This window comes from Nothobranchius furzeri, chromosome 8 (assembly GCF_043380555.1).
Source record: "Nothobranchius furzeri strain GRZ-AD chromosome 8, NfurGRZ-RIMD1, whole genome shotgun sequence".
NCBI lineage: Eukaryota > Metazoa > Chordata > Actinopteri > Cyprinodontiformes > Nothobranchiidae > Nothobranchius > Nothobranchius furzeri.
In genome coordinates, this window is record NC_091748.1 from 59,620,483 (window position 1) to 60,197,198 (window position 576,716).

The window sequence follows — 576,716 nt, forward strand, 5'->3', positions numbered from 1 at the left end:
TGGGGCTGCTGCTCCCTTCATTCATTCTTGGATGAGAGAAAATGAACAAACATCTCTTGTTGTAACAAAATCTATTTACAGCAAACTACTCTTTCTTTAAGATCAGAGCAGGTTGCATGTTGCTAGCACTGTTGCCTTACATTGAGATAGTTGCTGGTTCAATTTCTGACTGCAACCTTTATGTGAAGAGTTTGCATGTTTCCCCCAGTGCATGTGTGGGTTTTCTCCAGGTGCCCAGTTTTCCTCACACTCACCAAAAACATGCATCTCTGGTTAATAAGGAACTTAAAATTACCCCATTTTGTGAGTGTGTGCCTGGTTGTATTTCTCATTTGTTGCCTTGACCTCTTGCCCAGTGGCCGCTAAATATAGATACCAGTTCCGTCTCACCAGACCCTACTGAGGGATGAGCAGCATATGAATGAATGAATAAATGTATAACAGTCTCCTGCTGGTCTCCTGACCATCAGGGCAGCAGATGAGAATGAGACACTATAGCAGAGATAATTTAACAGTGACAAGATCCGAGAAATGTTCCAGCATCCATAAGTGTCGTCTGATGGGGACATTTATAACCTTAACAGGTTGATCAATCCCAGGCTTGAACGTGGCTTGCTAGCGTCGTTTCTTTACACTCACAGTTGCTGCTTCTGCGTCAGCAGTCTCCTCATAATGAATACCCATTTAAATCTCTATGTAACAACCCACAGTTCTTCAAATAGTAGCTGTGGGAAAACAGACAGAATGATTGGTGAAGAAATGTTCTACTTTCCACTGGCGTCCTTCTACCTCCAATTTCACCGCGTGAACAGAAACCATGGCAGGGTTTAAAGACATGGAATTTGTCTTCAGGGCTGTGCTTTCTTTTTGTTTTAGGAAGAACAATGAGCCCCGTGTTGCTCTAATTCCAGCTTCACATACCTATAGACAAAACAGAAATGCGTTTACTGCTGAGAAAATATCATTTACCACTGAAATTCATTAGCTGCAAAGCCACAGGAGGAAAAGAGAACTGCTGAGACTCCGTTCCTCTTCTGCTGAGACTGGATTAGAGACGTAGGATAACCCATTACGTCCTCAAGAAAACTTGATTATAGATGCAGGGTGGTCGATCTGTTATGTAGAACATACAACTGTCATTACCATGAATCAACTTCAAGTCAATGCAACTTGAAAAAAGAAAAACCTTCATCAGTGGCTTCATCTGTAGACTTCATGTCTTCAGCTCAACTTATTAAATCTGATTGATTGCCTGGTGCATGTATACGCACGGCGTGATCGGATCATTTCAGTTAGTGCCCATGTAAACAGAGATTTGGGATTCCGGTCAACCAAGATTTTAATCGGATTTGGCGCATGTACATGTAGCTAGTGTCTGTGAGTGCACAAGCATCTGCACAAGCGACTGTGAATCAAACATTGGTTGAGACAATCTCTCTCAACCTCGGGCTCCATGCAAGACCGCACCTCATGGGGTACAAATGATCTTGAGAATGGTAAAGAAACAGCCCAGAACAACACTGGGAGGACCGATCAATGACCTGAAGAGAACTGGGATCACAGTAACAAGGGTTGTTAACAGTAACATACTCCGCTGTCATGGAAAAAAAATCCTCAAAAAGTCCCCCTGCATAAACCAGGACACTTCCAGGCCTGTCTAAAGTTTGTAAGAGACCACCTGGACGATCCACAGGAGGATTGGGAGAACTGTGGTTTAATTGTCACTTTCTGTGTTTGGAGGGGGAAGAATACTGAGTTGCATCCCTAGAACATATATCCCTACTGTGAAGCATGGGAGTGGAAACATTATGCTTAGGGGATGCTTTTCTACAAAGGGACAGCCTGACTGAACCATATTAAGGAAAAGATGAAGAGGGCCATTGAAGATGAAACATGGCTGGATTTTCCATCATGACAATGATCCCAAACACACCGCCCTTGTAACAAAGGAGTGGCTACATAAAAAGCATTTCAAGGTTCTGGAGGGGTCTAGCCAGTCTCCAAACCTCAACCCAATGGAAAATCTACAGAGGGAGTTGAAACTTTGTGCTGCCCAGCAAATAGCTGCAAAACATCGCAGCTCTAGCAAAGACCAGCTTCAGCAAGTGCAAACCTGGTGAAGACCTACAAGAAATGTTTGACCTCTGTCATTGCCAAACAGGTTACATTGCAAAGAATTGAGGTTAACTTTAGTTTTTAATCAAATACTTATTTTCTGCACCCTTATTCACATACTTAAAGAACATGAGGGTTTTTTTTTTTACATTCTGGCTCATAATTGACTGATGTGTTCCTGTATGAAAATTAGATCTTTCTCATCTTTTTAAGTGGAGCAACTTGCCCAATCAGTGGCTGCCAAATATATTTTTGCCCTATTGTGTCTGCATTAATAAATCATTTGGATTTAATATGCGAAAGTCAGCTTAAAAGTTTTTATGACATTATTTTTGATATTTCCAGTTTATTGAAATAAATGTAATAATAAGGTGACTATATGATAATGATTATTTATATGACTATAAAATATGATTATTTGGGGAATTTAAACCAAGATGGCAAAAATCAGCATTATTGTTCTCCACCACTGCAACATTTGTACCTTTTCACAACAGCAACAATCACAACTGATCAAAAGACACAATAACAAGCTTTCACTTTTGAGTGAACCCAAAGCCCAAAGTCTGCCATGTACGTTTAATGTTAAAATAGTACTTCACTGCTACTGCTGGAATGCTTAAAAATGCTCATGCAGTAGGGCCAGGACCAGGATCAAAAACCACTAAAGCCATGCAAACTTCAGGTGTTCCTGGACGTTTCTGGGAGGTGGGAAGGCGACAGGGAAAACACAGCTCTTTCCTCTCAGCTGCTGTGTTTCCATAGCAAACCAGTCTTTTCTGGACTTTGCTGATGTGAGCATATTGCAACCTTTTTGGCATTAAAAGTTTTATTTAGTCAAAGTACACCAAAATAAAATCCATTTGGGGTCAAGAAAAGTAGCTGTGTCATAAAAGAGGTGTTGGATGCCCAGAAGAAGCACCTTTTTTTAAGGTAGCTCGAATCAGGGTTGCGAATGACCACAGTCACCAATTCTTGTAATGTGTCTTGCCCATATGTGTCTGATTTCTGAATTGTGTGTACTGAAACTCTAATTTCCCTCTGGGATTAATAAAGCATCTTTGATTTGATTTGATTGATTTTTATGGCGCTTTGTGAATCCACAAAGTGGTAAAAATTACAGCATTCTGGAAGGATTTCCAATGCATTTTTCTGTATTGGAAGTTTAAAAACATTGATTTTAAAACAGCATCGGTGCTGACTGTTTCCTTTTCCTTTTATTCCACTTCATTAGAAACTTCTGCCGACACACACAAATTCCTCAGAAAAAAACACCAGACTCTCCAGCTGTAACGAACGCCACCATCATAAAGACGGTTGTAGCTGGAGTTGTCCCATTAGTGTTCAGGCGGCTCCATCAGACCAAAATATGTAAATCATCACTTTTTTTCCAGAAGCATTCTCTGCTTTGCTGTGCCACATGGCAGAAACACTTTATGACTTTTGGGCTGCTCATTTAAACAGATTGTAAAAGAAGGTTGTGTTTCATTGCTGATGCAGAGCTGAAGGGCTCAGAGTGACAAAAGCTTCAGTGTTGCACCGATGGATTGTTGTCTTATAACTGCATCACTGTCTGTATTGCAGTGTTTCCTGGAGAACTAGGCTGTAGGAAAATTCAGTCTTTACTGCACTGGTGTATATTAGTCAACAGGGAGCTGCTGGCACAATGTTTTACAAAGTTTCCATTTAGTTACAGAATAAAACAAAAAATCCTCCCAGGTGGAAACAAGCTTGGAAAAGAAATGCTTATTTGTTTTTTAGAGATTGCTTCATCATGAAAATGCAAATTACATCCAGCCAGGCTTGTTGACCTCAAGCGGTCTGAGACTGTAAATCAATTAGGTAGATTGATTAGTGAAGGCTTGATCATTAGTGCACAGAAAATGTAACATCAATAAGAGACCAGTGGATCAGCGCTCATGAAAACACGCACATAAATGTTTCCCATGTGAAAATAATAAATCAGAATGCCAGAGGCCACACACACAAAACATCCTGACAGATTAGAACAAAGTCTACTCCTTCCACTGGAAAAACACTGACTTTCTATGGGGCGCTGAATGCAAAATTACATAATTAAAAATATAAAAATCAATAAACATTATTAGTCACACATTGTACCACAAATTTGTTTGGTTTGTTAGTAGGGTTGGGAATCATTTGATTTTGAAGAATTCCGATTCCAATTCTTTGTTTCGATTCCGGTTCCTATTGATTCCCGATTCCGATTCTTTCAAGACATGATATGTTTTACATGAGCCTGCTAACCTGGGGTTAACTATCGATCCTGCAGGATGCATGTGCAACATTCCTAGCGGGAAAGCCCAGATGGTCCTCCACCAGCTCCCCCAATGGGGTCCCAGGGTGCTCCCAGGCAGGGATGGACTGGCCTATCTGGCATCCTGGCACTGTCCTGGTGGGCCGCTTTCCCAGCTTGGGCTGACACAAGCCCCCGGCTATATATATATATATATATATATATATATATATATATATATATATATATATATATATATATATATATATATATGTATATATATATATATATATATATATATATATGTTGGATAAATTATGGATACATTATTTATTATTTTAAACAAAAGCTCATCCAGCTCATTTTCCCCTGGCAACAGACATGCGTTTGACCTTGCTTCTTCCCAGTCTTGGCTTATCAGTAAGAACGCCCTGTGCCAGTGTCTGGGTGTCTCCCTTTTAAGAGTCTAAAGGAATGTGTAAATGTGTGTGCGTTTTATCATTTTTGTGTGTCCTTAATAAATACTCTTGGAGGTCTTTTGTCTGACGAGAGCGAATTGACTACTGACTCGTGTGTTTCATTGATCTCTCTCCACTTTGCAAAGTCTAAATTGTTTGGTTATTGGTATAAATTGATCAGCTTGTTAATACAACCCCTGTGTGTTGAGATTTCCCTTCAGGTAAGCCTGGATGGGAAAATGAAAATACCTATATATGTATATATATATATATATATATATATATATATATATATATATATATATACACACACACACACATATGTGGGCTGCACAGTAGCGTGGTGGTTAGCACTGTTGCCTGGCAACAAGAAGGTCCTGGGTTAACATCCCAGCTTGTGGTCTTTCTGCAAGGAGATTGCATGTTCTCCCTGTGCATGTGTGGATTCTCTGTGGGTACTCGGGCTTCCTCCCACATTCCAAAAAATAGGACTGTCAGGTTAATTGGTCCATCTAAAATTGTCCTTAGGTGTGAGTGTGTGTGTGCTTGGTTGTGTGTGTCTCTGTGTTTCCCTGCGATGGACTGGCAACCTGTCCAGGGTGCACCCCACCTGTTTGCCCGAAGACTGCCGGAGATAGGCACCAGCCCCCCACGACCCTGCATGCATAAGCGGGTAAAGAAAATGGATGGATATGTATATTTTTTGTTGTGTTTTCAAAATTTGCTTGTTAGGCTTTAACTCCATCTTAAGCTAATTTGTTTTCCAAATTTGCTTTTAAAGCTTTAAAAAATGTCATGCTTCTTTCTAACATAGTAGTTATAAGGATATTGTGTAGATTAAAAAAAATTAAAAAATATAATAGTGCTCTTTGGATTTGTCTAAAAACTTTTGACAATAACACATGTCAGATCAAAAGCACAAACAACTATTGGACCATCCAAATCAGCTCTTTCCCCTTGGTCCTCCATTCATTACACACTCGTATTTAGCAACACAATACCACTGGTGTGAGTTATTCGCAGCTCAATAGTATCAGAGAAGGAGAAACAGTTGGCTGCTACCACTTCAACTTTAAGACAATCTACTGAGTCCCAAAAAGAAAAACATTGAAGTCAGTCAGTGACGATGCAATTTGCTGGGTTCCTTATATAAGAAACTTTTTTCTGATTGGCTTAATGAGCTGACCTGTATTGGAATTTTTTATTATGTGAAGTGCCTTGAGACGACTCTTGTAGTGATTTGGCGCTATATAAATAAACTTGAATTGAACTGAATTAAAATTGAAGTTGGGAACTACAAAAGATGCTTGGACATAGAAAAAAGGTGACTGTTGTTTAGTGCTTTCTCTTTTCCTCTGGCAATGTGGATTTCTGGTTCCAGCAGAAGTGTCTCTGGGAAGATACCCGAGGGGAAGGGAGAGTGTTCCGTGACTGTGTTTGTGTTTAAATCCTAGCTTGTTTACAGTCAAGCTGAAGAAAGAGTTCTATCAGGTCTTTTTGGCCTGTGAGACTCCAGAGGCAGCTGATAGGTACTGGCAGTCAAAGCGAAATGCAGCTCGAGTGGTCTCAGAGACAAAAACATGGGTGTGGGAGGAGTTTGGTGAGACCATGGAGCAAGACTTGCGTATGGCTTCAAGGAGATTCTTGTGGTGTATACCTCAGTAGGAGAAAGCAGTGCGATACCACCACTGTTTATAGTGGGGACAGTGTGCCGCTGACATCGGCTCAGGACTTTGTGGATCAGTGGGCGGAGTGCTTCGAAGACTTCTTCAATCCCTTGGTATGTCTTCCAGTGAGGAAGCAGAGTCCGGGGGCTTTGGGTTGGACTCTTCAATCTCTAGTGCTGAGGTCACAGAGGTGGTCCAAAAACTCCTTGATGGCAAGGTAAGGGGTGGATGAGATCCACTCGGAGTTCCTTGAGGTCCTGGATGAGTAGGGCTGTGGTGGCTGACTTGGTTTTGCAATATTGCTTGGACATCAAGGGGCAGTTCCACTGGATTGGCAGACTCGGATGGTGGTCCTTCGATTTAAAAAAAGACCACAGGATGTGTTCCAACTACATGTGTATCACACTCCTGAGCCTTCCTGGAAAGGTCTAGTCATGGGTTCTGGAGAGAAGGATCTGTCGGAATGTTGAACCTTGGATTCAGGAGTAGCAATGTGGTTTTCGTCCTGGCCATGGAACACTGGACCAGCTCTATAACCTTAGGGGGGTCCAGGAGGGTGAGTGGGAGTTTGCCCAACCAATCTACATGTGTGTTGTGGATTTGGAGAAGGTGTTCGACCACGTCCCTTTGGGGGCCCTGTGGGGGGCCCTGTGGAGGGTACTTTTGGAGTATGGGGTACCGTGCCCTCCGGGCTGTAAGGTCCTGTATGACCGGTGTCAGGGTCTTGTTCATGAATGAGGGAAAAATGGAGCACAGAATTAATAGGCGGGTTTGTGTTGCATCTGCAGTGATGTGGGTGTTTAATTGGTCTGTTGTGGTGAAGAGAGAGCTGAGCCTCAAGGCTAAGCTCTCGATTTACTGGTCGATCTACTTTCTAATCATCACCTATGGTCACGAGCTTTGGGTAGTGACCGAAAGAGCGAGCTCACAGATGCAAGCGGCCGAAATGATTTTCTCCACAAGGTGTCTGGGCTCTCCCTTAGATATAGGGTGAGAAGCTCAGTCATCCAGGAGGGGCTCGGAGTAGACCTGCTCCTCCACATCAAGAAGAGCCAAAAAAAAAAAAAAACAATATCTCAGTAAACTTGGTCTTTAACTCTAACTCCAATTTAAAAGTCTAGTATGAAAGGCAGTAGGTCAGTGGTGTCAATTCTTGGTCCACGAGAGCCACCATCCTGCATCATTTAGAGGTTTTTTTCTGATTTAACACACACACTTTAAATCACTGGGTGCTTCTACAGAGCTTGAAAAACTGCTGAACCAACAATTCAACACTGAAATGGTGCGATGGAGCAGGAACCTCACTAAAACATGCTAGATAATGGCCCTCAAGGACCAGGGTTGGAAACCACCACAGTAGGTCATCTGTGATCCTTCATGAAATAATAGCCTTCTATCATTTTAAGTAATGAGATTGTACAACAGTCATACATGCCATGCAGAATCTAACATACAATAACGTTTGCATTCTCACACCAGTTTTGTTCTGATTGTTCTGTTGTTGTTTTGCATAGTTTTAATGTTTACATATGAATTTAGACTAATAAAATATCTGATCTAATCTGCTGCCAGCCGTCTGAGGGAACAACCACAGAGGATGGAACACCATGGAGATCCACTCATTGATACGCATACCAAACTGACTAACTACTTGAAGCATAAAAGATGTCTTCACATTAAAAGTTGGTCAGTTATTTATAGCTCATCCTCTGTAAGTGGCAGAGATTTAATATCAGCTTTAAAGTGGTTTCTAAATATATTTTTCTCATTAAATCAATTCTGTAGAAGACGGTCTTCCTAGTGTTTAACATGCTTTATATGAACTGTATCTGTTAGTTAGACAGTATCATTCCAGACAGATTCAGAGGGTGAGGTTTCAGCCGGCGGGCGCAGCTGTTTAAAATATATTGATCACAAATTAAGGTTTTTACTGGACTGGAGCCGCTGACTGGGTGTGGGATGGATTTATGACTACATTAGTTTGTGTTTGCAGAAGAAGTTGTTTTTTTTTTGCATTGGCCACAAAGACAATACTGTTGATCCTTTAAGTCCTGTAAGTTGAGAGGTGGGGCCTCAGTGGATTGCTGCTGTTTTTCTGCACATCCCTTAGATGCTCAGACTAATAACTTTAGAGGATGAGTCAACATCTCCTCTGCATTGGTCTGGTAACCCCCTGCTGATACGAGGACATACTGCTGCCAAAAAGGCCATTTGTGAGCATTTATATTCTTGTCATTCTCCAAACTTTGGGCCACAACAGTACAGGACATGCTGTCTGTCCTGGTCTCTCCCTACCATTAACCAGCACGCACACACACACACACACACACGCACACGCACACGCACACGCACACACACACACACACACACACACACACACACACACACACACACACACACAAGAGCCCAACTTGTTTTATTTTATTTATCTATACTATTAAGATTTTATAGTGCATGCCAGCATCTACACACTGTCACGGGCTGCTTTTATTCTCACCATGTTTTTAGGTCTAAGAGTCTGCAGGTGGGCGTGTCTGGAGAGCAGGAGCAACAGCCAGCTGCAGCTCATCTCCAATCATCCTCCAGGGTGTATTTAAGGAGCTGACTTCCTCAACACTCTTGCTGGATGATTACTCAACCTGGGTATTTAGAGCCAGATTAAAGATTTATTGTGAAGCTAAGATTAAGACTTAGACTATGAAATGTTTTGGTAAAGCAGATTTCTAACGGACTAGGACCAAGATTAATCCTTCCTTTTGTCCCTTCAAGGAACCATCTCCTCCAGCCATCTCCAAAGAACTTCTCATCAGCTCCACTTCATTCAGCTCCAACCCCTGGCTGTACGTTCTCCAATACGCCCCTACCACCTACCCTTTCTAGCTCACCACACAGGAACTCTGGACCATGTCTTCATCAAGACTCCTTTGCAACCCATCTTCATAGACCAACCAGTGCTCCTTCGCATGCCCTCTAGCCACCTCCTGACAGTAAGCCAAAACCTTCAGTTATCCGTCCCATCATCTCTCAAGGACATGAACCTTTGTCTCTCCTCTAGAACATCCTGGCACATCCTGCATCCGTTTGAGCAGCGCTTTAAGTTCTCCATTCTACAAATTTTTTATTTTCTTGCCTCTCTGTTCCCATCTCTGATTCTGCATGTCGTGGGTCAAAAGAATACCACAGAACATGACACACACCTCTCCAACATTTTAACTTTGCACTCTCCACATAAATAAGGTCATGTGAGCAGATGCTCCTGATTGTTTCTGAGGATCAGATTAAGTAAGTAATGTAACACATTTCGCAGAAAGAATCACAAAATATTTTACAAACACTGAAGAAAAGTAAAGAACGAATGACGAGATCACACATGTGGTGATAAAAATCCCAGATTAGGCCTGGAATATACAGGTGCTGGCCAGTAAATTAGAATATCATCAAAAGGTTGAAAATATTTCAGTAATTCCATTCAAAACGTGAAACTTGTACATTATATTCATGCAATGCACACAGACCAATGTATTTCCGATGTTTATTACGTTTAATTTTGATATTTATAGGTGACAACCAATGAAAACATCAAATCTGGTATCTCAGAAGATTAGAATATTCTAAAGGCCAATGAAAAAATGTTTGTTTCTCTAATGTTGGCCAACTGAAAAGAATGAACATGAAAAGAATGTGCATGTATAGCACTCAATACTTAGTCGGGGCTCCTTTTGCCTCAATAACTGCAGTAATGCGGCGTGGCATGGACTCGATCAGTCTGTGGCACTGCTCAGGTGTTATGAGAGCCCAGGTTGCTCTGATAGTCGTCTTCAGCTCCTCTGCATTGTTGGGTCTAGCGTATTGCATCCTCCGCTTCACAATACCCCATAGATTTTCTATGGGGTTAAGGTCAGGCGAGTTTGCTGGCCAATCAAGGACAGGGATACCATGGTCCTTGAACCAGGTGCTGGTGGTTTTGGCACTGTGTGCAGGTGCCAAGTCCTGTTGAAAGGTGAAGTCTGCATCCCCATAAAGTTGGTCAGCAGCAGGAAGCATGAAGTGCTCTAAAACTTCCTGGTAGACGGCTGCATTGACCCTGGACCTCAGGAAACAGAGTGGGCCAACACCGGCAGATGACATGGCACCCCACACCATCACTGACGGTGGAAACTTTACACTGGACCTCATGCAACGTGGATTCTGTGCTTCTCCGCTCTTCCTCCAGACTCTGGGTCCTTGATTTCCAAAGGAAATGCAGAACTTGCTTTCATCAGAAAACATAACTTTGGACCACTCAGCATCAGTCCAGTCCTTTTTGTCCTTGGCCCAGGCGAGACGCTTCTTGCGCTGTTTCTTGTTCAAGAGTGGCTTGACACACGGAATGCGACACCTGAATCCCATGTCTTTCATGAGTCTCCTCGTGGTGGTTCTTGAAGCGCTGACTCCAGCTGCAGTCCACTCTTTGTGGATCTCCCCCACATTTTTGAATGGGTTTGTCGTCACAATTCTCTGCAGGGTGCGGTTATCCCTAGAGCTTGTACACTTTTTTCAACCACATTTTTTCCGTCCCTTCGCCTGTCTGTTAATGTGCTTGGACACAGAGCTCTGCGAACAGCCAGCTTCTTTAGCAATCACCTTTTGTGTCTTGCCCTCCTTGTGCAAGGTGTCAATGATTGTCTTTTGGACAGCTGTTAAGTCAGAAGTCTTCCCCATGATTGTGGTGCCTTCAAAACAAGACTGAGGGACCTTTTAAAGGCCTTTGCAGGTGTTTTGAGTAAATCAGCTGATTAGAGTGGCAGCAGGTGTCTTCTATATTCAGCCTTTTCAGAATATTCTAATTTTTTGAGATACCAAATTTGGAGTTTTCATTAGTTGTCACTTATGAATATCAAATTTAAATGTAATGAACATTGGAAATACATTGGTCTGTGTGCATTGCATGAATATAATGTACAAGTTTCACGTTTTGAATGGAATTACTGAAATATTTTCAACCTTTTGATGATATTCTAATTTACTGGCCAGCACCTGTACTTGCTTTTTAATCTTGCGCTGGTGCAGGCAGCAGACTGTGTCTCTGTTCACATGCTTGCTGCATGTAGTCCTGGAGGATTCGACTGGGTAGAGTACAGTAGAGTACTCAGACTGGATAGAGAGCTGAGTTTGTGGGTACAACCAAAACAAACATGGCGTCAATAGAAGAGATCAGTAACTGCTTCATTTTGAGATTACGGCAGAAAAAAAGACAGCAGCTGCATTGTTGATGGTATGAAAGACCTCTAAACAAGAACATAATGAGAATTCGTTCAGAAAGTCATGCCTGTGCTTCTGCTTACGAGGCCCCTTGGGTGCTATTATGTCTTTTAGAATAAACTGACATTTATCTCCATTAGCACAACAGTCCACTAAAGGAAAGTATTACTAAATAATAGTTATGATCTACAATAGAAATGTGACCTTCTCATTTACTCTGGTGCCATGCATTTACAAAATCGATGGATTTTAAAGGATAAAATTGATGAAACCAAAAAAACCTGAACAATATCTTCAAGCAGGATCCATCTAAAGCACCAAATGTCAAGATTCTGTTATTCTGACCTTAAATTTAGAGAATTTCTTTCATTCTTTCTTTTAAACACTTGTAACAATTATGCAATCCAGACAAGTTGTCTCTTAGCAACAACACAATTCAGCTTCAGCACCTGATTTCATTTTTCAGTTAATTTTAAGCCCACAGTTCAAGCAGACACCAACGTTGTTTCTACAACTGCTTACGTTATTGAATATATTTCAATTTTGTCCTCAGAGCTTAGCTCTGATGAAAAATGAGACACTTAAATCTGTAACGGGCTCACTAGAATTTATCAGATCCAGATATTGACCCAACTCAGCAATAAAAAGGCAAGATATGCAGAGCTGGAAAACTGCAGCAGGTGATTCATGAATTTAATTTATTTCTCCAAATTAGTCACAGATGACGCAGAACGCAGATCAGTGGAACACTGAACTTCCTGACCCTCTAGAATCAGTCTTACAAATAAAGGTTTGTCAGATCAAGGGTTTCCTAATTGATCTAGTAGTTTTTAGGATTATTATATTCTAATCAGTGGTCTAACATTTAAATAGCAGCTTCTTCTTCTGCATGTTTATGCTTATTTTTTCTCAAATACATGTGAGAAAACCACACAAATGCTGCACATTGAAAATTGTAATTTTCACTAATTGTCCAATTAAAAAAAGGTTTTTATTTGTGTGATGCAATTCAATTTGCAGACCTATTAAATAGTCAAACAAATACTGAATTTAAAAGGTTTTTGTTGTGCATTAGAAGCTCAGCGAAGCCTATAGGAACTGTTGTTATCCCCATAAAGCCACATTTATCCTAGCAAAAACATCTTTCTACGTTTTTAGGACTTCTATTTTTTTAACAGGACTAGTGCGTTCCTTTAGAAGCTGCTCTTCTGTCCTCTTATAGAGCCTTTAGGTTTTGCAGGGAGAAAGAGCCAACTTTATTTCTGTTCATCATTCTATTGTTATAGATGAAAATGTACATTTACGTTTTAAATTACAATCAACAATAAATGGTAAATGGCCTGCATTTGAAATAGTGCCATCTAGATCCATGGAACCCCTCAAGGCACTTTACAACACAATCAGTCATTCACCCATTCACACACACACTCACACACTGGTGGGGATGAGCTACAATGTAGCCACAGCTGCCCTGGGGCACACTGACAGAGGCGAGGCTGCCGAGCACTGGCGTCACCGGTCCCTCCGACCACCACCAGCAGGCAACGTGGCTTAAGTGTCTTGCCCAAGGACAAAATGACAGCGACAGACTGAGCGGGGCTCGAACCTGCAACCCTCCGATTACGGGGCGAGCACTTAACTCCTGTGCCACCGTCGCCCCACAATAAACTGTTTTTTTGATATTTCCTGTAATTAAAGTGTTAAAATAACATCAGTTCAAGTGAAACCATTCAAGAATTGTAGATCTTTGTTTCATGTTGTTGATATTTAAGTCATAAAGAAATAAAGTAATAAAGACATATATTTTGTAAACAGCAGATTTTAGTGCTTTATTTGATTGTTGAACGTGAAGGACCATGTTCCTCCTACTCACAGTTCCACAGAATCCTACTATTGTAACAGTTGCAAATGTTATTCTTGTACTAGAGCTGTGAACAAGAGTGTGTTTGTTTTGTAAATGAGTATCAAAAAGGAACAAGAGCATACGTGTGGAAAGAAAAAAGAGAGCGAAGACATATTTTATGTAATAATGATGAATTAAAACATCTTAACTCATATTTGACCTCAAAATGTGTCTCACTAAAATTTGTCATTTTGTAAACGTTCTAAAATTGTGCAGAGGGATTCAAAAACAGGCGGGGAAGACTCAGCTCCTGCAGCACAAGATGAAGGAGAGAAGGAAGATGATGCAACAGGGAGTGATGTGAAATAAGCAAAAATAGACACAGAAGTAAAAAGATGAAAGGATAAGCAGGAAAATGTTGTCCTCTGGCGAAGAATAAGATTAATATTTTATTTGGTTCCTGAATTGATGTAGATTGAAACATCTATGATGATCAAAATAACACGGTAGAATAAGTTATGTTTAGTTGATCATCATGAATGTCTCTGTGAGAGTAATCTCCATCATCGATCAGGTAGCGGTGTGATTAGTTTTTATGTCACTTGCCCCGAACGTGCAGAGCTTGTAGTTTTGTGTGCTTCAGTCTTCACAACTACAAGCTCTGTCCTTTCTCTGTGTCAGGATGACCCGGCAGTCTGAGATCCACTTCAGTCCATTCAGCAGGACACCGCCAAAAAGTCTCCTCAGTCCAGATAAGAAAAGCTTTCTGAATATTTCTTCACAAAATCTAAAAATATCAGTTGACCGAGTCATAAATCTCCGTTGGCTTTCCAAAGATTTGTTGATTTGTAATCAAATTATTACCAGTAAAATGTTAAATCACATAAACTCACTGGTGACCTGGACATATGAGAAGAATCAAGGAATGGAGATGCCGTTGGGAGACTGATGACCACTGGGACTGTCTTAGTGTGCTGAAGTTCAAGAGGATTCTGTTCTGATGAGCGATTCAGACCTGTGATAGGACGCAGTCAGGCAGCAGAGACGAGCCAGACCCAGCTGTTGTTTTTGTCCTTCCAAAAGGCCTCTCTTCACATTTTAACTGTACCTGGAGAACAATTCAGAAGAAAGAATGAGCAGAAAAAAAAACAGAGTTCCCAAATGACCTTCAGCCTTCCATCTTAAGGATGGATTGCTCACCAAAGACTTTCCATTAGCTAGAACCACGGAGAACCTTAACTTAACATGTACCGTATTTTCCGGACTAAGAGCCGCTACTTTTTCCCACGCGTTGAACCGTGCAGCTTATAATGAGGTGCGGCTTTAGTCAACCAGAAAGGATGGATGCTGGAAAGTCTAATGAAGGAATGGTTAAAGGAGTGCTATGGAAAGAGCCCAGGAGCATTTTTTTCACAGTAAAACAGTGCTGCTTGTTTTCTCAGCTTCACCCCGGGATGATGACAGCAACACGGAGAGCGACACTGACATCGCCACAGAAAAGGTATGTGACGAAGCTCTTCCGAGGCTGTTCAACTCCAACACTGAAGAAGATGACTTCAGTGGTTTCAGTGCGCAGGAGGACGATGAATAAACTAATCAATAACTTCTGTTTTGTTTGATACTGATCAGTTCAGTTACGTTCAGTTAAACTACGCTTTCAATTCAGTAGATATATGCGGCTTTTAGCCCGGTGCGGCTTATATTGAGGTGCGCTCTATAGTCTGGAATTTACGGTACATCCACTCCCAGAATACAACAAGAAAGGAAGTTGTGCCACAATCTTCTGTGCTCTTGGCTCCCAGAAACCAAGCAGAAACAAACTGAGGGAGGAAATTTTTATGGGTGGTCAACAAGCTGAGTGGGTGTTTGCAAAACAGAGACAAAAACCTCATTGTGAGGGCTTTTTGCACCAGATGGATTTTAATGTTTCTCAGTTAAACTGAAAAAAGAGTAAATGCTAAAAGCAGAATGAATACATATAATAGAAAGATATAGGTGCATTTTGACTTTATTTTGCTCTAGTAAATAGAATACTGTACAGAGCCAACAAAAACAAAGACAAACAAATAAATACAATGAGGAAAGTTTATTTTTAGCACATTTTGAGCATATTCAGTGTCATTTAAGTGTGGTTTCTGGTGGAATAAGTCCATCTTTTCAGAGGCAGACTGTTTTAATTTTGATGAAAAATATCACTTATATTTAAAACACATTTTCACCTATAGATTAATTCAAGGATGTTGTGTTTGACACATAATTTGTTTAGCACCTGACTTTTTGTTTCATCACAGAGGCTGGAAGAATGTATGTGCAGCATGCACACTTTCCTGCGTTTGTGGATTATGTCTCAAAGTACAAAGAACATGCATCAACCCAACATGAAATGTAGCATTATTGGTCCAGACAACAGGATGACAATATTAAGTCTGGGATGTGAGTGATGCTTCATTTGCAAACTCATGAATCCAGATTAGTTATTAAAGAAACAGAGATATTTTATCCCAAATACAAATTGCACAACAGCTTTGACACAGTGTTTAATCCACATTGCTTTGTTTATTGGCCCAAAGGAATCACATTGCATAAGACTGACAAGCAATATGAAGCCTACACATGCTCTTCAGTGGCCAATCACATTTACATGAACACATTTAAAACAAGTTATCACAGAAATCATAATATTAAACAATGATGTTTAGGTGGTTTAATAAGACCAAACTAAGCAATTGTTTCATGTTTATCCAATTAGGAGAACATTTTACCCCAGAAGATCAGCTGTTGTGTTTATTATTTTTATTTAATTGTCACTAAAATGTAAATTAGGAGAATTACATTCAACAAAGCAATAGGCACGTGTTGTAAAAAGTCCTCTAAAACCAATACTCACTCTGCTTCCACTGCTCCTTATTTATCGTGCAACTATTATTATAATTGAAAGATGTCTTGTTCCTTTAATGGGATTACCATATTTTACTTTAGCCACAAAAACTGCTTTACATATTGGACAAGATGTCCCCTACTTGGAAGTCAGGTAGAGGACGAAGACATCATCTTCATCATGTCCAAATTTTAGTTTCACATTAGGGTTTTGTAGCGTAAGCACGTCCATGACAGACTCGCTAAACGGTCTAAAAACAAAGGTACAAAAGGTGGAGACTGTCTGTGTGTGTGTGTGTGTGTGTGTGTGTGTGTGTGTGTGTGTGTGTGTGTGTGTGTGTGTGTGTATGTGTGTGTGTGTGTGTGTGTGTGTGTATGTGTGTGTGTGTGTGTGTGTGTGTGTGTGTGTGTGTGTGTGTGTGTGTGTGTGTGTGTGTGTGTGTGTGTGTGTGTGTGTGTGTGTGTGTGTGTGTGTGTGTGTGTGTAGCCTTCATTGAACAATGACATCTCTGAGAATTGTTGAGACAAAAAATCATTGCAAATTTATCGTTTGGCATTCTAGAGGCATCCTGTGAAGAAAAGATAAGATGTAAATCTGAGGCATTTTTCACCTTCAGTGGTTGAAGGTTTACTGGTTGAAAGGCCAAACCTATTCCTGTGAACACATGACGTTTGTGTTTTCTTAAACGTGGACTTAAACAGTACTTTAAAAGAAGTTTGTTTATTTTATTAGTTAAACGGTGTCAGAATGTCATTTTTTGTGGAAAAATAAGAATTAGACAAAGGCTCTTGTGCTCCTCCTTGCTTCTTTTGCAAATATTTTCTATATGCAAATATAGTTAATTCAAAATTCATTCAAAACAACTGAACAGACTATTTAGGGATGGGAGGTAAAGTTTCAGTAGCAGAAACGAAGTTTACAATTCAACTGACCCAGCTGACATCCTGTACAATCACGACACCATACTTGCATTTTATCTGCAAAACGTCCGTCAACCATCATCAGATGTTCTTTCACCCTTTATAAATATCTGAAGAGGTCAGAGCCAATCAGTAAATCCCTTCCATGCATTAGTGGCTTGAGGGAATGGAGAGGAAGCCAGCTGGATCTGCTAGATTTTGTGAGCCTCATCAAATCATTAAGTAATTACACTCTCCCCAACCATGCTGGTGTGTATTTCCCTGTTGAAATGAGCCAGTCCTGGCACAAAAGAACATCAATTCATCATGTGAACAACACAAACTGAATGATTCTTATAATCAATGCTGAAAAGTTACATTTTTGAATAGATTTCAGAGTATTTTGGACAGAATTTGACAACAACATGGTTACAGAATCCATTAAAGTCTGAAAAATCGATTATTGAAATCATTTAAAACCAACATTACCCTAGAAGGGCCAATTAAAAAACCCTACACGTATTTTCATCTCATGTTTGTGGTGGGCGACGGTGGCACAGGAGTTAGGTGCTCATCCCGAAATAAGAAGGTTGCAGGTTTGAGCCCCGCTCAGTCTGTCGCTGTCGTTGTGTCCTTGGGCAAGACACTTAACCCCCCTTGCCTGCTGGTGGTGGCCAGTGCTCTGCAGCCTCACCTCTGTCAGTGCGCCCCAGGGCAGCTGTGGCTACATTGTAGCTCATCCCCACCAGTGTGTGAATGTGTGTGTGAATGGGTGAATGGCCAATTGTGTTGTAAAGCGCCTTGGGGGTTCCAGGACTCTAGAAGGTGCCATGTTTCTCTGCAGCTTTAGATCTAATTCATTAGTAAAACCGTACTTCAGTGCAACAGGAAATGCTCCCAGTAAATATTGCATTGGCTTTTACTGCATTCATGTTTGAACTAGCTACAGTTATTTACTTATTTTGTCCAAAGTTCATTGTCTGTCCTAGGGGCGGGGCCACAAGGGCATTGGCCCCTACTGAAATCTGATTGGCCCCCTGAAGTGCCCCTGTCCTGTCACTCATCTGTCCTTTGTGCAACGATCAGCTTATAAGTGGATGCAATTCCACGCCCGCACACTAGTGATGCTAATAAGCCAAATAGGAGTTTCCTACCATGAAATTTTGTCCAAGTGGGAAACGCCGCCTGCCAAAAGTGAAGCCAACACAGAAGTGACAAAAATTGCTGTTCCCCCCTCATCCACTAGGGGCTGGCTCAAGAACAGAGCCAATTCTGTTAACAAACTTCACAGCAGGAATAAACATGTTGACAGCCTGGTACAAAAACATTTTCGGCAGGTCAATTTTATCATTATGACAACTTTTTTGTTACTCTAATCTAATGTAATTAAAGTTAGAAATGATGAATAATTAGGGGTGTGTCCTTTTGATTGACAGGTAGTAGAGCTGTCAGTTCTAATGCTAGCGGCTTGCCCCCCTGCTTGATCCAGCAAAGATCTCAGCCTTGGGCTCACGTTAAAAGTGTTAGAGCCTAGACGGCAGAGGGTACCAGAGTCACTCAACTACAGTTTTCAGACTAAAAGCACCCTACAACCCCTGTTAGGTCAGTTAGCTTGTAGCTACATCGGCTCAGAATTTGATGGGTGTCAATCATTTGCCCCCACCCTCACAGCCCCGCTCTCAGCTCCACCTCTTTAATCATTTTTGTATTTTTTGGGAGTGACTCAATGTGTGATGTGGCCAAGATGGCGATAGTGGGAACTGCCCACTGTGTTTCAATTCGGCTCTTCAGAAGCCTAAGGGTGACGTGACGCGTGATTGCCCCATACTCCGCTAAATCCTAGATCCGCCACTGCCACAGTGGGGGACTTGTGGGATGTCTGTTACCTGAAAACTCAAAGCCACATTCAGAATGGTTCAGCTTTCAGGATGTAATTTTTAGTGCAGATAGAAAATAACTATAAGCCAGGCATTCGAGAGGAAGGTGATTGAGCGAAATCCTACAACAATTCATAAATGAGAATTGGTTTTAAAAGCTCAGAGGTGACAGTTTGAGTTTAAACGAACTGCTGCACGATAAATCTTCTCAATGCACAGCCGCGCACTCAATTAGTTTCATTATTAATTCAAGTTAGAGCCACTTACATCAACATAATGCCACTAGATGTTAGAGATATTGATTACTTGTTAAGGACAACATTTTTACAACACATTTAGGTGGTGGTGAACTCCAGAATAATCATGGACATTGACTGTTTTATACTGGGAAACAAAAACCAACAAACTCTATTATCTGATGTTTTCTTGGTCAATAAGGAGTTACCTCTCTCCCTTTCTTGACATTTTTTAATCACAGTTACCTGTTTTTTTTGCTCATTTTAAGTATATTTTTTACCATTTTCTAAATTATTTTTCATATTTTTACATTTTTTGTTTTTGTGAAGCGCCTCGTGATTTTTATCTTGAGAGGCGCTATAGAAATTATCTTCTCTTCTTCTTCTTCTTCTACTTGGAAACCGAAAAGACTCGTTTCACTTCAGAGATAACAGTTTCTGATTGGCTCGTGATCACTGAGCCTGTGTGTTTGTTCAGTTAAAAAGTAGAACCAGGCCCGGGAGATGGAGCGCATTAGCCTAATCTTATTGGTGGTTGTGCTGAGGAGGCAGACTTCCAGGCCAGTTATGATGACGGACAGTCTCATAACCTGAAAGGTTACCATGGCAGCAAATGTGCCAAACCTTGACCTGTCTTTTACAGCCATGATGAAAACGGACTCAAAGAGCACTACAGGGTGATGATCGTGGTCATCATTACGCTGCTGCTGCACAGAGTCCTGATTCAAACCGGCTTTAAAAGAGAGGGATGCAACTTCCACCGTGGATGCTCACCCCTTCGTTTCACATTTGGAAAGCTGGCACCAAAAGCAAGGCTGCTCTTCAGAAAATCTTACTGATTGCATTTGGAGGCTGCTGACAAATAGCATCCTGTGTTGTTAAAAAGCTTTGAATAATTAACTCTGTTTAGAAGAGCAACTGGGGTAAAAACTATTATATTTAAGTGACTCTGAAAAATAGTGGAATACTAAAAGACATGGTATAAAATACATAAATAAAATCTTCACAGTGCATTTCACAGTGTCGTTTCTGCATATTATTCTGCCTTTTGTGTAGGACGGGCAAAAAGAAATTGAAATTGTATGCCAGAAAACAAGAACAAAAAACATGTTTCAACTCTACCTGCAGTCATAACTCCCACTTCTGTTATTAAAACGTTCCATTTTATTTATAGTGGCATTGTTGATTGTTAAATAGCCAGATACATCACAGTGAAATTTAGTCAAAAATGGCTAATTTGGAAAACAAATTAGTTTAAAGCATTCATGGCACTTAACAATGTTCTAACATACTACAGCTATAAATATATTGGGGAAATAAGAAAAAAGATTAAATGAAGTGGTTCTCTGGCATTTTTCAAAAAAACCTCTGTCAAGGACACATTTTGGGCCAAAAGCAATTATTGGACCATCCGTTGTCGATCTGGGCAAACCACCGACTTCCCTGGGTCCTCCAATCATTACATCCTTGAGTACTAAACAATAGAACACCACTGGTGTGAGAGGTTCTGCGCTTTATCATATCAGAGACGGAGAAACAGCCGGCTGCTACCACTTCAACTTCAGGACAAACTACCAGAGTCCCAAAAAGAAAAACCATTTGAAGTCACAGACAACAAAAGATGTTTGGACCTACTGACTGGTGTTTAGCGATCTCTTGTTTCCTCTTGAAATGTGGGTTTCTGTTTCTGGCATAAGTGTCTTGAGGAAGAAACCCAAGGGGAGGGGTGAGTGTTCTGTGACCATGTTTGCGTTCAAAACCTAGCTTGTTCTGTAGATTAGCGATAACAGCTTTAATTTTATTCAGATGAGCAAAACATTTTAAAAAGTCTTCTGATTCTGAATACTGGCTGCTAAAGCTAAGGAGCACCTCTTGTGAGAAGTGATTGATATAACAATCATTTACAATGTCAACAGCACACAGACACACACACACACGCACGCACGCACGCAAACACACACACACACACACACACACACACACACACACACACACACACACACACACACACAAATAGAATTATACAATAAATAAAATAATCTGCATCTGGCTCAATTCCAGAGCTTTGCAACTGACAGATTTTCTCCTTAAAAGTGGATTTATGGCAGAAATGACAAATATATTTACAAGACTATTCAAGCACTTCAATGTTTTCTTGAGTGCTAAACATTCACAATATAGAGAAGGCTGTTCAGTCACTTTGTGGCTTCAAGCTGCTGAGAGCAAAGACCATGAGATGCATCTCCGGTAAGTCTGAAGTCACTCACATTCAGTAGCCGGGTCTGGGTGAAGTTTGGTATCAAACTTGGTGATGAGAAATGTGTGATGGCCGCACAGCAGCCGAAAATCAGGAGGTGACACAGTCATGCATCCACATGCTGGTTAGGCAACTTTCCACGGAATGTGTTGTAAACAAAACAAATGCTCCGAGCAGGCTTGGCTCAATCCCTTATTGTGCAGAAAGTCACTCACTTCATTTTCATTTGCAGACTTTCTGATATTTCCGAAAGCCTTTTTGTCTAACAGTCAGAAGACAGCAATCACTGTAAAAGCTCGAGTTAGTTACTTTGTGACTTTAGAAGGTTGCCATCTTGATTCGGCTTGCTTCCAGTATCAGGAGCTGTCTGAGACTCCTTCTGCTCCTCTACGGAGCAGTTGGACACAGCATTAGCCATGATGCAGAACTTGCGCAGGAGGATCTCCCTCAGGAGTAGATACACCCACGGGTCCAGGATTTGGTTGAGGGAGGCCAGCCGTATCGCTGCCAGGAAGAAGTTGCAGTCTAGTACAGCATCCTGGCTTAAGGTGGTGTTGTATTCAAGGGATGTTGAATTACACGCATCAGAAGACACATTGTTGTAGATCATCTTCAGCAGCAGTACCTGAGAGGAGAGATGTTTAGACAGATCTTAAAGTGTCTGCAGGAATCTTAAGAAAAGATGTGTGCAGGATTATTTTCATGGGAATGTTTCTGCTTTTAAGTAGATGAGATGAAAATAAAAGAGTTAGAGTTTGTGGACTCAGTCTAGGGTATCCCCGGGGTGTGCATGGCCTCGCTGCACCTTCAGCAGATCCCCAAACATGACTCCTAAGTGGATTATCACTTAATGGAAAATGGCAGCAGTTTATAACATGATGGGATTATTATTTTTACTTGGAGATTGTGGATGTAAAGAGGATGAATGGGAACAAGTACATTTAGATGAGGGATTGATGTTTAAATAGATTAAAAAATGGTGCTTTATTTCCTCATCAGTAAATGTGGAGCATCTCCATGAAATCGTACCTCTTCATTTTATTATTTCTGTTTTCAAACACCAGACTAACTAACACAAACTACCACAGTCCCAAAAAAAGAAAAACACCATTTGAATTCACGGACAAAAAAAGATATTTGGATCTAGAAAACGGCGACTGGTATTTAGAGCTCTCTCGTTTGCCCTGGCATCACCGGTTTCTGGTTCTGACAAAAGCATCACAAGGAAATACACGAAGGAAGGGGTGAGTGTTCCGTGACCATGTTCCTGTTCAAATCCAAGCTCGTCGTAGAGCTCCTATAACAGCTTTAATTCCCATATTAGCTAAATACTTAATTTAGATCACCATTTTTATATTTGGATCACAACCATTTCTTTTAACTCAAAGGTTTTTAAACAGGAAAGTTTAAACAATTGGATAAAACCTGAAACATTTTTGATTAACTCTAAATATTTAGATTTAATTTTAAATTTCAATATTTGATTCAATTTTAAACAGCTAGGTCTTATTTAGAAAAATGTTGATTAAACTTTAAATATTTTGGTTTAACTATAAATAGTTGGATTGTAGCGTTAAGGACTGACTACATATATATTAAATGATCAATAAGATGTGATATTCCATATAAATAATAAGTATCAATCTGATTGGTCTTTGAATGTTTAATCAGAAGACTTTAGTTTATTTGACTTATTCAGGGAACATACACACTTCACATTAATCCAGAGAGTCAAGAATATAGTTATAAAAATGATTTTTAATTTCCTAAACTAAATGATTGTACATGACAAAGTATGAACAGAGTGATGGTTATACAAGATGACAGACAATGGATGGAATGATGGAACGTGAGCTAGATGTTTTAGCAAAACCTTTTAAGTATCTGAGAGAGACTGTGGAGACTGGGTTGTAAAATCAATTTGGCCGTGTGTTTCATAAACCAGAGATTTGTTTATAAAACCATCTGACCCAATTTGTGCCAGTCTACGCACCCTTGTATGAAGATCCCTAAGCGATCCAGGGGTTCAGGAGGCTGAGATGGATACTGCAGATGGCGTGGACCTCTGGAGCCCCTAGGCAGCTCCGATTACAACCTGTCTAGTCTGGGTTATCTTCTGGGTGACTCTTAAAAGAGCCGTTGTGTCTGAAATCACTCACAAGCATTTCAGAGAGGCTTTGACCTTGAGGTCGAAAGATAAGATGGTCTCAAAAAGCTTGTTCACCCGATTGGGCTTATCAAGCAAACGCAGAAGACTTAACTGGATCAGGAAGTGTTCTCGTTTTTATTAGCTTTCGTTTATAAACTTGGACGAATCAGAATTTGACGCGTTTAAAGGGCGTTAACAAACTCCTCCTCTCAGATATTCGGAGGTTAACTCTTGGTGTGAAGCGAAAATATTTTTACACATTTCTGTGACGTGAATGTAAAACCTTAATATTAATGTTATGATGTATGAGTATACTGATAGATGAACTTGTTAAATCAACAAATACTGATCTGGTGTAGTTTAAGATCTGAAATTAATCAATGTAGAAAAAATATTCATTTTAACACATCATGGATTGATGCATAGATTATTCAGACACTTTGGGATTTAACAAGAGATTATTATATGACACTTGTGCATTTATCACGTTTTAAAAAGTATTTTATGATTCAAGGAAGATTAACTTTATTCAGAGTGAGTGCAAAAGTCTCGTCTTCTGCGTGGCTTTTGTTCCAGCCACGATAAAGTAGCTGGGAATTATTATGTCTCCTTTATCTGGTGACAAGGACTTGTGCAGTGCTTTTTTGTTTGGAGGCCAGACAGATGGGGTGTTTGTGTCTGCTAATTAAAAGTTAATTTCTGGTCATTTTTTATGTGAATTCTTAACAAATGGGTATGCTACAGGATTTAATTGTAAATGATTGCATAATTTATTTGTTTTAAACTGACATGCTTTATTTATAAGATTGTTTAGATGAAACTTTAAATGTTTTACTTTAACTCTGAATATATATCTATTTGAAGTTAAGTCTAGTCAAATATTGTCATTTTTTGTTGCAAGCTTTAATTTCCAATCAGCACCCCATAGATTTCAACGAAACAACATTCAAACAATAATCCCACTAAAACACGTGAGTATTGGATGTGTTAAAGAGTTCTGGGTTTATTCTCAGTGTAAATAAGACAGCAGACATACCAGCAAAGGAGACCAGCATATGAGCAGAACGCACATGATCCCCAGCAGCTGGATGACTGTCTCCGTGGTGAGACGTTCCCACTGCTTTGAAGACTGAGACGTGCCTGTTTTTGTTTTACACCTGATGATCAAACCCCGGATCGTCATCACATTGCAAGACACAGTCACCATCAGAGAGAAAACACCCAGAACAGCGAAGGTGATGGCGAAAATCGTGTTGTCCATGCCGTCACTTTTTCTCGTGTTGATGAAACACCAGGTGTCCGGCCACTGGATCGTGTACTCCCCGATCCCCACGATGGGCAGCAGAGCAAAGAGGAACCCGAGGCACCATATGACAGCTAAAACATGCTTGGTCACACTAGTCTTCATGTGATTCGAGTACCAGTGGGGGTTCGTTATGGCCATGGCCCTTTCCACTGCCATGGCACTGGCTAGGAAGAGTGCGCACAGGCCAAAAGTTGTCATGCAAACACCGAAATAAGTACAAAGTTTGCCGGATGAATCGATCTTGCTCCATTTAAGTCCAGCCCGATAGGCTGATATAACAACCGGACTGGTCAAAAGCTGTCCAAACAGATCAGTAAGCGCCAGTGATCCGATACACAGCAAAAATGACTTTTTTCTTTTATTCTCCTTCTTTCTGTAAGATATATACACCAGAATAAGAGCTAAAGAGTTTCCAACCATCCCAGTGACCATCATGGTAATTGGGAATCCCACGGATAGAGTTCCATTACTTGGATTCATTCTGGGCATGGTCTTGGAAGTGTTGGAGTCCTCTGCGCCTTCGAGAAGAATTGTCGTGCCTACTGGAGAGTCGCAGCTGCACATGAACATCCTTTAGGGAGGAACGATATTAGAAACTGCCAATAATCCGCGCGTGTCCGTCCGGCATCTCCGTGCGCTCTCAGCTTCTCCAAGTGAATACGGCGCGTAAAAGCGCGTCTTGTCTTCTTACGCGCAGGGGGCGGGAATAACTATGAGCGTTTAGAGAGAAGCACCAACCGCACACCACTGATGAACTAAAATAATTAACTAACAGGAAATAAATGTTTTATAGGGGGCCCTCTAGTTGATTTGATATATGCGTACAAGTGACAGTTTTACTGGGAAGTAAAATAACAGAAATTGGGTCGGCTTGGTAACTCCAGGAGAAAAAATACACGTTTGATTCCAGTCTGGACTCTGAGGAGGATGCGGGGGAATAAACACCCCCGATGCGCCTCAGGAACAGGAACCTATAAAGCCAGGTCCTTGAGCGCGCGCGTGTAAAAACAGAACGCAGGTGTGTCAAATCATCAGGATCCTTTTTAACCTATTAAAATGCTTCTTTTAAGGACCTTGTGATTCACACTCGTCCAACACATCTCAAGAAAACACCGTAATCATATAAGTGTTAGTTTATGCAAGCATAATTCAAATTTACATTAAAAATTTTAAATACGGCAACATGTTGAGCATCATAATGAAAGAAACGAAAATAAAATCTCACCTGTTTCCAACTTTCAGGATTTAACAATTTTACAAGGTTCAGAACAGACCAACGCTGCCACCTGTCGACCATGTTGAGGAACGTCGCTACAATACTTCTGCACCAAAATGCTGGCCCCATTTCAGATTCATGAAAATAATCTTACCTCAACAGAAGTAGATGCCAAATAATTGTGTGCAGAAAAAAGATCAAATTAAAATGTCTACAACGAACAGAACATTCAAAATAGATGTTCGTATTTTTCTTTTTAAATGAAATAACTTTTAGCAAAATATTGTCCCCATATTTCTGTAACTATGTACAAACCCTTCATTTTTAATGCATCTTCATTAAATGCCGTGCAGCAAAGTTTTAACTAGTATTGTGGCTAATCTCCAAATCTCATCACCAGTGCAGAATATAATTTCCTGCGGAGAAAACTGGCCATTTGTATCTGCGATCCAATTATTTTGGTCACTACCACCCTTGTGACGTAGGTGAATGTAGATCGACCGGTAAATCGAGAACTTTTCCTTCTGGCTCAGCTCTCTTCACGACAGATTGGTGCAACATCCGCATCACTGCAGACGCAGCACCAATCTGCCTGTCGATCTCACGCTCCATGTGTCCTTCACTAACAGAACCCCGAGAAACTCCTCCACTTGAGGCAGGACCTCATCCCTGACCCTGAAGGGCAGTCTACCCTTTTCCGATTCAAGTCTTCAAATGTTTAAATTGTATTAAATCAGATTTTTGTTGGCAATTGAACACAAACCGTTAAATCAGACAATATTCTTAAGATGCAAGGTTGACAGTTTTTTTATTTACAAGTGTACATTTCAGTTGTTTTACTGATAAAAAGACTGATGCCTCGTTTGACCACAAATGTTACCCACACTGCACCGGAGCAAAAAGGAAAAGTCGGAATTTGTTTGTGGCAAAAGCAACAATTTAGTACAAATAAGTCAGAGTAGGCCACGAAGTTAAGAAAGTACACTTTAACCTTAAATCAAAGAACGTTGAACTTACAGCCGTTTCAAATAAAAACTCAAAGAATATACTTACCTTAAAAACAAAAAAAAAAAAAAATATCGCTATGTTACCCATCTTAACCGGTCACTGATGATCTGATAAAAATTGCTCAAATTTTTTTAACAGAAGTGTCAATTTAATTGTGCTGCTTGTCAATCAGTGTGGTTATAAAAAAGGGAATCCCTTGATACTATTATTTGATACTTGTAAAGAGAAAAACATTTTGTCAACTGGACACTTGGTTACAAACACTCAGGATGGATGTGGTTTTCAAAAAAGGAGCTTGTAGGTAAATTCATGATGCCTTTTTTTCTTTGAAGGAAGTAAGACTTTGGAGACTTTATGACACCGAACATCATACTGAAGGGATGTGGTCATTTTCTTTCCAACACAACATGCACTTTCACTAAGAAGCATTTTCTTGGTTTAAAGGCTGCAGGAAATTTATTTCTTTTTCGAACTGGAGCCAGAGTTGGATGATCCAGATGAATGGTCTTGGCGCCTGAAATCACACAAAACATTGAGGGAAGAAACCACAAGGTTAGCCGGCTCCAGCGTGCACACATCCTGTATGCATGAAGCAAAGTTGACAAAATAGAATAAAAGCAGCGCAATGTGGCCAAATGTCAACATTAGTTTGCAAATCTGAGTCATCCCCATAAGCGACTCATCAGATGGCTTGTAATAATCTGTGCCATTGTGGTATTCCACAGAAACCCAAACCTTTCGGACGAATGGGATCTAGAACGCCTCCGTTTCCTCCCTCCAGATGAGGACCTGGAGCGACTGCGCTTCTGTCTCCCCTCAGGTGAGGAGGAGGGGGAGCGGGACCTCTTCTGGGGAGAGGAGCCCTTTCCAGACCTGGAGCTGGATCTTTTGGGGGAATAAACCAAGCAGTAAGGTCAGTGAAATCAAAACCGGCCTACGATTGTGGGTATTTATCAGGCTTCTCTGTTATCATCTACTGAACGTTTCGCCCCAGGGGGCTGTGAACTTTAAATGAAGGAAATGTGTTTGTAATTAAGTTACATTCATGTTGTGGGTTAAGCAGGACTCACTCCTGAGAGAGGTGTGATAAATACCCCAGATGTCTATCTGAACATCTGAGCCGTAGTAACCGTTAAGCTCAAGCAAGTTAGAAAAGATTTATACTATTCATACTCCTGGGCCAACCCCCCCCCCCAATAAATCTGCATGTGTTAAAAGTACTACATGAACTGGTATGGAGCTTGCTGCCCCACACATACACTCTCTAAAGGGAGAGAGTGCATGTCACCTCATTCACCTGGAGCGAGACCTGGAGCGAGATCCGGATCTGGAAGAGGAAGAACTTCTAGAGCGGGACCTGAAAGACAAAAACACAACAGAACCTTTCCAATATTTTCTCAAATCAGAATCCATGTGCATGATAACACCCGGATGTTCTATAAGACTTTACTTCAGTTTAAAGAAGCAATCAAATAACCAACAGCAAACTACAGACATAAACAGCATATGTAGTTTGTGCATTATTATAGGAAAAGGGGGCAAAAAAAGTCCTCAATAGGGGTCGACCGATTTAGCATTTTTTCCACCATCGGCCAATAAGCCTCTTTAGTAGAACCAATTTAAAGTCAGGCATTTCCGTAGGCAGCCCACTGCTTGGGGTAAGGAAAGAAAGAAAACAATGTTCTATATGGCACATCTCAAGAAAAAAATCCTGAGGTGCTTCACAAAAAAAAAATAATAATAATAAAAAAAAATATGAAAAAGATTTTTAAAAATGAAGGCGGCCTCGTAATCTAATAGCAGCGTTCCACCCGCGAGCTCGTTCCCAACAGTGAGCAACTCCGACGTGAAACGGACGTGTTCCACACGGCTGATCCCAAGACGTCACGTAATTGCAGAATTGCAACACCACACGTGATTCCAGACATCCACACACAATAAAAGACAAGCAGACAGCTGCATGCATGAAAAACTGTCTGTTCTCGTTACATTGGTTACAGTAGTTCACAGGAAACGACGTACTGCACGTGACATTTATTTTGAAAGTTTTCTGATGTTCTACACTGCTTTTGTGTTCGACTTCCTGTCTGACCCGATTTTAACTGTGAAGTTTGACGTGTCTGGGAAGTGTAGCTCGTCGAAATAGACTTGAAGCATAATGATAGCATGCCCTCGCTTCTGGGGCACGCGCATAACGTCACTTAGCTTAGTGGAAATAAACTCATCCACTATAACCGCGCCTAATTGCAGCGTAGTACGTTTCACGGCCGTTTTGCAATGCTTTGATGTGCAGTGGAAAGCCGGGGTCATAAACAAGAAAACGGAGTCTGAAGCAGAGGTCGCTGCAGCTCTTTCCTTTGTTCTAAATGACTTGAACATTTCTAACCACAACAAATAGAAGTGCTAAAAGCCTTTCTTCTGAAGAAAGAGGTTTGTCGCCAGACGCCATTTTTGACTACTGCCAAAAAAAAAAAAAAAACAGACTGAATGAACTTCAGATGTTGCTGGTGTGTTTTCAGTATTATAGATTATTAAATCATATTGTACATTTATTCAGTAGACTTTGTCTTTCTATTCTAAAGTTGTATTTATTTACATCCCTGAAAAACATCTTCTTAATAAATGCTGTGAAACAACTGGCATTTCTTTTTTGCCTGTTTTGTATATCTAATACTTGGTCATTTTATTTGTATTTTTGTTAATCTTGGTAAAATGTTTGATTTGACCACTGAAAAGTGCATAAAATTAAGATTCAACAGTTGGTTAAATTCAGTGTTTAAAAACAGATTAGGCTCAGAAATGTGCATCCACTGCTGTTTTTAGTGATAATTTAGCATACAGATAAGGTGCCAAACATCAAGATATCGGCCCAAAAAATATCTGTGCTACTCATCGGCCATCGGCTGACCATGACTGCCTCATATCAGTAATAGAAAAAACAATACCGGTCGATCTCTAGTTCTCAAGGATCATTTTTTCTTTTTCAAACACAAAAAAAGACAACATCGGGTTCTACCCTGTAGACAGGGAGGGGATTAGGAGAGAGAAAAACAAGTTGGCAAAAGAAGAACATATTACTCATTGATGATTAAACCAGAAGAAAGATTGAGCTGATACTGACATTTTGCCTGGAGTTACCCTTGACCTGTACCCTTTTACCTGGACCTGGACCGAGAGCTGGAGCTGGAAGACTGCGAGGAGGAGCGGGAAGAACCGGAGTGGCTGCCCTTCTTCTGGGCTGGTTTTTCCTCATCCTCGCTGGCAATCAAGTCATATTTAGACAGATCTCCATCCTCGTCGTCATCATCTTCGTCCTGTAAAGAGGTGACTTAAAAATAAGCACTGGTCCTAGGTCTCCTGAGAATTTTTCAGTTTCCTACTTAAATGATCTTACATCCAATTTGTACTTTGACAGGTCACCATCTTCGTCGTCGTCTTCCTCCTCCTCCTCCTCCTCCGCTGCTGCTGCAACTGCTGCTGCTTTTGGCACTTCTTTCTTTTCACTTTCCTTTGAGGAAGATGTGCTATCTCTCTTTCCACGGAACTTTTTCTTTTTCCTACCAAACTGCAGCAAAATTAACGATTTTGAATGAGAAACTTCACAAATGCCAATGTTTTAAATTATATTAAAATCTTTTCTTAAAACATCAGCTTTCCCAGTAACAGCTTGAAATCACCTCATCATACTCCCCATCAGACTCCTCACGTTCTATATATTCCACGTTTTCTCTTTCATTGAAGCCTCCACCATAACCTGGAGAGGTGTGACAAAGAAAGGATCAAACACTGAATGGTAATCTAAAAAAGGTAAAGTACAAGCGTGCCCCTGAATTTTTTACTGGATTACCTGTTCTTTCTTCAAGCTTGGCATATTTGGGAGTGTTGCACATGTTGCACTCAGATCGTCTAGCCCAGTTCACATTGCCACATCTTTTTAAACCCAGGAAGAATATTCATAATTAAACATTCGTTCAAAATGCAGATTTGATGTCATAGATTAAAATTCTGCTTCCCAACAGCAGTCTCAGTGTTGGGAGTTTAAAACTAATCACATACGTTTTGCACTGCCAGTCATTTGCACTGAAGAGGCCTCTGCTTTTCTCAGCAAGTGTTTTTCCAATTTCTGTTCCTCCTGCTTTCATCATCTTTGCCTCTGTTGTTTTTTCTGCAAAAAACAAACAAACAACTGTTTAACTTTTAGATTGAATGTGGCCTTTACATGCAATAGATTAAAAATACCTCTGCCGCATCTGTTGCAGCTCGTTCTTCTCGCAAAGTTCACATTTCCACATCTGAAAAAGCATAATGCATACGAGTTCATATGCTAGGTTTTGCAAATGGTTAGCAATATTTGTAAAAGATGGAGCTCTGACATCTGAAACTGTCTGTCACATTTTAGCGAGTAAATTCGTAACATGATAGTGGGGACTGACCACACATATCACGGAGACACATCTACACACGAGCTAACAATAGCTAACACGCTAATGTGATTGCCCGCGGCCAAACGCATTGACATACGTAACGCATACATATAGACAAGTCTGTATGTTTAACTGAAGTTAAAGTACTGATTTTGATTCCAAATGACTAGAAGAAGGAGAAATTAGATGTATTGGTTTAAATGTCCAGCGCTAGCATTAGCTACATGCTACAAGGCCTTAGCTTGTTGGCACGAGCAGCCAATGTTGCAGAAAATAAACCTCGGCAAATATATTGGGACACGATTTAGTTTATGGCCTTACTTCTTGTCTGGACATATCCAGTCACCGTCGCTGACTCGAAAACTCTTTCCTGACATTATTTTAGATAGTTAGCCCACTAAAGCCAGAGCTGAATTTTGCTCACACTACTCGGTTCATGCGGCAGGCAAGCGTTAGCCAGTGTTGCCAACTGTTTTTGACTGAAAGTAGCTGAAGTTCCCCCCAAAAGTCACTAGATGTCGCCAGATGACGTCACGTGCTTATTTACATATTGATGACGTCATCACGCCACATTAGCGTTCGTTTTCCCTATGGCATCTAATATATATATATATATATATATATATATATATATATATATATATATATATATATATATATATATATATATATATTAGGACTAAAAGGGAGGAAAATAAATACTATGTTATATGTTAAAGTTATTAATTAGTATGATTAAAATGGCCCAAATTGCTTTGATATGTACAATAAATTCCAAAACTACCAATAAAGTGGCATTAAAACAGATATGGTGTGGTGATCCAAACAGTTCTGTTGTAGGATATAACTCAGACCTCCTGCTCTCCTCATTCTCACAGACATTTTCCTAAAAAGCTGTTTTTTTTACACCTCATAGTTTCTCAACTTCTCTGTTGTGTATTCTCTCCATCGTGATAATAACGGCGCTCCGAGCAAAAGGGAGCGGGTGTCTCTTAGTATAACCATCCCTGTGTCACTGAAGGAAATTCAGATGAGCCACAGAGCTGCGTGTGTAAACGGGACGGTAGTTGAAACTCCCGATGACTTTATTTGCCAAATGCAGGAAAAACCAAAGTATCTGACGGCTGTAGAACCAGAGATGGCAGGTTGACGCCCGCGCCGTCTCTAGTAGAAGCGTGAGCCTGCAGCAATATGAAAGCAGCAGACGTAAATCCGCGGTCTCCAGCTCTGCAGCTTCAGCGAATCAGACCGGCCGAAAACGGTTTATGATTGGTCAGTCCTCGTGCACATGCGCAGATTATCGTTCTCTTTCCTTACTCCCGGAAGAACGGTTCAGAGTGCAAACGGTTTCTTTGTTGCTAATCTGTAGGGAATATCTTCATGAAAGTTCTACAGAAAGTAGCAACGGGTCCTGAGAAATGTCGCTAAGTTTGTCGCTAGGCGCTTTTTGGAAAAAAAGTCGTTGAGGGGGGTCAAAAGGTCGTTAGGAACAGTGACAAAGTCGCCGAGTTGGCAACACTGGCGTTAGCACGAGCCGACGACTCCTCCCTCCACTGCTGCCTTCAAATTATTTCATTGCTTCGTAAATCTCACATTCATTGTTTGGAGTTTGAGAAGTACTTATTTCTGTGTAATTATTTAGTCTTCCGAGAGAAATGATTTACTTTACAAAATGTGTCTAATTGTGCTCTACGCCGCGAGTGGCACGTAACTTGTTATTCTATGACTGATTTATTCGAATAAGTTTTTGAGATTTCTGAAAACACGTGAACGCAACATTAATAAAAGAACGTGTTCAAAGAAATGTTTACACACAGAGACACATTATGAAGGGCTAAGCCCAACAATGAAAATAAGCAATACTTATTACTTGGATGTTTCAATTGTATGTGTCAAAATATCAGAAAATAAATTAATATTCATGCAAGTGTAACAGAGAAATGTATCCAATAAATAGCTGTTTAATAATAAAAAAACATTTCAGACTCATCAAGTTTTGAAGGAGAGAGTGAGATTTAAAAGCAATGAGAGCCTTCAGGTTACAGTAACTCATTTCAACATGATGATTTAGGACCGGTTTTCAGTTATGCTTTACTGCTGAATGATAAGTATGAAGGGAAAACAAGTGGAGTAACTTATTTTTATTCAAGTTTTTAAACATAATTTACTTTTAGCAAGGTATGGAATGGCCACTAGATGGCAATTAACACCAACATTTAGAGCAACACTGCCTTTTTATTTGGCTTCGTCTGCTCAATAAAGATTGGACTTGTTCATCTTTATCATAATGGGTTGAGATGTGGGACAAAAAACTGCTATGAACCCAAGCAGCATGGGGATTTTCTTTTACCTCTGAAGCAGGGGAAAATAAAACATTTTTTACTCCACTCACATGGTGACGAAATCACATGTACATGTGTACACATGTGTACTATGTGACATGTAGAAAGTAGATTTAAGAATACATATTTTAGAGGGTGAGAGCCAAATTACTGCAACATATTGTGAGTCCTTCTAATCTTGCAACAGCATCTTTGACTTGTGCATGGGGGAATGTCCTGTGACTGACGATCTTCCGTGACGTGTAAAGATAAGAGGCTGGGTTATTGCCTTGGGCTGTTTGCAATACTTAAGAACACCTTTTAGAGCAGTTATTTCAAATAACATGTATAAAAAACACTTGACTGTTGTAACTAATGAGTCAAGTTGCACACATATCCACTCGTAAGCAGTCGGTAGAAAGGATTTATATCACATCTAGATGAGCTTAAAGTAGGAAATGGAGAAAAAAGACCTTGTTCTGTTGTGAAGTGGTCCCCACTGATATTACAAAGGCAGATGACAAGTACAAACCCGTGCAAAGCAGATCACAATAGATTAATGTCTGCTTGTCTTGTAAAGAAACGGATACAGTTCAGAATGTAAGTTTTAAATCACCTAAAATTTCTTTACTTTGTTTCCAAGGAGTCAAACTTTTTGCAATCCTTTAAAGTGGCCTTGAACAATATTTCTCTCAGCTTTCTGAAAGTCTTTCAGAGTTTCTCACTGGACTTTTGCTGATCTCTGTCTCATCTAGTCCTTGTAAACGTGACCAGGACAGCATGTGCAGCAAGTGAGAGATGAGGGCAAACAAAGAATTGTGAAGGCTACTGTATACAAGACAAACTGAGTCAGAAAAATCAATTCTCAAAAACATAGAACAAGTCCTGCAAATATCCGATACGAGAGCTGAGAAATGCATCAAACCGGAGTTGATCATCAAGTGTTTCCTTATCAGATTCAGATTTCAGATTTATTGGCCAAGTAAAATTACATTTACAAGGAATTTAGCTTCGGTAGATGCTCTCTCTCTAAAACATACAACAACTACAACAAATGAGATTAAAAATACATAAGAACATGTATACCCACACACACACACACACACACACACACACACACACACACACACACACACACACACACACACACACACACACACACACACACACACACACACACACACACACACACACACACACACACACACACACTCACATCCATAACCATACTGACTAAGTATAAAAAAGTATAATAAAAGGACGGTAAAATAATCTACAGATTGAGGAGAGAAATGGCTGAAGGAAAGAAACTGTTCTTCTATAAAGCACATATAGAAGATATGTGCTTTATAGAAGAACTTATTGGTGCTAAAACATTATTTTATGCATCAGCAAGTATTTTCTCATAGAGTTACAAAATAATACTTTCAGTCTAGGTTTTCATTAGATGTCTGAACGAACGGCACACTCGTCACAATTTAGTTGCTTAGAAAATTCTCTGAAATGCTTGCTCATTGGAAGCACAACTCTAAAAAATGAGGAATGATGCAGGAATTTTGCACGAAACTTTATTTTTTGCAATCCACAGAAAAGTTATGTGACGTTTACATTAAAAAAATGTATATCTTAAGGGATTTCTTTCTAAAATCAGTCACATTTCAAATTGGAAGATCCATTTCCAATTTGAGACAATTTATTTCTTAACTGCAGGTAAGCCTCTAAATTTAGTTAACAGTCAGAAAGAGCCTGGCCATACGTTGCTGGCGGCTAGGGGTGAAGGAAGGGCTAAAAGTTGCAGTTATATTTTATGTGATAAGATTTAACAACTGCTGCAGTTCAGATCTCAAGCTGCTCTGGAGCCACTTTCGTCCACTCCCTCGGTCAAGATCAAAGACCCTCGGAGGTTGCTGTCACAGCTGGCGTGCAACCCTGAAGCCACGCTGGCAGTCATTTCAATATTTCAACTGGAGTATTTCACTTTTTCTTGGCTCCAGATCTCAGTTGCACACATTTCTGACCACAGTAAGACGACATTGCTGAGGCATGTCTCCCATGTCTTGAGAAAGACGTGTTTAATTAAGGACTCTGGAGGTGAACTGAACAAGAATTTTTAATCATTCACTGTTTTAATCATGTTTCCGTTAGGCTGACATGCACTTGATTTATGAACCCAGTCGCATTATTTATTAAGATGAAGGAACCGCAAAGATAAGGCTAAAGAGAAGAGAAAGGCTTGTTTGGATTTTGACTCTCATTGTTGCAGGAAATGATTCTCAGACCTTTATCAGCATAGTTCAAAGTAAAATAGAACTCAAGAGTGTTTTTTCATTTAAACAGAATAACTTCTACTGTGTGGATTACCTAAACCAGGCGTGTATACCCTGAGGCTCTGGAGCCACAAGTGGCCCTTCTGCAATGGCTGTGAAAACTAACTTATGCTTAAGCTTTTCATTTTTTTATGGAATCATTGTATTGAGTTTGATGACACTTAATGACACTAAAAGGATTTTATTTTTTGACCTCTATTTATGTTTTCTTTTTATCTCATTTTCGGCAAAAATGAAAAAAATGTGCATACCCTTTTTATTTGTTTGTTATTTATAAATCCAACTCAACTCAACTCAGCCTTTATTTATAAAGCACCTTACAGGCATGAGCATGCCACCAAGGTGCTGTACAACAAAAGAATAAAACAATAAAACACAAAGCACTACAGACATAATTAAAACCACAAATAAGAATTACAAAATGTAAAACATTAACAATTGCTAACCCACAGAATTAAAAGCCAGATCATAAAAGTAGGTTTTCAGCCTCATTTTAAAAACTGCTACTGATGGAGAGCCCCTAATAGTTAGGGGCAGTGCATTCCACAGTTTTGGACCCGCAACAGAGAACGCCCTGTCCCCTCTCAACTTCAACCTAGCCTTAGGAGCCACAAGCAGCAGCTGGTTCTCAGAGCGGAGTGACCGGGCCGGAACATACGGCTGCAGCAACTCCATCAAATAGGTTGGAGCCACACCATTCAGCGCCTTAAACACCATTAAAAGAAGTTTAAAATGAATTCTAAAATTAACAGGCAACCAGTGGAGAGCAGCCAAATTTGGTGTCACGTGTTCATGCTTCCTTTTGTTGTCCAAGAATCTTGCTGCAGCATTCTGGACAAGCTGAAGCCGGTTTACAGTACCCTTACTTACACCAAATAAAACGGAATTAAAATAGTCGAGTTGTGAGGTAATAAAAGCATGTGCAACAGTCTCAAGGTCACGTCTAGATAAAAACGGCTTTACTTTAGCCAAACGTCTTAAATGATAAAATGAAGAGGATACTACAGTACTCACATGCGCATTCATGCAGAATGCACTGTCCATCTTCACGCCAAGGTTGACTGCTGAAACACCCAAATAGGAGTTCAGTTCACCGCAGTCTACGTTTGAAAAATCAACATGTCTGCTCGGACCAAACAACAGTGCCTCTGTTTTTTCCCCATTGAGACACAGGAAGTTTTCTGCCAACCGTATCTTAATTTCTGCCAGACAATCCAAAAAAATTTTTTATCGTGTGATCACCGACGCCATCTAGAGGTAAGTACAATTGGCAGTCATCGGCATAGAGAGGGAATCCAATTCCAAACTTTCATAGAATGTCACCCAATGGGAGAATATAAATTGAAAACAGCAAGGGTCCCAGTATTGAACCCTGCAGTATCCCCCATAGCAGATGTGAGAAGCCTAATGAGAAACCACCCATCCTCACACAAACCATACTGTCACGTAAAAATGATCTAAACCAATTTAGGGCTTGCCCAGAAATTTCCACATAATGTTCAAGGCAATGGAGCAACACTTTGTGGTCTACGGTATCGAAACCTGCTGTAAGATCCAATAGGACCAGCAGCACTGGACTGCCACCATCTGTTGCTAAAAGAATGTCATTAAAGACCTTGATAAAGGCAGTCTCGGTACTATGCAACATTTTAAAACCTGATTGGAGGGTCTCTAAAATATCAAAGTCCTTAAAGAAGTCCATGAGTTAAGTATAGACACATTTTTCAAGCATCTTACCCAAAAAAGGGAGCTTGGAGATTGGCCTATAATTCACTGGCAAGGAAGCATCCAACCCAGGTTATTTTTAAAAGTGGGTGAATAACTGTTTTTTAAAAAACCTTCAGTACAAAACCAGAAGCCAAACTGTTATTGATTATGTGCAAAATCAGTGGTGCAACTGTTTGAAAAACTTCCTTAAGCAAACACGGGGTAGAATATCTTCTGGTGACCCACTAGGTTTAGCCTCTTTAAACAGACTGGTGAACTCCGCAAGTGATACTGGATGAAAAGAGACCAACCATTCCTCAAAAGATGTAGAGGAGCTTAACACACCAGATTTAGGCAGGGCGTCTCGCAGCATCGCCACCTTGTCAATAAAAAATTGAAGAAAACTGTTACACACAGAGTCGGAGGCCTGTACAGGTGAGTAATCTTCCACATTCAGCATTCACATTCATAGCTGCATACAAAACCCGTGGTTTGTTGGCATTAGCATGCACAAGGTTGGAATAATAGGCAGTCTTTGCGGATTTGACTAGATCCTGATAAGATTTCCAACTGTCTCTAAGGGCCATTAAAGATACATGCAGCTTATCCATTTTCCACTTTCTTTCACACCTCCTGCATTCCCTTCTTGCAGCCCTGGTGCATTCAGTCGCCCACACATTAGCAGCATGATTTGCCTTTTTTGGGCGAAGAGGCGCAATAGTGTCCATAATGTCCTTACAGGTCTGATTAAAATAATAGAGCAGATCATCCAAAAGTGACCAGTCACCCATATAAGGCTTGGCCCTACTAAATAACAAGGAAAACTGTACTGATGTAGCACTGTTCACAGGACGAGAAAGTCTAACAGGAGCTGCAGAGTTAACAACACTACCATGCACAGTAATGTCAAATAGTACAGGCTTGTGGTCTGAAAAGACAGTCCTGAATACACACGTTGGACACCGTGCATCCAAGTGACAATACAAGGTCCAAAGTGTGACCGCATACTCGAGTGGCCCCATTTACCCACTGGGTAAAACTAAAAGAGTTCACAAGATTATTAAAATCTGCAATCAGTGGTTTTCCAGGGCAGCAAACATGAATATTTAAGTCTCCAAGCAACATAATCTGGTCATAAGAAGATGCACAGTCAGCTTGAAACTGAGAAAACTCAGGCCGTCTGCCAGTTCCTTTACTCTTTGTGTTTTTACTTACTTTAGCCTGTATTTTGCATCAGGCTCACTCTAGATTTATATACGATCGCCAGACCTTACTTTGGATAGGTTTTTCTGCTGGATTTTTACCGTCTACGGCTGGGGAACATAGGAATAACACTTTTCCTCCCTACCGGGATCTTCCTTACCGGGATGGCTCGGTGGAGTGCTGGCGAGTCACGTCATCACCACTCCCTTCAAGGAGGACACGCAGGAAGAGAGGCGGTCGTGGAGGACGACTTGTCAAGTTGAAGGCCTGGAGTTCTGCCTTGCTTGGTGGCTTCCGTGTGGTCAGGTGGTCATCTGCTCGGTGTGTGGTGCCATGGAGGACCCGGGATCCAGTGGGCTCTAGGGTTGTCACGGTAACTGGTGTAGCGGTAAACCCCAGTAAAAAAAGTTGACAATAATAATAACCGTCTTGTTTAAAAAAAATTTTTTTTCGGTGGATTACCGTGGCTGCGGTATAGGCGCCATGACCCTTACCAGCCACCGTATCATCTGCTGAAGTTGCCGGCGGCACATGCGCACTTTGTTGTTTACAAACAAAACTTTCTTGAAGCTAAAGATGAAATAATGGCCAAAGGAGGAGACGGCAGCGCTCAGGACATTTATTATCCCTCAAAGAAGACAAAGTGGGAAGTATGGGTATTTTTTGGATATCTGAAGAATGCCGAGGGACAGTTGATAGAAGACAGCTATCCTGTTTGTAGCACGTGCAGAAAAAGTGTCTGTAAAAGGCAGCAACGCTTCAAATTTCTTGACACATCTGTGTGACCATCACCCACAACTCTACAGTCAACGCAAGGCAAGTTAACGTTAGAGCTTTAGCTAAAATGCGTGATCCGAGGATTTGGGTTGAGGGAGAATGCAACGAGTCGCTATATAAAGCAGCTGCAGCGCCCGCTACCTGCATATAAACCGTGTCATGGACACCCCCATGTTGAAATGACGCTATGCATTACGAGGCTCCCAGGGGCAGATAAGAGTGGGTCTCTCTCCGAGAATAATTATGAATTTAACAATGATTACTGCCTGATGACATTTTCCCAAATCTGCAAAGCTCACTGGAAGGACACAAACCGAGGACAATAATTTCCTGATATAGGGTTTGTTACTCAAGTAAGGGTAAAAAAGTATCTGAATAGAAGGCTACTTGAGTACCGGGTATCATCTGATCTAATATTTTTAAAATGATGACATCAAACAGACAAAAAAAAAGAAGTTATGGGCAAATATTTGTATTTTAAAGACCAAAGGGGGCACTTTTTGTTTTGAACAAGAAATGGAATGTTTGGCTCATAGGAGCAGAGTGCAATGCGCAGACAGTAGTGCAGAGTGGAGTCAGTGAGAGAGGAGTGCAGGTTTGTTTTGATTGCATTCATATGGGAAAAGCTGAATTCACAAATATAGGTGGATCCAAACATACTGAGAACAGTCACAGCTACATTCTTGAGGTTTGGGAACTGATGGGCATTGATCTGACTCCAAAACTTAGCAGGGCCATTTGTGCACAGCTCTTGTGGCATCGTAAGTGATGACTGCATGCCCACCAACTCCAGCAGGAACTGTCCCTCGTCGATAGAAGAGACCACTTCCTTAGCTTTGGTGGACAACATTTACTCAGCGATGGCAGCAAATGGATCTTTCCTTAATTCTTCTTCCGGCTCTCAGAGGGTGCAGACACTTTTTCTCCCCTCCTCTCCCCCATATCTTATCCTCAAGGCCTTTGTCTGTCTGTGTGTGCTGGGTACACGGCTGCTTCTGCATTTTTCTGGAAACTGGAAACTGAAATTCACTTAAATGGATCTCGTCAGTTGGTCTCTCAATGCGATTGATACAATTTTTTCAACGATGAGAACGGGAGAAGGGGCTCCCGGATGCCCCGCTGGGACAGACCCAGTTGGACACATCATGGACTCCAGGAAACAGTGGAATTTGATCTGTCTATCTCAGCTGTCTGTGGAGGACTCTGAAGACGTGTGGATATTCGTGGTGTTGGTGTCAGGTTACCTGCTGTCACACCCGGTCATGTCTCCCCGTTTAGTTCAGCCTTGTGTCTCGTTGATTACTCCCACCTGCCTCTCGTTTCCCAATCACCTTAGCTCCCAACCCTCCTGTATTTAAACCCTGTCTGTTCTTTGTACTGTGTCGGATCATTGTTACTTTGTCCAGCGTGCTTCAGTATTAAAACCCTTCGAATGTGCTCACCTGTCTACCTGTTTTCCTGATCCGCGTTGGATCCTCATCTCAGCCCCGTTCCTCTCAGCAGCGCGCTGACAGAATGATCCGACCCACACCCGTTGTGAGATCCAGCGAGGAGATTCTCCCGTGGGAGCACCTACTTCAGTGGCTCACTCCGAGCCACCACCCAGCTTCTCCATCGCCTTCCCCTGCTTCAGTTCTGCCTCGCCGAAAACGCCGTCCTCGGCCATCAGCCGCAGCAATCCTCGCTGCTCTCCCGGAACCGGACGAGGGGTCGGACCGGGAGCCGCTTCCGGATCGCTCTAGCTTCGTGGGTACCCGCCTGGCTGTGTGCTCCCCGGGAGTTGGCCCACGGCGTGGGGAGGCATGCCGGGCTCCACCGCAGCGGCTGGTCCCTGGACGGAGCCGCGAGCTCGCTGCAGTTCTGGCTCAGTGCGCCAACTTGGACACGCCCCCAGTCAGACCAGCAGTCCCGTCTCCGGTCCAACTAGCGCCTTCGTCATCTGCAGGCGGAGGAACCACGCCCACAGCCCAGCTGATGGAGCTCCAGGCGGAGCTTGACCGGATCCGCCAGCTCGTCAGCCTCCAGGAGAGTCACCTGGACACTCTATCCTCCCCGAACCGCCAGGAGAGGAGTGAGCCCGTCCACCCAGCGGAGCTCGCTGGTCTCCGGGCTGAACTGGCCCAGCTCCATCGAACCCTCAACCTCCAGGAGCTTCAGCTGGACGGGCTGTCCCCCCTGCTCTCACGGCTTCCAGCCCTACCAGTTCCACCACTTCCAGTCCAGCCTGTCCAGGCAGCCCCTCCTGCAGCTGCCTCGCCTCCACTCCAGAGGGCCCAGAAGCAGAAGGGACGGGCTCAGAAGCAGAAGGGATGGGCCCAGAAGCAGACGGTTCCGGTTCTGGCCCCGAAGCGGACGGGTCGGCCCCAGCAGTCGGCGGTCCAGCAGTCGGCGGTCCAGCAGTCGACGCCCCCGGACCAGAAGTCGACGCCCCCGGACCAGAAGTCGACGCCCCCGGACCAGAAGTCGACGCCCCCGGACCAGAAGTCGACGGTCCAGAAGTCGACGGTCCAGAGGTCGACGGTCCAGGGCTCTGTGGCCGACGCCCCTGCCAGTCCTGTGGCCGACGCATCTGCCAGTCCTGTGGCCGACGCCCCTGCCAGTCCTGTGGCCGACGCCAGTCCTGTGGCCGACGCCTCTTCCTCGTGTTCTGAAGTCGACGCCTCTTCCTCGTGTTCTGAAGTTGACGCCTCTTCCTCGTGTTCTGAAGTCGACGCCTCTGATGACGTCGCCTGTCCAGAAGTCGACGCCTCTGATGACGTCGCCTGTCCAGAAGTCGACACCTCTGATGACGTCGCCTGTCCAGAAGTCGTCGCCCCTGATGACGACGCCTGTCCAGAAGTCGTCGCCCCTGATGACGACGTGTCCGAAGTCGTCGCCCCTGATGACGACGTGTCCGAAGTCGTCGCCCCCTCCTCTGATGACGACGTGTCCGAAGTCGTCGCCTCCTCCTCTGATGACGACGTGTCCGAAGTCGTCGCCTCCTCCTCTGATGACGACGTGTCCGAGGTCGTCGCCTCCTCCTCTGATGACGTCGCCTCCTCCTCTGATGACGTCCCGTCTGATGACGTCGCCTCCTCCTCTGATGACGTCGCCTCCTCCTCTGATGACGTCCCGTCTGATGACGTCGCCGCCACGTCCGATGACGTCCCGTCTGATGACGTCGCCTCCTCCTCTGATGACGTCCCGTCTGATGACGTCGCCGCCTCCTCTGATGACGTCGCCGCCACGTCCGATGACGTCCCGTCTGATGACGTCCCCGAAGTCGGCTCGTCTGACGACGTCGCCGCCTCCTCTGATGACGTCCCCGAGGTCGGCTCGTCTGACGACGTCGCCGCCTCCTCTGATGACGTCCCCGAAGTCGGCTCGTCTGACGACGTCGCCGCCTCCTCTGATGACGTCCCCGAAGTCGGCTCGTCTGACGACGTCGCCGCCTCCTCTGATGACGTCCCCGAAGTCGGCTCGTCTGATGACATCGCCGCTGCCTCGTCTGGGGATGCTCTTTGCACTCAAGAGGCCGACGCTCCATCCAGCCCGGCGTCTCCACGGTCTCCGGTTCCGATGGTGGTTTTGAGGGCAACGCCGACCCAGGCTGCAGTGACTTTGTCGCCGGCCCAGCCTGCAGTGACTTTGTCGCCGGTCCAGCCTGCAGTGACTTTGTCGCCGGCCCAACCTGCAGAGCTCCTCTTCTGCCGCAGGCGCCGGCCTCCAAGGGCCCGTCGCCTCCTCATCTGCCGCAGGCGCCGGCCTCCAAGGGCCTGTCGCCTCCTCATCTGCCGCAGGCGCCGGCCTCCAAGGGCCCGTCGCCTCCTCATCTGCCGCAAGCGCCGGCCTCGAAGGGCCCGTCGCCTCCTCATCTGACGCAGGCGCCGGCCTCGAAGGGCCCGTCGCCTCCTCATCTGCCGCAGGCGCCGGCCTCGAAGGGCCCGTCGCCTCCTCATCTGCCGCAGGCGCCGGCCTCGAAGGGCCCGTCGCCTCCTCATCTGCCGCAGGCGCCGGCCTCCAAGGGCCCGTCGCCTCCTCATCTGCCGCAGGCGCCGGCCTCCAAGGGCCCGTCGTCTCCTCCTCTGCCTCAGACGCCGGCCTTCCAGTGCTCGTCGTCTCCTCCTCTGCCTCAGACGCCGGCTTCCAGTGCTCGTCATCTCCTCCTCTGCCTCAGACGCCGGCCTCCAAGAGCCTGTCGTCTCCTCCTCTGCCCCTCTGCTGGTCCCTCTGTTCCTCTGGGCCCTTCCTCCTGGTTCCCCTCCTCCCACCCTGCTCCTCGTTCCTGTGGGCGTCTGGGATCCGCCCCTTGAGGGGGGGGGGGGTACTGTCACACCCGGTCATGTCTCCCCGTTTAGTTCAGCCTTGTGTCTCGTTGATTACTCCCACCTGCCTCTCGTTTCCCAATCACCTTAGCTCCCAACCCTCCTGTATTTAAACCCTGTCTGTTCTTTGTACTGTGTCGGATCATTGTTTCATTGTCCAGCGTGCTTCAGTATTAAAACCCTTTGAATGTGCTCACCTGTCTGCCTGTTTTCCTGCTCCGCGTTGGATCCTCATCTCAGCCCCGTTCCTCTCAGCAGCGCGCTGACACCTGCTCTTTGGCCTTGGAGGCTACCTGGCTTACCGGAAAATTACCGAGCTGTTGAGGAATATTGGCTTGATCCCCGAGCTCAGGGATGGATTACACCACGCTGTGAATTCACAGACTCAAATAATTGTCGAGATGAATTGTAAGCTTGGGACTTTGGCGGAGATTCATTCTTTTGCACAAAAGATGGATGCCATCAAGGAGAGAGTGGACGAATCAGCATGGATTGGGATAGATTAATGTCCATTATTGGGATTTTGAGAGGTTGAGGACCAGGGGCGGATTTAGGACTGAAGAAGATCCGGGGCTTAACACACACGCGCACACACACGCGCGCGCGCACGCGCGCGCACACACACACACACACACGCATGCGCGCACACACGTGACACGCACTAGTCAACATCATATATATATATATATATCTTGTACCACATAATGTTTAATCTGAAGCTACATATTCAGCATATTCAGGGCAGAGTATTGTTCCTGTTAGTGTTTAGTGTGAGATGATAGTAAATATTCCCTTTCTTTCTCCAACAACTTTACCTGATAGTAAGCTAACTTTAGGCAAACCAGCAGCACAACAAATATTTTCAAATAAGACTCACAAACCTGAGTCAACACCAGTCTCATCAGAGCTGGGGTTCTGTCGTTGTACTTTTGGTCTAAAAAAACGTCCTTATGTCCATCTTCACTCATGCGTTTCAGGCAGAGAGTGTAGAAGAAGCCAGCTGCTGAAGGGCTTCTTCTTCAGTGGTGGAGGCTCAGGCAGGCTGTATACCGACTGAGTGGCCTAGTGGTAGAGTGTCCTCCCTGAGATCGGGAGATCAGGGGTTCGACTCCTGGTCAGGTCATACCAAAGCTTTTGAGAAAAATGGGACCCAGCATTAAGGGGTTGGATTGGGGGGTTAAACCACCAAATAGTTCCCGAGCGCGGCGTGTCTGCAACTCACCGCTCCCCCAGGGGATGGGTCAAATGCGGAGACTAAATGGGACTTTACAAACTACTGCCAGCTGCGCTCTCTCTGTTGGACTTTGGTACTGCATGTTACTTCCGCGATTTAGATCCGGGGCTTATCATGAAAGATCTGGGGCTTCAGCCCAAGTAGCCGGGCCTAACGCCGCCCCTGTTGAGGACCAACAAACTGTAAGACAGAGAGGAAATTATCTCTGTCTGGCCCCAAAACAATTTCTAATCGGAATCTGGCGCCCTTGAGCCAACAAGGCTCCAACAAAAACTCCCCCCTCAGAAGATATCTGGAATGTGCCGTCGCTATGGCAACTCAACTCTGTCTCCTTTCCCAGCCTGGGCGGGACTGCGGGAAGGCCGCTGAAACGTTCCAGGGTCACTGCAACCCTCCAACCCTCAATGCTTCTCCCCCTATCCACACTGAGGTGACATGCACTGCTTATCGTGGCTGCAGGAACTGAAGTAGGAATAGTCCCAACCCACCACCCCAACTAGTGGACACTTATGTTGTTTTGTCTGATGTCTGTTTCATTTATGTTTGAGGTGTTTTTTGCAGAGCAAAGCTGCCCTCCTGGTGGGAGGGTAACTCTGAAGTGCCTTTTTTTTCCTCCACCTGAACCAATCCTCATGTAACCCCTCCTATCTCTATTAAGGTAGTGCGACTCAGGGTTGCGAATGACCACAGTCACCAATTCTTGTCATGTGTCTTGCCCATGTATGTCTGATCTCTGAATTGTGTGTACTGAAACTAATTTCCCTCTGGGATTAATAAAGTATCTTTGATTGATTTGATTTGATTGCATTGCCTCTGTAGGAAGTGACAGATCCTCCAGGCGACTGGCGAAGTTGTCCTTCAGTTTCGTGACTAAACCAGTCATTTCTGCCGTGACTTTCGGAGGAGAGGTGGCTTTACGGAGCGTGGGAAAATGTAGCATTCTTTCACCGGTCAAGTCAGTTGCTAACATGCTTAGTTTTGCCTGAAAGGCACTTGTTTGCTCCTTAAGGTCAATCACCGTCTTGTCTCTCCCCTATAGTCCCAGATTTAACTGGTTTAAGTGCTTGAATAAGTCACTCAGAAAACACACATCTGACATAACACTGCTGTCCATCATGCAGTTCAGGTGTGCCTCTGCTTTTTCTTGTTTGCACTTATGAAGAAACATTTCTATATCCACCCTAAGCTCCCAGAAACACTCCAGAGAGTTACCTTTGGAGAGCCACCTCACATTATTGTGCTGCAGCAGTTCGTGGTGCTCTGCAGAGACATCAGAAAGCAGCTGCCGAAAGAGACGGTGTTGAAGGCTGGACGTTGCACGAATGAAGTTTATTGTGGCCATGACATTGTCCATTACAGTTTTGAAGTGTCCACTTAGTTTCGGACTCAACACTACCTGGTGTACATTCAAGTGCAAGGATTTCATCCCCGGTGCAACAGCTGACCAGCACATTGCAAGTCCATTTATTCTCCCAGCTATAGATGGAGCCCCATCAGTAACAAGCAAGCACACGCGCGTCATGTCCAGGTCATTGTTTTGAAAGAAAGTTGAGATTTTATCAAAGAAGACTTCACCTGTTGTGCGCCCTTTTAACGGTGGCAGGCAGAGCAGTTCCTCTCGAAAACGTGCACAATCAGAATCAAAGAAGTGCACGTACACACACAATTGGGCCGTGTTGCCTTTGTCTGTGGACTCATCTATAGCCATAGACATAACAGGAGCCTTGTTAAGGTCTTTGATAAGTGTAAAACAAATCCATTGCTAATATTTCAACTCGCCGTATGTTTGATGTATCTGACAAAGGCACGCTCTTCACTGCAGCAGTCACGCTTGTTTTAATTTTCTCATCGCTGATCACCTCGTCCAGAACAGCTAACATACATTCTTTAACAGTTTCAGAGTTAGTGAAGGGCCGTTTCTTCTTTGCTAAAATCAATGACACGCCTAGAGAGGCCGCAGTTGCTTTTTCTTGTGCAGTAAATGCCCTTCTTATTGTAGAAGAGCTCCGGTTGTATGATGCTAGCAGGCTCTGTACTTTGCTGGCCCTCTCTGATGTTCCTTCGAGAAATTGAGCTCCAACTGTCTGATGTTTCTCCGTGTGGTGTCTCAGAATATTGTATTCTTTCAATACAGACAGGCTTTTGTGGCATAATAAGCACAGTGGTTTAGCATTAAGTCTGTCAGGCAAAATAAATACATATTTGTCCGTCCAAGTAGGATTAAATCACCTATTTTCCCTGTCAGTTTTGCATTTCTGACCAGTCAGTGGCATCTTCTTGCAGGTGAATCATTCAGGCAGGTCTGGGTCATTGCTGGGTCACTGCTGACATAGACATGAATATGTAGACGCCACATTATGGCAGCTCCAATAGGCATCACCATTTCACAGGGCATCTACGGATATATGTCCGTGATTGCTAAAATGGTGTTGTGTTCAAGTGCAATATCAGTGTGGGAATTTAGAAACTTGCATGCTAAAACAGTTTTTCAACAGTTTTTTTCCATTGGTGATTGGGGGATTGGGTGAGGTGGGCCAGCTGGGTAGGGCCCGCGGGCTGGATGTGGCCCACGGGCCGCCATTCGAATAGGCCTGCTCTAAACAGTTTTCATTTCGATGGTGAGGGGGAAATAGTTTTTGGCTGGAAAAGGTTGCAGACCCCCAACTTGGACTCATCTCACAAGAGGACATCTTATATTCTCACTGATTCTCTCAGCACACAACTGAGGATGAATTTCTCTGTGGTTTTTTTCAACATTGCTCAGTGAAAGTAAAGAAGATATGAGGAGACTGAAACCACAAATAACTGATAAGTAAACATTGTCACTGCTGCTGCTTTTATTTGCTGTGCAGAGTCAAACAATTCAGAGACGAATTGGGCAATCGAATAGCACTTAGGTAAACAGCAGTCAATTACATCAAGCTGGTGTCATGCTTTCTTAATTTTAATGTGTCTTTTTCTAGTCAAGTATGGCCAGCCATCTGAATGTATTCCGGGTCAATAACACTACTAAGAGAGTCTTTGCATGGGTGTCACTGAGGCTTTGGCTTGACTCACAGTTTTCCAGCCCAGTGGCTGTTTACGACTGAGGGATTCATCCACAGCGCAGACTCTGAAGTGGAAAAGGCAGCCGTCTATGTTGCTTAGAAAAAAAAAACTGCTGCAAGGCACAATGCTTTTCCAGTACTGACAGATGGCAGAGAGCTGTTCCACGATGAGGGTGATGACGTAAAGGCTCCATCCACAGTTTGAATCACTATTACCACTACTCAGCATCAATAATGGGGTTACATAAATTTCCCTCGATGCAAAAGGGGAAGAAAGTGGGAATATTACTGACTAGATATCATTTTTACAACATTCTGATTTGTCTCCTGCTCATATATCACCAGACTGCCTCACACAGGAAGAGAGGTGTTCACACTCATGGTAGGTGAAGTGTAATGGTGCCAAAGAACCCCATCAGAATTATATAACCTAATGAAAACAGCTTGTGCTGGGAGATGTGCCACGGCATTGTGCAGAATCTTCTGTCCTCTCATCCGGTGCTTATCGCTAAAGCACATTCCTTTCAGGCGCCGGAGAGTGTGCATTTTACCATCCAGACTCACTACTTCTTGTTAAATGCACTTCACCAACTGCGATATGATGTGCAGAAAACTGAGGGCAATAAATCTAGTGTTTAGCAGTAATGAAATGCAAGATGGAGCAACTTCCACTGAATCATCAGTTTTTACCGTGCAAGTGCATTAAAGCACTTAATTCTGAGCATTCATCTACTGAGGCAGACACTCTGAAGCCAATCATGCTGAGAGAGTTTATTAAACAATTTATTTTCTACCTGATCTGTGATCATTTAGTACATGCTTCCATGAAAATTAATTAAACCAAAGTTTGGTGCAGATACCACTTGTGCAAAAACTAATACCATTCCAGTTCTTAAAAATAAAAAAAGGGAAGTTATAATGCAGCTGCCAGCCTGTTAGAGTGCAGGGCACCTTCATCAGCATCCCTCGCTGATGATATCAGTGTGTGAAGTCTGGCAGATCATGACAAGTCAGACAATCTGAGAGCCGAGGCTGCCTCAAAGTCCAAGAACATGCATCGTTCTTCAAATGGAATCAGCGAATTGCACAGATGAAGTGTTTACAGGGCGAGAGGCGATCCCTCCTGATGATTCCTGTGTGACTGGAGAAAATGCAATTTCTAAACCCTTTGCTTCTATTATGGCAAGGCCAGAAGGACATTCTTCAGTGTTGTGTCCCAAATAGTTTTGTCAGACGTGTCACACACGTTCCCTTGTTATCAGCTACACATCGCTTCAGGGAGCACTCGGAAAAGGAAACAAATCATTCTAAATGATAAGTACATTTTGCACAGTCAGCATTGTTTGTTTGAGAAAATGACATTGTAGGGATTTAGTTGGCAGAGCAGGCCTTTCTCTTTGTATCAAACGATGGAAAGAAAAAAGAGAGAGAGGTTCGACATAGCTCGAGGGGGAATCAACAGATTGAAGGACTAAAAATAAGATCAGCTCACAGTAAACAATACCCAGTCTGTAATTAGGTGACCTGACTTCTATTAGCAGCATTATGTGAGGAAAATAGTTTTTGCAGCTCGATGCACTGAACCATGTATTTGATCCCACAATTCTTATCCTGCCATCTGCCATCCCTCCGTAATTCATTGCCCTTTATTTATTTACTTGTAGTTTCGTGTCACCACATCACTGCCAGGCTGACAGTTACAGAGGAAGTAATCTGATTGCAGCGCCACAAAGGTTGATGCAAGAAAATGGAAAGCAGCTCGGGCGGCAGCCTTGGCCTTTGCGTCTTCTTGCTCCACTCTTGGCAGTGACATAGTCCTGGCAGTGGGGTGATTAATGTGATAGGTGGACTTTGTCTCGTTATGTTGATGCTGGTTAATAAATTCCTCGTAAACAGGCAGTCTCAGCTCTTAATGGATCATCATAATCCAGGATTAGGAGGTTCCAGGCGTGGCCAAAAAATGCAATTATACTCTGACAAAATTAATTGGCCTGTTCTCCGACTTTCCCGCGCCCTGTCCATTCTGCCGGAAACTCACTGTGGGATTCTGCCGAGATGTTGCAGATCTCCCCATTGGCTAACAAACATCAGACTCAGTCTGGGTTATTTACAGTTTCTAATTTGCAAAAACATTAACCTCTGAAATAACTGAAAGGGAACGAAACACCCCCTCTTCTAATCTCTAATTATTTTGAATCATGAAACTGCCAATAGGCGAACCAGTTTGGAGAAAAAAAATACAAGCAGATGCCTGATCATGCAAATGCCGCATCCTGATGGCTCTCTGAAGAAAAACAGGCCAGGTGCTGTTTAAATGTGACTGGTTGAAGGAAAGGTCACACGAGCAGCCATTAGCTTGCTGTCACTCATCTCTGTCATGCTTCATTGGTGAAAGTTTATGAGCTTTTCTTCACGATTTTACTCACCCGGCTTATTTTTAGTTTATCAAACTAATGTGATGCTTCAAAAAGAACTTTAAAAGACACCCTACCACAACCTTCCCAACCATCCAGTCAGCCCATCTTATTACCCAAGTGATGGTCAATTGAGATGATCAATTTGCATAATGGAGCATTAAATTGGGCCCATCACACCCACCTCTCAGCAGCTTGCTCCCATGGAGAGCTCAGCGAGAATGGCAATTGCTCTTGAAGGGACGACACGTATCCTCCTTGCTGGAGTATCCTCTCACCGCGCGGCCAGAAGCTTTTGGCTGGTGAATGTAGCGGCAGCCGCTGAATAATGTAAGGACTTATTCATGAGTAATCTGGTACAGGATTTAAAAGGTTCATGATAAAGGTGAGCTCAAGAATGGGAGTAAAAAAAAGTGAAAATGTTAAGAAAAAAGTTGAATTGGCTCTCTGATATAACTTTTAAACTTTGTCCCAGGGTTTCTGTGCAGTTTAATCGGTCACTTTAACCCTTAGAGGTTATAGTGAATAATTATGGGAGCACATTTAAGTTAAAATACATCTTACTTGAGCTGAACAAAAACTGAAAACAAAAATCAAATAAACTGAAAAACATCTAAGAGAATGTGTGAATTTATGAATAAATACAACAAATAGACCCACATTGAAAATTATGTTTTTTCTGTTTTTAACATATTGTTGAGACATTTTTAATGCTATAGGACATATCTAAAGAAATTAAAGATCACACTTGCACATTTCTGCATTCAAATCGCTGTAAATCAGTAGCAGATGACAAAAATTTAGTCTAAAAATTACTGGCTTTGTTTCATCACAAAGCCACTGGGCGGAGCACAAACTCCACTAGTAGAGAAGAAAGATCAGTTTTCAGAGTTTAATGGATAGCTCATCTAGCAAGGCAGCTGACTTACACGCTGTAGACCTGGGTTTGAATCCAGGCTGGGCCATTTGAGATTCTGTCTCTGAAGTGAATTACATTTTTTTTCCTTCAGTAAAATAGTAGTACATATTACTGTGTATTAGTATTGGCACTGAATTAGTGTACAGTAATACAGTAGACGCCCACTGAAGGTCATTAAACGTCCAAATGAGAGGCGAGAAAAAACATTGAATTCACAGCCAGAAAATATGTCAGTTCAACTTTCATTTTGGAACAACTTTTCCACCATGACGGGGCGTATATGTTATTAATATTATTACATATTATAAATATATATTCTGGACAAGACATACGAGGACGAAGCTAGGCTCAGAGTAGGTCACACACCTGCGGGAACCACGAGTTCGCTTTATGCCGCGCAATTCTCGTGCAGCTCCAGGAAGATTCTGCTGCTGCTGAGCTAGAAGCCAGCACGCAATTCCAAAACACAAAGCTGACAGATTTCTTCAAATTAGTTTAGAACGTTGGACCGAGCTTGCTTGCGCACAAGCCGATCAGAGAGGACAAAGCAGCGCCGTGCAGCGGGTGGAGGACCGAATCCCACAGATGGAGGGAAGGAGGAGCTCAGAGCAGCAGACAGAGCATGGACGACTTCAAGCAACAAAAAATAATGGTCTACTTTTTAACCAGAATGAGCACATTTCCGAGACCATGATCTTGAGTCGTAAAAGGGGTCAGGGATGAGGTCCTGCTCCAAGGGGAGGAGTTTGTATCTCGAGGTCTTGTTCACAAGTGAGGGAAAGCTGGAGCGCGAGATCGATAGGCGGATTGGTGCTTTATCTGCAAAGATGCGGGCGTTTTATCGGTCTGTCGTGGTGAAGAGAGAGCTGAATCAGAAGGCAAAGCTCTCTCTTTACGATCTTCGATCTATGTTCCTACCCTCACCTATGGTCATGAGCTTTGGGTAGCGACAGAATGAACGAGATCGTGGATACAAGCTGCCCAAATTAGTTTTCTCTGCGTACTGGCTGGGCTCTCCCTTAGAGATAGGGTGAGAAGCTCAGTCATCCTGGAGGGGCTTGGAGTAGATTCGCTGCTCCTCCACACCGAGAGGATCTCGATATGGAGCATCTGGTCAGGATGCCTCCTGAACACCTCCCTGGTGAGATTTTCCGGGGACGTCCAAACGGAAAGATGCCTAAAGGGAGATCCAGGACACTTTGGAGGGACTATGTCCCTCACCTGGCCAAGGAATGCCTTAGGTTTCCCCCGGAAGAGCTGGCCCAGGTGGCTAGGGAGATGGAAGTCTGGGCCTCTTGACTTAGGCTGCTGCCCCCGCAACCCGACTCCAGATAATCCAGAGAAAATGGATGGATAGATGGATGATCACATTTCCTGGTAATGATCTCAGTGGTCCTGATCGTTGCTTAGAGGTCATCCACCTGCTCTGTCTGCCACTCAGAGCTTCTCATTAACTACAGTCTACCCTGAACTTGAACATAAATTGTTATTGATAACATTTTTTTTCTCAAACATTACATTAAAGCTTTGTTACCATGGATTGAGCTTATAAATGCAAAAAAAAAAGAAATAAATAAAAACCATAAACTTTTTTTAGAGTAAACCTTAATAATTGAACCATTTTTCAGTGATTAAAATTGACATGACTTTTTATCTCAAGTTGTAATGACACAATGGTCGACACAAAACATGTTCATGAAGTTCTCTGAATAAAATCCCTCTCACATGAAGCAAGTTCAGTAGCTTTAATTATGACAGTTTCAGTGCCTTCCAGAATGAGCTGTTTCAAGGCTCTGTCACTTTGAAATTCACGCCCACTCCTCCCTCACTTGGCTGCTATTAGCTGAGAAGCTCGAATATCCAGGAGGGACTTGGAGTAGAGCAGCTGCTCCTTCAGCAGCAGCTCTCTCTTGCACATGAGAGGGTTCAAAATTAATTTCCCCATCTATGATGTCACAAAAAGGGACTTTTTGAAACAACTGGTTTTAAGCACATAATTCCTATAACCAAACTCTGACAGAGAACAGGTAGATGTTCTTTATTCATTTGGAGTGTTTAAAGAGGCAGTAATGATCCACGTGGCAGCACAAAATGATGCAAAAGGTGAGCTTTGCATAATATGTCCCGTTTTCAAACCCTCCTTTTGTTTTAGCCTAATGGTGACCAGTGGTCATTTCTTATACACAGAGCAGATACTTAAGATCAACACACAGCAAGAAACTATAAGACTGTTATCTTAGGCAGATTAGTCTAGCCTTTTAGAAGCATGTCAGTGCCTAAGGACCTGTGACAAATTTTATCCAAGGAGCTGCTTGGATCTGAAGCCGACGGACTGTGATTGATGTGAGTGAGTGGCATGTGAGAATGAGATAGAGCTGTCACGGCCTTCCTCTCTACCATGTTAGCTTTGTTTGAGGTGATTTCTCTGGGGGTAACTCAGTCCAGTGTACACTATGGCAGAAGCTCCTCAGAGTGCAGGTTTTGTTAACTGGCTGCTAGTAAAGCACCAATTTTGTGAGATTTGGTAGATGCACAGGAAAATGCACACAGATGTTTATACAGCCTCTGAAATAGAGAGTAGAATGGAAGAGTCTTTTACAGTATTTATTGCATTTTTACAATGGCTCTCTATGGAGAAGACACTGCAACCACAAGTGGTTTGCCCATGTCATGAATAGTAACTGGAAATTTTAGTTCAAATGCATGAGTGCTACCTTTTTGTGCCATGGGCAGCCTGCTGGGCTGCTGACAGCCTATCAGTTGTCAGCTGACAGGTGATCGACTTTAAAGCAGTGAAAGGTAGATGTGAGGATGTGATCTTATTTTTTATGAAGCTTTTGTCCCATTTTTTTTGTCCCATTGTTACTTATAAACATATAAATGAAGTAGTCTAGTGAGGGTAGTTTAGCTTTTGAGAAGCATAAATAAAATGGGTGAATTAAAATTTTTTACAAGTTAAAAAAGATTTTGGATCTTTTTTGTTGCAGACAGTTCTGACTGACACAAATTGATGGTGAGGGCCAAACTGGAAGAGATTGTGCTACATTTTAGAGGGCATAAAGTACCACATGCGTGTTATGATTGGCAATATGCTACAACATAGTGCCAGCTGAGAAAATAAAATGGTGCTTGGTGAAAATGAGTTTTCTCAGTTTATCCACTCAGTTTTGGATTCTGTGCTCTGGGGTATGCCTTCCCATTAAAAAATTGTGACCACGAGTTTAAAAAATGACTTTATTGTGAGAGTAATACATAGAAACATTTGGACAGATTTTTTAATATAATAGTGAGTAAAACGTTATTACATTACCATCACCTCACTGCAACAATAGACAAAAAAAACAACAAAGTTTTGTGAACGAATTTTAAACCCAACAGCAGATATTTAAACATGTAGAGACAACGTGTAGTTTTGACCAAAAACAAACAAAACTACATTCCACTATAATTGATTATGGCACTCTTCTATGATGCAAAACCGTTTATGCCCGCATCTCATGCATTGATTGTTTGATTATTTTCCTCAGCTCAATCCTACACCTCCCGGTCGGCCGTTGGGGATGGGGGGTGCGCGCGGGGTTTGGAGGCCACAAAGAGAGGGCTCGCGGGCCGGACGTGGCCCACAGGCTGCCATTTGTGGACCACTGCTCTGCGCACTCGCACCCCTGGACTGGAACGAGCATTTGAAGGGTGCAAGGGTGGAAGTGCGAGTTTTGAGATTGGGCCTGATGCCACTTAGACATTAGCATCGGCTCCACTCCACTGCGCTCTGCCCGCCTGGCCACGTTCATTCCACACTGCCTTCGGAATGCGGACGTGATTGAACATACGGGTGGTCTGTGGCCTGTGATGTCATGAGTGCGTCTTCGAGCACATGGGCGGGGCAAAAGAGTGCAGAGAAGTCAGCGGTTTCTCCATTATTAAACAAAAGTGGCCTGAGCAGTCTTGCTTTTGGAGACTGGGTGTGTCGGCCCTGTTTGGCTCCAGGTAGACCGCCTCAGGAAGTGGGCTGAAAAGACGTCCGGTGGTGCGCGGAAAAATCCAAGGCTCCCTAAATTCGAACCCTCCCAACCCTGTCCAGCTGGAGTGGAGCCAATGCTAGTGTGAAAGTGCCTTAAGTCTCTGGGCAATGCCATGTTAGATACCCTGTTTCCTTCTACGGGGGCCTGTGAGGATAAAACTCATTCACTTATTTGTAACAAGTGGATACAAACCTTTCACCATTCATAAACGTTGTCATTTTACACATTTAGCTCCTCGCTCCTTGCCAGAGATGAAAGGGAGTCTGGTGTTTTTGTTATTTTGCTGGCGGTTGAATGACCTGATGAAGTACTCATTTGAGATTTTTGACCCTAATGGCAATCTGTTAGTAAGGTCTTACTCACACACAACATACTGCTTGCTTGCAATGATTTTGGTACATATTGCCCCTATCACCAGGGAAAATACATACAGTCAGTTTAAAAACCCAGAAAACTTATTTCTTTTCTATTTTTATTTTTTTCAAGTGGCTCAAAATACTGCCCTTAAATTTTAATTAGAAACCTGAACAAGTTCTGGGCAATTTTGATCCAATAATTTATGAGAAACATCGTTTTCTGCAGGACCTGACACACTGATATTGTCCTTTTATCCATCTTAGTGAAGCCCAACCACTTTCCTCCTCCACTTTGTGTCATTTGATCATGAAATTATCCTTTGCAAAGGAAGCACGAGTCTGTATGACACGGCATGTCTTAGCTGTTTGGACTGTATGTATGCAAATGTGCCTCTCTTCAAATCTGCTCGTGTACATCTTTGTGGGTGAGCTGGAGAGCCTGTTTTGATTTTCGTCTATGTGAGCCTGGAGCCTCACGTCGCCTGGTTGGTGGGGGGATTAATTGTTTCAACGCTGTATGCATGAGTGGGAGCTAATTTACCTCCATCGGTTGTTCTGCAAAAGTAAAGATCTCTAAACAGGCATTGATGAAACATCTGAAAGTCTTCATGTTCAGTGTCTGGTCTGGTTAGTACAAGTGCAACCTGGCATCCTTACTCAAAGCTGTCACTGAGACCAGAACAAAAATATCCCGTTCGAGTGGAATCTAACACTTTCCTTATTTCTTTCTAAATGTCAAGCCCAAAAGACAACACAGATGAGTATTTGCTCCTCGACGCTCCAGATCCATACCATTAGCATAAATGGGGAATCAATTATTTCAGCCCTGATGGAGCTGATTATGCAGAGACAATAAAGGCAGGAGGAGGCAGTTATAATTACAAGATGACCTGTGTCACCTTTCCACCATCACCAGTGTACCAGTACTGTGCTGGTATTTCATGAGTGAGTTGGTAATTACCTGATAAGAACTGCAGGGAACATTACAGGCCACATTGGCCCAAATGTTCATCTGCTTGGATTTAACATTCTTGCAGCTGCAACAAATCCACTGTTTCTAGAGTCCTTTTTTAGGTAAAGCTCCTGCTGCATAAACATATACATTATTAAATTCATTTTTTCTTGATTTTCTCTTGAGAAGTCAAATGATTGGAATAAATTGTTTACAGTAAAAACATATAATTTCAAGTGCAAAGCTATCCTGTACAAAGAATAATTGCAGTATATTTTTAAAATATACTGCAATTTCAGAGCTTCTCAGTTTGTAGCAGCTTGAGTGGGGGAGAAGTGGGCGTGGCCAGCTCCAGATTGTTTTCTTGAAGTGACAGAACCTTAAATGGCTCATTCTGGATGGTGCTGAAACTGTCTGGAATAAAACTGCTGAAGATGCGTCGTGTGAGAGGGATTTAGAGCAAAGAACTTTATAAACATGTTTTGTGTTGACCATGAATCTACTATAACATTTAAAAAAAAAAGTCATGTCTCATTTACAGCTAACTGTGGCGATGGGAGAAAGATAATTTTGATTGATATTTTAGAGTCAAATAAAATAATTTTACTGTCAAACTGGGTAGTAGAACAGAAAATCAGTCTATTCCAATTGAGCACGTGCAACACAAAACACACTCGTCATATGTTTGAGCTGAAATGAAGCTGACTGCAAATTGACTGAATAACATCATCTAATGGTTGTAACGTCTGACTCACCAGTTCAGAATGACATCTAATGCAATTCTATTCTGCAGCAGATCGATCTAAAATGGTTAAATGAAAACCTTTCTGCGTACAGCCGAACAGACACAAACAAACAAACAAACAAACAAACAAACAAACAAACAAACAAACAAACAAAAACAGCAGACGGCCTTCCTCTGCAGCTCCAGGTTCAACTTAAACCTCGGATCTGGATTTGGAGAGCGGAGCCTGGAGCGTGCCACTGCAAGGGACATGAAATCATGAGCTTTGGAGGAAGTGGCGTCCGGGTTTCAGTGACCTTCTGCAGCGCAGAACCTCAGAGGCAGCCGCTTCGTTTGTGATCCAGAATTTTATCCATTCTTGTAAATTTACTGGCTTGTTTTGCTCTTTGCTGCTTCTCGTCTTGGCCCTAATCCTGGTAAAAGAGATGATCTAATCTCGTGATTTTCTGGATTAACAAATGAATGAAACGCATCTGTGGGTTTGGGTGCTTTTACATCCATGTTCTAGACCTGCCCATCCTAGCAGGGTCACGGCTGAGAGACCAACCAACCGCTTGTGTTTTTGGACAGTGGGAGGAAGCCGGAGAACCCGGAGAGACCCCACAGGGAGAACATGCCAACTCCTCGCAGAAAGACCCCAGGATGGGATTCAAACCCAGGACCTTCTTTCTGCACTGCAACAACGCTAACCACTGCTCCACAGTGCAGCCCAACAGTACAACAAAAAACCTCAAACTAAAGTGTGTTTCTGAGTTTTATAGATAAACTCTTAGATCTTAAACCTCCTTCCTCAAATCAAATTCAAGCACTTTCAGGAATTTTCAGGATTTTCCAGCCCCGCCCACATAAGACAGGAATGTTTCACTGTTCTGACACAAATTACGGTTATTCAACATCAATTCTGGTTCTGAGGGCCCATGCTGATTCTGGGTTTTTCCGATTTAGTCACCAAATAAAAATGTTTTCCTGCATCAGAATTCTGTAAATGTTCCAAGTGATAAAGACAGAATTCCTGGATGGAATAAAAGATGTAATAAAACAAACTTTATTACATTACAGTTGAATACAAGTAAAATTAATAAATGCAAGGAAGGCACTTCCTTCGCCTGTTGGGCTACATTTCTTATGTTAAAATGGGAATGGGATTATCCCTGTGGCACACTCCAAACTCCACATTTAATCATCTAAAATTAACTTCAGTTCAGGTGTGTGTGTGTGTCCATGTGTGTGTGTGTTATCAAGTAGAAGCTGAGGAATACAATTCAGATGGTGTTTTCTCCTAAGATGGATGAGCTGTGATGTTCTGGGTGCTCATCAACACAGCCCAAACCCAGAAGTGGGGCTTCCAACTTCCACGTCAGATCTGTCAGAATGAGAGAAGAGTCAGAGCGAGCAAAGAAAACGTGGGGATGTGTTGGTGAGGACACACATCACGAATTTTTTTATTATCTCTGGTGTTGCTGTAGAATAAAAACCTCATAAAAAAATCATTCCTGCTGCATTCCAGGAAAACCGCCAAATCTGCAGGATTTGAGAGCCACAAATTAAGATCTGCTAAATAAGGACCTTGCTCACATCCTTTGCACCAGTCACATCCCAAAGCACCCAGCCTCTTCCAGCGTTTATTACTCCTTTCCAACAGACTAACTGTTTCAGACACGAGGAAACTTGTGTCTTGATGTTATGAGCCTTTTGTGTTTGGGAAGAGCCAGCTGAAATACTTCTGAATGACACCAGCAAATGTGTTGCAATATGTTCTGAATTATTTATATCGTGGGGAACGCTGCATCCGTTTTTTTAGGACAGCTCTAAAAAGCTTCGCTCTTCCCACCCTCGTAATAATGTTGACTGTATTAGTGCGAACAAGCAGCGTGCATGTATGTTTCAGTCAGCGTGAGATCAGACACCGTTTCGTCATTTCAGCTCTGCCGTCCCACAGCTTGCTTTGAAGTGCTTGGCTGCAAAGAATAATGAGGATGCAAGGTCATTTGGGATGACTTGGGTATAAGCCAGCACACACACACCCACACACACATACAGTACATAGCAACATGACTGAAATCACTAGAGAAGAAATTAGGGAAGAAAAAATAGGGAATTCTTAGAGATATGTGCAGAACTAGTTAAAATTTTGTTGACGAGAGAACAATTGCATGATAATGACTTTTCTTTGACACATAACTCTTGCCAATACTTAAAAAAGTGGTGAAATCAGACTCATTTGACTGATAAGCATCTGTTTATAAACAAAAAGCTGAATCTAAAACTAGCTAAGTTCATGTTTGGATGCCACAAACATCACCCCATTCAAAATAATGAAGCATTTACTGCAATACAATAAAATTGGAAGGAGGTTATGCAAACCCGAGGCGGCATTCTTGTTTTTGTGATGGACAGAAGAATAAATACGACCTAATAGCAGCACCATCCATTTGTAGGAAACCAAATTTTCTTTTACCACAACACCAGCCTGACATTTCAATGCCAATCAGGCCCCATCGCTGCCACCTGCTGAGACAGCCGGGCGCAATTGTGTCTGGCAGATGTCAAGGCATCCTGGCAGTGCAACATAAAACTGGGACAGTTGGACTCGACAAACCAAACAGACAAGACAGTCTTTAAATTCATGCCACCGCAAGAGGACACTGTTGATGTACCAACCCAAGGGAGCTACTTGTTTATTAATATTAATGTACCCACCTTTCTTTTTTTTATTAGTTTGTTGCTATTTCAAGACACCTGAATCTAAAATAACATATTTTAGTTAAGAAAGGGTAAATGGGAATATGTTTTCATCATCATGCATAAACTGGGTTATTAAGTAGCTAAGAGGCCTCTCATGATATACTCAGAGCAGGTGTGTGTGGATTATAGAGAAGGGCTATATGGCTTGCCATTTCACTCCCTAATAACCTCTGTTGAAATGAGAGTTTTGGGGATTGAGATAACAAATGATTATCATTCTGTGTTACTGTGATAAGCACGCATAGGAAACTGCACAGATACAAAGGGCGTGGACAATTATGAGTATGAAAACCTATTCATTAATCCGAGCCCCATTCTTTTCAGACTGTAGCAGCCTGACAGAATAGATATCCTTTGCTGATTCCCAAACGACTTCCTGTCATGTTGATACAGATACAGGTTTAGTTACAGTGTGCGGGTGTGGTGAATTATAAATTTGGATTCCACTGAGCAAACATTATTAGGTTATGGTACGACATTGTTTCATAGCCATAAACAACCCAGTCATGCTCATTCATGCATGTTCATTAATGTGCATAATTATGTATGAGGACGCCTTGTAGCTGAAACAAATAAAAAGTTTTTATGTGCACCAACAGGAAGCTTTGTGTGGCATTTTATATCTCACTGACTAACAATACTTTATTTATCATACTTTCATGGATACAACATTGGTTTTAGAGGATAGCTGGAGCAACTGGAGTGATTTAACAGCGTTCGCACTTTACTCTCAGCCGTCCTGTTAGCTTTCGCTGATTCTGACCTCAGTTCAGACATTTCTGTCCTTGTGTTTTATTTACTTTAACAGTGAAACATGTAAGGTTTTGTTTGTGGGAAAAACAAGTTGATTTGAGGGTGACTTGCTCGTTAACTCTGCCACCGTTGTGTTATGTTTGAAATGACTACAGAGCACAGTTTCATGAGTCAGCTACTAACCAGGGGTGTTGAAATCTTAACTGTAGTTTTAATTCACCACAGATGCAGTGGTCTGCAAACTTGTCTGGTTCTGGCTCACAAAGTGACAGACTTATGAACCAAACAACTGTCTAACTAATTAAATAAACCCTGGTAAAAAATTAAATGAGTAGACACAGAATGACATAACATCAGCAACTGTTTTCATCCATTTATGACACCCGTTTCTAAATAGTTATGGCATAAAAAGCTGCTAGCAAACGGTCTTTGAAAAACAGCTTTCTGGAGGTCGTGTCAGGGCTCACACCAGTGGTGGTGGTTTGTCCATGGGGGGCGCTAGGGCAACACCCTCCCTCGTGAAGGGAGGGAAAAAAATCTAAAGGGTAAAAAAAAAATGTGCAATATTAAGACATACAGAATATTCACAATAAATGTCAGTTTTGCTCATCTGTGTGTGCCTACATTCAATCTGAAATGTCATTAGCTGTCTCATATTAAACAGTGAATTTCATCTACCAGATCACTAATATCACTCCTTGGGCACTAGGTTTTGGACCACCTTCCCCCACTTCACACACACCTACAGATTATGAATTTCCATTAGTCATCACACTCTGGTGAAAATATAACTCCAAATTTGGCCCATCCTCATGGGGAGCAGAGAGCTGCAGCAGTGGCTGCACTCCAGAACTATGGTGGTTTAATCCCCCGATCCAACCCCTAAGCTTAAGGTTGGTTTATGCTTGACGCGTCCGCGAGGTCCGCACGGCTCCGCGCGGAAAAGTTGCGTCATTTTGCGTAATTTTAACAACCACGCCCCTCCACCGCGTCTCCGCACGGCCCAAGATTTCCGCAACGCGCACCTCGGAAAATTTCTAACCACGCGGACGGTCGGACGCGGAAAAACATGGCGGACCGGCACGGCAGAGGTTCGTAACTACAGACATTTGTATGATTCAGCTCTCAGAGATCACCGTGATCAACATGTTGTTAATAATTCTTGGAGAGAAATAGCTCGCACTGTCGGAAAAGACGAGGACGCTGTTAAAAATGCTGAAATGCCATGTTGTAAACAGTAATTTCTACTTCTACTATGGTGTAGTGTTGGATGCATGCCGTAGAGCTCCATGCTGCCCCCTACAGTTTGGGAGAATATTGGCTCACCGCAGAGACAAGCCGCACAAACCATAAACGCTGCGAGTTGTGAAGCGCGGTCCATCCGCGAGCCGCATCACCGCGCGGAAAGTGAATGCGTCAAGCATAAACCAAGCTTTAGGGTCAAGCAGTATTACGTTTTTTTCTTTAAGAACAAATTTGACCCACTTGCAAGAGGAACACTCAGGAGACGATGTAAATACAAAACTCTTTATTTTCAGAAACTAGAGTCTGGTAGGTAAGGAGCTGGTCCTGGAACCAGAGATTGGACTACTGGAATAAATGATACAGGAGGTGATGAATGGGACGAGGAGGACTATAGAATTATATTTGAGATTTCTTACTGGGATGATATTGTAGAACATTGGAGGGGTGAGCCAGCACTGGGGCTGTGGACCGGTGATGAGGTTCCGGTAGGAGCAGTGACTGGCGCAACTTAGAGGGGAATACAGGGAACAGAAGAATGGTAATAATGAAATATGAAATGGCTTATGGCGTAATGTTGGAGGATGGACAGCAGATGCACAGGAGGATGACAGGACAGGATGAGATCCAAAAGCCACGGAGTACTGAGCTCTGGTTCTGGAGGGCGGAGAGAAAACTGCAGGGGCGGATCTGAGAGGCTGAAGACATCAGCTTGAGTTGGGTTCAAGAATCCTGCAGGAATAAACAAAGACAGGTCAGAAACAGGCTAGGTTATGTTTCAGAAAACAGGTTCAATGGTGGATGTTACCACTAAGGCAAACAATCTGGCATGAGTGGCTGGCTCCCTGGCTCCTTTATTCCTCCCATCTGATTATGTGAATGTCTGCAGGTGAGCAAAGTAACTCTGCTGCAGAGGTAATCAGCTGGGAGGAGTCTACCCGAGCGTCTCTGTTGCCCTCCAGTAATCCTGTGAAGGACAAATGTAGACAAACCACAACCCCGGATCCTGAAGGTGGGGAGGCGTTGGGTCCAATTTTTAAGGTCTTTGGTATGACCCAACCGGGATTTGAACCCCAATATCCCAGGCCTAGGGTGGACACTCTACTAGGTCACTGAGAAGGTTATACAGAAAGAGCTGAAATCAAACTGGTAGCTGTTGTTCTCATTTTTAGTGATTACAATGTTCAAATCAGGATATCTACCTCAATTTCTGTCATGTTAGTGCCACCTGAGAACCACTGAGTATTGTGCTTTGAGCACTGATTAATTGAGACACACAAGCTGTTGAAGCAGGAAAACAAACTTACAACAAAGTAAAATGCGAATACGGCCAAAAGTGGATGTTATGGACTGCTGTTGCTCCTATATTTGGTGAACAGGTGTACATGGTGTATTTGTTTGAGTATTATTGTAGTATTTAAAACTGTTAATTAGGAGAAGGGAAATTAAATTATCACAGCAAAAAATTTAAACAGCCAGTAATGCATTTTGATCTGAGCTGAGAAAATATGTCTACATTACAACAAGGGATTTTCAGAGTGGTTGAAAGTCCCCATAATTATCTAGACATCCTAAAATGTTAAAAGGAACACAGGACATGTTAAAGATGCTTGAACATCAATGTGAAAAGTTGCATTCTAATGACTGCAATCTTATAGTTAATGCTTTTGCACTCATTGCTCATTTTTGAGAAGAAATGCTAAATATTAATATGTGTGTGGATGATAGCAATTAATTATTGAAAGTTGCAATACAGCCCATAGTGGAAACAATAAAATGATGCGTTACAAGTAATTACAGACATCTGTAAATACATTTTCTGTCAGTGTCAAATAATGCTGTCCATCTCCTCAGTTAGAGGTGTGTGTCCTGGCTGTGTTTATTTTTAACACCTAACTGAAAAGTTAGCACATAATTAATGAAGTATACCATGATCAAATAGTCTTCAAAATGCAACGACACAGGGCTTTTTCTGGCCATCACATGATGCAGCTAATGAGTCACTGATTGAATATTTAATACAGCCATAGCCTAGAGCTCAGTTTCTATACCCGCTTTGCTCATATGCAGGATTACTGGGAGCCCATACTTATTTTTATAACAGGTCACCAGTCCACCACAGGGTCACACACTCACCTAGGGCCAGTTTAAAATCTCTATTTAACCCAACATGTTAGATTTACTGGAGTGCCCAAAGGAAAAACTACCCAGTGTGTTGACAGAAAACTGAAAACTTTCCATGGAAGGGTCATGACTGGGTGTTGAACTTGTGATCCTATTGCTGCAACACAACTGTGCAAACGAAATGAGCCACCATGCAACCCTAGCTTGGCATGACCAATAAGAAATCAAGCATTACAAGACAACTGTGAAAAGTCCAATAAACACTTTTCACCAAATGGAGTTGTCGCTCTGAGGAATGGCTGCCCGTTCCCCCCTCAGCTCTGTCCGAGGGGTTTGGATGCGGCCATGCCCACCTGCTCAGCAAATCCTAAAGACTTTTCATGCCGCCACAGTTGGTCAACACTTCTGGCAAACCAGGAGAGAAGCTCAGCATTGTTTGTCGCTTGATATTCCCTAAATCCTTGTGTGTAAGTGGGGTGTTGTTAAGCTGACACGGTCAAATTGAAACATGGCACCATATTTATGTGTTTGTTGAAGGGTTGAGCATCCAACTGCATTTTTCAATAATCATAATATATAGTATTAATATTTTGTTCAAATAATGAAAGGTCAATGTGTAAATTAACAGCACTGACATATGCTTCTTTAAATAAAAGGGGTTTAAAACATTTTGTCACGTATGAATACCTGCATTCTGAGCTGTTTTCTGTGAAAAAAGTGCTCACAATCCAGTTTCAGGGGGTAGAAGTTTGTTAGAGGAATGGGGGTGGAGGTGAAACAACAAGATTCAGAGTTTTATTCATTAATATGAATTATGTGCATATCTGATTGGCTAATATAAATGTGACTCTTCTTCTGCCTTCATTTGCTCTTCTGTCTTTAGTAAAAGATAAAACATTTAGGTTTTAATTCCAAAAAAATCACAAGCCTTAACGTAATCTGCAATGTTGTGAAGTTCCTAATGTTGGCTGCTATACCAACTACAAGCTTGCTCTCTCCTGGAAGCAAAAACAGTCTCCTGTGGTTGCAAGTCAAGGAGAGCAAGGCCACGTATGTAATTTTACACTGTGATGTAAACCTGAGTGATTTTTTTTCTTTTTACTAACTCATTTCTCGTCAGCATTAATGCAGGTGATAATGGCTGAAGGCTATTTTCATGTTCATATTTTTATATTCTGAATGCATTTGAAACTCAGCATGATCAACTATATTTCCCAAAGGACAATTATTACACAGTTTATCAGTCAACCATACTTTTAATAGGGAGCCTTAAATCACACCCATCTACTTCCGTATCATGGGTCAAGGGTCAAGCGTCAAGGGTCCCTGGAAGAATGACAAAAACTAATGCAAGTCAATGGGGCTAAAAACTCTAATTTCTAATTCCGTTTGTTATGTACCATGGATTTCACATTAAAGACGCATTTTGATGCCAAGAACGCACATATTTTCAAAAGGGGGGAAACATTATTTTAAGTTTTGTGTGAAAATAAGCCCAGGACTACAAATGTGCATCACCCAAGTGATGCCAAAAAATCCAAACATATCAAACAGAGGGTAATTTGCTCCCTGCGCTGCCACCTTACTGTGGTGGAGGGGTTTGAGTGTCTCGATGATCCTAGGAGCTAAGTTTTCTGAGGCTTTCTGCCTCTGGTAGGGTCACCCTTGGCAAACAGGTCCTAGGTGTGGGATCAGACAAAGAGCAGCCTGAAGACCTCTTATGATGAATTATATAAATGGAAACTGTGTTCCCTCGTCCGGACGTGGGTCACCGAAGCCTCCCTCTGGAGCCAGGCCTGGAGGTGGGGCACGTTGGCGAGCGCCTGGAGGCCGGGCTTTCACCTATAGAGCCTGGCCGGGCACAGCCCGAAGAGGAAGCGTGAGTCCCCCTTCCCATGGGCTCACCACTCGTGAGAGGGGCCAAAGAGGTCGGGTGCAGTGTGTGACGGGTGGTAGTCGAGGGCGGGGACCTTGGCGATCTGATCCTCGGCTACAGAAGCTGGCTCTTGGCACATGGAATGTCACCTCTCTGGTGGGGAAGGAGCCTGAGTTGGTGTGTGAGGTTGAGAGGTTCCAACTAGATATAGTCGGACTCACCTCAACGCATGGCTCTGGAACCAGTTTCCTTGAGAGGGGTTGGACTTTCTACCACTCTGGAGTTGCTCCCACTGAGAGGCGCCGAGCAGAGTTGGGCATACTAGTTGCCCCCCATCTTGGTGCCTGTACGTAGGGGTTTACCCCAGTGAATGAGAGGGCGGAGCTGTCAACTGACCACTACCTGGTGGTGAGTTGGCTCAGATGGTGGGGGAGGATGCCGGTCAGACCTGGCAGGTCCAAACATAAGGTGCACTTCCAACAGTATCTATAGTGGAGAAGGTGTGCTGCTGACCTCTACTCAGGACATTACGGATCGGTGGGCAGAATACTTCGAAGACCTCCACAATCCCACCGACACGTCTTCCAGTGAGGAAGCAGAGTCTGGGGACTTTGGGTTGGCCTCTAAAATCTCTGGAGCTGAGGTCACTGAGGTAGTTAAAAAGCTCATCTGTGGCAAGGCTCCAGGGGTGTATGAGATCTGCCCGGAGTTCCTTAAGGCTCTGGATTTTGTGGGGCTGTGTTGGCTGACGCGGCTCTGCAATATCGAGTGAACATCGGGGGCAGTCCCACTGGACTGGCAGACTGGGGTGGTGGTCCCCTTATTTAAAAAGGGGGACCGCAGGGTGTGTTCCAACTACAGGGGGATCACACTCCTGAGCCTTCCTGGTAAGGTCTATTCAGGGGTTATGGAGAGGAGGGTCCGTCGGATTGTTAAACCTCAGATTCAGGAGGAGCAATGTGGTTTTAGTCCTGGCCGTGGAACACTGGACCAGCTCTATACCCTTAGGGGGTTCCTGGAGGGTGCGTGGGAATTTGCCCAACCAGTCTACATGTCTTTTGTGGATTTGGAGAAGGCATTTGACCGCGTCCTTCGGGGGGCCCTGTGGGGGGTACTCTTGGAGTATGGGGTACCAGGCCCTCTGATATGGGCTGTTAGGTCCCTGTATGACTGGTGTCAGAGCTTTGTCCGCATTGCTGGCAGTAAGTCGGGCTCGTTCCCAGTGAGAGTTGGACTCCGCCAAGGCTGCCCCTTGTCACTGATTCTGTTCATAACCTTTATGGACAGGATTTCTAGGTGCAGCCAAGGTGTTGAGGGCATCCGTTTTGGTGGCCTGAGGATCAGGTCTCTGCTTTTTGCAGATGATGTGGTCCTGTTGGCTTCATCAGAATGTGATCTTCAGCTTTCGCTGGAGCGGTTCGCAGCCGAGTGTGAAGCAGCTGGGATGAGAATCAGCTCCTCTAAATCTGAGACCATGGTCTTGATTCGGAAAAGGGTAGAATGTCTTCTCCAGGTCAAGGATGAGGTTGTGCCCCAAGTGGAGGAGTTTAAGTATCTTGGGGTCTTGTTCACGAGTGAGGGAAAACCGGAGCGTGAGATTGATAGGAGGATTGGTGCTGCATCTGCAGTGATGCGGGCGTTGTACCGGTCTGTCGTGGTGAAGAGAGAGCTGAGTCAGAAGGCGAAGCTCTCGATTTACCGGTCGATCTACGTTCCTACGCTCACCTATGGTCATGAGCTTTGGGTAGTGACCAAAAGAACAAGATCGCAGATACAAGCGTCCGAAATGAGTTTTCTCTGAAGAGTGGCTGGGCTCTCCCTTAGAGATAGGGTGAGAAGCTTGGTCATTCAGGAGGGGCTCGGAGTAGACCCGCTGCTCCTCCCCATCGAGAGGAGCCAGTTGAGGTGGGTATCTGGTCAGGATGTCTCCTGGACGCCTCCCTGGTGAGGTTTTCCGGGCACGTCCAACTGGGAGGAGACCTAAAGGTAGACCCAGGACACGGTGGAGGGACTATGTCTCTCACCTGGCCAGGGAACGCCTTGGGATTCCCCCGGAGGAGCTGGCCCAAGTGGCTTGGGAGAGGGAGGTCTGGGCCTCTCGTCTTAGGCTACTTCCCTCGTGACCCAACTCCAAATAAGTGGATGAAAATGGATGGATGGAAATTGGCTGTAAGTTCAGCAAACTTCAGGAGGAGAGAACCTCCATAAATCTGGCCATTTGCTACATAGCAGCTACACCAGGGCAAAGGAGAATTTGTGGGAATGTCATACGACGTGCCGACATCTGATTTGTATTCATGCTAAGCACAAACTTTTACAAGCTGATAAATCTCAAGGTGTGTGACTGGCGTGGTTGAAACACCCATCATTGATTTCGATTGAATTATGAGTACAACATATGTGCGATATACGTCCTAAGGCTAAGCGGATTCGAAAATAACATTTTTAGCCCTGTTGACTAGTATTCATTTTTTTTCGTTTCGTTTTTTGAGGACCCATGAGCCGATCGGATAGGGAGGAGACTAAAGTTTGGTTTATGCTTGACGCGTCCGCGAGGTCCGCACGGCTCCGCGCGGAAAAGTTGCGTCATTTTGCGTCATTTTAACAACCACGCCCCTCCACCGCGTCTCCGCACGGCCCAAGATTTCCGCAACGCGCACCTCGGAAAATTTCTAACCACGCGGACGGTTGGACGCGGAAAAACATGGCGGACCGGCACGGCAGAGGTTCGTAAATACAGACATTTGTATGATTCAGCTCTCAAAGATCACCGTGATCAACATGTTGTTAATAATTCTTGGAGAGAAATAGCTCGCACTGTCGGAAAAGATGAGAACGCTGTTAAAAATGCTGAAATACCATGTTGTAAACAGTGATTTCTACTTCTACTATGGTGTAGTGTTGGATGCATGCTGTAGAGCTCCATGCTGCCCCGTTCAGTTTGGGAGAATATTGGCTCACCGCAGAGACGAGCAGCACAAACCATAAACGCTGCGAGTTGTGAAGCGCGTTCCAGCCGCGAGCCGCATCACCGCGTGGAAAGTGAATGCGTCAAGCATAAACCAAGCTTTAAGCTCCCTATACCAATTAGTGCTACCTTTAATATTCATAAAATTATGGATTCAAGAGAAATCAGTCTTTCCTCTCAGGTCAGGTCCTCTCAAAGTTTGTGGCAATCCAGGTAAATGGCCTGTGTTTGTATAGCACCTTCTCAACCCCCAAATATGCTTCACAACACAATCAATCATTCACACGCTGGTGTTGATGAACTATAATGTCGCCACAGCTACCCTGGGGCACACTGAGGGAAGCAAGACTGCCAAACGCTGGCACCACCGGTTCCTCCAACCACCACCAGCAGGCAAGGTGGGTTAAATGTTTTGCCCAAAGACACAGCAGCAGATTTCTCTGGCAGAAGCCGGGATTGAACCTACAGTCTTCCGAATACTAGACAACCTGCTCTATCTCCTGAGCTACTGCTGCCAGACCATCAAATGCTCCATTAAAAACATATGTTGGAATAAAAAATACTTAGAAGATTACAGTTTTCAGGGATTAAATTAGATTCACACAACAAATCTGGAACATTTTTTCTCAAAGAAATTCAGAGGTAAGCATGATAAAAATTAATGTAGCATCTCAAATACTCAAAACACAAAAACATTTGGCAAGGAAACAGATTATTTAATTATTTTTTATACTAGTGTTCAGGCGACAAAGGCCCATACTCATTCTGTCAAAACATTTGGAAACATCTGATTCATGAACCTCAAATTCCTGAAAAATAAAAACCCTTTTGGCTCAAAACAGAATGAGTCTTATGCAAAGAATGAAACTGAAGACAGCAGAAAGGTACTCTGGTCATGTAGGTTCATTTCTTAGATGCAAACACAAATGGAGCAGTATGGTTGATACTACACAATCACCGCAACTAATAGGCAAGGCAAGGATATTGTATTTATATAGCACATTTTATACAAAGAAGCAATTCAGCGTATTTTCCAGGTGCAAGATCATATATATATATATATATATATACATATATATATATATACACACACACACACACACACACACACACACACACACACACACACACACACACACACACACACACACACACACACACACAGGGAGTGCAGAATTATTAGGAAAGTTGTATTTGATGAGGAATAATTTTATTATTGAACAACAACCATGTTCTCAATGAACCCAAAAAACTCAATATCAAAGTTGAATGTTTTGGGAAGTAGTTTTTAGTTTGTTTTTAGTTTTAGCTATTTTAGGGGGATATCTGTGTGTGCAGGTGACTATTACTGTGCAAAATTATTAGGCAACTTACCAAAAAACAAATATATACCCATTTCAATTATTTATTTTTACCAGTGAAACCAGTATAACATCTCCACATTCCCAAATATACATTTCTGACATTCAAAAACAATACAAAAACAAAACAACGACCAATATAGCCACCTTTCTTTGCAAGGACACTCAAAAGCCTGCCATCCATTCTGTCAGTGTTTTGATCTGTTCATCATCAACATTGCATGCAGCAGCAACCACAGCCTCCCAGACACTGTTCAGAGAGGTGTACTGTTTTCCCTCCTTGTAAATCTCACATTTGATGATGGACCACAGGTTCTCAATGGGGTTCAGATCTGGTGAACAAGGAGGCCATGTCATTAGTTTTTCTTCTTTTATACCCTTTCTTGCCAGCCACGCTGTGGAGTACTTGGACGCGTGTGATGGAGCATTGTCCTGCATGAAAATCCTGTTTTTCTTGAAGGATGCAGACTTCTTCCTGTACCACTGCTTGAAGAAGGTGTCTTCCAGAAACTGGCGGTAGGACTGGGAGTTGAGCTTGACTCCATCCTCAACCTGAAAAGGCCCCACAAGCTCATCTTTGATGATACCAGCCCAAACCAGTACTCCTCCTCCACCTTGCTGGCGTCTGAGTCGGACTGGAGCTCTCTGCCCTTTACCAATCCAGCCACGGGCCCATCCATCTGGCCCATCAAGACTTACTCTCATTTAATCAGTCCATAAAACCTTAGAAAAATCAGTCTTGAGATATTTCTTGGCCCAGTCTTGACTTTTCAGCTTGTGTGTCTTGTTCAGTGGTGGTCGTCTTTCAGCCTTTCTTACCTTGGCCATGTCTCTGAGAATTGCACACCTTGTGCTTTTGGGCACTCCAGTGATGTTGCAGCTCTGAAATACGGCCAAACTGGTGGCAAGTGGCATCTTGGCAGCTGCACGCTTGACTTTTCTCAGTTCATGGGCAGTTATTTTGCACCTTGGTTTGTCCACACGCTTCTCGCGACCCTGTTGACTATTTTTAATGAAACACTTGATTGTTCGATGATCACGCTTCAGAAGCTTTGCAATTTTAAGACTGCTGCATCCCTCTGCAAGATATCTCACTATTTTTGACTTTTCTGAGCCTGTCAATTCCTTCTTTTGACCCATTTTGCCAAAAGAAAGGAAGTTGCCTAATAATTACGCACACCTGATATAGGGTGTTGATGTCATTAGACCACACCCCTTCTCATTACAGAGATGCACATCACCTAATATGCTTAATTGGTAGTAGGTTTTCAAGCCTACACAGCTTGGAGTAAGACAACATGCATGAAGAGGATGATGTGGACAAAATACTCATTTGCCTAATAATTCTGCACTCCCTGTATCTATCTATCTATCTATCTATCTATCTATCTATCTATCTATCTATCTATCTATCTATCTATCTATCTATCTATCTATCTATCTATCTATCTATCTATCTATCTATCTATCTATATATATATGTATATATATATATATATATATACATAAATCACCATGACAGCGTAACCAAAGTTGAAAATACACAAATAAAATTAGATGTAAGAAATAAAATAAAAAGACAAAGTTAATGGCTGAGCAGTTACAGTGCAGAAGGTTCATAATAAGAAATATTTAAATGTTGCTGAATGCATGAAAGTGATCAGTTTTGATTTAAAATTTACTAGAGTCGGAGCACATTTGATGCTGATTCTATCTGTGTGTAGCATAGTGGCTAAAAAGCAGCTTCATGTGGTGGAGCAGTGGTCCAAGAATCGAGCATCGGGAAACATCACATGCCATGATGATCAGCTTTGATTTGTGATCTCCAACAGAAACAACATAACCCCTGTCTTTGAGATATGATCGGAACCAACTATGGACTAACCTGAAAGTCCCACCCATTTTATGAGATGTTGTAGTCCACAGCATCAAAAGGTGCACTGAGAGTGAGCATCATCAGAACAGATGTTTTGCCTGAATCTGTATTGACTCAAATATCATGTAGTACCTTAATCAGTGCAGTCTCAGTGCTGTGGTGTTGTCTGAAGCCTGACTGAAGACCATACGCCTCACTGAATCCATCCATCCATTTTCTGAACCCGCTTTGTCCATGCAGGGTCGCGGTGGGGTGCTGGTGCCTATCTCCAGCGGTCACCGGGCAATCAGGTGTTGTACACCCTGGACAGAGAGCCAGACCATCGCAGGGCAACACAGAGACACACAGAGACACACAGGACAAACAATCACACACACACACACACACACACACACACACACACACACACACACACACACACACACACACACACACACACACACACACACACACACACACACACACACACACACGCACCTAAGGACAGTTTAGACAGATCAATCAACCTAACAGTCATGTTTTTGGACTGTGGGAGGAAGCCGGAGTACCCAGAGAGAACCCACGCATGCACAGGGAGAACATGCAAACTCCATGCAGAAAGATCCCAGGCTGGGAAGCGAACCCAGGACCTTCTTGCTACAAGGCAACAGCTCTAACCACTGCACCACTGCGCAGCACCCCACTGGATCCTTAAAATATAAATGAATCCAGTTTAGTAATAATCCATATTTAGAGCTAGGTTGAGAGGTGGTTTGGTTATGTCTTCAGAAAATATTTATAATGCCTCTATTGTGGCAGAAATGTGTGTGTGTGTGTGTGTGTGTGTGTGTTTTATATGTACAGCAGCAAAAGCAGTGAAGCACAGAACATGTAGAGTGCTGGATGAGGCTTTCTGATTCATGACAGTGATATTTCATGCTGCAGCTGCTGGTGTTTGAGCTCGTATTATGCACATCCAGACGTGACATTTTGTTGTTTACTTTCTTCTATTAGTTTATTTACAAGAAGAATGTGTAATTAACAGGTTGACAGTTGAACTGGTTACAAACAGAATGAAGTACTGATATTGTTAGTTCAGTCTGGCATATAAAACACATACATACAAAGCCAACCCATCAGTCAAACATTAAAGTCCTTCGTGGTACTTGAGACCTTTTGCTCAGAAACAATCCTGAGGAAGATTCCAGCGGTACATCTTACAGGTGATTTCTAGCTTTGGAAGAGGAAATGACTAGAGTCGGAAGCTAATCGATTCAATTTAATCAAAATCTTACAAATGAAAGAAGTAGAGAGGGCATCTTTCACTAGATCATATGGATTATAAGAATAAATAAATGGTATGGGGAGGTTGCTTTAATCCTTGGTTCTGTGAAAGGACAGTTTGAATTGCAAACACCAGAAAGAATGAAATTCAAAAGGTCAAAGCTCTTGTGGAGAACTGTCTGAATCTGTAAGTATATTGCCCAAAAATTAAAAAATTACATTTTCACTTCTTTTTGTTTGTACTTTTTCAAGTCAGAGCATAACGTAATGAAGCTGAAGCATTTCAAAGCATTTAAGAACAAAGTGAGGCGTTAAGATGCACAAAATGTTTCTTTCATACATCTACTTACTCAAATGCATTTTAATGTTAAACAAAAAAATAAAACCTGTCTTTTGTCGAATTGTAGAATGACAAGTGAAACAGCTTTGCACCAGAGGAAGCAGGAAGTTGCTAGATCAAAAGTTTAGCATCCATTGTTACTTCAGTAATCATGTAAATGTTGCGTGTGATGACACATCTTCTGATGGCGGTTGCGTTTAAAACGCATCAATGCAAAATGATCAGATCTTGTGAGGGAGCTTTTTATTCTGTGTGAACAAAGTTAGCATCTGAGGGTGAGGATTTATAAATGGTTCAGCCTCTAAAACATTGCCTTAAACACACTTGATATAAACCAGATAATCTAGGTCATAGGTCAGTGATCGCAAACTCGCTTCCACGAGGGCCGGTCTCCAGCATGATTTTCTGTTTTCCCTGTTCCAGCATATTTGTTTTTAATCAGCATGATTAACAAGCTTCAGCAGAGCTCGGTGAGCAGCTGCACATGTAAATTCAGTGTGTTGGATTAGGGAAACAACTAAAACATGCTGGATATCAGCCCTTGGGGAAAGGAGTTGGGAATCACTATCATAGAAAGTCACAGATAAATGACGCCAGGTTCATTTAGCAGTAAACAGATGTAGGAACAGAGTGCTTTAAGTGCTCAATATATATATTACCTCTACTTCTGACCAATAAGCTGGGATACTCTATCTAAATATAGAATGTCACCCTGCCTGGTCTTTATTGTGCTTTAATCAGAAGATTCTAGGATTCTTTATTTATTAGGGGATTGTACACACTTTGTTTTGATTCAGAAAAGAGTCAGGTTTATAAAAGTAAAAATTTATTTTACAAAGAATTAAAACATGACAAGTTAACTAAGCATTTACTGCGATGGATGGAACTAGATGTGATGCATGAAACCTATGTGTGAATGCGGCGTTAGTCAGAACTTCCATATCTAGGAAAGGTGAGTTCTGGATGCAAATCAATTTGGTTTGCCTTAAGCTTATTGAGTTGATTACTATCAAAACCACATCAGACCCAATCTCACTGTGTTCTACGTACCCAAGTGGAGACGCCCTTTTGGATTCGAGATGTCAGGGGAGGTCGGAGACCCCAGGTACCGAAGTCTGTAGATTAACTGCAGTACGACCAGGTCAGTCCAGAGTCATCTCCAAGTAACGACAGTTGGAACTAGTTTGCGTCTCAGGAATAACTCTTAATCAGAATCAGAATCAGAATCAGAATAGGTTTATTGCCATTGTCAGTGAACAAACAATTCACAAACTAGGAACTTGCTTCGGTACTAATGTGCTACATATAACATGAATAATAAGATTAAAAATAGAATAAAATAGAATAAAATATAATAAAAAACTAGAATAAAACTTTCAGCTATAAAAAATGGCAGGTAATGGTAACATGGCCGATAACGTGACGTTGTGTCGAGTACAGAAGACGAGCATGGTTGCGTGTTTATAATCTATTCACAAGTCTAACGGCAGATGGAAAGAAGCTGTTCTTATGGCGGGAGGTTCTGGTCCGGATGGACCGTAACCTCCTGCCTGAGGGGAGCAGCTCAAAAAGTCTGTGACCCGGGTGCGAATGGTCAGCTGCTATCCGACCTGCACGCCCCCGAGTTCTGGAGACGTACAGGTCCTGGAGAGATGGAAGGCTGCAGCCAATCACCTTCTCAGCAGAGCGCACAATGCGCTGCAGTCTATGTTTGTCCCTCACTGTGGCTCCAGCGTACCACACAGCGATGGAGGAGGTGAGGATGGACTCAATGATGGCCGTGTAAAACTGCACCATCATCTGGGCCGGGAGCTGATGGATGGCTCCCACCTAAGGTCATGTGTGATGGTGGTTCCGAGGAAGCGGAAGGAGTCCACAGTGGTGACGGGGGTGTCTATCAGGACGAGTGGGAGAGATGGGGCTGTGACTTTCCTGAAGTCCACAATCATCTCCACTGTCTTCTGAGCATTAAGGAGTTGAACAAATCAGCTTGTTCTGCAGGAACTATTTTGTTGTATCAGCTTCGCAGGTGCAAAAATGTTTTGATGACGTGTCAAAAGCTTTGGTGGTTAAAGAGTTGTTGCTCCAGGTGGTCGGTCTGGAGCTTTCTCTAGAACTCAGGGAAAACCCGAGTAATCTGGTTTTAACGTTCTCATGTTATGATTGTGTAGCCAACCAGAGGTTGACAAGTTTGAGGATTATTTCCAAGAATCTCAGAAACACGCCTTCTTTGATACCAGAGGCTCTGATCTGGGGTAAAGGCTATTTATGTGTCATGGGCTTAACTTTACCTTACTTTGTTCTTGTGTGAGTGCAAATGGTTATGACCTTGTCAAGTAAACATGCTGAAACATATCATTGAGCACAGATTAATGAAACATTTCATTATTCTATAATTATTATAAGTAGCAATAAACAAATGTTTATTTAATGATTTTCTGGCTTATAAATTTTAGAAGTTCATATTTAATTTTAAATCTTCTTTCTTCTGTGAAGCAAGGAGTCTTAGATAAAAGGGTGCTCTGTGAGGGACCTTGGAAAGAACAGGATGTCAATGTTATGATTCCAGGATGTCATCAAGCAGTGCAGGATCTTGTGGCTTGTTGGCAGATAGAATATAAAATCCACCTTATAGGATGGAGTTAGGTCTGTAGATGACCGATGACGCATAGGTCAATCTGCAGGTGAAAACGGACCATTTGTGGACATTACACAGAAGTTGTTCAACCTCCTTATGAATTTTTGTCTTAATGCATGTTACAGTTTTCTCATTTCTGTGTCTTTCCTACCTTTCCGTATTTATTTTGTAGGTTTTAGTGAATTCCATGTTAAGTCCGAGTTGAATCTATGTGGATTTTAAAGCACCTTAAAGGGAATTTAGTGTTATTGAGATATTAGTTTAAAACAAAGCCCTAAAACTAAATATTGAATAATGTTCCCAACTTTTTCTGGGGTAACTTTTTATCCCTGAAGCTAATCCCACTGTTACACTCTATAATGTTGCACTAGACAACCGTCTAGACGCGCGACGGAGCGCTTCACACCGCTTCAGTGATTCCTTTAACCATTGAGCTTCATCATCCAGGTCTCTTATGCATCTTCGTGTGCGCAGAACTATGCTTAACATAAGTCCGACCCCCCCCCCCCCCCCCCCCCCCCCAGACGTCCGGAACTTTTCCCTGCTGTGTGAAGGCAGCCGAAAGGACAAGTTCCAGTACAAAAGTGGTGTGTCTGAAAACACAGTTCCGGTTAAAAACCGGATTGAATTGTCCACACATATTCCAGAATGTCTATCAGAAAAGGGCCCAGACACGCTGCAAAGAAAACTTGCTTGTATCCATGATCTCATTATTTTGGTCACTACCCAAAGCTAGTGACCATTAGTAAGGGTAGGAACATAGATTAACCAGATAAATCGAAAGCGTTGCCTTCCGACTCTCTCTCTTCTCCACGAAAGACAATGCCTGTATCACTGCAGATGTACCAATCCACCTATCAATCTCCCACTCCAGCTTTCCCTCATTCCTGAACAAGACCCCGAGATACTTAAACTCCTCCACTTGAGACAGGACCTCGCCCCTGACCCGGAGAAGGCATTCTAGCCTCTTCCAACACAAGACCATGGTCTCAGATTTACAGGAGCTGATTCTCATCCTAGTTTCGTACTTGGCTGCAAACTGCTCCAGCAACAGTCGTAGATCACGGTCTGATGAAGCCAACAGGACCACATCATCTGCAAAAAGCAGAGACCTGAGCCTTCGGCCACTGAAACGGATCCTCAACACCTTGGCTGTGCCTAGAAATCCTGTCCATAAAATCCAAATAGTTCAAATGAAGGCCACTGGACTTGTTTGGTTTCTTGAAGATGCTTTGCATCTCATCCAAGGAGCTTTATCAATTCTGGAGGGTCAAGCTTATAAAATGCATCTAATCAAAACAACCATCCCCACACATTAGAGCCTAACAACTCCGTGGATATTCTTTTATTTGTTTAGCAAAAGCACTTCCTTTCATTTCTCCACTTCACCCAAAGGTACCTCAATTTCTGCTTCTGTGAAATAGAGCTTCCTTGATCTGCCTTGATCTACGGTCGCCATCGTCACTGGCAGAGCGCTGCAACAGCCGGCTCATGTATATGCATGAGATCCACAAGGCACTTTGCATTGTCTATTTATGGCAGTAAGTGGGCGTGGTGAGGGCGGGATGTGACTAAAATGCAGCTGAGAAACATTCTCGTTAGTCTCCAATTTATGAAGCGGAGATTGCGTGCAGCTGTGCGTACTCCATGTTTGATAGATCACTAACCTACTTGGCGTAAGTAAATTTTTTTTGCAGAGCTTAAGTACGGTTTTAGTAAGGATTCTACGCAACGCTTGATAAATGAGACCCCTGTGGCCTTCATTTGAATCCTTTGGATTACCATGACCTGGATAACTGAGAACCTTCACCAGCATTCTGTCCATAAAAGTTATGAACAGAATCAGTGAGAAAGGACAACTTTGGTGGATCCCAACTCTCACTGGGAAAGAGTCCGACTTCTTGTTGGCAATGCAGAGAAAAACGTTATTAGTTAAAAGGAATTTAATGTAGTAAGGTGTACGATATCTCCCTCTGTGTGTGTGTGTGTGTGTGTGTGTGTGTGTGTGTGTGTGTGTGTGTGTGTGTGTGTGTGTGTGTGTGTGTGTGTTGGTATCAGTGATTGGGGAGTACTTGTTTGAAAGTTAGTTTGGTGTGAGCATTTCCTCCCAGCTTGTTATGCTGTGTGTGTGTGTGTGTGTGTGTGTGTGTGTGTGTGTGTGTGTGTGTGCGTGTGCGTGTGCGTGTGTGTGTGTGTGTGTGTGTGTGTGTGTGTGTGTGTGCAGTGTAGAATAATTGACATGGCTGTCAGCTTGGCGTATACCCAGGAAGCCACATCCAAACATTCACAGCTGTTGGGAGAGTCTTCTGTGGCAAAGAAGGAACACTTTCATTTTGAAATACATGCTCACAATTATTTCTGATTCCATTATGAGCAAAGTTCAAATCGTGCTGCTAATACGAGACAGGAGAAGGAAACACCACGAAGCAGGCTACTGGCTCCTTTCTTCCCATAACAATCCCTTTGATGAGTTCATCACACCAGGCTCAGTTAATGAGCTATAAAGGCGAGTATCTGCTTTGCTGAGGGCTTGCTGGCAGCAACAAAAGCCTGCAAGCATTGTAACTCTGATGCCTGAGATGAGGAGTAGTCTTGTCACGGATTGATAGCTCAGCACGCCAGAAGATCCAGCCCAGATACGTCCTCTGTTATGAGATAATCAATCAAAGGCTGGTCAATAATTTAGTTTCAATCATTTCAGCCACTCTGATGGCACTGGATTATCCATTCTCTCTTTTTGGTGGCTGTGTTGTTTGATTCAATATTTATGCACTGTGCCTGCTTGCCTTTTTATCTCAGCCACCTGCTCTTTGTATCAATTTTCCACCCTTAGTTTGAGCTTTTGTTTTAGTTAAAGCATAGATTTGGTTGAGTTTTGAGGGAATTTTTGAAGTAACGAGGGAATTGATAAAAGAAAACATGCAGTATTCTGTAAGTCAGTAAAATAAAATTACAGGCTAAATAATATTTCTTATAGTTTAGATTTTGAAGTAGGCATACACTCAGTATTTTAATACACTTGCTGTGGTATGTAGCATGAAATTGAATGATGCTAATCGTTAGCTTCTACTAGCTGAGATGTGCTCTGCTCTCTCCTGGACACTAAATGTACAGCCTTGCCAAGCTAAGGTGGGTGAATCTAAGAATGCAGATTTTATAGTGTGATGTAGGTCTTTGTGGCATTTTCTGACCCAAGCATTTCCCTGTCTACTTTCTTTTTACAGCTAATAAGGGCATAGAAGACTATTTTAACAATTAACCTGCATGTGAAACTCTGAGCGAGCGAATGCATTTCAAACATAAGTAAAAAATGTTTTCTCTGAGCTTCATCTGTAAAAGAACATCTGTTACCAAATAATTATCATGGATTCCAGTCTAAATTCCTCCTTTTGCACATGCTTCTCTGCCCATATTTCCAGAATAGATTTCCACTGGAAATCATCACATGACATCAACCTACACAGCCTGTTCTCTGTGAAGCCAGGTCTATCTGTATGTGAGGGTGAGCTCTCAGAGTTCTGGTTTATGCCAGCGTGGCCCCTGTGAATTTGCTGTCTTTTATGACCAGGGGCAATGACCGGCTGGACCAAGCCACCGACGATGGCATGTCATTTTGTCTGTGTGTGTGAGACCTCAGAGAGCTGCTTAAAGGGCACCCAGTGTGAGAGGTGGGTATCTTAATCACAGAGGCTGAACACAAATGCTAATGTTGCACCGGCTAGTCAGACATTTTCCATCAGCTCCTGACTAAAAGCTTCTTCCTGAGCAAAAGTGGAATTCTTTATTATTTGGGGAATTTACAGACACTTCTATTTTTACATATAAAAATAACATTAAATATTCCAGATTTTACTAATGAGTAACTAATTCTCACAATTTTTAAAAATTATTATCTAAACATGCAATAAATTCTGAAACTTAAAGATTTGTTCGACATACACATTTTCCTACTAGTTGTGTTCACAGAAACTTGATCTTAATTTAAAATGTGTTATTAAAAATACAATAGATAATCTTACTGTGAAAAGAAATCTCAAAATGATGTAATGCCACAATCATGCTGAAAAGAAGGTTACAGTAAAGCAGATTTTCTGTGTGGAGGCCAGTTTTTCTCCATTGAGGCAGGAGGGACGTAGGGTGTTTCTCATTGTCGAGGCGATGTCTTGCGAGGCCAGGCACCTTGCTTACGAGGACACCAGTTTCCCCCCCAAAAAAATGGAGAAATGAAACAGACTTGCATCACGTGACCGCGGCTTCCGCAGCAGTCACGTAACGTCAGGTAACACGGCAGGCAAAGTTAGATTTTATACGTATAAGTTTCAATATAAATATGTAATGAGCCTTTTACTTTTTAAATTGTGTACATATTTGTTGAATTAAATATGTAATCTAGCCACCGAAGCTGCAACTACTAAGCAACTAACCAACCATAGCTAACTGCTTAGTATCTGTAAAAATATTTCAGACGTCAGTCCGATAGCTACCATTAGTTGACTTACATTGAAACTTGAAATGTTCCCCTGAAGTAGCTGCCGGCTTCTGAGCCGTCATCCTTTTGAAAATACTTCTGTGTATTCTGGAAAATTTTTGACCAAAGCTAGGCTACAAGACACCTCCCGTGTATCCTGTCATTAAATAAAATAGTTGTAGGCTTCCAGGTTTATAAAAGGTGTAACATCACAAAATGGCTTGATTTCGAGATCCACAGGTAAAATCCACAGCCAGGTCAACTTATCCTGGCTATGACACAACATACATTATTTTCCCTCACAGGAGATTGAAAGTCTGCACGTAATCCCTTTTAATCAAAGCATGCCTTCCTCACACCAGCTGGAGTCAGAGCCTGACAGAGATAATAAAAGATAAACAATAACATTCTCTCCTCCAAGGTCCATTACAGAGGAACTCATGAAATAAACTCCTCGATTCTCAGAAGATCAGAAGAAAAGAAGATTTTTATAATTAAAAATAATCATTAAATAAACTTTTGTTTATTGCTACTTATAATAATTATAAAACAATGAGATGTTCATTGATCTGTGCTTAATGATATATGCCTAGCATGTTTACTGGACGGAGTCATCACCGTTTGCACTCACACAAGGACAGAGTAAAGTGAAGTTAACGCATGACACACAGTTAACCTTCTGCCCAGATTCAGAGTCTCCAGATCAAAGAGGGTGTGTCTCTGAGATGCTTGGTAACATCCTCAAACTTGTCAACTTTTGGTTGGCTGTTCAATCATAATATCGTTCCATTAAAACTAGAACACTCTGGTTCCTCTCTAGTTCTAGAGCGAGCTTCAGACCGGCCATCTGAGCAAAACCTCTTTAACCAGCAAGGATTTTGACACCTCGTCAAAACCTTTTTAAACCTCTTTCGCACCTGTGAAGCTGACAACAACAAGATAGTTTCCTGCAGAACAAAGCTGATATTGCAAAACTCCTTCAGAGTTATTTTTAAGATGCAACCAGTTTCATCAATCATTGTGACCTGGAGACATCTCAGGACCGACCTGGTCACACTAAGGTTTCTCTACCCATCTCATGCTTGGGGCCAACACTCCTCCTGACATCTCGGATCCAGACGGGGGTCTCCAGAATGGGTGAGGTAGGCACTTCAGACAGATTGCGTCTTGATGCTTTTAATAAGAAACAACTTAGCTTATTTGGAAATCAAATTCTTTTAAATCCAGAACGTGTCTCTGAGATATGGAGATTCTGATTACATTATATTTACACATAAGTTCCAGACACCATCCTTTAGGTCGCATCCACTCACAGTAAATAATAGTTTAAACAATTGTCAAGTCTTAATTGTTTGTAAAATAAATTCTTATTATAATAAACCTGACTGTTTCTTGAATCAAAATGAAGTGTGTACAATTCCCTAATGAATAAAATAATCCTAGAATCTTCTGACTAAAACAAATAAAGACCAGGCAAGATGATATTCTATATTTAAATAGAGTATCACAGCTTATTGATCACAAGTGGTGTTAATAATATAAATAGCTCTTAAAGCAATTTACATAACCCAACATACTATTTATTAATTTACAAAGGCTTTCATTTGGTTTGCAGTGTAATCAGAGGTGGAAAGAGTACTAAAATGTTGTACTTAAGTACAAGTATAATTACTTTCATGAAATTTTACTCAATTACAAGTAAAATTACCTGCCTCAAAATGTACTCAAGTAAAAGTAAAAAGTAGTAGGTTTGCAGCATGAGATAGTTATGCCAATTTTTTAAAACTCTGGGTAAATCGTTCAGTGTGTACAAAGTCAGACTTTTTAAACAAAAGGTGTCATAACCCAAAGCAATATGTATTTTTTCACGATATCGCGTCTGTGTCAGCCCATTTAAAGCCTAAGTGTGCTCGCTTTCATCCATTGCACTGTGTTTGTAGTGGAGACAAATACTTCCTGAGCCTTAATTGAGTTTCAAGCAACTGCAGGGTCACGTGACTGAAACCCAGCAATACATGGACTACAGTACCCAGGTGTGAGTACAAGATGTCATTCTTACTTCATGCACCTTTAACCCTCCCACTGTCTTTATGGGTGTGACCCCGCGAGGAAAGTTGACCATTGAAAAGGGTTGATGGTTTATCCCTTGAGGTCCACGCAGCAGGGGTAAGGTGGTGCTCACTCCTCACCCCTGCCACATGGACCCAAGGGATAAACCATCAACCCTGCTCAATGGTCAACTTTCCTCGCGGTGTCACACCCATTAGGACAGGGGGAGGGTTAAAGAAAAAAATAATTAATCTGCTATTTTTTCCAAAACATTTTTTTTACGTCTAAGGTCCTGAATACTGTAGAGGATACTAATGAACAACCTTTCTTGTACTCCAAGTCATTTAACAAAAAAATGATGTCTACAAAGCAGAATTATTACAAACCGAAACCCTGATAACAAAATCTAATTTACTGATGTAGGATTGGTAAATTGAATGCTTTAAGAGCTCAATATATTACCTCTACTTATGACCAATAAGCTGTGATACTCTATATAAATATAGAATATCACCCTGCTTGGTCTTTGGATGTTTAGTCAGAAGATTCTAGGATTCTTTATTCAGGGATTGTAAACACTTCGTTTTGATTCAAGGAAAGAGTCAGGTTTGTAAAAGTAAGAATTTATTTCCCAAACATGACAAGTTAACTAATATTTACTGTGATGGATGAATCTAGATAGAGGAGATGTGATGCATGGGAGGTTATATGAACTTCCTTATCTAGGAAAGGTGAGTTCTGGGTGTAAAAGAATTGGGTTTGCGTTAAGCTATGAAGCTGATTATTATCAAAAAGCATCAGACGCAATCACACTGTGTTCTACCTCACCCTTTCTCTGGGACCCTCTTCACGGATCTGGAGGTCAGAGAGGACGGATGACCTCTGGCACCCAGGTCCAGTAGACTGACCACAGCACCGACTTCTCCAGTCCAGAGATGTCGCCAGGCACACAGGTTGGATGAAACCGTTTGCGTCTAGACTCTTAAGGAGTCGGAACAATATCAGCTTTGCAACAACCTTGACGGCGTGTCAGAGGCTGCTTCTTAGTTAAAGAGACTTCACTGCGGACGGCCGTTTCCGTAGCTTCCTCTAGAACTTAATGCTGAGTGATGAGAGCTGGAATGCGAACTTGAACTGCTGAATCACCAGAGTGATTTTGTTTTAATATTCCCATGTTATGATTTGTTTAACAAATCAGAACATGCCATGTTAAGGGATATTGCCAAGACAACCTCAGAACATGCCTTCTTGAGATAATGGATGCTCTGATCAGGGATAAAAGGAAATCTATGTGTCACGCGTTTAACTTAACTTAATTTGTCCTATTGTGAGTGTAGATGGTCATGGCCTTGTCATATCAACACTACTGATCCATATATAAATCAATGTAATAAAAACATAACATTCATTTCAGTAATTCAAGCACAGATCAGTCAAACTTATTGATTCAAGCACAGATTAATGAAAACATCTAATTTATATTATAATTGTTATAACTGACAAACAAATTTTTATTTAACGATTATTTAACTTTTAAAAGTTCCCATTATATTTAAGAATTCATTCTTTGATTAAGCAACTAATCCAAGCCAAGAGTGTTCACTTTATTCAGAGGCATGATGATTCCTGTAGAACGATAAGGGAACCTTGAGGCCTTGAGGAGGGCACATCATTTATGACAATACGTTATCATGTGTTCAGAGCTGCAGAGAGGCTCTGAACCCCAGCTGATGGGACGAAGGCAGGCAGATTAAAAGCAACACATGAAGACTCCTGTCTCCATGTCAACCAGATACTGAAGGATCAAACTGTATGTAAAACTGACCATTACTGGTCATAACACTGATTTTAGTTTTGTTCAACAATTTGTCATTATTAGTTGTTTGTGTATTATATTAACAGATTAAAGTACAAAACCACAATGGAACAGTGACAAAATATTTTCTTTGCAAATCTAGGGATGGATACCCAAAAAATTTGAGGCCAAATTTGGAATTATTGTTATGTATGAAACCACTGGCGCTTGAGGGATCCTGCATATTATGAAGACTCTGACTGACATAACAAAAAGGTTATGTCTCCAAGGTGTTACTTTCAATATACGCTAATCTCAAAGACTTCAGGGCTCCACAAGAGCTTGTTTCAATTAAATTAGCCAGGCAGAGAAGAAGGCAGGTAAAATGATGAACCCATGCAACTGGTGCATTTATAATGATCGTCTCTACAAGAAAATTTCCTGTACATCAGATGACTCAGCACCAATATATTGTTGCGTGTTTGCCTAAATTCTGGACAGAGCATGCTTCAACAACATCCAATGGCCAAGTAAATAATGAGGTTATAACATTTAGTAGACACACACACACACACGCACGCATGCACGCGCACACACACACACACACACACACACACACACACACACACACACACAAAAACACACTTACACATACACAAACACACACACACACTTGGATCTGTCTGCAACACGTCACATACAATCTAACAATGCAACACTTTTTCAGAATGCAAGGCTGCACATAGGTTCATAATTCTATATTTGTACCTCAAAATCTCACTTCTGAAAAGTAATTGGTGATTTAGTTTTGTTCTTCCATCTATAGCTCGATTCTGCGACTGATTATTTTATCTCACTTTGTTGAACTTTCTTGTTACTTGGCTGCACAGAAGTACTGGCTTTACACGTGATACTTTCTGAGTTTGCTGTAAAAAGCAAAAAATATATAATTTGAAAAAAATGTAAAAAGCTCATTCTCATCTCTCCAAAATGTAAGTTCAGCTATGATATCAGACAGCAGCATTGCCTTTTCAACACAACATGCTTATTGTGTAATTCTTAGCCAATTTTTTTTGCATAATTTTATCAATTTTGTATCTCCTCCTACAATAACACAACACTAGTAAATATGTTTGCATCACTACTAGTTTAAAATCCTCCATTAATAGGTAAAGTATCTTTCTGGAGATTTCCTCTTTCAGAAATTATGTATGATTTTTCAGAAATCCGTAAAAGTGATTATCTTATCATGTACTGAGATATAATGTAAGCAATACGTCTTTTTTTTCCTGCTAAGCACGCCCCCTGCCCCGCAGAGCTCCGTCCAATGAGAAACTGAGCGTCGACCAGAACTAACCAATAGTGTTAGTCTACCGCTTACCTGCTTCAAATTTAAGGAATACTTTGGCTGATGCGGAGTTGATTAACTTTTCACAGACAAGTAAGTGTTTAAATATAAATATATGAAAACACAACATGACATGAGAATAATACTTGTAAAACAGAGTGTTTTAGCTCTGTTTGTCAGCAACAGAAGCACATTTATAAACAAGAAAAGTGAAGTTGCCATCTTAAAAAAACAGACCCAGAGATCATTTTTGTGATATGCTTGTCAGCCACTAGATGGTGGAATTGGATAAGAGAAATACTCTGGAAAGAGACTAAGTTTGTCTCACGTCAGTTCAGGTAGGATATTCCAAAACCTTACATCCATTCTTTCTCATTGTGTTGAGTTCCAGTTAAATGTCCAGCTCATCTTAGATGTTTGTTAAGTCTTCCTTAACCAGGGCTATTCACGTCCAGGCCTCTAGGGCCAGTATCCAGCATGTTTTAGTGATTTCCCTCATCCAACACACTAGATTTAGGCTCGTAGGCTCTGAGAGCCCATCCAGCAGTGGTTCCTCCAGTGGGGGTGGGGCCTCTAGCAGCACCCGCCAGTTATCCAGGAAGCCATTTGTTGCTTAAAACCTTAAAACAAATATAACAACATTAAAATACCTCCACCAAGGGGTTGTACATTCCTTCACGGTCTGATATAGTTAAAAATCCCGGACAAGCCCCCATTTTTGTTACAACCCCGACACATGCTGTTTAAAAATAGTGCTAAACAAGAAATTCTCTATAAGGTTAACAGTTAAAAGACAACTTATCAACAATATAAAACACCTGGTTAAAACTTAAGTTTCACCGAACTGAAGGTGTTTTAAAAACACAACAAAGTTGATAAAAGTCAAAAAACCAAAACAGGGTTAACCTTAAAACTGAGTCAACCAAGTTGACAAGAACAAAAGACCCATTTGGAACACACAAAGTTAAAACTATAAAAGTTAAAACTCATCTAAATCGAAGGGGTTTAAAACAAAACGAGGCCTGGAGGACAGCAGAACCCCTGCCCTGCTGCCTCACCTCCCAGACTGCTGAAAGAACATCCTTTTTATCCTAGGTGTGGGTCATCAGAGGGATTCAGGTCAGCTGTGTTCCTCAGCAGCCTGGAAGAGAGGAGGAGGAGGAGGGGCAGTGTCGGGCTGATCACCAGGGCTGGGTGATCCTGGCTCCTGCATCCAAATGGCCAGGCTGGTGCCCATAACAGGTTAAGTCACCTGTACAGCAGCTCATCAGGCTTTGCAGAAGGCTGTTAATCGCTTGCTGATTGAAATCAGGTGTGTTGAAGCTTAAAACTAAAACGTGCTGGATACCGGCCCTCAAGGCCCAGATTTGAATAGCCCTGCCTTAAACTGTCTTTCAGTGTGTCCAGTTTATTTTTGAGCCAGTGATTGCAAACTGACAAATCTATCAAAGAAAAACACAAACCATGACATCTCCACCTCCATACTTAATAAATGAAATTGGCCTTCAAAGATAAAATTGCCATAAAAGATTAATTTTACATTTTGATTCATGGTGCATTTCTCTAAAATAACCCTCTGTCTACGTAATGTGTTCGCCTGCACCCTCAACCTTGACAATGCCACTTTTCAGCTTGAAATAGAACATTTTATCTTTGATTTTTGCAGGGATGTTACCTTGACAGCTGCCACCTACATAAATACTTTTGATGGCAATAACACACAACAACAGCAGTGCTCCCCTGCAGTAACAGAGCCCCTCTGGCGTAGTGCACACTGAAACTGCGTAGGATTATCTAAAAGGGCACAACAAAGCATGTTTGGGGCCAAAATGGGGGTTGTCTTAAAGATCACAATAAACAGTCTCCCCCCAATTCCTTGATGCTGATCTGAGGAGATTTTAGGGAAGGAATCCCAAATCCACATGGAATCCAACTCAAAATCCATGAGACCTGAAGGGATTAGAGTAAATTTGTCTGGAATCAGACCCTCCATAACAGTAGGATGCTCTTTGTTCAAACCCAGATTGCACATAGCTATGATGGTGGCACAATGGGAACAAATGGAACACCAGGAATGTTCTCCTTTTGTCATCTGATTGGTTGATGTACATTTTTGAGAATGTGCATGACTGAGACTTAAACTCATTAGCATTTCATTTGGAACACCACTTTTCAACATTATGAATCTTGAGTTATGACATATGTAACATGTAATTGCCTTTTCCATTTTCTTAATAATCTTAATGATGAAGCCAACAAGCACAAGTCAATTTTATGAGTCATTTGTTTGAGTGTTTCATCTGTACTAATTGCCACTGTTTTAAAGAGGATCATTAGCTTTTCAAAGTAGCATGTAAGAAAAGATGAAAGAAAAACATGTACAGCATAGAGGTCTCTGTTGGTTTAGCTGTCTTTGAGTACGGATATGAAAGAAAGAGCAATATCTATTCATCCGTCTGAACTGTCTTTGTAAACAGTTCTCTGTGGAAAGTCCCAATCTGTCCAAGTGTCATGATTAGTGCAAACAAATGGCTTGACTGGCCATGCTGCCCCCTGAATGACATGTCAGAGTAAAGTCACCAGTGGGAACAGATGGACTCGGCTTGGAAGAACTGGTGAACTCTAAAAGTGTCTCACAGCGTGATGATGTCCTGGCAGCTTTGTGGATTTCCTTTACAACGTGTTTCCAGGTGGACCAAGACGTGTGAATGTTGAACGTTCACCTGACTCCCTCCTGTACACAATGCCTGACTTGTGTTTGTGTTGGAGGAGTGATTGTTACTGATTACAAACCTGTTTGCAGTGGGCCTTTTACAGTCATGCTGAGAGGACTCTGTCCAACACAGATGATCTGGAGCCCAGCCCAGCTAGTATGATGTAGGCAAGCCACAGGCCATTGAATAACAGCTCCTACTCCATCCCTACTTTCCTGCTTTCCCTTTTCCTCCTCCCTTCCTCTGTTTTGCACAGTCCTCCCTCCAAGTCTCCCAGGCATAGTGCACCTGTCCCTGCATCAAAAATACCCAGGGATGCAAACAACACTGCAATCTGTCACCTCCAGGGCCTCACTGACATTTTTAATCATGTAGAGATAGGATCAGAGGTATAGACGATATTTACCCCTTTAGCAAATTCACTCCCCATACTGAACGCTTACCTTAGAGAGTGATTTGTGATCGTTGTTGTGAGAGTGGCACACGCTGATTTTGGAGAGAGGACACAAAAACAGAAGCAGGGTTTGCATCAGAGAGCTTTTGGGCCATGCAGAGTCTGTGAGGCAGACACAGCGGTGTGGCTACTCAGACAGAAATACATCAAAGGAAACATGTGACAGAGTCCAATTATTGGAGTGTTTGGGATTAAAACCCAGTATGTAAAACACTCGTTGCACTTTCCCACCCTTTTGTGCTTTCTTAGTCTCACACCGAGGGGGATAATGATTTCTTCGCATCAGAAAGGAGCAATTGTTAATGAGTAATGGCATGAAAGCAAAGCAACACAGGATTAGTGCATTCACTCATGATGCTAGAGATAAACACGGCAACTCTCTCAACACTGTTCATGTAGACGGATTTCATTAGCGAACATACTGTATCTATATGTGCCAACAACTGTGCTACAATCCTCTGATAGATTCTAGAAAAGTGTGCTTAAGGCAAGTTTTTCTGGCCTCTCCGTTAGAAAAAGGAATCAAATGAAACAGCCTTGGGGAAAAGACAAAACAAGCGATCTCTCGGGCAGAATGCACTGAACTCAGAATGAAGCGTGTATTTTTTTGTGGTTATTGCCACAATGAAAATGGATAATTAATGCCAGAGTGAACAGAAAGCAGCGTCCTATAAAGTCACTGTCAGGACCCTGCTGAGGAGAAGCCTCTCACACAGGCAGATGTTACCCTCAGGCGACTGATCTATGGCGGGATTTTTCTCTCCCACACCATCTTGACTTGGACAACAGCAGGGAAAATTAGAGAGTCGTCTTTAGATGTGTGAGAGGAACAGTGTGGACCTTCATTAGTGCAGCTGTGGGTTGTTTAGGAAGGCAGGTGAACAGGGCAAGGGGAAAAAAAGAGAAAAAAGAAATGAAAAGTTCAAAAATCCACTAACCTCACCAGAGAGATAAGCTGCTCTCCTCGGTCAAACTTAGCTGCTGCATAATTAAGGGTTATGCAAAGTTTCTCATCTCAGTTTTCTACTCCTCTTTGCCAAAGAGAGAGCGAGGGAGAGGGAGGGAGGCTGTGAAGTCTGCTCATTTCTCAAATTTAAAAAGATGTTTGTGTAAAAAAAAATGGCTGCCATCCCATGTATGGTGGTTATACCCTTTCCTATGAAGCCCCTCAGGGATTGTGTTTCAACAATAACCTGCCAGAGTAAAGGTTGCAGCAGTAATTAAAACCAAATATTTAAGAGTGGACCGGCAGTCGGACTCTGAATTTTCAGATCAATGCGGTTCAAGACCGAGGACCTTGTTGGCCACCCAGGGCTCAATATGCCCCACAGAGGAAGCCAAACAGATTGAGTCAGCTCAACTGCTGGCTAACTCACTCTGCTGTAAGACTGGATGCCTGCTGGGAGTTCTGGTTGCAAAGCTGATTTTTTTTTTCCCTCTGTGTTTACTAAAGAGAAGAATGGAAAACAAAGCTGACAGCCTTCAGTGCTGGACTTGTTCACTGTGCTGATGTAAAGTATTTTCACTCGGCATAAGAGCTCTCGGCTTTTAACAGTTTTCTCACAAAAGCTGCTGAATAGAAGCGTTTGTCATGTTGCACTCGGCCCAAGGCTAAGTGAATACATTTCACTTATTACTATGTGATACCAATGATGCTGTGAAAAGGATTTTTGGTTGTTTATTTATTTATATTTCTGTCACCATGTGCTCTTTACTGACACCATGAACCACCCACATCATCATCAATGAGGTAAACTTTCAAGGCGGTTGTGGGAAATGTGCAGAAACACAAAATGTGCATTTCTTGTTCACATTAATAGTTAATTTCAAGGGAACTAAACTCATGTTTTTTCTTTACCACGAGTGCAACATGGCCTTGATTTCATCTTACAGATAATTTAAATACTTAATGAAATAATAAATGTTTTCTAACCCTAAATCCTAAATGGGTGTGTATGGGAAGTGTGGGTGTGTGACATGCATTCTTGTGTGTCTTTAGGTTGAATGTGTTTATGTGTGAGCAGCTCCTACAATGGTTTCCCTGGAGGTCTCCATGCTCAGGAAAGAGACTTGGATCTCCTCCATGACTTCCAGGGGTCTTGGGGGTGGGGGGGTGGGGGGGTGGGGGGGGGGCTGCGTTTACATGCAGCCAGTAACCCTTTTAAAACCCGAATATTCACAATAACCCGGTTCCGCACGGCCATGTAAACACCGCCTAAAACCCGGATATGCTCATAACCGGGTTTTTAAAAACCCGGTTACTACACCTGGGGTAACCCTTTTCTAACCCGAATGTTTGGTCGTGTAAACGCATACCGGGATATCCCCATCAAAGCGTGTGTTCTGCGCATGCTCTGTTCACAAGGAATCTTGGTCTTTTGAGTAGCGAGACGTCTTGTACGCGCCAGAACACCGGAAGTAAACAACAAGTTGGGAGCAACATGGCGAGTCGCGGCACAGCACCACACTTTTGGAGTGACGAGGAAACCTCTGTCTTCATCGGTCTGGTGAAAAGTATGAAAATTATGTCTTTTGTTGACGGCCGAAAGTACAAAAACAGCGAAATATGACGCATATTGCGTCTTGACGTAGTCCATACGTCCTGACGCTACCCCAATGTCCGCATTTAAATCGGGTTATGCAAGTTAGGGGTAACTCTACTTATGCTTGTAAACGGGTTATGCTGATCAACTCAGAAACCCGAATACCGACCTTAACCCGATCATAACCCGGATGTTGGCTGCATGTAAACGTAGTCACTCTTGTAGAGAAACTTCACAACTCCCTCCACCAGCAGGGACTGGACTGCCAACTCTGAAGTTGCACATGCGGTAGGCCTATTCTGGCCACGGGGCGGTGGGGTCTGAAGCCATTTTCACAAAACAATACTGTCAATTTGCCGCAACGCCATGGTGACATCAGGGAGTCTTAAGTTGTGTATAAGTTGTCTGACAGTGACAGTAATGTGGCGCAAGTGTGTCCTTTATACAAAAGATTAGGTAATGGCGTCATAAAGGGGGTACTGAGACAGTCTCTACGCTGCCACAGGCTGTTTATCTTGGACATTACTTGCTTTTTATTGCGATCAAAGCCACACTCATTTAGTTTTTTAACAATCCACTCCTAAAGTTGTATGTCTTTCACAGTCCCTGTGCAGTTTTTGGTAATCTGACCTCCAGCTCTAACGGAGAAAAGCTCCAACAGTGCCGCATTGCTCCAGATTATCATCTCAGCTGATTCTGTTTGCAAAAGCGAAACGTACAGCCCGTGTTTACTTTCAATTTCTATATAGTTGCCGGCAGGTGTAACGTCAATATGTGTTCCCCCTTCGACATTTGTTTCTTTAACACCCAGCTGCGACTTTGAACCATCCACTTGCACAAAATGAGTGTCCTAACCCTTACCCTAACCATAACCCTGAAACAAACATAAAAATGTTGTTAGACATAACACGTTCAAAAATTAAAATGATGTAAAACATACATTTTTGGTGACTGGGTGGTTAGGGTTAGGGTTAGGGTGACAATTATTTTTTTGTGAGTGGGGTGTTTCAAAATGTTCTGGCAGAACTCCTCTATAAAATACATTGTTTAGGTTAGTGTTTCCCAATCCTGGTCCTCAGGTCACACTGACCTGCATGTTTTCCATGTCTCTGCTTCAGCACACCTGATTTACATTACCTCCTCAGGAGGACATCAAGTGCAGCAGATACCTGTTAATCACTCATTCATTTAATTCAGGTGTGTGGCAGCAGGTACACACTGGTGTTTCAAAGGGCAACATGGAAAACGTGCAGGACAGTGTGCCCTGAGGACCAGGGTTGGGAAACATTGGTTTAGGTGGCATAATTAAATAAAAAACATGTTTAAAGTGGGCTGCACAGTGGCACAGTGGTTAGCACTGTTGCCTTGCAGCAAGAAGGTCCTGGGTTCACTTCCCAGCCTTGGATCTTTCTGCATGGAGTTTGCATGTTCTCCCTGTGCATGCGTGGGTACTATCCGGGTACTCCGGCTTCCTCCCACAGTCCAAAAACATGACTGTTAGGTTAAGTGGTTTGTCTAAATTGACCTTAGGTGTGAGTGTGTGTGCATGATTGTTTGTCATGTGTGTCTCTGTGTTGCCCTGCGATGGACTGGGACTCTGTCCAGGGTGTACCCCATCTAATTGCCCGCTAACCGCTGGAGATAGGCACCAGCCCCCCATGACCCTACATGGACAAAGTGGGTTCAGACAATGGACGGATGGATGGATGGATGTTTAAAGTGACATTTTGCATTCATTTCAATTTGATCCTCCATCCATTAATTTGATATTTTAAAATAATAGTTGTTGTAAGCTATGATGAAAAACTTGCATTTCTACTGAAATATAGAAACGTTGAACTTTGTTTCAGCATTTGAAAAAGTTATTATTTTTGTACATTTATATTTACAATGGCTATTCATGGTCATTGAATATAAAAATCTGGAGTGAGGGAAATTGCTACACCCCCACCCCCCTCCCCCGCTCTTCACATGTAGCCAATTATTCCACGGAGATGGTGTAAATGTCTAGACAGAGGCAGAAGCTTCAGATCCTCTTTGAGCACCAAACAAGTCTTGTTGAAGACTAAAGTGATATTTTAAGAACACATCCTGAAGCCTTGTCATCTCACATCTTTGCAGCTGCCTTCTTACATTGTGAACTTTACGTTTTTCTTAGATTTGCAGGATTGTTTCCATCAAAGCTAACACTAAATCAGTTTTACGGTTTCAAACAATAATGAAAAAAAAAAACATTTGCCACATAACCGATTTAGGGACACACTAATTTCAGTTGTAAAGTCTCTTTTGAATAGTTTGTCTTATCATCCATACAACTTCTTTATAAACCAGAATCACAGGATGACTGCCAGCTCCTCATCCTGGCAGCCCTCTCCTGGAGGCAGTTAGTGGGCTGGCAGATAACTTCCTTTGAGGATCACAGCATCTTCTTCACAATTTCTCTGAAACGTTTCCCTTCGGGCCAAAAATCTAAGGTTTCAGCAACTGGAAATACCTTTTTTCAGTTCTACACATCCTCTGAATTCACACATCACAGTCATACCTGTGAGTGGGAAATGGAGAAGGTCACAGCAAGCAACACTGATGCACGATATAGCCACATTTCTTGCAAGCCCGGTGTGAAAAATGTATTTTTTAACGTATTGGTGCTGTGAAAAGTCAGTGAAATGAACTTGCATTATTTTCTTAGAAAAATAAAAGAGCAGGTTTGAACATTAGAATAAATCAAAGTTGCCGCCAGAAAACTCGGTGTATAAATCTGTGCAGAAAAAAGTGAACAGTTGGAGGAGCTTTGATTTGCTGGGGAGGATTGAGTCATAAAAAGAAGTCAATTTGTGCTTGCAGACTGAAACACGTGTGAGAGCCAAGCATTGCAGCCTTGTTGTATATGTTTAATGATATATGTCGTTCTCCTGCTCTGCAACTCTTTGTTGTGCTTGCAAGAAAGTCAAGGAAAATGTTATTGAGGAGGAAAAGTTCTGCAGCCACTGGTGTAGTACCTGCGTTTTCATACCGGCTCAAATGGAAACTTATATTTAGCAACAGAGAGCCTGAGGGAAGAATTTGGTTCAATAAACTGTTGGAAAAAAGAAGAAAAAGTAAAAAAGGGTTCCAGTCAAGGTCTGCTGCTCTCTCTCTCTTCTCTAAGGGCAATTTGGACAAAGTACTGCTTTCCCTTGAGCCATCTTTGTGTTTGCCAGAGCAGATTTTCGACCAACCAAAAGGCCATTTCTTCTACTTCCTCCCACACCAAAAGCTTTTGATTTCTAGCCCGCAGAACCTGCAGTTCTCTGAACTATGTGATGCTCATTCCATTTATAAACAGAGTAAAAAATGTTATCTTTATTAAAAGCAAGAAAAAGAGGCATGTTGTTACAACTGAACAGCAGGTTGGAAATGCTCAGCCAGGAAAATTCATTCAGCCTTTTTTAATTGACGGTCCTCCTATAAACCGCAGCATTCACCATTTTACAAAAAGTCTCAAAGATGCTCACCGTAAAAACCGCAAAAATCAACAGAATTGTTTATGTAATTTTTAGCTTTTCTTGGTATTTCTGTTTTAAAGAGACAACGTGTAGTTTTTACCATTAATCTCTGGAAACATCCATCGAAATGTTGTTGAAAATGAATTAAATGATTACCAGTTGTTGAAAAATGTTGCCGGCTGCGTAACTTATAACCATAAAAATCATGTCTGGTGTTTCTAGGTGGCAATATATTATGGGAGCCCATGAGGACAAAATGCATTTACTGATTTATAAAAAAAATTATTAAAAAATGTTGCTATTTGTAAATGTTGTTTTACACATTTGCCTCTTCACTCGTTTCCAGTGATGAATGGGAGTCTGATGTGCTTGTCATTTTGCTGGAAGATTTTTTACCCTAATGGCCATCCATTGGAAAGGTCCTACTCAAACACAAAAATACCGCTTGCTTGCAGTGATTAATGTATGTACTGACCCCTATCATCAGGGAAAATACAAATTGCCACTTTAAAATAGCAAATCAAAATTAGCTTTTAACTTCATCTTCTGATTGTATGAATGTTATTTATCTGGGCAAAAGTTGATATTGGAGTCTTCTTTTTCCAATCATTGAGACAGATGAGACAGAACCGTCCCGGTCAGGCCTCTCCATGGAAGAATGTACCTGAAACACCTTCCTAAGAAAGTGTAAAGAACCTATTCTTACCTGATGCCTAAACCACTTCACCTGAGCCGCATTCCAGTTTGATTGCAGGTACCCATCAGATGCTTCTGGAGACCCACAGGCCAAAAAGACCCGATAGGTTTCCTTCAGCTTGACAGCGTCAATCAGCTGTTTGGGGTGTACCACCATGACATGCACCGACGACCCTGGGCCACTCTGACTGAATAGCTATGTATACATGGGCACAAATCATCGGAATGAATGCCCTATCGGATCAAACATTTTTCATGTAAATGTGTCAATCTGAATATTCTGATCCGATACGGCCCGATCGAAATTAAATTTCCTTCCAATTGAGAGAGGTGGTTTTGTTCAATTATCATTCCAGTTGACATCCATGCACATACTCATTCAGATTATTGGAATAAAATAATGCCCACTACGCATGTATGCAACTTCAGCGTGACATCCTTCCACCTTTGCAGAAACTCAGGACGAGTTGAAAACATGGTGGGAGGTAAACACAAGGGGTCTGTTGCTGACGCAATTTTTTTTACTGGAAACACTATGGGAGCTCACAGTTACTGAACGTCTCGATGGCCGAAAAGGCAAGAAATGCCAAGTTATTCACTCATGTACATCTAAAGGCGCAGGAAGTGGGAATTCACCGCTCAAAAACCACTGGAAAAGTAAGCCAACAGACAAAATAGAGAATAAGGAAATAAAATGTGAGTGAACAGACATGTGGACAGGAAAGACAACTCTTGCGCATGCTCAACCTATTTTATCTGACTGACTGCTTGGTTTAAATATACGCATGATTGGATCAGTTCAGTTAGTGCCCATGCAAACAGAGATTTGGGATTTCCGATCAACCAAGATTTGAATCAGATGGTGAGATTTGGCACATGTAAATGTAACTACTGTCCTCCGCCTTCTCCAGGACGTGTTCAAAGGTTTGTCAGATGTGGAAATTGAAGCTCCTTTTGACTGGAGACTCCACCAGACTTTCTCAGCAGACCCTTATGCTTGGACCTGCCAGGTCTGACCGACATCCTCCCCCACCATCGGAGCCAAATCACCACCAGGTAGTGGTCAGTTAACAGCTTTGCCTCTCTCCACTTGAGTGTCCAAGGCATGCGGCCACAAATCAGAAGAAAGAACATCAAAGTCGATCACTGAGCTGTGGCATAAGGTATCCAGGTGTCAAGAGCACATGTGGACGCCCTTATGATTGAACAAGATGTTCATTATGGACAATCCATGATGAGTAAAGAAGTCCAATAACAAAACACTGCCCTAATTCAGAGAATGGAGGGGGGTTCCTCCCAGCCACACCTCTTCAGATATCACTTTTACAGACTTCTAAAAAAGTCATAGTTTATTGCTGAAAAGAGGAAACCTCTGCTGCTTTAAAGCAGACATTAGCTCATTAGTTCAAATGAATGGAAACTCCATTTCTCCGGAGGTTGTTCAGGAAGCCATTTGCCACAGAAGCACAATTCCATAACTCTCACTCAGAAACATACGTAAAAACGACCTGGAATCTGTATTAAACACCAGCTTTAAAGTCGTCTTTTATATTTGCAACAAGCACATCTTTATTAATTTAATAAAACTCTTTTATATAGGTAACATTTAGCTGATGGGAAACATTGTGTTCATGATTTATCAGCGCAGGAAAAAAAGGTTTGGCTATAAAAGATTATTTTCCTCCACATCCCTGTTGATAGTGATATAACATTAGATATTACTGCAAAAGGGACTTTTAGATGACAAACTGTCTGTTTAGCTTTTTTTTTGTCATGCTTACAAAGGACGAGTGAGGAGGACCATGTAGGCGTGACTTACCACAGATGCTGTGATTAAAAAATAAACCTGATCTTAAACTTTGGGGTTATTTGATATATTTGTAGCATCCATCCATCCATGGTCTATAGCTGCTCGTTCATGCAGGGTCGAAGAGGGCTGGTGCCTATCTCCAGCAATCTTCAGGCAAAAGGTGGGGTACACCCTGGAAAGGTTGCCAGCCCATTGCAGGTCAATACAGAGACACACAAGACAAACCACCAGGGTGATTTAGAGAGATCAATCAGTTTGACAGTCATGATTTTGGCCTGTGGGAAGAAGCCGGAATACCCAGGCATGCGCAGGAAGAGCATGCAAACTCCTTGCAGAAAGCCCCCAGGCTGGGATTTGCACCCAGGACCTTTTTGCTGCAAGGCAACAGCACTAGCCACTGCTCCACTATGCAGCCCTAAATGTAGCATTTCATGAAAACGATGTAAGAAAAAACAAAAAGAATTTCGTATGCAGCGTTAACCTTTAGATCTATTATTTTCCATGAAACAGCAACATGTCAAAACCTGACATGGGCATTTTTACAGGCAGCAGTAGTTTGTTGAAATGTTTGTCAGTGGTGGTAAATTGTTTGCATGCATGCACAATCGATTTTTTGGCATCTCAAACGCTTCTGAAAAAGTCAGTGTGACCTGCTATAATTCAGCAGAAACAGTGGTGTGCACTGTTTCTCTGTGGGGTCGCAAAAAGGGATGTTTCTTCCATCAGACAGGGGTTTATGGGTAATTTTTGCCCCAAGTTTACGATTATTGCAAAAGCACTAAGCAGAGACATCTTTAGGGCAGCTAAAGGAGCATTTAGGGGACATTTAGTCAGAAACGTGGGCTGTACAGGGAGGAAGAGAAGGCAAATGGAACTGACCAAGGGCACAAACCAAGCTTAGGGGTGTCCCATAATCCCTTGTTTCATTAAACAAGGACTCATTAAACAAAGGGCTGCCCTTCTACCTACCAACTTGTGCTCTACAAATACAAATGTTAGAAAAAAAGAAGCTTTGTTAAATAGAATGTCACCTCTGGCAGCTTCAGAGTCACCACTCTGCATGCTTTCAGAGCACTGTGTACTGAGTTTCATTATCTGACATTAGCATAAAATCTGGGTCACTGTCATAATTTTTGGGCAACTAATTTGCTTGATTTTCAGCCCACAGAGGAACACGGAGATCTGTAAAACAAGGTGCATTTTTATTCCTCTGAGGCTGTCGCTGTCATGGGTAACACAATAAGTGAGATGTGGGGCTCAACAGGCAGTGGCAGGTTTGGAAAAATCACTTAACAGAACAATGTAACAGAGAATTTATACCACAAACAGCCGCCCGTATTCAATCACATGGAGTTTTAACATTCACAAGGCATCAAACTCAAACACTGCACTCACATCTCAAGACAGCATGTTCTGCCAAAGTTTGTGGTGTAAATCCTGAGCGGTCATTAGTAAACGTGTTTTTCTGCTTGTGCTTAAAAGCAGTGGAATTATGTTTGCTTACCAGAACTGCTGGTGAGTAAATGAGACCACATGTTATCTGTTAACTAATATTTGACATTTTTTTGCTCCAAAATTGCCTAATCCCCCCCCCCCCCCCCCCATGGCTATATTTTGGTCATACAACAGAGCCTTTAATTATTTTTCCACTTGTTATTAATGATTCTGTGTTTAAAGAGGTGACAGCAGCAGAAGAGTTAAGTGCCTGCCCTGTAACCGGAGGGTTGCAGGTTCTAGCTCTGCTCAGGCTGTCTCAGTCATTGTGTCTTTGGGCAAGACGCTTAACCCGCATTGACAGCTGGTGGTGGTGGGGGACTGGTGGTGCCAGCTGTGGCTACATTAAAGCTCATCGCCACCCGTGTGTGAATGTGTGTGAATGCCTGGTTGTGTTCTAGGAAGCCTTGGAGGGGTCAAAGAACCCTAGAAGGCTCTACCATACATGCTATTTACCATTTTAAATTCAAAGTGAAATGACTTGGAGTGGTTTTACCCCAAAAAATGTAACATTTTAACATTTTTCTTTAAAAAAATGCAAATGTATCTGATTGACTTAGACTTTTCTAAAAATCTCGTCTCGTCTCTCGTCTTCCTCCGCTTATCCGGGTCCGGGTCGCGGGGGCAGCATCCCAACTAGGGAGCTCCAGGCCGTCCTCTCCCCGGCCTTGTCCACCAGCTCCTCCGGCAGGACCCCAAGGCGTTCCCGGACCAGATTGGAGATGTAACTTCTCCAACGTGTCCTGGGTCGACCCGGGGGCCTTCTGCCGGCAGGACATGCCCGAAACACCTCCCCAGGGAGGCGTCCAGGAGGCATCCTGACCAGATGCCCAAACCACCTCAACTGGCTCCTTTCGATCCGGAGGAGCAGCGGTTCTACTCCGAGTCCCTCCCGAATGTCCAAGCTCCTCACCCTATCTCTAAGGCTGAGCCCGGCCACCCTACGGAGGAAACTCATTTCGGTCGCTTGTATCCGCGATCTCGTTCTTTCGGTCATTACCCAAAGCTCATGACCATAGGTGAGGATTGGGACGTAGATCGACCGGTAAATCGAGAGCCTGGCTTTCTGGCTCAGCTCCCTCTTCCCCACGACAGATCGGCTCAGCGTCCGCATCACTGCAGACGCCGAACCAATCCGCCTGTCGATCTCCCGATCCCTCCTACCCTCACTCGTGAACAAGACCCCGAGATACTTAAACTCCTCCACTTGAGGTAGGACCTCTCCCCCGACCCGGAGGTGGCAAGCCACCCTTTTCCGGTCGAGAACCATGGTCTCAGATTTGGAGGTGCTGATCCTCATCCCAGCCGCTTCACATTCGGCCGCGAACCTACCCAGCAAGAGCTGAAGGTCAGAGCTGGATGAAGCTAGGAGGACCACATCATCCGCAAAAAGCAGAGACGAGATTCTCCTGCCACCAAACTCGACACACTCCACACCACGGCTGCGTCTAGAAATTCTGTCCATAAATGTGATGAACAGAACCGGTGACAAAGGGCAGCCCTGGCGGAGTCCAACCCTCACTGGGAACAGGTCCGACTTACTACCGGCTATGCGGACCAAACTCACGCTCCTCTGGTAAAGGGACTGAATGGCCCTTAACAGAAAGCCACCCACCCCATACTCCTGGAGCGTCCCCCACAGGGTGCCCCTGGGGACACGGTCATAAGCCTTCTCCAAATCCACAAAGCACATGTGGATTGGTTGGGCAAACTCCCATGCCCCCTCCATCACCCTTGCAAGGGTATAGAGCTGGTCCACAGTTCCACGGCCAGGACGAAAACCACATTGCTCCTCCTCTATCTGAGATTCAACTATCGATCGGACCCTCCTCTCCAGTACCTTGGAGTAGACCTTTCCAGGGAGGCTGAGGAGTGTGATCCCCCTATAGTTGGAACACACCCTCAGGTCACCCTTCTTAAAGATGGGGACCACCACCCCGGTCTGCCACTCCCTAGGAACTGCCCCCGATGACCACGCAATGTTGTAGAGACGTGTCAACCATGACAGCCCTACAACATCCATAGCCTTGAGATACCCAGGACGAACCTCATCCGCCCCCGGGGCTCCGCCGCTGTGTAGTTGTTTGACTACCTCAGCAACTTCTGCCCCCGAGATCGGACAGTCCATCCCCAGGCCTCCCAGCTCTGGTTCCTCCTCGGAATGCGCATTGGTGGGATTGAGGAGCTCCTCAAAGTATTCCTTCCACCGTCCGACTATAGCCTCAGTTGACGTCAGCAGCTCCCCATCCCCACTGTAAACAGTGTGAGCGAGTTGCTGCCTTCCTCTCCTGAGGCGCCGGACAGTTTGCCAGAACCTCTTTGGAGCCGATCGATAGTCTTTCTCCATGGCCTCACCAAACTCCTCCCACGCCCGAGATTTTGCCTCGGCAACTGCCACTGCTGCACCCCGCTTGGCTATCCGGTACCTGTCTGCTGCCTCCGGAGACCCACAGACCAGCCACGCCCTGTAGGCCTCCTTCTTCAGCCTGACGGCTCCCCGAACCTCTGGTGTCCACCAGCGGGTACGGGGGTTGCCACCACGACTGGCACCGGCCACCTTACGACCACAGCTAGCAACAGCCGCCTCGACAATCGCAGAGTGGAACAAGGCCCACTCGGACTCAATGTCCCCCACTGCTCTCGGGACGTGGTCAAAGCTCTGCCGGAGGTGGGAGTTGAAGACCGTCTTGACAGGTTCTTCTGCCAGGCGTTCCCAGCAGATCCTCACTATGCGTTTGGGTCTGCCAGGTCTACGCGGCATGTTCCCTTGCCATCTGATCCAACTCACCACCAGGTGGTGATCAGTTGACAGCTCCGCCCCTCTCTTCACTCGGGTGTCCAAAACATACGGTCGCAGGTCAGATGATACGACTACAAAATCTATCATCGACCTGTGACCTAGGCTGCCCTGGTACCAAGTGTACCGGTGGGCATCCTTATGTTCGAACATGGTGTTCGTTATGGCCAAACTGCGGCTTGCACAGAAGTCCAATAACAAAACACCGCTCGAGTTCTGATCAGGTGGGCCGTTCCTCCCAATCACACCCCTCCAGGTCAAGCTGTCATTGCCCACGTGAGCATTGAAGTCCCCCAGCAGGACAATGGAGTCCCCTGATGGAGCACTATCTAGCACTCGTCCCAGGGACTCCAAAAAGGGTGGGTACTCTGAACTGATATTTGGCCCATACGCACAAACAACAGTCAGGACCCGTTCCCCGACCCGAAGGCACAAGGACGCTACCCTCTTGTCCCCCGGGGTAAACCCCAACACACAGGCAGAGAGTCTCGGGGCTAACAAAAAGCCAACCCCAGCCCTCCGCCTCTCACCCGGAGCAACTCCAGCAAAGTAGAGTGTCCAACCCCTCTCCAGGTCTCGGGTTCCAGAGCCAATGCAATGTGTCGAGGTGAGTCCGACTATATCTAGCCGGTACCGCTCAACCTCTGCCACAAGCTCCGGCTCCTTCCCCGCCAGCGAGGTGACGTTCCATGTCCCAAAAACTAGTTTCCTTGTCCGGGGATTGGACCGCCAAGGCTCCCGCCTTGGTCTGCCACCCGATTCACATTGCACCGGACCCTTCATGTTCCTCCTGCGGGTGGTGGGTCCACAGTTGGACGAGCCCATGTATCCGGTTCGGGCTGGGCCCGGCCGGGCCCCATGGGCGAAAGCCCGGCCACCAGGCGCTAGCTCACGGGCCCCAACCCCAGGCCTGGCTCCAGGGTGGGACCCCGGTAACCCTCCGGGCCGGGTACTCCGACTCTTCGTTTTCACCGCCATGAAAGATCCTTCGAACCGTTCTTTGTCTCACCCTTCACCTAAGACCAATTTGTCATGGGAGACCCTACCAGGGGCACTAAGTGCCCCAGGCAACATAGCTCCTAGGATCATTAGGGCACTCAAACTCCTCCACCACGATAAGGTGACGGTTCAAGGAGGAGTTTTCTAAAAATCTACTTTGTTTTATTTTTCTTCACAAAATGAGATAAATTTTGATTATAAATAAACTTTGATAACGTAATTCATTCATTCACTCCTAAACTTTGTACAAATTCCACATGTAGAATTGAGACAATCTTCATTTTTATGGATGTAGGTGAATGACTGTGTTGAGCCTTGAGGGCTGTAGAAGGCACTATATAAAATACAGACCATTTACCATTTTACGGACATGTTTGAATAAAGCAGAGAAGCACAAAACAGTTAGTGACCGATGCCTTAAATACTGAGTCAGCACTTTGCACATTGATGACGCCATTATTCATTTAAGTTAAAAAAGGCTAAACAGAACAGTGTTCTTGCTTGTTCACTCAGTGCCAAAAGTACCGTAACGTTAATTACACAACAGGAGGTGTATCTCTCCGACACAGCAAAGCACTCAGATCCACCCCTCAAACTGCCTCAGTGTTTTCTTGACAAAATATTTCAGAGACAACACAATTCCAAATATCCAGATAACTGCTGAGGGATCACAGAGGATAGGAAAGAAATCATATAAATGAGTCTGCTTTGTTTTACTTCATAAGAAATGAAAATGTGTAGTGATCTGTTGATTTTCATGAGACTAATGAGCGTGTTTCGTAACAGAAAAATAAGAGTGTGCACCCTTTTAGCCCAAAAGTAATAACCGTGTGTGCAAAGACATCAAAGATCTCTTTACTGTCGTGTTGCACCGTCCTCAGTGGTTCAAACGTAAGAAGTGAAACCTCGGCTCTTCAGCTGATCTCATCTTTTACTGAGACGGTAGTTTTACACGCCCAAGGTGACGGGGTGAAGTGACGGATCTTAGGATTTCTATTGCTGTAAAAATGACAAAGTCCAACCACACAATCTGTAAAATAAACAGAAATCGAAATTGTTCTGATTGCTCTATCAAAAGCTGTGGTCACTTTCAGCAGCTCAAGACTGCTTCCTGGCTGTTTGCTGCAGCCTGGTCACTGCAAGCTGATAGTCAGGTAACAAGCAGCAAATCAGCCCCTCAGCTGATGGCTCTCACGAGACAGGAGACATCAAGGCCGATCATGGCGTGATGGAGGCTGTTTCCTGGAATAACCATTTGTTCACAGGGCCACTGCTGAAACCTTTCCCTCACATTGTACTGCAGCTGAAAGAAAAACATTCAGAATTATTTTGGTGATTATTAAATGTTTCCGCCAAACAACAAAAGGAATGAGCAGAACTTGATGCCCTGATATTTTCAGTTTAGTGTTATTTTTTCCAGTGTAAATGAAGATCCTGCAGCGTTTTGTGAATAATCCCAACATGCTTTGTGCAGCAGCTTGGAGTCATGTTGCTCATCTTTATCTGATTATGTTAATATGTGTTGGGATTAAAATTGGATCGATGAAAAGATGAGATTGTCATAATACTTCTAGTATTTTTGAAGCTCAAAATTCCTACTAAATGGTTTTATTTTTTTACCCTGAAGCTGTGAAACATTTTACTTTTGTGACAAAATTGTTCATGCTTGCCCGACAAACTTGTTAAAGGAGTTGTTCACAAAAAATGTTTTTTTTTTAAATTATTTTCTCTGATTATAATCGGTAACTGAGTTTTTTGCGCAGCCTGAGCATGAAAATGGTCCCCTACACCATCACCATCATCATCAGTTTATTTATATTGCACCTTCCAACTGCAAACCAAAGTGCTGTATACACATAAAACCATCCCAGACCCATACAATGGTCATCAAAAATAGACATAAACACAAATTAAAACAGATAAAAGCCAGAGAAAAGAGCAAAGAATGATAATAAAATAAGAACAAGGTAACTAAGTGCAATAAAACTGGATCAAAATTTGCTAAATTATCTTAAAAATAGGGCTAGCTCACATGCTGAGGAAACGCCACTGTAAAAAAGTGTGTCTTCACCCGACTCTTAAAAATCGGCAGTGAGGGTGCTTGACGGACCTCAAGTGGAAGAGCATTCCATAGATTTGGGGCCAAAACTGAAAAAGCCCTGCCTCCTCTAGTTGAGAACAGGTAGTAGGTCATATATTGGGTGAGAAACTCAAACATGTACACGTATCTCCTGCATTAGCTTCTAATAGAAAATAGATGGTGAAACTCTAGGATTTGAAAAGGCTGACACATCTACATCACACTGTCACTTAACATTCATGGACTGACCCATCTTGACTCACGACGGGGAAGGCTGCTGTTGGCTTAGCGTCCAGGAAACTGCAGGGAACGTTTCAGCTTGTAGAAGCTAACCGTTAGCATTAGCAACTCCACGACATGACAGAACTTCTCCAGACTTGAGCCATTAGTGGAGATAAAAATCAATGTAGCAGAGCAAACGGACTCAGTAGAGTTGCATAGCTGTTAGCCAGTCAGAGGTGAGATGACCAAATATCAGGAAATAAGAGTCAAAATCCTTTTGTCTGAAGCTACTTTCTTTTCCAGCTGACTTGTACTTCCTGAAACAGGTGCAGTCATTCCTACTAGAGACCACTGCAAATGTATTGATTAAACTAGTGAACAACACCTTTAAGTTTTAACAATACCATTCCTCTTGTAAAATGATTATAAAGTTATTATTTTCTAATTAGCAATCATAGAATAAGAACAATCAGCATCTCAAACACTAGCATTGAGCCACAGAGCCGTGAGGATCCCACCTCCGCTTGTTCTTAAAGTCGTTCTTTTCAATGCAGGGTTAATGTTGTGTGTATCCTATAAGCCAGGGGCAATTTCTTTGAGGGGGCTTCCTCTAACTCTTCAGAGGAATATAATGAGCTGTATGCAAGGAAAATAAATCATTTAGATGTGAGCAAACTAAATTATGCACGTGATAAATCCTTTAGTTTGAGACATTCTGTATTCAAGAAAACATCTATTATGCTTGAATTATTGGCTGCTGGTTATATTCAACCAGTTATAAAAGGAAACACAAACATCTTAGTCTGATTTGTGCCCTTTGAGAAAATAAGTGTCTCTCTGTCTGGTCCATCCGTCCATCCATTATCTATACCTGCTTGTCCATGCAGGGTCGTGGGGGGCTGCCTCCTATCTCCAGCAGTTTCCGGGCAAACACACAAGGTACACCCTGGACAGGTTGCCATTCGATCACAAGGCCACACAGAGACTCACAGGACAGACAACCATGCACACACAGTGATACCCAAGGACAGTTTAGACAATCCAATTAACCTGGCAGTCATGTTTCTGGACCGTGGGCGGAAGCCAGAGTACCCACGCATGCACAAGGAGATCATGCAAACTCCATGCAAAAAGTTCCAAGGCCAGGATCTGTACCCTCTCGCTGCAAGGCGGTGCCAATCACTGCACTAATGTGCAGCCCCGGTTTGATTCAAATGACAGAAAAATGCATGTAACCTTTGAGTAGAACTAGTTTGAAACAAATAAGTCTTCTAGAGGTTGTTGTTTCCGGGTGCTCCTGCTTTCCTCCTGCAGAGCACCAACATGCACTTTAGGCTCTAAATTGTCACCGGGTGTGAGTGAGTGTGTTAATGGTTGTGTGTCCCTGTGATGGACTGACGGACCTGTCCAGATTGTCCCCTGCCTCTCACCAGATGACTGCTGGAGATAAACACCAGCTACCTGTGTCTGTAGTGAGGAATAAGTGGTATAGATACTGGAGGGAAACAGACCACTTTTTGAATAAACGTGCTCATTCCTGGTCATGTGATGTTTGACCTCAGCGGAGGAAGGTGAAACATTGCACCAAAAACACTTTTAATATTGTAAAATAAATGCACTTCAATTTTAAATGCTTATTAGACATTTTTAGATCTACCAAAAACATTTAGATGTACACACACACACACACACAGAAGAATTTAGTCATCTGCCATGATGATATCACACAGAAATCAGTGTTACTGATTGTTTACTACAGTTTTCTGTTTTCTTTAGTTGGTTTCATATTGTGTTAAGTCAACTGGGTAGCAACTGAAACCAAAAACAGTCATACTATTTAAACACATTTTCTAAACACCCAGCTGTGGAAATCCATGTGAATTTCTTCAGCCAAGCTTTTAATACTTGTTACACTTCGTTCATGGAAAATATACCTCTGGGCAGAAGGTTTAACATTTCCGATAACTGATAACTTCATAAAAAACAGTCAAATTGTTTTTGGACTGGAACTGGGCCTGTTTTTATTTTTGTACTGTGTTCAGATGGCTTAGGTTGTAAAGTACTGCTATAAAAATAAAACCGAACTGAACTTATTTGCATTTAAAAAGTCACTTTTGTGCTTTCATGTCATGAAAGAGGCTAAACTTTATAATTTCATGGCAGTAGAAGCTTCATCTCCATAAACCAAAGGCCTGAAACCTAAAAAAAAAGTTATTTTACAATAATCGAGGCTTTATTGTCACAGTGAACACTTAGAGGAAGAGCTGAAAAAATCTACATAAACTTCACATCATATAATAGGATGAAACTGATATAAAATCAAAGCAGAATAAGTGTTTATCCTAAAAGTGGCTAGTTTGGAGATCAGCTGGACTGTTTTTGAGCTCTGAGCACGTCAAATGAGCTCTCTGGGGGTGTTGGACACCACTCGTCTGCGGTGTCTTAAATAGTGTAAAAATTAACTGACATAAGTGATGATGATGATAGTTTCACACAGCAGACACCTTCAGCAGACTTTACATCTCACAGCCGCACAACAGTTCTAAATTTAACTCCTTTTGTCTGCAACACATTATGCAAGTGTGCAACCTGATGTTTGTTGTGTTTTCTGATTAAAGTTCTAATATGGTTCGGAGTGAGACCGCGAGAGGTCATTTTGAGCGTCAGACAAACAGGAATTAGAGTTTTGTCTTTGACATCACACGAGGCCGTTGTCCAAAGCCGACTCTGACCACTGTGTGCCAATAGCCACAGGAGTCTGTAGGGGCTTCATACTCTTGCCCTTATTCTCTCTATGCGACTTTAGAGATAGATGGGGGTGAGCAAGAGTCCTGTTGCTAGGATACAGATCATGGCTCTTAAAAAGAGCTTGAAGAAAAGAAATGAGAAAAAAAAGTGAAGCGGATGATTTTTCCTCGCAAACAAACCATGGCTTTTCAGGCATTGCAAACACACAACTGCCCGGTGCTGCTGGCGGCGATGACATGACCAAATTATCTGAGGCAAGAGGAGCAAATGATCTGAAGAAATTAAAGAATTTAATCTAAAATTCACAAGTCATCAGTGATATTGACATAGAAAGGCCTATCTGAGCAGCGTTCGCTGATTCATTTCATCGAATGCATTAAAGGCTTCATCTGGCTGCATCAGGCAGCACCCCTCAGCTCTGCATCCAGGTGCCTGAAAGTTCACATCACTTTGTTAAAGTGACTTTTTCGTCCCATCAATCAGCAGCAGCACTGACCCTAAAACCCCTCGCAGTAATTGCCTTCAGGATTAAAATGGATTGGAGCCTCCATATGCATTTTCCATTAGTCTCCACAAGCAGGAAGTGTGCAGATGTTGGTTGAAAACAGGGGATGCTGGAAACATATTGGATTAATTTCTATATCTCACACTCATGAACATTCAAAACACTAAATAGACAGTAGCTTGTACTGTTCATACAGCATTGTGACCATTTTCGCTTTATGAACAAAAGCTCTTTAAATTATTAGGCCTCTATTAGGAGATATGATCATTTTGGGGTTTGTTGTGTTTAGAGCGGGTGATAGATGTAATTACATCAGCGCGGTTCATATTATGATGCAGAGAAGGTCAAATGACTCACTAGATTGTCTGTAATGTGATTACAGTCGAGTCAATGGAGGATAAGCATTCATGAAAGGAAAATTACGTTATCAAATGCATGTCAAGGAAGCTGCGAGTTGTCTCCAAGTTGTGAAAGCCAATTCAAGCAATCCACAATAAAAAACAAACAAACAAACAAACCCTGCAAACAGTCAGCGTTACTTGGACATGCAGATCATGTCTATACTGAGTCTGCCAGTCCAGACCACGTCTGTAGGACGTCCAGACTAGATCTTTGCACAGTGGGAACATCCAAGCAGCATCAAAACACAACACTCGTTTGCATATTTATGACTCAGCAAACCCACAGAATAGTGTTCATGCTTTAACGGGGCCGGTAGAAATAGAAAGACACAAATGACATGCAACTAAACCTGTCCCTCCCTTACATTACTGAATGTTTGTGCTGCTCTTTCTGCCAAGAGCGTTGTTTATTTATTTTCTTTCTTTCAAAGCGTAAGAGCAAGTCCGTCTGCTGCTCTGGGGATGCAATGCAACCTGCTCCCATTAGGAGACAATTATGAGCTGAGCTGTGTTCTCCTTCAGTAGATGCTGCAGTTAACCTTGTGTGTGAGTTTGTGCTCATTACAGTTAGGCTTCAGCACATGCTGCCTGTCTCTAGTTTGGTGTGCATGCAGATTAGCGCAGAAAGTGCCATTTTCCTTTGCTCTGTCCTTCCCATCCCTTCATTTATTTTTATTTTTTTGTTGTTGTTTTTTGGCTTGTCCATTAGCCATAGAGGATCAGTATGGGAACAGAAGGTGCTGCGTATCTAGCAAGACAGCAGCGAATTGTATTCACAATCTGCTTGTTAGTCAAATGTTCCACTCTGCTGCTCTTTCCAGATGATTCAGTCTTGCCTTCCTGCTGTCTCTCAGTCTCACACTAATTCCAAAGCACTGAATCGATGCCTTTTTTTTTTGTTGTTGTTTTTGAGGGAGTAGAAGAAGAAGAAGCAAAGAGAGATAGTGTATCAGATAAGTGTAAGGCAGCTTAACAATGAGATCTCTTGATTACAGTCTTTCAGCTGGAGGCAGGTTTGACAGGTAATCCTTACAGCAGGTGGCTTCAAACACGCTGTCCTTCACAGGAACACGTTTTGTCGAATTCTCCTTCAGATAAGACCGAAGGTTTGATGCATGTGTCGTTTTCCAGCTGGACCGGTGACATCACATCAATAAAAGCAGCTTAATAAGTAACATTAACGCGAGCAATAGCTAATACTGTATGCTGCTGTTGAGTGCATCCTGGATTCTGACAGCAAACATCCAAAACCACGACGGATCACACTGTAGAGCCGAGGTGTGTTTGGCTGGGCCTTTGTTATTGTTTGCACTAAGTGGAGGGGTGCGGCGTGGTGAAAGAAACGAGCTGAATGCAAAAGCTATTTAATTCCATTGTTGTTACAAATTATTCCAGTGGGAGAAAAAAGCTAAAACAATTTGTGTGTGTGTTATTGAGTGGCAGTGGTAACGCTCCCCTTTTCCATGATGAAGACAAATATTTTAAAACCACAATGGGACGTTGTTGATGTTCTGACCCCAAACTGACTTTTGTGTTTCCCAGAGGACCGCTGACTGACTTGGAAGGATTTTGTGTCACCCTCAAACGCAATTAAAGGTTGGTAGTTGATTCAGAGACATTTAAAAATATTTATTTATTTTATTAATGGGGTAACAGTGGAAAAAAAGTTAAGTGCCCGCCAGAGGGTTGCAGGTTCAAGACCCATTCAGTCTGTCACAGTCATTGTCTCCTTGGGCAAGACACTTTGCCCTGCCTGGTGGTGGTTGGAGGGGCCGATGGCGCCAGTGTCCAGCAGCCTCGCTTCTGTCAGTGCACCCCAGGGCAGCTGTGGACATGATGGAGCTCATCACCATCACTGTGTGAACGGGTGAATGACTGGTGTGTTGTAAAGCAACTTGGGGGGTTGTAGAACCCTATAAGACACTATATCAAAAACAGGCCTTTTACCTTTAAAGATTGTTTCTGATTTGAGACCTGACAAAAAAAAAATCAAACATTAACAAAGGAAGAGACCAAGAACAATCAACCCATCAAATTCTGTTTTTTTAATTAATGCAAACTTTTTTGTTTCATGTTTATCAGTTTTTGCAGACTTATTTTTTTGGCAAAACAAAACAAATGCTGATTTGGTTCAGAATGTTCAGATAAACATGTTTTTAATTTTTTTTTCACGATCTTCATATTGGTGCGTCCTAAAAAATTTGGACACTACTGACCTCAAGCAACTCGTTGGGAAATTGACAAGTGTTTTTATACGGACAAATTATAAATGTTTGGTGTTCAGCTAAGTGTGTTGTTGAGAGCCAGTTTCCACTGTTTCAAAATCATTAGACATTTAATTCCAATGATTCTCTTATAGATTTCAGTCGGTGGGAATGACGTCACTGTGCACGTTGCGTAGCTGAGGAAACGCAGCAAGAAACATGCCGCCTAAGCTGCACTAACAATCAAAAGTTTGGTTAAACTTTATGAGAAAGGGTGATAACAGGCAACTTGTAATACTGGCAAAGTAGACATTTCATCAAAGAGAGGAAACACTACGCATGTGCAAAAGTATTTGCACACAAACTACGTGATAAGTTAAAGTAAATGTCATGTTTCTGACCCGCTCTGAACGAGTGAATTTCAATGCAGCAGCAGCGGTGACGTTCACACATCCTCTGCTGTTAAAACTACAGGTAACTAACACTGCCGGTCATGTTAGCATCATTCACCTCATTTGCACACCTCCACATAGCAGACTCTAGAGACTAAAGTCAGACCTGTGGCAAGATTGCGTCCATCTTGCAAAAGCTGCAGCAACACTACACTGAACCGGAAGATGACTCTGCCTTCACAAAGACAACATTTGGAAAGATCTTTCCAACCGCTACCAGGTACAACTGATTATCATCAATAATAAACTGACAGTTATAATGCAGGAGACCGTGCACAATCATTTTTAGCCTCCTATTGAACTACTTAGGAACTGATAAGAAATTGGGTTGATAGAATCAACAATGGAGTAGATATTGATAAAAACGTATCAATTCCCACTCCTACAGCTTTAACTCTTTTAGATACACAACCTTTTTAGAAAAATGTAATTTATGACTAAAGGACATTACTGATGCTCCAATCTTCTAAGTTACATGTGGGGCATGCAAACTACAATGTCTCCAGAGAGTTCTTGCAGAACAATTCTTTATAAGCCAGAATCACTTGGTGTTGCCTTCACTGACACTCAACGCCATTGCTCCACCCACATGCATCACACACCAAGGGTAGGGCACCAAGAGGCCAGAGGGTACCAACCAGTCAGACTTATGAAAAAAAAACAAAAACTTCTGTAAGGCGCTCCGCCTGCTGGATGCTGTCAGCGACATCCTGTCCAGGCAGGAGGAGAAATAAAAAGGAAACAAGTTATCCGAGACCACACACTCCAACCCCCAACTTTGACAAGAATTTTATGGGCGGGCCTTCAAAATAAAACTCTGCTGAGAGCCCGGGAAGTGCTGGGGCTGCTGACACTCATAGCATTGCAAATTCCACACATCACAAACATTTACCTTATAAATCTTGACACCACCATTAACATAACACGTACTGAGTGTGAGGAGGTTTGGTTCAGAGTTGGTGATGGAAGTTTGACTTTAGGAGATCAGCAGAAGTGTGTGTCTGCTGGTGGGTCTGTGTCGTGAAGTGTTATATCATTTCCTGCAACCATCAAATTCTGTGCCTCCAGAGGGGAGCCCAAAGCAAAGGGCTGGACAATACAATTAATTTTTTGTTTGTTTATTCTTTCAAATTGTAGCTTGCTTGATCAACTTTTCCTAAGACCAAGCACTGCACCTTTAACAAATGTTATTTTTACATTTCATGGATTACTGAAATGTGACAATTTTGGCAATGTTACAAAATTTCTTTGTTGGATTTGTCCCCTGAATGACCCTGGATGCACTGGATACAACCTGAAACCCTAAAGTCAACATGAACTAATCAGTCTAGTTGGATAAAAACTCTGTTTCTCCAAACAGAGGCTGTACAGGAAGCCATTTCCCACAGCTTGAAGCCTGATCACGTAAACATCACACAGAAACATTCTTCAAAAGGACCTGAAATCCATGCAAAATTACTTTTTTAGTCTATTGCTGAATCAGGAAATAACGAGCATTTTTATTGACACAAAGATCTAATTTATAGAGCCCTTTAAAATAAACTATGTCATTAGTTGCTTGGTCACTGGTACTGCGTCACTTCTTTAGTCACATTAGATGACACTGGATTTAGTGTGGAAGGTGCCAACTCTGTCTTTCCTAGAAGATGGAGAGGCATGCAGCCAACCAGGCTGCAGCGATTTAATTGGAATAATGTATGAAATGAGTCAGAGTCGCAGGCAGGGAGCGTTAACTCTCTCAGCTGTGCCAGCTTCGACAGAGATCAATGCACGTAACCTCGATTCAGGAAAACATTCTTTAATGGATCCCCCTGGGATGCGCGCAGAGACTCGTCCCTTCTCCTACCTTTTTTATTTATTTTAATCTTTCTTGTTACCGTCGACAGTGGCACACAGTTTTTAATTATCCGCCTGAGGATTACCAGGCCAGTGAGAGAGGATGATTTTTCATCCTGTCACGCCAGACAATACTGTTTTTTAACACGTTTCTTTCATTCAGGATGGATTCTTTGCTTTTTTTCCAGTTCCTTTCCATTTCCTGTATGGGTTTTTATCCATACGGGGATGTTTCATCTGCCAAAATGTGAAGGTTTTACTTTGATCCTTTGCTGCTTTTATCTTGACATTATGTTTCAGCCTCAAACATAAGCAGCCTCTCAGTTTAAGTCAGTAAAAATGCAATACTGAAGGTTTTCCTATGTGCTTGTGGGTCTTCAACTTCAAATGCTGATTACTTATTGTGTCTTTGACTGTCAGGTCCTTTTTCTTCCCTCCTGTGGTATTGTCCTCTCTAACAATCACACACACTTGTGTTTGACAAAAAAAACTACACTTAAATATCCATTATGCTGCATTTATTTTTCTACAATACTAATTATGCGACGTTTCTTACATCTGACGATTGTCTCATACAACTGTAGCGGTTTTATTTGACAGAGTAAAGGATTCAATTATACTAGTAGGTTTTCTCATATGTTCACTGAACTTGCAGCTGTTTTTATTATTTTTTTGTGCTCCTTTTGTTCAACTTGTGGGAGGGAAGTTCACAGAAACGACAACATCAGAGCAACGCAGGAGATGAGTGAGACAATGTTTGCTCACGTGACACCTGCTGATGTGATGCCGCCTCAGAGAGAAACCAAAATGAGCAGGAAATGTTTGGAAAGTTACATTTTTCCTTATTCCTCAACCTCTTTGGGTGTACTAATTATTTATGGGAGTGATTTAGGTCCCTTCCAGAAGATAAAAAAGGCAGGATGAAGTTCAGCTGTAGGGTCGCAGCTGCAGTGTTGCTTTTCTGTGAAATCTCTTCTTTTATGACCTCCAAATCATTTGAACTGAAATGCCACTGGCGACTGTCCATTCACGAGTTGCTATTTCAGTTTATTTCCTCTTTTATCTGTAAAAACTATATATCCCTGTTATTTTGTCAGGAAGAAAAAAGCAAATAAACACTTTTACAACAATTAGACGCCTCTGGCTGTCAGACACAGAGTGATGTTTTTGGTAAAATGAGGAACTGAGTCTGTTTCTTTGCAGATGAACACGTCATTAATGACTTTTAGAGTTTGCGTAACAGCTGCTTTTCATTTTCAGCATGTTACATCTGTTTCCTGACAATTGTGTTTTTCAACACTGGACTTGCTTTTTGGGGGCTTTGTTTTCTACATCTGCTCACGTCACTTGGGAATGATAAACAGATATTGGTCAAAACCCTGATTTTAACACTGTGATCACGTTTATGCACCTGTGTCCAGTTAGCAGCATGGCTTAACTTTATCTTTGGAAAAGTAAATCAAAGCTCCTGAAATTGAGGATTACCTGGAAATAAGCATCTTCTCACACCGAGTCGGATTCATGTTTTTGTTGGAAGGATAAAAATAAACAAAGTGGAAGTAATTAACCCTTGTTCTTAAAAAACTAATGAGCCAGTCTAAAATGATTAAAACAATTTGAACAATAACACCTCATTTACACAGCGTACAGAACTGTATGGACAGCTGTTTACACCATCATTGTGTGCTGAATGTCCGTAAGAGCACCAAATAAAGCACCCCCCCCACACACATATTCACACTAGTGATGATGAGCTACAATGCAGCCACAGCTGCTCTGGGGTGTACTGACAGATGCGAGGCTGCCAAACACCAGCGCCACTGGTCCCTCCAACCAAGCCAGCAGGTAAGGAGGGTCACTTGTCTTGCCCAAGGACACAACGACTGTGACAGACCAAGCAGGATGCGAACTTGCAACCCTCTGGTTACAGGGTGGAAATTTAATTTCTCTGAAATCATCAATCTACTGAGGAGAAAGTGTAGGCATGCCAGAAAAATATTTTCTGTATTGAGCCGTCTCATCTTTCCTCTTGCAAAAATCTGAGGCAAATGACTTTGTGGGTGTTTGTCTTGTTTAATCTTTTCCAGATGCAGCTGTTCGGCGACACCCAGGGATGCAGACTGCTGATTTGTGAACATCTGTTAACAAAAGGATCTGTGAGTGGTGACACCAGCAAAAGAAAAACTTATGAACAACTGAAGGGCTGGCTGTAGAGAAGGCCGTGGACCACTCATCCATAACAGTACATTGTTGCCCAGTTACTTTCCATTGGAATGATTGTTCCATTTTACTTCTACTGACGACTTGTTTTATTTCAATGGCCAGTTGTTGGAAATGTTTTATTTGTAATTATTTAAGTTAATTTGTGCTTACGACATGTATGTTGGTCAGGTCAGTTTGTCTTCAGTTTCAATGTGAACAATTTTTATGTATTATTCAATATCTTCCATTTTTAATATGACTACATATAATTGATATTTACAATGTATGTATCTTAAAGTTATATCAAATATATACAAATCAATATATTTCTCCAATACAGTTGAGACACATTCCCTCATAAATCGAAATATATTATTGTGAACACTAAGATATTGTATCATATTTATCATACCTCTTCCATATATATATATATATATATATATATATATATATATATATGTATGTATATATATATATGCTTGCAGGATATCTGATTACCAGAACACCACAGCTACAGAGGTCAAGATCTACCACACCAGACCAGACCCAAAATGTAGGCTATGCAAATATACCTCTGAGACAAACCACCACATAACTGCAGGTGTCGGTACAAGATCTGCTTGGGTGCAAGATCGGCTCGGGGTCCGTCGACTGCCGATGACGTCAAAGTAGTTGATTGGCTGAACATGAACCTTACGGAATTACGTAATCACGTTACGTTGGTCCAGGCAAATCTTTCTGTTGGAAAGATGGACTAGCCTGGCAAGCCAGACTAAATAAATGTATTATTTAGTCTGGCCACGCTCCATTGACGGCTCTCGGTTGTGGGGCAGGTTCTACCGTTGTCTTTCAAATGATCTCTGCATTCCACTGGACAATGAATGTGACATACACTTGTTTCTCTCTGTTGCATCATCCCACCCACCAGGCATATAGAGTGCCCTGATTGGCCCACAAAGCGGATAAAGCTCTGTGATTTGTTCACTAAGCAGATAGAGCACTATGATTGGCCCACCATTATGGACCAATCACAGCTCTTTATGTGTTTGAAACCCCTCTAGAGAGCTGTGATTGGCCAGCCAGAGTCCTGGTAGGAGCTGCGGAGGTTCCAATGGGGCGTGCCTAGACCAAACTTTGCAAAGCAAGAATTTGGTCTAGTTCACTAGGCTAAAGATGGACAACTTTTACAAAGAAATTCATCATTACCTCTTTGAAAATACACTTTTAGCATAGAGCTGCATGTATATTAGGGCTGAACGATTAACTGCATGTGCAATTAAATTGCGATGTGACAAAAGGAGATTTTCTAATCGCAAAGGCTGCAATTTGGCAGCGAGTGGTTAGCGCAATGCTAATATACGTGGAAAAACCCATAAGAATGCTAATGCTAATATCACTGATTACATTCTTACAAATTATGAATTAGAAACGTGCAAAATGATTACATTTGGAGTCTAATAGAAAATAAAACTACCATCAATCAAATAAGTACAGACAGGTATTTTAGTAAAGCCAGAAAACTTTTAACTCCAGAGTTTTGGCTAGCAGCTATGAGCGTAACAACTACGCGTGGACAAGACATCAAAAACTATAAACACAAAATACTTCAATAAACGGGACACACTTCTTTCCTGCAAATACAATTTCACATGTGTTGCTAATACCTATGATCCTTCAAGGGATGTGCTCAAAGAGGAGTTCAACATTATGAATACAATATAGTGTTTTAAAAAAAAAAAAAAACCATTATAAACACAAACTTACGTCTTAAGAAACATTATTTTAATAACGAAACTGCTCAATTCTTTCCAACAGTATAGATGTGTAGTGTATTTTGTCCGAGTGGGTTTGCCGTACTTTGACGTCATCGGCAGTCGAAGGACCCCGAGTCGATCTTGCACCTGAGCAGATCCTGTACCGACACCGGGTGTAAGATATTGGCAGGGAAAGCATTTATGGAATGCAACAAAACCCCCATAAACCACAAAGGTAAGGTACAAAACTTCACTGAACTGCAGCAAAATTTTGACCAGTGATCGTAGCAACAAGTGGGGATTCTCATTAAGTCAGACCGTTACATCGGTCAGCGGATATATCGGGCCGATGTTTACCATGTTTTATACATCAGTATTGGCCAATATTTGTCCTTAGTAAAGCTGATTTAAAGTCAGGCGCATCCTCAGGCAGCCCGGTGCTGTTGCAGAATTTAATTTAAATGTATTTTTAAGTTCACTAATAACATCTGAAAAATAAATTCTGTAAATTAAATTTATTTAGGTGTTTGACTTTAACAATGAGAAGTACACAACGTTAAGAATTAACAGCTGGTTAAATTTAGAGTTTAAAAACGGATTCAGCTTCAGAAATGTTGGCATCATCTGTTATTAGTGAAATTTTAGCATGAAAATAAGGTGTAAAATGTCTAGATATCGACCATGAAAATCGTCCGTACACATCGACCATCGGCTTACTGTGTCCTATACATATCGGCAATGTTATTGGCAATAGAAAACTAATATCGGTCACCCTCTAATTCTCATCACTTATCTAATCTGAAAGTTCAAAGGTAAAACAGGCAAACAACAAAGGTTGTAAAGTGGCTTTGATGTGCTGCAGAAGAAGGAAATCAAATCTAATAATGTCATCATTTACTTTGATGTAAAAAGTAGGAATGCATTATGGTTCCCTGCAGCTTTAATTTGATGGCTCTCAAAATAAAACTGAATTTTGCGACAGACCAGCAGGTCTCAAGTACAGGAAGAAAGATGCATTAATCCCAGTAAATTTAAAGTATTTCGTTGGTTTTTTAGATTAATAATTGAGATTGTTTTTAGGAAATAGCACAGGAAGTGAAAATCTTACCTCCAAACACAGAATCTGACCGGCGGTGGCATCATTTCCTTTAATGTTTCACAGTCGGAGGGCAAAAATTGGAAGTAACCTCTTGCTTCAAAGAGCACCGTGAATATATTTGATGCACCTGACAGGGTTTCTGAGATAACCGGAGATGTTTTAGAGTGAAATGAGGACATATTTTACTGCTTTACATTCAACTCAAAATTAAAAGTGTGAGCATGTTTTTAAAAACAAACTATTTTAGCTTTTATTCCAGTCAAATCCTGCATTTCATGCTTTAATCTCAGTGTGTGGGTTGATTGTTGTTGTTGTTGTCTTTTTCTTCTTGCAACATTCACATTGTTTGTTGTGATTCCAAATTTCTTGTCAGTTTTGAGCAGTTGCTTGTGTTTGGTCACCAAAGCCCTTAATAAGCTACCAGTGTCACACAGAACAACACCAGACCCGCATTTCTCTCCTAGCAGCACCGTTACATGAGAGGCAGCAAAGTCCCTCAACAAAGTCCCTCAACATGAAGAGGCCAATGGATCCTCGCTGCGAACAAAAAAGCAACCTGCTTGTCAAAACATGGCTCCACAGCCAGAAAATAATGGCCATTACTGGAAGACATGTCTCATTGCCATTTTTTTGTTGATGTGTGTTTGTTCTTGGCTGCAGTGGATGTGGTTACAGCGGGACACGCAGCATTTCAAATGAATTCAAGAGAAAAAACATGGAAGAAGTTTAAAATCAAAGTAGAAAACATTCAACTGCATTTTTGTGGAACCATCAAATAAATAACTTGAAATAAACATAACATTATCTATCATTACTGTATCGTTCTTCACCTGTATTTTTAATGAAGGTGGTAGGATTTGTTTCCCATTCTTGCTTTAATGCTTTTCAGTTCCTAAATAAATGTGTTTTATCATTTTGTTTCACATTAGTTTTTTACAGATCTACATCAAAAATTGAAACGTAATTTATTTAAAAAATACTTGTTTTTGACTTTAAATGTAAACCTCATTGGTTTCCTGTGTTTCTGCTTTAACAAGAGTTTTGGTATTTGTGAAACAGTTTCCATGACCTTTTATTCCTTTTGTTTGTTTTCCTGGTGACGTCGTTGCTGCCACTCCACTTTGAGTTTAGTAAATTTGTGATTTTTTGTAACATTTTGAACTTTATTTTATAGTATTTATTTTTACTGTGAATGTGAAGCACATTGTGATCTTTAATTTGAATTTTTATAAACACTGCCCCCCCCCCCCCCCCCCCCCAAATTATTAAAATGAAAAACTCAACTAAACAAAAGACATCACCTAGATTCATCTAAGCAAATAGGTACAAGCCTCCTATTTGTTAATTATTGCATGGGTGATTATCTTTCCGCTGGCAACAAATTATTTACCCTCAATAGGTGCAATGAGTTGCCTCCCATTTCTTTGACCAACATATGGAAAGACACATCTCTAGTGGTCATGTAAAAGATGAGTCTGATGAGTCCAGATGGACCCTGTTCCAGAGTGATGGTGCATCAGGGTAAGAAGAGAGGCAGATGAAGAGATGCGCCTATCATGCCTAGTGCCTACTTTACAAGCCTGTGGGGGGCAGTGCTATGATCTGGGCTTGCTGCAGTTGGTCAGGTCTAGGTTCAGCAACAGGATGTGCTCCAAGAATGAGGTCAGCTGACTACCTGAATATCCTGAATGATCAGGTTATTCCATCTTCCCTGATGGCCTGCACATATTCCAAGATGACAATACCAGGATTCATCAGGCTCAAAGAGTGAAAGAGTGGTTCAGGAGGAATGACATCATTTTCACACATGGATTGGCCACCACAGAGTCCAGACCTGAACCCCACTGAGAGTTTTTGGGATGTGCTGGAGAAGGCTGTGTGCAGCAGTCAGACTCTACCATCATCAATGCAAGATCTTGGTGACACATTAATGCAACACTGGATGGAAATAAATCTTGTGACATTGCAGAAGCTCATCAAAACTACGCTACAGTGAATGTGGCTGTAATCACAGCCAAAAGCGGTCCAACTAAATATTAGATTGTGACCTTTTATTGGCAGTTACTTAATTTAGAGCCAGGCATATATTTATATAAAAAATATATACTGAATATTGGGTGGATAGTCTTGCTTTTCAACATAACAATCTTTTTTTCAGTTTATAGTCATTTTCCAGTTAAATGAAACAAAATTAAAACATCTGCTAATGATGAATTCACAAAAACTTCTATTTTAAGCTAATGTGCAAAAGTTTTTGATATGAACCAAAGGGTTGAATAGGAAGGCTATAATTAGATGTTATTAGTCAGGTATAATTAAGTCTGCTCTCCATAGTGTGAACTGCACTAGCTTTTATATTCAGTAAAAACAATAAATAATGGTAAAATCGTGATTATAAAACTCTACATGAAACAGAATAGAACATATTTTTAAGGTAGTTCAGAAATGTCTGAAAAGCCTCTGAGCTCTGAAGAAAAAGACTAAATGATTTAACTAATGTGACCACTCATGTGCCTGCCGGCACCCAGATGCAAATCAGCTACCTCTAAATTTTAAGACCAGAAGGATAAATTAATTCCAAGTGCACAAAGTAAAACCAGAATTATTTCATGCATTTCTTGGGCTCAAGAAGAAGATAATTGTACTCTATTTTTCATAAGAAACACTGGGAAAAGGTTTTGTATTTACATTTAATTTACGAGACTAAACAAAATGTTGCTTTATATATTTCTTTGTTTTTACATGAGTGACATTAACATTAACCATTAATGGGCCCCGGCCATTCAAAGAGCCATCCATCTCAATCTGAATAACTGCTGTCTAGATGTTACACAAACTCTAAATTAACAGGAACTTTAGGGAAGGATGCAAACTTTTGAGCCTTTGAAGTCCACGTGATCATTAGCATGCAAGGCCAAAACTATCATGCAGTGGTTTAAAAAGGACATAAAATTAAACCAGGTAGACATCTCAGAGTAGGCCTGAAAAAAACACACATGGAGAAAATTAAACCAGTTTTTGAACTAAGGGAGCTTAATGAGTGATGCAGGGGATGCAATCAGTAAATTAGAGGCAGGTGTGAGAGAAGAGAAGAAATCAAAGTCTGACTGAAACAAACCGGAGTAACAGACAGAGAAAACACAACAAAGAAACAGAATTAAAGCAAAACTAAATGAATAAATAAAGTAAGTTAGGAGGATCTTCACTGAACCAGAACTGGGATTCAAAATACCAAAAGAAAAATGGTTAAAATCACAACTCAAACAGTCAGAGCCTTTACGTGGATGGCTAGGACTGCACATGCATAAATAAATGGCAATTATATTTTAGCTGCAGCTAAAGACTCCAAAACACACCTGCATTAAAGCAAAAACTTGTCGTTAATGTTAATTTTTTTTTCATATTTTCCAGCTTTCACTGAAGTCCAAAACTACGGATATGTTTAACCATATCCCCATATCATAACCATTACTGGTCCAAATGAATAAAATACTGTTTAAGCTTTGTTTCTTCTTGTGGAAGTAAAAAGCAGCAGGATGCCGCCAGGCAAGAAGTAGAAGTTACTGAAGTTTAGTTAGTCTGCCTGTGTGTTTTAATGCTGTTTCACATCTAGCACTTAAAATGTAAGGATATCTACAAAAGGAATCGCTAGCTTTAACTTTTTGGATCAACGCACTACGCAGTCCTGCTTTCATTCTTCCCGTAGGACCATCGCTGTACTGTAAGGAGAATTGGACTGCACAGATCCAAGCAGATAGACAAATAAGTGACTTTTGAGCTGAATCAAAGCACTACCTGATGTGAGAGGCTCGTTAGAACCAGTGACCACTCTGGTCGAACTACTGCAATAGTTTTTTTTTTAATTCTCCACTAAAAATGATCAGATCAGAAACAAAATCCCATCGGTTCTTCTATATTTTGATTCTGTCCACTCTAAAGCACTAGTGACTAGTATGAATCACAATTTGGGAGTGAATAATTGGCAATGGATTTATCAGTTTTAGTGCATTTTCTCCCCGCTGGCTGGGACAGAATTGATCAGGAGCCTCTGGTGACAGATCTGGTCCCTGTTAACATTTCATCATGTTACTCAGACTTATTGTGAGTCAACCCAAAAACACAAAAGTACAAATCACGTTGGATACGCTTAATTTGTTAATTATTTTTAAATTGGTTCAAAAAGAGACACATAGTCTGGAAACACAAGGAAGAAAATCTTGAAATATGCAGAATCAGGTATGAGTAAAGCTTTTCTTTTTATAAAGGGATCAGCTCCTTGGTTATTGAAATAAGTAAATAAAAAACATCACCGACTTAGTCGATCCAGATGACTTATTTATAGCATGACTTTAACATCAACAGCCTCACTGCAGCACGCTACAACAAAGTCCTCTCTTTTATAACTCCCAGGCTTCCTAGCTCCCAGAACTGAAACATAATTTTTTCCACAATAATTTTGTCATAAAATCCCCCAAATTATGATTATTTTTGATTAATTAGTGTTTTTATTACAAGTAGCAAAGCTATTACCTCAAAACATAATTGCCATTATTTATAAGCACAGAAAATCAGTGAGTTTTAACTTTTAAAGCAAACAATTAGATTATTTGTAGGTTTGATTATAAGTTATTAAATTTAATTTAGATATTTTTTAAATATTGGTTATAGAATTGTTTTTATGCATTTTCCACACTATACACACTTACAATAGCATTGCTCACAATAGCATGCAAACAGTTCTCAAAATATATATAGTTTAAGATCCATAATCTTGCAAAAGTATGTGTTTAGAATGTTATTTTCAGATTAAGTGTATATTTATGCATTTGTCAGATGAGCAGTTTCCTATCGCGTCAGACCCGTGCCACAACCTGTGCACGCGCATTGGGTCCACAGCGCGCGTGTGAACGGGACTCGCGAGCAAAAATATACATGGCAGCGCGCGCGTGAACGGGACTCGCGAGCGAAAATATACATGGCGAGAGGTCATTTGTGCACTGAGAGGGAGCAAACTGTGTCTGTGAGCGCACAAGGATGTGCACAAGTGACAAACCTGCGTGCGCGCGTTGCCAACGAGCACACGGCAGAGGAAAACGTGCGCGCGCCGCAGCCTCTGTGCGCGCTCGGCAGCCTCTCTGCGCGCTCGGCAGCCTTTGCCCGCTCGGTTTCTAATTCCGCTCGCTCGGCTGTGAGGAGTTTTGGCACTCTGGAGGCGTGGCCTGTGGCAGATCTTCCCTGTCCTCTGATTGGTTAGTTTACCCTGCACTTTACTCTCTACCTATCTATATAAAAAAATCTGGGATTTAGCAGTTGCTGTCATAGCTCAGCTGGGAGAGCGGGTGACTCTCACTCTGGAGGATCCAGGTTCGAGTCCGACCAAGGGACATAGAGTTGATGTCATATTATTCTTTCCTAATTCCTGTGATATTATTTTACAGTTGTGACTGTTCAACTGTCATTAAACGTCCGAATGTTTGCTGGGCAGTGTTTTAAAAAGTGCACATAAGCTAGATGGTTTTAACCAGGTAAAAATAGACTTGTGGGTGTAGGTATGATCAAGTTTAAAAAGTTCTTGCCTCATTAATGTATTGTTTATTTTTTTCAGCATTTAATTGACAAATTATCCTTTCAAATAATTAATTGATGAGTTACATAATTGTCCATTTAGAATTTTTGAATGGACTGAGTCAAGTTTGGTGCACTTTATATATTTCAAAACATGTTTGTTTTAATTATGCATATAAATAATTTTAATGTTAATTTATTGAAATATTTCTATTTTTTCATTACCTCACCCTTGTTTTGACAAAAACAAGACCTTGCTGGATAATATCACGGAGAAACTATTTGTTCACAGTACTTGGCTCAGTGAGGATCTGTGTACCAAAGGAGGAGATACTCAGAAATCTGTCTGCAGATTGTTACAACCCAGACTGGAAGTGGTGGGCTGTAATCAGAAAGGAGACCAAACAGAGGAGTGGGGGGTTCAACAACTGATTTATTTAACCAAAGTAAGGATTTACTAAAGCAAGTTAGTGCAGTCAAGAATTACTGGTGTTTGGGTAGTCCTGAACGTGTTGTGATGCCCCCACCGTCTCATTGGGTTTTCATTTGTGTTTAATTGTGTTTTTCTTCTGTTGTAGGCAGCTCCTTAAGCAGCCTTGGAGGCACCTGGGCTCAGGGTGTGGTGCTGCCTACAAAGCCTACTGTTTTTCTGCTTTCACTGGGTCTCTCCTTTGTGGTGGAGAGTCCTCACTGGCCATTTTCTGTTCACTAACTTGCTTTAGTAAATCCTTACTTTTGTTAAATAAATCAGTTGTTGAACCCCCACTCCTCTGTTTGGCAAGAACTTTTCTCTCTCTCTCTCTCTCTCTCTCTCTGGAAGCCCCACTCTAAGGGAGTTTGCAGTGTATTAGTGAGTCATATATTGTACAACCACAGTCATAAAGTTTTCAATCAGTAGTTTTATTTCAGTATGTATTTTTCCAGTATCACAAAAAATGTAATTTTATATGGTTAAAACCATCTAGCTTATGTGCACTTTTTAAAACACTGCCCAGCAAACATTCGGACGTTTAATGACAGTTGAACAGTCACAACTGTAAAATACCTGGAATTAAGAAAAATTAACATGACATCTACTGCATTTTCCTTGCCTGGACCCGAACCTGGATCCTCCGGGGGGAGAGTCACCTGCTCTCCCAGCTGAGCTATGCCAGCAACTACTGAATATCAGACTTTTTTATATAGATAGGTAGAGGGTAAAGTGCGGGGTAAACTAACCAATCAGAGGACAGAGAAGATCTGCCACAGGCCACGCCTCCAGAGTGCCAAAAGCCCTTACAGCCGAGCGAGCAGGAGTCAGAAACCGAGCGCGCAGAGAGGCTGCCGCGCGCACAGAGACTGCCGCGCGCGCACGTTTTCCTCTGCCGTGTGCTCGTTGACAACGCGCGCACGCAGGTTTGTCACTTGTGCACATCCTTGTGCGCTCACAGACACAGTTTGCTCCCTCTCAGTGCACAAATGACCTCTCGCCATGTATATTTTCGCTCGCGAGTCCCGTTCACACGCGCGCTGCCATGTATATTTTCGCTCGCGATTCCCGTTCACACACGCGCTGTGGACCCAATGCGCGTGCACGGGTTGTGGCACGCTTTAAACGCCATAGTTTCCGTGTTATTTTATCAGTTGGTGGATGTGGCCATGTCCAGGTTTTCTGGAACATGACACTCGTAGCTAAATTTGTTTGTGGTCTTATTTGAACATGAAGTGGTGCAGAATCAGAAACACCTGAATCTGACAGGAACCTTTTTTAAGCCTGACAACTGAAAGTTTGTGTCCCCCCCCCCCCCCCCCCCCCCCGCCCCCAAAAAAGAGCTGGCTTGGCACAAATCAAATCCCATACAAGCCATCCTATATAGTTAAACATATAGTCTATGGTCACGACCCATAGACAGAGCTTGGTTGTGGGGCCAAATCTTAGTGTCTCTGTGCATTTGGACAGTGCTAAAATCAATCAGAGCAATGACAAACAATTTCATCGCTCCAGAAATCATTCAATGGGGCACTCCACCATATACTGTCGAAGAAGAAGAAGCAGATAAATAGTTTAAAAAATAAAACTGCTATGGCAAGTTTGGAAAACAAATGAGCTTAAAGCATTTTTCATGCCTCTTAACAATGTTCTAACATGGTATAGATATAAAAATGTCCTGTAAATTAAAACAAAAATCGAATAAAGTGGTTCTCTCGCATTTGTCAAAAAACCTCCGCCAAAAACACGATTCATATTGAAAGCAACTTTTTAACCATCCGATTGTCTGTCTCGCCAGACTGCCACACTTTCCTGGGTCCTCCAGTCACTATCCACGTGTATTTAGCTACAGAACACCACTGGTATGAGAGGGTCTCCACTCAGTAATATCAGAGAAGGAGAAACAGCTGGCTGCTACCACTCTAACTTTAGGACAAACTACCAGAGTCTAAAAAAAAACATTATTTAAAGTCACGGACAACAAAAGACATTTCGATCTATAGAACAACAACGTTCAGAGCGCTCTTGTTTCTTCTGGTGAATCGGGTTTCTGGTCTGGCAGAAGTAGCTCAGGAAAGAGACCCGAAGGGAGGGGTGAGTGTTCTGTGACCCTGTTCTTGATCTGTAGATTAGGGGCAGCAGTAGCTCAACAGGTTGAGCGGGCTGTCCAGTAATCAGAAGGTTGCAGGTTCGATCCCGGCTCCGGACAGTGAATTCTGTTGTTGTGTCCTTGGGCATGACACTTAACCCAACTTGCCTGCTGGTGGTGGTTGGAGGGACCGGTGGTGCCTGTGCTCGGCAGCCTCGCCTCTGTCAGTGTGCCCCAGGGCAGCTGTGGCTACATCGTAGCTTATCACCATCAGTGTGTGAGTGTGTGTGAATGGTGCTTTGGACTCCTTACTCTGAGAGGCGCTATACAAGTGCGGGTCATTTATCATTTAGATTCTCTTTAGCAGTTTTAAGTTCCTTTTTTCCACTCATGTCTCAAAGAAATGCTTAAGTCTAAATTGTCCAAAGTTGATGCCAAAGCTGTTTCAAAAAAACTCTGTTCCTGAGCTGATGCCATCTTTTTCTTTCACTGGACTGGACTGTTATAAGAGCGACTGTTTTCAGCTTATATGAGTTAATCATTTGTGGAATGATAATAATAATAATAATAATAATAATGACAATAATAATAATTATAATGTTTTGATTAATCTGTGCTTAACTCAACAAGGTTGATTGATCTGTGCTTGAATTACTGAAATGAATTATTACATTGAATTATATATATATATATATATATATATATATATATATATATATATATATACATACATACATATATACATATATATGTAATCAGTAATGTTTGATATGACAAGGCAATTGTCACCCACACTCAGACAAGCACAAATTAAAGTTAAGTTAAACTCATGACACAGACATTTCTTTACCCCATATCAGAGCATCTGGTATCTTAAGAAGATGTGATGTCTGAGGTCATCTTGGTAATATCCCTTAACATGGCACGTTCCGATTGGCCAAAAATTCATAACATGAGAATATTAAAACAGAATCACTCTGGTGATTCAGCCAGTCGCATTCCAGCTTCCCATCATCCAGCATTCAGTTCTAGAGAGCGCTTCGGAACGGCCGCCTGGAGCGACACCTCTTTAACCCTGAGCATTTTTGGCAAGCTGCCAAAACCCTGCTAAAAGCTGCCTACTGCTGACACAGCAAACGGTTCCTGCAGAACAAAGCTGATGTTGTTCCCAGGGGTGGCGTTAGGCCCGGCTACTTGGGCTCAAGCCCCGGATGTTTTTTGAAAAGCCCCAGATCTAAAACGTGGAAGTAGCATGCAGTACCAAAGTCCAACAGAGAGGGAGCCTCTGGCAGTAGTTTGTATACAGCCTGCCTGAACCTCCACCACTGAAGAAGCCCTTCAGCAGCCGGCTTCTTCTGCAGTGCCTGGCTTCTTCTACAGTCTCTGCCTGAAATGCAAATGTAAAGATGGACATAAGGGCGTTTTTTAGACCAAAAGTACGGCGACAGAACCCCAGCTTTGATGAGACTGGTGTTGACTCAGGTTTGTGAGTCTTATTTGAAAATATTTGTTGTGCTGCTGGTTTGCCTAAAGTTAGCTTACTATCAGGTAAAGTTGTTGGAGAAAGAAAGGGAATATTTACTATCATCTCACACTAAACACTAACAGGAACAATAGTCTGCCCTGAATATGCTTCATATGTAGCTTCAGATTAAAACTTATGTGGTACAAGACAAATATATATGATGTTGACTAGTGCCTGTCACGTGCGTATGTGTGCGCACGCATGCACGTGTGTTAAGCCCCGGATCTTCTTCAGTCCTAAATCCGCTACTGATTGTTCCGACCTCTTAAGAGTCCTCCTAGACGCAACAGTTACATCCATCTGTCGTGATCCGGGACATCTCTGGACTGGAGGGTCGGTGCTACGGGTGTTCTACAGCCCTCGGTGCCTAGAGGTAATCCAACCTACCTGACCTTCTGATCCACGAACAGGGTCTCCAAGAAAGGGTGAAGTAGACAAACAGATAGCGCCTGTTACGCCCCCTCTCTGCAGGTCTAGGAGGATGAGGGGACTAACACAAGCAAATAGGTGTAAAAGTGTGTGTGAGGATAAAGGACGAGGAGGTTCGAGTAAAAACAAAAGGATTTATTAACATAAGGTGTCCGTGGGTAAACGGCATAAATAAGGCTTCGTAATAATAAACTACAACATAAGCAGTCTCACTGCTTATGACCAAGGCTTTCTGCCAAAACGCAAAATATCCCCGGCTCAAAAGTCCTATGGGGATAAAAAGAAAAACACCACAAAGGCTTAACCCTTAACAAGGTGTGTGAAAACACACTCAGAAGGTACCCAGGCTAATCCGGGATCCTTAGTAGAGAACCTAAACATAAATGAGCGAGGGAGAATCTCAGGCTACTCCTGGATCTCTATCAATAACCTTAAACCCCCGCAGGAACGGTGTAAACAGCCTTAAACCTGTCTGGTAACGGTCGCTAAAGTGTCCGTGAGCTAAAGGAGAAACTCTGGCTACTCCAGGATCTCCTCGATGTCTGTTGCGTTCCTCCTTTTAAAGAGCTGGGAGCTGCTTGATCGCTGATGAAGATCAGCTGCTGTCTCTGCTGGCGTGCCTCTCTCCGAGGTCCTGAAAGGGCGCTGGAGCGCTGGAGAGTGTGAGCTGGCCGCTCCTGGCGCTGTCCCTGGTGCTGGATCCCGTGCAGCGGGGACAAAAGGCTCAGGCTAGGATGAGAGGACGGACCGAGGGGACGAGGGTCGTCACAGCCTCCCCCTAAACAGCTAAGAAAGACAGTCATTAAAAAGGATTGTCTTTCTTAAAGAACAAGCTCTAAAAACCAACTCAGAGAAAAAAAACAATGCCTATGGAGAACAAATCTAGGATTCATTTCAGGTTGACAAAAAAAAACGGATGAGTCCCCACTGACTGCCTAACATTTCTTCTCTAAAAAAACTGCAGTCTAGGCTTCATGTGATTGCAGGCGGGCAGATTAAGCACATGTTTTCCGAAGAAAACATACTAACCAGCAAGGAAGAGGGGTGGCCAAGCCGGCCCCTTTTCCTCCTGGGGTGCTCCCGAGATGGTGCCCAAAAGGACACCAACACTAGCCGCGACACACAACACTAATAAAAAAAAAAAAACAGGACATACCCCAAAGGGGGTATACCTCTAAAACCTACCTGGGAACTCACCGCTTTGTTTAAGTTTATCTGTAATATCCATAGAATAAAAGAAAGGCACTATTCTACAAAACCACGAGACAGGCAATCCGCAACCACATTGTCAGCTCCCTTCTTGTGCCGGATGTCTAAGTTGTGGTCTTGGAGCAGGAGGGCCCATCTCATTAATCTCTGGTTCTTGTTAAACATTCTGGAAAGGAAAACCAGAGGGTTATGGTCTGTAAAAACAATTAGGGGCCCGTTGCTGGAGCCAACATACACTTCAAAATGCTGCAAAGCCAGCAATAGAGCCAAGGTTTCTTTTTCCACTGTGGAGTAGTTTAATTGGTATGTGGCAAATTTCCGTGAGTAGTAGGCAACTGGGTGGTCAATCCCTGCATCGTCTTCTTGTAGTAACACGGCCCCAACCCCTACATGGCTTGCATCAGTCTCGAGTTTAAATGGTTTGGACAAGTCAGGGGCTTTTAAAACAGGGTTACTACAAAGTAAAACCTTGCAGGAGTCAAACGCCTTTTGCGCACTTTCATCCCAGGTAAACGGAACCTTTGGACTCAAAAGATTGGTTAATGGGGAAACTACACTGGCGAAATTCTTACAAAAACAGCGGTAGTAGCCAGCCATTCCAATGAAGCGTCTCAATTCCCTACGCGTTTTTGGCTTGGGGAACTCTGTGATGGCCTGTATTTTGTCTGCTAACATTTTTACTTTCCCATGGCCAACCTCTTTTCCCAGAAACTGGACCGTGGCTTTAACGAACTCACTTTTAGCCAGGTTAATGGTGAGTCGAGCATCAGCTAAACGCTGAAAAAGGGCCCGCAGACCCTCAATGTGGGCTTCCCAAGTGGAGGTGTGGACAACGATATCATCAAGATATACAGTGCAGTTCGATAAACCAGAAGTTATTGAGCTCATCATTCTTTGAAAGGTTGCCGGGGCATTTCGCATTCCAAATGGCATAACTGTGTATTGCAGGAATGCGTCCGGAGTTACAAAGGCAGAGATTTCAGAGGCAGCAGTTGTTAAAGGCACCTGCCAGTAACCTTTGAGTAGATCTATTTTCGTTATAAAGGATGCATCTCCTATTCTGTCAATACAGTCATCTACTCTGGGCAAGGGATATGCATCTGGCACTGTAACAGAGTTTACCTTTCGATAATCAGTTATGAAGCGGGAAGAGCCATCCGGCTTCTTCTCAATTAAGCAGGGCGAGCTCCACGGACTGCAACTGGGCACGGCCAAGCCATGTTCCAACAAATAACGCGTTTCCTGCTCTAACAATTCACGTTTTACCGTATTAGCTCGGTATGGGTGTTGTTTTATGGGTTGAGATGTTACCACAACGACGTCGTGACTAACCGCAGTGGTTCGAGAAGGTACATCTGAAAAGAGGCAAGAGTACTCTTGTATCAGACTCATCAGTTCGTGTTTCATGTCGTCATTCAAGTGGTCCAGGATATCTGGTAGCTGGGCCAAAGTTAAAGAGTTAGCGAGTCGGGGGCCAACAACAGGTTTTAACTTTAGGTGGATGTCCTCCTCGGGAATAGGAGTGAAGGATGCGGCTGCGCACACCGCAGCTTCAGAAACCTCTGATGTTGATGCCTGAGGGGAATGGTAAAGCTTCTGCATTTGGACGTGACAAGCCCTAGACTTGTGGTGACAATGAGGAATGGAAATTCTAGTAGTAGTATAATTGATTTCCCTCACCACAACACATCAACCGGACTCATCACCATCAGTACTCTTAAAGTCCCGAAAACATCCATTCAAGCTGTCATCACGACGCTGCTCCTCTCCTAAAGTCAGCCGGGGTAAGGGCAGACACCCCGACGTGAGCGACACGCCTTCACCCTCGGTGTCGGCGGTAGTGTCCACATTGTGGTCGTGGACGTGATTGTCCTCCTTATTGTGTCCATCCTCAAAGAGAGAGGATAACTGTAAGGTTTCCTCCTGTTTACGTGCCTGGGCACGGGTTATGACACATGCAGGATAATTTCCTGGCTGCTCCTTAACACACGAACTGGTTTCTGAGCACGGGTCGTTTAAAACTTGGAATGGAGGGACCACATTTCTTCCAGCAACATCGTTTCCGAGCAGGAGATTTACTCCAGCGATCGGCAAAGATGGGCAAACCGCCACATCAAAATAACCTCTGGCTAGCTCGCAAGAAAGAAAGACTCGGTGTAACGGCCGAGAAATCGGCTCACCATTTATTCCGTTCAGCAGAACTGACACGCCCGTTGCACTGCTCTCGTTAAAAATCATGACATCGCTAGTTATGAGCGTTTGTGATGCCCCAGTATCGCGCAAGATGATAACTGGAGCTTGGTCAGAACTTGACTCATTTAGCTGAACCACACCTTTGGACAAAAATGGTTGAAAACAGTCGTTTATTTCTGTCACGACCTGCTTGTTTTTCGTTATAAAACCAACCTCACGTGAGGGGGAGGTTTTCTGTTCGTTTTTCCTTTTTAATTTGTAACAGTCTTTTACTACATGCCCAGACCGATGACAGTAAACACATCGTGGCTGGTGGGCGTTTACCGAACCGCTGTGAGCAGGCCTCATCATAGGAGGCCGTCTGGCATCTCTGGGTGGCAGTTCGCCGCTAACGCGGTGCGTTAATGAATATTCATCCGCCAACAAAGCTGCAGAAGACAAAGTCGCTACCTTTTGTTCATTCAAGTATAAAACGGTGCGCTCCGGTAAACATCTCTTGAACTCCTCTAACTGGATTAATTCCTTCAGCTCAGTAAAAGAAGACACTTTTGATGCTGCAACCCACTTTTCAAATAATAAAAGCTTTTCTCTGGCGAACTCGACAAACGTCTGATGTGGCTGTTTATTGGTTAATGCTCGGAATCTTTGTCGGTATGCTTCTGGGACCAGTTCATAAGCAGTTAACACTGCACTTTTCACACATTCGTAATCTAAACTGTCAGAAAGGGACAAAGAAGACATTACCTCCTGGGCTTTTCCAGTGAGCTTGCACTGGAGGATCAACGCCCACACGTCACAAGGCCACTCAAGAGCTGCAGCAATGCGCTCAAATATCTGGAAGTAGCTGTCCACCTCAAACTCCCGAAAAGGTGGCACCAACACAATGCATTTACTTATGTCCAGTCTCTGTTTTATTCCAGGGGTAGTTTCTTCTCTTGTGGTGTCGGGTTCTGTCACAACCTTGTGCGTGTCAACATGTGGGTCATTTTGTTGGGAAATCTCGGCTTGTCTCCAAGCCTGGGCTTCCAGCTCAAGTCTTTTTAGCTTGATCTGAGTGTCGGCTTCCAGATCCATTCTGCGGATCTCCAGCTCCATCTCCATCAGATGGCGCTTCTCCTTTTCCTCGGCCTCATACTTTAGCTGAGCCATTCGGACTTTCAGACGTAGGTTAAAACGCTCCAGCGAACTCGGAGTAGAAGCTGGTGAGACAGGATCAGACTTGGGCAAAGTTAGTGGTGAAGAAGGGGTCTTACTGTGAGCCGGCGGGGTCTGGTAGCCGGGAGCCGTCTCCTCGGGTGCCGCCGAAGATGGTCCTGCTCCGTTCTCATGGCTTGCGGCGTCATCCGCACGCGGGGAAAGGACAGGAAGATCTCCAGTCCCTTTTGCAGGCAACAAGTTCAAGTTTTCCAAGGCAGCAATAACTGTCTCTTTTAGAACCTGTTTCGTCATTGTGCGGGTGCCATGGAGATCAAGGTGCTCAGCCACCTCCACCAGATCGCTCTTGCGGCAGGCCTCGAGCGCTTCCCGCGACAGTGCACGCAGAAACTCCTTTAAAGAAAACATAATTATTATAGAGCTCACCTGGGAAGAGCTAAAATCCAGAGAGTGAAACCACCAAAATGAAAGAGTCCCAGGGTACTTAACACACACTTAAGCGCAATGGGAAAAAAAAAACGCGGCGCACAACCTATTTCTTTATTACCGGGCAGACTTAGATTAAGTTCCAATTATTTATAACTCAAATAAATCCCGGACGAGCCCCCATTATGTTACGCCCCCTCTCTGCAGGTCTAGGAGGATGAGGGGACTAACACAAGCAAATAGGTGTAAAAGTGTGTGTGAGGATAAAGGACGAGGAGGTTCGAGTAAAAACAAAAGGATTTATTAACATAAGGTGTCCGTGGGTAAACGGCATAAATAAGGCTTCGTAATAATAAACTACAACATAAGCAGTCTCACTGCTTATGACCAAGGCTTTCTGCCAAAACGCAAAATATCCCCGGCTCAAAAGTCCTATGGGGATAAAAAGAAAAACACCACAAAGGCTTAACCCTTAACAAGGTGTGTGAAAACACACTCAGAAGGTACCCAGGCTAATCCGGGATCCTTAGTAGAGAACCTAAACATAAATGAGCGAGGGAGAATCTCAGGCTACTCCTGGATCTCTATCAATAACCTTAAACCCCCGCAGGAACGGTGTAAACAGCCTTAAACCTGTCTGGTAACGGTCGCTAAAGTGTCCGTGAGCTAAAGGAGAAACTCTGGCTACTCCAGGATCTCCTCGATGTCTGTTGCGTTCCTCCTTTTAAAGAGCTGGGAGCTGCTTGATCGCTGATGAAGATCAGCTGCTGTCTCTGCTGGCGTGCCTCTCTCCGAGGTCCTGAAAGGGCGCTGGAGCGCTGGAGAGTGTGAGCTGGCCGCTCCTGGCGCTGTCCCTGGTGCTGGATCCCGTGCAGCGGGGACAAAAGGCTCAGGCTAGGATGAGAGGACGGACCGAGGGGACGAGGGTCGTCACAGCGCCTGATGCCTTTTTGATAATAATAATAATAATCAACTCCATAGCTTACCAAATTCTTTCCTTTTGCACCCAGAACTCAGCTTTTCTAGATACGAAAGTTCTGATAACATCATATTCACACATAGGCACCATACATCACACTTCATCCACCTAGATCCATCCATCACAGTAAATATTAGTTAACTTGTCATGTTTTAATTGTTTGTAAAATAAATTCTTACTTTTATAAACCTGACTCTTTCCTTGAATCAGGACGAAGCGTTCTACAATCCCTGTAACTTCAGTTTGTACACAAACAAATCATTGAATACGCATACACAAATCACCTGGTACACATGGACAAAACTACATTACACACAGATCAGTTTACAAGTACAAAAATCCTTTTGAGACTCTTTACACACCTGACAGATTTGTGCACACATGGTGCGTTTGAATGCTGGGTGGAAGTTGGGAAATGCAAATTTCCTTTGGATTTTGTCTAAACTTGTGTTGACGGGACAAATATCTTTTTCTGTCAAAAAATATAGTATCTCAGGAACCTGTAGTTATAAAAGATAGGCCAACATTTAAGTTTTAATAATCTAAAATTGTTTATTTAGACAAATGTGTTTGTGAGCCATGAACACATAGTGAAAGGGTTATAACAAATGACTAATAAATGGCAGAGTGGTTCTCTGACTGGAAAAATGCAGAGTTCAAAAGGAGAGAAGGCATGAGAAGATGGTAAGAAGTCATAGTCACATCCATCTACTTTCGGACTCCAGAAGAATGAAAACATGAATGCAAGTGAACGGGGCTTAAAACGCTCTTTTCTAATTCCACTTGTTATGTGCCATGGATTTCACATATGATGTCTGTGAATTTTAAAGAAGCATTTTGATACCAAGAACTTGCTTATTTTCGAACAGGGGAAAACGCTATTCTAGGTTTAGTGTGAAAATAAGTCCAGGACTACAAATGCGCTTCACAAAAGTGATGTCATCGAACCAGAAGCAGAGAAAAACTGGGAAAATGGCTGCAAGTTCAGTGAACTTCAAGTCCTTCCTTCAGGAGGAAAGAACCACCAAAAATCTGGTAATTTGGTAAGTAGCAGCTACGCTACCGGAGACGAGATTATGTGGTGATGTCACAAATGCGACGTGCTGATGCAGTCATACTAATTACGAACATTTACAAGCTGATAGATCTTAAAGTACATGATAGGGGTGGTCAGACAATCTTTACATTTAGAATTGGCATACAGATAAAAAATCTATGCAGTAAAATCAAATGCATTTTATTTAAATATCTATTAATTATTTTATAAACACAAAGAGCTGCATGCGGCTCCAGAGCCGTGGGTTGCCGAGCCCTGTCCTAGCACAAACGGGGGGAGGGTTCCGCAGCGTCGGCTGCAGGCCAGACTGACAGCTACACAGAGGGCGGGGCTTAGACTGAGCTCTGAGCAACGCTGTTAGGTGCAGAGTGCAGTGAACAGATCATTCAGCCCATTCAATATGGGCTTTGTTATTTTCTGCGTGAGAAATCTCATGTGAGGCGTGAGTGCGTGTAAAACAGGAAAGTGTGTGAGTCTCACGCTCATTGTGTGAGGCTTGAGAGTTCTGCATCAAACTTGTTTACGATTTTTTTCACTGTTGAGTTCTTACAAACTGCTTCTTTAAGATAGAAATTTTTTAGTGAATTTGCTACAATTCTATCTGGTTTACAGGTAAAAGTAAAAACACTGTAAGAGGTGTTTACATTGTGTTCATGCACCAGTGTACAGCTGGTGTACAGGCTGACGTGGAGGGCTGTGGGTAACAGATGTGACAATGCCTTTTTGCCTGCTGTTTCTGCATGCATGGAAGTCTTCCTGTCACTCCAGTCACACATCATCTGCCGGCCACGACGTGCCACTCCCGGTATCCTCTGATCAAAAGCCAGAGCTGTCACCAAATCCAGGCCTTCTTCCTCCCATTTCCTCCCCTCACAACGCCTCATCAAAACAAAACCAACCCTGTAATTAAAACTTCTTGCCGCTCGCCTCAAATAAAATAATTAAAAAGTGGAAAGCATTCAAAGTCATCTGCTGTGCATATTAATATTTGGATAGTTTGACTGACTGTATTTGTGCTGTACATAATGTGATACAAAAAGCAGGAGATTTTACATTAGTTCAGGTTAGAGTGACTTAATTTGCACTACAATATCCCAAATTCAATGTAGGTACCATCTTACTGATCGAGTCAGATTGCCCCTCTGTGGAACAAGGCATAAACGCTGCTTTGTCCTCGGAAATTAAAGAGCTGAACTCCTTCCATTTCTACTGCTACAGGTGGCTGCTTCTATTGTGGCTCTATTGTGAGTTTATGAATACCACGATTACACCTGTCTTGACAGCAGAGGTAACTGCCCTGTGCACATCCATATGGGACTTTTATTATAGGCTCAGTTCTACTTTCTTCTCCTCCTCCTTCCTCTCACATTATGAAACCACGCTGTCAGGGAGGTTAGAGGAGAATGGAAGTGACATCATATCGTGCAGCATTGTGGAGTTATTTTTAACAACGTGAAAGAAAAGACTTTCAAAACAAACGTTTAGACCAGGTGCAGATGGAGAAATGGCTTTGTAGTTAGTTCAGCTTTCATAAGGGACACCCATGAAAGCTTTCGGCTATTTTGTCCTAATTTGCAACCAAATGTTCATGCAGTAGGCAACTTGTCAAGCTCAGATTTGGTGGAAAATAAGGTTGGTTATCAAATGTCGGGTCGCAGATGGAACAGATCCAAGGGGAAAGCCCAAGGATTTTCCAGTCTTTGTAGCCATGCTGCTCCTTAATATTTGTAAGTGTAGGGCTTGTATTTGATGCATTTATGTGCTTTAAAAAAACAATGATAAGCAGAGAATAATACATAGCACACTAAATACAGAAAAATCAAAGATGTTACTTACACTGAATTGTGTATACTGAAACTCTAATTTCCCTCTGAGATTAATAAAGTATCTTTGATTTGATTGATTTGATTTATAAGAAACCTCTTTGTTGATGTGAAAAAAGGAGCAGATTTGCTTCCTCGCCAGCGTATAAGATGCTGTCAGGGACAGCTTACATGGAACGCTACAAAGAAGTGGCTGGCATGGTGTACAGGAACATCTGTGCAGATTATGGACTGGAAGCCCCAAGGTGAAAGTGGGACACACCCCCTAAGGTGCTAGAGAATGAGCGAGCCAGGATGCTGTGGGACTTTCAAGATCCAGACTGACAAAATGGTGATGTGGCACTACCAAGCGATGCAACATATGGGAAAAAGGAACATGAGAAACTAGAGCAGTACCAGGGCCTCAGAGAAGAACTTGAGAAAGCCTGCAGAGTGAAGACTCTGGTGGTGCCCGTGGTCATCGGGGCAGTCGGGGCAGTAACCCCAAGCCTCGCCCCTCTCAGTGTGCCTCAGGGCAGCTGTGGCTGCATCTACATCATCTGTAGCTCATCACCAGTGTGTGAATGTGTGTGTGAATGGATGAATGACACTGTGCTTTGGAGTCCTCTGACTTTGAAGGGCGCTATACAGGTACGGGTCATTTTTCATTTCTTTATGCGTGTCCCCACAGTTATTGCACACATGGATCTGTCGGACTGATGTGCAGCTGTGTTAGCATTTGGCCTGACTTTTTGATAGTTTGTTTTTATTTAAAACCACTTCTGTAACATCACATTCTCACGCCCGAAGCGTCGAAAAATAATGTTGGGTGGCCAAGTGTTTGTTTCCGGGAGCCGAAGCGCTGTGCCTGAGCGTCGGTTTCCGACGCCCGCAGTAAAACACGCATTTCGCCGACATTTAGCCTCTAACCTCTCAACTAGTTACCCTTCCCCTCACCCCCATCTTAACCTTAACCCTGTTGCTCCCTGTTGTTAATCGTGTTTGAGAGGGATGATACAACTAGAAACAAAGTTTTGCATGTGCAAGAGGGTTAAGGTTATGATGTCGCTGAGGGAAAAGTTAAATTGCAAGAGGGTAAAAGTCAGAATTCGGCGAAATCTCCATTTTACCACTTCAGTCAGAAAACAACGCTCTGGCACAGCGCGTCAGCTCCCAACACATCGGAAACAAACGTTTGGTCACCATTGTCAGTGTACGACACTTCGGGTGTGCGCAGACGTGTTGTCTGTAAACATATTCGAACACGTTTTTTGTGAGATGCCCTGAGTCTACTAAATCTTTCAAATTTAAACATTTCCATAACTGGAAGATAATCTGATCAGTTTATGTCTCCTATGGCTTTCTTCTGAGGCATGATTTTAAGTTGGTTTTACATGTTTCCCCAAATCTCCACACACTAATAAACGTAAGCTACGGTATAATCCATATACACGAATTTCTCTCTTTCTTGTTCATTCTCTCTCTCCCTTTCCTCACTTTTTTTAATCACAGTTTTTAATTTTCATTTTTTAAAATATTTTTATTCTTTTAATTATTGTGTGAAGCTCCTCTTGATTTTTATCTTGAGAGGAGCTACATAAAAAGATCGTTTTCTTTCTTTTTACAACGTGTAAAGTGACTTTTTGATTTAAAATGTTTTACTTTATGCAGTATTGCTGTTGATTTAGACATTTTAGCTTTTACATGGCAAATTTGAGCCTTCAAGTCTCGTCTCGTCTCGTCTTCCTCCGCTTATCCGGGTCCGGGTCGCGGGGGCAGCATCCCAACTAGGGAGCTCCAGGCCGTCCTCTCCCCGGCCTTGTCCACCAGCTCCTCCGGCAGGACCCCAAGGCGTTCCCGGACCAGATTGGAGATGTAACTTCTCCAACGTGTCCTGGGTCGACCCGGGGGCCTTCTGCCGGCAGGACATGCCCGAAACACCTCCCCAGGGAGGCGTCCAGGAGGCATCCTGACCAGATGCCCAAACCACCTCAACTGGCTCCTTTCGATCCGGAGGAGCAGCGGTTCTACTCCGAGTCCCTCCCGAATGTCCGAGCTCCTCACCCTATCTCTAAGGCTGAGCCCGGCCACCCTACGGAGGAAACTCATTTCGGCCGCTTGTATCCGCGATCTCGTTCTTTCGGTCATTACCCAAAGCTCATGACCATAGGTGAGGATTGGGACGTAGATCGACCGGTAAATCGAGAGCCTGGCTTTCTGGCTCAGCTCCCTCTTCCCCACGACAGATCGGGTCAGCGTCCGCATCACTGCAGACGCCGAACCAATCCGCCTGTCGATCTCCCGATCCCTCCTACCCTCACTCGTGAACAAGACCCCGAGATACTTAAACTCCTCCACTTGAGGTAGGACCTCTCCCCCGACCCGGAGGTGGCAAGCCACCCTTTTCCGGTCGAGAACCATGGTCTCAGATTTGGAGGTGCTGATCCTCATCCCAGCCGCTTCACATTCGGCCGCGAACCTACCCAGCAAGAGCTGAAGGTCAGAGCTGGATGAAGCTAGGAGGACCACATCATCCGCAAAAAGCAGAGACGAGATTCTCCTGCCACCAAACTCGACACACTCCACACCACGGCTGCGTCTAGAAATTCTGTCCATAAAAGTGATGAACAGAACCGGTGACAAAGGGCAGCCCTGGCGGAGTCCAACCCTCACTGGGAACAGGTCCGACTTACTACCGGCTATGCGGACCAAACTCACGCTCCTCTGGTAAAGGGACTGAATGGCCCTTAACAGAAAGCCATCCACCCCATACTCCTGGAGCGTCCCCCACAGGGTGCCCCTGGGGACACGGTCATAAGCCTTCTCCAAATCCACAAAGCACATGTGGATTGGTTGGGCAAACTCCCATGCCCCCTCCATCACCCTTGCAAGGGTATAGAGCTGGTCCACAGTTCCACGGCCAGGACGAAAACCACATTGCTCCTCCTCTATCTGAGATTCAACTATCGATCGGACCCTCCTCTCCAGTACCTTGGAGTAGACCTTTCCAGGGAGGCTGAGGAGTGTGATCCCCCTATAGTTGGAACACACCCTCAGGTCACCCTTCTTAAAGATGGGGACCACCACCCCGGTCTGCCACTCCCTAGGAACTGCCCCCGATGACCACGCAATGTTGTAGAGACGTGTCAACCATGACAGCCCTACAACATCCATAGCCTTAAGATACCCAGGACGAACCTCATCCGCCCCCGGGGCTCCGCCGCTGTGTAGTTGTTTGACTACCTCAGCAACTTCTGCCCCCGAGATCGGACAGTCCATCCCCAGGCCTCCCAGCTCTGGTTCCTCCTCGGAATGCGCATTGGTGGGATTGAGGAGCTCCTCAAAGTATTCCTTCCACCGTCCGACTATAGCCTCAGTTGACGTCAGCAGCTCCCCATCCCCACTGTAAACAGTGTGAGCGAGTTGCTGCCTTCCTCTCCTGAGGCGCCGGACAGTTTGCCAGAACCTCTTTGGAGCCGATCGATAGTCTTTCTCCATGGCCTCACCAAACTCCTCCCACGCCCGAGATTTTGCCTCGGCAACTGCCACTGCTGCACCCCGCTTGGCTATCCGGTACCTGTCTGCTGCCTCCGGAGACCCACAGACCAGCCACGCCCTGTAGGCCTCCTTCTTCAGCCTGATGGCTCCCCGAACCTCTGGTGTCCACCAGCGGGTACGGGGGTTGCCACCACGACTGGCACCGGCCACCTTACGACCACAGCTAGCAACAGCCGCCTCGACAATCGCAGAGTGGAACAAAGCCCACTCGGACTCAATGTCCCCCACTGCTCTCGGGACGTGGTCAAAGCTCTGCCGGAGGTGGGAGTTGAAGACCGCCTTGACAGGTTCTTCTGCCAGGCGTTCCCAGCAGACCCTCACTATGCGTTTGGGTCTGCCAGGTCTACGCGGCATGTTCCCTTGCCATCTGATCCAACTCACCACCAGGTGGTGATCAGTTGACAGCTCCGCCCCTCTCTTCACTCGGGTGTCCAAAACATACGGTCGCAGGTCAGATGATACGACTACAAAATCTATCATCGACCTGTGACCTAGGCTGCCCTGGTACCAAGTGTACCGGTGGGCATCCTTATGTTCGAACATGGTGTTCGTTATGGCCAAACTGCGGCTTGCACAGAAGTCCAATAACAAAACACCGCTCGAGTTCTGATCAGGTGGGCCGTTCCTCCCAATCACACCCCTCCAGGTCAAGCTGTCATTGCCCACGTGAGCATTGAAGTCCCCCAGCAGGACAATGGAGTCCCCTGATGGAGCACTATCTAGCACTCGTCCCAGGGACTCCAAAAAGGGTGGGTACTCTGAACTGATATTTGGCCCATAAGCACAAACAACAGTCAGGACCCGTTCCCCGACCCGAAGGCGCAAGGAAGCTACCCTCTTGTCCCCCGGGGTAAACCCCAACACACAGGCAGAGAGTCTCGGGGCTAACAAAAAGCCAACCCCAGCCCTCCGCCTCTCACCCGGAGCAACTCCAGCAAAGTAGAGTGTCCAACCCCTCTCCAGGTCTCGGGTTCCAGAGCCAATGCAATGTGTCGAGGTGAGTCCGACTATATCTAGCCGGTACCGCTCAACCTCTGCCACAAGCTCCGGCTCCTTCCCCGCCAGCGAGGTGACGTTCCATGTCCCAAAAACTAGTTTCCTTGTCCGGGGATTGGACCGCCAAGGCTCCCGCCTTGGTCTGCCACCCGATTCACATTGCACCGGACCCTTCATGTTCCTCCTGCGGGTGGTGGGTCCACAGTTGGACGAGCCCATGTATCCGGTTCGGGCTGGGCCCGGCCGGGCCCCATGGGCGAAAGCCCGGCCACCAGGCGCTCGCTCACGGGCCCCAACCCCAGGCCTGGCTCCAGGGTGGGACCCCGGTAACCCTCCGGGCCGGGTACTCCGACTCTTCGTTTTCACCACCATGAAAGATCCTTCGAACCGTTCTTTGTCTCACCCTTCACCTAAGACCAATTTGTCATGGGAGACCCTACCAGGGGCACTAAGTGCCCCAGACAACATAGCTCCTAGGATCATTAGGGCACTCAAACTCCTCCACCACGATAAGGTGACGGTTCAAGGAGGAGCCTTCAAGTGCAATTAATAATTGTGTCTCTCCCAATAAGAATGTGTTTTTTGTTTGTATTAAAGATATGTTAATTTATGACTATATTGTATAGAAACAAATGAACATTTCCATGCACAACACGTCGACAAAAGATATGGTCTAATATATATTCAGCATAAAAACAATAAACAAAAATGAAGAACACTGAACGAGATGACACTATAATTTTTGTAGCATATGCCACATTCATTAGGCGTCATTGTTTTGGATTTCCACTTGCATCAGCATCCACTGAGCAAGTCATTATATAGAACTCAGTCTGATTATTCTCTTTCTGGAGCCTCACACAGAGTGTTCCTGGCTGCTCTTTTGCCATTTTTCACACACACACACAAAAGATTCTGCACCCACAAGTCAGGTTCCCATAAATAAGCTGTTTCCATGAGACGGTTTCATATCATCAAGAGCAAATTCTATAAGTGAGGACAAAGAAGTGTGATAAATATTTTAAGAGCAGCACAGGAGATCAGTGAGAAGGACGAAGTTGCCACAGGCTGAGCTAAGGCTGAGCTGGCTCTGTTGTTTGTGGTGAGAGCTTGCTGTATTCATGTGGGAGGTCTGATTCACTTAGTGATGTGTCAAACAAATGCCTGAGCATAAAGCTGTGAGTCAAATAAATAAATATAATCATCTACGTGCCGGTTGTTTTTTGAAGTCTTGCCAGCACGGTGCATCTTGCTTGCAGCGGTGTTTCTTTGTGCTTCTCAGGAAAACATCTGGGAAAGCTGTCTAGACTCTTTGTGCGGGATGATGGGGCAAACTTCCACGCGGTCTTCTTCATTTATACATCTTAGTTTTAAATTGGCTGCTGGTGACTTAAATCCTGAATCCTCTGTATTTTAATTGTTTTGCACTGGCCAGAGCAAAGCTAATTATAATGGACAGCTATGAATCATGCACGTCAGTCAGCAGCTTGCTGCCAGGTGCCACAGGTCACACCGTCCCGGGATCAAGATACAGTAGAGCCGAATGAATGAATGAGTTAGCTAACGGCTAATTATCTCAAGCTGCTGCGCAATAGCTAAAGTGAGGCCTTTGGGTCAGCGCCTATTTTACACATTTGTCCTGAAACCCATTAACAAGCCCCAGACTGCAGGCTGAAAACCAGCATGCACAAAAACAAAATGGAAAGAAATAAAGAAAGAAATAAAGAAACTGTTCATTTAAAAGCAAGAGCAGCAACATGCTCAGATTTAATTGTGTAGCTATCAGAGGAATCGTATGACTCCATAAAACTGAAACGCTGCTTCTGCAGAAGGTCTAGTTCCACATGTAATTTTCTCTTTTATGGGAAGCTTATTACTCTCTAAAAAGTTTCCTGTAAATGTTCCCATCACAGCAAAATGACCTGTAAACATCAACTGTTAATGTCATGTCATACAGTGGTCCAGCAAGCAAACAGGAAGGAGATGTCATTATCAGCTCCTTCAGCCTGGTACACCACCTTCTGTAACAGAAAACCAGACACACCGCCGTGGGTGCTTTCTACTGGATCTGTGAGTCGTCTAATAAATAACCAATGCACTGTAGTGAAGATTCAAATCAATGGATGCTGGAAATTGATTAGCAAATACTTTTAATAGTTTAGTTTGAAAAATAAACATTCAAATCACTGGAAGTTTAACAAACTCCTTGTTATGTTGTGGTAACCCACAATTCTAAAGTGATTAATGTCTAACACGTCTTCATATAGTTTATGTATCTGAACCAAATAAGCAGGAATAGTAAAATTTATGCAACATTTTGGGTTCAGTCTGGTCTCATTCAATAGGACTGATTACTTCTCTTGAATGGAGTGATAACATTCAAAGTGGCTGTTTAGCACCTGGCGATTGTTGGCTACCTTGGCCACGTCCGCCTTTTATAGGAACATGTATTGCCAAAGTAAATGAGAGAGCTCTAAACACCAGTCGCCGTTTTCTGGGTCAAAACACCTTTGTTGTCTGTGACTTCAAATGGTGGTTTTTTTTTAATTTTTTTGCTGGGACTCTGGCTGTTTGTAACAAAGTTGAAGTGGTAGCATCCGGCTGTTTCTCCTTCTCTATTATTGAGCAGAGAACCTGTTACACCAGATAAAGATGTCCAAGGCATGAATCTACCACCCTCGTGCGTCACTGGTACATATTTCCATCCTAACATTGAAACTAGATTATTTTTCCAAAGATCACTTTTCATGATGTACATGATGTCCCGATCTGTCAACTGTAGCTGGTCAGTAAATGTTCACATTTAACCACAAACTTAGTTTTGGTCTAGTTGTGTATTTAAAACTCACCCTAGACTGATATTTTATTTTGGTGGAAAGCTCCAGATAAGGGTAAGCATCAAATACAAATTAATGAGGATATTTTTCAGCTGTTAGAGGTGTGACATCTTTTTATTCCCAAAAATGTTTCCAGTCTTTTAGCAAGAATCCCAGAAACCACAAAACGACAGCAGGAATGACCTGCAAACCTAAATATAGCTAGTTTGAGCCTCACAATCATTATTAAAAAGCTTAAGGAAGAGAAAAATAATGGAAGAAAATGTTTTTCCATGAAAATGTTTAGTTAATGACTGTTAAGTTTTATTTAATTTCTGGAGATCATCAAGACCCCCAACTTGTACCAACGTCTGTAACCAAAGATCAAACTGGTCATTTATGTAAAATATTATATTTATACATTTTATTATATTTAGACACTGTACAGTAGTGGTTTAGGTTTTTGGTGTACAGAAAAATTCAAGTGAAACTATCACAATAATAATGTTAAAGACATTTTGTTACAGTCCTTAATTTGGAATGTGACGTTTGAATTATTAAACTCTCAACTTCTTTGTCATGTTAATCTTTCTTGTGTAAACATAAAAAAAAGGTCATGCAGCTGTTTCTCATTACCTTTTTATTACCTTTGAACATTAATATCGCTGCTGTGTCGGAAAAAAATAGAGACAATAAAGATTTTATAAATGTGACAAAACTGTTTCATATCTTTGACAAAAAATGTCAAAACACACCATTTACAAAAAGCTAGAAGACAGAGTAATAAGCTTCTGTTCATTTCTTTACGAGAGAGGAATTGAGTCATTTTAGCTGTTTTCTGATTGGATTAGTAAGCTCTGTGATAACAATTCCGGATTTTATTTGCTGTTATTGCTTCTTTTGTTCTTCAATGAGACCCAAAAACCAACATCTTCTGATTTACACGAGTTTGCCTCAGTAAAAAAAAAAAAAAAAAAAAAAAATCCAAGCTTAAAGCTTGAAATACGATCGATCACTCTGAATGTAATATGCAGGCTGAACGTGAAGTTAGTCTTCTACCCCATTTCCTGTGTTAGCCGCCAAAAGAAAATATACAGGGAAGCACTTCAGTCAGATCTACTGTAAGTTAACATTCATGGGCTCATCGTGGATTCATGGAGTCATCTTGGCTCGCAGTGGACAAGGCTGTTAATGTAATGTCAAGGAGAGAGCAGATCAGAACACCACTAGAATCTAACCTTTAGCATTAGCAACTCCACAACATGGCAGAACTCCTCCAGACTTGTGTTATTTGTAGAGATAAAACATCACCATTAGAGCTGAATCAGAGGTAAAGGCATTTTGCTCTTAGCCAGTCAGGTGATATGTCCGAATTACATGAATTATAATGAGTAAAACTCCAAATCTTGATGTTACTGCCTCCCACTCCTCCAGCAAACTTCACTTCCTGAAACAGCAGCAGCAGAACTACTACAATACTACTGAATACTACAGACCACAACAGATTAATTACAAAACGAGTGAATGAGTGCTTTAAAAATTTATTTGGAAATGGTTCTAATGCATTTAGTTTATCTATTTTTAATGTTTTTTTTGTTTTGTTTTGTTTTTTTTTCATTTAAATCATTCACTGCCATTGATGACTAAAGTTGTCAGTTGTGTTTTTTAATGGGGCGGGCTAGGGAACGAGTATGTGCATCTTGAGAATATACATCACGCCTCAAAAGTAAATTTTCACCTGTGTTTGTCAGTGACATGTCACATGATCACAAAGCAGACAATGCATGAATTAGGAGATCGTTTTGGGACGCCGCTACGCCTAAGGTGAGGTGCAAACCAGAGAAGTTTATGCAGCTCACACTTCAAAGGTGTGGTTTCCTTGTTTATTCAATACATTTGCAGTGATCTGTAATGTAAATCAATGCCCTATGAGTCATTAAAAAAAGCTGCGATGCTCTTGTTTTGAGATGCAGAAGTTTGCTGGTGCAGAGGTGGGCTGAACACAACAGGATTACTCATTATTATTATTGATTCAGTTCAAGTTTATTTATATAGCGCCAAATCACAACAAGAGTCGTCTCAAAGTACTTCACACAGTAAACATTCCAATACAGGTCAGTTCATAAAGCCAATCAGTAAAAAGTTTCCTATACAGGAACCCAGCGAGACAGCCATCCTCATACTAAGCAAGCATGCTGTGACAGTGGAGAGGAAAACTCCCTTTTAGTAGGAATATATGCACCATTATGCAGGAATAATATGCACACACCTTGCTTCTGATTGGTTAACAGAACATGTTCAACCATAATGCAAAGTCACTATCACCAAGACACTCTCCGCTCTCTATCCTTGCTGCAAAAAAATACCATGAATGCAAATTCATAGTGTGACATTACAGTGTCAGGATTTTCATATCCTAGCATTTCACCATCAATTTCAGTCAGAAGCTAATGCAGGAGGTAGGTGTAGGAGACTGTTTTCATGTTAAGCCTGCATGAAAACCCCAGAGTGACCGATTATAATCAGAAATAACAATTAAAAAATGGTTTTTCACACCTTTCAACAACAGATTGTGGAAGACTGAAAAAGCTAGAAACAAGCAGTTTTTTCCTGATCGAAGTAGTGAATCTACTCTCTTTTACTAGTTTTGGTGTTTACATGGTCAATATTCAGTGACTCTTCGCTGGTAGTCAGGGGCTTTCTGTTCACATTACGGCTGGCAGCCAATGAGTTAATCAAGTCACTTAAAATTCACAGGAGCGATGATATGACTGCGTTGTCAAATCCCGTCTACAAAAATCCTGTCACTGTTGTCCTTGTTCAACTTTTTAATTTGATCATTCCAGCAGAACCTCTATCTCACTGCAACATTTCCACCTGTCTGTCCTCGGGGAGCTCGTGTCAAGACAGCCAATTTATCAGATAATAAAATAATGATAATGGTAATTAGATTAATTCTCCCGATCATGACCCGTGCACTTTGAATGCAGATTACCATGTAAACACAATTTCTGTGTGATTTTCCAGGCTGATAACTGAGCAGCAGAATCAGGCCGCCCCGCATGTGTCCTGAGGTCTAATGAAATAATAACTTTAGCTGCTCAACCATAGTGGGGTTGTACCTCTGTTGCTCAGACCCATGCACCACTAACAGCAGCTCTTCTGTCTGCCACGAAACATTAGCCATCAATTATGTTATAATTAAGAAATATCTAAGCTTTGGCACCCATGACCACATTATGAATTCTCCACAGCTGACTGGTTTTATAATATTGAAAAGCAAAGGCAAATAGCTTTTCAGTTTGGGGAAAGAATGTGGGCTAATTGAGTTGACCTTAAAGTTGCATTTTATTTAAAAATAGCAGCAGAAATTGCGGCAGCAGCTTGATTTTAGTGAGTTGGTGAGGTTTTTTTAAACATATATTCAAACATCACCCAGACTATATATATATATATATATATATATATATATATATATATATATATATATAGATAGATAGATAGATAGATAGATAGATAGATAGATAGATAGATAGATAGATATAGCGAATAAAAACATTGAATAGACTACAACTGACATAATATTTGTAGCACTGTCAGTTTGTGTTTTTGTCTCATGGCTGCTGCCCTAATTACTGGAAAATATCAACCTGAACAATTTCTGTATGCAAATGTTCATTTGTACAACACAGATTTCTAGCGGAGTGTGTGTTATAAAAGTCGACAGCAGGCCTCGGAAACGCGCAGCTGACTTGAGAAGCTTTCACACCCATTATATACCGGGGAGAGCTCCTCATCTGCACAACAAGCAGGTGTGTGCACGCATGATTTCAGACTGAGCTGTACCGCATTAGCTCTGCTATTTATGAATTTAATGCCAGTCACAGCTAAATATAGCAGCAGGTCATGAATCACTGCAGGGGATGGGTGGACTTTTGGGTGGCATTAGTCATTTATTTTGTTGAGCTTTTAAAGCAGTCATTTATCTGCTGTTCAAGGGCATCTGAAGACACTTTTCCATGACATGTTTGGAGAGAGTTCAAGATGTCAAGCAGGGATGATGTACCAAGATGGCGCTGAAGCCAACAGTGATATAAAGATCTGCACTCATATTCAGATGTAATAAATGGCGACTGCTGTACTCTGTCCTCTACCTTGAAGCTTCCTTTGTAAATTATCACCTGTCAGATCTGAAAGATTTCTGCAAAGACACCCTGGATGTGATCTTAGAGGGGAGGGCTTCTGGAGAAGTTTTACAGTTTCACGGTTTTCTTATCCTTCTATCAAAAGAAGACGGATCAAAAAAGTGTCAGCACGGATCTGTTCGAACAGAGATCAGAATCAGGATCAGGTTTTATCTGGAAATCAGCACCCTTCATTTGAGATGTGCATGCTGGGAGCTGCGGTTTGTGTTGTGAGACATGTCAACACTTCAGATTGTACATACATAGCTGCTGCGGCGATCCATATGTCAAGCCAGGGAGTTACATCCTAAGAATATCCATGCAAGCTTTGCATAAAAGTCACAAAGTAATTAAATTGTTCTTCATCTTTCACTGGCAGTGCTGTGAGAATGTAGCTGCCGTGGAGATGCCCAATTATGAGAAACACCAGTACTTGTTAGGAAATGTCAAGTTGTGTGACACAGTGAGCGAATGCGTGTGTTGTAGAGTGTGGAGAGTAACAGCTGCTGTAAAAGCTCGTGTCTAGAGGTAAACTGCACGGTGAGTCATTTTGTGTTGCAGGTTGCTTCTTTGCTAATCGGCTTGTTTTTCTGTTGAAGTTTCTCCTTTGGGACGGCTCTGAGATGGAGACGACAGAGGGGGAGGACACTGTATTCCCACATGGAATGATTCTGTCTCTGTGAAGGTAAAAGGAACGCTTTGGGCTCTGTGCGTTTCCACGGGACCACAATCTGACCAGAAAATGACATTTAGCATGGCACCACAGCAGCATACGTGGGTCTGTGTTCAGAGAATCGCACCCAGGAGTTTCAAACAAACAACTCTGCTTTTAAACTTTTGGTGTCTGCAATGACTTGTCTTTGCAACATTTCCCCTCACAACAATTAGAGATCACATATCAGGGTCACCAACATCCTTTTAGAGCAGTTGCACCATGTGTCACAGTTGTATCCTTAGAGCAACAACTCCAGAAATAATCCAACTGCATTGCAGAAACCGTTGTGAAGCTCCAGTATACTCCTAAATTTGTTTAAAAAAATATTTGACAGGATCTTAAATAGCTTCCCAGGGCTTTTCTAGTTTTTCCTCCCTCTATGGCTAAAACCCTGTTATAAGAACAGCTGTAAATCTGAGTTAGAGTGAGAAAAGAGGGGGGATCAATGCATCACTCTCTCATCAGTCTGGTAAATTTAAAGCTACTAGAATCTATTAACTTTAAACTACAAGCCAGGGTGTGTCAGCAAAATATGTCAGCCACTGTACGCCAATTTTATGTTTTATCCATCTATGGATTAGATGCTCTGTAATCTCATTAAATGAGACATAGCATGCTGTAATGATGTTTTATTTAATGACCACGGAAGGTGCTGCACAGAGCAGCTTCAGTTTGAAGGCAAACGTTAAGATAGGAGCTGAAAGGTTCAGCTTGTTTCATGTTTACAGACATGACAAAAGAATTGATGCCTTCACATACACTCACCATCTATAGGTACATCTTGCTAGCACAGAGCTGGAGACACTTCTTCCTTAAAGCTGGGTACGTACACTCACCTGAAGGATTATTAGGAACACCTGTTCAACTTCTCCCTGATGCAAATATCTAATCAACCACATGGCAGTTGCTTCAATGCATTTAGGGGTGTGGTACTGGTCAAGACAATCTCCCGAACTCCATTCTGAAGGTCAGAATGGGAAATAAAGGTGATTTAAGCAATTTTGAGCATGGCATGGTTGTTGGTGCCAGACGGGCCGGTCTGAGTATTTCACAATCTGCTCAGTTACTGGGATTTTCACGCACAACTATTTCTAGGGTTTACAAAGAATGGCGTGAAAAGGGGAAAACATCCAGTATGTGGCAGTCCTGCTTGTTGATGACCTTCTTGTCAAAAGTGTTGAAGTTGAAGTAACTTAAATGTGACTCTCTGCTCCTGTTCTTTGATAAAAGTAGGTAATCTTTCGCAGTAGACATTTACATGAAGTTTCTCTGGCCTCTACAGCAAAATTAATCATTTAGCTTGACCCAAAAACCTCGACCAGTGGAGTTGTTTAATCACAAGAGGGAGCTGTCAACCAGCAAGAATGTGCCCCAGTTCCCAGCACGCACTACTGGGTGAATCAGTCAGCTTAGCATGCCAACATAGCTTGAATGCTACTTTAATTATTAAGTCTGTTAATTGTCCTCTGAAATGAAGAAAGCATTTTTGTCCAAAGAATTGCAACTCACTGGATATTTTCTCTATTTTTGAGCGTTCTCTTTAAACCCTAGAGGTGGTTGCAGGCGAAATTCCCTATGGATCAACAATTTCTGTAATTCTACCAACAGACATGCCACATTCAGAGTCAGTTATTTTCTAGTATGTTGCTCAGTTTAAACTTAAGTAAGTTGTCTTCACACCGTAAAGATGCCAGAACTATTACTCTGTCACTCTCATTCCGTGAGTTTCATGACCGTAGCCAGTTATGGATCAGCATCAGAATATTCTAGATGACAAGCAATGAGGAGTAATACACAGTAAATATATAAGTAGATAAATACAATGTCATTTCTGGTGTTATTACTCTTAAGTGTTTTATTGTAAGGAGCACTTACTACACTTATTACACTAATTTGTCTCTGGCATCACAGGGCGAGTTGTTTGCTGTTAGCTTGCTGCTATAGTTCTGAACAACTCATTAAAGGGTTAGGGTTAGGGTAGAGTAAAACAAAAGATGTCTTGGCTTCTTAGGGGTACGAGAAATAACTTCTGGTTTGCTCCTGTTTACTTATTTCATTGTAAAATTCTTACATATTGCTCCTTTAAAATCAGTAACTACAACCTTTAGGAGGCAGTTTATTTAAATAGCACAAAGTCAAAACTGAACAAACATGTTTCTACTGTACTTTAAAGTATATAGACATCAAGTAGTCATAGTATCATGTTGTGATTTTTCAATTGTGCATAGCAAAGACATGGAAATTAATTCCAAGACTACATTTTTGTGTGTCTCAAGGACAGCTCTTATGCTGAGAAAAAAAAGTTTGAGTTCTGAATCTGATCAAAGCCATAGATGGAAAGATAATTTTTCAAAACAAGGCAAACATTTTTAAGGGTTGTTCAACAATTAATATGTTCTTGTTTCTTTTTCCCATACATTTACCCCCTACTGACCAACAGATGATGATGATGATAAATGATTGTAAAAACAAAAAAAACTGTCTTGTTAAATCAGTTTAAGAGTGTTCAAACCCATAAAGCCCTGTTGTTGTAGGAGCTCTGTTGAAAGACAGATTTCTATAACCACTTGGTGTCAGACAATAAATTAGTTCTATTCTATTCTATTCTATTCTATTCTATTCTATTCTAAACCCAGTAGTGTTATGTTACCATCACAGCTGGTTCTTTCATTCACAAGATAAACCCATGTAAAACACACCACATTATCGACCAACCTACAGAATTAAAGGCTATTTATATAGATGAATAATAACATATGATCATCACCTCTTGCTGACGAGGGTTTTCAGCTGAGTGTGGAGTGGCTAGGATGAGGTTCAGCATCCTTAATTCTGAGGTTGTGGCTCTAAGCCAGAAAAGGTCAACAACACATTCTCACTCCCGAAGTGGCTACAACTGACGCGGAGTGACCAAGTGTTTGTTTCCGCTGTGCCAGAGCGTCGCTGTCCGACTGCTGTGGTAAAACAGAGATTTCACTGAATTGTGATCTTTTACCCTCTTGCTATTTAACCTTCCCCTCATCCCCATCCTAACCTTAACCCGTTAGCGCATGCAAAATTATGTTTTTAGTTGTATCGTCCATCTCAATCATGGTTGACGAGAAGTTTAGAAGGAGAAACTGGGTTAAGGTTAGGATGGGGGTGAAGTTAAATAGCAAGAGGTTAGAGGTTAAATGTTGGTGAAATGTGCTTTTTCCTGCGGGCCTTGGAAACCGACGTTCTGGCACAGCGTGTTGCCTCCCAACGGAAACAAACGCTTGGTCACCCATCGTCATTTTTAGCCGCTTCGGGTGTGAGAATGTGTTGTTTTCAAACAAACATACATCGGAATATTAGAGTTAACTTCACATCTCTTTCAAAACAGTTTTCTGGTAACCAGTTGCCAAATGATAAATGGTCCGCACTTGTATAGTGCCTTTCTGAGTCAGAGGACTCCTAAGCGCTTTACACAACAGTGAATCCTTCATCATGCACAGACACACACACACTGATGGTGATGAGCTACATTGTAGCCACAGCTGCACACTGCCAGAAGCATACTGTATTATCTCTGACTAGCATGTTAATAATTGTCTTTCCTGAGACACCTGTGTCTGTAGCTTGGCCAGCATTCATATCATCAGAAAACACAATGACTGCTTCTCACTCTAAATAGGCAGCACGATTGTTAGCTGATTAAAGACAGATGTGATGCTAATTAGAAAACACACTTTGAAAAATCGCTTTGATCAGGTTCATGGTTACCATCAGTGTTACCCAGGTCAGTTAGACTGGCTGTGACTCATCAAGATTTTTCAGTGATAATTTTAAAATTTTCTGTAAATGGCCAAGGTTTTACCAAGGTTTTTGTTGCACTTACTGGAGCATCGTCATTCATTTTACAGTGATTTTCTATGTGTTTTTTGTTCTTTTGTTTACATAGTTGCCATGATTCATGGGTCAAACTTGTTTTTTATTTCTTGCATACAGTGGGGCAAAAATTATTTAGTCAGCCACCGATTGTGCAAGTTCTCCCACTTAAAATGATGACAGAGGTCAGTAATTCACATCATAGGTACACTTCAACTGTGAGAGACAGAATGTGAAAATAAATCCATGAATTCACATGGCAGGATTTTTAAAGAATTTATTTGTAAATCAGGGTGGAAAATAAGTATTTGGTCACTTCAAACAAGGAAAATTTCTGGCTCTCACAGACCTGTAACGTCTTCTTTAAGAAGCTTTTCTGTCCTCCACTCGTTACCTGTATAAATGGCACCTGTTTGAACTCATCTGTATAAAAGACACCTGTCCACAGCCTCAAACAGTCAGATTCCAAACTCCACTATGGCCAAGACCAAAGAGCTTTCGAAGGACACCAGGAAAAGAATTGTAGACCTGCACCAGACTGGGAAGAGTGAATCTACAATAGGCAAGCAGCTTGGTGTGAAAAAATCAACTGTGGGAGCAATTATCAGAAAATGGAAGACATACAAGACCACTGATAATCTCCCTCGATCTGGGGCTCCACGCAAGATCTCATCTCGTGGGGTCAAAATGATCATGAGAACAGTGAGCAAGAATCCCAGAACCACATAGGGGGACCTGGTGAATGACCTGCAGAGAGCTGGGACCACAGTGTAACGTGAGGAAATATGGGTTTTCTGGCACAATGGTGGTGCTGGACTCAGCTGGGTCAAAGCTGGGTCATTGAGAACTTTCACCCACAGATTAAGACCTGAACGCCAGCGAGTCTGGGAGGAAACCATAACATCAGCCACCTGCAGTCTACCAGAAGATGTGTTTACATGAGTTGTACCCAGACCAAGTCAAAACATGAAGTTTAAACTTCTTTTTCTTGATTTTAATGTTAAAGTAACCATTATCATTTTGCTCATTATAAATGTGTTTAATCAAATGAATGACTATTATGCTTTGGGGTAATTATAATGGATTAATGAATCCATTCTTACATAATGTTGAGAATGTTTGGTACTGACCTTCACACACACCCACACACATCTTCCCACAGTAAACTCCAGACACATTTGATGACGCACATGTTTGCTTTGAGAAGAGAAAGGCTTTTGGTAAGTTTCAGTCTTATGATCTGAGTTCGTGCTTGAGAACGAAAGAGAGAGGACGTGTGAACGACCGCTAACGGGGCACGGAGCCCATTGGCTCAACCCCCCCCCCCCCCCCTCTCTCTCACGCTGTTTCTGTCAGCCAGACAGAATAGCTGAATCGCAACTTCTAACGCAGACTCATTACCGATTCTTTTGATTTCTGAGTGAATTAACTTAAGAAAGCGCGTCGACAAAACGCTTTACCATCAACGTGTACCGAGGGCAACTCTGGACCGGTTCCGTTCGACACCTACGTCTCCTGTCAGCCGCCGGTGTCATCTGGATGAACCACAACATCCTCCACGGCCCGGATCCGAAAGAGGGTCCACAAGAGTTCGGTGAGACAGCACGGTGTTTAGCGTTTTGATGCATCTTTTCCAACTAAACCTAAGTTTATTCAAACCATCACTTTTCACTCAGACACCTGTTTCTTCCTGAAGCAAAATCAGATGCACACACGCATCCATCTCACTCATCTCACCACACTTTGCACCCACACGCATCCATAATCACATCATATCACTCTCACAACTCACAACATTCTCAATCTTCATAAATTCACCAGAAGGTCTATTTGAGCAAGAACAGCATATCAACTGTTAAAGATTGTCCCACAAAGTTGCCAATGTGATTGTTATTTCCTGTTTGTCAATTTGCAAAATCATTAGTTTAATTTGAAGAATTAAAACTTTTAATCGTCAAACTGGTTTCCTCATTGAACTGAAACACAGACACTCAGATATTATCGGCAGTTTATCGATGAAAACAACCTTTGAGTCTTCTGAACAATATAAAATTTGGTTATTGATTTATTAAAAATTAATATTCCGAATTAATACGTAGCATGGTTCCTCTTTCATAAAAGAGCATAAAACCACAACGCTACATTAATGGTGAGCCAAGCCAGTTTCTTCTAGATTAATGGCGAGCGTAACCAGACTTCTATATCTGCGATTTATCTGATTTCTAACATCTAAAAGCTACAAACAGCGCTTTTCTCTGTGTTTCACTTTGATGTCTTATTTTGAAAAACACCGGAAATTATTCCGCTGAAGTCACTCTTCCGGGAGACGTCCTGGTGGAAACTTGACGGGGAAGATCTCCGATCTCAAATTGACCGCAAATTACAGACCTAACTTTGATTTATCCCATCTTCGCCTTCGGAGCGAACGTGTGAGTTGTGCTTTTGACTAAATTCTGTCCATTTTGACGCGCCGCCGCGTCTCTAACCTCTTCAGGTCGGAAAGCGACATTTCCGCTCTGAACTTGCTGGGTGAGCTACCGTGAACAGCTTATCCTCAGTCCTAACATTAAAACTAAACTCTCCGAACCGAAACTAAATTCTCGGACACCTTTCGTCTCAGTGTGTTGACACTGTGGGCGAGCTATTGTGGAAAATATTTCCATTGCATTGGCGACTGATCACAGCCGAATCTAAACGGAATGCTCGGTGACACCTACCGTAGCTTGGATCGCTCGGTAAACGTCGTAAGGCGAAGCATGGCCGTCACGCGTTACTGCATTCAGATTGCGTACGCTTTAAAAGTCCGTTTTTACAAGCGGAGCGAGATGCCTGCTTGTTAATCGGGAAAATTTAAGTCTGGTCGCTACAGACAAAGGACGCTAGACCTAGCCGGAGAGCTAAGCTAGCGAGCCACAGTTGGACAAAAAGGGAACGCGTCCCGTTAAATTGTCAAACCATTTCTGACACAGTCAGTCTGTGTCCTCACAAAACCCGCATTGGCGGTGATTCTTGTAATTCACTACGGTGTGTAGAATCTACAGTTTGCTACGTTTGTCCGTCTGATAACATCTCGGCAGCGTAGGGTTTATTATTATTATTATTTTTTTTTTTGGACCGGTAAGGGTCGGCTTTCACAGCCTCCGTTGCTCGGTTCCATGCCTTTGTCTTCCATCTTGTGAAGTTGTGTGTATTCATTTCTCTATCAACAATTCCTTGTTTTACCCTGTGTCATAAAGTTAAGTAAGCTATGGACAGTCCTTGTTTGTGAGACAAATTAAGGGATTTGCCCGGAGTTCTACGTCGACTCAGAAGGTAAAAACGCGAGTTGCTCTGAACTTAATGAGAGATGGACGAGACACGACAAACTCTTTCTTGCACTGTTGCACCTGATGTAAGGTTCTCTGACGTTCTGCTTCCAGAACATGCCAAGACGCAGGAGACTGTTCACCGGCTGGGCCAAGCTGGTCCCTCGCCCGCCCGAACGGGCCCGTTTTAGGCGGGTGCCGCCGGTCGGGCACGGTGGGGACTAGTGGCAGCGGTTCGGTGCCAGCTGCACTGGGTCGGAGGTGGTTCTGGTCTGCAATTCATGACGTGAATTCATGCAACATGCTGTTTACGGTCATAACGCTTTTTCTTTACTTTTATTTCTTCCAGGGGGTCAAAAACCCACCATCAATATCAAGGTTTGAAATAAACAACACTTTCTCTGCTACTTTTAAGCTGAATAAATCTCTTGAGCCTATGGTTAACCTCTCTGACAAACAGGTTGTGCTTAAACCTTTGGTTCCTGATGCTTCTTCTCTGTCATCCATGTTAGAGGCTGACCATCTCTCCAGCATGGGTGTGAAATATTCAGGCTGTGATCCACCGCTTCAGTCAGAGGTCTGTTTTACTCGTCAGTCCGCCTCATGCTCAAGCCAGCTTCTTTATCGGGGCGTGATGGAAACGTCAGCCGCCGTGAAACACTTGTGGTCTCCGGACGGAGATACCATGCCATTTAAGGGGTTTGTGCCCGGACATCTTGACCTTTATGTGAATGACCTTGTCACTTTTCCTCCTCCATGAGGTGGAGGAGTGGTTGCGCCGTAGGATGGCAGCACCGACGAGAGCTCCCAGTCATCTCAGCAAAAATCTTATTATTTATTTTGTTCTGCTCTCTATTACTGTGCGCACAGCGCGATCATACACGCGGTATGACAGACAAGCGCTTCTGGAGCTACGTTCATCAGCCAGTTCGGACTTTACAGCAGGTTTTGACTCCGTGGACGCTGTGCTGCCTGGGATCCTTTGTTTACTCGCACGACGTCGAGGGAAAACAAAGAGGGGAAAACGTGCTGGAGTTTTGTGCCGAACGCGACAGAGAAACAGCAAGCCACCTCTCCCCAGCATCCTGCTCGCGAATCTCCAGTCTCTGGACAACAAACTTGACGAGCTGCGTGCACGGATTAAACACCAGCAAGACATCAGGAACTGCTGCGTTCTGGCCTTCACGGAGACATGGCTGGAGCCCAGCGTCCCCGACTGCGCCATCACGCCGGATGGATTCACTGTTTACCGGGGAGACCGAACGAAGGACTCAGGCAAGAAGAGGGGAGGAGGGGTGTGCTTTATGGTTAACTCCTTGTGGGCCAGGGATGTGTGTATCTTAAAAACTTACTGCTCTCATAGCCTCGAGCTCCTGACCGTAAAAGTCAGGCCTTTTTACCTCCCGAGGGAGTTCAGCTCAGTTCTCCTCTCAGCTGTTTACATTCCACCACACGCTGATAAAGCCACGGCTATGGACGAACTGTATGACATCATCACTGGACTTGAGAACAAAAATCCAGAAGCTGCCTTTATTGTGCTGGGAGACTTCAACAGAGCCAACATGAAGAAGGTTCTCCCCAAATACTATCAGCACATCTCCTTCCCCACAAGAGGTGATCAAACATTGGACCATTGTTACACTCCATTCAAAGAGTGTTACAAACCCCTCCCCCGCCCAGCTTTTGGTAAGGCAGACCATTGTTCCATTCTGCTGCTGCCTGCATACAGACAAAGACTAAAACGGGAAAAACCAGCTTCCAGAGTTATTTACAAATGGGACAGTGAGGCTGAGGAGGTCCTGCAGGACTGCTTTGAGACAACTGACTGGCAGATATTTGTGGATGCAGCTGATGGCAACATCAATGAACTCACAGACTCTGTCATTGGATATATTGGGAAGTGCATGGATGATATCATCACAAAAACCACTGTCCGCATATACCCAAATCAGAAACCCTGGGTAAATAAAGACGTTCGCGCCAAGCTAAAAGCGCGAACCTCTGCCTTTAACTCTGGAGATGCTGACGCATATAAAGCAGCCAGGTATGACCTCCGAAAGTCCATAAAAAAGGCCAGAAAGGACTACAGGGACAAAATGGAGTCCGGCTACCACAGCTTTGACACCAGGCGACTGTGGAATGGACTGCGCTGCATCACTGACTACAAGAAGGTCAGCACAGTCAGTGTTCAGCCCACTGCATCTCTCGCAGACGAGCTGAACAACTTCTATGCTCGTTTTGATGCAGACAACAGAGAGGAGATCCTCTACCCTCAAGAGGACAGTGAGGCTGCAACTCTAACTCTGGAAACAGAAGCTGTGAGATGGGCCTTTAAAAAGGTCAATCCTCACAAAGCTCCAGGACCAGACGGCATCCCAGGCCGGCTACTCAGAGTGTGTGCAGACGAGCTGGCAGAGGTGTTTACCAACATCTTCAACCTCTCCCTGAGGCAGTCAGTGGTCCCGACGTCCCTCAAAGCATCCACCATCATTCCCGTTCCCAAAAAATCAGTGGTCTCCTGTCTGAATGACTACCGTCCTGTTGCACTGACATCCGTCATCATGAAGTGCCTGGAGCGGCTGGTCAAATGTCACATCTGCTCCTCCCTCCCTGACACACTGGATCCTCTTCAGTTTGCCTATCGGACAAACAGAGCCACAGAGGATGCCATCGCCCTGGCAACACACACCGCCCTCACTCACCTGGAGAAAGGGAATACATATGCAAGAATGCTCTTCATCGACTACAGCTCGGCATTTAACACCATCATCCCCTCAAGACTTGCCACGAAGCTCGTCGACCTTGGGCTGGGAACACCGATCTGCAGTTGGATTCTAAACTTCCTCACAGACAGGCCCCAGGTGGTGAGAGTTGGTAAGCACACTTCCTCATCACTCATCCTAAACACAGGTACGCCCCAGGGTTGTGTGCTTAGCCCCCTCCTATATTCCCTGTTCACACACGACTGTGTTGCTAAACATGAGACCAACATCACCATCAAGTTTGCGGATGACACAACCATCATAGGCCTCATCACAGGGGACGGCCTATAGAGAGGAGGTGATGGCACTGTACGAGTGGTGCCTGGAAAATAACCTGACTCTCAACATCAGCAAAACCAGAGAAATGATAGTGGACTACCGGAAACGACCAGTCAGGGAACACCAACCCATCCGCATCAACGGGGTCGAGGTCGAAAGGGTCAGCAGCTTCAAGTTCCTTGGAGTCAACATCACTGAGGACTTCTCCTGGACCCTTCACACAGACACTACTATCAGGAAAGCTCGCCAGCGGCTTTACTTCCTGAGGAGGCTGAGGAAGTTTGGCGTGAGCGCCTGCTTCATCTCAAATTTCTACAGGTGTGCAATTGAGAGCTTGCTGACGAGCTGCATCACAGTGTGGTACGGAAGCTGCTCTGCCAGCAGCCGTAAATCACTAGAGAGGGTGGTGAAAGCAGCAGAGCACATCACTGGCATGAGGCTTCCTGCCATTCAGGACATTTATCTCCAACGATGCCTCCGGAAAGCACACAGCATCATCAAGGACCACAGCCACCCGGCACATCAGCTGTTCTCCTTGTTACCATCTGGCAGACGTTACAGGAGTCTGTCTGCTCGGACTACAAGACTTAAAAACAGTTTCTATCATCAAGCCATACGACACCTCAACCACAACACCTAAACACACACAACACAGGACTCAGAAGCTACCCTGCAGCTTCACAAGTACTATATTTAATCCGTACTGGTCACTTCACTTTATTGTTATTGTAATTTATATCCAAAGTGCAACACTGTAATCTATATCCTGCATAATTTATATCCTGCAATACTGTAATTTATATCTAAAGTGCAATACTGTAATTTTCTGCAGCTCATTCCTGTGCAATATCCCATCTGCCCTCCCGTCATATTTCTTTTCAGGATTTTCTTTATTGACACATATATATTTAGTCATCTTTTCCCTTTTACCATGTCTCTCTAATATTTTGCTCCTTACTATATTTTTTTGCTTTATTTTATTATATTTTTATTATATTTTATTATATTTTCTCCTGTATCATGTTGCTGAGAGACCGCTGCTCGTCATACACGTTTCATTGCAATGTTGACCCTGTGCTAACTTGCATATGACAAATAAACTAAAACTGAAACTGAAACTTTTCAGTTTGTGACCTCTGCTAATACGGTGGCCAATTCCTTTCTCCTTTCACAGGGGTGTGACTCTGTCTCTGGCCTCTGTGTTCTATTTCCTGTGATTTCTCTTACAGGTGACCGCGACGACGCAGAAAACCCTGCGGTTTCCAGCAGTCCAGTGGTCAGTGGCGATATTGAAGGAGGCTCGGTGGTTGCTGCGTTCACCTCTCTCACGGGCACGGGATGGCCACCCGGCCCGCGAGCAGTAGGTGCGTGCAGTGATGCTCTGCTCGGGGCCCCTCCTGACAAAAGGGGGGTGCCGGGTGGCACTGAGTTTTCCGGTGCGGACTTCAACCTGTTCGGGGGAAACCCTCCTCCGAGCGGGCGGGTCATTGCAGTAATCGACACTGACCTTCCACCAATTCAGCTGACGACATTGACCTCCGACCCAGAGTTAGGTGCTGCACCTTCTACGGGGCGGAGTTCTAGTCAGTCTGTAACTACTCTGGTTAAACCGGGTTTTTCTGATTCTGTGTGGGAACCTCCATCATTCTTGGGAATAAAGTATTCTTGGCTTCAGTTTTCAGGACAGACCAGGTTCCTAAAGCTAGCGCCATGTCTGTATCTGATTCTAAACATGGCTAGGTTTGCTTTGACACCCGTGACACAACCATCCTTGGATCACTCCTTTTCAGAACCTCCAAGTCCAACACCTCCAGGTCTTTGGACATCTGAACACCTACTCTTTCAGCACGATTCAGGTGACAATGTGCATCTTCTTGGTAATAGAGCTTTTAAGAGCTTAAGAACTGTTCTTTGTTATGCTTCTCCTGTCTCACAGACACGGCATAAGTTTGAGAAACAAAAGGGGGGTGGGGAGCCTCCTCCTGCTTTGCGAGCATCATTTTCGCATTTCCAGTTCACTACTATTTCTGATCACAACAAAGTCGCCTCCGTAAAGCTGCAACCCAACTTTGAGCAGGTAAAATCAGGTTCTGATCTAACAGCTAAACCATCAGCTTCGCTCCAGTTCCAAACGGGACCCTCAGGTAAATTCAAACAAGTTTCCCTGTGGGTTCGTAACACCAGATACAAACAGTTTGATAACCAAATCGCTTATGAGCCTGCTCCCACAGATACGTCCAAACTCGTGTCTCTGTGGGTCCGCAATACCAGATTCAAAACTCTATTCTGACCAACTCTATTCTGACCGGATTCTTTTCCGCTAACTGGTGGACCGTTACAAATTCTCTCGTTTGTGGGATGAATTTTTAACAAATGTGATATCCTTTGAGTTTTTTTTTCAGGTTACCTGCCTCCAGCCAGGACACCTGTTACTAACTCACATTTTTAGGGATTACTAACCTACTGATTTACATTTTTAGAACTGATTTACATCTCTATCTTTTTATTAGTGCTTTGTGTAGCATGATTATGTTTGATTACAAATTTTATTTTATTATGTTACTATTACTTAAAGGGCCACAAGCCAATTTGCCCTTCATTTTCATGATTATTTCTTTATATATATGCCTTTGATTAGTGCAGCCTGCTGAGTTTCACATATCAGTTAGGATTTACTTTCTTTTATTTGTGTTTTCTCTGCATCACGTTTTTACATGACATGTAGAGCAGGGTGCAGAACATTTCTTCTTTAGATAATTCACAAAAGGCATCCACATTTTCCCAGAGGCACCCATAGATAGGTTTTGATTGATTTCTTTGTCATGCCACCACTCCAGCCAGGCCCGGTTTCCCCAGCAACCACAACCAGCTCATCATCTACCTGATTCAAACCACCTGTCTCACATTAACTCATCAGCTCCACCTGCAACCACCTCTATATAACATCAGGAGAAACACCAAGCCAGTACCAGATTTTTGAAAGCATTTGTTAGTAGATTATCCAGCATTCTAAAACCCTGCCTAAACCTCAAGTTCCTGACCTTGTTTCTGAACCTCGACCTTGCCACCTGCCTGCTCCCTGACTGGATTATCTCACAGTTTCTGATCTTCTGGACTCCTGACCTTGGATTTGTTTACATGGACTCTGCCTCTGGATTTCCCCTCCTGACCAAGCCTTCTGCTACTGCCCTTCCTACAGACTGGTAACACTCCCCAGTGTGTTCTCAAATAAAAACTTTAAAGCGTCTTACTGTGTCTGGTGCTTTCACGGGTCCTCCAGCCCTGGTTGTTACAGAAAAATCTGGCCACCATGGACCCAGCACCGACACAGGAATGGCAGCTCGGTGTGGAACGCTCCATTTCTGGTCTGGAAGACAAAGTAAACGAACTCCTGGATCTGCTCCGAACCGGTGACTCATCTCGTCATGTGACCGACGTCCCGATGGCTTCCGCATCCCCGGTCCAGTTCCGGGTCTCCCCTGTCCACGAACCTCGTCTTGTTCCACCGGAAGTTTTTAAAGGTGAGCCCAAACAATGCCGCCCCTTCCTCACCCAATGCGAGATTCACTTTGAACTACAGCCTTCATCATTTCCAACCGAACGCTCTCGCGTGGCTTATGTGATCTCGTTATTGTCGGACCAAGCCAAGGTTTGGGGCACCGCTGAATGGGCTAAGGACTCTCCTATCTGTTTTAATTACCGTGCTTTCTCGAATGAACTCATTTGGATTTTTAACCCTGTTTTACCAAGTAGGGAGGCCACCCGAGGATTATTGATTTTGGAACAAGGAACCCGGAGGGTTAACGACTATATCATCGACTTCCATGCTGTGGCTGCAGGGAGCGACTGGAATGAGGCAGCCCTCATGGACATGTTCTATCAGGGTCTCTCGGACCGGATCAAGGATGAATTGGCAACTCGAGAGTTTCCTAGAAGCCTGGAGGACCTCGAGAATCTCGCCACCCGCATCGACCTCCGACTGTTGGAGAGGCGGAGAGACAGGTCCAGGAGACCCATGCCACCTGTCAGTCCCCGCTCTGCGCCCATAGGTCCGGCAACTTCACCTGGAAATGCAACTGTGAGTAACTACAACACACCACAGTCCTCCCATGATGAACCCATGCAAATCGGGAAGACCAAGCTCACAGAAAAAGAGAGATCTAGACGTCGGTTACTCAACCTGTGTTTTTATTGTGGGGGCTCAGATCACAGCGTACGTAACTGCACGTTAAAAGGGCATGCTCAATAGAGAAGGGGAGGGCTCTATTGGGTCGTTTGGTTCCAAAACCCCCCGTACGACCTTTTGCCTCTGCTACGTTTTTTTATGCCAAACAGGAGCACAGCTGTCCTGTGTTTATTGACTCTGGAGCTGACACAAACTTTATGGACATTTCTTTTGCTGAGTCTATTGGCCTGCCCCTGCACCCCATCGCCCGGACTCAAGAAGTGCAGGCTATTGATGGACACATCATTTACCAAGCCACCCATGAAACTGACCCAATCACCATGAGGCTTGGGGGGAACCATGTCGAAACCCTAAATTTCCTGGCCATCCCCTCTCCTAACATCTCTGTCATCTTGGGAATCACCTGGTTGCGCACTCACAATCCACAGCTGGATTGGCGTAAGGGGGAGATTTTGGGATGGTCTGACCAGTGTATGTCCCAATGTTTGACTAATGCCTCTCCTAGTCTCCTACGTACACCTGACTCATCGGAAACCTACCCAGACCTCTCAAAAGTCCCTATTGAGTACCATAACCTCAAGGAGGCTTTTAACAAGCATCGTGCTACCAGGTTACCTCCTCATCGCCTCTATGATTGTGCCATTGATTTATTGCCTGGAACTTCACCCCCTAGAGGGCGTCTGTTTTCCCTTTCTCTTACAGAGCAAGAAGCCATGAGGAAATACATCCACGAGTCCCTACAATCAGGAATCATCCGCCCCTCCTCTTCTCCGGCTGGTGCTGGATTTTTCTTCGTGGGGAAGAAGGATGGTTCTTTACGACCCTGTATCGACTACAGAGGACTTAACAACATTACGGTAAAGAACCGCTCTCCTCTCCCTCTTATCAACTCTGCTTTCGACTCCCTTCGAGGTTCCCAGGTTTTTACCAAGCTTGATTTGCGCAACGCTTACCATCTGGTGCGCATTCGAGAAGGGGATGAGTGGAAGACTGCTTTTAACACCCCAAATGGACATTATGAATACCTGGTCATGCCCTTTGGCCTCACCAACGCCCCTGCTGTTTTCCAGGCCCTCGTCAATGATGTTTTACGTGATATGGTGGGGAGGTTTGTGTTTGTTTACCTAGATGATGTCCTTGTGTTCTCTCCCGATCTGGACACCCACAGAAGACACGTCAGAGCAGTCATTCTCAGGTTGCTGCAAAACAACCTCTTTATAAAAGCAGAAAAATGTGAGTTTCACAAGACCTCCATGTCCTTCCTGGGATTCATACTCTCCCCCAATCAGATCTCCATGGACCCCACCAAGGTGACCGCTGTGGTTGACTGGCCCCCTCCGACAGACAGAAAGCAGCTCCAACGCTTCCTGGGGTTTGCTAATTTCTACCGGCGGTTCATCAAAGGTTACAGCAGGATCGCTGCACCTCTCGATGCCCTCACCTCTAACAAGGTCAGTTATGTGTGGACTGATTATGCTAACCGGGCATTTCTCAAACTCAAAGAACTGTTTACAACCGCTCCAGTTCTCCACTCCCCGGATCCTGCACGCCAGTTCATTGTAGAGGTGGATGCCTCAGCTGTTGGTGTAGGCGCCGTTTTGAGCCAGCGCAGCTCTGATAACAAGGTTCACCCATGTGCTTTCTTTTCTAAGACCCTATCTCCAGCTGAACGAAACTACGACGTGGGTGACCGGGAACTGTTGGCGGTTAAGCTCGCCCTGGAGGAGTGGAGGCATTGGCTTGAGGGGGCTATCACACCTTTTCTGGTCTGGAACTGTTGGCGGTTAAGCTCGCCCTGGAGGAGTGGAGGCATTGGCTTGAGGGGGCTATCACACCTTTTCTGGTCTGGACTGACCATAAAAACCTGGAGTATCTACAGACAGCCAAGCGTCTCAACCCCCGTCAAGCCAGGTGGGCCTTGTTTTTTAGCCGTTTCAACTTCCACTTGTCTTACAGACCTGGCACCAAGAATACCAAGCCAGATGCTCTATCTCGGATCATGGAACACCAGGTACCTGAACCCAACGCCTCCACGGACTCTACAGTCCTCCCCAAGGGGGTCCTGCTGGGCGTCTCCCGCCTAGCTCTGGAGAACAAACTCAAGGAGACAGAACATCTCTACCCAGCACCTCCTCAGTGCCCGCCTGGTCGGATCTACGTTCCTGAACACCTACGGACAGAGGTATTGTTATTCTGTCACAGTTCTCGCCTTTTTTGTCACCCAGGCATTACCAGGACTATAAACGTGGTCAGAAGCAGATTCTGGTGGCCGGCGTTGGCCAAGGACTCCCGGGAGTTTGTCAGGGCCTGCCCCGACTGTGCCAAAGCAAAGGCCTCTCGTAGACCCCCTGCCGGTCTTCTACGACCTTTGCCCGTCCCACACCGGCCCTGGTCTCATCTGAGCATGGATTTCGTCACAGGCTTACCTCCATCTAACTCCTTTAGAGTTATCCTCACAGTCGTGGACCGTTTTTCCAAGATGGTCCATCTGGTCCCCCTCAAGAAACTCCCCACCGCATCTGACATGGCTGATATCTTGGCACGTGAGGTCTTCCGCCTCCATGGTCTTCCACAAGACATCGTCTCGGACAGAGGACCCCAGTTCGTGTCCAGGTTCTGGAAAGCTTTTTGTGCCCGGTTGGGGATTCAGGTGAGCCTCTCCTCTGGGTTTCATCCACAGACCGACGGACAGACGGAGAGACACAACCAAGAAATGGAAACCAAGCTACGCCTCTTGTGCCAGGACGACGCCACAACCTGGTCCCAGAACCTGCCTTGGGTGGAACACGCTATGAACTCTCTACCCACTACTGCGACAGGTGTGTCTCCCTTTTTCACTGTTTTTGGTTATCAACCCCCTGTGTTTTCCATTCAAGAGACCCTGGCCCACGTCCCCTCTGCCTATGCCGCCGCCCTCAGATGTCGCCGTGCCTGGTGGTCCGCTAGGCGCCGTCTCCTCCAAGCCTCTGCAGTATATGCCCGCTCGGCCAACAGGCGGCGCATTCCGGCTCCCGCATATAGGGTGGGTCAGAAGGTCTGGCTGTCGACGGCCGATATCCCGCTCAGGGTGGACTGCAGGAAGTTGGCTCCCCGTTTCATTGGTCCCTTCCCCATTTCCAAGGTCATCAACCCTGCTGCTGTTCGCCTCCGCCTTCCCAGGGCCCTTAGGGTCCACCCCTCTTTCCATGTGTCAAAGGTGAAACCTGTGGTGTCCTCGTCTCTCGTGCCCTCCTCCGGGCCCCCTCCGCCCGCCCGGCTCCTTCCTGGTGGTCCGGTCTGGGCTGTGCGGCGGGTCCTCCGTTCCCGGCGCCGGGGCCGTGGGCTTCAATACCTGGTGGACTGGGCTGGTTTTGGTCCTGAGGAGCGGTCCTGGGTTCCCGCTCGCCGCTTCGTCGACCTCTCTCTCCTCCGGGACTCCCGCCGCTCCCGTCCTGGCCGGCCGGGTGGGCCGTCCGGTGCCGGCCCTTGTGGGGGGGATTCTGTCATGCCACCACTCCAGCCAGGCCCGGTTTCCCCAGCAACCACAACCAGCTCATCATCTACCTGATTCAAACCACCTGTCTCACATTAACTCATCAGCTCCACCTGCAACCACCTCTATATAACATCAGGAGAAACACCAAGCCAGTGCCAGATTTTTGAAAGCATTTGTTAGTAGATTATCCAGCATTCTAAAACCCTGCCTAAACCTCAAGTTCCTGACCTTGTTTCTGAACCTCGACCTTGCCACCTGCCTGCTCCCTGACTGGATTATCTCACAGTTTCTGATCTTCTGGACTCCTGACCTTGGATTTGTTTACATGGACTCTGCCTCTGGATTTCCCCTCCTGACCAAGCCTTCTGCTACTGCCCTTCCTACAGACTGGTAACACTCCCCAGTGTGTTCTCAAATAAAAACTTTAAAGCGTCTTACTGTGTCTGGTGCTTTCACGGGTCCTCCAGCCCTGGTTGTTACATTCTTTGCTTTGCATCAAATGCTATCTATCGTGTGGGCTGTCTCACTTTGTCTCCTTCTCCGAGCTCGTATGGACTACATCCCATCAGAGGGGTCGTCTTCACCATCCTTCAACTGGTTTCCTGTCGCATGGGGCTTCGGTTGTAGTTCGAGATGGGTCGAGGTCTGCGCTGGACTTCGCCTGGACTACGCCTGAGGAATACATCACCTGCCCAGCTCCGTGTGGCACACGAGCTGCTTATCCTTTGCATACCTTTGCATTATTGCTGATGAAAATTAACTGCTATTGAAATAGCTCTGCTTTCAAGATTCCCTAAGTGGATTATTTTACAATGATTGCAACAGTTTTGGCCTTAATCATCTGATCAGGATAGACTCCCTTCTACACGAGACCTGTGGAGACGCTTCATCGTTCCTGCCTTCATCTGGGATGTCTACCTTCACGAGTACATCACGTTATTGAGGTTGTGACGTCAGGTGGCCTCTGTTGACCACCATGTCGTCACAAAAGGGGGGTCTGTAACGTGAGGAAATATGGGTTTTCTGGCACAATGGTGGTGCTGGACTCAGCTGGGTCAAAGCTGGGTCATTGAGAACTTTCACCCACAGATTAAGACCTGAACGCCAGCGAGTCTGGGAGGAAACCATAACATCAGCCACCTGCAGTCTACCAGAAGATGTGTTTACATGAGTTGTACCCAGACCAAGTCAAAACATTAAGTTTAAACTTCTTTTTCTTGATTTTAATGTTAAAGTAACCATTATCATTTTGCTCATTATAAATGTGTTTAATCAAATGAATGACTATTATGCTTTGGGGTAATTATAATGGATTAATGAATCCATTCTTACATAATGTTGAGAATGTTTGGTACTGACCTTCACACACACCCACACACATCTTCCCACAGTAAACTCCAGACACATTTGATGACGCACATGTTTGCTTTGAGAAGAGAAAGGCTTTTGGTAAGTTTCAGTCTTATGATCTGAGTTCGTGCTTGACAACGAAAGAGAGAGGACGTGTGAACGACCGCTAACGGGGCACGGAGCCCATTGGCTCAAACCCCCCCCCCCTCTCTCTCTCTCACGCTGTTTCTGTCAGCCAGACAGAATAGCTGAATCGCAACTTCTAACGCAGGCTCATTACCGAGTCTTTTGATTTCTGAGTGAATTAACTTAAGAAAGCGCGTCGACAAAACGCTTTACCATCAACGTGTACCGAGGGCAACTCTGGACCGGTTCCGTTCGACACCTACGTCTCCTGTCAGCCGCCGGTGTCATCTGGATGAATCACAACATCCTCCACGGCCCGGATCCGAAAGAGGATCCACAAGAGTTCGGTGAGACAGCACGGTGTTTAGCGTTTTGATGCATCTTTTCCAACTAAACCTAAGTTTATTCAAACCATCACTTTTCACTCAGACACCTGTTTCTTCCTGAAGCAAAATCAGATGCACACACGCATCCATCTCACCTCATCTCACCACACTTTGCACCCACACGCATCCATAATCACATCATATCACTCTCACAACTCACAACATTCTCAATCTTCATAAATTCACCAGAAGGTCTATTTGAGCAAGAACAGCATATCAACTGTTAAAGATTGTCCCACAAAGTTGCCAATGTGATTGTTATTTCCTGTTTGCCAATTTGCAAAATCATTAGTTTAATTTGAAGAATTAAAACTTTTAATCGTCAAACTGGTTTCCTCATTGAACTGAAACACAGACACTCAGATATTATCGGCAGTTTATCGATGAAATCAACCTTTGAGTCTTCTGAACAATATAAAATTTGGTTATTGATTTATTAAAAATTAATATTCCGAATTAATACGTAGCATGGTTCCTCTTTCATAAAAGAGCATAAAACCACAACGCTACAACAGTAACAAAGGTCACCATCAGTAACACACTACAACGGCAGGGAATCAAATCCTGCAGTGCCAGACGTGTTCCGCTGCTGAAGCCAGTGCATGTCCAGGCCCGTCTGAAGTTTGCCAGAGAGCACATGGATGATCCAGCAGAGGATTGGGAGAATGTCATGTGGTCAGATGAAACCAAAGTAGAACTTTTTGGTATAAACTCAACTCGTCGTGTTTGGAGGAAGAAGAAAACTGAGTTGCATCCCAAGAACACCAAACCTACTGTGAAGCATGGGGGTGGGAACATCATGCTTTGGGCCTGTTTTCTGCTAAGGGGACAGGGCGACTGATCCGTGTTAAAGAAAGAATGAATGGGGCCATGTATCGTGAGATTCTGAGCCAAAACCTCCTTCCATCAGTGAGAGCTTTGAAGACGAAACGTGGCTGGGTCTTCCAACACGACAATGATCCCAAACACACCGCCCGGGCAACAAAGGAGTGGCTCCGTAAGAAGCATTTGAAAGTCCTGGAGTGGCCTAGCCAGTCTCCAGACCTCAACCCCATAGAAAATCTGTGGAGGGAGTTGAAAGTCTGTGTTGCTCAGCGACAGCCCCAAAACATCACTGCTCTCAAGAAGATCTGCATGGAGGAATGGGCCAAAATACCAGCTACTGTGTGTGCAAACCTGGTAAAGACCTATAGTAATCGTTTGACCTCTGTTATTGCCAACAAAGGTTATGTTACAAAGTATTGAGTTGAATTTTTGTTATTGACCAAATACTTATTTTCCACCCTGATTTACAAATAAATTCTTTAAAAATCCTGTCATGTGAATTCATGGATTTATTTTCACATTCTGTCTCTCACAGTTGAAGTGTACCTATGATGTAAATTACTGACTTCTGTCATCATTTTAAGTGGGAGAACTTGCACAATCGGTGGCTGACTAAATACTTTTTTGCCCCACTGTATCAAACCACTCTTTATTGACAGTGTGGTCATAGCACGGAGCTGTTTTACACACATCTTTTTGTCCTTTGGAGGTTTCCAGAATATTTTTTTGTGTTTGATCTCAGTGATGAATTTGGTTACCTCCTCAAAATAAATGCCATTTGATGAAACTTTGTAGCATTTCAGATGTGATCTGACGTTGAGTCAAATTAAATTTGAAACCAAAAACCTTGTGACCCATCCCTGCAAACAGTCAACATCACATGGGCAGCAGATCGTGTCTATGTTGAGTCTGTTGGTCCAGACCACGTCAGTAGGATGTCCAAACTAGGATTTTGCTCAATGGGATTTCTAGAAGCAGCACCTTGTATTTTTGAAATTCAGATGATCTCCACAAGTTCGGCTTCCAAAATGAGACAAATGCATTTTTTTTTCAATGGCACATCCATATGAGCATGCAAGCCTTAGCATGTTTATCTGGTTCACACTCCAAGCCAGATGGTGGCAATAATGCACCACAACATTGTTTGTCAACAGTCAATAAAGAAGACAGTTCACCTGTTTGATGAAGACTTGCTGCTGTTGCATGCTGAAAGGCATTGTTATATTTTCACTGGTCTGCATGACTGTGTGATGAAAATCCTCTTTTTAATAATTTAGAATAAAGTCCTAATGAGTTCACTTGAAATTGCAGTTTATGTCTAAAGATCAATTCAGGTGGGCCCACAAAGAATTCGAGAAGCACCCAATCATTATGCAGGAGTGTCAAACTCCAGTCGTAGAGGGCCGGTATCCTGCATCTTTTTGTTATTTTCCTGTTGCAACACAGTTGATTCACCTGTTCAGTAGCAAGCTCTCCAGAAGCCGGTTAGTCACCTGCTGATTGAAATCAGGTACGTTGAAACAGGGAAAACACTAAAACAAGTAGGATAGTGGCCCTCGAGGACCGGAGTTTGACACCCGTGGGCTACAGTTTTGTGTCTTGCACAATGCTCTGTGTTTATTGGGCGGGCTCAACAGAAGAGCTGCAAATTTCTTTGAGACATCAGCAGATAGAGGCACTTACGTCCTTTATTTTGAAAAAGCTTTCATTTACTTCTCCTTCTTCGACTGTATATGTCACACTGCCCCGTTGACTAATTGTCGTAGCAATGAATACATCAGTCTGCTGTTGCTCTGATTGGTCCTAGCGCTGTCCAGTTGCATGCAAACAGTTTGAATCAAACTGTAGCTTACGCCTCACAGCTGGGTTGTTTCAGTGGCTCATGGTGAGATTATACATTTACATATGTTGGACGGTATGCCAGGCTACAATATCATGTAACTCCATAAGAAATATCAGGTGTTTGTTGCAGACAGTTGTGAATAACAACAAGTGTCAGGATAAAAGTAATTATACACTACCACATAGGCCTGTTGTTCTGCCAAAGTATAATACCCGTCATAAAATAACCAATTTGTAACCAACACAAAACAAGTTTTGACTAGTTTTTGTAAAACATGCCAAGTGTGAGCCGCATGCTGAGAAGATTGCAAAGCTCCTCGTTTCAACTGTTTCTACTCTCACATGTTTTTTTTTTTTATTTCTTTGTTTTGCCACTTTGAGACATTGCTTCCCCTTTAATAGTGTGCCATTTGTTTGAGCTCAATTTTGTTGTGCAGAGAGGTGCATGTAGTTAACAAAAAGAGAAGAAAAGCCATTAAAATCAAACAGGTGGGTCGGACCTCAGAAGCATAGAAGCACGAATTGTTCCCCGAGACCTTCTTGATCATCCAGCAAACACAAATATCATCATGGGCAGGGGCGGGTCCGGGTTATCTGACATCTGCAGGCTCAACTTCTCTACAGTAATTTGAGCTACTGGAGGATGAATCTAAACAAAGAGCTCTCAGAATGTGGCACAGCCAAGTCTGATCAATGCACAAGTTTGTGTCACATGCTTACTCGTCTGTCTGATATGCGGTCCTGTTGTTGTTTTGTTTTTGTCATGCAGGGAGAAAAGATGCATCAGGGAAACGAGTTATCTCAGCAGGACGCTGTGCAGTGAGCTTTCCCCTCTGTTTCCTACATCCCCATTCCATTTAGTTCATCATAGTGCTGCTCAGTGAAGATTTAACATGCCTGAGACCAGAGTGAGGCTGGCGTTTTATTATTCTTTAATCTTTGGGTGGTTATGAGAGATTACAGATCACTGTCAAAGCAATGTGCAGCAAGCAGCATGTTGTATCCCAGAAAATTGTTGGTCTTTACATAAACACAACTAGGCAGCTCTCCCAAGGTGCAAAACAGATAATACACTCAACATTTTCAAGATCTTGTGACATCCAAACTGAGCGTTTTACAGTACATAATAGTGTTATGTGAAGCGTAGAAAGCTGTGTGAGTGCGCTGCCAAGATTTGTTGGGCGGCGTCCTCTCAGGATCTGCCACTTCATGGAGAACAGTGACAGCAGCAACAGTTTTGAAGCTGTTCAGCAAAGTCCAGCGACTCGCTGTAAAAGGCAGAATAACAAGCCTTGATTAGAGACAGCCCTGCAGGGGTGTTGTTTTCTGCAGCAGTACTGACAGCAGGAATTGTTCTGATTCAAGTTTTTGAGAAAAAAAAACATCTGGAAATGCAAGTGATTCTTTTAGTGGTTGGATCATCTAAACATGTAAGATAATTTAAAGTTTTGTCACAAAAAATTCAATAAATCATTAAGAAAACTTAGAATTTTCTGAACATATTACATGGCAAAACAAAAAAAGCTTTACCTGGAGACTGACGAAGGAACTTGTCACTGTCTAAGCCCAGCCAACAAGCCTGCAGCTCCCCTGACAGCTGTATTAGTGCTAATGACAGGTTTTGTTACTCCATGGCACCGATGTACCTGAACTGGAGGACAGGATAACTGCCGGACAAGTACAGAGGCTTTACTGCTTCAAGGTGAACAAAGAAGCCCTTTCATACGTAAATTACACTGTAAAAATGCATTCAGTTCAGAACAATAGTCCCTTTGAGTCTCACACATTTTCCTGGGATTGTCAATTCCATCAAGAATAAAGCAATCACTGAGCTCGGTAGTCGCTGAACTCGTACCTGGTCTTGTGGAGTTGGTGCATAAAGAAACGAACTGTCACTGATGACATGGTGCCAGAACTAAAACATTCATCTAAATGTGAAAACCAAAAGATGAATAGATGAATATCTGTGTGGCCACCTCCAAACTTATTTTGCTCTCAGAGAAATTTGGGGTGTAATCAACTTTTTGTAATTTTTTTAACTGCAATATTAGTTCCAGCTTGCAGCCTTGTTCAGGTTAATCCAACCTTCATGTCTTTGCTAAAATAATAATTAGTCCACATCTGCTGAAAGCACAGATCTGTTGTCAGTAGAGGTACTGCTATAAATAGTTATAAATAGTTATAAATGTCATTGTTTGACTGCACAAAACAACGGCTCCAGTTCCCCTACATGTAACATGGTTGTTTGTGTTGTTCTTGTTTAGTGAACCTAAACTAAACGTAGCAATAAGACCACCAAATGTATAGTCGTTAAAGCCTGCAGGTGAGGCAGCTCTGTGGTACGCCCACTGACTGTTAAATGAACAGACCCTCCGCGCTGTCACCTGCAGGTTTCTGAATACCAGAGGCGAGATGTCCAAATGTCAGAATATAAGACTCCAAATCCTGCTGTCTGAAGCTCAACTCTCACGTGGCTCACTTCTACTTTCTGAAATAGGTGCACCGGAGTTATTTTTTTTCCCAGTGTACAACTTGCAAGTGTAGCATAATGGTTGTTGGCTCTTTTATGAAAGAGGAACCATTCTACATAATAATCTGGAATATTAATTTTTACAAATTAATAACCAAATGTTATAGAGATAAGAAGACTCAAAGGTTGTTTTCATCGATAAACTGACGATCATATCCGTTTGTCTGTGTTTCAGTTCAATGAAAAGACAAGTTTAAAATTTAAGAGTTTTAATTCTTCAATTTAAACTAACGATTTGAAATGACAATCATAGGAAAAACAATCAACATTGGCAACCTTGTTGGACAATCTTTAACAGTTGATATTTTAAGCTTGCACAAATAGACCTTGTGTTGGATGTGCTAAAATTGAGGATGATGGAATTATGAATGCGTGCATGCAGGTGTCTGAGATTGCTTCAGGGAGAGGGAAGGTGTCTGAGTGAAAAAGGATGGTTTGCAATTAAACTTTAGTTCTTATTAGAAAACCAGCATCAGAACGCTATCTATTGTGTTCTGCCTCACCGTACTTAGGACCCCCTTTCAGATTCGGACCTCGGCTCCTCACGTTACACAAGACATTTAACCCCTTAACGCCTGAATTTGTTTTCGATAATGCTTTTTTTTTCCACTTGTGGATTTCCTTTCAGGTACATGTGGTATTTTGGTTGCATTTGGAGCAAATGCAGTTTTGATGCAAATTTGCGACAACCGGCGTTAAGGGGTTAATCCTACTATTACGATTATACGATAAAACTTCTGCATTGGCTTCACTTTTGGCAGCTGAAGATTGTCCCTTGGGTACTCCATGCAACACGTCAAGCTAAGTCATTGCAGTTGTGCACCACCGTTGCATGCTTGATTTGAAAATAATTTGTCAAAACTACATAAAGCAGAAAATCAATGTAATGCTACAGCTCATCATACAGAAAAATGTGGGCTTCAATTTACACCAGCAGGTGGCAGAGTTTTACCGTTTAGAATGCTTTAACCCGAACTTCAACTACCAAGCTCTTCTACATTTCCATTATTATCTGTAGCCTCTTACAGAGATCTAAAAATTGTACTTAATGCATATTAAGAAACATTTGGACACTATCTTACACCAGATTTCTCATAAGAGTTTGCAAAACAAAGCTGCTTGTTTTCTTTATTTAAACAGCGCCACTGCAAAATCAAGATAGACTTGAGAATCCTGAGGCGGGGAGTGAGTACACATTAAAAAATGTATTTTTCAGAAGCAGCAACATTTGAAAATAGAACAACCACAACTTTATTGAGGAGTAATCTTTGAGGAGCATTATAAAACTGAGCTGTGTTTTAGCCTAAAAGCAATTACAATTATTAACCTGATTCTCAGCCTGAAGAGCTTATCTGACCACCATGAATTAACAACTCCACACTTAGAGGCTCATAAACCTGAGGAAGGAAGAGCAGTGGGCACTTTATACTTTTAGAGTACACACAGCTGAGATCATCGTACTTTTACTTCACATCTCTACTGCAAGTGCAACACAAATGTTTTAGGTACAATTTTCTCGAAAAATCTTAACTGCGCCTCTGCCTGGAAAATATTGAAAGGCGTCGTTATATAAACGACTTTTTTCTAAACACTGACGTATGTTTCCATAAAAATATGCTCCCTTCCACTTTGTTTCACCCACAATTTAAAACTGTAATAACTAATTAGGAAAACAAACTAGCTTAAAAAATGTTTTATGACTCTTAACACTGTTCTAACACAGTATATAAATATGTTGTGGAGATAAAATAATAATAATAATAATAATAATAATAATAATAATAATAATAATAATAATAATGAAGTGGTTCCCAATCCATGACTGGCACAGAAGTCCAATAACAAAACACCACTCAAATTCAGATCAGGGGGGCCGTTCCTCCCAACCACACCTCTCCAGGTCTCACTGTCATTGCCCACGTGAGCGTTAAAGTCCCCCAGCAGAACGAGGGAGTCACCGGAAGGAGCGCTTTCCAGCACCCCCTCCAAGGTCTCCAAAAAGGGTGGGTAGTCTGCACTGTAGTTTTGTGACACATATCAGGTGGATATAAAGGGTGCCACTAAAATTTAAGAGAGTAAAGTAGATTTTAAAACCAAGGCAAGCAGCACAACCACAAAAGCAAATTAAATTAAAGCTGCAAGCAGCGTCGTTCGGCCCTCGCAGCTCCGCGCCGCTCCGGCCTAGCCGGCAGCCCGGGGCACCAGGGCACATCTGCGGAACAGAAACGTCGGCCACCCCGACACCAGAAACCGCAAACGATCACCTCATCCGCACCTCACCCTGACTCAGCATCACCTCTTATCCCACCATTATATTACACGTCCCACAACTAGGGCATACTCTACCTTTACGACTCTGGTGGTGTGATGACACAGACCAACTGTAATGCTTTTCTGACCACGTTTTTTGAAGTTATTGTAGGTTAAACTTATCTAGGGGCTCTGGAAAGCTTTCAGATCATGACAAACATGGGCATTTCACCATAAAACAATAGACTTCCTGTAGTAGGGGGCGGGACTTAGGGGATGTCAGCTGTCCACATTGTCATTGTCTTCAGATGTGGTCAGTGATCACACAGACAAAGTTTGATATAGATCTGATCGTGTTCATGGGAGTTATTAGGTCAAGTAATGTTATGGCGACAGGTTAAAGTTTGAGGCTTAGCCACGCCCACACCTTTCTACTTATTTAAAATCTGACAGTTGAATTTTTCCTCTATGTCTTAAGAGTGTATAGCAGAAGCTTGAAGGTGATTGGTGAAAAGGGAGATGGAGCATCACTCTCCAAACAACGTGTGCGAAAACCACTAAATTGCGTACTTGGACCAAAATGGCCGACTTCCTGTGCAACTTTGCACTTGGCTCCAAGAGACTTTTTTGTAGGTCCTGAGACACCACATTAGTGTACCAAATTTTGTACTCCTCAGTCAAAGCATGGCTTGGGGCTGACAGTTTTAATGGTCCTAGGGGGCGCTATTTCAGAAAATAGGCCACGCCCACCGGATGTTCACATCAGATCTTTTGAGGGGCCGGACTAGGATCACTCACAACAAGTTTCGTGACGATATCTTTAGAAATGACGAAATGGAAGGCAAACGTAAGGCCATGGCGGTACGCCTGACTTCGCCGCGCCGCCACAGCCCCGCCCTCTGCCGAAAACTCCCATAAAGTGACGCCAAGCAACCTCCACTTGTCTTGAGTTACCAGCTACAAGTTTGTGGTGATTAAGTGAAATGGGGCAATTTGGGACCTTTCACAGTAAAACTTGACCTTTTTGGTCCTGAGGGGGCGGGGCTTGTGTGATGTCATCATCCGACCATTCAATTTACTTTGTGGCTGGATGACGAATGACCACAGAACGTTTGGTAATTCTATTCCTTTCAGTTATGAAGTTATAGCAATTTAAAAAATTTTGGCGAGTAGTCAAACTTCGAGGCCTGGCCCCGCCCCTTCAACATATACGAAAACTCAGAATCCTTGTCTCATTTTGTTCGCCCATTCCTTCTGAGAAATTTTACACAAGTTTTGAGACGATCGTGCGAAAAATGATCGAGCAATCCAATCAGAAACGGACCCTAAAAACGGCAAAAACGGCTAAAAATCGCCATTTCAACCCAAAATGGCCGACTTCCTGTTTGATATTGACCATGCTTGCAAGAGACTTTTCTGTGCGGACTGGTGAGTACTACAAGTGTACCAAATTTCATAACTGTACAATAAACTAAGCTTTATGGAGAGGGTTTTTTTTCACTTTGTAGGGGGCGCTGTTCAGCCATTTTCTTTGAGATTTTTTTGGGACCTTTAAAATATCAAAATTTTCACTAGGCCTGACAAGTTTGCAAAATATTGTGAGTTTTGGGGTATGTTAAGGTCCCCAAAAAGCCGTTCAAAGCGGGCTAAGAATAATAAAAAAAGAATAATAAACAGCAAAAACAAGAGGCCTTCGCAGCGCTTTCGCTGCTCGGGCCTAAAAAAAAAATTTATTCTAAAAGCTCAGATGATGATGCCCAAGATGACCCCCACAATAAAGTCTACTGGGCTCCCAGAGGACAAGGCAGTCCAGTCTGCCCCCGCATGCGCTCGACAGGTGAAACCTCTACGACCCCACCCTCCTGCGGTGAACGTCGTCCGCGGGAATCCACCGGCTGGACAGCCGGTAGATTCAATCCTCCTCCTCGGCCCCTGTGGCACACATAAACCTCCGGCAGTCAAAGGCCCCACAGCAACTCCAACCACTGCCAGGTACTGCTCAAATACTTACTCCCAGGGGCAGAGTACTGCCCGCCTGCCGTGTTGCACTCTGTGCCTGGCCCTCCGGCCGCGGATCTCGCTCTCCGCTGCTGCTGCTGTCCGTGCCGCTGGTGAACCCCCTCCTCGGTCCAAGACTCCAACCGGACTCAGTGGCACCTGTACGCGCGCCACACATGTGTGGAGAGAGAGACACCCACGCTCCTCCGCACTCGGCCGCCGTCCATCCTCCAGGACCATACTCCGGGAACTCCTCTGTTCCGGCGGGGGGGGGGGGGGGGGGGGGGTTCAGGCACATGTGTCCTCAAGACACTGTCCAGGGTGCGTCTCTGCCTCTTAGCTGGCCCTGTCTGTCATCCTGGCTGTCTGTCTGGTCCACGCGTTCCTCCCTTTAAATAAAACCTGTCCTGCCTGCATCTGTTCATTAATTGGCAGTCCAGGCAACACTCTGCCACAGGTGAAGATGATTGGGGTGATTAACACAGAATGAAACACAATGTTGCACCAAACAAACTAAAAACACGCCATTAATAAAAACATGCACATCAGAATAAAAACAAGTAAAACATGCAATATAGAATATAAGTGCAACAATACCACTCTGTGACAGTTTGGTGCATAAGCACAGACCACAGTCAGAACCCGTCCCCTCACACGTGGGCGGAGGGAGGCTACCCTCTCATTCACTGGGGTAAACCCCAACATACAGGCACCAAGATGGGGGGGGGGGGGGGGGGGGGGCAACTAGTATGCCCACCCCTGCTCAGCACCTCTCAGTGGGAGCAACTCCAGAGTGGTAGAAAGTCCAACCCCTCTCAAGGAAACTGGTTCCAGAGCCAGAGCCATGCGTTGAGGTGAGTCCGAATATATCTAGTCAGAACCTCTCAACCTCACACACCAACTCAGGCTCCTTCCCCACCAGAGAGGTGACATTCCATGTGCCAAGAGCCAGCTTCTGTAGCAGAGGATGAGACCGCCAAGGTCCCCGCCCTCGACTACCACCCGTCACACACTGCACCCGACCCCTTTGGCCCCTCCCACGAGTGGTGAGCCCATGGGAAAGGGAACCCACTTTTCCTCTTCAGGCTGTGCCCGGCCGGGCTCCATGGGTGAAAGCCCAGCCACCAGGCGCTCGCCAGCGTGCCTCACCTCCAGGTCTGGCTCCAGAGGGGGGCCTCGGTGACCCACGTCCGGGCGAGGGAACATGGTTTCCATTTATATAATTCATCATAAGAGGTCTTCGGGCTGCTCTTTGTCTGATCCCTAATCTAGGACCTGTTTGCCATGGGTGACCCTACCAGAGGCAGAAGGCCTCCGACAACTTAGCTCCTAGGATCATTGAGACACTTGAACCCCTCCACCACGGTAAGGTGGCAGCCCAGGGAGAGCTTTAAATTTCAAATTTCGAATGGCCTTTAAAAACATTTATAAATGCTGTTGCATAAACTTTTCATAAAAGAAATAGCATTTCAAAAGAGTTCTTTTCAAAATGTCATTTGCAAAGGGAATAATGAAAACCATAACACAGCACAAAATGACACGGCTGATGTTCGTCATTTTTTAACTTCTGGGTTAGAGAGACACAAAGTATTAGTTAGTCTCATTTAGACATGATGACACCAACTCTTGTGCAAGAATTTCTTGGCTTTTGTTCAGATGTGTTTTAGTGTGTCTTTGGGAGAGATGTATCTGTCTAAGAGCGAGTTCTTTAGCAGACGAAATACAGAGAGCTGATTGAACCCTGACCTCAGGTCAGATCTAGCACAATGTGTCATTTGTTCCTTTATTCATTCATGCCAACATTAATTATAATTTGACATGAATGAGTGAAGATGGAAACAGATGGATGTAGTGCTCGGGGCTTTAATCAAATAAATGTAAAAGGGGACAAACTATGACTTTTTTCTTAAGTTACAATAGCTCTACGGTCAATCCAAACATATTTATGAAGTTCTTTGCTTCAAACCCTCTTACATAAATCAAGTTCAGAAGCTGTATTTCCGACAGTTTCAGTGCCTTCCAGAATGAGCCGTTTCAGCGCTCTGTCAGTTTTAGAAAACAGGCTGGAGCTGACCACTCCCACCCACCCCAACTCAGGCTGCTATAAGCTGAGAAGTTCCAACATCCGGGAAGGGCTGTGAGTAGTGCTCCTCTGGCAGCAGCTCTCTCTTGCATTTGAGAGATGGGTCTATCCCACTTTCTGAGTTTGTGATGTCACAAATGGGGACTTTTTGAAATGACTTGTTTTAGGCAGTTAATTCCTAAAATCAACCATTGACAGAAAATTAATGAGTTTTTTTTCCCACATTTGGAGTGTTTAGTGGCAGTGGAGACTCACACAGCAGCACAAAATGATGTAAACGGTGAGTCTTGCATAGTATGCCCCCTTTAAACTAAAGGGATTAGGCACAAACATGATGGAGGTGGAAGGAACACAGAACAGGAGGACCCAACAAGTATATTTGTTCTAATCAAGCATCAGTTCTCTACAATTCGGTCAAAGCCAAGTTTCTTTCCTCTCTCAGGTTCAGGTCAGTGCTTGAGAAATGTGACAAAATGAAAAGAATCAATCAGCCAATCAAAGAAAGCAATCAAAAATTAAACAATACACTAAAACGGCCTTGATAAACTTTGATGACTTTGTACACTTTTGATCTATTTATTGGTAAATTGATCACCTAAACAATATCTGCAGTTTTTTAAGATGAGACAGAAATGAAATGAAAATGAAATTGCAATATATATTTCAAATTAATGAAGTCAAACACAAAGAGACTCATTAACATGATCTTATTCCAGGAGAAAATATCGGAGTTATAGTGTGATCCTGAACTCTGTGTGTTTCTGAGTAGAGAAAGTGAGGAGCTATACAGAAACAGCAGTATTGTCCCTACAGCAGGTCATAAGAAGCACACTGTCAGACCTGCACTCCAGAGGGTCTAAAGGTGTCAGGGGTCCCATCCGGCTCGGATCTCCTCCCACTTGTTTTTCATGTCAGGCGGGATCAAAGTGTGAAGACAAAAAGTACAAGACTGTGGGACAGTTTGTGCCCAGAGGCAGTGAGTCTCACTGAAACATTTCTGCCCTTTCTCCAGCCCTACGCCTCCACATCATCACCTCCAACCATCACACACACACACACACACACACACACACACACACACACACACACACACACACACACACACACACACACACACACACACACACACACACACACACACTCCCCCTGCGCAGCGGCCACAAACTCACTGATGCGCCTGCAGCCTCTCAGAGTTCCTGCTGCTCTAAACATTAAAATAATTATTTCATTTTCTGTTCCTCACTTCTGATTACCTTCAATGGTGTCTGTTTGTTGCAACCACCAGGTACAAAAACTAACTTGTTTTTATTTGACTATTTTTCTGTCCTGCCTGTTTATTATCTTCCTGCATCTCTTCTCAATCCTAAAGAGAAACTGCTACCTGGGTTCATATATATTCACCTTATGAGTTACTTTTGAACTGCAGTTCTAAAAGATCTACCGACCGCAAAAACAGCGGAGTGCTCACCGGCCACATCAGTTAGGTACGTCACCGAGGACAAAACAGGTGATGCGCCCCGATCCACAGCAGCGAAATGCATCAGGCACTAATAAAAGAATAAAAGACAGAAAACATAAAAGGAAATGAGCCGACACTAACGATCGCGTGTTAAATTAGTTTTTGAGGTGGCGACACCTGATTTGATAATGTTACTGTGGCCGTGCTCAGGACGCAGATGTCTGGAGTGCGTCAACAATCAGAGCTTTGCATGCGCAAGCTGATTAAGGTTAGGATGGGGGTGAGGGGAATGTTAAATTGCAAGACGGTAAACGTCACAAATTGGTTAAATGTCCGTTTTACGGCGGGTGTCAGTACCGACGCTCTGGCACAGCGCGTTGCCTCGCGACGTGCAGGAGCTTGTCACCTGCTGACAGCAGGCTGCTGTCTTTTCCGTGGACTGCATCTTGCCGGTCATTATCACGTGACAGCGACTAGTCGATGACAGACATAACAAGTCACGTTATTAAAAAAAGTGTAAAACACGCTAGTAACACTTATTAATAATAGTGAGAATATTTAAAGGAAAGTAAGAGGAGAAAAAGAAAAAAAAACCACGTGGTAATGACGGTAATCAGAGACGTAAGACCTACCCATGTACAACAATATAGGGTGTCAAAGTCAGCAGAAACATACCTAACATACTGCCCTAAGAACAAACAATGGCAGCATGGGGGGTTAGTGTTGACATGTTTGATTAGTGATGAGCCAGTGTTTCAGATGGTCACAGAATAGGGTGTATGTGGAGATGCCTCTGATTGATGTTGGGATGTTCCATTCTTGAGCTGCCCTAACACTGAATAATGACTGACCTAGTGTGCTTTTCCTAAAAGGGATGATGCAGTCGCCTCTGGACGTTCCTCTAGTGACAGTGTGTGTAGGTGTTCTAATACTCACACATTCACTGAGAGGGGGTGGGGCTCTTCAATGTAAAATGTTGAATATTTGACACGCATTTGTGAAGTGAATAAGATTTTCCCAGTTAAAGAGCCTATACTTTGATAGGATGGCATAGTGGTGAAAATGTTTTGGCTTTTTGTCAAGCACTTTAAGGGTCTGTTTGTAAAGGGACTGCAGTGGTTTCAGAGTTGTGGACTTTGCCAGGGACCAGGTTGTGGGAGAAAACCATTGAGTGCATATATGTTTTAGCGGCCTGAATGGACATGGAGTTACGGATGTATTGAAAGTTGGACAAGGTGTATTTTATTTTTTTTACAGGTTTCCTTCACATGTGACTTGAATTTTAATTTGGAGTCTACTTGTATGCCTAAATGTTTATGCTTTTGAACAACATGAAGTTTTTCTCCTGAAACTATGATGTCTGGGTCTGCTGTTGTCTTGTTTGATTTTGTAAAATACATTCCCATTGTTTTTGACACATTCAATCGGAGACAGCTTTGATTTAACCATCAAGACACATTAACCATTGATTTTGAGAGTTTATTGGCTACTTTGTGTTTTGATGTTCCATGTACATATAAAACCGTGTCATCAGCATACATTTGTATATTAACATCAGGGCACCCGTGCGGAAGGTCATTAATATACATACAGAATAGGACAGGAGCTAATATAGAGCCTTGTGGCAGGCCTGCTAACACACTGAGGGGCTCGGACTGCTTATTGTGAATACGGACAGACTATGAGCGATTAGACAGATATGATTTTCCATTTTATTGCCTTGTTTGATATATATTGAAAGATGATAATTTAGCCAGTAGGATCTGATGGTTTATTGTATCAAATGCTTTTCTAAGATCAGTAAAGATTGCCCCAACCACATTATTTTTATCAAGTAGTAATTTGATTTTGTCAGTAAAAAAAAAAAACAATTGGCAGACTCTGTTGAGTGGTTAGGTCGAAATCCAAATTGTAATGGATGAAATTGAAAGGGACTGTTTTACAGATGGTCTTTGATTTGCTCACATATCCATTTTTCAAGAACCTTGGACAATACTGGTAGAATGGTGATGGGCCTGTAATTTGAAACTTGTTGTGGGTTTCCTGATTCAAATATGTGATACAATGGCTAATTTCCACGCATCTGGAAACTCTCCATGATCTATGGATTGATTGATAATTTTTGTAATGGGATTGATAAGCGATGCACTGACATTTTTAAACATTGTTGTATTCATTCTAAATACATCTTTAGCTTTGGATGGTTTGAGTTTTCTAATTATTGCATCTGTGTTTGATTCTGTAGCAAATTTGAAAACAAGACTGGGTTCTATTGGCTGAGGTTTATGTGAATCAATAGTTACAGGTGGGAAACTCTGGACAATTTGTGTGACAGATTCAATAAAATATTAAATGTTTCAGCTACTTCGGACGGATTCCTTCTACTGTTTCCATCTACTGTTAGCTCTATGGGTTTCCTTGGTTTGTGTTCTTGTCCCATTAATGTCCTTATCTGTCCAGATGACAGTGGGTTGGTTGAAGCAGCTGGATGATGGCATCTTCAACTCCAACTCCATGGCGATAAGCAAACTGCAGCGGGCCCTGATATGTTCTAGTTTGCTTATTCAGGTGGACCAACAGGAGTCTCTCCAGGATCTTCATGATGTGGGATGTCAGGGCAACCTGTCTGTGGTCGTCATTGACTGATGGGCGAGATTTCTTTGGAACTGGAACAAGGCAGGATGTCTTCCACAGGACTGGAACCTTCTCCTGGGCCAGGCAGAGGTTGAAGAGGTGCTGCAGAATCCCACAGAGCTGCTCTGCACAGGCCTTCAGTACCCTGGGTCTGACACCATCTGGACCTGCAGCCTTGTTCCTGTTCAGTCTCTCCAGCTGCCTCTTCACCTGACTTCTAGAGACCGATAGGTGGGAGGGGGAGGTAAATGGGGCAGCAGCATCTCCTGACTTGGTTGAAGACAGATTTATAGAACCAGAAGAGTCCATGACTGCGTTAGAGGACAAAAGAGCTGGCGTGTGACAGGAAAATGTTGGATCAGAGGAGGATGGGGTGTCTGATTGGCTGGGGACAGGCGAGGAGGATGCTGGGTTTGTTCCTGAATTGAACCTATTGAAGAACTTGCTCAGTTCATTGGCTGTGTCCAGGCTGCCATCTGTGCATTCTGTCTCCTGCTTAAAATAATGCAAAAAAATAAATAAATAAATTCAATAAAATAAACAAAAATATAAAAAACCTTTAGGTTGGGAACATTCATCTGAATGTAAATCAGCACAAGATAAGAACAAAACATTTATTTGAACACATTTAAGAAGAACACATATTCATAAACGTGATTTGGAAGTTATTCATGGGTAATGTTTTATGTTAGAATACTCCAGCAGTACAACTCACCACAGCTGAAGTTCTGTTTACAACATCGTGTTGTCTTGATGCGTTTGCCACAAATCTGCAAACACTTCACAAATACATTAATCTCACCTGCTGATGAGGAAGATTGTTTTGTTGCCTGCTGTTCGCAGGAATGTTTCCTCTCAGCTCCTGATATAGACGATTAATTTCACCTCCACAATCAGATGTTGCTGCTGGGAGCTATACTTCTGCACAAACATTTGACTTTGAATGAAAAAGCAGACATTTATATATTTCAGAGTATAACCTATGACACGCATACGATTAAGCTTTAAATGTCAGCGACCCAGGAAGAGAGCCGCAGCAAGCTTCAAAACCAATTCTCACAACAATCCTTGACTTATGAAATACTTTTGAGCGGTCGTCTTAATGCAGACTGAGATCATGCTGAGATAAAACAGGACTGACGTCATGTGTGGGAGGCAGAACCGTGATTCATGAGTTTAAAAGTGTCCCTGAAACATGCCAAAATGAGCAAACATGTACATTTATCAGTGACTTATGTATACATTCCTTCTGAGAAAGGTGGACACGAAAATGTTTAATTCAATTAAGATTTTTGCCAAAAATGTCTAAACTAATGAATGCAAGAATTGATTCATTTTAGCCCTTGAGCTCAGCTGCTCAGACATCGCCAACATGAGACATTTGAAAAAATTCCCACCATTAATAGGATTTATTGCACTCGTGGCTGTGAAATATACAGCAACCCACTTTGGGGCCATGAAAACGAAGGTTCAGGGTGAAACTGCAAGAGGAGACGTTATCAGGCCTGTCACAGCGGCCTGTCTAAAATAAATACCATTTGCATCTTTCTTCTATTTATCATCTGTTGCATTATGCCGGCTGTCCTCTCTTGCTGCTGATTAAATTTCCATTAGCCATGCTTACTTGTTGTGCTGGGGAGGGAGCTTCTGAAAAATGCTCTTTTAGATATGATTGCTCAGAGAGAGTGTAGGTTGTGTAATGACATGGTGGCATGAATAATTTTTTTATTTTTTTGGATGGGGGATGTTGTGACAGCATGTCTTTTTTCCAGCGTGTTTCTGGCTCTGGTGTTGCAGGCTGGCAGGATGAGATGTGGAAAATGTAAAGAAGGAGACTCTATAAGATTGAAGGGGTGGAATAGATGGACGTTTCAATTGAAATTAAAGTGGATTTTGTGCACAGCATTGATGTATCGAGGACCGATGCTTTAGGGCACTCAGGGCGAATGGATATAAGCATCTTTCAGTGGCAGTTTAGGAAATAATGGCAACCACACAGCAATACACACTGCTATTGACTTTCAACGGACAGTTAAAATTTGGCATGTCTCCGTCTTTCTTAGCAAGCTCGTCAGAGATCTCTTGTGCCAACGCATAATGGTGTTGTGTGTGTTCGTCCCAATGCAGACGGAGAATTATAAATTAGGCTCTAGTGATGTAAGGGGTGGATTTAATATTACATGAATGCTATGAATGCTGAAAACGATGTAGACTGAAGTCGCTTTCCAAAAAAATCATATATGTATTTGATATGTATGAGTGACGTGGATTGGATTTGAAAAAAATCTGATGTGTGCTGTCATAAAAGAAGAATCAGATGTGAGTTGCACGTGGGACAAAAAAATCAGATTTGATGCACTTTTGCCTGCAGTGTGAATGCAGCCTAAGAGGCTGAGGACTGGGAATGACTGGACTAAAGGAAGACGGGCACTAGAAGGTTGAAGTATGATTTTAAATAAAGACAGTGGTACCAAGAACACAACAGGAGAAAATCATGTGATGGACTGGAAACACAAGGACACATGGGAAAGGGGAGAAAACATGGAAGAGACTATTCAATTTCAATTCAATTCAATTTTATTTATATAGCACCAAATCACGACAAGAGTAATCTCAAGGCACTTCACATAATAAACTTTCCAATTCAGGTCAGTTCATTAAGCCAATCAGAAAAAATGTTTCCTACATAAAGAACCCAGCAAATTGCATCAAGTCACTGACTAGTGTCATTGACTTGATGCAATCCTCATACTAAGCAAGCATATAGCGACAGTGGAGAGGAAAACTCCCTTTTAACAGGAAGAAACCTCCAGAGGATCCTAGCTCAGTATAAGCAGCCATCCACCACGACTCACTGGGGATCGAGAAGACAGAGCACACACACACACACACACACACACACACACACGCACACACACACACACACACACGCACGCACGCACGCACGCACGCACGCACACACACACACACACACCAAGCAATGTGTCTATGGTTACATTGTGATTTCTTAGTAAATATTCTATTTGGCGAGAGATAAACTTTATTAATTATTAATAAACTAGTAGCACATCCAACGTCAAGGAAAGCAAAAAGTTATTATCAGGAGAGGGAGAATGTTTTAGTGGTTAGCAGCAGTGTGCTAGACGATGAGCCCCTCCATGAGGCCACCACAGCTCAGCAGAACATCATCGCAGCTTCTTCTGGGGAGAAAAACACATAGAGAAAAAATAAAGTTAACAGCTTAAATTGCACAAAATAGTACAGTTAAAGCACAGATTGTAGAAGAAAGTAGTAGAGTGTGAAAGGTGGTCAGTGTATCCTCCAGCAGTCTAAGCCTATAGCAGCATAACTACAGAGATAACTCTGGATAACCTAGCCTTTTTAGATGGAGGCATGTTGGATGCAGGGCAAGGGAGAGCCGTATTTACCGACTGTACACTCCACCTCCCTCTACTCCCCCAGTTGTCCAGATCTAGGCTAACATCAGATTTAAACCATAGGCCCTATCAAATAAAAATTTTTTAAGCCTAGTCTTAAAAGTAGACAAGGTGTCTGCCTCACGGACTAAGGCTGGGAGCTGGTTCCACAGGAGAAGAGCCTGATGACTAAAAGATATGCCTCCCATCCTAATTTTAGATATTCTGGGAACCACCAGTAAACCTGCTGTCTGAGAGTGAAGTGCTCGGTTGGGAACGAATGGAACAATCAGATCGCTGATGTGTGATGGAGCTTGATTATTAAGAGCTTTATATGTGAGAAGAAGGGGAGAAATACACGGGAGACAAGGGACACAGGACCTGACAAAAAAGATGCTTTATACTGCTAGTTGTTCTTTCTTCCTTTTTTAGTTTTTTATTAAAAATTATCCCTTTTTTGAGTCTGCACAACAACAAATCAGACCCACGGATTCTGCATCATAAAAACAATTTACTACTTGGGAGAAAGGCTACATTTTTAATAGTTTGCTTCTAAATTCTTAAAACTGAAAGCATTCTTGTAACAGTTGGGTCTACTTAGCCCGTTTTTAATGCAGAAAGTCAACCGTGTTTGCATACATGCAGAAGTATGTTGACCTGATCTTAAATATTTCAGGGCATGCTATTTAAAAATGTGTACATTTCAATATGTACCAGTACTTTTGTGCAGCATCCTGCAAAATCGGACTTTTGTCACTTTTTGCAGCAAAAAGACAAGGTGGTTCTTCAGATGTAATTTCACCTGATTTTATACATGTATAAATAGAAAAAATGGATGTGACACTTCTAGCGTCTCTAAGATATGAAGCGACTAAGATACTTTAGAATAAAAGTCACCAGCAAGAGATGTTTTAACTTAGAGCAATGCCAAAAACAGAAGAAAAGCAGAAAAAGAAATTCAGTGTTTGATATAATTTTGTTGTCATTTAATTCAACTTCACACAAGCATCTAACTGATGTTATAAATAAAGCTTTCACCAACAAGGAAATCCAATCTTTGTAGTTCAGATGAAAAAAAGAAATCTTTGCGTAAAGATGAAAGACAACCCGAGACAGAACCCTGCCCTGAAACCAGACATTTCTCCTGCTCTGCCTTCACTGGTACCTCTGCAGCGCCGCACACAATTACCTGTTAAACTATTCACTGATGGTATGAAATGACAATGAAAAATGTTTCAGAACCACTGTTGGCAGGAAACACTCCACATGTCCACAGCAGCGAGCAGAGGTCCTGCTATTATAGGAACAATAAAAGATATATATATATGTATATATATATATATATATATATATATATATATATATATATATGTATGTATGTATGTATGTATATATATATATATATATATATATATATATATATATATATATATATGTATGTATGTATGTATGTATATATATATATATATATATATACATATACATATATATATATACACATATATATATATATATATATATATATATATATATATATATATATATATATATATATATATATATATATATATATATATATATATAAAACAAAAGCTGAACACGGACTCACCAGTTCCTTGGTGAAGGAAAACAGAGTGAAAACTGAATGTAGGAGACAGACGGATACCTGCACACACTCAGACGTTGTTAATCTTTCAGGTGAAATTAGTCATATTATGAATGTTGCTTGTATGTTTGAAATGATTTTGATACCACTTTGACATTAGTGTTACAGATAACTTCTTACTAACCATTTAGTTATTAATTAGGCTATAACACAACATAAAGCATCAAGCTGGTACAGTGCATGAACGTAACTTTCTGGAGTTTTCTCCTTTCAGAAATTATGTCTGATTTTTCAGAAATACATGAAAGTAATTATCTTATCATGTACTGTAATATAATGTAGGCAATACTTCTTTTATTCATTTTTTGCTAAGCATGCCCCCTGCCCTGCAGAGCTCTGTGCTATAGGAAACTGAGCGTCAACCAGAACTAACCAAGAACGAGAGCTGAGAGACATAGTTTCTCCAGCTTGTCCTGGGTCTCCCTTTAGGTCTCCTCCCAGTTGGACGTGCCCGAAAACGCAGGGAGGCGTGCCGGACGCACCCTAACTAGATGTCCGAGCCACCTCAACTAGCTCCTCTTGATGTGGAGGAGCAGCGGGTGTACTCTGTGTCCACACTGTGTGTGTGTGTGTGTGTGTGTGTGTGTGTGTGTGTGTGTGTGTGTGTTTGTGTGTGTGTGTGTGTGTGTGTGTGTGTGTGTGTGTGAGTGTGTAGAAAAGTAAAAAGGGAAGAGGATTTAAAAATGTAAGTGCTTGGTTTTCAACACTAGCATTTCGTTCACATAAGTGATTTTATGCACGAATAATGATAAATGTCACATTTTCCATAGATAGACTTCTGTTGCCGTAGAATTTTCTGGTCTCTCAAGAATTTGAAACTTAATATGTTTATTTTAAATAAAAATCATGCAGTTTTAAAAATGACTGTCTGCTTATTAACTGATGTATGTTAGCAAATCTGACCAATTAACTGTCTTTTTATTATTTTATTATTGTTGTTTTAACCCAAAAAATAGCAAGATATATATATATTTTCATTGGTCAAAATCCTGAACTATGAATATCTTAATTAAATGATGTATACTGTACATCCAGCATCTATTGTTTTAATTATTGTAAGTCCCATTTTTGGCATCCCTAACTGAACAAACTAAGATAACCTGAGGTGGGACTTTAATCACCACAGGAGTCCCGGCTTCTGCTTTTGGCTCAAACTGCTGCTAATTTGGCCTTAAAAGAACAAAACAAATGCAATTAGTCTTGCCCATAATGAGCAGGAATTATGGTAAGAACTCAAATTTAAACACCAGAAGCAGCAAAAGCCGTGGATTTGGTTGGTGGACTGTGCAGAAGAAGACAAAAGAAGCAAGGGTCTTGTAGAGCTTCCAGGAAGTGGAGGATTGTGTGCATAGATGTGAAGTTGCAGCTTCTCTAACTGGCCTGTTGCTCTCCTCGGTTCTCCTAATGGCCAGCAGGTGATTAGTGCAGGGAGGAGGGGAGGCCGTGTGGCCTGCTGCCTCATTACTCTCAGTTTGCAGGTGTTCTCGATGCTTCAGTGCTCCTGCCGCCTTGGCGGAGAGAAGACAGAGGAGAGAGACCAGACCCACCTCGTTCATCTTGCACCCCGTCATGGAGGTCATGGAAAGGAAAGCAGTTCTTGCTCAGAATAAGTCAGTGGGAGTGACAGATGGAGTCACAGAGCAGGAGAGAAATCAGCTAAGCCTCAAAGTGTTTCATTTGTTTTTCATCTCAGGAAAGAGGCTGCGGGCCCACTTTTGATGACATCACCCACCAGGATCTCTTTATGGTTATATAAGAGGCCTTGACTCTGTGCTTCCTGAATCTTAAAACATCTTGGTGGAAATCTTTGTTTGGATTGGTCAGCGTAGTGTATTATTTCTGATTATGGTGTGTTAGGGTAGCTGCGTCGGCCGGAGAATAAGCAAAGAAAAATGCAACAAAGTATGAAACTGTAGGACAATTTCAGCATTGATCATATAAAAAAAAGTACATTTAATTGTTGAGAGTAGACCAATAAAATAATGCTTCCTCATGTTTTATTAAGAACATCTGAAGGGACGTTGTCTTACTTTAAATGAAAACTATTTAAAATACTTTGGTTCAGTTCTGTTGAGCTCCTAGAAATGTTGGGCTGGCACACTGGTCTCCGCTGTGCATTTCATTGCTTCTTTGTTCTTTTCCATAAAAAGTAAAACAATATAATTTAATACATTTATTTCAAAATTGAGAAACAAATATTTTAGAAAAAAGACAAAAAATTATTTCTGTTATTGTTTACATTTTAGAATGGTTTGTTCTGTTTTCTGTCCGTGTTTGGTTTTAGAAATAATGAGCCTAAAACAAGCCATTTCAAAAAGTTCCCCTTTTGTGACATCACAAACAGGGAGAGAGAACTGCTGCTGCAGAAGTGACTGGACTTCAAGCCCCTCCCAGTAATATGAGCTACTCAGCTTACGCCCATTTGCTTCTGGACCATGGGTCCCCAGAAGAAGTAATGCAAGTCAGTGGGGCTATAAAAGCTAATTTATAATCCTGCTTGTTATGTGCCATGTATTTCACATTTGCTGTCCTTGAATTTTAAGACATTCTGATGCCAAGAAAGTGCTTAATTTCAAAGTTATTTTAGGTTTTGTGTGAAAAGGACTCCAGTACTACAAATGCGCATCACCAAATCGACATCATCAAACCAGAGACATTAAAAAGCAGAGAAAACAGCTGTAAGTTCAGCAAACTTCGAATCTTTCTTTCAGGAGTAAACAACCATAAACAACCACTATACATCTTTCCTTTTGGTAAGCAGCAGCTACGCTAGGGCAATATGCCATATATGCAACAAGCCAATGTCGGATTTGTAGTCATGCTAAACAAACATTTACAACCCGATAAATCTCAAAGTAAGTGACAGGCGTGGGCAATACAACATCATATGTGTGAACCAGGGCATAAGGCCAAGCAGATTAGAAAATAGCTCTTTTAGAGTTTTGGCTTGTTTTACAATATTTAGTTCTTCCGAGGACCCATGAGCTGACCGGAAAGGGAGGAGACTTATGGTGCTTACACATCTGGGTCAGTACTGTTGGGGGAGGATCGCATCACTTCGGTCTCATTAGGGCAGTGTATTGGTCACATGTAGTTGCAAAGGAGTTTTCAGGAATGCAGAAATCCTCGAGCACGTGGGCGGTATTTAAGATGCATGGGAAAGTCCGTGGTGTCCTCCTTAATAAGATAAATAGAGCTGTGTTGCTTTGGAGATTCGGAACCACATTATTTTATTAATTTGCTCCCTGGTCTCTCACTGCCTTGCGTGTCCTCAAACTCCGCTCACACACACACACACACACACACACACACACACACACACACACACACACACACACACACACACACACACACACACACACACACACGCTTGCTGCTCTCCCCTCCATTGAGCAGCTGTGGTGAGGGCACCGTGCAGAGATGTTCATTGCTCACAGGATCACACACAGCTCTCTTTTTTCTTCCCACTGAGCGGGAGCTCTGGGCTACAGACAGAGATGTGTACTAAGCAGCATCCAGAATGAAAATGAATCACGCAAATGGGAAGTCCCCGCTGGCTTATTCTATTTGCTAATAGGCGTGAATTTCAGCCAACCAATCAGTCCGTAGTGTCACCTCGGTCCCAGTTGGACCTCTGAGGAAGGGGTCTGAAAAAACGAGTCACCTCGGAATGGAAAACGCATATCTGACCCAGGTGTGAAACCAAATTCCGGTCCCGTACCTGACCATAATGACCCGGTGTAGGCTGCATTGCCCCGGTTTCACACTGGAATTATCAGCGGCACGAAACGCTGTGCTCTCCACTGGACTTGCGAGATCACACAATCCCTCGAAACTTCAAAGTTCACAGTTTGTTCATGCAATCCGCCATTAAATCAAAAAGAAGAAAATCACGTTTGATATCGCTTTTTGACGTCATATATGATGCTGTTCCTCCCCACTTCCAGGATTAAAGCCATGAAAAACACAGGTCACATGTAAGCTACATATATATGACATTGCATGGCTGCAGTACTTTTATTTTGAAAATTACCAGGGATTTTACACTGAAACCACATGTAATTTCCTGTCTAGCCCTGTGTTAACAGTGGAAACTGACATGTTCCAGAAGTGGCACACAGCAAAAATAGTTCCTGATCCTATCTTTAGCGGTACGGCATGCTGCTCCTGGTTTGAAGCACCCCATAGACTAGCATTGATGTTCCATGCCGCTGATGCTTTTAGTGTGAAACCGGGGTTAGGCTCCTTATCATCCTGAGCAGGGGATAGGTGGGCGTGGCCAGCTCCAGCTTGTCTTCTTAAAGTGACAGAGCCATGAAACAGCTCATTCTGGAAGTTACTGAATCTGTCAAGAAACAAGCTATTGAAACTGCTTCATGAACTTATTTTTTTATAAACCATAGGAGACCATGTGTCTCCTTTAACAGAACAGTAATAGTAATAGACACCATTAATCCACGTTTGTCTGCCATCCTTCTCAGGAAAGTAGCTTTCCATGCTGATGAAAATTTAAAAAAATGTTTTTGCATAATTTACTGAATAATCCAACACTTTGAGTTAATCTCATCCTGTTCGGGTTAGATCATCTCCTGGGGTAGAATGATTGAAGCCCATCTGCTAAGAAATGCATCTTTTGTCTCTTTAATTTAGTGACTTGTTTCTCAAACTTTTTCTATTGAGTTTAATTTTAGTTTTCTATTTTCCCACCCAAAGTGAGCTGAGGCCAGTGGTGATCTGAAGATAGTTTTCTCAAAATGAACCGAAACATTCCACTAGCAACATCTGCCGGTACATTTCCTTTTTTGAAGAATTCACTTTTTGCTAATTTTGGCAGAGTTTGAGTTGTCACAGAGGTTTCACAGCAGCTGCATGGTGAATCTCTGAAATTGGATGATGTTTGTACTAAAATACTTAGCAACTCAAGAACTTTTTGAAGACAAAGTGAAACTAACTGACTTAACTAAACGTTCTCCCCTGTGTGGATACCCGTCAGCAGTCATCTCTCAGAACGTGATTAGATTTAAGGTGAATCCAGGCGTGTTGATAAATGTAAGATAAGCCTTCTTTTAGGAAGCAGCTGCTTGAACTACTAGTTGAACATCATCAGCAGAGGTCATTCAAATAAAAAAATGCATGATTTTGTTCTTTCAAGCTGCCTCATGAAGCGACAAAATCAGAGGCAATAACGTCAGCAGAGCAGCCGTCCGGCTTGTCGGAGCTGTCCTAATTGCTGTGTCACAGCAGCGATCCACCTGAGACACAGGTCTCATTATTCTGACTTTGATTTCACAAATACTTTGCAAATTCCTCTTTCCTCACTTCAGCTGCTGTCACCCATTGTTCCGTCTCTGAGCAGAGCAGTTCTGGATGATAAACTCCATCTCCTCACATTTGCATATTTCCTCCAGAGCCACAGACTCTGCAGTAGCCTCAGCTGTCTCCTCAGGTGAGAGGCTAGGCCAACATGGAAAATTAAAAGAAAAAAAAAAGAGAAACGTTTCAAGATAAGATAATTGCACAGACTCTGCAATTAAGCAACATGACCAAATGTGTTGTTTAAGTCCCTTGAATTTATGCAGCCAGTTGTTGTGCGCTGCATTATCTTGACAATCTCTTTGGGCTTTAATTATTGGAACACTTAAAGTGTGCTGTGGAGTTCATCAGTGCTCTGTAACACTCAACGTGGGGCTGCCAAGAAAGAAACAAGTCAGTGGACGGGGGGGCAATTAGAGTGGAGAGCAGCTTCCACTCAACTCTCGTCCTATGGGAATTCCATCTTCACGTTTTGGTTCCAGTCAATAATTCAGCTGCTGGATCTAACCATTTGCCATCGTACAAAACTCCCCACTGGCATTGTGACTGGTTCTTGAAGAGGAAGGGGGGCTGGCAGGAAAGAATAGTCGTGTCAGGGTTGAACATGATCCCCTGGTCAGTACAAAACTTAAATGGGTGTAATTAGTGACATACATTTCTGCTGAGTAATTGCGAGAATGTTTTTGCTGCAGTTTCTCAAATGGAGGCATTCATTTGGCTACAGTTATTCCTTCAAAACATGAAGCAATGATTCTGCAGGACTGTTGTGAGACCAGAGCATGTGTTCTGGATCTGCAGAAAAACATTGTTTCACCTTTATTAAAGTCAGAGCTCTTAACCCTCTGGAGGCAGGCGTTGCAAGCAGGTTAAAACAGATCAGAAAGAGCATTTTAAAACTCAGAAGTACCCATGAAGGACTTAGTTGTTTGTCCTTTTATCAAAACTTATTTTGAGCCTGAGAGGGTTAAAGTCTAGACATTTAGACTGATGCTGTAACAGGGATAATTGACCCACTGAAATGTTTACTTTTTGGTGGCACTTGCAATAAAATTACACAATAATTAGACTTCAATGGAACAAGGTCACAGTGCCCTGAGTAAACAACATTTAGGTTTCAACAGAGGCTTTTATGCTAATTATGGGAACTGCTTTTTCTGAATCCATTCCCAGACAAGATTTCTCCTGTTATACAACATTGTGTAATGGGAAAAATTATTTAGGTGTAAAAATATGGAGAAAAAGCACACTCAAAAGATCTCTCTCTCTCTCTCTCTCTCTCTCTCTCTCTCTCTCTCTCTCTCTCTCTCTCTCTCTCTCTCTCTCTCTCTCTGTGTGTGTGTGTGTGTGTGTGTGTGTGTGTGTGTGTGTGTGTGTGTGTGTGTGTGTGTGTGTGTGTGTGGAGATGAAAGCATGACCAACACAAACAAACCCAAAAGCATAGAGGATAAAACAAATATACAGCAAATAAAGCCAGTTGAACCCAACGAACCTAACATGGAATCAGAAATGTTTTAGTTCGTCCTTCACGTTTCATCACAGTCCCTCGGCTGTAATTTCTTTTGCACTCGGTTTGAATTAAAATAACAAAAAATCATCTGAGTTGAGGTCTCCAGGACATGACATTTATTTTGACATTGATTTGGTTTGACGTAAGCAAGTCAACAAACAAGTCAACAGCAGTAAAGATAATTCGGTAAAACTTAAAGGTCCTCTTTTTAATGTTACTTACTGCATTATTAGGCGTTCATAAACAAATGACCCCTTTATTAATGGGGGAGTCTGTTTAGCAATGTGTTACTTAATGTGGTTGGGCAATTAAAATCCTTTATTACATAGTTTATTAATGCTTAATAATGCAGTAAGTAACATTAATAAAGAGACCCTTATTGTAAAGTGTTACCAATATTATGCAGTAAAAAGGTGATTTGTGTCATTATGAGCTAAATGTTATTCATAATGAATGATGCATGCCACATGACCACTGTGTCAACGTATCAGGTTTATTTGAAGACCTCTGAAACTGCATTTTATCCTGATCAAACTAGAATTAATTACTTTTTTTTAACATCACATGTCCTTGAGAGTCTGGTTGTGTGGTAGAACGGGTCATCATAGAACGGGTCATCACTGTTTTGGGCCTGCTAACTTCTCCAGAGGATGCTTAGCTTCCAAAGGCAGGCTCTGATTGATCGTTCCGGCATTTAAACAAGCAGCTCACTTTGAAACTTGCCTTCTTTTAAACCTGAACTTGACCTCAGCAGATTCTGCTAACCACAGTTTCATAATTATGTTACAAACTTCCTGGAAGTGCACTCTCTTGTTGCAGCTTTTTCCTGCTCCAGGGGCATACATTATTTAAACGATCAGAGTTCTGGACAGCTAAGAGGAACCAGGGACTGCTGCTTGTCAGGGCACGATGTGAGCTGTGAGACTACTTTAAAACTTTAGACTTTGCTTCACTTGGTCATTTGTAATGATGACAGTGAACAAGTAAAAACACCTAACGGGCTGATTAAACTCTGAGACTTCAAAGTTGTCTTAGAGCTTTATTTTTCTCCAGTGGCTCAACTTTAGCACTTTAGTTCACTGAAATCTCATCCAACTAAAAGGATAGCATCCTGTGAAAGAATGAATCTCACCAGCTGTCCTGCAGACCAATATTTTAAGAGATCTATAAACATTATGTGTAATTTTATACTATATTGCAAGACCTTCAGCAATCTGTTTGCATTCAGAGAGTGCTGAAAATGGCTTTCAGCTGCTCCTATATCTGTAATTCCATATCTGTAAAACTAATAGTCATTAATTTAGCATTTTCTAAGGTCTTTTAGCTTTGGTGGCCATCGATGATTGGGTTAAAACTGATGTAGATAAACATCAGATAACAAAAATTTTCATGAAAATGTATCAGATGCGTCATGAGCTATTTGGTCAACGATGAATAAGAGTGACTCAACACATTAATACTTTAGTGATAACAGCGCCTGATGTAAGAATGACTTCCTTTGGTGAAATTTGGGAACTGCAGCCCATTTTCAAAACACACGATTGACTTGCTCACTACCGTTCTCTGAGTTTCATGGCTGTTGCCAGTAATGCATCTAGAAGTTTCTAGATGAGTGAAGACTAGTCATACACAGTATGTTGATAAGTAAAATTATTTAATACAAGTTGTTTTGAGATAGTTTAAAAGCAGAATATTTGCTTCTAATTTACCATTAGCATTATTAGCTTAACGTTAGCCTCTAGCCTTTTTTACTCAATATTAGAGTAAAACAAAAAGATGACATGGCTTCTTAGGGGCACAAGAAATACCTTCTGGGTAACTCCTGCTACTGGCTTTGGTCCCTTTCAAAACGCCACTGTGCCAGCCGGAAAAATAACAAATGCTGGCTCTGCAGCGTTAGCTGGTGCAGACTCGGCAGCCCTGTGGCAGCTCTCCGTCAGCTCGAGTGTGGCGTCATGCACACGCATAGACGGAGATGTTTTTGCTTCAGACTTCTCCATCAGTCAGAGTGTTGCAAAGCAATTACCCGTCTGTACAACAGAGGGCATAGCACTTTTCCAGGGTATCCTGCCACCATTAAAGTCATGTATTTGGCCTAAGATAGTGTATTTACTATTGTGTTTATTAATAATAATAATAATAATAATAATAATAATAATAATAATAATAATAATAATACATTTTATTTAAAGCACCTTTCAGGGATCTTTGGTGTGTTCTTGCTGTGTTGAAATTCTAATTCCATCTTTTAGTTCTTTTTAAAACACAGAAAGGTTTTATTTACCTGCAACGTTTCGTTTGCGGCTGACGAAGTTTGCAGCTGCAGATGAAACATTGCAGGTAAATAAAACCTTTCTGTGTTTTAAAAAGAACCTTTCAGGGAACTCAAGGTCACTCTGCAAGAATAATAAAAGTCAAGCTAAAAGTTAAAAGCAGCAACAAATCACTCATAAAAACTCTAGGAAAACAAAACAAGACAGAAAACAAGCAGCAGAACGATCTCATAAACCAGGACTATTCAATTCCAGGCCTCGAGGGCCGGTATTCAGCATGTTTTGGGTTTAACCCTGCTTCAACACACCTGACTTTAATTAGTAGGTGAATAACAGGCTTCTGCAGAGCCTGATGAACTGCTGCACAGGTGATTCAACCACTGAATCAAGTGTGTTGGACCAGAGAAACCACTAAAACCTGATGGATACGACCCTTGTTTTGGTGTATTTCAGAGACTTTTTTAACACTGATGAATTTGTCCCCCATTTTCCTCCACCTCTTCATGCGATCGGCACCTCTAAACCCACGTTACTTATCATTTCGATCCATTAATTAAATGCTTGCTGTGTATCTTTGTACTTCTTCAGTCACGGGTGAACAAACAGTTATATTTTTGGACTTTATCCATGAGGCGTTCTTCAACCTGTTCCGTGTCACCCGCTAAATATCTTTTTTTCTTTTTGATGGGGCAACGGCGGTGCTGTTATTTAAAAGAAGCGGCGGTCTCCATCACTTTTGACAGATAGTTAAAAAGCTGGGCATGTCTCCGTTAATCTCTGCGAGCCCGTCGGAGAGCCCTTGCACCGACGCATAATGGCGTTCAGATTGTAAACAATGACTACGTCCCTCTTTGGCTGTTTTATAAGGAGAAGAACTGACAACCTCCCCAGCCGGTCGAAAAGCATATCTGTTTAAAGGGAACTTTACCTCCAACATGACTAAGACAGTAGACTGTTTTGTGATTATTTAAGGGTAAACATTGTATCTTCAAGCACATATTTTAGGCAGTTACTTGTTTGTTACGCAGCTAATTTCTTGCCACTTTTGTGTTTGATGAGATCTACTAGCTTGACTCTTGAATCACAATTTAATCAGTAGCTGATGATCAGTCAGTGATTACCTTTTTATAATTGACTCAAGCTATGAATAAAAATACATTAAATGTATGGATGTTATTACATTGTTTCCTATTTTTTATAGTTGTATTATAGTTTGATTTTCTAAACACCTTCACTAAACCTATTAACTTGTTATTTTCTGGTTCGAATAAGAAATAAGGGCACGTGAAGACAAGGTCTTGTCATTTCTCTGGAAGATTTTTCACCTGATGTGTTGCAGAACTCAAAATTCCTCTAATCAACATTCTCCAAAACTCTTTTGATCACTTGAACAAACGTGAATTTGAAGGACACGGTGGATTTGTGTTTGTTTTAAAAAGCTACGTTTTTTTATGCAACACAATGTCAACAAGCATCAATTTTTCTTAAGAAAGTCCTTAAAACTTTTCAATGGTGACAAGTGCTGACAACCAGCTTCAAGCTGATGAAACAAAACCATGCCGGCGTACTGTTATACCTCTTACTGGATAGGGGAATTTCAAACTGTTAGCCTGTAACACATTTTGAATAAACCATTTCAATCTAACATGCCTGCCTGTTAAAAACACATGCAAACATGTCATTTTAACACAAACACGATTCCTTCATCAAGTGCCATTTATTAGTATCAAACCACTGCTACAAAATTACATAAACATGATGAAAATGGACTTGCATACGTGCTATACACAATGTAAGCTTCAACGTAATTAAAGTACATGAATTTTCTCATTTCTGGACAAATATCAATGTATATATATATATATATATGTCAATGCCACTTGAAGCCATATATAGTATATCATTCTGGTGACCTATAGAGCCTATAAATGTACAACTAGAACCCCTGGAGGCTAAGAGACCTTCCATATACATGTATATAAACATTTCCATTTCAGACTTTTTCATCACATCATTTTTCAGTTTGAAGATATGAAATCAACAATTAGGAGATCCAAAAAAATAAAAATAAAAAATGTAAATCCCATTTTGAGCAAAAATGTAAACCTGGCATGAGTGAACAGAATAAGCAGGAAGTGATGCATCTCAAATGTCACTGACGGTCAGAATACAATCTAAAAGTAAAAAATGATGCAGCGATTTCCTGTGAGCAAAACTACATGTACTCTGCCTTTTGAGAGGTGAAAACAAATAAAACAGGATTACATATACTGTCGGTCAGGTAATGACATTTCCTCTGTCCCAATCCTTTCAGTCCTCGTTGAAAGTTGCCGCAGGAGCATCACATTTCAAAACACGGATGGTGCGTGATTCAGTCATCAGCGTTGTGACGAGTCCCGGTTCAGGAAGCTAGCTTTAAAACCCAGCCCATTATCTGAGGCTCTGCATCATTGGCTGGCGACTTATTTTCCAGTTCACTGGAAATAATGAGGGACAGGTTGACAAATACTTGATGCTGCCTCTTTTCAGAATACAACCCCCCCACCACACACCCCCACCCCCACCCCCAATCCCTTGGAGTTGCTATGTTTTCACAGGGATTGGAGAGAAAACGAAGGATCACACCGGTGAAGAATTACTCTGTTTGGGTACATATTGTAAAGTCTGAGAGGAATGAAAGCAGCCCATGTCAAAAGAGACATGTTTTTTCTCCCCCATCAAGATGTGAATCAAACGTGCTCAGCCACTGGTTACATGGAGTGTTTTCCTCCTCATTCTGCCTGCTTTTGACAGGAGGGAAAGCTTCTGCCTGCTGTGCAACAAACATATCAACACAACTGAGAGGAAAAAAAGTTATTTTTTTTATTTTTTTGATACTGACAACTCCGTATGCTGCTCAGGATTGTGGGATGGTGACTGCAGGAGCCAAGCAGCAGCCCCAGCGTGCCGCATGACCCAATCTCCAAGTTAAACCTGACAAAGGTGCAGGAAGAGTTTCATTAACCACAAGGTCAGGAGGAAACCTCTCACAACAGCTCATCCCTCACACAAGTCATTTGTGATGAGACAAACACAGTGCTGATCACTTCACTGCTGCAGAACAAGTTTCATTTGAACCACTCCTTTTCATTTAAAAAAGACTTTTTCAGAGAACTGACTGTAACACACCATCCAAGAGCGACGCAGAGCCGGACAAGGACGGTCCTGAAAATATTCCTGGCTGTTCGTTAGATAAAAGGACCAGGATGTCAATAGCACCAGAAATGAATTAATCCACCCATCAAATGCACCTTTGACCAACCAAAACAAACAGTGAGAACAGTTTGTGTGTGCAGTTTGACTTGATTTAAAGGCCGCCTCTTCCTCCCTGGAAGATAAATCCTGACAACACTGAAACTAAACTGGTCGTTAATCAGAATTATTTTGATTATGATGACAATTTACTGCTTATATTCTGCCCTATTTGGGGGTTAAATGTGGCAGAACAGCTATTAATTATGTTCCATAAAACCGCCCCAGAGATGCACCCATGAGTGGTGCCGTCTTACATCTAAAACTTGTATAAATGTCTTTAGCTCGCCTCTGAGATGAGAATCAAATCCGTAAACTCAGCTGTGGTTTTACATAAGTGCTGGGTTGTAATAGTCCACTGACTGATTGAAGACTCTAAAGGCGCATTCCGTACACTGTTTTTGTGTAAAGCGGGAGTAGGCTGGTCCTGGCGTGCCACTATCCAGCATGTTTTAGGTTTTCTCCTGTTCCAACACACCTGATGTTAATCAGTAGGTGATTAACAGGCTTCTGTAGAGCTTCATAACTTGGTTAGAGTTAATCAACCATTCAAGGTGTGCTAAAACATGCTGGATAGCGGCACTCCAGGTCTAGGATTGTCTACGCTTAAATGATGCAACTCGCTTGTCTCAGATGCATTTGAACAGGGGAGAAATGGGAAATTCAAGGTAAGGGAACTGTGGGAGCACATTAAACAAACTAATAATTTAAATCCTCTCATCTTAAAGGTGAAATTGGAGTATTATTTATTTTTTACTTTACTTGTCTCCTCTGCTGTCAGCTGCGATCATAAAGTGAGGCAGAGCTCTCTGCAGGTGGGTGGCACAGCCTTTTCTAGGCCTGTGTGCCAAATATTTTTCTCTGACGTTTGTCACAACTGGGATGTTGAGAACAAGATCATGTTCAGGTCATACGACACTTGAAATCTTTGCTTTTATTTTGAAAAAAATAAAAATAAAAATCTGATCCAGCTCAGATGCACAATAAGATGAAAGACTTGTGTTTGTAAAAGACCGCATACACCAAGCGACGCCCGGGAGTCAATGAAGACGACGCTGTGCAAACAGTGGTTAATCCTACTGTATGTGTGGTGGCACACGGCCATCTGAGCTCAGGAGTATTTATACAGTATTGCATGCCAGAGGGCAGGGATCAGATATGCATGATCCTGCACAATTAAAGCCACTCAATAACTGGAGGCGCACACTGCAGACACGCTGATAAGTTCCTCCGCCTGAACCCGTTTGAGCCAGAATTTCACTGTCAGTAAAGACCTGAAGGTCCTTTTCTGAAAAGGAACAAACAGTGAAATGTACAGAAAACAGGAAGATTACAGAAAAATAATGACAAATGAATACTAATGAAAATGGGTTTTGAACTTAGAACACACATCAATAAAAAACCAGACCTATGGTATGTCTGTTGTTTAGTGTTTATAATAATAAATGTAATGATATTAAAGTGGAGTTGTGTTTGACTCAGCTTGGCTCACACACACTGGGAGGCAAATAATGGTTTTCATGGAAATAAACAAACACTATTCACTATTATTGTGCTAAGACGTAGCACAGCTGCAGTTATTTTAATCATAAATGAGTCCAGATGTGGCTATGTGATTTAGTTGGGTTCTGGTCACCATTTGGCCGTGTTTGGACACCACTTGATGATGTTTGAGTGCATATCTGAGCAGTGATACCTTCTCTGCTGTTTGAGTCATCACCATGGCAACTATGTGAATGAAGGAGAAGCTCATTGCTCACTGTGGTTACACACGCAACATCCCATCACCTTATGTGATTTTTTAATTTCTAACAATCATTTTGAGACTTTATCTAAATCTATTCCCAAAATGGGGTTTGAAGCCAAATCAAAAGTGATAAATATAATATTTAAAGCTTTCCTGATAGTTTTTTAAGCTGACTTCAATCAAAGCTGAGCTCCTCTTTGTCAGTAAGTTACTGCAAGAATGATTTACCCAACTAAAAGCTGCAGCCAGCCAGAAAGCCTGTGCATCAGCACCATCCAGAACATCTGGACAAATGAAGTGAGCTGTCACTTTGGCCGTCATAAACTTTTTATTTTTGCAGCTTTGCCAGAATTTAACATTTCTGTTAGTATGGAAGCAGCAGATTTCTTGCTCTTTAGGAACTTTTGGGGGAAAAAACTCGAACTAGAATCTTCTCTGACAAACACTTTAAGACATTTTTGGTTCTTCTGGTTTGGAAAATAACAGCCAGTCTTCACTTTCTTAGATTTTTTTGAGGAGCTGATACAACCCAGTGTGATGTAAGATACTCGTGTGGGACCAAGAAAGTAAAGTATGTGGACTACTTGCTTTAAAAAAAGGTATAAAGGTTAACATTATTACCCACACGGGGGTTGATTACTTACAAAAACAAACACCTTTGAGTGCTCATGAACTCAGATGTAGTTTTTACAGTGTAACATGAAGACTTTTATTGCAAATAATACGGATTTGATAAAAGGGAATTGTTAATACCATATTCAAAATAATAATCAACATCCAGTACATTTCGTAAGGAATACTAGCGGGGTCTTAAGTGCTCAAAACAAGCAACCAGCATAACTCCAGACTGTCACCACAATGTGCCACAACAATCAGTATCATTAGAAATGAAGAGCAGTTGGTTTTAGCTTAACAAGGTTGATTGAAATAAATCACATACAAACACAGCCCGGTGATCTGTAGAGGTATGTATTTTCAGACCAGGTTCAGAAACCAAAAGTAAAAAAAAAAAAAAAAACCTAAACAAAAAGACAAACTTAAGTTTCATTCATAAAAATTCAGAAATCTGTAAAATTGGCCACCTTATAAACACAGGTTATTTTTTTTAACATGCAGTACAACCATACTCTGCACATCGTCAAACACGCAAGTGTCTGAAAACTATGACTAAACACTGGCTCTACAGATCAAAAGGTACCTTTTTTTCTCCAAATATACACACATTGATTCTGTTCTATAATACTGATATACTGGTTCACACCCTCGGATTCAAAACCAAACTAAAAATAAAGAAAAAGTCGGTAATTTAATAGCAAACATTTGTTCTTTTTTAAATGTACCTAAATCAACAACAGTTATGGCATCTAAATGAACCCAACAACATTAGAAACTATGCCATACTGTGCCTCATTCAAATAAATGTCACATATTTAGTTTTACATGTTTCAAATGTAGTGTTTATACATCGGTTTTATAAAGGAAGAGAATAAATATACGTCTGACCCATTTCCATTATAGTTTAACATTTAAACATATGGTGCAGTATTTTCAGAATCTGTAAAACAATCTGGTTAAAAAATAAAAACAAAAACGCAAACAGGAATAAATCAAAGCACCACATAAATTCATGACAGTGTTTGTGCTTTAAGCCTTTTAACTGCGATGGCTATCGTTCTACAGATTTGCAGTCAGAAGTTCACATGTGGAAATACTTGAGTAGTTCGTTTCTTGGTCGTGGGGCGAAACGGAACACAGTTTGAACCCAAACTCATCTCGGAAACATGTAAAGGAATCAGAAACGTGTGTGAGAACACCTACGAGAGCTGCCAGTTTACAGGTTCACCTTGTCTCACAGACAGCTCAAGTGATGGGTTTTGAACATTCAGTCATCAGCAAAGAGAGCTTCTGGGAAAAAAAAGGAAACATATGTGTGTTTATGGTTCTATTAAGGCATTACAGTACAGTTTCTCTGTTCACAGCACGGGTTGAGGATGGATGTGCTGCCCTGACAGTCCTGTCTGAAAAGGAAACCTTTGCACGTTTTGACCCTTTTATATGGTTGATTGCAGTCGGTGGCCAGCGACAGGGGCTCCAATTACAAGACTTTATGCTTTTATTTGGTCTGAACTCTTATGGATGCTGATTATCTGAATGCTATGCTCGCTCTTTATGCCACATCTGTGTTTAACGAGTACTCTAGTCAGACGTTAGAAACTACTACACGTAGCCAGAGAGGATCAGTAGTAGCTCTGTGATGTCAGAGGCAGGTGTTCCGCACCGACGCCTACTGGAGGCCATTAGTTCTAAAAAGTCCTGAATTTTTTCCCTCTTAACGGCAATAATTTCTCCCGACACATCCAGACTCACTCCAAATAAGAATATACTGTGGTTTATATTTTCATGGACGATGTAAACAAAAAGGAAGAGGTGTTCCTCCATTCAACCTGTACAAAGATGCGATTCGGGTTAATGTGGAATGAGAAAAGCTGGTCCCACGTACAAACCAAAAGCCTACCCTATTAAAAATATAGTTGTGATAAAACAGTGTACGTTGCTACTTTGACGGCTGCCTGATGGAAAGTGGTTCGGCAGGAACGGTAACTGAGGGATCCTTTTTCAAACACAACACTGCTCATCTTTCTGTGAGAATTCATGCCAATACAGGTCCTGGATAAACCTTGATGTTTTTTTTTTGTTTGTTCTTTATGTCTTGTTGTTAAGCACACCCCATAATCAAAGGAACGATTGTTAGGAATCTAAAAGTATTTTCCTTAGTTCAACAGCCCATAATACATTCAATACAACACTGCTATGGAAACGTTTGTAATCAGAGACTTGGCACATTTGCTTCTTTTTTGTCATGTACAAATGAAAACGCTGACACGTCGCAGGAATAAGATGCATAAAATAAATACATGGAAACAATGATCTAACAGGGAGTTTAAGGGGCTGTTGATATGGTGATAGGAAGAAGAGAGCACTAATTCATAAGGTGGTCATTCAATCAGAAAAAAAAGTACATGAGAGGTAATAATATTAAAAACCATCATTATAATTTTATACATGACAGAATTTTCACCAAAAAAAAAAAAAGATTCCCTCACAGAAAAGTGAAGTTGATTATTTTCCCACCTCAGCTTTCCAACAAACTGTACCAGGATCAGATTTCAGCCATCAGCAATGTCACAAAAAGGTTTCATAAATTCTCTCGACAGTCATTGTGTCTGGGCTGGCCTCTGCTAGTACACACTGATGAGGGAGGAGAGAGCTAGGACCAGGTACCGGCAGGCCAGCGGGACGTGTGCGCTTCCTGTGCTCCCATAGGGTGCAGTGTTGGGCGCTGTGGGCAGGAAACAAGAAAAGCTCTGATTAGTTGTGATTGCACTTTCATTCTGCCGCAGCCACTATTTCCAAATCCGCAGTCAGGAGGCACAGAAATGAGACGTCGAGAATGGCAATTATGGTAACGCCAGCACTGATTTGAGCAGGATCGGGAGGGAAACTTTACAGAGTAAATCCCAAAACTGCTGCTGAAGATTTAGATCCCTTATCATGACAAGGCACGTCTACATATGCTGTGTTTATTTTAGTACTACTAGTTCCTCCATTAACTCACTGGAAACAAAAAAGTCACCAATATTAACCAAACAAGACTTAGCATCCTTAAACGTCTACACAGTCATTAGACCTGACCAAGTGAATATTGTAAAAGGAGTAGTTCACTCGTTTCATCAATACATTTGCAGACATCCCTAGTAGGAATGAATGACTTGTAAGTCATTCTCTGGGTGCACCATTTCTAATATTTATGATATTTGGACATCTCACCCTGGACTGGATAACAGCAACGCAACTCTACTGCTGACTTGCAATGTTGATGTTTTATCTCCACAAATTACTCAAGCCTGGAGGAGCTTCTGCCGTGTGGTGGATTTGCTAATGCTAACTGTTAGCTTAAACTAGCCGAGAAGTCCGCTGCTGTTTACCGAACGTTAAAAACAGCAACAACCTTCCCTGTCGTGAGTCAAGATGGGTGAGTCCATGAATGTTAAGCGGCAGTGTGACAAAGATCTGTCAGGATTTTCAAATCCTACAGTTTCATCGTCTGTTTTCTATCAGAGGCTAATAGGATAGCTGTAGGAGACTATGTTCATGTTCAGCCTGCATGAAAAACTAATCAGAAAAAAAAAGTTTTTTCAGTCATCCACACCTTTAACATATGAGTGTGAATGCAACTGTAGATCTGAAATTCTGTTAGACCTTTCAGAACAGAAAAGTTTAGAGAATAAATTTCTGCAGCTGCCAACTTTGGACCAAACATATTTTGTACAGCATTTCTGAATATGAGTTATCGAAAAGCCTTAGAATGTTTTCATCTGTTTCATTAGAAGCTTACAGCATCAGAGTGAATATTTACAACATGTATGAGACACATTTAAAGAGGGACTGCACACCCTCAGAAAACATAATTCCACCCCAGTCAAGATTTGAAAAATGCTATGAAAGTGGGCGTTGCCAGGAGGCACACAGTGGCATGGCCAATGTGGGGAATTTCCATCCCAGGAGGGAGGGGGAGTGGGAGGAGACTGTACCGATGAGGTGAAAATGCACCAGCCCCAGTCAATCACAAGTTTAAAATGCAGTAGCTCTAGTTCAACCCACAGGGGGCAGCACTAAGATGTTTTTAGACCTCGATTCTACATTTAATCAAGTTTACACAAACATGTCAAAAATGTACAGAAACTGAACGATTACATTTGTAAAGACCCAATTATACAGTTTATAGCAAAAAAAGAAGTTATTTTGGGGTTTAGTTACTCTTTAAAGAGTAAAGAAGAAGTAATGACTATTGTTCATACTTATGTTTTTTTTAACAGGCTCCACTGGTTATTTTTCACATGTATAAATAGTTTTATGGAAGCTTTTTATCCATAGTGTGTCAAAAAAGTTGGTGATTTGACAACATTTCCCCCTGTTCTAACACTAACCTTAACCTGAACTAATATGTCTAAAACCAAGTCTATGGGGGTTTTGCATGGTGGGGACCAGCCACACCTCATTTTTCTAATTATTTATAGGAATTAAATGTTTTGTTCAGATACAGTTGTTATTAAATGTAAACACCCATCCAAAAAAGTAGAAAATATTCCACTCTTTCCAGCAGACTTGTCAATATCACTCAAATTCTCCATGGCTACAACTAATTGATCAGCTCTAATTAGAGGCTTTGGCTTTTTGTAATAATCGTCTAATGTGTGGGAATGAACAGAACAGCAGGCTTGGAAACCACAGACTTTATACCTTTTAAAATTAAATTGAAAGATCACAATTAGAATTTAAAATGTAGAAAAAGAAATATGGGAAAAATATTAAAAGATAAAAAGAAATCAGACACATGAATCAAGTATTTTATTCTAAACCAATGCCCTGCTCTCTCCCAGAAAGTGGTTTTACAAGATTGCTGCAGGCATTAGAGACATTAATTATGATGCTGCTTTAAATTGTGTATTTGCTGCTCTAGAGTTCAAGGTACTTGGTTTTTACAGGGTAAGGCTGACTGTGTTCCATCCATCCATCCATCCATCCATCCATCCATCCATCCCTCCATCAATCAATCAATCAATCAATCAATCAATCAATCAATCAATCAATCAATCAATCAATCAAATCATGTGCCAGACTGACTCTTCATACCAGCTGCCCTTCCTTCTCCTGCCCCTACGTTGCTCCTAGGCGCGTGCTGTAAAAACGTTACACCCAGCCCTAACCTGCCTTGAGATGTAATTGGCAGAAGTAATTGAAAATGTGTCAAAGAGAGTTTCCCCACATCTCATCTATTCTCAGCCCTGAGCTGAACGCTCATTCCTCTCTCCCTTCTATCATATTGCTGGACAAAAGGAGGGAGGGGAGAGAAAAACAACACCAGTGTAGAGGACAATAAATGAGGGCTACACAAGTTTCTTTCTCACATTGTTACTGAAGGAGGCTTTGTTTAGCACTGTTTGTTTCTGACCAGCAGACAGCTGCAGTAATATGAACAGGTCTCTCTGGGGAGCTGTGTTTGGTGGACAGAGAAGTGGGAGCGCAGCCTTTCATTTGGAGGGGCTACTCTGCTTACCCCCATCAAAAACACACTCTTTTAGCCTGTGGCTCCAAAACATCTCACCTCATGGGTTTGAAAACATACACTCCATCAGCTCACACCTATATACCTGCATGTATAGGTCACATGCACGCCTGCACACAGAGCACAGCAAGGCGGTGCAAACAGGCTCTGCTGCACCAGGGGAAATCATGTGGCGAACAGCCCATATCAGCAGGGCGCCTCTATTTACACCGCTACGTAATTAGTTCACAATGTACAGTAACTCCTATGAAGTCCACCTCAGGTTGCACAAACAGCAAAATAACCCCCGCCCATGAGAAACACCAAAGTTATTTTCTTTGCGTCTCTGAGGTTAGAAATTAAGTCTCTTCACAAGGAGCTCGTTCTCCAGCTGAAACGCCGTTATTGTGGTGCTGTGTCTTTATTTAACTGGCGTGGGTTGTCATTGGGGGTATACTGTATATGTCTGACGGTGTGTTAAGACAAACGAGATGCTCTAGAGATTGATGTCCTCACTAACAGAGAAGACAAAAGGTAGACAATCTTTAGAATGGAGGGAAACCTGTCCCATTATCACGTGACATTGTGCCACTTTCACCTGACATTCAAGCATCACTCGTCAGCGCTGAAGCTGTTTACCTTTTACACTAAAACACATAGCTCTCCTGACACATGGAGAGAGAGAGAGAGAGAGAGAGAGAGAGAGAGAGAGAGAGAGAGAGAGAGAGAGAGAGAGAGAGAGAGAGAGAGAGAGAGAGAGAGAGAGAGAGAGAGAGAGAGAGAGAGAATTGTGACCAAAAGTGGGTGCAAATTTTGATAATGTCGTAGTTGGATGCATGGCTTCCCTACCCAGAGCGAACGGCACCCGCTCTCCCCTCCTTGCCTTTTTATCTTTGTCTCCCCTTTCTACCTCATCCTCTCCCTTTGTGTCCCCTCCCCTCTCCTCCTGTCCAGAGTACAGGATAATGACACAGTTTTCCTGGGCTGCGAGAGCGAGCCGAGAAGGGGTAACCATAGCAACAGCTCCTGCCCTGCTCAGCCGGCCCACTGTTGCTGGAGCTTGAGTGCGATGCATTGTGCTAGCCACGCTAGAACAAATCCTTTGATGGGTTCGTTTGTGTTGCATGTTTATGTCACTGTGCGAGTGAGGTGGCTGGGTTGAAAATAGGCGTGTGTGTACATGTGGACCCCCCCGGATCCCCTCCTGATCAGCATCTGTACTGTAAACGCTGCAGTGATCGCTCTTGTTTTTTGTACACAGCTACTTTTCATGCAGCAGCTCAAGAAGCACCCAAAGTAATTACGGGCTGTGCTTTGGTTTATGACAACGAGCCTGGGGAGGGCAACAGTAAGCCCCTCAGCGCTCCAGGAGGGGAAGTGTTAGGAGAGGCTGGGTAGGAGTCAAATGCCTCTGCGGAGGCAGCAGCACTAAGTTCAGTTGTTTAATATCTCCCAGTATCACTGCAAAAAGCAGGGGCCTCCATTGTTTTGATTATGTGGGTTGTAACTTGCCATTTTAATTAACTCCCTAACCAGGAACTGCCTGCAACACTGTAACTCTGCTCATTACCATGAAGAGGATATAAGGGGAGAAAAAAGGCACGCGGAAAACGAGTGAATAAGAAAAGACAAAGAAAGGACGGAGCTGGGGAAGAGTAGGACAGTGATTGAAAGGGATGCTGGAGCTGCAGACGTGACGAGGAAAATAAATAAATAAATGCAAAGGAGGGGTGGCTCTTCCTGTTTGGGGGTTTTGAGTTTAATTGCCATGTATATCTGCTGCAAGTTGCAATGACGTATCGGAATCCCACACAATATATCAGAGAGAAAGCAACGGTCTGGGTGTGCGGAACGCCGGGAAGACGAGCTGGACTCCAAAGGGAGAGGGGCAGAGGAGACAAGTAGAGATGAAACCAATATGCTTCAATTACTGTTTTGCAATGGAACTGGAAAAAAGAAAAACACCAAAGCTTTTGCAGCAGTGGTCGGTGTCATTCAAAAACAATTCCTGCCTCTCCCTTCGGATTCTGGAGTAGAGCAGCTGTCTTGGAATAGCCTGCTGAAGTACGATTCCCTCGTCCTCCGTTTGCTCCCAAATCTCCACCGACAGCAGTTTTGTCACCCACGCATCATATGTACAACAAACGCTAAGGCCACGAACCTCAGTGGCTGGTGACTAAGATAATGAGTCAAACTGAAACAGACCAAAAGGCTTTCTGTTGCACTGATGTTCAGCAGATTATTCCTGTTTCTCAAGAAACAGTGTGTGTGTGCTTGAGTGTGTGTGCTATTTTCTCGCCCTCCTTCCAGCACACTTAACCTCACACCAGATGTTTCATGGAAAAAAAAAGCCTCATTACCAGTAAACCAGTAAACTAAAAACATAACCAACAGAATTCAAAAATGATTTTCTCACTTGTTTTGATCAGAAAACCTGATTTTCACGCTGACCTTAAAGTGACGGTGTGAATGTTTCCTGGTGAAAGGGGGCAATGCACCTAAATCATTGCAAGTAAGCAGTATTTTCAAGTAAGACTGCCTACGGATCACCATTAGGGTCAAAAATCCCTGGGAGCGCAACCTCCTGCAAAATGACAAGCACATCAGACTCCCTTTCATCCCTGGCATCGAGTGAAGAGGTAAATGTGTAAAACAACCTTTATGAATGGTGAAAGTTTTGTAATCATTTGTCACAAATCTGTAAATTCATTTTGTCCTCACGGGCTCCCGTAGAAAGAAACATTGCGTCTCATATGGCTTCGCCCAGAGCCTTAGTCCCGTATTGTAGACCTGATTTTTATGGTTATCAGTTACATAGTTGCCAATATTTTTCAACAACTGGGCATCATTTAAATCGTCTTCAGCAGCATTCCAATGGATATTTCTAGAGATTAACGGTAAAAACTACACATTGTTTCATTAAATTGCAAACCTAAAACTGCCTTCACAAACAAGCTTCTACTACTTGTTAGTCAGCACAGACTCATGTCTGGTCATTCTGGCTCAGTGCTCTTTGGACTGCTTTTGGTTTAAGATAAAATTATTTGCTGTGCAATAGATGATGTGTCCCTTGAGCTGGTTGCATCGTCCAAGCAGGCTGTCCAATCAGAGCACTGGTGGCAGCCTGCCAGGCATCATCCCAATCCCCTCGTGGAAGCAGCTTCAGAGTTAGCAGGAGTTAGGGGAGGAGCTCAGCGTCTTTGACCATCAGTCAGTGGCCTCTGTTCCCTCCCCTCCCCGCTCCCCGGGAAGCACCCATGGGAGGCTCTCCTGAGCCAGAACTGATCCGGCACAAACCATTCTGTAAATCGAGCTAAATCCCTCTACAAGTGAGGTTCACAGCAGCCATCGTGAGTGGCTCCAACACAGAGCAGCAAATGCTAAAAGCTGCCTCTTTATAGGCAAGGAGCTGGTGTATGATAAAGAGTTTAACTGTAATATTGTGCAATAATTATGACATACGATGAAGGGATGCCACATATCAAAAGAATGTTCCACGCCTCATTATCTTCTAAGTGCTTAAACATGCACTGTGCGAGCACTTCATAGACAGCGATCAAGACATTCTCCATGCCTAAGCTCACCTCGGCCGGGATGACAGTGAAATACAACCACCCCCTCCACCATTTATCTTGCTGCGTCTTGCCTGTAGCGAGCTGCCATATTAAGTTGGTGCACAATTGACTCAGCCAACCCATCAGCTCATTCATCCATTCCTCCTTCCATTCCTTCTGTTCTTGTACAAGCAAAATGTTCATCATGACCAAATGTGATATTCAAACTCATCACCCTTGTCTCACGGTATGATCACCACCAAGCGCTGCTCTGCCGGGCCCTCATTCGCTCAAACCTTCGAGCTCATTAGCCCCACCAATCATTTACATTAGTGTTAGTAATGAAAAGCCTCCATTAATAAGATGGCCTTCAGAGATCGTTTACCCTCCTCTGCCTCCCAGCACTGCCGTATCCTCTCAGCTCTCCCACCCCTCCCTCCACATCCTGGTACCTGTACGTTATCGACACCCTGCAGAATGCTTTTTGGGGCTGGCTCTAATAGCTCCTCTCAGCATCAGGATCTGAAAGGAGAGTGAATGAGCAAGAGGCAGGTCACCTGATAGCTCACTGAGTGAGCTGGGGGCTCTCAATCGCAGGCAGGCTCCTGGCCTTCAGCTTGACTTAATCAACACCTCCATGGGGTATCTGGACACTTGAGAGAGCTCTCGGCACAGTGTGAACCCGGGGAAGGAATCTCAACAGAGCAGACATTTCCGGTGTTCCTTTTTCGGTTCATTGACTTCTCCCTGAAACTCCCTCCTCCTTTCATCCTGCTATTAAATACAATTCAAAGGGCCTCGGTGTGTGTTTACCACACCTATCTATTCAAGGACATCATTCATGCTTCCAAACGGTGTACTTTAAATCCCCGCTTCATGCTACTGTTTAGTGCCTTTCTTCTTGAAATCTAGAGGTTAAACTGACATCAGCACATTCTAGAAAATAAACAAAATAAAGCAGAACATTAGGGACTGAGTGTTTTTAATCACAGCGTTCAAAACGCATAATTACTCCATGACTTTGGCTGCTCCCCACTAAATCTTTTTAATGTTAGAGGCTTAATAAAACGCACAGGGACACAAACAAATGGCGTCAGCATGTTGGAAGTTTGCACAGACCTGATTCTTCTCCTACTCACTCTCCTCTGTGTAATAATCTCTCTTTCGTATTTGGGGCTCTCACAACCGCTCTCTCTAATAATTCCCCGTGCCCCCGTTTCTTCCTCACTCGTTTAATGCTTATCAGGGGTTTATTTCTGTGCGAGTTGTGCTTCAGGCCCAAGGATTTTGCTGAGTCAGGGGCCGCCGAGCTCCCGCGTCCCCGGAATGACAGCAACAATCTGGCCGGTTATGAGGAGATTCTTATGACACGCTTGTATCTCTAAGAGCTGCTGCATCAATACAGCCTGAAACTATCTGATCCCCAACCAGGAGGCAACTTTCCCTTTCTGTCTGCTGTGCTCCACTCACGTCCTTCACCTGTAGCCCTTAAAAACACCAGTTCTCTACCGTTGTGTATATGGTATTATGATTAGGCAGCTCTTTTTATCAATTTCCATTATAAAGCAGATAACACAGTTGAGTTGAATGCAGAGGGCTAAGTGTTTTTTCTCCAATGATGGATATGAGATAACTTTATCACTGCAGAATGCCTGGTTATCACAGTTCACCTGAGGCAAGTCGAACCTGATTGGAATTCGCTCACGCTGAGAATCTCTGCACGAGCGCACGGGCTGCAGCCACAATTTGCACATACGGCTGCGCTATATGCAGAGGGATCCATATTTTTCTTCATATTTACCTTCTCCAGGCTGTTAATTGATTTTTGTCCCCCCTCAGATCAATTCAGCGGTTTACAGAAATTGTTGGAGCAAAAGGGGTGTGATCGATTGCAGAGCGATTAGCATGTGCAGTGGATTACTTGGAGCCGGTGTACGGTGCAAGAATGAGGGGATGACAATTAAACTGAGGTTCTTGCCATACATTAGTTAATTATCACTAACTTAAAGTTTGCTTTTGATGGTGCATGCCCACAATCTGTTTAAAAATGTGGAAAAAATCCTTTATTTTGCAAAGACAGAACCTGAGGCAGGGGATGCACAGCAGTCCCTTTTCACTTCCTCGTTGCAGACTGCTGGTGGGAGGTTCAGATAAAAAGCTCCAGTGTCCTGAAGTGATCACCATTGATCCAGAAGAGTATTTTACACAGCGGTTTGAGACACTACACACACTACCACACACTCATTTCTTTGGCTGTGGACACTTGCTAAGTTGCACATTGTTATCAGTCGAGTGGTTAACGATCAAAGTCTCAGAGCTACACGCAAACATTCCAACAGTCCCGCATTTCCTGCTACTGAGCCAGAAGCAGCCTGGAGGATAATGAACAAAGCTAAGCAAGAGAGCCCTGATGCCACGGGTACGACCCTCTTGATATTTTGCAGCGAGGATCCAAAATGAATCCCTTTTACACTAAAACCAGCAAACTAATTGTAGGGCTGCTAATTAATTCTTAATAGGCTCCGTCTGTCAGACTGGAAATGAGCTGCAGTAAAATGGCTAAAATCAAGCCACTGATGTCAGCTGCAGTTCATTTGGCTACAGTGACTTAGACAGAAATAGAGAGGGGGTTTGACATGTGTCACAGTGATGCTCATCTACTGACATCGCTGTCCTCTCACTGCAGATGGAAGAAGTGAAACTTGAAGGACCTGGCGAACACTAGTTTAGAACATTTCCACTGAATGGACATTAACACAGATGAAGTAGAGGAACAGCATGTGATGCAGATGGCAGATAGTTTTCAGTAAATAAACAATTCCTAATTAGGAGTACGGTCACTAGACTTTGGAAATTCTCAGAAATGAAGAAAAGCTGGTAACTGTGGACGGCGTAAAGCTAATGGGTGCAGGTCAACAATAACAGCATGCTTTCTTCCAATGTACGTTTCTTATGAGACAGCTGACGTTAACTCACTGTTGATCTTTCATTTTTAAAATAGGCCACTTTACATTTGCAACTTTTATCATTTTTACTGGTTTACTGATTTGCCTGATTTTAGATGACCTCGAGATCCTTTCATCGGCTTCAAGCATAAAAACGTCTGCACCTCCTCATTGCTCCTCGGCAGTAGTTTTAGAATTGGTGTTAGTTTGAAAAATGCTTCTAGTTGTTGTGCTCAGTTTTTACAAAAAGGCGGGAAGGATTGTGGCTGAGTAGCTACATTGAAGCTGGCACTGAAAAAGGGCGGGAAACCCGGTGCCCGTTATTGGCCGAAACAATTCAAGCTCCTCATTTGTGAGAAACATTTTATTTTTCTTTGACATTTTGTACAAAAATTAAGCATCGATTATGCAAACTTCTAGTGTCTCCCTGACTGGTCTGTGCAGCCCCTGCCAGACTGCAACAACATAGTAGGAAGTCAGTTACAGGTTTATTTACTGTAACTGACTTCCTGTTTACTTTTCAAACCTGCCTCCATAGTAATGTCTGGACAAGCCCACTTCCTCCAGTGCTGAATATGAAGCTCTGTGGCATGACAGAACATAAAAAAATGACTCAAATCAAACACAATACCACGGATCTGCTATTGTAGTTTAGAACGCTATGTAAGTAGCAACTGCTTTAGCCACACCTTTAGTGTCCGAATGCATATGCAGTCCTCTGCACGGATCAAATGAACATGTAGAAATGAAATAATACAACAATTAATACAATTTTTTCTCATCTAGCAGAATTAGCAACAACAAACAGGTGAATTATGAAACTTTTGTTTTATTTGAGGATGCTTTCAACAGAAAAATGTGGCACATTAAGGCTCATATTTAGGTGAAATAATCCAAATATTTTCTGCGTTTTAAGATTTAAAAACATGCTGTGCTAGTTTGAATGTTGTTAATATAGCTTTTATATTTTTACTTAAAATTCAGTCCAAAAAGACTGGGAATTACTGCTTTAATCCATAACAATGACGTCTAGTTCTTAAGCTCTAGATGCTTAACACAAACAGACACTAGAAAGTTTAGCTGTCAGATAAACAGAATCAAAATATTTTAATCTGAAATGTAGTTCAGTAGGGACTAAACAGAAATAAGTTCAGAGTGGCTGCATACTAAAGCAGCATCTTTCGCTGCACGGCCACCGAAGGCGGCAGAGGTCAAGCTCTAATTTTGAAGCTTCAGAAACAATCAAAACAGTTCAAGAGCGTGCAGGCTGGGGCTGACTGCAACGCTTACAAAAGCAGCAAAACAAAAACAATGAGTAGGTTTGAAAGTCACAACCAATTAGCTGTGAGTGGAGTCCAGAGTTTAAACTGCCATTTGGAAGTACTCAGCCGTGCACAGTGACAGTAAACACTCTAAAGTGTTTAGGTTGTCTGAATAAGAGGCAGACAATATCTGAAACGTGCTAGATCCCTAAAAAAGCCCCAGCCCTTATCTCCTCCTTCGCAAACATCCTCTACTCCAAATCCACTTTAGCCTTTCCTCAGTGGGCTCTATCGTCTCAGCCACATGACACTATCGATGCTCAACTTTTATGGCTGCATAAATACCAGAAGGGACGACTGTGACATGTGCTTTTTGCGTTGACTTGGAACTACACGCGGTGAGTGCAGCTCCAGTCTGTACGGATCACTCTCTCTGTGCCTTTGTGTGTTTCTGTTTTTCACATGAGGTCAAACATTATTGACTGGAATCACTGAGGGGAATGAGTCTGTGTTTACAGACAAATTGGACCAGAAGCCTGACCCCTGGTTCAACTTAGCTGGATTCCAGGAGCAGCAAATATCAATACATCTGATAAAAGACATAAATCTCACCCTGTCGCTTCCAGTAAAGCAGACAAATTCTCATTTACGTACTGCATTCATCATCAAGTTGACTTTCTGCTCTCATCACAGCAAAATGTGAGAGTAGGAAATGTCATTTTAATTATATTGCATTCATAAGATTAAAGGCAATTACAGCTGAATGTAAAGGGTCACAAAAGTCGCTGCATAAAAGGGACTAATGTCATGTGTCAAGAAAATAATGACCAAAGTTCCAGCAGCAGTTTGAAAAATGCTGTTTTATTGGTTAGTAGGACACAAAATCCAATTACACCGTCCCTCTACAGTATCACAGCTAATTTGTCCCAGTATAGCGTGTGATAAAAAGAGTGAGCATAGATTAATTGAAACTCCACGTTTCAATCACAACTACTTGCAGTTTGAAAGCAGTTTTCTATTAGTGAGGCTATTTGTTTCAAGCAAAATTTAAAGGGTGCTAGAAATTATTCAGTCAGACAATACGTTCAATGTAAAAACGCCACCCCCCCAAAAATTATAAACTTTTCAACAAGCAAACACTCAGTGAAGTTTCCACCACCCACTGCAGAAGAAACAAGCCCTCTCAGGGATTAATGGTTGTCTCATGCCCTTCAGTATTCAGCTTTGTGCTGCTGCTCATTATTATGTACCATAAAAAAACAAACTTTACCAAAAAACGGCAGCTCATTGACAGCTTTCCCAGCAACTGTTGGATTTATTTTATTAGATTTTCCTATTTTTAATCCATATAATTTAAATCAGCTGGAAATTAGAGCTGCCCAGTCATAAAATAATACCATAATCATGATTATTTAGGTCAATACTGAAATCAGTTTTGAAACATAATTAATCTTTGAGATGTCTGTCCAGAATTAACGTTGTAACGAGATGGCAAGCACAGATTTCCCTCAGCAGGTGGCAAATATGTGCTCTATTAAAACTCAGTTATATCATAAAACTGAAAAGGGATGTTTAAAACTACATTTTCATTACAGTCATCCATTCATTCATCCATCCATCCATTCACTTTCATCCACTTATTCAGAGTCGGGTTGTGGGGGCAGTAGCCTTAAGCCGGGCGTACACTGTGCGACTTTTTCACTCGTAGCACTCAGCTTCAGCTCAAACTGTACGACTTCCTCGCAGGGCAGATTTCACGAGTCATGTGCTCACACTGCACGACCCAGTTCTCTGCTCACACTGTACGTCTGGAAGCAACACGTCGGCCCTAAAAATATGCTAAAAATAGCAGTTTTTACTCAACACGTCAGACTGTTTTGTCTTGTTTTGCCTGTTGTCCTTCGGGAGTGCTGCAGGAGGACACACAGGGGTTTATGGGGGTTGAATGAGGAAAACGAAATAAAGAAAGTAAATCTGTGTTTTATGATCAGTTTAATTTGACATGAACACAACAAACACACTTTCTTGACAATCTTTGTGAGTAAAAAAACGTGTAGAAATAAAAATGAACAACGTGTGTTATTAGGGAAATAGCGGGGAGCGGTGTTGATGCAGGATTGCGCATGCACCGTGAGCAGTTCTGGTACTTTTTGGGTCGCAGCTGCTCGCAGCGCCGCTTCAACAGTGCGATACCCTCACGAGGGACGAGCAAAATACTAAACACTCCAGAAGTTTGTGCGAGCTCACGAGTGCTGATCGGTAGCTGGTCACGTGGTGTTAATCGCCTCTCGTAACCCCCCTGTACACTACACGACGCTCGGCGCAAAACTCGCCCCGATGTCGTGGATTCTCGCACGAGTGGAAAATCGGCTCAAAAAAGTGACAAAGTCGCACAGTGTACGCCCGGCTTTAGCAGGGAGCCTCAGACTTCCCTCTCCCCAGCCACTTGGGCCAGCTCCTCCAGGGTAAGCCGTAGGTGTCCCCTGGCCAGCTGAGAGACATAGTCCCTCCAACGTGTCCTGGGCCTTCCTTTAGGCGTCCTCCCGGTTGGACGTGCCCAGAGAACCACACCGGGGAGGCGTCCAGGAGGTACCCTAACCAGATGCCTGAGCCACCTCAACTAGCTCCTCTTGATGTTTTTCTATTCCCTGAAAAATACCCTTTTCAGAGGAACTAGGAATTTGCCCAGCAGCAGCAGTATGCAACACACACACACACACACACACACACACACACACACACACACACACACACACACACACACACACACACACACACACACACACACACACACACACACACACACACACACACCCAAATGCTTGGTTTAGAAAAGCATCAAGGAGAGAGCAGAAAGTGCCTCGGCTGGTAGAAGCTAACCATTAGCATTAGCAACTCCGCAACATGGCAGAACTCCTCCAGCCTTGTGCTATTTGTAGAGATAGAACATCAACGTTACAGAGCACAAAGAGTCAGTGGTAGAGTCGTGTTGCTGTTAGCCAATCAGAAGCAAAATATCCAAATATCAGGAAGTAAGACTAAGTGCTGCAGCCTGCTCACCTCTGCTCTTCCTATAGGAGCTTGGAGGCCAACAGGGAAGAAACATGTTTGTACAGGAGTTGGATTCTTGGAAGTGTATAAAAATATATTTGTGGGAAAAAATCTCTGGACAGCACACCATAAAGTGTGTAAGGGGCCATAATTGAAAACCTTAGTGATATATTTTCGATAAGCATCACATGTCAGCAGTGTTTTTTGCCTTTATGCTGCTCTGCTTGGAGCACAAAGGTAAAAGAGGCGTTGCAGCTTTTTGAAGGGGCAGAAGTGTGTGGCTCAGACGGAATGGCTTAGTGAAAGCATGTTTGCAAAAGGGAATGTGGCAAAAAAACAAAACAAATGAATTAAAATTCTTTCAGACAGTCTAACATTTTTTAGAAGATGCTAAAGTCAAACCAAACACATTTTGTGGTTTAGTCAGGCGGGCTTGTTGTCGCCAAACAAAGAAAGTTATAAAATATTTGGCTTGAAAAGCCATCTGACAGGATTCAAAACTATATAATCTATGAGGTTCAACATGTTTCATTCAAATTTTACAGAGAAGCTGTTTACGTGATGTTACCATATGGAATAAATTTAGTGTGTAAATATAAAAAGATAGAAACAAAGAGTTGTTATCTGCAAACTCGTGCATCCAACATGGAGTTCAAGCTTTACTCAATCTAACTGACCCATCAGAAAGCAGATAGCTTTATTGTCTTCAGAGATTTACTGACTCACGTCCTCTGAACCAATCAGGTTTCGGCTTCTGCTATACAAGCAAAATTAACATTTACTTAGATAAGTCTCTTTTTACGGTGACATAATAAACTTTCACTGACATAAAAGTTCATTACATTTTAATGATACAATTGTCAATTTCTGCTCTAAAGAAGTTAGTTTAGCTTGATGGCTGACAAAACCTGTTTCGTATGGCAAAAGGCCACGTGGCTGATAGCTATCATACATGTACCGAACTCTTGATCAAATATTAATCTGATAGAATAAATTAGGCCCGTAGCCCAGATCTGATCAAAACCTGTAGCGCAGGTCCAAGTTCAAACTGGATGGTAGATAAGCTTGAATTATTAATGTATATGGCAAAAAATGGGAAATATGACACTTGAAACTGGTGTGATGAAATTAGCTATGTAGGAGGCACATCTATGAAATACTGTAAAATTTCCTGTATAATGAAACACAAATGACAAAAAATGAAAAATTTTGATTTTGATCCAGTAAAAACTGTATAAAGTAGTTTGTTAAAAAGAGGAAAAGCACCCACTGACTTAGCTTAATGTTTAGCTTATTTTCTATTTACATGAATGATGTTTTCTCCTGATTTGAGCAGAAAAAGGATTCCCTTCTCATTTCAAATCCTTCAATCACCCAGATGTCAACAGAAAAAGGCAGGAGACACACTAATAGCAATATGCAAATGAGCAATCTTAGAAGAGAAGTACATTTCTCTTATTCTGCTATGTGAAATGACTGCTATCATTTCTGGCAAAACAGACTCTTTTGCTGTATCCTGTTGGGATGCAGATCTTTAGATGAGAGCCCACTGGGAGCCACCCACTACCACTAACATCTCTGAATGTTGGATGGCATTACGAATAACAAATATAGAGCAAACCGGCCTAATCTGATCGTCTTCTTTCAAAAAGGCTCTGACAAAAGGGTCTGGGATTCCTCAGTGCTAATTGACAATGTCAGCGGTGACAAGACTCAGACTTGTGAGTTGCTCATCTCATTGATAGTTTAAGACGTGTTACAGGAATTCAGAAGGAAGGGGAGACTTGGATTAAAAGGGGGTCGTTTATCACTTCTGAGGTTGTTCCAACCTTGGTGTAACAAGATTATCTAACCAAAGGCATCTCTCAGCACTTTGATTGACCTTTATTCATCATTAGCGAATGTACAGAGGGTGGATCCTTGTCAAAAGCCTTGAATAACTCATCATCTGAAAAACCACGGGAATACTAAAGAGTTACTGGTTTCTATTTGGGCCTTTGATGCTTTACTCTTAACTGGAATTTCAATTTCTCTGAAGAACTAAAGAAGATACTGTGGGGTGCTGAGATAGTAGGGAGCAGCACAGGATGCAAAAATGTGTTTGTGCATGCTGAGAATTAGTTTCTTCTTCTCTCTCTGTGTGACACATGCACGTGCATCCACCCCCCACTGTTACATCTCCCCATACGCCAAACACAAGAGTATTCCAGTGCTTAGACAGTACGCATGTGTGTGTGAGCCTGTTTTGCACTCTTCATTGGCTGTAATAAAGACAGACATGACTCCAATAATAAAGACAGACATGACTCCAACTTAAACAGAGGGCTTTTAGCATTGGTGAAGGAGGACCACTCTTCAGAGATGCCGAGAGCGCCAAAAGGCTTGGAAATCAAGCCAATAGCACTAACCTTATTTAACGGGCAGACAACTGAGCCATTTTCCCAAAGAGAATGCCATTTCTGAATGTCAAGACCTTTTCTAACCGTGTTTAAAATCCTCCAAGGTCGTTAAGGTGTGGTTTGTCAATAAAACAAATTTGAAGACTCTTGAGGAATGGTGAACCGAAAGAAAGGTGATGCATAAGCTCAGCATTTAATGTACATATTGCCAAAAATGATTGGGCTGATTAAGATGGTTTTTCTGAGGCTCATGACAGTGTGTGTGTGTGTGTGTGTGTGTGTGTGTGTGTGTGTGTGTGCTTGATGAACTTTAAAGCATGGACAGGCTCAACAGCATGAAAAAAGAAGGAATGAAAAGAATTTCAGGTTTACGGGAGTGTGTGAGCATGATTTAGTGTGTGAGTGTTTGGGTAAAGGGAAGAGTAAAGGCTATTTTTAAGGTGACTGGGAGAGCAGGCTATTTAAGGGAGAGGGGAAATTGTCCATAAGAGCATGTCTCTTTATCCAAGTCTCTAAGATAATTAACAACCAAAGTACAACAGCAGCACTTTATCCTCATAAAGCAATAGGAAACCATTGAAGGTGTCTAACTTTGCAGAAAAAAATGAACAAAAAAAGAATCTAATATAGTATAGATTAGGAGAGGGAATCTCTAAAGCGTTGGTATAATTTGACAGGACTGTGGTCTTTGCAGCGCCTTAAGTCCTTTGGGTTTGGACCAACATGATTAATAACATGATGTTATTGAAGGTGAAACTGGAGCAGAAAGTGAAAAGCATTTATTTTAGGAATGTCTGTTTGGACAAGGATGGTAATATATAAAAAAAACAACAACAGAAGCGAACACTCGGATCAGGTTTTCTATGGTATAATCATGTGTACTAAGTAAAAAACAAATATTTTCAGAAGGCTCTCTTGGTTGAGAGTCACATTTACAACTAATAATACTCCATGTTGGAGTTCAGTAGATCGTGGTCTTTTTTAGAAAAAACAATCTGAATCATTTTAGATGTAAAAGCCAGGACATAATATATTTTCTCACGTGTGCTAATTAAAGGAGCAATAAGTAGAAATTTACTGTGAAGGAAAAATAACAAGAGAGACTATTGTCCCAATCATTTTGGAATGTTTTAATCAATGGATGAAGAGTCATTAATTCAACTAAATGTATATAGAGTGGTGTAGACAAAGCGTAAGTAATTCTTTATAAGGTGTGGGGCACTGGTGGTGGCGGTGGGGTGGGGGGGTGGGGGGTGGGGGGGTGGGGGGTGGGGTGGGGGGGTGGGGTGGCACGACTGTGCTCGTAAGTCTCGCCTCTGTCAGTGTGCCCCAGGGCAGCTTTGACTACATTGTGGCTCATCACCACCAGGGTGTGAATGTGTGTGTGAATCGATGAATGATACTGTCACAACGTGCGCGGAGTGAAGCGGAGCAAAGGTGAGGATCCAGACCGGGGAGGAAGCAGGCAGACAGGTAGGATGAATTCCACAGGTTTATTAAGTAAAGACGCACGCTGACACTGGAACAATGACACCACAAGGAACACAGAACAGCAGGGGTTTAAATACATGAGGAACGGGAGCTATGGTGATTGGGAAACAAGAGGCAGGTGGGAGCAATTAACGGAGACACAGACTACAACCTAGGAGAAGACAGGACAGGGTGTGACAGATACACTGTAGTGTAAAGTGCTTCGGCGTCCTCTGACTCTAAAAGGCACTATACAAGTGCGGGGCATTTATCATTCATTTATTTAATGTGCAGTGGTCTCTAGTAGGAATAAATGCCTTGTGAACCTTACTTCACACTGTGGCACGGAATACCACCGGAATATCACTGCATCAAATTAGAATCCATTAAAGTCTGTGGGGGGGATTCAAACAAACCGCGACACGCAAAATTCTCAGGTGCATCGCAGCAGCGGCACACCACACTGCTAAAGATGGGGGTAGGGTTCTTTTTTTGCCGTGTGCTGCTTCTGGGACATAACAATTTCCACAGTTAACATAGAGCTAGACAGGAACTGACATGGTTTCAGTGTAAAACCCCTGGTAATTTTCTAATAAAGACACTATTGCAGCTATGCGATTTCATATCTATGTAAATTACATCAATACAAGTGACCTAACGGCTTACTTTCAAGTACAGCGGTGTGTTTTCATGGCTTTCACTTCTCCGTCTCCTGGGAGTGTTGCAAAGCAATTCCCCGCGAAGACAACAGAGGGCGTAGCACTGTTCTGTGGTATTCTGTCATTTATCTGTTCCAAGATAGGGAGCCTAAGTCACTTCCGCACCATGGGTCCCCAGAAGAACGAAAAAATGAATGCAAGTCAATGGGGCTAAAAACGCAATTTTCTAATTCTGCTTGTTTTGTGCCATGGATTTCACATATGATGCCAGTGAATTTTAAAGACACATTGTGACACCAAAAACGTGCTTGTCAAACTGGGGGAAACATTAGTTTAGGTTTTGTGTGAAAATAAGTCCAGGACTACAAATGTGTTTCATGAAAGTGATGTCATCAAACCAGACACGGAGAAAAATGAGGGAAAAGGGCTGTAAATTCAGCAAACTTCCCACAGGAGGAAAGAGCCACCATAAAGCTGGTCATTTAATGAGTAGCAGCTACGTTAGAGGAGATTATGTGATGACGTCACATATGCAACATGCCGATTTCTGGTGTGCAGTCATGCTAATTACGAACTTTTACAAGCTGATAAATCTCAAAGTACGTGACTAACCTGGTGGAAACGCCCATAATTTGTTTTCATTTAATTTGCAGTACAACATATGTGTGATCCAGGGTATAAGGCAAAGCGGATTAGAAAACAACTCTTTCAACCCCGTTGACTTACATTCATTTTTTCGTTCTTCCAGGGATCCATGGTGCGGAAGTGACTTAGGCTCCCTATAGTGCATTTACTATTGTGCTTTTTTGTATTTCAGAGCCTATTTAACAGAACATTTTGTGTCATTCTCCCCCAGCTCTGCATGCGCTTACCACCTCTAAACCCACATTTCCCATCATTTCCGTCCACGAATAAAACACTTGCTGCGCATCTTTTCACTCCTCCAGTCACGTGTGAAAATAATGTTCCTTTTTTTGGGTTTTCACGAGTTATTCCTCAACCTGCTCTATGTCTGCAGCTAGATATATTTGGCTCTCCATGTTTTTGAGGCTGCAGTGGCAGCGCTGTTGTCAACAGCAGCGTCCTGACCAATCACAAGCTTGCGTTCTCCGTTTCATTGGACCAATGTTTAGAAAAGAGAGCTCCACTCCGTCCGTCTTTGCGAGCCTGCTGGATAGCCCTTGAAAAGATGGATAATGGTGTTGCGTGCGTCCGCCCCGACGCAGACGGAGAAGTATAAATTAGGCTTTAGCCCCTTCTTCTTGTATGGGGAGAAGATCTGGTATAGAAGTGACAAATTCCTGTTGATGATTTAAAATGGGGGTTTGACTTAAGCAATAGAAAGCTTTAACGCACATGAGGGGAACTGTAAAACATGTTTTGCATTAATTTTAGAGATAAAAGGAATTGAAGTAATACTCACCTTTTTTCAAGACTCATGATCAAAACATCTCAGAAACCAATCATATTCCCATTGGTCTCTTAAATGTATGGTGACACAACATGAGGATTACTGTGCAATATAAGAATATACAATAATTATAGTTATCATGCTGATGTGTTTGGTGTTAAATCTAAATCCATATCCAGTAATGCAACACAGGTGGGACTGCTATGGTTGATTGGCAGTCTTGCTCCTTGGTTATAGGCGTTTAAAGTGGATCAGCTTTGGTAAAAAACATTTTCTATCCTGGTAGAGTTTAGAAACAACTCTGAAAGGCTTTGACAGATTAGTAGGATTACGCACCATAAGCTTGGAGGTCTGCAAATATGCTTTAAAGAAGCATTTTTTCTACGTCGTCATTCCTCAAGAGCCTAATGTCTTCAAGTAATGTAGAAGAGAGTTACCCAACAGTTGAACAAGGTCTGAACAGTACTTTATCTATATTACCAAAGACAACACAGACATGTACAAACTCTCGTAGCACATTATTGCAGAAATTGTTCACTCTTTTACCTTAAATTATACTCTTTTAACTCCTCAGAAGAGTGCTCTCAGCAAAGATGAGAGAGAGAGAGAGGGAAGACCTAAAGCCCCGCACAGTGTGAACTTGCGGCCATCTACAAATTGGCAAAAAAAAAAAAAAACATCTTTCCTGATTTACTGTGGCCCCTACTGTAAGTTTGTGGCTTTCTTCAATCATCCCCCTTAATGCACTAACCATTAGAGCCTGTCCAGAAAGAGAATATACCCTGGTGTCTCAATTATAGGCCAAGACTGAATCTCTATGGTAGCCTTTCGTGGCCATAGCAGGAAATGACTATCCATTTTCTGCTCCAGCTCTCACACACCCACCACGCAGTCCTGGCTGTTGTTTGAGCACCCAAACTAATCTTTCCAGCTGAATTGCTTTATTAATGGCCTTGGTTTGGGTGCCAATTAAAGTCAGGAAAGATTTAAATTTTCTTCGTCAGCCCTGTAGCATTGGCTTCCCTTTGTGACCTTTCTCGTTACCTTTCAGTGCAAAAGAATAAAAAAAGAAGATTTTGGAGGAAAAATAGTTGCAAATACAACATAAAAAAATTAAGATGTCATGGACTTGAAAGCATTACAGTACATAATGTGCTTTGATCTTCTGGGTGCAGCGCAAGATGAGCAGGATACGTCGCTCTGCAAACTCTGGAAAGTTTTATAAAAATAACTGGCAGCGACAGGGATTAAAGAGAGAGGGAGAGACCGCCTGCAATGCAAATTCTAATGTGGGGTGAGTATAAACATAAAAGAAAAAAAGGTACTTTAGCAGAATTTAAATAACAAGATAAAAAATCATCTCTAGCAGGTGCCAGTTTTAATATCCGCCGCAATATAATAACAAACATTGGGGCAGTTCTATTAAAGATGAAACGACTGAAAAGGGCTGTGAAATACTTCTGCTGTTCTTCTAAGGGCAGTTCTGGCGTCTGTGTTCACCACTGTGTTTCTCCTCTGTGTGCGTGGGACTGACAGCATGACCACGTTAGCATTTAATGGCTGGCACTCCTGAAGAGATGCAAAGTGGGAGAGATAATCAGAGGCAGAGAGGAGTGCGGTACGTGAGGGAGCAAGGCGACGACAAAGCTGGCAAAAGACAGGCAGGCAGGCGGCGGCAGAGAGACTCTGACAGAGATGTGAGGTAAGTTAAATAATATGCTGACAGAGGGGAGGACAGCGTGACCGTTTTATATGAGAGGCTGACAAACTGGTGAATAGCAGCCCCTGAAAGTGAGCGTGTGCAGGGAGCAGAGATGAAGAGTGCAGGTTAAGTCCCATGAAATATGGATAATAATCTGTTTATGTAGTTAACACTGGAGAGATGAGAGGTAAGTGGGCCTTTGTGGAAGACTAAAATGTGTTTTGAAAGCTCCATGAGAGTCTGGAATCAGGAAAATGTCAGGATATACCGTATTAATGCTAAAGCACACCTGCTCCTAGCAGCTTTATCCCAGTATCCCACTTTCATGTCCAGCTGCTAGCCCTTCAAATATAAGCCCCTCTGTGTGGCAAAAACTGACTAAACCTGAGTTGGATTCAAGTGCGATACCCTCTGAATCATGTGTTACATCAAGCTGCACTCTTATTGGCTGGTTCAAAGACAGGTTTGACTCTGATATTTTATGTTTCAAACATACAAACAGTAGCCTGGCAAGCCAGACTAAATAAATGTATTATTTAGTCTGGCCATGCTCCATTGACGGCTCTCGGTTGTGGGGCGGGTTCTACCGTTGTCTTTCAAATGATCTCCGCATTCCACTGGACAATGAATGTGACATACTCTTGTTTCACTCTGTTGCATCATCCCACCCACCAGGCATATAGAGTGCTCTGATTGGCCCACAAAGCGGACAAAGCTCTGTGATTTGTTCACTAAGCAGATAGAGCACTATGATTGGTCCACGATTACGGACCAATCACAGCTCTTTATGTGTTTGAAATCCCTCTAGAGAGTTGTGATTGGCTAGCCAGAGTCCTGGTAGGAGCTGCTGAGGTTCCAATGGAGCATGCCTAGACCATTCTTTGCAAAGCAAGAATTTGGTCTAGTTCACTAGGCTATACAAACAGTGCTTTCTGGTTTTCAACATCTGAAACCCTTGTTTTACATCATTATACGGCAGTGAGGTGTAAACAAAATCTCACATTTGAAATAAGTCATTTTTATCCCAATAATGCGATAAAACACATTTTGTGTTTTTTATCAATATAATTATTAAAAGTGTTATTCTTAAAGTAAGAGATTATTTCTGCTAACACCTTTGTGTTTAAAGTCATGTGGTGGTTGCTGGAAGCCTGTGGCAGACCTCTTTTCCTCAGCTCACAGCAACATGTCCCCTCCTGTCTAACCCTTTTCTGACCACCTGTCTCACACGTAAACACACAAAGGCTGTAGGAGGCTGTCGTAGCAAAAATACAGTCTCTCATTCACTGTAAACATCCATAGAAAAAGTGTAAAACCAAGATTTTTTAGATTCCATCAACATATGATCAAGTCCTGTTGGACCACCACCAACAGAACAAAATTTAAATGAAAAACACGGCCAAAAACCTGGTATTTTATAACGTCACAATTTATATGATATAATTCCCTGCCCAGGGGGAAAGAAAAAGGAAGTTCACTGTAATATTCCGTTGGACCGCCTTTAGCTTTGATTACAGCACACATTCTCTGTGGCATTGTTTCCATAAGCTTCTGCAATGTCACAAGATTTATTTCCATCCAGTGTTGCATTGATGATAGTAGAGTCTGACTGCTGCATAAAGCCTTCTCCAGCACATCCCAAAGATTCTCAATGGGGATCAGGTCTAGACTCTGTGGTGGCCAATCCATGTGTGAAAATGATGTCTCATGCCTCCTGAACCACTCTTTCACTATCTGAGCTCGGTGAATCCTGGCATTGTCAACTTGGAATATGCCCGTGCCATCAGGGAAGATGGAATAACCTGGTCATTCAGGATATTCAGGAAGTCAGCTGACCTCGTTCTTGGAGCACATCCTGTTTCTGAACCTAGACCTGACCAACTGCAGCAAGCCCAGATCATAGCACTGCCCCCACAGGCTTGTACAGTAGGCACTAGGCATGATAGGCGCATCTCTTCATCTGCCTCTCTTCTTACCCTGATGCACCATCACTCTGGACCAGGGTCCATCTGGACTCATCAGACCAGTTTTTAACGATGTGTTGGGCAGTTCTTAACCAAGTTTTAGTGGTTAGGCAATCTACTTGGATGTTTTCTCTGCTTGATGCATGCCAATGATCTGACTCTTCGCACACAGACTAACATCTTTTCCACGACCACCAGATGTATCTTCTCACATGGCTGATTAAGAAATGAGAAGAAACTCATTGCACCAGCTGGGGTTAAATAGCTTGTGTCCAGCTGAATGCTCTTTGGACCAGGTAATCATTTTGTTAGAGTTTATCTTTCCAAACATTGCAAAACACACATTCTCCTATTTATAACTAATATAGGAAACAGCACTTTGTGAACACTTCAAGCAGCTGCAGGAAAAACAAACAACAACAACTAAAGCCCATTGTGACCCACTTAATACACAATAAAATGAATTTATGTAAAGAAAACAGAAGATCATATGGCAATCAGGTTGTATGTTATTTGAAGATCAACGTAACTGCTTTCATTTCCTGAAAGCAGGTGCTACAGAATGCTAATTCTAATGTTTTCAGAGGGAATGTAAAGTGTTGATCAATTAAATGAACTCTGGCAAGCTTTGATATTCCAGGGGTTTGTGCTATAAGCTCCTCAGCACCGTAAAATCAGCCTTAGTAAGTGCTGGATATATTTGCTATAACGTAGTGCATTATGCATATTTTACATGCAGACACTGGAGGCTTTTTCATGTTGCTGTTTACATTTTTCATTAGAAAAACATTTTCAATTGAGGAAGAAAGAAATGCAGCTTTTCATGAGTTTTTGTGCTTTATACTCAGTGATTCTAACACTTTTTTGTTTTCTGGACTGGGAAAATCCAGCAGGCTTCCAATTCCACCGGACAAATAAATAAATAAATCAAATAATCTATTTACACTGCCCAGAGAGCAAGAGGTCAAGTATGATAGATGGCATGCCATCTGCTTATCGGGTCCTTCCAGAGGTGATTGTGGAGTTAACACTCAGTAAAAATGAAGGTCAGCATATCACCTCAAAACAAACCATACTGGCCAGAGGCTGGGGGGGGGGGGGGGGGGGGCATGGTTCTTGATCTTGCTACCACATAACTGATAAGGTTGGCAGAAAATGCACTGCCAAAAAGGATTATCTGTGGGCAGCTCAGTGTGTCTGACAACAGGTATGCTGGGTAGAGTGGAGTCAGGGCTGTTTGTTGTAGAAGCTCCTCAGCAAGCAGTTTAAACCGCTAGTTTCAACAAGTCCAGTCCTCGAGGACCTGCAGCATCACCTCTCTCATACCAGACCTCCATTACAGATATTCCAACCTGTTCAATATTTCATAAGCGAATGCTATTTTTTCCCACATTATCCAGGAGTGACTCACAAACCCCAGCAGTTAGCAGCCACATTAGCTATTGAGCATAATTGCCACTTGACGCAAATTCACTGTAGCACCTTTCCCTTGCTGTTCTGACCAGAGGAGAATAAATGAGAGCTATGGTGTTACAACTAAGGCCTTTATGAGTGCCCCCCCCCCCCCCCCCCCCCCCCCACACACACACACACACACCAACACCACCAAAGAAACACACCCAAAAACAAGGCAACACAATCTCCAGAGCTCTATGTGGTTCAGATCTGGGTGAAAACGTAATCCATAACGTCTAAATTACCCAAAACAGCATCTGAAATAGTTTTCGGTTCCTCACAAGTTGAGGAACTCTGCTGTGGTTGATCTATAGTGTTTTAATGGCTGCAGAGGCAGGCAGGTGGCCGAGAATATGTGCTGGAAAATTGCGTTTTCCACTTTAATGTTGTTTTACTCCCTGCAAGATGAAATAGCATTGCACTAACTTGTTTGCTACTGATGAAAGAACAAAGAAGATGCTGTGTACTAGCGGGAGTTGGACACCAGCTTCTTTTGAAATTTCCACTATCAGAACTCTTATAGATGAAAGTAACTGAAAACACATGCAAATACTAAAACATAATCCCCAATTATGATTTAATTACGTACGATTTTTGATGATTCCAAATGACTAAGCGTCGAATGAAGCTCATTCTAGGACACAAATAGAAGAAATGCATCCTTCTAAGAGTTTTTGTTCTGCTACATGATATTGAAATTAGAAAAATTAAGGCATCAAAAATGATTCAGTTATCTTTCACTCAAACAAGCTTTCAGTGCCTTCCAGCTGTATCCTTTTTCTTTTTCCTTTTCATGAATATTTCACTTCATCCAGGGCAGCTCCATTAATTCAGGATGACATAGTATTTAGGTTATCAACAAAAACGAATTCTCTGGTAATCCATAAGGACATGGAGCATATGCTGGAGCATATGTTTGAGAGTATATTGCATCAACTTAGTATGCACTGCTGTGTGTCCTGAGAGCAGGACCAGTCTGCCCCATTAATCGTATCAGGAAGAATAAATTAAATTAATATCATCACAACACTACACTCATATGCTGTTCTATTTGATGAAGATATCTTATATTTTATGGTAACTATTCCTCAACAAGAAACAACACAACAAGCACTGAGTCCATTTAATTGAATTATCTTGTTACATCATGTATAAAATATGGTAATTATTTATTTATGCATAGAAATATTCACTTTTCTATATTTAAATTTTTATATGACTTTGCTGTTTGTGTTATTCTTGCTGAGGGGAAAACTTCATTGTAATTTTATATTAAAGGATCTAAAATATGCAGAAACTTGCGTCATCTACTGTTTTTTATTATCTTGTTCTGCTGGCAAAAAGAAAAACAAACTACAGCGAATCTCATGCTGAACTTGAGCCTTCGTTAAAAAATAATAGTTGACAGCTGCCAGTAAAATGGATCTGAAGAAATCAGGATGTTGTTTTCCACGTTTAGGGGTCTGATTCTGTTGGTCTGGGCGGATGTGCTGTACAAAAACCTAAACTGAAACTCTTTAATCTGCATCAAGTCTCCCTAAGGTCAAACACACAAGAATCCTAAAGGAACAAAACATCACAAAAATCTGCATGCTTTATTTAAATAAAAACCAGCCACAGGATGCAACAAAGTAAAGAATAAACAAAATCTTGAAGACTAACTGTACAATAGTGCTGCTTCCAGTTACATTACACATTTATAAAAAGATTGTCAAGAGAGGATCTTCATTTAGAACTATAGAGTAAAAAATAAACATAAATGTACTGAGACGGACTCATGCTGTGAAACACAAACACAACATGCCTTGAGAATTACCATCCAAATAAAAAGTGAAGACAGACGTAGAGAACCTAAACTTGTTAGACATTTTTAAGATGCACATTTATGAGGGTTTAAATGGTTGCAAAAATAATCTAATAAGGACAACACCGAAAGTCCTCGGGGACTCACTGTGTGACATAAGAATACTTACTAAGACTCCTGATCCCTCTGGTGTTCTGCCCTGGACTTTATGAATAAGTAAACCTTGTTGATGGTATGAAGCTGGTTTTTGATCCGTGATCCGGTCCACGGCTGGCTGCAGCTCAGTCAGAACCGGCCCAAACCATCCTGGATCTTATCTTCACAGGGGAGGGTCTATCGAAGAGCACTTCAACTATGGCAGTTAACTATAGACCCCTTGACATATGACATCACGCGCCCATACCCCCTGGCTGGAGGGGCAGGGCACCTCCCTGTTGACCACCGTTGTATTTATCTGATAGTTGTCAATAAACAGAGCTAACTAGAGGCAAATTAAAATCCATCACCATGGTTAATACATGTTGAGCTGTAGGCTGCACAAGTAAACAAAAGAATGACAGTAAACGTAAAATTGTACAGGTTTCCAGCTGATAAAATACACAGAAGACAACGGTTAACAGCCATGTAGAGAATTCTAGTGGATATACCACCCACATCGTGGCAGTCATAGTCTCATGACTGAATAAAAAAAGTAAAGAATCTGCCCCACTGTCCAGAAACGAACAAGTTATAGCAATCTAATGACTTATACGCTTGTTTATATAATTATGCGTGGCTGCGGGGCACAAGTAGCTGGGGGAGAAGTACTGGTTGAGCTGATGCAGCAGCAAGGAGGCGATCTGTGCTGCAGATCAGTCCTGAGACTGTGTGAGACTCGCATTAACAGACTTGTTACAAGTACACAAAATGTGTTGTGTTATTGGAGCGGTTAGCCTCTATTTTGTTTCTCTGTTTACATTACTCATCAGAATAAACACAGCATCTGTTTCGTTTCCAAAAATGAGCAGTGTCACGGCAATCCTACAGTATTAACCCGCAAAACGTAGAAGAGATCTGTTAATCCTTTGGTTCCGCTGTGAGAAGTCCAGGCGGCCGGACTGTCATCTCATAGCTCAATAGCTATTTCAGACGGATCTGAAAGCTTTATGCTAAACACCGTTAGTTTTGATACAACAATGAGGCAGTGATGATAGAGAAAATGGTACACGCACAAAAACAGGCCTGGACTCTTTGGGTTAACTCCAAAAAGTAATGAGTGCTTTAGCTGGCATATGAAGCAATCAGCCGTTAGTCATACATTTAATTTTGTTTCAGTTTTTACATAAAAATACTCATATGGGTTTCTTTAGAAAGCACTTCTGGTGGCAATCTGTTTGATTGTTTTGAGTTTTTCTACTTTGTAATACTCAATCACTTCTCTGCTCTCTGTAGATCCTTAAGATTTGGCCAGTAAGGTCAAATAATTCATCAGAAGATTGGGATATCAATATAAAATATCAAACATCAAATATTGGTTAAATCAGAATAGAAAACAGTTAAATACAATATTTCTAATGTATGTTTTAATCCTCTAACAAGCAGTTTTGGGCTTCACAATGACAAAAAGCGTGTCTCGATTCAGTGATGAGAACCGTCAGGTGATGTGTGTAAATAAACAGAAGCAGCAGCCACTGGGAGCAAATCACAGATCCACATTTCATTAGGTTGACAGGATGGCACTGCGCCAGCTGCTTTAGAGAATTAGAGCTGTGAGCTATGTTTGGTAAATGCACATAAATCCATATGCTGACAAACAAGCATAAGACCTTCAATTCAATCAAATGTTGTAAATGAGCATTTTTTACCTTTTCATTGGCAGTTTAAATTTTCAAGGTGTGAAAGATTTCAAAATGATGTAACATGAAGAAAGATAGTTTTTGTCTCCGTCTGTGGGTTTCTCACTGGTGTGAATATGTGTGACAGTTATAAGTTCGGAAGGGAAGTAATGCCAAGAAAACACGACATTTTGATTTCTATTTGTGGGCTGCACGGTAGCACAGATGCCTTAGCAAGTAGGCTGCAGGTTTGATCCCTGCTGTGTGTTTTTGCATAGTTTGCATATCCTCCAGATTCATACACAGGATTTGCTCTGTGTACTCCAGCTTCCTCACTCAGACTAAAAACATGTATGCTAAGTTGACAGGCAACCCTAAATTTTTTCAAGATGTGAGTGAGTGAATGGTTGTTTGTCTCTGTGTGTCCCTCTGATGGACTGGTGGCCTGTCCAGGGTGTCTCCACCTTTCACCTGATGAAAGCTAGAAATAGAAACCAGCTCCTCATGACCCTAGTTAGGAATAAACGGCATGTATGGTGGAAGGATGGATGAATGGATGGATGGGTTTCTATTGGTGAACCTGAAGCATGAAAAACAGGCAGAGAAACATTTGAAAAAGTTCAAAATAAACTTGAATAATTAATTAGTGCACATTAAACAGCTGCCTACCAGAACTTTAACATTGTGTTTTTAGACTGAAGCACTGATTTAAGGCATTTTTCATTCAGAGAACAATAAAGTGTTTTTAACACTTTACGCTATTGCTTTCAAATTGGTTTCAGTGATTCTTCAGTCATAAACTTGAGCAACTTCATATTGAACAGGACTCTGTTGATCAGAAATTGCACATACCAGTTTTGTAGTGCAGGTATGAACGTTAGTGTGAAGTCTAACTGCTTTATGGCGATAGCTGTTTACTGTGCTGTTATAAAGTGCTAATTTAAAGGCTAGATTTTTTCTATTTAACAAAACAGCAAAAACAAAAAGAAGAAGCAAAGCAAAGAACTAAAATCAGAGTTAACATCGACAGGGCCTACACTAGTTTGAGGGAGCTAAAGGAGGCTACAAAATCACAAACTGATGGTGACCTGGCTTTGTTGCTACTGAACTTGTAAGTAATATTTTTTTCTGTCCAACAGTGTGGATCTTTTCACTTAGTGGTTTATTTGGAATCAGTTGGCTGATGTTAGCATTAGCTTGGGTGACCATATTTCCATTTCCCAAAAAGAGGACAGAAGATCTGTGCCTACCGATGACGTCTCATTAGGGCAGTGCGATATGGCCTAAAATCAACATCATGATATATTGAGGATTTCACCTCGATAGCGATAAATGGACGATAACTATAGGTATGTGCAGAAACAAAAGCTGCCCACTAGATGGGGATGTCACATGTATTACATTGAGTAACATTTTTACTTGACTCAAGGCGGTACAGCTTCTTAACGGGACATGAATGTTGCCAACCTACACACATCTTTTCTTTTGTTTTGTTATCAAATTGATTTACATGGGAAAAATGATCTCGATAAGAGTCAGACATTTCTATAACGATAAATGTTCGATTTGTTGCTCAGCCCTACGTCACACTACGGCAAAACCACACAAACCAAGTTGGGACCCATTTTTTTCCCCAGGTGAAGAACTAAAATTAATATCAGATTCTGCCAACAAAAAGGCTCTAAAACAATTCCTATGTAAATATTTAGCATATTTATTGCAAAATCTTATTTTTCTGCTGCTTTAGTGCTGCAACAAAGTTTTATTAATAAGAAATTATTATACTTTTTGTTTTACTACAGCATCAGTACGCTTCCTGTGCAGATGGCCAAGACTGCACTTAAAACACAATTTTAGTTTTCGAAAATTATAGATATTGATCAATATGATATATATTATTATCAATAAGCTTGTTTTTCTATATCATCCAGCTCTACTTAGTGCTGTAAACAGTATTATAATAAAGCATACAAAATGTTGAAATAAATACATTTGAACAATAATTGGAATAAACATTAAAAGTAGTCTATATTTTTCTATCCTGAAGAAATAATTCATGTTTGCTCTATTTTCTTGGCTTTTTGTGTTCAGTTGAGATTAGAACAGGAGACAGCCATGCCGTTTATAAAAATGACAGATCTTGACTACTACCACGTCTTGTCACTTTTTTAAGCTTTTCATGGATTAAATAAAGGATACAGAATGCCAGTTGATGGGTTTTAAGGTGTTTCAGACTTTGCAGTGTCAACCCAATACCAGGATAGGATTAGAAAGCTCGCTGTATCACTTTAAAAACACCAACAATCTCAATATGGCCATGCATAACAAAGCCCATAATTAGGTCCAACTATATTGCTTTTTGTTGCTGGGGCAGGAGTTAAGAACACAAGTAGCCCAGCATCACTCTTGATTGTACCTCCGATTACAATACCAAACTGGTTGGATGGGAGGGACAGCATCAGCTGTTTGGGAAGTTGGACCAAAATAATTCCTTTCATAATCACGTCTCACCTGATGACAGCATATTTCTTTAAGCTACCCGTAATCTCATAGTCCGCCTAATGAACAGACATGACAGTGGTATTGATCTACCCAAATTAGCAATAAAGGAAGTAAGTGTATTTCCCCAGACTGCTCATTATGGCAAAGAGGTAGCACACAAGAACCGCTGCATCTGATTCTGGATGTAGGGGCCAAAGAGAAGAGAGCAGTGAGTGTGACAGCTCTGGTTGGGTGGGAGTTGACGGAGGTGAGGAGGCACAGCTGGCTCTGGCTGTGGTCACGTTCACCGCTGATGGTGGCGGGCACAAACAAGCGACTGTGGTGCTTCGTTTTGCTCTTTGGGTAGAATGAGCTGGTGGCTGAATGTCCATCTGCCACAGCTGATCACAGACAGGGTAGGAGGAATAATTCACAACACTGATCATCCTTCTCCTCGCTTTCTTCCTCCGCACAGTTCAAACATGGTGCTGGTCACAAGTGTTTATGCAGCACAGCGAGAGATCTCAGAGCCTTCATCAAAGCTCTCTGCTGAGTCCTTCCCCTAGACAAGTCAAACGCTCTCTAATCTTTGTCATTTCAGTTTGGTTTCTATACGCCTTGAGGAAATAAAGCAGCATTTTACTCTGTAGAATGATTTAGATTTAAAGCTCTATAAGTAAATACTATTTCTCTCTGACACATCTAAAAAAGGTATGTTGACATGACAGGAAGTGTAGCACAAGGTGATGAGTCAAACAACCTAATATGTACCAGGATCACATAAACATAACACATAATTTTAGTCCATCTAGAAGGATGTTTATTCAGGTGTGGTTAGAAACTAATGACTAATGTTTCCTATTTGGCTTTTTCTTTTCTTATTTGTTGCAACAATTTGATGTTTCTGTCACTGGACTGAACATGGAGCACAGTGGGGGATAAGAAATTTTATATATCAGATTTTCTTGATTAAACTACACCTTAAACTTAAACTAAACCTGCAGACAGAAAATCACACCTTATTATGGAACAACATCCTCCCAAACCACCTGAAGGTGTAAAATCATCCATCCATCCATCCATTTTCTGAACCTGCTTGTCCATTAGGGTCGCGCGGGGGGTGGGGGGTGGGGGGTGGGTGGGGGGGGGGGGCTGGTGCCTATCTCCAGCGGTCAACGGGCAAGCAGGCAGGGTACACCCTGGACAGACTGCCAGTCCATCACAGGGCGACACAGAGACACACAGGACAAACAATCATGCACACACACACTCACACCTAAGGAACATTTAGAGAAACCAGTCAACCTACCAGTCATGTTTTTTGGACTGTAGAAGGAAGCCGGAGTACCCGGAGAGAACCCGCACATGCACAGGGAGAACATGCAAACTCCATGCAGAAAGAACCCAGGCCGGAAAGCGAAACCAGGACCTTCTTGCTGCAAGGCAACAGCTCTAACCACTGTGACACTGTGCAGCCCGGTGCAAAATCATATTAATCATTAATTTAACAAGCTTGCCCCATTCTGGGCTACCAACTACATTCAGTTGAGCAGATGTGTGAAAGGAGGATGCTAGTGAATATGACCTCCATCTTGAAAAACCCCTCCCATCCACTGCATTCCACTGTGGACACCATGGACAGCTCCTTCAGTGGCAGACCGAGACATCCCAGATGTAAAACAGAACGCTACCATAGGTCATTCATCCCCTCTGCAGTGAGAGTGTATAACTCCTCAGTTTAGTATGTGTTCAATATTGTGTAAAACCAGATGAACATTAGTATGTCCGTGTAAGTTATGCTGCATAGTTCTGGAAACACAAGTTTCCTTTTTATTTGTTGTTATTGGAGGTTGAAGGTTACATCACTAGCTTACTGCCTATGTGTGTTTACCTGTAACCATTTAATTTTCTTCTTCCTTTTCTCTAAGTGTTTGTGCTGCTGTAGAAAGCGAATTTCCCCACAGTGGGATTAATAGTCTATTCTATTTTATTCTATTCTATTCTATAAAGTTAAGACAGAGATTGGAACAGTCACTGATGAGGATTTAAGCAAATTCCCTTCACCAAGTGACCTAGTGAGAGCACAATAAAAAATATTAACTTCAAAGACAACTTGAGGAGAAAAAAGAACGAGTGAAACCACTGGTGTTCCTTCAGACCATGAAACGTCATTTGTTCTGCAAACGTTCAATCAAACAAAAGTTCAGGGCCATGCCAGGACCTCTTGCTGTTGCTGAGCTTATTTTAGCTGGTTATCTGACAGAATCTCCACGGATATTGGGTTCAGAGAGAAAGCAAATAAAACCAAAGGAGCACTTTGCAAATTAATGAAGCAACGTGAATCCTTACACGTGAACTGCTTAACAGAGTTTTTATTACATATCCGTGCCACAGAGAGCTTTTCAGTGTCTGCCTGTTTTGCGCATGTGAAGAGTATTAAGCAAAAAAAATGTAACCAGCAAGAGAGATTACATTCTGAGGCTTGCCTAAAACCATTACAAAGAGAGAAAAGATGAACAGGCAGAAGGGATTACTTTGGGCTGGAACGTGGAAGCAGTAGAAAAGAGCAAGGAGGGGAAACAAGGGTGACATTGAAAATGTAGCAACAGCAACAACACAAGGAGGAGATCAGGTGAAAGACAATGGCAAAGCGCCAATCGATTGTTCAAGAAAGGAAGAAAGGAAAGGAAGGAGTAAAAAGAAAAAGATAAGAGACGTGAAATGGCGGAAAGGACAGAAGGGGGAGTGGTGAAGTACAAGGACAGGAGAGATTCCATCTCACAGACAACAAACCAAGGCCCGTGGCCACCAACAACTCTTGCCTTTGATGCCTACTGCAGCAGAGTGGTGGTGAAAAACACAAGAGAAGAAGACAAAGTCGTCAGCAAAATGAAAGCCCAAAACGGAAATGGAACAGCCACCTGATGACACGACTGGGTTGCTGTAATGAAAGGTGGGAGGGGGTTGCTATGGCACAGGCTGCCAGAGGTATACAGTATGTAGCCAAACCGTGGAAGCCAAAACAAAATCAGCAAGAAGAAAAACTAAATGCAAATACAAAAATATGTAAAACAACAACAATGAAGCTGTATACCTAGCAGGCATTCCAGCCAGCCGATTGAAATAAATCAAGATGGAAGGGAAGGAATTGGGCTTGGGTTTAGTGTGAGGAAGTGGACCTCTATGCTGATTTGGTGCACAGCATGGTGACATATACTGACCTGGGCTTGAGACAGCACTAGTGGTGGCGGGCTCAATAATTGCTACAGGGGAGGAGAGGGGGGAAAGAGGGAGGGGAGGGAAAGAGGACATTCATGTATTATTAACAGAATGGAGACGTAAAACAAAAAAAAAACACAAAAGAAAGGAAAAAGTGCATGCAAGGACAAAAGGACAGGGAATGGAGACAAATCCTCCACATGCATTAAGAGGTAAACTCTCTGTGGCAAGATATGCAACTTCTGCACGCTTAGAAACATGTTTATTCCCTCCAGATGACTGAGATTAGCATAAATTACATCTGTGACAAAAAAGAAAGATAAATAAATTCAAAACAATTTGAACCCTGGAGCTGGGTTCTGCTTTAGCTGCTTTCAGGAGATGGTTCTACAGCTTTGATGATCCATCTCACCATGCTCAGGTGGCACTCATAATTACATCAGCACTTCCTGGGTAATTCGCATCGGTTAAAATCTATCTTCTTTCTCTGCAGACTGAAGAGCGATTTCCTATTTTATCATCTTTTTTAAGACGTCTGAAGTGGCTCTAGAGAGACAGAACAAAGGGGGAACTTATAGCCCGTGTTTAATCCCGTGGAAGAGGGAACTCAGAGGCTCAATCTGATTAATTTATGGACTCATTTCAGGCTCAGCCACCGGTGACATTTGAGAGATGGACTAGTGTGACACATTGAAATGTTCAGTTCCATGTGTGAAACCAAGGCTGTGTGAGATCTTTGCTTTTAAATTTATGTAGAGAAAAAGTCTTACAAATAGATATTATGCTTGGTCCCATAAGATGCTCCCAGAGATTTAGCAAGACTGCATCTTGAATTTGGCTAGCATAAAAGCTTTACCCAAAACGTGGTAAGGCTTAACGTTTGCTTTTTTGGCCCTTCTACTTACAGCTGCCTATACTTGTGAAATAAAGAACTAAACAGTTTTCTTCCAAAGGCTCCACAGCAGAGGAGGAGCTAATTTGTTACAAAGAAAAAACCAAGGCAACCATGACTACACTTCACATATTTACTCTAAAGAGAAATTTTCATTGTGTTGTTGCAGTCAGCTGGTGCATCTAGGCCAGGGAATAGTGCAGACGCATACTTAGACTCTCCATTTTAATCCATTTACATGGGAACTCAATACGGCCATTTCCATTTGCAGGGTAAAAGAAGGTTCGCCGTGGTCCTTACAATTCTGACAATCTTTATGCCTCCATGTTATTTTTCTGAAGTGGTCTAACAACTGTGTAATAACTGTGCTGCTGTTCACCAAACTACTGTTATGCCAGCAACAATATAATATTTGCTTTCATTTGATTTCATCATTCGGCTCGACGGTAACTCTGTGAAAGAATCGGTATTTTTACATGGAATTATATGACCAGTACAGCGCTGAGGAAACGGTCCAATTCAGCTTTTCTTCCACAAATGCTTCTACTTTAAGTCCTCCTGGGGGAGTCAATATGTGAGGACACTTTAAAAAAAATTTTATAGTTAAAAAAAAAGCCATGCGGGTGCCATCTGATTACTACTTGAGCATGAATTCACAAGTGAATCATTTCATGAGCTCTCATAACTCCTCCATTACCACAAAGCACATCTTTTGTGACATGCAATCTCTCTTTTGGAGCTCCAATTGTAACTTTTACTGTTTCTCCTGCTCTGGAGAGCTGCACATCATTTGGCATATTGTATGTGCATCTGACTTCTTGTACTGTCTGCTCCCTTTCGAAATTAAACACATTTTTCCTGCAACTTTTTTTATTTCTTGGATTTCTGTCTTCATGTTTTTTGTAAATGGAACAATGTGAGAGCTTTAGCTGACATGAGTCCCAGAAACTGGCGCTCACGTTGAGGCTAGCTCAGAGTGAAGGTAACTACAAAGAGTTCTAACATTGATCAAGTCACTTTAGGGCTCCGGAACTTGTTGCCTTTCAGACACTAATTGGAAGTGTAAAGTATAACAAAACCCTTTTGAATTACATGAATTATGTCCTCAATCAATAACAGCAATCTCCAAGTCTCTTAAACTTGTGTATATAAAACAAATTCTGCTTTAAGGAGAATGTATAAAGTTTGGATGAGAGTCTGACTCATTGTAGGTGTTGGATTCATCCTAAGTAATCCATTTCAGTGCATTAAGAAGTTATCGCTCATGCAGAGAGACGTTTCTCATAAGAGCTGCTCAACTATTCTTAAACATACACCTCCACAATCATGGAACAGTTGGCGTTAAAGGCTGCCTTCATCTGTGAGCCAGCTAATTAGTTATTCATCCTATGTGATTTTTTTAAGGCTGGCCAGCAAATGTATAATCGCTTGGGCTACACACTGAGATGAGCCATCCAGGAACGAAGGTCCCCATGGCAGTACATCATGTCTCCTGCCAGACTCGGGACGGGCGGGTGTGGTGTGGTGTTGTGGATGTGTAGTGTTTGTTGCCCGCTGGGCTTCTAAATGAACACTCTGTTTCTGCACAAAACATTTCCTCATTGCCATAAAACTGGAAAATGTTAATGGCTTTTCTGATTGCCTAAATATGGAAATGGAGCCATTCAAACGAAAGGTAAATGTTGCAAAACTGGACGTGTGCTTTTGGGGGGAAGTAGAGGGGAAAACAGAAAGGATTAAAAGTGATCAAAACTAAACACCACCATCCAATCCTATCACCCATCACCCATCCAATCCAACCCAACATCGCTTCAGTCTAACTCATCAATGTTTCGGGTGTTATCTCACACACACACGCTCTCATACACACACACATTTCAGATTCCACCTTTGGCTCCCATTTTCCTGCATCTATGCAATATGACTCAGGTACAATCACACAGCGTGGAAACAAACAACATCATCAACAACGGCAGATGAGAAGACATGTCAAAATGACACCTACACATGCAGTGATTGATAAGCGTGAAAATTAACACAACATTCATTAACCCACTAGCCAGCAGTGTGTGTCTCCTGCCTGAGGGGCGGATGAGCACAGACGGAGAAAGCGAGCGTAACTCTTTCCCTTTCCCCATCAGTCTCTTCCGATTACAGCATGTGGGGTGGAGGGAGGAGAGAGGATGGGAGGAAATGAAGACAGAGGAAAAGGAGGAGAAAATCTCCTTCAGGGCTAAGCTGAGGTGGGCTGGGGGGATAAGAGCTTGACCAATTAAGTTGGAGGAGTTCTCGGAAAATTGGAGTGAACGGCCTTGGTCTCTTCAATGACGTTTGCTTCCATCCAGCAAGAGAAATAAGAAGTTGAAACACGGATTGGCAATTTGGTGGCTGATCCACCCGAACTGAAATCATAAAGTTTGTGTGTGTTTTGGATGAGCGAGTGTGTGGCATACTTTATGCTTTATAAAGCACACTGAATTGCCTCTTTGTATGAAATGTGCTGTATAGATAAAGCTGACTTGCCTTGCCCTATACAATGAATACAGGAGCTTATACTCAATTATTCCCATGCTGCAAAATAGTGTTTGAATTTTAAAAGAATCCTCTTTTTTATGCTATTCACCCTCCTTCTTGAAAAGGAAAAATCTAAATCATTAAAACATTTTTTTTACAGGGCCCTTTACGTTTTTCTCTTCTTGATTTAAAGGGATGAGTCATTACGGGAACAGCTTCTATTTCTTAGAAGGCCTCCCTAGAAGACAATTACAGCAACTAGTTGTTATGATGGCAATACGTCAAAACATCCATGAGTACGTAACTTATATACGTAGAAGATCTACTCATTTTTTTTTTACCTCAAACTTAATATATAATATATAATGGTCTTTTATTGGTTTTGGCTTTTGCTTGTGTGTTTGGTATCTCTTTTGTACAACTGAATCAATTTTAGGTATTTAATTTCTGTTATCTTGCATTTAACTTATATTTAATGTCAGTTTTTCAGCCTGATTTAGTCAGTTTTAATGTTAATTGATTTTTCAGTTTGAATTGCATACTTGACTTTAAAATTTTTGTTTAAAACATTTAAGCTGCATTTATTTAAATGTGAGACTATAAAATTGAATACTTAGTTACTAAGCATAACCGTATAATGAGTCTGTAGTTATTACGTACTTCCATTCTGAAGTTAAAATTTAAGATCTTCTTAGGTTGATGTCATAGAAATTTTATGTTTTATTATTTCTTGATCATTAATCCTATTAACAGAATGTATTACTCTATGCCTGAAAGCATTCTCGTTCATTCAGACACACCCACACATTCCTGTAACCACACACATACACACACACACACACACACACACACACACACACACACACACACACACACACACACACACACACACACAAACGCATGCACGCACGCACGCATGCACACACACACACACACATCTTCTTATCCCATGTTATAAATAAACTTGAAGGGCAGATACTCTTTGCAGTGTGTGCCTCAAGCTTTTACTTGAACATCTGCCCTGATTGCAAACAGTAACTTGTGTGGTAATTCGTCTCTCTCTCTCCCGCTTTTCCCTGCAGGTATAAGGTGATTAAGAAAATCCCTAACGGTTGATAAAATATTTAATTAAACTCAGTTTGGTAAAATGTATGTGTTATTTCAAGAAACTGGTTAATATGTATGTTGTATGTGTTGTGAATGACTCTAAGCGAATACCATTTAAATTCTGTAAAACCAATTTTAAAGGAGCAACATGTAAGAATTCTATAGTGAAACAATCACAAAACAGTCTAATGTCTCAGTTATGTTGGAAGGAAGGTTATACTGAAACAGATTTTCTTCCCAGCTGCCTGACGGGTTGTCAGTTTAGTCCTTTCAAAATAACAAAAAAGGGCCGAGGTCTTTGTTTACAATCTATGAGCCCATGGAGTTGCAGAGTCTGTGCCGAGCTAACGCTGCAGCGCCAGCATTTGTAAGACGACACCGGCAGGCAAAAAGCTCCAGAGTTGTTTAAAGAACTGAAGCCAGTAAACAAGAACGACCCAGATGTTATTTCTTGTACCCTTAAGAAGCCACTGCATCTTTTTGTTTTTACTCTAATATCGGGTAAAAAAAAGGCTAAAGGCTAACATTGAGCTAACTATAAGTTAGAGGCAAAATTATTCAGCTCTAAAACTATCTCAAGCTACTTTTTAAACTACCAACAACTCAGTGTTAATAATGAGTCAATCGTGGCATTTTACTTATGTTATGGGAATTTTATATTTCATTACTTTAGTCCTATAAACAGATCTATTAACTGAATGCCCTGAAAGCATTTGCCCGCGCATGCGCGCACACACACACACGCACACACACACACACAGACACACATGCAAACACACACACACACACGCACTCTTGTCCTCCCACACACACACACACACACACACACACACACACACACACACACACACACACACACACACACACACACACACACTCTCTCTCTCACACATGATCCACTCTCATTCCTTGCTTATCTCTTTGCTCTTTGCTTAAACTCTGTGACCAGCTGTTCAGGGCATTTGCCCTGTGCACTTGCCACTAAATCATGATTTGGTTGTATGTCTGCCTCATTGCTTCTTGTCCCTTTTCTCTTTGACTCCAGAAAATGGGTTTATTGATAAACATATTGAAAAAAATCCATGACATAATTTGGTCCTTCGAGCCGGGGTCCCGTCACCTCGCGGCGCCAAGAGCCGACGCTGAAGAACTGTCGACAACCTAAATCTTCTCCAGCGCCGAGTGGTGCTGGGGGGTTGGTGGGGGTCTTAACGTTGCTAGGAGAAATGCGGATCCATGAACCCAAGACCTGAGTGGAGATTTGGTGAGACAAGTTTGTTTTTTGTCGTTTTGTCTTTGTGGTACCAAGAGAAAATCCTAGGTGACCAGAAAATAAATTGGTGACGTCCGCCATGAACAGGATGGTTTTGATGGGTTCTTTTGAATGCTGTATTTGGCTTGGTTTTCTGCATTTTAGCCAAAATTAGAAATGCAACTCTGGTGTAAGAAATGAAGTAGACCGGTGTGGTAACTATGAGATTATGTGGTGACGTCCACCTTGAATAGGATGGTTTTTGACAGATTCTCTGAATGCTGTCTGTATTTGGCTGGTTTTAAGTGTTTTAGCCGGAGAAATAGAAACGTGCTCTAGTTATCTGTGTTGTTGTTTGTTTGTCTTAGATGTTGTCTGCTTTAACTGTTGTTCCAATGACTGAGAGAGTGCCTGGACTTGCTTATTCTTGTAGAAAGAAGGATATTGCAACTCATTTGCACATGCCTCAAGTTGGTGGTCAGACTTTTAAACTGGTTGGCTGATAAGTGAGTCCCGCTGTGTTTAGACACAGTTGGAGGGCAGATTCATAAGCCTAAATCTGACCTCACGCCGAAGATGAGACGGTGTGTTATCTATATGGGGAAATAGTAAATATTGTAAATTAATGGAAATGTACAATGCACATTGATGGAAATGTAAAACTAGAAAATGTAAAACCAGGAAATGTGGAAATGATCCGAAAATGATCAGAGGATTGATGAAAACATGATTTTGATGACGGCTGACGTGTCACAAATGTTTTATGCTTACGAGGAAGCACAGAGCGGTGGAGAGAAAAAAGGGTTGAAGATGTGAAACAGAGAGAGAGCACAGCCAGGCTCAAATAACCCAAACAACAGCTGCTGTGCTCTGGGCTAATATGGTCTTATCAGTTGAGGCCTAAAGGTAACTTAAACTAGAACATAAAGATGAAAAATTATCTCCTTGATGCAAAATGGTTATTACAGTGGACAGGTTCTCAAAATTGTAGTTTATTAATTTGTTTTTTGCTACTAAGCACAGCTGTTGAAGACTTTATTACATTTGAAAACTTTATTGCATTTGAGCCCCTCCCCGGCCAACATATTTCATGTTCAGAATACACGCTGTCCACTGTGGTGGACATGTAGTAATGTTACAAGAAATATTTGTTGAAATTTGTTTCAATCACACCTGAAGATAAATGAAAGACATTGTTAAATAATCATGGTTGAAGATTTCATAATTCATGCATCAAAGGGTTAAGCACTGACCAAATATTTAATTCCTGGTATTCTGGTGACTAACATAATTTGAACTATAAACTGTGTCACTTTTAGTGGAACCCCTCAATTTGAGAAATTGACTGTTTATCAGTACTTGGTAGTAAATGAGAGCCCAAATAAAAGCTAAGACTGTATATTTTAGTCGAAACCTCTTGGACTGGGTGTGTGGTTAGCAGTAATCCCAGCCAAAAAAACTATTGAATATTGTCAAATTGCATTTTATCTCCTTATTTTGTTTTTTTAAATCTTTGTCTCTGACATTTTAAATAAGACAAGGGAGTTCTCAGCGGATGACAATCGAGTCCAGGCGACAGCAGATTTGGTGTGCAGCACCTGTTGAAGTCGAAAACTGCATTTTGAACACTCTAAAAATATCGGCTGTCATGAACTGAATCTCCTGGTATCTGTCAAATTTAGGAACTTGTTCAGATCTCCGATTAGCAGACACTGTGATCAGAACAAGGGGAGAAACTGTCAGGAAGTAAAATTAAAATGAGAAAGCAGATTAAAGCTCTTGTAGGGAATTTTCATTTAGAAAGTTTTGTTTAATTAATTGTTTTAATTCTTCATGTATTCCCAGATTGGGAACTTTGAAATACTTTTACACCGAATTTCACGCTCCTCTGTGTCTGAGTTAAACAGCAAGGTAATATCAGAAAAACGTACACATCCTAACAGACCTTGGTCTAAAGTAAGGCGATATTCTATCAGCCAAGAGTGTGAAGCACAAATCAGAAAGGCTTCGATAAATAATTGCTGGAAGAAAATATAAAAACAAAAATAAGTTAATGTTTTAATTTAAAAATGAGGTTTGCACACTTTGAAATTTATTATGAAGCTGCTGAACAATTGATTTGTGTTCATCCGTCCTCTCTGGAATGTAAACATTTGCCCATGTTTCGGGACCGTTTAAGATTAGGCTAAAGCTGATACAGCTGCTCAACCTTGTACAATTTAGTACCTGGAGAAATAAGTTATGTAGCTTCTGACTGAAACATTTAATATTGGTAAAAATTAAACCAATTAATGAGTAGACTTATTGCTGAACACGTCAAATAGTAAATTTTTGTCAATGACCACATATTTGATTTATTGATGGAGTATACAGTATGATCTTGACTACATGGGCTGCATGGTGGTGCAGTGGTTAGAACCGTTGCCTAGCAGCACAAAAGTTGCAGGTTCAATACTCGGCTGCGGCCTTTCTGCGTGGAGTTGCGTGTTCTCCCCATGCATGCGTGGGTTTCCTCCGGGTACTCCAGTTTCCCCCACAGATCACAACATGCCCTATAGGTTATAAATTGTAAGTCACTTTGGATAAAAGCATCTGCTAATTGAATAAACAAAAACATAAACATTTCATAACTCGGATTCCAGAAAACATGATAAAGTCTAAAAAATCTTTGTTACACACCTAAATTTATTTTATGAATGGGATTTAGATGGTGTATGTTCATTTGGCCTTACTGAGTGATTCGGCCGTTTCTTAGTATCATTTTTGGAAATTAAATGTTGAAGATTCAGTTTGATTTTTTCCTCCTGTGAATGAGTGAGATTAGGCCATTTCTCAGTGCCATGCCAAACCTCACTGTTTCCTTATCTTAACCCAAACAACGGATAGGCTGCGCGGACCTATCCACACACACAGAGTGTGGCCTGACATTTCTCCGAGTAAGATAATTAGCTGATTACTCTTGATAATCTGCTAACTATCTGATGCTTGTGCGTCTGTTGATTACCAATAAAACTTGATTATGAGAGTAAACAAAAATAATATTAAGCAGAGTGTGACCCCTGCTAGAAGGCTAAATGAACATAATTGAAATGTCAAATTTAGGAGTGATGATAAGTGTTTTGTCTTTTGAACCTAAACTAAACAAACTTTCATAATTCCAGAAATGTGCTGCTCTGTGTGGCTGCATGTTGGAGTAGCTCTGTTGACTATATGTAAGTTTAGCCTTTTCTTGGACATTTTATCTTCTAGTTTCTCAAGAATAATGGTATTTTTTTTTGTGGACATTTTACTTTTCAGCTTCTGGTGCTGTAAAGCTTGGAGGATTTTTACTGCTATTTTTTCCATTTTTTCACTTTTTGAGCATTTGTTATGATGCATAACCATTGCAACAAGCCTGTTTACAATTGTGAGCAGCTGATTAACATTGGAAAGGCTGAAATAATACCTCAACTGAAGCCACAAATCCCAAATGAGCTAAAACGCAAGAAGCGTGGGTGCAGAGCAGGAGCAAAAAGGAGACAGAGAAAGAGGGAATTCAAACCATCTCTTCCATTGATCATAATGGGCATTGTGAGATCATTGGCCAACAAGATGGAGGAACTCCAAGCCCTTTCAAGGACTCAGCCAGAGTTTCGGCAGTGCAGTGTTATGTGTTTCACTGAGACGTGGCTGCAGGACCATATATCCGATTCCAACGTCACTCTGTCAGGATTCCTGACTGTACGAGCAGACAGAGATCTGAAGAGGAGCGGGGAGAAAAAAAGGAGGTGGAGTGGCAGTGCTTGTCAACAACAGACGGTGCCATCCAGGTCATGTTTCAGTGAAATATCGTCTCTGCAGCCCAGATGTTGACCTCTTGGCAGTAAGTTGTCGCCCATATTATTTGCCAAGAGAGTTCACCAGTGTTGTCTTGGCAACCGTTTATATTCCACCTTCAGCCATAGCTGAAAATGCATGTGATGCCATCAGTTCCATTGTCACTAAGCTACAAACCCAGCACCCCAATGCATTTGTGGCTATATCTGGTGATTTTAATCATGCCTCGCTCTCTGCTACACTTCCAACATTTCAACAGTTTGTCAGCTGCTCCACCAGAGAAAACAAGGCATTAGATTTGTGTTATGGAAATGTAAAGAATGCATACATGTCCAAAACAATACCTCCTCTGGGACAATCAGATCACAAGCTTGTTTTTCTCTGTTCAGAATACAAACCACTTTTTCAGAGGCAACCCGTGACAAGAAGAACTGTGACAAAATGGTCACAAGACGCTGAAGAAGCCCTGCAGGGTTGTTTTGAGACCACAGATTAGTGGTGGTCCCCATCTTTAAGAAGGGTGACCTGAGGGTGTGTTTCAACTATAGGGGGATCACACTCCTCAGCCTCCCTGGAAAGGCCTACTCCAAGGTACTGGAGAGGACGGTCCAATCGATAGTTTAATCTCAGATTGAGGAGGAGCAATGTGGTTTTCGTCCTGGCCGTGGAACTGTGGACCAGCTCTATACCCTTGCAAGGGTGATGGAGGGGGCATGAGAGTTTGCCCAACCAATCCACATGTGTTTTGTGGATTTGGAGAAGGCTTATGACCGTGTCCCCAGGGGCACCCTGTGGGGGACGCTCCAGGAGTATGGGGTGGGTGGCTTTCTGTTAAGGGCCATTCAGTCCCTTTACCAGAGGAGCGTGAGTTTGGTCCGCATAGCCGGTAGTAGGTCGGGCCTGTTCCCGATGAGGGTTGGACTCTGCCAGGGCTGTCCTTTGTCACCAGTTCTGTTCATTACCTTTACAGACAGAATTTCTAGGTGCAGCCGTGGTGTGGAGTGTGTCAAATTTGGTGGCAGGAGAATCTCGTCTCTGCTTTTTGCTGATGATGTGGTCCTCCTAGCTACATCCAGCTCTGACCTTCAGCTCTTGCTGGTAGGTTCGCGGCCAAGTGTGAAGCAGCTGGGATGAGGCTCAGCACCTCCAAATCTGAGACCATGGTTCTCGACCAGAAAAGGGTGGGGCTGTCGGGGGAGAGGTCCTACCTCAAGTGGAGGAGTTTAAGTATCTTGGGGTCTTGTTCACGAGTGAGGGTAGGAGGGATCGGGAGATCGACAGGCGGATTGGTTCAGTGTCCGCAGTGATGCGGATGCTGAGCTGATCTGTCGTGGTGAAGAGGGAGCTGAGCCAGAAATTCAGGCTCTCGATTTATCGGTCGATCTACGTCCCAATCCTCACCTATGGTCATGAGCTTTGGGTAATGACCAAAAGAACGAGATCGTGGATACAAGCTGCCAAAATGAGTTTCCTCCGTAGGGTGGCCGGGCTCAGCCTCAGAGATAGAGTAAGGGGCTCGGACATTTGGGAGGGACTCGGAGTAGAACCGCTGCTCCTCCGGATCGAAAGGAGTCAGTTGAGGTGGTTTGGGCATCTGGTCAGGATGCCTCCTGGACGCCTCCCTGGGGAGGTGTTTCGGCCATGTCCTGACGGCAGGAGGCCCCCAGGTCGACCCAGAGCACGTTGGAGAGGTTACATGTCCAATCTGGTCCGGGAATGCCTTGGGGTCCCGCCGGAGGAGCTGGTGGAGGTGGTCGGGGAGAGGACGGTCTGGACCTCCCTAGTTGGGATGCTCCCCCTACGACCCGGACCCGTATAAGTGGAGGAAGACGATGACGACGACGAAATTGGTTTACTCTCTGCCAAGGATATGAAGAAGACATCAATGCCATGACTGGATGTGTCACTGACTATATAAACTTCTGTGTGGACAACATCATACCCACCAGAACAGTGAGATGCTTCACTAATAACAAACCCTGGATCACCAGTGAACTGAAAAATCTGCTAAATGAGAAAAAAGAGCCTTCAAGGAGGGAGATAGGGAATTATTGCTGGACACAGCCAAAGAACTGAACAAGTTCTTCAATAGGTTCAGCTCAGGAACAAACCCAGCATCCTCCTCGCCTGTCCCCAGCCAATCAGACATCCCATCCTCCTCTGATCCAACATTTTCCTGTCACACAACAGCTCTTTTGTCCTCTAACGCAGTCATGGACTCTTCTGGTTCTATGAAACTGTCTTTAACCAAGTCAGGAGATGCTGCTGCCTCATTTACCTCCCCCTCCCACCTTTCTGTCTCTAGAAGTCAGGTGAAGAGGCAGCTGGAGAGACTGAACAGGAACAAGGCTGCAGGTCCAGATGGTGTCAGCCCCAGGGTACTGAAGGCCTGTGCAGATCAGCTCTGTGGGATTCTGCAGCACCTCTTCAACCTCAGCCTGGCCCAGGAGAAGGTTCCAGTCCTGTGGAAGACATCCTGCCTTGTTCCAGTTCCAAAGAAAACTCGCCCATCAGTCAATGACGACTACAGACCGGTTGCCCTGACATCCCACATCATGAAGGTCCTGGAGAGACTCCTGTTGATCCACCTGAATAAGCAAACTAGGGCATATCAGGACCCGCTGCAGGTTGCTTATCGCCATGGAGTTGGAGTTGAAGATGCCATCATCCAGCTGCTTCAACCATACCACTGTCAACTGGACAAAGCAGGCAGCACTGGGAGGGTCATGTTCTTTGATTTCTCCAGTGCATTTAACACAATCCAGCATGATGTACTTTGCCAGAAACTCCAGAAGACACAGGTGGGGCCTCAACTATCGCCTGGATTAAAGACTACCTGACAAACAGACCACAGTTTGTGAGACTGAAGAACTGCACATCAAACCAAATGATCAGTAACATTGGAGAACCACAGGGGACTGCACTCTCACCATTCCTTTTCACCCTGTACACCTCAGCCTTCCAGTAAAAATCAGAGACCTGTCATCTACAGAAATACTCAGATGACTGCAGTCGCCGGGTGTATCAGAGATGGACAGGAAGCTGAGTACAGAGAGCTGATGGAGCGCTTTGTGGCATAGTGTGGAAACAATCGTCTGACCTTGAACGTGAACAAAACAATGGAGATGATTTTAGACTTCAGAAGAAACAGGGTGGATTCAAACACTGTTTCCATCATGGGAGAAGAAGTGGAGGTGGTATCTTTACACTGACTATGGCATTTTGTTAGTTGTTTTCTCTTGTTTTGTTTTGATGTTTTATGGACACTGTGCTGGGCGACTCTGCCCCCTGCTGATGTAAACTGGTACTTGCAAGTTCCTTGGGATGGGTATTTTTCACATGTTACGTGAGGTCCAACTTTTGCATCAGGTTGGCGCAATGCTTGCTGGTATCGGACCTGTTTTGTTTATCTTTTGTTTCTGGTGAGCCATGAGTTGTCTCATGCCTCAAGCGGAGGGAAGGCTGATAACGATTTCCACACATTATTACACTGCCTGCATGGAAATACTTTATATATTGGATGATAAGGATTTTTGCTGAAAACAATTAAAAATCGACAGTGATCTTCCAGAATTTTTTTGTGCTTTTTCGCCCACAGGTCGTGAAACCAGGAAATTGGGTTCTGATGAAGATGCTGAAGCAAGACAATTGGGGCAGCCAGAGAAGGTCCATTCGAAGTACTCCTCATCACTCCCACTGCTGTGAAGATTGCTGAGAGGCCATCTTGGATCCATCTAACCCACTGCAAGCTCATTGATGTCAACTGACTGCCTTTAGGGCACAACGAAGTCCGGCTTCACAGGCGTGTTGGCAAAAATAGATGTTCATGTCTCAACCCCGGTGAAGATAAGATCAAGATAAAGATAAGATAAAGATCTGCTTCAAGCTTGCTGCGTTCACCACATTGCTGATGTTGGTGCATGTTCATGGCTTGCATTTGGGCTGCCGTTCAAAACTATGACAGCAAGCTAATATTACAAGATGGCAAACAACCACACTTCCTCTATAAATAAAGAAATATTACATGCAGTAAGTGCTCCCAACCGTAAAACACCCAACAGTGCTAGCACCAGCTGCGATGGTGTATTAAATTACTTATCAGCTTACTGTGTATGACTCATCTTTGCTTGTCATCTAGAATCTTCTGGTGCTGATTCATAAATAACAACCCATGAAACCCATGGAATGATAGCAAAAATGCAATTCATTGCTCAGAAAAATGGTTTGCACTAACCAAATTTAACCACAGGATGCTATTCTTACTTCATTATTACATATTGCACCTTTAAACCATCACAGTGTTTGCTAATGGCAATTAACTGTGTTGGCCATCTTGAATTGGTTTGACAAAATTTAATCAGTTAATTGATTACCTTCGGATATATTTTCATTACAATTCATCCGGGGAGTCGACGCGACACACACACACACACACACACACACACACACACACACACACACACACACACACACACACACACACACACACACACACACACACACACAGAGGCACACACACATAATTAGGGAAAAACCTTCTTATTCGCCTTTTGAATGTTGGTGCTAATGGAAAAACTGTTTGATTTGCAGTTCATAGCAAATACTGCAAATAGTGGGAAGTCAAACAACTCAATTTGAAGGACTTCAACCAACTGAGCCTAAGCAGGAATCAGGATAATGCTGGGATAGCCCAATCCCAACAAACACAAAGGACAATACACAAATCCTATTCATTACAAATATTCTAAACTATAATGTGCCTTAGATTTAAGATCATGTTCCAATTTATATTTAATAGCAGAGTGTACTTCTAATTCAAGGTCTAGTTCAATACTATTGACTACTCAAAATAGAATTTACAGCATGATACTAATAGCATCTTGATTCAAGGGAGGTAGGCTCCAGTGCATTGGGTCTGTTAAATAGATAATGCCTTAAAACTTCAGCAAATACAACAGGACTATATCAATCTGTGGGGGGAATTTTCTATTAAAAATTTTAACATCTTGGAGAATTAGTACCAAAACAAGCACTTGCAGGAGAAAATACTATATTTTGAATATTACTGATGTGAAAAAGTACACAGATAAGAAATAAACAATTTCTAAGCAAACTGAGCACTCAGCAGCACATTGCCTACTAACACACAAAGAGCATTTCAAAATAAAACGTTGGTTCGGCTTCTGAATATTAAGATTGATTTCATAACATAAAAAGAAGTGATTTGAGGAGTGTAAAGTAGGACACTGCCATCAGAAGCTGGTAAAGCTTACTGTCTGGTAAAGATGACAAGGATGACACGCCAGGAGTGAATCATGTAGAAGCACAAAAGCACAGCAGCAGAGCACCCCTGACAGAGTTTAAAGAGTTTGACAGCAAACACAGGGAACTTCTGCATCTACTGTGATATCTGGGCTGAAGGCTGGCTGACAAACACAGCGTGATTTACAGTTTAGCTATTAATCAAACAGCTCAAAATGAGAGACGTGGACCTTCATGGGTCAGTGAGCCATCACAAAACAGGACTGACAATTTTCAATAATTCGTGGTCTTTTTTAAAATGCTCTTTACTTTGTTTTAATCACATTCACTTTAAATAAAATTAATCACATCTGTCAAAAGTTACATAAGGTTGGTAGTGAAATATACTTAACAAAGTTCACTGATCTAGTCCCCGACTGACCTGGTTTGGTCTACAGAATACTTATTGTTCTTAAAATGCAGCAACATTATGGGTTGCAATTACATTTCTTTAGTATTCAGTTAAAGGTGCAATGTGTAAGAATGAAGACTGACATCCTGTGGTCAAATTTGGTTACTGCAGTCAATTTTTTTCAGCAAAAAAATACTTTCTCATTCAATTCAATTCAATTCAATAATACTTTATTAATGACAGAGGGAAATTATTACTGTTGCATGAGTTTCATGGCTGTAGCCAGTTATGGATCAGCACCAGACGATTCTGGATGACAAGTAAAGATGAGTCATACACAGTAAGTAGATAAGATCATTGTCATATCTGGTGCTGGCACTCTTGGGTGTTTTACAGTAGGGAACACTTATTACAGTAATATTTGTCCAGCTTTGGAGGATATGTTGTTTTGAGTCCTGCTGTTAGCTTGCTGCTATAGTTCTGAACTCTCATTAAAGGAAGTAAAACGCCACGATTGACTCATTATTCACTTCACACATACATTTCACTGTAATATGAAATTGTTGGTAATTGAAGAAGTAGCTTGTGATATTTTTAGAGCTGACTATTGGCTTCTAATTCATAGTTAGCGTCATTAGCTCAACATTAGCCTCTAGCCTGCTTCACCCAATATTCAAAGTACAACATAAGCTGTCTTTGCAGGACCATAGCATTTGCAAAACGGGATTTTCCGCGGCTCCCTGGGGAGGATTTCGGCATTTATAGTGGCAAAGCTGAAGCTAGAATAAACTGCCAACAGGCACCTCTCAAACCAAGACGGGATAAAGGGAGGTCGCCCCCCCCCCGCATGTGACTTACAGGGTCGCGCATTCAGCGTCAGATGGAAGACAAATCAGGTGATGAAATTTGTTTTTCAGGACCTTTAGCTTTGATGTGACCTGCTTTTTGTACTGCTCCATGCCCCGCTCAGCCAGTGTTTTCAACCCTCTGCCGAACAGCTGGCTGTCTCTCACCGTCCTCGTAAAAAGGCGACTAATCTGTTCATCCGCTTGCATGGCCAGAAGCTCCATGGTCTCTGCGTCCATCCAGTTTGCCATGTTGTAGGTGGTTGAAAGATACTAGTGAGAGGCCATGTTTATCTGTGTTTATATCCCTTCCGGTTGGCACTTGGCACGCAGTACGCGATCCCCCTCTTTTGCGGGTGGGTGGGGTGGGGGGTGGGGGTGTGTGTGGTGGGGGTGTTCCCACAGTCGCTCCAAAGTGATTAGCAGGGCTGGCACATGTTTAGCCGTCAGAGGCGAGGGGCTCATTTGGCAATATTACTACAAGGCTAAGCACATCAGAATCGAGTTTTATCACCTTTTCACGAGACCCACATATTCGGATTTATCACTCTGTATTGACGTGATGGTCTGTCTTATAAAAGAGGTAAAGAGATGACGTGGCTTCTTAGGGTTACAAGAAATAACTTCTGGGTCACTCCTATTTACTAGCTTTTGTTCTTTAAACAACTCTGAAGTGTTTTGCTGACTGGTGTTAAATAACAAATGCTGAAGTTGCTGCGTTAGCTTGGTGCAGATTCGACAACCTCACAAGCTCACAGATTGTAAACAGCAACTATGTCTCTCTTTTGTTTAGTTGAAAGGAGGAAAACTGACAACCCCCCAGCCAGCTGAGAATTAAATCTGTTTCAATATAACCATCCTTTCAGCGTGATTGAGACATTAGACTGTTATTATTTTGCTGTGAAATTCTTACAAATTGCTATTGTGTTTTAAATTGATGTGAAAACAAAAATAAGCAACAGAGGCGAAACCTGTGTCATGGTAAAAAAAAAATCTGAAAAAAATCCCTGACTATCTTCAAAGCCTGACAAGATGGATATTTGAAAACATATAGAAAAGAAATCATGGCCACTTCAATGCTTCTTTTATTCCATTTACAAAAGCTAAAATTGTTCAACTTTTGTGATTGAGAAAGCATTTCCAAGCACAGACAATTTTGACAAGTGCTCTCCTCTTCACTGATTGTTTTTCCTCTGGTGACACCGAGTATTGTGTTATTCAAAACATATTAAAAGATTTGTGAGCACACACACGCACACACACACACACACACACACACACACACACACACACACACACACACACACACACACACACACACACACACACACACACACACAGCCATTTACTACAACAAGTAGTGACAGAGGCAGTATGCTTCCTCTTCGCTCCAAAAAGCCCAGCTTATGTTTTACCGCAGCTTTTAACACACAGTTTAAAGTGGTACTTAGCTGGAAGAGTTCACCGTCCATGACTGATAGTTTAACAGCAGGAAAAAAGCAAAACAGTCCCACACAACTAGCAGAAAGCAGCAGCTGGTGAGGATGCTACCATTCAGCTCATTTGAAAAGGAGAGAAATTAGTCAGAACCAAACATGTAAACAACACAAAGTGGAGATGTGAATTTGTGTTTCAATCCCTGTTTAATAAAAAAAAAAAGACACCACAATGGTGCATTCCAGTGGAGTGGTGGTGAGCTGTGTGATGGTGGGCTGTGTGATGGTGAGCTGCGTGATGGTGGGCTGTGTGATGGTGGGCTGTGTGGTGGTTAGCTGAGTGGTGGTGAGCTGAGTGGTGGTGAGCTGTGTGATGGTGAGCTGTGAGATGGTGAGCTGAGTGGTGGTGAGCTGTGTGGTGGTGAGCTATATGATGGTGAGCTGCGTGATGGTGAGCTGTGTGGTGGTGAGCTGAGTGGTGGTGAGCTGAGTGGTGGTGAGCTGTGTGATGGTGAGCTGTGAGATGGTGAGCTGAGTGGTGGTGAGCTGTGTGGTGGTGAGGTGTGTGGTGGTGAGCTATATGATGGTGAGCTGAGTGGTGGTGAGCTGAGTGGTGGTGAGCTGTGTGATGGTGAGCTGTGAGATGGTGAGCTGAGTGGTGGTGAGCTGTGTGGTGGTGAGCTATATGATGGTGAGCTGCGTGATGGTGGGCTGTGTGGTGGTGAGCAGAGTGGTGGTGAGCTGAGTGGTGGTGAGCTGTGTGATGGTGAGCTGTGAGATGGTGAGCTGAGTGGTGGTGAGCTGTGTGGTGGTGAGCTATATGATAGTGAGCTGAGTGGTGGTGAGCTGAGTGGTGGTGAGCTGTGTGATGGTGAGCTGTGAGATGGTGAGCTGAGTGGTGGTGAGCGGTGTGGTGGTGAGCTATATGATGGTGAGCTGCGTGATGGTGAGCTGCGTGATGGTGAGCTGTGTGGTGGTGAGCTGTGTGAAGGTGAACTGAGTGGTGGTGAGCTGCGTGATGGTGAGCTGAGTGGTGGTGAGCTGAGTGGTGGTGAGCTGCGTGATGGTGAGCTGTGTGGTGGTGAGCTGTGTGAAGGTGAGCTGAGTGATGGTGAGCTGAGTGGTGGTGAGCTGTGTGATGGTGGGCTGAGTGGTGGTGAGCTGAGTGATGGTGAGCTGAGTGATGGTGAGCTGAATGATGGTGAGCTGAGTGGTGGTGAGCTGAGTGGTGGTGAGCTGTGTGATGGTGGGCTGAGTGGTGGTGAGCTGAGTGATGGTGAGCTGAATGATGGTGAGCTGAGTGGTGGTGAGCTGAGTGGTGGTGAGCTGTGTGATGGTGGGCTGAGTGGTGGTGAGCTGAGTGGTGGTGAGCTGAGTGGTGGTGAGCTGAGTGGTGGTGAGCTGTGTGATGGTGAGCTGTGAGATGGTGTGCTGAGTGGTGGTGAGCTGTGTGAAGGTGAGCTGCGTGATGGTGAGCTGAGTGATGGTGAGCTGAGTGATGGTGAGCTGAATGATGGTGAGCTGAGTGGTGGTGAGCTGAGTGGTGGTGAGCTGTGTGATGGTGGGCTGAGTGGAGGTGAGCTGAGTGGTGGTGAGCTGAGTGGTGGTGAGCTGTGTGATGGTGAGCTGTGAGATGGTGAGCTGTGCAGCACTGACCAAATGAAATTTCTTGTCAACAACAGTAGAATTGGCCTCTCCTCCATTAGTGAAGATCATGGGAGTAGAAAAAGGAAGGGCTACGTCCATTTGTGTAACACGGAGAAAGAATGAGTGACACGGAGGAAGAGGGGAGACATGAGTATAAAAAGAGAATCAGACAGAAATGATGGAGACAAACAGATCTAAACAAATGGAGTCTAAGTAGGGGGGACGTTGTATGGTGGCAGCTCAGCTGTGTCCTCTTCCTCTGTTTTACGTATTTTTATTCTTTGACGTTCTGCCTTTGAGTCTGTGCTTGTGTCACATTAAAATCATCCATTTGAGAATCTGAGACAAGCCTTTGATGTTCTTTGTGCATATGCAAACAGAGGAGTGGAGCACTCCTTTGACAATAGCCAACTGTACTTACATACATTATTTTTTTTTCTGTATTCTAGGTTTTTGGCCTACTAGGGACAACGTTATCATCAGAGAGAGCAACAAAAACCAGTAAATCATTTAATTCACCTTTTCATATTTCATCCCTGAATACATTAAATGAAATAGTTTCACCTCCTTTCACTCTAAAGCACACGGTAAAACTATTCTCTACAGTCTGTTGCTGTTTTCTTTTAACTGATCCAAAAGGTGGATAAAATAACGGAAAAAACATGCACATGTATAAATTTCAAATATTAAAATGTATAAAAAAAATCTTGTGAGTGTGTGCAGACTAGAGATAAATGCTAAGTAGACCTATCTAATCTCTTGATTGATTGAAAATGAGTATTTAGGGGAGGTCTGTGCGCCAAAAAAAAACTTGAAGTCCTTGTTAATGAGCACATTCTTAAGCTGTGAAGCAATACAAAGCTTTTATCCTATTTGATTAGATCTGCAGGGTGACAATTATCCTGTAATGGTTCATAAAAGCCACAATTTAGCTTGTTAGCAGCTTTCAAAAGCTTCACTACAACTAAAAACCAGAAGGTTTCAGCCTGAATGTATGTGATGTCATTATGGAAGCTCAGAAATGTGTCTCAGAGGGGAAACCGCTAAAGCCACATCGGGTCTGGATTGTTGTCATAAATTTCTGTCTTAATTATGTTCTGGTCACTTAAGTCACCTGCTGCAGCGGCATCCTAGTGCATGTCTCATGCAGTTTTAAAACAAGCTCTGTCATTATTTCTATACTTTAGTAAAATAATTTAGCTTTTTGAATAATTTTATTAATTTTTAGCAAGATGTGTGGGAAAAAATTGACTTCATTTCATAAATATGACATTGTCCTTTGGTAAAAATTGTGCTGAGAGCATGACATAATGCCTTTGTATTTTATATTTATACAGCTTTACAACAGGTCGCCACAGCTGTGTTCAGTGCGTTGAAACCTTGACCTAATGAGTCAAAGTAGTATTTGTACAGGATGATCCCAATCTTTATGTTATTATGCTGAAAACATCCTAATTATGCAGAGTTGTTGAAACAAGTGTGTGTCACAATTTGCAGAACAACTGAAGCTCCTTGTGCAGGATGAAGTGGACAATTTGAGGCAGATGCTCAGCACAGATAAAACCTGAGTTACAGCCTGTTGGGTGGACTGGTGGGCCAAGGTAAAGAGCTTGTCGTGTTGGTGTTCCAGTGCACAAACTCGGAGAATCGGGGCTATTGAGGTCGTGCTGGAGGCATTGATTTTGTGCAGAGCCACATCCACCCAGCTGGAAAGCTGAGGATCACCAGCAACACCAGTAACCATTTTACACCTGGTGGTTTCACAGACGTTCTCGACTGACAGCTGGGTTGAGCGGATAAAGTGCTGCTACAGATGGAAACAGAAAGGTTCAACAGAATCCCCCAATGTTCCACCCAACCACCACGATGTTTGACCCAGTGGTTAATAAACTTTAATTTTTTCTGACAAATTCCAAACATGACTTGTTATTGCTTTATATGGACTAAGAAAACAACCGTTTGTCTTTTGTTTACAAGTTCTTTATGCTCATTCATCAGCTCCACCTGCAGCTCTGTCGTTCCATTTTTAATTCTAAGCTTGTTCCCCGTGCATCAAACTGCCAGGCCAGGGTTTTCGTTGATTTTGATGATGCATGAACTCAATCAGCCACTAGAATCACTGTGACGTTGTTAGAGTGTGATGACTAAGCCCAGCAGGCATGTGTACAGTACCTGTTTCTTGCAGGGCCATGCTGAATTCAGAAAACCTCATAGCTACAATACAAAGCAAAGAGTTTATTTTGACATTTTGGTTGCATTTGATGACATCTACTCTCATTTCGAAGCCTTTTTAAGCACAGACAACATAAACTTATAAACTAAACTCCTTGCATGGGCAACAGCCTTTAGGTAACAGGTCCCAGATTAGCTTCTTCTGTGCCCTTAGATGATTTTTAAACCAGATATATCTATAGGAGTGTGATGTATAATCACAATCATTTCACAAGTTTCAATAGATCTAACTGTCAATTAAATAACACTTCTGCAGTTCACCATGGCACACTCCTGAGCCAAATCCTGACTTATGACAGACAATTCTGGCATAACCAGATTTAGTTGGGTTTTGATGTCCACCCACCTAACCACAGGCTCTCAATGGGGTTAAGGTCAGGGGGCTTTATGGGCCATGAACCACAATTGTTGGTTTTCTTTCCTGAGCCACTTAGTTGTCAATTGAGACCCATATAAGGGATCCACATTGCAGGAAAATGTATTGTTCATCACCAAACTGCTCTTGTATGGTTGGAAGTTGCTTTCAGATGATGTTCAGCCACATTTTTTTATTCCTGCTCATGTTCTGAGGCCAAAGAGTAAGTGTGTCCACTACCTTTGACTGAGAAGCAACCCCACACATCAATGTCCCAGGATGCTTTACTGCTGGCGTACCACGGTACTAATGGTAGTGTTATCCTATTCATTATTGAGAACACCTTTTATCAGAAGGCTCCAAACAATCTGAAATTGGATTGATCAGAGAACCGGGTTTTCCCTCAGCAGTCTAACCCATGGACCTTATCAGATTATCTGAGGTTTACTTGGAGAGGTATTACTTTTTCGCTGCCTTTCTGTCACCATACCATTTTCTCAAACTCACCCCCTCAACTTGTCCGCATATTCACTAAAATCTGCTTGCTGTAGAACCAAAGCAGGCTGGTGGTGCCTAAACAAGATGTTCTTGGGTGCCATGAAGCCTTTTGAAATTAGGCTGATTTATTTAATAATTTATTCCATTAAAGCTCAGCTGTAAAAGTTTGTTCAGGACAAGTATCCATTTCTGGTTCAAATACATCACTTTCATGATGCACATTTGCAGTCCTGGACTTATTTTCACACAAAACCTAAAAAAAACCTTTTGCCCCCTTTCAAAATAAGTGCTTTCTTAGCATCAAAATGTGTCTTTAAAATTCACGGACATAATGTGAAATCCATGGCACATAACAAGCAGGACTAGAAAATAACATTTTTAGCCCCATTGACATGCACTCATTTTTCCTCATAGTCAGAAGGTAGATGGGTGTGACTTAGGCTCCTAGTGGGGGGTAGGTGGGAGCGGCCAGAAACTGCTTTATTGATTTATTTTGTTAAAGTGACAGAGCTCTGAAACGGCTCATTCTGGAACGTACTGAAAATCTATAAAATAAAACTACAAAATTTCATGTGAGAGGGATTTTGTGCAAATAACTTCTTAAACATGTATTGTTTAGACCATAGAATGATTAAAATGTAAAGAATAATGTCATAACATGTCTCCTTTAATTCAATATTTTACTAAAGGGTTTGATTAATTCTCGAATAATTTCCCCAAGAAGGCATGAATCCAATGTGATGGTGCTGTCAACTCCTCCACAAACCTCCACTAAAGCCTTCAGCACAAAGGTATGAGGAACTGTTCAGGCACAAAACCCATTGATCTAAAAGAAAACGAACACGTCTAAATCAAAACATGTTCAGCTTACTTGTACAGGGTAAAAATCTCCACCAAAAAAGGCTTAACATGCTAAATTAGAGAAAAATATATCAACATTGTGTCAAAACAAGTCCTTCTGAATGACTTTTAGATCAGAGGACTGCTTCTGTGACTCGCAGTAGTCACAACAAGATTAAATAAACACTTCTATGGCTGTGAAATGATATCTCATATCTGTACTTGCTTTCTGATGGGTCGTAAAACTCTTTTCGCACCACTGTCTGGACGTTTTTTTCTGTCTAGATTTTGTGTTGTGTTTCAGCACTTCTTCTATTATTTCCCCAAGAACACTGATCAAACGACAATAAATAATTGCGCAGAGTTTCACGGATGCACCCGTAGTTTGGCTTTTGATGTTTTGGCCTCTTTTGAACTCAGAAAGCTTAGAAAACTATAAAAGGGCTGAGTCAGAGACCCTTTTTTAAGAGCTGTGCCATGCTACTTGGTATTCAAGGTACCATTACTAACCCGCTCAGCTCTCCTTGTAATTATGATGTCATTACCTCCAAGCAAAAATTATTTTTCAGGTGGTGTTTTCATCCAGTACACACACAAATAAAGACTTAAAAAGCAGACATACACACACACACACACACACGCACACACACGCACACAGACTCTGCAACCTCAGCAGATAACAGATTTACAAAGCTGTTGGAAAAGAAATAGGAAAGGAACTCTACCAGTGATTTGTGAGTTGCTGGACTAGATTTAGCTTGGTTGCAGTGCACAAACCTTTCACTGACACCAGCAACACTTCCAGCCTTCTGTTGCTTCACCCCTCCATTTAGCCACAAAGCAGGTAGAATGACAACTTACGGATAAGAGGCACACTGGCATTAGCTGATCCTAGCTTGTTTGTGGCGACGCATGTATAGTTCCCGTAACGATCCTCTGTCATGTTGTTCACCGTGAGAAATGATCTGGTGCTGAGGTTCTTGATGTCGATGCCCTGGCCTTTCACAATCCTGGAAAGAACAACACAAACAAAGGCTTTGATTTCTCACCTGCGCCCAACGTGTCACGGGAGAAGTGGCGTGAGTCAAGGAGGGAGCAAATGTCATCTTAAGTGGATTTTCATTATTACAGTACTGCATCACCCTCTTCAGCTGATCTATTTATCCCCTGGTGTGTGATGTCTGCTCTGGAGAGATGCTTTGAGGGACGTTGATGAGAGAGAAGTGACCCAGAGGTGAAGCAGCTGGCTTGTCACTTGACATGCTCTACTCTGTTTGGTTGCAGGTGTGCACAATTATAACAGCTCTATTTAAAGTGGTACATGATATGTGTGCAGTGAAATCAATAAATGCCTTTGTTTACTTTAGTTAAGGTGATGGTTTTCGTGAAAACAACAACAACAAAGGACTCTGTAAAGCCATATGCTAGGAATGGTGTGAAATTGTTAGGGTTTATTATGGTCTGTGGTTTACACGTTGGTTTGAAATATGGATACATGGACAACAAAATACTAGAAGACCAAGAAATGTTTCTATTTTGGCTCCACTCTGGCCTTTGGTGATTTATGATTGAGCTTGAGGTGTTTTGACAGGCGCTCTAAGCTGAAACCATGTATGTTACTTATTTGTAAGAAAATAACCTCAAACCTCTTCCTAAACATTACCGATTCCTATTTTACTCCTTGCTCCTACCTCTTAAACCTACCTATTTGTTTGGACTGTGCACCAAAGATAAGATATTTAATATGGAAGAAAAACACCAAGTTGTAGTTGCAACAATAGAAAGAGGTTTCCAACTGTCGGGATGCCAGGTTTGCTGTCGATACGTGAAATAACCATCCAGCCCCATGTCCAGTGACGAATTGTACAGGGAAATCACTAATTTCTACTGATGAGTTTATTTTATGGGAGGAGTTTGGAGTAGATCTGCTGCTCTAGCCAGCCGATCAGACTGTTTACCATATTTGACAGTGTGCAACGGTGCCCTCTATTGTCTAGTAGATGTTAACATAAACCCAGCGTCGTGCCCATCAAAATAAAAATTAGATTATTTTTTAAATAAAATATAACTTTTAAACGAAATACTGTAACTTCATTCTGCACACCTCTAAATATCCCATGGAGGTATTATATTTGAAAATATATAACTTTTTATTAAATTGTTCCATATTCAGCCTTTAAGGGTTCCTGGTTGTTTTGTGGTTCAGAGGTGAGAGGGTGAAATAGTAGGGCTGTGTTGACCTTGCAAAGAGTTTTACAACATAAGCATTTCCTCTGGTTAAAAAAATATAATCTATAATTTAAACTATCATAATGTTTGGTTTGATAAATTCCAATGTAATGTTGTGGCTAAATTGTCTGAAATGAAAAGTCTTTGTCACCAAAAACTGCCTGTGCTTGGCTTCTGACCAAGCCCTCCAAACACACCCACATCACCCCGCTCCCCCTCCAGCTTCACTGGCTTCAAATCAGCCACAGACAACTCGTAGCCCGACTTACACATTATGTCTGTTTCTAAGTAGAGACTCTTACAGTTTATCTCGATTGCTTTATAACATTTCTTGAAACTATGCCTCGTATTCTCACAACAGAAAAACACAAATCCATAACATCCCACGCAATTTCCCAAACTTTGTATTTTCAAGTTAGGTTAAATAGTTGTGGCATTTTTGGTTGTTGTTTTTTGTTCTTTTTTACATTGCCATGAAAATAGAATAAATGTTCTAATAAAAAAAATGAAGCTCTACACTCAAAACCGTTCACTCTTGCTCAAAACCCAAACGTTACCCACAGACATCACACACAAGGCCTCAAAAACATACACTACAACATAGTCTCCCACATTGGTGCAATAAATGAAAAACAGTTTTTGCAATTGTGGCTCCTCCCGACAAAACCCTTTTTACATGATGAACACAAAAGACACAACCAATGTAAATACAGCTGAGCTGAGAATAAAACAGGCGCCTGTTAGCATTTCAGCGCATGGGACAAAACCCCATTGCGTTCATTAAACCTGGAAATAATGAAGCAGGAAGTTAAACACATCAAATAGAAACAAACCAATATTAACATCTAACATATAAAACCTAAATGAAAATTCCCACACTGTGGCGAAATGGTTGTTTGTGTGTTTTGCATCGTCACACTCCAACATCTGACTAGTCAATGCTTCCTCTGTCATGGTGAAAGAAACCTCCCCACCCCTCCAGACAGACACATAAACACTCGCCCACCTCCATTCAAGAATGAAAGCTGTGACACAACGAGAGAAAGATTTACTTGTCAGAACTGTCACACTACATCTGATAGGGACGAGCTAGAGGGAGAGCTGCGTTAATGTTCATGGCTGCATCAACACAGAGCAAAAAGCAACTTTCATTCCATGCGCAGTGAACGGGCAGCAAGGAAAATGCTAATGCCATAACGAAGCTAAACACGCTCTGAGCTGAAATCTTAACACCAATATTCTGTTCATGGTGATGAGCAGATGAAAAAAAATCACAATTTAGCCAACTAAAAGTCACAGAAGGAATGAGTTCTTGAATTAAGTAAAGACTACAATCATGCCAACCAGCCTCCTTAGCTGTTTGAATAAATTGAATCCACCCCATAATTACAATTAGCACAGTGTGAGCTGATGATTGAAATTGTGCTCACCAGGAGTGGGTAAATGATGGGTAATAGGGGTAATTTGGTTTTTAAATTCAAGAACTGACACTTGAATCTAGTCTGATTGATGTATGTGTCACAAATGATTTAAGCCAGTTGCCAGCAAACATTTTATTAGGCCTCAAGGTGAGAAAAAAAGCCACAAATGACTCTCGCCAGAAGATTTTTGTGGACCTTCCCTGCAGCCTGGAGGAATGAGAAAAAACTAGTAGTGCATTATCCACAAAAAAAGTATACAAGCAAAAAAAAAAAAAACTGTTCTGTCTGCAACATAAATGCTAGATTTGAGCTGCATGGTCCTGAAACGTGTAGAGCAATGGCTTCTGTGAAATACTTCTGTATGGATATTTTTAAACAGCTTTCTGGGGACTTTTCAACCCGGATGAGTAGATCGTCTAACAGAAACCTCTATGCACCTGGAACTGAAAACCTATCTACAAAAATGGTCAAAGTCTGAAATGATTTGAAATTTTCCTGATCAGACTAGATTGTAAATCTGTGTGGACCAGAGGTTTTCACCTAGTGGTGTATTTGGTGTATTAATAATCAGACCAGAAAGGGTTAATAAAAGCTGTCTTTCCACTATAGGAGTTCCTGGAAATTTCTGGAAGGGAGGAAGGTGAAAGGACAATCTTGTGGTTCAGTCGTCAGCCATCGGCTCTTCCAGGACTTTGCTAAAACGTCAGACTATCGAGACCGTTTCAGTGTCACTAATCATCGCCAAAAGGCATCCACAGACCTTAGCAACATTAAAAATGTTATTCTGTCACATTCTGCTACAATTTAATTCCTTCAGAGGACTGTGAGAGTGGCTGCGGCATAAAAAGTGGCATTCAGTGGCCATAAAGCGCTGTGAATGAAGGAGTTGCGGGGGGATTTTCACCACATTTTTCAGCATTTAAGTGTTATTTTTCATTCCTTCCAATTTTCTTCACCAGCAGCTCTTCCAATTTTACAAAAGCTGGATGCTTTAATGTCTGCCAATATGATATCCTAATGAGTTACAACCAATCAGCAAGTGTTAACCACAAGCCCCACCCAGTAACTCTTACGGGCCATTCTACGTACATACTCCCGTTTCGGTACTTGTTGGTCCCTGAAATAGCGTGAAAAGTTGTCCTTTTGGGACAGCTTGGTGAAATTGAGACTTGAGCATGCTGCGAGGGTCTGGTAAAGTTACCTGGTAGTTCTGATAGTGGAAACGGGCCTGCTGGCAGTGAATTAGCCAGTAAGAAAGTATGTTTATATCTTGTTATCTACCTGACTCAGATGCTGAAACACAGCACTGAGAAGATGCAGCTGTCTCTGCTTCTAGCGCCTTAACTAGTAAGTCGTTTTAGAAAAGTCACAAAAAGAAAATCGCAAATAAAAGGAAAAAAGTGGGAAAATACATCTGTATAAAAGAAATAAAAACAACATATGTCATCTATTAGTTATTGCAGAAATCAAAACACATTTACCAGAACTACTTATGAAAAGCAAGCTTCCATGTTAAAAGGAGGGTTTTCCACAGTAAATGGCTGGGCTGAGTGCTTCATAAACTTCCAAAATATGTATAAAGCAAAGCTGGAGCACACTGGGGATTTTTTCTAGTTTTTAATAGAGCAAGCAAGCTCTTAACTGCTTAGAAAAGAATCCAGCTGTAGAGCATATTTTGTTCATGTGGAAGACGATGGTATAGTTTACTGTTTATCGTCCATTAAACATCTAAAAGAATTATGCACTTATTCTGTCACATGAGAAAACAAATAGCCAGACTAGACTCACCTTTTCTCTCCCTTGTGCCACTCGAAAATCGGAAAAGGCACAGCAATAGCTTCACATCGAAGCAGGGCTGTGCGTCCCAAACCAACTCCTTGGCTCTTCATCTCATGGATAGTTGGAGCAACTGGAGAAAACAAAGAGATCAGAATATTTGAAAAGACAAAAAGGCTTGCCAGTGATACTAAATGAAAAAAAAAAAGAAAGAAGGAAAAAAAGGGGGTGTGCTAAACTATGACATTCTAGTCAGTGCACACATGAGTAAACTCAACATTCAGGGTCAACAGAAGCTAAAGAAGAGAAAGCAGCCATGTTCAGAGTGAGGAGAATGAAATGAATTGCACAGCATGGTGATAAATAGCTTAATGTAAGTTCAAAGACTGGCTGGTGAAGGCAGGTTCGTTGAATGCAAAATGAGGTTCCTTTCATGTGCTGAAATGTGCTGTAAATCTCTTAGCCAGTGTCATGAAGGAGGCTTTGCATATGGGCATTTTCTAAAGCAACACAGTCCTACAGCACTTCAAGTATTTACTCCGCTTCCAGAAACAATGCCTCAAAGGGACAAAAAATTGCACTGATGTTATACAGATGGAGAAACATTACTTGTAGTTTAATTAAACACATAGTCGGAAAATCCTCAAAACGGTTTGGGCATTACATCAAACATTTAAGTAACTAGTTTTAGAATTACTGTCATGATTAGCAAAAATAACCTCTCAGATCGAAGTGAGTAATCAGAAAATAAATCTTATAAAGATACTAAGGAAAAAAGGTAATCGGTTTAGATTCTAGGCTACCAGTCAAATATTGGGACGTTTTTCTTGCTTCTCCATGTAGTGAGTCAAGAAAGCAGCAGAATCCATTATAAAACACACTGGGCTCAATCTGACTCTGTATATTGTGTCAACTCAGCCAAACCTGCCAAATCTTGACAAACAACAAAAGTGTGGAGGACATCCAATTAGTCATTTGAAAGAGAATAAAACCAAAATGACTTTGCATCATACGGTCAGTGACTGAAAGCACATGATGCATGAAAAAGAAAACAAAAAAAGTCTACACTTTTAGCATCATTCCTGCATCTTGCAGTAAACTACCCAACCGTGTTTGAACGTGTTCTGACTCAGCTGTGTTTGTAGTGGAAAGACTTGGACAGGTGCCCAAAAACCTATACATTCAATTGGACTTGTTGTTGTTCCTAACAGATGACCACCATTTAGGCTTCAGCAGATTCCAAATGCAGCTATCTGCAAACAACTGCGAAATTAAACCAAACACCTGTAGCGTATTCCATGTAAATAAAGGTAAGAATGTGTGTAGTGATGGCAGGTGGAGGCATTTATATGAGACTGGCTTGGTTGTAACTACGATATTGCATTCTGGGCCCGGTGTGTGAGCAGTGTTCCTGACAACCTGTGGGGGTCAACATTGATAGATGAGCTTTGCTTGCAACAAATCTGAGTAAGAATGAAAAAAATACAAAGATGCATGTGAGTATTTGTGCATGTGGTGTATAATCGTGTGGAAGCCGCACAGTGAGTTGACTGTACTCTGATGATTGATGCCCTTCTGCCACCCATCCTTCTCCTCCTAATGAGCACATTCATATGACTACTCTGTCAATTTTCCATCTTTCCATCTTCGTGCCAATAATTCTGTTATTTCCATCTTTGGCTCGGTTGAGTAGCACCAAGGTTCTTGGGGGGTGTTTAAAGAGACCTTGAGTGAATTTCAGTGCATGTGAGTGTGGTTGTATATCTATACCTTTTCCAAACGTATTCATTAACAATTATTAATTATTGCCAGCTTTTTTTTTCCAGCAACCTTAAAACCAAAAGTTTGCATTGGGGTGGCGCATGTATCTAAAGTACTTGTATAGGTTCTCAAAAGTGATTACAATTCGACTATCGACCGCACGTTTTAACGGCAAACTTCCAGCCCTTTAGCTCTGATTCATTGGAGTTTGATTTATTCAACACAATTATATGTAATGTGCTATAACAAGTGGTTGACCTACCTGACCTAAATTGAAATATTTTAATATAATTAAATTTCTACATTCAAGGATAAGATGTGCTTTATTTAAAATCTACGTAGCCTATTACTGTTTATTCAAAGACAAGACATGTATTTATTTAAATGGTCTCTACTTGTATAGTGCTTTTCTAAGTGAGATAACCCCTCAGTGCTTTACACTAATCATTCACTTACACACTGCTGGTGATAAGCTACATTTTAGCCACAGCTAGCCTGCGGCACAGTGACAGAAGCAAGGCTGCCACATAATTGGCACCACCGGTTCCCTCGACCACCACCAGAAGGAAAGGAGGGTGAAGTTCTAGCCCAAGGACACAATGGCATGGATGGAGTGTGGGTTTGAACCAACAACCTACCAATTACAGGGCAAACTCTTAACTCCTGATCCACTGTTGCCCATTTAATAGGATGCTGTTGAAGGTATTAATGACTGAACCAGTGTTTGATTTGCTTTTCATACGTTGTCAACTAATTCCAGAATTCTACTGTTTATTTTGTTTTTGAAACAAAGGAATCTGAATGTGGCAAGGCCATTAGTCAGAAGGATGTAGTTTATTTAAATGTTTTTAGCATTGCTCAATTTGATTATTATTGCTTTCCTTCTTGAGTTAATGCAATTCATATATAGTGTTTTTACTTTGAGGGAATAAAGAGGTAATACACATGATTTCTAGGCACAGCCCAGATGTTGAGGGGACCTGTTTTGTTGGCCTAAGGATCAGGTCTCTGCTTTTTGCAGATGATGTGAGACAGAGACTACTCAATATGGGACAACAGGAAATTCCAATGTAACAAAATAAAGTTAAAATGGAGTAATATATATATATATATATATATATATATATATATATATATATATATATATATATATAAATACTTATATTCTGTCTTTTAGCTCTAACATGACTAAAATTATCCATACATTTCATATTACCATCATATATTTAATATACTGTATTCTGTTTGAATTTAGCTTGAACAAGAAAACAGCTAAAGCTCTCCTACTATTTCCCAGTTCCTCCCAAGTTGCCACAGCTTAACTGAGGTTCTGTTGACCTCCTACAGTGGTTCTGGCTAACATTTAAAACAAGTAACTCTTAAAAAATATAGATAGGCCAACCATGGAAAAAAATAACATAGCATAATATTTGCACTGACTTTCCACAACAGAATGACAGTAAAAGTACCAGTAAGGTTAGTAATTTAGTAATGTTTTTAGATACATTTCTGTTCATTTTTAATTAATTTTTCACCAATACCAACATCTCATTGAAAAAAATATCCATTCTTTTTGTTCAATTTTTTTTCTTCTTAATTTAGAAACAAAATGACAACAATGACAACACACCTTTTATAGTAGATGTTTAGGGAAGAGAAAAAAAAACATCACTGACTTTAATCTCTGAAAAAAGTCTGATCTAATCTGAAGAGTTCTGACTTTTTTCCTCACAGTTCTGAGATTGAGGAACCAATGCTTCACATGAATTCTCCCAGCATTTCTCTAACGTGTTTTAAAAGGGTTTAGCTTGCAGGTATGTGAAACAAAACAACCCCAGCCACTTGTCGGTGTTGGAATCTTCTTTGGGTTTTAGCATGAACCTGTTTGCTGGGAAACTTGCTTTTGACTTACATGTTTTTGTGGCTCTCAGATTTTCTGCACCGTTTCCTATTGGAGTCCTTGCTGTGACATGAAGAAATGACTCTGAGAAACTGACACAATGACAGCTTCAACCCACACGCCTTTATCGTAACAGCGTTTTATCCATCCTGCTCACCTCTCTGTCCTCCATGCTCACCCTGTCATTTAATTTTGTTGTGGTGGCTCTTGCCCGCGCTCCGGACCTGCGGTAAAGTTCCACTCAATAATGCGGGATAGTCTTGATTTGTGTGATGTGAGAAAAGTAATGAAAATGCAGGACTGTCCCACACAAAGTGGGACACCTGGTTACACTTGTTGGCTTCAACAGAACATGATCTCCAGCCTTCGATGGATTTTTTTAAGCACTACGCTTCCAAAACACGTCAAATTCCACAGCTTCGATCGCTTGACAGGAAGTCAAACACAAAAGCAGCGTAAAACACATCTGAAAACTTTCAAAATTAAAGTCACATGCAGGTAAACGCACGCCATTTCCTGTTAAAACCTCCGTAGCCAGTGTAACAGAAAAATAAACCACAGACCTTTTTGATGCATGCAGCTGTCTTACTCATTGCTCATCATTGTTTGGACTTCTAAAATCACGCGTGGTGTTGCAGGTCTCTCGTGGTTTTGTGACATCATGGGATCAGCTGAGTGGGTTAGGATTTCAATTGCCCCTGGTTGGGAATGGGCTTGTGGGTAAACACTGCTGTTACATTACGCGGCCGCTTTCACGGCCGGTGGAAAGGAGGGGTCAGGGTGTCTGGACTGTCATGTAGAGATAGGGTGAGAAGCTCAGTCATCCAGGAGAGGTTCAGAGTAGATATGCTGCTCCTCCACATCGAGAGGTGCCAGTTGAGGTAGATCTGGTTAGGATGCTTCCTGGATGCCTCCCTGATGAGGTTTTCTGGGAGGAGACCCAAAGGAAGACAGGAAACACTGGAGGGACTATTGGTGCTTACACATTAGCGTCAACACTGCCCCCAAAGGTACTGAACGGCACCGGAATTTGGTTCCACACACAGGTCAGATTTGCGTTTTCGGTGCCAAGGTGACTCTTTTTCTCAGACCTTCTCCCCAGCGGTCAGACTGTGACCGTGGCGACACTACGGAGTAATTGGCCGCCTGAAATTATGCCTACTGCCTCTGATCTGCAAGAAGAATGTGCCGGGGTGGGGGGTGGGGGTCCCACATGAACGATTCATTTCATGGTGGATGCTGTTGAGTAAACTTCTGTCTGTAGCACCAAGCTGCTGTTCCGGAGCTGCCGATCAGTGTGGGAACGGGAGAAGAGAATAGCTCTGTGTGTGTGTGTGTGTGTGTGTGTGTGTGTGTGTGTGTGTGTGTGTGCGCGCGCGCGCCTGTTCTCTGCATCGGAGCTCTTGCCCTGGACAGACGGACAGTTGCTCAGGGGAGAAATCAGTGCGTGTGTGTGTGTGTGAGTGTGTGTGTGGCACGAGATTATGAGGACACACACAGCAAATTAACAAAATAATGTGGTTCTGAGTCTCCAAAAGCAACACAACTAATGTTCACCTTATAATGGAGGACACAACAGACTTTCCCGCGCATATTAAACGCCACCCACAGGCTTGGGGATTTCCGCATTCCTGAGAAGTCCCTCAAATTGAACACACCGCCCATTCGAGACTAAACTCACGCCATCCAACCCGACCATTGGAGGGCAATGAATGGATGGATGAAAGAAAGAAATAATAAAGCTGAAGCAACAATCTTTTATATAACACTTCTCAAGATAAAAATCATGAGGTGCTTATAATGGATTTTAAAACTTCAAGGCGTACACCATGTAGTGATGAAGCACCACATATTGCAAATTTAAGTAAATGTCACCAATTCCTACTTTTCTTCTCTATCTATCTTAAACACAACCAGAAACAGAAGTAAACAAGCTGAAGACAACTACGGGGTTACACCCCTCATCAGTATTTCTGAAGAACCATGTGATAAAAGAGCATTAATGTTTAACATTAACACAGAGCAAGAATGTTTGCCAGATAGAATCTTTAGGTGCACTTAAAGGGACAGAACGGAACAAGAAGAGGAAATTACCTCAGCACTCTACAACACAGGAATATACGTCAATAACAACTATGACAAAATCAATGCTGTATGCTGACCGACGGCGGCTTAGTGAGTCCTCGTAATCCTCCATTGGTGTCATTGTGCAGGCCATTGATTATCTGAAGCCTCTGAAAGTGTCAGGGTGACCTAGCTGTTGTCCTGCACAGTTACCAGGACAGTGGACATGGTGGCTCAGGCAGGTGTGTCAATACTTGAAACTTCACACTTGAAGCTGCTAACAAGAAGACGTGTGTCGACTGTCAAACCCAAGACCATAAAGCCAGTGTCATTTTTGGTATTTTTAGAAATATGCTCTTTTATGTGCTGCTTGATTTCATTTTCATGTCTCCCCTTTCATTCATAACCGACTACATCAGTAACTTGTCTTAACAAATAGTCTTTTATGTTTTAATTTGGCTCAAAGGATTTCATCTTTATGGTTAATTTGGTTTACTCTATAACCTTAGCAAGCAAATTAGTCTAAAAAAACAGAGGGATTAGGAAATATAAAGTCCTGTTCAGAACCTCAGGTGTTTATCCACTACACAACACAATGAGGAGGCGTCTGCTGAGTCGCCAAATCATTCTGCAACATGACAACATTTCTAAACAGAACCATAGGACTCCACTGTACTTGGAAGAAATACTGACACACAGTACGCCCGATGGATTTTACAACATTTGAAAGGAAAAATCTGATCTAATTCATATCTGTTTACTGCATTTAGTATGAAGTTTACTGGTTATCAAGGTTCTATACTAGTGCAGCTTGTTCAGTTATTTGTTTGTTTGTTTTTCTTTTCATTTATTTGTTTAAAGGGTACTTTCCTGCTGCCAATCAAGGCAGCTCAAAAGAGCTGAACACAGCAAACATTAAAATAATAATAGGTACCTCAAAAAAAGTTAAAGTACTACAGTACATATTAATTCATGTTAAGTACCAAAGCAATACAATTCTAGATAAAATCACCAGGTCAGTTGACAGAATCAGTTAAAGAAATCAGAACAGAGGCCTAATGGGGTGTTGTGAGTCTGTAATGCATTTTCTATTTTGCTTTAAAAGCCCAAAGTGAAGTTGGGAGTCTTAACTCCAGTGGAAGTGCATTCCGGGGCAAAAGCGGTAAAACCTCGATCTCGGCGACTTTTCACTTGTTCACTGATCTGATTATACTAATCCTCTCAGCAAATCAGATTTATTTGTCTGGTATTTATATATTTTTTGACAAAATCTGAATATGTTATTCAGCATATTTTATCCTAAAGAAACATTCTGCTGCAGTATCAGTTTATATATCTATCTATAGATGGATGGATGGATGGATGGATGGATGGATGGATGGATGGATGGATGGATGGATGGATGGATGGATGGATGGATGGATGGATGGATGGATGGATGGATGGATGGATGGATGGATGGATGGATGGATGGATGGATGGATGGATGGATAGATAGATAGATAGATAGATAGATAGATAGATAGATAGATAGATAGATAGATAGATGATAGATAGATAGATAGATAGAATAAAAGAGATGCCCCACCCAGCCACATTTTAAATGCATACTATTTGACATCTTAAGATGAGTTTCCTGAATAAAGGCTATATAAGCATGCATATTTTTCAGATGAGTGAGAACTTTCTTTCTTTTAATAGGATGAGTCAAGCCCTTAACATTCCAGGTTAACAAATTAATAGAAACAGCCATTAGAACCATATCCAGAGTAACAAAACTTAAGCTGGTTGTGTAGACATATGACATAATACTTCGGTTCTTTACTTATACAGTCGAACATGAAAACCCTCCCAAAAAAATAACCCTAAACCCCCCAGGTGAAACTAGCTGCTAGAATAAACAGCACACCTACCCAATCTAACTGAACAACTTCCTTCGCTAGCCTACCCAAATCTCCTTAAATCCCGCATAATATAAGAGTTGAAGTCAAACCCGCCAGGTGTACACTAATAAAGTCTACCATTCAGGAGATGTATCAGCGGTCGCTTTGTCATGTCAAGAACAGGAATTTACATTTACCAACTAGAACATAGCATGGGGGGACATGCCTGCATCTTAGCCATCGTCCAAGGTAGCCCTGCATGTCATGTAGGTCAAGACAGGTCATTATTCCATGGAGTCCTGCACAAACCTATCAGCCTCAGTCACCAAACCGCCCCATCTGCTTTAACAATGTGCAGATGTGCTAGATATAGCAGTGATGGTTTTAGGCCCATCTTATACAAGCGTGGCATCACCGACCTGCATTCTTTCCATTGGTTCAACACATCAGGGCTATAATCCTCATAAATCCGGAATGGTTTGTCCATATATTTTAAGTTGCTCTGTCTTCTAGCCACTCGTATTAATAGCTCCTTGTTTTGGTAGCGGTGAAAACAAACAATGAAAGGCTGAGGCCTGCTTCCGGGAGCCAGTTTGGGGACTGAAATGTGGTGTGCACGGTCCAGTTCGGGGGGAGAGGGGAAAATATCTCTCCCAAACACGTCTTGCAGAAGCTGTGAAAAAAAACCTAGTGGGTTGCTGGCCCTCAATCCCTTCCTCCAGGCCGATGAGGCAGGCATTGCAGCGTCTGCTTCTCGACTCCATGTCCGATGGCGTAGCTTTTGGCTTTTCGTCAGCCGCCCATAGCATCATACAGATATCTTCCACTTTAGCCAGGCGCTGATCGAGCCTTTCGGCATTGTCCTCCAGAGATTCTAGGCGTTCCCCATGGTTGTCCGATACCTTCTGTAGTTCGTCCAGCTTTTTATTCGCGTCATCGAAGAAGCTAACCTTTAGCTACGCCAGTAGAGCCGAACAGTGTTCCGTTAGCAGTGCTGTCATGTCGGCCTTGCTAACATTCGAAGGGGCACTAGCAGCCGCATCTTCTGTTGTTTTGTCGTTCGATTTCGCAGATTTCGGTGGCATGACTCGGCGTTAAATATTCCGACAGCTGCACCCAACCTTCAAGATAGTTGTTTCAAAAGATGTTAAGGTGGGTTTTCCCCAAAAGCCAAGAGCTGCAGGAGTTGAGAGAAAGCGTGGCTACTCCATGCTCATCAAAACCGGAAATCTGTTTACCTTTTAATAAGAAAATGCTGTTTGTTCAGTTCAGTTCATTTTATTTCAAACATATACATTCACCAACATTTCAGAAAATCATTCCACACAGTTGTTTGTAAAGGAGTAGGGAGAAGTATATACTTATTTAGCCCTACCCCCTCAGGTTTACATCCTCATCATCTAAATTTGAACAACAAAAACATTTACAATGCCTTCAAATAAAAAGGAAAAAAAAAGATAATAATAATTCTCATGTTCAACTAGAACTATATTTAGATTTGCTAATTTGTAGAATAGATTAAACATCGGTTTGCATGCCGTCTTGGGTTAATTGCATTTTCTTCATTCTTATACTTATTTAACATTTCTTTTTTGAGTTTTATTTTAAACTGGTTTATATCACTACTGACCTTTATTTCTTCTGTTAACTTATTCCAGAGTTTAACGCCCGCTATTGAAGTAGCCATCCTTTTCAATGTTGTTCTTACTCTTTGTACTTTTAATTTCCACTTCCTTCTAAAATTATACCTCCCTTCTCTTTCTAGGAACCATTTACTTATTTCAAGTGGGAGCATCCCTTTCCTTGCCTTATATATTATTTGCACTGTTTTAAACTTGACCACGTCCTGGAATTTTAAAGCTTGCATCTTAATAAAGAGTGCGTTTGTGTGAGCCCTATACCCCTCCTGATTTATTAGTCTAATAGCCCTTTTCTGCATTATGATTGTTGAGGGTCTGACCTCATGAGGAAATTACTATGCAGTGATTTTCTCCAAAATGACTGTGCTTAAATTGCTCTGAAAAGCAAATAATCACATCAGCGCCAAGAAACTTCATTTCCCATGATGCTTTGCACACGGAAGCATTGGGATGATGTCACCGCCTAATACCAGAAACACGTTCTGCGCATGTGCGGGAGGCCGTGGAGCTTTTCCCGCGAACTAAGACCATAAATCTTCAGCAAAGACAAAGAAACCTCGTTCTTTTGCCCAGGATACCTGGCGGTAAGGACACGCTTGTCGAACGCTCCGACAACTTGAGCACGCGGAAGCTCTAAGTGCCCAAGTTGAGCCACGCAACCGCTGGAAACCACTCCAACTCCATCGGGACCTGACTGGGAACGAGCGGAGCTCCATCCAGCTCTCAGAGACGCTGTAAGTTGTCAAACTCAGCACAAAAGAAACTTCGTTCTCTTTGTGTCCAGCCCGTGGAGAAACACTCACGGAGAACGCCAAACAACGGAGAAAACGACAACTCCATCAAACCGACGGACGACGCCAAACTGCGGAGAAACACGGAGAACCGTCAAATCAAAAAGAGGGAGGGACGCCTCGCTCTTCTGGTGATCAGAAACTCATCTCTTTCTCTCATTCTTTCCTTCTCCCATTTCCTCTATAGTCCAGAATAAGCAATAAACCGCGTCTATTGCTTAAAAGTAGCTTCGTGTTTTCCTCTTTCGTTCCCAAACACGTCCGTCGGGTCATTTTGAAAGAATAAACTGCTTATTGATCATTGTTTGGTATCTTTAAATGTTTTCTGCTTGGCCACGTGGTTAAACTAAAAGATATTATTCGTGATTAATCTTTTGTGTTGTTTCATGATCCTTTGAAATGTTTTGAGTGAATTTAAGGTTAAGTTACTTATGATTCTAAGTGCCTTGGAAGTTAAAGTGCAAGTTGCCACCCACACTTTAGCCAGACAAAGGGGTCAGCCATCTTGCATACAGACTCCATTTTAGAAACACACACACACATACATACACACAAAACACCTTGAACATTATTTTGAATATACATCCTTTTATAATATCACATGGTTATTATTCATTTATGCCACTGTTTATTCATTTGACAAATTGTTAATTAAACATTATAAAATTCAGATTTTCGTCTCCAGTAGCTTTGTTGTGTCGAAGAGAAGTCTCTGCTCCGAGGATTCTACGAACTTCAAGAAAGACTGATAAGAGTTTTGGATTCAATTTTTCCCCGGTTAAAGGGGAATGGTGCCCCGTATATCTAAGAATATCTTAATTAATTAATAAATCAGTAAATATTCCCATATTTACAGAATTTATTGAAGAATCCAAAAGTAAGTTAAAGCTTACGAATTGTTCGCTCCTAATAACCCCAACATGAATATAGTCTGAATATTGCTTTTATATGTGTTTCCCCAAACCTCTACACAGTAACTCATGTATGGTAATAGTAAAGCACAATATAACATATATAATGCTTTCCTATCCAGAAAATGTTTTACTTTCCCCAAGACAGCAATGCCCCGTGCTAACTTTCCCCTCACATAAGTGATGTGTGATTTCCAACAGGCCTTATGATCAATGATCACACCAAGAAATTTTATGGTTTGTTATCACAATATTTATGTTTTATATTTATATATGTGTCCAGTTCAAAATTACGGATTTAAATAATAACTTTACATTTAAAGCAATGAGTAATGAGTGAAAAATTAACATAAACATAATCCACTAGCTGATCAACATGCAGCACGAGAACTGCAGGGTTTAGCACAGAGAGGTGCAACCTGAGAGGAGACTCAGATTTTTTCACTACATTAATATTTGTGTTATCTGCGCAGTCCAAACTGTTTTTCTGTAACTAAACAGAATTTTTTAAATCTGTCATTACAATTTTGCTGCAGTTTGGAGAAAGGAACAAATTTTCCCCTTGGCTTTGCAGGTGGCCCAGAAAGCTGTAGTAGTTTATATGCATATCAATAGTACCAAGTCCGTTTAATTTGGAACTTGGCATTGGAATCTGTTAAGACAGATCACAGCCATAAAATCCAGTCAAAATCCGATAATTCTAATTTTAACTTGCTGACATATCTTATATCATCATATATTACGCAACACACCAGTAGGGTTGGAGGAGAATGCAAAGTAGTGCACTAAATATCATAAAAATCCAATAATCCAGGTAATTTAGTGTCTAGAGGATGCTGGAGTAGAGCTGTAAATCACAGCCGGAGTCACGGTGACTCCACCAGATGGGGATGAAGGGTTGGGTCCAGGAATAGAGCGGGCATAGCAGAAAAATGAGCACATGCAAGGCCCGGGAGGGTGACAAATGGCCAGTTGTGGGTCGATCACAGACTGACTTCAACTGCACCTGCATTATCCAGAGCTTGTCAACAGAACTGGGATTGTGCTTCGCATCTTGAAAATATGTACGCACACAGAAATCCCCCATTGGAAAATAATGGACATGTTTTATTTTCAGAAAGTGCTGTACTATAAAGTACAGGGATTCAGAGAGTTGAATCCCCTAAAGAATCATGTGACTATACTAATTGGTGTGTTTCAATTTCAAGGCTAAGCTACATAAAAAAACAAAGAAACAAAACAATTTACTAATTAAAAAAATGGTTAAATATTTATTTTAAAATTCAAAGATAAATGAAGAACTTTAGTTCTTAAACCAGATGTGATTATCAGTTTTAGTGCAATGAGATATTGGGGTCATCGCTTCGGTATATACCAACTAACCATCTGTGGGCCTCACTGTCCAGGTTTCTTTTAGTTCAGCAGGAAGGATTCTACTGCCAGGATTTCTTAATTTTTTAGGATTTCTATTCAGAACAATTCAAAAACTTTGTTTTCGTTTTTGTCTTAAAATGCAAATAACTATGTCAGTGTGCCGGGCTCTGTGGGTTTACAGCAAGCATTTAATCTATTGTCTGGAGAAAATTTCCCATCAACCTCAGTAAATGTGCATGAGCCTGTTGAAGCTTCTAAAGACAACAGTACAGTTAGGACAGTTTGAAAAATCATGAATCAAACTCTGCATGGGAGGTCTAACAGTCCACTCACTACAGTTGAAACTGGACAAGTTAGAATAAGCTGCAAAAGTTTGTTTATTTCAGTCATTTCAACTTAAAATGTGAAACTACTACATGAGGCAGAGTCATTCTACCCAAAGCCAGATATTTCAAGCCTCGATTCGTTATAAACATGATGATTATGGCTGATAAAAAACCCCACATTCAAAATTTCAGACTATTAGAATATTGTGGAAAGGTTCAATATTCTAATTGCCACATTCTAACCAGCTAAAGGTGTGTTTCCATTGTTGGAACTACAGGGGAAATTCTGGGATGGGGAAATTTAGCGGGAGAGTCGATGTTCTGGTCCTCTCAGCTGTTGTGTCTCAATTCAGTTTCAGCCCTTTCAGGACTTTACAGTCAGCAGTGATGTCACTGATTAGTGCTAAAAAGTATCTACAGTAACACTGATAACATTAAAAGTTTTATTCTGTTGAGGTATATCATAATTTAATGTATTCGGAGGAAAAGAGCAGCTGCATGATGTAAAATGTGGTGAAGCTCAGTTGTTAAGGCGCTCTGTGAGACTTCAAAGCTCCATTAAGTAAAAGGCAGTGGGGGATTTAGCCATGTTTTCCATTTTCGGGACTTTAGTAACAGCCATCGATGCATATTTTCTTTTGCATACATTCTGCTTCACAAGCAACTCTTCTAATTTTACTTCTGCCGGTTGTTTGGTAGGGCTGAAATGAATCTTCAAAGTAAGCTAAGCTAAGTGTTATTAGAATTTCCAGTAGCTTACTACTGAACATGTCAATGAAATGTTATTCTATTGATCATGTGCGGATATATTTAGATATGTTATTTTGACTAAGATGAGTGATATTAACACAAACCTAAAATGCTGATGAAATACAAGTCAAATTTTATTCCATAAAATATTATTAACTATAAATATCAGCTGGGAAAGAGGGAACTAGACAACACCAATCAATACATATTATTGAGCATTTTATAATTTTGTTGTTTAATTTCATATTTTAGCAGCAGACCACCGTCTCATTTTACATAAAACGTCATAAAATAGAATAATCGATTAATCGATGGAGGATTTGATAGAATATTCAATGGCTAAAATATTCGATAGTTGGGTTGTTTTGGATGACGTCTGCTGATGTAATTTTCTAGTTACAACCAATCAGCGTTCCGCTCAGCAACTCCACTAGGCCATTCCCAGTACCTATCCCGGATCAGGTTCCTGAAAATGGCCCAGAACACAGTGGAAAAATAAATAAATGAACAAAGTGGAGACACACACACACACACCTGGGATTTCTTGTAAATTTCCCCTGACCGTGGAAATGCACCTAATAAATCCTAAACAGCTGCAAAGGGTTCATGAGCCTTTAGATGGTCTCTTTAGATCAGGGGTGCCCAATCCTGGTCCTAGAGAGCCAGTATCCTGCATGCTTTAGTTTTACCTCTTTCAACACACCTGATTTCAATCAGCAGCTAATGAACAGGCTTCTCCAGAGCCTGATGAGCTGCTGCACAGGTGATTCAACCACTGAATCAAGTCTGTTGGAGCAGAAAAAACACAAAACCTGCTGGATACCAGCCCTCCAGGACCAGGATTAGGCTCCCTTGCTTTAGATGGTCTCTCAGTCTAAGCTGGATTACTGACATAAATGGACTTTTGTGCCATATTCTCATTTTTGGAATTTCACTTGCATCTGACCTGACTCAGACTGGTTAATGTAAGCTTGTGTTATATTTGCCTTTGGTCAACATTACAAGCTCTGAGATTGGTCAATAAAATTGCACGCCAAGCATAAAAATGAAGTTGCTGTGTGCCAATGCTTTTTGAAGTGGTACTATCCAGAACATTTATTCAGCAGGATATCAAGACTATGCTCATTTATTCAAGCCCCTCGCGTAGCAAGGAATCCAAATAGCAATCAAGACGAGAGCTTTGGAGAGATGTAGAGAGATGGATTTACATCCAAACAGCTTGAGGGCACTGGCTTTAACTCTACTTAAGGTTGGATCAGAATCCAATCCGAGGAAGCCTTTTCTTTTGAATTGTAAGCTGGAGTACTTCCGTGGACACTGCAAACCGTCAAGAAACACTCAAGTGAGACTTTGTGCCTCGTTTTAAAACACTAGCAATACCAGATTTCAATGAGCTGTGGAACGAGCATTTCCTCTGGTTTGAGAAATCCTTTGAAAACCACGGCTGCAATCACCCCAGGCACGCAAGCGCACACACACACATGCATGTTCACGCACACACATAGTATTAGGACATTGTGCAAACTCTGTTCATCTGTGTGCATTAGGAACAGGCTATAGTCTCCTTACAGACTACTGGTCTTGACAAGGTAGGTGATTATACCAGGAGAGGTCCAAAAGGGGTAACTAAAACCAGGTCATACACACATACACACAATGTAGGGCATGCATTTTCTCATTTGTGCATGAAGCACCATGCAGCTATTAGCGTCTGTAAAGACTGACACTGAAAAACTGTGCAAATACACCCACTCTCCACTAATAGTTGTTTACTTTGTCATCATTACTTGACACTGTAATATTGGATGGTCATGCCAAGCAAACATGTTTAGCTGCTTATTTATCTGAGATGGTCATGACTCCACAGAACATCTCTGTCAGCTGAGTCAGAGGAGCATGTTGGGGTGTATCTACAAGGGCAGAGTCTGAATTACAAACAGGGGTATTGGAGTGAAAGGCAGGGTGAGAGCAAACAAAACATAAGGTAAAGCCAAGAATGCCAATTATTCACCATGCACTGCAGGGAATTTATGTTCCATGATCTTTTGATAGTATAGCTGCAAATTCGCACACACCATCTGACGTGCATGCTCATAATTATTTTAAATGTTTATAGTTTTATTGGATAATTACTGTAAGCAGAATAAAAATGGGGTCTCTACTTTTTTTAGAAACACAGCCATGGTGAATGTGTGAACAGAATTCGCAGCTGCAGGGTGCAGAAGGAGGCAGGAGGCGTACAAATGGCTGGCAGACTCTGAAGCAAACAGGGCACGGTTTCACTTCACAAAACAAGCAAAACCGTGAAGTAAAGACGGCTGAAGTGAGAATGGTTTTTGTGCTAACGTTAATCAAAAAGGGAACATATCAAACCATGCAGACTTTTTTTTTATCCATAGTACAAAAACCCCCTCGCCAAAAACAACAAAAACAGCAGATGAAACAACCCAAAACAAAGACTGCCTCTGTATCAAAGAAACCAAATTAAAACTCCAGGAGGCAGATTAATAAACAATGTGTAAGAACAACAACGTGCACAGCTTTTTCTGCACAGACCAGTACTCATAATAGGAGGATGTGAGGTGAAATTGAATACATTTTGTGTAGTATTCAGAGCATGAGTCCATGTGTTCTTAGAGCAATTTACGCCTCATATAGGGAAGTGGATTGAAATGGAAAGATAATGAGAAACAAAGCGAGAAAATTTAACACAAAACAAAACACAATTTTATGGAGCTTGTTTCTTGGTTGCAATGAGATTGTTTCTAAAAGACTGATCAGAGCCAGCTGCTGAGGACAAACTATGTGCAAGTCTGAGTTTGGCTTGCTGTTTGCTCATAGTCATGTTTCCAATGTCGGAACGTCAGGGTGAATTCTGGGACAGGATGGCAGACATCAGCAGATCGCGACTGCTTTGGCAGTGGGTGATGTCACAGATCAGCGACAAAAAGCATCCACAGTAATCTTAATAACACTGAAGGTTTTATTTCAAGTGAATTATGATTTAATCCATTCAGAGGATGAAAACAGCTGTATTATGTAAAATGTGGTGTTCAATGACCAGAAAAAGCTGTTTTTTTACAGCGTTCTTTGAGACAACAAAGTCCCATGAATTACATCATTGTGGGGGAATTTTTCGTGTTTTCTGGTGTTGGGAGTTTAGTAATGAGAATTTAAAAGCAGCACGGTTGGTGCTTTTATTATTTTGCTTCCATTCTGCTTCACAAGCAACTCTTCTAATTTTACTATTGCTGTTGTTTTGAATGATGTAATTTGCTACTGAGTACAAACCAATCAGAGTGAGTTAACCAAAAGTTCCGCTCAGCTACTCCACCAGGCCATTCCGAATGCCAACCCCATCAGGTTCTCAAAAGGTTCCTAAACGGCCATTCGGCTGGCCCGGTCAAGTGGAGACACACACATGTTGGGAAGTTCCTGTAAATTTACCCTGAAGTCCCGGTAGTGGAAATTCTGCTAATGTAAACTTTAAGTTATGGTTCTTCCATCAGAGGCTCCATTACTAGTGATGGGTGCTAGGGTTGTCACGGTAACCGGCATAGCGGTAAATCCCAATAAAAAAGTTGACAATAACAATAACCGTCTTGTTTTTTTCAAAATATATTATCTCGGTGGATTACCGTGGCTGCGATGTAGGCGCGGTGACCCTTACCAGCCACCGTATCATCTGCTAAAGTTGCCAGCGGCGCATGCACACTTTGTTGTTTACAACCAAAACTTTCTTGAAGCTAAAGCTGAAATAATGGCCAAAAGAGGAGACAAAAGCGCTCAGGACATTTATTATCCCTCAAAGAAGACAAAGTCGGAAGTATGGGCATTTTTTGGATATTTGAAGAATGCCGAGGGACAGTTGATAGAAGACAGCTATCCTGTTTGCAGCACGTGCAGGAAAAAGTTTCTGTGAAAGGCAGCAACGCTTCAAATCTCACGACACATCTGCATGACCATCACCCACAACTCTACAGTAAACACAAGGCAAGTTAACATTAGCGTTTTAGCTCAAATGCGTGATCCGAGGTAGGGCTGCACAATTTATCATTAAAAAGTCGCGATATCGATTAATGCTTTTATGCAATCTCTTTTTGGTATGTCTACGATTACATAAAAAAAATATAACAAAGAAGACGGTCATTGTACCGCATTTCAAACCGGGACATAATATGCATGAAAACAAGCGCTCCATCTCTCCTTCAACAAATAAAATGGTGAAACCTTATACCAGGTGACGCAGAACACAGATGGCAGGAAATAAACAACAAGAGCATGTGAGACAAGCTGACTGGAGGAGAAAAGCCGAAAATGTGAGCAGCAGAGGAAAACCTCGCCGACGGTGGTGCGAATGACAACCAAACGGTGACGTTAATTCCAAAAAAAGGTTCTCATTCCATGATTTGGAAGTTTTTTGGCTTCAAAACAGATGACGAAAACCAAAAAGATGCAACTTGCAAGCAGTGCTTTGCAGTAGTAGCAACACCACAAGGTAACACTACGAACTTGTACAACCACCTTAAACATCACCATAAAGTGCAGTATGATGAAGCTGTAAAGGGCAAGAAAACAACGGGAGAAAATCCTTCCCGGTCAACCACCCAGACATCCATAACGGAGACCGTATACAGTGCTTCTCTATACCCATCAAACTCCTGCAGGCACAAAGAAATTACGGAGGCTATCACTTATCACAGGGTATCTGCAGGTTTAAGGGAGCCAAATTTAAGACTTTTTAAGACCTTTTTTACGGCTACTTTGACCAAACTTAAGCTATTTTTTTTTATTTCATTTAAGCTATAATTTCCAGCTATTGCCTGAAACCAGTGCTAACCATGTCGCGAACATGGGATTAGCCATCCAGTTACCATTAAACTTGCACTTCCCCATGGTACAAGCTCCCACTAGCTTAACCAGCTAATGTGCTCATCTAAAAATAGCCCCCTTTCACAACAATGACGGACATTAAAACGACTTGTGAACTACTTAACCTTCCCCTCACCCCAGTCCTAACCTTAAGGTCAGTTACTGACCTTAAGGTTAGGACTGGGGTGAGGGAAGGTTAAGTAGTCAAATAATGCCCGTGTGACCGCAGGCGTCAAACACTGACGCCAGCGGAACCGCGTGACCCTGCGTATCCCTGATCGTCGTCTCCTGACGCGCTGGGGCATCCCGAATCGTCATATATTGCGGCTTGGTCACACGCGTCATATTTTGACGCTTTGGGTGTGAGAACATGTTGCTTCGTTAGTGTTCCCAGAAAGCCATTTCATACTTCAAAAAGCCATTGTTTTGTTATCAAAGAAAATCTTGATGAAAAAGTGAGTAGAAAAGTCAAACCATATGATTAAGATGTATAAAATAGAACCGTGCATTTGTACAGTTTAATCCATTTAGCCATTCAGCCTTTATGCACTTATAGTCACAAAACATCTGCTACTGCATAATAAGTTATTTCTTTAAAGCTAAGCTGATTGAAATAAAAAATAAAAAAAAAACTGATGAGCACATTTTTTTTAAACAACACAAATGTTAAATACAACAACAGCCCATTGTTAACTAAAGTGTGTAAACTATCAAATCTCATCTTGCAGCATCATAATAAACAGCAGGCAAATAAGTCTGGAGGAGGAGATATTTGCAAACTATAAAGCGAGGTCAGACACCTTTGATTTGTTATCTGGAAACAGGAACAGTCGTTATTGTTTTATCTGCTCTGTTAGTGCTGAACGCGTCCGTTCTGTTACTGTCTGGCTTCATTAATTAATGAAACATTGGCTTTTCATCTCAGGTGGAGGTGTTTCGCAGGGTTTCCTCTTCATTCATCCCTTCGACTAATGTGATATTTATGCTTTTGAGCCTCACTGTCTAGCGAGAGTTTCAGCCAATAACGGCGCCCACCTGCGGTGAAGATGAATATGTAAATTTGAAAAGTAGGTCAGAGATCAAATTTCATCGGGTAAAATCACAGCTGAAATTTCCTTTTGCCAAGTGGAGACCCCTCAGCCAATCTGATTCTAGTGCGACCTTCTGGGTGAATGCCATCACTCAGGTCCAGCTGATAAAAGTATTCGCTTTGCATTCATTTATCACTGGAAGTATGAAAGCAAGAAGCCCACTAGGGCCGGTAATTTAATCAAAGTAGTCTTTAGAGCTTGAGAAGATTTCAAGCTGAGGTAGCAAGTACTGGACTTAGCATTGCACAGTGACAGTACCTGAAACCTTCTGCCTGTGACTCACCATATCACAGCAAACCCAAACGTCTGGCTCAGCAGCCTGGTGTTATTAAAACTGCAAATAGGGCAAACAGGGACTACAGCTTCATTTTATTTTCAATACTTCAGTTTACTTAGTTTAATTAGAGGCCTTAATCTGCAATTAGCCCGGAGGTCAACTCTACTCCTAAATGAAAAGAATGTGAATGAACTTGTACATGTTTAATTAAACTATTAACCCATGAAATGTCAGCACCACTCAATCCTGTGTGGTCTTAATAGAGTAATAAAAGAGACATAGTGCAGGCATGACAAATTGACTTTATGACTCAACTGTAATGGGCAACTATTAGCAGGAACACAACAGATCAATGTTAATGCTATACAAAGGGTGAGTGTACACCACAGTGTTTAATCACTTCATCTACACTAAAGATTAAGAAAACCCTGATATGTAAAAATAAAGGATGTTCTGTTCACATTTTTGCTCCCGATCCAAGTCGGAGTCATTTGAGTCCAATAATCTTCCGATACCGAGTTCAGATCCGGTACTTTACAAAAGCTTTAAGAAAAAAAGAGAACACACCAAAGTTGTCTACGTTTTTTAATCATTCCTTCTTTCTTTCTGTATTTATGCGATTTCTTTAGCTTATCTGCCATAAAACATCACTCGTTCAGGAAGTACATTAATAAGAAATGTGTTAATATTAAGAAAACATGTAAACGTAGCCTTGATGCTCTAATTTCAAATAGTTTACACAGTGTGCAGCTATTTGTAGCAACAGGGATGGCATGGCACATAACATCAGCAGCAGGGTAACTCACTTCTACTAAACACCTGTGCTGCTGCTGCATCTGTAAAGTTAGGAAGAGAAAGCAGATCATGACTCTAGGAGTCTTCTAAACCCACGCTTGCACTCATCCAGTGTGATAAATGTGCTGCTATCATGGAATATTTGATGTCCGTGAAATTTTTTTTGGCATATTTTTAGTGGCGGCTGGCTTATCCGAGTTGTTGCAGAAAACTGAGCAGGGTCCGTTTTTTTTTTATAAGGTGGTGCATCAGTGTTGAATGCAGCACTACCTTTTTCACCACGTTAAATGCTCAGTTTGCACACATTACATGTGTCTATTACACTCCCCTTGTGGTTCGTTTTAAAATACATCCAAATTACAGACATAATCTCTCTTAGTAGGTTCTGTGTTAGCCTGTTAGCTAACAGCTACATGTTATGGTGTCTAAATTTCCGAGCTACCTTAAATTGTGGGACTTTACGTTGTTATCTGCGAAACAAAGCGTACTGATGTAGATGTAAAACAAAGCCATTGTGTTTCCATTAGAAAACCTCGCTCTCAGGATGAATTAAAAAAAATAATGTTTGTTGTTTTAAATGGTTAAATCCAATCTTTTTCACCCAATTTGCTGAAAATAACATGATCTGACCCAAATTCTGACCATGTGATCGGATTGGAGCATCCCTAGAAAAAATAAAGACTAATTTTACCCTAGAAAGGTTTTAAAAATCTAGAAATTTGGCATAGTTTTACATTTTAAAGAAGATAACTTGATCCTGCACAACACCCCAGAGGAATTTGTTTAAGTTGAGCTGCTCAGACCTGATTATTGAGGTTTATACAAAGTACTTGCTTTGCCTCTTGCTGTGTTCTTTGACCATCCATGAAAGATAACATCTCCATATTTCAAAACGTGGTAAACTTAGCTTTCACCAAGACACCACAGTGCTGGGCGCTTCATGAATACAGCCTGAAGTGTGACAGCAGAGCATGAATGATGTACAATAGATTAGGATGTGATCCAAATGCTTCTCCTTTTACCTCACAGAGGGGAGAAATTCATCAGGATGGAGAGGAGGCAATGAAGAGAGGCCACCAGCTGGCTCAAGCTCTGCCTGCTCCGTCGCTCCAGTGGACAACTTTATTGATTCTAGTCCCTCGTCTTTTTAAAACGAGCACATGACTCACTAGTTACCATGCAGACAGAGGGATTAGGAAACTGATGGAAATGAAAAACAAGACTGTATATTAAAACACGGCTTTAAAGCAGACACACTGACTAAGCTGCACAGCTCAACTGCCTTCACTTCAATCTAAAGACTGCAAATACCAAACACCTCTTCTTTAATGCCAGCTAAATGTTTTGTTTATTCAGCTTTAATGGTTGCACAGGACTCTAAATGCCAAACAGCTGCAATGAAACACAGAACCCTTCATGAGTGAGGTGCTCATAAAGCAGAAGAAAGTCTGACTCTTGGAGTCAATGTTGGTCATGGCTCAGGCGGCATTAAAAATTATGAAATATTTATAACGATAAACAGAGTCACAGATGAGTAATGCATGCAAGTAGGCTAAAAATACGAACACATTTCAAAGAAAAATTTTCTGCGTGCGCAGGAGAATTCATGTCTAGAGTATAAATAACCCACACAAAGAGTTTCTACATATTTAATAATATTTCCAGATAAACTAAAGAACTAAAAGCATTTTAGGGATTGTGAAGGGCCTAAAAGCCTTTGGAGCACTCACTAGTTCATTCAAACTTCTAAAACAAACACATGTGTGATTGTCAATTTACATCAACATTAAAGGACATGCATTATGTTATTTTCCACCTTCCAGAGCAACGATGGGCACTCTATAGGGCTGAGGATACTGAGGATTTCACCTCAATAATAATAGACGATAACTACAGGAATGCGCAGAAACATTGTCCACTAGATGGAGCTGTCATGTGTATGACGTTGAGTCACATTTTTACGTGACTCAAGGTGGTGCAACTTCTTCAAGGGACATGAATGTTGCCAACCTACACACATCTTTTAGTTTTTTTTTTGTTATCAAATTTATTGACATGGGGAAATTTATCGCGATATTTCAGAAATGTCGATAACGATAAATCTTCGATTTACTGCCCAGCCGTAGCACAGTATAAGATAAAATATTATTGCAGGGACTATTGAGATGTCATTTTTAAATTAAATGTAAGTTATTTTCATGAACCCTTCAACCCATAAATAAGATGCTTGGATTCGATCAAACCCCGCCTCCCCCTGTGTGAACTCCACAGTAGTACATACATAGAACTTATAACAATCAGCTAGAGGCTAGCGGTTAGCATTCTGTTTGTACTCACAGCTCTGGCTCTTTACTGGGTGGTTTAAATGAAGGAATGGCGACAGTTTGAAGAAGTGATCCATCTGAAAACTAGGGTTGCACAATAAATCACAAATGTATAGTCATCTCGATATCGGCAAGCGCAATATGCATATCGCAAAGAACAGCAAAAAGCTGCAATGAATGGTCAGCTCAAATGTCTGCTACACATAGTTTTTGACTAATCAAATAGAACTCTTCACCCATTTGGCCAAGCTGGTGGGTTCTTATAGGTTAGATTCCCCCCCTGCTAGGCGGATGACACTTAATTTGGATGGCTAGCAAACATCTGAGTTAGCTTCGTTCTGCTATTCATGCTGATTCTGCTTTTCCCAGGATCCACTTATTCCTTTTGTATTCAGTTTTTTTTTTAAATTTCTTCATATCTTTTGGTCACAATTTTTGCTTTTTCATGATACTTTTTAGTTATTTTTTTATTTTTCAATGTCTTTGTTTTTTATTTTTTGTTCTTGAGTTAAGTATTTGTTTATTTTATTGCAAGTCATGTCGTTATTGCAATATTAATTCACTGTTATCGTGTATAATAGGTTTTCCTAATATTGTGCGGCCCTATTGAAAACCCACCAGTCTGTGAAATCGTGGTCATATTCTGGCTCCGTTTTTGAGAGTTCCTGAAGATAAAATCCAACCATTTCTGCAGATTACAGCCTTCTTTAAGAAGTCTGGACAGGGATCCTGTAGGTCTCACAAGCAAAAATCCATTTTTGAGCTCTAGGCATTACTTAAAGTGCAGACTCGATAAGACAGAAATCATTTCTAAACAAATATGGACATTAAACACCCCACTAGCTACACAGAGAGACTGGGTGTTAGTGTTTGCACTCCAGAGGAGGAATCCAGACTTGGGAGACTACCTGGATGGGAGGAGCCGGTTGTAGTGACATAGCAACAACCCCATCCAGCCTTTTGCAGTGGCTTAGCAAAACTTTGCAGAGCTGAAGGTATGAAGCAGCTGAGACAGGAAAAGGCATGTGTGAACCCGAAAACCATTTGAGGGGCGTTTTTCATAAGGAAAAAACAAAAAAGCATGGTCAAATGCTCCAAAAAGCTGTTTTTGCATGATATATAGGACCTTTAACAATTTAACTTTTAATAATCATTACACTGCAGAAGATGCTAACAATGCAGTCAAAGTGTCTGTTTTAGATTCATTACATATTGAGATAGTTGTGTGATGTATCAATGCTGAGCCTAAAAAACAGTTTTGTCCTTTGAGAGAAAGTCTAACAACAACAAGATTTTCACTGATCAGATAACTCAGGTAAAAAGCCTCAAGGACACAACTTCACTCCAAGTATGCTAGTTCTAGTGATGTGTTTATCTTTTTATTACTGTTTTTTTTTCAGACCGAGAAGGCATGGATTGGATCCTAAACAGAAAATCTCTCCATTCTCTGGTGTTAAATCCAGCATCTGCCTAGGACAGGCCTTATCAGCCACTGAGAATATCTCCCTTGTTCTGCAGTATAAAGACACTGGCAGTTGTCAAAGCTCTTTCATCCTTGAACCCATGTCTCAATAGAGCTATAAATAACCCGTCTCTAAGACTCCACTCATGTCCAGCTCATTAGAGCCCGACGTTACACCGAAATAATGGCCACAAGACCCCCCCCCCCAAAAAAATAAATAAATAAATAAATGAGCACAGGCTCTACACTGCGAGGTGGAAATACAGTAAAATAATTGATGCATGAAAATGTAAAAAAAAACGTCAATTTCTTGAAAGTTATAACAGAAAACTTGCATGGCTAGAAGAGTCTTTTCTTTCCTAATTTTCCCTCCTTTCACATCTCTTTGACTGACTGATATGTCAAAACCAGGATTCAGCTCGGAGAATCCACACAAACAGCAAGGTAAAATGAGATGATCTGGCCAATACTGCTCCTTTTACCAACGGTGAATTCCTTGAGACCACGACAGCTAAGCTCAGTATCATTCATTAATGTCCCACCTCCTCATTACTATCTCCTCGCACTTTTGAAAGACTCATTACCTGCATAATGGAATAGTGCTTAGAACAGTCAGACCTTTCTTTTGCGTGAATTAATCACCTACACGCACAGACAAAAAAGAAATCCTCAGATTAAATATTAAGAAACTTCTACCTCTGCTTTGCTACTTTCTCAAACTTCTGCAAAGTGTACTTTTTCTCTTTTTTGTTTGAAGTGCTCTGGCAGGGATACAACAGAACTGCCATTTCAGACTGCTCCTCTGCTTTCCACATGTCTGCAAGGCCAGCGTGCCCAAAAAAAAAATAAATAAAAAAAAAAAGAAGAAAGAGAGATATACTTACAGTTGACTGTGACTTTTACTGTTTTGGTGTCAGGAGAGGCAATGTCATTTAAAGCGCTGCACTCGTAGTCTCCAGCCTGGTCCCTCGTGATGCCGGTGATGTTAAGATATTCGCCACTTTCATGTTTCCTGGCTGGAAAGAAAGAAATGGAAGCAAAGTGCTTTACAACATGTCTACACAGATTATGAACACACACTTCCCAAACAGACACTCACTCTACACCACAAGGCTTTCTGTAGTCTACGGTCAGTGTGTCGAAAACTCTCATTTGTGCTACAGCTTTCAAGCCTGAGTAGAAGATGCATTACAATTAGATGTTGTATTGAGCTCCTGGTTGCCCTTGCTCCAATCTAAAGCAGCATCGGTCTATATTTATTGATATAGTGGAAGGAAATAGTAGTGTAGTCCCAGTCATACACTCATTGGTTCAATTCAGAACATGCAGTTAGAGCTACCTCCTGAAGTACAAGCAGATGCAGTGGCTGAATGAGTATAACAGCCCAACTACTAGGAATGTGCATTGGTGAAATTCTGGCGATACAATACATATCACGATACAGGGGAGACGATGCGGTATGTCACGATATATTGCGATACATTCAGTCAGACGATATTAGTTATTTTAGACTGACTTTATTGTAGGAACATTCAATAAACAGTCCAAATTGATACTTAACATGTTTAACATGAGTAATCTGAAACATAATAGAGAGATTTACATTTCAAGGGTGGAAAAAAAACATTGCACACTGCTGCCGACTAGTGGCTGGTGTTTAAATTGCACCAAAATAAAAGAAAATACACAAATGTTTGCATTTAAAATCTTCCCAAAATTAGATGCACAGCTTTTGAATATCGATATAATAATGCAGGAGAAATATCACCATATATTGCCATTTCGATATTTTCTTACATCCCTACTAACTACCAAGGCTAGTCACATCTGGAAAATTTAAAACCTGCAAAAGCCACACAAAATTCTGTGCTCAATGTTCTAATTAAAAGAAAATTTTAATGTACCAACAACGCTGCCACTAATAGACTTGGGTTTAAGTTGCACGTTTATGGTCATTATGTCCTAAACGAGAAAACTGTGAGATACAAGGATAATTTAGTTTAAATCATGAGATAGAAGCATGCAAGAAAGGGGAATTCAACTGGTCCTTAGTTGTGTTGCTCATTTTAACACTAGTTCCTATAGATATAATAAGTGTTCCATTTAGCCATTTAAAAATGCATGCACATAAATGGTGCCAGTGATGTTTTCTGCAATTGCTAGTTCATAGTCAAGACAACAAAAGCTGGAAAGCAAATGATGGCTCTGACACAGCTTTATCTCAAACAAAAGAATGCAAATGAAGTGTACCTCTGTTAGTGTTCAGCACATGACACTTATTTAACATTAGAGCTACCATGAATACGATGATTCACTGATGGATAGAAAGTTAATTGGCTGCTATTTCAGAAGTGAATTAATCAAGCTAGTCATTTATCGAGTAAGCAAAGTTCCCAGCCTCTCAACGGGAGGAGGTGACACTTTGCTTTGTCTTGAATGCAAACTTCACAATGCTGATCACATAGGAAGCCATTGCCTTGAAGAATGACAAATGGTGTGGATGTTTCAGTTTTATGAACGTTAGGCGTACATAACTTAATAGACAGTAACTGTAATTGGTAGAAAAAGCTAACGTCTAAAACTGCCCACAGTGTAACAGGGTCAAATGATTAGAAGTGTTACTTGATAATTCAGATGATAAGACACCTGGGGCTGAACATAAAACAATAATTGTACACATATTCCAGGTTTCTTAGTTTAATTATTCACATGGGAAATTATTCATCACTTTACCAGTACCATACAGAAGGTCCTCCTAAGACCTCTATTGATTTACAAGTCAATATTGCTGGCAGTGAAACTTAACATATTACTCTTCATTAATATGTTATTATTATTCATGCCACCTGGTATGATGATGATTACTGGAATTAGGATTTATTATTTTCACTGGTATTTAATGTGGTGTTGGTTAGTCGTGTCTTATATACCATCTTACGTCATTTCCTTTTGTTTTTATTTCTAATTAGCATAATTACTTGAACTCAGTGCACTGATCAGTGGGTTCAGTCGGAATGTTTACTTAGTAAAGTGCCTTGAGACGACGCTTGTAATTTTGTGCTATAAAAATCTACTGAATTTAATTTATTTGAATTAGTTTTTGGTGGGTACCTGATTCAGAAGGAAAACTAAAACATTGCTGCAGTTGACCAGAAAACATTTGCCTCTGAAAATACCACTTTAAGTTACCATAAAATATTTATGAACTTACAGAAAGAGCTAGGATCACTTGTGGTTGGTTCATTGCTGTAACCATGTTCTTTGGTGATAAATCTCTTGTTGGTGAAGGTTCTCAGTCATCCAGGTGCAGTTAATCCAAAGGGTTCGAATTACGGCATCTGGACTTCTTTAGTTTCTCGAAGACATTTGGCTTCTCATCCAAGGAGATGTGCCAATTCTGACTGGAATGTAGGAGAGTCAAGTTTATAAGCTGTACCTGTCTATTGTTGTTTAATGAGCAGAAACTACGCTGAATACCCCTCCCTCTACCTCTGTATGAGTCGTTAGCCTCTATTGTGAGGGAGTTGTTGTATTGATTAGATGCAGGAGGGTGTGACCTGGACTGAGACTGTTTTGGAATAAGACTTTAAACTGCAATACAGGAGGTGCTGGAAAGGTATTGGGCCAAGAAGCCGATAAATGCAGAAGTCATGTCCGGCTCTGACTTTTGGGGTGTTTTTCATTCTGCACAAATAAGCATTTTTGCTGAGTCATACCAACTGTGCAGTATCTTAGGTACTTTTCCAGTCCATAAATCTAACATCCTCATTGGAACCAGTGTGGACCAACTTAGAGTGTGTATGAGGCCAAGTAAAGGCACAAGTTTTGTTGGTTGCTCCCCATCACATCAGATGAAGTTTATCAACCTGGACCCAGGGTGAAGGGGATCATCTACTTAGAAATGTGAGTGGCTTTCAGAAGATGGCTTGAGAGAATATTCCAAAGCCAATGCCAAAGGATCTTTCACATGCTACTTAGGTCCCTGACAGTGTAGCATATAGTGGACAAAAGTACAACAGGAAAGTGAAATCAACTGAAAAGTTTTGCAGTGGAATTTGACACCACTTCTTTGGAGTTCTACCTCACATTGAGCTACGCTGCTCATTCCGGGAACATACAATCCTTGCAAGTTGTACTTCAGAGGAAATGTGACCAATCAGTTTTTCCTGCAATATAAGATTTTCAATAATGTGCTACTTTTATATTGAGAGTGTGCCTCTGTATATTTCCATTGTACAAAAGTTAGTCAAAATATCCCATTTACAGTGGCTACCATGTTGCGTTTCTGGAGCCACAGGGCTGACAGTCAGGACAATGTCCCATTTGTTTACAGTGCAACGGTGGGAATTTAAAAATGCTTTGCACCCAACCACTAAAAGGGCTTGCTGTTTTGTTTTGGCTTCAACTCCCACCGCATGCTCCTGTGTCCAGTTTACTATAAATACAGTCTTATTTTATCCATCCATCCATCCATCCATCCATCCATCCATCCATCCATCCATCCATCCATCCATCCATCCACCCACCCACCCACCCATCCATCCATCCATCCATCCATCCATCCATCCATCCATCCATCCATCCATCCATCCATTTTTGTCCGCTTATCCAGGGTCAAGTTGCAGGGGCAGTAGCCTAAGCAGAGACGCCCATACATCCCTCTTCCCAGCCACTTGGGACAGATCCTCCAGGGTAATCTAAGGTGTCCCCTGGCCAGCTGAGAAATACAGTCCCTCCAGCGTGTCCTGGGTGTTCCTTTAGGTCTCCTCCCCGGTTGGATGCGCCTCGAAAAGCACACGAGAGGGGTGTCCAGTAGGCATCATATCCAGATGCCAGAGCCACCTTAATTGGCTCCTCTTAATGTGGAGGAGCAGTAGATATACTCCGACCCACTCCCTGATGGCCGAGCTTCTCACCCTCGCTAAGGGACAGCCCAGCCACCCTGCGAAGAAAACTCATTTCAGCCACCTGTAAAGTTGGAGATCTTATTTTATTTTATTATTTATAATTGTTCCTATATGTATTGATTATGCAGAAATTAAAATCTGTACAAGTCCATTCCAGCTTTGTATTTAAACAGATCTGTCTTATTTCTATGAATGAGGTTAAAAAGGTCATAAGCTTTTTTCTTACTTTAAATCAGACGTGTGTGAAGAATGACCAATAGAAGTAATTTATGCCAAACTCTGAATAATGGAGAATGCCCTGAGAAACAGAACTTTTCAGAGAAGTTTTAGTGGTTTTGGATAGAATATAGAAACAGATTGGGGGGGGGGGGGACTAAAATGCTGATGTAAACAAAACCGAGCTCAACATACTGTTCAGAAAGCCATAGAGACCTGGCATTGACTCAGCAATATGACATGAAAAAAGGAGCCTAAATCAGAACAATGATACAAGAGAAGGAGTTCTTTCACTTTGAGCAACAAATCTTCCCTGCATGGAGGTGAATTCTCATAACACCACTGCAACCCGGGTCGCTTTTTATCTCCTGTTACACACACACACACACACACACACACACACACACACACACACACACACACACACACACACACACACACACACACACACACACACACACACAAAATAGAACTAAAACTGAGGGTGCTGTTGATAATGAGCTTCTGTTGTGTTGGCAATGACAATAGTGGCAGCAAAAACAGCCGCAAAAGAGAATCTGATCTATACACGAGAAATAGATGTTTCCTTCTGAAAAGCACACTTTAATAAGCCTACGGAGCACAGGAATGGAGGCGTTTACACCAATGAGGAGGTCATTTCAACTAGATTCTTTTACATAATCCTAATGGCGTGGGAGGATAAATAATTTGTTTTCTTCCCTCACCTAACTAAAATATAACATCATTGTTTAATTAAACTTTTAGGTAAGAGTTACTATACCTTGGACACTAATAAATATGTTTACAGTTCAGCATTTCTGCCTAAAGGAACTAAACAGCAGGCAGACATGGTCTACCACTAACTAGGAATGTATGTAGTTAACCGGTTAACTGGTTAATTGCTGTTTACTGCTTCAAGTCCTTCTGCTGTGCTAGGTGCAATATATGGTTTCCAATTAACCGGCTATTGACCGTTAAGAGGCGTCAATAGCCAGTCAAAGACATTTTGGATAACTTGCATCCCTACCACTGACCTTCTCTGAACATTTGATGAAGTGTCCTTGGGTCAAACACTGAAACCCATGGTCCCTATTTTTCCCTCCATTTGGCATAAAAAACAACAAAAAGTTAGGGTTAAGTGTACCGTTAAAGAAAACTGCGGTCTGCATGCCTAGTAAACAAGTTTTGCAAAGAAAAGTTCCAATAAATTCTGAAATAATTCATGTTAACAGTTCCACGTCAGAAACTCATGACTCACAGGGAAGTAAAAAGGAACTTGGGAGCTGAGAATGATCTGCTGTGCTAACTGGTGTGGATATAAATCTAATTGGTGATCACTGTATTACTGCCCAAGCAAGCCACACGGACTCCATTTATGGATTCTTATGAACCATTAGTGGTTGCTCATGGGCTTGTTGAACACAGTATAACCAGCTGATCTTTAACATTGACTGCACTGGTGTTTAAGGTTACAAAAACAATAACCAGTGCATTTGTATGAACCATTTATACTCTGTTGTCATTGAAATTATTTAATAAGTGCAGACTTTCACAAGGCCTTTGTGGGGAGACACACACACAAAATAACTGCACTAAACAAATGGACCCCACAGTTGACCTAAACACTGCCCTTGATGCATAACTCCAGTGTATTTCACTGCTGCGGGGAATTATGGTACGCAGGATGCAGAAACCCACTGTGTGCACTTGTGTCTTTTACTAGGGCAATAAAATCAAAAGCGCTGACCCACGAGGCCAAGTATTCTTGCTGTTTCCAATACCATTTGCCAAACGCCTGAATCAAGTTGGTTTACATCAGCAGCCGCGGGGAGTTATTATAGTTGTGTGGAAAAGAATGAATCATCGCTGATGTGGGGTATTTGGGCTCATTAAAGTAATAATGACTAGTAATATAGAATTGTGCAAATGCAACTTACATGTGGATGTAAGTTGTGCATTGTGAGGTATGTGTGAGGGAATAAGCATGACCTTGAACGATGGGTAAACAATAATTTGTCACCAAGACAAAATGCTAAGAGATTTATGTGAAAATAAGCATCTAATTATACAAAGTAGGCAATTTTAACCAAACTGTTGGCTCAGACATTTTAAATGGAAGCTGGGTCGTGTTTAATTGCCCTATTATTTATGTGCTGGAAACCAGCAGTGGATTTCCTCTTGATAATTTAACCACACCTGATTATCAACTGATGTGATCGTTCATGACTCTAAGGCAGACTCCTATTGGTCGACTTCTTTAGTTATTAGTATAATGAGGGGGTTATTTCTGCTTAAAAGTCAGCACAATGTTCTTTTTTTCTTTAGCTGTACTAATCCTTTCCATTTTTTAATTTCTCAACACACACTTTTTCAATCTTTTTTTTTATACTGAAACTGAAATGAGGTGAGCAAAACCACAAACTTTATTTTACACAAATCTAATAATAAAAATCACAAAAAATAGCTTTATAGTAAAAATTTCTTTGTAAAGCATCAGCCTTTTTATGCGATAGATGGGATGCATGGCATGCATTCATAAACGTATTACTTCTTCCTCGCTGAAGAGTCTTCCAGGGCAAGCGTTTCTGAAAATATTAAATCTTTCAAATCAAGACATTTTTTGACAATAAAGGAAAAAAGCCTATTTCATTCCAAGTCTGGATGTTTCTCAAAGAAAATGGATCATTGGTGGAGTTATTTATTCAAGCGCAGGAGCCCCAGATTCCCATAGATAGTCAATCCCATAACATCCCAAATATGCTCTCAATACAATAGGTGGTCAGTTATATTTCTCCTTTTAATATTTCATTGTGTGCTCTGCTTTAGTTGAAGTATCAGATTTTAAGCAAGAGTGTGTGTTTTTTTTATTTTTTTTTTAGTTTGTTTAACATCAAATTTGACAATCTGATTTGGATTTTAATTGATTTAAATTTAGGCGTTTGGTTGTGTTATGAATGGTGAAATAAAATCAAAGTTAAAGTGACAGTGTGTAGTTTCTTGGCGATAAGGGGCAGTACATACATACATAAATATTAGGGTAGTTTTACACCATATCGCCATGACTGTCGTTAGTTTAAGAAAAAAAAAACATTACAGTAAATGTGACCTTGGCATGACTCCTCAGACAATGATGGTCCTTCTGTTAATTCTATTGAAAGAATGCAATGGTGAATGTAGTTTTCTGGCGCTGTAGAAAAACGCTGCATATTGAGGGAGTAAACAACTTGAAATAAATATTCACAACATAAACAATTATTTCATTGGTGTAATTCCTAAATAAATGAAAGTGAAACTTAAAGGACAATTTGTGTGTGTTTTCTTCTTATTTTAAGAATGTATTTAATTTTAAAGATACTCAAACTCAAATGACTTGGAACAAAATGGGGTTAAAAAAACGTGATCGGAACATCCCTATTTATGACAACAACAAAAAAACTAAAATGGATGAGTATATTTGAAATAGGTGATGTAATAATTAATGTTAAATACAAATGTTTCATGTTGGGGAGTTTACTTATGGGAAATTGTGTTGTTTTTGTTGTTCTTTTTACTTTCAACTTTGTATTATGGAGAATCTGTAAAGTGTTCTGAACTGTGTAAGACAGGGAAAAATTAGCCTTGGCTTTATCTTATTACTTGTTTCAGTTCTAGTGTTTGTTAGATAATTGTGGTGGGATGAATGTTCCTAAATGATTTGAAAATTGTAAAATGTAACTGAAAAACTAAACAAAACCAAACTATATTTAGCAATATATCAGTAACGAAATAAGCATGCACTAAGTGAATCCTGAGTCAAACAGATAAATGATTATAACGCTACTTTCACTGTTACTCTTCCCTTTTATTTTTTCTCATTTGTAAAAACTCTCAGGCGTTCACATCAGATTTCATCTCAAGGCACTGTAAAGAAAAGCAAAACATTCACATCAAGAGGCATGCGATTAAATTAAGTTCAAAATAGATTCAAATATAGTCCATCTCAATTTATTCAATACACAGATCCAAGAAATTATGCAATGCTTGGTGAAAGAGCTGGCTAAGGAAACTAGGAGAAAACCACAATGCCTTTAAGGGTTTTCTAGTGGAATGACATTTTGAACATCATAATTTGTAACTTAATTCTTATATGTTATGTGTCATCAGGTCAGTCTTTTGGCAAAAAAAAAATACACAAGTACATCAACAAAAGACTGAAGACTGAGACTAATGGCTTACTTTTTCTTCTCTTGATATATGTGTTAGTCCTTTGCAGAGGAACTGCCTCTGTCTGTTCCAACCATTGACATAAAAAAATATGGACATAGCTCACCCATTGCTCTGTGGGGGGCAGGCTGGGCCACAAATGGGAGGTTCCCACCACATATTATTTTTACCGTGTCACACGTCTCGTTACACCCAGACAATCCAAAACTGAGAAAAGAGACGGAGCTGAGGGTGGGGCTGTTACGTTTGGAACAGGGTTGGAACAAATGAACCAATGTAGCTACTAGCTAACTTGGCTAATCCGAGAAGCTAAGAAGAGCTCCGGGGACCAGGGTATCCGCTTGACGCTTAAAGGGTTAAATTGAAGAGTTATCTCTCCTCAGAGTTGTCCTGAGTGTAAACTAGATCTATTAAACATAAAATGGTTTTTGAACAATTGGTAAAATTGGCATTGGCATTCTTCTTCTTCCGGCTATTGGAGAGTACAGATGCTTTTTTCTCCTCTCCCCCCCTGCTCCTCCCAAGGCTCTCTGTCCTGTCTGCCTGTGTACTGCACTTCTCTGCATTTTTTCTGGAAAGTGGAAATTATTAAACATGGATCTGGTCAGTTGGTCTCTCAATGAGATTGACAAAATCTTTTCAACGATGAGAACGGGAGAAGGGGCTCCTGGATGCCCCTCTGGGACAAAGCTAGCTGGGTATATCATGGACTCCTGGAAACAGTGGAACTTGTTCTGCCTGTATCAACTGTCTGTAGAGGATTCTGAAGATGTTTTGATATTTGTCGTTTTGGTGTTGGGATTCCTGCTGTTTGGCCTGAGCGGGTTACCTGGCATACCAGAAAATTAACGAGCATTCGAGGAATATTGGCTTAATCCCGGAGCTCAGGGATGGAATGCATCGTGCTGTAAACTCACAAACTCATATACTTGTCGAGATGAGTAGTAAGCTTGGAACTTTGGCTGAGATTCAGGCTCTGGCACAGAAGGTTGATTCAATCAGAGAGTGTACAGATCAGCAAGGATTGGAATAGTTTGATAATGCCATTATTGGACCTGGATGGGTCGAAGGCCAACAGAACTAAACAATTCTTGTTATCTGAATCTGGTGCCCTTGAAGCCTGTGAGACTGAAGTGAAAACTCCCCCCGTCAGAAGAAATGCAGAATACTGCTGTCGCTATGTAAACCCTTTCTCCCTATCCCAGCCTGGGCGGGACCGTGACCGGTGAAGGCCGTGGAACTGTATCTAGGATTCAATGTGCTCGCTAACCCATTATCTCCCTCCCATGTCCAAACGGAGGTGATGAGCGCTACTCTTGTGGCTGCATGCACTGAAGTGAGGACAGTCCCAACCCTACCTCCCCACCTAGTGGATACTTATGTTGTGTATCGTCTGAACACAGACTCTGAAGTGCCTTTTTTTCCCCTTCCCCTGACCCTATCCTCATATAAACCCTCTCGATCTATAACGGTAGCGCGACTCGTGTTGCGAATGACCACAGTCACGAATTCTTGTCATGTGTCTATGTATGCATGTCTGATCTTGGAATTATGTGTACTGAAACAATTGAATTTCCCTCTGGTATTAATAAAGTATTTTTGAATTTGAATTTTTAACATGGGAGTCAATGAGGATTTGCTCACTTCTGGTTCTAGCCCCTAGATGATGAGGGTGGACCAGCTTTTTTTTTTTTCCACTTCCTTGTTGGCTTCAATTTCATAGCAGAATTATGGGGGCCTGGTGACAGTGCAGAGGGTTCATCCATGTTATATATAATCCAATGGTTCCAACTCAAACAAGTGATAAGATTTTTTTTCTGTTTCTTTTTTCGTTTTTTATCATTAGCTCATAAACAGAGTTTGCTGTGGGAGACTCCTTACAGGAAGTACCACCACACCGGCAAACACAACTTCTTTATAATGTAATCGTTTTTTTTTTCTTTTTATTAAATTGACCCTGACTGGTTGCATGCTGCAAGACTTCAACGACTCCCAGACAGGAGCCAGAACACAATGTTGTCTACAATAAAACAAAATAGGAGATAGTATGTGAGCCCAAAGAGCTTGTTTCTTTTAGGTGAGCTAAAAGGCAACACAATTAGTGTCTTTTATATGTAGAGAAGTGAAATGCTATTTTAGAATACCAGCGAGGCAAAGACAAAAAAGCAATCATAAAACATTCAAATTCGAATTCAAAAAATAAATAAAAAACTTTAATCATCCCCGAGGGGCAATTGTTTCAGTACAGAAGAATTGGTACTGTGGTCATTTGCAACAAGCTGGGATCGTGTTTCCCCAGCGAGAGCAGCCCTATGGCGCTCAGCCACTGTAGCCACAGGTGGGAGGGAGATCTTGGGAGGAGCGCGGAGCACACTGACACCTGCAGGTTGATGACCTCGCCAGGCTGAAGTCCACCAATCCGAAGGCGGAGGGGTAGGTCGGGTTTTCACAGCATCTGTCTGCATTCCTTCGTGGGGGTTTGTTGTTGGCATTCACAAGGCTGCTATGGCGTCAGATTCGAATAACAAGATTTTGTTTGGGTCAGGCAGAGATATTTTTTCTCTCTGCCTTGAAGTCTGTAACTGATCATTCAAGTCCTCCAGTGAAGCCAATTCAGGTTTTAAACATCTCCACACCGTCCAGTGACCCTCTCCTAGATGACATCCATTTTGCGCACTAATACCGGTATCGCAGCTAGAACATTGACCAGCTTACGATTCACCTCGAGTAACGTCCCAGTCTGTGAGGTCTCCACACGGACGGTGCTTTCCGTGGGTGCGGGTCGCCCTCCAATCGCTCCCGCCTTCCCAAACTTCCAGAAAACCAGATATCCTCCCACTCCAATCAGAAGAAATCCAGTGATCATCAGGCCAAATATCCACACATCTTCGACATCCTCAATGGACAACTGAGAGAGGCATACGATCTTCCAATCCCTCCAGGAATCGAGCATATATCCCGCTGCGTGTGTCCCTTGCGGGCAAGTGGGAGCCCCCTCCTCCATTCTTATTGTAGAAAAAATCTTGTCAATCGCGTTGAATGACCAATTAATTAAATCCATTCTAAAAAATAGGGTTTTTCAGAAGAAATGCAGAGAAGAGCTCTGTGGGCAGACAGGACAAAGAGCCTTGGGAAAAAAAAGATAAGGGAGCAAAAGCAGAAGTGCCGGAAGAAGAATATAACCAAATTCCTACAGAAATATCTAAAACCCTCTGTTGGTCTATCAATATGGGGTGCTGTGTGTACATTAATGAGGAAAAGCAAATGGCTGCAATATAACAGAGTGAAAAATTGGCAGGGGTCTGAAAACTTTCCATACCCACTGTTTATCTAGCAGGAACCAAGACCTAAGGAAAAAAAAAACGTAGTACACAAAAGTGAAAATGAGGAACTTGCAGCAATGTACTCATAGAGATGAGAAACTCAAAGCTAAGGGAAAATTTGAAGAAAAATGACAATCCAAATAAAATCTAAAACAGGTACATGAGATGAACTGTTTCCAGAAGTAAATTAAGCTAAAACAGTTTTGTTTAATCAATTTCCCTCTGGGATTAATAAAGTATTTTTGAATTGAATTGAATTGAATTTAGTTTATACATAACTTTTTAGCATGAGGGTGTCTAGCTGCACTGATACGATTAGATTTGATTATAGTTAAATGTATATTCATTAATTAAAATTTCCAATTTTTTTATGAATAGATCCATCCACCATCATCATCATCATCATCATCATCATCATCATCATCACAGCTCCTGCAAGGAGTCGGGGTGTTGTTCCAGCGCATTGAGCCTGCCAGGTGAACCAGTTGTTTCCATTGCTGGTGGTCTTGTGCCAACTGTTCTGCATTCGCCACAGCAACTCAGAATTGTTGAATGTCAGCCACTACAACGCCAATGGATCGAGTGAAAGGTTTACCTCATGGTCGTCTCCAGCGGGCGGACTTTGGGTCAAACTGCAGATTGGCTCTGGTTTGATGGTCAAAAGGAAGGCGCAAAACATGGACGAGCCAGTGGGTGTGGCGTTGCGCTGCCAGGCACGATGCTCCTGGCTGGCACACGGTTGGAGTTCCTCTTGGTTCTCAAAACCCTGATATCAAAGCCATATATTCTTACAGCCAAAGGCCCTGTTTTAAGGGCCAGGTCTCCGTGCCGTAGAGTAGAATGGAGATTACGGCGGAGTTGTAAATATGGAACTTTGTCGTGCAACAGATGGTGCCGCTAGAGTGGTTTCTAGCAAGAATGCCAATGGAAAACCAGTCAGTGTCTGCCATTGATGCGGATGCAGCTCTGTATGTTGCTGCAGATTGACATGATTAGATCTATGAGGTTTATTATTACTTATGGATCAGAAAATGTTGTGAAGTCGCCACCTACAGGCTTAGGATGTCTATGAATGTGCTTCACAATGCACGGGATTTCTCATTTTTTGCTGAAGGCAAGATGGTGTGGACCCAATTGTTTTTGCTATATAGGTGGGGCAGGATATTCAGTTTTACAAAAACCTAGCTACGTGCGTGCATGGCCAAAATATCAGAAATGAACCCTAGACATTTGAGGCTTGTTATCTAATATTTGTAACAGATGTAGCTTTCACAAGTAGAAAATTGGTGCAAAATGGGTAACTTGTGCTTGATTGGCCACATGGTATAAAACAGCATCTCTGCTTGATTAGTTTTCTGTTTTCCTGGTGCCTTTGGCTAACTCGTTTGAAATTGAGCACAGAGAGTGTTCACTGAACAGTGAAGGCACAGAGAGCAGAGAAAAGATGCAGAGAAAACTTAGAGAAGGAGCACAAGTGTGAATTGTTTACAAGGAGAGAGACCTAAAGTCAGCCTATGCGTAAGCATAAATTATGCCCAAACATCAAAGCAGCTTAACTGTGGCCTAATTAACATGGAAGAGCGATTGTCTGAGCATGAGAAGACGAGCAGAGATACAATCAATGAAATTAATAATGCCTCAGTGCTAGTAAGCCATTTGGCATTAGTTGTTCTACAACTGTGAAGGTCTGGGGACTCCCACCAGAAACAAAAAAGGAAAGGTTAATGATCCTTCAACAGATAACCAAACATCATTGATTTGGAAACTGATTATTATTTGTATTTTTGGGTTTATGTTGTGAATGGTTCTGTTTTTGAATCGTCTTGAATGTATATCACACAAAATAAGATTTCTATAAGACAAGAAATGATCAGATTTGAAAGTTCTGAAAGAAAGTCTGTGTTAAAATAAAATTAAGCAAACAATAAACGCATGTTTTAATAAAGACAAATAACAGCACTCCAAGTAACATGCTTGTTTAGGAATATTTGAAGTTATTGCTGTAAAGGTACATCAACAAATGCATAAATGGACAAGATAGAAATATCAGCCCAGCTTTACTTATCGGACCGATGCTGATATGTGACCAAAACTGACCACTTTCAATGTATCACGCATCCCTAAAAGTTACACAAATACAGATCACATAGACAGACAGACAGACAGATGATGATGATGATGATGATGACGATGATAGATAGATAGATAGATAGATAGATAGATAGATAGATAGATAGATAGATAGATAGATAGATAGATAGATAGATAGATAGATAGATAGATAGATAGATAGATAGATAGATGATAGATAGATAGATAGATAGATAGATAGATAGATAGATAGATAGATAGATAGATAGATAGATAGATAGATAGATAGATAGATAGATAGATAGATGATAGATAATAGATGATAGATAGATAGATAGATAGATAGATAGATAGATAGATAGATAGATAGATAGATAGATAGATAGATAGATAGATAGATAGATAGATAGATAGATAGATAGATAGATAGATAGATAGATAGATAGATGTAATGTCTGCAGGCGTTAAATAACACCCACCCCATGACTAAGCTTGAAATGTAACCAATTAAGATTTTGCTTTGAATAACTACCCCCAAAGTAATACAAATAACATAAAATTTGAAGTAAAATACATTTCCGTAACAAAATTTACCCACCATGTATAAAAGGCAAAGAAAGAAATATACAGCCATGCTCTATATGCTTTAAAAAGCAGCTGAAAACTCACCTGTTCAAGCTGGTCTTTGTGTGACCTTCAGAACCCTTTGCTTGTTCTACTCTCCCCACCTATTCCACCTTCCTCAGGATCCACGGATTTCCCTCTTTCCTATTCTCTCTCTCTCTCTCTCTCTCTCTCTCTCTCTCTCTCTCTCTCTCTCTCTCTCTCTCTCTGTCTCTCTCTCTCTCTCTCTCCACTTTTTGATCACAATTGTCTATTTTCTACTCATTGTAAATATGTTTTTAATCATTTTCTAAATTATTTTTAATATTTTACATTTTATGTTTTTGTGAAGTGCCTCGTGATTTTTATCTTGAGAGGCGCTATAGAAAAGAGCTCTTCTTCTTCTTCTTCTTCTTCTTCTTCTTCTTCTTCTTCTTCTTCTTCTTCTTCTTCTTCTATATAAATGCCCATATGTCATTTCTATGCAGGATCAGGTTGCATCATGCTGCTCGTACTGCAAATAGTATTCCTATTGATTGCAGCAGCAAGGGGGCTTTACAAAGGTCATAAAAGCCATTAAACATGAACCTCATCCTTGATAAGTAGCTTGAAAAGCATTATCTATCCCATACTCAACCTTGACATTACAGTAAACAAAAGTCATAATATCGTGCTCAGTAATAAAAAAATGTGGATGTAAGTAATGTGAAAAGCTAGGAGCTATCTGATTTACTGACAGGGACCCCTCTCACCTGAGGGAGATGTCACTCCCAGCAAATTAAAGAAACTGTAGTAAGGTTAATTCTGAATTCAGTGCCAATGACGCACTAAGTGATGTTGCAGTAAGCAATTTCCCACATTGTGCAGGGAAGCTGAGGGTACACTTCCTTCAGGGCTGCAGTAAACAGATAGGGCAGGCTTTGCTGAAATTTCATTACAGCATCGATAAGCATTTTCTACATCAATGTTTCCTTTTAACTCTTGAAAATGGAGAACAGTCCACGCTGCCACATTGTACACTGCTGCCTTCTGGCCTCAACTCAAGGTGTGGGCCAGATGTAGGGGTAAAAATCACACAGTGTGGAGGGCTTGGCTTGATACATAAATCCTACCTTGCTCCTTGGCTGTCAATTGTAAGGTTGGTAGAATCCAGAGAGAGGAGCTGGGCCAAAAGAGCCTTAAGTCATCTCTGATTGAATGTGCATTCACCTTTGCAACCTGTAGACTAGCCTTACTGTTACTCTCTGTGCTTTTTTATTTACCCTAACACTTTGGGCAAAAAACATTTTAGGCTATTTTGAAATGTTCTGCAAAATCTGTGAAAAAAGGAAGCCATTCTTCAAAACAAGAAAATGTGGTTTTTATTTGGGTATCAGGGTTCAAGAAACCATAATGGAGCTTCATGATACTTGTGAGTGGGGTTACTGGTTCATATCATGCTACGTTAAACCTTTGAAAGCAAAGGTAGGTACAGTGTATGACAAAATACATATTACCCTTGGCACTATTGAGATGTCATTTATCTTAAATACGAGTTATTTCCATCAGCCTGAATTGATAGCTAAAATTAAAACTGTTTCAGTGAAGCTCCGCCCACGTCTGCTCTGATAAAACACAACTACGGCAAGTCTGCTGTTGTATTGGCCTTGGCAGGCCAATGGTTAGAGCATCTGCCTTTCATCTTGTTTTGCCATGTGCTGCCACCAGTTCCACAGTAATTTACTTATATTCAAACTTTATTGATTATTTTCTGCAAAATATTTTGTGTCTCTAAAGATCTTAGAATTTGGTCATTTCCAAGCAGCATTTTAGTTCATTTACTCTGCAAACCTCATGGAAATGACAATTTCACATGGTAAAAAGCTCCAAAATGGATTTACCCTGATATGGCTCCTTAAAGTTTTCTCTACATTTCTTTAACTCCTCAAATTTCCCATACTAAATAAGTTTGTTAGATACTTGACAATGACATTTTACCAGGATGAGTTTTAAATGACCAACCACTAATACTACCACTACTACTACTACTACCACTACTACTACTACTACCACTACTATGACTACTACTACTACTACTACTACTACTACTACTAATAATAATAATAATAATAATAATAATAATAATAATAACAATAATAATAACAATAATCATCATCATGATCATAATAATAATAATTAGTGATGCACCAATATGACATTTTTAGGTCGATACCGATATTGATGCAGCTATATTGTCCATACCTCCTGCTACTACTACTACTACTACTACTACTACTACTACTACTAATAATAATAATAATAATAATAATAATAATAATAATAATAATAATAACAATAATATTAATAATAATGAGAAAAAGTGTGCTACATATAAATACATAAATGAAACAAATGTAGCTTACAAACTACCAAGAGCAAGTGTAGATGAGGCTAATTCAGATGATGTCACTGGCCTACTTCATATCTGAGGCTATGATGCCCTTTAGATGTGAAAAGAGGCCAGACTTAAAGAACAGATGAAGAAAGCTGCAGTAAGAAATGTGTCACAAAGGTAATAAGTGTGTTTGGTTGACAGTGGAATAATGACTAACCTTCTCAGGTTGTTTCACAAGACAGCCTTTCTTTTAGTCCTTGTTGTGTCCATTACTTTTAATATTTAATATTGTTGAGGTATAGTAAACTCTCTCTACTCACACAACTTATAGATTATTATAGGACGATTATAGGAAACACACAAATATCTAAATATTTACAGTTGTCATTGTTACATTGAATAATGCAACAGTCCCAAGTCGTTTTCAAGGTAAAAATAAAACTGTGAATGAATCAATGAAGCGTTTTGCTTTTGACATAGGTGGGGACTTAGAACCCAACCCCCCCCACCACCACCACCACCACCACCAAACTTGCTAAAAAAACTTAATGAGCTTGGCTTTAATCACAAAAAGTGCAGATACCGCTGCCATACGGCCTTTATGCCACCATCGCGTATCTTTTGTGGAAAGGACGCAATTGCACAACATTACTGCGACGGTCTGACCACTTCTAAACGGCCTAAGGCTCCATGATGCCACTTCAGGTTTGTGGCAAATTGACGGCATTGCTTTGTAAAAATGGCTCAAGAGATAAGAGAAGTCCAGTTGCCTTCCCTGTTGGATCAGGAGGATGTTTACTTAAAAAACAGTGTGACAATGATAGAAGTAGAGTGCAGAACAATTAGATTTATATAATCTCTGTAATAACGAAATGTTACATATTATATTTTATGTGTGATTAGCCCCACCCCTTACTGGTTCGTGGGTAATGCAGTCTTATATAAAACTGGTCCATGATGCAAACTAGGTTGGGTCCAGTGCTTCTATTACAGCCTTTTTCTTTAACAGAACACTAAAACATGTTTCAAAGCTACTGCCTACAAGAGTTCATATTTGGCTGCCAACTGCTTCTGAATACATTTGATTTGATCTTAATTTTCATCGTGTGCAGACATGATGACCCATGCCTAAAAGCACCTCTTTAGGTTGAAATGCCTTTTCCATTGACTGAAGGTGTTACCCAAGCCTTTAATGTTCGAAATGTAAAAAAAAAAGCACAGCCCACTTTACCATTTCACTCCCATCCACTCATCTCTTTTCTACTTCTTATCTTTTACCTCCATCCTTTGAAAGGATGCTTGAGTGTCTTCTTTCGAAATGCATAACAGTACAGTGCAAAATATGTGAATATGAACCTAGCACTAAGTGAGAGATCCCTGGTGAGCAGACGGCAGAAAACTTGCTTCATTTCTGTGTTAATAACTGCCAAATTCAAGAGCGACAAGGCAGGAGACACTCAACCTATGCAGCCTTATATAAAGTCAAGTTTGCATAATTTATCATCCCATTTCCTAGGAAACTCGTAGAGCTCCAACCAGGCGGTGCATTTGCTGTTATTACTTAGTTCTGGAACAGGTTCTGTAGGATCCAGAATTAAGATACAGCACGAGGTGTCAGTGAATAAGATTGTACATGTCCTGATTTTTTGAGGACGACATGACTCTTGGACTAATAAAAATGCAACGAAACATATAGTGTTGATAAATCTAAAGCAAAAATGTTTTTAAAAGAAAACTTGTCCCACCTGAGTCTTTTCAGGTAAAAAAAAAAGGTAATCTAGTATTCTAGTCAGCCTTTTCAAAGGTCACACCTCCATCCTATGAATTTAAATCTCAACGGAAAAAGCTTATCAAAGCAATTTCTCCTGCCATGCACACGACCAAGCCAGATTGAAATAGACCATGCTGAAGGCTATTTCACCACCCCTGTCTGTGACCTGAGGACGAGCGGAGAGGAGACAACACTAGACTCCACTCCTTGGATCTAGCCCTGACAGACTGACGTGTCACACTTGGAACTGTGCTTTTCAGGGAAGTAGAGATTTCAGGGAATGAAGTGACAGAGAGGCTTCTGGGATTTTATTTATATTGTCTAATGTCCTTTTTTCCATGAAAGTGAGTGTTTTAGTTACACATCTCAATTCAGAAAATGTTTTAAAGACAAATTCTAAAGCAATGGCTGCAGGGAAAGTGATTTTTAACTGGAGAATGGGACAAAACTTCCAAACAGACCAAATCCCTAAAGCCTAAAGCCACTTGCGATGTCTGATTAGAACAAAATGTTGAATTGGTGCATCTGGATTTGACCCATCTGAAACTTTACACTATATTCACGCAGAATCCAAACTGCTAAAACATTTGAGGACTTTACTGTCAAGCACAAACTACATGACTAAATAATAAATTGTTGGACATAACAGCCATTTTTATTCAATTAAAAAGGGGACATTAGCTGGTTTCACTGCTTATTCAGTGTCGACATAATATCCCAAGTTCTCTCATCAGTTTGCCTTTCTGTAATTGCAGAACAAGCATGCACTTTTTATGCACAGATACTATGCCAAATTATTGTCTCCATAAACAGTTTATGGCCCCACTTCACTGGATGCACAAGGTTTATTATTAGCTGGCTGTTTGCTGGTTGGCAGCATGGAGAGAGTGAAAAAATGCAAACACAAAACAGTCAGAGTGGGAAAAGAAACTTGACAGTCAGTCAGGGCAATTTATCATTCTGTCAAACTTCACTGACTGCCGCAGCAGAACTATCTACAGCGCAAAAAAAAAATAAATAAATAAATAAAAAAATTCAAATCCCTGCCCCCCATTCCAAAATGGTTGACTGCTGAGGAGAGTGAGACCCAAAAAACATCAAACCTGCAGAGGAAACATGTCACTTTACAACCATCATGCCTGCTTAACCTCAATCCAAGTAAAGCTTCAATGTCCACTAAACCCAAGTAAGAGCAAATGTCTGTGTTGGGAGTACAATATAGTAAATGGGCCGTGTTTATTGGACACATTTGTTATCCGAGTAGCAGCATTGTTGGGTAAAGAAGCTGCCATAAAGGGCAAAACATGCATTTACAACATTCTGAAAATGTGGAACTATGATTTTTATTTTTTCATTTATTTTTTGTCTTTTTCAAACTTCTCTTTTTGTCAATTATTTCCGTTTATGGTTTATTTCTTTGCTCTTAGAGGTCATACAGAAAATAATTATTATTTTTGATAATGCTTTTTGTTGAGTCTTTGAAACAGTAAAGCTAGTATTTTACAAAGCTAGTTTTTATTTAACTGAAGTTATACTTTATTGTACTGAATAAATGCCCTAAAACCAGCTGCCTTGGGGGAAAGAACTGCTAACAAGCAGACTGATTTCCCATGTCATATATGTATCACAGAGCAATGCAACACATACTTCAACAACATTTCAGCACAAACAATCACCATGGGGACTCGAGTGATGGTAGCCCATGCCTAGAAAATTGCTGTTGCCTTCAGAAACATAATTTACACATAGCCAAGTGTTTCTAAGCTTTGACAATGAATGTGGGTGATATAAGTGATGAAGGTTTGGAAGATGTTGACAATCTGCTAAAACAAAGATTCCTAGGGTCATCTGTTGGGCACGTTGACAGCAAGTTACCAACCGAGGGGAATTAGGGTCAAAAATCCCTGGGTGCGCGATTTTCAAATGAGTACTTCGTCAGAACCTTCAGCCTCCAGCAAAATGGCAAGCACATCAGACTTCCTTTAATCACTGGTAACGAGCAAAGAGGTAACAACAACATTTAGGAGTGGTGAAAGTTTTGTAACCGTTTGTTACAAATCAGTAAATGTGTCCTCACAGGCTCCCGTAGAAGGAAACATGAGGTCTAATATGGCATCGCCCAGAGACTTAGACCCACTCCCATGTATTTTAGACCCGATTTTGAAGGCAATATTTTACGAGGCCGCTGATGTAATTTTTTCACAACTGGACATCATTTAATTCATTTTCAACCACATTTTGTTGGATATTTCAGTAAGAACTATACATCGTCTCTGAAAGTATTACTACAGATGCTATTAAACTCATTCACTGCCAGCCATTTCCTGATCAGTAAGGCCCTTCGCTGCTAGCGTTTTTCAGCATTTTTACTGTTTTTTTAGGAGACATAGAACGTTGCGTTCTATGATGATGTCAACGCCAAAACTAACAGAACAAAGAGTAGACTCACCTCTTACATCAGGAAGAATCCGTGCATTTCGAGCTTTATCCGTTCTTTCATAATCCGTTGTCAAATTGTGATTGGCATTTTTTTACTGCAGCGGCCAAAAACGATCTCCTAACACATGGATTTTCTGCTTCCTGGTCACGTGACGTGTGACGTTCGCGGATGAAGATCGGCTTTAGAGCTGGGATATTTGTTCTCACGGTGTGGGAGCTTGTTCCGATGCCCACACAGTAAAAAAAATGCAAATGACGACTTTAACCGTCATTGGTAGTGAACGGTTGGATTTAAAATGACAACTTTTGTCCAGCCTTATTGTTGGCAGGCTGGATGGAGGGGTGTATGGATAGGTGAATGAATGGGTAGATACATTTATAAAAGTTTGATTTACTTTCAAAAACGTGATATAATAGTTTAGTCAGACAGAAGTAGTGTTTTTTAAATGACTTCACAGAATTGCAGTTGGCTCTGTTTACATTCTGCTAGTAATTACCAAAATATATAGACCTTGTGTATCCATTAGCAATTAAATCCCCCATTTATGGTTCCTTTCTAGTCCACTGAAGGTCTGCCATTATTTGATGGATCGTTTAAAACCACCCAAAACATTTCTGTGTGTTGGGACTGCATTTATGAGCTGCCTGAAAGCTGACTGGAGTGTAATATCCTGCATATCCCAGTGAGTTAATGGAATTCCATTGATGGGTAATTAGCCTATTACAACTTTCTAGTTGTACTATGTCTTTCGGACAAATCACCTTTATTTCGACTGAGTCAAAGATCCCATGGCAAATAGCTTCTTGTCTGATGTGCCAGGAGACACTCTGTCATTACACTAAGTTGTGGGCCCTTTTATATAATTTCCTTCCCTGGCATACTTCAAAGTGTGGACACTTCAAAGTGGAATGAGCGACTGCCACTTGGATTGCGAGGATGGCTCTTTTGATCATCTTTTGAAAACTCCCCTAAAGTAATCAGGGCTAGCGCACCAGAGAGGAGGATTTGACAACCACAAGATAAATGCATTCACCCTCACATCTATCAGATAAGCACTGCATGCTCTAATCCATTAATATGAAAATGAGGGAGGACCAGGAGTGGCTGGGTGGGGGCTCTGCGGTAACAGTTAAACGCTTTGGAAAGAGTTTTCAAAGGATTCAGGGGGTTTAAAGAATTTAATTAGGTGTCTGTGCCCACTGATATTAATAATAATAATAATAAAGACATCATTTGTAAGGAACACCAAAAGACAGCTCTGTCAACGCAGAGGTGGACAGAATAGCATAACTGATGAGTGTTACCTTCTGAACTCATCACAATGTTTCATTTAGTCGCTTACAATAACAAATTCATCACATATGGAATACCTTTAGAAAAGTTGGTGAATACTTTTATGAATCTGCTGAACTATTTCAATAACTGTGAGCTTTACTGAACAAAATCCACTTTTTTATGAATAAAATTCATAAAGTAACAATCCCAGTGTCCCCTCCCTTCTATGTTTTTATCTACCGATTAAGAACCATTCCTCATCCATCCATCCATCCATCCATCCATCCATCCATCCATCCATCCATCCATCCATCCATCCATCCATCCATCCATCCATCCATCCATCCATCCATCCATCCATCCATCCATCCATCCATCCATCCATCCATCCATCCATCCATCCATCCATCCATCCATCCATCCATCCATCCATCCATCCATCCATTTAACCTCCTATCCATTCACTCAGCATGTTATTGGTGAAGTGAACTCACCTAATGGGGTTATATGCCTCCAGGAAATGCTTGGCTCAGGTTTCCCGCTGGCTGTGCAGATGAGCGACACGTTGCTGCCCTCGTTTACCGTGATGTCAGAGGAAATGTCATATATCTTGGGAGGAACTAGAAAACAAATAAAAAAAGAACAAGATTAGCATTTAAAACTGAAACTTTTCATTCAGGCACTCTGTCATATGTGTGTTTTTCATTAATCAAATCCCTCAATTTGCTTTCCTGTACATTAAAATCACACATGTAGCACTACACGCACACTCTGATTGGGTCTGACAATAACAACTTGGTAAATTTTCTCTGTAGGGAAAAGTTTGATTTTCCCTTGGCCAATCACTTGTAATCAGCTGCTCTGGTAACATGTTCAGTCAGGACAAATGTTAGAAAAGCCTGCACAGCTAAAATACGTACAGCAACACCAACTTACAGAGAGTAGAGGCTTGGAAATGTGTCTTAAAGTAAAGGAAGATAAAAGAACTGTATTCTGTGTAACATGACACCTCTAGGGGTCTTCTTCTGGTTTAACCCTCTGGAGGCAGGCGTTGCAGATTTGCAACATTAAAACCTACCTACCTGGTTACTCCACATACAATTTAATAAGCATTTTTTTTTACTCAGAAGTACCCCTGAAGGACTTTGTTGTTCGTCCTTTTATCAAAACCTATTTTGAGCCTGAGAGGGTTAAACACAGACAACAACCTGAGTAGCCTTTAATTAACCATAGAAAACACTTACTTTCCTCTAATGAAAGTAAAACACGCTGGTTTTCCTGACAAGGCATTTTTTTAACTTTACTGTTCCACATCCACAGTACAATAAAACATATTTTAAAAGCATAGTCAGTTGAACATGTTCAAGAACTAAGATGCTAATGTTTGTACTCTATGTGATTGCAGTCACTGATGGCAAAAGCTGTGAGAGATATGTATGACACCAAACCCCCCCACCATCACCACCACACACACACACACACACACACACACACACACACACACACACACACACACACACACACAAACACACAATGACGTGAAGTTACGTGATAGCTGTGACTGAGATAAAATCCCACTATCTATTTAAAGGGGTTGAGGATTGAACTGAACACCCATCATGGAAAATTCTGAATTAAGTTGGTCCTTCCAAAGAAAGGCGAGCTTATCAAATTCCAACTGAATGTTATTACCTGAAAGAGGATGTGTGTGAGAGTAAAGTAGCTATAATGTAACTGAATTTACAGTCTAATGTAGTTAGGGGGGGGGGGGGGGGGGGGGGGTTTGCTATTCAGGAAGGGGACCATTAAGGAACTATTTTCTACCATCAAGTGTTCACGCAATATCTGAACATGTTAATGCATTATTGTGTTAACGCATTCATTAACTGAGGCTTAACAATATTTTACTGCTGGCTCTGAACACACACCAGGGTCACAGCAGGGCTGAGGTCTTGATCATTTGTGAGTCACCAAGGGCTAACCAATGACTCTTTGAATCAGGACAAAGACTTATACAACACTCGTTTGAAAGAGAACAAAAGCACACATTTTACACACATTTTCCAAATTGTATTAAAAAGTTATTTGTTACCACTGCCAAGATGGATTCTTTATCACTTGTCATTTTGAGATTGAAATATAATATGAATTCAAACACACCAATGGTAGTTGTAGATTACTGCCCCAAACAAACAAACAGCAGAGACTTTGACAGGCTATTGCTGGGTTTCACATGACGTTGCATCCACATCACCAAATGCAGATGGGAGTATGGAAGTAGCCGGCACTGCACAAAACCCTATTTAGTTTGGTGACGGGTGTTAAAATGAAATTCTGTGCGGTCTAAGGTTTTTATAATTGCACAAATTGGGATAAAGACAAATGGTTACGACTCATCATAACCTAAAGGAAGGTTTTTTTTTCTTCACAATATTGCGTCTGTGACAGCTCATTTAAAGCTTTAGAAAAATTGTTTTCATCCATCGCACGGTGGTTTGTAATGGAGCAAAACACTTCCTGCCCCCATTAGAGTTTTGCGAGACTGCAGAATCACGTGAGTGAAACCCAGCAATAGGTTATACTACATGTAGGAGAAAAGTAGCCTGGCAAGCCATCCCATAAATGTACCGAGAAATATATAGTCTGTCCATGACCCATAGACAGAGATGGTTGTGGTATAGAACGTACAGTTGTCTTTAAAACTGTTTCAATGCAATTAGACTGCAAAATGACCAGTCAGAGCAATGAACAACACAACATATTCAACTCTATGGAAATCATAGTTAAAGAAGAAGAAGGAAATGCATTATTATTTTTTTAATAAAGGACTCAAGATTCAGATTCAGGACGAGCAATGTGGTTCTCGTCCTGGCCGTGGAACACTGGACCAGCTCTATACCCTTAGGGGGATCCTGGAGGGTGCGTGGGAATTTGCCAAACCAATCCACATGTGTTTTGTGGATTCGGAGAAGGTGTTTAACTGCGTCCCTCGGGGGGCTCTGTGTGTGTGTGTGTGTGTGTGTGTGTGTGTGTGTGTGTGTGGTGGTGGGGGGGGGGGGGGGTACTCCGTGAGTATGGGGTACCAGGCCCTCTGATATGGGCTGTTAGGTTCCTGTATGACCGTTATCCGAGCTTGGTCCGCATTGCTGGCTCCCAGTGAGAGTTGGACTCCGCCAAGGCTGCCCTTTGTCACTGATTCTGTTCATAACCTTAATGGACAGCATTTCTAGGCGCAGCCAAGGTGTTGAGGGCATCCGTTTTGGTGGCCTGAGGATCAGGTCTCTGCTTTTTGCAGATGATGTGATCCTGTTGGCTTCATCAGAACGTGATCTTCAGCTTTCGCTGGAGCAGTTTGCTGCAGAGTGTGAAGCAGCTGGGATGAGAATAAGCTCCTCTAAATCTGAGACCATGGTCTTGATCCGGAAAAGGATAGAATGCCTTCTCTAGATCAGGGATGAGGTCCTGGCCCAAGTGGAGGAGTTTAAGTATCTTGGGGTCTTGTGCACTAGTGAAGGAAAACTGGAGCGTGAGATCGATAGGCGGAATGGTGCTGCATCTGCAGTGATGCGGGCGTTGTACTGGTCTGTCGTGGTGACGAGAGAGCTGAGTCAGAAGGCAAAGCTCTCAATTTACTGGTCGATCTACGTTCCTACCCTCACCTGTGGCCATGAGCTTTGGGTAGTGACCGAAAGAACGAGATTGCGGATACAAGCGTCCAAAATGATTTTTCTCTGCAGAGTGGCTGGGCTCTCCCTTAGTGATAGGGTGAGAAGTTCGGTAGTCCGGAAGGGGCTCGGAGTAGATTCGCTGCTCCTCCACATCGAGAGGAGCCAGTTGAGGTGCCTCGGGCATCTGGTCAGGATGCCTCCTGGATGCCTCCCTGGTGAGGTTTTCTGGGCACGTCCAACCGGGAGGAGACCTAAAGGTAGACCCAGGACACATTGGAGGGACTATGTCTCTCACCTGGCCGTGGAACACCTTGGGATTTCCCCGGAGGAGCTGGCCCAAGTGGCTAGGGAGAGGGAAGTCTGGGCCTTTTGACTTATGGGCCATTCCCATCTGTACCGGGTCGGTTCGGGCCGGGTAGCGTAAGTTGTTTACATATCTGGGTGGCCTGGTATTTTTCCGGGCCAACCAAGGCTCATTCTCAGCCCTCTTCTTGAGGGGGTCTGCTTTAGGCCGACCAGAGCCAACACACCCAATGCTGACAACAAATTCACACCTTCCATAAGAGCAAGCCTCTGATTGGTGCGCAGAATCAGCCCACATGGACTTAAGGCAAGGCTGTGTGGAATCAAGCGGGCCAGGCTGGGGCCGACTGGGGCTACCAGGCCCGGGATGACCCTGTACAGATGGGAATGGCCCATTAGGCTACTGCCCCCATGACCCGACTCCAGAAGAGCAAATGAAAATGGATGGATGGATGGATGGATGGATGATGGATGGATGGATGGATGGATGGATGGATGGATGGATGGATGGATGGATGGATGAGGAATGGTTCTTAATCGGTAGATAAAAACATAGAAGGGAGGGGACACTGGGATTGTTACTTTATGAATTTTATTCATAAAAAACATAAAAAACAGATTTCAGTCACATAGATGGAATCTGTGGTTGTTTTTCAAACTGTCTCTGCTTGCAACTGAACAGTGCTGAGACCAATCAGAGTAACGACCAACGTGACATTAAGCTACAATGTAGTGCAGCTGCCTTGGGGCACATCAGCAGTGAGGCTGCCACACCACTGCTCCCTTCGGCCACAACCAGCAGGAAAGGAGGGGTGAAGGGACAATCTCAAGGACACAACAACTGTGACAGGCTGAGGGGCGCAGACCTGCAACCCTCTGGTTACGGGGCAGGAACTTCCTCTGCTACACACACCCCTTACAGTACAGTAGAGGATAACAGTCTGAGGAACATTATATAAGCTTTATGTGAGCCCTAATTTTCCCTTATGGTATGTTAGACAAAGCAACACTGTGTGAGCATACTAAAATGTACTTTTTGCATATTTTGGAACATTGAGGTGCATTAAGTATTTCTCAGTGTTTTGGGTTGTTTTATTTTCATAAAGGAAGTACTTTTGTTTCATTCCTATACTTACAAGTGCAAACCATTGACAATTAGGAATATTGTGTGGCTGTGTTTGATGACTTGGCTAAAGCTTTTGACTCTGTGGATCATAACATCTTACTTAGCAGGCTCAAACATAAAGGATGTTCTCAGACATCTGTGGCATGGTTCAGAAGTTATATCTTAGGTCATACACAAACAGTGAGAACAGAGGGTTACCAATCTGCTCCTCTACCTCTGTCTATGGGCGCTCCTCAAGGGTCGATACTGGGCCCAACCTTATTTAAAATCTATATTAATAACATTGTTCATGCTGTTGACAGTTCTCATACATTTATATGCAGATGACACCATTTTATGCTCATGCAGTTCTTCTTTGAACACAGCTTTGTCCTCCTTGCAGCACAACTTTAATCATCTTCAACATGCCTTCTCCAACCTTCATCTTCATTTAAACACAAGTAAAACAAAGTTCATGATCTTCAACCATAACTTATTGTAATCAACTTTCCACCCTAATATTGTTTCCCTGGATGGTACAGAACTACAACTTGTCAGTTCTTATATATATTTGGGTATCTGGCTTGACAGCGCACTTTCATTTGACATTCACATGAATTCATTACTTTCTTAAATCAAGTCAATAATTGGGTTTCTATACTGCAACAGGTCATCCTTTACTCGTTCTGCAAAGCAAACCTTGGTCAAAATGACAATCCTTCCCATCTTAGATTACGATGGCATCAATAATAGGACTGCTTCCAAAAAAAACGTCTTCATAAACTCAATGTCACTTATCACTCAGCAATCCGTTTCATCATTGGTGCCCCTTTCACTACTCATCATTGTGATCTGTACTCAATCTTTGCTCATTGTTCATCACTTCCAACAACCACCACAATTTACGTTCCAGTAACTTAATTTCTATGGTTATTCCCAGAGCTTGCACTTCCTTTGGCCACTCCTCATTCCTGTTTGCTGTTCCCAACGTCTGGAATGAATTGCAAAAATCATTAAAGCTCACTACCTACATTCCAAGGTTTCCCCCAGCGCTTTATAAGCCTGGCGGGGCTCCAGGCTTTGCTTGGCCACCCGCCAGGCTAAGCATCATGCCCCGCCCCCTCCTCAAACCTACCGTGTTTGCTGACATGAACGGTGCAATGAAATTAGAGCCCTCCATCAGCTGATACTGGTGAGAAACAGCAGCGGAACATGTGCAAATCCCCCACCCCCCGCTCTCACGGAGGAGCGCTGCGGGACAGAGCGACCGTCCCCCACCCCCTCACCCCCACCTCCCTACGGCCGAATCCTCCAGGCTTAACTACTTTTCTGGGGGAAACCTTGCATTCCATTATCTACCTTTAATAATTCATTGCAATCTGATGAATGTGTCTGTTTCTGATTACTTAAAGACTGTTTTAAGTCTGTTTTGATTGCTTATACATATTGTAAATAAGAACAGTCCTTATGTCCAATGGTTTTATCTTATTTTTATCTTGCATGTTTTTATCCTATCTGTTTTTCTTTTATGTAAACCTAACTATGACTCTGTTGCTGCTGCCTCTTGGCCAGATTGTCGTTGTAAATGAGAATGAGTTCTCAGTTGACTCATTTGGATGAATAAAGGTTAAATAAATGAAATAAAAAATTTGAGCATTCTACAACATGTTGTTATCTACATTATATGTAGCTTTGAACCAGTCCTGTTGCCGTTTGTTCCTGCTGAGAGGCCAAGAGGAGTTCAACTACAGCTCGGAACAGTTTCTATACTAACTTCAAAATTCTGCTTCACATCCATTCCACCATTTACCGTTACATTTTTTGCCATGTACCAGAGGCAGATCTCCCAAGGTGAGAGCAAGAGCTGCCTCTCTCCGTTCCTCTTGATGATCCACACAAATATCTCACATTGCTGAGGCACAGACTCTGCTGGTGAAACTGCATTCTCATAATAATCAGATAACCGAACAAATCATTAATAGCGATTACTCCATTCCTCTACTTAATCTGAGTGACTATCAAGCCTCTCAAGAAGCTACTAATAAAAACTTGACCTATTCAGAAATGGATTCACACATATTTCTGGCAATATTTCAGGTGTTTTTAAACCTACTAAAAAGAAAAGAAAAAACAGTTTGAGAATATGTCTCTTTTTGCTGAAGGCAGCTCATCAGCAATCCCTGCTGGACATCACTTACAATCATAATTGGCAAGTTTTAAGCCACTTAAATCCTCTCGGAGCTTTGATGTTAAAAGCTTCGGTATTTAGGCTGCTGAAAACACAGAGACACAAGCGGCCACCCACAAAAGCATTTAAACACATTTCACCGAGCACACATGCGGGGGCATGCGCATGATGGTGCACACACACACACACACATACAGGCTTATGAGCCACTATTTTAATCTGCAAGATTTGAATCTCAGAGGGAGCTTTTCTGCAGTGGACTGTGCTCTACAGTAATGGATTCTCAGTCTTCTGGGTCCAACTATTCTACTCTCAGGTTCTGCCTGATGCCTGCTTAAAAACACACAAAGGAAAACTTAAACTAATTTCTTTTTACTTTTAAAATGGTCAACAATGAGGGAATGTAACGGGTTAAGTGTCAAAGCAATAGTTTACGTACACAAATCAAACCTAATTCGCGAGGGAGAGACACATTGACAGAGACGTTTTGCTTTCAGACTTTTCCGTCAGGTGGGGATTGTTGTAAAGCAATTCCCCGCCAGAACAGCAGAGGGCGTAGCGCTATTCTGAGGTATCATGTCATCATTGCAGACATGTATCTGGTCCACGATAGTGCATCTACTATTGTGTTTGTATTTCGGAGTCTTTTAACAAGGACTAATTTGACCCTCATTCCCCTCCACGTCTTTGTGCGATCAGCGCCTCTAAACCCACATTTCTCATCTTTTCTGTCCACGGAAAAAAACACTTGCTACATATCTTTGCACTCCTTCAGTGACGGGTGGATGAATGTTCATATTTTCAGACTTTTTCCAAGATGCGTTCTTCAATCAGTTCCGTTTCTGCTGCTAAAAATCTCTTTATTTTTTGAAGCGGCAGACAGTGCTGTTGACGAATGAAAACAGGAAGCAGTGTCCTGACCAATCACAAGCTTGCGGTCTCTGTCTCTTTGGATGGATAGTTAAAACTTGGGGCATGCCTCCATCTTCCTCCGCAAGCTCGTCAGAGGGTTATTGTGGTGACACACAATGGCGTGGCATGTGTCCGTCACGGCGCAGACGGAGAAGTATAAATTAGGCTTCAGTCATTGAGAAGAATTAGACAAAAACTATAAAACGTTTACAGAATTTTGATTTTTTTCCATCTATACTCCTGTTTATTTCCTGTTCTCATACAGGATCTATGTATAAGTTTAATCTGCTCTCTTAACTTTGACTATGAAATATCGTTAAATATGACTTAACCATCATTTTTTTTAAATATTACTGAATGATTGCTTTAAATCTATATAGCATTTTGTATCAGTAAAAACGTTTCATAATCACAAAATATACGAGTCTGTAACCTTAACAACTCTTGGTGCTCTAATAAAATTTAGAGTAAAAGGCTCCTTAAAATCTGAGACATTAACTCAAACATTTCATAGCTGGAACCTCTGAGGTTCAACCAAACAAACCATTTCCCAAATGGTGCCGCATGCCATCAGGAGCTGCCTGAAATCATTCTGACGTTTCCTGTTTTAACAGGGGGATAGGAGTCATTTTTGATCAACAGATCTGAGTCTAAATTAGATTAGCGTGAAGGACCTGCAGTGGAAGAGGGCCGAGGGTGATGTTGAATCTAGGTTATTGGTTGTCAGAGTCCTGTGTTTACTCGCTGTAGGACCCTGGTGTTGACACATCTCCTCGGTGTCTGATAGGACAAAATTGAAAATGTTGGCTGTCTACTGATCCTATCTCCCTTTGGCAGGGACTGAGACCTTTCCAGTGCTTTATATGAGAAGTCCTCTATTTTTCAGTTTAGATCTGTGGCACTATTTATTTATTCTTTTATTTTATGAATACCGCAGTCCAGAAAAAAAGACCTGGCTGAATGAATGGAGATGGTGTAGCTTTTTTTTTTTTTGAAATTTATAATAGAAAGTGTTTATCTAGCCAAGACTATTTTCATGTTGGAAGACAAAAGATAATTAAAAAGTCATTGTTAACAGCAAACACACAGACAAGAAACAGGATTTTTGCATCTGGTGGTTAAAATTTAAGGAAAATGAACACCACACTACAAGGCGTGAAACACTGAAAAAACAGTTTTAAAATCATATTTCTGATTATAATCGTTCACTGTGAGTTTAACATGCAGGCTGGACATGACAATAGTCTCCTACACCTATCTCCTGCATCAGCTTCTGATAGAAAATAGAAACTCTAGGATTAGAAAAGCCTGACAGATCTATGTCAAACTGTCACTGAACGTTCATGAACTCACCCATCTTGACTTGTGATGAGGAAGACTGATGTTGGCTTATCCAGGAATCAGCAGATGTCATGACTAGTAGAAGCTAACTGTTAGCATCAGCAGCTCCACCACACAGCAGAACTCCTCCAGATGCCGCAAGGCAGTGGTAGAGTCGCTTTACTGTTATCAAATTTGGGGTGACATGTCCAAATATCAGGGAATAAGACTCCAAAACCTGCCGTCTGAAGCTCTGCTGTGATGTGGCTCACTTCTAGTTCCTGAAAATGGTGCACCAGTGTTTTTTATCCCTCAAAAACGACTAACAAGGCATTCGTTCCTACTATAGAGACCACTGCAAATGTAATGATTAAACAAGTGTTCCACACATTTAAAGTCTTAATAAGATGATATTTTGTATCTAAGGTTAGTAGAAACACATTATGAGCTTTGATACTTCATACTGAGGATTCAAAGGGGTTTCTGTTTGGCAAACAGAAACTTATACAGCAAATCAGCTACTGCAGAAAATATAGTTCAGTGTTAAGTTTTTCTGCAGGACTGCATCATCTTACTCATTATTCCTATTGCTCGAAAACAGCATAAAATAATTTCAACACAGCAAGAGATCTGGTAACATTATAGTGAGGATAATGGTGATGGATACTGGAAGAGGATGAGGTTAAGTGTGATCGTTTTCACATAAGACTTCCACACAGGAACCTGGTGGAGACACATTAAGTTTGTAACTATAACAAATTACAATTTGATTTAAAAATAGTGTAATAATGAAAAACAAAATAATGCTTTAAGCGAGTTTCTGACTGGGCTGCAGCTGTTGGTGATAAACTGCTAACATCATTCTGAACAGTTTCCAATTTCTCTTTAAATTTGTGAGAGCTCACAATTTTCCTCTCTCTCTCTCTCTCTCTCTCTCTCTCTCTCTCTCTCTCTGTGTGTGTGTGTGTGTGTGTGTGTGTGTGTGTGTGTGTGTGTGTGTGTGTGTGTGTGTGTGTGTGTGTGTGTGTGTGTGTGTGTGTTTAAGACCTTCCTTATTGTTTAGGACAGTGGCTAGACTTATTTTTTCCCCCAAAACAGCAGTGGGGTTGACACACGTTTTGGGAACCAAACTCGAGCCACTCCTAAAGCTTGACGCATTTACTTTCTGCTTGGTGATGCGGCTCGTGGAAGAAATGCGCTTCACAACTTGCAGCGTTTATGGTTCATGTGGCTTGTCTCTGCGGTGAGCCAATATTCTCCCAAACTGAACGGGACAGCATGGAGCTCTACGGCATGCATCCAACACTACACCATAGTAGAAGTAGAAATTACTGTTTACGATATGGCATTCCAGCATTTTTTAACAGCGTCCTCATCTTTTCTGACAATGCGAGCTATTTCTCTCCAAGAATTATTAACAACATGTTGATCACGGTGATCTTTGAGAGCTGAATCATACAAATGTCTGTATTTATGAACCTCTGCCATACTAGTTCTTGCCGGTCCGCCATGTTTTTCCACATCCGACTGTCCGCGTGGTTAGAAAATGTCCTAGGTGCGCGGTGCGGAAATTTTGGGCCGTGCGGAGGCGCGTGGTATTTAAAATGACGCAATTTCACTCCGCGGAGCCGTGCGGACCTCGCGGACGCGTCAAGCATAAACCAACCTTAAAGCTACACTGCCTCACTTCCCTGGGTCCTCCATTCATTACACACTTGTGTGTTTAGCAACAGAACACCACTGGTGTGAGAGGTTCTCCGCTCAATAATATCAGAGAAGGAGAAACAGACGGCTGCTACCACTTCTACTTTAGAACAAACTGAGTCCTAAAAAGAAAAACACCATTTGAAGTCACAAACAGAAAAATACTTTTGGACCTAGAAAACAGTGACAGTGTTTAGCACCATCTCGTTTTGTCCGGCAATGCGGATTTACAGTTCCGGCAGAAGCATCTCAGGGAAGGAGAGTGTTCTGTGAGTGTGTTTACGTTAAAACCTAGCTTGTTTTCAGATTCGCTATAACAGCTTTAAAGTGACAGTGTGTATTATTCCTTGTGATATGGGGCAGTATTTACCTAAGCCATCGCAAGCAAACATGATTTTTGTGTTCAAATAAGACCTTACCAACGGATGGCCATTAGGATCAGAAATCTCTGGGAGTGCAACCTCCAGCAAAATAACAAGAACATCAGAGTCCCTGTCATTACTGGCAATGAGTGAAGAGGTAAATGTGCAGAATAACAACGTTTATTATCAGTGAAAGTTTTGTAATCATTTGTCACAAACCAGTAAATAAATTTGTCCTCACGGGCTTCCGTATAAGGAAATATGGCATCCAACATGGCGTCGCCCAGAGACTTCGACCCACTCCCATGTATTTTAGACCAGTTTTTTTTATGGTTATGATACGAAACTTCCAATATTTTTCAACAACTGTGCATCTTTTAATTCATTTACAAAAACATTTTGATGCATATTTCCAGAGATTAATGGTAAACATATTAGCCAGTTTAGTTTTTGTAAACCAGAATTAGAATAGGTGAAATTATTTAAAGAGCAGTTGGCAAACCATGTGCTAAAAATTTTGGTCAAGTATGAACTGTCTCAGTTTGAGACCAAATTCAGACAGGAAAGATAGCAAGACAAAAGCAGCCTCTTTAAAGCAATATCAAACTTCTTGCAAAAGTGCCTAACGGACCAATTCTGTGTGAGCTCAAATGGAAATCTGCAAATTTTTCTAGCGATTTCATGTCTCAAAGATACCAACAGCCCAGTGAGACACTGGCTCGATGTTTCAGTGTGAATACATTGTCTTTTTGCTTTAATAATATGGATTTCATTTGAAAATGTTTGACTATTACTTTAATAAGGTGCTTAACCCAATTACTCTACACAAAACATGACAGTGGACGTCTTGCCCGTAACATTACTTTCAGGATCTGTTATAATTGAGGAAGTTTTAAACCGTTCTCTGTGTTTAGTGCACATTAGCTCAGAGCCGTGACTCTTTAAGAGAACATAACCCCTCCCACATTACCTGTAAACAACACAGCTTGTAGACTCCTTCCCATGCTAATTCATTAATGATAGTCTGATTGTTATGTTTGCGCATTCCTCTCTAATTTCCCATCTCCAGCCCTGCAGGAGGCCCACTAAGTGAGCTGCCACAGCTGATCCGGGTGGCATCAACTCCCTTCATTGAAAACGCCTCAAGTGAATAAATACAACCTTAATGATGCCACCTTGAATTACAAAAATGCTCAGAGCTGCAGTATTCAAATTCAGGTGTTTTCTTCAACGACCACGGCATGGGATGCACACAGCTGGTCTCTATAAATTCTGACAGGCCTCTCCAGGATGACTTTTGCTACCAAATTGCAGGACCCCATTACTGGCTAAACCCACAGCCATCAAACTTTCCAATTAAAGCGCTGAGAGGGATGCATGGCAACTCGTGATGCATGAAGGTGTGAGCCAGGAGTCCAAAGAACTGAGATAAAGAGCAGAAAAAAGTAGAATAAAGTCATTCTTCATCCACAGCCACTTTAAATGGACAAATGTGCCATAAAAGCCTTGGGAACACTGTAAACCCTAAAGTTCTAAATGATCAAATATATTGAGTAGATTAAACTCATAATTTAAAAAACTGTTTTTAGAACTCAAATGTGTTGAGCTTGTTCAACATTTTTCTTGTTTTAAGTACATAGAACTCAAACGTTTTAATTAATCTGAACTATTTCTTTTTTTAAGTAAACATAACTTAATTTTAATGAGTAAAATTAACCAAAGAAAGATCGATTTATTATGTTATGTTTCTATATTATTCCATTCATCTTTACGTCAACCCTAAAGTGTGTCTGATAAACAGACTTGTATATTATTTTAAATATTTGTGGATTTACAAGAAAAACAACCACAAACTAGCAATTGTGTTGGATTTCAGGAACAATAAACAACTGGTGGGCGTGGTGCATTGTGGGTAGTCATATTTTCAGTTATTTTGCTCTATTTTGGGGTGTTTATGCATGTTTATTGTGGATGATTGTTGTTCTCAGTTATTATTTCGTTCAGTGTTGCAGATGTGATGTTACTTTTTGTATCATGTTGGCACCATAAGTGAGGAGGTTGGTCAAAGTAATGCTGTACGGCTGTGCTGTCCCATTGTTATTAATACTGTGGTTGTTCACACCAGATACTCTTGACTTGACTTTGAGTGTTCCACGTTTATTGGCTGTTAGCATCTAGGGGTGTGTGATTCATGATCTGGTGTTAATTACTGCCTTGACCAGCCTGCCACATTGTCACTTTTAAGTAAATTCAGCTTATTTGGGTTAGGGTTTAATAGGTCCATTTAGAGTTCGTATAAGTTATATTATTAAGTTAGTAAAAACATGTAATAAAGTTCAATCAAAATGAAATATGCAAGTTTAGTGAAATAAAGCTTTGTAAGTTGCTTACGTGCTAAGTTATAGGTTGGATGTAGTTAAATGCTTTGATTTTATTCAGGTCATATTTTTTAAATTATGGTTAACTTATAGTTTTTAGATAAGTTAACTTAAAAAGTATTAGGTAATCAGTTTCCTCATGAATTTTGAGTTCAGTGAACTTATTCGAGGTTACAGTGTACAGTTGAACTTTTGAGTTGAGTGGATGAGCAATTTTAATTTAATAAACTTCAAATGTATGAGTAAAATTTATTAAGAAATTTTATTTATGAAAACTTAAAATTTTCAGTGTCAAAACTCAAAAAAATTGAGGCAATTGATTGCCTCAAAATTTTTAAGTTCTGGGAACTTATTCGGGTTTACAGTGAATATTTTCTTCCCAAACAAAATTTGATGTAATGGTTTTATTACTCCTCCTTGAACCGTCACCTTATCGTGGTGGAGGAGTTTGAGTGCCCTAATGATCCTAGGAGCTATGTTGTCTGGGGCACTTAGTGCCCCTGGTAGGGTCTCCCATGACAAATTGGTCTTAGGTGAAGGGTGAGACAAAGAACGGTTCGAAGGATCTTTCATGGCGGTTAAAACGAAGAGTCGGAGTACCCGGCCCGGAGGGTTACCGGGGTCCCACCCTGGAGCCAGGCCTGGGGTTGGGGCCCGTGAGCGAGCGCCTGGTGGCCGGGCTTTCGCCCATGGGGCCCGGCCGGGCCCAGCCCGAACCGGATACATGGGCTCGTCCAACTGTGGACCCACCACCCGCAGGAGGAACATGAAGGGTCCGGTGCAATGCGAATCGGGTGGCAGACCAAGGCGGGAGCCTTGGCGGTCCAATCCCCGGACAAGAAAACTAGTTTTTGGGACATGGAACGTCACCTCGCTGGCGGGGAAGGAGCCGGAGCTTGTGGCAGAGGTTGAGCGGTACCGGCTAGATATAGTCGGACTCACCTCGACACATTGCATTGGCTCTGGAACCCGAGACCTGGAGAGGGGTTGGACACTCTACGTTGCTGGAGTTGCTCCGGGTGAGAGGCGGAGGGCTGGGGTTGGCTTTTTGTTAGCCCCAAGACTCTCTGCCTGTGTGTTGGGGTTTACCCCGGGGGACAAGAGGGTAGCTTCCTTGCGCCTTCGGGTCGGGGAACGGGTCCTGACTGTTGTTTGTGCTTATGGGCCAAATATCAGTTCAGAGTACCCACCCTTTTTGGAGTCCCTGGGACGAGTGCTAGATAGTGCTCCATCAGGGGACTCCATTGTCCTGCTGGGGGACTTCAATGCTCACGTGGGCAATGACAGCTTGACCTGGAGGGGTGTGATTGGGAGGAACGGCCCACCTAATCTGAACTCGAGCGGTGTTTTGTTATTGGACTTCTGTGCAAGCCGCAGTTTGGCCATAACGAACACCATGTTCGAACATAAGGATGCCCATCGGTACACTTGGTACCAGGGCAGCCTAGGTCACAGGTCGATGATAGATTTTGTAGTCGTATCATCTGACCTGCGGCCGTATGTTTTGGACACCCGAGTGAAGAGAGGGGCGGAGCTGTCAACTGATCACCACCTGGTGGTGAGTTGGATCAGATGGCAAGGGAACATGCCGCGTAGACCTGGCAGACCCAAACGCATAGTGAGGGTCTGCTGGGAACGCCTGGCAGAAGAACCTGTCAAGACGGTCTTCAACTCCCACCTCCGGCAGAGCTTTGACCACGTCCCGAGAGCAGTGGGGGACATTGAGTCCGAGTGGGCCTTGTTCCACTCTGCGATTGTCGAGGCGGCTGTTGCTAGCTGTGGTCGTAAGGTGGCCGGTGCCAGTCGTGGTGGCAACCCCCGTACCCGCTGGTGGACACCAGAGGTTCGGGGAGCCGTCAGGCTGAAGAAGGAGGCCTACAGGGCGTGGCTGGTCTGTGGGTCTCCGGAGGCAGCAGACAGGTACCGGATAGCCAAGCGGGGTGCAGCAGTGGCAGTTGCCGAGGCAAAATCTCGGGCGTGGGAGGAGTTTGGTGAGGCCATGGAGAAAGACTATCGATCGGCTCCAAAGAGGTTCTGGCAAACTGTCCGGCGCCTCAGGAGAGGAAGGCAGCAACTCGCTCACACTGTTTACAGTGGGGATGGGGAGCTGCTGACGTCAACTGAGGCTATAGTCGGACGGTGGAAGGAATACTTTGAGGAGCTCCTCAATCCCACCAATGCGCATTCCGAGGAGGAACCAGAGCTGGGAGGCCTGGGGATGGACTGTCCGATCTCGGGGGCAGAAGTTGCTGAGGTAGTCAAACAACTACACAGCGGCGGAGCCCCGGGGGCGGATGAGGTTCGTCCTGGGTATCTCAAGGCTATGGATGTTGTAGGGCTGTCATGGTTGACACGTCTCTACAACATTGCGTGGTCATCGGGGGCAGTTCCTAGGGAGTGGCAGACCGGGGTGGTGGTCCCCATCTTTAAGAAGGGTGACCTGAGGGTGTGTTCCAACTATAGGGGGATCACACTCCTCAGCCTCCCTGGAAAGGTCTACGCCAAGGTACTGGAGAGGAGGGTCCGATCGATAGTTGAATCTCAGATAGAGGAGGAGCAATGTGGTTTTCGTCCTGGCCGTGGAACTGTGGACCAGCTCTATACCCTTGCAAGGGTGATGGAGGGGGCATGGGAGTTTGCCCAACCAATCCACATGTGCTTTGTGGATTTGGAGAAGGCTTATGACCGTGTCCCCAGGGACATCCTGTGGGGGACGCTCCAGGAGTATGGGGTGGGTGGCTTTCTGTTAAGGGCCATTCAGTCTCTTTACCAGAGGAGCGTGAGTTTGGTCCGCATAGCCGGTAGTAAGTCGGACCTGTTCCCAGTGAGGGTTGGACTCCGCCAGGGCTGCCCTTTGTCACCGGTTCTGTTCATCACTTTTATGGACAGAATTTCTAGACGCAGCCGTGGTGTGGAGTGTGTCGAGTTTGGTGGCAGGAGAATCTCGTCTCTGCTTTTTGCGGATGATGTGGTCCTCCTAGCTTCATCCAGCTCTGACCTTCAGCTCTTGCTGGGTAGGTTCGCGGCCGAATGTGAAGCGGCTGGGATGAGGATCAGCACCTCCAAATCTGAGACCATGGTTCTCGACCGGAAAAGGGTGGCTTGCCACCTCCGGGTCGGGGGAGAGGTCCTACCTCAAGTGGAGGAGTTTAAGTATCTCGGGGTCTTGTTCACGAGTGAGGGTAGGAGGGATCGGGAGATCGACAGGCGGATTGGTTCGGCGTCTGCAGTGATGCGGACGCTGAGCCGATCTGTCGTGGGGAAGAGGGAGCTGAGCCAGAAAGCCAGGCTCTCGATTTACCGGTCGATCTACGTCCCAATCCTCACCTATGGTCATGAGCTTTGGGTAATGACCGAAAGAACGAGATCGCGGATACAAGCGGCCGAAATGAGTTTCCTCCGTAGGGTGGCCGGGCTCAGCCTTAGAGATAGGGTGAGGAGCTCGGACATTCGGGAGGGACTCGGAGTAGAACCGCTGCTCCTCCGGATCGAAAGGAGCCAGTTGAGGTGGTTTGGGCATCTGGTCAGGATGCCTCCTGGACGCCTCCCCGGGGAGGTGTTTCGGGCATGTCCTGCCGGCAGAAGGCCCCCGGGTCGACCCAGGACACGTTGGAGAGGTTACATCTCCAATCTGGTCCGGGAACGCCTTGGGGTCCTGCCGGAGGAGCTGGTGGACAAGGCCGGGGAGAGGACGGCCTGGAGCTCCCTAATTGGGATGCTGCCCCCGCGACCCGGACCCGGATAAGCGGAGGAAGACGAAGACGAAGACGAAGACGAAGGTTTTATTAAAACAGAGACATTTACTGACCTGTGGACATATGTGCTTTTTATATCAGCAGCACTGCAGAATTTGATTATGGGATGTTTTGTGTTATTTTATTCAGCTTTGCTTGATGCAGTTAAGAAAAGTATGATTTTTGAAAAGCTCATTACAATTCTAGAATCACAAAAAAAGTTTCCTGGCACCGCAGGACAGTGAGATGACACTAACACTGATGGATTATGATTACACTGTAAAATAAACCTGTGTTTCTGGGGTTTAATATGAACCACCGTAATGAAACAGTTGTCGCGCAGCTATTCCTAAAGGTTTCCAATTCCCTCTCCTCACAGCACGCCGCACGAAAAGAACAAACTTCAAGTTGGTTAAATAAGTGTCAGACACGGAAACCAAACATAAACAGTGACAGATTGTATTCCTCAATGGAATTAACTTAATTCCCAGTGTCATAAAGTGGGCCCGGTTCATTTGTAGAACTTGACTCAGTAAAAGTTTACCCAGGATGAACGATACATTTCTCAGTATTGGACATGAAAAATGTACCACAACTCCAGAGCTCCGTGGCTGAGGAGCAGGGAGTCATTTCCAACACAGACTCTAAGATGGTACCTGATATGACAATACTGCTTATGCTTATTGTCAAGATTCGACCAAAACTCCATCCTTTCTGAACATAAGTTGATTTTAAACCAGTCCTGTTCCAATGGTTCAAGCTCGTAGCTTAAGATTTGTCTCAAGAATTCCTTCACAACTTAAGAATTTAGTCAGTGGATCAAAGGTCAACAGTATTTTAATACATTTGTAGAGGACTCTAGTAGGAATTAATGCATTCACTTACTCTTGATGTTTTATTTCCACAAGTAACACATGCCTGAAGGAGTTCTGCTATGTGGTGGAGTTGCTAATGCTATTGATTAGCTTCTTCTAGGCCAAGATGTTCCCTGCTGTTTCCTGGACGCTTAACAAACATTAGTCTTCCCCGTCGCAAGTCAACGTGGGTGAGTCCATGAATATTAAGTGACATATTAAGTGGTGTAGATCTGTGAGGCTTTTCTAATCCTAGAGTTTCACTATCTATTTTCTATCAGAAGCTAATGCAGGAGATAAGTGTAGGAGACTATTGCCATGTTCAGCCTGCATGAAAAACTCAAAGTGCCCTATTATAATCACAAATAATCCTTAAAAAAGACATTTCCAGTGAAGCTGACCTTTAAAACTTTGGCATGAAGAGTGGTGGGCCATTAGCATTATTTTAAGAAATGCTTGACGTTCAATAATTTAAAACTTTCAGGCCTGGTTGATTAAATATACACACATTTTTAGGACAGCCCAATGCAAGGTGATAGATTGGTATTAAATGTTAACCAGAGACCAAGCAGACAATGTGTTTTCTTGAATAACTTCATGCTGTGTGTGGGTAAACTCCTCATGTGCCTCCCTTCTTTTATACCAACCATAACTAACATTTAGATCCCTGCTCAACTATTTTAAAGGTCCCTATTGCTATTTACCCTGCTGCACCTCTTGAAATGTTATTAAAGTGTATTAATCTCAATTTTCTATAAAAGCACACACAACCATGCACCAATAATAAAAAAGCAATACATTTTGTGGAGGGAATAAAAAGAATAAAACAATGTTTTTTTTCTTACCATTTATTTCCACCCAGAAGCAATGGTAAAGATGGACTGTGGGATGGAACGGCAGGGCCAAGACATAAAACCTCATCAGCTCTTATTGCTTGTCTTATTTTGGCAACTCCTCATATTGTTAAGATCTCCTCATGACTAAGAGTAAGGTAGGTTAATAAAGAATTGAGATATAAAGAGTTGTAGCAGACAGCAAATGGCTAAAGACACAAATAGATTCCTGGCAAGTGCACATTAGCTGATGAACATTATTCCATAATGATATCATTATGCATGATGAATCCAGTGATTTACCCACTAATGCACTGCAGGATTTTAAAATTCGCCCAAGGGACCAATAAGTGATAGTGATAGTGTTTGGAATCTGGTATAGTTTTGCATAAAGCTGCCCTGGCTTCTTGTGCAACCACTGGTGTCTTTGATGCAAACATATGCCTGGTAAAGTGCAATTGCTCAACGTTCTCTTCCTGTGAATTTATGAGAGTGTGTGTTCAGGAGTGGCCGTGTTGTGTGACCACAGAGTTATATTTTCCTCTCAATTAATTTCCCTGGCCCACTTTTTTTTTCTATTTGGCTTTGAGGCAGGATTCCTTTCTGACAGAAACAAAAGTGACCTCAATTCTTTGGAAACGATCGTGTACTAGCGCGATGATTACAGCAGTGGAAAATGACAAAACAAGTCTGAAAGGGATACTAGGTGGTTTGGGCTTGCTTTTAGCACTCTCTATAGTTCCATTAGTGAAACCAAAAGTGAAACTTCCTCGCTGTGCATTTGTCTTTTCAACCCCTTTTGACCGGCGGTCTACCAAAGTACTGACTGCGTTGTTGCCTTACAGCAGACCCCATAGACATGAATACACACATGCCCAAGTGAGCACTAAAGAGCATACTGTAACAGCATTGCCGCCATAATGGACAGGTCTCCCCACTCTCCAAAGTCAATTAGATTTTTTAAAATTAAATTTATATTTGAATTATCATGCCATACATTGTGTTTTCATTTTGTGAAAAAAAAACTTGATAAAATGTGTTTTTAGTTGGGTAAGCACTTTCCTCAGTAGAAATGAATGCACTGGTAGCAAATGGAGACCCATCTAAAATGGTGGTCGGCCATTTCGGCAGCTCCAGTAGGCAGCGCAGTCTACGGGGCATCTACATGTATATGACTGTGGTAAATCTGCGGTTTAGAGACAATCAATCAATCAATCAAGTTTTATTTATATAGCGCTTTCCACCACCCTCAAAGGGAACCCAAGGCGCTGGACAAGAAAAGTAATAAAGATAAAAGTAGCAAGTCATAAAAACATTAAAAACAAAGTAAGATCAGACATTTGTGAGAACAATAAAATGCCAATGAGATAAATTTTAGATTAAAGAAAATTAAAATTAATTAGTTAAAAGAAAGCTAAGTACAAAATAAATAAATAAATAAATACATAAAAACCTGAAACCAAAAGCTTTAGGAGAACGCCATGATAAATGATAAATGACCCGCACTTGTATAGCGCCTCTCAGAGTAAGGACTCCAAAGCGCTTTACACTACAGTGTATCATTCATCCATTCACACACACATTCACACACTGGTGGGGATGAGCTACGATGTAGCCACAGCTGCCCTCGGGCGCGCTGACAGAGGCGAGGCTGCCGAGCACAGGCGCCACCAGTCCCTCCGACCACCAGCAGCAGGCAAGGTGGGTTAAGTGTCTTGCCCAAGGACACAACAGCAGAATTATCTGTCCAGAGCCGGGATCGAACCTGCAACCTTCCGATTACTGGACAACCCGCTCAACCTGTTGAGCTATTGCTGCCCACTTTTGGTTTCACTAATGGAACTCTGCCCATAAAAACGAGTCTTCAACCCACTCTTAAAGACTGCTAGTGATGGGGACTGTTTGATTAGCCGCTTTTATAAGACACACCATGCCGGCAAGTCAGCGTAATATTATCACAATGGTATGTCTATAAATGTGCCATGCTGGCATGGCGTTGCGCGAATTTTGCGGCATTCCTTCCGCCTCGCTTGGTAGTAATATTGCGGTAATGGTCTGTCGTATGCGTCTGTTAGAGTTGAAGCTTAGATCACCAGAGACTGCACAGGGACTGATGGGGACAGACACCTTTAGGAGCTGCTTGTTAAAAAAAAAACCTTAACGATCACGGCTTCAATCGCAATAAAAAGCAAGTTATGTCCATGATAAACGGAAGTCTGTGGCAGTGCAGAGACCGCCCCCATACCCCATTTATGCTGCCATCACCTAATCTTTTATAAAATTGCCACGATTGCACCACATTACCGCCACGGTCTGATCTTATAAACGACCTTTATCCTCCCCAGGGAGCCACGGTACATCCTGTTTTGCAAACTCTATGGTCCTGTAAAAACAGCTAGAGTGAGTGGGAGCTGGTTCCAGACAGAGGGTGCAAGGACTTGAAAAGCCCGATCACCACAAGTCTTATATCTGGTGCAAGGGACGATAAGCAATTTCTGGTAAGCCGACCGTAATGACCTTGAGGGAACATGCTTTATGAAGAGCTCCACTAAGTAGGTGGGGGCACTGCCTTGGAAAAATGTAAACACAAAAAGCAGATTTTTAAACTGTGCCCAGTATGAGACAGGGGGCCAGTGAAGGGAAGCCAGCACTGGAGAAATGTAGTCCATTTTCCTAGTTCCAGTCAAAAACCTAGCAGCACAGTTCTGCACTAATTGCAGGCGATGCACAATAGTCTGATCCAACCCAGCATAGAGGGAGTTACAATAGTCAAGTTAAGAGATCACAAACACATGGAGCACACACTCCAAGTGAATTCTGTGAAGAATAGACTTGAGTTTAGTAAGGCGACATAACTGAAAAAAAAGGCAAGACTGAACTACTGAGTTGACATGAGAGTCCAATCTAAGAGCAGAATCAAGTCTCACTCCCAGGCTAGTGACAACTGGCTTCTGTAGGGATGAGAAGGCACACAAATCGTCAGTAGAACCTAAATCTGAGCTGCAGCTTGGGTGAAACATGATAAATTCCGTTTTACGTTAACTAACGTACCAGAAATTAGCTACAATGGCATATCCCCTGAAGACAGCTAGAAACTTCTTATCAGAGGAATCTAGGAAAAGAAAATTAAAAGGCGATAGAGAAACAGCAAAGACCAGAGCTAATATTGGGTCGGCTTTTCCTTGGTGGAGAGCTCTTCTTGAAAGAACAGCATGTGTTATGAACTCTGACCCAGCCGTGCTGCTAATGGATGGATAAGTAATAATTTATTTCACCGGAGTTATTGTGTTTGGTCAGGCATAAAGTTGTTATACAGCCCCGATAAAACTTTATTCAAAGCTGAAAACCTGCTTAATGTGTTTGTTTGGGTACACGAGTTGGAAATCAGCCAATAAACATGCCTCTTATGCGCAACAGAGAGATTAGATTTTACGACAGTGAAGGCTGCAAGCCTTGAGAGGGCGACAGAGAGCCTATATCCGCAAAGTTCAGGAGTGTCGTTAATCTAACAGCTGAAATATCTCCTCATCCTTCATTAGTGTCTACAAGAGCGATTCATCACTAAATCAAACAAATCAGCTGTGTTTGTGATCTAAAACATGTAGGAAATTTGTCCACAAATAAAATATTTTGTTGGTTTTTTGTCTAATCTCCCTGATTAATTCATGCAAAAAAAAACATGAAAATTCATCTTGTACCAACAGTCATTTTATATCTCAATTGTGACCTAATGATGCAAAAGTAACACGCTTCCCAAAACGCCCAAACCAATACATGTGATGAGTAATTGCCAGTGAAGTTAATGATGCGCTATGCGTGGTTATAGTGAGCTTGTTAGCAATTTCACACACTTCTGTGGGAATTCAAGAATTAAGGGAAATCAATTGATGAAAATGAACTTTTCACAATACCTTGTGAGAGGCAATTAATCTTCAATAGGAGAGCAGCACTGGGCATGCAACTGAAAGATAAGCTATCTAATTTATTCATGCTAATCAGCATCTTTCAACTGTAGCATCTTGCTTATAAACAAAATTCTTCAACACAGGGCACCCACTTTTCACTCTCAAGGGTGATCATTGCTTTTTCAATTAGCATGGCCACAGAGAAAACTCACTTCCAACCATTTCCAGTTGTAAGGAAACTCTGAGGCAGTTGCAGGGCGTGCTGCCTGCCAAATCCAAAATATCAGCTTGTGACCAAATGACCCTTGCTTTTGGTCATTCTCTGCATCTCAAGTCTCAGCCCACGTGTCTGGGAGTATATGACTGTGTGTGTGTGTGTGTGTGTGTGTGTGTGTGTGTGTGTGTGTGTGTGTCCTCAGTATGTAGTGAGAGTGTGTGCGTGCGTGTGTGTGTGTGTGCTGAGCTGAGCTGGATGATTTGATGTGAGGACACAGAGCCCCGTCTCCATCTGTCACTGGGACTTGATGCGGCCGTAAAGGTCAGGGTTCAAACTTTAGAACCTGGGTCGTGATTAATGGGGAGAAAGCGGTTGGCAGCCAGCAGACACACACTTCACTCAGTCAAAGGAGAAGAGCTCGCCTCTCAGTGGGAGTTTGGATCTGCTCTTTACTGGCCCTTTGCTCATCCACTTGTCAAGCTGCAGATATTGTTTGCATCTAAAGAGACCAAAGCTTGTTTTTAGAGCTATTGTTACAGTAGTTAAAGTCACATGTCGACATTTATTGGGTTAAATACTAAAAAGGTTACATTTAACCTCACAGTTGTAATAATGTAAACCAGCATCAAATAAAGCTTTTCTGGAAGTATTGTTGTGTTTTTATTCTTCTTCTTTTCTTCTAGCATTTAATCTTTTTCCTCCTTTTTAGACATCTAAAAAATCACCATCAGCCCGATGCTCTATCCTCTCTTAGTCATCCATTAGGCTGAAATTTTATATAAAGCTATGATTTAATCATGGGTTGCAAAATAAGTTTTAAATAAAAAGAAAAAATTAGGATGAGAACTAGGATCTATACAGGTTTGATTATGTCTCCGGCTGTCCTGATATATTTGTCCCAGTCAAACGTCATCTATCTGAGGTGTGTGTGCCAAGGAGGGTGAATGATTATTCTGGGTTTGTGTGAAAAATCAGTTTGCTTGTGTCAGCTTCCATATTCATACTAAAATGTTGCTCTGGATCTTCCCTGTTGGCCCCATGGGCTATTGGAGGGGGGATTAGAATTTGGACTGAACAACAGAAAGGTACTACAGGGTAATTCTCAGCTCCTGAGGGCTTTCGAAAGGCCAAAGTCATGAATATTCAAAATATGGCTCATTATGAAAAACCCTCAGCAGCTTTGCAGAATGCAGATGTCAGTTCTTGCTAGTTGTTTACTCTGAAGCTGTAATAGTCTTCTTGCTGAACATCAGTGATTCTGATCGTTGTAATTAAAAAGGTAAGTAATCTTTGATTTGTTTGATGTGTGCGTTAATACATCCTGTGCCATGCTAGTCCAATTATGTGAATAAAACTGACCACTGGCATCTTAACGAAGCAGAGGGGAGACGGGGGATGTAACCTGATCTTCATGTAGGTGCAGCCTGAGGAAACAGAATGAGAGATGGTGCCCATAGTACTCCCTTATTGCACCATGGGCTCCAGATAGATTTCAAGGCTGAGACAAGCGGGCGACACCCTGCTGCTGGTGGTCAGTTTACATTCAGAGTGATATATGCAACAGTGCTGCAGGGCCATGGAGTGCAACCTGTGATATTTATCTGCCCAATTAGGCCAGTGGATCTTGGAGACGTCTGCCAGTGCCTCACCTCCAGGAAATCTGTTTCACAGCCTCTGCTGATGAGGGTTGCATTGTATGATAAACACAGCCTTGAGCGCCTACTGTTCTTGGATCCACATGAAGTGAGAGAACCCACGTTTCAGTTATGGTTTACACTTCTGAGAACCAACTGTTTAACACCACAAAAGCCAAGGGCTTACACCACACACTGATAGAGAATCTGAATATAGATTGTTCACACACACACACACACACACACACACACACACACACACACACACACGCACGCACGCACGCACGCACACACACACACACACACACACACACACACGCACGCACACATACACACACACACACACACACACACACACACACACACACACACACACACACACACACCCCTTAGGGCAATGCTAGAAAAGCCTGCATTCTCTAAATTAAAATATCTGTGTGACTAATGTTGGCTATGGTTCAGTCTTGATAATAATCCTGATTGTCATAAACCCTAAATTAGAAGTTGATCTGACTCTAGTGTGTGGGTGTGATTTTACCTATGCGCTACATTAGCAAACTACAATAAAAAGCACACTTTCACAAACGAGTGACAGCTTAAAGGGGACATACCACTATTTCCTGCATTAGCCGCAGATGGAAATTAGAAAAGCCAGTTAGATTTGCAGGACATTTAGTCAAAGTAGCTATAATGGACTCACCCATCTCAACTCATAATGGGAAAGGCTGTTGTTGGTTTAGAGCAGCGGTTCCCAAACTTATTTAGCCGCGCACCCCCTTCTATGTCCCGACCATGTCGACACACCCCCCAGCCCCCAAATTAGGGCATGGCTATATATAAATATATATATATATATATATATATATATATATATATATATATATATATATATATATAGCCAGAGACGTGCTAAACAGTCCCTAGACAGACAGGGTTAAAAAAAATATGACCGATCTCGAATTTCATACGTCATCCCAAAACAGAAGCTAATATCTTAATATGACCTTGAATGAAAAATGTTGATATAAAACCTTGTAAAAGTTTTTATCACAGAGGAGGCAACACTCATTTCTGCCTTCAGTCTGACGGCGCCGCGCCAGAGTTTGAGCAGCGTGCGCTTATTGAATCTGTGTGTGCGTGCGTATGTGTGTGTGTGTGTGTGTCCAAGGGCGGCGTTAGGCCCGGCTACTTGGGCTGAAGCCCCGGATCTAAATCGCGGAAGTAACATGCAGTACCAAAGTCCAACAGAGAGGGTGCTGCTGGCAGTTGTTTGTATACAGCCTGCCTGAGCCTCCACCACTGAAGAAGAAGCTCTTCAGCAGCTGGCTTCTTCTACACTCTGCCTGAAACGCATGAGTGAAGATGGACATAAGGACGTTTTTTAGACAAAAAGTACAATGACAGAACCCCAGCTTTGATGAGACTGGTGTTGACTCAGGTTTGTGAGTCTTATTTGAAAATATTTGTGGTGCTGCTGGTTTGCCTAAAGTTAGCTTAATATCAGGTAAAGTTGTTGGGGAAAGCAAGGGAATATTTACTATCATCTCACACTAAACACTAACAGGAACAATACTCTGCCCTGAATATGTAGCTTCAGATTAAAAATTATGTGGTACAAGACATATATATATGATGACTTGTGTGTGTGTGTGTGTGTGTGTGTGTGTGTGTGTGTGTGTGTGTGTGTGTGTGTGTGTGTGTGTGTGTGTGTGTGTGTTTTTTTAAGCCCCGGATCTTCTTCAGTCCTAAATACGCCCCTGTGTGTGTCACAGATCCATGAGCCGCTCCAGTCACTGCGTCTCGTTATTGGCGCTATTTAAACCAATGTTGTAAAATTACTTATGCCCAGCCCAGATGTGCTCACATGTACACCCGTGAGCCGGGGTTCCGCTGGAACGTGTCTGACCTCTGACAGACGCACTCTGAACTTCAGATCTTCAGCACGCTGTTAATAGCCTGACACGTTTAGAATGCTATCCCACAGTCAGTGTGCTAATATAATAATATAATAATGCTAAAATGCTCAGATAGGAATCATTTCTTGATTTATTTTGGTACATCCACAATGTTCTGTGTGTGAGGTTTACAATGTCAGAACACCTGCATGAGACGGGGTGTTAATTACAATCTGCCAGAATGACTCACCACTTCAGATTTCTCCAACACCGATAAAAAGGATCAAATACGGAACATATGTTGCTATTAACAGCGTGCGCAGGTCAGAGTGCTGAAGCTCGGAGCGCATTATTATTATGAAGCTAGGCCACATGGGGAGGACACACACACAAGCAAAATATACTTGTTTTCAATTGCATTTATTGGGCCCACTTACTTTTTCTTAGGCCCACCCACAAATGAGTTTCTGGCTTCGCTAATGGTGACATATGACAGACTTCTCTGAGCTCCGCAGCCATTACACTTTTCATCTCGCGCACCCCCTAGCGGCAGCTCACGCACCCCTGGGGTACGCGCACCACACTTAGGGAATCCCTGGTTTAGAGTCCAGGAAACAGCAGAGAACGTCTCGCCTATTAAAGGCTAACCGTTATATTTAGCAACTCCACAACATGGCAGAACTCTTTCAGGTTTATGTTATTGGTGGAGAAAACAATGTTGCAAAGCAAACAGTTAGTGGTAAAGCCGCACTGCTGTTAGCCAATCAGAGGCGAGATGATATTGCTGTTGTTTTACCATGTGTTAACTTAGCATTGTATGGTTTTATGTATTTTTATTTGTTTTTATTGATTGTTTTTCATTTTTCTTTAGATTGTTTCTGATTTCCTATGGTAGCACTTTGAGATTTCATGGAAATGTAAAGTGCGTTACAAATAAAATGTATTATTATTATTGTTATGTCCGAAATAAGACTCCAAATCTTATCGTCTGAAGCTCACCTCACCTCTGTCTCACTTCTAGTTCCTGAAACAAGAACGCCAGAGCTTTCTCCCTACAGAGATCGACCAATCAGAGTTAGGAGCCGGCCGCTGTTTGAACAAGCTAGCGGGAACCATATATGCTGGTAACAATTGAACAATTGACGTCTTAAATGAGAAAATGTCCGCGGCTAGGAGAAAAAGCATTAGATGTGACTATCTGAAATGTCTTTGCTTGGTGAGTACACACCCATCATCTCTCCTGGTTTTAAAAGTTATAGTAGTAGCAGCAAGCAGGGGCAGGGGAATGCCGGACCCAAACCAAACGCACAAAGTGGTGCATCTGGCTGTTCATTTGTTTTCGTAGTGCTGCTATGGTCTTTAGCTGTTCTACCAGTGCTTATGTGAGGAAAAAGATTCAGGTAGCCCATAAAAGTGTTCAGGCAGCTCAATTTGGTAAATTAGTTAAGGAAAAATGAATAAATACACCTGAAAACAATTCTTACATTTAGCAGAATCCTCTTTTTACAGCACATTGTGTTCTGCGTCATGATTAGGACGTTGATAGTTTTTGAACAAGAGAGAAAGTGTTAACATGTCAAAGCTTGTCCGAGAAAAGTTTATAGTTAAGAGTTAACATCTATAATAATTGTAAAAAAAAATAAAGCTGGCTACTTTGCAGATTTCACCTTTTGTGAGTTATTTTTAGAACGTAACTCCCAATAAACGAGGACCACTTCCTACAGACTGCTGCAGCTGTGTTGAAAAACGAGTGAGATATTGGTCTTTAATTGAAATTATACAGATTTTTTCTAGGTATAATACTTTAATAGGGTGACTTGGAATCTTTGTAAATGCAAACAAATGATGCCGATCAGGTGACAGAAATGCACATTTTCTGGATACTAAATATTTTACTTTTAGCTCAGTTTGTTTGCAAGTTGCAGTAATTTTATTTGCAGTTTGGCTGCTAACCCCCTATAAATGTCATCTTCCTTGTCACAGCTTCACTGTGACAGGTTCCAGATCCCTAAACAACTCTGACTATTTTCAAAGGGAAACTGTCGTACACGTTTTCCAAATATGATCAAATGTCAGCAATGTGAGAACGTCTTCAAATGTTTCAAGATACGTTATGCTTTCTCATGCATGCCTTTTGCAAGGAGTCTTCAACAGTGGTATGCCAGAGAGATACCATCCCTGAGAACACAAGCAACTTCTTTAAGACTAACTTCAAATAAAAATGGTAAAAAGTATGTTATGTATTTACAAATTCCAATCATTTTACCTAAAATATCAGACTTTTAAATCAATTGTTTTTATTAACTGTTGGTTATTTATCAGGGATCTTCAAGCTTTAGGACTTTGAGGCCATCCATACCATTATTCTTCTGATTGATTAAACCACTACTGAAATATAACTTTGCTACATGTTGTTTTTTGACGACACTGACAGTACACTATCGTAAATTAACATTACTGTGAATCGTTGGTATTCATCTAGTAAAACAGCTTAAATGTGACATCACTAATCAGGAATCTCCCTTTTTTAAATTTCTTTCAATGGTCCATCATCTTACCCACAATTACTGACATGCATACATGGCCTCTGCAAAAGAAACGGACAGCTCAAGAGGAACCAGATCCAAGAAAGCTCTCTCTGAAAGTGAATCTACTTTAAATGGTTTATAACAGCTCCACCAATATGATCTGAGGTTCTCTTTTGATGCACAGTCTGAAACACTCATTTCAAGGATCAAAGAGAACAAAAGCATCCCTTTAGATTTCTCAGTGAGTAAATCAGCCCCAGGATCAACATGCACAGAGAAGTTGGCCTTTCCAGAAAAGATCACTCTGACATTTTAACCAGCTCATGAAAATAAATTTGTTTTAAAACGAGTGCATTGCCAAAATTTTACCTGGAAAAGCCACTCCAGAGCCAAAAGTTTTAGGTACATCAGTACTCAAGCTGTATATCCATTCCCTCTCCAGAGAAAAGACGTGAGAGCTGAGTGGCTTACCTTTGTCCTTACTCAATTTAATTAACCACGCTAATACCAGCTAGTTCCATGACGAGAAATCACATTAGTGTGCACAATTCCACTATCACACACTCACACACATGGTGGTGCATGCAAGTGCAAACACATCAGAGGAGATAAAAACGTACTCTGGCTCAGATAAAGATTCATAAACTCACACACACACACGCACGCACGCACGCACGTACACACACACACACACACACACACACACACACACACACACACACAAGTGACAATGATTAGTGGCTAACTAAATGTCAGGGCGCATAATAGCAAATCTGTTCCTCCAGCCACACTCATATTCTCTCTATGATTTCCAAAGCAATATCAATGGCAGAACGCATTGTTTAAAATACATTATTATTCATACGGGACGCTTGATACACATATATTTTAGCTCTTCTCGCAGCAGAGGAAACATCTTTTCACACATTCAGTCATAAGAAGCGTGTTTTCACAGTCTGTTATTTCACTTTGATACTAAATCAAGACACAGCTTTGCACAACAGCTACTCATCTCCCATCCAAAATTATGAAAAGCTCACTATTAATATCTCCTTATTCTCATTTGTTACTAGGATGCCGCTGCAGGATATCATTAATAGGCTATAACAGGTAAAGTAAGCATCATATATATATATATGTTTTTTTTCTCTAAAGGATGCAGCTTTCTTGCAGTACAGCATAGTCGACAAAAGATGTCCCAGTTGCATGGTTAATTCAATACTACCAACGCTTTATTCTAATAAATCACACCTGTTTATGTAAAACGCTTAATGACCAAGGTTAGTGGGTTTTTGCATCACAACTCAGAAGGTCATAACAACCACGGGCTTCACATTCAGAATGTGAACAGATCAACAAACTAGAACATGACTGCAGTAATGTCCTGAAATGGTTAATTATAAAGAACAAATCCATCTTCTGTTGTATATTTCTTAGAAACACCTAAACCTAATTATACTGTGGACTGAACCGCATAGTTCCATTTAATCTAAAGATAACTTACAGTGACTATTGACAAAATGTCGTGCCAAGGTTCAGTTTAAATGAAATATGGAGGGCGTTGTTAAGCTTCTGACGCCTCAAATGGAACTTTTTTCAGCCAATACGTTTGCACAGAACAATCAATTTTAAAATGCATGAAAAACAATAAATTCCAATTATACTTTATGATACTCATGTCGTTATTGTAGAGGACAATCTCAGAACAGTAAACGAGAGAGGGAAATGACATTTTGAAGGCGTTTGTGTTGCTTTAGTGGTGGTTGGCAGCAATCAGCTAATAATGAATCAAATTACTTTGAAATATCCTCAACTAGTACTGAAAGTGATAGAAGACATGTTAAATGAATGGATCGTCCCATTATTCATTAGACGTGTTTCCATTGTCCGAAATTCTGGGTAAATTTCCCAGAACTTTCCGGGACTGGGCCAGCTGAACGGCCATTTTAAAGAACTTTTGGAGAACTGACCACAGGTAGGTATTTGGAATGGTCTGGCAGAGACGCTGAGCGGAACTTTTGGTTAAATCTTGCTGATTGGTTGCAACTCAACTCAGTAGGAAATGACATCAGCAGATGCCATCCTAAAGAACCAGCATCAGAAGAGTTGCTTGTGAAGCAGAATAGAAGCACAAGAAAATAAAAAACTACTTTAAAATTACCGTTGCTAAACTCCCAACACGGAAAACATGGAAGAATTCTCCCACAACAATGTAACTCACGGGGCTTTGTTGTCTCACAGAGCGCCATAAACATTGGAGCTTCTTCCAGTCACTGAACGTTACATTTGGTATCACGCAGCTGCTCTCCTCCGAACGGATTAAATGATGCTGTACTTCGACAGAACACAACCTTTATCGTTATTAATTCTATTGTGGACGCTTTTTGGAACTCATCAGTGACATCACTCTCGGCCGATCTTATGCCCAGAGATGTCCGTGCTTCCTGGCTAGAGCTGTTACCTGCCCTTAGATAAGCAGAAGGCAAAAGATGAATGAATGGTTGGGACTGGTATAAGGAAATGCTGTCTTCTGCTTCTACAAGACACTGCAGACACGTTTGTGATAAATACATGATTATTTACACCCAGGAATCCTGAGTCAGTTCCATCCTCAATTTATGTGTGCATCAGAGATCCTCAAAAACCTCCAATTGTGCTCGACTCTAAATCATCACCAGCTTTGGAGAAACTCAAATCTGCGAACTAATAGACTCATGGCACATTTAGAATAAACTGATTTGATGGGCCGTTTTATACCACACACTGTAATTATATTCCATCTCTGTCTTGTTACTAAAGACAGACTTTTAATTTTACTTCTTAAAAAGATAATGTATCCAAACTGACTGAGTCTAGTCTAGAGCTGTGGGCAATGATGGTTTAACATCCTAAGTATTTTGTCATACACATGTACAGTTGCAAGAAAAAGTATGTGAACTCTTTGGAATTATATGGATTTCTGCAAACTGGTCATTAAATGTGATCAAATCTTCATCTAAGTCACAATAATAGATGTCTTTTTTTAACTAACGCCACACAAATAATTATATGTTTCCATGTTTTATTGAACAACTGGAGTCCAATCAATCAGATATGATTTGGGGAATGTATGTTTCCGGTTAACCAGCTATTAACCGTTAAGGGGCGTCAATAGCCAGTTAAAGAAATTTTGGTAAACGTGCATCCTTACTATGTATGAAGAAAACGAGGCACAGCACACCAACATTAAAACCTCATCCCAAGTGTGAGGTATAGTGGTGGGAGCATCATGGTTTAGGGCTGCTTTGCTGCATCAGGGCCTGGATGGATTGCTATCATCGGAGAAAAAAAATTCCCAAGTTTATCATCAGACATTTTGAAGGAGAACTTGGGGCTATCTGTCAACCAGCTGAAGCTCAACAAAAGATGGGTGATGCAACAGCTTAAACCAGAGGTAGGGAACCCTGGTCCTGGAGAGCCTGCTTCAACACACCTGATTTTAATCAGCAGGTGATTAGCCGGCTGATGAGCTGCTGATGTCATGGTGGGTGGAAGTCTTTTGACCAACATGAAAGAATCACACACGGATAATAGGTAAGACTTTACAAACGTTTATTTTAAAGGAAACTGAGGGTGCTGTTCCACAAAACGAGGCAGGATGAAAATCAGAATCTAAAACAGAAAACAAATGGGGTGAGAACCAGGAATCTGAGAACCAGGGGGTAAATGGAGAATGGAGCGATCTTACTGTGCAGGAACTGAGGACGGGCTGGAGGGGGAGGCTGGTCAGGTCTGGTCTGGGGTGGGTTAGGCTGAGGCGAGTGGGCTGTAGTCAAGGAAGATCCAGGGCAGGTGGACGGTGGAGAGCGGGCGGCCAGGGGAGATGAGAAATGCAGGGACGGACACGCTTCAGGCAGGCTGAGGCCGAGACAAAATCCAAGGCGAGTACTCTGGACAGGGAAGTCTACTTTTAAACAAGCCAAAAAAGTCACAAGAGTTTCAGAAAATCAGACTGAGGCAGGACGAGGCTGGAGGCTACCCAACGTGAGAGTATCAACCGGCGCTGATGTGTGGAAACACTACTCCTTAAATCCCCTGGCCTTGCTGATGAGGAAATCAGCCACAACTGAGGCTCTCTGACACGCCCACCTGCAAACGAGCTCAGAGGAGCAAACAACATGATGAAAACAGATGGATCCATGTAGACCAAGGCAGAACCGTGACAGCTGAACAGGTGACTCAACTTTATTGAAGCAGGAGAACCTCTAAAACATGCTGGATAGTGGCTCTCCAGGAACAAGGTTCCCTACCCCTGGCTTAAAAAGAAGAAAATATGCTTTCTGGAGTGGCCCAATCAGAGTTCTGACCTGAACTCGACTGAGATGCTGTGTTGTGACCTCGAGACAGTGATTGACAAGCATCAACAACTTCCAAATAAGCCGTTGCTGTTGGAAGAGAGAGAAGGTTTCCTCTCTTCCTCTTAGGGACAAGATATTCTTAGATGAGAGGTGCTGTGCATATTTAATACATTATCACGTTTTCAATCTTAATTAACCGGGGGTGTGGGGGAGGGGGGGTGAGAATGATGGCTCAGGGTGGGGGAAGACAGTCATGTGATGTATGGAAGAGCTGCTTTGGGCTAATAGTGATCTCTCATGCCTCTGTTTCCCACATCAGATAACTCTCGGGCTTAGCTGTAACTAGGTCAGTGAAGGTATAGATGAGGGTAAGTGAATGAACATTAGCTAAGCAGTATAGAAAATTTACATTAAAACAGCTGAGCTTACCTTAAGTAAGGGTTTGCAATTCTCTTGGGTATTTCAGTTTTATTCCTTGAACACGCAGCTACAAGTTGGCTTAATCTTGGTATGTCAAGTCTTTCCGGAGTACCAAATGTACGTAAAGAAAAAAACTGCCTTTCAGTAACTCTGCAAAGTGCAAAAGCCTGATCGCTGCTTGTGGCGAGGATTATGAAAGAGAATTATTTGTGCACTGCTGTGAAGTTTGGAGTTGTGATGAGCATTATAGCCCACAAATTATTGATATTTTGCCACAAATGCACTCTGCACACTCACACTGTGGGTTGTCTATGTGTGATGTATCTATACTCTAAATTAGACATTCATTTTGAACCATCGGAACAAAGGCCTTCGCTTTAATTATTATTCAGCAAGAACAAATAGAGATTGTGCAGTAGACTGTGTATAACTGAGACGCAACGCTAACGCAGACGTTCCCTTTTCTGCTTTGAATCTGTTATGGTGACATAAGATTTTGAGAGGATAACTGTCGCACTGCTGCAGCATGTGCTTTAGGAGTTAGAGTGATTGAAAGAGATTTCTGTTGTGTGAAGCTGCCTCAAAAAGAGTGTATTGAGATCTGAAGAAAAATGCCCTTATAAACAGATATCGTAGTTTTTTTTTCAATACAAAATAGAGTAAACTTCTAGCCATTTTATCCCAAGTATGTATTGAACATATGATTAGTTTACATCTGGTAATAAGATACAAGAAAGCCACAGAGCGACACCTTGCAGATAAGTATAATCACTCGGTGGATCAGCAGGTCAAAGATCCCGCCATGCCGCTGAAACTAGTTGAGACCTTGGCATACTTTCTTACAGTAATCCCCTCTTGCTCCCATTTTCCATGTAATTCCTCATGGTGCATGGTCTAGCAAAGTGAAAGTGCCAAAAAATTCCAGTGGCATGAAATCCTTTTACATCAACTGTAACAGTCGTTGCAGTATTAATAATGGGAGTCTGCCCGGACTGAAAAGTGGCGATTAAAGTGTCTGCTGGTCCTTTCTTTTCTTTCTTTTTTTTTTTTTTTTTGCTTTTTTGGGGGAAAAGACTTGCAAAGAAAACAAGATGCCTCCAGAAGCCTCTGCAACATGACAGCGCCGCTCCCCTGCTACATCTCATCTGTAAAGAAATCCTTGTGTTCTCCATGAGTGGGCTTAAGCATGTGTACACAGGAGCTGCCTGGTGACAGGTAATGTTTCACAACATGCAGGGTTTTAACACAACGAACAAGCTAAAGCACAGCAAAGTGTGACGTTATGGAGATGCCATAAGAGCAGGAATAAGGCGAAGCGCTTCCTAAATAAATCAGAGTGACTGAAAGTGAAATGAGCCAAATTTTTAACTATCTCAAGTGTTGTCAGACAGCTGACCACAGGCATCGATCATCCACAGTGAGCCTTTTGTGTTTCACATTCTTCCCACCTGCAGATGGCAATGAGATACATGGTGCTGCCTTGACGACTGGCAACCCATTTACCTGACAAATTAAAAGCAGATTTGGACATTGTGATCGAGCTTAGAGGCTGATGAGAGAACAAGCACAAACCACATTCATGGATCTCAGAATTGACAGGTTATTCTTATTTTGTTGAGACTTATTAATCGACTGTTGCCAAAGTAACAATGTTTAAAAATGTTTCAAAGTGTTTGTGAAATAAATGACTGATAGACACCACCATTGGTATAAAGCCTTTAGTATTTGCATGCCCAATTGTCGCAAACTCTTTGCTGATAGGTCACGACCATTAGGAGGGATGCCAACACAAACATAATATACAACTGACAGCTGGCCCATTAGCTGTGGTTTGATTGGGACCATATGGCCAGTGGTGAAGAGCTGCCGTGACCTGAAACACCCCTGGTAGGTCTTTAGACTGCCAACACCAATGAAAACACGAAGGTCCTGTAGTGACCATTAGTGCCTGCCAAGCAGTTTATGGAGGTTTAACAGAACATTTGGAGGAAAAGGGATGATTTTTTTTATTGTCCTTGGTACCAATCCTTGTCATTTTAAGATGACATATCTGTCATAGAGAATTATTCTAATACTGCTGCCAACTACACCTCTGCACAAAGGATTAAAGTCAATGTCACGTGGATGCTCGCTGTCGTGCTGCAATGTTGTTGAAAAAGTACAATGTTTCTCAAGGTTTAATGGAATTTCTTTAGTGGTAACAAGTGCTGCAACGATTAGTAGATTCATCACTACGACGTTAACAAACAAAATAGTAATATTAAATAGAAATTTAATATTCAGTGTTGTATATTCTAGGAAGCATTGTTGATTTTTCATCTTGCCTTCTGCAGCACCTCTGCTGCTTTCTGCTCAAAGCACATGCAAAGTAGCGGCCATCCAGGTGGGCGCCACGTCACCGGAAAAAACGAGACACGGCGAGCTGGCAATGTAGGTCAAAAATGTAAAAAATGTAGTTGCTTATTCTGGAAATAATTCTTTACTTTCAGATCCTTAATTTGAGTTTAATAACAATTAACTTATCAGTATATTCACACATTAACTCATTCACTGCCATTGATGACTAAAGTCGTCATTTTTGATCCAACCGTTCACTGCCAATGACGACTAAAGTCGTCATTTGCATTTTTTTACTGTTTGAGCATAGGAACGAGCCCCCGTACCAAGAGAGCAAACATCTCAGCCCTGAAGCTGATCTTCATCCGCATACGTCACACATCACGTGATCAGGAAGCAGAACATCCATGTTTTAGGAGATCATTTTGGGCCGTTCTTGTAAAAAACGTGAGGTGCGAACCAGAAAAGCGTCTGCCGATCACAATTCGACAACAGATTATGAAAGAACGGATAACGCTCAAAACACGCAGATTCTTCCTGATGTAAGAGGTGAGTCTCCTCTTTGTTTTGGTTGTTTTGGCGTCAACATCATCCTAGCGCGCAACGCTCTGTGACTCTTAAAAAAACAGTAAAACGGTGAGAAACGCTGGCAGCGAAGGCCGTTAGCGATCAGGAAACGGCTGGCAGTGAATTAGTTAATATTGGTATATTATTAGGAATGTTTAACATATTTACTCCACATTAATATTTAATATTATTTACTTCATATTAAGTGAAATAAAAGTGTTTGAGAAAGGAGTGGTATCTGAGGGACTTTGGTAAACGCCCACATTTAACTTGTCAAGTTTTGATTTACCAACATTTGTAAAGAACCAATTTTATAAAATAGATTTCACTTGCAGGCTGCGCAGTGGTTAGAGCTGTTGCCTTGTAGCGAGAAGGTCCTGGGTTCGCTTCCCAGCATGGGATCTTTCTGCATGGAGTTTGCATGTTCTCCCTGTGCATGCGTGGGTTCTATCCGGGTACTCCAGCTTCCTCCCACAGTCCAAAAACATGACTGTTAAGTTAATTGGTCTGTCTAAATTGTCCTTAGGTGTGAGTGTGTGTGTGCGTGATTGTTTGTCCTGTGTGTCTCTGTGTTGCTCTGCGATGGACTGGCTCTCTGTCCAGGGCGTAACCCGCCTGACTGCCCGTTGACCGCTGGAGATAGGCACCGGCACCATTTCATCCCTTGTCTCAGTTATATTGTTTCAACCATAATTTATCATAATTTGTTCTGTGTCATCATTAGTAGTAGAAATATAGTATTCAATTGATTTTTAGAAACCCCATTTTTGTCTCTGTCTTGAATTATTACAAAGGCGTGGTTTGCCTGACATACCCAAATTACCTAGTTTCATCATCAATCAAATAGTAAAGGCTCAATAATATTGATAAGCCATTTATTTATTGAATATTACATTTTATTTAATACCTTTATAATCTATTGACAATTTATTAAAAGTAACCACTTAAGTGGTTACACATGATATGAGATATGCGATGGTAGTAACCTAAAATGTTTTTGTTTTTCTTTTTTTTTTTATTAAAGAGGATCCCGCTATATACCAGTATCATAAATTCTTCTACAATGCTAGTAAACACATTGCTTTCCGTTGTAATGGTACTGGAGGAAGCATTTTGTGCTGTAATGACACTGAACTTAAACAAGGGCAACAGCATCACTACAGCATGCTCCATTGTCACTATCTCCCTCATGGGGCCATCTCCCTGATATCGGAGAGCTGAAAATGTTTTATTCATGTGAGAAAAATACCTACTGCCTGCTTGTTATCACTAGCACATAAATATAGCCACACTGATTAAAAAGGTAGCTTTGCTAATGTGTATTTGCATATCAGCTATGCACTAATCACTTTAGTACTGAAAAACGCTGTCCTAGCTGATGTAGAACAATGGAAATCTAGATTTGAAGTGTCCTCGATGGCCCCGATACCAACCATCGACATAAATATACCAACTCATACAAATCAACCTTGACCAAGGGTTTCCATAGGCTTCTCGAAATTACACACATTCTTAATTATAAAAAGCAAAGGGTTCCTTTTCACACTGTGTGTGTGTGTGTGTGTGTGTGTGTGTGTGTGTGTGTGTGTGTGTGTGTGTGTGTGTGTGTGTGTGTGTGTGTGTGTGTGTGTGTGTGTGTCATCACATTATAGTTTAAAAAGCACCCTTCTGTCAATTCAGCACATTTTCAATCTCAACAAATTCAACCAGAAATCTCATACTTCTGTGGTTCATGTTTCAATGTGAACACTGTCAGTGACAACTGTTAACTGTTAAAATGTGTTTAAGACATCTGTCTGTATTAAATATAATTTGTTTCCACTGAGTGCTGCTTTTCACATGCTTATTTAATCTAAACACATTTTAGTCTGACTAGTTGTTAACAGTAAGTCTGCTTTGCCTTTGACCTCTGTCTTCCCAAGTAAAAAAGTAAAACAAACAAACAAAAAAATAATAAACGGCTCAATAACCCTCCACAGAACTTTACTTCTAAAGATCTTAAAGAAACCTATTGAGCACTGGGTCATGAACTTATGTTTGAATTGTGTCTGAAATGGCGAAGAAACTTCTGAAAGCACCATTCAGGGTTAAACTGGTTTTCAGTTAAATCTGAAGGCAGTTTTTGCATTCCATTTGCAGAGGTATGTGAGTTAACTCTCATATAACCCTTTAATTTTCTAACGTTAAAGTCCTTTGAGCACAAAAAATGCACTAGGGTTGTATAAGGGTTAAATGAGTAGTTCATACGTTCTATCAATAAAGTAGCAGTGGTGGCTGGTGCACCATTTCTTAGAACTAAAAGGCCCCATCCCAATACTCGCACTTCCACACTTGCGTCCTTCAATTGAGCAATCCCGGCCAGGAGTGCGAGCGCGTAGAGTGTCCCAATTCTCAAGTGTGGAAGTTGACCACACACCTTTTGCACCCTTGATCAGCACTTCACCCAAGTCTGCATCGATGCAGACTGAAGTGTATTACCCACAATCCATTGCTGCGAGAGAAAAGGTTTAACCCTCCCATTGTCTTCATGGGTGACCCCACAAGGAAAGTTGACCATTGAGCAGGATTGATGGTTTATCCATTGAGGTCCACGTGGCAGGGGTGAGGTAGTAATCAGGTAGTGGTGCCTTTTCTGAAAATATGTTTTTTCAAAGGAATGTAGTTCATTTTAGGATGATTAATTGATGCTTACAAAAAAAGCTTGCTTAACATTCTTTTGTCATGCCTTTTAACAATATTCTAAAATAGTAGAGCTATACATATATTATGGTGACTGAATTGTTATTTTTTTTAAATTATGAAGTTGTTTTTTTGCATTTGTCTAAAAACCTCATTCAATAACACGGCTCGGACTGAAAGCAACCATTGAACCATCCAGTTGTTGTTCTCTCCGAACCACCACACTTTCCTTGCATTCATTACAGCGTTTAGCAACAGAACACCGCTGGTATGAGAAGTTCTCCAGTCTAATATATCAGAGAAAGAGAAACAGCCGGCTGCTACCACTTCAACTTTAGGACAAACTACCTGAGCCCCAAAAAGAAAAACACCATTTGAAGTCACGGACAACAAAAGACGTTTGGACATAGGAAACGCAACTGGTGTTTAGCACAATTTCGTTTCCTCTGGAAATGCAGAGTCTTCAGTTCCAGTGAGCGTGACCTGGGGATGGATGATCACTGATGGGAGGGGTGAGAGTTGCATGACTGTGTTTGCTAGCTTGTTTTGCACATTTGCTATTGCAGCTCTTAAACGAACATGCATCAAAACACCAATGATAAACGTGTAAAACATGCATGTGCACTTTGTGCCAAAGAACAAAAGACAGTCGAAGTTCAGACTTCTTGTACCATAGACTGCAGAACTCTGGGGTTGTGTGCATGTGTGTGCATGTGTGTGCGTGTGTGTGCGTGTGTGACGATCGTTCGGTTCTGGTGGATCTTGAATGAGGTCTTTGTACATCAGAATGTTCCTGACAGAAATCTGTCATGTTCCTTTGGGTCATTCCTGAGATTTCTTTGTGGTGAGACAGGTTACACTGACCTGCTGGGGCAGGCTACGGCCATCAGCATGAGGCTGTGTTGGGCCTGTTTTAAGTTATGTGTCAATGCATCATCCAGATGGATGCCAGGACCTGTTAGAATATTTATTTATCAAAACTAGATGAATGATTTTCACTTGAGCTGCCAGCTGTTCGATATTGAGGCTGATATGTGTAGGAACAGCACAGATAGGAGAAGAAATAGGACTGTTTTCTGCCTTTATATCACACAGTGGCTCTTTTTTCTCTTGTATTTCCTTTTTTATTACTACCTTTTGGCATTTTGGTGCTATTTTCTTGTAAAAGAGGATGAAATGATTTGTTGTGATGATTTGTTTTGTCCCAGGTGAATTATGTAACCTTGCATGTTAACAGTTTATCACTGTCCAGATTTTTTAAAATCAATCTTTATAAATGCATCCCTAACCCTAACTCTATAACTGCAAATACAATCACAGAATAGAAATAAATTCCATAACAGAATACAAATCATAACTATAATGAGAAAATATCCCAGCAGGATGCCTCTCTCCACTTGAACGTTTTGATAGCGTGTCCCACTTGCACCTCTGCTATTAACGTGACACCATTCAAACAAAATATTTGAAAATAAACGTGTTCTTTCCTTAAATAGTATGAAATAAAAAAATTGCTGTGGACATTCCATTTTTCTGAGTGTGTAAACAACAAGAAGCAGAGCAGAGGAATGAATGTGAGCCTCAAACTTCAAATAAAAAGCTGAATTAAAAAATACATTTTTCATTCAACAGATCAGCCTATAAAAATGTATATAAGATTATTTACATTTGACGCTGTTAAATGAAATCATAGAAGAGTGTGTATCCTGTTTCTAATGTGTGGAAACAGCAAAAAGTCCTTCAGATCCCATCTTCCTGTGGTACCTGCTGTGACAAAACATGGGAAGGCTACAAAGTCTGCCTGCAGCCATTTATACCAACAAGCTTCTACTATACAGTATGTTGCACAGCCTCGGGGCAAAATGCCCCGTTTTTAAGAGAGATAAAAAAGGGCATGCAATAAAAAGGAAAAGGAGGCATTCCGAAATTAATAAAACTAAAAAAAAAAAAAAAGATTTCAAAGGTGTCTAAGCAGCTTGAAAATATAAATATAAAGGAGAAATGGACCATTGATCGTCATGGGCCATACGCACCTTTTACAATAAGGTTGAGGAGCTTTGGCCGTGGGTTCCGCTCACTCTGAACTGAGCATGTGTACAAGCCGTCGTCGCCTACATCCACCTTCTGTATCTGAAGGCTGTACTCGTGCTTGTCTCCGGCACTGGACACTATGGAAACACGAGGGTCAACAGACCACTTGTCATTCCCCGCAAAAAGGATGTTTGAGCGGTTCAGCCAGGCTCCTTTGATCCCATCCAACAGGTAGCATCTAAATAGAAAAGAGACATTTCGGGTTATTTTGCTTGCCAACACTTGATGTTATTTTTAAAAAGCACTTAGTTTGACATGAAATTATTGTGTTTCAGTGAAAATGCTATTATGAAAAAGCATCATCTTGCTGTAGATGACAGTTATCTGTGCAGTTACGTGCAAACTGTGTGAAATACAGCACTAAATGTCTCGAATCACACCATTAAGGCATACATTTACAAAAAATCATAGCCATTCGAGTCCACAGACTTCAGCCAACAGTTATGTGCGTGGTACATGGGCAGATCACTCCGAATCACAGCGAGATAGCTCAGGAAGTGCTTGTTTTCTCTCTCTGAACAAGGCCTCCAGCTCCCGCTGCTGTTACAGCTCCTCTCTGTGATAAACAGAGAGCTTTGATTCACATGACCTGGCCATCAGGGGCTGCACATCTGTAGCAAGCAAGCTACTTATTGGTTTCCCTCTGTTTTATGCACTTCAAAAAGCCTAGCCGTCACTGGCTGGCACCGTGTACCCTGTTTCTGAAATATTTCACACCTGACAGTTTAAAAAGATAAAGCACTGAGATGGTCAGTGCTGGAATCTACTGGTAGCTTGGCTGTGGTTAAAGACATAAAAGCATTTAGTTATTAAAAAAAAAACAGGCTAGATGAGGTGATTGTTGTAGCAGCACATGAGATTAGAACGTCGTAACGTCTGCAGTCATGATGGCGATAGCTCCCGCTGTGGAGCATCACTTTCTGACACAACGCCAGTCTTACTCAGTCATTTCTGTTTTAAAATGCTCTCCATATGGTGCACAATCTCGTTGTACTTCCATGCCTACTGCACACAGAAAGAACTTGTCTTCATGAGTTTTCCATACACAGTCTGAGCACTGCACAGGGGGTTGAGATCAAATATATTTTAAAGTGTTTTATAGTACTCCAATAAATCACTGAAGAAAATGCATCTCCACTCCCCTAAAATATTCACAGCCAGCAGAGTAATAGATATCAATGCACTGTTTGACAATTTAGTCCCCCGAAAGTACTTTATTGCTGAAACGCTACCTTAGCAAGCAAAGAATAAAAGACTGAAATGCTAAAAGTAGATTGAAACTATGTAAACAAGCTAATTATTAGCCTTATATCAATGATTTAAAACAAGGTCACGCTGTTAAGATGCTAAAAGAAATGACCCTTTCAAGAGAAAAAGATCAACTATATATTACGTATATAATTGCTTAGGGGAAGCCTCGAGTGGGAGGAGCACTGGCTACTCCACAATAATAAAAAATGCTTGTATGAGGCCAAAGTAAAATAAATATCTGACCTAAAAGCACAGCTCAGTCTTAAACACTGAACATTGTTGATCATTAGTAAGAAGTAAGTAAAAATGTTTTTGTCTGTGGTTACAATGTGCTTCACAATCAAAAACAAGGGAGACATGAAAACATAAAGATAATTTATTTAGCCAGCTGAAGCAGATTTCATCTTTCTATATTTTAGTTTTATTGATATTTTCTGCAAAAAAATTTTGCGTCTCTAAACATCTTTGAATTTGGTCATTTCCTAGCAGCACTATGGTTGGTTTACTTGGCTCACCTCACATGAACTCACTCCGGTGAAATAAACAACAATAAAACACTTGTCATGCACAAGTTTCCTGTGCTGGAACAGTACCGGGGAAGATTAATACGTCCAAGCTCAATGTGCATTTGAAGCAGGATCACAAAACACTGCATGAGGGTTTTTGCAGTGTGTGAAATTGAAATTTTAGACACTCAACTTGTCCCTAACCTCAGCTGTTCACATTTAACCAAAGGTTAATAAAAAATTGGTCCGTTTTTTATACTTACTGTTGCTGGCTTTTGTTTTCTGATTGAGTAATATCACTTGATCAAGCCTTTTATACATTCCACACTATGAAATAGGTAAAAGTATGTATGATTTGTGGTGATATCATATCGGATTGATATCGGTATCGGTCAATACTGAAGGCTGCAATAACGGTATCGTATTGGAAGTGAAAAAAATTGTATCGGGACATTCCTATTGTTGGGAGCAGTAAGATGGAGTGAAAAACAAATTATACATTAGGTAGTTTTAGGAATTTCAAAATAAAATTCTAAATGTGTAGCTGATCGAGGAAAATGCACGGATCCTGCCAAAAATGGGTTTGGGGTTTTCATGAGGAAACATTAGTGTCACACGCTAAAAAGCTCCAGAAAGTGGACTTTCTATGATATGGCCCCTTTAAAACCTGTGGAAAACCTGTGGACCTCTAAAAATGGTGACACAACAGCCCCTCAGTCAGAGCGCTGCAAGAAACTGCAGCTTTTGCGATCACGTAATGACATTGTCATAAATCCCAATTTCAATCAGAAAACAACAGATAATTCTACTAAAAGGAAAGCAGCGGATCAGCAGGAGGTCATGCAATAACCAGCCTGAAAATATCTGTTGTGAGTCGCTTCTTGAAGGAGTATAGTGAGCCCACAGATTTCAGGCTAGAGGGGAGCGAGTTCTGGAGCAAATGACTGCACGACCAGTTGATTATGCTGACTAGTTCTAAAAGACAAAACATGATTAAAATATTCCACACAAACACACCCGTCATGATCAATCAAATGTTTCTGACTTTCTGAGCACACAGACATTTCATTTACTTTGCAATTACTCATAATAAACAAAGCAAAATAAAAAAGGCACAAGTACACTTCCCCTTTCGTTTACACCCACTAATAACGGTGGCTCGAGAGAGAGAGAGAGAGAGAGAGAGAGAGAGAGAGAGAGAGAGAGAGAGAGAGAGAGAGAGAGAGAGAGAGAGAGAGAGAGAGAGAGAGAGAGAGAGAGAGAGAGAGAGAGAGAGAGAGAGAGAGAGAGAGAGAGAAAACAAAAACGTAAATGAAGAATGAAGTGCCCCGTGGCAGCGTTATCAGCAGCAGCGCGACACGCTTCGGTGGCAGAAACAGTATTTCTAATGCTGAAAGGCAAAAACATCTCCTGCCACACAAGCATCGGGTATTCATGTCTGCTTCTTTGTCAAGCAGTGGCTGGTTTGCAGTTTTAGATTCTCTGCCCCAACTCTTTAATCCATCATGATGTTCACCTGAATATCCTCGCTGTTAGATCCTCTCAGACACACTTTCCTTCCAAAAGCATCTTTATAAATTCAATTTCTTTCATTTTCATCAAGATCAATTTTCAGATCAGATAGGAGGATACATAAAAAAGAAATGTGGACAAGGCTTCAATATGATGAAAAATGTCTGTTACACTTGTGTATCTAGATCTATCTGCACCAATATTACAGGACACAGCGTAAAAAGAGTGTATGACCTAGAATGTCATTTGCTGCGCTCATTGATAAATAATAATATCCATTATACACTAATTAATCAAGAAATATTTTATTTGTACAGTAAGAATTGAAGCATCCTTCTCAGCTGTTTTATTTTCTTTATACAAACAAAAAGAGGTCTTGTACCATGTGACGAAGATGAATGCTGTTACCAGAATGTGGTTATTGAGCTCAAAATTCCATCACTGCGTAAAGGAATCATATCATCATGTGTAATAATGAGTGGTAAAAGAGGCAGTCAAGTTTGGCTCTGTAGCTGTTGTCACCATACCACGCAGACTGCCAGCACCGGTAGAAAAGCCACCACGGAAATCAGTTTGGCACCAACCACAAAGCTCTTTTACTCCACAAGCCAAGAAAGTGTCTGTCACGAAGGCGGATAGAGGACAATAGTCTATCGAGCTGACTTCCCCTGGAGGAGTCGTCGCTCTCAATGAATTGTGACAAATAAGTGGAAAAAAGTGGAAAATGGAAAGTTATTTGGAAAAAAAAGTCCAAGTTAAAAGCCCCATTTGGTGTCGGTTAGTTAACCCTTTTGACGCTTGAGATGTGCTGTTCTCGATATCTCACTCTCTCTATTTCTAGTAAACAAAACCAGAAAACAATTTATGCACAGAGCTCGTCGACATGACTGACTCAGTAAAGGGTTAAAGGTAAGTGTTATTTCAAAAGAGCTTCCATAAAGTAATGAGTAGATTTCCATGTACAGCTAAATAACATCCCCAGACAGCCTGATCAAAGATGGACACCACAGCTAACCCACATCAACAAATACAAACATGTTTATTGAGGTAAAATGTGATGTGGTACACATACTCTTGTGCACACTTTGCACAACATCATAGATATTGCTAAACATTTAACATATTGTAATATTATTTGTGAACTTTTAGACTTGGGCGTTTCTTTGATACATGAGCAGATAGAAAAGGACTTATTTACTACTTCAATGGTGAATGACGGACCGCCTCATTGACTGATTTTCTTAGTGATGAACACGTCACATTGTTGCTCTGATTGGTCCTAGCGCTATCCAATTGCATGTGGAGACAGTTTGGAAGACGGCAGTTGATTACGGCCCATGACTGGGTTGTTTCAATGGCGTGTAGGCAGACTATATAATTGCATATATATAGGATGGCTTGTCAGGCTAACTATTTGCAAGATTTGACCAAGATTTGAACGGTCAAGGGCATAACATGTAAGAATTTTAAAGTGAAATAACCACAAAACACTCTAATGTCTCAATCATACTGGAATGAAGAATACACTGAAATAAATTTCCTTCTCAGTCAACTGTCGACTATTTTCACAACCGTGAAAGAAAGAAACATGGTCATTGTGTAGAATCTGTGAGTCCACAGGGTTGCTGAGTCTGTGCTAGCTAACGCTGCTTTGCCAGCATTTGTAATTCGACACTGGCTGTTTTGTAGAGATCCTAAGCCAGTAACAGGAGAAACCCAGAAGTTATTTCTTGTAACCATAAGAAGCCATAGTCTCTTTTTGTTTACTCCAAAATTGAGAAGACAAAAGGCTAACGCTGAGCTAAAAATGCTAACAAAAAAATTGTTCATGGACAAATCTCAAGCTACTTTTTCCAATTACCACCAACTTGGTATTACAGTGAAATGTACTTATTAACATACCGAATGTGACTCCTCTTTGCTCATCATTTAGAATCTTCTGGCACTGATCTGTAGCTGCATAATCAAGCTCACAGCACCATTTTGAGAAAGTCACTGGTTTGTTTTGACCGGGCTGCAGGAACCATATTTGATCACAGGATTGTCATTCTTGAATACCGTATTTTCCAGACTATAAGCCGCTACTTTTTTCTCACGCTTTGAACCATGCGGCTTATAATGAGCTGCAGCTTTACTGAAGATTTTCCTTCACCTGCCAGGGGGCCTGCTAGCAGAAAGTGAAACAGGTGGAAGTCAAAAGAGGAAATCGAAGAAAGTGCTCATTTTAATTTAGCACATGCAAGCAGCCGGCACGACGAAGAATTTTTTTTTTCAAATCCATACCCCCTCATCATGGTAACTACATGTATGAGTTCATATGTTGCTGCATTTAAGTTGAAGGCCATCGATCTGGCAGTAAAGGGAGGAAACAGTGCTGCCGGACGTAAGATTGGCATGAATGAATCCAAGGTTCGGCACTGGAGACGGCAGCGGGAAGAACTCATTCAAGCCAGCTTCACCCGGGGTTGATGACAGAAACACGGAGAGCGACACTGACATCGCCACAGAAAAGGTATGTGACGAAGCTCTTCTGAGGCTGTTCAACTCCGACACTGAAGAAGAGGACTTTAATGGCTTTAGTGCGCAACAGGAAGATGAGAGCGAATTACTTTTTCTGGTAGGCAAGTGTGTTTTATTTACTAACCAGGCATGTTTTGTGTGCAGTTTTTATTTTCTAATCATCCGGGGCTTATTTAATGCTGTGTCAGCGCTGTTCTTTCCTTCTAAACATGCAAATTACCGGTAATAACGTGTCAGTTCTGTTTTTGTTTTATAACCATCCAGAAATATGAATGCTATCAGTGCTGTTTTCTTTTCTAAACTTGCAGGCACGTTCACCCGTGTTTAAAATGTATTTTGTTGAATTAAAATAACAATAAAAAACCTCTGCATAGCATCTTTCGGTCTAATTATCTTATGTTATGGCCATACATGCACTGGAGACCTGCATGTGGCTGTTGCGCCGCGGCTTATATTTGAGTGGGCGTGTGTGTAGAAAACCTTTTTTTTTGTTGGTGTGACTTATATTGAGGTGCACTCTATAGTCCAGAAATTACAGTAATTCTAACATCGTATAACTTTAATTAACCAAACATGCATGATTTTAGCCTGTGGAAGAAAATTAGGGTACCCAGAGAGGCATTGATCCTGTGAAGCAACAGTGATACTGCACCAACACATACACCTTGGTCATTCACTGTTTTTGTTGATTGATACAAATAAATCACTAATACTTCCATTTTTCAAAGTATTCTTTGTTTACAGCATATATATACTGCTTGGCCAAAAAAAATGTCATGCATATTTTGTTGGATCGCCTTTAGCTTTGATTACAGCGCACATTTGCTGTTGCATTGTTTCCATAAGCTTCTGCAATGTCACAAGAATTATTTTCATCCAGTGTTGCATTGTTTCACCAACATCTTACATTGATGATGGTAGAGTATGACCACTGCACAAAGCCTTCTCCAGCACATCCCAAAGATTCTCAATGTGTGAAAATGATGCTTCATGCTCCCTGAACCACTCTTTCACTATTTGAGCACGGTGAATCCTGGCATTGTCATCTTGGAATATGCCGGTGCCATCGGGGAAGATGGAATAACCTGGTCATTCAGGATATTCAGGTAGTCAGCTGACCACATTCTTGGAGCACATCCTGTTGCTGAGCCTAGACCTGACCAACTGCAGCAACCCCAGATCATAGCACTGCCCCCACAGGCTTGTACAGTAGGCACTAGGCATGATGGGTGCATCGCTTCATTTGCCTCTCTTCTAATCCTGATGCATCATCACTCTGGAACAGGGTCCATTTGGACTCATCAGACCAGTTTTTAATAATGTGTTGGACAGTTCTTAACTCAGATTTAGTCAATTCTACAATCTCCTTAGATGTTTTCTCTGCTTGATGCCAATGATCTGACTCTTCTCACACAGACCAACATCTTTTCCATGACAACCAGATGTGTCTTTCTGCATGGTTGTTTAAGAAATGAGAAGCAACTCATTGCACCAGTTGGAGTTAATAACTTGTGTCCAGCTGAAAGATAATCGCCCATACAGTAGGGCTGGGGGTAAACGATTATTTTTAAAACGATTATTCTGACGATTATTTTATCGAATAGTCGACTATTCTAATGACTATTTAGACAATTAATCTAATGATTATTTTTCTATTGCACAGTTAATAAAAACCAAAAAATCTCTAATAAATTCCTCAAAAAAATTGAAAAATTGTTACTGTAAGAGAATAAACACTACAGGCCTTCCATTTTGTAAAACACTGCTTTTATTGTGTTGGTTGGTTATTTTCTGGTGACGTGTAGAACTTGAGAGTGCAGGCTGCTGCCTGAGAGGTGGTTGGAGACGGAGTGTCTCCATAATGCTTTGTTTGGGTCACTTATGTGCATGAGGCGAGTGGTGTTACAACTCCTCCTGGGGAGTTTGGCTCGTGTGTAAAAAGGAAGGGACAATAACGGGATTTAAAAGTTAAAATGATGATCAGGTTTATTTACAACTACAAAAAATCATAAATCTTTCCATCCACAGGTTGGGAATAATGAAACTAATTCTGCCTGTGGGGAATTAAAACAAAAGTACAAATAAGTAGGGATGTCCCACTGGGCAAAGATTACAGGGTTCTGGACCAAAATAAGAATCTCCAAAGGTCCAACTCTAAACTGGGTGGTTAAACCAAACTCAAGGTGATATCTTAAACGAAACCGAAAACCCACAACACTCTAAATGTAATAAAAGGGAGATCTGCACCGCAAAAAAGATGAACTCTAAACCAAAACGTAACAGCTTATCCCAACGCAAGAAGCTGTTAGCGAAAATGCTAACAGTAGCTTTACCAACGTTAAGTTCAAGTTACCAAGTTTAAATAAACCAAAACACCCAGCAGCAAACACACCAGCACAGAGGAGAGACTGCTACCACTAAACAGCTCTCCCAATGTCTGAAAGAAGCTCCTTTATGAAGGGAGAAACGCTCCCGGTGATGTTCTACATCTGCGGTAGAGACGAAACAGCGCATCTGACCCCGGAAGTTGTTGGCCGTTGCCGGGAGACGAAGGCGGGCAAAACAGGAAAGTAATCTAGTAGCGGACGGACATTGTTCCGGGTCTTCGGTATTTGGCGGAGATGTTAGTGAAGGTGGAGAAGAGGGCGAACTAGAGGAAAAACATGCAGATTCCTCTTCTATTTACAAACTTCTGTGGATGCAACAAGTGGGCGTGGTGCGTCGACTACCGGATCTGACGTCGACAAATTTTTAGAATCGAGCCGTCGACGTCATTGAGGCGTCGCTACAGCCCTACCATACAGTAATTACCCAATAAGAGTCTCCTACCTATTTGCTAAGTTAAATCCAGGTGGTGACTTTTTTGGGGGCCTGGCAGTTTACATGGGCATATATGCCTATAGTGCTAGCCCCGTAATCAGTTGCAGGTTCGAGCCTTGCTCAGTCTGTCTCTGTCATTGTGTCCTTGGGCAAGACACTGAACCCCCCTTGCCTGCTGGTGGTGGTCTGTGGGCAGCCGTGGCTACAGTCTATCACCACCAGGGTGTGAATGTGTGTGTGAATGGGTGAATGACTGATTGGGTTGTAAAGTGCCTCGAGGGGTTCCAGGACTCTAGAAGGTGCTACATCAAATACAGGCCATTTACCATTTACCAATCTGAAACCACTCTGGCAACAGAGCTATTCCTCTAAATCAGAGATAGGGAACACTGTTCAAGTCTCCTCACTGTCTCTATAATCTATTGTTGTTGTAGATTGATGCGTTTGTTGCCATTTATAAAATGAAGGATCTAAACAGACTGCTTTCCAAGGCCTCATTTGCAAAGGTTTCTTCATTTTACTTCATTATTTAAAAGAAACTCAGCTAAAAGTCTCCCAGGAAAAATCCAGGTGTCCAGATTTAAGCTGATGCATTGCCAGGCTATTTTGGCAGCTTTGTGGGTGTGTACTAATCGAGAGAGAGATCGAGAGAGATGGAGAGAGAGAGAGAGAGAGAGAGAGAGAGAGAGAGAGAGAGAGAGAGAGAGAGAGAGAGAGAGAGAGAGAGAGAGAGAACAGGTTTTCTTCTAAGGCTTTTGGTGTGCGTGTTCCAGTTTGAGCGCTTGTGCTCCCCTCAGTTTTCTTCTGTGCTCTAAAAAATCTCTTCCATCTCATCAGAAGGTCAACTATGATGCTGACGAGACTGCCTCTTTGTTGGACTGCTCCTGTTCCCTGTTGCAAGAACTACTGGATTAAGTATGATCCCAAAACAAGTTTGTGCATCACAATTTAAAAGTAAAGTAAATGTTGTTTTGCATCCCAATGGTTGACCCCTCAAAACGAGAGATTTTTCTTTGCCTTTCCCAGGACACCTTTCTAACAAGTGACATTAACCTTAACTAAAATTGGAGTGCATAATTTTTGACCGCATTTCTCTGGGGGAATCCCACTTTTTCACAGTTGCAAAAAAAGCTGGTAACAGCTTTTGGTGGGCTTCGCATTTATCAAGTTCCCAGACTGCCAAATTAGTCTTCAGACGTCAGGCTTCCCATTTCCAAAGCAGCTCTGACACCAGAAACAGGCACTAATTGATACTTTTATTCATCTCTACTTCTGACGACTGGCTGCAAAGAAGCCTGGCTCTAAATGAGCTTTTTTAGATTTTTTCAAGATTTTGGAGCAGAACTAAGTTCAAAGTACCCCAGAGATTATGCACAATGTGGTTAAAAAGGAGATGGTGATAAGATAGTGTCAAAGCACCTCACTTGAATAAAAAATGACAAACTATTAATTACTGTAAGGGAACTGGTAAGAGGAACAAATTTTAATCAATTAAAAAAAACTCATTTAAGTGCTTTGAGTACCACTGAGGTAGAACTTTACCTAGATTTTAGCTGTACAAAACATTATTTAAAACTCCTCATGACACTAACTCCACAGATCTTGAGTTGTAAATGTACGTCTCAGATTTCACAGTCTTGTAGTTTGCTGCCAGTCTCTTTTTATGGTATCAACTACATTTGGCAGAGTGAATGTAAGAATCTCTGAACACTTCCCAGTGTTCTTACAGTATTCTTGTTATGTCTAAGTTACATAATACACATGCAGAACAATTTAGATCCTTTTTATAGCTTATCTTTGACCAAATGGGTGTGATGAGCATTATTTGAACATGTACCCAAAATGGGCGGGCCAGGGTATTTTTAAGGTACCAACTCAATATGTGTGACTACAAAAACACACCATAATTGCATGCATTAATACAGTAGTACTATGAGCCTGGTGTTATTGGTACTGCTAACGATAGTGTTTTTGACTTTTGATCTGGAGTCAGGAAGTGTGGAAGGTAAATTCACTACAAACCGGGAAAGCAATTAAAATAGTAAGTGATCTTGATAACCCTTGTAACCCTCCATAAAATGTGTGTCCCTGGAAACGTCTCTGTAGGGCCAGTTGGTCCGACATCACACACACAAAAAAAACAATATATACCAGAAATAAAGACTGAAAGGGACTTCCCACATGCTCATGAGGTAAAAGCAAGGGTCTGTAGCAGGGCCAAAGCGTGGCAAAAGACTCCCTGTAATAGTTTTATAAATCAAGCTTCAGTAATGCACACTAAGTAAACTCTACTGAACAGTTAAGTATTTTTGCATTGCACAGCGATATTGCTTATAGAATTTTGACCCATTGGCATTACAAACAGCCCAAACACACACAAATGCAGGAAATAGTTTTTCTTTTGTTAATCAGAGATATGTTTGATTCTATTCATTTCACTGATAAAGTGATAACTTTTATTCTCTGCACAATTGTACAACCTCTGAGGCAAAACATAGTCCAAGTGTGCAATGAATCATCAAATTAGATAATTAATTTCACATTGAATGACTTGATATCAAAGCAAGAGTGAAAAGAGACCAGAACCGATGAGTGTATGAAAAGCGTGTGGTCTTTTTATTTTTTTTTCACGGTGAAATAAGCAGAGGCATTTCTTAAAAATGTCAAGGTGCTTTTGCTGTTTTACTTAGTCTAAATCTAACTTTTCAAAAGATAAAAACTGGGATTCAGATGCTCAGTCAGTTGCTTTCTTGATTAATTGATTTATAATTTCTTCAATGAAATTAGAATGATTTTAAATATAAAGTTACTCAATGGAAAATGAGTAGTGTAGAATACATCTCATAATTAATATTCAGCAACATCTTTTGACAAATATCTGATGCCAAATGTATAAGTTACCCTGAAATGTTAGTTATCCCCATCCCTGTGATAAGATCTACAAGACAAAAAGTCAGTCACTTAATCTAAGAAACCTGACAGCAAGCCCTTTCAGTGCACTGTCCTCCAACCACTTCTATGAAGGTAGCCTTACTAAATGTTAGATCTCTTAACAATAAGTAATTTTTAGTCATTTATCTTATCTCTGCTTTGGATCTTGATTTTTTGCTCTTATCTGAAGTTTGGTTAAATGCTACTAATAGTGCACCAGTTCTCATCGGATCTACACCACAAAGTTTCACATCTCTAAAAGTGGTTCGATCTGACAGGAGAGGTGGCAGTGTAGCTGCTATTTTTAAAGGGTCATTGAAATGCAAATAGGTAGAGAGTGGTGGTTTTGACTCTTTTCGGTATCTTTGTTATGAGTTGAAAGGTACACCCAAGACATTAGTGTTAGTAGTCTGAGCTTATCCATGTTATCACAACAGACTTTGAACAACTCCTAACTGGTGACTTTAATATCCACATTGATGATGCTAATGACAAATCTGCAGAACAATTCTTTGGAGTGTTTAAATTATTTGATGTGCATCACACTTCAGTTGGGTGTATCTGGGTATCAAACTCAGGGTGTCCTCTAGGGCTGTAGCGAAGCCTCGACGAAGTCGACGGCTCGATTCTAAAAATTTGTCGACGTCAGATCCGGAAGTCGACGCACCGCGCCCACTTGTTGCATCCCCAGGAGTTTGTAAATAGAGGAGGAATCTGCCTGTTTTTCCTGTAGTTCGCCCTCTTCTCCGCCTTCACTAACATCTCCGCCAAATACCGAAGACCCGGAACAACGTCCGTCCACTACTAGATTATTTTCCTGTTTTGCCCCTTCGTCTCCCGGCAACGGACAACAACTTCGGGGTCAGACGCGCTGCTTCGTGTCTATCGCAGATGTAGAAAATCACCGGGAGCGTTTCTCCCTTCATTAAGGAGCTTCTTTCAGACATGAGGAGAGCTGTTTTGGTGGTAGCAGTCTCTCCTCCGTGCTGGTCTGTTTGCTGCTGGGTGTTTTTGGTTTATTTAAACTTGGTAACTTGAACTTAATGTTGGTAAAGCTACTGTTAGCATCTTCGCTAACAGCTTCTTGCGTTGGGATAAGCTGTTACGTTTTGGTTTAGAGTTAATCTTTTTTGTGGTGTAGATCTCCCTTTTTATTACATTTAGAGTGTTGTGGGTTTTCGGTTTAGTTTAAAATATCACCTTGAGTTTGGTTTAACCCGTAAGACCACTCGCCTCACGCACATAAGTGACCAAAACAAAGCAGCATGGAGACACTCCATCTTCTACCACCTCTCAGGCAGCAGCCTGCACTCCCAAGTTCTACACGTCACCAGAACATAACCAACCGCAACACAATAAAAGCAGTGTTATACAAAATGGAAGGCCTGTAGTGTTTATTCTCTTACAGTAAGAATTTATCAATTTTTTTGAGGAATTTATTTGAGATTTTCTGGTTTTTGTTAATTGTGCAATAGAAAAATAATCATTAGATTAATTTTCCAAATAGTCATTAGAATAGTCGACTATTCGATAAAATAATCGTCAGAATAATCGTTTTAAAAATAATCGTTTACCCCCAGCCCTAGTGTCCTCCAGCGCTTTACAAGCGCCAGGCGTCCCCCGCCAGGCCAAGCGTCTAACCCCCCACCCCCCTTTCCTGCTGTCACAAATGACGTACAGTACTGAAACGAACCGCGTGCCCTTCCTCTGCTGTCACAGACGAGGAACGGTAGTAGAATAATCCGTACCCCCGCTCTCACAGTTCGGTCCGCCGGGTTTATCAAGTTTTCTGGGGGATTCCCTGACACTGCATCAGTTTTTATAACTTAGGAATATGTCGACAAGTCTAACAATCAAATGTCTGGCTTTACTTCAGAATCACTTCAATTGAAAAAACTCAAGAACTCCTTGATACCATTGCACCCGGAAACATCAGACTTATCCCTGGCAAAAAAAAAAAAAAAAAAAAAAAAAAATTTCATGGAGATTCACTAAATCTGTCATAAATCAGAAACAAAAATGTAAACTAGTACCAGGTCACTATGAGACCTACAAAATGCAGCTACACACTTACAACTCAGGATTAAATAAGGCGAGACAAGCCTTTTTTCTCCAAAGTCATTAGTAATAATATTAACAATTATCGTGTTCTGTTTGCTACTATTGCAAGGCTAACTAATCTCCCAACACAGTTAAACCCTGATTTCATATCCCAAACTAAGTGTAATGCGTTTGCATCTTTTCAAATGAGAAAATCAGAAACATCAGATTGCCCATTCACTTTTCTATGTCAACCAACACAACTAGACCACAGCCACAGTCACGCAACAACAATCTGGCTAGAATGCCAGTTTTCAGAGTGATTAGTACTAAAACACTGGAGGACTTAGGTAAGACCTTAAATTTATCTACGTGCAGTCTGGGCACCCTGCCAACTAACTTCCCTTAAAATGTTTTTAGATGCTTGAAAGCTGATGTACTGAAAATTGTTAATTGCTCCTTAATGTCAGGTATTTTTCCTAAATTATCGAAACTGCTGCTTCTAAAGAAAAGCAAACTAGATCCCTCAGTGATTAATAACTACAGACCAATCTCTAATTTCCCTTTCTTTGGGAAAATAATTGAAAAATCCATTATGATTCATCTGAACAACCTCCTAGATGGTTTTCAGTCAGGCTTTGGACAACACCACACCACTGAGACTGCACTTAATAAGGTATTAAATTATATTTGTGTCAATACGGACTCAGGCAAAATATCCGTGCTGGTGATGCTCAATTTCAATGCAGCTTTGATTCTGTGGATCACAACATCCTTCTTGATAGGCTCATAAACTGGGTGGTACTATCAGCCACAGTCCATAGTTGGTTCCGATCATATCTTGAAGATAGGGTTTATGTTGTTTCAATTGGTGAACACAAATCAAAGCAGACCACTGTGACATATGAAGTCCCACAAGGCTCTATTTTTGGACCGCTGCTCTTCAATCTTTACATGCTCCCACTGGGCCAGGTCATACACAATAACAACATTGCCTATCATAGCTATGCAGATGACACCCGAATCAACCTAGCTCTGTCAGTTGGTCATGTATGATTGGGTTGTTCGATTGGGTTCAGATCAGGAGACACACTTGGCCATTTAATCACCTTCACTCTGTGCTTCAGAAATGCAACAGTAGCTTTAGATGTGTGTTTTGGATCATTGTCGTGTTGGAAAAGTTGACAACAACCAAGTGCATGTAGTGATGGCCGCATTTTCTCCTTCAGTATAGAGCAGTACATTGTTGAGTTCATGATACCAAGATAACATGATGAACACAGGCTTCAAACTCTGGACATCTCCTATGATTAGTTTAAATAAATTTCCTTCAACAGTTTCAGCTGATTGTACCATTTAGTAATACAACACGGCTGTGAACGTTCTCTCTCTTTCCTCCTCTGCTCCGTGTTGCGCACAGCCGTCAGACCCGCGGGGAGAAAAAAAACTACAGGATGCAGAGGAAAAAAATAAAACCTCCAACTTTAATATTGTCAGAAAAAAATGCAGCAAAGCATAATTTACCTGCAGTTATTCAATAGTGAAGCAAAACTTAACTTTCATGAACAAAACAACCCCATAAAAATGATTAAATAAATCATGAAAATAGGAAGAAATGTTATTCATGTTTTTACATTTTTTACTACAGTTTGAATTTTGTGTTTGCATCACATTCCCCTTCTATTTATAAAATATCTTCAGTTTTATGTGAATTTTAGTTTTGCATTATTGGAAAAACTATTAATAACACAACATAACATGATTAATTGAAAGGTTTTGAATCAACAATCGTTTTTGGAAGTTACAGATAAGATCTGTTGATGCACAAAATTCCAGAAGCTGAATCAGTTTTTGAACACTGAATTTAATCAGTTGTTCATCTTAATTTTGTGCACTGCTTAGTAGGGCTGGCTGATAAGTCAATAGTTCAATATATCTATCGACAGACAGTTCATGTCGTTTTTATCATATTCTTAGATCTAATTGTATTTGTGCATTTTAAATGTGATTTGAAAAATGGCAGGTTTAGTGTCACATTGATTTTAATGTTTATATTATTGATGTACTTGCTCCTGGAAAGCATGCTGAATTCCTTATGTGTATAAATGGGCTTTACAAATATAACTGCTTTGTCTAAGATAGTGTGTAGATATATCATCAACACAGTATTATGTCATAAAGAAAAATTCTTTCTTCAGCTAGTGATTTACGACCATTGGACAACAAGTCACCCTTCATTATCTCGCACCATGATGCTCGATTGACCAATGGTAGCCCAAAGGGCTTAAAGCAAACATATAATAAATTAGATCTAAAAATTTTCGTCCCTTTCACGAGGTTATGCACGTGTTTGTTGGGTAGTTTGGGAGTTGATCTGTGGCAGAGGGTTGGGGAGAATAAGGGCATTGTGTGTGCTGTGACATCGAGGTACAGAACGCTAGGCTCTTAATCCCTAATATAATCCGTCCAACTGTGACCAACGGTGGGACAGATCTGAAGCTTTCAAGTTTTAATCCACACAAACCCAATGGATGAAACCAGTATGTGACATCAGAGACAAAGAGGAGGATAAATACTGGCTTATGGACGTTCAAAAATATGCAAAAGTTCACTTAAACTGAAAAGATTTTGAAATCTCATTCTGACATGTTTAAAACATATCCAAGTATTAATTTAACTTCCAGAACCATCGTCCCACCACCCCCAAATTAGCATGCCTGTTAGTGTGGAATGATTCTTTCTTGGTTTACTCTTAACTCCAAATTCACAGCAGCACAGCACCACCGACAATCAGAGGAAACCCCACCATTAACAAATAGAAACTTCCAAATCTTGAATTGAACTCTGCTTTCCTGTCTGCTCACGGCAGAACACACACATACCCACTCCCTCTTGTGCAACTGTTTTGCCAGCCGACAGAGTTAAGAGTGTGTTCCCAGACAATAACTCCACCACCTAAATGTTTCTCAACAAGAACAGAACCAGACTATAAACAGACCTTTTAAAAATCCTTAAACAAATTTATAAACAGAACATCACATTTTGTCTATCACAAAGCCTGGCTCTGGCTTTGCTTCCTGTTTAACTACTCAGAGCTGAGAACACGTGATTCGTGCACAGAGGGTTGTAGGCAGATGTCATGATCCAGTCATTGGGTGTGTCCGAATCCACAGGCAGGATGCTTATGAGTACGGGTCCTCGCCGGTCTAGCAAGGCCGGGTCCTTGCTAGACCGCCAAGACCGGAACCCAGCGGCTCTGAATTTGGACAGTCTAGACTTCACCTCTATGGCTCGTAGGTCCCGTCACGGCCATGGCGGCAGCTACACGCAAAAGGAAAGCTGCATAACTACAGGACCCGCAATACAAACTCGTTCTGGCTGATTTCTGCCTAAAATGTAATTTAAAAAACAAATATACAAACGAAAAATGTCTATTAAAAAACACTTTAAGCTTTTTAGTTTTCTACAGCTATTTTTTCACAAACTTAAGTTTAAAACTTCGTAGCTCTCCCCATTTTTTCTTCCTGTTGAAAATCCACAGCCGGCGTGCAAAGCATGCTGGGATAGCCTTGTTCTGTGAGGATACAACAGACCCATCCTCGAAATGTGGGTGGAGCGAGGACGCATTCGAGGACATGAGAATGAGTATTCTTGGAATTTGGACAGTCCTCGTCGCTGCGCTGTGACTCAATCAACCGCAAAATGCGCTCTTACAAGCATCCTTCCCATGGATTCGGACATACCCATTATGAACAGGACGTGCACAATGATTGGATGAGGTTTATCCAAAATTGTACATTTCAAAGGTGATTAAAATTGTTAATTTCAAGCTAATTCTACTATAAAAGCTTTTTTCAGGGTCTCTAATGACCTTTTAACTCACAGCGATGTAGGGGCCTGTTCTGTTCTGGTCCTGCTGGACCTGACTGCAGCCTTTGACACTGTTGACTAACACCTGCTACTGGAGAGGCTGAGAGACTGGGTAGGCCTATCAGGATCTGCTCTGGAGTGGTTCTCCTCTTATCTGTCTGAGTGTTTCTTCTCTGTGGCCATCTCCAAGTTTCAGTCCTCCACCACCTCCGTCACCCATGGTGTCCCACAAGGTTCTGTGCTGGGGCCTCTACTCTTCCTCCTCTATCTGCTTCCTCTTCAGTGCATCCTGAGCTCCTTTAAAGAAATATCCTAACATCTTTATGCAGATGACATCCAACTGTACATCTCCTTTAAGCCCCATGAGATGTCTAAACTGCAGCTGTTACACTCCTGCTTAGACTCTATTAAAACTTGGATGGCTGGGAGCTTTCTACAGCTGAATGAAGATAAGACTGAGATCCTCATCTGTGCCCCAGACAAGCTGGTTCCCAAAGTCAGACTCTCTTGGTCAGCTTGCTTCTCACACCAAACCCTGTCAGGAATCTTTGTGTGACCTTTGACCCAGCTCTCACCTTGGATTCTCATGTCAGTTGTCTTATCCGCACTTCCTTCTTCCATCTCAGGAACATTGCTAAGCTGAGTCCCATTCTGTCCTGCTCTGAACTTCAGACAGTTCTCCACACTTTCATCTCCTCACGCTTAGACTACTGTAACTCTCTTTTCACGCGTCTGAGCAGAACCTCCCTGAACCGTCTACAGGTGGTTCAGAATGCCTGTGCTCGGCTTCTGACCAAGTCCTCCAAACACACCCACATCACCCCGCTTCTCCTCCAGCTTCACTGGCTGCCAGTCAACTTCAGGGTTAATTTCAAGATCCTGGTTCTGGTCTATAGGGTCTTACATGGACAAGCACCATCTTACATTGGTGATCTTCTTATTCCCTACACCCCCAGCAGGTCTCTGTTGTCCAGTGATCAAAGCCTATCTCTCCCTGAGCCTGGGATTAGTGGACTCAGTGGTCTCCTTTAAAAAGTAGCTTAAAACTCATCTGTTCAGGCTGGCCTTTGCATGACCTTTGGTTGATTCTTCATCACTAACTTCTCCTCATTCAGCTCTTTATACCAATTTTGCCTCTCCCAGGATCCACCAATATATATCTCATTCATATTCTCTTTCCCTTTTCCCCAAATTTTTTTAATCACAATTTTTTACTTTTCCCAATTTTATGACATTTTTATCTTGAAAGGTTCTATATAAAAAGTAGTTTCTTCTTCTTTTTATTTTTTTTTTCACAAAACATTTAACTTACTGGTTGCCATCGATAGTAAAGAGCATTTCAAGCAATACGGAAACTTATTTTCCAGAAAACATCTCATATTGTACCTTTTATCACTGACTGAACAAATGCCACCAGATAAAACAAAGAAGCTTATAGTTCAGCAGCCTCATAAAAATGTAGAACTGGAACTTTGAAACGACAAAAAACGAAGTTGTCCTTGTGGAAGCATAATGGGTGATCATTTTCCACTCCAGGAAATCCATTTGTATTAATGTGTGAATATAAGAGCAACATAAAACACTTGCAGCTCAAGTGCACACAGTCTTAAATGTCACATTAAAAGCCCGGCTAGACAAACATGATTTAACTGGTCTGCTGCAACAGTTTTTTAAATAAAAAGAACAACGTGAGACAATCTGTTGGCTGAGTCAAATACAATCATTCTATACTACAATCATGTAAAACCTCTGAGAATGTTCAATTGATTCAGTACCGAATAAAACACTTTATTGTATTTAACCGTTGTTAAAAGACCCAAAGGACATGAGTGTAGCACCTGAACATATTTACAGATAAACAGTTTTCATTTGAACTTTTCTTCCACATGGGTCAGAGTGGAAACACATGAGGAATGAATGAGTCTTTGTTGCTTTGATGAAATTGAAAATAAAGCATCCTGTAGGCTGAGGACCCTCTTCGAAATCACTTCAGTTGTGTCAGTTTAAATAACGTGATTCACAATGTGTCCAAGCAAATGAGCAAAGCAGCCAGTTGTCTGTCTTACACCATGTTCCCTCAACTCACTCAATTTTGCCTACAGACAAAAAAAAAAACAACATGTAATTAACAGTTTATGGTGTATTATTATTTTTTTGTATGAAGTCAAATTATTAAACATTTGAAAATAAATATTACATTGAGAAAAAAATTAAATGTAAGTATTTTTATTGTACCAAAGCACTCTTTAGGACTGGTTCTTTGTGGTAGAGGGTCCACATGAAGGACTGGAACACATCGGGTGGCAGAAGGTGGAAGTTGATGTTTGTTTTATTTTGGTATGGTTTATTTCAAATCCAAAGTTATCTCAAACACTACAACATGTGGCAAGAGAATGTGATGATGATGATGATGATGATGGTGGTGATGATGATGATGATGATGATGATGATAATGATGATGATGATGATGATAATGATGATGATGACGATGATGATGATGATGATGATGATCAAACAAGAGGCAACTGAAAGTCAGTGAGTACATATGTTAAGGGAAGATGACTGGCACAGTGTGAATTTGATAGTTAGGCTTTGGGATTGGGTGTGACAGGCCAGCCAGAAAAAAGGGAAAACCCTTTTTCAAGATAAATTTCTAAGCAGTGCCCATTGGTAAAATTCAATCATATGTATGTATTTAAAACTGTTTAGTATGCCATGACATGCACTGCACACAGCAACTAACTATCCAAACAATAACTGCACAGGATCTCTACAAGAACTGCACAACATCACAAAAACAATTGAACATAATACCTACACTGATTGTCCAGCAATGATTGTTGTTACAATTGTGCAACATCAACAACAATTGTGATGTCTTTGCACATGATCTCAAAAAGGATTGCACAATATATGTATGAGAATTTACCAGTACATTCAAACCTGGTGATCCAACAATAGGCACTTCAAACTAGGGCTGAGCGATTGTGATTTATTTGTCAGGAATTGTGATTTCAATTGGATTTACGATATTCAAATCAAGCTTCAGCACTAAATTCAAAATGTGCATTAACATTTACAAAGATGAAAACTAAAAACAAGATTACCTTTCAAACATATTTATTAAGAAACATGCATAAATATTCTTTAAAGTCTGACTGTTACAGATGAAGAGCTAAAAGAGCCATCCTCATTTTACCATATAGTAGTAATGCCAAAAATCTGTTTTAAATTAAATAAAATACAAAAAATCAAACAATGTAAAATATGTAATAAACAGAGAAACAGCGTGCAAAAAAATCCCAAAAAGGAAAACAGGGTCTTGCCCAACAGTACTGCACTGTTCCTGAAAAATAAATATGTCTTTTGTAAACAAAGCCTGACAAAAAGTCAGGGCGAAAAACTAAACAAATACATCTCAAAACCTTAATAAGACTTTTCTTCACAACTCTACATGACTCTTTACAGATTTTTGGTCAAGAAAACATGCATGTCAACCTTGGCTGATATTAGACAAGAGCGCAGACATGTGGCAACATTGCCACTAGCACTAAACAATCACTCTGATGGTGAACTAGTGGCTGGTATGCGCAGGAATTTAAAGCCAGTTTGCTCAGCCATGGAAAGTTAACTCTATGCACTCTCCACCAGGCAAGTGGATCTTGTTCTCTATCGATAGTTGGACTCATCAGGTAGTTGTCCAGTTCAGCTTTGAGAGCATCCTCCAACTGCACAGTGAAGGAAGCTGGAGGTGCAGCCTTGCTCTTGAAGAAGCTGCCCATTGACCGCTTTCCCTTCTCGGCGGTGGCTGGAGCTACCTCTGAGGCACCCTGGGGCATGGCATCTGTGGTGTCAAGACTCTTGTCCTGTAAAACAGAGATTAAGCTGTCAAAATGTTGTCCTCTGGTATGACTTACGCAATTTGGCCTTTTATGTAAACAAACAAACAAACAAAAAAAAAAGAATGTAAAAAATACAAAACTTGAGGTATTTTGTAAACACACACATGAAAAAGACAAGTTACCTCTCATGCCACATGCTTCATTTGAATCTTGACTTGTTCTTTGATGTCTGGGACATTCTCTGTCCTCATGTAGTCGGTCGGGTCTTTAATCTGGGATCAAGCAATGACGTAATGTCCAGCAGCTCCTGTGTGGTTGGGTCACTGTATTTATCTTCAATGTAGGCAAGAGCTCTGGACTTTATTTCCTTAGTTAGATCTGTGTCCTCATCCTTCTCACTTAGGGGTTGATGTTCTCAGGAGATGGAGAACTGGCGTCAGGTATGACACACTTACATATGCTTCACCATACAGAGCATCTGTGAATTCCTGCAGAGGTCCAATGGCATTGTTAATAGATTCAAGGACATCTGTGTCCTGCCAAGTGGGGACCAGGTGACGTGTCTTCTTGTCTTCAGACAGAACTTGAGTCAACGCCTTGCTCTGCTCCAGCACCCTCCCTATCATTTCTTGCCTTGAACCCCATCTTGTCACACACTGTGATTAGTGAGTGTTCTGGTCATTTTGATTCTTGCCGTGCTTTTTTCAGCGCTGTCTTCTTTTTCCAGCTATGAGAGAAGACACCCACTATTTGTTTGCAATGTCGTGTTGCCCATTTGACTCTCATCTTTAACAGCATTATCTGGACAAAAAGAAATAAATAAATAAATAAATAACACGAACATAAGAGCATTACAGGCTCATAAGTTTTTAGCAGGAGAGCAAAAGCAATACAAGAAAATAATCTATAGAAAGCAAACAAGTAGAGAAATAAAGTACATCAAAGTAAATCAAAAGTACATAACACATTGTTCATCATCTGATGTTGAGTTTAACATGTTATTAATTAATAATTTATAGAAACTCTAAAGAAATACATGATGAAAAATCTTAAGACCATTTTACACAACTATTTTCACATCGCATTAAATACGTATAAACAAATAAAACACACACACACTCACACACACACTTACCGATTGCAAGATGCAGCCTATGTCCAAAACATTGACGTCTGGTCAAGTTCCAGCGCTTTGATGACGTTTGCTGCGTTGTCTGTGGTGATGCACATCGGGTCCTCTTCTCTCAGACCCCAACTTGACAGACATTCCCTCAAACCCTGTGCAATATTCTCTCCGGTGTGGTCAGTGGGAAAGTATGCCGTCTACAGACAGCGACTTTTCATTTCGGATTTGACATTCACAAAATGCACAGTCAAACTCAAATATGGTTCGGTCGTTCTGCTTGACCACATATCAGTAGTTGTGGCATAATACTGCACATTTTTCATTTCTGTTACCACTTTTTCTTTACACTCTGCGTACAGCTGTGGGATGGCAACCTGACTGAAGTAGGTGTGGGAGGGGAACGCATATCTTCTGTCCAGCATGTGGACAAGGTTTTTAAATCTATGTTTAGTGACCATGTTAACTGGCACCATGTCCCAGGCAATGTAGTGCATTATGGCTGTTGTTATGTCCCAGTGTCTTTTGCTGCTGGTATCATACGGCGTCACACTAGCAAAAGATGCAGTAATTGTAGACTGTTCACTACAGCGGGCCTGAGCATCACTTTCACTCGACTTTTCACCTAAATTTTTTCCTATGCATGCCTCGTGCAAATGCTTGTGATGATTTTCCAGGTGCCTGTATAAGTTTGTTGTGTTTCCGGTTAAAGTTGCAACTTTGGCGCGACAGGTTCTGCACAGTACCTGTTTTCGTTGCACGTCTGCAGTCTCAAACCCGAAATGCTCCCAAATGACCGACGTGCTCCTTGTTTTGACGATTAAATCTCCTAACTCCGGTTCTGGTTCTGCAAAAGCCATTTCACTACAGTGTCACGTTGTAGATTGGCGTCTGGACAAGCATTCTGTGTTGTTTACTTGCTGAGAATGTGCCGCACAAGAGCACGAGGAGCCGGAGCAGCTAATTGGTTAGCATCAATTGCGTCATAGTGTGTTGCTATTGGTGAGCCTGGCAGGAAGCTGTTAAGACAGTGTGACCATCACGTGATTGACGCATGACAACTCTCCTAACACAACAGATCCTGGGTCAGTGAGGGGCGCAAATTAAGAGCGGCATGCTTGCACACCAGTATGGGGGAGAGTCATGATGTTACACAGCTGATTCTGGGTCAGTTAGTTGCTCATCCAAAAATCAAAGCTTTGATGATTCCGAAATCGTGTTTTCTGAAATTGCAATTTCGGTCTGAAAACAATAGATCGTTCAGCCCTACTTCAAACCTCCGGTAGGTGCCACACAAGCAGGTTGATAATAACTTGAAGGACTACTTTTGACAATTTTTAATACATCCACTTATCAAAACTTTTTCCCAAAATATAAATAAAACAATAATTGCATAATCAACATATTTCAAATAATAAGAATGCTTATAAATTTGAATATTTAATTATCTCATTTTCACCGAGCAGATTTTAAACAAGTAAATATAAACAATTATGATGTCTCCGAAAAAAATATTAATATTGCATTATGATAACTGTAAATATGTTGCATGTGAAAACGCATTTGAAAAGCATTCTCAAAAAACAAATTAATTCACAGCACCCCAGTTTTTAGTATTATTTTATTAATGGACCAGTTGTGAGCTGGTAATGACTGACTGGAATTTGACATTCACCATCAATAATGACTTGTGTCTCCCCTATGGAAATCATTATGTAATACCAGGGAGGAAAAAGACGAGAATGTAAATAGCTGCATTTCTGCTTTGCATTAAAGAAACTGAGATCAAACTGAGGCACGCAGTGGGTGGCTGACAAATCCCAGACACACGCATTAGAGTTCTGGGTCCTGTAATACAGTCTGGGCCCTGGGAGCATTTTAATTACGCCTTATTTCATTTCAAAAATGTCTTCATAAGCAGATGGAAAACAGTACACCAGATCACTTACAATGGGGTTTCTGTCCTCTATGACTGCACTCATTCATTCCCTTGTTGTTGATAAATGTGCTTAATGTTTTCAAAGAACCACAATTTAATATTCAAAGCTCATTTTGAAAAAAAATATTCCTGTTTTCTAAAGCTTGTTGACCAATAATTAAATTTTAATACTTACGTAATTAAAATGTTTTGTCTCTAATGATAAATGACCCGCACTTGTATAGCGCCTCTCATAGTAAGGACTAGGGCTGGGCGATATGGCAAAAATAGAATATCACGATTTTTCCAATATTTTATCACGATTTCGATTTTATCACGATGTTTTATCCATGAATAGCATAACTTCAATTGCGTATTAAAGAAGAGAAACATTGAATAAATAAACATTTATTCATATTAGGGATAATCAGCACAGTGCTAACACATTTATATTTTAAACTCACACCAGAGATGATAAAAGCCCTGAGAGAAACAATAACAAAAATCAGTTTTTCTCGTTTTTCAAGTAACTTAACATAAATTACAATCGTAAACATATTTAAAGTGCAAACATGTCAATTGCAAACGTATTGTGCAAACATTAACTTGTTCAAAATACTATGTAGCTCCCAGTTGCTCATGTAGTGGATAGTTAAGCTCAAATACGGCTCTGATGTGCGGCTGGACCAGAGATCGCTTGTGGTAGCAAAAAACTGCGCATTCTGAATATTTTCTGCAACAAGTCTCTAAATAAAGTAAAATTTTCCCGTGCAGATTGGAGACAACCCATAGAAGCACTGATTTGATCTCATTTCAGAGAAAAATAGAACAGGTCAGACGCACCTAATAAATAAAATTACTAACAAACTCAGGAATCTTTCTTTGCTTTACTGTTCTGGTGCTGAAAATATCACTAATGCGGATCAAAGGAGATACACAGATAAATGCACCTCTTATTATTTGGAAACTACATTTACTGCAGCTGGCAGAGGCAGAGATTGTTTCTATTGATACACGGAGTTTACACAATCATTTTAAATGTTAATAGGGGAAGACTTCAGGAGGGAGCGGTAAAATACAGGGGGTCCCAGCAAAAACAAGAAACTACGAGTCTGATGAAACCCGCTGGTTTTCCATCAGGCAGTCACGGGGCAGCTCCAGCAACCGAGCTCAGTCCGGTACCGACACCGGCTCGGCAGAGGGTGGACGAGCCGAGGCGACGTCGTGCTCTGCTTAAGAAGCGGTGTTATTTTCCTGCTTCAGAAGAAGAGTCCAACGTGTTTTTACGCTTTCTCCGAGACATGTCACGACGCTAAGTTGTTAGCGCCGCGCGCTAAGGAAACCCTGCGTTCCTCTTCGGAACGAAAACCTCGTTGTCGCTCAGCCGCGGCCGAAGCCATGTTTGTTCACACACAAAGTGAAAACAAGCGGGGCACTAATATATTACTATGACTCACTCTGATTGGTTAAGGGTCAAACAAGGGCGTGTCATTCGCCTGGGGTAAGTTCCCTTTTCATTCAGAGGCAGAAATTCAACAGCAGAGCTGTGAATCGTGATAAAACGGTCTCTCAAAAATGACAGACCGTCAGATGTGTAGATCGTAAAACGGTCTAAAATCGTCATATCGCCCAGCCCTAGTAAGGACTCCAAAGCGCTTTACACGACAGTTATCATTCATCCATTCACTCTCTGATGGTGATGAGCTATGATGTAGCCACAGCTACCCTGGGGCGCACTGACAAAGGCGAGGCTGGTGATGCACAGGTACCACCGGTCCCTCCGACCACCACCAGCAGGCAAGGTCGGTTAAGTGTCATGCCCAAGGACACAACAGCGGAATTCTCCGTCCGGAGCCGGGATCGAACCTGCAACCTTCAACCTGCCGATTACTGGACAGCCCGCTCAACCTGTTGAGCTACTGCTGCCCCAATCAGTAAGTTAAAATTGTTTATAGCCTAGGGCTGGGCGATATGGCCTAAAATCAATATCACGATATGTTAAGGATTTCACCTCGATAACGATAAATGGGCGATAACTACAGGTATGCACCAAAACAAAAGTTGTCCACTAGATGGGGCTGTCACATGTATTATGTTGAGTCACATTTTTACATGACTCAAGGTGCAGCTTCTTAAACGGACATGAATGTTGCCAACCTGCTTCAGGGGAAGGAGAAGGGCTTGATGACGGTCTAAGTTTCCATCAAGGCCAAAAAATCTGAAAAGTTGCAGCTACAGGAAAATAGATGAATGCACGAGGAAACAACAACATGGTAAAAAGCTCCAAAAAGTGGATTTTCCATGATCTGGCTACTTTAAGACTTGCATTTGTAATCATGTCAGACTATCACAGAGGATGTACATAAAAAAGAAATTATAACACACATCTTGCATAAATTAGAAGGTCTCACACACACACACGCACACATCTTCTGAACTCTGTCAATCTAAAAAAAATTTATTTCACAATTACCTGTGTGAGTATTTTAGGGAAAACATTATTTTAAACGGGGAAGATAATTATTTTTTTCTATTTCCCTTGTGTTTCACTGGTTCTGGTGACATTTGTGAGCATGGAACGTATTTTTTAGCATCTGTTTTCTGGAATTTCACCTCCCCTTCTGCAGTAGTCTGTTTGCTCTGTGTACTTCTGTCACTATCTCTGGGTTGGCAGCGAGTACCCTGAACAGCTCAGTGGGGACATCTGCCTCCCACAGCCATCTGTGCCCAGGTCTTCCTAATCCCTTCTCTCTGTCAACCCTCTTCTCTCTACTTTTTCTGATGTTGCTCTTGAGTTTCCATGTTCACTACTTCAAACACAGACTGTATATAGTCACAGTTAACACAGAGACATGCACAAGTCTGCAGTTTTACCCTGCGTGCAGATAAAATCACTTACACATAGATTTTTTTAAAAGCTGCATGAAAAAAGGAAAAATCACAAGTGATTTTGTTTTCTAAATAGGTCAATCTCCCTTTCTACTTGGCTTGTTAGTGCTTTGAAGCGTGCATGTTTGTGTGTACGTTGATTCCTTTCATCCATATGTGCTTACTTGGGTATTCTACTGCTGCCCACCAGCACTCACCCCCCAAGTGACAGGTCATGTTTGGAAGTGCACTAGGGAGACGGGGTGGAGTCAGATGAATAGGTCGGGCTGGATGTGGGAAATGCTGCCACTCAGCCTGTGACCTCCAGTGTTTACAGTGCTTGATATCAGAACTGACTTCTGTGAGTCTCAATGAAATCCCAGTCCAAAGGAGCATGATGATCATGTTGACCAAAATGGTGCATCTCATAATCACAGTCAAGAATTCTCAGTAATTAAATTAAATCATTGAGTTTAGAATATTTATCACCATCTGTGCTGCTTACCCATCTGTTTTTACTTGACAGTGTGTTGATCCATGTGAAGAAGAAAATTAAGAGTACAGCAGCACCTAAAACCTTTAACTCTTATTACATGACTGAAGAAAAAAAATCCCAAAACAAGCATACCAGCTGCAAATGTAGCTGATAAAAGAGTGTATCTTAAAAAGTTCCAAAAGCTGCAGTGTAATAATAATGTAAGACGACATCACGTGGTCAAATTTGGCTACTGCAATCACTCTCTCACTCCTACTTATTATGGATCAGCACCAGAAGACTCTAGATAACAAGCAAAGACGAGTCGTGCACAGATTAAACCATCTCAGTGGCCAAGTGGTAGAGTGTCCACCCTGGAACTAGAAGGTTGAGGTTCAAGTCCCAGGTGGGTCATACCAATGACTTTAAAAATGGGACCCAATGCCTCCCTGCTTGACACTCAGCTTTAAAGTGACAGTGTGTAGTTTTTACCATTGATCTCTGGAAATAGCTATCAAAATGTTGTTGAAAAGTAATTAAACAATGCCTAGTTCTTGATAAATAGTGGTGACTTTGTAACATAAAACCATGTTTGTTTTGGTTGTACCCACAAACCCGACCCTCTTTCCGGTCTGACTTCTGGAGTGCGCCCCTTAGTGAAACACTCCAGTACTACATGCAGTGCAGTGCCGTGTAGCAGCAAGTATGTGAATAAAGATGCACCCATCTGCCTGTGCACCATGAGGGCAAATAGCAAGCACATCATGGCCCTAAGTCTCCTCCCTTTCCAGTCAGGTCATGTGTCCCCGGAAGAACAAAAAAATGAATGCAGGTGAAGAGCTAAAAGAGCTCATTTCTGATCCACTTTGCCTTGCCACATATGTTATACATCAATTTAAATGAAAAGTAATGATGGGTGTTTCGACCATGCTAGTCACATACTATTAGATTTATCAGCTTGTAAAAAATCGTAATTAGCATAATCAGACACAGTGCACGGTAAAGAAGGCAGCAGTTAATTTGGGGGTTTGGTTTATTTGACAAAACCTGTTCACACTTGTAATGGAGTCCAAATTGATCTAATCTTAATAACAGTTTCAATATTCTAAAGTTTATTATGGCACATGTGAACTCTAAATATATTTGGTGGTTCAGTTTTATTTTATTTTATTTTGAAACATTTCTCATTACAGTTACTTTTTCGGATGCATTAGGACATTCAAGCCAACGCTGAACCCTGGACACATAAAGAAGGGCTACATTAAACTGCTGGTGGACATACTTGTTCATCTAAATGACTGTATAATTAAAATGTATGCTGATATGTCAAATAATGAGCTGCTAAGATATTTTAGAAAGTATAGCTGTTTTATGGCAGTAGCAAGACCTTTTAGTCTTAGACTAGCGGTTAGCTTATTCATCCTGTCATTAGTAAAATATATATTTCCAAATGAATATCCTTCAGCAAACTAATTACAATTTGCAAGATATTAATAATTTACAAATTACACTTTAAAATAGCTCAAATTTGATGTTAACTTGAAAAATACACTATGAATTAGAGAGTAGTGATATAGGGTGTTTTGCTTGCAAGTTGAAGAATTAAGTTTTCTAGAATGAAACAAGCATTTAAATGTATTTATTTATTTATGGAGAGGGTAGCATTAATTGAAAATTTTAAAAAATTGTAACAGAAAATACAAACTAATTTCACTTCTGATCAGCAAATGTGTAAAGATGAAAGATGATTACATTTACTGCTTTGCTTCACATGAGGGTGTATTAACAAAACAGTGAACATACTGTAATTAAATAAGATCTCCCGATAACATTGCAGTGTCCAGCCTAAGTTTTCCAATTGAATTCAGTCTTAGAAATTGGAACTATCATCTGGCTTCTAGTATGACAAAAAATCGCTCTCCCCTGTGCTGTGATATATACCTCATTGCCAGAATCTTGCCAATACACGGCACAAATAATTTCTACAGTCCTCCATAATAGGGTGGGTGACGGTGGCACAGGAGTTAAGTGCTCGTCCCGTAATCGGAAGGTTGCAGGTTCAAGCCACGCTCAGTTTGTTGCGGTCGCTGTGTCCTTGGGCAAGACACTTAACCCCCGTAGCCTGCTGCTGGTGGTCGGAGGGACCAGTGGTGCCAGTGCTCGGCAGCCTTGCCTCTGTCAGTGTGCCCCAGGGCAGCTGTGGCTACATTTTAGCTCATCCCTACCAGCATGTGAATGGGTGAATGACTGATTGTGTTGTAAAGCGACAAGGGAGGTTCCAGGACTCTAGAAGGCGCTATATCAAATACAGGCCATTTACCATTTACCAAAATGGTAAATGCCCAACACTCTCTGTTGACATAAATCTTATTAGCTGAATATTTAGGCATGTGTGCCTACCAGGTCAGATCAATATGAACATACAACATGGAGAAATCCCATACTTTAAACTCTTTCAGTCATAAAAAGCTGCAAGAACAAGCCAGCCTTTATAATTGCTTTCCCGGAGGCCTTTATCCACCCATTTTGATGTGCTCTGTCCATGCCACAAATGGACAATCCTTCATTGTCAACAGAGTTTGGAACCTCTGCACAGTATGATAGGTGGGACCCCATCCATCATTCTGACAAAGGGAAATAAGCAATTGCCAGAGTACTTAACTGTTTTCAGTCATCTGCAAATAGTGAAATAAATACACTGTGCAAAAGAGAAGTCCCTCTGGGTAAAGTCATATTTTATATGCCTTATTTGTGCGTTCCTGCATGCTTCAGGGACATTTCTATCTGGTTCATAGTATAACACATATGCATGCAGTTCCCTCCAGCTAATAAGGAGGGTCAAAGAACTGGGTTGTAGATCATGGAGTGTGTTAGCAGGCTGTTTCTACCACAAAACATTAGGACTTTCTTTATCATAGAAGCCTTGTAAATATTACAAGAACAGACAAGATGTATTTTAGGGCTTGTGTGAGACCTTTACCTTAAATAGGCTAATTAAAATGATTGATTTTAGCTGATTTCTCCACAGCAAGCAGAAATACTGCTTCTTTTCTCCAAACTCTTATTAGAATTTGAAAGCTGCATTATGAATACAATCAGCTTCAGTATCCGTGGTTCAATGTGGGTCTACATTGTTTATCAGTCTGTTTGTGTGTGAGGAGGCAGCAGAAGATTGGATGAATACAGAAACTGAGTGAATGTGTCTCTCTTCTGTTTAAAATGCAGAGCCTGTGCATTGGCAAGGACCAAAAAGTCCTTAGTTAAGCTAATTGCCAGTCCATTTGGCAAGGATTATGTTAGGCTCAGGTTTTGCCCAAAGAACAGAGTCTCTGATTCATAACAGTGATTTGACTCAGTGATTTTATTGATAGAGCAAATACTCCACTTTGCGACTGTCTTAATCACTGTAAAGTCTCCACAGAAGACATTAGTGAGAGTAAAATACTATTACTTTAATTAAAGATATCAACATGCCTGCAGAGAAAGTGTATGTTCTAGCTGGGTTGACTTGAGGACACGAGGAGAGAAATAAGTGAGACACGAGTAAGTAAACTGAGAAGATTCTGATGGCAGCCAACAGGGGGCACAACATAGGTTGGAGAGGCACTTACTTACCTCGCTGCACCTGGGCTCAGAGGCTATTGCACTTAAATGACTGGAGAGGTGATCAGCAGGGCGAAAAACAATCCCAATTCCTCCAGGAGTGTCAACACAGGTATACAGTTTTAAGGAGGCAATCAGACAATCCAAAGCTCCAGGTGGTGCGTGCAAGGTAAGCTTGACCAAACAATTTAGGTTAAATGATAGACAGGGAACGTTTCTGAAGTTATCTGCTGCTTTGGTGAGTTTCCCTCTTGTTTACTTTGCAACTATATTAGCTTCAGAGAGCAATGGTAGGTGGTCGTGTACAGTGTAGATCAAAAGATCAGAGGTTTGTTTGTGAACCTCCCAATGAAATCACAGCAGCTTCTCAAAGGAGATTAAAACGTAACCAGTCTGAACTTTAAGGCCTTCCTTTGTCCTTCATAGGCTTGTTCCTCATCAAATTAACAATTATGTACAATCATAATAGTGTGTTACAGTTGTGTGAAATGGCATCCATTATTATACCAATAGCAGATTTGCAAAGACTACACAAGTTTATCAGCTTGGCAAGCCATCCTGTATTTGTGAATATGTAGTCTGGCCACAGCTCAGACAGAGCTGGGTCATGGGGTGGAACCTACGGTTGTGTTTCAAACAGTCTCTGCATGCAGTTGGACAGTAGTAGGACCAATCAGAACAACATGACGTATTCATTGCTATGGAAATCAGTCAATGGAGCTGTCTGCCATACACGGCAGAAGAAGCAAATACATCCTTTTCTTTAACTAAATGACTTAAGTACCTCTATCTGCCTAAATCATCCAAATTTAATGCCAAAGCTGTTTCAAACAACGTTCCTGGGTTGACACCTTCTTTGTAGTTTTTGTCCGTGACAGCCCTTTTTCTAAGCCCGCCCACAAATAAAGTGCTGTGACTGGCTGGAACTAACATTGTTCAAGCCAATGGTAGACTGCTGAGGCTAAATTGGAGCATGGCTAGACCAACCTGCAGAGCAAATTGTGTATAACCCTCCCACTGCCGGTGACCCCGCGAGGAAAGTATACCATTGAGCAGGATTGATGGTTTATCCCTTGACGTCCACGTGGCAGGGGTGAGGTGGTGCTCACTCCTCACCCCCTCACCCCTGCTACATGGACCCAAGGGATAAACCATCAACCCTGCTCAATGGCGCACTTTCCTAACGGGGTCACACCCATTAGGACAGTGGGAGGGCTAGACTTCTAGGCAACAAGTTTATATCGCAGAATAAGCACATATCTCTGAATCATTACATTATAATGCAGCTGCAGTCAGAAAACCATATTTTGTGACATTTACCAGACACACAGTGGTGTGAAAAACTATTTCTTATTCTTTTGCATGTTTGTCACACAAAATGTTTCTGATCATCAAACACATTTAACCATTGGTCAAAGATAACACAAGTAAACACAAAATGCTGTTTTGAAATGATGGTTTTTATTATTTAGGGAGAGAACAAAATCCAAACCTACATTGCCCTGTGTGAAAAAGTCATTGCCCCCTGAACCTAATAACTGGTTGGGCCTCCCTTAGCAGCAATAACTGCAATCAAGCGTTTGTGATAACTTGCTACGAGTATTTTACAGCGCTCTGGAGGAATTTTGGCCCACTCATCTTTGCAGGATTGTTGTAATTCAGCTTTATTTGAGGGGTTTCTAGCATGAACCACCTTTTAAGGTCATGCCATAGCATCTCAATAGGATTCAGGTCAGGACTTTGACTAGGCCACTCTAAAGTCTTCATTTTGTTGTTCTTCAGCCATTCAGAGGTGGATTTGCTGGTGTGTTTTGGGTCATTGTCTTGCTGCAGCACCCAAGATTGCTTCAGCTTTAGTTGACGAACAGATGGCCGGACATTCTCCTTCAGGATGTTTTGGTAGACAGTAGAATTCATGGTTCCATTTATCACAGCAAGCCTTCCAGTTCCTGAAGTAGCAAACCAACCCCAGACCATCACACTACCACCACCATATTTTATTGTTGGTATGATGTTCTTTGTCTGAAATGCTGTGTTACTTCTACGCCAGATGTAACGGGACATTTGCCTTCCCTTTTGACTCATCAGTTCACAAGGTATTTTCCCAAAAGTCTTGGCAATCATTGAGATGTTTCTTAGCAAAATTGAGATGAGCCCTAATGTTGTTTTTGCTTAACAGTGGTTTGGAAATCTGCCATGCAGGCCATTTTTGCCCAGTCTCTTTCTTATGGTGGAGTCGTGAACACTGACCTTAATTGAGGCAAGTGAGGCCTTCAGTCCTTTAGAAGTTGTCCTGGGGTCTTTTGTGACCTCTCGGATATGTTGTCTCTAAGCTCTTGGGGTAATTTTGGTCAGCCGCCCACTCCTGGGAAGGTTCACCATTGTTCCATGTTGTTGCCATTTGTGGATAATGGCTCTCACTGTGGTTCGTTGGAGTCCCAAAGCTTTAGAAACGGCTTTATAACCTTTACCAGACTGATAGATCTCAATTACTTTTGTTCTCATTTGTTCTTGAATTTCTTTGGATCTTGGCATGATGTCTAGCTTTTGAGGTGCTTTTGGTCTACTTCTCTGTGTCAGGCAGCTCATATTTAAGTGATTTCTTGATTGAAACAGGTGTGGCAGTAATCAGGCTTGGGGGTGGCTACAGAAATTCAACTCAGGTGTGAAACACCACAGTTGGGTTATTTTTTAACAAGGGGGCAATTACTTTTCCACACAGGGCAATGCAGGTTTGGAATTTGTTCTCTCCCTAAATAATAAAAACCATCATTTCAAAACAGCATTTTGTGTTTACTTGTGTTATCTTTGACTAATGGTTAAATGTGTTTGATGATCAGAAACATTTTGTGTGACAAACATGCAAAAGAATAAGAAATCAGGAAGGGGGCAAATAGTTTTTCACACCACTGTATGATGTAACACTTGCACAGTTTTTGGTTCAAATGTGGGCCCTCTGGTTCTTGAGCCTTTTTCTACTCTGGATTATTTTTTTCTGGATTCAGCACTAATGATGTCCAACAAAACTAAAGGGCTGGCATACATTTTAAACTAAATAAAACTGGAAAACTAAATGGTGTCTCTCAGCTGGCCAGGGAACACTCTGGGATTCCCCCGGAAGAGCTGGCCCAAGTGGCTGGGGAGAGGGAAGACTGGGCCTCTTTGCTTAAGCTGCTGCACCCACAACCCGACCGTGGAAAAGCAGAAGAGATGTATGGATGGATAGATGAAAACTTGTCAGATTTGATGGGTTGAAACCAGAAAGAAGCCATTACTTGTTTTGCATGTGGGCATGGTCTTTACCCAAATCCTTTCTAGCATTTTTGTAATGCAAACAGCTGTTTATGAAACAGCTCGTGATTTTTTATCTTGAAAGGCACTTTATAAAAGATCGTCTTCTTCTTCTTCTTCTTCTTCTTCTTCTTCTTCTTCTTCTTCTTCTTCCTCCTCCTCCTGTCTTTCTGTTCGAAAATGACCTTGTAGAGAGGTTAGTTTGGGACAAAGGAAGGCTATGCTTAACATGAAATTACTCCTATTGTCTGAGGATTTTTTTTTCAGAGAAGCCACAGTGCAGTGTCTTGGATTAAGAAAGCAAATCCAACGACAACAAATATTGAAACAAATTAAAAGATACATTTTTCATTAGTGACAATAATCCTCTAACTCATTAAAAACCAAAATAATCCAAGTGCAGATGTGCACACATCCGATTTAATTCAATAATCTCCTGATCGATAGTTATTCTCTCCCTTAATCTTCTTACAGATAAAGTCAATCAAAAATTTGGTAGAAAATGGCCTTGTTGCTTAGCACGTCTAACCATTTAGGTTAGGGTTAGGAAAACAAGCTGAAGCAATGGCATCTGTTGAAGAGCAAAACCAGTCTGTAAAAATAACAATAATAATGAATAATAACCCTCACACTGTTATCTAAAGCTCATTAAATGACAGATTTGGACCTGTTTCTTCTGCCCAAGACCCATGTGCCGTTGTGAAGGAGACTAGCAGGAGATTGCATGTCTAAGTGAGCAGGATCATTAAGCTCTTGTAAATGCTGCGGTATCCAGGACTTTAACAAATCCTGGCAACCAGGATAATAATGGTAAAACCCAACAGAGAATCCATATCCTCCCTTCCTAGGGCATTATTATGCCTCACCAATTCTGGCTGCTCATTACTGACACTGCACACATTCAAATGAGCCAATGGCAAATGAGTATACACACAATATTGAAGTCTCTCGGGTATGAGGGGATGGACTGATGATTCTGCACATGATGCAGCAGGCTCAACTCATCAGACACTGACAGGAAACACAACACTAAACTGATTTTGTGATTTAGACTCATTCCATTTCAGAATATGTACGACAGAGATCATAGCACTGGAGAGCGTTGTAGACATCAAATCAAACACCTCGCAAACCAAGTTTAGAGAGTATGCAATTTAAGCTGAGGGTGAAACGACTGACAAGAAGAAAAGTCAGCTAAGCTCCTAAATTGGATGCTTAAAGAAGTGTGGATATCTAAATAAGATGTATGGGCTGCAGCCTGAAACCTCTGTGATCTCTTTTCTTATCATTTTATGAAACATGCAATTAGTTTAAAGTGGCCAGAGGGCTTATTAAATAACACCCCTTCCAAAAAGAGAGCGAGATGTTCACCTAAATTCAAAAGGCAATGATTTTTCACAAACAATTTGATTGAAGTCATAAAATAAGAATTGTTTTTATAAGTGGGAAAACAATCCAATAATTAAAGCATAGATCAACAACATAAAGGCTAAACACAACACACACACACACACACACACACACACACACACACACCAAACCTCTGACTGTATATTTCTTCTTGAGAGTCCGGAGGCAATTTTTCTAAGCGTAGGTTACGAGAACACGTAAAGACAATATTAATCAAGAGTTATTGCAACCTCCCATCATTTACAATGCCACACAAATCAAAAATGGCGCGGCGCGGGTGTGGTTCTGGTGTGTCGCGAGCGACGCGGTGCAGCGTGTCTGCCTCTGGTGTGCCCTAGGCTTAAAATGTGTGTATAAAGGCTGGTTTATGTTTGACGCGTCCGCGAGGTCCACAAGGCTTTGCGCGGAAAAGTTGTGTCATTTTAACATCTACGCCCCTCCACCGCGCCTCCGCACGGCCCAAAATTTCCGCAACGCGCACCTAGGAAATTTTCTAACCATGCGGACAGTCGGACGCGGAAAAACATGGCGGACCGGCAAGAACTAGTATGGCAGAGGTTCGTAAATACAGACATTTCTATGATTCAGCTCTCAAAGATCACCGTGATCAACATGTTGGTAATAATTCTTGGAGAGAAATAGCTCGCACTGTCGGAAAAGACGAGGACGCTGTTAAAATTGCTGAAATGCCATGTTGTAAACAGTCATTTCTACTTCTACTACGGTGTAGTGTTGGATGTTTGCCATAGAGGTCCATGCTGCCCCGTTCAGTTTGGGAGAATATTGGCTCACCGCAGAGACAAGCCGCATGAACCATAAACGCTGCGAGTTGTGAAGCGCGTTCCATCCGCGAGCCGCATCACCAAGCGGAAAGTGAATGCGTCAAGCATAAACCAAGCTTAAGTTAATAATGTATTTTTTTTCTTCTTCTGTATATTGAAGCTATGGTGATAAAACATTTGTGAAGATCTTCAGATAAGAAAAGCAAGCCTTGGATGAAGATTTTTTTTGTTATAGTGTAGCTACATGCTGTGAGGACAGCATACATTCACTACGTACAGCAAATGCGTAAATCACAAGTTGTGCTAAAAAACAAAACTATCTCAAAAACTTTACATCAGATCTGTCATATTTTGACATTTGGAGAGAAAGGAGAAATAACTGAAGAGTTTGATGTACACTAGTGGGATGCAGGATTTCCAAAATTTCTTTAAGCGGTATTGACGCATCTTAAGCCAGAAACCAACCAACAGCCTCGTTACATTTATGAACAAGAAGTAAAGAGAGAGAGCAAGATGACAGCTGAAATGTCCGTCAGACTCAGAACTTTTTGCGCAACGAACTGTCTGACATCAAATACACAGCGCTGCTTGCGATTGCGTGCTTATATGCGCATTCTGGAGGCCATGATTTAAAAAAAACACTTTAGTTTCGTTATATTGAACAAAATAATTAGTGAGCTTTCTTTACTTTTCTAGAGAAATTAGAAGTCAGATGCAAGCAGGAGTGTCATGGCCGACTGGTCTTGGTTCAGTTTGCTGTGTCATGTTCTGCCGGGCTCAGTGATTTGATGTGAGGCTTATTGTGTTCCAAGAATGAAATAACTAAGAATAAACTCCTCCAACGCTGTGCTCCTTTGTTTGGTCATGTGACAAGGTCATTTCTTCTTCTGCGCTTGCCCAGTAAACATATTTTGATAGCGGTGCTCTTGTGCCCTCTAGTGGCACAAAATATATTACACCCCAGCAGACAGTGCCAAACTATTTTACCCGTTACAACATGAACTGGTAAACTGTGTGCATGGTATGTAAAGGTTGTGTAATTAAATGACTGAAAACCAATACAGATATTTTCCTATATTAAATTTTAATGCCAGTAATACCGGTAGACCGATAATATTGGGCCTGCCTAATAATGCAGAATCATTCAAAAGCATTATAAAAATGAAAATCTGGAGGGTAGCTGAAAATGTGCAGATGTTTGTGGCAGCCTCACCTGTCAGTGAGCCCTCCTAGGAGGATTTATACACATACAGGCCATAAACCATGCAGTAATCTTATTACTAAATCAATAAATAACTAGTCACTTTACTGCAGACATTTAGGAACATGTATAATGTAAGGCTTTTTCTAGTACTCGCAAAAGACACCCCCCCCCACCCCCACCCCCACCCACAGCTATCCCTTTACCTGTGTTTCTCTAACAACCTTTCAAATATGCTGGGTTGCTAGACCAGAGAGGGAAGTTTAATTAAGACCAGCAAGTTAATACGACATGTTATGTTTCAGAGAATACATCCCATAATCCCTCAGTGGTATGCATATTTACAACAGCTAGTTCTTAAACCTTTCTCCTACTACACTTAGAGATGTTTAAGCCTTTAGAATAGTTACACGCATTGGTAGGTTGTTCTATACCAGCGTGTATTGATCCACGCAGACCAGTTTAACTATCTGATTACAAAAAGAAGTCTTATAACATGTAGCAAATCATATTCATTCATTTTTGCTCTCACCTTACCTTTTAAAGCATCATGTTGGCCCTTAAGCTTGTCCTATTATTTACCAGAATAACATGCAGCTAATGATAGCTACCTCTTCCTCTTGTTAGTCTTTATCCCTGTAGTTTCACAATAGCCTGTAACCCTTTAAGGGTCAAACTTTTCCATTTGGTGGCTTCCATGTAGGTGTTGTGGCTCATTTTAGGTCTGACATCTGACATGATAGATGCTGGATGGAACATAGGGTGTATTTTGGTAATCTCACTAGTTTGCCACTTCAAAATGACCCTGGTAACCACTGACCTTGACAGCATGATAGGACACCTCTCATCCTGAGGCAGAGACTCTGATAACCATGTCATCCATCATTGTGGCAATGAACCAAATGCACAGGTTAAAAACCTCAGGTTTGTAGAGAATCCTCACCTACACAGTCTAAAGGTTGGGAATTGGGGAAAAACAGCAATATGGTCTTTTAGCCCTTAAAGGATATAGCAGAATGCTCATTTTTGTCAGCGATTAATGATGTATGGAGCTCCAAAGAGTTATGGGAGATAGGGCCGTCAGTCAGCCCTGAGGTTTTACCCACAAAAAGCACAAGTGCACAACACTCACATAAACAGACACACACTTCACAAGCCCACAAATACATTACACAAGCACACGCGTGCACAGACGCATACAAGACAAACACTGCATGGCTCCTTCTCATAGAGCTTGCTCTTGGTATTTTTTATTCCTTTATTATTTTTTTCTTCCTGGGGCTTTGCTGAAATAGACTACAGCTTCAACGTATCACCTCCTGACAGAAAAGACCTCAATTCCACACCAGCACACACTAACAAGAGACAGCGCGAATCCTCCATACAGCATGTAGGTCAGGCCAGCCTTTTATGAATGCCAGTTTAAAAAAAGAGGTTAGAACCAGTAGATCCAAGCTCCTTTCTCCCACAGCTGCTTTTTGTTTAAAAGGATGAGTGTCTCCCACCATGATAGGATTTGAGAAGCACATGCTGCTGTGAGGTCGAGATCTTTTAACACAACCAAAACATTCAACTGAAACCTCGAAACGCAAGGGAAAACAAAATCTGGACAATCTTGATAATTTCTTTAACCTGTTTGAGGAAAAACTTTATCAGTGCAGTAACTATTTGTACACCTGTTGGGGAAATCAGTGCAATCAACACATTAGACATTGACATCAAATACTGTCCAGGGCAAAAAGTAAAATCAAAGCAAGCATTTTTAAGTAAAAAACCATTACCAATGTTGGGAGCAACAGCGTTTAGGTATAATGGATTTAATAAAGGCGTTCTTTTTTAGCTACCGGAGTAATTTATCACTTTTACCACTGTTGCAACGCCGTTACCATTACTGGCAATGTAAAGTGGCACATTACTATGATGTGATTGGATGAAGTGCAGCAGCTCTGTCAGGGTTTCTGACAGCCACACGTGTCGGTCGTGAGACAGGGCCATTGGGAGCTGGTGTTATCGAGTCGATCTGAGTTCCTCCATCGAGATCTGTGCCTTTTCCACCCAGCTGCATGTTAGAACTCCACTCCCAAGAATTAATCCTCACCCTAACCATAACCACCCTGTCACCAAAAATATAGGTATTGCATAATTAAAATTCATGAAATTACTCTGTGTAGCACGATTTTTACGTTTGTCTTAAGGTTATGGTTAGGATAAGGGTTAGGACACGCATATTTTGTGACTGAATGGTTCCAACTCGCAGCTGGGTGGAAAAGAAACAGATCTCGATGGGGGATATATCGACATGACAGCGGCTACATCTTGGACAAGTCGGAGTAAGTGAAGCAGACTTCGCCATCCTATCCTGAGCTGGTAAGAAACGGCAAAAATGAACATAAACATGTATGTGGCGCACTCACACACATACACACACACACACTGTTCCTACGATCACTATGAAAGCAGGGAGGGAAGTGGCGCGTGCAAATGCCGGGACAATTATTACATTACATGATGGATCTGTAAATATTGCTGGAGACAAGTCTGCAAAAGAGGAGGAAAATAAAAACAAACAGTGCTTCAGAAAGTGATGAGATGAGTGAAAACTACCTTATCCTAGTACTAATTGTATTTTTATTAGTCAAACTTTCAAATGAAGACATCAACAGCTATGTTGGTACTAGTAGAAATTCCATAATAACAACTGCACTAGTAGGAACTAAGTCTGAGATCTCAGAATCCCTAAAATCTATGGTGGCCTTTTTTTAACATTTATTAGGCAGACTGTGTATGCATTCTAGATATCTATAATTCTATTGTTCCTAGTAGAAATGAACATGCCAGATATCCATAAGAACATTCTTACTGAATGATGCAAATATCTGAAATGGTAATTCAAGTAAGAATCATTCAGTTATAAAAATATTTGACGTTATAGATATTATAGAAGGTAACTTTGTTATAAAATATAAAAGTAAAGTTACAGTTACTTTGCTGAGTAAAGAATTACTTCTACGGTGTGGGAACTGTGTTACTAACACAACTACTTTTGGGGAAAAGTCATTTGTAACTATAACTAATTACTTTTTTAATGCCAGATGCCCAACACTGATGATGACATGGTAAATGGTCTGTATTTGAAATAGCGCCTTCTAGAGTCCTGGAACCCCCCCAAGGCACTTTACAACACAATCATTCACCCATTCACACCCTGGTGGTGATGAGCTACATTGTAGCCACAGCTGCCCTGGGGCACACTAACAGAGACGAGTCTGCCGTACACAGGCACCACCGGTCCCTCTGACCACCACCAGCAGGTAAGAGGGGTTAAGTGTCTTGCCCAAGGACACAACGACAGCGACAGACTGAGCGGGACTCGAACCTCCAACCTTCCGATTATGGGGCAAGCACTTAACTCCTGTGTCACCGTCGCCCGGACATGATGCTTTATGAAATGTGATTGGCAGAAATCTGAACCCTAAGGCATGAGCCGTATCTTGTTTGCAAACCTGGACCTGATTAAACAATCCAAAACTGATTTTGCATTCATTCAGAAAAGCTGTATTAAGCTATAATAACTGCAAATTTGTTCACCTGGCTAAAATCTGTCACAGCTCTTTATGTGAGGGCACCTTCTGTATTATATTACTGAATACCTCTCTGAGGAAAGATTACCTAAAAGCTGTTTTTTCCACATGGACAGTTTTGCTCCAGAGTTGGGAGAATGTAAATTCAACAGAAAGACTCGTGCTGGGGAATAAAACAATAATTTTAACTCTAAAGTATGGGACTTTTTACAGGTTGAGATGTGATAAAATATCACATTTAAAAAGACATTTTTAAGCTTTCATGAGTAGATTTTGGCAGTCTGGGACTGTAACAAAGCGAGGAGAATTCTTCATAAATATGAGAGTTCTTTATGCTGATGAATACTGTATCTCATTATCATTGTACCTTTCATACAGAGCCAAGAATCCATTTTTGGAAACATTTTGAATCTAAGAGTTGGTGTATGTGTGAATGTGTCAGACACAAGGTAAACATTTGACAGGCTGAATTTAAACCTTTCTCAGAGGTCATGGTGTGTTGTTACATATCAACACTTAGAGGTTGTCCATGTTCCTTTAACACTAGAAAGGCTATGGCAGTCATTCTGACTGATTTGCAAATTGAAAATGTAATTACTTTATCCAATAAAAACATACAACCTTATATCCAAAATGTGTTTTCATTTGTAACTATGTATTTTGGCAATATAGAATCGGGTGGCCTTAGCAATAAAAATAGGAAACTTCTCTACGTTTTATTAGCAGCAAGTAAAAAGGTATCACCAGAAAGTGACTCAAGCCAGATCAACCAACGATCAAGGACTGGATAAACTTTGTACAAGTAATTTTTTAAATGGAAAGTGTCCTCCCAAATGAACCTATAATTGGACTAATTTTGCAGAAACTCGTCTAAATGTAATTATCAGAATCAGAATCAGAATAGGTTTATTGCCATTGTCAGTGAACAAACAATTCACCAACTAGGAACTTACTTCGGTACTAATGTGCTACATATAACATGAATAATAAGATTAAAAATAGAATAAAATAGAATAAAATATAATAAAAAACTAGAATAAAACTTTCAGCTATAAAAAATGGCAGGTAATGGTAACATGGCCGATAACCTGACGTTGTGTCGAGTACAGAAGACGAGCATGGTTGTGTGTTTATAATCTATTCACAAGTCTAACGGCAGATGGAAAGAAGCTGTTCTTATGGCGGGAGGTTCTGGTCCGGGTGGACCGTAACCTCCTGCCTGAGGGGAGCGGCTCAAAAAGTCAGTGACCCGGGTGCGAAGGGTCAGCTGCTATCCGACCTGCACGCCCCCGAGTTCTGGAGACGTACAGGTCCTGGAGAGATGGAAGGCTGCAGCCAATCACCTTCTCAGCAGAGCACACAATGCGCTGCAGTCTATGTTTGTCCCTCACTGTGGCTCCAGCGTACCACACAGCGATGGAGGAGGTGAGGATGGACTGAATGATGGCCGTGTAAAACTGCACCATCATCTGGGCCGGCAGCTTGGCCTTTTTCAACTGCCGCAGATAGTACATCCTCTGCTGGGCCTTTTTGATCAGGGAGCTGATGGATGGCTCCCACCTAAGGTCATGTGTGATGGTGGTTCCGAGGAAGCGGAAGGAGTCCACAGTGGTGACGGGGGTGTCCGTCAGGACAAGGGGGAGAGATGGGGCTGTGACTTTCCTGAAGTCCACAATCATCTCCATCAATTATCAAGATCTGAGTGTACGTACTTTTGCAATGACTGCAAACCTAGCCTAATTGCTCTATAATGTAAAGTTCTGTACAAATTGGAAAAAATAAAAATATTAAAAACAAAAAAATACAACCTTGCAAGTCCCTGATAATTCCTGATTCTATGTAAATTTTTATTAAAAATGGATTTCATGTTTATTGTGCGAAAGACAAACAAAATATAGTCATTTTCACCTATTTTGGTCCGAGGCAGTCAGTTTGACTGCCAGAGAATTTCTTGCAGCTTTCCCTGAGTAAGATACAATTAGAACACTGAGAGTGGGACAATGAACTGTAATTCATTACTATCAGGAAGTCCACAGAATGTAGTTAAAAGTCTTCCGCTTGTCCAAAATGCTGCAGCTAGAGTTCTGATGAACATATTTCTCCTGTCTTAGCTTCCCTACATTGGCTGCCTGTTAAATTCAGAATAAATTTTAAGATCATCCTTCTCACATATAAAGCTCTTAATAATCAAGCTCCATCATACATCAGTGACCTGATTGTTCCATATGTTCCTAACTTAGCACTTTGCTTTCAGACTGCAGGTTTACTGGTGGTTCCACGAATATCTAAAAATAGGATGGGAGGCAGATCTTTTAGCTATCAGGCTCTTCTCTTGTGGAACCAGCTCCCAGTTTTAGTTGATGAGGCAGACCTTGTCTACTTTTAAGACTAGGCTTAAAACATTTTTATTTGATAGGGCCTATGGTTAAAATCTGATGTTAGCCCAGATCTGGGCAAGTGGGGGAGTAGAGGGGGGTGGAGAATACAGTCGGTAAAGACAGCTCTCCCTTGCCCTGCCTCCAACATGCCTCCATCTAAAAGGCCAGGTTATCCAGAGTTATCTCTGTAGTTATGCTGCTGTAGGCTTAAACTGCTGGAGGACATACTGATCACTTTCCACACTCGACTACTTTCTTCTACAATTTGCTCTTTAAAGTGAGGGTCAATACATGGGTGGAGACGTATTTCCTTCACACTTCCTGTTAGGAAAACGCTTCTGAAAGAGGTGTCGCCTGGCAGACCGAGAGAGCGGCATTGAGGCAGTGATAGACCACATCCCTCTCAACCCCCCAAGTGTGCTGTCGGATATTCTAAAGCTTGGTTTATGCTTGACGCATTTATTTTCCGCTTGGTGATGCGGCTCGTGGATGGAACGCGCTTCACAACTTGCAGCATTTATGGTTCAAGCGGCTTGTCTCTGCAGTGAGCCAATATTCTCCCAAACTGAACGGGGCAGCATGGAGCTCTACAGCATGCATCAAACACTACACCATAGTAGAAGTAAAAATTACTGTTGTTTACAACATGGCATTCCAGTATTTTTTAACAGCGTCCTCGTCTTTTCCGACAGTGCGAGCTATTTCTCTCCAAGAATTATTACCAACATGTTGATAACGGTGATCTTTGAGAGCTGAATCATACAAAAGTCTGTATTTACGAACCTCTGCCATACTAGTTCTTGCCAGTTCGCCATGTTTTTCCGCATCCAACTGTCCGTGTGGTTAGAAAATTTCCTAGGTGTGCGGTGCAGAAAGTTTGGGCCGTGCGGAGGCGCGGTGGAGGGGGGTGGTTGTTAAAATGACGCAATTTTGCCGCGCGGAGCAGTGCGAAACTCGCGGACGTGTAAAGCATAAACCAAGCATTAGTCTAAAAACGAGTTGTCAATGCAACACATTCTCACACCCTAAGCGTCGAAAAATGATGCGTGTGACCAAGCATCAAAACATGATGATCAGGGTGCCCCAGTGCGTCTGGAGAGGACGCGCTGTGCCAGAGCATCGGTATCCGACGCCCGCGGTGAGATGGACATTTGACCAACTTGTGAACTACTTCACCTTCCCCTCACCCCCATTCTAACCTTAACCAGCTTGCGAATGCAAAGCTAAATTGAAAATTACTGAGTTAAGGTTAGGATGGGGGTGAGGGGAAGGTTAAATCCCTAGAGGTCCGAGGAATAATGTCCGTGTCACCGCGGGTGTCGGATACGGACGCCCGCGGTGACAATTGTCCCTGCGTGTCCCCTCCCGACGCGCTGGAGCACCCTGATCGTCATATTTTGATGCTTGGTCACACTCATCATTTTTCGACGCTTAGGGCGTGAGAATGTGTTGGTTAATGAGCGCATGGACACAGCTGATTGTACATGAATGTGGAGCAGAGTTTTTAACCTGAAGATGGAGATATAATCATGGTTTTGGGCTGAAAATGTAAGCCTAAAGTAAGTTGCACTAAACTGCCACACCAATGATTACACATGTACAGCACCATTAGACACTCATCTATACAGGTTATCAGCAAAAAAAAAAGTTAATTTAGGCATTACTTGCTCTTTAACTGTTTTATTTCCTGCTATTTCAGCTGTTAACTTTATTTTTTCTCAAACTGTTTTTCTCCCCAGAAGAAGCTAAACTGATGTTCTGCTGAGCTGTGGTGCCCTCATGGAGGGGGCCATCGGCTTGAACACTGCTGCTAACCATTTAAACATTCTGCCTCTCAGGATAATAACATTTAACTTTCTTTGACATTGAATGTGCTACTACTAGTTTACCTGTTTAATTATACATTCACTAGGATAAATACATTAAAGTTTATCGCTCACTAAATAGAATATTTACTAAGAAATCACAATGTAACCATAGAAACACTACTTGGTATATATGCTGTGTGTGTGGGTGGGTTGGTGTGCGTGTGTGTGCTCTGTCTTCTCGATCCCCAGTGAGTCGTGGTGGATGGCTGCTTATACTCCCCAGAATCCTCTGGAGGTTTCTTCCTGTTAAAAGGGAGTTTTCCTCTCCACTGTTGCTAAATGCTTGCTTAGTATGAGGATTGCTGTAAAGTCATTGACACTAGTCAGTGACTTGATGCAATCTGCTGGGTTCATTTTATAGGAAACGTTTTACTGACTGGCTTAATGAACTGACCTGTATTGGAATGTTTATTGTGTGAAGTACCATGACACGACTCTTCTTGTGATTTGGCGCTATAGAAATAAACTTGAATTGAATTGAAAAAGTGTACAGTCAAAAAGCATCTCCTGTGTTTGATCAGTCATTTTATTCCTTGTAATTTTGTTATTTTTGTCTTTTATAACTGAAATATGAAGAGAGAAAAGCCAGAAATTAAATTTGACCGTAGAAATCGGCCTTAGAAAGACTGGACAATTGAGATTCAGAAATTGTCTATTTGGGTGTTATTTTTTTGGTTAAAAAAAACATTATTTAGCTAATAAAATTAAATATTATCTGAAATTAAATACTTACAAGGTGAATTTATTGACCTTTAAAGTGACTGGTCAAGGCTTTTCTACAGTATGGTGTCTGTTCTAGTATTATGAAGCAGTGGGTGAGGTCAACGCATTCGGAAGCCAGCTGCAGCGGCCGAATCCCAAAATCTTGACAAATGATTGTTGAAAGATTTTTGTGGGAACAGGCTGCTCCTCAACTGAATATACCACCACCATCTGTATGGGTAATTATCATTCATTTACCGTTATCGAGGTTAACTGCTCAATACACTATATTGATTGGAGGCAGACAACATTTTCTTAAAGCAATAAGCACAGTTCCCAAAGGCAACTATTTAATTGTTGCTTTTTTACAGACAGTTCCTACCTTGGACAGAACCAAAACAACTTCCCTAATATACTTTACCTTGGTTTTAAAGGGTGTGTTTGCTGAGAAACCGTGTACTACGTGTTTTTTTTTGTGTGGTTTTTATTTATTTATTTTTACATACATGCTGAAGGTGAAAAGCGTCTTCAACCCCAGTCGTCTTCATTAGCAAAAGAAATAAAATAAACAGGAAGACAATTGAGTTAAACATGCCAGTCATTTCTATATCACAGAGAAAACGTTATATTCCTAGACTCGTCCACTATGGATTGTGACTGCAGAAAGCTGTATTGATTTAGCAACCAGGCAAGGGCAGAGTGCTTTTTGGTAAGTGCCTTTACTCATTCTAGAGACTAGGGCTGGACAATATAGAAAAAAAGTATACTGATAACAAATTTTTTATATTGATCGATATAAATAATTATTGACAAATATTTAAAAAATTGTAGAAAATATTTTTTGCATGTAGCCCTGGCCATTTTATTTTTGGTATTTTTATTTTTTCTACGCCTCTTCTCACTAAGACATCTTGCTGCCTCATGCTCTGTATTGGCATGAGAAGGGGAGGACCTGATGACGTAGCGTGCCCGAGTCTGTGGTTTTGATTGGTTTGGAGTAAGTAGTGAGTCTAGTATGCTGCTACCTGAAATACCGGTTATAATGAAAAAAGGAAACTTTATCGAAGTTTTATTAACCCATTTTTTTCCTATCGCACCACATGTCTATCGACAGATATATTGAACTATTGAACTATCGTCCAGCCCTACTAGAGACCACACCAAATTTATAAAATAAAAACTAGTGAATGAGATATTTAAATTGTTTATTTACATGTTTTAGGTAAATGACAAAGTTGTTAGTGTACAAATTGTGAGATGCACCAAACCAGCTAGTTCATACCCAATTAATATAGTATTTCTCCAAACCAAGAGATCCCTCTAGGATTTATAATGCTCCTTTTAAAATAGATAACATTGTTACCCAATGAGTTTTACTGTTTTTTATTTGTGTACTTCGGAAAATTGATTACATTTGCACCAACACCACCATCAACATGAGATTTTCTCCAATGGCTTCATAGACTAGTGAACTAAAACAAGCTCTTGCTTTGCAAAGTTATTTCTAGGGATGCTCCACTGGAACCGCCGTGACCCATAGCAGCATTCTGGCGGGCCAATCGCAGTTCTCTATCGGGGATTCAAACCGATAGATCGTATTGAAGCTTTTTTATAGACAGAGTGTGACAATAGAGCTCAGGTGTAGTAAAATTTGGTGCACATGAATTATTTATTATATGAGCAGAAATGTCAACCTTAATGCCCCAAGTGCAGAAATGCAAATAGCTCTAAGGCTTAATCCCAGACAGGTGTGTCTTTAGAGGCTTTACTTGCCATTTTATTTAACTGAAAGTAAAACTTAGAGAAGAGATGGAAGAAAGGAAAGCCTTTTAAATTATAGTGAACTTCTTTCCTGAAAACAGTGACTTTTTTGGGTTATTCTAGTTTAAACTGACAATCTTACAACAGCAATGTATTCAGCAACTATTCGGAGATAAATAAAAGATTATAACAAAAAAGAATGACTGGCTGTTTGGGATTCCCAGAACAAAGTCAGTCAGTTCCAGTGCAGGCTGTTGTCATTGCTGGAATTGTCCATCCAGTGTCATTCCTTCCTCCCTTCCCTTCTCCGGCTGCCAGACAGGGGAAGAGGCATGGAATAAGCCTGGAGCTGAAGAGATGATTGATGACACGCCTCCTCCGGTGCACACTTCCCTGCTGACACACACTCACAGTGTTACACTTTTCAGCACTAATTGGGCAACCCAGCAAACTCTCCTCCTCGCGAATGTGGGCTCCAGGTCTGAGCCAACCACCCACTCAGCAAAGTGTCTCAGCTACACTGCTTTGATTAACCACTGCACACAGGGAGCACACTGTGGTCCTGTTTACTGTGTCGCGCACATTTACCAGATATTGTGCCATGATATTGACAGAAGATGTGAACCTGTGCGCTTCTTTTTGGAACAGGTGAAAAATATATATCTGCAGGAAAAAAAAATCCTGTTTGTGCCTATAGCACACACGATGACTCCAAACAATGACACGACTACACGATTCAGACAGCAGCCTCTTGATACTGCCAGTACAGCCATGTGAGCCAGAGTGCTATATTGCATTGCATTGCTCTTTTCTCCTGACTTCATAAAGGGCGACTTTACAACCTTTATGTGTATAAAGCCTTTACAGGGATGGATATTAACTGACACAATTTAGATAAAGTGCCTCTCTCAAGGACACATCAGCAGTATCCTCTGTGTCTGCGTTTGAACTGACAACCTCAGGATCATTAATCCATTTAGGGCTTGGAGGGTTGCAGCTGGCAGAGTAAACATAAGGCCTGAGTCCTTTAGAACTGTTTGTTAACCAAAACAGCATCATCAGATCATGGATTCATCCACAACGTCCCCTAATGCGGACCAAGGCAATTACTATGCTTGCAAACCATATGGTTGGGAAGCCAGCTAACAGCGGCTTGTTGTATGTTCTTGGGGTTTCAGTGAAGGACAAAGGTTCGGTTTACGGATTGAAAAATTGCCGGTGTGCACTGAAGCAGGAGTTAATTCGTGCACCTGACGAGCACATAGATTATAGCGTGAAGCACGCGTGAACAGACACACAGGATGTCTAAAATCTCAATATTCTATTACAAAAACACAGGAAAAACAAACACATTCTGCTCTTTATTAGTTTTAATCCCTTCACCTGCTTTATCAGCAAACTCCACAAAAGGCTCTCTTCTTCATATGATTTCAAATCTTTTTTCTAGTAAATTTCTTCTCCTCCTTATTTTTTTTTCCCCTCTTACTCATTATTCCTCTCTCCTATGTTCTGCTTTCATCCCTACATAATTGTTAATGTTAATGTGTCTCGTTGTGCTCAGGCTGTATAATTAGGACCTGTCACTTCCTCTGTGGCAGAGTAAACCAGGAGAGGCTTCAACCCGTCACGTCCAAGAGAAAATCACAAGAATTTAGATCGGGGAGAAGGTGGAGATAATATGCAGCGAGGCCTTTGAATTTACTCCCCGCTTGACTCTCATCAGGGCTTAAGCAGACACTTTTGAGGATGAACTCAAAACTTTAGGTAGCTGACTTGCTTTATTCTGGATTTTGGGTTGATTAGCAGTTCCTAAAGCCATTTATGCAAGCTTACAGCATGAATTATATTTATTCCATCTTTAATCTCTACAAAGGAATTTACACATGAATTATTCATCGAGCTATATACTGTGTATCTCCTATTATTATGTCCAAGATGAGAAACATATCTATCTGAACAATAAATTAGGCCACTAATTGACAGCTGAGTTTACACACAAGAGGAACACATTTAAACTAATAGCACAAAATGTGTCTAATATGTAGTGACTGGCACGAGCCAATATTAAAGAATTAGCTTCTTAAGATGATCTTCTTACGCAGAACTGTCAATTATAGCAAAGTACAGTAAATCAGTGATAGAAAGTACTCACAAAAACATCTATACACATTACTACATAGTGGACCGCAGGTTGGGTTTTGGGCCAGTCCGTCCTCTACTCATTTAAAAATGGCAACATCTATGAGATCGGGAGATCAGGGTTCGACTCCTGGTCGGGTCATACCAAAGACTTTGAAAAAATGGGACCCAATGCCTCCCTGCTTGACACTCAGCATTGAGGGGTTGGATTGGGGGGTTAAACCACCAAATAGTTCCCGAGCGCGGCTTGTCTGCAGCTCACCGCTCCCCCAGGGGATGGGTCAAATGCGGAGAATAAATTTCACCACACACCTGTGTGTGTGTGTGACGACTAAATGGGACTTTGGGACTTTAAAACTAGAAAAGACACCCATATCACATAGAAGAGTCATCACTCTTTAAAGAAATGCCTGTTGTCATCTGCCTTTCACGCCAAGCTTTTAAACTCAAATTCATCTGATGTTGACAATGAAGTCATAGACATTTTGATCAAATCTTGAACACAATGCTGTGTGCACTTCTTGCATAATCTGAACACAAGACCATGTAATAGGGATGACTCCCAGCTACTATTAAAACAAACTAGCCCTATATTAGCTATGGGAAACTGGGCCAACCAGCGGTTTAGTAAGTTCCAATGTTTTACCAAAAGACCTTTGCACAATTGGTTACTACCTGAAGGAATACTAGGCTGTTTTGCTTGCTAATAGCACCCTTATCAGTTTACTGTGGTTATACAGAAAATAAAACTTATTTCCTCAATGTGAGTTCTTCTTTGTAACACCTTCATCTAACAGCTGAAATGTCTCTGCAGCTTTCATTAGTTTCTACAGGAGTGATTCATCATTAAATCAAACAAATCAACTGTGTTCGCAATCTAAAACATGCAGGAAACGTGCTGGAAGCAGACTGCAGCTCCACCGTGTCAGGTCAGCTGCACTCCACAGTTGCCTTTACTAGCAAGTAGCGGCCCGCCAACTCTGAAGTTGCAAGTGCGATATTCCGGTCATGGGGGGCGGTGGCATCTGAGTGACATTTCATTAACCCTGTGAAGGGTCATTTTAGCACATACTGGCTCAAGAATTTTTTTTTTATATATGAACAGGTTACATAGCATCCCTTTAAGATTTGTGGAGATAACTTTCAAAGACACACCACATATTTAACTCAACACGTGTAAAACTGGCGGAGTTATCCACTAGTTTGTGTTCACTAAGACTAATATTTAGTATTGATAATCATGCATTTCACCATGGGGGCTGTGCGTTGTTGTCTACTATTGTCAATTGCGAGATAATTATTTATTATAATAATACAGTTTTAATGTAGGATTACATGTGTGAAAATGAAGTTGTTAGCATGATAAGCATTGCCGTTATGAGATATTTTGTGTCGTCCCGGTGTGTGAGTAGCATCTGAAACTGTTGACCACACCAGTGGCAAAAACTGGTAGGGATCTGGTCTTTTTTGTGATTTTTTAGGATATAAATGGGGAGCCTAATTTACTTCTGGACCATGGCTCTGCGGAAGAACAAAAAAAATAATGCTAGCCAATGGGGATAAAAACGCCATTATCTCATTTGGCTTGTTATGTGCCATGGATTTCACATATGATGTCATCATGATCATATGACGAATTTTAAATACACGTTTTGATACCAAGAACTCGCTTATTTTCTAACGGGGGAAACGTTATTTTAGGTTTTGTCCAGGACTAAAAATGTGCATCATGAAAGTGACGTCATCGAACCAGACATGGAGAAAAACAGAGGGAAAATGGCTGTAAGTTTAGTGAACTTAAAATCCTTCCTTCAGGAGGAAAAAAAAACCACCATAATTCTGGCCATGTGTAAAGTAGTAGCTACGCTAGAGGAGAAGAGATTCAGTCATATATGCGACATGCTGATGTCTAATTTGTAGTCATGCTAATTACAAACTTTTACAAGCTGATAAATCTCAAAGTACGTGACTGGCGTGGTCGAAACACCCATCCTTAGTTTTCATTTAAATTGCAGTACAACATATGTGTGATCCAGGATCTAAGGCAAAGCGGATTAGAAAATAACTCTTTTAGCCCCGTTGACTTGCATTCATTTTTTTCGTTCTTCCTGGGACCCATGGGCCGACCAGACAGGGAGGAGACTTAGGCTCCCTATCCAGTAGGACGAAACGTGTTTACATCAGTGAACAGCAGCAGGGAAGATGTAAGCTAACGTTCATAAGCTAGCTACCACTTAACTTTTGTAAACACCGCTCTCTATGAGTCCAACCTAGGTTTGCTAAACCTTCTCACAAGTGAACTGGGCTTGAACCAGTAGGAACCAGACTAAAGTGGCAAAAAAAATTTAAATAAAAAAAACCCGCAGTTGCACTTTTCTTCTCCGTTCAACAGTCTCATAATACACTGTTGCGCCCACCTAGGTGCCCTACTTCTTCTGATAACTGAACTGTGCTCAAACTAGTTGAAGCCATTTCAAAAAATTACAACAAACAAAAAACAACCTCAGGTGCTACATTTCCCTTTTTTCAACCCTCGTTCTGCTCACTGTTTACTATGCTTTTATGCCTTTTTGGTGGACCTGCATTATGTGGTGACGTAGGTGCAAACGGTCAATAGCAGCTGGAGTGGGGGAGAGGTGGGCGTGGCTAGCTTCAGCTTGTTTTTTTTAGTGACAGAGCCCTGAAACGACTCATTCTGGAAGGTAGTCACAAACAAATCTGCTCAAATTGCTTAATATGGGAGAAATTTTGAGCAAAGAACTTCATGAACATGTTTTGTATCAACCATAAAACGAATACAACTTGAGAAAAAAAAGTCATAATGTGTCTCGTGTAAACATACATCCAATAATTACTTTCTGAAAGTTTAATTAAAATCCACCCAGTGGTTCATATGATGTTTTGAAACATGCACAACACACGGAACACACAAAGAAGCGGACCTTTTGTTGTTCAGCAGTGAACGATGAAATTGTTTTATAAACAAACCAATTTCTGCTGGACAGTTTATTCTAAAAACTGAAGCAATAGAGTAATAATCTGTACGGGATGCCATCCTTAACTCAGCCCTAAATATATGTATGTCCAGTCTTAATAATATATACAGTTTCTTGTGTGCTCAGGCATCATCATCATCATCATTTATGAGCCCAGTGCTTCTCTCCTTAGACTCTAACAAGCAACTTACTGCAAAGTATTATGTGGCAGTGAAAATATAGTATTAGTGATTGCTCACTTTGGGGAAAAACACAACACTTCTCTCGGCATACCGCTAGTTTCACATTTTGTTGTTGCAGTCCCTTAAATTCGATTCAGTCGGCATCTAGGTATTTTTTATCAAGTATGAAGATAGGAGATGAAACCTTGGTTTTTCTGTGCTGTAAACACCCCTGAGCATCGTTCTTACAATAATCTATGCCGACACAACCCGAAAATACTTCCTCATCATAGAAATTCATAAGAAGCTCCTCTTCCACAGTCTTTACAATTGAATCAAACACGGCTGCTTCTTCAAGGTAAGTCATTTTCTTCTCCCCAAAAAAGAAACGCCCAGTTTAAAGTGTGGAATGGTGACCGGAAAGGAAAAAAGAAACAATACAGCGGGAGTTGAAAATTTGGCATCTTTAAATGGTCACATTTTCACACCAGGAAAAATATAGTTGCTTATTCTGTTGTCCTTTTAGGTCTAACCACAATGGGGAAAGAGAGAGAAGACCAAACCCGAAAATCATTTTGATAACGCTCATTTTCATGAGTGCAACAGTTTCAAGAGCTACATCCTGCCCCTGCTCTTGTGTGTACTGGGATACACTGGCATCAGCATTAGCAGAACATAATAAAACATCTGGCCCAGATATTCCCTTAAGTGAGCTGGAGTATGCCACCAAAGTCATTCAACACAGCACCTGTTTCCACATGCAGCCATGCTTGTGATGGCAGATATGGGGCACAACAGCTAGAACAAACTTCAAAAACACTGCAGTGCAGATTTGGGGTTTTTTCCTCCCCCTCTCTCTTTTGAACTTGTTGAATGGCCCTGAGGTGGCCATGAAAACAAAGATGACAGGATTATCATCTCTAAGCTTTGAAAAGAGTACCCATTAGCAACTGCACTGGCAATAACGAGGGTGAATATTCTGAAATGAAAGTGACACTTAGACGGTGCAGGGAAGAAAGCAGGGCATTGTGTTGGAATCAAAGACACTGCCTGGATTGGGGTTTGCGGCAGAATGGCATAGCCTACACACTCCAGAAGAAGAGACTACTGACTGAGAGATTGTTGCATGAGCTATAGAAGCTGGATGCTGATTGCAGGCCTCGAGGAAGTTTTATTGTGAAGCATGACTTTATTCAAAAATACAGTAAGATGATTCAGTGTGCGTGCAAAATCCAACGGCTGGCATGCACATTCCAACATGACAGAAAAAAGGCAGCTACATACACTGTATAATCTACAAATACTTTACATTCGTACCTCGGAGGGTTGAATGCTAATTAGCTTGGAGCTGTAATCCCTCTTTTCATATGACTAACTTGGTATTATACAGAGAAGAAACACAGACTGACACAGCTACTGTAAACCCTTGTGAAGTTAATTCCATGTCATCTTATAGCTCTTGCAGGAAGGCTTGATGGTGTCAAATGTTAGTTAAAATATACAGGAAGTTGTGAAAAATAAAATCTATTTTATATTACAAATATTGGAGCAACAAATCTGTGTTCCTAGCGCTTCTGCAATGGTCATTCCCAAAACTGAAAGCAGACAAGGCTTGTGAAAACGGTGTAGATGATTAATACACGCTCTATACAAGAAATTGTGAGAAAAGCATGTTGTCATTGGAGTTTCCTCATGTGTCCAATAATGCTGGATGTCAGTTGTCAGGGTGAGTTAAAATGTACAAATATAAGTGTAATAGAATCTGAGAACATGTCTGTCATGAGCTAATTAGTATGTCTTTGACAAATATGAGCTTACCCTATTTTCCTAAACAGGAACTGATCGTTATTGGTAATTTCCGAAATCAGGATTTTTTTCCCTTAAGCCATCCTATATGTGAATATATCATCTGGCCACAACCCAGAGAGAGAGCTCAGTCGTGGGTCGGGATCTACGGTTGTCTTTCAAACTGCCTCCGCGTGCTATTGGACAATAAGCAATGTGACGTACTCATCGCTACGGATGTCAGTCAACGAGGCAGTCCAACATACATTGGCGAAGAAGCAAATACATCATTTTATGTTTATGTTTATTTATGTTTATGTTTATTTATTTGGCAGACGCTTTTATCCAAAGTGACGTACAATTTTTAACTTGTAGGGCATGATGTGATCTGTAGGGGAAAACGGAGTACCCAGAGGAAACCCACGCATGCATGGGGAGAACACGCAACTCCACGCAGAAAGGCCACAGCCGAGTTTCGAACCTTCAACCTTCTTGCTGCGAGGAAACAGTGCTAACAACTGCGCCACCATATTTTTTCTAAATAAAGAACTTGAGTTCCTCTATCTGCTCTTGACGCAAGGAAAAGACCAATTCTACATAGTTCAAAGTTGATACCAAAGCTGTTTCAAATGAGCCACTGCCATCATTGTTTTTTTGTTCAGTCGCAGTAACATCCCACCTATCAAACCAATAGAGCACTGGGATTGGCCCATCAAAACAATAGAGAGCTGGGATTGCCCCATCAAACCAATAGAGCACTGGGATTGGCCCATCAAACCAATAGAGCGCTAGGATTGGCCCATCAAACCAATAGAGCACTGGGATTGGCCCATCAAACCAACAGAGTGCTGGGATTGGCCCATCAAGACACAAGACTGGTCTAGCCTGCTGAGGCTCCTATGAAGTATGGCTAGACCGACCTGCAGAGCAAAATCTTTTAGCTACGGCTGTTTTCTGTCTAGATTTCTAGGCTATATTTCCCCTGCTTCAGTGGACAAAACAATACAAAAAGAAAAAAATTCATGACATATTTTTTAGCATTTTTCTTATAAGACCATTACCTTAAACTATTCCATTTAAGTGGAAATGTAATAGAACAGTAGGGGGAACAGATCTCGACCGGGGAACACACCCAAATAGAGCCACATATCTTATCCTTTTACTTCCCATCTCTCCTTCGGGAAGGACACAAAAAAATGCAGAAAGGGGTTATATTTAACGTCTGCTGAGCAAACTATGCTCTTTTTCATTCGACTGCAAATCTTTCTTAGTATTGTTTCCCCAAATGGGGGTGAGGCCATTTGAGTTATGCCACTCCTTTCCACCAACAAGGGGTGTGAATGTGGTTCAACATCTAAGTACCCAGATGAGTAAATGAGTAGAATAGTCCCATTAATTGACTTTATGTTAGAATAAATAGCTTAAGATGTTTCAAATGCAATTATATATAAACAAACAGCTAATTCACAACAATCAGACGAAATGAATAGGTTTCCCTCTAATTATTGTGTTTGTGATGAAGGAATTGATAGTGAAAGAAATGTCTTTAATTAAAGGTATACTTTGCAACTTTTTCATTATTCTAAATCATTTCACCCCCTGTGGCCAGAATATCGCACTTGCAGCTTCAGTCTGGCGCTAGTCGGGTTCCAGCACACTTCCTGCATGTTTTAGATCATGAACCCAGCTGATTTGTTTAATTTAGTAATGGATCACTCCTGTAGACACTAAGGAAGGCTGAGGAGATGTTTCAGCGGTTAGATTAGGGTGTTAAAAAGACAAACGCACAGCGAGGAGATAAATGTTGCTTTCAGTTCTACAAACGGACACTGGGGGTGCTATAAGCAAGCCAAAACTTCCTAGTTCGCAGAAAGTAATACTAACTCTCAATCTTATTTCACTAAAAGTAGAAAAATATGTTTGTCTTTGTGCTTTAATGTATTTGGGATTTTTTTTGTTTTTGTAATTCTCAACAACAGCTCACTCAATCTTACTTGAAACTGGGCAAGAGTGTCATGAACCTAAACAAGTGCAGCATCAAGTACGCGGTCATCAGATGAGCCATTATCATAATTTGGATAAATGTTACAGTTTCTAATTACCAAGCGAGGCAGATGGATTTGTATTATCACCATCAATCCCACCAGGCCTCGAGCTATCCGTAGTTGCTGCTATAATATCTGTAATGTTAAAACTGGAGAATATTTGTTGACTGACTGAGAAGGCCGGAAAATTGCTGAAGGCTTTTTTTCTGAATAAAAAGAATAGTGTGCTCTTTTCTCCACCGACTATCAGACAGAACGCAGCTGAAAAGAATCTCACTTACAAAATACTACAGAACTACCTCTGGAGGTTTTCACTGAGAGCAGCAGACAGCTCATCCATCACGAGCCACAAGCTGATCACGACGGCATTTGGCTTGACTGCTTACCTTTGGATGCAATTAGAGGGGAGAAAATTGCAAAAGGAAAAACAGATAAGTGAAAACAAGAAAAAAAAAGGAAGAAAATTGGCATCTCAGAAATAATCAAAGGAAGAGGGGAGAGGGAAAATGATAATTCATGGTATGGCTCTTCTTCTTTTGTGCTAAATTACCTGTTGGGAAAACACTGAAAACATAAAGACAGATTTTGAATAATAACCAAATTAAAAATAATAAAAGCCAGTTTTCAAAAATAACCAAGACTCAACTGTTTGACACATAATTATGTTGTGTGCCGTAGCAAACTTAATTGCAACAGAAAATGTTTTAAATTGTGCTTAAGATTTCCTTTTTTGCTCTAATTAAAAGCCATTTTTACATTTGTGGGAAGTAAAGATATGCAATTAAACACTGAGCATACAAAAGGGACGTTTGTCATAGTGCCCTTTTTATCAGGAAGAAAATGAAAGCTTTGTGGTGAAGTAAGATTCAGTATGTCATCATACTAAACCTAAGCAAGATGGTGGCGTAATTGGTAGCACGGTTTAGCCTTACAGCACCCAGTTGGGGTGCTATCTACTCGTGACCATATCATATATATATATATATATATATATATATATATATATATATATATATATATATATTACACATATATAGCGTTCCAGGCTAATGGCACTTTTCACCTTGCTAAACATTTTTAAAGACCAATCCCACCCAACATGGCAAAAAGACTCCTCTACAGATTCATTCAAGTATTAATTCAAATATCTCAACATTTTTTTTTTATTATTCTCAACCTAAAGTAGGCACATATTCTGATATTTTTCTAAGTAATGCGAGCAGACATGTCTTCATCTTTTTCTGTTGTCCCACAACTCCATAAAGCACAGCAGGAATATGAAACACAGGAACACTGGCTGACTCAACACCGAGCTGCTGCTGCTACAAACATCAAACCAACAAAGTTGTTTTATCCTTGTAAACTTCATCAGGGCTCCAGACCGCAATCGTTTAGTCTTATTTCCTTTTAAGATTGATTTTAAACTTTTATTGTTGACATATAGGAACGTAATGGGCATGCTCCTGGATATTTGTTTGACCTACTGCGGCCTCATGTGCCCTCCGGATCCCTCACATCTATCGATCATTTGCTTTTAGCGGTCCCAAGGTCTAGACTGGTACGCAGAGGTAATCAGGATTTTGTAGCTGTGGCTTTTAAACTGCAAAACCAACTGTTCCTGCTTGTTAGACAGGCAGCAATTGCCTAAATACTTCTTATATAAACAGATTTGCCCTTTTATTTGAGTTTTTATTTTATCATTTAAATAATTTAAATGTTTTCATAATTAGATTTGCACGATTAGTTGCAGTTTATTCCGACGTGTGTTTTCCTGAAGTTACGGTTTTACACACAGCACTTGTGTTTTAAAGTCCTATAGGAAAAACAACTTTTCTGCAACTATGTTAGAGACAAACACAACAATCAAGCACTGACTTCAAAAACATTATTTAAACAATTTATGAAATTCATAAGATCTTTTTTTTTTCCATCGCAAGGGTGTCTGCAACTGATGTAATCATGTAACAACCACTTATAATCAGAGTCATATCAAAAAGGGGGAGCACAGAAGCTAGCTTTAGCCTTTCATTTCTGCAAATGCGTCAACAGAACCAAGACAAGAATTTCAGACTTCGTTGTTGAATGAGTGGAATCAAATATTCAGCTACAACTGCTTTAGTTAGAGTATTGCTAGAACAAGAGATCATTTCGATCCAACGCTTTTAACTGTAAAATGAAGGCCACAGAAAGTCTGGTGGGAAATGTGTGTAAAACTACAGATAATAAGTACAGCGGCATCCGGATCATCATCATTGTCATCATCATCATTGTCATCATCATCAATGTACTCATCATCAATAGCATCATCATCATCATCATCATCATCATCATCATCATCAGTGATGTGTCAAGGACATTTTCTTTACAGTACAAATAGAAATATTAAATAAATGTGACAAATTTGTTCAAAACTCCATTAACTATGTATATTCCAAATGTCAAGAATTCACATAATATATTTGACCAATCAGATGGATCCATCTAACCTTTAATACGTAAGAAATTGGATAGTTGCCAATATACAGAAACACAGAGCTGTGAGTTATTCTAAAAGTAAAAACAATTTAAACAACATTGAAGAAAATGTGGGTTTATCAAAATGAATGGTTTCTTCTAAATCTTAAAAGGGACAAAATTCTAATTTTTGCATCCTTTTGTGTTACCTTGTGGGTCTTTGCTTCCTCTATTTTTACTCCAAACATGGGACAAAAAAAAAACGTTCCATCTGTTTTCTGTCAAAATCAGGGACATTTGTATAGAACCACTAGAGTAGCTCCGATCCAATCACGTGTTGGGAAATTGGGCCTGATCTTTTATCTTTAATATAAGAGAAAGTGAAACTTGGATGTGTTTCCCTTTATTCTTCTTATTTTAATTCTTTCCAGCATGAAAGGTATTGAATTGGGACTCGAATCACAAAATCTAAAATCTAATGAATATGACTCGGATTCGGATCAGGAGCAAAAAAGGTTATCAAAACATCCCCAAGAACCACCTCACACTAGATGATGCTGGAGGAGCAGTAACTCTAGTTTGAGCCTGTCCAGAATATCGAGGCTTCTTATCTCATAGCAGCCTGACCCCTTCTTTCCACTGTATGTTAAAGCCTTGCCAAAACCCCACGTAGTACGCTGTGCGGCTGTTTTGTGTTATAATAGATAGTTCCTTTCCACCGGAAGTGAAGTGTGACACTTTGGATGAGCCCCAGAAGCGAGGGCATGCAATCATTTAGTTTAGTCTATTTTTGACACTCTACGCTTCTAAAATATCTCAAACTCCGCAGTTTAGATCGAGCCAGACAGAAAGTCAAATACAAAAGAAGCGTAGAACATCCGGAAACCTTCAAAATAAAGGTTGTGTGCAGTACACAATTTCCTGCGAACTTCTGTAACTGATGTAAACAAACAGAAAATAACCAAGAGACATTTTTTCATGCATGCCGCTGTCTTTATTCCTGTTTATCATTGTGTGTGTATGTCTGAAATTATGTGTGGTCTTGCAATTCTCCGGTGATTTCGTGACATCACAGGATCAGCTGTGTGAAACGCTTTCACGCTCATTTCACGTCAGAATTGCTCCCGGTTGGGAATGAGCTCGCGGGTAGAACACCGCTATTATGTTACGCGACCGCTTTCACTGCTTCAGTTACATTAATTTGGTGAAGAGCATCTGTAGTCCTGGACAGATTTTCACACAAAACCTAAAATAACTTTGAAAAATAAGCACATTCTTGGCCAAATCCATGGCACATAACAAATGGGATTAGGAAATAGCGTTTTTAGTCCCACTGACTTGCATTAATTTTTTCGTTCTTCCGGGGACCCAGGGTCCAGAAGTAGATGGATGCGATTTAAGCTCCCTATAGCAGCCTAAGCAAAGGATGGGTGGGCGTAGCCAGCTCCAACTTGTTTTCTTAAAAGTGACAGAGCCCTGACAAGACTCACTCTGGAAGGTACTGAAACTGTCAGGGATAAAATAAAGCAACTGAAACAGATTTAAGTCAGGGTAACTTTAAGCAAAAAAAACTTCATAAAAATGCTTTGAATAGATCATACTAAATAAAATTCCAATACATCCCATTTAAACAAATAATAAATTAATATCCCTCTATAGTCAGAGAACGCTTTAATTTTAAAAATAGATGGACTGTTTTAGTCTTATGGTGAACACATGAAAGGTATCAATTTTTATAAATATTATCATGAATAATAAAGAAAAAGGAATAACAAATGAAAGGTTTGAACACTAAATGTAAGTACAGTACAGTATGTATGTTTTGTGTGTGACTTTTACATGAAAAATGGTGAACCTCCCCAAAACAGGGTTTTTTTTACACATCAGTATCTATTTCCCGACCTACTTTCCAGAGAAGTACCACATCCTTTAATATCCACCCATCACAGCATTACATTTAAGACTTTACAATTAGAACACAACACAATTATGTTGCTTTAATTCAAACCAATACAATGTACCTCAACAAACATAAATCATCCTGAATCAGTTTTACAGTGTTTAACAGTTGGGTTACCTTTACTCATCTTGGCCCTTTAAAAACAAAAAGGTGGCACTATTCCGTGTTATTGATTTGCTCCCCTCTCTCCGTCTACATTTAATAATAATTACCAATACAGACTTCCCAATTACTCAGCCCCAACATCCATTTACAGCACTCGGAAATCCACGCACACATTATTAAGATGAGAGAAAGAGGGAGATGGAGAGAGAGGAAAAAAAAGCATTAACCTGCTCACAGCAACTCCAATTAAAATTCCTTAGCCATGCCAACAAAAAGCCAAATGAATTATGACAAAAGCTACCTCCTTTAGCTGCAGTGGTTTTTAATCCCTTGTGAGAGATGAGCCATTGTAAAAATATGACTGAGATGGCTAACGTATAAAACATTACCGTCATGACTGCTTTGTTGTTAGTATTTTGGGAAATTTCCCTAATGAACAAACTTTTAAAAAGATGTTTTAATAGATGTCTTTCAAAAGCTAGGCTATAATTGGGCAACCATTAACCCCAAGGACACACATCACAGTCAAAATCTTGTCAACAAAATGCAAGTCAACCTTAATGTCTCTAAGGCCGTGTTTCTTGGAATAAAAATGATGCTTCCAAAATGCTAAAGCCTAATCTCATTAAAGGACATGAAGATGCCCTCTGTAATCTGAAATCCCTCTGGTTTATTGTGATTTACTGAAGGACATGGCAAAGATATCCACATGTCAACGCATCTGATTTACGATCCCCATAAGATCAGACTAATGTAGTCCCTCCGGTCATGCTCACTCAGAACCATCTTGCATTAAAGGTGGTGTCATCAGCCGCTCTGTCCAGAGGGGATTTATTCCACAATGATGGCGATTCGGTTTCACAACCAATCATTAAAACGGTTCCAGATTTCAAACATCTGAGAAAAATTACACCTTGATGAGACTTTTGTTTATCAGATTACAGTTTTACCCTCTGACCTAAAAAGGAATTAACTCAAGAGTGCTACAAGGACTCCCATACATTTTATTAGCAGATGACCATGCACTAATAACTAACCCCAATGAGCCATCTTTTTGGTATTTTACATTTTCACTCTTCAAAATTGATACGTTTCGTCAATGACCTGCTGACATATACCAAGACTTGCTGCTATTAAGCTCAACTGGGGAAGCAAAGATACGATTACACAATGTTGTCAGAGAGACACAACTAATTATCATGAAACACAACTGATTGATTAGGGATTTTAATTGAAGGGGCTCTAAGGAATGCTTTTTCTCAGTGATTAAAGGCTGCAAGAGTTGGCATATGATTACGAAGGCTGTGCAGTGCTCAACAAAGAGCTGGTAGAAAACTATGGAGTCAATTTTATGTCAATAAGGTCTTGCGAGAGCACGCACAATCACGAAAGGATAATTAAACGACCATGAGAGGATAAGTTCCCATCCACTAGTGCTAAAAAAAAGTCCTCCGCGCATGTTTCAACTATCCGCGAGCGCAAAAATGCACCCTGCGCGTGTTCAGAAAGACCCGAAGAGCAGATTGTATCCAGTCAAGCACGGACAATTGTTCCTGTCGCACATAAGTGCGTGTACTACATGCGTGGAACTGTTAATACACACTGACGCAGCCTGCTCTGCTCTCGAGTAGAAATTCCGCTCTATTGGACAAGTTTTACTTTTGACAGTTTGGGGGGGCGGGTTCCAAGGAGCTGCCTTCCCCAACGTGATTGGTCATTTTCAGACAGAGACTGTTACCACATTTTCCCACAGTACTTGTTTACGTGCAGAAAACGTCTTTGATCCAACTGAGGCAGAGTTCCTGTGATGGCTGCGGCTACTGAAAATATTCATATAAGTAATGCTCATAAATAGCCTTCTTCAGCAATACAGTTGATATTTATTACATATTATTGTAACTTTATTAGCGGATTTCTTTAATCATTGTGCGTTGTGAGCTTTGCGGTTCCGTGCGTTAGTTGTAACCGAAAATAAACTATGAGTTTGCAGACCTTTGTTAACTAATGGGTTTTTTGTTAAGACACAATGTTTTTATGAAGAAAAGTGGTAAGTTTACAAAGACAAATCTGTTGAATTGTCTGGCGCTACAACCCTTTGTAAAGATATAGTTAAGATATTTATGCTAACTTTAGCATGTTTCAGCAAGTCGCTTATGCCGCATTCAGCCAACTTTGCAGAGCGTACTACAGATATTTGTAAAGTACATTTTATTTTAAGCAGCAGGCCTTTAATAACTATTCACCTTTTTGGCATGGAAAGTAATGGCTGCACATTTCCTGCTTTTTATATAAGTAACATGCACAACATGTAACTAGCTTTTTCTGCCAAGGAGTAAGTTTGAAGTTAGCTAACACAGGCTTGTGGTGGCACTATCTTTGGTTGAACTTTTAAAATCTGGGTCATGTCAATCATTGAATGTAAAATTTAATTGCAACACACTATTTGTATCACTTTATGTTCATGTGTGTGTGTTTCCAGTAGCCAGCATTGTTATTTTGATGTGGCAGAATAGCAGAACAAAAAGAGGTGAACTCCAGTGTAAAACACATTGTTGACAAAGCTCAGTATTTTTTGATGTCTTAATTGCAACTATTTTTTTGTCTTTTGTCTTGTAGGATCAATTACAAAATGCAGCCATCAATTTGGTTTCCATGCTGAGAGCTGCTTTGAACAGCACAGCAATGCCAAATGGTATGGCTATCCCTTTTATACATTGTGTTGTGTTATTGAACATGTCTATTGAACATCATGTCTTATTTGACCAGAGTAATTGCATGAAGTGGCGACTAATTATGTTGAATTTTGCAAATGAAGCTCAGGGACGGAGCACTACACAGCCAAGGTCAGATAGTGGCAGAAGGCAGGACACACTCCAGGAAGCACAAAGGCCAAATGCAGTTTGTTCACCTGCACAGACGCCTTCAGAGACTGCCGTTCAACAAAATATGTCCAGGTTTGGGTGTTATTTGAACATCGATTTTAAATATACCATTATCTTAAGCTTCTTAAACTGTGAGATTATTAAAAAAATGGTGTGGTTTTTTGCTCTTTCTACAAAGGACAAACAGTTCATGGATATGTCACATTTATTTGGCTCATCTAATTTTTACTTATACATTTTTTTTTCTCACAGATGTTTCCCAGGACTATTCAAGGACAGAAAAAAAGGCAGACCTCTCTCACAATTGCTTAAGAAAGGGCCACACTAGGGATGGGTACCTTTGACATTTGAATGGATTCAATACTAATTCCCGGTACCTAGGAATCGATACCGGTACTTAACGGTACCAATTTTGGATACTTTTGAGTGTTTATTATTTTAATTCTCTTTTATAATTAAATATATATTTTCTCAAGATATAACAATATTTGATAAATATCACGATAAATAACATTCAACTGTTTCTATTTTAACATCGTCCTTGTAGTTTTATAAGCTGATAATTAAACTGAAGCAAATATCTTTACTGTGAATTAAATTTACTGTGATTTTTCCTACTGGGAAGTTAGAATTTCCAAGGAGAAAGCGAACGCACCATTAGCTGATAACAATGGTGGCAATGGAAGCTAACATATCAAGCTAACGTTATCTTAAACAGTTTATTTAGCTGCTGGAGCAGATTAAAACGATGATGCCTCACACTTAGTTGTCACTGGTTTCATCTTCACCCAATCACCCGTTGCATTTAGTAAAGTGAAGCCAAACTTTAGAGTGCATTCATGTTCTTCTAGTCGGAATTTCGGAGTTCCAAGGAGAAAGCTAACGCACCAATAGCGAAATGGAAGCTAACATATCAAGCTAACGTTATCTTAAACATTTTATTTACCTACCGGAGCAGATTGAGATAAGGATGTCTCACTTAGATCGTTGTCGCTGGTTTCATGATCACCCAGTTACCCATCACATTTAGTAGACCCAAGCTTTAGCGTGCATTCTTTCTACCATGCTGCTCTGTTTACAACTGGCTCGCAGCAAGCGACGATATAACGCTCTAGCGCATGCGCAGCTGTCTTGGCAAGTTCTTGTTATGAAGGACGGGTACCGAAACAAGGCACCGTTTGAAATGACGTGAACCGGTGCTCAGTCGGTACTATGGAATTCAGACGGTACCTTAAAAAGTACCGAATTCGGTACCCATCCCTAGGCCAGATCCAAAAACAACTCCAGTCCAATTTTTCTTTCTCCATTCACCCACTGAGAAAACCCCCAAACCATCTGATGAACTCATGCTTTTACAGGCTGGTTTGGGAAGAAGGACAGTCAATGTTCCAGAGGATGCTGGCCATAAAGAAGCCTGTGAACTGCTATGACATTCACAAAGTAGAAAGTTTGGTACTATTTTGAGTTTGCACAAATGAATGTCAACACATAATATAATAAATTAATACCTCATTACTTTTGATGTGTGCAGAGTATGACAGAATTATATTTATTTGCATAACTAATTTCCGTGGTTCACATAGATTTAATAAATGTTTTTAGATTAAAGGTGCACTCTTTAAATCTGCAGTTGACTGAAATTCTGTGTGAACTTGCGGGTGCACGGATGCTTCACAAAGCTATGGGTAAAAGTATTTCTATATTGTCCTTCACATTGTTTTTGTAGCTGAAATGAAACCTATCACGTTGGTTTCAATTATAAGACCTACATTTTTGTCATTGAAACTGCCACAGGAGGATCAGGCCAACGCCGACTCACACTGCTATTCCCTCAAGAGGAAGGATACACTGGGGCCAGTCTTGTGAAGTCCTGGGGAGGCAAGGGGTGTCTATATATAATGCCAATCCAGATCACAGTGGAGATTTCTCCTCTACCTTTCACAGCTCAGGAGTTTGTGTCCATGCCTAAAGCCCGCTGTGTCTCTTGCCAAGAGTTTGTGCCACTGCAACTCCTCAGTATCCATGTCACATGTTCCCAATGTAGTCAGTGAGGAGGTATGGCCTTTAGATGCAATCCAAACTAAAAATATCTGTTACACTCACTAAATGTAAACGGTTGATATGTAATCATTAAAATCCAAAGGTTGCTGATGAAGCCACTTAGCAGTATTTAATCACACATTTGAAATGGTTACTATCTTCTGTTTTGTGCTTTATCGTGTAGACTCACACTGATGATGACTTAGTGATCCTGGATGATGACTGCAATAACGACATTGGGGTAAGAGATGTATTATTGAATTTTTAATTTTACATAATTTCCTTGCATTGTTTTGATATTTTACAGTCATTCAGTGATGTTCAGTCATCCGTTCTCGACAGCCAGGTGAGTGTATTGTACATCTTTGAGGATTCCTATTGACTGTTTTTTAAATTTTGTGTACTTAGGGCAAGTGAAATGTTTTTATAACGAGTAAATGCAAAGCCATCATTTATATCTTGACAATAGTCAGGATACATTGGGGACAGATTTGTCCAACCCAGAGATGTACTACTTGGAGTTAATACTTGCTTTGTGAGCTAAAGAAAGTTTGAAATCACACAGCTTCAATTATCATGAACTGTTGGTATTTTTGACTGAATATATATATATATATATATATATATATATATATATACATATATATAGTCATGTAATTTCATTCTTTTGTGTCAGTGTATTTGATTATGCCCCCTTTTGGATACCAGATTGTTATACTGTTTCCTGTAGATTAATAGTTTTTCTTAGTGTATTGCTTTCCCTAGTGTCTCTGTTTAGATTCAGTCTTGACCTTCCATCAACTCTCCGTCACTGATCATGCATAGCCATTTCCAGGGGCGGATTTAGGACTGACGAAGATCCGGGGCTTAACACACACGCGCGCGCGCACACACACACACACACGCACGCGCGCACACACACGTGACAAGCACTAGTCAACATCATATATATTTGTCTTGTACCACATAATTTTTAATCTGAAGCAACACATTAAGCATATTCAGGGCAGAGTGTTGTTCCTGTTAGTGTTTAGTGTGAGATGATAGTAAATATTCCCTTTCTTTCTCCATCAACTTTACCTGATAGAAGGGTAAGCTAACTTTAGGCAAACCAGCAGCACAACAAATATTTTCAAATAAGACTCACAAACCTGCGTCACCATCAGTATCATCAAAGCTGGGGCTCTGCCGCGCTACTTTTTGTCTAAAAAATGTCCTTATGTCCATCTTCACAGTGTGAAGTTCACATATGCTTTTCAGGCAGAGTGTAGAAGAAGCCAGCTGCTGAAGGGCTTTTTCTTCAGTGGTGGAGGCTCAGGCAGGCTGTATACAAACTACTGCCAGCCGCTCCCTCTCTGTTGGACTCTGGTACTGCATGTTACTTCCACGTTTGAGATCCGGGGCTTTTCATAAAACATTCGGGGCAGGAGCCCAAATAGCCAGGCCTAACGCCGCCCCAGGCCATTTCCCATTAAATCACATGTCTGTGTTTAATAATCACCTCTCTCAGTATTTACGCATCCTTGTTTCATTCACAGGTGTCGAAGCTTTTTGTGCCTATCTTTAATTTAACCTGTCTGAGTACTGAAGTTGTCACATGCCCTTTTGGTCCCATTCCTGTTTCCTGACAAATTGTTAACTTATCTATAACATAATGGTGTGACTGCAGCACATATGCAAATTAAACATAGTTTTAAATGTGTGGCAGTGAAAAAACATGATCACGTTTTATTTTCTTGAAAAAGGTTTAGTTAACACATTCCATGTGATCTGTCTATTTTATCTGATGTTCATATTTCTTTTATTTCTCATAGGTTGCTTGTCCAATGTGCAGTCAGCTATTTACAAAGGAGGATATATGCATACATGCCAGTGTTTGTGGAGAGAGGTAATATAAATTAGGAATCATTGTGAAGTAACTTCCTCAACTTGCATGATGCTTTGTGTAACACTTTCTTGTTTTCTCTTATCTGTTCACTTCAACTATAATTTATTAGTTTTCAGTTTGAATTGGATGTCTGCTAGGTCTGGATTGGTCTCAGATCTATTAATGAAATTACTTTCTTGACAGTGATGAGGTTACGTATGAAGAGCGGAAACTTGAAGATCCTGAGGCTGTTAATGAGCAGTGTGTCAGGTAAAATGTGAAAAAAATACTCACTGGGTTATTTTTGGTTGCCTAAATGACATTGATTGGCTTATGTCCTTGTGCCCCAGGGCACCTGTGGCTACAGTGCTGCTCACCACCAGTGTGTGAATGGATGAATGATACACTGTTAGCGCAAGGTGCTTAGGTGTTCTCAGGGTCTGAATGACGATATAAAAGTGCTCGTCATTTATCATTTAAATGTGTTCTCATAGCTTATCAAAACTCCTTAAGATACTCGCAGGGAAAGTGGACACGTCCAAAACATTCAACATCAGTGTGACAAGACAGGATTTTTTTCAGAGGGGGCCCAAACAGTGGGCCAGGCAAAAACAGGCATCCCCAATCAATCAACTTCGGGTCTCTTTCATTGGAGAATATGGAATAGATGAAGGCTCACTTCGTAAAGAGTTTCTTATGGGTATTGTTTTCACACCTGCTTCAGTAGTCATTTTTAATTGTGAATTTGGATCGTAACACGTTTTTCGAAAATATCTTTTTGGAGGAAAGCTTTTTTTTTTTTTCTTTCACAGAAATGATGAATCGTACAAGTGCAGTAGGTGGCTAGAGGCACGCAGGTTCACGCACACGAAACGAAAACAGCGGCTTCCTACAGGGCGGGACATGATGTAGGTGAAAGCTGGTGTGTAAATGACAAACAAGGCTTGGGCACCACCCGGGCGGTAAGTCGTCAAGTATTTACCGCCCGACGAGAAAATTTAGCGCCATTGGCGCTCGGGCACTTTAAAGGTCCACCCCTGCAGTTCTTATTATCGTCAACTTTTTTACCGGGGTTTACCACTACACCGGTTACCATGAAAACCCTAGTCCTTATGTTTTAAACATCCAGATGATCATACGAAAGCATCAAACAAACATCAAACAACTTCTCTTGTATGAGGGTCTCCCAACAACGTGAACCTCGGAAAGAAATTCTGCTTCAAGTTACTTATTTTTGTAAAACTGCACAGAAAATAACCTGGTATTGTCTTTATACTTTCTGCAGAGTTCAGTTTAGTGGCTTATGGCTTTCTCACGACACACACACACACACTGTGACATGTTTTATTTTTTGCGAAATTATTGCAATTATATGGATGCTGAAAACTTAGAAATGGATGAAAGTGTCATTTTCTTCTCCAAATAATTTTTCCTACCCCATATAATTGTAATGATTAAAAGGGTATTAGAATGATGCTTTAAAGCCTAGTATAGCATCTATTCCCCTTGAAAGAATTAACTTTAAAAAGCATTTCTATTTTGGATTTAATTTACTAGAGCACTCAATCACTTTAAGGCTAATTGAAATAAATAGAAATGCTTTTTTTGACTGTACAGTGAATCCACTTGCCTGACAAATGGCGTCCAGAAATGAAATCCATTTGGAAATTGTGTAAATATGGCCTGGAATGCATGTTATCCTCGCTATGTATTACCACCACCGAGTTATGTATCATGACGTAAAAAGTACCGGCAGCAAGCTCCGTGTGTGTTTCATGTGGGTTTTCTCACCTTCTAACACCAGACTGGATTTTCTTATATCTGTTTTAAAAGAGACTGCCGTTTTTTTAAAGCCAATGCTGTCTTGCCAGGGCCAAATAGTTATCTTCAAATAGAATTTGGTTTATCTTACAAGTAAGGACTTTTAACACTGGCTGCCTGGTATAATGTGGGCATCTGAGAGAGAAAGAAAAAGAGTACTTTGACAAGAACTCACGTTTTAAAGATACTAAAATATCTTTGAGATGAGTTGTTGGAAGAGAGCGTAGTTAATTTTTATTATTACATTTGAAGTTGCTTTGCTAACTTTTTTAATGTATCGGCTTCTGTACACAGAAGGAGATGCTACTACAAAAATGGACAATACTATTTACCAGCTCCTATTGCATTTATTCTTCTAGAATAATGTTATGACAACCTCACTGTTATGTCCTGTCTGTCTTTGTTGGCTGTTGTTTATTTGTTCTGTACTGTTCATCCATTCCACTCCCCCTCTCTTTTCTCCTAGCCTAGAAATCTTCTATTCAAATAACCCCACCCCCTGAGAATCATAACTGAGCCAATCAGCGCTGAGCAGCGTACGTCACACACCGCAACGCTGAGTTTCTCATAAACGATGAAGGTGGCGTCGGAAGCGCTCTTCCCTCTGTTCTAAATGACTTGAACACGTCTTTAAAACCACAACAAATAGAAGCGCTAAAACCATTTCTTTAAAAAAAAGATGTTTGGGGCCAGTGGGGGAGCTGGCTCCCTGGATGGCTTAGGTCAACCAGCCATTCCTCCCCATCCCCACACGCATTTTTCTCCTCCTGCTCCCTCACATCATAACACAAACATGCACATAGGACCTTGGGGGATGGACAAGTCAGGGGGTGCGGGTATGGACCCCATTTCTGCATTCCTGTGGCAGACTGACCCCCCCCCAATTTTATTTGCACATTAAACACTTCCACCAACGACATTCCACGCAAACACACACTTAGGGCCTTGGGAGTGAGCACATTCAATGGCATTTGGCAAGGGGATCTTTCAGCCTCATCCCAAGTGCCGGTGCCCACTTCCAATTTTAAACTGACTTAGACACAGAGGACTGTGGGGGGAAGAGGGGTGGTGTGGTGGCATCAGCTGGCATAGGCCAGATGATGCCTGCACTGCCCGCTCACCACAGCCATGAATACACCTCATCAATACACACAAAAAACACTGTATTGGAGCAGGGGAAGGGAGACTAGGGGTCTTAGGACACCTCTGTTGTCGCTTGGCTTCCCGGGGCTGGAGGCTAAGAGGGGGATCTGGCCCTCTGGCTGGGGTCTGGGTTGGTGGGTCGCTTTGCTCGGCGTCAGGTGGGGGAGCCTGCTCATCAGCACCCCAGCAGGAAGGGATGAACTCTGGGAACCGGTGATGGTTGTACCCTTTGTGCTGCAGTACCAGGACCAGAGTGAATAGGGTGTGTATGGGGAGCATGAGTGGGTGTCTGGCGTGCATTTTTGTATGTCTTAGGTTGTATGTGTATGTGTGAGCATGAGGGAGGGAGTGTGTGACTGTGTTTGTGTATGACTGTGTATGTCAAGTGGGGCCTTAGCCTCCTCCCCTCACCAGGGACTTCTTTTGCTGCTATACATCTTCGCCTCCCCTCCCCCTGTCACACTTGGTGTGGAGTGTGGTGCCTTGGTCTGCCTGAGTGTTTGTGGCTCCCGAATCAGGGGGTTTAAGATTTTTGGCGTCTGCTTGATTATTCTCGGTGGCTGCCTGGTGGGATCTGAGTCCCTGGGCTCTGTTGGGTCCCCGGCGGAGCTGGTCGCCTCTGGGTCCCGAGTCACAGGGTTCCGGGCTCAGCCGACTTGGGGGTGAGAGGCTGCGGGCGGGCCTGTGGGCTTGCCGCTGATATCCCCCGGGACTCTGCTGGCTGCTGGTTGTGGCCCCCTGGAGCGATCCTCTGCGCCTCTTGAGGGGGCAGGGGCTTTTCTGGTTGCAGTCTCCCTGGGGTCCCTGCGCTCGGGGGCAGCTCCTGGATCTCTGAGACTTGAAGCTCCTTCCATCTCCTACACATCTTTGTAGGGGCAGATCTGTGGCCCCTCACACCCTCTATTGGACGCTCCTATAGAGAAACCTTACATATACAAGCACGGGTACGCACACAGGTGCTCACATGGTGCTCTCATAAGTATGGACTTGGGCACGTTCAACATATGTCTTAAGGCTGTGGTTGGCACTTAATGCACTGTGATTTATTATTGTTTGATTGTTCAGTAAAACAATGTTGATATTATATTTTCTCATCAGGTTGACGCAGTGATTGTTTGCTCCTGTTGTATTGTTGTGTGTTGTTTTTCTTTTTTTTTTCTCCTTCTGCCGGTCTAGAAGCAGACTCTTGTTCATCATTGATTATTTTTGTGGAATACCCCCCCCCCCCCCCCCCCCCCCGGCTCTTCCTTTCTCTTTCACCTCTGTCTCCGTGTCCGGTCGGAATTACAAGCATTCAAAAAACAATAACAATAAAGTATTAAGTATCAGGTGTGACATTAAAACTTTGATGCTCCACCTGAGAGTAAATCTGTAAGGCTTGTCACCAGCATTCAGACATAAATTCTGTTTGCTTCACAGCCAGACAGGACACAGGAAAAAAAATAAAATATAAAAGAAAGATGTTTTCATCGTCACCAGACACCATTTTTGACTACAGCTAAAAAAACTACAGCATTGTGGATGTCATACACCGCAACACTCAGTTTCTCATAAACAACGAATACGTTGACTGAAGCGGAGCTCACTGCAGCTCATTCTTCTGTTCTAAATGACTTGGACACGTCTTCAAAACCACAAGAAGAAGAAGCGCTAAAAGTCTTTCTTTTTAAAATAAAGATGTTTGCTCCGTCGCCAGACGCCCTTTTTCACTACAGCTAAAAAATATGGCGTTATGCGGTACAGTCAGCATTTCCACCTTTTTACTGATTGGTTATTTTTGAGCAGGCTAGTCCCGCCCCTCATGTGCCTCTCTGCCTGTGAGTAACCAGACTAGTTCTCTGTGTAAAATTAAACAGAGGACGAGTCTGACAGGGAAGGCTACTTTTCTCCCTGCCTATCCACTCCAGTGCCTAAGGAAATGGACAGGTCAAAACAATCTAGAGCTGAAACAACTAATCGATTTAATCGATTATAATCGATTATTAAAGTAGTTAACAACTTTTTTAGTCATCGATTAGTTGTTTAATAATCACATTTTACCGCATAAAGTCTATTTTTACCACAATCTGACATCGGTTGCAATCTGTTAAATTTGCCGCCAGTGTGTGGCAGTAATGAGCCTCTGATCTACCAGTGGAGCCGTAGAAGAACAAACGAGCCAATAAGTGCCCTCGGTTTTCGTGACGTAACACGTTACTGACGCGCATCTTGCTTTGAGAGATGGTGGTATAAGAAGAAATACGGAAGAAAAATAGAAGCAACAAAACTGAAGAGAAACCCCGGACAAAAACCTCACGAGTATGGGAGCACTTCACTCTAGATGTCATGAAAAGACGGGTGACCTGCAAAATATGCAAAAACCATCTAGCATGGCACGGAAGCACGACGTCCCTAAGTGAACATTTGAGACGAAAACGTGTGGGGGCAAATGCAGCAGAGGAAGCGCCAGCCTGGTAAGTAACAGAAAATAAACAAGCTAAATATACTACACGCAGATCAAATATGGGACTTAGTGTTTTAGCTGACTTCGTTATAGTGGATGTTAAACATGTTTTTTTTTTTTTTTTTTTGCCGCGTCAGTCTACGGTGTTCTACTTCTGATTGACTAGATGCAATCGTGAATCTCCTCCGTGTTGTGTATCATGCGCTTGCCAAATTTAGCACGTCTGTTTATAAGAATGTTCTTGTTAAGAGAAAAACGGCACAAACCCATAACTATGTTACTCATTCAAAAAAGGACAACTCTGCGGTGAAAAATATACAGACGAGCTGTGTCCAGGTGAATATAACGTGGCATAGTTGTACGATTTCAATTTTTAAATACAGGAGAAATTCAGAAAGTCATTTTTTTTACTATTAAAAGGCTGTTTTACTATCTAACGCTGTAAAACGCCTCACAACACATTTTTATCATGTTTCTTAAACAGTATTACACAAAATAAACATTTTCACATTTTTCTAGCTAATTTAAACACTCCCGACTCAAAGTAAAAACCTCATGAGCTTCTTACTTAGAGCTTTTTAATAGTAAAAAAATATTTGACTTTTTTTCTGAATATCTCCTGTTGCGGGCTATTTTGTAGAACGTAACCCTCAAAATAAATGATCACTGTATATTGTTAATTAATTCAAATAATATAATATTGATTTAGTGTTGTAGTGTGTGTGTGCTGCTTTATTTTATGTGTACTTATTTCAGTGAATTTGTGTTTCTTATGCAGAAAAAACAAGCAACGATGGACAACTACATGGGGAACAAGACACTCACCCCCCAGCAATGCATACCACTTACAAACTCTATTCTAAACATGCTGGTAAAAGACATGAGGCCACTATCCATGGTGGAAGGAGCAGGCTTCCAGCTAATGCAAAAAAATTATTCTGGACTGATATTTTGCACTGTTTAGATCATTTTACACTGCTGACTGTGTTCATGTGCAATAAAATAGATTGCAGTCAACTGCACAATTCTCTTATGTTTTTTTCTTAACTGAAATGCTTTCATCACTTGTATAGGTTAAATAGCTGAACAATAACAAACCGATTAATCGAAAAAATAATCGACAGATTAATCGATTATGAAAATAATCGTTTGTTGCAGCCCTAAAACAATCTATCAGCTTCTGACATACAAGTGAGTGAAAATCAGAGTTACTTAATCAAATTTCACAAGACCAAATGAAGGTTAACTTGCAGAACAGCTGAAGTATCCTCTATGTACATGTGTGTCTTGTCAAACAATATCAAGGTTATAAATTTGGGATGTCAAAAATGGTAAACAGCATCTTGTAAATGCATTGAATTTTACATAAGAGCATTATTTGAGTATGTAAACGGCACATTAGCATATAGAGTGGCCAAGCAGTTTGCAAATTCAAATTAGTAACCTTTAAAAAACTGAAATTGCAAGAAAATCTTACATACTATAGCATTCAATCATCATTAGGAGATTGCTTTTATTAGAAAACGGTTTAACTGTGCAGTGACATAAACAACAGAAAGTTGTCCAACAATTGACGGATTAGGACACAGGGGAGATGTGCCATGTGATTAACAGTAACACTGTCAACAGCCATCAGCACAGCACCTGAAGTGGACCCCCTGTCTAGTCTGAGGCTAGTGTGCATTATTAATTTGTTATTTGTTTAGGCTAATCGAAGCATCATCACCATCCTTGACACTGCAATCAATGCATCTCCAGATACAGGTGTTGACAGCAAGCTGAAGAGCTACCAAGAGGGTGCAGAGTTGCCCTTGGTGCACACAGAGTGCTAGCTATGGAGCCAGCTCTATTCAGAATTAGCCAGTAGTGTTAATTCTCTTTAATAAAGCAAAATTGTGACTTATATTAAAATGGAATTTAGCGGTTGAGGTCTCAATCTCATAATTCTTTTTTTTGTCCATTTGCATCAGTATCATAAGCCAAATTAATTGCCGTTTTGATTTGCAGTGAGTTACATATCAGAACCAATCAGGTAGAATTAGACAGGCTTTTCAATATTACTGCTGGTGTATAAAATTTAGGATTTTCACTCGACCTTATATTAGCTATTTTGCTACTTCTGCACATTTATTTCCCCAACATGGTAAACATTAGCAGAGATTGGGGAATTTCAAGCAGTGATTTCAAACCCCTTATTTGAACCCTGACAGAGTGAAAATACCTCTCCACTAGGCAGGATACAACCTTTCAACTGAGAAAGCTACACACAAACTCATGCAGGCTCGTCTGCGTGAGTGCAGCTAGTAGTCCACTGACATGCTGGCACTTTTCTCAGCTCACATTGTTTAGAACCAGAAAGAAAAAATATATATGCCTCGCCTCATCTTTCCGTGCAATCTACAGAAAGACTTTTATAAAACTTTGTTGGCTCATACCCAAAATAAGATTCCTAAGTCACTTAATTGACTCATTAGTCTAAGAAAAATCTTTAAATTGCTGTCACCCTATGTGCTTTCACATAACCAACATGTGTGCATTGGCACCTATGTGACATGGTTGCCACCGTTGGATAAAGCTCCATAATTGTCCAGATGAATGAACCAGTAAATGAATCGTCCTCCTGGACATGACATCCTTTTCCAGAACCTTTGTCAGAATGATCAGTTTTTAGACATCATTTAATAACAATTAGAATACTTAAATGAAGTTCAAAACATTAATTAGCAAAGTTTGCAGGTAATGATTGTGCAGCCCCAGACCTGTTCTGCTACCATCACACACAATCTCATAGCAGGACAATATGCAGGTTACAAATCACACCAAGCTACGTGGGCTGGGGCCACCCTGGAGTTTTGTTAGGCAAAGGTTCATATGTCTATTGCCAACTGGAATCAGACCTAAGTTTCTGTTATCGGGTTTACCAACCATAAGTGTGTGTGAGTCTTAATGTGCAAGCGTAAGCTTTTACAATTCACTTTTTTTGCGCTGTGATTGGTTCTCAAAGCAGATAGAGCTATGATTGGCCCACCATTATGGACCAATCACAGCTCTCTGTGTGTTTGAAACCCCTCTAGAGAGCTGTGATTTGCCAGCCAGAATGCTGCTAGAGGCTGCAGACGTCCCAGTGGAGCGTTCCTAGACCAAACTTTGCAAAGCAAAAATTTTGTCTAGTTCACCAGGCTAATATGTAGCCATTCACCCTATCAATGCTGCTTTTATGGTTCACATCTCTGTCTGGACGAGTTTGTGCTTTTTGTTCCTGACAACAAGTTGAATGACAATTTAAAACAAGCTTGGCAGCCTCTGCCCTTTGCTGTACAAGAGGTTAAGTGGAAGTCTCAAAGGTAGAAGTTATGAAAGCTCTAGCATGCTACTTAGACCGACCAAAACACATTTGCTACAAGCGGGTGTCAGAGTAATGAATCTAATGAATACTTAGCAACCTTCCCTTAAGCTATAGCAGATACTCCCTAATGTTAGTTTTCTGGCAACGGAGAGGGTCGGTTTACCATCACATCATCAGTAATATCTATTTAGAGCCAACTCCATCTGGGAGCCCCTCCTGAACAGCACTCCCTCTCCCATATGCACACGGTTTTATTTATGATCTTCTCTATAAAGAGGAGATCAAGTGACAACTAAAATATTGGATCCTGTTGGATTGGGGACCAAGACGAGCCAAGAGACCATGCAAGAGAGCAGTATTGTGCTGACAGCAGCACTGATCGCATTAAAACAAGCGCTGCAGCAAACGGGAGAGAGGATTTTTGCCATTTAATTAACAGTGACAAACTCTGGTGTGCCCCCAGATGTGTCGTAAGAGGTAAACCAGATTTGCAACCAAATGAGCGCATGAAGCCGCTGATATCTGCCAGGTAACTAATGTGTTCGTAGTACACAATATTTGCTACATCTCCAGCCAGGCTGTTGGAAATGAGGTAGTTCCTGCTTATACAGTTACACTGCTTTAACAGAGCAGGCTGTAGCCTAATTAAAAAAAGTGCTGAAACGCTGAAAGTGGTGAGAGCGTTTCCCTGCTATTGGTTATGCTCTGTGGTAAGAAGCCAGTCAACAATTCCTCCTTTAAATTGCATCTCGTAGAGCTTTAACAGTCACTTAATATTCCGCTTTTCCATCTTACCGGCATTTGTTCTGGGGCGGGGACAGTAAGACATTTCAAACAGAGGCTTTCTCTGGCACAAGTGCTTATAGTAAATGTCAAGACCTTTCAGAACCATAATAATGACACGGAGAAGGAAAATGATGCATGGTGCTGTTTTGGTCCAAGATAGAGCTACAAAACGCTGCTCCGCCACAATCATGTACAGCCAGAAAAGATTTTCATCAACTGCTCTGTTGACACGAGGCAATGATTTTAGATTTATACGAATATCAGACTTTCAAACTAGTGACAGGTCAATTTTGCACCATTACACAGACAAAGGCCTGTGGTGCACGCCTTATTTGGGGCTGAGAGCCAACTGTCAAAGCAAATAACAAAAATAAGCTAAGATTATTGTCTTATTCTGTGTAGAGCCTTGCTACCGCGTCTTTGCTTTTTGCTAGTTCTCTGCCTGGTGGAATTTAAAATAAAGCCTAAGAAGCTAAATTAATATTTTATTTGTCAGGTTTTCACCAAATACAGCTGTTAAAGGAAACAAAGCAGGCATTCAATATATCAAAAGGCAAGTTTATGCAAATTCCAACTGTCTAATCTTAGCCTGTCCTAGAGAATTCAGTCATTCCACGTGGAGTAAATTTCCAGACACTACCTCTTTGCTGTTGATTACGGCTGCTTATCCATGTGGAAGAGGCAGCCACTGATGCTGTGGGTTTCCTGGCAGGAAACTATCTTTTCACTCTGCTGTCCGCTTCAAATTTACAGCCAGATGAGTCACTTACTGTGAAGGTTTATTCAGCTGAATTAGAGCTGAAACAACTAATCGATTTAATCGATTATAATCGATTATTAAAATAGTTAACAACTTTTTTAGTCATCGATTAGTTGTTTAATAATCATATTTTACCGCATAAAGTCTATTTTTACCACAATCTGACATCGGTTACAAGCTGTTAAATTTGCCGCCAGTGTGTGGCAGTAATGAGCTACTGATCTACCAGTGGAGCCGTAGAAGAAGAAATGAGCCAATGAGTGCCCTCGGTTTTCATGACGTATCACGTTACTGACGCTCATCTTGCTGTGAGAGATGGCGGAACAAGAGGAAATACGGAAGAAAAATAGAAGCGACAAAACTGAAGAGAAACCCCGGACAAAAACCTCACGAGTATGGGAGCACTTTACTCTAGATGCCTTGTAAAGACGGGTGACCTGCAAAATATACAAAAACCATCTAGCATGGCACGGAAGCACGACGTCCCTAAGTGAACATTTGAGACGAAAACGTGGGGGCTGATGCAGCAGAGGAAGAGCACCGCGGTCAAGTGAGCCGTCATTTGGAAGAGCCAGCCCGGTAAGTAACAGAAAATAAACAAGCTGGACTTAGTGTTTTAGCTGAGTTTGTTATAGTGAATGTTAAACGTGTTTTTATGCCGCGTCAGTCTGCGGTGTTCTACTTCTGATTGACTAGATGCAATCGTGAATCTCCTCCGTGTTGTGAACCATGCGCTTGCCAAATTCAGCACGTCTGTTTATAAGAATGTTCTCGTTAAGAGACAAACGGCACAAACCCATAACTATGTTCCTCATTCAAAAAAGGACAACTCCGCGGAGAAAAATATACAGACGAGCTGTGTCCAGGTGAATATAACGCGGCATAGTTGTACGCTTTCAATTTTTAAATACAGGAGAAATTCAGAAAAAGTCATTTTTTTACTATTAAAAGGCTGTTTTACTATCTAACGCTGTAAAACGCCTCACAACACATTTTTATCATGTTTCTTAAACAGTATTACACAAAATAAACATTTTTCACATTTCTCTAGCTAATTTAAACACTCCCGACTCAAAGTAAAAACCTCATGAGCTTCTTACTCAGAGCTTTTTAATAGTAAAAAAAAAATTAGACTTTTCTGAATATCTCCTGTTGCGGGCTATTTTGTAGAACGTAACCCTCAAAATAAATGATCACTGTATATTGTTAATTAATTCAAATAATATATTGATTTAGTGTTGTAGTGTGTGTGCTGCTTTATTTTATATGTGTACTTATTTCAGTCTATTTGTGTTTCTTATGCAGAAAAAAAAACAAGCAACGATGGACAACTACATGGGGAACAAGACACTCACCCCCCAGCAATTCATACCACTTACAAACTATTCTAAACATGCTGGTAAAAGACATGAGGCCACTATCCACGGTGGAAGGAGCAGGCTTCCAGCTAATGCTAAAAAATTATTCTGGACTGATATTTTGCACTGTTTAGCTCATTTTATACTGCTGACTGTGTTCATGTGCAATAAAATAGATTGCAGTCAACTGCACAATTCTCTTATTTTTTTTTCTTAACTGAAATGCATCCATCACTTGTATAGGTTAAATAGCTAAACAATAACAAACCGATTAATCGATTAATCGAAAAAATAATCGACAGATTAATCGATTATGAAAATAATCGTTAGTTGCAGCCCTAAGCTGAATCCAAATTACATGAAACCTGTAAGGCGATGGGGAATTGAAGGATGTGTTGCTCCTCTAAACAATGTGCCCCTGTGGAAGTTCACTGATTCCATGCACGTGGAAAAATTTGCATACATGCATAACGCGAACGCAGGCAGGCGTCTTGGAGGATGTAATTTCGTCTCAGTGTGAACGTGGCGGAGCCTTAGGGTTATCGGAAAAGATTGAAAGGGTGATGATATGCAATGTGAACCGCTTTTCATCTTCAGGAGACTCAAATCGTTTAATTGATGTGGACCCACTGTCCAACATGAATCAGACCAGAAGAAATGCACAACCGAGAACCGAGGAGGTAGGGGAAATTAACATACGACAGCAGATGCACCTCTCGGGAGCTACGCCATAATCCAGAGGCAGTGAATAATTGCACGCTTCTCATTTTTGTCAGTGTTTCAGAATGTGCACTTTTTTCTGCAAGCAATCAGCTTTGGGACGCAGTAAAATTGCCCGCTACCAGTTAGGGGTCTTGACAATAGAGAAGCTCAACAGGCAGGCAACTGTTTTCCGCAGTTGGCTCCTAAAGAGATGATTCATTCATGCATCAATGCTCGACTCTCCAGACCACTAAGGGGGGTGGGGGTGACAGCCATAGCTGCTTGTGGTTTGAGAAAATGACAGGGGGGGGACAAAAGAGGCCTTTATCATCACTTCAGAGGCAAATATGTTAAGCAACAAGAAGTAAACCAGAATGCCAAATTGTGTCACGCAGGCGGCATTAATTAATATGAATAAAGCAAATGGTTGGTTACAATCAATGCTAAATTACTCATTAATTATTTACAAGAGCCCAGCAACGCAATCCTCTTGAACATATTTTCTCTACATCTTTGTGGCATTTACTGAGGCAGTGACCTGCGTGAAGGTAGGACTATACCTAATTTTAAGGCATGTGGGAGGCAACCTGTCTAATGAACTGCTTCACAGCACTGGGATATTCTGCTCCAATAAACCATTCAGACTCACGCAGAGCTTCTCCCACTGATCGCAGCAGACCCAGACCGATAGGAGAGAATTAGCCACCCTCCAGCCAACGGTTCAGGTCTTTTGATGGGGTGGCCCTCGGGCATGAACAGATCATGACTAAAATACAGACTACTCCTGTCAAGTTAATTCTGACGCGTTTGGAAAGAACGGCACATCGAAGATAGCCGCGTGCCACAGAAACTAGTCATCTCCTTGGTATTCAAGTTTTAGACAACAATGATTTAAAGCCAAGCAGAGATGCTCTGCTGCTCTGTATTCTGGTCCACCTCTCTGAGAGTCAACATCTGCAGAATTCATATTGAAACAGGCCAAGCCTGGCCCCCTCAGCCTTCCCTCAGGGGCATCGGAGGGGATATTTGATATTGGCAGAGCTAGAAATTATCACCAGTCAGCAGAGTTCTTGAATTGTTTCATCTATTTTGAACTTTTTTGTTTTGTTTCTCACGTCAGTGCAAACTGTCAACCTGTACGCGTATTAATGTGTACCTTCTGATGAGAGCGATCAGTGTTCTGAGACTTTACTTAATAGTTTGAAGATGTTCTGGAACATTTGTGACTTATGGGTGCGTTGTTAAAGCCTCCTAGATGACAGGGAGCAAAAACCCCGCCCATGGAGATTAATTCAAGCCTCAACAAGCAGCTATACCTGTGCAGCTGGCACCGTAGCCTACGTGATGGAGGGAAAGGGGAAGATGGGGGAGAAATCGCGTCATTTTTCATAACTCGATTCACATCAGCAGCAGCCACACACACACACGCTTCTGCCTCCGTTTGAAACTGCGACATCACTCCGAGCGTCCACCACAATCCAGTGTGGGGCTCTTAAAAGAAGCCGTGTTGTTTAGCTCATTTGTTAGCACCCATGCACGGCTTACGTTTGAAACGGTGGGAACCACCGAACATAATGTAATCAAACTGCATAAGCGACAGGCAGCACACAAGCCAACTCTGTGTCACCTAGCGGGGGGTACAGAAACAAGCACAACACCTGCACGGGTCCACACTTTATTCCTTCTGAGCTGGTGCGTTCAAATGCTAAAGTGATATCGGAAACTTTGCAGCCAGTGGAGCTGCACTTGTCCGAGAACAGCGTCCTCCTCCTGGGTAGGGGTCCTCGTTCCCAGGCTGTCCACCCCGCCGACGTCAGGGACAAACAAGGACGGGATGGAGGGAAAATGGAGCTATTGTTTGGATGTCGCTGGCGCTAAATAACAACCACCCCCCTTGCAAAGTTAAGGAGGGTGTGGAGGGGTCACGCGTTTAACTCCGGAGAAAAGGCGAACAAGAGAAAGTTAAGTTGTAGCTGTGTGGTGGTGTTGTTTACCTCAGTAGAGCCGTGTCGCCTTGTCTGCTGACCACACTTTCAATCGAGGATAAGTCCACAGTTTGTCCGGCGGGCAAACAGGACGGCAGAAAGCAGCAGAGGCTGAAAATGATCGCAGTAAGCCACTGACCAGAAACACAAGCATCCTGCACCGCAATCATGATGTCCATCACTACTGGATTCTGCTCTCGCTGCTTCTCTCCCCTCCAAGTCTTCCTGTTACCGAAAGCGGAGAGTTGGTTCTAATAAAAAATAAATAATAAAAAAAGAATAAACCAGAAAATCTTGATGCTTTAATTTAATTTCCACACTTTTCCAGCTCGGAGCTCCGTGAAGAAACGGTCCGTGGTGTAGTTTCCCAGGTCTGCTTTGCTTGGATGTGGAGCTCGCTGTGCGAGGACGCGTTCTCTCCAGTGGCTTGCACACCATCTAGTGAGGAAATGCGATGCAAAATGGGAGCAGACCTAGAAGCAGACAACCCCCAGGCTCTGATCCTGTTGCCATGCGGCCGTTTCCCGGGCAACCCGTTCCCAGCGGCTCGTGATGGAGCAGTAAAACCGGTAGGTATTGATACAACCCAGGAGCAATTAAAGATATCGACTGGAGAACCACCCCCTACTTATTCCCTCCATAAGAAAATGAACAGCCTTGAACATTTGTTGGGACTGGATCTCACTGACAGGGAGGCAGATGTTTAAAAAGTCTGGAAAACCTTTTCAACTCACAGTAAAACTATAAAAGCGACGTTAAAGCAAATATGCAAGTTTAAAAATGTTTAATTCATTAAATGTCATTAGAAACAATATAAGATGCTATTATAAGTCCCTATAGTGATTTGATAGTTTTTGTGTGGTTTAAACAAGCTTAGAAAAACCCCAACAAGCACGCACACACACACACACACACACACACACACACACACACACACACACACACACACGACTTAGCAGCAAAGTTTGTTTTAGAGCACTGGCCCTCTGCATTATGCTGCTCTAAGCCTTTTGACTTAGCCTACATAATACTTGACAGACTGTTGAGCCGTAACCATGGAAATGACATATATTTGTATGAGATGACATGTGGGCATGGTGCTGAATTACAGCAGACACATAATGGATTATGAACTTAACATTTAGTGTAACAACATGAGGCACTAATGAAGAAATCAGGTTGACTTGAACAGTTGAATGTTCCTTGCAGGGATGTTCTGCCAGAGATCTTCAAGTAGCAGATGTAAATGTGCAACCTAATCTCTATTGTTGTTGTTTTGTTTTTATTTATGCAACCATCACCATGTTTCTGATTTACAGATTTATAGTTTAGGCTTTCATGTATGTATTTCGTTATTTTCAGTATAGCTGCATTTTTTGTGATACTGTTTTATTATGATCCCCAAGAAAATTAATGAAATTCAAAAATGTAAAATCTTATCTCATCGGCCACAGAACCAAGTTTGTAGTGTGTGAGATCACAGTGATACACACCATCATTCACTGAAATAAAACTGACTGCTTCAGTTTTATACTGACACCAACTTTTTCTTGATGCTCCATGCTGGGTGTTGTAAGACTTTCTTCTGTTTTATCCTTTTTTGTCTCATCTTTTTCAAATGATTGGTTGCAGGTGGAACACAAATGTTATTTGCAGGACTAAATGGGTCTGGAATAAGAGAGTGTTCTAGAGGTGGGGGTGGGGGTGGGGTGGGGGGCATGTGTTTTGAAAACGACTCAAGAAACCAATGATCCATGACAAGCTGTATTAAAAGAGGAGGAATGAAAAGTTCATCTTGTCACAAACATAGTTGTAATTTGCATAACTGAAGCTCCCTCTACTGTTAATTGCTATGATAATGCCATCAGTAGAAATAGTTCTGTGGCAGAGGGGTTTGAGGTCTCAGACAATCTCATGTCTTTCCATCCCTGGCTTTTTACACTGTTTTTCCTTTTTTTTCTCATCCTGAGCCCTTCAAATTACCTCAGAAAATGTACCTTCCCATGCATAAAAGCTATAATTACAATGACTCCATTTAGGCAGCCTCTAATATTCAACTCATAATAACCTCAGGATTTATGAGCAAGATGAAAGGGATCAGGACTGGACCATCACAACGTCAGAGCTGTTTTGAGTAATGGATACCTTAGAAACTTTTTCAGATTTTTGTGGCCATTCCACTTCTCAAAATGACAGACGGTTCTTTATCAAAGTTGCTTTGATCAGATTGAAATGACACATGAAAATAAGTTGAACAAAAATTCAAGCTTTGAAAAAAGCATCTACATATGCATATATATATATATATATATATATATATATATATATATATATATATATATATATATATTTGCTGTAGCTTTTTTCATCCGAATGTCCTAGTTTCCAATATCTAACGTAGACCACGTTAATCCATATGATGTCTAAGCTTACATGACATTAGCTTTGTATCTGTGTCATACACACAGATACGCTGCTGAAGGTTACCATGACTGGGATTTGAACTTCTGATCTTCCATTCCAAGTTTGCACAACAGCAATACCTAAAACCTTGAAATTGTCTGGCACACAATGGCAGGATATTATATAGAGAAGCACAAACATACACATAACTCTACAACCAAATGGTTAGAATAATGTACTGGAACATATCAGGTTGGGGCTGGGACATAGCCTAAGTGGGTGTAGAGGGACATTAGATAATGTAGGATTCCCAAACAAGTGATGGTTACCAACTCAACTTTGTGATAGAGGAAAAAAGACTTCCGCTGAGGTCAACAGGGATATATGTAGCGATCCCACGTGATAGTATCAGGAAGAAGGAACACGAGAAGCTCAAGAAATATGAAGAGCTGAAAGAGAAAATAAAGCCAGCTCAGTGCCCTAGTGGCAGAGTGTCTGCCCTGAAACTGGAAGATCAGCGTTCAAATCCCATTCGGGTCATACTAGCCTAGGGAATTAGACAAAATTCTTTCTTTGCAAAGTTTGGTCTATTGGAACCTCTGCGGCCCCTAGCAGCATTCTGGCTGGTCAATCACAGCTGTCTATAGGGAGCCCAAGTAACACCCATCTACTTCCGCACCACGAGTCTCCAGAAGAACGAAAAAACGAATGCAAGTCAGTGGGGCTAAATGTTAGCTGGTACGATAAAATGTCACGATGTCGCTGTGAGCCTGTGTGTGTATTTGTTAGCGGCTACGCCCTCTCGGTCTGCTAGGCAACAGCATTTGTTGCATTTTTCAAACAGGAAGTGGGAGTGGAGTAATACTCTGGTAGGAGGTGACTTGCTCTTTAACTTAAAATAAATTACCTATCATTTTGGTAGGAATTTGTACCTAAGTTGCAATTAGTTAGAGAAAAAATACATTTTGAATATGCCAAATTGTGAATAAAATGAGGGAAAAACACAAATTAGAGTTTGAAACATGTTTAATAGTGGCTTTGAAATACACCCAAGTGTTGTAAAACTAACTTCAATGTTATTCCAATGGAAAATTTCTGCAATTTCTCACAATTTTGTGCCTCTAGCTCATCGACAAAAGTCACAGCCTTATTTAATGACACTTATAATAAACTTTATCATTTAAAATAATCAAATATTCATTTTTATTTAATAATAGTAATTGAAATGTGTTTTTAATGAACATTTACTACAAATTTTTACCTTTTTATTTCTGGGTTAGATAAGTCAGCTGTAAAGCCATGGTTTTTTTAAAGGAAAAGCAAATAAACTGAGGTGTTTTGACTTCTATCAAACAGAATGTAATTGTATGAAGTAAAACTTAAATCAAGTTAAAGTGTTAAGATTAATTGCATCTAAAATCTGATTAAGAAAATGACAGAATGACATAATTGATTTTACATTTTATATAAAATTGTTGACAAACAGTAATCAAACACTTCACCTGGAAATAATGGCAGAAGACAACATTTCATATGGGCCACCATTCTTGGAAACACAAAAGAAGGAAATCTGCTCTTTTTTGCCCCGAGTTCTTCACATTTGAAATTCCATCAGGGTGCAGTTCCTTAGCTGCCACTTGTTGGAGGGCTGAGTAATGTATTGCATTTCTCAAGCCATACCTTACTGTCAATTTTCTAATGTCAATTTATAACACAGGTATAAAGAACAAAACACTTTTTGAATGAACTATGGCATTTGATATATGTAGCCCCCACTCAGTAATTTATTTTAAGCCTTTCTTTTCTTTGCTTTTCTAGCACTGGCCACATGGGACTGAACCTACAGCACTCATGAGTCATAACCCATTTGTATTTTTGGACCGCACCGACCACATTTCATACAGAGTGGGAGGTTCAAAAAGCTCTGTTGAGTCATTAGGTATAGAAAGAAACAGATCTATTAGCCCCACAATTGCTGATTACTCCTCATGACATGCAGCAAAGCCAGATGGGTAAAATCTACAAAAAGTAATGTTTGAAAAGTCCATCTTGTCAACGCATGCTGAGAATGTGCCTCTGTAAAGATTTAATGACATCTTTTGAGGCTTAGCTTGGTTTCTTGTTAACTGTCACCTTTTGGAAGTGAAACAGCTGTCTGGAACAGTTGAGTGCCCAGTTGGCAAGATGTAGAGATGTCCATGGTGTATGGAGAATGCTTTAGGCTACATATTAATGAGACTCTGGGAACCAACAGTGGATTAGGCCACAGAGTAAACCATCATAATATTATAAACTGACTTAATGTAGTGATACCCTCAATTAATTCATCTTTTCTAAACACAAAAATGAACTTTGTAAACAGTGTTCTAAAGTACTCTTGATTATAAGTATTAAATCATCTGTTTTTAGATTAAACTTTTATCCAGATTAAAGACGCACTGGAGGGGTCATAAGGACCTACACGTTTGCTTTTGCACCACTAAAGTAACGCTTCAAATTCTCTAACACTCGGTGTCGTCATATAATTTATACATGTGACATTATCAATAAAAATGATGGAGGACATAATGGCTGTAACTGTTTATTGTTTGACTTAGATTTTACTTTTTATAGCCAGGTTTGTAAAAGCACAAAACATTTTCAGCAAAAGGAAAGTTTGGAGAAAAGGACTCTTACAAAAAAAATCTGTTCACTTTGTGTTGCAGAAGGTCAAATAAATCATATTAGACAGTAAGGATACGGCTTCTGCTTTAGCTATACAAATACAGTTTTAGTTGGCGGGTTGCTGAAAGAACATTCAGTCTGCTTAGCCAATCAATACAAACGTGTGTTCGTTTTTCATGCAGCTAGATGTAAGCCATTGTTTGTCTTTCACTTTCACATTAAATTGGCCAAACATATTTTTTGCAAAAAGCTATTTCAATCATTCCTTCAATCCAATCTTACAAACCTGGGGTGTCTAGTTTTATTTCTACCCATCAAAATTACTGCCAATCAGTGGAGTCTTTTTGTTGTGTTCAGTTGATTTATCAAGTTGACATAACTAATTCAAAATGTGGCACAAGAATTTTTTTTAAAGGAAACAAAACTGGAGAAAATGAAAAGTTTTCTTTCAATAAACCAATATTTCTTTTTGTATGATATTTTCTTTAAAAATAACCAGACCAACAATGAGGGGAAACACAAATTCAAAAGTATATGTTAAACAACACAACTAAGCACCCAAGTGACTTAGCTTGTATGTGGTGTACCACAGGGAATGATTCAAGGCCCCCTTATTTGTTTTCTCCCAAACTATGTAGCCTCAGATAAGAATGAATGAAATATTTATTTTTTTGTTTAATTTGTCACTGTGAACCATTTCTTATTAAAAAGGCTTCTGAGAACTGAGATTATAATTCTGAGATAAGTTCAGTGGAAGTTCTGACAGAGATATGTGTGTTGTCTAAAGGTCTCAGTTCTTAAACAAAGTTGAATCAAAATGAATTACTAAATTCCTTTTTTTTAAAGCAAGGCAGAAAAAACACATTTGGTTATTTATTTGAAGATAAAATATATTGGGTTGTGAAAAATGCTGGTGATGCAGAGTAAATGAAGGCTCTAAGAAAAGAAAGATTTGCTGTCAGTTGTTCTTTTGCTGATTTACTGGTGATAAAAGTAAAAAGAATAGCAACAGTGGAAATCCTATATGCATGATTTCTGTAAGTGGCAGCTGATAGAGTTCCTCAAGAGCTCTCCACACACTGGAGCTGACTGTAACGTTGCTCATGTAGTTTTAATTTTTCTTCTTTGCAATGTTTACATGCATAGTTGACTCTGGAGTGTAACAGCGACAAAACATCTTATTCACGTTCATTGATGTCAGGAGCTCAAGCGAAGGTTTCTTTGACAAGAGCATGTTGAGCCTGAAGGCATTGTTAATATTGCATGTAGCATCCCTGGAAGCAGTTGATGCTTTCACTGAGCAAGTTTGTCTATGAACATCTTTATTCCCTTAATTTCTACCTTAATGGTCCTGCATCAATTTTTAATGTGCTTGAAATTCAAGTTGCATTGACAAAATGATGAGCGCATATTATATATTAAATACATCACAATGAAGCTATATATATATCTCTGTGTGTGTGTGTGTGTGTGTGTGTGTGTGTGTGTGTGTGTTTGTGTAGAGAGATAGATATAATTTCAGAAAAGAGAATACCTTTTCAGAACAATCTCAAGTAAAAGGCATTCTTGTTTTTTTAATGTGATTTGTGTCTCTTACAACTACATAATCAGAAATGCACAATGAGAAACTCATTTACAAAATACAATCATTTCACTTGTAGTAAATTTCATTTTCTGCAATAAAATAGCTCAAATGTCACCCACAAATTTAATTTGTGGAAAATGAATCCTAACACACAGATAGATGTGACCTTTTAAGGGATTCTAAACAGGAGCTTATGTCATTAAAGGTAATCACTTAATACTGAGATCCCATTTGGATGCATAGTCAAGGTTCAAATGGCCGTCTTTAGCTGTTGAATGTCATCCTTGCACAGATAAGGCCATTACAATGGACACGATTAATATTAATAGGAGTAATATTATCAATGGTTGCTAGTTTTGTCTCTTCAATGAAAATATTGTTGCTAGTTTTGTCTCTTCAATGAAAATATTGTGTTTAAGTTTAAACGCAGCATGTTCTTTGAGTGGAATAAAGGAAATGAGAGCTAAACTATTAATTATTACATGATAAAACTAAAATATATGACATAACATGCAAAATGAAAATCAAACTAAACGCTTTTTTAATTGATTTACGTTTTATTGCTGTTACTGGTTTCAACATAAACCCACTGGCATTTATTTCACAGAAGTTGATTGAAACCCTCTAAAATACATTGGCTGAAGTGAAAAAGTGTTGAGCTATGCCCTTTTTTATATGACAGCCCAATCTTCTCAGAAGAGTGTTTGAAGTTAATTTTACATCTCACTGAAGGTTTGGTTTGGAGCTCTGTGGCTCCCCTTCTGAGAGCCGTTTTGGACAACTACCGGGGTTTAATCTATCTGACCTTCTGGCAAAGAGAAATAAATTACCCACCACATCTTCAGAACCTCTGCTTAGAAAAACCTAGATAGCAAAAAAGCAACCCTAACTAGCTCCTCACTGGTGGTTTATGTGTGGTCTCAGCAGCATTTTGAGATTTTTTTTACATGATTTATGACCAGAAAAGAGAATAAGCAAATGACATGAAAATTAATTTATAAGACTATGATTCACTAAATTAATTAATAAGGCAATCAATATTTAAAGAGACAATGTTTATTTTTCCCGTTTATGTCTGGAAATATCCATCAAAATTTTGAAAATGAATAAAATGATGTCTGGTGGTTTCATAACACTCAATGATAAAAATTGTGTCTAAAGTACATAGGGCGCGGGTTTAAGTCTCTGGGGAACGCAATATAAGCTGCCATGTCTCCTGGCTAGCTCGGGGCCCTGCGCCTGTTGATGACATCACATTAGATGGCTGGATTTATGACTTACGGAAGTTACATTACCTCATTCAAAAACATTAGGCAGTAAGAAACATGCATTTAATAACAAAACTGCTAAACTCTTTTAACCCTCTCAGGCTCAAAATAAGTTTTGATAAAAGGACGAACAACTAAGTACTTCAGGGGTACTTCTGAGTTAAAAAATGCTCATGAAATACGTATGTGGAGTAACCGGGTAGGTAGGTTTTAACGTTGCAAATCTGCAACACCTGCCTCCAGAGGGTTGAAACCTATGTGAAAGAACAGAATTGAAAAAGAGATGCAATATATTTTGGCTGTGTGGTATTGCCATAATATGATGTCATCGGCAGGCGCAGGACCCCGAGCATATCTGGAAACTACAGCGCCAGAAAATTACAGTCGGCATTGCATTCTCTCAATGGAATTAAAGTTAGAATATGGAACATTTTAATAAAAAGCTATAGTTAGAGATGGACTGCACACCATCAGAAAATGTAACTCCACCCCTAGTCAAGATTTGAAAAATGCCATGAAAGTGGGCGTTGCCAGGAGGCACAGAGTGGCATGGCCAAGTGTGGGGAATTTCCGTCCTGGGAGGGAGGGGGAGTGGGAGTAGACAGTACCGATGATGTGAAATTGTTCCAGCCCCAGTCAATCACAAGTTTAAAATGCAGTAGCTGCTGTTCTACCACAGGGGGCAGCACTAAGATGTTTTTAGACCAAGATTTTTGAGTTAATCAAGTTTACGCAAACATGTCAAAAAATGCACGGAAACCGAAAGATTGCATTTGTAAAGACCCAATTATACAGTTAATTAGCAAAAAAAAAAGTTATTTTGGGGTTTAGTTACTCTTTAAAAAAACAATACCTCCAAGGGGCATTTAGAGGTGTGCAGAATGGATGTACAGTTTCCCCTTTAAAAGCTATATTTAAAAAAAATAAATCATCAAAATTTTATTCTGTCGGGCACGACACTGTTTATGTTTACATCTACCAGCCACAAGAGGGCTAAAACGTTATCTCAGCAAGGTGAGGCTGGGACTGTGTAAAATGGTGGACTTGACAAGTCAAGCAGCTGGTTCTGAGCCCAGAAGACGTTCTAACGGTAAATACTGTTGTAAAATAAACTTATTAGTAGAAATATTTCCTTATCCAGTATGATTTGCCTTTGAACATGGTGCTGGAACGTGTCAGCAGTGAAACAACATCCCAACAGCTGGAAAATTAGTCCTGTTGTTGCACTACCTCCTCTGAACACCAGAGTGTCCATGTTCCATATTCGACCATTAACTGAAGGACCATCAAAGTCTGAGGAATCTCACAGAGGCCGCATGCTTTCTGCTCCACGGATAACAACATTTTCCGTAATGTTTTTTTAAGCTAGCGACAGTCACGGCGATATGGTGTAAAACCCTTAAATGTACTGCCCCCTAGAACCAAGAAACTACACACTGCCACTTTAACAAACATTGGTAATACAGTATGTAATAATAAACAACCAAACATGCTCTCTAATAAAATCTGATTATGCAATTCCAAGAACTACCAAATACCTGTTCATTAACGAATGTTGAGTGGAATAAGGAAAAAGCATTTTATCTAAATAAATAGCATAGGAAAGCAACACGGATTGCCTTTTTCAGACCCAGCATATCTCGCAAATTCAACCCCAGGCGAATTATGGCTGAGTTGAGTTTTACCTCAAATTTGTGAGATTGAAAGATTCAGCAAGAAATAATGAGAAGTGATATGCCTGAGCTTTGCTGGTGATGAAAAGCCTGAGGGTATCACGAATGCTCTAAACAGTGCAAAGCGGGCCCCAGATTGGATGAGCCTTATATTCACAACAAGCATATAAAATCCAATTTATTTGACTGCTGCCAGCCTCCGTGTATGCTTTATTAGAAGGCTGACCCAGACTTGACCAAAGACAAACAAAGGCGCAGCATACTGTTCACCCTTCCACTCTTAATACGAAGAGAATTAAATAGTTTCAGTTATACTAAATACAACTGAGTTGAACCTTTACAACCCCTGTGTTTACCATTTGCTTAAGGGTGAATTCGTCCAGCTATTTTAAAAGAAAACCGACTCAGTGATTGAGCAGGGACAATAAACAAAAACATGAATAACCCATCTAACTGATGAAGTTGCTAGCATTTTTGTTAACAGTTTTGCTTCTTGGTCACAAATGCAGTTTTCGTATTGTTTTTGATTCAGTGAAAAGCATGACTTCTTCTTTCATTTCCCCACGGTTGTCAACCCCAGCAACCCTCAGTGGAACGGAGAGGATAGAGGTGAATGTGTCAGTATGAAATGAAATGCTCTCCATCTCCTGAGGGAGGTCTCTGCTTTATGTGGCTCACCGCTCATGGAGAAATAACACTGCAGTGAACTCAGCTTTTTGAAGAGACCTGCACAAAAACATGGTTGCTTGACTGTGAGGTTAAATCCTGTTACTGAATGGAATAGATCAGCAGGAACCTGCTCAAATGAGGTTAACTAATTGCTCCATGTCTCTTTGAGTGTGAATGAAGACCAGATAAGATCCTTAATACATGACCAATGAAGGGCGATGAGACCTAATCCTCAAAGAAAGTGGCTGAGGCATCATGTTGGTTCCTTTTGCTGGATATACATCTAGCTCTTGAAATAAGTGTCAGCCTGCAAGAGAAGGGGCAATGTGATTAGATTAGGTTGTTAAATGATTCAAATCATTGCTCCCAGTCAACTAAGCATTAATTGGTTTAGTTTTCATTAACTGTATCACAGTTTCTTCATCTTCTGTTTTGAAATATTAAAGCTTTAAGTACACAAACTTCATTACATGTGAAATGTTTTATCATCTATCCGGGGATGTTTGAGACAACTCAGTGAACTGGAACTATGGAGGACCATAATTCCAGGAAGCAATATGACATTAACATTTGCAAACCATGGGTGTTTCTCAATGCCAAGAAACCTCGCCTTGATGTCTTGGCCCCACCTCGGTTGCCTGGGAGATAATCAGGAACCACCAAGACGTGTTCCAGTGTTCATGTTCTACCGAGGTGTGTGTTCTCCGTTTGTTAGCCGTTTAGCTAGCTGAGTATGTATACATGGGAGGTGGCTTGTAGCCTAGCCTTGGTCAAAAATTACCCAGAATACATCATAGTATGTTCAAAAGGATGGCGGATCAGAAGCCGGCAGCTACTTCAGAGGCAAATTTCAAGTTTAAAAGTAAGTCAACTAATTTCAAATGTTTTGTTTTAGATCCAAAGAAGTTATCTATGGTTGGTTAGTTGGTTAGTAGCTGCAGCTTCGGTAGCTAGTGGACAAAATTTAAAAAGGAAAAGGCTCGTTATATATTTCTATTGAAAGTTATACATATAAAATATAACGTTATCTCCCATGTCACGTGACATTACGTGACCGCCGTGGAAGCCGCGGTCACTTGATGTGTCTGTTCATTTAACCGTTTTCTTTGACCAAGGAAGGACAGTGTCCTTGTAAACAAGGCACCTGGCCTTGCAAGGCCAGGTGCCTTAACATTGAGAAACACCCCACATTTCTAATATCTATGAGCCAGTGGTGTAAAGATACCAGTTCCCTTGATGGTGAACACTGGCAGAATACCACCCACTCATTTATGTATTGATTTGATTGGAACAGTGCAAATTGACAAACATAAATGGAAGTATTAATTCACGTAAATGTGCTGGATGTTTTGCATGGCAGGCCATCCTGTATGTATAAATATATAGTCTGGCTGTGACCCATAGACAGAGCTCTGTTGTGGAGTGGAATGTACTGTTGTCTTTCAAACAGCCTCTGCATTCTATTGGACAACGAACAAATTGACATACTTGCCTTCAGTCAGTGGGACAGTCCGCCATACACTGTCAAAGAAGATGCAAATACGTCATTTTTCTAAATAAGGCAAGGCAGGTTTATTTATAGAGCACATGTCAAACACAGAGGCAAGTCAATGTGCATCACAATTATCAGGACATGATTTGAAAACAACATAAAAACACAAATTAAAATACACACAGATAGAATTACAGTTTTGAGCTAAAAGAGATGACAAAGTTACAGTGCAGATTACAGTGGAGATGATGCCTGATAAGAAACAATTCATTTAAAGGGCTAATGAGTACATTAGGGTTTTTAGTTTTGTTTTAAACAGCACTAGGGTTGGGGCACATCTGAGGTCATGGGGAAGCTAATTCCATATGTGAGCAGCATAGTAACTAAATGTATCTCCACCATGTTTTGTTCTGACCTGTGGTTCTACCAGCTGACCCAAGGGATCTCAGAGCCCTATTGGGTGTATATACAGGAATGAGATTGGACATGTATTTTGGTTCCATGCCATTGAGTGATTTATAAACAAGTAGGACTTAAATAACGGACTTAAGTACCTCTATCTGCTCTTGACTCAAACCAAACCCCAAGTCCGAATAAGGCAGCAGTGCCTCAGGAGGTAGAGTGGGTTGTTCAGCAATCAGAAGGTTGCAGGTTTGACCCCGGCTCCGGACGGAGAATTCTGCTGTTGTGTCTTTGGGCAAGACACTTAATCTACATTGCCTGCTGGTGGTGGTCGGAGGGACTGGTGGTGCTTGTGCTCAGCAGCTTCACCTTTGTCAGTGAGCCCCAGGACAGCTGTAGCTACATTGTAGCTCACCAGTGTGTGAATGTGTGTTTGAATGATACACTATAGTGTAAAGCACTTTGGAGTGCTCTGACTCTGAAAGGCGCTATTAAAGTATGGGTCATTTATCAATAGTCCAAAGTTGATGCCAAAGCCGTTTCAAACGAGCTATCCCGATCTTTGGCTAGGTTCACACTGCAGGACTTGGTGCTCAATTCCGATTTTTTGAATAAATATGATTATTATTATTTTTTGTGTGTGTGTGAGTAGCTGTTCACGTTATGACTGAAATGCAACATCAAACTCTCTCCAGTGTGAACGCTTCTCGGCCTCAATAAGCGACCCGAATGCGCAAAAGAGAAGAAGTCACACTCAGTGGAGTTGGAACAGAGAGGCGGAGTTGTGAAGGGGAAACATTCACTGACTGAGTGTTAATGATCCCGTTTTGGTCTGCAAAGTGTTTTAAAACCTGTAAAGTATTTTACTCCTTATTCCCACCATCTTCCGGAATTATTATTCACCGGAAATATTCCGGTATTACGTTCATTCACAGAGAACCCCCAGCTCTCACGGATACTCTCACCCCTCCCTTCATGGAGACAGAGACCGGTGAGGCGCTTCGCTCCAGAAGCACCTTCCGCTCCTGTATTTTTAATTCCTACACTTTAAACAAGATGTCCAGACAGACCCCTGAATCCTTCTGTCAGCGCTTCAGGAAAAACACACGGCGCTCACCTCCGCTAACTCTGATGTAGGAAATGGATTTAACGTGACATGACCGTTCAGACTGCAGTCGCTTTCAAAAATATCAGATATGTATCAGAATCAGTACCACATATGAAAGTGACACGGATCAGATTAAATAATCTGATCTGCGCTGTTTAGACTATCATAAAAAAAATCAGATATGGGTCGTTAATCGATCTGTAACATTTATATCCTTGAAAACAGCTGAAACAACGTCAATCCAAAGAATAGTTTGGAGCGAATATGGCTATTTTGTTGATAATTTGCAGGAAATATCTAGAAGAAAGTTCTACAGAAAGTAGCTAAGGGTCCTCAGAAATTTAGCTAGGCTTGTCAGTAGGCGTTAGGAACAGCGACAAAGTCGCTGAGTTCGCACTGTCTCACTCTCTGCTGCTAAAGCTACTGATAGCAAATGCTACGGGCTATGCCTGAGCGTGAACACGCATGAAGCAGCCTGCTCGACCCGAGCATCTCTCTTTTTCTGTGATTTTACATAAAAACAAGCAATTACGGTAAACATGCCAGGGCTCATTTTACAGGACCAGGGCAGTGCAGGAGAATGTATGAAGAAGAAATTTATTATTTCTATACATATTTTGACTGTCAAACTTCCTTACAGTCCCTTTAAGTACCAGTCTGCTCATATCTCAAACAAAGGCCAAAGTCTAAATCATCCATAGTTTCCATCAATTTAATGAGTTTTCTCCACAGGGTGTCTGGGCTCTCCCTTAGAGATAGGTTGAGAAGCTCGATCATCCAGGAAAGGCTCAGAGTAGACCCGCTGCTCCAATACACATTGAGAGGAGCCAGTTGAAGTGGCTCGGCCATCTAGTAAGGATGCCTCTGGTAAGCCTCCCTGGTGAAGTTTTCTGAACAAGTCAAACAGGAAGCAGATCCAAGGGAAGACCCAGGACACACTGGAAGAACTGTGTTTTTCAGCTAGCCAGAGAACGCTTTGGGATACCCCGGAGGAGCTGGCTCAAGTGGCTGGGGAGAGGTAAATCTGGGCCTCCCTGCTTAGCATATATTTATGTATTTATTTATTTAAAAAAAATTGTTCATTTTTATTTTTTCGTCCATCCATTTTCATCTCCGTATCCAGAGTTACATTTTTTGGTTCTTGTGAAGCGCCTCGGGGTTTATATCTTAAGAGACGCTATATTAAAAATAATTTCTTCTTCTAGGCGATGCCAAAGCTGTTTCAAGCGAATGCTGTTCCTTAGCCTATGCTCACACAATGCCTTTTTACTAAGTGTAACCTAACATTTTTCGTGCCAATGGTAGACCTGCTGAGGCTGCAATGGAGCGTGGCTAGACCAACCTGCGCAGCAAAATATATTTGCTACTTCTATAGTAGGTCTAGATTTTAGGCTACAAATTAATCTGACTCTTTGGAGATTTGGGCCATTTTGCAGCTGAGGTGTTGCTACATGTCTAACTTGTGATTGTTTCAGATTATTATTAGCTAATAACAAATATGGCCCTCATTTGAGAGGATAAAAAAGTCTGGGCCAATGAGATCTAAACAGCCTCAGCTGTGTTGTCTGCTTCTGATGCTGGAAGATGCAAAATGCTCTAAAAAATCTGAAAATGTCACTTTTGATGCAACTGTTTTCACCAAATCTGCTTGCATAATTAGTTTCCTACTATAATTTAGGGCTTTGTTATTTAGTAAAGCCAAACCCAGCTCTATGGCATGTGAAATATGAACACATTCTCATTGTTGGTCAAGGCAGTTACTGTGTTTGCTAAATCCTTCCTTCATTCCAAACCTAAGTGACCGAAGAGAGCTTACACAGGCTTTTTCTTGTTTCAGATGAGAGAAGCCCCCAAAACGAACACATCTAAGTAATTAACTAAATTACGACAATATGTAAGACCTACCAGGTGGTAATGATTATGATATTTTGTGAATGCCAAACTAATTATACAATCACTTAGCTTAGAGGCAATTACGATTCATAAGCACAACTTTCACCACAGACACACACATTTGACATTTCACTCATCTTTTAAAAAGATGTGAGGTTTCTGTTCTGGTTTTTAAATAGTGTACACTAACGCTTTAAAATCACATGCCAATCTTTGCCTTTTACTGTTTTTGAATGGCAAAAAGCCATTTTTCAAAATAAACTCCTATGGGCTGAGAAGAGTTGAATGCCCCACTTTTCTATCTTTTCTACTGAGCAGTTAGATTTTTGCAGTTCGACTATGCACATTAATCCTGAAATTAGCAGTTTCCTCATCCGAATGTTTGTACTGTTAGATACAATTATTCCAGGTCTTTCTTCTCCCCTTACCATCAGCCGTTTTTGTTTCTTAAGGCAGTTATATCTTTAAATGAACCTTTTCAATGTTTAATTGGACACATTTGCTCATAAATGAACAACATTTGCAGTTTAATGGATGTTTTGAACTCTTTCAGACACCTTAAAATTACACTGACACTTGCCTGAGGCTGTGATAAGAGAATAATTTAGCTTGAAATGTCCATTAAAAAAACTTGATTGTTCGAGACTGCCTGTTGTTGCTCCTTTTAATGAGGGCGACTTTTGGGGTGAAGATGCTTCATTTAAAATGACTGTAATGAAGCCAGCTTGCAGAAGTGCTTAAATAATCTTGCAAAGTTTTGAAAGAAGGAAAAGTTTTAGAATCAAGAAATTGTGTCAGACAGTAACTTTGCATCGAATCGACTGCTTCCTGCTTATGAATCAAATGCATCTTTTGTTGGTTTCAGACATAGACATGAACATGTAGATGTGCCATTGGGCATTGGGGAGCTTAACAGCATCATCGCCATATTGGATGGGTTCCTTACTCTCCAAACCCAACTGGAGTTAATGCAGAAGGGGAAACTATGCCCGTTTGTTTGTACAGCCTACGCTTACACAACTGTGTATTCAACACATTACGTGGGATTACTATTGACTTTTCTAGACTAATTGTTGGGATTTTATATTTAAATTTAAAAAAATTCTTTTGTAGTTAATTTTATCTATATTTTAACTATCATGCATGTCTGATTTTGTGAAAAAGGGAAAAAATAAAATGAATTTTTTAGTTTAGAAAACACATTTCTCAGTAGAAGTAAATGCACTGGAGGCGAATGGAGACCCTTCCAAGATGGCGGCTGGCCAGTATGGCAGCTCCAGTAGGGCTTGTGATCACACGTGATTAAGCATAGCATTCTGGGATGTATGCGGACATGTTGGAAGCTTGACGAGTGTTAACAAACCGTGAAAGAAACGGTACTGTCACAGAGAGGTAGCAGATTTGGGTGAAAGATCGTGTGAAACAACATTGTAAAATCCCAAAAAAGATGCGGAATATACATAGGCTAAATAAAGACGTCGGGGACCGGTATTAGGACAAAATCGGTGTTATAAATGGTTTTAAACCATATGAAAGACCCAAGACCGGAGCACCAATCACGTATTGTTACTGCCATAGTTCTGCATAATGGACATTTTCGGCTATATTGTTTGTGGTGTGAGCGGATGTAAACGACCTGATGAGAAGTAAACATTTTATTTGTTGTTTTTTCTAGTAAAAAAATCAAAATTGTCATCCCACAGAAGAAGTGTAGCAGAAGAAGTTGTGTTGTGTGTCAGCTTACCGGGCAGCCTCTGTGTGTGTGTGTGTGTGTGTGTGTGTGTGTGTGTGTGTGTGTGTGTGTGTGTGTGTGTGTGTGTATTTTGTTTGCATGTCGCAGTTGAAGGAAAGAAACGATGTATAAAAAAACGCACACCATCTGTAACTTACCAGAACGAAAATACTCCGGAAGGTGATGTTTGGTTGTCTTATAGCTGCGATCCAACAAGACATATGCTAGGTACTTGATCTCCGTGGTTTTGCCTCCAAGAAGGAAAACGGTGAAAAGTGAGCTTGTTTTCCCCTGGCGATCATGTGTCACCCCACAACACAGCAACGATTTACTAAAGTTGTGTTATATAACTGATCAAATGAATAATAGATTCATTTAAGCCGCAAGAACGAGACTGAGAGCGCTGTTTACAGAAGTAACACGCAACAAGTAAGGACTCACACACCGCCAACGGAGCGGCTATATGATGTATGAGGTTTCAGGGGTCATATTATGTAACTTGTTGCAAGTGCGTTGGCCTATTTTCTGAAAGGACAAAAGGAATGCTGAATTGAATCAACTTCCGAGGAAGCATCATCTGGATTTATTTTCAAGCTGTTATTAAAATAGGAAACTAAGAGATGGCAAATTAAAAGCTGGCTGTGTGGGAGCACAAAAGTAAATGATTTCCTTTTCATTAACTACGTAGATGTGTCAGTGAATTTATCTCCCTAATTAAAGCAAAAATCGTAAATTTTAATTTGATTATCTTCACTGTGAGTGAATTTCAAAATGTCACAGAGCAAACTGAACGAAATTTGTTACATGAAGAGGGACAAAAAGACAATTGTTACTAAAAATACATCTATTCACAATCAGGTTTCATTTTCTGCTTTTGATAAACAACAATTCAAAATTTAAAAAATGCACAACAACCAAGACATTTACCCTCAATAAACAAGCCAAACGCAAGTCCGTGTGATAAATTATTCAAGGATTTCTTCTACAAGATGTATTTGCTTCCAACAGAGTGGTGCTTATGCCTTGTCACTTCATGAATTCAAAGCAGTTTGTTATCAGGTCTCTGTCAATTTCTGGCATTTCGTGAGGTAACATCTTAATAACTGTTACATCAATAAATAATGTTACACAAAAACATAGGCAGGAGCTTAGATTAGAAAACACATCCTGAGAAACCTGTAGGTCTATTAGGATCCAGACGGAGGTTTCAGACGGCAGGAAGGAAACATCAAAGTGCATTCTGAGATGTTAGATTCCAATAACATTTGCGTTAAAGCTTTTACATAAAATCAATAGGGATGTGGTGGACTGTGGAAAGATAAAATCATAAACGTATTGCATAAAAAACAACATGGCTTCTGAAATATTGACAACTGGGGCTATTCTAACTGTTTATTCTAAGTGCTTGAGATGGTTTCATGTAAAACCACACAGAAACATTCACTGAATTTCATTCATTTCTTTTTCAATTAAAAATCTCACAATTGTAGAGTTAAATCTGCATACTGAAATCACCTCTGTTGCTATGCAGTGGAGATTCCGAAAAATGACCAATCAGATTAACCTATGAAGCTTATATCATATATATATAAATATCCCGGATACTTATATATCGATCTAAATTCATACATCAACCTGGTTGATCTAATTTTAATCCAAAGATTAATGTTTAATTTAGATAATTAAATTTAATAGCAAAATTTATTTTAAATCAGAAGCTAGAATCTTTGCTTTCAAATAGCCAGAAATATTATACCTTTTCTGTGTTTCGTTTCAATAATGAGGCAAGTTTAAAAATGAAGACATTCATTACTAACAATTTTAAACTGGAAGCTTTGAAACGACAATTATAAAATGACAATTCATGGATGGCAATTTTAATGACAATTCTCAACAGCTTTGATATTGAACTTGTTTAAAAGCAAACCTGTGACTGAATGGAGCTAAAATGAGAATGGTGAGTTTTTGAGGCGTGAATGAAGTTCTCAGAAGGTTTCTTTCTGAGAGAATGAAAAGCGTTCTGGATGGAATTGATGTTTTGCGGATAACTGAGTTATTTTGAGAGAAACAGCATCAAACGCATTCTCGTGTTCTACCTCACCCAAACAGCTGACCCTCTTGTGGATCCGGAGATCGGGAGGATGGGTTCATCCAAGATGACACTCGGGGCTGGCAGGGAAGACGCGAGTGTCCGATCGTCTGGTCCAGAGTGGTGGCCGGGTACACGTTGTCAAGCGTTTGGCAGATGGAGTGTTCTCGTCTTAACTTAACTTCAGAAATCAATGACTCTGGTAGAGTCTTCGTTAGCTGGTGACAGTTTTGTTTATTCTTTAGCTATTCTGGTCGGTGTGACTAGAACAGCAGGTGGAGGTTAGGGACGGCCGTTCCCTTTTCCTCCGTGGCGTTGGTTCAAGAACTGAACTTGAATCTGTGATGGTTAGTTTTATCAAAAGCTCTCAGACCACTCCCACTCTCTCCAGAAGAAAGCTTGATCATGCGTCACAAACATGTGTTGCAGTTATTGTTTATCGGAACTCTGTGTTAGCTGGATAAGGTGAACATGACCGTCTTTGCTAAACACATCTTCATAATCATTATAGTAATTATTATTATACCCAAAGCATAATAATCCATTTCATGTAATTAAAATACCTTATATTGAACCAAGTGATCATTTTCTGATGATTATATTAAACAGTAATAAAATCAATGAGTTTATTAATTATTATCTAATTATTATCATCGTGATTTGCAGTGTCATTCTGGGACGGAACAGCAGATATGGTGTTATGATCTAGAGCAGACATCGTGGCTCCTGGTTAATCTGTGGATTAAAAAGTACTGTTTGACCCAGCTGGGCAAATGTGACCTTTGCCACAAATCAGAGAACCTTCATCACGTTACACAATTAAAACGCTAATCCAGTTAGTTGATCCAGTTTTGTAGCTTTGAATTTTTTTACAGGGGGAATATAATGCTAAAACCCCTTTTAGCATCTTGTTGTGCTTCCACGAGGGTCTCCTGCCTCTAGAAAGAATCCAAACATGAAAGAACCCATCCAGCCATTTTATCAGTTTTAGAAATAATGTGCCTAAAACAAGCTGTTTAAAAATTTCCCCATTTGTGATGTCGCAAATAAGGAATTTAAAATACAACCACTTCTCCTGACAAGCGAAAGCTGCTGCTCTAAAAATGGTAAATGGTCTGTATTTGATATAGCTTCCTTCTATAGTTCTGGAACCCCCCAAGGTGCTTTACAACACAATCAGTCATTCACCCATTCACACCTACACTCACACCCTGCTTGTGATGAGCTACAAAGTAGCCACTACTTCCCACTCTCCAAGTCCTTCCCAAACTTTTGAGCTACTCAGCTTATAGATGCCTGAGTGGGTGGGCGTGGCCAGCTCCAGCTTGTTTTCTTAAAGTGACAGAGCCCTTAAACGGTTCATTCTAGAAGGTATTGAAAATATCAAGAATAAAACTGCTGAAACTGCTTAATTTGAGAGGGATGTTGTTCAAAGAACATCATAAACATGATACATTTTTTATTCGTGGTAATTTTTTCATTTTTTCAAATGATTAATAAAACCAACTGATGTCAAACCAACTGATGTCAAATCATTATGACCAGCAGCTGTGACAAAGGTTAGTTTGTTGAACAACTCACCAAATAGTTGCGTAATTTGACTGATGTGTGTAACACAATTCAAAGATTTATTTGATGTGGATGTAGCTCTTTGTCAGACAGCAAAATGCACTGGCAAACAGTGTTTATCGCACTTGCCTTCATGCCCTCACTATCTCATCCACCACCCAAAATCTTCCTCTTCCTTCTGTAGCCAATAAAATCGAAACAGTGAGCATATTTTCTTCTGTTTTTTAGGTCTTTGATGCTGCAGTTTTCCTTGCAAACTTTGTATATACAGGATTCTTAAATTTAACTGAGCTCATTTTATGTTGTTGCCATGACATAGTGGCATTTTCAGCAAGTACATTTGATATATGCATTAGATCCATCTTGCACCATTTAATCACGTGTGTCTTTGTGACACAACTACAAAGTAATCATTATTTAATAATTGCCAGGAAAACAATGTGAACTGTAAATGATGCCTTGCACATAGCGAGTGCATCTGATCAAATGCTTCTTCAAATTTCAGCAGATCTCATGTGAAAATGAGAGCAGCATCTGTTGAGGTCAGTGTGCTGACCAAGCTGAGTTATGTTTGATATTTGGGAAGGAAGGATGCCTCAGTAATTTTTCATTTATGGAAAAGTCTGCAAATAAGTCATTATCTGGACTTTAGTATTGAAAATGCTGTTTCATTCATAGTTAATATTTTTGGATTTTACTATGTAAAAATGTTAGAACAAAGGAAATGATCAAAGAATGTCCCTCCTTAGTAGCACTTATTGTTTATTCTTAGCAAAAAGTCATTTTAACTGCACGTATCTAATAAATGATGGTAGAAATGCCTGTGCTGGAGCTGTATGCTGAATAATATGAAGGCAATTTGTAGTGAAGTGATTCAAGACAACGTGAGCCCAGAGGAAATCAATAAAAAGATAGAGCATGATGATAGAGCTCCTAAAAACTTTTACAAAGCTGTCTCTCCAGGCCTTGTGAGACCTTGACACATGAAATGAAAAGCTCCATTTATGTCCCACAGTGACAGTCTGATACAGTGAATGAAGACAGTCTGTCCTCACCATTTCCAATCAGCGCAAATTATATCTGTAATTGTTATGTCTTATATGGCAACATACTGTATGTGTGTGTGTGTGTGTATATATTTATATATATATTTTTTTTTTCTTTTTTACTCTATTCTTTGAAATGGTAGGAAATTAAATTCTCCTATTATGGGAGTTTTTGTGTGCCAAAGTTATTTATCCAAGGCGGCTCTGACAGGCAATCTTTTGTAAATGTTTTTATGATCAACACAACTAACCGCTTTACTCAGCAGGTTCTCTGGCAGCAACAGGTTTAAGACAGATGGGAACCCAGGTAGAATTAAATAAAGTTGCATAGAACACGGTCTTTTTCAAACACTGATTTTATTTAATTATTTTATTCCAGCCTACATGGCTGCATTTTATGGGATGCATTTAACAAAATTTCACGACTGACCTCTTACATTAAACAATAGCTGATTAAAATATAAAACCACACAATGACAAAACATGTAATTTATTTGACCATCACAGCGTGTAGGACTACAAAAATAAAGGAAACGTCGATGAAATTAAAGACACAGCAGTCCTTGAAGGAATGTAACTTGCTTTCATGCCAGAGTTTTAAAGCAAGATCATCTTGTGTTGAGAAATGATGGAGAAATCTATAAAATAACAAGATCTTAAAGAATCTATAGATATCAGAGGTTGTGTTGTGAAGCACTCCCAGTTACCACAGGGTGTCCGCGGGGTTTTAAAAAGTATTAAAAAGTGATAAATAAAAATAGTCAAATTTAAGGCCATTAAAAGTGTTAAATTTGGTCACAGAGGTATTATTTTTTCCAAATTAGGTATTAATTTTTTCAGACTATCAGGTGTCGTATTCTGAACATCGACATAGAAATATATTCCGAATGAAATGTTTTGAACAATTATAAAAACAAAACAAGCCGATTATTTGCTCCTCCCACTTACGCTGCCCTGAGTTGCAAATGAAGCGCTCCTCACAGTGTTGCCAACTTAGCGACTTTGACGCTATTTCCAACAGCTTCTAAGACCCCCTTCTTGACTTTTTAAATCTTAAAAGTACCTAGCGAACACCTCAGAAACATCTCTGGTAACCCTTAGCTACTTTCTGGATAAATGTCGTCAACATTTCCTGCAGGTTAGCTAAACACTCCGCCTGCTCTCCGGACCGTTCTTCAGGACATTAGGAATGGGAATGATGTAGTGATGTGTCAGTCGCTAAAGACAGCTCTCGGAGCCGGCTTCTTGTTGGATTAACCAGAGTGAGTGACACACACCGCACCTGCGGACTCCTGAGCCGCTAAAAACGGCTAAATGTGCGCGCGCGTGCGCGTGCAGCTTGCCCCTGATAGCTGTGAGACTGGGGTGGGGGGTGCAGCTGTGGTTGTGACAATTATTACATTAACTGATGGACTTGTAAATAAATAGTTTATAAATAAGGTAGAAATGAGTTCCTCACGCTGATAACTAATAACTAATCTCTCTGAGGACACGGTGCTAGTGCACGCTCCTAGAGCACCTTGACAGGACTCAATAAATGTTATGCAACATTTTGTGAACATCAATTTGCATGTATTTGTTATAAATGCCACTGTATAATTCTTGTTGTCAGTATTTGCAAGATATTGGTATTTGGTTCTGTACTGGTTAGACTTAAATGAGTTAAACCAAGGTCTATAGCCCTTGGATCATAAACTATGAGCTATAAGAATGTGGCAGTGTGAGTGTCCTGCCACAGTGGCCCGATAGATCATGCGTCCTGGCTACTTGGCCAAGGGGATGTCTCTTTGGCTGACTGGTTAGAGAGTATGACTCTCACCTGGGAGTCTGGGGATGGAATCCTGCCTGGGCTCTCGTTTATCCACCTTGCCACAAGTATATTGGTCTTTTTATACTGGGAATCGGGAGCTATTTTAGTGATCATCTTGCTTCTTGTTTATTTTTGTCCTGATTGTGCCCTGAGCAGTTTTATGACTGAATAAAAACAAAAACAAAAATCTACATAAATTGAAAAATCGTCTTAAAAAATCGAGATCTCAATTTCAGTCACATTAATCGTGATTATTGTTTTTGCCATAATCGAGCAGCCCTACTTTAGCATATCCGGTCACATAATGATGACGTCATATTCAGTGGTCGTTCTGCATCATTTCAGGCCTCGTGGTCAACTGTCTGGACCGCTGAACAGAAGTGCCTGGCCTATTTTCTAAGTAAAATAAATATGTGCAATACGTTGTCAACATCAGTGAGTCTCTAAGTCTATTCTTTTTGTATGTTATATATGTTAAAATATGTGTAAATAGGTCGCTGATTAACACTTGCAATTAAGTGTTGTGATGGTTTTAAAAAAATTCTGAAGGTAGTAAAAAAAAGTATTAAAAAGTAGTAAATTTTACTTAAGGATTGCTGTATATACCCTGTACCACCACTTTAGCTTGATATATATGAATCCTGTGTTTAGTTTGGATTAAGGGTTTTGGATAACTCTAAAATAAAAATGTTGCTCAATCTCAGTAATATGGATGTAATAATACTCATTCTTTAGGATTTTTAAGGTTTGTTGGTGTAGCATTCAGGATTGACATTATATATATATATATATATATATATATATATATATATATATATATATATATATATATATATATATATAGTCACGATGAGAGGATGGTTTGGACCCAAAACGCAGATACCCAGGATGACACAAGGCAGGAGTTGATATAAAGAATCCTTTTATTTTAGGATGAGTCCAAAAAGGCAGGGAGCCAAAAACCAAAGATCCAGGAACAGGAGAAAATGCTCACTTAGAGCACAGACTGGGAACGAGACCGGAAACTTACACAGAACACCAAAACACCGCTGACAACAACAATGGACCGACAAGACAGGGCTTAAAAAAACTAGGGCATGATGGGAGGCAGATGAGCTGCAGGTGTGTGGGGAGAGGACCAGGTGAAAGCAATACTTAATCAGGGAGGAAACTCACATGACCTAAGAAAAAACCTAAAAACAAGAAAAGCAACCACATAACTAATATTCTAAAGGGAAGGAGAACTACAAAGACTGGTGGGACAAAACATATAAAAGAGACTAATAAAATGAAAAGCTGAAACTATAAACACTGCAGAGGGATGACTGGAGAAGACTAAAGGAACACAGGACCTGAGAGATATATTTGGAAGGCTGAAGACCAGGGGACAAATGAGGAACACAAAGAGACACATAAATGAGATGCAGACAAAGGACACATGAGGGCGCTATGAAACACAAAAGGAGAACCTGGAGTGGGAACTGGAGGGGCTGGGGAACAAAGGGACACAGAACATGACACACACACACACACATAAATATATATATATATGTATATATATATATATATATATATATATATATATATATATATATATATATAATGATAAATAAAATGTGATATTCCATATAAATATGAAATACCAATCTGATTTGTCTTTGAATGCTTAATCAGATGACTTCAGTTTCTTTGACTTATTCAGGGAATTTACACTTCACATCAGTTCAGACAGAGTCAAGAATATAGTTATACAAATTATTCTAATTCTCTTTTCTAAACTAAATGCTTGTACATGACAAAGTATGAATCAAATGATGTTTGTACAGGATGACAGATGACGGCTGGAATGATGGAATGGAAGCTAGATGTTTTAGCAACATCTTGTGAGTATCTGAGATTGAGCTTGTGAAGTCTGGGTTGGAAAATAAATTTGGCTGTTTGGTTTGATGAAGCTAGAGATTTGTTTATAAAACCATCTGACGCAATTTGTGCCGAGTCTACACAACCTTGTGTGGGGATCACCAAGCAATCCAGGGGGTCAGGAGGCCGAGATGGAAACTGCCGATGGCATGGACTTCTGGTATCAGAACCCGTAGCCAGCTCAGATTACAATCCGTCTAGTCTGGGTTATCTTCAGGTGACGGCAGTAAGCTGGAGTGTCTATTTTGCGTCTAAGGCTGTTCGGTGACTCTTAAAAGAGCTGTTGTGTCTGAAATCCCTCGCAAGCATTGCAGAGAGGCTTTGACCTTGAGGTCAAAAGAGAGCATGGTCTCAAATGCTTGCTTACCGGTTCGGCTGAACCAGGAGGCTGACTAGATCAGGAAGTAATTCCTGTTTTATCAACTTGCTTATAAATTTGGCAAATCAGAATTTGACTGAAGTCAGGCCTTCACTCAGATACCCAGAGGTTAACTATTAGTGTGACATGAAAATGTTCTTAACAGTTATGTGAAGCAAACATGCTAAACATTATTCATAATCTTAATATAACATGTTGCATAGATTAACATTAAATCAACAAACACTAATCTGGTGTAGTTCAAGATCTGAAATAATCATTGCAGGAAAAATATTAATTTTAACAGATCATTGATTAATGCTCACATTATTCAAACACTTTGGGATTTAACAAGAGATTATTATATGACACTTATGCAGTTATCAAGCTTTAAAAAGTAATTTATGATTCAAGGAAGATGAACTTTATTCAGAGTGAACATAAAAGTCTCGTCTTCTGCATGAGACCTTGAGCAGAGATATTATGGCGCTCATTTGGTAAAACGGTCTTGTGTAGTGCTCTTCTGTTTCAAGGCCTTACAGGTGTGGTGTTTGTGTCTGCAAATGAAAAAGTTAATTTCTGATGTAAACTTGACCTTTGGGTACGCTACATTGGATGACTGTTTAGAACTGTGTTGACCCTAACCCTAACCCATCATCCTAACCCCTCATAAAAGTTTAACAGTTGTAGTGGCATGTGTAAGCATTACTTTCTAAAGTTTTAATTGAAATCCACCCAGTGGATTATATGAGCTAATGAACACACACACACACACACAGTCAGAACTGTTATCACTCAGCTTATGCCATTCGGCAGTGGGCGATACTAAAGCTTGATCATGGATGACTCTGAAAATTTTCTCTGTTATTCTGAAAATCCTAAAACACAACTTCAAAGGGCTTCGGGAACGTGCGGCACACAATGCTTTTCATCTTTGTTGTGAATCTGCTATTATCTCACAAGGATTTGTTTTAACAAAATAGGAGGAAGTGTGTATTTCCACACTGCTTTCTCGTCTCTTCCAAACAATGGGCAAATCCCTCATGCTGAAATGAAACCTTCTTCTATGGCAGCTCAGACTGGATGGAGCAGGGGGTTTCGAGCTGAACCAGGGGAGAAGATGGAGTGCGCCTCCTCCCGTTTTGTCTCAGGGTGACAGGCTTTCTGCACCACACCTTCACGTTCATCTAATGAGGCGATAAAGTGAATGGATGAGGCATGAAAGGAAGACATGCTGCTGGGGCCGCTGTGTCCCAAGACACCCCCCCACCCCACTCCGTCCAACCCCCCTACCACGCAGCCTTTCAGTATATTTTCAGTTGAGGACAGTAGGGGAGAAAACGCTTGTGCAAAGATGAGGCAATTTCAGCAATGTGCCCGCAACCCATTTATCCATCCTAGGTGGGCTGCATGTACAGGCTGCTTATGGTATCAGCTTGTTATGATGGTGGTGGTGAAGGGGAGGCGGCGGGTCGATGTAGCAGCCATAAAGCCAATTTGGTTAAATCACTGCAAAGGGCACATGGCGCATTCCTTCCTGTTCCCCTAACGGGTATTGTTCCCTAGCTTAACTCACTACAAGTTCTCACAATGAAGCCAATGAGTTTATTTTCTTTTTGTCTGTGAATAATCCCAAAAGGGTGCCTTTCACTTTGACTGCTCAGCCATGTAACTGTTTCAGATTTGGACAATTCCTTATTATGAAAAAAGGGGAAACTCAGATCCTTTTTCCTTTTCAGCATGTGTAATCACATGAGAGATACTGCAGATGGAGTTCAAGCAGACTTAATGGTTGAAAATGTATTCAGACAAGTTATTTTTAGAGCTATGCTCAGTGGGGTTGATGAGTTTCCCCACAAAATGTAGATTTATGAACCGCACTTGTATCGCACCTTTCAGAGACAGAGGACTCCAAAACGATTTACACTACAGTGTATCATTCATCCATTCACACACACATTCACACCCTGGTGGTGATGAGCTACATTGCAGCCACAGCTGCCATGGGGCATGCTGACAGAGACGATCACCTCGTGTTTGAAACTGAAACGACCCATAATTTATCACTGGGCAACAGTAGCTCAGGAGGTAGAGAGGGTTGTCCAGTAATCAGAAGGTTGCAGGTTCAATTCTCACTGAAAATTCTGCTGTTGTGCTCTTGGGCAAGATATCTAACCCTCCCTGCCTGCTGGTGGTGGTCAGAGGGACAGGTAGTGCCTGTGCTCTGAGGCCTCAACCCTGTCACCTATTCTTCTTAATAATCAAGACAAATGTAAAATCCTCCCAACCATACATCTATTTGTATCCATGCAACATTCCTTATTTCGGGGGCAATGTTTGCACAGGAGTTAATTGCTTGCTCCGTGACGTTAAGGTTGCAGGTTCGAGCCCCACTCAGTCTATTGCTGTTGTTGTGTCCTTGGGCAAGACACTTAACCCACCTTTCCTGCTGGTGGTGGTCCAACAGACCAGTGGAGCCTGTATGGCAGCCTCACCTCTGTCAATGCGCCCCAGGGCAGCTGTGGCTACAATGTAGCTCATCACCACCAGGGTGTAAATGTGTGTGTGAATAGGTGAATGACTGATTGTGTTGTAAAGCGCCTGGGTTGGGGGGGGGGGGGGGGGGGGATTCCAGGACTCTCGAAGGCGCTATATCAAATACAGGCCATTGTTACCCATTTCAGTTTCGAAATCTAGCATTCCTCATATTAGGCTAAAAGTACATCAGTTAATTTCATGTTCTTTTGTTCTTCATAATACACATAGTGATGAGGGTTTGTTGTTACCTTTGCTGACATGTTTCGATGTCCACTGCCAGCTTCGTCAGAGCGACCGACGGATGTTGGTGGCATCACTTCCTTTTTAGAGGACGATATCGTCCTCAGCTGCCCGCAGATAAAAGGAAGTGACACCACCAACATCCGGCAGTTGCTCTGAAGAAGGCGGCAGTGAACGTCGAAACATGTCAGCAAAGGTAACAACAAACCCTTATCACTCTGTGTATAATGAAGAACAAAAGAACATGAAATTGGATAACCAACACAGCACGAACGTAACAAGGATATACATTTATTGATTCTTGGCGTATGCTTCGTCTCTGAAAGGCAGAGTTCGATTCTTGATCAAACAAAAAGAAAGCAGTGGCGTATGTGGACATCCACATGTTGATGTCTAAAAATCTATAACCCTCCGCAGAGATTCAGGCACTGACGTCAATTTCACATCTGTTCCTTCGCCCGAGCGTGGAGGCTGAAACTGCATCATGTGACTGGAGGCTAAGTAAAGGTCTCGCTTTAGGACAGCCACTGCAGATTAGTGTGCTTTCTGGAAATAATGACTTTCTGCTAACAATGTAATCTGCCAGTCCAAACGCAGAGGAAAGCTTTGTGTGTCACGTCCCAGTGAGCAGCCTGGTGGATTGTCTGCAGCCATGACAGACAGTAGATCATATCCTCGCTGTGCCGTCAGGGAGCAACAATGGAACTCTGGGACATATTAGCTAAATCCTCACATTAACGGAAACTGACTGAGACTCATCAGGCGGTCTGAAACGCGAGAATCAACTTTAAGGTTGGCTCCCCTCTGAGTTGCAAATGTAGGGCACTGGCGAGACTCCCGCAGTAAAGTGTAAACACAGTGTCCGCTTAAATGGCAAATAAATAACACCCTCTGAACCCCGGCTTGAAGATAACACACCACCCGGGGAGAAGTGTAAGTGCCTAACACAGGCCGGAGAGCAGGACACCAGGAAGGCTCAATTGGTATTCTTGCTGGAGCTGCATCCCCGAAGGCTAGCCCTCATAAATAATATGATAATACCGTATTTCCAGTGCTGCTGAGATTAGCTGTACGGTGGAGCAGGAACAAAGCAGCACGGCGTGAGAATGACCCGAGGTGAGCGGCAGGGATCGACAGTGGTGCGTGCATCTGGAGGTGATTGCATTCATCATCGAATCGGAAGTCGAGGAGACGAGGAGCGTTGACAAGTTTAATCAAGCTGCGTCAGTGAGTGCAGAAAGCCGTGCGCTGCTGGAACAGATCATTTTATCCAAGGTTTCACCCTTTTTAAGGCTCCCTGTTTAAGGAGAGAGGAACTTAAGCTGCTCTCGTCTTGACCCAATCTCTCACAACAAACCCTGCTCCAGGCAGACAGGGTAGGAGAGCGGAAACATCAAATTTACCACTGCCACGGGGAGCGTGGTCGGTAAAATACAGGTTGGGTTATTTCTTGCAGCAGCAGCATAAAGAGATGGCTGCTTCCTGGAATCAACACACACACAAAAGGGATTTCTGTTGAGCAGCCACTGCAGCACATCCTGACATCCGTATAATTAAGCTGAACAGATTTCAGCTGTAATGGCATTTTATCTCTTTGGGTTTTCGTACAGCAACAGCGATATAGAGGATAACATAATATGCACGGCTCTCATTATAGAATTTTTATTTCCTTGTCTTTGTTGGATCTGCCCCTCAGCTTCTCTTCTCTCTTCGTATATTTTATTCCTTCTTAATGACTAATGCTTGTAATATTTTTACGTCCAGTATTAGTGGTCTGTAAAATGTAGGCAACAGTTTTTATTTCATATTCCATGATTCTTGTTTTTCACTGTGACTACTAAACAACGTGGCAACATTTTTACTGGAGCTATGTCACATTTTACATTACAGTGCTTGCAGCTCTCATGCTAATGCAGTGGTCTGCTTCCAGGTGGCATATTTCTTCCTCCAGACAGCCTCCACAAACACATCTTTATGACAGCTGACACAGCATTATCTGCATCTTGCCATGATCACTCAAACCATTTACAGGTCTTCAGAGGCTTATCTCCACCAGCATTTCAACACTGAGAAGATACTTCTGCATGCAAGCATATCAAATTCTGTCTTTTCAAGCACACTGATGTGTTTGTTTTAGGGTCTCTGGGGATTTCATAACTGCCCTGCATGGTTTGTCCATCATACTTGGCCTTTTTCTTTAAGAAGGCTGACTAATGGTTTGACAAAAAAGGTTTAGATAATTCTGATGTTTTAATTTTAGTATAAAGTATTTTTGCATGAAGGCGTATATGGATTCACTCTCACAGGGTCTGATGTGTTTCTCCATCTTGAATTTAAATCCCAAACTGGAGTCTGCTTCTATCTAGGTCTTTCAAGTAATCTTTCATGGTGTGAAAATGTATTCATCTTCCTTTTCATGCACAGAGGATATTTACACTCGAGGCATGGTGGCCCTTATATGAGGAAACTTGAAGTCTAGTCTTCTAATCCTATTAGTTCTGTATTTTTTGATAACTTTTTGTGTCACATAACTAGTATAACAGATGCTGTAAGGATAATATTAGTTCTAGCTTCCTGTCTTCTCACGATATTTAAAGAAACAGTAACAGTTTGAACCGCCTTTTTATTACATTATTTTTAGCTTTATTTGTAAAACAAAACATATTTAAATTATGGTCAAATGAGTTGCATTCATTGTTTATTCACAAAGTGTCTTAACAGTGTGGAACACTGAAAAAAAACATTATTTCTGATCATGAGGCTGAATGAAAACAGTCTCCTACACCTATTTTCTGCATTAGATTCTGATAGAAAATAGACTATGAAATGCTAGCGTTTAAAAATCCCAACAGATCTACGTCACACTGTCACTTAATGTTCATGGACTCACCATCTTGATTCACGACGGGGGAAGGCTGTTGCTGGTTTGGCGTCCAGGAAACAGCAAAAAACATTTTGACTAGTAGAAGCTAACCGTTAGTGTTAGCAACTTCACCACACAGCAGAAATCCTCCAGACTTGTGTTATTTGTGGAGATAAAGCTCAAACGTTGCAAAGAGGTATTAGAATTTTTTTTTTACTTTTTCAATTACAACTCGATAATAAAATAAAATGTATTTATCTACTTCTCAACTTACTGTCATCTAGGATCTTTTGGTGCTGAATCGTGGCTGGCAACGGTTGCTCAGAGAGGATTGCAGTACCCAAATATGACCAGAGGATGTCATTTTTACTTCATTTTCCTTTAAGGTTCCACAAGAAAACAACATAGAAGATAATTTTTACTACATGGTACTATGATGTCGATATACATGTTTTAAAGTTGACATTTATCTGCTACCTGAAAAGTACAATGGGACATCATGAAGCAATTATCACCAAAACGATCTGTAGAGTAACAGACGATAAAAGCTAATGGAAACAGCGTTATTTAGCTTCCAATTATGGCTTTTATGTATAAGCTTTACCGTGTGACATTTTCTAAAATTAATCTAAATCAAGTGCTTTTGTCGTCTTTCTTTTTAATTAGTCAAAGAAGCAGGAATGAGTAACTTTAAAGTCTAACAATTATAAAGGAAAAAGCTCTGCACAGTTGTGTCTACATCAAGTCCTTTGTTGCTAATTTTCTCATTTTGTTGCATAAAGGTGTAACCAAAAACTGTCTTAAACCAAAACTGCAAATCAATTACAAATTACAAAATAACATTCAAATTTCTTCACAATGAGTTCCTCCTTCACCCACTCAAAAAAATAAATAAATAAACAAAACTGTGAAAAATGGGAACGATTTGCTTGGCACGGTTCAACAATTTTTCAAACCAACAGCTGGTCTCATTTGAAACACTTGTTGGTTTGCAACAAAACCCAACCTGCAGTGTTTATCTTGATGATGTGGTGGCCCAGCGCTGGAAAAGCTTTCGCTGTGTGTCATAAACAGTCATGTGGAGCTGAGCTGCTGAAGAGTGCATCAGAGTTGATTTCTGCCTGCAGTGATGGTAACACTCCCCTTCGACTGAAGGCTGCCTGCAGGCTTTATTTTGAGATTTCCTCAAAAGTGGAAGATTTTATCCCTAAGCAAGGAAAGGATGTAAAATTTTACATCTGTCGCCACAAACATGCCCTCATAGTCAAACCACAATGTGTTATGCCATCAACACTGAACCATTTTTGGCCTTAAACATGTTAGATTTGTCTTCCCTTGTTTATGTTCTTGTATTTGACTCTGCATCTTTTTTTGCCTGAGGTGCATTAAGTTAAAAAAATCTCCAGTGCCACACAGAAAAAACAAACTACAATAAACACATTTTTAAGGGTGTAGTCGTGTTTTTATTCATCACATGCACTGAGCAGTCTGCTTTTTGAGAAGTTACATCGTGACCTTTTGCTCTTCTCATACATGAATGCTGACAGCCTTGTACGGAACAAGGCTGTGCTACTAGTGAACAAATGACAGCATTATTAAAGTGTTTTCATTTTAAATAGAGTGTACGATGTTATCTTTTTTAATTAGTGTCTTTACTGTCCGCTTCACCCATCTATATTAAAAAAAAGGACTTTATAAACCAAATCATCCACTGCATAAGCTGATGTGGTCTAATTTGCTTTATCCCTGTTGACAGTTTAGAAAACTGAATTAAATTAATTCTGTTTCACAATGAAGAGCACACACAATGTGCTGTGGGGAAAATTATTCCCCACTTTAATCACTGGTGTGTTTTCATACACAGGTAGTTTATCCACAGGAAGGGTTTGAAATGTAAGTCTACACCTACCTCCTGCATTAGCTTCTGATAGAAAATAGATGGTGAAAGTCTAGGATTTGAAAATCCTGACAGATCTGTATCGCACTGTCACTTAACATTCATGGACTCACCCATCTTGACTCACGACAGGGAAGCATGTTGTTGGTTTAGCATCCAGGAAACGGCAGATAACGTCTTGACTAGTAGAAGCTAACTGTTAGCATTAGCAATTCCACCACACAGCAGAACTCCTCCAGGCTTGAGTTATTTGTGGAGATAAAACCTCAGCATCGCAGAGCAATCAGTCACTGGTAGAGTTGTGTTGCTGTTGTCCAATCCAAGGCAATATGTCCAAATATAATGAAATAAGACTTCAAATCTGCCATGTTGATCTGATGCATCATTCTGTTAGTTTCTTGAAACAAGTGCATCTGAGCTTTTTTCCCCCAGAGTACCAATTACAAGGCATTCATTCGTACTATATAACACTGCAAATGTTAAAAGACTGCCCCACACCGTTAAAGGTGTCAAATAAAGCATGAGTAACCTCTAATTCTGAGCACACTAACTGCGTTACTTTGGAGCTCAAAGCTTAAAGACATGCAAGGTTTAATTATCGGCTCAGCTCAGGATTTCCGCTGGCTTACAGTGTATCAACTAGTGTAGGAGAGTTTAACGAGAGTTACTAACTGGGAATATGCAAGTCACAACAGGGCTCTTAAGTGTTTTCTGCTTTTAATAAATTACCTTGCAATCAGTTATTGAAGGACTCCCTTTGTTAAAGTAGTTTCAGCACCTTTATTAATTCAGATTTCTTCTGACATGCTGCTTAATCCCCAAATTAATAACTGTCAATCAGCCCCAATGTAATAAAAATGGGAGGCCATAAAAGAGCAGCCCAGACTTGCTGGCCTGGCTTGCATGGTGAGAAGGCAGAAGCTGCAGGTGAGACGTAGGATTGTAATGCAGGTTTTCTCATCCAAGTCAGTCACTTTCCAAATGCTTGGCAAAAAACAGCAAATGCCTTGCTCAGATTTGCTTTTGATTGAACAAAAATGAAAAAGAAAATGTGTTGTGGAATTTATGCATCTCATTGTAGGCAGTGTGGACAACCTGATACTCCTTTTTTGGATGCCTCTTGCTTGATTCAAAGATACAGCTAAAGAATTATCAATAAAATATTTGGTCTGAGCAACGTGCACATGCAGGGTGATATGCTGTACAAGGGCATAACACTGTTTGGTCTGGCTTTAATAAAATAACTAATAGAAACTTTAACCTTAATTGGAGTTCACATTATGAATGCAAGTCTATACAGAGAGATTTATCTCAGCTTACATCATGTCCTTTTATGTCTTGCAGAATTCAATAAACCTACCAAGATCTGATCGAGTTCCTCTTGCACAGCGTGACAAGGCTATGATGTGCTGGACTCCGATAACATTACTCTTCTCTCAATTCAGGTCAGTGCCAATGTGTGACGATGTGAAGGTGCCGGTGCGAGAACTCTGGATGATTTACTCGCCAGAAAGACATGTTGAAAACTCGTGTACAGCCAGGAAAAGGAAGACTGGAGTGTGTTATTTATCATAAGAGGAGGGAAAAAAAAGCCTGCTGTGTGAATGACAGTCCTCAGAGAGGCCAGAGGACATTGCTTTGCTGCTCTGACATTCCTACTGTGGTAGGGAGCTTACTGTCAAAAGATATGGCAAACCCAGTAGGGCTTTCATATGGAGCGGCTAGCACACACACACACACACACACACACACACACACACACACACACACACACACACATGCACGCACACACGCACGCACACACACACACACACACACACACACACACACACACACACATGCACGCACGCACGCACACACGCACACACACATGCACGCACACACACACACACACACAATGGTGGGTTTAGAGCTCTTGTCAAGTCACTTTAACCTCACGCTTACTGCACAGAACCCTAACCACCCCCTATACTTTGGATTTGCTCCTAGAGTTTCTTTGCATCACTTGCTAGAACACGTACCTGTAGGCCTTCGATTTTAGCGGTGCACTGGGTGTAAACAGTAGGTGTGACATGGCAGATGGAAGGGGCAGTGGGAGTCTGCATGAGTCTTTCGGTCCTATGGTGAGTCCCCTGGGCTGCGAGAGCAAAGTGACCGCAGTAATTAATCCATTTTCATCACTTCTTTATCCTTCAAACACAGAGTCTCAGTGCAGATCCCACAAGGGCACCATAAACAGCAGGTTTCGTTTTAGCCGTTTCCTGCTTTTTCCTCTCATAAGTGTGGTAAGTGCGGTGGGGGTACATAGAGCGGGTAGGTAATGGGTAGGAGCCACAGAAAGTGAAGGTCACAATGGAAAAAACGTCAACAAATCACAACATTTTAATGCAGGGATCAATCTGAGCCACTCCCAGTGTATCCGTCATAGACCACAGTAATGTACAAAAATTTTAAGAAACTGGAAAGGATAATCTTCTTACTGAAAGTATTTCAAAATCGGATGCTCTTGATGGATGTAGCCACATTCAGTGCTCGACTAAGCTTTAGCTTTATTTTTTACATTTATCTGTTATGATTCGCCCCTTTTTGTGTTTGTGTTTAACTTTTTCTCTGTTGTTTTTGTTCAGGTCAGCTGAAGCTCCTCTCAGGAATCCTCCCCTTCCCTGTGAACCTCCTGGAGTGCTGCAGCTGAACCACATCATCTTGATTGCCCTCACCCTATTTCAGGCCACTGATGCCAGTCATCAGTGTGGAGTTGTCTTTGCTGAGTTGTACTTGTATGGATTGAGTTTGGTTTTTGGTTCCCACAGTCAGTGGAGGAAGTTTTGTTTATTAAATCTTTTTTGAACTCTGGATAAAGGATCTTTATTCCTGCAAATGGGTTACTGCAGAGGCAAACCGTGACATTACAACTCCACCCAGATGTCTGACCCAGCAGGAAGAACCCAGAGACAAGACCCTTCCTTACCTGCCTCTGGTGAGGGTGCTGCAGGAGAAGCCAGCCTTCCTGTTCTGACCCAGGAGCTCCGCAGCTGCATGTCAGGGTTGCAGCAGTTGCATGGACGTGTAGCCAGACTGGAGCAAGCGCCTGCTCCCCCTCGACAGGTTCGTTTGGGTCGTCCTGAAACTTTTTCTGGTACCGCAGAGGATTGTCGACCATTCCTCACCTCCTGCCGGCTCCATTTTGACTTTAATCCAAGCGAATTCCCCTCGGAGCAGAGCAAGGTGGCTTTTGCCTTTAGTTTCCTGACGGGCAGAGCCAAGAGGTGGGGGCTGGCTGAGTGGGATCGTGGAGCGGAGGTGGTTCGTTCCTTCCGGGCCTTTTCCACTCAACTCCTCGTGGTGTTTGATCCCTCAACACCGCACCGCGCGGCTGCTTCTGAGCTGCTCCGGCTCAAACAAGGAGATGACAGCCTGGCGTCCTATGCAGTACAGTTCCGGACGCTGGCGGCAAGCTCCCGCTGGCCTGATGATGCACTGGTCGACGTCTTCCTTCAGGGGCTCTCCAGCGAGCTCAAGGACGAGCTAGCCGCGAGGGAGGTTCCTGAGGAGCTGGAGGATCTTATCGATCTGGCTGTACGCATCGATCGGCGGAGGATGGAGCGCCTTCATGATGAGCTCCGCCCACTGACTTCTTCACCTCGTCCTCACCAGATTTCTGTGAGTGTTTCTCACCTGGGCAGTGACGCCCCGCCCTCGGAGCCCATGCAGCTAGCGGGTCGGGTGTCATCCTTTTCTCCGCCCTCACGACCGCCCACCAGTGTGCGGTTGACATATGGGACAAAACACGGTGAATATGACACCCTTATTGACTCCGGCTCTGATGGGGATCTGATGTCCCAGGCAGTGGTAAGCGAACTTCTGATTCCAGTCGAGGAGGTGTTTCCTGCATTGTCCATCCATGCTGTAAATGGTTCCCTTATTCACAAGGTGACTGCATGCACTGTGACGGTCTCTGGGAACCACACAGAGCGGATGTGTTTTTTTGTGGTTGACTCTTTAGTGCCTCCTGTGATCCTGGGTTACCCCTGGCTAAGCAAACACTGTCCCCATATTGACTGGGTTTCTGGCCGCGTGTTGACGTGGAGTCCTTTTTGTTTATTGAACTGTTTGTCTGCTGCTCCTGTTCGCCCTGTTTCTAGCCAGCCTCCCTTGGAACCACCTTACATCAGTAATGTTCCCCCCGAATATACAGACTTGGCTGCGGTGTTCAGTAAGGTTCGTGCTAAGAACCTGCCCCCTCACCGTCCTTACGACTGTGCTGTGGACCTCCTTCCTGGTGCTCAACCTCCTAAAGGCCGTCTCTATCCTCTGTCCATCCCTGAGACAACAGCCATGGAGGAATACATTCAGGAGGGCTTACAGGCAGGCATTATTCGGCCATCCTCATCACCTGCGGGGGCAGGGTTTTTCTTTGTGGGCAAGAAGGATGGGGGTTTACGGCCGTGTATTGACTACAGGGGTCTGAATAGCGTCACGGTTCGTAACACTTACCCCCTGCCTCTCTTGCAGTCTGCCTTTGACCAGATTAGTGGGGCTCGGGTGTTCACTAAGCTGGATCTACGGAACGCTTATCATCTGGTGCGCATACGGGAGGGGGATGAGTGGAAAACTGCCTTCAACACCCCGTGCGGCCATTTTGAATACCTGGTGATGCCTTTTGGACTGACAAACGCACCAGCTGTGTTTCAGTGTTTTATTAATGATGTGTTGAAGGACAAGATTAACAGATTTGTGTACGTCTATCTGGATGACATTTTAATTTTCTCCCCAGACCGTAAAACACATGTGCAGCACGTCAGGGCCGTTCTGCAGCGCCTACTTGAGAACCAGCTCTTCTGTAAGGCTGAAAAGTGTGAGTTTCACACCACCAAGACTAAGTTCTTGGGGCATGTAATCACGCCTGGAGAGGTACAGATGGACTGTGACAAGGTCAAAGCGGTTCTCGAGGGGCCTACACCTACTGGTCGGAAGCAGCTTCAACGCTTCCTGGGGTTCGCCAACTTCTATAGGCGCTTCATCAGAGGTTTCAGTGGCGTGGCTGCACCCCTCCACAGACTCACCTCGGCTAAGGTACGTTTTGTCTGGGACACTGCTGCCGACATGGCCTTTGCCGAGCTCAAAAGACGGTTCTCTGCGGCCCCTATCCTGACCCAGCCTGACACCTCCAAGCAATTCATTGTGGAGGTTGATGCGTCTGAGTCAGGGGTGGGTGCTGTCACAGAGAGCGTCTGATAATAAAGTACATCCCTGCGCGTATTTCTCCTGCAAGCTCACTCCTGCAGAGAGAAATTACGACATAGGGAACAGAGAGTTGCTAGCTGTTAAGCTAGCACTCGAAGAATGGCGCCACTGGTTGGAGGGTGCTGAGCAGCCGTTTTTGGTGTGGACCGACCATAAGAACTTGGAGTATGTACGGACTGCCAAGCGCCTTAACCCCCGCCAAGCACGGTGGGCTCTGTTTTTTGACAGGTTTAACTTCAACCTCTCCTTCCGTCCGGGCAGTAAGAACATTAAACCTGATGCCCTGTCCCGCCAGTACCAGCAGGAGGGTGAGGCTTTGGAGTCAGAGTCCACGTTCATCGTGCCGCCCAACTTGGTCCTTGGGGTCTCTCGTTGGTCCTTGGAGCGCAGGATCAATGCTGCAGTCCGAGACCCCACTACCATTCCGTCTGGATGCCCCCCGCACTGTTTGTTTGTTCCCCCAGGTTTTCGCCCGGCGGTGTTGAAATGGGGGCATTCATCACGCCTGGCCTGCCATCCTGGGGTAACCAGAACTGCCTTCCTGGTAGCGCAGCGGTTCTGGTTGCCTACGGTGTCGTCTGACGTTCGAGCTTTTGTCTATTCTTGCCCAGCGTGTGCCAGCGTCAAGTCACCCAGAACTCCTCCGGCTGGACTCCTGCAACCTCTACCTGTTCCCTCCAGACCTTGTTCCCACATTGCAATGGACTTCATCACTGGACTACCCAACTCTAAGGGTAAGACTGTGATCCTGACTGTAGTGGACAGGTTCTCAAAGATGGTGCATGCTATACCCCTGCAGAGATTGCCATCGGCTCAGCAACTGGCGGAGGTGGTGGTGCGGCATGTTTTTCGGCTGCACGGACTTCCGGAGAACATCACCTCGGATCGAGGACCCCAGTTTGTTGCAGCTTTTTGGAAGGAGTTCTGCAGACTCCTTGGAATAACGGTCAGTCTGAGCTCTGGTTTCCACCCTCAGACAAATGGTCAAGTAGAGCACTTTAACCAGGATCTGGAGACCACCCTGCGTGCTATGTGCCTGAAGAACCCCCAGACTTGGTCCTCTCAACTCCCCTGGGCTGAGTATTCGCACAACACCCTGGTTAATTCTACTGGCTTCTCTCCCTTCCAGGCTGCCTACGGGTACCAACCGCCTCTCTTCCCCCATCAGGAGAGGTCGGCTTCCACCTCCGGTCCTGCAGCATTCGTGAGGCGCTGCCGTCGTACATGGACTGAGTACCGTTCCCGACTGGTTCGGAACCAGGAACGGTTCACCTCTGTGGCTAACCGCCGGAGGTCTGCTGCTCCGGAGTACAAGGTGGGTGACAGGGTTTGGCTCTCTTCGGCTGATCTGCCACTGAAGGGGGGTGCCAGGAAGATGCGGCCCCGATTCATCGGACCCTTCCCCATCACCAAGGTCATCAACCCAGTAGCCGTCAGGTTGGAGCTCCCTCGGGCACTGAGAGTCCACCCTGTGTTCCATGTGAGCAAGCTGAAGCCTGAGAAACTCTGTCCCCTGCAGACGCCACCTGCGGTCCCTCCAGCTCCCCGCATTGTGGATGGCGGTCCTGTCTACAGCGTGAATAAGCTCTTGGCCTCGAGGAGAGTGGGCAGGGTCGTCCAGTACCTCGTGGACTGGGTGGGTTACGGCCCGGCGGACAGGCAATGGGTCCCAGAACGCCACATCCTCAGCCGTGATCTGATCGATCAGTTTCACCGGGAACACCCCGCCGAGACGTCCGTCTGGGAGCCGGACTTTGTGAGGGGGGTTATGTTATGATTCGCCCCTTTTTGTGTTTGTGTTTAACTTTTTCTCTGTTGTTTTTGTTCAGGTCAGCTGCAGCTCCTCTCAGGAATCCTCCCCTTCCCTGTGAACCTCCTGGAGTGCTGCAGCTGAACCACATCATCTTGATTGCCCTCACCTTATTTCAGGCCACTGCTGCCAGTCATCAGTGTGGAGTTGTCTTTGCTGAGTTGTACTTGTATGGATTGAGTTTGGTTTTGGTTTTTGGTTCCCACAGTCAGTGGAGGAAGTTTTGTTTATTAAATCTTTTTTGAACTCTGGATAAAGGATCTTTATTCCTGCAAATGGGTTACTGCAGAGGCAAACCGTGACATTATCAGTAAGGCATAAAGACGCCCACATCAACCTTACTGCTTTCTCTTCACAACTAACCACAAGCAATTCCGTATATCATCACAGAAAATACAGAAGTTGGTTAAAATAATTAACATTTCCTCAGCCTTTGTCAATACCCTCTCATAAATCCGTTCAGATCTAAGATGTTGCACAGAAATTTCCAAGTTGCGTCACAACAAAGACATTAGATCAAAGGAACGACCAAAAGCTGCCTCTGTAGAATAGCTAAAGGACAGCAAGTATTAATTCACCCAGAACAAAGGAGTGATGCTCACACAAGCTTGTTCTAGCCATGGATTTCAGCGGTTAGGCCCAGGTGTGCTTCCATGTAACTCAGGGACTCAGACAATAAAAATGGACCTGCCTTGCTTGAACTTGCGGCAGCAGTTATGAGAGAATTAAATATGATTGAGGCCATGACCTCCATCAGGATTGTCACCCCTTGAATTGACCTCTGATTAACAGAGTTCAAAAGTGCAACGCTTAGGGCAGTGGTAGCCTGAAATCTGTTAACAGTTAACTAAACAGGACTTTTTCTGATAGAAATATCTTTTTTTTTTACCTTAATGCAGCACAAGAAGCACAAGCTCATCATGTTTCCTTTAGATTAGAACGTTCTATCAGGACATTTACATGTTAAAAGTCTATTTATTGAAAGTATGTTTGAACTTAAATTCACTTTGAGGAGATAGAATGCAGCAGAGGCCAAGTAAATAAGACCATCCACCAGCTTCAGGTAAACAACACTATCAGAATGTTTTCTATTTTTCAATCAATTGTTGTTTCATTATAAGAATTCTGAACCAAATTATTTTAACGAATAAGTAAAGGGATACTAGGCAGTTTGGTTTGCTTTTAGCACCGCCTAGTGTCCTTTAAGTAGATCCAAAAGTGAAAATGATCTCCTCGTTGTGCGTTTGTCTTTTAACACCTTAATCTAACAGCTGAAATGTCTCCTTAGCCTTCATTAGTGTCTACAGGAGTGATTCATCACTAAATTAAACAGATCGGCTGTGTTCATGATCTAAAACATGCAGGAAATGTCATGGTCTGTGTCGGCGTCTCATCTCATGTGTCTCCTTTTGTCCTCCATTTGTTCTCTAGGTGCTCCTTTTGTGTCCTCTATCGCCCTCATGTGTCATGTCTGCGTCTCTATATGGTGTCTTCTGTTTGTAGACCTTTTTATCATCCCCTCAGGTCCAGTGTTAATTTAGTTATCCTCTGTGCCCCAAGTTGCAGCTCCAGCCTCTTTGTCCCCAGCTGTGTGCGGGTGTGTGTCCATTCCCCAGTTCATTGTATGGTGTGTGTGTGTGTGTGTGTGTTAATTCTTCCCGCAGCCTTTAGGTTTAGTTTGCCCTCCTCTGTTTCTGTTTGCCCATTTTGATTATTAGGTTCACCTGTCTTCCCCCCAGCCCTCACTCCACACACCTGCCGCCATTTTCCCTAATCACTTCTCCCTGTGTATATAAGCTCTGTCTTGTCTGTGTCTGGTGTCGGTTCATTGTTGTATGTTGTCAGCGTTGCTCGTGCGCTGTTGTGAGCTTTTGCCTTCAGGTCTTCGTGCTCTTGGTTGAGCTTTGTCTCCAGGGTTTTGTGCTCTAAGAAGAGCTTTGGGTGTTCCTGTTCCCCAGGACTTATTGGACTTTGGCTCGCTGCCTTGGATTACTTTTTGTTCTTTATCCTCCAAATAAAAGGATTTTTACTTTGAATCTACTTCTGCCTCTTGTCATCTGGGTAGCTGCATATTTGGATCCTAAACATCCTCAGAACGCGACAGGAAACGTGCTGGAAGCAGACTGCTACACCAGGCATGTCAGCTCCACTTTTACTAAGTCCTACAGAGTGGCCCACCACACTGAAGTTGCAAGTGCAATATTTGGGTCAAAGAGGTCGGTGGAGGTCTGAGTGACAATTCATGAACCCTGTAAAGGGTCATTTTAGCACATACTGGCTCAAGACAATGATTTAAACTGTACTGTACAGTTTAGTGGTGTTACATATGTGACAATGATACTTTCAGAAGACTGCTTCCACGGTCTTGTACCTTCCAGGCGGAGGAGAGCACAGGCCAATCACAGGTGGGCTAGGCTGGGATGTTGTTTATGCAGAGAATTTTATTTTTAACAGCATTATTTGGATACCTCAGCTTGATTAGGAGTAGTCCATTTCAGTCCAACTTCAGCTGTACTAAGGCAATAATGTGGTTTTCTGACACTCACACTGACTGGTGGATGCTTGCCTAGTTTGATCAGTTTTACACCTGGCTCTAAAGCGGCATCTGCAATCCAGCTGGATGAGCTAAAATCAAACCTTCCTGCCTAACCTAAGGGATGGAAATACAGGAAATGTCATAATGTCACAAATGTCATTGGGACAGCAGTAGCTCAGGAGGCAGAGTGGGTAATCGGAATGTTGCAGGTTCATTCCCGGATCCTGGCAGAGAATTCTGCTGTTGTGTCCTTGAGCAAAACTCTTAACCCCCTTTGCCTGCTGGTGGTAGTCGGACGGACCAGTGGCACCTGTGCTTGGAAGTCTTGCCTCCGTCAGTGTGCCCCAGGACAGCTGTGGCTACGCCGTAGCTCATCACCACCAGTGTGTGAATGTGTGTGTGAACGGATGAATGATACACTGGAGTGTAAAGAGCTTTGGAGTCCTCTGACTCTGACAGGTGCTATACAATATGGGTCATTTATCATTTTAGTTTAACCCGACTCCCTCACCCTCCTCTATTGGAGCATTTATAGTTCCAGCTTTTCATTTAACTTCAGCTCAATTTAGTTCAGGAGAGCCAATCAATGCAAAAGTCATTTTAACATATTTTACAAAATATAGTCCAGTTCAGTCTGTATCAATCAAGTCCCCAAAAGTCTAATTCAGTCCAATTAAAATACATTTCTGTCAATTCTGTACGTTTTAAAATGCCAGTTGGTGAAAGTAGTCTAGAAACCCATCAAAATGCACCAGATTTTCTTTAACATTTATTCTGATCGTGCACATGTCAGAGAGTATTAGAGCTAAAATGTTACATTTAATCAGGATTATGAGACGTGTAGAACACCTTCCCAGAGCCAAACTTTTTTCTCTGTTACCTTTTAGTGCCTATGTATCCTTTATTTAGTTTAGCTCATTAGGATTTGGATGAACTTTATTTTGTGTTTACATTAATGGTTTTGTTGTCTCATTTCAGATTTTCCTACTTCCTGCCCTTGCGTGTTTCCTCTAGTGTTTAGTCACATTGCAGCGATACCACTCATTGTGCCAGTTTTAACACTGCTGTAAGGTGCTACTGTATACAAATAAAGCTGGCTTGGCTTCTTTTAGCTCACGACCTTGGTAGACATGCAGAAGGCCTTCCTGAGGTTTTCTGGGCACGTCCAACAGGGAGGAGGCCTAAATGCTGATTTATACTTCTCCATCAGTCAGAGTTGCAAAGCATTATTCTGCTGAGACAACAGAGGGCGTAGTGCTTTCTGGAGTATCCTGCCACTGTTACAGTCACATATCCGGCCCAAGATAGTGTATTTAATATTGAGACTTTTTAACACAGGCTAATTTCCCACATTTTCCACAATTTCCAACCACAAATAAAACGCTTGCTACATATCTTTTTACTATTTCAATCATGAGTGAATGAAAGTTCATATTTTTGGAGTTTTCTGTGATGCATTCTTCAATTTGTTTTTCATGTCTGTCGCAAAATATCTTTATTTATTTATTTTTTTTGAAGGGGTAATGGTGATGTTGCTGACATATTTAAAGGAAGCGGCGTCCTGGCCAATCACAAGCATTCAGTCTTTGTCACTTTCGACCAATAGTTAAAAAGTTGGGCACATGTCTCTGTCAGCCTCTGTAAACTTGTCAGAGTCCTTGTGCCGACGCATAATGGTGCTGTGTGTCACGTTACGTGTCCTCATCTGCTGTGTCTCTTCCCCTTCTTGTTGTGTCATTTACTTTGATTAGATATTTTTATTACCCCCCAGCCCTTCAATGTATTTGGTTCTGTAACTCTTTAGGTCATTAGTTTATTTATCTTTAGTTTCCCCTGTGTCTTTCTTTTTATAGTATTTAGGTTCACTTATGTTCAGTAACTTTTGTTTTACAGGTTTTTAGGTCTGGTTTCCTCCCCTGCTTGGTTCTGCTTCTCTCAGTTTATTAGTCCCACCTGCGGCCAATTCCCTCAGTCACCCAGCCCCGTGTATTTTAGCCCCGGTCTTGTCTTCTGTGTTTGTCGGTTCATTGTTTCTTGTCAGCGTTGGTTTGCTGCCTGTGCTCCTAAGCTTTTTGAGTTTCATTCTTGTGCTTCATCTAGATTTTGCTGTGACCCTCCTTAATAAAGGACCATCCATAACTGACTTCATCTCTCCCTCTGTGTCGTTCTTGGTTTCTGCATTTTGGGTCCAAACCTCCCTTAACGCGACACTGTGTCTCTGAACGATGCAGTAGTACAATCAGGCTTAAGGGAAGACCCAGGACATGCTGGAGGGACTATGTGTCTCGGTTGGCCAGGAAACTGCTTGGGATGTCCCCGGAGGAGCTGGCCCAAGTGGCTGGGGAGACGCAAGTCTGGGTCTCTCTGCTTAGGCTGCTGCCCCCACGACCCGACCCTGGATAAGTAAACAAACATGTATGGATAGATGGAACTCATATTTTATGGTGAAGGCATTTTTGTCACAAAGGACTATTAAACCACAAAAAGCAAAACATAGGTAGGCAATCGACACAAAAATAACTTATTTAATTCCATCCTTCCAAAATGGCAAGTCTATGCTATCATGACATGTTTGCTTTGCAAAATCAACATGATTTACAAAAATGCAGTTTAGTGAAAACAAACAATGTAGAGTAACTCCAGTTATGATTCATCAAAGTTCTCAACTGCACACTACTTAGAGAGTCCAGAAGCCCAATTTGGCTGTCAGAAATGACCAAGGTCAAGAACCACCACAGAGGAAGATTCATAAATTTAAGCATTTGAGTTCAGGCCAAGAAATAACCAAAGATCCATCTTATAAAAGGTTTTATGAACAAATGAAGTGGCAGTGACCCAAGATGAAGCAGATGGATGGATCCCTGTGGGACCCAACTCTGAGGTAATACCAGGCAGATCCAGGAAAGAGACTGGATCAATACTGGCTCAAACTGTGTGAGTGAAATATGTTGAGATTTACAACACAACCCTAGTAGGTAGCCATTCAGGAGTCAGGAATACAGTAGTAATATAAAAAGTTTAACAAACTAAAAACCTATAAATTAAGGATTCTGTCCATAGTTGCGTGTGCAGAGTTTGAGTGGATGAGACCAGCCAACAGCAATCTGTTAGACTTCACAGTCATTGTGTGTTTGGCTGTTGGGATTCTCATGCAGTCTTTCTTTGTCCCTGGATCAATGAAGTTCTGTGGCAGCTGTGGTGGACTGCACAGTCATCATGGAGCTGGGAGAAAGTGAACACCCCCGAAGGTTCAGCAAATAAAAGAAAACGAAAGCTCAGTTTCCTTTGTGTTGTTGTTGACTGAATCAGCAGGGTTTGCAAATGCGCACACACTCTCCACTCAAGATGATGCCCATGAAAAGTAGGTATAAAAATGCTGAAAGTGGATATGTATTTGCTCAGGTAAACATCTTAAGTTTGAGATATTTGTCACAAAAATTTCATGATTGACAATTATCTCTACAAGAGTATAAACTAACCCCACTCTCCTTTGCCCCAAGTTAACAAAAACATTTTTTTATTTATAATTTAGGGCTCCGCTTTGTAACGTACCAAAAGGGTCAATTTTCACCTATATATTGACCAACATAGTGACCTTTCATCTACAGCATAAATCCACTTTCTATGTGGCCTTCTAAATCCAGAGGGTTCTGCTCAGCGCGTGTTTACGTTCCCAAGGTTCCTGCACTCTCTGTGAAAGCCAGACGTCAACATTCTTCACTCTGAATAAGTGAAGACTCCATGATTTTATAGTTATAAGTTAAATAATCATATGTGATGAATGAACAAGATGTTTAAATCAAATGTTTGAACAATCTGTGCTTAAATCAATTAATTTGAAATGAATATTGTTCTTACAATGATCCATTTATATCACAAATCAGTGTGTGTTTGATTTAACAAGTTAAGATTGTTTACACTCATACAAATTACAATATGTTACATATTAAGGTTAAAATGCACCTCACTTAAAAGTTTAAAGATTCTCATTCACAGTGTTAAGAATCTTGTATCTGAAGGAAGGTGTGGCTTTCTGAGGGATGTTGGTAAATACTCAGAAACGTGTCAAATCCTGATTGGCCAAACTTGGCCAGAAATCATAACAAAGTAGTTTAATAAAACAATAATTACTTCCCGAGTAATTCTGTTTCTCGCTGACCCTCGAACCGGCCAATTCGGGAAAGAAAATTTTTTGAAACCATCTCCTTTGACCTTAAGTCAAAGCCTCTCTGCAATGCTGCGGCTGATACCAGACCACCGGCTCTTCTAAGAGCCAAGAAAACATCAACCTTAGACACAAATAAGCATTCCAGCTTTCGGCCTTCACCTCGAGTGATCTTAGATTGGACGGGTCCTATCGGAACTATCTATGGGTTCCCGATAGCAGAGGTTCACTCCACAGGCTGTGACCATCGACCCCCCGGATCGAACGAGAACCTACACACCAAGGGTGCGTAGATTTGGCACGGCAGATTGCGTCTGATGCTGTTTATCATAAACAACTCTAGTTTATAATAAACAACAAATTATTTTACACCCAGATTTCACAATTTCTCTCAAATACAAAGAATGGTTGCTACAACATCTAGCTTCCATCACAACACCTCACATCCACCACATCACATCTCATTATTCATATCTTGTCATGTATAAATTATTAGTTTAGGTAAAAGAATTAAATTCATTTCATAAACTATATATCTGACTTTGCCTGGATTAATACGAAGTGTGTTTATGGTCCCCAAAGAAGTAAAGCACCCTAGAATCTTCTGACAAAACATTCAAAGATCAATCAGATTGATAGTTTATATTTATATGGAATCATCACATCTTATTGATCATAATTAATATGTATTAATTGCTACAACAGTGGTTAGGGTCAGGGTTACCTTGCAGCAAGAAAGTCCGGGGTTCGAATGTTGGCACTGAGGTCTTTCTGCAAGGAATTAGAATGTTGTCCTTGCACACACATGGGTTCTCTCTTGACCCCTCTCTGATTGGTAGCTTCAGACCCACCTCTAAACTCTATGATAGTTTGTAGTCAGGTTTCCATAGAGCTCATGCTACTGAAACAGCTCTTCTTAGGGCCTCGAATGACCTTCTGACTCACAGTAATGGAGGGGACTGTTCTGTACAGGTCCAGCTGGACCTGACTGCAGCCTTTGACATTGTTGACCATCACTTGCTACTGGAGAGGCTGAGAGACTGGGTAGGCATATCAGGATCTGCTCTGGAGTGGTTCTCCTCATCTTTCTGAGCGCTCCTTCTCTGTGGTTGTCTCCAAGTTTCAGTATTCCACCACCTCTCTTACCCATGGTGTCCCACAAGGTTCTGTGCTGGGGTCTCTGCTCTTCCTCCTCTATCTGCTTCCTCTTCAGCACATCTTGAGCTCTTTTAAAGGAATCTCCTACCATCTTTATACAGATGACATCCAACTGTACATCTCCTTTAAGCCCCATGAGATGTCTAAGCTTCAGCTGTTACACACCTGCTTAGACTCTATCAAAACCTGGATGGCTGGGAGCTTTCTACAGCTGAATGAAGATAAGACTGAGATCCTCATCTGTGCCCCAGACAAGCTGGTTCCCAAAGTCAGAGACTCTCTTGGTCAGCTTGCTTCTCACACCAAACCTTCTGTCAGGAATCTTGGTGTGACCTTTGACCCAGCTCTCACCCTGGATTCTCATGTCAGTTCTCTTGTTCGCTCTTCCTTCTTCCATCTCAGGAACATTGCTAAGCTGAGTCCCATTCTGTCCCACTCTGAACTTGAGACAGTTATCCACACCTTCATCTCCTCACGCTTAGACTACTGTAACTCTCTTTTCACATGTCTGAGCAGAATCTCCCTGAACCGTCTACAGGTGGTTCAGAATGCCTGTGCTCGGCTTTTGACCGAGCCCTCCAAACACGCCCACATCACCCCGCTTCTCCTCCAGCTTCACTGGTGGACAGTCAACTTTAGGGTTCATTTCAAGATCCTGGTTCTGGTCTATAGGGCCTTACATGGACAAGCACCATCATACATTGGTGATCTTCTTAGTCCCTACACCCCCAGCCGATCCCTTAGGTCCAGTGACCAAAGCCTACAGGTTGTGCAGAGCACCAGGTTGAAGACCAAAGGTGACTGATCATTTGCTGCTGTGGCCCCCGGACTCTGGAACTCTCTCCCCTACTGTTGTGAGCATGTTCAAAATGGCCAACTTGAAACGGCAGTTTAATTTAACAGATAGTTTGCCTCAAACAGTGTTTCTAAGATGTATTTTGTGAAGAGAAAAGCTGTTACCGAAATTATTAAAATTATTTTTTATTGTTTTATTATTTTCTTTTATCATTAAGGAAAGAACCAAGGTTAAAAATGGGATTGGTGAGGATTTCAAACTAAGTCCTTATATAAAAAAAAAACTGTATTTTCCAACACAACTGCTGTGCATCAGTAGGGATATAAACCTTTAGCAAGCAGCTTAAAGACTTTGCTCACCTATAAGCCGAAGAAAATAGTTCAAATGAAATAATACTCGAGAGCTGTAATTTTAAGCTTTCTGTGGTGGAAAGGCAACTGTTAAGATGGCTGAATACATCAATAATGCTAAAGCTTGTGTGAAATGAAACGGTGGAAAACAGGGCTTTCTTAGAAGGAACACTTATAAAAGAAAGGTGTATAAAAGGGATGAAAAGATGCAGCACAACAGAGAACTTGTTTCAGTTAGGAAACAAGTGCATTAACTTCAATAATGGGAAGTGCAGTTTCAAGGTAATGCATTAATTCAAAACAAAACAAATAATGATTTTGTCACACCTAGCATGAGTCGCAACAATTTATTTTAATTTCCAAAAAAATGTTTTGTGTCAGGCAGGTGGAAGGAGTGGCCGACTCACCACCAGTTAGTCAAAAAATAATGAAAAAGAGAGTTTAAAGAAAAAGGGTTCAATTTGAGGCCTAAATCACAATGTTTTCTAACCTTACCTCATTAGTTTGAAATGTTTAACCTAAATCTAACCTGCCAGTGGAAGTAAACTGTGACTGAAATTAAAGGTTTTCCTCCATCTCAAGTAAAGGTCAAGGGGTGAACTCCGATCCACTATCTGACAGTCTTATATAACTCCTCCGAAGCCTTTTAAAAGTGTTATTGCTTCTTACGCAACTATTTCATGAGGCTACTGAACTATGGCATGAGACTAGAAATCTGTATGCAATTATTTTTATACTGACGTGCATGAAGGGAATGTGGTAAAATAAAAGCAAAATGTGAAAAATGATGACATTCGCTTGAAGTGGAAAACTGTAAATAATGCTACAAAATCGTGAAATAATGATGGTAGGTTTTGGTGGTGTTTTCTCTTGTTTTGAGTAGCTTCTCTTTGGTTTAGAGCAGAATTCCTCAGTTGAGTTTTGGCTCATTTATCATTTTATTCTCTGAGCCATCCCCTCGTTGTTCCTTTCATTTCCCTCACTTGTTCCTTGTCTGCTCCTCGTTTCAGTAATCACCCCTCCGGCATATTTAGGTGCCTGTTAGAAATGAGTGGAATGATATGTTGTTGAGAGGAGGGAGCTGGGGCTTCATCTTTGGGCCACTAATCTACAGATGGACATAGTGTGATTTCGAACTCTAGGCCTGGCTCTCCTTGTTATTCCCTGTTACTTGTTTCCATTAAGGTCACAGGGCTGATGAGCAGGGTTTAGGTGACGGTGCTGTATTGTTGTTGTTTGTCATTGTTGGATTCTAGATTGTACATGTGTTATTATTATTATTATTATTATTATTATTATTATTATTATTATTATTACCATTACTATTATTATAATTTCTTACTCTATTCACTTGTTTTAGCTGTTGGTGTTACTATAATTTCTGTTGATTACTTCTTTAAATTTGGAGATAAAGGTCCAATCCCAATACTCGCACTCCCACCCTTGCACCATTCAATTGCACGATATAGGCCAGGTGATGCGTAGGGTGTCCCGATTCTCAAGTGCAAAAGTTGGTCATGCCCTTTTTGCACCATTGATCCACACTTCACCCAAGTCAGCATCAATGCGGACTTGGGTGAAGTGTATTACCCACGATCGATAGCTGCAGGAGAAAAGGCTCAAGCGCCTTTTCTGAAAATATGTATTTTCTAATGAAAGTTGTTTATTTTAGGACGATTAATTGATGCTCTGAAAGTTTTAGACAAAGCTGCAATGAATGTAAATTTATTTCAAATAATTGCTTGTTTGAAAGTTGTTAATAAAGGTTTTTAAAAAAAGTATCACAGCGACCAGCATCCCAGCATGCGTTGCGGTCGATGACGCAATGCATCCTTTCTCAATTTGGCAATTATTTTCACACTTGTGTACCACGCACTCGAAGCCTTATTGCGTACTTCCTCCAAGTGCACTTCACAGAAGACTGTAGGGCACAGGGTGAGTATTGGATTTAGACCTCAGTATCTGGTCATATTTTGTTTCCCGGTCCACACTCCACTTGAGTCAGTGGCGGTAAAGTACGTTGATGTTGCATGCCGACCTCCATAAAACTTTATGAAGAAGAACTTTGTGGCACCTCTTTTTCCCCCACAGTGAAAGCCCTTGTGAACCTTTTATTTGCTGTATTTTCATCAGCAAAGTATTTTACTTCTTGTCCAGTTCTCTGCTTCTCCGTCTTCAACTTGAATCCTCTTAGTACATCCAAACACAACAGAAGAGGAAAACCTAACATCTTGCTGTTGTCAGGATTAAAACTGAATTGATGCATGTTTAGAAATAAGTGTTAATCATTTTGGTGAAAGCTTAAAAATGAATGTATGCATAGAAGGTCTCTGGCCATCTGTTAGCAGATAGAATATGTTGTAAACGACTCAGCTGACACAAAATCAGATTTTGGCTCAGTATCAAGTTTTGGCCAGGTTTGTCTTTGATTTTAACTTTATTGAGATTAGTTGTGGCAGTCATCTCAGATGGGAATAAATCAAAAAGTGAATATATTTTTGATGTTCTTCCAATGATTCTTTTCTGAGTTTTTTAAACTGATCACATGGGTCTTGAGATTTTAATCTGACAAAGTGTTTACTCCATTAGTTAACCACAAAGATGACACATGATATGAAACATTCAAAGAATAATTTTAGATCAATATCTGCAAAATGTCCAGTTAAAACCAGGTTTGTGTTTGCAAGGGTTGATTAGCTAACTGGGTTCACCACAAAATATATTGGGTGTTTCTCAATGTCAAGGGGTCTTGCTTACAAGGACACTGCCCTTTCTTGGTCATAAAACAGATAAATGGAACAGACATGCATCAGGTGACCGTGGCTTTCGCGGCGGTCACGTCACGTGACACAGGAGGTAACGTAATATTTTATACATATGTTTCAATATAAATATGTAACGAGCCATCTACATTTTTAGTTGTGTAAATATTTGTTAAATATGTAAGCGAGTTACTACCTGCTAGCGACTGAAGCTACAACTACCCAACCATAGCTAACTGGATATTAAAAACATTTCAGATATCAGGCCAATGTAGCTGCCGGCTTCTGATCTGCCATCCTTTTGAAAACACTGTGCTGTGTTCTGGGAACATTTTGACCAAGGCTAGGCTAAAAGGCACTTCCCATGTATCCTTATTCAGCTAGCTAAATGGCTAACAAATGGAGAACAGACGCCTCGGTAGAACACAAACACTGGAACACGCCTTGGCAGTTCCTGATATGTCTCCTAGGCAACCGAGGCGGGACCAAGACATCAAGGGTCCTTGACATTGAGAAACACACATAATCTTGTGGATAGATGTCAAATGATTTCTTTGTGAAAATGTCACAATCTGACGTTACCCCAGTGGTAGAAGCCAACATTTTAACCAAATTAGTTGCTTGTTGCTGCTCAGAATATGTATTGCAGACTTTCAGACAACAGATTTCCAATGCATGGTGCCACAGATGACAGCTTTGTAGAAAAAATAAGTTTACAGGTTTTGAATCTGCAGCCTTTTGGTGTGGAGTTAGCTTCTGGTTTTCCTCTCAGATGCCCAAAGAGCAAAACTTTAAAATTAAAGTGACTTTGGGTAAAAATGTCCACAAAATGAATAGATTGTACAAAAACAGATTGTAGCTCAGTATCTGGAAAATGACCTGAACCACAGCAATTTTTTATTATAGGGTGAATAGTATTGGCCATCTTTTATTTCCAAAAATAAATGAATGTTTGCATATTCATTCAAATTTTATTTTCTAAGATCCTGATTAAAATGGTTCAAGAAATATTTTTCACACACATGCATGGATATTATTTCCTGCCTTCCAGTTTTCCGTGCTGGGTGATACGTCATCTTTGGTGGATTTGAAAACGTTACCAGTTAAATATCTCAAACAGGTTCAAAATAGTTAAGAGGTTAAAAGCTGCTTTAAGTTTTAGATGCATCAATGTCGTTATTCCAACCACAGAACCCCATTACTTTCAGAGAGTGAAATTTGACACATCTAAACACATTCTCAGAGCTCCTTTTAAATGCAGATAAAAATCTCTGAAGGAAAAACATCAACCCGATCCTGTCATTATGTACGAACTGGCTTCTGAGTCAAGTAATCGCTGACAGAAAATTAGTGTGATCAACTGCAATGAAAGCTCTGCAAAGATCTATTAATAGTCGGGAGGCTAAATTATCTCTGAATCTAGCTGGCTGTCATATTTTTACTTTAGTATCACGATGCACAAAAGCAAATAAAATCCGTTGAACTTTCTTTGAATCGTTTCAAACAGCCTCCTTGCTTTATGATGATTATGCAGCCTGCTTTTGTTATTTAGGGGGTGAAATGTGTGCAGAAACCACAATAACAGATAGTTGAAGTTTCACTCAGACTGCACGAGCACAATTTATTACAGTTTGAAGTGGAAGAAATGAGCATTGTTGCTTTAGAAAATAAAAAAATCTAATTTATGCATTTATGGAAAATGTGTTAAAAATATAAATTGTACCAAAAATTTGAGATTTGCTTTAATTCTACATATGCATAGACACCCTAGAGTTAGAAAGCTTGATCTGCAACATTAAACTGAAATAATTTAGGGATATTCAATTCCAAGCATCTTAATGACAAACATGTCCCAGGAGGTTGACTGTGAGCTAAAACAGATCTGCACAAAATAATAGGAAAAATTGTCTTCTCACGTTCACATTCTTGTAATGGAGTCAATTTAATAAAAAATCTGCAAACACAGCAAATCTACCTGCAAGCTGAAAGAAGAGCATGTGCATTAAATTATAACAGAAACACAAATCGAGACAGAAGATAGAAGGTAAATATTCAGTTACCGAGTGGAGGCCTGCAGACATCTCCTAATGTTATTTAGATGGAACTATTTTTGTTGTGGCATTAGTGTAAATGCACAGAAAGATGGTGACACTAATAAACACATTTATTTAGAACATTAATGCCCAAATTATTACAACCATTAAAGCTTTTATGACTAATAGTTTTGTTTTGATCAGATCTGGTTATATATTTAATTTGTGCAAAAGCTCAACACTGTTAGATTTTATTAAACAGTGTTTATTCCGAAAACAGAAACTCAGTTTGTCTCAATCATTTTTAAAAACTCAGTATGTGTAAACTAATCTTCTTTAATTTGAATACATTTCTTTCCACTTACTAATGCTAAAACGTGAATTCATTCAAATGGTGTCAATTAAAACATGTTTAAAGGTGTGGGACACTTGTTTAACCAATATATTGGCTGCGGTCTCTAGTAGGAATGAAAGCCTTGTAAGTCGTACTCTGGGGGGAAAAAAAGCCCACAAGAGCCTAGCATCAGCATTCAGCTGGAGGAGAAAGTAGCTTCAGGCGGAACGGTTTGGAGCCTTATTTCCTGATATTTGGACATCTTGCCTCAGATTAGATAACCGCAGCACAACTCTGCTGACTTTGTTCGCTCTGCAACGTGGTCGTTTTATCTCCGCAACAAGCCGGGAGGAGCTTCTGTCATGTGGGGGAGTTGCTAATGCTAACGGTTAGCATCTACAAGCTGAAACATTCTCTGCTGTTTCCTGGATGCTAAAACAAACCGTCCACGTCGCAAGTCAAGATGGGTGAGTCCATGAATGTTCAGTGGCATTTACATGCGCATCAGAAAACCGGACGTTTGTCCCAAATAGACTGAAGTTTGTTTGAAATGCATGTAAATGCCAGTCGCTGAAGGCAAATGTAAACGGCTCCGCTGAGTTGATGCCGGTATCTTCCGGAAGTGAAGAGATCATGGAAGCAGTCTTCTGATAATATCATCACCACAAAGTAACACGGGTACAGTGGAGCAATAAAGTATTTAGTCAGCCTCCAATTATCCAAGTTCTCCCACCTAAAAAGATCAGTGAGGCCTTTTCGTCATAGGTTTACCTAAACTATGACAGACAAAATGAGAAAAGAAAAGTGACATAGTTTAACTTTTAAAGAATTTATTTGCAAATTATGGTGGAAAGCAAGTGTTAAGCCAATAACAAAAGTCTATTCCAAAACTTTGTTATTAACACTTTACTGGCAATGACAGAAGTCAAACGTTTTCTCTATGTCTTTGCATGGTTTTCACACACTGTTTCTGGTATTTTGGCCCCTTCCTCCATGAAGATCTCCTCTAGAGGGATGTTTTGAGGCAGTCGCTGGGCAACAAGGACTTTTAACTCCCTCTAAATATTTTCTGTGGGGTTGAGATCTGGAGACTGCCTAGGCCAGGTTTTCACTCAACATCTGATGATACATGACCCCATTCATTGTTTCCCTTACACGGATCAGTCAACCTGGTCCCTTTGCAGATAAACAGCCCCAAAGCATGATGTTTCCACCCCCATGCTTTACAGCAGGTATGGTGTTCTTTGGATGCAGCATTGTTTCTCCTGATCTGGCGGTGTGGAATTCTTACATATTGCTTCTTTAAAGTAGATGAACAGAAAACATCAACCATTTTGCAGATATATTTTCATCATGGTTAAATGGATTGTATTGTATCAGGGTTACTAACTGAATTATGTCTTACTTTCACACATATGAGAGAGAAATTGATCATTCCACTCCTCGTGTTCCAAACCTTGAGTTTTGAGAGAGAAAGTCGAGTCATGTTATTGTTTAGTCAAATCTCAGATTTCAGTTACTATTCCTTCCTCGGATGTATTGCAAAATATTTTGATCTGCTTTGTAACACGTGGTTCAAGGCTGTAGGATCACACCGGACCACCTACATCCTGAAATGCATGAAAACTATTCTGCTTTTTAATCAGTTGGTGAAATGCTCTTAACATCTTCTCAACATCAGATAAACATGGTATTTTATCTCACTTTAGAGAAGAGGATAAACATAGTCAATCCCACCGTTCGCCCACTTTAAACATACACAACAGTTATTGATGTAAAACTCCTTGGGCAAGCTTTAACGCATACAGATTTTATCCAGATGACTGGTTTTAAAAATGCTTCAAAGCACAGAAAGCTTTGATGTAAATGACCCTAAAGTGTTAAAACTGGATGGATTTGTACCTTTTCCAAATGCAGGTTTACAAATATAAAGCATAATGAGGATTGTAGACGTAAGATTAGCTAACATTTGGATAATCTAGGCTTGGAAAGTGAAGCAAGTGCGTCAATTACCTTTTAAAGCGCATTCGCTCAAAAGCTTTGTTTGTTCATACATCTGTGTTTGTGAGAAAGTCAAACAATCCCAGAAATCTCTGGAGATTGTTAGTAGCTCTGCTTACATTTTTCTGTTGTTCTGAAAGTTTTATGATGTCATTTTTTTCTTAGTTTGATTTTATAGAGAAGATGTAAGAAAAACAAATCTGTAACAGGCGAACAGAGCGTGTTTTGGTTGCATTTTAAGAGAAAAGCTCAAACTTAAGGAACAGTAATAAATTGAGAGTTGGTCTAGCTGTTTAGCGTTCACACTAATGACTCATGTGTTTTAGCAGCATCATTTTTTTTCAAGCCTTTTTTCCATTTTTATCTTAGTTTTCTCTGGTGAGGTTTAAGTGTACAACACAACATTTCTATGTCAAAGTTTAATACCAAGAAACCACAATCATTTAGCTTGAATGCACACCATCAATTAAGCATGACTGTTGACTAGAAACAACTTTTAAAAGAATAACACAAAGTAGGAAAATAACGCTCTAAGGAAACTCCCACATATTTGTGTTATTATGCCAATTTTGACTGAGAATGTGACTTTGTCACATTGCGGGTGTGGATGACGGCGGACCGTGTGTGGAAGAGCTGACCCGGAGGCAAAAATGCAGGCTCGGATAAAGTAAAAATGGTTTTAATAACAGAGCGGGAACAACAGGACAAAAACAACGCTGACAACAAACACAATGATCTGACAAAGACTGATACAAGAAGGGAGGTATAAATATGCAGGGCAAATGAGGAACACATGGACAGGTAAACAAGGGGCAGGTGAAAACAATAAGGACTAATCAAGGGCAGGAGAGAGACACAGTCAGGGAGGCAGGGGCAGACCGTGACAGACATTCACTCTGCATTTTTCTGATGGTGAGCAAAAATCCTCAGATAGTCATATGTTAGGATATACATAACGTGTGTTTTTATAGTAAAAAAAGAGCAGTTTTTAGCTTCCAGAACCAAACCTAAACTCTGTCCTTTCTGCCTTTTCATGACCACACACACACACACACACACACACACACACACACACACACACACACACACACACACACACACACACACACACACACACACACACACACACACACACACACATGCAACTTTTTTTGCCTGCCAGCTGATTTGAGAGTGAGCTGCGTTCCCTAACAATACTTCCATCACAGATGTTTCCTGACAAGAACAGAACCAGACTCTCAACAAATTTTGTAAAACAACTCTTAACAAACAGGGTGGGAAATCCCCTCTGTTACACTCACGTGGTCTAAGAATCAGTTTGATAGATCAGTTACAATCCGATCATTGAGAACTGGGACCAGCACAATGATTGGGTGAGGTTTTTCCAGGACTGTACGTTTCAGAAGTGATTAAAATTATTACGTTTTAGACAAATCACCCTGTGTTTTTTTTTATTTCTGAGTTTTTCATGCAAGCTGAATATGAAAATAGTCTCCTACACCTGTCTCCTGCATTAGCTTCTGATAGAAAATAATTTGAATTTGAAAAGCCTGACAGATCTACGTCACACTGTCACTCAACATTCATGGACTCACCCATCTTGACTCACGACAGGGATGGCTGTTGTTGGTTTAGCTTCCAGGAAACAGCAGAGAACAACTCAGCTTAGTAGAAGCTAACTGTTAGCATTAGCAACTCCACCACACAGCAGAACTCCTTCAGGCTTATGTTATTTGTGGAGAAGAAACATCAACGGTGAAGAGTAAACAGAGTCAGAGGTAGAGTTGCGGTACTGTCAGCCAATCAGAGGTGAGATATCCAAATATCAGGAAGTAAGACTCCAAATCCTGCGATCTGAGGCTCTCTGAACTGGCAGTCTTCTAGATCCTGAAACAGGTGCTACTGTAATTGTGCACATATCTGCACGTATTTCGTGGTTAGGAACTAATATATGCATTGTGTGGTATTCATCGTTTCGTACTCGTGCAAGGAAATGTTCCCAAATATAAGAAAACCTCAGACCATGCGTATGAACAGCATCTAGTGGTAGAACTGGGAACTCGCTACAGTCATCCACACATGTTCCTCAGTCACAAATTATTTAACCCGTTAAATAGTTTTGTTGGGTGGAAAACAGCTGAGTTACATGACTGATGATTAAACACCTGTGATCGACAGGAATCTGACATTGTAGAATGGCTGATGTTGTGTTATTTTGTATTCACAAAATTTACTCTTCCCATTTTATGTTATTAATCATTTCAAAGAAATTAATTATTTTTTAATCTAATTTAATTTTTGTCCTTGTGATACACCTCGTGATTTTATGTGAGCTGTGCTATATAAAAGGCCATTTCTTCTTCTTATTATTATTATTATTGAAGGATTTGTCAGAGCATGCTCTCTGGAGGAAACACGTCCTCTGTGAGCACACTGATCTGATTAGGAGATCCTTCTGGAGCCATGTCGTACTTTGGAACCCTTAGGAGCAACAGATAAACAGAGGTGGAAAGAGTACTAAAATTTCCTACTTACGAGTACCGATACTTTGATAATGTTTTACTCAAGTACAAGTAAAAGTACTTGTCTAAATTTTTACTCAAGTAACAGTAAATAGTATCGTAAATAAAATGTACTCAAAGTAAAAGTTACTTATTTATATTTTTGTCAGCGTAAGGATGGCTACATCTAAGTAGTGCAAAATCACAACGCCAGTTCACAAATCGCTCGCACGCACGCACACATGCATGCACGCTCACACACACACACACACACACACACAGTTTGATGGAGGGATTTTTATCCAATAAGATAGAACAGGACTTGCACATTGATTGGACAAGATTTTTCTAGGATTGTAGGTTTTAGTTGTGATTAAAATTATTCTTTATTTTGAGAAAATAAATAAATAAAATGTTTACATGCCATCAGTATGTGAGGTATTTCAATGCTCTCATGGCAAAACTCTAACATTAGACTGTGCTCTAACCTGTCACATAACATAACGAGCCAAATGAAAGTCAAACGTTTCTAATGGACCGCATGAGAGCTGCTAACGTTGGCCCTGCCCTACTTTACCTCTACATTTAACTCCATTGAACTGCTTTTGTTATAATTTAATCTCTTATTCTGGAATAAAATAAAGAAACAAGCTAAATCATCACATATCTGTGGCATTAAGGAGCAACTTCTGAGTTCAAACACAGGGATGGAGCACGATGTTTACAACTGAAACAGTATCAGGATGTTTTAACTCACAGAGGCCTGCAGGTCTTCTGTTTTATGGGCAAAGCGCTGATAATCCGCTTGTTATGAGCGCTAAACGTTATTTTGCCGAGTGGAGTGCGAGTGGATCACAAGGACTGAACTGATGTTTTTGAGCAAAACTGCGGTAAAAATGGTTGTTTGTCCTCATTATGAAAAGTGTTCCCGACCGCGTTCACAAACTCTGTGACTTGTTTGGTTAGGTTCTTTTGTAATTCAGCAGCCAGTGTCTCAATCTTGCTACTACGTTTTCTTTGTTTTATTGTTTTCCGGGTATAACACAGGAAATCCCCTCATGAGCTGAAGACATAGTGTGACCAAATATGGTTAACTGAGGGTGTTTCTTTATGTAAATGACCATGAACGGACACAAGCACCTGGGTAGGCACAGGTGGGATTCATCATTAGACGATTGCGAAGGAACGTAGGTATGACTGGCCACCGCATGTTTCATAACTCAGGATTTTGACCGTTTGCACGACCATTCTATATTTCATCCATAGAAAGGAATAAGGGAATATTTCTACGAATGTTTGATGATTGAGGCCCCGAGGTATTTTTGTACTGAGTACGACTTACAAGGCATTATTCCTACTAGAGAGCGCTGCAAATGTATTGATGAAATGAGGGAACCACACTTTTAATTTATTGGTTGCCATCCGTATGTGAAGACCATTTCAAGCTTTATTAAATAAAAAAAGTTCCAGATAAAAATATCACACACTGCACCTTTAATGTAATTTATGAAAAAAAAATAGTGATTTATTTTTTCTTATTTGTTGCAGTTTGAAACAGGATACAGATGCTCCTGGGGCCTCATCATCACAGGAAAGAATAGAAAAGCTGGAGTAAAATACAGCAGATGTTAGAGAGAAGCAGCCTGTCGACAGGAAGCATCTCTAATAGAATCTGATATTGTTTCGTTTTACAGGCTAAATGTGCCAACGTCATTTTTCCAAGGAAAATGTTAATGTTCACGCGCCTGTTTTTGTTTTTGTGTGTTCACAAAATGTCTCGGTGTGTGTGTGTGTGTTTGTTTATTCCAGCTGAGACATGTCTAAGGTAGAGCCACTGCAGTCAACTTGTCAGGTTGTTGTCTTAAGTGTTAGTTTGCTTCTACTTTAATCATTCTGCTTCAGTGAGACCACACCTGACAGCCGTCCTGCCGCTAGCTGCCAGCCACAGTTCAGACTGGAAACATCTTTTTGGGTGTTAGAAACTGTTTGGTAGCTTCCAAGTTAAACGTTCCTCATTTAGTTTTTCTTTCTCTTTTAAAACGGTGACACAATAATTTATTATGCCATTTGTCATTAATAGCATGTCAAATGAAGTTGACTTGCAACTTCATATAATATCTTTCCCTGGCTTGTCACTGCCCTAAAAGTGCAAATACATTGTGTTTAAAATATTTAGTTATGTGCAATCTGTGGCCACTCAATTTTATTGAGCAGCAAGCTCTCAAAAGAGCTGCCATCTGTCTTTACTTTGACAAAGAATCGTTGGAATCGGCTAAGAGACCGCAACAAACAGGCGTTAAGTCACAGTACTGACTAGTCTGGCTAAAAATACTGCAATTTTTGCCAATTATATCCAATTGAACATGCCATTGTATGGAGGTGATGGAATAAAGTGCATCAGTCCTTCACCAGCAACCCCCGTTAGCTCAGTTTCCTATTGATGCAAGACTGAACACCAAAGGAAAATGGCATTTGTTCTGAAAACCTTTCAGGAAGAAGAGTAAACACTCCATACTGGACTGAAAATACACGCCTGAGTGTGTTTTCTGAGCTTCAATCTCACTCCATTAGCCGTGAGCTGAGCAGCTCAATTACTGCGAGATGAACTCAGGTGTCACGCCGAGTGTAACTGTTATGCTTGTAGTGCCTTTTTTGGTGATTATTTCTTTAGCCATGTAGAGATGAGAAGCAACAGAAACACGTCACAGTGCTGTTTTTATTAAAAATAACTTGCAAAGACATTTTGGGACACACTTATTGGACATGCATGTGTGTATGTGTGCGTGTATGATGGGAGAATGCATGCTGCATGCCAACAGGTGCAGTAGAGCCGTAAACACACATCCTCAGCAGAAAGATGAGTGTGACAGAGCCTGACTATCTCTGTCCCACCTCCTCCAGTCTGGTTTGAGATTTTCCTCTTCCACTTCTTAGAAGAAGCAGCTTTAGCTGCACATCCCAGTATTCTGTTACTTTATCTACTCTACTTGCTTTAACTTATCAGCAGCATACAGGTGCTGGCCAGTAAATTAGAATATCATCAAAAGGTTGAAAATATTTCAGTAATTCCATTCAAAACGTGAAACTTGTACATTATATTCATGCAATGCACACAGACCAATGTATTTCCGATGTTTATTACGTTTAATTTTGATATTTATAGGTGACAACCAATGAAAACATCAAATCTGGTATCTCAGAAAATTAGAATATTCTAAAGGCCAATGAAAAAATGTTTGTTTCTCTAATGTTGGCCAACTGAAAAGAATGAACATGAAAAGAATGTGCATGTATAGCACTCAATACTTAGTCGGGGCTCCTTTTGCCTCAATAACTGCAGTAATGCGGCGTGGCATGGACTCGATCAGTCTGTGGCACTGCTCAGGTGTTATGAGAGCCCAGGTTGCTCTGATAGTCGTCTTCAGCTCCTCTGCATTGTTGGGTCTAGCGTATTGCATCCTCCGCTTCACAATACCCCATAGATTTTCTATGGGGTTAAGGTCAGGCGAGTTTGCTGGCCAATCAAGGACAGGGATACCATGGTCCTTGAACCAGGTGCTGGTGGTTTTGGCACTGTGTGCAGGTGCCAAGTCCTGTTGAAAGGTGAAGTCTGCATCCCCATAAAGTTGGTCAGCAGCAGGAAGCATGAAGTGCTCTAAAACTTCCTGGTAGACGGCTGCATTGACCCTGGACCTCAGGAAACAGAGTGGGCCAACACCGGCAGATGACATGGCACCCCACACCATCACTGACGGTGGAAACTTTACACTGGACCTCATGCAACGTGGATTCTGTGCTTCTCCGCTCTTCCTCCAGACTCTGGGTCCTTGATTTCCAAAGGAAATGCAGAACTTGCTTTCATCAGAAAACATAACTTTGGACCACTCAGCATCAGTCCAGTCCTTTTTGTCCTTGGCCCAGGCGAGACGCTTCTTGCGCTGTTTCTTGTTCAGGAGTGGCTTGACACACGGAATGCGACACCTGAATCCCATGTCTTTCATGAGTCTCCTCGTGGTGGTTCTTGAAGCGCTGACTCCAGCTGCAGTCCACTCTTTGTGGATCTCCCCCACATTTTTGAATGGGTTTGTCGTCACAATTCTCTGCAGGGTGCGGTTATCCCTAGAGCTTGTACACTTTTTTCTACCACATTTTTTCCGTCCCTTCGCCTGTCTGTTAATGTGCTTGGACACAGAGCTCTGCGAACAGCCAGCTTCTTTAGCAATCACCTTTTGTGTCTTGCCCTCCTTGTGCAAGGTGTCAATGATTGTCTTTTGGACAGCTGTTAAGTCAGAAGTCTTCCCCATGATTGTGGTGCCTTCAAAACAAGACTGAGGGACCTTTTAAAGGCCTTTGCAGGTGTTTTGAGTAAATCAGCTGATTAGAGTGGCAGCAGGTGTCTTCTATATTCAGCCTTTTCAGAATATTCTAATTTTTTGAGATACCAAATTTGGAGTTTTCATTAGTTGTCACTTATGAATATCAAATTTAAATGTAATGAACATTGGAAATACATTGGTCTGTGTGCATTGCATGAATATAATGTACAAGTTTCACGTTTTGAATGGAATTACTGAAATATTTTCAACCTTTTGATGATATTCTAATTTACTGGCCAGCACCTGTAAATACAATGAATTAGATGGTTAATTACGGATGCTCTATATTAACTTTCTTACTTAAATCCAGTATACAAATAAAGTCCAACTCTTAACTTCCAATACAAATATATGTGGTAATGTGAAAACTAATGTCATATTTCTACTTTCAAGCATATTTTAAAGATACAATATGTAAGGATTTTACAGTGAAATAATCACCAAGCAGTCTAGTGTCTCAATCATGTTGGAAGGAAAATTGCATTGAAATAGATTTTCTTCTCAGCCGGCTGGGGGTTGTCAGTTTTTCTCCTTTAAAAAAAAACTGAGCCAGCATGGTTGCCAAGTCTGCGCTGATCTACACTGTTATGGTCAGCAGTTGTTCATAAAGTATGATGAGTCGACAAGATTTTCTTTTTCAGGCTTTATTCGAACTCGCTTCACATGTAGCAGAATCAGGTCTCGATTTTTAAGTCCCTCACTTACTTCTCCGCTTACCTATGTTCTCTTATCCAATACTTCCCCCTAGTGGTAGGCACGACAGACACCAGCTGGAAAAGAGCAGCATCGGGTGTAGAAAGAATGCTAGCCAGTAAAAGTAGCAGTCCATAAGTTATTTCTTGTACCTCTAACAAGCCATAACATCTTGCTGTTTTACTCAGATATTGGGTAAAGAATGCTAAAGGCTAACGTTGAGCTAACACTGCTAACAGTTAAATGGAAGCAAATAGTCGTTTCTAAATCTAACTCAAGCTAAATTTTAAATTACAAACAACCCATTATTACAGTGAAATAAATGTAACAACTTCCCAACTTACTGTGTATGACTCATCTTTGCTTGTCATCTAGAATTTTCTGGTGCTGATATGTAGTTGGCAACAGCCATGAAACTCACAGAATGTGCGAGTAATTTGTTTGTTTTGAAACATGGACAGCAGCGCTGACGTCGTTAGGTCAATTTTAGGGGGGCTTCAGCCCCCCTAAAATAATCACAAGCCCCCCTATCGTTTTGGTTTATTTATTTTTTTTCAGTTAACTTTTTTTTATTTGTTCACATCTACATGCTCAACACAATCACGACACGTGTAGTTGGTACATGAGTTTTTTAGTCTGAAACAGAAATAATAATTAATGAATATAGATCTACACCGTCGCACACAGGAAGTATCAAGAAAGAACTTCCTCCACTTCCCGCAGCTTTGTTGACAATTCAGGGGCAGGGGTGATACAGCAAAACCTATATATCGTTGAGCAAATCCTGCTCAGCGCTCATGTAAGTCTCTCAACATCACATTAGGGTAAGACAGCAACAGCAGCACACCGTTAATATTTCAAGGTTATAGTTCAGACTTCAGAGAGAGGAAAATGCTACCGCACCGACATGCTAATGCTAACTCCGCTAGCATGTTTACATGCCGCAAACCATAATGAAAAGCTTTGATGTCAAGTAAAATGGTCGGAAAACTCCCCTAAAGTGACATGATTAATGGGTCAGCCAGAGTGACTTGCCATCAACTTGAGCGTACAGTAATGAGTCTGCACAAACAGAACCTGCTCTGCGCTTGTGTGCAGCAGCTGCAGCCCTCTGTGGGCTCAACTCTGTCTCTGCGCATGCAAATCTCTCCCTTCTTTCAACAAGTAGCCTCTCCAACAGTCAATCACAGACAGCTCTGTTTTATCCAATCAAAGCATGTCCAGGAAATACAGCTTTACAGAAAAACACCCATTTAACAGCTTATCAAACTGCTTTCTGCTGCTGGTTAGCTACCAGTCACCATCCACTGCCTGCAAAATACTTTGTTGTAATTCATGTGTCATGATTAGAGTGACCATATTTGCCTTCCAGAAAAGACACATTGCCCATTCCTAAAACTGTTAAATTGCACTCTTTTCAGTTAAAGAGGACTTTTAATTTGAACATATAAAGTGTTTCTTCTCTGTTTGGTTAGACATAAATGATCCCTTGATGTGTAAAAGGAAGTGAACAGTGGAAATGTCCCAAGAAAAGAGGAGGGTTAATCAACCTAATTAAATATAATTATATAAATTCCTCTTTATCTGAAAAAAGTGCAATTTTTCTGGCAGTATTTCCTGGACATGCTTTGATTGCATAATGGAGAGCTGTCTTCTGATTGGCTGACGGAGAGGCTACATTGCTTTAAAAATTGCAAATTGAGCAACAACATGGAGATTTGTGCAGGCAGAGACGGAGTTGAGCATGCAGAGAGAGGGCTGCAAATGACTGCAGAGCAGGTGTTACTCTTGCAGATTTATCACTGCACGCTCCAGTTGGTGGCACAAAAATCACCCCACACTAAAAACCTGAATCATTTTATATATGTCACATATATTCAAAAGCTACATCAAAACATATATTAAAACCTATATGTTTATGACTTCTTTCCATGTGGGTTGTCAGTTGCTTAATATTTCCTATATTTATCTATGGTAAAGAAAGGAGATATTGTACTCATCTAACTTTAACATAAATTTTGGCAGCTTAATGTGATGTTATGGAAAATGCCATCATCATGAGCAACCAAACATAGGCTATATTAGGCTAACAGTTGACCATATTCTGTCCCATTTATCCACCAATGGCTGTTTCAATTATTGTGAGTGAAAACTAAATGGCATAGTAGCACTTGTTTTGGCATTAGAAATTGAAAATGTTTTTCAATGTGTTGGCTAGATGGATATACGAAAAATTTTTAAGAGAGTGAGTGAGGAACAGGAGAGAGTCCAGGTGGTTGATGCTGAGGAGATCTGCATGGTCAAGGTCGGTGTTCTATAGAGAAAACAGGGGCGAGCGCACCGTTATGAGCATTTACCTGAGCACAAAGTTCCCAAGCAAAATTGAACAGTTTTCTGTTTAGGAGTGAACATGTTAGCCTGGCAAGCCAGACTAAATAAATGTATTATTTAGTCTGGCCATGCTCCATTGACGGCTCTCGGTTGTGGGGCGGGCTCTACCGTTGTCTTTCAAATGATCTCCACATTCCACTGGACAATGAATGTGACATACTCTTGTTTCACTCTGTTGCATCATCCCACCCACCAGGCATATAGAGTGCCCTGACTGGCCCACAAAGCGGATAAAGCTCTGTGATTTGTTCACTAAGCAGATAGAGCACTATGATTGGCCCACCATTATGGACCAATCACAGCTCTTTATGTGTTTGAAACCCCTCTAGAGAGCTGTGATTGGCTAGCCAGAGTCCTGGTAGGAGCTTCAGAGGTTCCAATGGAGCATGCCTAGACCATTCTTTGCAAAGCAAGAATTTGGTCTAGTTCACTAGGCTATGAACATGTAAGAGACCTTGAGAAAAAAAAAACTATAATTATCATGTGACCTGCAACCTTATGTCAAGTTGTATCTGTATAGTTGACTTTCTGTATTATAAGTTCTACTACTTGCTGGATATTGTTATATATACTGTTATTTTGTCTTGTAATAGTTAATTACATACTCCTTTATTCCATATCATAGCAGTGTTATTCATATATTAAAACTGTCAACTGCACACTCATTTGGCAGAATAAAAGTTTGACAATTATTCATTTGTTCTTTATTGTCATATTTCAGTAACATTTATAATTAAACAAGTTGTAATTAAACAAATTAAATAAATGACTACAACATTCCCCCCTGTTAAGTGCAGTAGACTGAAATGAATAGCTTTATTTGGAAATATAACATATCTGATTTTTAATGGACTTACATCAAATCTTTCTTCAACATAGACCCAAATAATGAACTGATTAAGTGTTATTTTTTATAAAAAAGATGAGAAAAAATGCACAAAGGTAGGAAAGGAAAAGAAAGTGATAAAATAATAGGTTTTGTTAAATGTTCTTCATGTAATGAATTAATTGACAACGTTTTTGCAGGGTGTGACAAAAAACGTTCAAGGTCAAGCTCCTGGGGCTAAGCCCCCCCATATCTCAATCCTAGTGACGTCCATGGACAGCAGTAATCAAATCGGACCACAGGAGGTCTGCTTTACTTCATGCGCCTTTAAACTCTTTGTGTGCAAAATATGAGAACTACATAAATTAGAGTTGGGCAATGGCGTCATGTCTATTTAGTACAGCAGCTGCATCACATTTGCCCTGTGATGATCCTGACAAACGCCCACAACACTGGGCAAATTTCTATTTCCTCACAAGTTGTGCCAAAGAAACAAACATATCTCAAAAACTATACCTCAGATTTGTCCCATTTTTAATATTCTTTAATAAAACTTTCATCAGAAAGTTGAAAATTAATTGAAGAGTTTAATACATTAAATGAGCATGGTTTTTAAAATTAAAGCCACTGAAAAAGTAATAAACCAATATTGATCATTTCTGATAATGCATTTTAATCGGCCGATTATAACAGTAGACCAATGATGTCACACATCCATAGTTGGGATGAGTTGGTTCAAATATTTGAATTAAACATTTTGTGTAAATTACAGATTTAGCAAGAATCAAACCTGCAAGGCGCTAATCTCTAATCACCCTGTTGCTTCACCACCTGCTCACCTCAGTATGTAAATGTTTACCAACTACACCACGAGCCTCTGCGAGGCATCCCCGATACAGTCTGAGCATGTGTGCATGTTTTCACCCAGCATCTCATGCTGAGCAGGCATCATCTAGATTTATTAGGTTTCATACTGTTTGTTATTTTATTGCCTTTGTTAATGTGTTTGTCATTGTTGCTGACATCGTGTGTGTGTGTGTGTGTGTGTATTTGTTTTTGTGGTGTGTGTAGCATCAGTTGACACTCTTCTTCGCTGCCTGGATCCTTGATAAACTGTGTGGTTGCTATGGCAACCACTCCTCGCAGTCACAGGGATCAGTGGCCTTCTTTTGCCACAGATACAAACCCGTAAGCCTGCACACGAAGAATCGCTGGATTTCGGGCTGCTGGCTTCTAAAGAAAAACTCAAGGATCACTTAGCAGTCAGTGTGCTTCAAGAGAGGAGGAGGTAACTGAGTTATCTTCTCTGGAAAACGCTGAGGATTTTTTTTTCATTATTTGTGCCTTTGTTTCGTAAATAAAATTATCCGCTGGATCAGATGTAAACCCTTCTCATGTCAGCAATAAACTGCTGACTAATGGAGTGTTTGATCAGTCAAAACAAATACACAGGAAGGACAGTCAGAATGCTCTCAGAGGATGGCCTCTCTAAGAGTTACATCCATATTCATTCATATTTAATTTCCATCATTTTGACACACTTGTTTTATAGTGTGTGTCTGAATATCTGGGTAAAATGGGTGGAAGAGCAGAATGATACTGATCTGCACAAAAGAGATAAAATTTTCATCAGAAGTAAAAATAGAACACAGGGTCCTCCGGCAAAAGGCTTGCGTCAGTGCTAAGATTAACAGTGCCCCCTTCTGGTCACTATAACACTTCAATATTCAGAAAGAACACCTTAACTTGCTCAACTATTATACCTACATTTGTTTTTACTCATATATATATATATATATATATATATATATATATATATATATATATATATACATATATATCAAAACACTTTTGAAGTTTTCCCAAAAAGTAAAGAAATAACTAGGACAAGCATGGACAATCAAACCATTTGTGTGGAGAGATAGAGTTACAGATGTAGGGCAGTGGTTCCCAACACGGGGCCTGAGCTGCTGTTGTGAGGTTTCCAAGATTATGTTTGTAAATATTACATTTAGAAAGTCCTAACCATCCGACAGTATAATCAAAGCTCCCTACAAGAGTTATAACTCTGTCTGTGTAAAGTTGGCAATTAATCACATTTAATTTGCGTGTGTGGATGGGAGTTGGGGTGTATTCTTAGACACAGGCAAGGGGGTCTTCTTGGACAACAGTTTGGGAACTACTGTTAACCATCAGTTACCTGCTTAGTCAATACTTTTCCAATCAGCCCTGCATGGTAAGAAAAATGTTCTTATTGATCCCACATATACATCAGAATGAGGAGTTTCTTACCCTAATAACATAACACCAGTGTGCCATTAACATCTAGCACAAGAATGCAGCCATCAGAGCCAGGCGATGAGAAATGAAAACCAAAAATATCATGAAATGTAAACACATTGATATGAATAAAACAGTGTTTCAACAGCACACATATTTCTTCTTTGTTGTATTTTACATAGAAATCTTCTTTGTTGTATTTTACATAGAAATGTGTTCAAAGTCCCAAGAGACACTAACATCTGCAACACAAACAAAACAAATCTAAGATTGTGTTATTAATTAAAGCCTGCTTAGTTTTCTAGTAAGTTATCACTACTACACTGTCACAGTTGACAGTAGAAAAAATAAAACCAAATTCCGTCATGTTCAGCTCAACTCTGGTCTAGCTCACTTCTAGTTCCTGAAACAGGTACGACTTACAAGGCATTCATTCCTACTAGAGACCACTGCAAATGTATTAATAATGAGTAAAATTTATCTTTAAAGAACCAGTCTTCTCTGATCTGAGTGCTGATTGGTTACAAAGAGTTGCTCCAGGTAGGCTATAGTTTAGGACTAAGCGCACACACACACAGAGACCATAACCACACGGTTCACCCAAGGCTCGGTCGGCTATTGCACTTGGGTTGTGTTGATCTTTGCAATGTGGGAAATCTTCACTGCATAGTTTCTAGTTGGAGAGTGCATCCGCGCATTTTGTTTTTGGATTGACCATGATTGAATGTAGAGGGCAGCTTGAACCCAGGCCGCGGCAGGCTGTGTGTTGAAGTACCCTTCGGCAAGATGCTGAACCCTGAAAGTTGCGCCCGTAAGAATAGTGAGCTAAAACAAAATGTGGTAACATACAGTGATCCTAGTTGGCTGTGTACTGGAATGAGAGGTGAAAATTTCTCTGAGGTGTGCTGTTAGATATTTCCATTCCTGGTCCTCTTGGGCCTCTGGATACGACATAGCCCTAATACAACATAATACAAAAAGCATTTAATGCATTAAACACACAAATCCATTAAATGCTGTGAAAAATATCCAGCAGCAGGTGTTCCCCTGCAATTTCTATGAAATGAAAATCACACAAAGAAGAAAAAAGAAAAACTAACAGAACGTGTGCCTGTTGGTTTAAAACGACTTCTGATGCTGAATGAAGATGAATGTAAAAACTGAAATCTGAAAGAATGAATGGAAAAAGGGAAAATGCCTCTTCAGGGGATCAATTGCATCAGTACAAACATCTTATCTAGGAAAACAAACGTCACTAAAATAAAACATTTTCTACAGGATGCATCATGAATATCATGTGACATGACAGAGGCGAATGCTCATTGCGTGTGAATAGTTCTATTCTCATTTGTGTTGGTGCTCCAAGCCGGCCATGTCACCTTTCATGGGTTCATGTTAGTTCAGCTAGTCAGTTTCTCCTGCCTGGCTGTGAGGAGCCTCACGCCTGGCCACTGGCAGGGTTTTCCAGTTTGTGATCAGCTTTCTGGATAGCCGAGGATAATCCCAAAATATTACAGTAGCTAAAGCTGCCTGAGCAAAGCCGTTTATGGGTTTGGTACCTCCAGATAGGATTCAGAGAGAATTTACACAACACAGTTGTTCAAAACTGCCAAGACACATTTCCTCAAAACTTTCACCATTTCATCAGACCCGAAGAGGAAACTGTCAAACTATCCTTACAAAACAAAACAGGTGTCCTAAAAATCTTGGTTCTGTGTGCAAAAAACAAAACAAGTTCATCTAACACAGGGTAGTGCAACGCCTACAATCCATAGAGCTGATTTTAACCCACAGTCCACATGTTTAGAGACACAACGGTTACAGGACTTTTAAAATAAGAAATATTTATGGAAGAGGATTAGGGTCACTGAAGAAGAATTTGTCCTCATTCTCAGAATTCAGACAGAAAAAGTAAATTCTGATATTAAAATCAGGATTCTGATTTCTTAAAGTTAAAACTTTCTTTTTTCTTCTGTAAATATCTGACATATTTATTGGTTAAGATATGAAATTAATGCAGAAAAATACAGCAACAAGTGAGATAATTAAATGATTCTTAATTTATTCATTGAAAGAAATGAACTAAAAATTTACTTCTGAAATCTCATTAACAGTACCTTTCTTATTGTTGAAATATCTTTTTTCTGCTCAAAGAGCTAAAACTGCTGTGTTTGTGAAATGAAAAAGCATCAATTTTAGTTCCCCAACAGGCCCAACTCTCTCAAACTGAAATCTCTTGTGCTGCTTTTGAAATTAGTGTCAATCACCATGACAACTCCTGTCTACCAGTCATTAAAACTTCACAGCTGTAAGCTGCGTTGTTTTGGAAAGCGCAGTTGCAGCTCACTAAAAAGACCAACAATTATGTCTTTTCAACACTAATATGCGAAAGACAGAGCTTGTTAGACAATGTGACAGATTTTTACTTCCTTTAACTTTTAGCTCTATGGATAAATAAAAATTTAGTTTGTTCTCCTGTAGTGAATTATGGGGTTTATAGTTTCTAAACCTACCCTTAAAAAATCGGAGAAATTACACTTGTTTCCCTCTCTCCTTACTTGAATGTTGAATAAAAAAATCTATATTACTAGCCAGGTAAACCATCCTATGTGAATATATGGTCTGGTGCTTAATTAGCGTCATCTAAACCTTCAACTTGCATTTTAGATCCAAACCCAACCAAATGATTTAAAGATGTATTTCCTTTGGTTACTGGCCCCATTCTAGATATAATCAATCTATCCTTAGCAAATGGATATGTACAACAGGATATTAAGGTTGCTGTAATCAAGCATCTACTTAACAAACCTTCTCTGGATCCAGATGACCCAATGAATTATAGACCAATATCTAACCTTCCATTTTAATCTAAAGTCCTGGAGAAAATAATGGCCAATCGAGTATGTGAGCATCTAAACACTAATGATCTATTTGAGGAATTTCAGTCTGGTTTTAGAGAGTATCACAGCACTGAAACTGCATTAGTGAAAGTTACAAATGATATTGTCATGGCCTCAGATAAGACTCTTGTGTCTGTTCTAGTCTTGTCAGATCTCAGTGCTGCTTTAGGCACAGTTGATCACAATGTTCTTTTAGAAAGACTTGAACATGTTGCAGGGATCAAAGGCTGGTTTAAATCCTACCTGACAGATTTCATTTTGTTAATGTACATGACAAATCTTCTTCATACTCCAGAGTTACTTGTGGAGTACCACAGGGTTAAGTGCTTGAACCAACTCCATCCATCCATCCATTGTCTGAACCCGCTTTGTCCACGTAGGGTCGCGGGGGGGCTGGTGCCTATCTCCAGCGGTCAATGGGCAATCAGGCAGGGTGCACCCTGGACAGCCAGTCCATCGCAGGGCAACACAGAGACACATAGGACAAACAATCACACACACACACACACACACACACACACACACACACACACACACACACACACACACACACACACACACACACACACACACACACACACACCTAAGGACAATTTAGACAGACCAGTTAACCTAACAGTCATGTTTTGGACCGTGGGAGGAAGCCGCAGTACCCAGAGAGAACCCACGCATTCACAGGGAGAACATGCAAACTCCATGCAGAAAGATCCCAGGCTGGGAAGCGAACCCAGGACCTTCTTGCTGCAAGGCAAATGCTCTAACCACTGCGCAGCCTGCTTGAACCAATTCTTTTTACTATATATATATATATATGCTTCCAATTGGTAAAATCATTAGACAGCATGGGATAAACTTCCACTGTTATATGTTGTATTTATCCATTAACCCTGATGAACCTAATTGGTTAGGTAGATTACAGGCTTGTCTTGAAGACAAAAAAATTGGATGACTCCAAACTTTCTGCTTTTAATTCAAGACAAGACTGAAGTTCTCATTTTTGGCCTGGAACTTCAGAAAAGGAAATTGCTTAGTCAATCACCTGACCTGAATGGCGTTAAATTAGTCTCAGCGAACAAAGTAAGGAATCTTGGCGTTATCTTTGACCAGAACATGCCATTCAAATCCCATGTTTAACAGGTTTGTAGGATTTCCTTTTTCCACCTTCGGAATATGGCGAAGCTAAGAATCATTCCAGGAGTGATGCTGAAAAACTAGTTCATGCATTTATTACATGAAGACTGGATTACTGTAATTCATTACTCTCAGGAAGTCCACAGAATGTAGTTAAAAGTCTTCAGCTTGCCCAAAATGCTGCAGCTAGAGTTCTGATGAGAGTTAAAAAGAGAGATCATATCTGTCCTGTCTTAGCTTCCCTACATTGGCTGCCTGTTAAATTCAGATTTGATTTTAAGATCATCCTTCTCTCATATAAAGCTCTTAATAATCAAGCTCCATCATACATCAGTGACCTGATTGTTCCATGTGTTCCTAACCGAGCACTTCGCTCTCAGACTGCAGGTTTACTGGTGGTTCCAAGAATATGTAAAAGTAGGATGAGAGGCAGATCTTTTAGCTATCAGGCTCCGCTTCCCAACTTTATTCAATTCAATTAAATTCAAAAATACTTTATTAATCCCAGAGGGAAATTCAATTGTTTCAGTACAGACAATTCCAAGATCAGACATACATACAAAGACACATGACAAGAATTGCTGACTGTGGTCATTCGCAACACGAGTCGCGCTACCGTTATAGATAGATCAAGAGGGTTTATATGAGGAAAGAGTCAGGGGGAGGGAAAAAAGGCACTTCAGAGTTACCCCCAACAGAGAGGATAGATTTGCTATGCCAAAAAACACCTCAGACAAATATGCACACAGACTTCAGACGACACACAACATGAGTCTCCACTAGGTGGGGATGGAGGGTTCTGGGACTGTCCTCACTTCAGAGTTAGCAGCCGCAACCAGCGCTCACCACCTCTGTTTGGACAGGGGAGGGAGATTATTGGGTTTAGAGAGCAAATTGACTCCTAGAGACGGTTCCACGGCCTTCACCGGTCACAGTCCCGCCCAGGCTGGGATGGGGAGAAAGAGTTTCCATAGCAACAGCAGCATTCCACATTTCCTCTGAGGGTAGTTTACACTTCAGCCTCACAGGCTTCAAGTGCACCAGATTCAGATAGCAAGAATTGTTTTGGGTACAGGCAGAGAAAATTTCCTCTCTGCCTTAGAGTTCTGTCTGTCTTCAACCCCTCGAGATCCAATAATGGCATTATCAAACTATTCCAATTCGTGCTGATCTGTCAACTCTCTCCTTGATCAAATCCACCTTCTGTGCCAGAGCCTGAATCTCAGCCAAAGTTCCAAGCTTACGACTCATTTCGACAGTTATCTGAGTCTGTGAGTTAACAGCACGATGCATTCCATCCCTGAGCTCCGGGATTAAGCCAATATTCCTCGAAAGCTCGTTAATTTTCCGGTATGCCAGGTAACCACTCAGGCCAAACAGCAGAAATCCTGGCACCAAAACGATGAATATCCAGGCATCTTCAGAATCCTCTACAGACAGTTGAGACAGGCAGATGAGATTCCACTGTTTCCAGGAGTCCATGATATACCCAGCTGGCTCTGTTCCAGAGGGGCATCCAGGAGCCCCTTCTCATCATTGAAAAGATTTTGTCAATCACGTTGAAAGACCAACTGACCAGATCCATGATTAATAATTTCCAGTTTCCAGAAAAAATGCAGAAAGCGCAGAGCACAGGCAGACAGGACACAAAGAGCCTTGGGAAAAGCAGGGAGGGAGAGGAGAAAAAAACGTCTGTACTCTCCAAGAGCCGTTGGTGGAGTCTGTGAGGCAGACCCCTTGTCTGTTTAATACTGATGTTAGCCCAGTTTTGGACAAGTGGGGGAGGTAGAGTGTACAGCGGGGATTACAGTCAGCAAAAACAGCTCTCCCTTCCCTGCCTCCAACATGCCTCCATCTAAAAGGCTAGAGTTATCTCTGTAGTTATGCTGCTATAGGCTTAGACTGCTCAAGGACATACTGACCACTTTACATAAACTTTTTTTTTTCTCTAAGTGTTTTCCTCCCCAGAAGAAGCTACAATGGTGTTCTGGTGAGCTGTGGTAGCCTCATGGAGGGGACCATCGGCTTGAACACTGCTGCTAACAACTTAAACATTATCCCTCTTCTGATAACATTTTACTTTCTTTGACATGGAATATACTAGTTTACTTTATTAGTTTTTGAATCAATTATAGATTCACTTAGATTAAGACATTAAAGTTTATCTCTTACTAAATAGAATATTTACTAAGAAATTCCATTGAAGCCATGGAAACACTACTTAGTATGTTATGTGGGTGCCTGGGTGTGGGGATGTGAGGGGGGTTTCTCCTGGCCCAAGTGGACTCTTTTGAGAGTTTTTATCCTTTCTAGGCATGAGGAAAGCTTCAGGACCAAACAAAGCTGCTGAAACTTTTTACAGCTCATAATAAACCGAAATATCTAGAATGTTGTGTAGAATGTTGATTTTTGTTAGAAGCACAAATTAGATGCCTACATTAAAGCCAAGGAGTTAGTAAAAAACTCCTGTACTTGTTTCTATCTACGCATGCATTAAGTGAATTATTTTGTTTCAGATTACGTTTCACAGCATTCAACAGAAGATCTCATTCTAGCTGCCAACTCTATTCATGCAAAAGCCCCAAAGAGGCTGCTTCACAAAACAACATATTGAGATAATACACTGAATATGAAGCTGTGAACGTAAGATCTGTGAAAGTTGGTTTCTTCTTCTTAATGCGTCTTCTCAGCTTCTTAACACAATTTTTCTGTTTGAATCTTCTGAAAATGACGCACAAGGAGGCTTGATCTCCTGTTTGTAGCTTTAGGTGCCACAAAGTCTTAATTTTAAGATGAATAAATTGTCCAATGTTGTATATTATCAGACACACAGTGCTTTGCTGTAACTGTTGTGTGGGACAAAACAAAAAGAGTTTGATTCTTTTTAGTGCATTTGGTCAAACTGTGTCCTCTTTGTGCAAACTAGAGAGGAGCACTTTGAATCGGCCAAGTCACATATTTATCTGTTCTGCAAAAGTCAACATCCAGAGCACAGCCATGTCTGTGAGCTAAATAAATACAGAGTGGATCCAGGCTTTCACCCTGTGCCAGGTTGATTGTTTGCTAAACACTACCCTCTAGTGTTCACACACAAAAACACCAACTCAGATTCTAGTTGGAAGGAATACAAATTTGCAGAGTTAAACGGTTTCAGATCAGAGTTCTAACATTAAACAAGATAGCTTATGTAAATTTTTTTAATAATACACTCTGTGCTTAAACTGTCCTCTTCTATAATAACGTGTCACTTTGGTAATGTAATAAGAGCTTTGATTAATTTTTGTGCACACAGCATGGAGCGATTGGGCCGAACATGGCCGTGGTTTTACAGTCAGCTCCTCTCAGACGAGTTTTAATCTGGATCATATAGTCCACCTAATGAGGCTTGCTGCAATTACTGAGTGGTCCATGCTTTCTCCTCCCATCCTCCTCCTCCTCCTCCTTCCAATGAGCAGATCAGTCTCTGATGTACCCCCACCTTGGCTGATGTAACCTCATTTCCACACAAGGTCAGTGTGCCCTGGTCTCTCGTATGACCATGACGTGACACGGATGTTGCCACAGCAGATTTACCTGTCATCTTTTCAAAAGATGAAACATATTGTCGCTGTAATAATTAGACTCATCCTGAATTGGCTTCTGATGTCTTTTCTTGCAATTCAGCACCATCTGGCTAAATTGGTGCAGGCAGGAGCTGAAAGTTGTTACGACGAGCGGTCTTTGGTTAAGATGGAATCATTGCTTTTGGCAGGTGGCATGTCCCGTTAGAAATGAGTGAGCTTGGTTAATGTTACCACTCACAAAGTAATACTGCTGCTGTCAGACTTTAAAACCATGTGTAAGGAACCAGGTTTAAACATTTCTCTGTTCTGGCAAACTGTGTCAGGGCGCTGAACTCTGAGGGCTTTGTGGTGTCGCTGTGTTCTGTGCAAACAGCCTCGTCGGGTCAGAGCATCCAACAAACAGAACATGTCACACAGTCCTGCCAAGCGTCCGTCTCTTCCAGCAGGAATCCTCAAAAAATGTGCACAGGACCCAGTTTGTAGCTCCAAAACTAACACTAGTGGGATATTTAGATCATAACAGGACCTGCTAACAAAGATTTGCCAAACTGGCAGGTGGAGCAGAAAAGCCTGCCAGACATTTGGATTCTGTTTTGTTCTGTTGAAAATCTGTTCTTTTTTTTCTGTGTGCATATTATGAGAAGAAATTGTGATTTGCACAGAAAAAATGGTGCAAACTGATTTCTGTATGGGGAAAATCCAGAAAAACTAAAACTAATTGTGCTTCAGTTTTAGCTGGCTCTTTAGATTTCTATCATTTTGCAGATTTTATGACTCGATGCAATATTTTTCAGGGATTTCATCATCTTCTGTGCATCATTGTTGCAAATCGGCAGATTTCACAAAATTGGTGATTTTACAATTATTTCATCAATGGAAAACCCCAAAAGTTGAAATAAATCAAAAGAAAAAAAATGCTTTTTCTTAAATCTGAATTTTATTTTTGGAAGATTTTTTTAACATAATTTGTAATACAAGTATGCATTTACACCATTTGTTCTTACACAGCAGTGTTGACACATTAACAAGGTCTCAGATGAATAAATCTAAACATTTTCAGCTCTGAGAGATTATTACGATGCTTTACTACTGCAGGTGTTTCCTCAGCGATGGCACGTCGAATGTCTGGCTCCGTGTGGATCTGGCCGTGTTTCTGCAACACAAAATGTATTTTAGACAGAAAGCACAACTGGCACAGCTCCTTGGTTTTTGTTCAGCTCTCATCTGCTTTTCATAAACACACAATTTCATTAAAAAATACAGCAAAACGGCTCACAGAAGCATTCAGTCGAGCTCAGTCAAACCACTCAGGATTACTCACGTTTTAAGCCATCGAAGTCTAAGACACTGAAGATGTGATGTTTTTCAGATACTCCTGGAACTGGACAGATGGTCTGGGGAAATGCACGGCCTCACGGTACATGGTGTACTTTTAACACAAGAGAAGAAGAAGAGGAATGGATCCTTGTGAGTAAAAAAGTTCTGAGAGCATTTAAAGATTCAACAACAGTGAGGGGGTTTAGAGTTTGAGATACCTCTGGGAATTCAACCTTCACATTGCAGCTGTCCTTTGAGGCAACAACAATGGATGCAGAAACTTCTTGTTTGTTGTTTTCCTCGTTTTCCCTGTAGAATCCATAAAGGAAAGCCATGCCAGGGATGTATCTTTCAATTCTGGAGAAAAAAAGCAAACAATTTCTAAGTAAAACTCAATAATTTGTTTGGTTCAACATCCCTCTTTTATTAATCACATTTTGTACGATGATTTCTGCCGAACATCACCTTCGGCTGATTTCCTCCATGTATTCTGGGAGCTTGGTCCATTGTGCTTTGACTTCGACCTTTGGCTTGGTAGTATTTAATTCTGCAGCAGCTAGCATTGACATGTCATAGGTCTGACACTCAGCTCCCCATCTAACGTGAGTCTGAAGCAAAAGAAAAGACAAAGAAGATGAAAACAATTAAAACTAATGACAGTGAGAAAGTATGTTTCCTCACACCAACCTTTGCCTTGACGCGAGCGTCTAAACTGGTGTCGAGGCACAGCTTCCAGTTGGTGTTGGCTCCAACTTGGGAGACAATTAGCTGGGCATTTTGAGCATTCGCCTCGGGTGTATAGTACACAGCTACATCATAACCCTCGGGCTTCTGGTTCTGACTCTCAGCAAAGACTTTGAAATTGAAGACAGCTTCAGGTGCTGCAGCCTGAGGAGTGAGAAGGAAACCAGGCTGTTATGCATCTTCACAAATGGAACAGCGATGGCGGAGAAAGAACCTTTCTGTGTTTAGCATACATCCATCCTGATGTTCTGGTCTCTCTGTGATTTTCTCTGACTTGAAGATGAATCTGAAGACATGTTCATTTTCTCCATTGCTTCCTGTAAACAAGATTTAGGAACAACCTTTAATGTACCCAAACACCAGCACAGGTGCTGTGATGATTACGTTGAACAAGTTGACAAATACCTTGGAAAGGCTCCTCAGATTCTGAAGCAGCTGGTGTGCATTCATCAGATGTGAGCTGGGACCGGCGGTTACCTCTAAGTGGATTTTGTCAACAGGTTTGACTGTCTGGACTGAGAAAATCACATCGAACAACGTTAACAAAGGGATTTTTGAGACGTATAGCGCTTAAAGAAACACCTGCAAAATTTCAGTGTTGATAGGGCCGAGTGTTTTTGCAGTACTTATCCAGAGTAGGATTATTGCAAAGTTTCTGTGTTTTGGTTTAAACTAATCTGATGTATTCAAGTCAAAACCAATAAAGCCACCAAATATTGCAAAGCCTGCGTAACTTTTTCAAATATATGTATATATATATATTTCTTTTTTCTTCTTCTTCCGGTTCTTGGAGAGTACAGATGCTTTTTTTTCTCCTCTCCCTCCTCCTCCCAAGGCTCTCTGTCCTGTGTGCATGTGCTCTGCGCTTTCTGCATTTTTTCTGGAAACTGAAAATGATTAAAAATGGATCTGGTCAGTTGGTCTCTCAACGCGATTGATAACATTTTTTCAACGATGAGAACGGGAGAAGGGGCTCCTGGATGCCCCTCTGGAACAGAGCCAGCTGGGTATGTCATGGACTCCTGGAAACAGTGGAACCTGCTCTGTCTGTCTCAACTGTCTGTAGAGGATTCTGAAGATGTCTGGATATTCGTCGTTTTGGTGCCAGGATTCCTGCTGTTTGGCCTGTGTGGTTACCTGGCACACCGGAAAATTAACGAGCTTTCGAGGAATATTGGCTTAATCCCGGAGCTCAGGGATGGAATGCATCGCGCTGTGAACTCACAAACTCATATAATTGTTGAGATGAGTCGTAAGCTTGGAACTTTGGCTAAAATTCAGGCTCTGGCACAGAAGGTGGATTCGATTGAGAGAGTTGACGGATCAGCACGGATTGGAATAGATTGATAATGCCATTATTGGACCTGGAGGGGTTGAAGACCAACAGAACTCTAAGGCAGAGAGGAAGTTATCTCTGTCTGTACCCAAAACAATTCTTATCTGAATCTGGTGCCCTTGAAGCCTGTAAGGCCGAAGTGAAAACTCCCCCTCAGAAGAAATGTGGAATGCTGCCATTGCTATGGAAACCCTTTCTCCCTATCCCAGCCTGGGCGGGACTGTGACCAGTGAAGGCCGTGGAACCGTATCTATGAGTCACTGTGCTCTCTAACCCATTATCTCCCTCCCCTGTCCAAACGGAGGTGGTGAGCACTGCTCTTGCGGCTGCACACCCTGAAGTGAGGAGAGTCCCAACCCTAACTCCCCACCTAGTGGGCACTTATGTTGTCTTTTTTTCCCTCCCTCCCGACTCTATCCTCATATAAACCCTCTTGATCTATAACGGTAGTGCGACTCGTGTTGCGAATGACCACAGTCACCAGTTCTTGTCATGTGTCTATGTATGTATGTACGTACGTCTGATCTCAGAATTGTATGTATGTATATATATATATATATATATATATATATATATATATATGTATATATATATAAAAAATATATATATATATATTTATTTATTTATTTATTTATTTATTTATTATTATTAAAACAGTTTTTTGTAAAATGTAAACTTGGTTTCAGTGGCTCCTATTTCTTTGTTGCCTTTCCAACAAAGATCTGCATACACCAAGAAGAATATTTTCATGAAAACGGAAAACGTATAATGCAAAATTCCCTTTTTTTATCATTTTCTGCAGGTGGTTCTTTGCTGCTGCCATAAACACTCCAAACATGAACCAACCCATCCATCTGTTTTCTTAGTGTTTGGTTTTAGGAATGATTCATCTAAATCAAGCTTTTTCAAAAGGTCCCCATTTGTGATGTCACAAACGAGGTTAGTAGGATAGGAGAGAGAACTCTGCTGGAGCAACAGCAGTTCCACTTTGAGCCTCACCTGGATATTCGAGCTTCTTAGCTTATAGCAGCCTGAGTGGGGAGGGGTGGGCATAACCAGCTCCAGCTTGCTAATTTAAAGTGACAGAGCCCTGAAATGGCTCATTTTGGAAGGTACTGAACATTTTCAAGATTTTAACTGCTAAAATCTCTGTATGTGATTTTGTACCAAACACTTAATACACATGTCTCGTATTGACCATCGTACTATTATAACTTAGGAAAAAGGTTTATATGTCCCCCCTTAGGTCCCTGACAAAAGCTGTTTAAGAAATAATGTGCACCATTAAATTAGATGTTAAAAGGACAATTTCAAATGGATATGTTTTCAATTTCTTCTGCTAATTATTTGTCCACTGCTTCTTGAAACAGCATGAAGGTGTTTGTAAATGTTACGGTAAATATCATGTCTGTTGCTGTAAAACGAGTTAACAAAATATACTTTAATTTCTATAGTTTTGAGCTCATTTTGGTTTAATTTACTACACTGGAAACACAGAATCACTTACAGTTGCTGAATATGTATATTCCTAATCAGATCTGTGGCTTTGCCTTTGCAATATTCACACAAACACACCTGGAACGACTTTAACCGCCATGTCAGTGTATCCCAGGAAGTAGTACAGGGGGTATTCGTCATGGTAATACTCCCTCTTCAGCTCATACTCTGCACACACACCCACTCCGTAGGAATTACTCTCTGCACACAGCTTAGAGGACGGATGCCAGATGTTGGAAGTCCTGCTCTGTTGGAGCGCGAAAGAGCACTAAGATGTTAACCTGTTTTCAGTCAGTTGAGTAAAGAGTAGAATTAACTTTTAATTTACTTCAGTGGGGTCAGAGGTCAGCATTATTGGTGTTGCTTTGGCCAAATCTGGCTCTTCAATGTTCCTGGAGACTGCATTCACATCAGACCTGCGTATGAAAAAATGACAGATTTGTTTCTTGTTTAATGCTGGTTGCATCTGACATCATGTAACGTAGAATTAGTGGCACTACCTCATTGAAAACAGTTCAATCTCTCCCTTGCAAGTGGGGAAGTCGAGCTCAAATCTCTTTTCTGCAACATTGATATTGGCTGTAAACTTCCATGGAACAGCAGTGGAAACTTTGCTCTTGAACTCAGAGCCACACTGGAACAGATCCGTGTTGATTCCATAGAAAACCCAGAAGTCCTTTGTGTTTCTATAAAGGAAAATTCAGTGCAGGTCAAAACTGAAAGACTTGAGGGCCAAAATACAGGTGTATAACAAAGTTTAAAGAACGAACAAAAAGCAGGAGTGTGTGACATCTGCTTTGAAGCTTTGTGGTTGTTTTAAACCTCACTGGAAATACTTGGTATGTTTCACCTTTATACTCTAATAAAAAAAGATATATGTCCTTTGATTTGGTGAATAGGTAAAATAATCCAATAATATTTTTTTCAGTAACAGCTGGTAAATTATAAAGGTGAACTAGGCAATTTTGAACTAGGCAATTTTGGCTTGCTTTTAGCTTTAGTGTTTGTTTGTAGTGTGCGTTCGTCCCCAATGTATCCCCAGCTTTTTTTTTTGTGTCTACAGGAGTAATTCCTCACTAAATTGAACAAATCAGCTGTGTTCATGATCTAAAACATGCAGAAAACATGCTGGAAGCAGACTGCAGCGCCAGGTATGTCGGCTCAATTCTTTCCAAGTCCCAATAGAGCAGCCAGCCAGTCTGAAGTTGCAAGTGGAGTTTTCTGGCCACAGGGGGCGACAGGGGCTTGGTGGCCTTTCAATAACCCCGTAAAGGATAATTTTAGCACGTACTGGCTCAAGAACACGGTTAAAAAATATGAAAAAGTTGCAAAGTATCCCTTTGAATTAATCCATAATAAGTCAATAGAATGACTTGATGTGAATATCTGTTTATTTAACAGTAAGATTTCTGAAAGTCTGGGTTTGTTCAATAAAGTTTGTCATCAAATAAAGACAAAACATGTCTGCAGTTCTCAGAAATAGAGATGTCAATGCTCAATGGGCTGGAAAATGTTACAAAGCAGTCTCTGAAGGAATGAACAGCTGGAGTGTTCGGCTTTGTGAGAAGAAAAGAAAAGTGTGACGACTCAAAGCCTCTGTTAGCCTCTCAGAGAGAAGTGGACCGATGACAAACATCAAAACAACGAAAAGTCCTCTGAAAGTTTTGATCAAATATTAAACAATCATGAGCTTTTTTAAAGTTCATCATGTTAGAAACGACTAAATATAATTAGTTGTTGGTGTGCATTTTTTTCTTTTTTTAAAAGAAAATGAGAACAATTACCCAGCAAAAGCTTCTGTTTCCAGTGAAATCTCAGAACTGAGGAGCTGTGCAAGCTGTTCGGTTGGTTGTGGGCTTATGGTGGCTTTGGCTAGAAAACAAACATAAAAACATCGGTTTAGCTGAAAACCCCCACATAAAGTCTAATCAAAAATATGTTTTTTTGTAGTGTCTGGATTCCTCACCTTTAACTGCTACAGCAGTAAGAGCATTGTAATATTTGCTAATCTCCACAGGCAGACCCAGAGACGTGGCTTGGGCGTGACGAGCCTCAAGGATCAAGAACGACCGTGTGAAGTGCCAAGAAGCTCCTCCCAGCAAGTTCTCCATCACAGCCCACAGAAGACTTGATCTCCCTGCAGCAGGACTCAGTGCCTGCAACAATCAACATGGTTTAGTGCAGAAGTTTTTAACAATGCTGAAGAACCAGCCTGTTGTGGTTTTGTTTCTAACCGTGATGATGTTGCGGATGGTCTCCTTGGTGATGTCAGCGTAGAACCACTCCTGACCGGTGGCCCGAGAATACGCTGAAACAACCGGCTCATCGTCTTGCATTTTCTCCCAGTTTTGAAGCTGGGAATGAGGCAAAGTGTCGGTCACCTAGAAAATTATTCTTTCTAGTAAAATGTGAGGTTTCTCACATACCACTCTGAAAACAGCCTTAAGGTCGTCAAAGCTGAAGTCTCCTTTAAATCCGGGAATGCTTGTTCCAAACAGATCCTTAAGTCCGTCAACACGGATTCCCAACTTCATGGAAACAAAAAGAGAATATCGTTTTTGATTGGGCCATGTTATTTACACACATCATTGGCAATTAACAAATGGCTTTACCTCCATCAGTTGGATGATTCTACCGATGATGTGGAACTTTCCCTTTGCCATGATCTCAGTGGGAAGTATGTGGTTTGCACTTTTCAGCATGAAGAACTCAGATGCTGCACCAACTAGGAATTTATCTGTGTGGAATAACATTAGTATGACCAACTTTTCAAATGGATCGTGCTTTTAAAAGCAAAGCAGTCCCAGCTGTGGTTTAACCTACCACTGAACCAGTCTGCGTGCCTCGCTTTGCTGTAGTTATAGCTGAAACGAGCAAACCTAGGAGCGAGGATTTTCATAGCTACACTGGAAGCAGTTGAGCTAATGGATCAAACAAATGCAGATTATATTTAGCTTAGGATTCATCCTCAAATCCAGCTTTCCGTCACTGTTCTACTTACAGGAAGTGATTGTCTGGAGTCCAGGATCTGGCAAGGCCTTGGAGGTAAGAGTATGCAAAGCTACCAACATGAAGGTCTTCTTCATCCAGCAGATGCATTGTCACCGTGGAGACGACAGCCATCGAAGGCTTGGTGTCAAAAAGGATCATGAAGGCCAACATGCGGATCTCTGCTGAAAGTTTATTTTGCAGGAGCAGGCTCATGGTGATGTCTTGGACCTGAAAGTAAAAAACGCTCCAAAAATTAAGCCCTGAAACAAAATAGAGTAACTGATTCATTGTGTTATTATTTAAAGGGAAATGGGGACATTTAGCATAGAGTCATAAAAACACAGAATCTTAAACTTAAAAGGTATTTTATCTCCATAAGTAAGGTAGCGTGTCTTGTGTCTTACAGTGTGAGGGTCTCTGACTGCAATCAGTCTCATTGCCTGTACCGCTGCACTCTCAACATGAAGAGGCAGATCCACAGGGGTGGCAGCAACTCCAGGAAGGAAACGTATGATTGTCTTAATGCTCCCAGGATGACCCGCGTTCCCCAGGGCTTTCAGAGCGAGGACCATTTCGTCCTTTTCACCTCTCCTCAGAGCATCAGTGGCCATGTCCAGCAGTGGCTACAGCCAACAGAAAAACACATGTTTGGCCTGCTTTTGGATTATGCATCACATTGTAATGTTTGATACTGAACAGTTTTAGGCCTTGAAGAACAAATTAATAAATGAATGGTAGCAGTTTCTCTTTATCATTGGAAAATTATTTTACAGCATTTATAAAAGATGAAATTGATATTTCTTTGTGGATTGACAACCTGAACAGCGGTCACTGGACATGGTGTGTAATATGCACAGTGCTTGTAGACCAGAGAGCCATAGGAGAGAACCACAGTGTGCCACAGATAGGTGTTGGATTTGCTGAATGGCATTTTCAGGAAGGCCTGCACACAAAAACCAGAAACAAGTTGACTACAGCCTTTAGGTTGTGCTCCATTTTAACGACTAACTCACTTTGGCCTTCTCCACCAGCTCTGGAGTCGCCTGCAGATGCTCAATAGTCATCAAAAAGGTTTGCCAGGCTTCAGTTGGAGACAGATCTCTTGCCTGGAACCGGCTTTCCAGGAATCTCAGGACTTTGGCATCACCAATTTCAAAAGTCAGGTCCAGAAACCAGCGCCTAAGAAGTGAAAAAAGGGTGTGTGAGACAGTCCTCTACGTAGTAAATGTTTTTCCAAAAGAAAAAAAAAAAGACCCATTTAATTGCTGTTTTAAATGTAGACTCAAAAACAGGCTGATTTCTGGTCGACGCTTCTGATCAAAGCATCCATGGTACTGACCTAGAATAAATCCTAAAGGAATTAAATGGGATGGATTATTTTAATAAACTAATCAGTAAAAGTAGATCAGTACAGGACTTTGGAGCTGGCCTTGGGCCTCTGTGATACTCATCATCTAATAAAAGCTTGGTGAAAGGTTATCTCTTAAAATAATTTACTGTGAAGCTTTAGTAAAACTCAAACCAGGTACTCAGTTCATCTGGACTTACAAAGGGAGTATTTTATCAAAGCATTACATTTCTATATTATTGAGCGCAAACGTAGCTCAGAAACCTGAAACTTCTATTTGTATAATCTTTAACTATAATTTAAAATGCTACATTAACTGTTTTCTGAAAAAAAAACTGCCTTTGCTACATTGGATCTACTGGCTGATCATTAATTCCAATTAGATCCAAATCACCATCTAATTTGCAGATGCCTACATACATATGCAAAGTAACATTACCTCAGCAGTCCACTCCCCGATTCTTTAGCATAATATTTTCTGTGTCTTATGTCAGCTTGCCATTAACATCACCATTCTTTGGAGATGTTTATCTTAGTAGCAAAAATAATAAACTTTGAATAGTTTTCCTGCTAACATGTAACAGGACAACTTTAAAGCTGGGCCACATAGTTAAATGTTTCTGTTATTATTTTAAAATGCTTAAACTTGACTATCTAACCATGTTCTATGATAAAGGCCATCTTTCATCCTTTATATTCCCTTGAGTCCCTTCCATGGCCTCTACAGCAAAACAAGTAATTCAGAAGAACCAAGAATATTGACCAACAGAATGTGCCCCGGTCCCTAGCGTGCACAATGGGGTGATGCTGGAAGTCTCAACAGAGCAATCAAAAATATCACTGAACTTACAGATTCTGCTACTGCCTTCTACTTAAAAAAAAAAAAAAAAAAAAAGATCCCTAAGGTTCCTTTAGCAAAACGCGCGGTAAGACGTTTACGGCAGTCGAGTAGAACTTACATAGGAGAGGCTTTCAAAAGCTGGAGGGAGCTTTGTGAACTATAATGGCTCCAAACTGATGAAGAGAACATTTCTTCCGGAAAGCTACATGCTAAAACATTTATTGCATTTTAGAGAATTGTAACCCAAATAAAAAAAAAATTGTGTTTATAATTATTTTATGCTCTATTAGCCATGGGCTAATATGGTGCTAGCTTGATTGCTAACCTGACCTTATCTTTTGCTCAGTGGTGATTAGTGAAGCGTTCAACCTTATGCTGCATAGTCCAACTTTACATTACATAGTTTAACCTTATGCTACATTGTTTAATTTTACACTACCTTATGCTACAACATTCAACTTTACACTATATTGTTTAACCTAACGCTACATCGTTTAACCTCATGCAACATAGTTTAACCTTATGCTACAACATTCAACTTTACAATACATTGTTTAACCTTATGCTACATAGTTTAATTTTACACTACATAGTTTAACCTTACGCTACACTGTTTAACCTTATGCAACATAGTTTAACCTTACGCTACAACGTTCAACTTTACACTACATTGTTAAACCTTATGCTACATAATTTAATTTTACACTACATTGTTCAACCTTATGCTACATTTTTTAATTTTGCACTACATAGTTTAACCTTACTCTACATTGGTCACCTTTATGCTACATCTTTTAACCGTACGCTACATAGTTTAACCTTACGCTACAATGTTCAACTTTACGCTACATTTCTTTACACTATGCTACATAGTTTAATATTACACTACATCGTTCAACTTTACGCTACATTGTTCAATTTTACTCCACATACTTTAACCGTATGCTACACTGTTTAATTTTACTCTACATAGTTTCACCTTATGCTACATTGTTCACCTTTACGCAACATCTTTTAACCGTACGCTACTTTGTATAAACTTTTTGATTTTAAAGAAACTCCTGAAGACCCTGCTCTTCAGAGAGCATCTTCTAAACTAGCCCTTTCCCTGCACCCGTCCCCCTCTCTACTGTCCACTCCTTGTTCCCTCCTCTCCATGATTCATCATGCTGCCTCACTGCCACCTTCGACTGACTGGAAATTGTTTGTTGTTGTTGTTGTTATTGTTGTTGTTAGCCTCAAGGGCAACATGCCAATTATCACTTGTAAGTCGCTTTGGACAAAAGCGTCTGCTAAATACATAAACATAAACATGAACTTACTCTACAACGTTCAACTTTACACCACATTGTTTAAGCTGATACTACATTGTTCAACTTTACGCTACATCATTTAACCATATGCTACATCGTTCAACCTGACGCTGCATCATTTAAATAAAAAAAAATCACCTCCTCTTCTCCTAGATGACATCACGCTATGGACCACAGCTTTACTACTGAACGTCAACAAATAACTATGTTCTTCTTAGTGGTTCTTGTTCGCACCTGTACTCTGGGTTTTGTGAGAACTGCTTCCACATGAGCTCCAGTTCTTCATAAGGTATCACCTTCATCAACTGGTACACCTTCATAATATCCTCCGTGGTTGTATCAGCAATGCTGTAAAGATTGTCATCAGCCAGATGCTTGATAAGTTCCACAGCCTGTGGAAGGACACATACACAATGTCTGGATTTGCTCTGATAAAAAGGCATTTAATGTGTTGTTTTGCAGTTTACTTCAAAGTGATTAGTTGTTACCACCTTAGGCATGGGGTTGTCCAGGTTCTGCATCATGATGGGAAAATGAACGTCAACATCGGTAAACTTGTAAACAATGTTGCCTTTGCTTTCCATGGGTCCAGATGTGATGGTTCCAACCGTGTTGCTCACACCAAGCAGCTCCAGCTCCTTCCTGCAGGAGATTTTATTTATGCCACCCATAGTGGAATGCACAGACTAAATGTGCATGTGTTTCCCTGAACTTACATGGCTTGCATCTCAAATGTGCCACCCTTCACGTTGAAGGGGCTGAAGAACTGCCGTTCCAGGCCGTGGGCTTTGGTAATGAGACCCCCCTCTGCTGTGGGCTTGACTGTGTAAACATACCTCATGGTGGAAACCACAGACTCCCCTCTCTACATGAGAACATGCAGAAGCAAAGCTGACATTGATCCGTTTCATTTACAATCACTAACTGAGCTACATCTGGGAAAGATAAAGAGATTAAAACCTCTTTGGATAACTTGTCCTCCACAGCAGTGACCATTCCCTTGTGAATTGCTGCTTTCTCTTTGCAGTTGGTGACATCCACAACCTGAGTGATGTTCCACACCTTTGTGTCCTCGTCTTCTTCAATGGCGTAGTTGCTCTGACACTTGCCATGAATTCCATACTGCAAAACAAAGTGAAAACCTCTTATTATCTAAACTTTTACCGATGATGCGTGTTATTATTTGTGGCGATGGATTACCTCCTCCAGCTCATAGATGCTCTGTGTGGTCTTTACAGTCACTTGGAAGAAATTGAGTATTCCTCTCACGATGTTGATGACAGTGGTGGAGGTGTCAGCCGAGGCGTGGATGTCACCGATGTGTCCGCTGGTGTACTCGAACATGAAAGGTTTGGCGAGCTCAGCAGCAATTCTCTTTGTGAGTTTTGGGGAAGCATTGTAGTCGTTTTTCCCCCGGAAGCCATTGTACTCGGCAAACTCTAGATCTGAGATCTTTGAAACAGCAGCAACAATGAAAACATGTCGGGTTTGTGCAACTGGGATGAAGTTTTGGTAGAATCTTCTCAAATGAGCAAAAATGATTAATGACCTGCATTTGAAAAGCGCCTTTCAGAGTGAGAGGACTCCAAAAAGCTTTACAAAAAAATCCCCACACAAACTGCTAGAAATCTTTTTAAAATCTGATATGAAGATAGTGTACTATATAAAAGTGTATATAAATATATATGTTGCAAAGGAAAAACTAGATCTATAATATTTATTATTTTTCTTGGTATGGTCATTGTATGACCTTCCTCAGGATCCACTGATTTCCCTCTTTCCTATCCTCTCTCTCTCTTTCTTAACATTTTTTATCACAGTTGTCTATTTTTGCTCATTTTAAATATATTTTTAAACATTTTCTAAATGCTTTTTTATATTTTTACATTTTTTGTTTTTGTGAAGCGCCTCGTGATTTTTATCTTGAGAGGCGCTATAGAAATGATATTTTCTTCTTCTTCTTCTTCAAGATCAATCATCTTTGAGTTACACCATTTCTATTGATCTCACCTGAAGCAGGAACGTCTGATTGGACACGCCGCTGATTTTGGCCTTGCACCTTATTTTCACGCCAGACTCGGCCAAGTTTGGCTCGTTCAGTCCGAAGCTCACTTCTCCTTCATATTTGTAGTCATAGGTTTTCTTTGGATTCAGGGTCAGATCTAAGAGAAGTTTCCAATGTAAAAAAATACAAATAAAAATTATATATATATATAAATTTTTTTTAATGCTTTAAAAAAATGGGAAAAATTGTTACATTTCAAGAAAAAAAGAAACTTACCATAGTGTAAATTTTGACATGCTAAAAGATTAGACACAGAAAACATTCAAAGATGTGATTTCATTTAGTTTATGCACATTGTGAATAATTGAAAAAACACATTTCAGCAAGATGACAAAAGATGCACATGCACAAATGAAAGGTGTTTATTTGATAAAATTTTTTTTTTGTATATTTTGAAACATTTAAATATTTCTTGCTTACTTTTTAATCTTACCAACTATCTATTCATTATTTTTACACTCTTTTTAAATCCTGCAATGAATTAAATTGCTAACTGTCTTTTAAATTCAAGATTTATATAAAATGGCATAAATACAAAGCATAACATGTCTGAGCTGATCTCAAAGATGGAATTCTGTGAATCAAATCATATGAGACTCACCGGCCAGAGCCACAAGGCAGCACAGAAGGACGCCCCGCATGGTGAAAGAGGAGTGGAGATGTCTTCATGTTTGTCCTTTATATAAGTGCAGGATTTCATCCTCTCACATTTTGGATTGATAGATGATCAGACATCTGTTCTAGACAAATGACTCTAATTAAACAAACGTTTGGACTTTGAGGGTAAGTCGTGTTGACCTGTGATTTTGTCAGAGTGACACGATCAACAGGTGAAAGATCACTCGTCTACTGTTGGCTGTGGTCCCTCTCTGTGTGACAATTTGTCATTTTAAAACTTTATTTAATCAATATACTTCAGAAGAGACAAGAAATGCAACAGAAACATAGAAATGTGACAAAACACAGAAATTGTTTTTGAGGTGAGAATTACAGCAGGCCTTTTAAAACAAAAATTGTCTCAAACAAGGAAAAAACGTGTTTAAAAAATCAGGAACTATTGAAGAAAATAAAAACGACAAATGTTCATCAAACTGCATGACTTTTATTACACAGGAAATATTACATTTGACCAGATTTTTGTAATAAAAAAGAAATGATTTAGTGTTTGCTATCCAGATACTGTTATTTTCAACAGTAATGTCAAATGTAAAAAAAAGTTTGTTAGATGCAAACATAAAACTTTATCATTTCCCTGCTTCATTTAAATGTAATTTCTCTGCTTCATTTAAATGTAATTTCTAATCAGTCTAAATGAAGTAAACATGTTTATCTCTGTGAAACGAGGGAGTGAGCCCAGAGGGAACAAAATCCAGTCCCTCAGTGAAACCAGCCATGTGGAGAAAAGGAAGACGAGATGTTGTCTGGGAGTTCTTAGTCCAAAGCATTGGTCTGGCTGTCCCCTGACATCTAAAACACACTCCCCCTGGATACAGTAAATAAGTCTGTAAGAAAAACTGCCTCAGGTTAAAAAGCCTCACAATGATTCACATTAAAAAAAATAAAACATTCTGATTGGCAACCTGAAGCAACACAGTATGTTTTAATATTATTGTATTTAAAAATCACTCTTATGTGTCACTGTACACACACACACACACACACACACACACACACACACACACACACACACACACGCACACGCGCACGTGCGCACACACACACGCACACACACACACACACACACACACACACACACACACACACACACACACACACACACACACACACACACACACACACACACACGTCTTGTCTCAATTTCTTTTTAATCCTTTCGTTCTTAGACAGCATAAACTGTTTCTGGATGCCTTTTGATATTTCCCCAGCAGAGGGCAGTGATGTCTTAGAGTTTTCCTTGCTATTCTGTGACAGAATAAAAATGTGTTGAATTTTTTGGGAACTCACGAGAGAGTGCAAGATGTTTGGTTCTGGTGAAGGTGTTTACTCTCAGTAGTAGCTGGTAAAGATCCATGGGTGAAAGTAAAAGGGGATGAACAATTATACAGTATGAAAGAAATCCTCCTCTCAGTGCTCCACATCTTTATTTGAAATTCATTTTGGGTGCATGCATAAGCATATTATATTGCTTGGCAAACCCCACACTTTGCTTTCTGTGGGACCTTGTTGAAGCCAAATGTGCAGTTCCAGTCACCACCATCTTGGCCGTGTCACACATCTCGTCACGTCCAAACATTCCAAAAATGGGAAAAGGAGGTGAGAATAGGGCTGTGAGGGTGGGACCAAATGATTGACACCCATAAACTTAAAACCAACGTAGCTATGAGCTAACTGAGCTAACCCTTGAAGTTAACACAGAGCTTGGAGCTAACCATTGACTGTTAAAATATAAGCACAGCCTCAGACCAATGCGATTGAAGCCAGGCGCCTGGGCCGCATACGTGAGCTCCCGCTCCGCTCAGCTGCATTGGTAATTCAAAGATACTTTATTAATCCCAGAGGGAAATTAGAGTTTCAGTACACACAATTCTGAGATCAGACATACATAGGCATAGACACATGACAAGACTTGGTGACTGTGGTCATTCGCAACCCGAGTCGCGCTACCTTAATAGAGATCAGGGTTTATATATGAGGACTGAGTCAGGTGGAGGAAAAAAAGGCACTTCAGAGTTAGCCTCCACAGGGAGGGAAGCTTTGCTATGCAAAACACACCTCAGACAGAAATGCAACAGACTTCAGACATTACACAACATAAGTGTCCACTAGGTGGGGAGGTAGAGTTGGGAACTCTCCACACGTCAGTGCATGCAGCCGCAATGAGCAGCGCTCGTCACCTCCGTTTGGACAGGGGAAGGAGGTATTTGGGTTAGAGAGCACAGTGACTCCTGGAAACGATTCAACGGCCTTCACCGGTCGCAGTCCCGCCCAGGCTGGGATAGGGAGACAGAGTTACCATGGCGACGGCAGCATTCCACATTTCTTTTTAGGGGGAGTAATCTCTTCAGCCTCACAGGCTCAAGGGCACCAGATTCAGATAAGAACTTGTTTTGGGGCCAGACAGAGATAATTTCCTCTCTGTCTTAAAGTTCTGTTGATCTCCAACCCCTCTGAATCCAATAATGGCGTAGATTTATCTATCGCAATAAGAGATCAGCTAGAAATTAGCTACAAGCTAATCCGAAGCTACATGGACCTTTGAGACAATAGAGTTAGCTACGAACTTCCTTAGCAAACCCAGAGCTAACCCAAAGCCAACAGAGGTTTTGGGTATGTTTAGCAAGAAAAATGTGGTTGAGTGACTCAAAAAGGAAGCAGCATCTAGCAGCTGTCTGCATCCTGCATCTAGCAGATGTTCTTCCATTTTGATGTGCATGGAAAACCTTATCAGGGAGGTGTCCAGGAGGCATCCTAACTAGATGCCCGAGCCACATCAACTGGCTCTTCTGGATGGGGAGGAGCAGCAGGTCTACTCCGAGCCCCTCCCTGAGGTTACAGGCTGGCTGCTAACTTTTTGAAACTCAACAATAGTAAGACTATCACGATCATCTTCAACCCAAAACATCCCTCTCACCCACTGAGTATTCCTTCACTTAATTATTTATCCATCAAAATGTGTGTTAGAGGCCTGGGGTTAAACTAGATTCTGACTTGACAATGTCACCTCAAATTATTGCTGCCATGAGATCATGCTTGAACCATCTCCGCCGCATAACATGACTGAGACCCATTCTAATTCGACCCCACCTAGAGTCAATCATCCATGCTTTCATTACATCACACTTGGACTATGCTAACTCCATCCTGACTGTGGCAAATGCCTCCTGCCTCAACCGACTGCAAAAATTCCAAAATGCAGCTTCTAGGTTAGGACTCTGATTCCTCACTGGAAGACATGTTGGTGGGTTTGAGGAGGTTTTCGAAGTACTCCACTCACCGATCCATGATGTCCTGAGTAGAGGTCAACAGCACACCATCCCCACTATAAAGAGTGGTGGTAGCGCACTGCTTTCCCCTTCTGAGGCGCCAGATGGTGGACCAGAATCTCCTTAAAGCTGTACCGAAGTCCGTGCTCCATGGTTCGACCGAAGTCCTCCCTTGCCCAGGTTTTTGCCTCTGTGACAGCCCAGGCCGCATTCCACTTGGCCTGCCGGTACCCATCAGCAGCCTCTGGAGTCCCACAGGCCAATAAGACCTGATAGGACTCTTTCTTCAGTTTGACCGCATCCCTAACTGTCAGTGTCCACCAGCGGGTTTGGGGATTGCCTACGTGACAGGCACTGATGGCCCTGCGACCACAGCTCTGGTCGACTACCTCGTCAATGGATGCACGGAACATGGCCCACTTGGACTCAGTGCCCTCTGCCTCACCCGGGACATTTTGGAAGTTCTGTCGGAGGTGGAAATTGAGACTGCACCAGATGTTCCCAGCAGACCCTCACAATATGTTTGGGCCTGCCAGGTCTAACTGGCATTCTCCACACCATAACAGCCAACTCACCACCAGGTAGTGGTCAGCTGACAGCTCCGCCCCTCTCTTTGCCCGAGCATCCAAGACATGCGGCCACAGATCAGACGAGATGACAGAAAAGTCAATAATTGAGCTGCGGCCTAAGGTATCCTGGCGCCAAGAGCACATAAGGACACCTTAATGACTGAACATGGTGTTCATTATGGACAATCCATGACGATCACAGAAGTCCAATAACAAAACACCAGTCAAATTCAGATCAGAGGGGCCATTCCTCCCAACCACACCTCTCCAGTTCTCATTGTCATTGACCACGTGAGAGTTAAAGTCCCTCTGCTGAATGAAGGAGTCACCGGAAGGAGCGCTCTCCAGCACCTCCTCCAAGGACTCCAATGGGTAGTTTGAACTGTAGTTTGGTGCATAAGCACAGACAACATTCAGGGCCTGTCCCACCACATGTAGGCGGAGGGAGGCTACCCTCTCGTTCACTGGGGTAAACCCCAACATACAGGCACCAAGAAAAGGGGCAACTAGTATGTCCACTCCTGCTTGGCACCTCTCCGTTGGGGCAACTCATGAGTGGTAGAGTGTCCAGCCCCTCTCAAGGAAATTGGTTCCAGAGCCAGAGCCATGCGTCAAGGTGAGTCCGACTATATTTAGTCGGAAACTCTCAATTTCGTACAACTCGGGCTCCTTCCCCACGAGAGAGGCAAGGCAAGCCAGCTTTATTTATAGAGCAAATTTCAAACTGAGAGGGAATTCAATGTGCTTTACAATTATCAGGACATGATATGAAAGCAACATAAAAACACAAATTAAAATACACAAATGGAATTACAGTTTATAGCTAAAATAGAGAGGTGACTTCCCATGTGTCGAAAGCCAGCTTCTGTAGCCGAGGATCAGACCGCCAAGGTCCCCGCTGTTATGATTATTAGCCAACGAATAATTTGTAAGCTTTACTTACCTTTTTGGATTCATCAATAAATTCGTAAATATGGAAATATTTACCGATTTATTACGTAATTAAGAAATCCTTGGATGTCCTCGGCGCACCACCCCTTTAACAGGGGAACAATGAATCCACACCTCTTATCAATTTTGTCTAAACGTTCCGTGAAATCTTTAACGAGCTGCAGTTAATTTTGTATCAACACAAACAAACCCACTTGAGACAAATGCTTAATTGGCAATAACATTTATTAACTAATATACCCACTTCAGCTCCTCCCAAAGTGTTAAGCCAATCAACATCAACCAACTTATTTTATCAAATGAATAACAAGTGGTTAACAATGAGATGATAATGTGAAATGACAATCTGAGGTGATGTAACTCAAGATGGAGGTAGTTTTGAAACAAAATGGCTGGTCCCTTTGTCTGAGGGAGCAAGGACCTGACCGTGTATGTGGGATGTGTGTGTCTTCCCAAACACGGAAAACCAGAATGTGTGTGTGTGTGTGTGTGTGTGTGTGTGTGTGTGTGTGTGTGTGTGTGTGTGTGTGTGTGTGTGTGTGTGCGTGCGTGTGTGTGCGTGGGCAACTTTCACTTTAAACTTCCAAAGCAGTTCAATCACAGTAAAACTTAACTTTCAACAGTGATGTGGTAAGTTTCCATGCACAGTAACTTAAACAACTTCAAAACCGCTTCACAAAGATCAATAAACAAAACAAAAGATCAATCATAAATGAAATATCTAATAGTTTCTCAGCCTGGCCACAGCATAAAACTTAAGATATTCGACAATGACAAAAACAAAACGGCTTACTCTTAAGGTGATCCGATGGCGTGTTTTGGTACGGAAGAGAAAAAACGTCTTTTAATTTTGAAGCAATCACACGGTTGATCGCTTCTTCTGAACTTATTAGAGAAGCGGAAGAGAGAGAGAGAGAGAGAAAAAACTTTGAACGAACGAACAGCGAGGCGTCCCTCAGTGTTCAATAAGCGTTCTCCGTTGCTTCCAGTAGCTCGGTGTTCCGTCCACTTCAGCAGCTAGGCCTCGTGCACATGCTGTCCGGAGCGGTAGCAGAACGGGTTCCTCTTCACGCCAGTTGAAACTGGGACAAAAGAGGAATAAGTTTCGTTCTTCGCTGGGATTTATAGCTTTTAGCGGGCAGGAACTTGTTTAGGTTCCGGGGTTTGGCGTCACTTCGGTGACGTCATCACGTTGCTTCCGGCTGCAGGGAATAATTGGAAATGAAGTTGTTGCTGGCGCTGATTTTTAATATGCCTTTTTATTCACGCTCCAGGGCGTTTTTGGCACAGTCTTTTGGAGAAATTACTGCCTAGTAATTTCCTCATGAGGGCAGACCCTCAACACCGCCTTCAGCTACCACCCATCACACATTGCACCCAACCCCTTTGGCCCCTCCCACAAGTGGTGAGCCCATAGGAAGGGGGACCCACATTTCTTCTTTGGGCTGTGCCCGGCTGGACTCCATGGATGAAAACCCAGCCACCAGGCCCTCGCATCACCACGTGCCCCACCTCCAGGTCTGGCTCCAGAGGAGACCCTGGTGACATGCCTCCTTGTGAGGGAACACTGTTTCCATTTGTAATAATCATCATTACTGGCAAAAAATAAAACATCATTCATTTTCCACATGTGATATAATAGTGTTTATATAATTTAAAGTTATAAAAAACATTTTTATTGTTTATTCTATTGTTTTATCATTATTTAAAGCATGGTCAGAGTTGCGAGATATTTGACATTTGTCTTTAAATAGCCATTACTATGATTCAGAATTATTTAACATAATAAAACTTTTAGAAAAACGTAAGTTATTCTCCCAGTTATTTTTAGGAGCAAACATTAGAAAAGATCCTGATTCATCTTTGAAGACACATTGTTTTGTGTAATGTCACTAATTTGCCACAGGAGGGCGACACATGACCTGCAGAAGTTTTGTTTAAATAAAAACAAATAGTTAATATGATTTAGATAGATAGATAGATAGATAGATAGATAGATAGATAGATAGATAGATAGATAGATAGATAGATAGATAGATAGATAGATGATAGATAGATAGATAGATAGATAGATAGATAGATAGATAGATAGATAGATAGATAGATAGATAGATAGATAGATAGATAGATAGATAGATAGATAGATGGATATTCACAGTTTGATCGACGTGCTGTATGTAACGCACCATCTATATAGCAGCATGGTTCTGCAAACAAACAGGTGAGACCACTGTGCAGGAGATCACATCGACTCACCGGCTCCTCGACAACCACAAATAAATAAAATAAATAGGTTTAGTCTCCACGCGTGCGTGGCTAGCTTTGGTGTCACTGTGTGGGATTTAGAAGGAGAAAAATCTCTTTATCAAGATTAACGCTGTGAGAAATTTGCCTGGGAATAGAAGCTGAAGGAAGATACTTAAAATATGTATTGCTGAATTCCTTTGAATAGAAGCTGCAAGTCATGACATCATGCTGCGGCCCAGAGGGAAACTGGGAAATACAAACATTATTTTATTTATCTGGAGCATGTAGATGAAGAGCAATAAGAACCATTAACAATTGTAGGTTTGATCCAGAAAATGAGCATTTCTCATTGTGTCCAGTATGCGGTGCTGTTGACTCACTAAATCCTCTCTTTGCTTTTTCTGTTGAAGGCATTTTATTTGTTGGCCCAAAAGGGACATTAAAATTTTAATTACACAGACCATTTTAAAAGGAAGCAGCAGCAGAGCAAAATGCTGGCTGCATTTTATAATTTACAAATACATTTTAAACATGTAAAAAAATAAAATAAAAAAGGGAAACGAATTTAAATCTCATAAGGTGTGTGTAATAGATTGAATAGATTTGTATTTTTTTATTGTACTAAAAGTCAATGATGTAAATGAAACAAAAACCTGAATATATTATTTGTCTTTTCAAAGGAAAACAAGATTTTTGGAAGCTTCAGATGCTACATTAACCAGACAAATGCACAAAATAAAGACTCCCAAAATGTTTTAAAAAAACAACAACAAATATTTAAAAAAGCAGGAGAGATGACTGGATAGGAAACAATAGATGGATTCATCGTAGGCATTCAAAACAACATGGTACGTTTTTGAAAAGTCTGTAATACTCCTCCTGGATCTGGAAATAGAAAGACAGAGAGAGGATAATACACACTTAATCTTTTTATATAGTTTCTTCGTATAGCACACATTTTTAACATGATTCTAACATTTATTTCCCAACTATAATGTACTGTATCTGGTTTCTGTGGTAAACAGTGGCTTGTTTTCTATCAATACCACAAAACCCCAACAATTGAAGAAATACGCCAGTGGATGAATGACTGATTACCTTTCTGGAGAGCACACACAGGAAGATGAAGATGAACATCCCCTGGAAAGCGTTGGTGATGGTGAACAGATAAGCCGTCAGGGTCGTCTCATGGAGAATGTGCAGAACTCCGAAGGTCCAGGTGGCGCCGAGCACGAACAATAAAGCCATGGCACCACGGGCGCAGGACCTGAGGGGTGGAAGACGGAGCAGGAGGCGGTTATAACTGACTCACCAACAGAGCTATTTTATTTGCTCAACAACACCAAAAAATAAATCTAATTTGTAATCTAGGCTGCACCGTAGCCTAATAATCCACCAGATGAGGAATTTACAAGTTGATTAAAATGTATTTTTCCCTGTTTTTGACCTACATAACAAGAGCAGACAGATAAGCCTACCTGATGTTTTCATAGTGGCTGATTTCAGGCTTCTTCACAGCAGTGTGCCGGTACACCTTGTAGATGATTACTCCAAAGGCCAAGAGATTAACCTTTAGTAGAAACAGAGGAAGGAATACACGGGTCTAATGAATATTCAGCATCTAAAATGAATGTTTTTAACATTTTTAGCACATTTCACAACCTATTCGTTTATTTTACCAGAATGATCAAACACGCAGGTCCAATGAAGCTCCAGATGAAGTGATTTTCTGTGCTCAGCCAACACCTGAAAAAGTTACTAAGCATCAAACCTCAGCCCCACTAGATTATTTTCATTAATCTAAGTGACAAAAGTAATTATTCTAAACCTATTTCAGGTTAAATGTAGCTTCTGTCAAACTGCTTTCATTAGAAGTGAGTCACCAATGCTGAATGAATTCCTAATGAAATCAAGCCTATTATCATTTATGGCTCTTACACTCTGTCGGTGCCGTAATACTTTGAGCCCAGAGTGGCTGAGATGGCCACAACCACAGCCGGGCTTCCGTAGCCAAAGATGTAAAAGTTGCGGTGCAGAAAGCCTTTGTTGTAGATGACACCAACCACTATTAGGTACAGATGGATGCCCTCGATGCACATCCAGGCAAAAGCTGCAAGGAAGAAATAGTGCAGCATTCCAGCGATCACAGAGCAGAACAGCTGCAAGAAAGAGCAAACAGAGAGAGCATTTACAACCGTTGCATGAAGAAAAAAGTTTGACATTTCCATCTATGAAACAATAAATTTTGCCTTGTTAGATGAAAGTAGAGTGAAAACAAGAGACCTTGTGTGTGGTCATGTTGATCCCCACGAGGAAGATAAACTCAGCCATGAAGAGGCTGCAGCACAGGTTCTTGTGAATGGTGGTTCTGGTGCTCTGGATCTCACTGAAGAACCAGAAGGTGAAGATGCACATGGACAAACAGATAAGGGAGATGATCATCCCCAGCTGGGTGATCCGGGTCAGGATGGTATTGTGTGCCACCAGCTGAGAAGCAAATGGAAAGGGAGGTGTTTCATTTACAGTTTCATGGTATGCTGGAGTTGTCATTTGTTGAATTTTCTGCTTGGAGTCACTTCATGTGACAGAGGTTCCCTCAGGAGGTCGGCTTGTAGACATACTGGGATTATACTGGCCCCAAAACTTTAGATGTGTACTTTGTACTTTGATTCTTTGTTGGGTTATGATTGGTTCCTGATGTGTGTAATTTCAAAGATAAAAAAATAATCTTCAGGCCACAAAATCGTTTCTCAGTAAACTTTAAATCCATAAAAGTGAAATAGAACAATTTTGGATTTTAAAATACTATGGCATGTCCAGTATTATCAGCCTGTCATTATTATCGGCCAATATTGGTTTAAAATGTAATATTAGAAATGATTGGAATCCGTTTTTACTCTTTTAATGACACAACTTGTACTAACAAGCACAAATAACACATCAAACGCTTCAGCTACTTCTCTTCTCACTCAAAATATCCAAATTTGACAGATTTGAGGTAACGTTTTTGAGATTGTTTTATTTGGCACAACTTGCTTGACTACAATTGTACTAGTTGACATATTTTGCATTGATATGTGTGATGTTAATCATCTAAGATTATTTAGTTGCTTTTTTATGAGGAGTGAACCCCAAATATAATTGTTTATATCACAACTGGACTAGTGAGTGTGAGAGCCACTGTCCAGGACGAAACATCAAAGATCCATAAGTACATTGAGGATAAGACCCCAGCAGATAACAGGCTCAGTGAATGTCTCAGACAATGGTGAACAGAGGAGGAGATGCTGGAAATACCATAGTGGGAGAACAAGCCCATGGGATGTACCACCTAGAGATAACTGAAGTGATTGATGTCAAGAAATCCTACCCATATCTAGAAAGAGCTGGTCTGAAGGACAGCACAGAGGCACTCATCATGGCTGCACAGGAACAGGCCCTGAAAGCCAGAGCAACAGAGGCCAAGATCTACCACACCAGACAAGACCCAAGGTGTAGACCCCTGAGACAATCCACCACACCTGCAGGGTGTAAGATGCTGGCAGGGAAAACTTACATGGAAGACCACAACAGAGTGGCTGGAAGTGTACAGAAACATCTGTGCAGAGTATGGACTGGAAGCTCCAAGATCAAAGTGGGAAACAACCCCTAAGGTGATTGAGAATGACAGAGCCAAGCTCCTGCAGGACTTCCAGATCCAGACAGACAAAATGGCGATGGCGAACCAACAAACAACAGAGGACAGCTACTGTGGTTGATGTGGCAGTACCCAGTGATGCAACATCAGGAAAAATTAACATGAGAAACTGGAGAAGTACCAGGGCCTCAAAGAAGAACTTGAGAAAGCCTGGAGAGTGAAGACATCGGTGGTGCCATGGCCATCGAGGGTGGGCTATCCCAGTCTTTCCAGCATGTTTTAGTTGTTTCCCTTCTCCAACACACCAAATGTAATTGTTGAATCATCTACTGATCAATTAGTTTGAAACAGGGAAACAGCTAACTAGGACTTGGACTGCCTAGGCTTCCATAAATGTGAGCATGCTCTTTTATTATCATGGATGGATGTCTAACGCTAATGGCTGACAGTGAGCGGCATTCAATTGAAATTGCATGGGGCTCTAAGAGACAGGCCTAGCAAAAAAATAAAATAGATGTATTGCCTTCAATTTATCACAGTATAGGGTCACTTTTATGGATTTCTATGAAATCATACATAAGTCCTGAAAGAGGGAAACTCCGGATTTCTGCTTTAAGAAAGATATTTTGTCCTTATTTCAGGGGGAACATTTCCATTGTTTTATTTTAAACTGTGATCACTCACATTGGCTCTGCCTGATGACATGAGGATGGCAAAGTGTGTGAGGTGATTGCAGGAACAGGTGGTTGAGTTGCTGTTGCCGTGGAGCGTCCTGCAGCCGTAAGTGGACCAGCGACCCTGCAGACTACTGACGTCGTACTCCCAGAAGGCACACTTTGCCACATCAGTTTTGATGTCAATGGGCTTCGGGCAGGAGAGAAACAAAAGTGTTAAAACTCTGACTGTGCTGGCTCCTTATTAACAAGCACAGCATTGTTTGTTGCATGTTCTGCAGCTATTTTTAAAAAATAGTCGTGAGTTTAGATCAGAATGAAGTATACAGAAATTCCTCTTATTTTATGAGACCAACTAAATATATGATGAGTGTCATGAATAAATAAAACACTTATATAATATGTTTTTATGTTCATGTTCAGTTTGATTTATGCTTATTTACCCAGCTGGTGTAAACACTTTAAATATGAGCACATTACCATTTGGAACGGTTTAATTCCTGAAAAATCCATGTCGTGTTATGAAAATATTAAAGAGGTGGAAGCACGATGACATTGAAATTATTGATTGCAGGTCTTAAAAGGCAATTTACAGATAGTTTTCTCTGCATAATGTAGATCAACAATTTCTTTTTTAGTCTTAAACCTCAAGAGTCCCATAAAATTAATGATTTCATTTTTAAAAACATTTTAATTATCTTAAGAAGAAGGAGAGAACACCAGAACATTAACTTTTAGAGCCATTGATCTCATTACCTTCATTCCCATCATCTTTTTGTGGTTTTTATGATGAGTGGTGGCTGTGGAGTAAAATCAGTACATTTGATCAAATCTTGTCAAAAGGCAATAATGGTTCCTCCCCATCTGCGTTTGTCTAAATTTAATTTTAATGGAACCTGAGATGTATTATTTTAATGTCAGACTTGGAAGAAAGAAGTCAAGTCTTAAGAAAAAAAATAGAAAAATTTACTTTAAATAGATACATTTGTAAATATACCTCCACCCTAACAAAATAAGGAGGAAAAGTGTGATTTTCCTTTGTTTAGATTTTTAAAAAACAACACACCGTGGCAGTTTTTCATCTTAATGTGAAGTTTAATGGATGTTAAATCCAAAGTTCATCCAACAGGGAATTATCTGCCTATACTTAAATAAGATGTAATAAAATTACACACACACACACACACACACACACACACACACACACACACACACACACACACACACACACACACACACACACACACACATACATTTATACTTTTATTTTTCATTTTCTGTGGTTGGTTTCTTGGCACCTTTGAATTGCACATGTCAGTATTTCTTTCTAGGTCCCTTGCTTCTGTTTTAAATCTTTTAATGATCTTTTTTGTTTTGTGTTTTTAAACTTTCTTTATTTCTGTCCTTAATTTTTTGTTCTTTGTTGTTTTACAGTTAAACTTTAATGTAGTTGGTATTTATTTATGCATTTTGTGCTCTTTCAGTACAGAAGATTATTTCCAGTGAAAGAAAAAAAGAGAATTTTGACTTAAATCTCAAAATTCTGACTTTTGTTTCAGAATTTCGAGATAGAAATATATATATATATTTGTTTTTCTTCATTTCAGTGGCCCTAATCATCTTCTGTACTTTAAGGACAATTTTGTCTCTTATTTTTAATTTAAGGAGGTTTGCGCTTCTTTTTTTTTTTTTGATGTTTCCACCTTTTTATTGTTTTATGTCTTCTGTCGTCAGCTTGTTTCAATCTTCCAACTTTTTCAGATGAAACTCAAGCAGGACCTCCTGGTGCCACCACCCAGATTGCCCTCCTGCAGGCCCTTTTGGAAATCCACTCAGACTTTTTGATGTTTGCATTTAATGTTTTACTTGAAAAGGTGTTCTTTACCGGAGTGAGCTGATTCTGTCCTAAACTGCTTGATTTTGATTAGAAGAACTCTCATGAGATCTTGTGTCCGTAACTTCTTACATTTAAACATGTGATAATCTTTATGTGAAAAGAAAATCCTGTCTGGCCATTTTTTATAATTCAAAACAACAACATATCCCAAAAGACTGGAGAAGAAGCAGGAAATAATCTAAGCAGCATCAGCAGCCTTCTTTACCTCATTGTGTCTCAGAGTGAAGGTGACATGGTCAAGCTGGTAAATGTCAGCAGGTTTGACGGCTGCTGCTATGACTTGGGAGTTGACAGTGATTTCCCCTGTTCCTGCATACCGCGAGTAGTCGGTGACACCCGGGTCGCTGCTCGGCTTCAGGATGTCACTGATGCTGTCATATCGCACAAACACCACTGACACACTTCCTGATGGACAAAACAAGCAGAAAAACAGAGGGAGGAAGTGAAACTTACTGCACTGCTGGTAAAACTTTTAGTTAAGCTAAGGCTGCCAATAAACACACTCAGGTTTTATTAGCAGCGTGTCTCACAGGATGTAGAGGAAAGAGAGCAGTCAGGGAAAAATAAAAGAGGGGTCGAGGTGGCGACATGACCAAACGTTCTGTGTCTGTATAGCACCTTCTTAGGGTTCTACCACCCCCCCCAAGGTGCTTCACATCACAATCAGTCATTCACCCATTCACATGCTGGATGAGCTATGATGTAGCCGCAGCTGCCCTGCGGCACACTGACAGAGGCAGGGCCTGCCAAACACTGGCGCCACCGGTCCCTCCGACCACCATCAACAGGCAAGGTGGTTTAACAGCACCATTGTCATCCAGCAGGAGCTGGGATTGAACCTGCAACCTTCAGATTACTGGACAACCCATTCTTTTTTTTTTCTACACATAAAATTCTTTAGAATAAAATATTTCATTAAACACCTAAATATAAACATTTATTTCTATGTGAAGGTAAACCAGGCACATAAAATACTTAAAGCTCAAAGAAAATTCTGAATGGATTGACAAGCTAACAGCTAGTCTAATGACTATGGTATGTCCCTCAGACAAAGAGTTGTCAGCAATAAATAAGTTTATGCATATCAATCAGCTTCAGCTTTACAAATAAAACCTTTGATCTTATGGGCTCAAGTGCAGTAGATTAGATGAACCATGCCACCTAGTGGCTGGATGTGGAATTCCTCTTGTTAATTAGATGTTCCTGCATTGAAGTTATGGTAAACTAATTACCTTGTGATTATGCAGCATGCCAACAACCATTTCTAAAGGTTAGTTGACCAGCTGCTGCAGGTTAATTTCAACTTAATTCAAGTTTACCCCAAAATGGGCGTGGCTATCTGAAGAAGCAAGAAGGAACGTTGATCTAATTTGTTATTATTAGAGCCTGCTTCGATTGAACACATGTGTGAAACTATACTCACATGAAGCGTTTTTACATTTTTTTGTTTTCTAAAGATCTGAAGTATTCTCTCTTTTAAAGATCTTACCATTCTTGTTCACCAGAGTGGGCTTCTGTGATAGGTTTATACGATCTCCTCCCATAGAGACGGACAATTTGTCTTTTACACGTTGAGCATCAAGTGTGAAGAGTTTTAATTCTGTGGTTGGAAAAGAACATGTTAGTAATAATAAATCTACATTACTCACACTCAATCTAGAAACTTTGGAACATTTTCTTTTATTTTAAAGTAAACAGTCGTCTCACCCATCTCTGTCCCTTTGATTCTGATCTCTGTAGGACTTTTAACGTTATTTCCCAAAGCCAGAGCGCTCTCTTCCACAACGTGCAGCAGCTTGGTGATGGTGTGCTCACGAAGCTCTTCTTTCATTCTGCTCCAAGCCACCAGTTCGTCTTTCTCCACCAGATTGTTTACAGCTTTTACTAATTTCTGTTTGACAAGAGTTTTCACTCAGCATGGCACTTGCAGAACAACAACAACTATACTGCAATGTGCTTTTAATTAGCAGCGACTTCAACATGACGGATTTTTACAATTAATTTGATGAAATTAAACTTCAACAAAAAAATAAAGTTGGAATGCTAGGTAAATATTGCATTATAGATGATGTATTCATTTTTATTTATTTATTTTTTTGCTACACACAAAAGCAGAAAAGTTGCTCGACTGTGTAGCACCAGTTGTTTTCTTAAATGAGTTCAAAGCATAACCGCTTTTCAGGCACAGCTCCAAATGTTGACTGAGGAACAACGACGGTAAACAAAGCCTACTGAAAGAGTGGAGTTGATGGCAGATGGTTTGACAGTGTAATCCGTCTCTGCAGCAGCCAGTGTTGATCCGGATCGACTCAAGGCCTCAACATATGCAATCACTTCCACTGAGGTGAGCTCACCAGACGTCTGCTCGGCAATTTCCTTCAGCCGACTCTGAGGCTCCGTCAGGTTGCCCATCTAAAGAGGATATGAGGGAAATAAAAACAATTGATTCTTGAATGATTTTTTGAAATTAATAGAAGTTTATAATAGTTTTAAAACGTTTGTAAAGATTGTTCAAATATTTTCATTCTTGTTGAATGCTGAGATGGAAATCCATCCATCCACTCAAGCGAGATTAACCCTCTCAGGCTCAAAATAAGTTTTGATAAAAGGACGAACAACTAAGTCCTTCAGGGGTACTTCTGAGTTAAAAATGCTCATGAAATACATATGTGGACTAACCAGGTAGGTACGTTTTAACGTTACAAATCTGCAACGCCTGCCTCCAGAGGGTTAAAGCTGTGTGTTGCAGCTGACCAAGTGCTGTACTTACAAGGCAAAAAAAATCATAAACCAGTGGTAGTCAAAGCTAGGCCAGTAAAAACAACAAGAATAGACAATAGACTGGACTGTAAAAATATAAAAGCAAGCCAAACAATACAAATATTAAAAGCAGGGTACAAAGCCCTGTTATTATGAAGGCCATAGAGAAAAGCAGGGAAGGGGTTGTGTCAAGGGCCAATGGCAATGCTAAAAAAAATTGTGTTTTTAAGTGTGATTTCAACTCGTTTAGTGACTGTGCTGTCCTGATGTGAAGGGTGTTCAATAGTTTGGAGGCTGCATGAGAAACAATTCGCTCTGGTAAGACTTTTTTGGCGCTATCGGAGTGTGCTGAGGTGTGAGTCTTAAGCTGCTCCCAATGAGGCGAAGAACCATTCAGTGGATTGCAGGTCAACGTTAGACTCTTGATTGTAACCCTGTACTGTACTGGAATCCAGTGTAAGCTGGTGAGGATGGGGGTAATGTGAATACTTGTAGTCAATACTTGTAAGGAACCTAGCAGCCTTAATTTGGACTTTTTGCAACCTATTAAGGCAAGAGGAATTTCCTGCAGTTAGAATGGGATTTGATTTTATGGTTGTGGCCAGCCAGCTTGTAACCTCAGTTAAGCAGTCTGTAAATGTTTTAATAGAATCGTGACTGTTAGGTGCAATGGAGAGTTGACAAATGTTAACATAAAGGTGATGATTAATCCCGTGCTTAGTCAGAATCGTCCCCTGAGGAAGCATATAGAAAATAGCAGTGGCCCAAGGATAGAGTCATGGGGAGCCCCCTGGGGTAGAAGAGCAGGGCCAAATGACAGGGTTTTGGTTCTAGACCCTGTAAAAGACAATCATTTACTCCATCAGTGTGTCTTTTAATGTTGGCTTTCCACTAAACTCATTTTGCGATCGTATACTGTAAGTGTGTTTTAGTTTGAACACCAAGAATTTTGGGGCAATTTGCTTCAAACTGATGTAAAACAAGCAACTTCTTTAAATTATCTGATGCACAGGCACACCTATTTACAACCTCTCTGCTTTGACAAACACAAAAACAAATCCTCCAATTCAGAGTAGAAAGGAAACTTGTCTTGTTGAAATTCCCACTTAGATGCTTGTTTTCTCCTTGAGAATGCCAATAAATTGTGAGAAAAATATCAATATTTCATCAGAGGTTTTAAATAATTGCTAAAAAAATGAAAAAAGTTAAACCTTTCTTCTAGTTTAAAAATCTTTCCACCAGTGATTGTAGCCAAATGTTTTCTGCATATTTTCATCTGGAGAATGCTCTATGGAATGCAACAATTTATCATCAACAAAAGAAAAGAGCGCGGGGCAGGAGAATCAACTCAGATGAGGTGAGTTTTGGCTTGGAGCGGGTGTTATTCACTGCTGTTTTATCAGGATCTCCTGCTGTCACAAATCAATACACAGTGTGCTTATTAGGATTAGCTTTCAGTGAACCAGATGAATGATGTGAAATTTTGGATTTTAACGTCAAATGACAATCTGTTCCTTCACTTTACCGGGTTACCCAGTTATCGTGGTTCTTTATTGGAATCAAACAGCAATGAGACAAAAAAGGGGAACAGAAACAGAATGGAAACAAGTAAAAAACACGATCTTGACTCTCAGTTTAGGAGAGCTGGTGATTCGGTGATCCACTGGCCTTCTAAACTTATTTAGACAAATTTGCAACTTGCTCATGCAGCAGAATGATAGCTGGGGAGCAGCAGGTTGAGTTACTGAATCTGAAACATTGCTGAGAAAAAAAAAACACAAGTTGTTGATTTTTAAAGGAGACATTTTACGACTTAAAAAAAGGGAAAAACTAGTGTGATGGTCTTTAAAAAACATGATTATGAGGTTCTTTCAATAAAATCCCTCTCACATGAAGCAATTACAGCAGTTTTTTTTCTCGGCTGTCTCAGTAGCTTCCAGAATGAGTCGTTTCAGGGCTCTGTCACTTTAAGAAAATAAGATGGAGCTGGCCACACCCACCCATTCTCCAATCAGGCTGCTATAAGCTGAGAAGCTGCCAGATACGGGAGGGGCTCTGAGTAGATGTCACAATCATCATAAACAGGAACTTTTTTGATATGGCTTTTTTTAGGCACATAACTGCCAAGATCAAATAGACAGAAAAGAAGAAAAAGAAGAAGAAGAAGAAGAAGAAGAAGAAGAAGAAGAAGAAGAAGAAAAAGAAAAAGAAAAAGAAAAAGAAGAAGAAAAAGAAGAAGAAGAAGAAGAAGAAAAAGAAAAAGAAAAAGAAGAAGAAAAAGAAGAAGAAGAAGAAGAAGAAGAAACAATCTTTTATATAGCACCTCTCAAAATAAAAACCACGATGTGCTTCACAAGCACAAAAATAAAAAAGTTTCAATGATTACAACCAACACATTTTCACACCTGAAGCGGCTAAAAATGACGATGGGTGACCAAACGCTTGTTTGGGAGTCCCATCGCATTGGGAGGCCTCGCGCAGCGCCAGAGCATCAGTTTCTGAAGCCCGCGAGAAAACGCATATTTCACCAACATTTAACCTCTAACCTCTTGGTATTTAACCTTCCCCTCACCCCCATGCTAACCTTAACTCAGTTTCTCATTCTATATTTAACCATGTTTGAGACGAACAACACAACTAGAAACAAAGTTTTGCATGCACAAGTGGGTTAAGGTTAATTTGGGGATTTAGGGTAGGTTAAATAGCAAGAGGGTAAAAGGTCACAATTTAGTGAAATACCCATTTTACCGCGGGTGTCCCAATGCGTCGGAAACAAAAGCTTGGTCATCCATTGTCACTTTTAGCCGCTTCGGGTGTGAGAATGTGTTGTTTTAAAATATCATAAAAATGAGAAAAAAAAAGAAAAGACTGTGATTAAAGAAATGTAAGGAAAGGGAAAAGGAAAATGAATTAGAAAGAGTCAATCAGTGAATCCCAGGAAGGGCGGAATTAGTAGAAAGACCTGGATAAGTACTGAAGGTTACACCAAAGGCAACCTGAACAGGTGAGTTTTCAGCTGCTTTTTAAAGAAGACCACAAATGAACCCCCATGTGTTTATAGAAGCAGTAGAGACCCACATGGTAGCACAGAATGATGCAAAAGGAGAATTTTTTTTCATAACATGTCCCCTTTAAAACCCTGTGATCAGTCAACTTTGTCACCTATGTGATGAAAATGTTCAAAATGATCAATACATTTTGAAAGGCCCGATTTGTGTGATGGTTCTGCCGTGACTTAAGTCTGGAACTCTGAGCCAGAAGATGGATGAGAAAAAAATAGTAAAAAAACATAATCTTACTTAAACACTTGCTGTGACAGTTAATGTAGAGTTATATTCAAAACTTTTGCACAGTCATGAATTTTGCACGACGTGTTTCTTGACACAAGTTTCTGTGGTTATTTACAGCTCAGATATCATCAGCAGCAGCAAACTGCAGCTCTTCTGCTGCATACCGCAGCCAAACTCAAACGGATTTTCTAAATATCTCAGCTGAAATAACCAAGTAACAGAAAATTCATGGTGAAATAAAAAAGTTTTAAGAATGAGGACTCTTGGCTGTGCTGGGACTATCGGTCCTGTCGAATGTAAACACTATATCTTTAAAGAGGTTGCTCAGATAGTAATAATTTATCATTGTTGCTTGGAAACACTTCAAACGGGCCTGAAAAGATAAGTACAAAAAATATTTTTTATGCTCATGACTGATTTACTGATTTAAAACAAAACTCACATGCAGTCAAGAAAATCCAACCTACTCAGAATTTTAATAAGAAAACAATCTGTTTGTTTACACGCAGTAACGTTTTCTGATGCTGTGTTCTGCTGCACATACCGTACAGCTAAGGGCTGCACGTTTAGATTTGTATTGCTGTTCTCTCATCTCTCCAACAGGGGGCAGCTTAATCATGCACATTTTAACCATGTTCAGCAGGGAGATACTCACATATTCAAGCATTCTATTGACAGCCTGCGTCGTGCATCCCATGTTGTCATGGCAATATTTTTGAGGGTGTTCTGGAAAACAAGGATTACCAAAAGTATTTGGCTAATGCAAGCTGCGTAGAAAATGTTACTTAAAAAGCAAAAAAATGTCATAATTTATTGATGCTAAACATATCAGATCACCCACAAAACATTTAGGATGTCTGATGGCATGTGCATGAGTGAAAGGAAGTGAAAAAGACAGGGATGAAGGAGGCTGTGCCCTTGAGTGTGTGTTGGTGTTTCTACGTGTGCTCTTCAGTCCTCGTGCCGACCTTTACATCTTACGCCTCTCTCTGGATGAAAGTGCTTAGAGCCTGAAGTTGAGATGTAATCACGCTGACAGGTGCAGTAGAAGGACCCGTTTGTGTTATAGCAGTGCGAGTTAGGTCCACAGACCGATCCCGACTTGCATTCATCAATATCTGAAAGATCAAAACGAAAAAGGGAGTTAATGCTTTTTATCTGAAACCCCGCAATTTTACAGAAAAGTGTGTTTTTATAAAGGTTCTATTCCATATTACAGACATGTTCTTTGAAGACACAAGCTGCAATCTGCAGTTTTCACACATTCAAATATTCAGCTGCTAAATCTTCCACTGACACGTCTGACTGCAGGATGACTTCAGCCTACAGCTGTAGGATAGAGGTGCTGTTCTCCTGGTGCAAAATAAACAAAAGATCTCAGATGGTTTTTCTGAGTAGCAGATGGGAAGGAAGCAAAAGGTTGAAGGAGGAGGGAAGAATCACCTCCACCAGATTTATCTTCCTCCGTGCACTGAGGAAAAGAAATACACTTCACACATTTGCAGACCTGATGCCCTCACAGCTGCGTGGTAACTGCTCACACACACACACACACACACACACACACACACACACACACACACACACACACACACACACACACACACACACACACACACGCACACGCACACACACACTCGTTTTTGATACCGAGGTCCTCGTTGACCACAGGTTGGTTTGAGTTTGTGTGCATTCATCGTTCCTGTCAGAGATTACCGGTGCATTCGGTGCCGTCGTTGGGCTGGAACCTGCTCAGTCCTGTCGATGTGTACCCAGAGACACACGTGCAGTAGTAGCTGCCCCGTGTGTTTGTGCACTGGCCCCTGTCGCCGCAGATATTAGTCACGTTAAGGCACTCGTTGTCATCTGTAGTGAGAAAATGGATAGAGGTGACTGGGTGAGTTAGAAAAATAAATAAATAAAAAATCAAATAACAAGCACATTTTTTATGTCTGCCATATTGAAAACTTCATTTCAAACTTTTTGTGTAGAAAAACATTTTTTTTTAGTTTTCAATTACATAATCAGTTTGCCTTCCATAGTTCTGCTTTATTTCCCAAAGGAACTGTCATTTCTGTATGCCCCTCTTCTGCAATGTATTTTTTCTTTTTATCTACAACAAATTGCAAGTCAGTAGTAATAACAAAGCTTGCATGCAGTTTCATCAAAAGTGTTTTTTTCTTCTCATTAAAAAGGTGGTTGTGTAGTGACAGGAATGGGTTTTGCTCAACTGAGGAATCAAAATCTCAGCTCTGTTTCTTCAGCTGGAAACATATTTGTCTTTGACTGCTCAACAGTAATGCAAAGTGACTGGAGAAATAAGACGCGCTTGTTTTCTGACAACAAAGTGTGATCTTAATTCCTCAGTGGTTCACTTAAAGTACAGCAATAATGTGTTTGTGTTTCAGCAGAAAATAACATCACAAAGTATGAAGTGCAAATGGTCCACAGAGACTCAAACTCATATTAAAACTTGCAGAAATGTTTAGACGTCAGTTGTAAGATTATTTTAAAGTAACATTTTTCACACCTTAGAACGTCTTTTAATACAACCGTTGTTCTTATCTCTGAAAAATATTTTTGTTTTAAATCTGAGCACAATTGAACATAAATAAGACCTACTGTACATGGCGCCACAAAATTTGACTTAACGTTTCTTATAATTCAGCTTCTCTTTGAACCTTTTTATTCTAATTTACATCAAAAATTTCAGTTTTTGCAGCCCAGGAAGTAAAGAGCAGCTTGCTGCTATAAGAAGTGCTGCTCCGCTACACACCTCCCTTCTCTGACCTAGGAAAACATTCCAGTGTTTTTTTCTGCTTGTCCAGTTATGATGAACACTCAGCTTTGTGCCTTTTGCACAGAAAGCTGGTCGTCAAAGGAAATCCTCTCCTCTGATGAGGGAGGTGACCACGTTCAGGGAGGAAAAGCACTTATGTCACTGACATATTTTGTAATTCACTCTAAATGTAATTTTCTTGTCGTGTTTAAACACCACATGGGTTATTTTCCATCATTTTTGTCCTTGACTTTCTTTGTTTCCAAGACTTATTGTGTAACTGCTCGAGTCGACTTGGATGACAGTTATTTAGTCAGAAATTTTGGCAGAGACGACCATATCTTTGTTTTAAATTTGTTCCCAGAGAGGAACTGAATCCAGGACTGCATGTTCCTGTTATAGAAATCACCCACTGCATTGCTATTATGACTTCGGTATTACTCACAGTTTCATTTCAGCCTTTGAAATACGTGGCCTGGGCAGTGATTGTGATCAGATTTGGACGGGGCACAGAAAAAAAAAGAGTTCGGGAAATGTAAACAGTCCAAAAAACTAACAGGAAGAATGATGTCGACCAAAGAGGCAATGGAGGGCGATTAATATCTTGTTTATAAAGCTGTGTTATTGAAATTATTCTCCTTCTAACATTGTTGTTTTATGTGTAATGAGCTGCTTTTAATAAAAATATCTGTTTGAAGTCTCAGGGCCACTCCTGGGAGACTAAAACACGACCTTCACAGTGAATAAAAACAGAAAATGTTGGATATTACTTTAAAAACATGATGTGTTCAGTCTGAAGGAAATATTCTAAATAACAAAACTCTAAAAACATGTGCAAGCTTATTTTCATTAAAATAATCTATTATAAAACAACATGAATTCATTCTTGTGAGAAATGTACTTTCATTACAATTGTCAGCACATACACAATTTCCACTGACATGACAGACAAAATACACCTGAAACCCAAATCCATGCAAATCCGACCCTGTAAACATGTTGATCTGTTAAAAACAACAAAGGCTTCCAAAGATAGCTTCCCATGCAGCAAAGCACAAGTCTTTTTCAGCTACTGCTTCATTTCATAAATCTGCATGTGAGTGGATCTGTGTGTCTGTATTCACCATTGCAAAAACTCGTCCCATCTCCTGTAAATCCATGGTTACAGAAGCAGGCGTTGTTTGATCCATTCAGGGCTTTACATGTTGCATCTGAGTGACAGGAATCACAAATATCAGAGAGGCTGCCTGTGTCCATCAGACTCCAGAGCCAAGCTGCAAAAGGAAAACATGAAGAAATGAGGAGAAATGCTCCGACGCTTAGCTGACAGTCATTAGGTTTGACACAGATCGGGCTAAAACTCAATGGAATATGTTCTTAAGACATAGTCAGAAATCTCAATTTCCAGTTCACATCCATCCCAAATTCTTTGATAATAAACTATAAATGTGCTATAAAATTGGTGATGCCAGAACAAAATCAAGCTGACATACCTGTTAAAAGTACAAGCTTCATTGGTGACTTGAGCAAAGGCTCCATGCTTTCCTCAGGTCTGGATTCTGCTTTCAGCTCCGACTGCAGTGGGCTGGCGGGTGACGTCGACCATTTCCTTGCATCAGTTTTCCTGTTTCCTTAAACCTGGCCCTTCCTGTCCTGATCTTTAATCTGCTTTCAAAAACACGCAGGCTGACCCCTTGACGAGCCACCTAGCCACTTGCACTCATCTTCCAGCTGTATTTCACACATCGTACACAGAGAAATAAGAGAGAGAAAAGTGTCGGCAGCAGTTTGTAGCTTTTGTTGTGAGAGTCGTCGACAGAGTGATTTGTGTTGCCATTTTAGTACCTTCCAAGGCATTGTTCTCCCTCGAACACATGCAGAAGGCTACGTAAACACAGGCCTAAACAACACCGGCTGGGTTCACTGAAGGACGACCCCCTCCCTTCCGCAAAAGAAACGGTTTACAAACTCACACACGCACACATTCCAGCATCTTTCAGTGACCAGCTCGAGGTTCGCCGGACGAACGTCTCTGAATCCTTCGAAGGAACACACCTCTGAAGTTGCCTTCTGTGCAGACTCTTTTCACAGATTTAACGTTGAAGCTTTTGAGTCGTCCCCCCATTTGCATTAAAACACTGATCCGTTAAAGATCTGGTGTTCCACTTAGAAAAAGTTGAACTTGAAGTTAGCTGTTCTGTTTTTGAACTTGCAGCCCTGAAACATAATTTGTGCCTGAGACCGTGGCCATGGTAATTGTGCCATTGTATAAAAAGGTCCATATAAACAGGACTTTTGAGGCCCTTTGTGCATTCAGAGTGTGGCTTTTGAAGATAAGTGATAAAGCATCTATTTTTGGTTCTTTGACATCTGTCATGGGCTAATGACCCTTTTCTCTGTGAAGAAAATGAGCGTCGCTCTTTGCCATGGTTCTGACCCATAAAAACAAAGTTTGCTTTTTTCTCTCTCCTCACCAAAAAGCCACTGCTACTCATTTCAAAGAGCAGACATTTACAGCATCTCGCCGTCCCCAGTCCACCTAGTACTTCCAATTGCTGTTTTAGGGTGGAACCCAACTGGTGTGACAGATACAAAAAACAGGTGAATGTGATAAAGTGACAGCAGTCAAATGGGGAAAAAGTAGCCATTCAGGTGTAGCTGAGGTCTTTTCATACTCCCCTCTACTCTTTGGTATACAAACACATTCACTGATGAATAGTTTCACTTCAAAGATAAGTTCTTTGTTGACTGTATTGCAATCTGTAGAGGCGGTTTGAATTGCTTAGGCAAGGCGTTCAGTTTATTGCTGAGAAAGGCAGCTGCTTTGAATGACACCATTAGAATTGCTCTGCATTAGTGTCCTGGGAAAGTGCTGGGTGAAAACCACATCTGAATGTCTCGCTCTGACACTCTCCTGACGGTAAGGAAGGAAGTGATGCTGCCTAGAACAAACCTGGACTGATTGCACCCTTCCTCCTCCGCTTTTTTGTCTTGGGGGAGAAAAAAAAAGAAAAGAAAAAAATCTCATTTAGCACGACATTTGCAAAGCCTACAGGAGCTTGCTTGCTCCACAATGACATTGTAAGACACCTAACAGAAAAGATTGCTTCAAATGTGTGCAGGCAGCCTTGTGTAAATGTTTCCTCCCCTCCCTCATGGATATGGAAATTCTAATTCTACAGGTGCGGAATTTTGTGTGTGATTTTTTTGTGCCCGTGTTTAAGCAGAAGAAAAGTGTTGTTTATGCCATTCAGGCAATATTGAGATTTGCCCTACGGAGTGCAGCGAAGAATCTATTTTGACACTTTTCATACATATCTGCTCTGATGTTGGCCTTATGCTCAGACATGATAGGAGGACTGAACTCGCGGGCACAGATGGCAGCAACCTTCTCATAAGCAAGGAACTCCTGAATATTTCAGAGCACGAGGTTGGAGAGACAAACTATGCTTTCTGCTTGGGTTCACAGATGCCAGCTGCGGTCTGTGCGGAGAACTCAGTAACATTTACATTACAGTTGAACGTATCAGGGTCTACTTCATGTTAAGAGCATGCATTTGCTTAAAAACGGGATGATCCCAAAAATTGAAACGTCTTTGCAGGATTATACAGGAAATTCCATTTTTGTTCAAATTGAGACTTAGTCATTATTGCTTGTCAGCTTTTGGGGATCAATGTACTTTTCGAGGTGCGCCTCGACCGGAGCGGAGAAACAAGCGTCTGGTCTGAACTGAGGAGCAGCGAGCAGCGGTCGAATTTTGTGAGCGCTTCGCCTCCCGGCGCTTCGCGGCGCTTCGCGGCGCTTCAGAGGCCGGTGTGTCCCCGGCGTGACAGATAGACTCATTCCATGCAAAGACAGATAGTTTAAGCCTTTTTGTTAGAAATGTCATGAATATCGCTTACAGCTCATGAAAACCCCAAATTCAAAATCTCAGACAGTGTGAAAAGGTTCAATATTCTAGACTAAAAGTGTTACACTCTAGCCAACTATTTAATCCAAAAACACCTGCAAAGGGTTCTTGAGCCTAGATGGTCTTTCATTCTAAGTTGGATTATTTTTACATGGGTCTTACATGATACGTGCACATCTTGCTTCTGATTGGCTAACAGCAACACAACTCTTCTGCTGCCAACGTTCACTATTCTATCGTGGACAAAATATGCAACATTTATGTGTCATCTCCATGAATAACACAAGCCCAAATGCTAATGGTTAGCTTCTAGCTGAGACGTGATCTGCTGTCTTCAGCTCACAACACCAATACAGCATGTCACGGTCACAGCCAAGGTGGGTGAGGGTTGTTGTCTGTGTATTTATGATAGACGGAGCCTCCGTCACCTGTAGGTTTCTAAAGAGCTGAATTGAACACCATTGGACTGTTCCCACTACAGCCCCATTGACAGCATCACACTTCTTGTGACTTCTAGAAAAAAAAGGTTTTTTAAAATACTCTGTAAACATGTTTATTTCTTCTACGAAGAATGCTTTTTTAACATAGAGTCAAAGGGACGTTGATCCTATCTGGAGCCAGCCACTAGTGAATGAGGGGGAAACTACAATTTTTGTCACTCCCGTGTACGCTTCACTTTTGGCAGTCGGAGTTTTCCCATTGGTGAGGACATTAATGAAAATATCTTTGTTATGTAGAAGAGACTGGCATTTCTGCAGCTATTGCAGACTCCAGCTTGTGCAACTCAGACTGACCAATTGTTATTCAATAAGAACAAGTCATACAGTGTTTCAACGAATAAGACCTTTAATATTATTGGAAGTGATCAATGAAGCAAATATGTCAATCTGATTATTGTCAATTTGTTTATGGTTCAAAGCACCAATGTGTAAAACACTTGACTCCTTAGTGCCACGCTGTTTGTTTATTTTTTTTATTTCAAACATTAAAAAATTTAAAATAAGAAGACAATCGGTTGCAAATATCCAGAGTAGAAATTGCAGTTACAGTTGCCCACACATTTCAAAATGACAATGTGTCATTGTGGCGGTGGTTGCACGGAGAGAGGGAGTCACTGTAGCACTGACAGCTACTTTAGGGTCACACACAGCAAACACCACACATCAGCTTTCAATCGTCTGCAAGTTTTATTTACCGTTTCTGCTGCTCTGCTGCTTCCTGCAGTTAGCATCTTGCTCTGGGAATCGAGAGCCCTCTGTCAGTGTGCTGTGAAGACAAAGAAGTTGCCACCAAAAAAAAAAAATCACAGACTAATACTTTGTTAGACCACCTTTAGCTTTGATTACAGCACACATTCTCTGTGTCACTGTTTCTATAAGCTTCTGCAATGTCATAAACTGTATTTCCATCCAGGGTTGCATTAATGTTTCATTATGATCTTGATGATGATGGTAGTGTCTGACCACTGCACAAAGCCTTCTCCAACACATCCCAAAGATTCTCAGTGCGGTTAAGGTCTGGACTTTGTGGTGAAAATGATGTCTGAAGGAAGAACCTGCGGCTATTTGGCCTCCGGGAGGGCGCAGAGGGTCAGCTGCCACTGTTGGAGTTTATAAGGAAGATGTTGCCGCGCTGGCTTGAGACCGACAGATCGTTCATTATTGAGAGGGCTTACCGTACTCTAGCACCTCCAAAGCCAAACCAACACAGAGCTGTCCTTATCCGATTCCTGAATTTCCAAGATCGGGAGTTTGTTTTCCGCTTCACAAAACACGGTAACATCAAGCACTATGGAAACGCACTCTTTTTTGCCCAGGATTTCTCAGCTGAGACCATCCAGCAGCGAACCGAGTTCAACGCCATCAGAAAGTTGTTCGCCGATAAAGGAATGTTCCGCAGGTTTCAATATAATCCATGCAAGATGAGGATCCTCCATGATTGAATACAACAATGTTATCTATTTTGGTCTAACTTTTATCTTTTCAAGAGGGATTCTGTAAGTCACAAAAAGGACACTGCCGTAGTTCTGATGTGCTAACACATGTGGGTTTGTTATGTTTATGTCTTTGCATATGGTGTGTGCGTGGTTGACGGACACCACTGTTGCTTTCGCTGGGTTGGGTGCTGATAGTTCAGCTATTCCCCTTAGTAGTGGAATAGCACAGCCCCTAGTTCACTATTCTGATTAAGGGAAGGGGGGGGGGGACTTTAAGTGTTATGGGTTAATCCCAGTTTTTTTTTTCATTTATTTATTTATTTATTTCTCTATTTTATTTTATTCAAAGTTTACTTGTTATTTTTGTTTACTCGACACCAGCATCACGTGTTGTTATCTTAATATTACAGAACAAAACTTCCAAGTATGGACCAACCATATACCCGCAATCTCTCCGACATAAAAGTTACTAGTTGGAATGTCAGGGGTCTCAGGAAATTAATCAAACTGAAAACTCTAAGCAGGATCAAGCAATTGAAATCAAAAATAGCTTTTCTTCAAGAAACACATTTGACAGACTGTGAACTAAAGTCTGTGAGAAACAGATGGCCTGGTCAGGTGATCCACGCATCATACAATAATTATGCGAGAGGTGTAATTATTTTGATTCATAGAAGCATACCATTCCAACTGACGAAAATAATAAAAGACCCTGCTGGTAGATATGTAATCACTCAGGGAACCATCCTTTCTTTTACTTTAAACTTGGTGAGTCTCTATGCCCCAAATGAAAATAAGCCCAAATTTCTTGAAGATCTGTTTCTCACTGTATCTGCTTTGCAGGGACTGTATATAATTGGAGGAGACTTTAACTGTACTCTCAATCCGAGTATAGATCGCTCAACAGACTCAGATACATATAAAGCACAAACTAAACAAATAATAAATCAATTTATATCAGATATCAATTTGGTAGAAGTGTGGAGGGAACAAAATCCTGATAAAATAGAATTCTCCTGTCATTCAAGTATACATGAATCCCGCTCACGTATAGATTACTTTCTTGTCTCAAGAAAACTTTTATCAAGGATCAAACAGTGTCAGTATGATAGCATAGTGATTAGTGATCATGCAGCTGTCTCACTGAGTATCCATCTAGGAAAGTTTATTCATACCCCCCCCCACCCCCACCCCCCCATCCCCCCCACCCCCCACCCCACACCGCTGTTTCTACCGGCTTCGGTACCAAGGAGGGTCCACAGACCCCGACATTCTGGATCCAAACGGAGGCTTCCCCTGGGGAACATAGACCGACAGATGGTGTTTCATATGTGTTATGAATCTCCAACTAAAGTTTAGAGCGAAACACTCACTCCCACTCAGAACTAAATGCTTCTCCAGATACGAGGTTCTGATAACAACATTCCACACATATACTTCATCTCACGTCTCATTCCACCTAGTTCATCAGTATACAGAGTGTTTAAAGTTAGACTTGTTTAAATTGTGTAGAATTACATTTCTTAACTATTATAAACTTGACTCTCTCTCTTTCCTCGGGGTTAATACGAAGTGTCACGTGATCCCTGCAATAAAAAGTTCTTATCTTCGGGTTAAAATATTCAAAGATCCATCAGATTGATTTTTCATATTTCTATAGAATCTCACATTTTATGGTTCATAAGTAAGATGTAAACTATCCATCGTTACACCTTGCTGACGTTTCGTTTGCTGCTGTAAACATCCTCAGAGCTGACGCTGATGGTGGCGTCACTTCCTACTCCGTTTATCTGCGGGCAGCAGAAGACGTTGAAGACAAACACAGCAGGAACGTGCAAAAGATGTGGGGACATCCTGTTTACAATGTGAAGAGACAGCAGGAACAGCCACTCACACTTTAGCAAGCATCAGCAGAGCCAATAGATGAGTTGATGGATGGTTCCAGTGTGAAAAAGGCTTCAACACATGCGATTGCTGTCTGCTTGGTCCTAGTGCTTATTCAGTGTCTATTTAATATAACGTAATATTGTTTTTGGATGGTAAAATGTGAAAGGGACATGTCCCCCCTATCCCCCAAATAACTACATCCATGACTGAGAAAACATTTAAATTCTTCTGCTGGTATTCTGATTAGAGTGTAGCACCAGGGCGCTCATTCATTAAACATTCATAGAAATATTCCTATATTCCTTCCTATGAATGAAATTTAGAATGTTTAGTATGAACAATCAAAATGTATGAAACATGCGGTGGCCACTCGTACGCACATCTGCAATCGTCCAATGACAAATCCCTCCTGTGCATACCAGGTGCTTCTGTCCGTTCACAGCCACTTATATACAGACACGCTCTCAATTAACCATATTTGGTCACACTACATCCTCAGCTCTTAAGGGGACTCCCTACCTTCTACCCGGGAAAAAGAAAAACTTTTGCTGGGAGATCGTGGCACTAGCTGCCAAACGAGTTACAACGGTTATAAACACGGTCAGGACAGAGGAAAGGTCTCTGTCTGGAATGAATAAAAAATAGAGTTTGATAAATCGTAGAGTAACAGGTTGTCATATAAATTTTACATTTCAGGAGTCGTTCTGTTTGGAAATGATTAAAAACATCATAAAAAGAGCAAAAATTGTGATTACAAAAACAAAAGATCCGTTCTACAATTTCAGATTCCCGTCGGTGTTTTAGCACCAATTTTGTGACATAGCAGTTTTTCCACCGAAATAATTATTGTGTAAAATAATTTGTGGAGGTGGAACATGTGTGGATAACTGAGATCTTCAGTGTTGCAGTTCCCTCGTTCTACCACTAGACGCTGTTCGTACGCATGGTCTGAGGTTTTTTTTATATTTAGGAACATTTCCATGCACGAGTACAATATGATGAATACCACAAGATGCGTACATTTCTTCCTACTCACAAAATACGCGCATATCTGTTCGTAAGTACGGTTGATAAATGAGGCCTCAGGGGTCGTAATATTGAACCATTTCACAATATTCTAATATTCTGACATACTTCATTTGGGATTTTAGTTGTCAGTTATAATCATCAACAATAACAAAATAAATATTTGAATTGTATCAGTGTGTGTGTGTAATGAATGGATCTAATGTACGAGTTAAACCTTTTGAATGGAGTTACTAAAATAAATCAATTTCTTCATGATGCTCTAAACTTATGACCAGCACCTGTAAGGGCTCTGCTTCCTCCACGTAAATGGGTGAGACATAAATAAATACCCTATGTAATTAGGTTTACCTTGCCCTTTTTAAAAAGGTTTTCTTGTTTATTTTGCTGAAACTGGATGGATCTGTTTACTTTAAAATGGGAGACTGCACTTGGGTTTGATCTCTACATGTTCATATGTAGACATGAGTAAATCAAAATTAAATTTAAAAGAGCTTAACTTAAATTTCGTTTTGTTTGAATAATCAAATAAAATCTGTGGTGTGAATTGGGATTTTTAATCTGTTTGATCCATACTATTTGATCTACATTCCATATGAAGTTTTTGCTCTTCATTCATGAGCATACTCACTCAAGATGTTTGTTTTGTCCTCAGGGATGATACCTGCCGACTCCAGCTAATGTTAGAGATTATTGTAGTCATGCGTGTAATTCCCACAAGAATCTGGTGGGATATCTACTTAAACAGAGTAAATGCCCCCTTTCATTAGCTGTGGGAAAACTAATCAATACGTCACAATTTTCTCTCTTAGGTTCACCATCGACATACACAACTTCTTAATGGGAAATTCAGGAGACTCGATATCCAACTGTCCCTGTCTCTGTACCGGCTACTTCTCTGTGATCAGGTGAACTGCACTTAAACAGGCAGGGAGAAAATCTAAGGAGAGGAAAGGTAGATGTTGGTAATAGTGATGCTAAGGACAATGACCTGTTGTGTGCTGAACACAAGAACCTGGTGAAGGAGGTAAAACCATTCTACCACTGGATATTTGTTCAGGTTATAGTGGCCACTATAAACTATGTTGGTATGTTAGCAATACAAATATTTTTGCTTTACCCAAGAATTAGTCTTTTATGCATTGGGAGGCCCTGCTGTAATTTTCTTTCAAATTCAAAAAAATTTCATCAATTCCAAAAAGATATTAGCTGTCATTATTTTTTGTAAGGTTCTTTAAAGAGTCATAGCTACCTCAGGATGTGGGCAGGAGGGAGTTTCTGTGTTGCAGCAGATCTGAAGAAGCCTCTGACTAAAGACACTCTGTCATTGAATCACTGTCTTGTGAAGAAGATGCTAACGATTGACCATCATAATCATGTCTTTATTTCATGAAGCATCCTACTTTGTCCAATCAGCTCTAGAGATTCTTCAGCAGTGAACAGAGCCAGCTGATAGACTGATCCAAGAGTTAGAACATGTTGCTGCAAACACTGATGGATCAGCTTTGTCTTTTTTTGTAAACTGCCGTATATTTAGTCTAGCCTTCTGTCGGGGACACCAAGGTATTTATCTTGCTGTATGTTCCTATCAGAGGTCATGCTAGACATTTTTGTTGTTCACCCTTTGGACCAAAAGGGTTTGGAAAAATGATTCTGATTGTTTCATTTCCACCACTTTCGTTTTATCATCCACATCATCATTAATATCATCATCATCATCATCATCATCATCATTTATTTATAAAGCACCTTCTCACACATATCATGCCCAAAGTGCCTTACATGAAACAATTAAGAACACATCAACTGTATACCATTTCATTCTAAATGAAAAAAAAGAAAAACAAATCAAAACATAATAAACAGAAAAATCTATGAAATCATAAAACAGCATACCCAGGCAATAGCAGTAATGGCACCTATAAGAAAACCAAAGAATAAAAATGGGTCTTTAATCTATTCTTAAAAACTTCCAGTGATGAAGCCTGCCTAAACACCAATTCAATTCAATTCAATTCAAGTTTATTTATATAGCGCCAAATCACGACAAGAGTCGTCTCAAGGCACTTCACATAATAAACGGTATACAATAAATAAATTAAACGGCATAAATAAATGGTCACCAGCGGGAGACCATTCCATAATTTAGGTTCAAGAAATAAAAAAGCCCGCTTTCCTCTGGTGACCTTATTTGCCTTTGGAACTTCCAAAAGGTCCAGTGTATTAGATCTACGTAAGTGACCAAGATGAAATGTATTGGGTTAGAACATTACAAAGATATGGAGGTGTAGTTCCCAACAGTGATTTGAAAACAAAAATCTTGAAATTAATTCTAAAAAGAATAAGGAGCCAATGCAAGGATTCCAGTATGGGAGTGATATGGTCCCTTCTTCTGGCCCCCCCTCAGAAACCTAACTAAGTTTGTTTCTAAAATAATAATAAATAAACATTCAGCATTATAACATTTTCAATATTTTTTATTTAACATTTAGTCCCCAAAAAGTGCCCAGAGATTCCCAGTAACATATAAATGTTACAATTAAACTATTTCACTTAAAGTAGGATCATTTCACCTGCTGTGTCCTGAACGCATAGTCTCTCACTTTCCTTCTACTCTGCATTAAACCTGAACTGGTCACCTGCTTGTGTGTAATCAAATGTCTCAAGAGGGGGTTGCTGAAGAGGCTATAGTCATGACGTTCTGGACTTCTGCCTCAGACAGACTCCTGGCTGCTTAAATGTTCTGGAGGCTAAATCTGTGCTTTGCTGCCACGCTCGAGATTTAAATACCAGAAACCACTTCAGCAAAAGTTTTAAAATCAGGCAACATTTCTACAAATGACATAACCAGAAGTCAATTAGGTTTGCAGACCTGGAAAGCCCTCGCTTTAGCATGTGCTCTTGTGCACTGAGGTGTTGCTCTCCTGCACTGGTCTGTCACAGATGCGCTTCGAGCTCCTGTCTCTTCAGCACGCTCTCCACTTGTGAGATGCATAGAAAAAGGTTCTTGGTGGATTGTGTTACCTTTGTGATGAACTGTGCATAACATTTAAAATGTCTGCGCAACTGCGTGTGTTGGGTTGTGAATCACAATCTGTCAAAATGACAGAGAGCCTTCAGATTTTTCTGTCTTAAAAAAAGAAAGGTTAAATGCAGAAAATATTCAGTTATTGCAACCCCTGGTTCCTATTGTGGGTTCAGGCATTAATCATTAATTACTCATTTTAATCATATAAAAGAAATGGTGTACTCATGCTGGTGTTAGCCAGGCTGTAGTCTACAAGCTTCAAATTGTACGAAGCAAAAGAGAAGCCTTTGTTCGGTAATGAAAAACCCTTTTGTTTTGGTTTTAAAAAAAGAAAAACAATCGTGTTCATGTAAAAAAAAACTGAGATGTGTAGATTATTTTTTCTTTATAATAAATAGCATCCATCAAATCCAAATGAAGGTGTAAATGTGGAGAAAAACTGTCCAAAGTTATTGTTGAAACATTTAGAAATGTTCCAACATGATACAATTATATAAAACAATTCCTAAAAAATTTACCTCGCACAGATGAAATCTGTGAAATTGACTTTGTTTTTTGTCACTTCTGCATTCAGACTTGACTTTGAAAAAAGGAGCAACGTCTCCAAAAGTCGGGTGCAATTTACAAATGAATTTCCTTCACACTTGACTGCCTCATAAAAGCATTTGTCCTGACTCAGATTGAACACACTTGAGTGATCCTATCCATATTCTCCACTTCTTCACAGACAATGTTTTCCATTTTCTCAAAGACAGAAGTCTAAAAATTTCCATGTTCTCAGGTGCAACAAGTGTTACTGATTGGCCCTTTTTTTTCCTGCCACCGACCTCTTGTTAGGTTACGAACTGGAACAAAGTGACACTGGGAAAGAGCTTGTGCTCTCCCAAGGATAAAGGGGATCCCTTTTGAGGTGACAAAGCTTTACACTGCCACTTTCAGTTCTACGCAAACTAAAATTATGAACACTGCTTTTATAACAAGTTTCTTTTCTTGCTTTAAATTGAAAACAGTTCCTGAAATGTAATCCAAAAAATATTTGTGACACTTTTTACATGACGAATGAGGCTATTTACTTTTATTTAAAGAGACAATGTCTAATTTTTACAGTTAATCTCTGGAAACATCCATCAAAATATTATTAAAAATCAATTAAATGATGCCCAGTTGTTGAAAAATATTGGTTGTTTTTTAACATATAACCCTAAAAATAAGGTCTCAAGTACACGGGAACAGGTCTAAGTCTCTGGCTGCGGGAGCTCGTGAGGACAAAATTAATGGTTACAAAACTTTCACCATTCATAAACTTTGTTTTACACATTTACTTCTTCACCTGTTGCCGATGATGAACGGGAGTCTGACGTGCTTGTCATTTTGCTGTAGGTTGTGCTCCCAGGGATTTTTGACCCTAATGGCCATTCGTTGGTGAGGTCTTACTCGAGCACAAAAGTACAGCTCGCTTGCAATGATTTAGTTATGTATTGCCCCTTATTATCAGGGAAAAGACACAGCATCACTTTAAAACCGGTTTAAGCCAAACAAATGGCCATTTATGTACTTATTCAACATTATACAAAGTCTTTAGTAACCAAAATTAATTAAAAAAACCACTCCAAAAATACAATTGACTGCTTTGGTATATATTTTTATTTTTTAAACCTTGCAGACCCTAAACTTATTTCTGCTTTTTAAAAACAATCTGTAAATGAATGCAAAGCTATAATAAAAAACAATCATAATCACACATAAGAAAATCACAACTAATCAGTTAAAGTAAAATTGAACATTACCTATATTTTCCTTTACACGGGATTTGCACTAAACACCAAAATCTCAAGTGTGGTTGTGTGAAATCTCAAATGCACATTAAAATTTGGATATTTTCCACAACACAGAGGTTATTAAGCTTATTTTACTCAACCAGACACCGTTAAACAAACACCTTTTCTCCCCTCAGATGACCTCATCCAGCTGCTATTCACACTTCTAAAATGACTGCATGTTATGATGTTAAACACGGCATTGATGGGTCCTGGCATGATGTTATGATCTAACCTTTGGTGCAATTGATTTATTCAAACCTAAAGGTGAAGCCATTAGTTTCTGCTCCGAGACCCCTCTGCGAGACCGATTCTGAATTTATAAAATTTCAAGGAGCTCTGATAATTTCGTTCAGAGTGCCCTTTCATAGGTTAGGTCACCTGCAGCGCGCCTTGCAAATTGAATAAAGAACAGTAATAGAAAATAGGATGTCAGGTGGGCTCCCTGCTTATAAAATCATTAACAACAGTGTGTCTTTTCTAATAAAGGAGCCCGTTTATTTTGAGAAGAAAATGTTATGAAAGTGTAGGGAGCAACTCAATTTATTTTTCATTAGGAATTAACTCCAGAGCACCACCGAGAGGGTTAATAGCTGCGGGTGTACATCAACAGTGGGAACTAATAGGAACGGCTGTTCAAAGGACTCTTGTACCTTTTTTTTTAGATATTGCTCTTGGTGAAATTAGCATGCCTATTTAGGAGGTTTGTGTCAGCACATCAGTGATGCTGTATGAGAGCTCATGAATACCTAATTTACAAGGTGTTTATCTTTCTTACAATGTCAGATTGAAAAAAGTGTGGGTGGTGTTTGGTTAAATAAAGTCCTTCTGATAGTGTAAATGTGCTGCTGAAGTTACAAATAACCATCGGTTTTGTTATCTGACTAAATGAACAGAGTTGTTACCTATTAAAGCACTCTGAATCTGTGGAGGATACAAAGGTTTAAACACCTAAAAACAAGGAAAATGTTAGTTTTTATCAGAATTCTGGGTTGTGAGGAGAAATATAGTTTAGCTTCTATGTTTCAGTCACTATTTTATTGATGATTAGTTCATTTTAAGGCTTGACCTTATTTTTCTATGAAGCCACTGTTTGATGTACCCTCTGTAACCTAAGACATATTTTTGTGTCTTTGTCAGTGACATGCGGGAAGAACACCGTATGGATAAAAAAAAAGAGGGAAAAATCAACTCTTAACTCCTGGCTGGGACTTTTAGATGTGGAGTTTGTGTGTTCTCTTTTTTTAGTAATCAAATGAACTCTCTAGTGTGTGTGTGTGTGTGTGTGTGTGTGTGTGTGTGTGTGTGTGTGTGTGCGTGTGTGTGTGTGTGTGTGTGAGAGTTGCCACCATTTTACCTGTGATTAACTGGCCCACCTGCCAAGGTTTGCTGTATATTGCCCACTTTCTTTTCAAGTTTTAAATGATGACTACAGCTGTGATGTTACAGAGAATAAGGGTTTGGAGAATAAGGGCAAAATAATCCATCCATCTTCTGTACCCACTTATCCATTCAGGGTCGCAGGAGGCTGGTGTCCATTTCCACGAGTCTTTGAGCAAGCAGGTGCGGTACGCCTTGGACAGATTGCCATTCCATTGCAGGGCAACACACACACACACACACACACACACACACACACACACACACACACACACACACACACACACACACACACACACACACACACACACACACACACACACACACACACACACACACACACACACACCTAAGGACAATTTAGAAAGACCAATTAATCTGGCAGTCATGTTCTTGGACTGTGGGAGGAAGCTGGAGCACCCAGAGACAACCCATGTGTGCACGGGGAGAACATGCAAACTCCTTGCAGAAACCCCAGAACCTCCTTGCTGCAAGGCAACAACACTAACCACTGTGCCACTGTGCAGCCCGGGCAAAATAATATAGTTAAAAATAAAAGTGTTTTGCAAATAATGATAATTATTAATATCATAAGAAGAAGAATACAGCAATCTAATTTACACAAGGTGACAATGACAACATTTTATTCAGCAATTATTTAAATTTTTACAAAAAGTTTAATTGTAAAATTATGAAGGTTTACTGAAGGATAAACTCAAAAACCTAAAGAGATATTTGTCTTATACTATTTATATTTTTTAATCGTTTGAATTCCATTTGCCTTTTTAGAAATCCTACAGTGGTAAACAAACATATGTAATGTTTTATTTTTGTATGTTTTAAAGCAACATACCTGTGTTGTGTGGTACGCCCAAACAGGTCTCGCACATCAATGTGATTCCATTCAGAATTCAAACAGCTCAATAAAGAATGAGAAATAGTGTTTTTGCTGGAAGATGTCTGACTCACATTTAAAACATTGGTTTAGGAACAGAAACAACTGTGTATTTATTCATAAAAATTCCCACACCAACTTTGTTTTTTGCTCCTTTGTGAGAACGAAGCAGCTTTAAATGCAGGAAATCATTCCATCGGCCATATTTAACTCAATCACCTAAATCATTTAAATCTTTAATGATTTGTTAAGCAGGTATTTTAAAATTAGAATAAAATAAACTGTGTTCAGCCTTGCCATCAAAGACGCACTGAGCTGCAGATTTAAAGAGGAGAGCCCTCCTGTTTTTCATTCCACTAATTTGTTAGAATGCTCGAGAGGTTTGAGATAAGGGTGCGACTTACAAAAAGCCACTGACAAATGATGGGGAATGAAATGCAACGCATAGTTTAGTATGCAAGAATCACAAGTTCCAGTTCATGACAGAGACACTGCAGAAAATAAAAAATAAAATGTATTAAGTAGCAACAGTGACACTTTACAATAATGGTCCCTTTATTAACATTATTTTGTGCATCATAAAGCATTAATATACAAAAAAATCCTGTTACTAACATTATTTAATGCATTAATAAACAGTAATACACAGTTTCCCTTAATTAACATTTTTGTGCATTATAAAGCATTATTACACAAAAGCTCCCTTTATTGATGGTATTTAGTGCATTATTAAACATTAATACATAAAGTACCCCTTTATTAACACTTTTCGTGCACTATTAAGCATTAATACACAAAGGGTCCTTTAATAATGAACTAAATAACGTTAATCAACATTAATACACAGAGGGTCCCCTTATTAACATTTTTAGTGCATCATTAAGCGTTAATACACAAAAGGCCCCTTTATAAACATTATGTAGTGCAATATTAAGCATTATACACAAAGGGTCTTGAATGCAGAAGCTCAGCAAAGTAAAGTACATAGTGTTAGAGAACATGAAGAGAAGCTCGCTGCAAAGCATATGGAGGTATAGAGTCCCAACGCGATGCTCAGTGGAAACTGTTCCTGTGGTTAGGAACCAAAGCATTGATCATACTGACTGATGCTGTGCTCCTGCAGAAGGAGATGGAGCTTTACGTTGGAGGAGGAAGAGCAGGAGTAATCCAGGGGAGGCGGTCCTCTGTGATGCAGATGGAAAAAAGAATAACAAAGGCTCTCTCAAAAATCAAACACGCACAAATCAAAGTGAAGGCTGGTGAGGATTATAAAAAGGCTCCCTAAAGAGGTATAGCATTGGTGGTGATTGTGAAACATCTGTGGCACATAAAGTACTTAAACATGGCAGCCTATTAAAATTATTACTTTTTTGATCTGAATAAAGTCACATGTAAGCAGGAACGTTGTTTAACTGACTGGAAAATGTCTGCAAATCTAACAAGTTCTATGAAAATATAATGGTATTACATTTTTATCAAGTAAAAGTAGTTTTTGGTATCAATGAGAGCAATCATTGACAGAAACAGTTAAAGACTGCACCCCATCCTCTGATTTCATGCTGATGATTTTTATTTGGAATCCACCAGAAGAACCATCCAAATCCCCCCGTCCTTTAACAGACCTCCATAGGGCTCTCAGCAGGACCTGGGCCCCAACCCCACAGGAGGTAGAAAACCTTGTCTAATCCCTTCAGGGCTTTCGAAAATATCTATATTTCTCCTCAAACAAGATCTTAGTGCTACCACTCATAAATACGCCCATAGTCACTATTTTTGTAACAAATCTTTTTTTCTCCATTTATATATATTTTTTGATAATACTTTGAGATGCACACATTAGTCCTTGAAACAAAGGAGAGGTTTTAGCCTCAGCAAATTTCTATTGCTCTTGGAGTTTTTTGGAGAAATTGTTTTCAAAGAAAAAAGGGAATTTAATTTGGTTCACTTTTCAATCCAAACCTGAATCTAAAATCATCAGGACACTCCTCTAGCAATAAAATTGTTTTTCTCTCCATTATTGCTACATCATGAAGATTAAAACCGCAAAACAACAGTGTAAACATTTATTATCTGCAAGACATTAAATTAAGTCAATATTTATTGTGAAAACTTGTTAAAACAACCATTTTAGGGTAGGGTCTACAAAAACTCCACAAGCAGTAAACAAGAAAATAAAAAAATACATTTAAGTTAAAACGTACCATTTTACATTCATGTTTATTATTTTATGCACACTTGAGTCGAGTTTTTCATGGTACAAAACAAAATGGACATTTTAAGGAGTAGTAGAGCAAGCATTTTAAATGGTTATTTTTATTAATACTAAAAAACAGATATTAGTGTAACCCACATCAGAATTGTGGTTTGTGCTGCGGCATAAGGTTGGAGGTGTAATTTCCCTCTCCGCCACTAGGAGGCGAGTATGCCTTGAGATGACTTCCTGTTAGTCAGGATTTCCTGTTGTGAAAGCCGTTACTCACGAGGCAACCGCCAGATTAACTGAAAGATCCTGGATCTGAATTCTGTGAATTACAGCCGTGGGAAGCTGCGTCAGCCGGGCGAGCCATCTCACCACGAGCTCCAAATGGTTTTTTGACCAGGACCGGATCATTTGAGATCTGAACCTTGTGGGTTCAGTGGCGAGCCAGTTCCAAGAGAGTGACTGTAGACGGACCAGAGTACGGTGTGGCCAGCCGTGGGATCCATCTTCAGCGAACCCCAGGACTATCACTACATCCCTTGACACAGATAAGACTGACACTTTTAAAAAATCTACCTGGGTAGTTTTAGATCCACTGGACAGAAACGCACACACACAAACTAATTTCTCTTTCCAAAGAGAAGTGGACTGAGCAACAGGAGTGGAAGCTCTTTAATTGAAACTCTTTGGAGAATTTCCTCAAAGAGGGTTTTGGTTTTATTTTGAGTCCTTTAATGTGCGTTTGTGCACTGTAGGAAGCCGGCTTAGACAGGCAGGGTTTGTAAACTTTACACCTTTTCAATACAGTTTCTATTTAAATCATATCTTATCTGTCATTGTGTGGTTCCTTCTCTGCTGATCCTTTCAAGGCTCCATAATCTTACCTAGAACTTTTGATACTGGTCCAGAGTTGTCAAGACAATAGTTCAATACCTTTTTCATATTATTTAATTGTAATACCCGTTACAAAAGGTTTTGTTTTTCACTTCAATTTAAGGAAACAGAATGTTCATCAGTCATTCAGAAGTTAAAGTGATGACATTGCTGGCATGTTGTGTCCTAAAATACACACCACCATCGTTATAGGTAACCAATATTTTTCAACAGATTGCATCTTTCCGACAGAAAAGCGTTTGATAGTAATCATACATTTACACAATGACACATTCAGTTTTCCAGTACTTAAGCTTAAAAATACATTTTTTTTAAAGACAAGGCAATTGAGCCATTTTACTTCCTTTTTATCGAAATTCCCATGGAGCCATGGATTGTGGGTAACACCTGAAGCCTGCATATTTGTGGATCAAAGGTGCAAATGTGGCAGGGCCAAGGTCTACACTTGAGAATCGGGACACCCTAAGCACTCGCACCACTGGACGGGAATGTGCAAATGATGGGTGCATGTGGAAGTACAAGTACTGGGACTCAGCCAAAGTCATTGTTTACAATCTGTCCCACCTCCACACTTCCTGATTTCAGAGCCAATCATGTTTGAGCTTGCGGGCTTCCCAAAAGTTGTTTGCTGGCATTTATAATTCGACACCAGCCGGCTAAGAGCACCAGGGTTGTGGACAAACTGGAAGCCAGAGGAGAGACCCAGAAGTTATTCCCTGTAACCATAAGAAGCCAAATCATCCTTTTGTTTTACTCTAACATTCTCAAAAAAATCATCACTTGTATGTCATTTTGGACAAAAGCGTCTGCTAAATACATAAACATAAACATAAAAAGGCTAGAGGCTAATGCTGAGCTAAGAATGCTAACAATGAATAAAAAAATGAAGAGACATAACTAAAGATATCCTAAGCTACTTTTTTCATTTACCAACAACACCAAATTATCAACCTACTGCATACGACTGTCTTCTAGAATCTTTTGGTGCTGGAAAATGGCATGAAGTCATCGGGGGAGTG

At 41.3% G+C, this 576,716-nt stretch overlaps 5 protein-coding genes and 1 long non-coding RNA gene across 9 annotated transcripts; 1 reads left to right on the forward strand and 5 right to left on the reverse strand.

The window, feature by feature from the left end:
- Positions 1 to 21,900: 21,900 nt before the first annotated feature.
- On the reverse strand, positions 21,901 to 25,876 carry ptger3 (prostaglandin E receptor 3 (subtype EP3)). The gene is made up of 2 exons (XM_015970606.3): positions 24,914 to 25,876; positions 21,901 to 22,353 (listed from the first exon to the last, which is right to left on the reverse strand). The coding sequence occupies exons 1-2, from the start codon at positions 25,751 to 25,753 to the stop codon at positions 22,030 to 22,032; spliced, it is 1,164 nt and encodes a 387-aa protein (XP_015826092.1). The 5' UTR covers positions 25,754 to 25,876; the 3' UTR covers positions 21,901 to 22,029.
- Positions 25,877 to 27,631: 1,755 nt separating this feature from the next.
- zranb2 (zinc finger, RAN-binding domain containing 2) lies at positions 27,632 to 32,323 on the reverse strand. Of its 2 annotated transcripts, XM_015970608.3 has the most exons (10): positions 32,153 to 32,322; positions 31,647 to 31,699; positions 31,464 to 31,572; positions 31,255 to 31,337; positions 31,085 to 31,161; positions 30,802 to 30,972; positions 30,567 to 30,721; positions 28,705 to 28,764; positions 28,143 to 28,292; positions 27,632 to 27,921 (listed from the first exon to the last, which is right to left on the reverse strand). In XM_015970608.3, exons 1-10 carry the CDS (start codon positions 32,206 to 32,208, stop codon positions 27,864 to 27,866), a joined length of 972 nt encoding a protein of 323 aa, XP_015826094.1. In that variant the 5' UTR covers positions 32,209 to 32,322; the 3' UTR covers positions 27,632 to 27,863. The 2 variants fall into 2 exon arrangements, with proteins under 2 accessions (XP_015826094.1, XP_015826093.1); XM_015970607.3 differs by having other exon boundaries at positions 27,863 to 28,292; positions 32,153 to 32,323.
- Positions 32,324 to 188,378: 156,055 nt separating this feature from the next.
- Positions 188,379 to 444,007, reverse strand: negr1 (neuronal growth regulator 1). Of its 3 annotated transcripts, XM_015970609.3 has the most exons (8): positions 443,464 to 444,007; positions 360,366 to 360,601; positions 318,947 to 319,072; positions 296,134 to 296,265; positions 271,041 to 271,161; positions 266,464 to 266,612; positions 242,518 to 242,559; positions 201,880 to 208,559 (listed from the first exon to the last, which is right to left on the reverse strand). In XM_015970609.3, exons 1-8 carry the CDS (start codon positions 443,631 to 443,633, stop codon positions 208,459 to 208,461), a joined length of 1,077 nt encoding a protein of 358 aa, XP_015826095.1. In that variant the 5' UTR covers positions 443,634 to 444,007; the 3' UTR covers positions 201,880 to 208,458. The 3 variants fall into 3 exon arrangements, with proteins under 3 accessions (XP_070410280.1, XP_015826095.1, XP_015826096.1); XM_070554179.1 differs by lacking the exons at positions 201,880 to 208,559; positions 242,518 to 242,559 and adding an exon at positions 188,379 to 189,206 and having other exon boundaries at positions 443,464 to 443,998; XM_015970610.3 differs by lacking the exon at positions 242,518 to 242,559 and having other exon boundaries at positions 443,464 to 443,988.
- On the forward strand, positions 438,830 to 440,962 carry LOC139071560 (uncharacterized). The gene is made up of 2 exons (XR_011521406.1): positions 438,830 to 439,988; positions 440,715 to 440,962. It is a non-coding gene; the product is annotated as an uncharacterized lncRNA (long non-coding RNA).
- Positions 444,008 to 521,438: 77,431 nt separating the features above from the next.
- vtg3 (vitellogenin 3, phosvitinless) lies at positions 521,439 to 534,823 on the reverse strand. The gene is made up of 28 exons (XM_015970611.3): positions 534,577 to 534,823; positions 534,192 to 534,212; positions 533,921 to 534,072; positions 533,111 to 533,362; positions 532,871 to 533,032; positions 532,627 to 532,775; positions 532,402 to 532,552; positions 532,145 to 532,302; positions 529,422 to 529,587; positions 529,226 to 529,351; positions 528,813 to 529,031; positions 528,419 to 528,636; positions 528,241 to 528,338; positions 528,030 to 528,154; positions 527,844 to 527,945; positions 527,652 to 527,771; positions 527,384 to 527,573; positions 527,202 to 527,289; positions 525,918 to 526,103; positions 525,746 to 525,833; positions 525,496 to 525,664; positions 522,990 to 523,099; positions 522,818 to 522,901; positions 522,528 to 522,728; positions 522,306 to 522,448; positions 522,059 to 522,197; positions 521,845 to 521,952; positions 521,439 to 521,676 (listed from the first exon to the last, which is right to left on the reverse strand). The coding sequence occupies exons 1-27, from the start codon at positions 534,614 to 534,616 to the stop codon at positions 521,863 to 521,865; spliced, it is 3,747 nt and encodes a 1,248-aa protein (XP_015826097.3). The 5' UTR covers positions 534,617 to 534,823; the 3' UTR covers positions 521,439 to 521,676; positions 521,845 to 521,862.
- Positions 534,824 to 542,077: 7,254 nt separating this feature from the next.
- On the reverse strand, positions 542,078 to 558,341 carry adgrl4 (adhesion G protein-coupled receptor L4). The gene is made up of 16 exons (XM_015970612.3): positions 558,217 to 558,341; positions 557,848 to 557,997; positions 555,661 to 555,810; positions 554,913 to 555,062; positions 554,600 to 554,670; positions 550,127 to 550,306; positions 549,602 to 549,785; positions 549,384 to 549,494; positions 548,100 to 548,299; positions 546,008 to 546,187; positions 543,970 to 544,173; positions 543,625 to 543,845; positions 543,366 to 543,432; positions 543,165 to 543,256; positions 542,785 to 542,953; positions 542,078 to 542,571 (listed from the first exon to the last, which is right to left on the reverse strand). The coding sequence occupies exons 1-16, from the start codon at positions 558,260 to 558,262 to the stop codon at positions 542,509 to 542,511; spliced, it is 2,238 nt and encodes a 745-aa protein (XP_015826098.1). The 5' UTR covers positions 558,263 to 558,341; the 3' UTR covers positions 542,078 to 542,508.
- Positions 558,342 to 576,716: the final 18,375 nt, after the last annotated feature.

Bases quoted from the DNA above. Each gene is read 5' to 3' on its own strand.
- ptger3 (XM_015970606.3), bottom strand. From the start codon at position 25,753: ATGTTCATGTGCAGCTGCGACTCTCCAGTAGGCACGACAATTCTTCTC. The intron at 22,354-24,913 runs GTATGTCTGCTG...CTCTCCTCTCAG, and splicing joins TATGCTGGTCTCCTTTGCTG to GTACTGCTGCTGAAGATGAT.
- zranb2 (XM_015970607.3), bottom strand. From the start codon at position 32,208: ATGTCAGGAAAGAGTTTTCGAGTCAGCGACGGTGACTGGATATGTCCA. The intron at 31,700-32,152 runs GTAAGGCCATAA...ATGCTTTTTCAG, and splicing joins TGGATATGTCCAGACAAGAA to ATGTGGAAATGTGAACTTTG. The intron at 28,765-30,566 runs GTAAAAGGGTAC...TTTGTCTTTCAG, and splicing joins AGCTCTCGGTCCAGGTCCAG to GTCCCGCTCTAGAAGTTCTT.
- negr1 (XM_015970609.3), bottom strand. From the start codon at position 443,633: ATGGACATCATGATTGCGGTGCAGGATGCTTGTGTTTCTGGTCAGTGG. The intron at 266,613-271,040 runs GTGAGTCTAGTC...TGTTCTTTCCAG, and splicing joins TGGCACAAGGGAGAGAAAAG to GATTGTGAAAGGCCAGGGCA. The intron at 208,560-242,517 runs GTCAGTATATGT...TCCTGCCCACAG, and splicing joins TAGTGCTGTCTCAAGCCCAG to CGCCCAACACTGCACCCTAT.
- vtg3 (XM_015970611.3), bottom strand. From the start codon at position 534,616: ATGCGGGGCGTCCTTCTGTGCTGCCTTGTGGCTCTGGCCG. The intron at 528,637-528,812 runs GTAAGACACAAG...TTTTACTTTCAG, and splicing joins CAGTCAGAGACCCTCACACT to GTCCAAGACATCACCATGAG. The intron at 521,953-522,058 runs GTATCTCAAACT...TTGTGTTAAAAG, and splicing joins TGAAGGTTGAATTCCCAGAG to TACACCATGTACCGTGAGGC.
- adgrl4 (XM_015970612.3), bottom strand. From the start codon at position 558,262: ATGGAGCCTTTGCTCAAGTCACCAATGAAGCTTGTACTTTTAACAG. The intron at 549,495-549,601 runs GTGAGACGACTG...TTCCAACCACAG, and splicing joins AATCAAAGGGACAGAGATGG to AATTAAAACTCTTCACACTT. The intron at 543,257-543,365 runs GTAAAATAAACG...TTTCTACTAAAG, and splicing joins CTGCGTGTTTGATCATTCTG to GTTAATCTCTTGGCCTTTGG.